Source organism: Petromyzon marinus, chromosome 61 (genome assembly GCF_048934315.1).
Source record: "Petromyzon marinus isolate PM22_M1 ecotype Great Lakes invasive population chromosome 61, UKy_Petmar_22M1.pri1.0, whole genome shotgun sequence".
NCBI lineage: Eukaryota > Metazoa > Chordata > Hyperoartia > Petromyzontiformes > Petromyzontidae > Petromyzon > Petromyzon marinus.
The window spans coordinates 10,669,281-11,236,022 of record NC_133727.1 but is presented as its reverse complement, the minus strand read 5'-3'; the positions used below and the strand labels follow the sequence as shown (position 1 = coordinate 11,236,022).

Here is a 566,742-nt window from a genome sequence, read left to right as displayed (position 1 = left end):
TTGGAAGACCACAAAATCTGTGGTGGTCTAGTAGCTGAAGGTTTTAGGGAGAGCCGCTTAAATGGTTCGATTAGAGAAGTCGAATTGGTAATGATATTGTTGGTTTTTGTAGCCAGGTGGTTGGTAGGATCTTTGTTGATTTTGGTGTAACTGCCATCATTAAGAAGGTCCTGGATGTTGTTGTTGTATGTGGTTGTATCCATGATAACAGGAGCATTACCCTTGTCAGCTGAGAGGATGACTATGTCCTCTCTCTTTTTCAATTTGGTAAGTTCAGTGCTCGTCTTTACTGATGTTACTAATGGGTTTCTTTGCATTTTTAAGGATGGTGGCAATTTCAGATCTTGCCACGTTTGTCGGGATGTGTCCCAAGCCTTTGAGAGCTACATCTACCTTGGCAATTATATCATCCATTGGGATGTGTTTGGAGGTAACAGCAAAATATTACCGATTTTAGGCTATTGGAGATCGTGCTGTTACCCTGATTGATAACAGTCTTGTTAACATCTAGCGTTTATTAATTATATTATCCACGGTTTGTTTTTGCTGGATGAGAGAGGCAATCCGGAAGTGGCATCCACTTCATTATATTGTCCCCATACACTTTTTCCAAACGAATACATAATGAGGGCGCACCCATTGCACACAAAGTGTTTCCCACAAATGAACCACAATATCTCGCTGATCTCGTCAAGGAGCATAAACCACCATCACACGAACTCCGGTCATCCTCGAAACAGCGGCTTTTTGGCTAACCATCAAATAAAAAACGGTCACAGCATCGCACGCTTTTGGGTACGAATCTGCGGCCGTCTAGAACGCTCTTCCTTCTGGCCTTCGGAAACCACTAGAGCTATGTACTTTTAAATAATCTAGTTTAATACTCATTTCTTGAGAACTGCTTGTCCTTGTGTTTAGTTTGTTTTTCTTCCCCGCAACTCTGATTATCAAGGTTGGCTACATATGGTGTGAAGGAAGTTCAACATACCTACATATATTCACAGATAAACGCAAGCTAATGCTAAACTAAACAATATTTTTTTCATCATTGAAGGCTCAATGAACTGTGTAGCTATTTTGCAGAAGCGAAATGGCCACAAATGATAGCTCAACCAAGTGGCTTATACGTGGAAATTCATAGCAGAAGCGAAATACTCTAAACACATGATGATTCTAAATGTGGAGGGATAAACTGCAGGACCCAGAGGAAAATCCAGGCGTCCACGGGGAGAAAGACACCGCAAACTACAAATATAGAGTAGGTGTCAGAGTTGGCATCGAACCCAGGACCTCCTGCATACCAGGTGAGGAAATTAACATCTCCGAACCAACATGATGATGATGAGAGAGAGAAACGCAATCTCCAAATATACAACAGGCTTCAGGGTCGGGATTGCATTCACGCCCTCCTGTATGCCAGACGACGTAGTTAACATCTCCTAGCCACCATGGTGATTATGAGAGAGAGACACCGCAAACTCCAAATATACATCAGACATCGTTAGGGTCGGGATCGAACCCACGCCCTCCTGTAAGGCAGGCGAGGTAGTTAACATTTCCTAGCCACCGTGATGATGATGAGAGAGAGAGAGATACCACAAACTCGAAATATACAGCGGGGATCGTCAGGGTCGGGATCAAACCCACGCCCTCCTGTATGCCAGGCAAGGCAGTTAAGATCTCCTAGCCACCGTGATGATGATGAGAGAAAGAGAGACATGCAAACTCCAATTATACAGCAGGCGTTAGGGTCGAGATGGAACCCACGAACACCTGTATTCCAGGCGAGGCAGTTAACATCTCCTAGCCATCGCGGCGCAATGGAAATGTATGCCAGCAGTGGCCACATGTCGACGCGGATGGAGAGAGACTTCGCTGCGCCATGTCCTCAAGCAAGTTCCTCATCCAGGAAACTTTGGTCCGAGACAACTGACGCACGGCAGGGCTAATTGGCACTTGGAACCACGGCGACCCTGCCCATTGGGGTAAGCGATGATCGATGGATGCTGACCCTGACCCACCCCCCGCCCGACTCCCCCCCGCTCCACCCCCATCAGACGACCTCCGTGGCATCGCAGTGGCACTCCACGGCTGTGACCTCTCAAAACGCACCACGCCGTTTTTTTTCCATTCAGAAACAAATTAATCGTGCGCGAAAGATCCCCGCCTTGACATTTCTGTCTCAAATGAGTAGAGGCTGCGCGGCACACACTGTATGGCCTTGAGCGGAGCGGGGTGCAGGTCGTATTATATAATAAGCCACAGTAGGCACTATGCCTTGGGCCTTCTCACTTACCCACTCACCCACCGACCCACTCACTCACCCACTGATTAATTCACCCACTCATTCGTTCACTCACTCACCCACTCACCCACATACCAGGGCCGTAATATCCAATAGGCCACAGTAGGCACTGTGCCTAAGGCCTACTCACTTACCCACTCACCCATCCACTCACTCACCCACTCATTCACCCACTCAGTCACTCACCCACCAAATTACTAATTCAAAGACAAAGAGCCCCTGTAAAGCCTTAAGAGACTGTATGGGCAAGTGCTGTTATCGAGCACCTATGAAGGCTGGAATGGTACACGAGGGGGTGGGTGGCCAGTACCACGCCCGACCGCCTATGTTTCCCTAGTGGCCATGTTTACACACCGTACCGAGTACTCATTTGAGGCTGAGTCGACCTAGGGGAGGCCCAGGACCGTTTCAGATAATCGTCACCGGTGTTGGTCATGAGCGGGAGTCGATCCCGGGTCGCTGGGTTCATAGCGCAGCGTAACGCTAACCGCAACACTACCGCTCCCCAAAACTTACTCATTCATCCACTCACCCACATACCAGGGCCGTATTATACAACAGGTCACAATAGGCACTGTGTCTAGGGCCATCTCACTCACCCACTCATTCACTCACCAACCCACTTACTCATTCACCCACTCACTTACCCACAGACCAGGGCCATATTATTCAATAGGCCATAGTAAGCACTGTGCCTATGACCTACGAAAACTAAAGGGCCGACGCAAAAATAATTCGACCATGTTTTTTTTGTTTCTATGTATGTGTAGTGCAGTAGAACCACGCGGAGACGAGGAATTCTATAAGGGCTGTTGCCGTTTAATAAAACACCGTTACACTCGACATCCTACACTCACACCAGTGTAGGTGCACTCTATCTCGTTCTTTTTCCCCGGATACTAAATACTATTTGGGTCCTACCCTCGACTACCCTATGGGCTCTCTCATTCATCTGCCCGGAGCGGGGGTTCAGCCAACACTGTTTCCGCGATGAGGAGAAAGACCCTCTTCCAGCCTATCCTAACCCTGGCTCCCTACTACGACCCCGCCTCCGTCACGGGGGCCCCCTTAAGAACATTTTTGGTGGCTCCTCCCCCCAGCTCGGCTCCACCCATGTTCCTGGAGGTGCTCTCCAAAGCCCCTTATGTAACCTGTGATGTTACGTCATTCTTGACTGTCAACCCGCTCACACCTCATTCTGTTCGCCCCCTCATTGGTTACTCACAATGCTCCTCTACATCTGTATGATACAAAATGTAACCAAGATACCTTCTTGATCGATGAAAATGGATGGCATCCTTTTAAAGCTGCATCATCTGGATATGATCATCAGTGTAGTGACATTGAATGAGTCACTTTAGAGCGTGGCGCTGGGAGATTGGTAGACAATGGAATTACGGGTAGCAGCCCGTTTTACCAGTTGAACCCATGGGCCAAGCCCGGACCCTTCTATGGGATCCAGAAGGGTGCATGGCTGAGGGCAGAGCCTGGCCACTTTGGGGAGAATAAAAGGCGAGCTCTGACTCCCAGTCGGGGCTGCTGCCATCGGGAATGGAACTTGTCATGCTGCTGTCGTCGTGGTCTTCGGCTCTTCAAGCTGTGGGTCTGGAAGTATGTTGGCTGTCCCAACCCGGTATGGATTTATCCCCTATGGCTGTGACAGCCAGAATAAACGAGAAGGATAACGCCTCCTACTAGTGTCTCTGAATTAGTACAGTCCAATGGTAACACAAAATGAGTAAATTTTCGTTCAAAACATTTTTTAGGCTTACCTTATTTTTTTGCCCTCTCAATAATTTAAAGTTAAATCTGCTTACCTGCGGCACACAGCCACGTCCCCCTCGAATTAGGGTACAGAACAAATAACGAACGCATCAGCAGTGGCGACCTCTGTCCTGCGGTTGTACAAATTATCGAGTGTGAAACCAGCCGGGTTGACAGCGGCGGTAGTGGTGGCATAAGGCAGCAGCAGTACCAACCGTAAACAGTTATTGCTGGACGCCTACGAAACTGAAGTGCCTAAGGTCTACAAGAAACTTAATGCGAGCCCTGGTGGGGGTTCGTGGGAGGGTGCAGTGAGGTGGGTCTGGAGTCGGGAAATCCTGAAGTGGGTGTTGACTGGACAAGTGTGAAAACGCTCTTTTTCATGACTCGTCGGATTCCTCCAGCATTAACAAATGTTATTCTGATGCTGAATGTGAGTCTCAGAGGAGGTTACTATGGTTCAAGCCCTCCACTGTTACTACATTTAAAACAATCTATACGTATGTACGTACGTGTTCTACGTTGAACTCCTTTCACACCGTACGGAGCCAACCGTGCCAGCCAGACGTACGGGGGAAAGACAACAAAGGCAACAAGAAAATCAGTTCGAAAGAAATTCGTTCTTAAATCTGTAGAAGAGCAGCACAACAACCTAGAAGACTGAAACAATCTCTCCCCCCTCCCCCCAGCCAACACGTTATATAGGCATAGTCCAGTGTCATGCGAATGATCAAATCACCCCGGAATGAGCCGGATCCCAGAGGCTAAGCAGGAGATCAACCTGGCAGGCACTTTAATGAGTGGCCACCGTGCATGCCAGGTTGCCATGGGCGGCTGCGGCGCCACGCCACGATTTGGGGAACAGAGCGAAGCGCAGCCACAAAAAAATAGCCAATGTTTCGCTGCACTTCTATGGTCCCGCGCCTGCGCTCCCGCGAATTTGCACACCCCACCGCGCTGACTAGTGCGGTGAAGTATGGCCGAATACATCCAATAACAAAAGCGCCGTGGGGGAGGCACCCCTCGTTCAGCCGTGGACTACGCACGGTTAGTTTAGTTTAATGGGCGATTTGGGCGATTATGTTCAGGGGCCCACCATGTCAGTGAATCATGCATCCGGCGAGTACTGCGCGTGCACGCGTGTGTGCAACAGGTTGACCGTGATGCCGGCGATGCTACTGCGGTGCCCATCGTATCCATGGCGATCGAGCCATCCATTCGGCAGAATGCCGTCGCGTCATCACTCCCGCTGCTTTGACCGGCCATCGAACGAGGACGGCGGTCGCCAGATCGCGCGCTCTCAGGTGCGCTTCGGTGGCCGTCTGGGACGCTCTTGCTGACGATATTACGAAGCCGCTGAAACTGCGCACTTTTAAATCATTGTCTAGATTGAAAACTCATTTCTTTAGAACTGCTTGTTCTGTTAAGTTTGTTGTCCTTCGACCCGCACCTCCAATTCGCACAGTTGGCTGCGTACGGTGCGAAATAATTCAACACGCAGTCTATTCTCCTATAACGCGATAGTTGCTTTCCTGAAAAATCGTGTAATAATAAATAATATGTAGGGTAAAGCACAGTCCGCAATAATACCGTGAGATGCGTATGCAGGCCGAACAAAGACTGAGGCACGTGGTTAGCATCTAGAAGCATCCAGCAGCATCCCAATGCCTTGTGCGATGCTACGCCGAGACAGCCGTTACGAACGCTTATTCCTACTCGACGTAGTTCCGTTCACTCGATCACGTCAGATCCAATTCGCGTTATAAAAAATGTGTTCCCAAATACATTCATTATCGCGTTATATCCCATTTGCGTTTTGAAAACAATGCGTGATAGCAGAACGGAATGTACATGCATCCATCGCTGCTCGTTTGACATTTCTCGAATATGTTTAAACTCTGCACAGGATACAGATGAAAAATCAATTATGATGGCGATTAAAGTTCCAAAAAATATACACAGCTTTTACGCATTATACCTCGTGTCATGTAAAAACTTTTTGAAGTAACGGAAGGCGCGTGCTGGTTTTATGAAGTCATCCTTTCTCTGACAGCCCGGATTATGTTTTATCTATTCCAAATAACTTGGAAAAAGTCAATCGAGTGAAACAACCTATCGGTAAGGGTGCCCAGCGCGTCGCCTCGCAAGCGTTACGAGGGCGTAATGCTGCAACGCCTACGTGATGTGTGGCAGCTGAATGACCATCAAGCAAAGCTTCATCCCTTCATAAGGCACGGCAAAGATACAAGAACAATGCAAGTGAAGAGGGAAACTGATCTCGTAATCACTGTATCGTGAGAATTCATATCGCGGTGAACTCATACTAGTTCTCCATAATAGAGGTGTTTTTGGGCTTCGATCGCGTAAATATAGATGCGTTGGAAAACCAGCCACTAACCGACACGGCCAATTAGTAAGATTTGTCACGTCAACAAAACATGCCAATTCGTTTTCTTTACATGATAAACCTTATTAATTGGCTGTGTCGGGTGGTGGCGGGTTTAACGACACATTTAAATTTACACGATCTAACCCAAATGCCTCTATTATGGATAAGATTGGTCGTGAAAGCCTACGTGTTAAACTAATACTAGTTCTGATCAACCCCTACTGGACATCTGTGAAAAAGAGCGTTGTAGCTCATCAGATTCCTGAAGTATTCATACATTATCTGCATGTATAAATCGCAACCTATTCCTCATGAGCAACGCTGCGGATTGGATACTAAAACAGTTGAAGACTGCACTTGACACCATTGGGCCTGATGAGAATTAAAATTTTAAAAAATGCTTATGACCAGTTTTTAAATAGACATGATGTCAAAAATTGCCACTCTATAGAGCATCCAAGTGCCAAACTCATACCTGTCAACCCCTTATCAGTGCCTACCTGATTACAAAACAATTCAGATCTTATTGGTCACTCTGTGCCTTTATATATCTCAACGTTCATCCTACAAAGTCCCACCACAAGGGAAAAACACAAACAAATAGACAAACACGATTTTTGTTTGCCCGTATTGAAACGGGTGTACGCCGTATGGACCTGAAAACACAATTTCCCTGTATTCTTTGGGTCTTTCGGTAAAGCCACGTAGATAGAAAAAAGAATAAAAATATCACGACGTTTCGATTGCAGCACAAGCAATCGTACAAGAATACGGGGTAAACCGTATGGGTTGACATGGTATGCAAACGTTCTACTTAATTAGATAGACTTTTTAATAAATATTTTCTCCTACAACATCAGAGTGCAGCGCCACATTAAATACGCACTACAATGACAATAGTTTAAAGCGATTTGAAGCATTTTTTTTGGGGGGGGGGGGGGGGCAGAGCTTTGTGACGTCATATTTGACAGGGGGTCTGACTTTTTGTGACGCCGTGTGACGATGAGGGGGGGGTGGTCAAAAATCGTCCAAATCGCGTGACGTCATTTATACATTCCCGGGGCTCGATTGCCATCTCAAAACACGCGTGTTCTACTTACTGGGGAGAGTCGGGTATATTAAAACGGTGTCCCAGTATCGACTTGGGTCTGCATTGCTATTCAACCGAGTGACCTTTTCCCTGCGCCCGTGAATCACGCGAGTCACAGAATGTTCTCGGGTTTAACCAGAGACAACCGCCCCGCTCCACACAGATCCCCACGTGTCGCCTTCAAAGGCTGTCGGGGGCAAGCGCTGTTAGCGAGCAGCAGCAGCTATGAAGGCTACCGGCACTGTGGCACACGACGGCGGTGGGTGGCCAGTGAACACGCTCGGGCCGCCTTTGTCTCCCCCAGTGGCGACGTTCACACACCGCAGCAGTTGCTCATTTGAGGCCGAGTCGACCTAGGAGAAGCCCAGATAATCATCACTGTGTGTTGGGGGCCGTCCATAAATGACTTCACGCACCTGGGGGGGGGGGGGGTCAGACATTTGTGACGATGTGTGACGAATGGGGGGGGGGGGTTGAGAAATGTGACGTCACATAAAAATGCGCAACTTTAAATAAATATAGACAACACGTTCTACTTAATTAAAAAAACTTGTTAATGAATGTTTTCTCCTACAACATCAAAGTGCAGCGCCACATGAAATACGCACTTCAATGACAATAGTTTAAAGCGATTTGAAGCATTTTTTTTGGGGGGGGGGCAGAGCTTTATGACGTCATATTTGAGGGGTGGTCTGACTTTTTGTGACGTCGTGTGACGAAGGGGGGGTCAAATATCGTCAAAAATCGCCTGACGTCATTTATGGACGGCCCCTTGGCCGAGAGCAAGCGCTAACCGCTACACCACCGCTCTCCACACACCAAAAGGTCCCCCGTGTAGCCTTAACAGACTGTAGGGGCAAGTGCTGTTAGCGAGTAACACCTATCAAGGCCGAAACGGCACACGATGGGGTGGGTGGCCAGCACCACGTCCGGCCGCCTTCCAGAGAATGCGTTAACGTGGTTGGGTTTTTTCTTTTGCTCCTTTCCATTTATTCAGGGTCGGATTAAGGTTCTTGTCGGCCATAGGCACTTCTGTTTCGTAGGCCTCCAAGTGATGACTTTCTAAAGTTTGGCACTGTTACTGCCCCATGTCATCGCTACCGCGACGCTGGCACTCGCTAAAGCTAATCAAAAACGATCTACGATCGACCATAGGGCAACAACGGCGCCTTGTTTTCCCTCGCACTGCTCTCTCACTTGAGAATGAGATTGTGCGAAAGACACCATTTGAAGATGTTATTCGCAAATTTTGCAATGAAAAAAACGCATCTCGAAAAGTTAATCTCCGGTGTTAATTTCTCTCTCGCCTTACGAAAAAAAGAACTATTGACATTGAAGTGACTGCCTCTTTGAATAAACACTGTCGCCTATCCTTGCTATATATAAGTATTACTCTTTGGTTCTTTCGGTAAAGTCACGTAGAAAGAGAAAATAATAAATTGAATAATAGCATACGACATTTCGATTTCAACACAAGCAATCATCAATCGCAACGTCGTGTGGCATTATTTAATTTATTATTTTCTCTTTCTACGTGACTTTACCTAAACAACCAAAGAGTAATTCCTGCTGTCACGAAAGCTCCAAATCAACTTTATATGAGTATATTTATTCAAGAAGATATCTTGGTTACATTGTTTTACCCATACAAACCACAAAAAACATGCTCACTTCTTTTTCGTAGGCCCTTTAGTTTGCGTAGGTCCAGCCCTGCATTCATTCCCTCACATCGTTCCCCTCCGGCACGTGTAACTCCACTCCCAACAATGAGCGGCGCCGTCGTTGGACTTGCAATCGAGTTTTTATCTCCCGGCGTGGCAGCCGAAACAAAGGGGACAAGTTTATGAACTTGCACCCGACCCCCCCCCCCCCAATCCCCCAATCGCTTTTTTTGTATATAGAAAGTGAACCGGTGGACCGGTTTCACCACAACCAGGGCACATCAGCACAGTGTCGTGACCGCTGGCCTCACTGCTGCAAAGTCTGTGAAGGTTGTCGATGTCCCGGCGCGGCGGTTGAATCGACGATGCAGGCTACCGAAATCCACCTGCTGACGAACCCTTGTCCACCCGGCGGTAACCAATGGGGATTGCAAGCACCGATTGGCAGGTCGGGTGTGGTGGGGTAGAGCGTGGGGCAGTTCCACCTCTTCCAAGGGGCCAACCCATAAATGACGTCACGCCATTTTGGACTATTTTAGATTATTTTAGACCCCCCCCCTCGTCACACGGCGTCACAAAAAGTCGGAACCCCCCTCAAATATGACGTCACAAAGCTCTGCCCCCCCCCCCCAAAAAAAAAACATGCTTCAAATCGCTTTAAACTATTGTCATTGTACTCTGATGTTGTAGGAGATAACATTTCTTAACAAGTCTATTTAATTAAGTAGAACGTGTTGTCTATACAGTATTTATTTAAAGTTTCGCATTTTGATGTGACGTCACATTTCTCAAACCCCCCCCCTCGTCACAAATGTCTGACCCCCCCCCCCTAGGTGCGTGACGTCATTTATGGACGGCCCCCAAGACGAAACTTTATTTTTTAACCAGTTAAGGCCCCACTGAGCAGTAGCTCTTTTTCAGAAATGACCTGGCCATCACAAATGATAGCTCAACGAAGTGGCTTATATTCTATGGTTCTTTCGGTAAAGTCACGTAGTTAGAAAAATAATAATAATTACATAATAAAAATGAAAATAATGTGAATTAAAAAGAATTAAAATATCACGACGTTTCGATCGCAGCACAAGCAATCGTTATCAGTAGAAAAGTGGCTTATCACGGCCGTCTGGAACGCTCTTTCTTACGATTTTAGGAACCCACTGGAGCTATGGACTTTTAGATAATCGAAATTGAAAACTCACTTTTTTTAGAACTGCTTTTTGTGTTTAGTTTGCTGTCCTTCCTCGCGCCTCCGATTAGCACGGTTGGCTACTTACGATGTGGAAGACGTTCAACATACATATTCACAAAGAGACGCAAGCTAAAACTAAACTAAACTATTTTTATTTCACCAGGTAAGGCCCGGTGAGCGATATGTAGCTTTTTTTCAGAAGCAACCTGGCCACAAATGATAGCTTAACGTGGACGTATATACCAGCCAAATAGTATAAAAGCGTGGCGATGTTGATTCTAAACGTGGAGGGAAAAACCGGTGGACCCGGAGAAAAATCAACGCGACCACGGGGAGACAGACACGCAAACTCGAAATATACGGCAGGCATCACGGGTTGGGATGGAACCCAAGACCCTCCTGTATATCAGGCGAGGGAGTTAACATGAGCGTCCACGGAGCTCGAGCCTTATGAACAAGCGAGAGGGAGGCAGCCTCTGGTCAGAGTGAGCGGTCGCCGCATTCACGAGCGCGTAACCGAGGTGGTCAGCAGGCCTCAAAGGAGGTTAATGCTTTGCCCTTTGTCAGAGCCAGGAAGCGGAGCTCCTAAAAAAATACAATACAAAGTTCAAATCATGGGCTCCCGGTTTTGATTAAAGCAGGTTCGCAAGGCCAACTCAGCTGAATGGTAATCGGAGTAACAGGAAAACCGGCTCCACAAAATCGCGAGGGTTCAGTTGTACAGTAAATCACCTAGATATAATATACACATAAAAAATATAGATGCGTTCCTGAAACTTCGTACGTCGAGTAACTTATAGCATTCGTCCTACCAGGATGCCGTACCCAGCCTTCGCAACTTCCCATTTCGTACTATAAACATTTCATAGCTTGCCTTTCATATTTTAAACAAAGACTATTTGTGTTGAAAATAATATATTTCATAATGTACGGTATTCATATTTAAAACGGACGTAAATAAAAGAAGCAGAGTGAAGAAACATAGTTATTTTCTTATGTATACATGACTATAGATTGATGATAGCATTATTTATTAATTTACGTGTGTACATATTTATTATTTTACTTTTTTTGCTTTTTGTGAAAAACAATGGGTAAAAAGTTTAACACGTAGGCTTTCACGACCAATATTGTCCATAATAACGTTTTTTTGGGGTTAGAACACGTAAATATAAATCTGTTAAACCCGCCACCACCCGACACAGCCAATCAGTAAGGTTTGTCACGTGAACAAAACGTGACAATTAGTGACTCTTCTTTGGTTCTTTCGGTAAAGTCACGTAGAATGAGAATAAAATTATAAAATAACACAATAAAATTCTCACGACGTTTCGACCACAACAGCAAAGCGGCCATCTTCAGGTGAAAGGAACAGACCTGTCGGGACGACAGAGCTTCAAATGATTAGTGACTCCCTCAGCACACAGCTGTTGGGTGTTGGAGAGTAATACCACAACATTTACAATCCGGACGTGACGTGTTGCTGGTGAACGATGAAAAAGAGAATCAAAATACTGCAGAGCCCACTGAAGTAGATCCCACAGAGCTCACTGAAGTGGATACTACTGATCCTACTGAAGTGGGTCCCACTGATCCCACTGAAGTGGACACCACAGATCCCACTGAAGTAGATCCCACTGATCCCACTGAAGTGGATCCCACTGATCCCACTGAAGTAGATCCCATAGATCCCACTGAAGTAGATCCCACTGATCCCACTGAAGTGTATCCCACTGATCCCACTGAAGTAGATCCCACAGATCTCACTGAGGTTGATCCCACTGATCCCACTGAAGTGGATCCCATAGATCCCACTGAAGTAGATACCACTGATCCCACTGAAGTGGATCCCATAGATCCCACTGAAGTAAATCCCACAGAGCCCACTGAAGTGGATCCCACTGATCCTACTGAAGTTGGATACCACAGATCCCACTGAAGTGGATCCCATAGATCCCACTGAAGTGGACACCACAGATCCCACTCAAGCGCATACCATAGATCAATGGCGGAGCCAGGATTTTCAGGTAGAGGGGGTAACCTATCCAGGATGAAAAATTATAGGAGTTGTTAATAATTAAGGACTTGTTAGTAAGTAAGAAGTTGTTAGCAATTAAGGACATTTGCCTTGCTTTTTATTCGACGCGTGTGCGGCGATGGCGAAGCCATCGATCGAGGGTCGAATTCGAACCGTGTTGTGTGATCGGCATCACGCTCGCTGAAGGTGAATGCCTTCAGGGAAGTCGTGTACTGTATACGCAACTGCGCACAATTCTGCGAGTCACTTATAACTGTTTTGCCGATACTTATTGCCAATTATGGACTCAGACTATTGTCCTATCATCTCATAAAGTCCATGGCACGTAATAAAATGCTTCACAGTGGCATTGTAGGTCGTATAATGCCGATTTATTACTAATAAACCCCAACAATCCGATCGAAATTAGGGATTTCGATTGGATCATTAGGGGTCACGTGCCACCCCACCCTCCCATTGGCTCCGCCAATGTCACAGATCCCACTGAAGCTGATACCACAGAGCCCACTGAAGCAGATATCACAGATCCCACTGAAGTGGACACCACAGAGCCCACTGAAGTGGACACCACAGATCCCACTGAAGTGAATACCACAGAACCCACTGAAGTGAATACCACAGAGAAACCCCTGAGATCATCACCTCAAGTCACAAAAATAAAATCGATTACCTGAATGTAAATGCAATGGCTTTAACAAAACATCAGAAATAGCCGCACAATAGGATTACATCATTGAAGACCTGGTCCATCAAGGACTACAACTACTGATGTACCCCCCCTGGTGAGACATTACTTAACCAACACATACTTCACTTGGAACGGAACTTTCTACAAACAAACTGAGGGGACCCCAATGGGCTCCCCCCTGTCTCCGGTTGTAGCCAACGTATTCATGGAAAATTTTGAAACTGACGCCATCCAGACTGCCACTCTGCGCCCGACCTTATGGAAGAGGTACGTGGATGACACTTTTGTCATCTGGCCACATGACCAGCCTGCTCTAGACCAATTCCGCGACCACATCAATTCCATACACCCAGCCATCAGATTTACCATGGAGGTCGAAAAAGATGGCAAACTACCCTTTTTGGATGTCTTAATTAAAAGGAGACCTGATGGCTCAATGAGCCACTCTGTCTACAGAAAAGCTACCCATACAGATGCTTACTTGAAACCGGATTCCCACCACCATCCATCCCAGAAGAACTTCCTCATCAAGACTCTATACCATAGAGCCCAATGCATTTCCGACCAGGAACACATTACCAGTGAACTCAAGCACGTACACCAGGCTCTCAGGACTAATGGTTACTCCGACTACACAATCCACAAAGCCATCACTCCAGCCATGAAGAAGGATCCTCTTGAGTAGCCACTCAAAACCATCACCTTACCCTACATTGCAGGGGTTACTAAAAAGATATCCAAAATCCTGAATAAACACAAGATCTAGGTCCGATTCAACACAGTACATAAAATCCGTGATCTGGTTCCATCTGTAAAAGATGCTGTTCCAGACATACGGTACCCGGGCGTTTACAAACTAAAGTGCCTCTGTGGTAGCAACTACATTGGGGAAACCAAACGACATATCTCGGACCGCATCCGTGAACATAAAGCAGACTTGAAACACGGCAGGACGAACTCTTCTGCCGTGGCAGATCACTGTTATAATTCAGTGGGTTCACATGACATTGACTTCTCCAAGACGGAGGTTCTTTGCAAGCCAACCGGCTACCATGAGAGATTCGTTCATGAAGCCATCCACATATACAAACACAGAGACAATTTCAACCGAGAGGATGAATTCTGGCTTAGTAACCATTGGAAAGATACTCTTTGGTTCTATTCGGTAAAGTCACGTAGGTAAAAAATAAAACAACAAAAATCACGACGTTTCGGCCACAACACAAGTGGCCTTCATCAGGTGAAGGGGACCGTACTATCACAACGCTGTCCTCGTGACAGTACGGTCCCCTTCACCTGATGGAGGCCACTTGTGTTGTGGCCGAAACGTCGTGATTTTTGTTGTTTTACTTTTTTACCTACGTGACTTTACCGAAAAGAACCAAAGAGTATGGATCCTTGCAGTCACGAAAGCTTCAAATCTAGCATTGGAAAGATGTTTTAAACCATTTCGGTTCTTAATTAATTGTATTTTGCGGTGACCGTCAGACCGCAGCTCTTTCGCTGGCATTGTGACTGTTTCTCCCTCCCCCCTCCTCCCTTCCGAGTATGGATTGACCCGTCCGCCTGAATGTCGCTGTCCTTGGTGCTGGTTGATGAGGAGATAGGAAAAAACGCAATTTTTTCTCTCCTTGGTGCTCTTCTCTCCCTCACACCAACGCTAATCCCCCAGTTACATGCTAATTTATATGTAAACTCCTCTCCCCATAGAGCCCAATGCATTTCTGACCAGGAACACATTACCAGTGAACTCAAGCACGTACACCAGGCTCTCAGGGCTAATGGTTACTCCGACTACACAATCCGCAAAGCCATCACTCCAGTCATGAAGAAGGATCCTCTTGTGGAGCCACTCAAAACCATCACCTTACCCTACATTGCAGGGGTTACTAAAAAGATCTCCAAAATCCTGAATAAACACAAGATCCAGGTCCGATTCAACACAGTACATAAAATCCGTGATCTGGTTCCATCTGTAAAAGATGCTGTTCCAGACACACAGTACCTGGGCGTTTACAAACTAAAGTGCCTCTGTGGTAGTAGCTACATTGGAGAAACCAAACGACATATCTCGGACCGCATCCGCGAACATAAAGCAGACTTGAAACACGGTAGGACGAACTCCTCTGCCGTGGCAGATCACTGTTATAATTCAGTGGGCTCACATGACATTGACTTCTCCAAGACGGAGGTTCTTTGCAAACCAACCGGCTACCATGAGAGATTCGTTCATGAGGCCATTCACATATACATGCACAGAGACAATTTCAATCGAGAAGATGGATTCTGGCTTAGTAACCATTGGAAAGATGTTTTAAACCATTTCTGTTCTTAATTAATTGTATTTTACGATGACCTTCAGACCGCAGCTCTTTCGCTGGCATTGACTCTTAATACCTCTCACATCACGGTTAATGGTATGGTTTACAACATGGAGTATAACAGCGCCTCGCAGCTGTCTCTCTCCCCCTCCTCTGTTCCGACCATGGATGAACTCGTCGGTCTGAACGGGACCCGCAGCTATCCGTGTTGCTAAAGTTGAGGGTAAGAATCCACCCATTTTTCACCATATAGCATTGTGATATATAACGACTTATTGTTGGTAGCTTAGCTGATTGGAGAATATAGAGTTTATTGATAACATTTATATATAACATTTATATTTTAGTATGTTTTATTGGTTCACTATATAGTATTCATTATATATTGTATTGTATACCCAGTTACTGTGAATAGCTCAGATGTGTAGGCCTTAACTTCAACAAAGCCATTTCTGTGACTAGTCACAAGCTAATCACTCAGTTATTTCAATGATAAATTCGCCTAGTTATTTCAATGCTAAATTATCCTGTTTGATTTGTACTAGTTGCCTCGGTGAATGTATATGCTCTGACTTTAACATAGCTATTTCTGTGACCAGTTACAAGCTAATCACTCAGCTATTTCAATGCTAAATTCTATGCTAATTCCTTTGTCAAGGAGTGCCTCTGCGGATGTGTATACTTTAACTTAGCTATTTCAATGCTAAATTCTATGCTAATTCCTTTGTCAAGGGGTGCCTTTGCGGATGTGTATGCTTTAACTTTAACATAGCCTTTTCTGTGACCAGCCACAAGCTAATCACTCAGCCATTTCAATGCTAAATTATATGCTAATTCCTTTGTCAAGGCGCTTTGTTTCTTCTCACACAGCTTAAAGGTCGTGATCTCAGCGTGGCTTTCTCACTCCAGCGCTGTCCTCCAGACAGTCTCGTCCCCGTCAGCTGATGAAGGCCGCTTGTGTTGTGGCCGAAACGTCGTGAGAATATTATTGTGTTATTTTATTTTATCAATTTATTATTTTATTCTCATTCTACGTGACTTTACCGAAAGAACCAAAGAAGATCCTCTCCCCCCGTCCCCCCGGTCCGAGCTCGTCGTTCGCCGTGGTGCTAATCCCTCACACCAACATCATGCTGATCCCCCAGTTACATGCTAATTTATATGTAAACTCCCCTCCCACCTCCTCCAGTCCCAGCTCGTTCGCTCTCCGTAATGCTAATCTCCCAGTTACATGCTCCTTTGTCAAGGCTCTCTGTTCCTCCCACACAGCTTAAAAGACGCTGTCAAGCTTGACAGGGTTCACTCAAGCGCTGTCTTCTGGACAGTCCTGTTTCTTCACCTGAGGATGGCTACTTGTGTTGTGGCCGAAACGTCGTGAGAATTTGATTGTTTTATTTTATTATTTTATTCTCATTCTACGTGACTTTACCGAAAGAACCACAGAAGAATAGGATTACAATCAATAAACTATAAAATATCAATTAATACAGAGGTCGCCAGTTCGATTAGGGGCAATATTGCTTAAATCATCTTAGTTCTATTCACAGAATCAACTGGCAGGACACGTGGTGTGATGTTAACTGCCTCGACTGCTGTACAGGAGGTCGTGGGTTCGATCCCAACCCTAACACCTGCTTCATATTTGGAGTTTGCATGTTCGCCGCGTGGTCGTGTGTATGTTTCTCTGGTCCCTCCGGTTTTTCCCTCCACATTTAGAAACGTGCTTTAAGAGTATTTGGCTGCAATGAATTTCCACGCGATAAGCCACTTCGTCAAATTATCGTTTGTCGTAGTCAGGTCGCTTCTGAAAAACAGCTAATACCTCGGTGGGCCTTACCTGGTAAAATAATTTAGTTGCATTTTTAATAACAGTTTTAATTTCCCACAATGATATTTTGCTCTGGTTCTGGCCATAAACATGTCTGTTCTTTTGCTAACACCCGCAGTTTACTTAACTGTGCAATTTCACTCATCTTGCTTTTGTACTATTTTTTGGCTTGTTTCACTGTTGGAGATATTGACCGTTCAAAAAGTAGGGGGTATTGGATCTTGTAGTCCTACCAAACGGTGATATAATTTATAAGTCATTTAACTCTAATGATAAATGCTCATCACGCAGCCAAAGTGAGTGGACATTGAACTGAAGGTTGGATCTTAACAAAGCCTATTCGTGGCAACGTGAAACACTTGGTCTCACTAGAATGAGTGTCTCATTCTAACAACTTTGTTTCTCCACATCGCCGTTACACCATCATCATCATCATCACGACCATCGATATTAACATCAAGCACCACATCCGTCTGTCTTTGTACCTCTTGTTGCTGGTGCCCAGGTTCAATGCCACTCGCCGCTGGCGTTTTTCACGTGACGTTGGAATCCAGGTCAGCTCGGGAAGTGACATTCGGGCTCTTCTGGTTGTCTGGAAACGGGGAAAGCTGCATCTATGTACGTGTGTGTATGTTAAAATTATTATGCAATACATATTTAAAAGTGCATAGCTCCAAGTGGCTTCCTTATCTCGGAAGGAAGAGCGTTCCAGGTGGCTACAGAAGCGCATCTGAAAGCGCGCGATGCTGTGACCACCGTTTGACGGTTAGCCAAAACCCGGTGTGAGGATGACCGGAGTCCACGTGATGATTTATGCTCCTTGACGAGATCAGCGAGGTATTGTGGTTCACTTGTGGCAATCACTGTGTGTGCAATGAGCGTTTGACAACCAGAAGTCAATGCAGCCTGGCGAGTACTGGACGGACACGGTCGGATCTTGCAGTACCCCGTCACGACACGTGCCAGAGAAATTTGACACACTGCAGCTGGTCAATGTTTTCTTGCTTGCCAAACGTCCCGTAGAGTAGTGAGTTGCAATTTGTGGTGCCTCGTCGATATTACTATGCTACGCGCCACCGCCGCGTTGGCTGCGTCACAGCTCAATCGTGGTCGCATGTGTCGTAGAGCCCTGATATTAACAATTTCAGGACCTGATAACATTTTGCACGTGGAGATCAAACGACATATTCTTTAGACGAGTAGTAAAACGAATCCTGGAGTCTGTTGACTGCCACGCCTGATCCTCCCACTATTTTTTTGTTCGCCTCAGCCTGGGCGCCGACCAGCAGAACCTCTGGACGCAGAGGCAGCCACGTAAAGCGATTTCAGAAGCGGTTCTGTGATTACCTCTTCCGGGGGGCAGAGGAAGGGGGCGGGACATTGTCTCACGCAGGATGGTGCACTGCCCCGCGCAGGATTCCGCACCGCACGGGAATTCCACCGTATCGTGAAACGATGCCGATGTAACATTATATATAGACATATAAAATAGGGGCTGGGGAAGTTCACACGCCATTTTCCCTCCCCCGTAAATGCCCCGCTCCTTATTGTTACCCCCACTGCGCCTGGGCAGCGAGCCCCGAATGCCCCCTCCATCCCCACCCCCCTGTTTGGTCGATAATTGTCTCTAATTATCGATAGTTCTTGAGGGTGTATCGCTCCAGGTTTGTTGCCACATTACCTGCTGTCCCCCCCTCCACCCCCGCTTCAAAATCTATTTTGTATTCTGGGTTTTAAAAAATCAAACGAATTCTAGCAATAACAAATAATACATTCATTTTTTTTTAATATATCAAATTGCTTAGGTTTGTGGTTTCTCAAACTTCACTGCAGCCTTGCACCCCTTTGGTTTTCAATCGTAAAAAAAAAAATTTGAATGTTAATAAATATGTCGTGAGTTCAACTGAGTCGCAGATGCACTTCTTAGAGGCAACACATTTATTAAAACCAACACACGGGGTACTACCCCTTAACACATTTACAACCTATGGTGGTGGACCACCAGGCTAACTACTCTAATTACACTGGAGTTAGCTACGACGGACCAGACCCTGGCCTGGGTCCCGGTCCACGTGTTGGTGACTCTTGTAGGACGTAGAACGTAGATTCTTCAGGATGAACAACAGCAGCCGGTCCCTCTCAGGGACCCGGCTTATATCCTCTGTGGCGTGGCTGGCCCCACCCTTAGCAACGACCATCTTCTAGAACCCTCGTGCAGGATCTCGACCCTGACACGTGACCACCCCGAGCCCCCCACCCGAGGCCCCTGTGTAGACTTTACCGGTCACGTGTCCTTCGGAGTCAACCAGAGTGCCGCGGCCCTTAGTATCCCCATTGTCATGGCCGGCACTCTCACACCCTATCCTGTAGGGGTCGGCACTGCACGCAGAGCGTGGTGCCACTCAGCACTGTCAGACAGCGCTCACCGAGCCCCTCTAGGGCCGGTACTGCACCCACATGTGAGTGGTGCCCGCGATGTCAATGCATCGCACGCCGTGCCTCTCTAGGGCCGACATTACACAGTGACATCCGCGATATCACTACAAATCTACAGGGTTTAATTAAACAAAGTAAGTTGTAGTACGTACGTGCCCGTTGCTTAATTTGTATTTCGATTATCTACCTTCTAAACATTCTGGCCATGTCTCGCACCACCAGACAGGGCATCTCGCACTCGCAGGGGATGCATGCACCCCAGGTTAAGAACCACTGGCTTTGGTAACGAGCCCCAGCGGACATTCGCCGGATTAAATGCAAAGACACCGAACTGAACAAAATAAGCAAAGCACGGTGGTCCCGCATGGGAGAGAGCGATAGGCAGGGTCGGCCTCACGGTATGATAACTCGCGCGCAGAGAGGAAAGCGCGTTCAGAAAGGCGGGGGAAATATAGGCCATAATTTGTTTGCACTTCTCCAGAGGCTGAGGGTGGATTGAGCGAGGCGGACGGAGGCCCCCGTCGCGCCGCGCGCGTGCCAAGATGAACTTCGCGAGTTGGCGCATTGCTCGCCAAGTCTTTGTTCCACGCATTAACTATTCAACTTACAAATGTTTTATTTTTACCATGTAAGCTCCCACTGAGCTACGTAGCTATTTTTTTTTCAGAAGAGACCCGGCTATCGCAAATGATAGCTCAACAAATTGACTTTATCATCATCATCATCATCGTCGTCGAGTGGAAATTCATGGCAGCAGCCAAATGCTCTGAACATGTGACTCTTGGTTCTAAATGTGGAGGGGAAAGCTCCGAGGACCCTGAGATAATTCCACGGGGAGAGAGGCAGCAGGCGTCAGAGTTGGGACCGAAACCAGGACGTCCTGGATACCACGCGACGGAGTTAACATCTCGCCCCCGTGGCACCCCCCGTTAGCAAGGTCACTTGTCTCTCTCTCGTCTCGTCGTCGCCATGAATCGTCGTTTTTGTATCTCTCTACAAGAGTAGCGCCTGTGTGTGTCTTTGTACGCAGGAAGCAGTCAGGTTAGCGCACTGCCCTACGAACCCGTTGTCCCGAGTTCGATTAACGCTCACGGCCAATATAACAGTGGCGCATATCAGAAGCGGTGCTGGGCCTCCCCTAGGTCGATTCAGCCTCAATTGAGTACTCGGTGTGATGTGTTAGGTTGGGAGCATACATATTTATATAATTTAGTTTATTTTCTCTGTGATTATCATGTTCTTGTTATGTGTATTTTTTCTCTCTCTCTCGTTGTTTATGTATTAATTTTTTTAGGCTGAGTAGTGGGGTTTTGTTTTTGTATTAACTGTGTAAGGGACCGGCTAAATATCGTAAGTCGGACCATCGTAACTCGGGGACTGCATAGTCCCCGAGTTACGATGGTCCGACAATGGAGTCACGCAGCAGCCGATGACAACTTGTTTCATGCATCGTGTTTTACCCATCCAAGAACCTATCCAGGCTCCAACCCACTTAGATTCCGAGACGAGAGCATTCTGGTCGATTTCGTCGTAGGCGCCACACACTCAGCTCAACGTCATTCATTTTCCGGCCGACTAAAGTCGAGATGTTAGTTTGACCGTGTGCGTGAGAGCCCAGCTATGAGGATCAGCTCGCTGGGGAAATGCCCGGCTGTCCTCCTGCACCAGTTCAACCCTGGAGATAGAGTGGGTAGATTGGGTAGGGTAGAGTGGGTTTGGGTGGTAGAGTGGGATGGGTAGTGTGGGTGGGTAGAGTGGGTGAGTGGGTTTGGGTGGGTAAAGTGGGGTGGATAGAGTGGGTTGGTATGATGAGGTGGGTAGAGTGGGTGGGTAGAGTGGGTTGGTAGAGTGGGGCGGGTAGAGTGGGTGGGTAGGGTGGGGTGGGTAGAGTGGGTTTGGTTGGGTAAAGTGGGGTGGGGAGAGTGGATGGGTACAGTGAGGTAAGTAGAGTGGGGTGGGTAGAGTGGGTGGGTAAAGTGGGTGGGTAGAGTGGGGTGGGTAGAGTGGGTGGGTAGTGTAGGGTGGATAGAGTGGGGTGAGTAGAGTGGGCAGGGTGAGTCGGTGGAGTGCGGCTCAGCTGAGATGAAGAGAGGGGGCAGGACGTGCTGAGTCTATGGGCAGTGTTTGTCTTTGGGCAGTGTTGAGTCTATCTGCAATGTTGAGTCTATGGGTAGTGTTGATTCTACGGGTAGTGTTAATCTATGGGCAGTGTTCGTCTATGGGTAGTGTTAGTCTTTGGGTAGTGTTAGTCTATGGGTAGTGTTAGTCTATGAGCAGTGTTAGTTTATGGGTAGTGTTAGTCTATGGGCAGTGTTAGTCTATGGGCAGTGATAGTCTATGGGCAGTGATAGTCTATGGCAGTGGTTCTTAACCTTGTTGGAGGTACCGAACCCCACCAGTTTCATATGTGCATTCACCGAACCCCTCTTTAGTGAAAAATAAAATGTGATTTTTTTTCAAATTCAAGACGTAGATATGTTTTTTACTGGTACACAAAACGAGCCGTGCATGAACATTACCTTGTTCAAAGAATAAAACCAACACAATGCATAAACTCACAACAAATTACATACCTGGAAATCAATGTGACTTCTGCTGTTGCCTTTGAGAGATCAGTTCAGATATGCGTGGCTTCACCTTGGCAAGTGCCACTCTCATGTCATTTTCACAGCAAAGTCTGTTCCTTTTCTTCGTTTTTATGTCCAGCATCCTCGAAAAGGATTGCTCACAAAGATATGTTGTAACAAATGGTATAAAAAAATCCAGGGCTTTCTTAGCAATAACTGGATACTTGTTCATTTGTCGACACCAAAACGTTGAGAGCGTTGTTGTTCTGAAGAGTTGCTATTGAACCTGGCTCTGCTGAATTTCAATGATTTCGTCGAGGAATTCATCATTGACATCTGCTGTTTCAACAGCAAACGTGAACGGCTGTCTCAGCCATGCTGGATATGACTCTCTTGTAGGGAAATATCCGTCGAGAGACTTTGCAAGCTCATCTAAGTGCGTGGCAATTGTTTGCTTCAGTTCCGTGGATACAGAAATATCTCCGATTCCAGACACATCTTCGATCTTACTTGCACAGTCGTCCAGAAGCGGGAAGTTTGCGAAGATATTGTTCTCTGTTCGTCGTTTCCATAACGGTAGCTTTTTTTGAAAAGCCTTCAGGTGTTCTTCCGCTTCCATGATATTGACTCCACCACCCTGCATCTGCTGATTGAGATGATTGAGAGCTGCGAATATATCAGCCATGTACGCTAAAATGAGAATGAACTCAGGATTTTTGAAGCAATCTGCATGGCAGTGTTGGTGCTCTTGCAAAAACAGGGCTAATTCTACACGCATGGCAAAAACACGATTCAGCACCTGTCCCCGGGATAACCACCGAATATTAGAATGGAGCAGAAGTACCTCAAATTCAGAGCCCATTTCTTTACACAGCTCACTGAAGATGCGGTGCCTCAGAGCACTTTTTCGCACATAGTTCACACATTCCACTACAGTTTTTAATACTTCTGTCATTTTTGGAGGTAAGGTTTTTGTTGCCAACGCATGCCTGTGCAGAATACAATGCGTCACAATGATGTGTGGTGCATCGGCCTTTACTAGCGCACCAAAACCAGACTTTCTTCCCAGCATGACTGGAGCTCCGTCCGTACAAACTGCAGAAACCATATCCCATGAAAGATTGTTGTCTCTGAAGAAGTCATCCACAAGCTTCTTCACATCGGCTGCCTTCGTTGTTGTTGTAAGAGGCTTACAAAATAAAAACTATTCTTTTATCATGTCGTCTTTCACATAGCGTACAAAAACAGCAAGCTGGCTTAGATCAGAAACGTCTGTGGTTTCGTTGAGTTGAAGGCTGAATTTTGCCGGGCTTGAAATCAGATCCGCGACTACTTGAGCCAAGATGTCTTTACTCATGTCTTCTATTCTGTCACTGACGGTGTCATTTGAAAGGGGAATTTGGGATAATTTACCTTCGGCCGCTGTTCCGAGTATCAGATTCGCCATCTTTAATGCAGCTGGTTTCACAAGTGTTTCACCAATGGTGTGTGGCTTGCCCTGCTTTGCGATCAGGTAAGCAACTTCGTACGATGCTGTCAGGATCGGTTTGTTAACAGGTACAAATCCAAGAGCAGGCAGAGTGGCCCTTTCATCGAATCTGGCTCTCTTCACCCTGAATTCAGCAAGTGTTGTGTTCTTGTATTCCCCGTCTCCATGCAGCTTCAAGAAGTGTTCCTTTAGTTTTGCCGGTGCAAGACTAGAGTTGCTCAACTTGGCGTTGCAAATCATGCAGATAGGACGCTCACTCCCATCACGTTCCGTGATACATGAGAATCCATGTTGTACATATTCGTCCGACCACTTTCTTCTTTTGCCCGACATAGTTAGTATGGATAAAATATTAAAGAAATCACACGACGTACGACAACAACAGTCACACGTTGACTACTGAGTACGCACTAAATTCCCCGCAGCGCTGATTGGCCAAGCAGTGTAGCATGATCATCTGCAGCCAGTGATGGCCAAGCGGGCCGTGTGTGTCATCACAAATTTACACAATAATTCAAGTGTGTCCGGACCTCCGTGGCGGGGGCTCTGCCGAACCCCTGAGATCGACTCACCGAACCCCTGGGGTTCGATCGAACCCAGGTTAAGAACCACTGGTCTATGGGCAGTGTTAGATGGGTAGTGTTAGTCTATGGGCAGTGTTAGATGGGCAGTGTTAGTCTATGGGCAGTGTTAGCCTATGGGCAGTGATAGTCTATGGGCAGTGTTAGTCTATGGGTAGTGTTAGTCTATGGGCAGTGTTAGTCTATGGGCAGTGTTAGTCTATGGGCAGTGTTAGTCTATGGGCAGTGATAGTCTATGGGCAGTGATAGTCTATGGGCAGTGATAGTCTATGGGCAGTGATAGTCTATGGGCAGTGATAGTCTATGGATAGTGTTAGTCTATGGGCAGTGTTAGTCTATGGGCAGTGTTAGATGGGTAGTGTTAGTCTATGGGCAGTGATAGTCTATGGGCAGTGTTAGATGGGTAGTGTTAGTCTATGGGCAGTGTTAGTCTATGGGCAGTGATAGTCTATGGGCAGTGATAGTCTATGGGTAGTGTTAGTCTATGGGCAGTGTTAGTCTATGGGCAGTATGTATGTACGTTGAACTTCTTTCACACCACCATAATTAGCCAACCGCGCAGATCGGAGTTGCGAGCTTGCGCTGTAACGAGCTCGTGGCGTGTTCAGTCACAATGAACAGCAACGAGAACAAGGAGATCAAGAAGAAAAAAAAGCAGCTTGAGGTCATTTTCAAGGGTGGGTGACCGTGCACCAGTGGTAGAATCGTCAGGAATTCCCCCCCTCCAACAAAAGTGTATTTTGAACCAAAAGTTACGCCGCAAAGACTCCTGGGCTGGCCCAGGACAAGCTGTTGTTGGGACGATGTTGCTCGGCTGGCCTGGCAATGCCTGGGAATTACCCAGGAAGATCTGGAGTCTATTTTTACTAGTGTATAGTCGTTTATAGTAGTGTATATTAGTGTAGTGTAGTAGTGCATCGTCAACTATAATAGTGTATAGTGTAATGTATAGTAGTGTATTATTGTATAGTAATGTATAGTAGTGTATAGTGTAGTGCATAGTAGTGTAGTAGTGTATAGTAATGTATAGTCGTGTATAGTGTAGTGTGCAGTGTATAGTGTAATGTATAGTAGTATAGTAGTGTATTATTGTATAGTAATGTATAGTAGTGTATAGTGTAGTGTATAGTAGTGTAGTAGTGTATAGTAATGTATAGTCGTGTATAGTGTAGTGTGTAGTGTAGTAGTGTAGTGTATAGTAGTGTATAGTTGTGTATTGTGTAATGTATAGTCGTGTGAAGGGAGGTCTGGACCGCCCCATTTAACACACTGCCACCACAACCCTCGCCAGGACAAGCGGACTGAGAAACGAACAAACGAAGGTCCGCCGCAAATTTACGAATTTGGAATATACGGAGCAAGCGTTGCACCCCCCCCCCGCCCCAGGGGTTCATGAGAGTCTCCGCGGAGACTTTTCGCCCACCCCAGGGAATTGGGAGGGGGGTTAAAGCCGCGGCTCGACTCGACTTGCAGTCATGAGGTCCGCCAGCTCAAATTTAATCTCGGCGGGTGGCGAGGCGGGATGGAACGAAACGAACGTCGGCAGGGTCGCGTGCGCCGAGCGGGGCTGTTTGGCGTCGAAGGGGAGCTCCCCTCCTCTCTCAATTAAGGAGGCCCCTTCCGCCCAACAATGGAGTGAGCAAGGAACCTGCAAGGGAGCTGCACCTTTCTTCGAGAGGAGCTCTACTCTCGAGAATGTGGAGGTCCTTCCGCCCAGCGGTGGAGTGAGTAATGCACCTGCAAGGGAGCTGAACTTTTTTGCCATTTTTTATTCACATGCAATGAGGTGTGCGACTGGTTAATGAGAAGCTTGGACCAACCCCCCCACCACCCCTCACCCAACGGCCTTTGGGCAAGAGTGTTGCATTGTGCTCAGTGTTTCTCAGGCTGGGGCAGCGCAAAGGCTCGTAAATCATTGAAATTAAAACACGTCGACTTTCTGTGCGTGAGTTTCATTTCATTTTTTTGGAAAACGAAAATAGAAAGAAGACGAAGAAGAAGAAAAAGACAGACCCGTCGCGGGAATACATTGGAACGATCCTTCAGTCCCACTTCTGTTGCCTTCTTTATTCATCAAACGATTCACGCAATTTGTATATTTGTTTCTGTCTAATCCACGAGCCCTCTCGCTCATCTGCACAACCTCGAGCTCCGGGAGGTGCGGTCGAGTAGCACCACGCGCCGTCCGTGCAGAGGGAAAAAAAACGGAGAACCCCGGAGAAAAACCCACGCGACCTTGGGGAGAGAGAGAGACGCAGACTCCAAATATACAGCAGGCGTCATCAGGGTCGGGATCGAATCCAAGACCTCCTGCATATCAGGCGAGGTAGTCAACATCTCCTAGCCATGGTGATGATGATAAGAGAGAGAGAGGGAGACACGCAAACTCCAAATATACAGCAGGCATCGTCAGGGTCGGGATCGGACCCACGACCTCCTGTATACTAGGCGAGGTAGTTACAGCGCCCTGAAACAATCGTTCTCAGGGAGAAGGTTTAACAAACTCGCCCCATTGTTTCGACCGCAGCCGGCCCGAGGTGGTGGTGAGAAAATGGAACCGGACCGGCGACCTCTGTCTGTGTGTAAGCGTCGTCATTTGTTCGGATTGTAAATGATCAAATCGCATACGCAGGATTTCAATTCGCGCTCCGTGAGCACACGAATGGATTTGAAGGGAAAAAAAAACATCGGCGAATCTACGCATCGGCGTACGCCCGAGGGATCGGCATACTTAATGTAAACCGTTGATTCGTAGAAATGTCCTCAAACGCCGACGTGTGTTTTGCCTCCTAATAAGGCTTGGTAAGACATCAACAACAACAATTATCATTTTAAAATGTGACGCGCCAGTCACACGGTGTTCGCTCTGCACTCGTAGAGATAAGACGAAGATGAGGAGGAACGATGGACGAGCGGGGAAGGACGCTGCCGCACGGTGAGCCCGGCACTACCCACAATTGCCCAAGCTCTGGAGTCCTCAATATATTGAGATGTTTTCAGACAATTAACGAGCGTTTATAAATGTGGGAGGAGACCCGGAGGACCCGGGAGAAAACCCACTCGTGTGAGGGGGCAACGTTCTATCCCCGTTCAATTGGAACGGGTGGGGAGATGAATCCACTTTTCTCCTGGCGAGTCAGGGTATGGCATCATCGTCGATGCCCAAGGCAATATGTGTTATACGTATGTTGAATTTATTTCGCACCAGACGTGGCCAACCGTGCTAATTGGAGGTGTGGGGGAAGGGCAACAAACTAAGCACAAAAAGCAGTTCTGATTAAATGAGCTTTTAATCCGGATTAAGAAATGAGAGTTGGTGAGAGGGGGCGCCTAGATATTATCAATCAAACTCACATGTATGATGAACTTCTTTCACACCGAACGTAGCCTAGCGCGCTAATATAAGGTGCGGGAGCAAATGACAACAAGCTAAACACAAAAGGCAGTAATAAAGAATGGTGAAGCAACTCGCTAAATGTCGTTCCCAGTTCAGCACAAGACAGTTTATATAATGCGGTTAGAGGCCGTCCATAAATGACGTCACGCGATTTTGGACCAAAAAAAGCTGCTTCAAATCGCTTTAAACTATTGTCCTTGTAGTGCGTATTTAATGTGGCGCTGCACTCTGATGTTGTAGGAGAAAACAATATTTAAAAGTCTATTTAATTAAGTGGAACGTGTTGTCTATATTTATTTAAAGTTGTCCCCCTCCCTAGGTGCGTGACGTCATTTATGGACGGCCCCTTAGTTTAATGGCGTCTGTTCCAGTGATCCACCAACCCTCGCTGCCTCCACGCTGCCGGATTACAAACCACGTGCACATAGCCACCGAGTAAGCACTTCTGGCACTTTCGATGACATCTCGAGACGGTAAATAGCTTCACCTTGCAGGCTTCGCGCAAATTCGCCTCGATAATCCGGCTTTGGCCCCATTGTCTTTCCCTCTAACCCACTAATCCACCACTCTCTATTCTCTGCTATTCTTCTGCTCCGGCTCTGGTTTTAATTAGAAAGTGAGCAATATTTTACCGTGGAATTAAAATTCCTAGTTTTGATGTTTGTATAGCCTACACGCAAATGGTGTCTTATTCTTGGGGCTTCACACTCAACGCCTATGCATGTTTATCGGCAAAGATGCCGTTCACAAAAATAAAATCGCATTTCAACCAAAATCACGTCCAGGTTTTTTGCTTCTCTAAGCTTTTTCTTTTTTCTCCAGCAGAGCGGAGGCGTGCACGCAGCGAGCCCAGAGAGATCGTCCCGTAGAACCACCCAACAGGGGCCCCGTAGTTGCGATGGAGTGCTCCTGCCAATGATGCCGGGTTAATCCAACCGGAGTTTGTTCAACAAGACCGACCGCTGATGAGACCCGGGAGGTCGAAACCGGTGGAGGGTTTGCTTGGATTTGCTTGGATCGTACCACGTGCTGCTGCTGTTAACTGCTGTTAGTTTAACATGTAGGGGGCTTTCGCAACCAATACCATCCATGATACAGTTTTTTTTTGGGTTAGATCGCGTAAATATATAAATGTGTCGTTAAACCCGCCACCACCCGACACAGCCAATTGGTCAGGTTTGTCACGTAAACAAAACATACCAATTCGTTATTAGTACAGCACACCGATGTGTTGGATAGCCAAGCCACAACATTTACAATCTGAGTACGACGTTTCGCCAGTAATTGCAATGAGCTTCATCAGGCGACAGCCAAATAATGCATTGAAACAATGCATTATTTTATTATTAGCTGTTGTTGGTGCGCTCTGCGTTGTCTATCCGTGTGTGTTGATGTGGCGCTGACCTCCCCACCTCCCCCCCACCCCCCCGTGTGCCGTCGGAAATTTCTCCTGCACGGTACCCGAATGCATCAACCCTGCGACGTCGCCTCCAGGGAGCCTTTCGCAGCGCCGGATCGGATGGGGGTTGGAGCAATTCAGACTTTGTTCCTTGCAAAAGGTTCCTATTTGGGGTTTGAACATCTTAACGCCTCCTGTTTTATTGCCAGAAAAGGTAAAACCTATTATTACTTTAAAAACGTATTCATACTTTAAAAACTGGAAAAGAAAGTCCCCATTATGTATAGAATGCAGTTGGGTTACCGTAAAGTGTGTTTCTTGGCAGTGATGATGGCCCGCAGGCCCTTGTCATTGATGGTATGTTCTTAGCTCTTTCGGTAAAGTCAATTTGAAGGGAAACAATAAAATAATAAAATATATATAAAACAATATTATTGTTTCCCTTCAACGTGACTTTACCGAAAGAGCTAAGAATATGAATTACCGCAGTCACGAAAGCTTTAAATCAAAATTTATAGATGGTATGGTTCAGATTATGTTCAAAATTAAGTTCCAATTTACGTTCACCACAAGTATGTGTGGTTAATGCAAACTTGACTCTGTGCAAAAGGTATCGATTTGGCGTTAAAACATCTTAACACCTCCTGTTTAATTGCCAGAAAAAGGGTACAACCTATTCTTATTTTTGAAACGATGCATTTGTATGCCAGTGGGAATAACAGCCCGGCAGGTGCTGCCGAAGCGACACGTTGTGAGTGGCTCGTGAGTGCTGTGAGTGTAACGGCGTCTCTCGGATTACGATACACGGGCACCCACCCAGGTGCAGTCGGTCGGTTCACGACTGAGTGAGTGGATGATGCAGGAACACCGAAGGGGAAGCCGTGTTGAAAATAAAATGCGAGGTTTAATGGGCAATCACCAGAATCGCATCATCACCACGTAAGCACACAATGTGGCGTGACGTGGAGATAATATATGAATTCGTCGTCGTCGTCATCGGCCATAATCAATCCAGTGCTGTATGAAGGTTTCCGCACACCGTCACCATCCATCGCGGTCTAGCGGCTTCTGCTTCCATCACACCGTCCAACCCACCGTCCGCACACACTCGTCGCTCCATCTCCAGGGTCGCCCTCCTATCCGATGTGTTCTGTCACCCGTGCTGCCATTCCATAACTCCTTTTGGTCTTCAGTTTGTTGATCCCCCTCCGCACCTCCGATTCGCGCGGTTCGCTACGTGTGGTGCGAAAGAAGTGCATCATACGTACATTCCACAGTTCCCACACTTCTGCTCTCCTTTCCCAACTCCACTGGCTCCCGGGTCTACTCACGCTGTCGGCTTTTCATCACGTGGAAATGTATCGCTGCAGCCAAATGCTCTCAACGCGTGATGTTGATTCTAAATGTGGAGGGGAAAAAAACGTAGGACCCGGGGTAAAAGCCACGTGACCACGGGTAGAGAAAACACGCAGAACCCCAAATAGACAGCAGCCCTCAGGGTCAGGATCGAACCCATGACCTCCTAGCGAACCCGGGTGCGGCTCCTCCTCGACGCCCAGGGGAGGGGAGGGAGGATTCACACCATCTGTGTGTGATCCAACAACCCTCGCTGCTAAGTGCTTAATTACAGACAGGCACGTGCGGCATAGCCACCACTGCCAAGCGATAATAATAGTAATTATAACATCACTTAAAGCGATTTTGTTTAAAATACATATTTTTTAATGTATGAGCAATATGTTGCCAACATTTCAACCATGCACTTCAACGACTGTTTATAATTGTTTAATATTGATCATGGAAGATACCTCTGCGTGGACTCTTATTATTCTACATTGAGCTCTGATGCAAACTGAGATGGAGATCGTGGGTGCACGTGTGTTCCGCACACACGGTGGGGAGCAGTGGCGCAGCGGTTAGCGCACTGTGCCACGAATCCATCAGAGACCCGAGTTCGATTCTTGCTCGCAGCGAACATCAATGTACCTGATATACGAACCGGTCGTGGGCCTACCCTAAGTTGACTCAGCCTTAAACGAGTGCGGTGTGCTCACGTCAACGTTTGGGAGACAAAGATGGTCGAGCGTGGTGCTGAGCACCCACCCCCTCTTGCATTGTGCCAGCCTTAAAAGGTGCTCGCTAACAGCACTTGCTCCAACAGTTTGTTAAAACTATATGGGGGGCATTTATCTTTGTACACAACACCTGGGACCTGCTAAATAGCATTCGACTGTTAGTGTGCACCTAGCCTAGCACAAGCACCGTGGTGGCGTCACCACCACATAATATCCTTCTGTATGTGTGATCATGTACTCGTCGTCAGGTGCGTGCAGTGCGTAACAACTGATTAGCGTGAACAGGGGGACCGACCTTGGTCTGGGAGATCAGGGTCAGAATCTTTATTTTTGACGTGGAGAAATCCGATGAGCTATAAAGCTCTTTTGCGCAGATATCCAGTGGGGGCACAGAGTCAGAAAGTTACAACAACCAACAATAAAAAATGACTGGAGTGCAAAGTATAGGAAAGGTAAGCAAATCTTTAAACATAAATACATAGAATAGAATAAGTATATGAGTACATATTGGAAAATTGGATAAATTCCTGCCGATTTTTCAACAACAAATATCGGGCGAGCCGATCACTCGAGGGCTAGCCGATCACTCGAGTGCTGGATTCGACGACCGTAGCGATTATCGACCCATCGGCTATCACACGCAACAAGATGGGCACTGTACCTCTGTCACACGTGTGTCGGTGCACGAGGGGGTGATGGGTGGGGCTTCGTGTGACGTCACAGGCATCGTCGTCATAAGGCGGGTGACGCTACTGGGCGTGGCTTTATAGGTGTGGGGGGGGGGGGTCCGAACCCGCGCACGAAATAAAATATAGCAGTCCCCGACTTACGAACCCCGCACTTACGAGAATCCATCTTTCCATGAAAGATTTGTGTTTTAACCATCGACTTAAAACGCGAACTCTCACTTGCAAATTGAACCACGGCACTATTTATGTTCGGCCGAGCGATCGTTCACGAGATGTAAATGAGTCAGCCTCGTGCTGCGAGTGAGTGCTTGTGTGTGTGGGCATTTAAATTTGGAGTAGATGACTGCGTTATGACTGACAAGCGGGTCTCAGGAACTAATTGTGGTCGTAAGTCGAGGACTTTCCGTAGAATGTTAGACGAAGGCCCACAATGTCGCGTCAAGGTCACGGAACGTGATTGCTGTTGCCGGTTTTTGTGTCGCCATTTAGCGAGAGCTCGGAGGAGCAGCCCTGCAATTGCCTGCTCACTCCACTGCTGGCGGAAGAGCCTCCCACTCGAGGGGAGAGCGCCCTTGGGAACCGCTCTCGGATGAGATTTGGGCCAAGCTGGTCAGGGCTGGGTGTACCCACACTTTACCCCACCACACTCGACCTGCCAATCATAGACTGTGGTGCACCCTATGAACACTGCTTATCTTTCCTATACGTTGCACACCTATCATCCTGTCGTTGTCATAGTAGCTTTAATGACTCGCGGCCCTGACTGGACATCTGTGAAAAAGAGCTTCGTCGCTCATCGGATTTCTCCAGGAGCAATATCAAGATTCTGATTCCGACTGCTGGGTGAACGGAGGTGGGTGGGTGAGGGTTGGAGGGATTTAGGAAACCTGCACTGCTGTTTTGAACCGCCGCCGCCGCCGGGCGATGGAATCAAACAGGCGACCTCTGAATTGCAAATCAAGTTCGCTTGCTACTGAGACCACTTACACCACCGCTTGTGGCCGAAGCAACTTTCGACCGTTCGCTACGAGAGGCGACGGTGCCTTGCCTCATGTCCCTGTAAGGGGGAGGAAGTGGAGGCATCTACCCCTAGAGCATCGATTGAAGATGCACCGAAGGAATGGGGCGCTGCGGTGGCTAGATGTTGCCTCTCTCGCCCGGTATGCAGGAGCGAGTGGGTTCGATCCCGACCCCTGACGCCTGCTGTATATTTAGATTCTGCGTGTCTCTCTCCCCCCCCCCCGGTGGAGGCGTGGATTTTTCTCCCCGGTCCTTCGGTTTTTCCCCTCCACATTCAGAATGAACATCACGCGTTTAGAGAATTTGGATGCTGTAAATTGCCACACGATGATAAGCCGCCACTCCGTTGAGCTATCAATTGCGCCCAGGTCGCTTCTGAAAAGGAGCTAGAAAACTCAGTGGGCCTTGCCTGGTAAGATCAAATAAAGTTTACAGAGCACCCGACCACGGGGAGAGACAAATATACAGGTGTCAGAGTTGGGATCGAACCCAAGGCCCCCTGTATACCAGGCGAGGTATTCAACATCACACCACCACGGCGCCCTAACGATAGTGATATTACATACGGCAAACTAAGAAAGTAAACCCCGATTGTAATGGATGTAATAAAATGGCAGACCAAAAAATCCCCACGCAACATCGAACACGACAAGAAACGCCGGTTAAAACCTGCCCGACACAACAGCGATGATCACCCCTAAGCCTCCGCTGGAAAAACCCGATGACAGCAGCGGTGCAGGGGGGATGCGGCGGACAGCCAGAGACCGTGGGATGGGAGGATGGAGAAGGGGTGGGATGGGAGGGTGGAGACGGGATGGGAGGGTGGAGACGGGATGGGATGCGAGGATGGAGACGGGGTAGATGGGAGGATGGAGCCGGGGTGGGATGGGAGGGTGGAGACGGTGATGGGATCGATGGATGGAGACGGGATGGGAGCGTGGACACGGGATGGGATGCGAGGATGGATACGGGATGGGTGGACGGGATGGGGTGGGTGGGTTGGCGCGTGGGTGGAGAGAGAGAGAGAGAGGAGGAGGGAGGGAGAGGCACTCGACGTCTGTGTGAAGGCTTCGTTGCAGTCTCCCGGGAGGGCTCAGTCCGGCCCGGCACAACTGCTGGAATTACCATCTTCGCGTCACGGCTGAGATGCGCCCTCCACCACCGGCAAAAGGCCACCTCTGTCCGGAGCGCGCCGAGTGCTCCCGGCACCACCGCCTGTGGGATGCTGTGTTGTGTTAACACACAACAGACACACGCGCGCACACACAGACAGAGAGGGTGGGGAGGTGTGACTGCCGTGTGGGCAGCAAACTGGGGGCAATTGACCGACACGGAGTGGCGAAGGAGAGATTGAGAGGGGCGGAGAGCCCAGTAAAAAGTAGCGGAGAGAAGGCAACGAAACGCAGAGAGAGAGAGACAGGGAAAGCAAGGAGAGAGAGGGACGAGAGGGGAGGGAAAGAACTGAGAGAGATAGGGAAATATAGGAGGGGTGGGAGAGAAGAGCCTTTGTGTGAAGGGGAAGCAAACAGTGGTGGCATTGAGAGTGAGCGGTGCCGTACAGACACACACAGAGAGAGCGACCAGCGCAGAGACACCGGGAGGACACGGCCGTGGGGGGGGGGGGGGGGGGGGAGGAATTGGCGAGACGGGGAAGGAGAGAGCGAGAGATTGGGGAGTGAGACGAAAGGCTGCGGGAGAGAACGAAAAAGGTGAGCGAGAGAAAGGGGAGGAGGAGTGTGGTGGGGGGAGGGAGATGATGGTGTATTAGAGAGAACGACCGAGAGAGAGGGGGAGGGAGAGAGAGAGAAAACGCTACAGAGAGAGAGCGCGAGCAAGGTGAGAGAGAGAGGGGCAGTGAGCTCGCAGCTGGCGGAGGCGATGGAGGCAAATTGGGTTCCGAGTGGAGACGGATGGGTGCGGCGCATCGAGAATGGGACCCTCCCTCCCGCGGCCGAGTCTGCGGCCGGATCTACCGACACGGACCAATCCATCTACCCGTGAGTACCCATCCACCCATCCACTACCCAATCCCTCTCCCCGTGAGTACCCATCCACCCATCCACTACCCAATTCCTCTACCCGTCAGCACCCATCCACCCATCCACCCATCCACTACCCAATCCCTCTACCCGTCAGCACCCATCCACCCATCCACTACCCAATCCCTCTCCCCGTGAGTACCCATCCACAACCCAATCCCTCTCCCCGTGAGTGCCCATCCACCCATCCACAACCCAATCCCTCTCCCCGTGAGTGCCCATCCACCCATCCACTACCCAATCCCTCTCCCCGTGAGTGCCCATCCACCCATCCACTATCCCAATCCATCTCCCCGTGAGTGCCCATCCACCCATCCACTACCCAATCCATCTCCCCGTGAGCACCCATCCACCCATCCACAACCCAATCCATCTCTCCGTGAGCACCCATCCACCCATCCACTACCCAATCCCTCTCCCCGTGAGCGCCCATCCACCCATCCACTACCAAATCCATCTCCCCGTGAGCACCCATCCACCCATCCACTACCCTGCTCGCTTCACCCCAGGCACGCCTCGCCGAGTCTCGCGGCTACTTTTCAGGAGGAACCTGGCAAGTTGTCACACAGGGAGGAGGAGACGGGGAGAAGGGGTGGTGGCGACAATGTGATGCGTTCGCACGGTGACTGCGAGCGCATTGGCCCACAGTGTGTGCCCAAGACCCGAGTGACGACGTAGCCATTGCGCCGTCGTATTTCGTAACAACATATAATGGGCACATAGTCATGTCGTCGCTTTTGTTTGTATTTAAATGAGGGTGATCAAAATCACCGTGGCTGTCACCCGATCTGTTCGGCAAGTGATTTATTTTGTTTCGCCAGGCGAGAACCTCAAAGAGTCCAGGAGTCGAGGGTGAGTCTCATTTGTTATGACACAATCAGAATCAGAATTTTTATTTTTTTATGGAGGATAGAATCCGATGAGCTGCGAAGCTCTTTTCCCCCCTCTCACAGATGTCCCAATAGGGGCGGCATCAGTCTGCCAGTAGAGGGCCAATCCACAGTTGAGTAATTCACGGTGTTCGGTTTTTGAAATCAGGGAAATATTTGGACTCTGGCGTCGGCACGCGATGGCCCACTCTTCTTCGAAAATGACCTCGCGAGATCTTTAAAGTCTACAGCGAATGAACGTGTGTGTGTGTGTGTACGTATGGGTGGGTAGTGGTGGTGCAGTGGTTAGCGCTACACCGCGCTACGAAGCCGGCTATGACCCGAGGACGATTCCCGCTCACGGCCTACACCGGCGACGATTGTCCTGGGCCTCCCCCTAGGTCCACTCAGCTTCAATTGAGTAGCTGGTGCGGTGTGTAGTAAACATCGCCACTGGGGAAACAAAGGCGGCCGGGCGTGGTGTTGGCCACCCACCCCCTCGTGTGCCGTGCCGGCCTTCATAGGTACTACTCGCTAACAGCACTTGCCCCTACAGCCTGTCCAGGCTATACGGGAGATGTTTTACTTCTCTTTGTTTATGTACTTACAGCGTGTTGAACTTACGTCGCACCGTCACGCCAGCCAATCGTGCCCCGTGAAGCATGCGGCGCGTGGCAACGTTACAGCCGATGCACGAGCGGCGCTAATTAGGGCGGCCGCTGAGATTCGAACCATCGGGAAGTCTCTTCCCATGAAGTGGCGGATGCCGCGGGGCCGTGCCACCGCACGGACGACATCTGCTCTCGTCTCGTCGTCGTGAATGTTTTTTTTTCCGCAACGCACGCGTAGAAGGAGCGGCCTCGGGTTAGACCGGATCGGCTTCCACCCTAATCGGGTCGTATTGCATTTTATCTCTCTCTGGCGACCACGCCGTAAGGGGCAGCAGCCGTCGCGGTAAACACAATCTGGGGACGCCGCGGTGGCGAAATGTTAACTACCTCGCTTTGTATACAGTAGGTCGTGGAGTCTGGCAAGTTGCTCAAATTATAACAATATTGAAGCAGTTTTATTTTGGCACTGTGGAGATACTTAATATGAAAAAAATCCAATTAATATATCTCACCCCCTACCTTGTCTGCGGCACGGTGCCGAGATGTTAACTACCTCGCCTGGTATGAAGGACGTTGTGGGTTCGATCCCGACCCTGACGCCTGTATATTTGGCGCTTGCATGTTATCCCTCTGTGGTCGCGTGGATTTTTCTCCGGGTCCTCCGGTTTTTCCCCTACACATTTAGAATCAACATCACGCGTTTAGAGTATTTGGCTGCTAGAAATGTCCACGCGATGAGCCATTTCGTCGAGCTATCGTTTGTGGCCAGATCGCTGCTGAAAAAGAGCTACGTAGCTCAGTTGGGCCTTACCTGGTAAAATAAAAAAAAATGTGGAAAGTTTAGAATTCTCATGTTTTCCTTTTTCCCCACCGAGTCCCCAGGCTCTCTGTAATCCAGCGCAGCTCTGCTGCTCTGGGACGTTTGGAAAACTCCCGTTAGGTGAGGCCAAGTACAGGCCACCGAAAAGGTTCCAAACACGCCGAGCGGTCCAGCAACAAACGGCACAGAATTAAGTTTTGTCAGGATGAACGCGTGCTCGTGGGAGGAGGAGCAAGCAGGACGCAATATCTCCCTCGTTCAAGAATGCCTTGCCCAGTCTCATGAGACTCGTTTTCAGGAGAGTCCTGCGGTGGAATATTTGAACGTCTCCGGCAGTACACCGGTGGTGCCCGGTATAGTATTATTGTCATTATTATTTTCTACATTTTCTCGATTAGTATTTATTTTCCCGCGATTCGCAACCCTGGTCAGAAAATCTTGCGGGGTGGCGGTGGCGGTGGTGGTGGTGGTGCGAGTCAAAATTAGTTGTGATGTCGATGCGGTTGCAAGAAGGAACGTTGATACGAGCGTCTGAACAGGAAGCTTCGCGATCTGTTGCCGTACAGCAGCACCCAGCCCTGATGGCGATTTGCTGGCTCCGTGTTCCAGAGGCAAGATTTGACTGCTCGTGCACTATCTAGACTTGGTCAGACGGTTCCTGAATCGTTTCTTGGCGGACGGTGGCACCACAAAGATTACGACTCGTGGTGGTGTCACCCACGCGTTCGAATGGGAAAGCGGCTGCTGAATGTAAGTGGCAACTTCAGATGGAGAGTTCTGCAGCTCACTCAAGGGGCAACAGCGACATCGTTAGACTGTTTCGCGAGGACCCGGTGCGTTGTTGTTACGTTCTACCGGTGTACCGCCAATACATCCGTTTGTCCAATTCCACATGAGTGAGCGCTTGGCATCACGTGGGAGGAAACGGAGAGTGCACGGACAAAAATCGATTTAAACGTTGGTCAAATGGATTTAAGACTCCATTGTGCTGCCATCTCCGGGCCACCTCGCAGCCCAAGCCTAACGCACCTGGTATTGCCAGAAAGTGTCACATCCAAGCGGTACGATCCAGGCTCAAGCCGGCGTAACCGAGAACACTGAGAGGGTAGCCCCTGCGTTTCAAAGATGTTTGGCGAATCTCATGAATGAGTGATTGGCATGCGGAGAGGCAGGGGAGTGAGTATTTGGAAAAAGCTAAGGCATAGGATGCGAGCGAGATGTTAACTGCCTCACCTGGTATACAGGAGGTCGTGCGTTCTAACCCGACCCTGACGCATATATATTTGGAGTTTTCTCTCCCTGTGGTCACGTGGATTTTTCTCCGGGTCCTCTGTTTTTTCCCCCTCCGCATTTAGAATCAATACGGCGCGTTAAGAGTTTTTGAGACTATGATTGTCCACGTGATTAGGCACTTCGTTGAGCTGCCATTTGTGACAGACAGTTTGCCTCTGAAAAAAGCGCTACATAGCTCAGTTGGGCCTTACCGGGTAAAATTCAAAATAGAAAAAAAAATGCCATTTCGTGGGTAACAGGGCGACCTTACACCTGCAACACCTGACAAGCGCTGGAGGTCACCCATTCGTCCAAGTACTACTGCACCAACCAGCTAATCCGCAACTCGGATAAATCGAGGGTTGATAAATTGCCAATTTGGTGACCCGGGTCACTCTTACGCCTGAGACTCATCCCGGTTTCTCAAGCTGATTACACAACACACACTGTGAACTTGAATCATGCTCCATTTGGCTTTGCTTCCGAGATCCGACGCCTTCTGGGATGATTTGGGCTGCGCGGTACGTCGGCACGTACAGTATGTACCGTGCGTTGAACTTATTTCACGCCGTACGTAGCCAACCGTGCTAATCGGAGGAACAAACTAAACACAAACAGCAGCCTATGGGCAGTCTTGGGTCTGTGGGCAGTGTTGAGTCTATGGGCAGTGTTGTGTGTATGTTGAATTCGTTCGCACCCTACATAGCTAAGATTACCACCAATGTCTGGGCTCTTTTGCTGGCAGCCACGGCGAGAGGGCTTCAATCAGAGACAGAAAGTTCGCGTCGTTCCGCTGTTCCTTCTCCGTTGAAGGAGTGCAAACCACAGTGGATTTACCACATGCTCCATAGTTTGGGTTGTTCATTCATATCCACGCATGTTGCCAATGTAACGAAACATTATATATATTTCTCGAGCTAGAGGTGTATACGTTCGTGGCAAGGCCATCGTCAGTGAAGTAAGTCAGCGAGGTTTTATTAACGCGGCAAACAAACCGGAGCCTCGGGCCAATCGGGATGCAGGCGGTGACGCTGCTCCAGCTGTGCTCGGGGATGGAGTGGAGGGGATTGAGCTGCGTCACTCCAGCGGAGGGGATTGAGCTGCGTCACTCCAGTGGAGGGGATTGAGCTGCGTCACTCCAGTGGAGGGGATTGAGCTGCGTCACTCCAGTAAAGGGGATTGAGCTGCGTCACTCCAGTGGAGGGGATTGAGCTGCGTCACTCCAGTGGAGGGGCAACAGGGGCCTGGGGGATGAGTTGAGCTCAGAGGTCGGGAACATGCGGCTCCGGAGCCGCATGCTGGCTCTTTGGCTGCCCCCTCGCGGCTCTTTGGCTGCCCCCTCGCGGCGCTTTGTCTGCCCCTTGTGGCTCTTTGGCTGCCCCTTGCGGCTCTTTGGCTGCCCCCTTGCGGCACTTTGGGTGCCCCCTTGCGGCTCTTTGCCCCCTTGCGGCTCTTTGGTTGCCCCTCGCGGCTCTTTGGCTGCCCCCTCGCGGCTCTTTGGCTGCCCCCTCGCGGCTCTTTGACTGCCTCCTCGCGGGCAGCCGTTTAGAAAAAACACAACTAATATTTAAACACAATTGAACATGGAGATAATTTATTAAATATGGCAGGTGAATGGGGTCAGTTCGGAATGTGTTGGTGACGACAAAATGTATAACAGTCACAAACTGTTATTATTAAAGAATAACTAAGCGTGGGGTGGGGGGGGACAGCTAAATAGACTCAATTTATTCCATCACCTATTTTTATTGAAGTCAGAATGTGTTGTTGTGTTTGCCATCTGCTGTATACCAGCTGCTGTGTCTGTGTGCAAGTGGCTCTCGATCTATTTTGGTCAAAGACAAATAAATAAAAAGTTATTCTTCCTTAGAAGGTTGCCGACTCCTGTGTTTAGCTGAGCTGTATGGTGTCGTGGGGGGTGGGGGGGGGGGGTGCGATTGTGTGGGGAGCGGTGGCGCAGTGGTGAGCGCACTTGCGCTCCGAATCCGGTGAGCCGAGTTGTTACGTGCCAACATATTTTCACCGGTCCTGCAGCTCCCTCCCCCCCCAGGTCGACTCAGCCTTAAATGATTACGTACTGCGGTGTGTAAACATCAGCACTGGGGAGACAAAGGGAACGCGGTGTCGTGCTGGCCACCCACCGCCTCGTGTGCCTTGCTGGCCTTCATAAGTGCTCGCTAACAGCACTTGCCCCAATAGCCTGTTAAATCCTATACCGGGGAATGTTTTCATTTGTGACGATGAGCGTTGCGGTGGCTAGGAGATGTTAACTACCTCGCCTGGTATATAGGAGGTGCGTGGGTTCGATCCCGACCCTAACGCCTGCTATATATTTGGAGCTTGCGTGTTATCTCCTGATGGTCGCCTGGATTTTTCTCCGGGTCTTCCGGTTTGTCCCTCCACATTTAGAATCAATGTCCGTTTAGAGTATTTGGCTGCTATAAATGTACACATGACGATAACCCACTTCGTTGAGCGAGATAGCCAGGTCGCTTCTGAAAAAGACCTATATATCTCAGTGAGCCTTGCCTGTTTAAATAAAAAAAAAGTGGCGTTGTAGTTTACTGTATATGAGGAGTGTTTTTTTTTTGACATTGCATAACAAAGTGTATGGCACTCACTTAACGGTCCATATAGTGAACCACTGTCGTTTGTGATTCTTTAACGGAGGAAGAGGAACGGCAAAACGTCCCGAACTCTCTCTCTCTCTCTGCTGAAGCCCTCTCGCCGAGGCTGCCAGCAGACCTCCAACATTCCCACCTGGCTCCTGAACTTAATGCCTTGCGCAGGAGTAGAATATAAAGCAAGCACAGCTCTGCGACACATTCTGAAATGTAAAAAAAAAAGACTTGGCACGTTCATTTATAACACCGTGGCCTTAAAAATAACAAGGTGAAAAAATATATAGGCTTATTATAGAGGGGTTTTTTTGGTGTTAGATCGCGTTAGATCACGTAAATATATAAATGTCGTTAAAACCCGCCACCACTTGGCACAGCCATCTAGTAAGGGTTATCACGTAAACAGAACGTGGCCAAGTCGTCACTAGTACAGCACACCGGTGTGTTGGAGAGCCAAGCCACAACATTTACAATCTTCGCCAGTAAATGCAACTAGCTTCATCAGGCGACAGACAGATTTTATATATATGTGATCTCACCCAAAAAAACCTTCTATTATGGATGATATTGGTCGCGAAAGCCGACGTGTTAAACCAAAATAACGGCTGACGTTTTGGGCAATGGCCCTTCTTTACAGCACGGAGAGAGGTTAGGGAGGTAGAGTGGATAACTGTTGGGGACAGCAAGGACAAAGATCCCCCGTATAGCCTTAACAGGCTGTAGGAGCAAGTGCTGTTAGCGACCACCTATGAAGGCCGGGCACGGCACACGAGGGCCGGCACCACGCCCCAGCCGCCTTTGCCTCCCAGTGGCGATGCTAACACAACACACCAGGTACTCATTTGAGGCTGAGTCGATCTAGTGGAGTCCCAGGACCGGTTCAGATATTTGTCAGTGGTATTGGCCGCTCCCCAGCACTTCATAGCTACGCAGCTCAGTGGGCCTTTACTTGGTCCAATACATTTTGAAAACATTTTATACACCCACACATTATGGCTTGACGAACAATCCCACTTGCTACGCTTCCACGTCGTGGCCGCGTCCACGTTGCAGCCCGATCGGCGGGTTTTGCCGGGGAGCTCCGCACTCATCTCCCGCGGATCTATCAAACCCTTGCGCTTTGGCGCCAAACCCCAGAACCGAACCCCATAACACCCTCCGTCGTTGCACCACGCTGACAACGCGGGCCCCAATCCAGTCGCCTCGGTGCGAGCTCGCAGAGTCTAGCGCACTAAGAGCGAGGATGGGTGGGACCATTTTTTGCCACGAGCCCCGCGACTCGGTGAACTTTCGCGGTTTGATGGCCCGGGGGGGGTGGGGGGGGGGTGTGGCGGCGGTGCGGTGCGCTCGACGCTCGTGCGCCGTCTTGACCTCAGCCGTGAATGCGCGCGCGTGCACAAACCCTTATCGGGGCGCCACAGTGGCTAAGAGACGTTAGCTGCCTCGCCTGGCATAACGGAGGTCGTGGGTTCGATCTCGACCCTGACGCCTGTTGTATATTTGGAGTTTGCGGTGTCCCTCTCTCTCTCTCCCCGTGGTCGCGTGGATTTTTATTCGGGTCCTCCGGCTTCCCCCCCCCCCACACACATTTAGAATCGTTTGGAGACTTTGGCTGCTATAAATTTCCACGTGATAAGCCATTTCATTGGGCTATCATTTGTGGCCAGGTCGCTTCTGAAAAAGAGCTATATAGCTCAGTGGGCCTTACCTAGCATCATAAAAATTGTGTATAGAGATATTAACTACCTCGCCTGATATACCGGAGGTCGTTGGTTCGATCCCGACCCTGACGCCTGCTGTATATTTGGAGTTTGCGGTCTCTCTCTCTCTCCCTGTGGTCACTTCAATATATTTTTCCTCTGGGTCCTCCAGTTTTTCCCTCCTCATTTAGAATCGTTTGGAGAATTTGGCTGCTATAAATTTCCACGTGATAAGCCACTTCATTGGACTATCGTTTGTGGACAGGTCGCTTATAATAAAAGTGCTACATAGCTCAGTGGGTCTTACCTGGTAAAATTAAACATAGTTTATATTTCTATAGTTTATAGAAATGTATATTACATTGCCTGGTATACCAGAGGTCGTGGGTTCGATTGTGACACTGACACCTATATATTTGGAGGTTGCATGTCTCTCTTCCCGTGGTCGCGTGAATTTTTCTCGGGGTCCTTAGGTTTTTCCCCTCCACATTCATAATCAACATCACGCGTTTAGATTATTTGGCGTCTGTAAATGTCCACGTGATGGTAAGCCGCTTAGTTGAGCTATCATTTGTGGCCAGGTCGCTTCTGAAAAAGAGCTACATAGCTCAGTCGGACTTACACCTAGTCAAATAAAAAATATAGTTTGCTTGTTATACAGGGTGTTTGAAAAGGATAGACGCGATTTGAAATCGCTATATCTCTGCAACCACGAACCGCCCATGAATGAAACTCTTACCACTTGAAAGGGCGGGGCATAGAGTTTCAAATGATTACTGCTACATGCCTCGCCCAGCGCACAAACAGCCCCTAGCCTCAGTCATTCGCAAGACAATACTGCCTCAATGTTGGATAGGTCGGCAAGGGGACCCCAAGACTTGGCGCTACACTCTTGGCCCCCAAGATCCCCAGACATCACAACCTCCGACTTTTTCTTGTGGGGATACGTCAAAGACCGTGTTTTTGTGCCACCATTAGCGACTAATCTGGATGACCTCAAAAACAGAATCACGGCAGCGGTGACTTCAGTGGAAGAAGACACTTTGAGAGGCGTTTGGGACGAATTCAACTATCGTCTCGATGTTGTCCATACAGCAGGTGGAGGGCACATAGAGCATTTATAAAATGGTTCGTAAAACTTGATAATTTCAACCGAGAAGATGGATTCTGGCTTAGCAATCATTGGAAAGATTTGATAAACCATTTCAGGTCTTAATTGATTGTTCACGCTTACAGTGGCTTTCAGACAGCATACATTAAAAAATAAAAATGTTCGTCTCCCCCCTCCTCTTTTCAGAACATAGCTGAACTAATCCTTCTAAATAAACTGCCAAATCGCTGCGCGTGACGCTAACGTTTTCAAATAAATCAATAAATATATTGACCGTTTATAAATAAATACATTTATGCAAACCGACACACCTGAAGACGACCGTTTGTGTTATGGTCGAAGCGTCGTGAGAATTTTTATTGTTTTATATATATTTTATTGTTTCCCTTCAACGTGACTTTACCAAAAGAACTAAGAATATGAATATACTTGATAACTCATTCAACCTTTTGATTTAAAGCTTTCGTGACTGCAGTGATTCATATTCTTGGTTCTTTCGGTAAAGTCAACGTGACTTTACCGAAAGAACCAAGAAAATAACTCATTAAACTGTTTGTAACTTTTTGTGTAATTGTAATATGTTGCCATCGTGAAATATACTGCTTTGAAATTGGGTTAATCGTTTTTAAACACCCTGTAGTTTAGTTTGTCATTCACGAGGGCCTCCCTACGCCATACGGGTCTTGCTTGGGTGGGGTTAGGGGCCATCCATTTACTACATACATATGGAGGGAGGAGGGGGGGTTAACCCAAATGCGAACGCTTGCGTATGGCGGGTCTACTGACAATATACAAACGCATAGGAAACGGGGGGGGGGGGGGGGGGTGGTGAAGCCTTGATAATAATTCGTCTACATTGGCCTTCAAATGAGATAGTCCAGCGGTGGACTATCTGTTTGCTCAAACACGTTCACATTATTAATCCTTGATCGTTTATGCATGGATTAAATATCGGCCGTTCTATAGGATTCGGGGGGCGGGGGGGGGTCAAGCATACGTACGCAGGTGGGGGGAGGGGGTGTAAAAAGTACGCGTGCGTACAGGGAGGGGGGAGGGGTCAAGTTTTGACATATTTTTGCCTACGTACAGTAAGGGAAAAAAGTATTTGATCCCCTGCTGATTTTGTACGTTTGCCCACTGACAAAGAAATGATCAGTCTATAATTTTAATGGTAGGTTTATTTGAACAGTGAGAGACAGAATAACAACAAGAACATCCAGAAAAACTCATGTCAAAAATGTTATAAATTGATTTGCATTTTAATGAGGGAAATAAGTATTTGACCCCTCTGCAAAACATGACTTAGTACTTGGTAGCAAAACCCTTGTTGGCAATCACAAAGGTCAGACGTTTCTTGTATTTGGCCACCAGGTTTGCACACATCTCAGGAGGAATTTTGTCCCACTCCTCTTTGCAGATATTCTCCAAGTCAATAAGGTTTCGAGGCTGACGTTTGGCAAATCGAACTTTCAGCTACCTCCACAGATCTCTATGGGATTAAGGTCTGGTGACTGGCTAGGCCACTCCAGGACCTTAATGTGCTTCTTCTTGACCCACTCCTTTGTTGCCTTGGCCGTGTGTTTTGGGTCATTGTCATGCTGGGATACCCATCCACGACCCATTTTCAATGCCCTGGCTGAGGGAAGGAGGTTCTCACCCAAGATTTGACGGTACATGGCCCCGTCCATCGTTCCTTTGATGTGGTGAAGTTGTCCTGTCCCCTTTGCAGAAAAACACCCCCAAAGCATAATGTTTCCACCTCCATGTTTGACGGTGGGGATGGTGTTCTTGGGGTCATAGGCAGCATTCCTCCTCCTCCAAACACGGCGAGTTGAGTTGATGCCAAAGAGCTCCATTTTGGTCTCATCTGACCACAACACTTTCACCCAGTTGTCCTCTGAATCATTCAGATGTTCATTGGCAAACTTCGGACGGCCATGTATATGTGCTTTCTTGAGCAGGGGGACCTTGCGGGCGCTGCAGGATTTCAGTCCTTCAAGGCGTAGTGTGTTACCAATTGTTTTCTTGGTGACTATGGCCCCAGCTGCATTGAGATCATTGACAATATCCTCCCGTGTAGTTCTGGGCTGATTTATCACCGTTCTCATAATCATTGCAACTCCACGAGGTGAGATCTTGCATGGAGCCCCAGGCCGAGGGAGATTGACAGTTATTTTGTGTTTCTTCCATTTGCGAATAATCGCACCAACTGTTGTCACCTTCTCACCAAGCTGCTTGGAAATGGTCTTGTAGCCCATTACAGCCTTGTGTAGGTGTACAGTCTTGTCCCTGACATCCTTGGAGAGCTCTTTGGTCTTGGCCATGGTAGAGAGTTTGGAATCTGATTGATTGATTGCTTCTGTGGACAGGTGCCTTTTATACAGGTAACAAGCTGAGATTAGGAGCACTCCCTTTAAGAGTGTGCTCCTAATCTCAGCTCGTTACCTGTATAAAAGACACCTGGGAGCCAGAAATCTTTCTGATTGAGAGGGGGTCAAATACTTCTTTCCCTCATTAAAATGCAAATCAATTTATAACATTTTTTGTCATGCGTTTTTCTGGATTTTGTTGTTGTTATTCTGTCTCTCACTGTTCAAATAAACCTACCATTAAAATTATAGACTGATCATTTCTTTGTCAGTGGGCAAACGTACAAAATCAGCAGGGGATCAAGTACTTTTTTCCCTAACTGTACTAAATGGAAGGCCCCTTACTTGACCATACTTGACCAAGTAGGTCAGTGCATTGTTTCTGAAGGTGAAGACCATGGTACAATACGATGGACTTTCCTGCACTGTCGTCTGCTGACGACTTAGCCCCTCGGATGGTGGGCAGAACACGAGCATCTGCTGTGGTCTGGGCATCAGCAATTGGGAGGCCAACATTAAAACAAGCCACGTTTTATCTTACCAAATAAGGCTCACTGAGCTGCTGGGTGGCCAGCACCACACCATCCACACGACCAAGGGGACACCATGCAAACTCTAAACATGGGATAGAACCCACGACCTCCTGTATACCAGGCGAAGTAGTTAACATCTCGCCAACGTGGCGCCAGAAATGGTGAGTTGAGTTCATGCCGACGTTTATTTGTCACGCGGTAAAATCTCGTTTAACCAGTGACTCAGCTCGCCTGCGAAGCAAATCCGTGGCGCCATCATCAGCACTGAATAAGAACGACATGAGAGCGAACCGTTCGGGGGCCAGCGACGTCGGAACGAAACGCGTCGGATTAAGTTAGTGCTGGGCCTGCAGGAAATGTTATAAAGGGGCCTTAAATAAAAAAAAACCCGTAAATATTAAAACACATACATTTTTAATTTGCATAGTAAAGTGATTGTATTTTTTCATCTCCTATACAGCCAAATAATACGACAAATCGCTAACCTTAAACACCCAGTCGTTAAAAAACGTTGAAGGTGGTATAGTACTATAGAAATAGAGCCAGTGCAGAATCACTTAACCGGAATTGATAGCTTGAATGCATTTAGCGCGGGGCCCTTGAAAGTGCGGAACCCGTAGCATTATGTAGCTATTTCTGCTTCTAGGATAATCCAGCACTGTGTCGGAGGACCTCGTGGTGACCACAACTCAACGCCCTATCCGAGCGGCGTCTGTGTCGAAGAATGAGAGTGTGTGTGAATGTGTGTGAGCGTGTGTGAGAGTGTGCATGTGAGAGTGTGTCTGTGTATTGTGTTAGTGTGTGTCAGTGTAAGTCTGAGCGTGTCAGAGCGTGTCAGTGTGTGTCAGTGTGCGTAAATGAGCGTGTGGAATGTGTATATGGGGAGCGATAGCGTAGTGGTGAGCGCGTTGCACTACGAAACCTGGTGACCGGAGATCTATTCCCGCTCACGACCAAGATCAGTGACGATTATCTGAACCAGTCCTGGGCCTCCCCTGGGTCGACTGAGCCTCAAAGGAGTGCCTGGTGTGATGTGTTAACATCGCCAATGGGGAGACAAAGGCGGCCAGACGTGGTTGTTGGCCACCCACCTCCTCGTGTGCCGTGCCGACCTTCATAGAGTGCTCTTACTCGTTAACAGCACTTGCCCCAGCAAGTCTGTTAAGGCTATACGGGGGATCTTTGTCTTTGGAGTTTGTATGCTCTCCCTCTGTTATACATGGGTTTCCTCCGGCTTTTCTGTTTTCCTCCTGTAGCTAAATAAAGCAAAGACGATGTCACCGATATTGGCCAATGCCGAAAATGTGCCTCCAAATCACTCAATTGGGATCGCGCAACAGCAGCAGCAACATCGCCGTCTACCCACACAACGTGGGAGGACCCTCCTGAAAATGAGTCATGAAACTCACAGCGAGGCAACAAGCGTGGGAGCATCAATAACAACAATAATAATAATAATAACGGCCCGCAGGCCATAGGTTACCGATGTCTGGCTTTGCCAGCACGGGGGAGAGATTTTATCATTCCCTTTTCGAATGAGAAATGATTTTTACATTTCAGTGTTTACCCTCGCCACGGACGGTCGTGAGCGCGGCTCTAACCGATGGCTTGCAGAAGAAGGCGAAGCGTCAGTTCTAAGTAAACAACAACAGCAACGACGACGATAACAACAATAAAAACAATAACGGCAGCTTGCGTGCGCTACGTTGGCGGTGGTGCGCAGGCGAAAATAAACCGTGGACCAGGGTCATCGCGTCCGCTGCCTTTAACAACGCGACGAACGGGCGACGTCCATGTGACGTTAAAGTAAACTAAAAAAACGTGTGTTTATTTTAACCAGGTGAGGTCCACTGAGCTGCTGTGCACAGGGTGCTTCAAAAAATGTGAACACTTCCGAGAGTTTGCAACAACACCACGAGAAAGGTGGCTCCGGGCTCTGGAGACCACCTGGAGAAGATTCGAGGCACACGTTGACAACGATGGCGAACAAGTGGAGACGCTTTGACTTTTTGAACCTATGAAATATATTTGTATCATGTTACCGTCAACTATCCCTTCTTGTTACATTAAAAACGATAGTCCCATATATGTGTTAACATCTTTGTGCAGCACCCTGCACTGCTGCTATGTTTCACAAAGCGACCTGGCCGTAAACGATGAGCCCAATGGAGTGGATATACATGTGGACATTTCTAGCACCCAAATGCTGTTCTTTTTATTTAGCGAATGCTTTCATGCCTGACTGTCATATGCTGTAAACGCGCGTCTGGTTTTTACCTCCGATTATTACGGGTGTGCTACGTACGGTGTGAAAGGAGATCGACATACATACACACTGCCCATAGACTCAACACTACCCATAGACTCACACTACCCTTAGACTAACACTACCCATAGACTCAACAATGCCCATAGACTAACACTACCTATAGACTCAACACTACCCATAGACTCACACTACCCATAGACTAACACTACCCATAGACTCAACACTGCCCATAGACTAACACTACCTATAGACTCAACACTGCCCATAGACTAACACTACCCATTGACTCAACATTGCCCATTGACTAACACTACCCATAGAATAACACTACCCTTAGACTCAACATTGCACCTCCGATTAGCGCAGTTGGCTTCGTACGGTGCGAAAGAAGTTCAACATACATACAATTTCGACATTACATAAAAACCAAGTGAACGGGGCCTGTGCTCATTGGTGTGTTAAATCGGTCGGGTCTTACGTTAACTGCACAACATTAGCATCTGCTCGAGTGTGTGAGCCCGGTCTCCGCTGACATTCTTTAACCTCATTACGCACTCGGATAGATGAACACCAAAAAAAAATGTAACCGCTTGCGTTAGCTTTGCGGTTAGCTTGCAAAAGTAACGACCGCGTACGCTTTGAGGTGCTCGGCAGACGACGCCTTGCACCCGGTGCGCGCGTGCGGAGGCAGCCACTCATCACGTGCGCGCAAAGCGCTCGCCGATGTCGTGTCGAGGAGCGTAAAACAACATCAAGCACGCGAACTCCAGTCGTCATCCTCGCAGCGGCAGCTTTTGGCTCAGCCGTCGAACAGAGGCGGTGGTCATCGCATCCGTGCGGCGCTTTCAGATGCGCTTCTGCGGCCGTCTGGAACGCTCTTCCTTCCGATATTAGGAAGCCACTGGAGCTACATCTAGATTGAAAATTAATTTCTTTAGAACTGCTTGTTGTGTTTAGTTTGTTGTCCTTCCCCCGCAGCTCTGATTAGCACGGTTGGCTACGTATGGTGCGAAAGAAGTTCAACGTATATATTGCTTCATCAGGCGATATGCCAGAATTACAACCAGTTTAATCAGACAATTCGCCTGAATTAGTAACTAATTGGCATTTTTTGTTTAAGTGAAAACCTTACTAAATTGGCTGTTGGGTGGTGGGTTAACGACAAATTTATATTCACACTATCTAACCAAACAACACTTTACTATGAATAATATTGGTCGCGAAAGCCTACGTGCTAAACTGGAGAGCGTTAAAAACTAAACTAAGACTAATTTTGGTTTGTTTTACCAGGCAAGGCCCATTGAGCTATGTAGCTCTTTTTCATAAGCGACCTGGCCACACATGACCGCTCAACGAAGTGGCTTATTGCGTGGAAATGTATAGCAGCCATATACTCTGAACGTGTAATGTTGATTCTAAATGTGGAGGGAAAAACTGGAGCAACCGAAAAAAAATCCACGCGACCACAGGGAGAGAGACACGCAAACTCCAAATATACAGGTGTCAGGGTCGGAATCGAACCCCACGACCTCCTGTATAACAGCGGAGGTAGTTAACATCTCCTAACCACCGTAATGATGATGATGAGAGAGAGAGGCACGCAGACTCCAAATATAAAGCAGCAGGCATTGTCAGGGTCGAGATCGAACACACAACCTCCTGTATACCAGACGAGGTAGTTAACATCTCCTAGCCACCGCGGCGCCCATAAAGGCGGCCCCATAATGACGGGGCCTCTAACATTGGGCGCTCAGCAGAGGATCTTTCTCCGTTGCCGTGGTGTGGCACAGCAGGGCCCGCAGCCTGCAAGTCACTCAGCCTGCAAGTCACTCGGCCTGAAAGTCACTCGGCATGCCACCGGACCGCAGGGCTCTTGTTGTTTCGTATCAAATAGAATGTGCGGTTACTTTGTTTTTTTTTAGCTTCCTCCGCTTATGAACGACACTTTCATTTCCATGTTGGTTTACCTTTATCGGTTTGGTCCAAGAATTATATCCGTTTGTTCTTTATCTTTCTGCAAAAAAATATACGAAGAAAAAATGTGATCCCATCCGTTGATTAATAAAGGCTGCGGCGTTGGGATTAGGATTAGATCCGATTAAGGTTAATATTATATTTCCATCATAATCAGCTGATCAGATGGCGTCCCTTCAGTAAACATTTATTCTAGATTTAAAGCTTTCGTGACTGCAAGGATCCATACTCTTTGGCTCATTGGGACATTCTGTCTACAGGAAACCCACCCACACAAATTCCTACTTGAAACCTGATTCCGACCACCACCTGACGCAAAATAATTATCTCATCAAAACGTTATACCACAGGGCTCATTGCATTTCGGACCAACACCACCTGACCAGTGAATTAAAACATGTACATATGGTCCTAAAAAGGAATGGATACTCTGACCGTACCATCCGCCAAGCTGTTCCTCCCTCCATACAGAAACAACCACTTGATACGCTGATCAAAACCATCACACTACCATATATAGCAGGCGTTACTAAAAAAGATCTCCAAAATTCTAAACAAACACAAGATCCTGGTCCGGTTCAATACAGTACACAAAATCCGTGACCTGATCCCTTCCGTGAAGGATGTCATTCCTGACTTACAGTACCCTGGAGTTTACAAATTGATCTGCACCTGTGGTGACTGCTATATCGGGGAGACGAAACGACATGTCTCTGACCGAATTCGCGAGCACAAATCAGATTTGAAACACGGCAGAAGGAATTCTTCTGCCGTAGTTGATCACTGTTACAACACTGTGGGTGATCACGATATAATTTTCTCCGATACCAAGATTCTTTGCAAACCCACGGGTTCTTATCAGAGATTTGTTCACGAGGCAATTCAGATTTACAAACACAGACACAATTTCAACCTAGAGGATGGTTTCAAATTAAGCAACCATTGGAAAGATGTTCTGAATCAAACCAAACATTAAACTAATTTTCAATGGTACAGTATATTTTTTCAAGTAGCGGTATCCCAAACTTTCACAGATGCTTAAATTCCCTTTTCACACCATCAATATGTAAACTCCCCCCTCCCCCCCTCGCCGGTCTGCACATGCCCCCCCCCCCCCTGTACATCGTTCATCATGCTAAGTCCGCCAATTAAATGCTATTTTTTATGCTAATTCCTTTGTCAAGGTGCTCTTCTTCCTCTCACACAGCTTAAAGGTCGCGGTCTGAGCTTAGCTGTATTCACTCCAGCACTGTCCTCTAGACAGTCTGGTCCCTTCACCTGATGAAGGCCACTAGTGTTGTGGCCGAAACGTCGTGAATTTTTTTTTATTTTTTGTTGTTTTTTACGTGACTTTACCGAATAGAACCAAAGAGTATAAACATTTATTCTCTCCATTTTTTTAAGTCAGGGTGTGGGGGGTGGAGTTAAACAAACGGGGGGTGCGGGACAGAAACGGCAATTTTCCATATAGACGGCCACACGGTGGGGCTTGCGTCTCTCCAGCGGTGATCCACAAACAGAACCGCGGCTGGGGTCGAGCCACTGCCGAGTCCAGTCTCGGCAACGGAACACTGTATGGGAGACAGCCACACGGGAGCCACTGGGACCACGGTGGGACGCGTTGGCGACGTCGAGCGGAAATCAGAATAATCAGAATTTGTATTTTGTACTGGAGGAATTCGATGAGCTTTGAAGCTTTTAACCCACAGATATCCAGAACGAGAGTGGGGGTTAGCACGTGATAGGGGTGGGGGCAGGAGGCAGGGTAGGAGGTATGGCTGCTGAGTGGGTGAGTGTAACTTGGAGAGTTGTACGGAGGACAGAAGGGAGAGAGAGCTAATTGATCAGTGCCTTAGTGCAGACGAGGCGACGGCCTTGCTGCTGGTGAGGCGTGGCCTCTGTGTGCCAACGGCCTGGTCACTGCTGCTCACTGGGGTGAGGAGTGGGAAGTTCTGCTGCTGAGCTTTTCCACGATTGCGTGGGGCCATCCCGATGAGCACGGTTGGCCTCGTACCGAAGCGAAAAAAACATCATGTATGTGCACATTATGTATGTTGATTACCCTATGAATAACGCAACCGGTAATGGTTATCCATTGTAATTTACATCGCATAATTAACCCCGCCCCCCTTTTGCACCTGATTGGCTCACAAGTGATGACATCACATTTACCCCTCTATTTACGACAAAAACAGGAGGAGGATTTCTCCACAAATCCGGCTGTCACCTGATAATGCTGCTTGTAATTACTGGCGAAACGTCGTACTCGAATTGTAAATGTTGTGGGTTTACACACCAACACACAAACGGTGTGTGGCTGTACTCGTAACGAATTGCCACGTTTTGTCTACGCGACACAACCTTGCTGATCGGCTGTGTCGAGCGGTGGCGGGTTTAACGACGCATTTATATTCACGTGGTCTAACCCAAAAACCTCTATTATGGATGTGCGAAAGAAGTTCACCGTACCTACGTACTTTCCTGTCAGCCACACGCGTAACCAATGCCTTCCTCGATACTTTATTTCATCAACAACTCGACCCCTTCAACTCACCACGGGTAATGAGGTGGCAGTGTGAAGGCATGGGGAATGTCTCTACGTGGGGCAGTGATGCTCGTGGCAGGCTCCTGTTTGGCAGCAGAGATTTTACTTTTAATCAGCGGCATTATCTTTTCATTGGCTGTGGAATGCAGTGCGGAATCTGCCCTGGACTATCGCTCCATGCAATGCAGTACTTAAGAAATGCGAATGCCTTTGCAGGCACACCTGGACTGGCTTTACATTTTTAGGGTTGCCTACCTACGATGCGACCTGATGAGGGCGCCGTGGTGGCGAGATGTTAACTCCCTCGCCTGATATGCAGGAGGTTGTGCGTTCGATCCGGATCGAAGTGCGGAACCCCCCCCCCCCCACCCTGTCCAAAGTGCGGGGCCCAGGGCGATTGCCCCCCCCGATTCGCCATTACCCCTAGGGATGGCTCTGCTGGGAGATATATCCGGATTTGCTCGATAGTGGAAAAGATAGCGACCCTGCTTTGGAGAGCCAGGGACACGGTGGTGTGCGTTGTACGTGTCTCCATCCGGTGTCCATCCAATTGATCTCGTCAAGGAGCGTATACCATCATCACGCAAACTCTGGTTATCCTCTCAGCAGCTTTTGTCGAACCATCGAACAAAGATGGTGGCCACCGCATCGCACGCTTTCAGATGTGCTTCTACGGCCGTCTGAAACGGTCTTACTCCCGATAATATGAAGCCACTGGAGCTATGCATTTTGAAATTTAGATTGAAAATTCATTTCTTTAAAACTGCTTGTTGGGTTTAGTTTGTTGTCCTTCCCCCACACCTCCGATAAGTACGGTTGGCGACATACGGTGCGAACGAAGTTCAACATACACACAACACTGTCCATATACTCAACACAACCCACAGACCCAGCACTGCCCAGAGACCCAATACTGCCCATAGGCTGCTTTTTGTGTTTAGTTTATTGCCTGGTTTGAATGAGCTCGTGGGTTCGATCCCGACCCTGATGTTCCCTGCTGCATATTTGGAGTCTGCATGTCTCTCTCCCCGTAGTCGTGTGCATTTTTCTCCAGCTCCTCCTGTTTTTCCCTCCAAATGTAGAAGAAGTGTGCGTTTAGAGTATTTGGCAGCCATAAATTTCCACGCTATAAGCCACTTCGTTGAGCTGTCATTTGTGGTCAGGTCGCTTCTGAAAAAGAGCTATGTAGCTCAGTGGGCCTTACCTGTTCACGTAAAACAAATTGTTGAAATGGTTTAATTTTTAATGGAGGCCATCTTTAGGGTATGTCGGCCTACTCTTCCGCTCTGGCCAGAAATCTTAAAAGAGGTCGGAGTACCTCCACTTTGCCCCACCGCACGCGGCCTGCCGCCGATCGACCTAACTTTGGTGAACCATTTTGTTGCTTGTTTTACCGCTGCCTTGCCGAGGCGTATTTAGGAATCTCGCCCCATCGTGTTAAACCTCCGCTATTGAATCGGAACGGCGACCTCTGGCCTTCGCAAGTCCGGCGCGCTGCTGACCACCAACACACACAAATATTTATGTCCGCGACTCTCTTATTGTGACCGCGACAGCTTCCGCCACAAAAGCGAAGTTTTAACGGGAAATTAATTCGAGGTTGGAACAGCAGCGAAAAAGAAATCGCTGGAGAGGATCGTTATTAAAATTTCAGCGTTTGAAATATAAAAACAAATAATCGCCATTCTGCGTGTGTGAACACAATGCCAGACGGGTGAAGCATGCAGACTGATCGACAGTGTATGATAGCATGGCACGGGGATATTATGTAATGTTGTTATGCACGTATTAGTTAGTCAGTGAATCTTCTTCATCCCCTGTGGGGCATAAGGCCGCAATGAGTTCTCTCCAATTCTTCCCTGTCCTCGGCAACATATTGAGCCTTGCCCCATGAGGTTGATCGCTGCTACCAGCTCATCCTTCAAGTGGTATTGCGCAGGGCCGTATTATCCAATAGGCCACAGTAGGCACTATGCCTAGGGCCTACAAGAACCTTAATCCAGCCCGGGTCTTGGGTCTCCCAGGTTTTCCTTTTGCCCAGTGGTGTCCATCTTAGGGTCAATATTTCGTATACGGTCCCCCTGGTTCATTCTGAGTACGTGTATGAGCCATCTGAGTCATCGTATCTTGATGTCTCGTGTGATATTAGCGAATAATGATACAAATATACAGTTCCATTATTCCTGTTACTGTTCCTGATTATGTGTATATGTCACGCCTGGTCGGTGCGGGTTCGTGAAGGCAGGGAGCATAGATGTTGGAGCTGCGGTACAGTAGAACAATGGATATTGCTGCACTGCCGGCTATTGACACAGCAGCCTAGAAGATCGGTTTTATTCACTGTGGCAGTCGCTCATCTAAGCCTTGCCCAGGACCAACCTCTGCTTAGTTTCCGAGATCTCACGAGGTCGGGCGCATGCCGTGTGATTGGTCACAGGCACCAATGATTGACTGTTGCTGTATTTTTTTTGCAAAAATATTCGGTTGTTTTGATTTGAAAAATATGCACAGAATATTGTGTTGATTTTGTTTCATTCTTATAAATCAGAACACAGATATATGGTGCTCTAAACCTATTAAGAATGCAATAAGCATTGGCGAGAATTGTTCCAAGGTAGCCTGGACAGCTGCCTTGATGTGATTAATGGCTTCAAATAGCATTCTCTCAGACTCTGTTCTCTATCACAGCCCAAGTAAAATTTCCAGCAATGTCACCAGCCTGCCAGGGCTTATTTGCCAATGCACCAGCACTTAATCACAAGCCTGCGCTGTCCGATTTCAATGGACAAATGGCTTCCGCGGCTCGATCAAACTTCGAATGAGTTTAAGGAAGTTGAGCGGTTAAACCCGGCACCATTACTGTCTAGGAACAACATTTACCGTAAAGCCGCTGACAAGTTTGTAGGAGTAGAATCCTTCATTCTTTTCTTGATTTAACCACGAGATAAAATATGGGGCCTGTTGAGACGCAAGAGACCCATGGTGCATTGCCACCTGGGTCACATCAAGTCGTAACTAATGGAACAGAACATTTTTGTTCAATGGGTTTTACATCTCGCGGAGCTAAACTACTCGTTACAAATTCGAATGCAAGTGAGAAGACAATTTGAACTTCACGGTAACATTTTGAATGTCCAGGAAATATAGCGTGATGACCGGAAATCGATGCGACTAAATTAACCAAGTAGAGGCAATGGATTAAATGCCAGGCTCAGTGTGAAAATATAACTTAAATATAAAAACGACACACCATCGATTTAACTCCCGAGTGTTAACAAAGCAACGCAATGGATTTGGCTTCATGCCGAATACGATTGAAGATACAACATTTGGACGTATTGGTGGTTAAAACCGTCTAAAATAAAAAAAAATCAGAAAATTTGCTTCATCAGTCTTTAGTTGACCGTGTCACCAAGTATGACGCGATTCGAAGGTTTATGCAGTCTACGGTGGCTTGCTAAAAAAAAAGGTCAACTTTGACCCTGGATTTGGGTTTGTTGAATCGAGGAACTGTCCGACCAATTCGATGGCACGAGGAGTCAAATCTTGCCTCTGGAACACGGAGCCAGCCCATCGCCATCAGGGCTGGGTGCTGCTGTACAGCAACAGACCACGCGAAGCTTCGTGTTCAGCCACTAGTATCAACGTTCCGCATTACAAGAACAGATTTTGACTCGCACCACCACCACCACCACCAACCAACCATCCACCCCACACGATTTTCTGACTGGGGTTGCGAATGGCGGTAAAATTAATTATTAACGTGAAAATGTTGTTTTCCCCCCTATCACCACGCACCACCGGCGGACCGCCAATTATGCTAATTTGAAGAAGGCTCCTCCCTCCGTTAGCCCCACCCACTTTTACATAACCACGCCCACTTAACCACAAAGCAACTCCCCTCCCACAGTGGTGCAGTTTTAAAATGAAATGTTATAATAATTAGTATTATTACAACTAAATAATTAAAAGCAATGTGCACATAGAGTGGCTCCCTCTCTCGAGATCCGTCGAGTGCTGCCCAGAAGTGGCGTTGAGTGGGTTATTGTAGGGCTGCACCTTTTACCGTTCACGCACAAAGGTTTTATTTTTTCCTTTCGCGGGCCCTTCATTTGCCACCGCATGGACGCGTAGAAGACTGCTCCTCATGCCAATTCAAAAACCGTCAACGGTGGCGAGATGTTAGCTACCTCGCCCGGTTGCAGGAGGACGTGGGTTTGATCCCGACCCCTGACGCCTGCTGCTGTATATTTGGAGTTTGCGTCTTTTTCTCTCCCCGCCGTAGCATGGATTTGTATTTGGGTCCTCCGGTTTTTCCCTCCACATTTAGAATCATCGCACGTTTAGAGTATTTGGTCTGCTATAAATTTTCACGTGATAAGCCACTGCATTGAGCAATAATTTGTGATGGCAAGGTCGCTTCTGAAAAAGAGTTACATAGCTCAGTGGGCCATTGCCTCGCTGCTAGTTTCAGACGTGGTTTTGCATTTTAATGCAGCATTATGAATGGAAGGCGAGCAGTTTCTTAACCGTGCGTGTGTTCGTCGAGGCGGGCCCGGTGGCTCGGAGATCAGAGACGCAGAAGCTGGCACCGCTGAGAGGCCCCTGGGTTCCAGGGATCCAAGGTTATCAACCGATGGCTGTAATTGAACCGGGTTCTCAAGCGTAGCGAAATGATGGTCTCCGCAACGGTCAAGAAAAGGTCCAACAACAGAATCGAAATCATTATCCAGTATTTATACTGCAGGAGGAATCCCATGAGCTATGAAGCTCTTTTTTCACAGATGTCCAGTAGGGGCACAGGGTAAGAACGTTACAACAACAAACAGTACAAAAAAATGAAAGTAGTGTCAATTACAAGAAAGGTAAACAAATCACCCAAACAAATACAAATACAAAATAAACCATCCCCATCCTACCAGGAAATGCCCACTGAGGTATGAACTTATTTTTCAGAAGCGACCTGGCCACAAATGATAGCTCAACAAAGTGGCCCATCATTTCGACATTTGTAGCAGCAAAATAATCTAAATAGTCTAACAACAACAAGAAAACCACCTCCATCTCATTAAAATTGGCTGTTGCATTTAACTTGGCTAATTTCCAAATTCCAGGTCTGAGAATTAAAACATATATCGGTGTGATTGTCATTTTGATGAACACTATACTCTTAGTGGCTGGCAGAACAAGAGGGTCATTTGCTGCCACTCACCGTGTATGGACCAGACGTCACTTGCACGAATGTCACAGAGGTAGTAGCTCTGTGATATCCTTAGGCCGTTCCTCGAATGCAAAGATGACTCACGCCGCTCCGCGAGAGCCTCCGGGCGGATTCTGCGTCTCGTGCCATGACACCGAAAACACAATCGGAGATGGATTGCGGGGGAGGGGGAATAAGAATATGTCTTTAAATGTCTGATTTTGAAAGCAAAAAAAAACACCAGTTGGCAGAGCGGAGGAAAACGTCACTCGATGTCACGATACTAATTCTCACGCGTCTCCAATGCGAGACATGCGTGAAAAGGCATTGCAACTGACGCTTTTGTTGGCTGTGATCTGTTTTAAATCAACGCCAGAGCCAGCTCCCCGGCTCTGACAGTCACACACAAAACACTATTTTAATCGCCCGTATTGAAACTCAAAGTTTCCGTCCATGTGACTAAAAGTGTGCCTTCTCAATGGGGATTTTGGTCTTACGCTCTGAAATAGTGCTGCCATCCTCTGCTCGAATGGAGAGGAGTGTCGTGGCATGAAATCGTCGATTTCTATCACCACTCTATCTCTAGCACCATGGTGACTGTTCCCGTGAACTTCTCACGTAGATTCCTCTACCCGTGCTGATGACTCGATTCTACCGGACTGCCTCATCTCATCCATACTGTTCAGCCACCAAACTGCAGGACACAAACACACCCACTCAATCAACCACCCGCTCACCCACTCACCTACTGAACCAACCACCGACTTCACGCACTCACTCACCCATTCAATCATCTACTCACTCACCCACTAAATCAATCAACCAACCACCCGCTAAACCAACCACCCACTCACTCAGCCACTCAATCAACCAACCACCCATTATCTCAGTCACCCACTCAACCAACCATCCACTCACCCACTCACTCACGCACTCACTTATCCACCCACTCACTCACTCAACCACCTATCACGCACTCACCCACTCACTCAACCATACATTCACCCACTCACTCCTCCACTCACTCACCCACTCACTCACTCCCCCACTCACTCACCCACTCATTCACTCACTCCCACACTCACTCACACACTGATCCACTCACTCAACCAACTACTCACCCACCCACTCAACCATCCACTCACCCGCTCACGCACACAACCACCCACTCACCGACTCACTCCCCCACTCACTCACCCACCGTGCTACAGGTGAAACCACTTCTCTTTCCGCATCTGACAAATCCCGCCCTCAAACCAATCAACTTTGGAGTTCCTTCTGCCATCGTCTCTTTCCCCCAGTCCTTATAGCGACCCTGTCTCAATTCAAGAGGTGCGTGACAATCGGCAGCGAGCACTCCACCTCCAGCTCCACGTTCGTCAAATGAAGTCCCTTCCACTGTTTAAGTCCCACCTAGAAAAACTTTTGTTGTTGTTGTTGTTTACTTCGGCCTTCGACCGAGTTGACCTTGGTTCGGGGTGTCCGAAGTTATCTTGCGAGGAGCTACTTTTATTTTATTATTTTATTTAATAATCACGGTTATCTTTTGCAGTGTTGTGAGATGCAGTTTTGCGTGAACGACGCTATATAAAAAAAATGTATCATCATTATTAGTGCTGTTTGCTGCTGGCTGCTTGGCGTTTTTGGCCTTTGGGCCTCGTGCGGAATGTGTGCGAGTGGGAAGGGGGTGGCGGTGAAGATGCCGAATTTGTGCAATCGGGTTTGATTGCTTCTTAAAGTCGTTGTTTCTTCTTTCTGTCTTTCTTTTTTAGATATGCCTTTTGTGTTTAGTTTGTGGTCCTTCTCCCGCACCTCCAATTACCACGGTTGGCTACGTATGGTGCGAAAGAAGTTCAAAGTACATGCACTACTATACACTACACTACACCACTCTACTAAATTGAAAACTAATTTCGTTAGAATTGCTTGTTGCTGTTGTGTTTAGTTTATTGTCCCTCCTCGGCACGTCCAATTAGCACGGTTGGCTACGTGCGGTGCTAAAAAAGTTAAATGTGTAGTGAGTTCAACTGAGTCACAGATGTACTCTTGGATACAACACATTTATTTAACACCAACACATGGGGTAACTGCCCCTTAACAGAATAACAACCTATAGTGGTGACCACCAAGCTAATTACACTAATTACAACGTAACTAGCTACAATGGACCGGACCACAGCTTGGGTCCAGGTCCACGTGTTGGAGACTCGGTAGAACGTAGGACGTAGACGAAGGTTTCTTCAAGATGAACAACAACGCCGGCCCCTCTGGGGGACCTGGCTTATATCCTCTGCGGCGTGGCTGGCTCCACCCTTGGCCACGACCACCTTCTAAAATCCTCGAGCAGGATCTGGACCCCGATCATGTGATCACCCCCAGCCCCCACTTGTGGCCGCTTTGTAGACTAACTGGTCACGTGTCCTCTCGGATCAACCAGAGTGCCACGGCTTATAGTGACCCCATTTCTATGGCAGGCACTCCCACACCCTATCCTGTAGGGGCCGGCACTGCACGCCAAGCGTGGTGTCATCCAGCGCTATCAGTCAGCACTCACCGAGCCCCTCTAGGGATGGTACTACACCCACACCATTGTGGTTTCCGCGATGTCGTTACATCGCACGCCGTGCCTTTCTAGGGCCGGCACAGAACAGTGACATCCCGCGATGTCACGACAAATGTATAGACACTACTACACACTACATTATGCACTACACCACTATACTAAATTGAAAATAATTTCGTTACAAATGCTTGTTGTTGTGTTTAGTTTATTGTCCTTCTCCCGCACCTCCGATGAGCATGGTTGGCTACGTACAGTGCGAAGGAAGTTCAACGTACATACTCTACACTATAATAACTACACACTACGGATAGCCGTGAGTTAACTGTCAAAGACGAAGATCCCCTGTGTAGCCTTTAATAGACTGTTGGGGTAAGTGCTGTTCGCGAGCACCTATGAAGGGCGACACGGGCACACGAGTGGGTTTGTTACCAACACTACATGGTGACGCTTGCACACCTCACCAGGCACTCATTTGACGCTGAGTCAACTCCAGGCATAACAGGACCGATTTAAACATTCACTGCCACTGTTTATTGGTCGTGAGCGGGAATCGAACTTGGGTCGCTGGGTTCATAGCGCAATGCTCTGAGCACAGCGCCACTGCTCCCAAATGAAATACATGCACAACAACATCCATTCGCCACTAAGTGGTGGTGACGTCTCCACGGCGCTTGTGCCAGGCTATGTGCACGTTAAGGCCACGTGAAGTGTTGAACGCCTGCTGGCAGAAGGTCACGGGGCAGACGCAGGTGCCACGGGTTGACTGACTGAGATGACTCGCCGATGCACCACCTGTGTCCCCTACTGTGCCAACTTACATGTACACACACACACGCGCGCGTGTGTGAGAACACTATGTAACACAATTTTTGTTCCTGGGAAGTATGTGTTATTTCGTAATTGCTTATGCCTAAAAAGTATAGAAAATGGCTATTATTCCCCACAAACTTTGCTTTTGTGACCAGGACAGTTATACTTATAAATGTACCTATTTTCAATGAGAAAACAGACGAATTTGTGTTTTCGTTCTTATAAAGTCAGAAAAACAACATGTGAATCAAATTTAACATATATTTATATAAGTAATAAAAAAAAATTATTACAAAATATTTAGAAGTGATTAGTTTGTCGAGATTAACGATTCTACTGTAAATCACTTTCACGAATCAGCCCCCAAATGTAGTCTCCCATCATGTTATCGTTATATTGTCCTTGGTAGCGGCGTTCAAAGTCCAGTATATCCTGGTGGAAGCGTTCGCCTTGCTCCTCCGAGTACGCTCCCATGTTCTCCTTGAATCTATCAAGATGAGCGTCAAGGATGTGCACTTTGAGGGACATCCTACAGCCCATTGTGCCATAGTTCTTCACCGGCCTCAACCAGCTCCACATAGTTTTCGACCTTGTGATTGCCCAGGCAGCCACGAACCACTGCGACAAAGCTGTTCCAAGCCACTTTCTCCTTACTAGTGAGCTTCTTGGGGAATTCATTGGACTCCAGGATCTTCTTTATCTGTGGTCCGACAAAGACACCGGCTTTTACAATTTAACATTTTTTTTAACAAATTTTATAACATAAAATTCCGAGCAACAATTGTCCATCTTACCTTCCAGTTTTTTTGCATTGCTCGCAGGTCAAATGAGGTGCCCAGGGTTTGTCTTAATCGCCGACAGGCATGCCGAAATATGCCTTGTTGTAGGCCTCACACATCTTAGCAGATGCTTCCACAGAGTACTTTTTCGCTCTTGTCTTGATAAATTAGCCACAGACGTCGCAAAATGCGTCTGCCGGATGCTTGCAGCCTCTTGATGCCATCTCAGAAAAATGCAGATATGTATCCACTTAGGCAGCTGGAACTACAGTAAACTGAACTGTTGGGCTTAAGGCCCCTGTATTTATACTACTATTTATATTGCTGGAAAGTTCTAAAATGTTCTCGAAGTTACTCCAAGTTTACTCAGCACGGAATCTATCTGGAATGTTCTGGAAAATAGGTAAATTTCTAGAAATAACTGTCCTGGTCACAAAAGCAAAATTTGTGGGGAATAATAGTCATTTTCTGTACTTTGAGGCATACGCAATAAGGAAAGAACTACTACCCAGGAACAAAAAAATTGTTACACAATAGAATCAATGATTGTATACGGTGTATGCAATGGGCTTATTTGACTCTTTACAGCCACGAGTTGCCACTATATCCACAATGAGCAGCTTAAAAACAATCTTTGTCGGGTGATGGAAGGCTCACGAAACGACCAACCACGTGGCCCGAAACAAAAACAAATAAGGATCATTGTGTTGGCTACGAGGGCACTGCCTTTTAAGTTAATGACAAACCCTCTTGCTCAGCCGTGCATCACACATCAGTGAGAGTCTGCGTGTGGTGTGTCTGTATTGTACATGTCGCTGTGCAAAACATATTTGCGTGTTGCTGCTGGAGCCGTTAGCGTGCTGCGCTACGAACCTGGCAACCCGGGTTCGATTCCCGCTCAGGGCCAACACCGTTGACCATTATCTGAACCGGTCCTGGGCCTCCCCGAGGTTGACTCGGCCTCGAATGAGTACCCGGTACGATGTGTAAACATCGCCAAGAGGGAGACAAATGCGGCCGGGCGTGGTGTTGTCCACCCACCCCCTCGTGTGCCGTGCTGGCCTTCACAGCTAACAGCACTTGCCCCAACAGTCTGTTACAGGCAATACGAGGGATCTTCGTCCTTGTACATATCGCTGTGTAAAATGCATTGTGCATTGCTGCTGGAGCATCGATGACAACTAAATAAATAAACTAATACATTAATGCACGAGACTTCCACTCATCTCTCCATATAAAATATATTCATAATGGGGGGGGGGGGGGTGTTAGATTGCGTAAATACAAATGTATCGTTTAACCCGCTACCATCCGACAGACAATCTGTTACAAGCACAGCACACCGGCATGTTGGAGAGAAAACCCACGACAGCATTCAAAATTCGAGTACGGCGTTTCGCAAGTAATTACAGCAACGAGCCTCATGAGGCAACAGCCAGAGTTGTGGAGAAATCCCCAAATCCCATAAAATCCCCCAAAACCTCTTATGGATAATATTGGTCGCAAAAGCCAATATAGATTTTGTTTTTATTCCATCTACCTGAGGGCTTTCCAGATCAATATTACCCCAGCAGCATTTATTTAAATAAACACGACGCATGTATGTTGAACCTCTTTCTCACCGTACGTAGCCAACCGTGCTAATCGAATGTGCTAGACTAGTCTCAACGTTCAGGAGCTCATCAACAGAGCCAGGTTGGTGTTAAATAGCTGCTGCTGCTCGACGCTCTGACATTACGACCTAGGCAATACAATTGTGAAAATCGTATTTTCCTATCCCCTTTTTTTCATTTCCGCACATGTGTATGGAACAACATTTATTCTCTATTATTTTTAACTCAGATTATATCAATGGGAACCTCTAGGCTCCCCCCCCCACCTCCCGGCTATAGGAGTGTTTTTTGTTTTCCCCTTAAACCGCATCTATCACAGCTTGTTGTTGTTTATTTAGCAGTACGCACGCCGTGATAGATATGACAAGCCGTCAGGCGGCACTGCCAAACAAAAGATGAATTGCGACCTTTTTCGCGAGATATGAAATTTCCCACCTCCCCTCTCTCTCTCGTGCCATTGTTCACCAGAGACGCTCAGGTCAGGGGCAATGCCACAAGGCCCTGGGCCAGGGGTGGGGGGGGGACGCGATGCCCCAGGATGGCAAAGTCGGTTGGGAGCATGATGGGAAGAAGAGAACAAAACGATAGGCTTTAGCCCTCTGTTGGCAACAGAACGGGAGCTGTGTTAAGATGTTCAAACGCCAAATAGCAGTGACGTTGGTTCACGGTGTTTTGCGGTTAACGTTTCGTCTCCCGTCAAGGACCCCCGTGGTTTCGACTCGCGTTAACATTTTGACGTAACGGTACCGTGTTACGTTGTAGTGCATGAGGGGGCGCAAATTTAGGCCAATCCGAGCGCTCTAAAGTTGGGGGCTGAGCCATGCCCTCAGCCAATCAGCGACGCCCATTTGGGAGCCGTTTCGACGTCGACTGACTTTGTTGAACATTATACGTTTTATATTTTGGCAGTGGAAAAAACAGCTCCCTTGCAGGCTCATGTAATTCCTATATTCGATTAAAAATAATTTCGGTGAACAGTAGTTTCCGTGGAACGGATTAAAAACGTTAACCGAGGGACTACTGTAGATACTTTTTGCAAGGCATGATCACGTCTGCATTAACCACACACACACACTTGTGGCAAAACATGCAAACAAACGTGCTCTGATAATAATTGTATCCATTGCCCTTTAAACTGATTGGCCTACACCAGAGACAGCCTTCTTTAGGGCGTTGTCTCACCACCAGTGTTAGACCATAGAACGTCAAAAGGCGAACACTACAAAGACAGTGCAAGTATCAAAGTATTGTTAGTTCAGGTTGAGCAGTTATATCGATGGGACCTTTTGCCAGTATCAAACATTCTGAAAAAATAAGAATTAGTCTTACCCTATCTGGAAATCAAAGCATGAGTTTAACACGTCAGCTTTCGCGTGGTGGCGGGTTTAACGACACATTGATATATTTACGCGATCTAACCCACAAAAAAACCTGTATTATGAAAAATAAAGCATGTTTCATGTTTTGCCACAAGTACTGTGTGTGGTTCATGCAGACTTGATGCCTTGCATTGTGTCTATTTGGTGCTTAAACATCTTAACACAACTTCTGTTATACTGCCAGAAAGGGTAAAGCCTATTATTATACTTTCATAATTTTGATACTGGTAAAAAGGTCCGATGTATGTATGTTGAACTTCTTTCGTACCGTACGTAGCCAACCGTGTTAATCGTATGGGTGTGGGGGAGGACAACAAACTGAACACAAAAATCAGCTTTAAAACAAATGCGTTTACAATCTGGATGATTTAAAATTCATATATCCCAGTGGCTTCCTAATATCAGAAGGGGAAGAGCATTCCAGACGGCCGCAGAAGCGCATCTGAAAGCGCCGTGTGATGCGGTGACCGCCATCTTTGTTCGATGGCCAGTGATGTGGTTAAAAATAGAGTCGGGCAAGCTACCATCCTACTCGCCCTCGATGGAGGACCCATCGCCGCCCATGAATTCATATTAACTCTTTAACTCACAGATGAAATCAATGGACATGTTTTCCCAGCTGGTCCGTTGATTTCCCGTTTACAAGACCTCCAGATTAACGCCCATTCAAAGCCAATTGTTACTCAAGCAGGCGGCCGACTCTCTACGGATATCCGATAGTTCAATGTTAATCAGCCATTCTATTGTGTTATCTTGGCATGGTCTGGGACTGTATTGTTGATTTTGCTGCCTTGCCCAAGCTTAATAAATCAGGCTTATGTAAATAACTATTTGTTTTACTTACATTTAGTGCCTTACCACTTTATTTTGCACTCCTGTCGTTTTTTTTTGTATCGCTTGCTATTGAAATTCCCTGACACCCCCCCCCCGTGCCCCATACTGGACATCTGTGAAAAAGGTCTTCACAGTTCATCGGATTCCTCCTCCTGCAGTCTAAGCAAACATTCTGATCTTGACTTAAAGCTTTCGTGAATGCAGGAATTCATATTCTTTGAGTCTTTCGGTAAAGCCACGTAGATTGAAAAAGAATACAATTATCACGATGTTTCAATCGTAACACAAGCAATCGTCATCAGGTGAAAAAATATAGCGAGAGAGCTGCCGAGGCAGGAGAAATTATTATATCCTGCCTCGGCAGCTCTCTCGCTATATTTTTTCACCTGAGCTCACGTTAATTGTAAATGTGGAGAGAAAACCGAACGACCTGGAGAAGAAACCACGCGACCGTGGGGAGAGAGAGAGAGACATGCAAACTCCAAATATACAGCAGCAGGCGTCATGGTCGGAATTAAACCCACGACCTCCTGTCTACCAGGCGAGGCAGTTAATATATCATAACCACCGTGGTGCCACAGAGGAAGGCTGAAGAATTTTGACAGAAGGTCTTGATTGCTGGAGCAGAGAGAGCACTTGGAAGGGGAGCAATACGAAGGGGCGATACGAAGAGCAATATGAAGAGCAATATCAATAGCAGTACAAAGTGCAATATGAATATCAACATGAAGAGCAATATGAATAGCAATACAAAGAGCAATACGAAGAGCAACATGAAGAGCAATAAGAAGTGAAATATCAATATCAATAAGAAGAGCAAATGAATAGCAATATGAAGAACATGAAGAGCAATACGAATATGGCGAAATGCTGACACAGCTTCTGTCCGAGCTATGACGGAGCCGATTTTCTCGAAACGTTGCCCTCGAAACCCACTCCCTGCGCTTCCTCCTCTCCCTCCTCTCTCTCGCCCCTCCTGCTCCTCCTCCTGCTACTGCTTCCAGTCGCAGCTGCGCCGCATTGCACGGTAAATAGACTCTGGAGCGGAATCGATTGTCCCTTGTCAAACCCAATCGATGCGACGTTGTTATTGCGACAGTCCCCCCCTCCCCCCCACTCGCTAGTTGCGCTTTGACAAGGATCGTCAAGCCCCATTCGCGGAGAGACCGCCGCTAATAATTATTGATTATGATCACTTGGCGACGGTTTGAACTGGTGCCCGGCAAAACAACAACATGAAATGGGCGTTTTCAACGTGAAACGAAAAAAGAAAGGTAGCTTAACACGTAAGGCTTCTGCGACCAACATTATCGACGAGAGAGGTGTCTTTTGGGGTTAGTTCGCGTAAATATTAATAAGTAAACAATGACAATGCCAATTTGTACCGCGCGCAATTTTCTCTCGCCCAAAGGCGGCAACCCCAAGGTGAGGAGCCCAGCTCAGAGAGTTCAATTGCAAATGTTGCGTGGGTTCACGCTGTACGAGCAAACCTGACTAATTCATTAGCTGTGTCGGGTGGTGGCGGGTTTAACGACACATTTATATTTGCGCGATCTAACCCAAAACCCTCTTTTTATGGAAAAAAGGTAATGTGACAGCTAACTGCTGCCTTGGCAATGGCGCACAGGCAAAAGTAAACTAAAACTCACCACATTTGTCCGGTAAGAAATATATCCATATAAAAGGCCACGCTTCGGCAAGTATACAGGAGGTCGCGGGTTTAATCCGGACCCTGACACCTGTATATTTGGAGTGTGCATGTTTTGTCCGTGGTCACGTGGATTTATTTCTGGGACCTCCGGTTTTTCCCTCCACGTTTAGAATCAACGTGCGTTTAAGAGTATTTGGCTGTTAGTAATGTCCTCGTTATGATAAGCCACTTTGTTGAGCTATCATTTGTGATGGCCAGGTCGTTTCTAAAAAAAAGCTGTATAGCTCAGTGGACCTTATACCTACTAAACTAAAAAATGTATAGTTCATATTGTGTCAATAACATTTCCTACTTTGAATCTTGTGCCACAATCACTTAGAAGCAGTGTTTCCGCGATAATGATCTTGAACTTCGCAATATGGCGATTATCGCGACATGAAAACGTTCCTGAGATCCGTTCATAAGTCGGAAACACAACAATGTGTCGTATTTAAATGCACATACGGTCAGTGTTATACAATCTCAGTTTAACACGCAGGCTTTTGCGTAGGTGTATGCCTACGTGTTATAATGAACAATAAATAACTTATGGAAGCTCCTTTGTAAGTATGTATGTTCTTAAGTCGGTTGCTCGTAAGTCCGGGCACTGCCTCTATAATGTATTGTGCTTTTCCGTGCGTCTCGTACCAATAAATATTACTCTCAATTCATACAACCGCAGTTTATTCAACACAAGCATCAATCAATCGATTCCGCAACGTACTACCACGCTGGATCCCGTCACCGCCTTCATTGGTCAAAAACCAAATGGTGCCCACAATGTGACTACTCTCTGCAACTGCACGCTGGTAAACTGCAGGGCGCGCTGGGAATCACCGTAAATTCAATGGAAGCAGCAGCAGTTGTGGCATCAGTGACAATTCATTCATCCCCACCTGAAACATCTGTCGCTTGGCTTTAGAATTTGCAGATACGGTGAGCACACGACCGTTGTTCTCTTGTCCTTACATTGGCTACCAATCCAATATCGAAACTCCTTGTAAGGTTCCTGCTATTGACCTACAAGGTTGTCACAATGGGTTAGCCCCACATTCCTTACAGGAGCCTATCCACTTCTATACACAACCAATGAGGTCCTTGAGACCTGATCTCATTATTTTTCTGAGGATCAAGGCTCCGTTCCTGGGGGTGATCGTGGATTTTTCCAGTGCAGCTCCAAGACTATGGAACGTGTTGCCCTCAGATAATTATAAGAAAATCTGAATCTTTGGAGCTATTTCAACCTCGTCATGAAAAACTCAGCTCTTTAAAATGGCCTTTCCCCCGTAGTTTTTGGGTCATTTATGCTGCTGTCTCTGTATTATTTCCACTGCTTTCCGTACACAGTGGCACATTGGGATCCTTGGATGAAATGGACCTCACAAATGTAAATAATTATTATCACGTTTAATTTCTTTCACCACCATACATAACCAACCGTGCCAATCGGAGGTGCGGATCGTTATGTTGCAATTCACTAAGCTGCACGCAGAGAAGAACATCAGCTTACCGGAGGTTTTCCAATCACAATATTGTCACGCCCTTTTGAACGCACATCCTGTCGGTTACCTTGAGAAAGCAAGAAAAAGGGAAAGAAATGAAAGGCTCAAAGTGAATAGAAAAAAGGCTGACATGTTGCGAGCACTTATCATCTGGGATGGGACGGTAGAGGGAGGGAAGAGACGGTTCCGCAGCACTGGAGCCACGGTGAGCCTCTGGAAGCAAATTTGAAGAAACGGAGCCATGCGGAGCCGGCCTTGGATTGGCACGGCACGGCCTTCTGAAATCTCCCGTAGGTGTGAACAGGCAGCGACGGGGCTCCTTGCGCCAGGCAAGGCACTTCTGAGCCTGCGACGCGGCCCCCTCGCGTGCATCATGGCAAGGGGTGTCCACCGATCACGTGGCAGCAAGAAAGACAAATAGCAGGACATTCTGCAGAACCATCCCGGCTGCTCGTGATGAAGAAGATGGAGTTGGGGTGCTCCGTTTTATGAGGCCAACTGATTAATCGTGCGACCAGCGTGGCGAGAGAGAGCCGCCAACCAGCAAGTCGGTGAAGTGGGGGGGGGGGGGGCTGAGATGACACCACCATGCGGGATATAATTTGGTGGGGGGGGGATTACGTTTGCGGAGGGCCCCGCATTTGCTCCCAGTCATCGTCACCGTGAACGTCGAGACTGCTTGCCTCTTGTTAACAGCCCATTCTATGCCCCCCCCCGCTCACCCGTCCAACTTCGGTGATTCGGCACAGCTGGCAGCAAGAGCATCGGTACAATTGTAGTGTGTGATACACTGAGGCCCACACAATAACTAGGAGGCAACACGTTTTTTTTAACACAACACTAGCCACTCGGGTGTCAGCTATGCTGTTGAACGGGCCAGCCAGCACATCCGCTGTCTGACCAACGATTCCCTGCTTAAGTCCAACCAACGAACGGAGATCGAAGAGCGAAGAGTTCCAGGACAATCCCCACAAACGAGCCCCGAATCTCCTCGGCGCTCCCCCTTTATTTCCCTTGCCACGGCTTCACTCCGCCCTCGGCCACGCCCCCTGCTGTATCAAGACCGGAGCTCCCGGCTCCCTGTCACGTGTCCCCAACCCTCCTATGGAAGCTCCCGGCGCTCAGCGGCACTCCAGAATCAGTGGCTGGCGCTACCGTACAGTGACCCTTATATGTGTCACTACACAATTATTTTTTTATATTTTTATACCAGGTGTAAGGCCCCACTATTGAGCTCTCCGCAGCTCTTTTTCAGAAGCGACCTGGCGATCACACGCGATAGCTCAACGGAGTGGGCTTTAACATCGCGTGGAAGTGCACAGCAGTAGCCAAATACTCTTGAGTGCGCGGCAATGTCGATTTCTAAATGAGGGGGAAAAAAACGGAGGAACCAGGGAAAAATCCACACGACCACAGGGAGAGAGAGACACGCAAACTCCAAATATACAGCAGGCATTATCAGGGTCGAGATCGGAAACCCACGTCCTCCTGTATACCAGTCGAGGGAGTTAACATCTCGCCACCAAAAGACCAGGCTCAAGTTAAATTGTCTGCTGATTGGAGTTGTGATTGAAGTTGGGCGAAATACACGATGACCCAGCTTCTATACTGGATTACTGGGAGAATGCCCAGTTAGCTAGAAGCCCAGAACAGCTCTGATCACACGATATCCTATCGCCAGAAGCATTGACCCTCTGGCACCGCTTTGGCAGGCTGACTGAATAATAGGCACGTTTAATTTTATTTTGTGTAACCAGCTGAGAACTCAAAGAGACCAGGGTGGGTCTAATGTCCAAGAGTGCCCCTGCGGCATTGGTCTGCCGGTAGGGAACGATGATTGCTGATATGAGTAAAGTGCGTATGTTGTACTTTTTTCGCACCCTACGTAGCCAACCGTGCTAATCTATGGGTGTCCGTGGTTCTCTGTGTATCTCTATGGGGACTCTATGGGTGTGTCTGTGGGTCTGGGTGTCTGTGGCTGTCTATGTATTTTGAACTTCTTCCGCACCGTACGTAGTCAACCGTGCTAATCAGAGGCGCGGAGGAAGGACAGCAAACTAAACACAGTCAGCAGTTCTAAAGAAGTGATTTTTCAATCTCGACCAAATTCGGGGTGCAATGTTCTAACTTGGCAAATGTAGAACCTGACTTCGGCACGCAATGGACTCCTCCTCTTGCGAACGATGTCACGGGGTCTTTAACGTCGACTGTGAATCAGACGGCGCGGAGAATGACGTAACGATCCACGAATTATTCATAATCGAGGTTTTTGGGTGAGATCGCGTAAAAATGTAAATGTGTCGTTGAACCCCGCCACCACCCGGCGAGACGTCATGGTGCTCGAACTGTAAACGTTGTGGGTTTACTCTCCAACGCACAGGCGGTGTTTTTTTTTGTTGGATGCCTCATGTGGTGACGGGTTTAACGACGCACTTTACGCGATCAAACCCCCCCAAAAAATTCCCTCGATTATGGATAACATGGGTCGCGAAAGCGTACTAAGTGTTAAATGCACGAAATTAATCAGCTGTGCTATATTCGTGTGATCACAATGCAGGTTTACTCGTTGTGTCCGTGTAATGATCGATCGTTTTCCATTCATTTATATTTTGGCGGAGCGGCGGAATGAGTGGTTAGCGCACTGCACTATGAGCTCAGCGTTCAATCTCCGGCCACGGCCCCATGCCAGTGACGAGTGATGCCTGAACTGGTCCTGGGTGGTCCCCCTTTGAATCATCAACCCACACTGACCAGTGCGGTGAAGTATGGTTAAATAACGCCCACGATCAACACGGCAAAAGGTAGACCATCATCCAGCAGTGGATTAACCACGGCCTATGCTGCTGATGATGATGACGCCTTGTACGCAAATCAAGGCTGCTCACCTGGGGCTCTGAGATCCTCCCGTGCTCTGGATCGAAAGGCAAGCGTCACTAAATGTGACCAAAAATAAAATATAGATGATGGCAAAGAAATAAAAAAAAGTTAAACCAAACCACCACCTCCCACAGGACCCGATGAACACCGTCGATCGGTCAAGCGGTTGGCAGACAAGGATGTCAAGGCGAGACAGAGAGATAGCCATGAATCAACAGCTACCGTATATAGATTTTGAGTTTGCGTGTCTCTCTCTCTGTCTCTCTCACCGTGGTCGTGTGCATTTTTCTCGATTAATCAGCAGCAACCTTATATAGATTTGGAGTTTGCGTGTCTCTCTCTCCCCGTGGTCGCGTGGATTTTTCTCCATGAATCAACAGCAACATTATATAGATTTGGAGTTTTCGTGTGTCTCTCTCTCTCCCCGTGGTCGCGTGGATTTTCCTCCGGGTCCCTTACTCACCATTGTAGATGATCCAGCACTCGCTGAATCACTCCAGCCAGTCACTTCCTTTTGGGGTACCGTGGTGGTGAGATGTTAACTTCCTTGCGTGGTATACAGGATGTCGTGGGTTCGATCCCGACCCTGACACGCGTTGTATATTTGGAGTCTGTGTGTCTTTCTCCCCGTGGTCGTGTTGAATTTTCCCGGGGTCCTCTGGGTTTTTCCACCTTCACATTTAGACACACCTCGGATTAGCTCGCTTGGCTATGTACGGTGCGAAAGAAGTTCAACGTACAATCAACCTGTTGTGTAAGGTGGTCGCCCATCCAAGCACTGTCCGGGCTCAAACGTGATGACGAGTTGGGGGCACAATCTGGGGAGATTCGTCCCACGGGCAGAGTTAATGGGGGTGCGGCGTGTAACTTTTATAACACTTTGCCCCGCGCGCACGTTTTCCCTCGCAACGTCCTCCCACACCGCGGAAAACCTCCGCAACCGGTATAGGCACGGCTCTGCAATTCGTTAAAAACATTTGAAACATTTAAAAAATTGCAACTCGCGACGCGCCGGCACCGGCCGACTCCGCACGGTAGTACTCGCTCTCCCCATGCCCCACCGTCCCCCTTGCTATGGTTGTATGTGAAGAGGAGTCGGAGACTGGTAAGCACCTTCTTTATGCTTCCAAGTACAGCCACACTCGTTCCTCAAACCATCCTCGGAACACGCGTTTCACAGCCCCTTTTAAACCCTCTATCTCCGCCCCCCTTCGGAATTCACATCTCTTGTATCTTGCGCCGTGTGACGTCAGTGCCCCTTAACCCTTGACCCGCGTGTCGTGTATTCCCGTGCGTATGATTGGTGTATGCTATGTTGATTTGAAGCTTTCGTGACTGCAAGAATCCATCCTCTTTGGTTCTTTTGATAAAGTCGCGTAGGTAGAAAAATAATAGATCATGACGTTTCGATCGCAACACAAGCAATCGTCATCAGGTGGGACAACCACAGCAAGAAAATACTGCTGTAGTAGGCGGGAGATCTGCCGTGGCACGAGGTTATACAGGCCTCGGCAGTAGGGGGGGAGAGAGAAGTGGGGGGGAAGGCGGGGCAGAAAGTGGACCCTGCAGCAGCACCCTGGTCACTGGAGTAGGGATCTGAGAGAGATGCACAGAGAGAGAGAAAGACAGAGTCGGAAATAATAGCTGACATAGGCAGGTAGGATAGAAACATCACAGTCACTCTTTGGTTCTTTCGGTAAAGTCACGTAGAAAGAAAACAAATTATATAATAGAGTACGACGTTTCGATTGCAACACAAGCAACCGTCATCAGGTACAACTAAATTTGAGAGAGAGACAAAACACAGACACGGAGAAACACAGATAGACACACAAGCAGATAGAGACAACACAGACACAGAGAGAGACACACAACATAGACACAGAGACCCAATGCCTCTGTGTCGAGGCCTTAAATAGAGAGGGGGGGGGGGAGGTTGGGCAGAGAGAGAGGTGGGTCTGCTAGGGCTGTTGCTGGGGCAGAGAAATTAGCATGTCAATGAATCCACCCCGAAGCGAACGGAGGAAAAGAAGAAGATTTTATGGCCCTATGAGAGCCGGGAACATTTTTAGAGAGAGAAATAGTTTGCGAAAACAAAATTTTGCAAATCTTTAGGAAATGTAATGTAATGCAACACAGAGAGTCGGCTAACACACAGTTAACGCATAGCCTGATTGATTACGATCTCCAAATATTGCTAAATTTGAAGTTAAGTGTCAAATTTGACAGAGACACAGAGAGAGAGAGAAAACAACTTACATTCTTTGGAGAAACTGAGTGCACATAAAGACAGCCAGTGTCACAAATTAGCTGTGATGACTCGGATTCAGGAGCCGAAATCTGTTAATGTGCAATTTTCACGTGAACTTGAAAGACAGCAGCAACAAGCGAGGATAGATCTTATGAAGATTGTTGGGGGTGTGAAGTGTTTGCCACGGCAAGGTCTGGCTTTTCGAGGCATTGATAAGGAGAGTGGGAATTTCAGCCAGCTTCTAAAGTACAAGGCAGAGAGCGATGTAGAGCTGACCACCTGGCTGAAAGGTCACTTTCATTTCACCAGTTCCCAAATGCAAAACTAAATTTTGAAGCTGGTGGGCAATACAATCGTCAAAGATTGTGTCGGGAAAAAAAAAAAACATCAATACCAGTGGTCCAGCTCGCATTTATCTTTGATGGCACCCAGGATATATCAGGAGTTGAACAGTAGTCAATGTGTTTGTGCTTTGTAGATGCAGATCTACAATCAAAGGAATAATTCCTGGGACTCTACGAAGTGTCATCAACGACAGGGCAATATATAGCCAAGATTGCATGTTATCTGATGATGCGTCTAGGCTTTCCTCTGTCCCAACTTCGATGGTGCCACAAAAATGGCTGGACACTTGCAGGGGGTGCAAGCCATTTTAAGGAAAGAACAACCGCTGGCTATGTATTGTCACTGTGGTCCACACTGCATTAAATTAGTTACGTAGGCTGCCTGTGTAGCCTCTCCACTAGTAAGATAATCAATGGGTCTGGTGCATGAATTGGGGGGCTTCTTTAATCAAGCTGGCAAGTTCAAGGTGATTTTCCAGGAAATGGCAAAATCACAGCATGGTTTCACCTCGTTGAAACCTCTCTGTCCCACCAGGTGGACTGTTTGCACCCCTGCCATCCGCTCAGTTCTCAGCCAGTGTGAGTCAGTGCTGAAAGCCCTTTAATAAATGGCATCATGCAGCTCATCTGACACTTCAACTAAGGCCAATGGTCTTCATGGAACATTTCTAAAAGGAACACTGTGCTCGGCCTTGTAATGGCTGAAGACCTTCTGGGGGATTTGCAGTGCCTGAACACCTCCCTGCAGCTTAGGAAACAGACTGTTTCAGGCATGTTGGAGGCTGTGGACCATGTCAAAACAAGCATGCAGGACAAGCGAACAGAGGAGCACTTTGATATCTTGTTCGCAAAAGCAACTGCTATGGCAACAAAGTTGAACCTACAACCGATTCAGATGCCTCATATCCGCAAACCTACAAAACGTTACACCAGTCAGGCTGCAGCCCATGTCCATCCGCATGCCCAATCTTTGTACAGAGCCCAATTGTACAACGCCTTGGACACAGTGAATACTCAATTCATAGAAAGGTTTGATCAAGCTGGATTCAACAAGCTGCAGCAGCTTGAGAATGTGCTGCTACGCGGAGACATGGACAAGATGGTAGACGAGTCTCCTGAATTGAATTCAAGATGACTGCAGGTGCAGCTGGCCATGTTTGGGACGAACTACACATCAAACGAGCTCAGATGTTGCTAGCATTATTAGGGAAATTGTGCCAGAGATGAGAGGTCTCTTCAGTCAGGTGGAAGCTTTAGTAAGGCTTCTGCTGGTCGTCCCTGCCTCCTCTGTAGAGGCTGAGAGGAGTTTTAGTGTCCTGAGGAGGCTTCAGACATGGATTAGATCTTCGATGAGTCAAACAAGGCTGAATAATATGGCCTTGTGTCACGTGCACCAGGAGAAACTGGAGAGACTGGACCTTGAAGGAATATGCCAGTCTTTTATCGGTGTCAATGATAAGCGCAAAAAGGCCTTTGGATCCTTTGCTTGAAGAATGGCAAGTCAAAACACTTATCATTGTCTGGAGAGGAGATGAGAGGATAGGAGAGGAGAGCAGAGGAAAGGAGCAGTAATGACTGCAGAGCAGGGGAGAGGAAAAGAGATGACTGGAGAAGAGAGGAGAATATAGGACCAGAGGAGAGAGGGCTGGAGAGGAGGAGATAGGAGAGCAGAGCAGAGCAAACGCCGCTGCTGCCCACCCAAGTTTACTTGTAAATATGTAAATAAAAACAACAATTTGCTAAACCTTGGCCACAATATCTGGACTTGTCTTCATATAACAATGCATAGATTTCTGTTATATTATTGTGGTTATGGTTGTACTTTATTAATCCCTAATCTCAGCCATTAGATACAATAAAACAAGACAAGGTAAAAAAGAAAAAAACAGAGCAATGTAATACAATACACTATTAGACATTATTGTAAAAAAAAGTCCATCCTACTATGTGTTAGTGAATTTTTAATATTTTAGGCAGGAAATGGCAGGAAATTAGTTTTCAAATTTAGATTTTTTTTCTGGGGGGGGACCCCCAGACCCCCTGGAAGATTTGATCCCCCCCCCAATGTTGACTCCATGGCTACGGCCTTGGTTCCAGGTCCGCGTCGCATGGCTGGGCTTTCAAGATTTGCTCTGGGATGGCTCGCCAATTGACCCCGGGACTTGCCCGGCGATGTGTTCGTGATTGCTTTATACATATATACGTGTGTGTCTGTGTGTGTGCGTGTGTCTGCGCGTTTACTTGAATGTGTGGGGAGCGGTAGTGTATCGGTTAGCGCACTGCACTACAAACCCGGCGATCCGGGTTCAATTCCCACTCACGGTCAATGACGATTATCTGAACCGGTCCTGGGCCTCCCCTAGGTCGACTCAGCCTCAAATGGATGCCTGGTGGGGTGTGTAAACATCGCCACTGGGGAGACAAAGGGGACCGGGCGTGGTGCTGGCCACCCACACCCTCGTGTGCCGTGCCGGCCTTTATAAGTGCTCGCTAGCAGCACTTGACTCCAACAGTCTGTTACAGGCTATAAGGGGGATCTGTGTCTTTGTACAATAATGTGTGGGGAGCGGTTAGTGCGCTGCGCTACGAATCCGGCAGCCCGGGTTTGATTCACACTCACGGCCACCATTACCGGTGACAATTATTTGAACCGATTCTGGGCTTCCCTATGTCGACTCAGCCTCAAATGAGTACCTGGTGCAGTGTGTAGTAAACTTTGCCGCTGGCGAGACAAAGGCGGCCGGGTGTGGTGCTGGCCACCCACCTCCTCGTGTGCCATGGCAGCCTTCATAGGGTGCTACTCGCTAACAGCACTTGCCCCAACAGTCTGTGAAGGCTACATGGGAGATCTTTGTCTTTATACAATTTGTTATAATTTCAAAAGGGGGGTGGGGGCGGGGGATTAGGATAGTTCACTTCATAACACATAGTAGGAGACTTTCGCGACCAATGTCATCCATAATAAAGTTTTTTTGTCGTAAATATAAATGTATCCATACTCTTTGGTTCTTTCGGTAAAGTCACGTCGGTATAAAATAAAATAAATTACGACGTTTCAGGCGCAACACAAGCGTCCGTTATCAGGTGTTGCGCCCGAAATGGCGTGATTTATTTTATTTTATACCTACGTGACTTTACCGAAAGAACCAAAGGTATGGATTCCTCCAGTCACAAAAGCTTCAAATCAAGACATATATGTGTCATCAAACCCGCCGCCACCCGACACAGCCAATTAGCCATCAGGTCGCCGAGCTTGTGACCAGCGGCTCGCTCTGTTCGAGAAGCCGGTGTCGATCGTGGGCAGTCCCCAGCCCAAGACCTCGGCGCTCCGACTTCGGAGCCACCCGGCGACCACCTCGAACCATTTGGCTCCCCAACAAAAATAAAAAAAAAACTTTTGCTTCTTCTCCTCTTTCTCCCCGCCAACCCGCAGGAGAGCGTCCGTCAACCGGCAGACGATACGGCGGCGGCCCACGATGATGCGGGAGAAGGCGGGCCGGCGTCAGGCCGTGCGGGGCCCCGCGTATATGTTCAGCGAGCGGGCCACGAGCCTCACGGCCGAGGAGGAGCGCTTCCTCGACGCGGCCGAGTACGGCAACATCCCCGTGGTGCGCCGCATGCTGGAGGACGGCGGCGCTGGCCGCTCGCTCAACGTCAACTGCGTGGACTACATGGGCCAGAACGCCATGCAGCTCGCCGTGGGCAACGAGCACCTCGAGGTGGCCGAGCTGCTGCTCAAGCGCGACAAGCTGTCGCGGGTCGGCGACGCGCTCATGCTCGCCATCAGCAAGGGTGCGCGGGGGCCCCTGACCAAGTCGCGGTGTGCCGTCGACCGCGGTCGTGTCGTCGCGGTCGTGTCATCGTGATCCTGTCGTCGTAGTCCTGTCGTCGTGGTCGTGTCATCGTCATCCTGTCGTCGTAGTCCTGTCGTCGTGGTCGTGTCATCGTCATCCTGTCGTCGTGATTCTGTTATTGTGCTCGTGGCATTGTGGTCGTGCCATCGTGGTCGTGCCATCGTAGTTGTGTCATTGTGGTCGTGTCATCGTGTGGTCGTGTCATTGTGGTCATGTCATCGTGATCATGTCATCGAGATCATGTCATCGAGATCATGTCATCGTGGTCGTGCCATCGTAGTTGTGTCATCGTGGTCATGTCATCGAGATCATTTCATCGTGATCATGTCATGGTGATCATGTCATCGAGATCATGTCATCGTGGTCGTGCCATTGTGATCGTGCCATCGTGGTCGTGCCATCGTAGTTGTGTCATCGTGGTCATGTCATTGTGGTCATATCATCATGATCATGTCATCGTAGTCATATCATCGTGATCATGTCATCGTAGTCATGCCATCGTGGTCATGTAATCGTGGTCCTATTATCCTGGTCATATCATCGTGGTCATGTAATCGTGGTCCTGCCATCGTGGTCGCGTCATCGTGGTCATGTCATCGTAGTCATGTCCACGTAGTAAGGCCGTAGCAATGGAGTCAACATTGGGGGGGGACCAAATCTTCCAGGGGGTCTGGGGGTCCCGCCCCAGAAAAAAATCTAAATATGAAAACTCATTTCCTGCCATTTCCTGCCTAAAATAAAAAAAAATCACTAAAACATAGTAGGATGGACTTTTTTTAACAATAATGTCTAATAGTGTATTGTATTACATTGCTCTGTTTTTTTACATTTTCTTGTTTCATTGTATGTAATGGTAGAGATAATGGATGAATAAAGTACAACCATAACCACAATCATATAAACATAGATCTATTTTATAGCAATATATTGGGGGGAGGACATTTTCAGCATATTTGAATATTGGGGGTGGATGTGTCCCCCCCAATATATATTATAATTACGGCCTTGCCTCGTAGTCACATCATCGTAGTCATGCCAATGTGGTCATGCCAGTGGCATTGCGTTACTGCCGTGTTAGAAGGCAGGAAGACAGTGTTATTGTCTACATTTTTCCCGGGGGGGGGGTAATTTCAATCAAGGCGCCTCGCAAGTACCCAATGAGCTGTTTTCTATTGTTGCCGTCATCACATCGAGCACCGAATCGCTGCAACAGTTCCACGAGCAGAGTAGAAGGCCACGATTTCGTTCCTCACCTCACAGTCGTCCAACACCCCGTACCCCCATCGAACCTCGCAGCGAATCACCGAACCGGCGTTGGGCGGCAGACGATTTGTCCCATTCCCCGCGGTAGATCGAATTAAGCGGCTCGGGTTTTGTTAACGGTTTACGCGCGCTGCGTTCTACTCTGCGAGGAGGCGAGCTCGTGACAGGGCATCACACATGATGAGCGTGAACAGCATGAATAGGTGTTTACCCTTTCATGGCAATACAACGGGAGGTGTTCACATGTTCAGACGCCAAATAGATGCCTTTTGCAGGGAATCGAGTCTGCATTAACCACACACGTACTTGTGGTGATCATGCGAGCAAACATGCTTTTAGAATGTACGTATTGTCTTTGAAACTGATTGACCTGCACCTGAGGAAGTTGCCTTCTTATCACTTTCAAAGACAGTGCGCACATTATAAGAGCATGTTTGTTTGCATGTTGACCACAGGTACGTGTGGCTAATAATGCAGACTAGATTACTTACAAAAGGCATTTATTTGGTGTTTGAACATCTTAACGCCTCCTGTGTTATTGCTAAAAAGGGTTAAACCTATTCTTACTTTTCATACTTTGATACCGGTAAAAAAAGGTCCCGTGATAAATATGATGAGTGTGTTGACGCGTGGTAAGCCGGCTCAGGATGGGACATAACGTACCAGCAATGGAACTGCTTGAGTGGTATTTGTGTGCTTTTATTGAGGAGTGGGAATAGCTCTTCGGCTGTTGGTAACGTCCCGTTCCAGCAAGCGGAAAATCACAAAGGGTCGCGACCTGGAGTCACTGTGTGTTGCGACTTATTCATTTTAACATGCTTATTGGATTATTCGACTGATGCTCGTGCCGCCTCACAGTAAGAAGGGCCTGGGTTTGATTTCCGATTCGCACTCCATCCTGTGTGATGTTTTGCATTATCTACTCCTTTTTTCCACGTGGGTTTGCTTCTGGTTCTCCCATAGCAAATTAAAAAAGCACAGCATAACTGCTCTTGGCTAAAAAACAGCCCAATGCGGAGAAATGTCCTGCAAATCACTCAATTGGGATTGCACGCAGCAACAGCATCACCCCCTGCTCTGAAAAAAACCTGCCAGGACCCTTCTGCCAGGCGAGGCTTTCCTGGGTGAACGAGTGGCACAACAATGATCACGATGATGATCACCATGATGATCATGATGATCACGATTATCACTATAAGCACGATGATCACGATGATGATCACCATGATGATCATGATGATCACGATGATGACAACAATGACGTCGCGCGGTGTGCGTCTCAGGCTACGTGCGAATTGTGGAAGCCATCCTCGCCCACCCGGCCTTCGCCGGTGAGAAGCGCCTCATCTTGAGCCCCCGCGAACAGGAGACGCAGGACGACGACTTCTACGCTTACGACGAAGACGGCACGCGCTTCTCTCCCGACATCACCCCCATCATCCTTGCAGGTCGGCTGTGGATACCTAGGGGGCGGGGGGGGGTGTGATGATGTTCAAGATGATAATGATCACGATGGTTAACGATGATCGCGATGATCGCGATGATCACTATGATCGTGATGATCATGATTATCATGATGGTCACGATGATCATGATGGTCACGATGATCATGATGATCATGACGATCACGATGATTATGATGATCACGATGATGATCACAATGATGATGATGTTCACAATGATGATCACAATGATCATGATGATCATCGTGATCATCGGGGGGTGGGGGGGTCACCACTGACTTCGGCACCGAGAAATGTTGCCCTCACTCTCGCAGTCGCTCAGTGAGCAACTGGAAAGGCGATCCCTGACCCAAAACAACACTTTAGCTTCTTTAGAACTGCTTTTATGTGTTTAGTTTATTGTCCTTTCCCCGCACCTTCGATTAGCACAGTTGGCTATGTACAGGGGCGGCCCTAGACCAGCTGCCAGCAACTGGCAGCGCCCTAGGCATACCATGAAATCAGCACCACCATCCCCAAACCCCAAGGGCAGATCTAAGCGCGAGGTTTTTGGTAAGCTGGGAAACACTTTAAATCTTGACTTAAAGCTTTCGTGACAGCAGGCATTCATATCCTTTGGGTCTTTCGGTAAAGTCACGTTGATAGGTTCAGAAAATAATAAAATAAAATTAGCTGCGACGTTTCGATCGCAACACAAGCGACTGTCATCAGTGGAAAAAGGGGGGAAACGCACTAAAGGCAAGCTGTGGTTAAAGGTTTAAAACGGGCGTAGCCCAGGCGTCCTGCTATCAGAACCAAGTGGGCGGGGCACAAGTGCCCTGCGGCCTGTAAAAGCGTAGATGGTTATGTTGATGTGAATTCGGAATTAGGAGAGGGGGAGCCGCATGGGACGTGGAGAAATTAACAACTTGTGCTACTCCCAATGCATGGGAGGCACCGCAGAAACTGGAATTACTTGTCACATCTTTGGTAAAATAAAACTAACATCGGAAGGTGACAAGATGGAAACATCACAGCCAGTTATGACTTAAACTGGTTGATGACGTCCTTCCAATGATTGCTGAGTTTGTACCCATCCTCTCGGTGGAAATTGTGTCTGTATATATGGATGGCTTCATGAAATAATCTTTGTTGATGGGCTTGCAAAGTACCTTCTCTATGACGAAGGTACTTTGCAATGGGAAACACTTTGCCCCTATTTTCCGTTGAATGTTTTTTTTTATCATATTCTTTTTTAAACAGAGGCATAACTATTCAGTTTGCCCGTCCGTCTGAGAAATGAATTATAATTCATATTCCCTCTGTACGCGCACGAGAATTGAAATAATGAAAATTTTCTCCTCGAATTTGGCACCCCACTTGACTTGGTGCCCAAGGCGACCGCCTAAGGTCCCCTGTACAGTGCAAAAGAAGTTCAACATCAATACACACGTCATTGTGATCATCACTATCATCACTATTCTGCTCGTTCATGCCGCTTATTTTTGTTTTGCTCCAATTGCGATTCCGTGGTGGTGATGACCTCCCAGCGGAGGTCACCCTTTGCTAATGAGATATATCGTAGGTCCCTGCCTGCCTCTCTCTCTAAACTAAACTATAATCCAATTTTTTTTTATTGTGGCAGGTAATGGCTACTGAGCTATGTATCTATTTTGCAGAAGCGACCTGGGCAACAAATTAGAGCTCAACGAAGTGGATTATCATTATCACTTGGAATGTATGGCGGACAATTACTCTTAAATTCGTGACGTTGATTCTAAATCTGGGGGGAAATGGGGGACCTGGAGAAAAATCCACGGGACCACAGGGAGAACGTGCAAACTCCAAATATGCAGGCGTCAGGGTTGGGATCGAACCCATGTCTGCATACCAGGCAAGGGAGTTAACATCTCGTGCCATAAAGGCAAGACTCAAGTGAAATTGTCTGCTGATTGTAGCTCAACCAAGTGGCTCATCATCACGTGGGTATTTATAGCAGCCAAATACTCTTAGACGCACGTTTATTCTAAATGTGGAGGGAAAAAAAACAGAGGACCCGGAGAAATATCCACGGGGAGAGAGAATACGCAAACTAAAAATATACAGCAGGCATCTTAAGGGTCGAGATCGGAGCCCACGACCTCCTGCATACCAGGCGAGGTAGTTGACATCTCGCCGTTCGCGGCACCCTCTCGTGTCGCAACAAAACGGCACTCGCCTTGACTGCGTCGTCCACTACGCGTGTCGCCCCCCCCCTTCCCCCCCGACCCCCACCGCATGCTCCCAGCGCACTGCCAGGAGTACGAGATCGTGCACATCCTGCTGCGCAGGGGGGCGCGCATCGAGCGGCCGCACGACTACTTCTGCAAGTGCGGCGAGTGTACCGAGAAGCAGCGGCACGACGCCTTCAGCCACTCACGCTCGCGCATCAACGCGTACCGCGGCCTCGCCAGCCCCGCGTACCTGTCGCTGTCCAGCGAGGACCCCGTGCTCACTGCCCTCGAACTCAGCAATGAGCTCGCCATGCTGGCCAACATCGAGAAGGAGTTCAAGGTGCGCGCGTGTGTGTCTGTGTCTTTGTGTCCGTGTGTGTCGTTATGTTGGAGGCACTGCTGCTGAACCGGCTGAACCTGGAGCGTGACACTAAGAGGTGGGGCCTTACATCAGCCCCACCAAAGCTAAGCACCCGCCTGGGTATTTTCTGCCATCGAACATTCCACCCCCACAACTCCCAATTGGTGATGGGGCAATTCTGGAGAGAGGGGAGAGTTTTCCATACCTGAGCAGTGTGCTGATGACCAGCTCCGATTTGACAGCAGAGGTCTCACAGAGGTCTCACTCCGAATCAGTCGGGCAGCATTATATTTTCATTGGCTGTGTAACGCTGTGTGGAAGCAACCTGGTCTGTCGCTACACATGAAGCTTCGGGTCTTCTCAGCCACGGTCATGCCCTCCTCTATGATTGCGAAACATGGACCCCTGTAATGGAACATCTGCGCCAGTTAGCAATATTTAGGTTGCCCTGACTATGATCCATCATGGGTTTAACCAGGCTGGATTGTGTGAGGAACTCACAAATCCTTGAAAGATCTGGGCAAAGTCCCATCGGTGAACTCCTCCGGCAGGCAAAGCTACATTGGCTGGGTCATGTAGCCCACATGCTTAGCCACTGCATACCTAAACAGATTTTGTTCGGCACGGGCTAGAGAAGAGATTGAGTGACATGGTACAGGAGGATGTAGAGCTGAGTGGACTTGCCAACAACTGGTACCAGCGGTGTCACGAACGGCCTAAACGGAGGAGGCTTGTGAAGGATGCTACTGGAGAGTTGGAGGCAGTCACCCTCCAGCAACAACGGAGTGCAAATGAGCGACGCTCACAACAACGAGCGGAGCACCGGGTGGATAAAACGCAGCAAGTTGGCACAGCTGGTGCATCTACCGGTCATCTCAGTCAGCGAACCCACGGCACCTGGGTTTGTCCCGAGACCTCCTGTCAGCGAGCCTTCGACACTTCACGTGGCCTCAAAGTGCACCTGGCCTGGCACAGTGGTGACGTCACCGTCACTTTGTGGCGAATGGCATGTGTTGGTATACGAACCCGGTCACCCGAGTTAGATTCCCGCTCACGGCCAACACCGGTGACGATAATCTGTACCGGTCCTGGGCCTCCCCTAGGTGGATTCAAATGAGTACCTGGTGCGATGCGTAAACATGGCCACTGGGGAGACAACGGTCGCTGGGCGTGGTGCGGCCCCCCCCCCCCCTCGTGTGCCATGCTCGCATATGGCACTTGCCCCAACAGTCTGTTGAAGGCTATACGGGGGGTCTTTGTCTTTGTTCTTTCGTGTGTGGGGGGAGGGGTGGCGCAGTGGTTAGCGCGCCGCTGACGAATTCGATTCCCGAGCCGGGCGACACGTTTTGTGTTTTCGCTACAAACGGCATCTTGGAAGCAAATGAAGCAAGTTCCCAATCTAAAAGCCGCTTCCACAGCAGCGACTCCCAGGTTTGCTGTTTCGCACTTTCCTGTCAGCTCTGTGCCAGAACCGTCGCCTTCATCGCGTGCCATCCGTCATCCCCATTCGTTCCCATACATCCCACTCCCTTCGAAGCGGCCTCTTGTATGTGTGTATGTTGAACTTCTTTCGCACCGTACGTAGCCAAGCATGCTAATGGGAAGTGCTGGGGGGGAATGACAACAACCTAAAAACACAAAAGATAGTTCTAAAGAAATTGGTTTGTCAATCTGGATGATGCACAGCTCCAGTGGCACCCTCAAATCGGAATGGAAGAGCGTCCCAGAATGCCGCAGAAGCGCATCTGAAAGCGACCCAACCGTCTCTGTTCAATCGCTAGCCAAAATCCGCCGCTATCGCTGTTGAGAGGATGACCGCTCCTCCTCCCCTCCTCCTCCTTCCTCCCTCCTCCTCCTTTCCTCCTCCTCCCTCCATCCCTCCTCCCTGATCCCTCCCTCCGTCCCTGCTCCTTCTTCCTCCTCCTCCTCCCTCCCTCCTCCTCACCTCTCCTCCTCCCCCCTCCTCCCTTCCTCTCTTACCCCCCCCCCCCTCATCCGCCGATGCGCTCGTCCCAGAACGACTACAAGAAGCTGTCTGTGCAGTGCAAAGACTTCGTGGTGGGGCTGCTCGACCTGTGCCGCGACACGGAGGAGGTGGAGGCGATCCTCAACGGCGACGCGGAGCTCAACCCGCCAGCCTGCGACCGCCAGCGAGCAGCCCTCATCCGCCTCAAGCTCGCCATCAAGTACGAGGTCAAGAAGGTACGGGGCCAGGAGCACGGGGGGGGGGGGGGGCGAGGGCCTCAAGTCCGCGATTGAGAACCCACTTGGGTTAGAGCGCAGTGAGTTCTCAATCGGGGGATACTTGGACACTCCTGGGAGGAGGAGGAGGGTAATGCGTGATAATGTCCCAAAGAGGGGGAACGTGAGGTGATTTATAAACGTGTGAAATTGTATAATTCCTGAGAGTCATCAGTGTTATAATCGTGTCGTATGAATCTGTCGATGTAAAATAACTACGGTAAGATTTAAATCTATAGGGTTACGTGGATATATCCCTGGGGGTACGTGAGGTGATTTATAAACGTGTGATATTGTATCATACGCGTGAAAGTCATCGGTGTTATGAGGGGCCGTCCATAAAAGACGTCACGCACCTGGGGGAGGGGGGTGGTCAGACATTTGTGACGATGTGTGACGACGGGGGGGATGAGAAATGTGACGTCACATCAAAATGCGCAACTTTAAATAAATATAGGCAACAAGTTATACTTAATTAAATAGACTTTTAAATAAATGTTTTCTCATACAACATCAGAGTGCAGCGCCACATTAAATACGCACTACAATGACAATAGTTTAAAGCGATTTGAAACATGTTTTATTTTTTGAGGGGGGGGGTCTGACTTTTTGTGACGTCGTGTGACGAGGGGGGGGGGAGTCAAAAATCGTGTGACGTCATTTATGGACGGCCCCTAATCGTGTCGTATGAATATGTCTATGTAAAATAACTACGGTAAGATTTAAATACCTATAAAGATATAAAAGACCTTTCTAAACTCATTGATCGTAAACAATGTCGGTTTCCAAGAGTAGCCAGTGAGCGCGAACACGTTAAGTCACACGCACAGAGCGCCCATTGAATGTTTGTTTCATTTGCTTGCAGTTACTAGCTGGTTATGATATCTCACAAAATGGACAATTGGTTAAAATATTGATGTTCATTATTCATACATTTATTTCTCAGAACCATGTTGGGTCAGGCAAGAGGGGATACTCGATTGAACTAAATTCAACAAGGTGGGGCAGAGTGGCCACAAAAATGTTGAGAACCGCTGGGATCGGTGGCCAGGGAAGCATGGCCATTTAAGTGTATTTACAAACATGCGTCTTCATTATTTACAAACATGCGTCTAGATTATTTGGCTCCTATAAATCTCCGCGTGATGACAAGCCACCTTGTTGAGCTATCATTTGTGGCCAGGCTGCATCTGAAAAGCAGCTAATAGCTCAGTGGGCCTTACCTGGAAGATACCAAAAAAATTGTTTAATTTTATTTGTAGATTTTTAAAGTGATTTGTTTACCTTTCCTATACTTTGCACTCCGATCATGCTTTTTGTATGGTCTGTTGTTGAAACGTTCTGACCCACCCCTATTGGACATCTGTGAAAAAGAGTTTCATTGATAATCTGATTTCTCCGGTGTAAATACATATTCTGATTCTGTTCTATGTTGAACTTCTTTCACACCGTATGTAACCAACTGTGCTCATGTCAGGTGCAGTAATTGGAGGTGTGGGGGAAGGACAACAAGATAAACACAAAGTGCAGTTCTTAAAGAGATTAGTTTTTAACTTAGATTTAATAGTGCTCACAGTGGCTTCCTAATATCGGAAGGAAGAGCGTTCCAGACGGCCCTAGAAGCGCATCTGAAAGCGTGCGATGTAGCGATCACCGTCTTTGTTCGATGGCTGAACCAAGAGCCGCCGCTGCTGCGGGGGCGACCGGAGTTTGCGTGATGATGGTTTATGCCCCTTGGGCAGTTGTCCCGGGCAATTGTTGTCTGTTGTTACCGAGATGTGACGTAGTAGCCTGGCCTATTATGGCTACTCTCAAAGGTAGGCTGGTAGCCACTTAATTGGTGTACCTTCCTTGGTCATGCAATAACTCGTCTCGGCGTACGGTTGACGCAGCAGCACTTGGCATCGTTGAATTAAAAATGATGTGGCCGGGCGGGGTCAGAGGTCAGGGCACCGAGTCGGTACCGTTGACAACCCTGGGTTGGAATCCAGGAAGCTGCCTGTGGCAAAAATTGGTTGACGGTCTAAGCCCGGTCGCCGATGACTGGGGCACCACAGTGACAAGATGTTAACCACCTCGCCTGATGTACAGGAGGTCGTGTGTTCGATCCCGACCCTTGAGGCCTGCTGGATATTTAGAGTTTGCGTGTCTCTCTCTCTCTCTCCGGTATTTCCCTCCACATTTAGAAGCAACATCACGCGTTTAAGAGGATTTGACTGTTGCAATAAATCTCCACATGATGATAAGCCTCTTTGTTGGGCTATCATTTGTGCTTGTAAGGTCGCTCCTGAAAAAGAGCTTATATAGCAGCTCAGTGGGTCTTTCCTGAGTAATATTTAAAAAAGTAATCGTTATGCTGCACACACACACACGTAAACAAAAAAAAAACATCGCGTTCAACGTTCGTGGCTGAATTCCAGCTCTTGTGAATTTAAAATATACATCAGTTAGACTGTCACTCGAACGACATTTCTCTACTGTGGTCGGGCAGCCGGGATAAAGTTGGCGCGCCCTCAACTTACAAAAAAACCCCGACGCATTTGACGAATTGGGTTTGGGTTAATTTTCGCGCACCGCTGCCCTCCGCGATCGTTGCCTCGTCATTTTGCCCTCTACCGCAGAGCTTTGGAGGAGAGCCTTGAAATGTCAACGTAGTTGTGAGGAAGGGCCAAGAGCCCGTGTATATTACATGTGGGGCAGTGTTGCTGAGGAACACATTGAGGTTTCGTTATCTGGCGCACCACTGCTATCGCGTTGCAGCATCACGGTGTATGCTGCTGCTCCTGCTGTTTTTGCCGCTGACTGCTGTCTGCTGCTGCTGGCTGTCACTGCTGGTTGCTGCTGCCACTGCTGGTTGCTGCTGGCTGCTGCTGCTTGCTGGCAATGGCTGGCGTGCTTTTGTGGGCCTTGCAGTTTGTGGCTCATCCCAACTGCCAGCAGCAGCTGCTGTCCATTTGGTACGAGAACATCTCGGGCCTGAGGCAGCAGTCCAACGGCATCAAGTTTCTCGTGGTGCTCTCCGTGGCCATGTCACTGCCCATCCTCGCGCTCGCCTACTGGATCTCACCTTGCAGCCAGGTACCCCCCCTCCACCACCACCCGCATCTCCGATTAAGTACGGCGTGAAATAAGTTCAACATACACACATATACACTACACCACTATATACAGTACTACACTATGCACTACACTCTTATACACTCCACTCCTATACACTACACCACTACACTAAATTGAGAATTCATTTATTTAGAATAACTTTTTGTGTTTTTAGTTTGTCGTCCTTCCACCCGCACCTCTAATGAGCGCGGTTGGCGACGTACGGTGCGTAAGAAGTGGTACGCGTTGGCGTCACCGCTGCCCGTTTAGGGGTTGACGGGCGGTGCCACGGGCCCTCTCCGTAAATGTTAGATGATTTTTTTTTTTCCCGCATTTGCCATCATCGCGGGTGGATGTCGATGTGACTCGAACCGAGTGTCATGTCGCGGCGTCGTCCATGCGAAGCTGCGGGAAAAGCGCTGCACAATCCACGGAGCCGGAGGCTCACCGCGATATCAGAGAGGCTCTTCAGACAATTAACGATGGGCGTTGATACGTGTGGGGAGGAAACCGGAGCCCCCCCCCCCCCTGCCCACCCCCCGAGAAAATTCACACATGTGAGGGGGTAACACTCGATTCCATAATAGATGGCGAGATGTTAACTACCTCGCCCGTTATGCAGGAGGTCGTGGGTTCGATCCCGACCCAGACGCCTGCTGTATATTTGGAGTTTGCGTGTCTCTCTCTCTCCCCATGGTCGCGTGGATTTTTCTACGGGTCCTTCGGTTTTCCCTCTCCACATTTAAAATCAACATCACGTGTTCAGAGTATTTGGTTGCTCTACATTTCCGCATATGATGATGAGCCACTTTGTTGAGCTATCATTTGCGATAGCCAGGTCACTTCTGCAAAAGAGCTACATAGCTGAGTGGGGAATTACATTTTGGCGTCCTCTGGTCTAACACCGTTTGAGACAAGGCTCAAAAGAAAGTTGTCACTGGTGTGGACCAAACAGTTTCAAAGACGATGCATACTGTATATTATCAGAGCATGTTTTTTTTGCATGTTCACCACAAGTATGTGTGGTTAATACAGACATGATTCCTTGCAAAAGGCTCAAGTTTGGTGTTTTAACATCTTAGCACCTATTTTATTGCCAGGAAGGGTAAAACCTATTGTTAAACGCCAATCTAGCCCGAAATAAACGTCATTTTGAATCGCATATTATCTGCAGCCACTTAAGAAATAAACTAATTATGAATCGCATCTTATTTGCAGCTACGCAAGCAGTTTTTTTTGCATATATTATCAGAGTATGTTTTTTGTTTGCATTCTGACCACAAGCATTATGGTTAATGCAGACATGATTCTTTGTAAAAGGTTTCAGTTTGGTGTTTTAACATCTTAACACCTGTTTTCTTTCCAGAAAAAGGGGAAAAACCTATTATCAAAATAAAAATTGTTAACCGTTGTTTTGTAGATTGTATTTCTCGAATAACCACCGGTAAGCTTGCGCATGAGCTGCGCCCCCCCCCCCTCCCACTGTATTTCCGACGTTGCCGAGGTCAACCCCACACCCTCACTCCACCTTTATCTCCGCTGAGAGGGCTGGCAGTGCCGGACGCGTTTAGATGCCTCTTGCTCGGGCGGCACCGCGGTCATATTCGGGGGGGTGGGGGGATGGGGATAGCCATAAAAACGAGGTGCCACATCAGCGCTCTGCCTCGTGCAGGGGCCCAAACGCCGGGGCGTTAGAAGTCTGACCTCAAGGCGATCCGGCGAGCTTGGTACCTTGCTCCTGCACTCGGTTTGGGTACGAGATTCAAAAGCATCGGCATGAAGCCTTTCACCGTTCCGCTGGACATACGTGTGTGCGTCATCAGTTTTTCTTCCGGTTCCATTCCGGTGACGTACGCGTGTACGTCATCGGAACGTAACCGGAGGAAAGATACAAAAAAAACTTAATCGGTACCGAGGCTCCCACAAGGCCACGCGGGAGGGCACGTGTGGCACAGTTTGGTGCCAGCCGTCGTAGAGTGCAGCGGTCGTGTCGCTTACAGTTCTCCACGGTGAGTATTTTATTGTGTTATTTATTTTATTTTATCAATTTATTATTTTATTCTCATTCTACGTGACTTTACCGAAATAACCAAAGAAGAGTAACAACATCTTTAAAAACAACGGCGCTGGCCAGGAAAACCATATGGAGTTTGTGGAAGAACCACGAACCCCCCTTCCCGGACTCGATGGCTGAATTCATTAAGGCCCGATCTCAGCACCGGAGTATCTGAGGTATAAGCTCAAGAGACGAGGAAAAATAATACAACACGTAGGTGGGGTCCATTCCTAAGCCTTAGAACGTTCTTAAATACCTGAGCCCAGAACGGCAATGACCTGGCCAAGCCCCCCCCCCCTTCCCCAAAGAAAATTCCCCTCCCCTCTCCGCCTGCTCTGATGAGTCTGGGTTTACTTGATACCGTCGATACCCCTGCTAACGCCGTCCAGAACGTCAGGATGTTGCAATGTACGACTTGAGGGAGGATGCGGAATTGAAATATTCTATATAAAAAAACACACACACAACTGCGCTACGACCACTACTATGACTATGCCTTTCTAAACAAAATTAACACCGAGCACGTTTGCGAGAGTCTCCGGTGAACGGGACGAGCCCCCCCCCACCCACGCCCTGCGACTTGCAGTACGCCTCGGAAACGGGAAAAAGGAGCTTGCATTGTCACGCGACGAACTTTACGTTCAGCGGCAGGGTGGGCCAGAGGTGATCACTCGAAGGAATCTCAGTGGCAGCTCTGTGACGTCCGCTTCCGCGGGGACGTCCTCCAACACGCGGGCAGTTCGCGCTGCCCTGCGAGGCATCCGTTGGATCCCCTCCCACCCCACCCCCCTCTCTCTGTTTTTTTTTATGATCAGAGGAAACAAGACGATGCTCGGTGTAGTCGGCACTTTGCTTCATTCATCATTTAGTCTTTTTGTTTTTTAATGCTTTACTTTGTGTAAACCCCCCACCCCTTTTTAAATGAAATATTTCACAAAAGATTTCAGGCTCTGCTCTTCTTACCCCTTCCCTCTCTCTCTACACCCCTCTCTGCCCCCCCCCCCCCCTTTCTCTCTACCCCCTCTCTCGCGACTCCATGTCTATGTTCCCCCTATGTTTTATATTTAATATTTGTAATAGTATTATAATTTTGTATTATTATTATTATTTCTCGTGACGTGATGGACCGAGTATTTTGGATAGAGCCCGGGGGGAAATCCAAACAGGCTTCAAAAAGGAATTGCGAATGCTTACGGGGGATGGTCCATAAGGCCGAGCTCAGAATCCTAATCTAGGAATCCGATGAGCTGTGAAGCTCTTTTTCACGGACGTTCAGTACGGGCAGATGTGGTGGCTACCCACATGGCTTCCTGCAATTCAGCACTGCGAGGGTTGGTGGATCGCCGCGGGTTACGAAACTCCCTTCCCCGTGGAGGCGTCGGGGAGGTGCCAGCCCCTGGCTCTCTCTCGGCAGCAAAGGCGGGCGGTGCAGTAGAGCGCAGACGAATCCACGTCTCTCCCATCCATAGAGGGTACAGCGTTGCCCCCTCGTGCATGTGTGGGTCGCTTCACCGGGTGCTCCGGTCTCCTCCCGTGCCGCACGAGCCCTCTCGCCGTTAATGTCCGGATCCGCGCGATGATGGTAAGCCGCCACTTCGTTGGGCTATCGTTTGTACCAGCCAGGGTCGCTGCGGACAAAGACTTAGATAGCTCACCTGGTAAAATAAAAAAAATAGTTCATAGTTTCGTAGATTTTATCATTCTGAATAACCACCGGGAACCATGCGCGCGAGCGTGGCTGTGCATGACCCCCAGTGGGTGGCCATCCGTTGACCTCGGTCAACCCATGCCCTCCGCTATGCTTCGTGATCGCTCACGCGGGCGCCTCCACGGAAAACGACGGAACCGGTGCGCGGGGAGGGGGGTCTAAACGTTCACCGCCGCCGCTGCCCCCCCCCCTACCTACCCCCACCCGCGGGTTCGTCATGCGACGCAGATCGGGAAGGTGCTGCGGAGCCCGTTCATGAAGTTCGTGGCGCACGCCGCCTCCTTCACCATCTTCCTGGCGCTGCTGGTGCTCAACGCCTCCGACCGCTTCGAGGGAGTCAAGCTGCTGCCCAACGAGACGGAGACCGACCACCCGCAGCAGCTCTTCCGCATCAAGACGACGTCCTTCACCTGGACGGAGCTGCTCATCGTCGCGTGGATCATCGGTGGGTGGGCACGTGCTCGCTCGGAGAGCAGGCGAAGTGCGAAACAAAGGCGTTGTGCGTGTGTTTAGTTTGTTGTCCTTCACCCGCACCTCTGATTAACACGGTTGGCTACGTACGTTGCGAATGAAGCTCAACGTACAGTACATGTGCCCACGTGTATGTATGTTGTGGGGAGCGGTAGTGTCGCGGTTATCGCTCTGCGCTCAGAACCCGGCGACCTGAGTTTGATTCCCGCTCACGGCCAACACCAGTCACGATTATCTGAATCGTCCCTGGGCCTCACCTAGGTACTCAAATGAGAACCTGGTGCAGTGTGTAAAACATCACCACTCGGGAGACAAAGGCGGCCGGAAATGGTGTTGGCCACCCACTCCCTCGTGAGCTGTACCGGCCTTATTAGGTGCTCACTAACAGCACTTGTCCCAACAGCCTGTTAAAGCTATACGGGGGATATTTGCCTTTGTGTCTGTCGGCATATCGCGGATTTGCGATTGCGGCTCTTTTCACGAAGGTAACCCTCACTTTGGGCAAGGGGCTTGCTGTTACTCATTTGAGGCTGAGTAGACCTAGGGGGAGGACCAGATATTGGCGACCGAGTGGGAATCGAACTCGTGTAGCCATGTTCGTAGCGCAGTGTGCTATGACCGTCGTGCCACCGCATGCGCGCACAATCGTGCGCATGCACAAACGCTTGCGTGCAGGAAATTGGGAACCAATTTATTTCAGCTCGACTCGATGCTGTAATATCACGTTTACACGTTATATGTGTCCTTATGTAAAGTTAATCCAAAATAGTATAGATTGCGTTGCTGTTGGAGACTAAATAAAACCAACACAATTTATCAAACTTGGAAAATGTTTGCAAATTTGCACATTTCTAATAAACTGCCATACCATTCATTAAATACTTCCATAGACAATTCCATTCTGGGAAGTGTGACAGTGGCAATATGTAAATTTTCTCGCCTGGTATACAGGATGTCGTGGGTTTGATCTCGACTCTGATGATGCCTGTATCGTTGGAGTCTGTGTGTCTCTATTTTTTCTCCGTGGTCCCATGATTTTACTCCAGGGTCCTGTGGTTTTTTTCCCCTCCACATTTACAATCGACGTCACGCGGTCAGAGTATTCGGCCGCTGCTATCAATCACGACGTGGCGACAAGCCACTTCGTTTGAGCTATCGTGGGCAATGGCCAGGTCGCTTACTCAAAAAGAGCTATATAGCAGCTAAGTGGGCCTTACAAAATACAACAAAAATAATTTATAGTTTTAACAGTTTTATAGTTTTTATCTACCACATATGGATATTTAAAAAAAACATCATTAAAAACATGATTCTCGTGTTTCCACTGCCCCCCCCCCCCTCCCCGGCTTCTCGTCACCACCTCGCCGCAGGGATGATCTGGGCCGAGTGCAAGGAGCTGTGGGCCGAGGGGCTCAAGGAGTACCTCTTCCAGCTGTGGAATGTCCTCGACTTTGGCATGCTCTCCATCTTCGTGGCGTCGTTCACGGCGCGCCTCTTCGCCTTCCTCAAGGCCTCCGAGGCGCAGCGCTTCGTCGACTCGGAGGGCTTTCCCAACGTCTCCAACGCGACGCTACCCGAGCACATCCGCTACTTCAACCTGGGTGGGTTTTGACGTTGCCGTGTGAGCAGTAGGATTCCGCAGGAACCGATGTTATCCATATATAAGGCTGTTTTCTTTTTTAGTTTTTTACATCGTGGAAATATAAATATGTCGTTCAAGCTAAACAATTTTTTTTGTATTTTACCGGGTAGCTCTTTTTTTTTACGTAACTCTGTTTTCAGAAGTGACCCTGGCCACCACAAATGATTGCTCAACGAAGTGGCTTATCATCATCACGTGGACATTCATAGCAGCCAAATACTCTTAAAACGTGTGATGTTGATTCTAAATGTGGAGGGAAAACCTGGAAGACCCCGGAGAAAAAATCCACGCGACCACAGGGAGAAGAGAGAGAGAAAGAGACACCGGAAACTCCAAATATACAGCAGGTGTCAGGGTTGGAATCGAACCCACGTCCTCCTGTATACCAGGCGAGGTAGTTAACATCTCCTAGCCACCGTGATGATGATGAGAGAAACGCAGACTTCTAATATACAGCAGGCGTCAGAGTCAGGATTGAACCCACGACCTCCTGTATACCAGGCGAGGTAGTTAACATCTCCTAGCCACCGTGATGATGATGAGAGAAACGCAGACTTCTAATATACAGCAGGCGTCAGAGTCAGGATTGAACCCACGACCTCCTGTATACCAGGCGAGGTACTTAACATCTCCTAGCCACCGTGATGATGATGAGAGACACGCAGACTTCTAATATAGAGCAGGCGTCAGGGTCGGGATTGAACCCACGACCTCCTGTATACCAGGCGAAGGAGTTAACATCTCGCCACCATTGCGCCCTTAAACCAGCCACCACCTGGCACAGCCAATCAGCAAGGATTGTCACGTAAAGAAAACATTGGAATGAATTACGAGTTCAGCACTCCAGCCTGATCAGGCTACAGCCAGAATTGTGGAGAAATCCTCCTCCTGCATCGGTCTTAAATAGAGGGGATAAATGTGATGTCATCACTAGTGAGCCTATCAGCTGCGAAGACCAGAGCAGGGGGGGGGGGGGTTAATGTAGCCATATCCATTACAATGGATATCTATTATTAGTAGGGTTATGCACAGTTAATTCTTATGTAAATCTAATTGATTATGTACGTTTAATTGCAGAAGATGCAGAGTGTCCATTACTGGCTGCTCACAATTGATCACCATCGACGTACCTGTATAGGCATGCTGTTTCAGCGTATTTCTTGGATGGGAGCTCCCTCGTCCGCTGCTGACGTTCCCAACGCGCATTTCCGACGGCATTCCCGACAGCGTTCCTGATGGTGTTCTCAACAGCGTTCCCAACGCGCATTCCCAACGGAGTTCACGATCGTGCTCCCAACGGAATTCCCAACGGTGTTCCCGACGGCATTCCCGAAGCTTATTCCCAATGCGTGTTCCCAACGAAGTTCCCAACGGCATTTCCGATGCTTGTTCACAACGCACGTTCCCGACGGCGTTCCCCATGCGCGTTCCCAACAGCGTTACCAACAGCCTTCCCGACGGCGTTCCAAACGCGTTTTCCCAAATTCGCGTTCCTGATGGCATTCCCGACGGCGTTCCCGATGCGCGTTCCTGATTGTGTTCCCCACATGCGTTCTCAACCCGCATTCCTGATGGCGTTCCTGATGTACCGTTCCCAACGTCGTCCCGGACTGTGTTCCCGACTTCCTTTCCCCGTGGCATTCCCGACCCTGTGGGTGCCACCCGACGCTCTCCGGGTTTGTACCACGCATCGTTCGATGTCCAACGTTTTGATCAGCGAGCCGGAAGTCTTTTTGTGATTTTCAAATCGGTTTTTGACTAAGAAGCTCCGGGCGTGCGGAGCAAAACGTCGGACGTCGAACGACGAATAACTCGCAGTCCAACCCGCAACACGTCGGAGAGTTGTATGGCACCACCGTGGCAATGGGTGCAAGAGCCATGCATTAAATCCATCGCCCATAATCCGCGATGGATTTAAACAATAAAAAGCGAAGCATTGCAGAAAGCTGTTTAAGATTCATCAAGGTTGTAACGCCACCTGGTCCTCAAGAACATCTCACGCTTGAGGAGAAGAGGGATGCTGAGCAAGGTTACAGGCGCAATACTAAGGTGGTGTGGACATGTACTCAATTGCTAAACTAAACGACTTTTGTATTTTACCAGGTAAGGCCCAACTGAGCTATTCAGCTCTTTTGCACAAGCGACCTTGCCACAAATGACAGCTCAATGAAGTGGCGTTATCATCGCGTGGAATTTTATAGCAGCCATATACTTTAAACACGTGACGTTGATTCTAAATGTGGAAGGAAAACCCGTAGGGTCCCGTAAAAAAATCCACGTGACCACAAGGAGAGAGACGTGCATACTCCAAATATACAGCAGGCGTTAGGGTCGGGATGGAACCCATGACCTCTTGCATACCAGGCGAGGTAGTTAACATCTTGCCACCGCGGTGAGAAAGAGCTCAGATCAGGTTATGAAGAAGGCCTTTGATGAAAAAAATTAAAGAGGGGATGATTCAGGAGAGAGACAGCAAACAAGGTGGCTGGGCTGCCTTGGGGAGGACGCGATGGAATTGGGGGTGAGATTGAGAGGTTGAATCAACGAATTAGGATCACAAGCGGAAGGAGGAAAACTGACGAGGAACCCTACCCCATAGCTAATTGGAATGATGGCAATTAGAAAACTGACCATAAAATTCCACGTACATTTAAAGCTTGTGTGTGAATGAGTTGTTTGAATCATTACATTTCAGAATCGTGAGAGATGGTGACTGCTTTGGTAGGCCTTCATCCAGAAGTATATGTATCATAGCCGGCGACAACAATGATGAAGAATAATAATGATGAAAAGCACGTTTGCAATTAAAGGGACATTACTTCGGAAACGTTCGGCAGCTTTTAGCCCAGCCGGCCAATTGAGCGATCACCGCTCACCGCCCACCACTGACTCATTTCGCGCATGCAGAGAGTAAAGCCGTTGTCATCCCCACGGCTGTCCGCTGACCGTTGTCAAGCCGTCTGCAGTGAATTAGAATGCGAGAGACCCGCGGGGCGGCAGTGGCGGCGGTGAGGTCAATCGGGTCACCCCCCCCCCCCTTTCCGCTCTTGATGATGTGCCCGCTCCGGCGATCGGAGCGGGCACATCGTCAAGATGATCGGAGCGGCGATCGTCAAGATGATTGGAGCGGCGTTTTGCCGCTTCCACACCGAATGCATTTTCAATCAGATCCTAAAGGGGTGTTCTCTTTTTTAAAGTGGCTCTAGGTGCCGAATTTATGATCGGGTGTGTGTTGTTGTTGTTTTCTTACTTTACTTACGAGGTTCCTGCATTGATCCGCATTTACGTGGGAAAATAAATAATAATGATATAAGGATTGAAAACAAGAGACCACTTACATACGCATGCGTCAAACCTTCTGATTGGTGCAGAGAGGCCTCAAAGGGGATTGGCTACGACCAGATAATTAAAACTAATAAGTAGAGCAATTCAAACGTAAAAGGCGGGAAACGAGGGTTGACTGTCGGGGTGACGGTTTACAACCGTTAAGAGAAAGAGGACGACGATTGGCTGAGGGAATTGGGGCTGAGCGGACCTTCCAGAAAGGGCGCTCGAGGGATATAAAAGGGGGGTAGTACAAAGTGAAGGGGCGGCTTGGAGAGAAGATGATGTTCGAGAATCGAGAACCAAAGCCCTGGCCTAAGAATAGTTGTTGGTGTCCCAAATAAAGGCTCTTAGTAAAGCAAGAACGCGTCTCAGATTCATAAAAAAATATATATATTTTTAAATTGTCCTCACAATGAATACAAGCCGGGCAATTGCAAATGCCAATATTGCACCTTCCTCGCCCATCGCAATTTTGATGTAAGATGATGAAAGATTAATGTGATAACCGCCCACTAAATTTCTGCCTCCAGGGGAGAAAGTCTGTTGCTTCGACAATGACGATGATGGTGGCGGTGACCGACACTTAAATTTCATGCAATTTGTGCAATATTCATGCACCGTGTGTATATATGCGCGGTCGTGATGATGTATAAATGATTTATGAATCGATGGGGCCGGCTCGTGGTCGGCGCAATAACGGCTGAACTGCGGTGTGTACACGGGGGTGACGTGGCACCGTGGAGCGTACTGTTATTGTACTAAAACGAGGAGTGAGGAATCACATGCGCGCATCGAATCCGTGCAACGCCATCCAATGCGCTTTGGTCTCTGGAGGTATTTGACGGGCGATGACAACGTGACCTTGTCAGCTGCACGGAGGCCGAATTGACGAAACGGCAACCCCTTTGATCAATTTGGCCGGTGTTTCCTGTGCATCGAAAAGCCCTTCTCAGCGTGAAGCGTGACTTCACGCTGAGATTGGACTCACGTCGGATCCCCCCTTTCACGAGAGTCGCCGTGACCTCTGTGTCACGGATGGAGCCAGGTTCATTCGCACTTTCAAATTTAAGTGAAAGTGACTACTGGTCAGGATCTGTGCTGCACAAAAGGGGACACTGAAGCCCCGCTTGGCAATCGTCGCACACAGGCACAGGTGCTGCTGCTGCTATCAGGGCTCAACATCTCAAGCGAAAACAATGTAAACATTAATTACCATTGTCATTTTGCGTTTCAAAATAATGAAAATGTACAAAAAAACAGCTTGCGTAGCTGCAGATAATGTGCGATTCAAAATGAAGTTTATTTCGGGTTAGATTGGCGTGTAACAAAAGTGTTTTTTCCCTTTCTGGCAATAAAGCAGGTGTTAAGATGTTAAAACACCAAACGTAAACCTTTTGCAAGGAATCATGTCTGCATTAACCACACATACTTGTGGTGAACATACAAAAAAAACATGCTCTGATAGTATGTGCATCGTCTTTGAAACGGATTGGTCCACACCAGAGACAGCTTTCTTTAGAGCCTATTCTCAAACAGTGGACGCCAAAAGGTGAACATCACAAATACAATGCCACTATCAGTACATTGAGAGCTCGGGGTGAGCAGCTACATCATGGGACCTTCCTTGGCAATATCAAAGTATAAGACTAGGTTTTTCCCTTTCTGGCAATAAAACAGGTGTTAAGATGTTAAAACACCAAACTGAAACCTTTTGCAAGGAATCATGTTACCGCATTAAGCACATATACTTGTGGTGAACATGCAAAAAAATGCTCTGATAGTATACAGTGAGGGAAAAAAATATTTGATCCCCTGCTGATTTTGTACGTTTGCCCACTGACAAAGAAATGATTAGTCTATAATTTTAATGGTAGGTTTATTTGAACAGTGAGAGACAGAATAACAACAAAAAAATCCAGAAAAACGCATGTCAAAAATGTTATAAATTGATTTGCATTTTAATGAGGGAAATAAGTATTTGACCCCTCTGCAAAATATGACTAAGTACTTGGTGGCAAAACCCTTGTTGGCAATCACAGAGGTCAGACGTTTCTTGTAGTTGGCCACCAGGTTTGCGCACATCTCAGGAGGGATTTTGCCCCACTCCTCTTTGCAGATCTTCTCCAAGTCATTAAGGTTTCGAGGCTGACGTTTGGCAACTCGAACCTTCTGCTCCCTCCACAGATTTTCTATGGGATTGAGGTCTGGAGACTGGCTAGAACACTCCAGGACCTTAATGTGCTTCTTCTTGAGCTACTCCTTTGTTGCCATGTCCGTATGTTTTGGGTCATTGTCATGCTGGAATACCCATCCACGACCCATTTTCAATGCCCTGGCTGAGGGAAGGAGGTTCTTACCCAAAATTTGACGATACATGGCCCCGTCCATCGTCCCTTTGATGCGGTGAAGTTGTCCTGTCCCCTTAGCAGAAAAAAACACCCCCAAAGCATAATGTTTCCACCTCAATGTTTGACGGTGGGGATGGTGTTCTTGGGGTCATAGGCAGCATTCCTCCTCCTCCAAACACGGCGAGTTGAGTTGATGCCAAAGAGCTCAATTTTTTTCTCATCTGACCACAACACTTTCACCCAGTTGTACTCTGAATCATTCAGATGTTCTTTGGCAAACTTCAGACGGGCATGTATATGTGCTTTCTTAAGCAGGGGGACCTTGTGGGCACTGCAGGATTTCAGTCCTTCACGGCGTAGTGTGTTACCAATTGTTTTCTTGGTGACTATGGTCCCAGCTGCCTTGAGATCATTGACAAGATCCTCCCGTGTAGTTTTGGGCTGATTCCTCACCGTTCTCATGATCATTGCAACTCCACGAGGTGAGATCTTGCATGGAGCCCCAGGCCGAGGGAGATTGACAGTTATTTTGTGTTTCTTCCATTTGCGAATAATCGCACCAACTGTTGTCACCTTCTTACCAAGCTGCTTAGCAATGGTCTTGTAGCCCATTCCAGCCTTGTGTAGGTCTACAATCTTGTCCCTGACATCCTTGGAGAGCTCTTTGGTCTTGGCCATGGTGGAGAGTTTGGAATCTGATTGATTGATTGCTTCTGTGGACAGGTGTCTTTTATACAGGTAACAAGCTGAGATTAGGAGCACTCCCTTTAAGAGTGTGCTCCTAATCTCAGCTCGTTACCTGTATAAAAGACACCTGGGAGCCAGACATCTTTCTGATTGAGAGGGGGTCAAATACTTATTTCCCTCATTAAAATGCAAATCAATTTATAACATTTTTGACATGCGTTTTTCTGGATTGTGTTGTTGTTATTCTGTCTCTCACTGTTCAAATAAACCTACCATTAAAATTATAGACTCATCATTTCTTTGTCAGTGGGCAAACGTACACAATCAGCAGGGGATCAAATACTTTTTTCCCTCATTGTATGCATTGTCTTTGAAACTGTCACGGCACGTCATGGCACGGCTCGGCTTTCTGCAGTGGAATAAAAAAACAATGCCGGCACCTGCGGAGCTGTGCTGAGGGCCGGTTCGGCATGGCCCACCCCGCGGCGGCGATGGCGGCGGCTCTGCCTCGCTTGCGCGGCGGGGAAAAAAGATGCGCAAGCTACTTGGCCAACAATTTGACAAGTGTGCGCGTGTGCACGTCTGTCTACCCCACCAGCTCGGAGCCACTGGCTCCCCTCGGACCCTCAGATCATCTCCGAGGGCCTCTACTCCATCGCCATTGTGCTGAGCTTCTCGCGCATCGCCTACATCCTGCCGGCCAACGAGAGCTTTGGGCCCCTGCAGATCTCCCTGGGCCAGACGGTGAAGGATATCTTCAAGTTCATGGTCATCTTCATCATGGTCTTCCTGGCCTTCATGATCGGCATGTTTAACCTATACTCATACTACCGGGGCGCCAAGGTCAACCGCGCCTTTGTCACGTGAGTCTCTTTGAGGATTTGGGGAGGGTTGGGATGGGAGGGAGGTTGTGGCCAGAGTGGGCCTCGATATCAGAATCTTTGTTTTTTATCCTGATGAGAAATACGATGAGCTAAGAAACTATTTTTCACAGGCGTCCAGCAGTTAGCCTCATTTTGACCCACGGGGCACCCCCGAAAGGTCAAAACGCCGAGCGGCCAGCAGCGACGAACAGCAGTTGTGAAAGGTGTCGTCGATAAAGAGTCGACGTTCCTCAAATTGGACGAGGTTCAAATTTGGAGGTCGAACTGGCGACCTCCAGATTGCAAGTCCGCTGTGCCGACTGTTGCTCCACGGCCACGTCTCACGTATCGTGAGGGGAATTCCTGAATGTTCGTGCGTACATACGTTGAACTTCTTTCGCACCATACGCAGCCTACTGCACTAAACAGATATGGGCGGCAGGACAACTAAACACAAACAGCAGTTCTAAAGAAATCTGTTTTCAATTTAGTATAGTGTAGTGTATAGTAGTGTAGTGTATAGTAGTGTATAGTATAGTGTGTTGTAGTGTATATTGTAGTGTATAGTATAGTACGTATGGTGAACTTCTTTCGCACCATACATTGCCAACCGTGCTCATCGGCGGTGCGGGGGAAGGACAACAAAATAACACAGAAAAAGCAGCTCTAAAGAAATGTGTTTTCAATTTAGTATACTGGTATAGTGTATAGTATTGTATAGTGAAGTGCATAGTGTAGTGTACAGCGCAGTCTCGTGTATAGTGTAGTGTATAGTGTAGTATGTATGTACGTTCAACTTATTTCGCACCGTATGTTGCCAACCGCGGGGGGAAGGACAACAAACTAAACACAAAAAGCAGCTCTAAAGAAATGAGTTTTCAATCTCCAGGATTTTAAAGTGCATAGCTCCAGCGGCTTCCTAATATTGGAAGGAAGAGCATTCCGGGCGGCCGCAGAAGCACATCTGAAAGCAGCACCATGCGATGCGGTGACCACGGTCTTTGTTCGATGGCTTCGCCAAAACACGCCGCTGCTGCGAGGATGATCACAGGAGTTCGCGTGGTGAACCATCATTGGGCTAATCGAGAGACAAGCATCAGCGTGGCCTCTCCGTGACTATTAAATGCTCGACCCGTGGACGACTGTGTCTGTGTGTGCGCCGTGCGATTTAAGGCGGAGAGCGGCCAGTGTAGCGGTTAGCGCTACGCTGCGCAATGAATCCGGCATCCCGCGTTCGATTCCCGTTCACGGCCAACGCCAGTGACTATTGTGTCAACCGGTCCTGGGCCTCCCCTAGGTCGACTTGGCCTCAAATGAGTAACTGGTGCGGTGTGTAAACATCGCCACTGGGGAGATAAAGGTGGCCGGGCGTGGTGCTGGCCAACCACCCCCTCCTGTTCCGTTCCGGCCCTCATAGGTTCTGCTCGCTAACAGCACTTGCTCCTACAGTCTGTTAAAACTATACGGGGGATCTTTGCCTTGCCTTTGTGAGATTTAAGATGTGGATGTGTGAACAAAATATTTGTAATTTCTGCAATGAGTGCAGTTCCCTCCGAGGGCACATTCATTATTTGCAACTCAGGGCCTACGGCAATGACTGCACTAAACTTCCCCAGTAACTGGATGGCATTGCGACCAATTTTTTTTTGGTTGCAGGGAGCTTTGATAAAGTCTGCCATCAAGTCCTAGGAGGGTTTCGGCAATTTTGTATTTCTCAGTATCGCTTTGTAATTTCCTCACAATGTTTTGCATCGTAAAAGAAAATGTAACATTAAGCTCCGTCTGTGACCCATTTTCTCGCCAAAATGGTGGCACAAACGATCTTACAGTGGCCACATTACTTTTCCCCCTAATGCATCATATCGTGGAGAGTTCTCAAAAGTATAAACGGTTAAATAAGATTTTTTTCTATGGATTACGTAATAAATCCTATATATATTTTGCAAAATTGCTCGACAGATTTTCATTGAATAATTAAAATTCACTTTATTTTAATAATAATATTAATCCACCAATGGGTGGAGGCTACTCCAAGCCATGTCTGTCATGGCTTTTTTTTGCTACCATACTTCACCACGCTGGTCATTGCGGCTCAGCGAAGGTTGTTGAACTCGGGTTACCGGATTCGTAGCACGCCACAGCAACTGCTGTACCACCACTCCGCTCCAATTTCAAAATAGGTGACTTTATTCAACCTTTAAAGTCTTCATCACATTTTTAATAATCCTTTTGTGTTTCCCCAACGGCGACATTTTTTTTGTGTTGTCCTTCCCCCGCAACTCCCATTAGCACGGTTGGCTACGTACGGTGCAAAAGAAGTTCAGTATACATACTGCCGATAGACTAACACTACCCCTAGACTCACACTACCCAAAGACTCAACACTGCCCATAGACTAACACGACCCATAGACTAAGACTACCCATAGACTCACACTACCCATAGACTCAACACTGTCAATCGACTCAACACTGCCCATGGACTAAAACTGCTCATACACTCAACACTACCCATAGATGAACACTATCCATAGTCTAACACTGCCCATAGACTCAACACTACTCATGGACTCAATACTATCCATAGACTAACACTACCCATAGACTCAACACTGCACCTCCAATGAGCGCGGTTGGCTACGTACGGTGTGAAGGAAGTTCAACGTATATACACACAAATTACTCGCAATGCAGCCCACCTCATCCAAAGATCAGAAGCTATGGAGAGTTGAGCCTGGCGAGTGCTTGGATGGACAACCACTATGCATAATAGGCGGCTGGGCTCTGTGGAAGGCAATGCATTTGACCAGACCTCAGGCCGGTTAAATCAAGGACCTCTAGGCTGGCTAAATGGTTAAATGGATGTATGTAATCTTGAACTTCGTTTGCACCGTATATAGCCAACCGTACCAACAGGAGGTGAGGAGAACCGTGCTAAATCAAGGACATTTAACCGAGGCATATTTATATTCATAAACTGACAACCATGTACTTATATTATTTATTTGTACTTATAAACTTTATTTGGTTTTATTTCGTGACTTTCCTATACTTTGTACCCCTATGGTGTTTTTAATATTGTTTGTTGTTGTAACTTTCTGACTCGCCCCTTAACGGACATCGGTAGAAAAGAGCTTTGTAGTTCATCGGATTCTTCCAGTCTAAATAAAAAAATCTAAAAAGATTCTGAAGACCACTTGACCACCATGCATCAGCACCACGTGACTACGGCTGTGGGTCTACGGAGTGACCATCAGAGGGCATTGCAATGAAACCCATGGTTTATTATTCCCTCATTATTACACTCGCGCCACTGGTATACAGGAGGTCGTGGGTTCGATCCTGACCCTAACGCCTGCTATATGTTTGGATTTTGCGCTGTTCTCTCCCCGTGGTCGCGTGGATTTTTTTCTCCGGGTCCTCCGGTTTTTCCCTCCACATTTAGAATCAACATCATGTCCACGTTTTAAGCCGCTTTGCTTAGCCATCAGTTGCGACGGCCAAGTCGCTTATGAAAAAAAAGAGCTGTATATAGCTCAGCGGGCCTTGCGTGTGGTAGTTTTATTTTATATATGCACCCCATGTGGGTAAGTGGCAGAAGGTCTCTTGTCCACCCGTGTATTGACCGTATCATATCAGACTCCGTGCCCCATGCTGCTGCAATTCCCTTGGCCCCCCGGGAATTGTCGACGTTTATCCCCCCCCCCTTTTACCCCCCCCCTTCCACCGATAATTTGCGCCGCACCAACGCGCGCAGAGTTGAGGAAAGCTTCAAGACCCTCTTCTGGTCGATCTTCGGCCTCTCCGAGGTGGCTTCAGTCGTCATCAACTACAACCACAAGTTCATCGAGAACATCGGCTACATCCTCTACGGGGTCTACAACGTCACCATGGTGGTGGTACTGCTCAACATGCTCATCGCCATGATCAACAGCTCCTACCAGGAGATCGAGGTGAGGAATGTGGGGGGCGGAGAATGTTGCCTTCCATAATAGAGGTTTTTTTTGGGGGGTTAGATCGCGTAAATATATAAATGTGTCGTTAAAACCTGCCACCACCCGACACAGCCAACTAGTAAGGGTTGTCACGTAAACAGAACGTGCCAATTCGTCACTAGTACAGCACAACGGTGTGTTGGACAGCCAAGCCAGAACATTTACAACCTGAGTACAACACACCGGTGTGCTGACGAATTGGCATGTTCTGTTTACGTGACAACCCTTACTAGTTGGCTGTGTCGGGTGGTGGTGGGTTGTAACGACACATTTATATATTTACGCGATCTAACCCAAAAAAAACTCCTCTATTATGGATGATATTGGTCGTGAAAGCCTACGTGTTAAATGTTGCCTTTACGTCAACAAAATATATATATAGAGAGAGCTTGCAGTTGTTAAATTAAGATGTACAGTCGATCACCGATTATCTGGTGGAGCGATTATGTGGCATACAACTTTATCCGGCGGTCCTGGGCCGATCCGGTGAAACCGACAACAAACCGCTCCAAAGGCTGTAACCGAGCCCGGCAATCAGCACCGTGTGTGTGACAAAAAGCAGCTTCGCTTGATTTCAGTATCAAATAGCATATACGGTACATTATACACTACATACAACTTAAGCAATGACAATACTGCATGTGTATACATTTTTCATGACTAATAACTACGGTGATAAAAACAATACAGACGGTGAGATCCAGCAAAAAAGTGCGTTGTGTTATTTGGCGTTCACTGGAGCACTGCTCTCAAGGCTGCATCAGACCGGCGATTGTCAAACACAAGTGGTGGTTGTGTTGAAAAAAGAGCGTAGTGGCGCTACGTACATCACCCATGATGCAGAGTCTTCGAGATCGGAGTGGTAAGTACGGTTCAGTGGATAGTCACTTTTCACAGTAGGATATTTATTTTAAAACGTAGGCTTTCGCGACCAATATTATTCATAATAAAGGTTTTTGGGTTAGATCGCGTTATTTATAAATGTGTCGTAACCCTCCACCACCCGACACAGCCTATCAGCAAAAAAGTGTCACGTTTACAAAAGACAAATAGTTCACTACTTTAGCCCACCGGTGTGTTGCAGAGTGAATCCACAACATTTACAGTTTGAGCACGACGTGTCGCTGGTAATTACATCCAGCATCAATGGGCAGTTCGCCAGAATGGTAAATCCCTCACTTGTTCCCGGTCTTAAATAGAGCAGCAGGGTGACGTCATCATTTAACTCATTTCAGGTGCAGTGATTTGAGGCGGGGGGGGGGGGTATTGTAATTATATAATCGATTGGTAATCAGTCAATGGTTATGATGAGTAATGAGTTGTAAATTAGTAATTAGTTGTAATGTGTGTTATTGTGATTATATGCTACGTTAGTAATCCGTTAATTAGTATGTGTTTCCTCTATAAGGAATTGTAATATGTATTATTTAATAATACACTTCCAAGCCGCACTAAGCCTGTAGCTGTCAGAGCGATTAAAGTTATTTCTATTTCTCTCAATTTCAATGGATTCTCTAATTAGTCTTTGCCAGTAATAATTAGTTGTACACAACACTTCAACGTTATCAAAATCAATTGAGTGTCCTTGTTGACAAGCATGTTCTGCCACTGCCGACAGTTGTGTTTGAGATAATTTCATATTTCTTTGGTGTTCTTTTAGTCTTATTCTGATGTTATGTACCGTCTGTCCAATATAGCATCTGCCACATAAACAATTAATTCGATATCCACCTTCTGTTGATAATTTAGGTAATTCGTCTTTAGTGCAAGATACTAGTTTTTTAATATTGTGTACTGTACCAAATCTTACTGTAATGTTTTGCTTTTTCAAAACACGGGCTAATTTGTCAGTTACTCCTGAGATATATGGAATTTTTATTGTTTTAACAATGTGATCGCTTTCAGCAGTGTTGCTTTGCGATCGTAATTTGGCATTCAGTGCTCTGTTAATTTGGGTATTATTGTAGCCATTCTTTCGTAGTGCGTCTTTAACGTGTTTATCTCTCTCACTCGACTTTCACCATCTGACACTGTTTTAGCCCGATGTATGAGCGTCTTGATAAGAGAGGATTTCTGAGCTGGATGATGATGCGAATCTGCATTCTGATAATAGGTGCTGCTACTCGCTAACAGCACTTGCCTCAACAGTCTGTCACAGGCTGCGCCGGGGATATTTGTCTGTGTGCGTCTAAAAAAATAGGTATATGACAGTCATTCTTATGCCGAAAAAAATACTTCACCGGCAGGACGATTCGGACGTGGAGTGGAAGTTCGCTCGCGCCAAGCTCTGGATCTCGTACTTCGAGCAGGGCCGCACGTTGCCCGTGCCCTTCAACCTCGTGCCCAGCCCCAAGTCGGCCGTGCAGCTGCTGTTGGCAGCGGCCCGCGCCCTCGGCCGCCTGTGCCGCTGGCGCAAGCACAAGGGCAAGCTGGACGTGGAGATGGACATGCTGGACGCCAAGGCCAAGGTGCGTTCGCTCGCGCCGCGCGCACATACCGCGTGCGCACGCCGGCTCTTCCCGGGCTGTGGATCGTGGACACGTGCCGGTGATCGTGAGGCCATGAGGAGTGCTCAGCGGAACTGGAGCAGATACATTGGTTTGGTTTTGTACGCGTGCACGTTGAATTCCTTTCCAACGGTGCTTGTCGGCGGTGCAGGGGGAAGGACAACATACTAAACAAAACAACAACAAAAAACAGTTCTAAAGAAATTAATTTGTCTATCTAGATGATTTAAAAGTGCATAGCTCCCAGTGGCTTCCTAATGTCAGAAGGAAGAGCGTTCCAGACGGCCGCAGAAGCGTATCTGAAAGTGCAGCGATTCGGTAACTGTCTTTGTTCAACCACTGGCCAAAAGCACCCACTGCGAGGATTACCGGAGCCCACATGATGGTGATTTATGTTCATTGACGAGATCAGCAAATGTATTGCTGTTCGTTTGTGGAAAGCACTTTGTGTGTGATGATTGTGACCTTACAATGTGTTTGTTCGGCAACCGGAAGCCAATGCAGCTCAGCGAGCACTGGACGGACACGGTCGTATCTTGCAGTATCCGTCACGACAAGTGGCAAAGAATGTTCTACACGCTGCAGCTTGCTTAGGTTTTTTTTTCCAGCTGTCCCGTAGAGTAGTGAATTGCAATATGTGGGGTGGCAGGGGAGAGCTTTCCAAATGCTCATTATAATTATCTGACGTGAGGATTTTTTTAGGGATGCCAAGGGTGCGCGTGTCCAGAGAGATCGGGAAACCGCTGCAAAATTGGTATGCAATTGCTCAAAATGAAGTCCTTAATTTCAGCTGGAAAAGGTCCGGAAGACTGTGCCGGGAATTATTTTAGCACGCCGCATCCACCTGGTGTGCCTATAGAAATGGAGATTGCAGCAATGCAGGGTACAAATAACAAAGGATTATATTTTAGATAGGCATAACCTGTGCTCAGCGGTAGTGCCCTTTGGTAATAATCCCTTACTGCTAGCAAGCAAGCCTCGGAGTATTTCAGGAAATACTGAGAGAGGGAAAAATTAATCCTCGGAGCGTTACAGAAAATGTTCAGAGACAAATTAATCCCTGGTGACAGGGAAATATTGAGGGCTGGAATAATGTAGGAGCATTAGGGGCTGTAGGCCATGGTCTTGGATTCTGAGGGTGCTACCAAATGTGTACAGAAATATTAAAACATTAATGATGATTGAAATGTAATACTGGAGTACAGGGCGGTCTCCAATTTACGATGGTCCTATTTGCGACAATCCACATATTACGTTTATACTACTAAACTATCCGACACGATTCCCAAACGTAAATTTGAACAGAGTCATTCCGCATTCCGGTTTTCCGACGTCACCAGGCGTTTCCGAGCCTTTTTTGTTATTCTCGAGTTGTTTTGTGTGGACGAATTTTACCTCTTTATAAACCCCGCTAAATAAAAACGGATGATAAATACGTCGAAAAATAACAAAAAACACACCGGCAAGTGACGTCTCTCCTGTTTCGACCGTCTATGGCAATGTGGTTCTTCTTAACCTGGGGTGCACGCACCCCCTGGGAGTGCGAGATGCCCTTTCTGGGGGTGCGAGACATGGCCAGATTTTTTCCCGAAGGTAAATAATCGAAAACACAAATTAAGCACAGGCACGTAAGTACAACTACTTTGTTTCATCAAACCCCTCATGTATTTCTTAACATTATATATTTTTTTTACGATTGAGAACCAAAAGGGTGCAAGGCTGCAGTACCGGTTAAGAACCGCTGGTCTATCGGAAAACAGGGGTCCTGATTTATGACAATGAAGGGGTTTCCAGGATCGCATTGCGACGTCGTAAACAGCAGGGACCGCTTGCTCTACAATAAATCTGACCACTAATTCGGCAATTGGAGCGGCAGCATTTTTAATAGCATCAGTGGTGGTCTGAATCTCCCACCCTCACAACACCGCTGTGAAACCCAAGTTAATAGTTTATTTAGAACTGTGTGGATGTTATTTTGCGCAGATGTGCACGCATATTTGTTTGGCTACAGCTGTGTATCGTGCGTGCATGATTTCTCGTGCACAGGTGTGTAAGTGTGTGTATATATGTGCATAGAGTTGGCCTTAAGAGATAATCGCTCACAACACATGAACTTATTTCTTTCGAACTGCATTTTGTGTTTAGTTTGTTGTCTTTCACTCGCACAACCGATTAGCATGGTTGGATACGTACGGTGTGAAAGAAGTTCAACATACTTCAGAATCAGAATATTTATTGATATTGGAAAAATCCGACGAGTTATAAAGCTTTTTTCACAGATGTCCAGTAGGGGCGGATCAGAACGTCACAACAACAAATGCAATACAAAAACACGATATGAGTGCAAAGTATAGGAAAGATAAACAAATCACTTAAAATATATGTAAATAGAACTATTTTTTAATCTTAAAAGGTAAAGCCCACTGAGATATTGGCTTCTTTTTCAGAAACCACCTGGCCATCACAAACGATAGCTCAACAAAGTGGGCCATCATGTGGACATTTATAGCAACAGAATAATCTGAGCAACATGAACAGATTTTTTTTCTCCAAATACGCTTACTCAACGCGCGTGAGTAAATGCACTAGAAGTGTACGTGAGGAAATTCTGGTCCAAATGAGAGTTATTATCTCTCTCTCTCGAGCTGCTCAATTACCGGTGGTTTCACTCGACGAGGGGTAGAGAGGGTGAACCTGTGGCCTGGCCCCATTCCAAACTGGCCCAAGGCCTCATGAAGCCTAACACTGCAGAACAGCCCACATGTATTTATATACAGGCACTCATCTACTTACAAACAAGTTCGGTTCCAAAGGTGTGTTCAAAGTCGATTTGTTCGTAAGTCCAACTTTACACCTGTCGATTCCAAACATGTTGTACGGCATGTACACTAAACATGGGGAAGGGCTTTAAAAGTTGCATAATCTCCTGTGGATGTAGATGCCACTGGTTCTTCAGGTTCTGCAGATGTAGATGCAACCATTGCCATCTATTGCGCGGCGATTGAACTTACGATTCTCGGTCCGAACAGGCAACTGGACATATGGACCAGGTTTGTTCGTATCTCTGAAAGTTTGTAAGTCTAATGTTAGAAAGTAGAGGGGTCCCTGTATTAAAAATATAGTTTTGGGGGGGGGGGGGTTAAAACACGTAAATATACATGTGTCGTTTGAACTAAACTATTTGAAACAATTTTTTTTTTATTTTACCAGGTAAGGCCCCGCTGAGCTGTGTAGTACTTTTTTCAGAAGTGACCCTGGCCATGACAAATGAGAGCTCAACAAAGAGGCTCATCATCATCGTCATCGTCACGTGGACACTTATAGCAGCAGACAAATACTCTAAATGCACGTTCGTGCGGTTGTGCTGCTGCAAAGCCCCCACCACCTGACAGAGCCAATTGGCAAGGTTATGTAACATAAACAAAACGTGCCATTTCGTTACTAGTTCAGCCACACACCGGTTGTGTGTTGGAGAGTAAACCCACTACAACATTTACAGTTGGAGTACAGTCACGTTTAGCCCGTAATTACAATGATCACCAGCATCATCAGGCGACAGCCAGAATTGTGGAGAATTCCTCCTCTTTCGGTCTTATATGTTGAACGTATTTCACACTGTACATAGCCGACCGTGTTAATCGGAGGTGTGGGGGAAGGACAACAATCTAAACACAAAAAAAAACATTTCTAAAGAAATTCGTTTTCAATCTTCATTTAAAAGTGCATAGCTCCAGTTGTTTGATTTGAAGCTTTCGTCACTGTAGGAATGACTCTTTGGTTCTTTCGGTAAAGTCACGTAGAAAGAAAATAAATAAAATAATAGAATACGACGTTTCGATTACAACACAAGCAGTCGTCATCAGGTAGAACTAAATTTGAGAGACAAAACAGAGACACGGAGACACACAGACAGACACACAAGCAGAGAGAGACAACACAGAGACACACAGAGAGAGACACACAACATAGACACACAGAGACCCAATGCCTCTGTGTCATGGCCTTAAATAGAGAGAGCGTGGGGGGCAGAGAGAGAAAGGTGGGTCTGCTGGAGCAGAGAAATTATCATGTCAATGAGAGGGCTGTGTGGATATCCACTCCGCGATAGTAGGGGGAGAAAAAGACCCAGCAAGACTGGTAAATTATAGACAGATTTGTGTGGAAATCCACCCCGAAGCGGCCGTGTGAGAGAAACAGCGATGGACCTATGATTGCCTGGTAAATTTTAGAGAGAGAAATAGGCAGTTTGAGAAAACAAACTGAGCAAATTATTGGAAATGTAATGCAATCCAACGCAGAGAGTCGGCTATGCGTTAACTGTGTGTTATTCGACTCTTTGCATTGCATTTTGAGCCGGACACCCTGTGTTTTGAAGGGCTCGATTGCTCATCGTTGGATTCGTCCAGCTTCAATCAAATTGTCTATGGCTCCTGTCGACAGGTTGTGCGTCTACGGTTGTGCTATCATAAGTGCGTGCGAAATGTCATTCCTCAGGACCTGTATAGCCTGAGGAGCAACATGAACCGAAGCATGAACAGCATAGGTCAGCATCCCACCCGCTACCAGGTAAACGCACACTTGGTCCACATGAAACGCTGTGGTGTCGAGATGTTAATTCCCTCGCCTGGTATGCAGGAGGTCGTGGGTTCGATCCCGACCCTGACGCCTGTGTATTTGGAGTTTGCATGTTCTCCCCGTGGTCGCGTGTATTTTCCTCCGGGTCCTTCGGTTTTCCCCTCCAAATTTAGAATCAACATTACGCGTTTAGAGTATTTGGCTGCTATAAATTTCCACATGATAAACCACTTTGTTGAGCTATCATTTGTGATGGCCAGATCGCTCCTGCAAAAGAGCTACATAGCTCAGTGGGGCCTTACCTGGTAAACCATGATGCCATGGTTTGGTACGGACGGTGTTTCTCTTCTCTGTTTTTTAAACACTTACACGTTTTAGTTTTGTTGCCAGAAAAAAGGGGAAAACCCTATTATTATATCTTGGTGCTGGCAAAGGAGGTCTAATGATGTAGATGCTCACCCCGAGCCCTCATTACTTTTATAGTGTATTGTCTTTGAGCTGTGTAATGCCTTTTGGCGTCATCTGGTCGAGCAACAATTGGGTCGAGGCTCAAAAGAAAGCCGTCCCTTGGTGTGGACCAATCAGTTTCAAGGACGATGCATATATTATCATAGTATGTTTTTTGTTTGCATTTTCACTGCAGGTATTGTGGTTAATGCAGACATGAATCCTCGTAAAAAGGTTTCAGTTTTGTTGTCAGAAAAAAGGGGAAAAACCCTATGAGTTATTATTTGTGAACAGGTAGCGTCTGAAAAATAAGTCAATACCTGACTGGGCGTTGCCTGGTAGGATGGGGATGGTTTAGTTGTATTTGTATATTTTTTGGTGATTTGCTTACCTATCTTGTACTTTGCACTACTATCATGTTTTTGTACGGTTTGTTGTTGTAACGTTCTTACCCACCCGACTGGACATCTGCGAAAAAGAGCTATACAGTTAATCGGATTCCTCCAATATAAATAAATATTCTGATTCTGATATCCTCATATCTTATAACAGCACGACAGCACAATTACAATGTCATTGCAGTATCAGGCACCACGCAATGCTTGCTCGCGGTCACCGTTTCTCTCACGCTGTTCCGCAGCAAATCATGAAACGGCTCATCAAGAGGTACGTCTTGAAAGCCCAGTTCGACAAGGAGAACGACGAGGTCAACGAAGGTAACGGCCACATTCCATTAAAAACACTTTTTTGAAATTACTGATGTTGCTGATGGTGGTGACGATTATCGCTCACAATGACGACGATGATGATGATGTTGATGTTTTTAATGAACGTCAATTCAAATAGTATGAACCAACTGTGGTGCTTTCGAACCGAAGATGAAAGCGCTAATTCGCTATCTCTGTCTGGTCCGTCCATTCAAAATGCGGGGCGGGGGGGGGGGCACAATAAGTTCTGTAAATGTAAACCAATGGGGAGTTCAACTTGAGTGCAAATGTGTTGCTATCAGGGATTTGCCCCATTGATTAAAGACGGTTGACCAACACTTGGGAGACGTAAAATTCGCGCCAAAAAGGACTCGCCCTGGCATTGCATGTGAGGTCATCGCACGACACGTCACACATGGGGAGCGGTAGTGTAGCGGTTAGCGCGCTGCGCTACGAACCCGGCGACCCGAGTTCGATTCCTGCTCACGGCCAACATCTGTGACGATTATCTGAACCATTCCTGGGCCTCCCCTAGGTCGACTCAGCCTCAAATGAGACCTGGTGCGGTGTGTAAAACATCGCCACTGGGGAGACAAAGGCAACCGGGCGTGATGCTTACCACCCACCCGCCCCCTCATGTGCATTGCTGGCCTTTATAGGTGCTATTCGCCAACAGCACTTGTCCCAATCGTATGTTCAGGCCACACGGGGAATCTTTATGTATGTGCCCGCATGTCACTTGCAGGAGAGCTCAAGGACATCAAGCAGGACATCTCGAGCCTGCGCTACGAGCTCCTGGAGGAAAAGTCCCAGAATGCCGAAGACCTCGCCGCCATTATCCAGCAGCTCAGTGAAAAGTTCAACCTGGAGATCCCACAGCCATCCGACAATGACGAGCTGGACTTGGAGGAGAAAGATGTCAGGTTATAGCCCTTGGAGCTGTGGGTTCGTGAGAGAGGGGGTGGCAAAAATCTCCCACTTAGGGCGGTGTGCTTTTGGACGATGTGTGTTTGACGGACAGCGACAGAGGACCCGGGGGGGGGGGGGGTGGGGGGGGCGGTCAGCCGTGATGCGGCGACCTCATCGTTGGACGCGAGTCTCTTTGCCGAGTAGCAAGAGGACGAGTTGCTTGTGTGAAGCGGGCCACACTGAGCAGTCGTAGGGAGCCTAAAAGTAAAACGGGACGAGGACAACGCCGCCTGCGTGCGCGAAACGTTTGCATTTTCCATTCGAAAACGACGCCCCCCCCCCCCCCCCGCCTCCCCCACCGTGTTCCCCGGCGTAAACGAAACAATGAGAACATATACGTCATAGTCTGATTACCACATCCGGTTGGTAATTTTTCTTACCAAAGCAGGCCGTCTGCTGTAATGTGGATGTTAAACAAGAACAAAAAGACAGCGGTGATCGTTCAAAAGGACGGGCTATTTGTGTGCTCTTGCATTAAGCCCAAATCCCAAATGTGAAAGTTATAATAAATAAAATGATATACAGTCGTCCCTCGGTTAACAGTGATATCGGTTAACGGTTTTTGCGGTGAACATTTCGCCGCCCATAGAGAACCCCCATGGTTTGAACTGACGTTAACACTTTCATGTAACGGTAACATGTTTATGTTGTGCACGCCAATTTTGGCCAATTCCAGCGCTCCTAAGTGAGGGCTGAGCCATGCCCTCAGCCAAACAGCAACTGCCATTTGCAAGCGTTTAGAGCTCGAATGGCTTTATGCTTAACATGTTTTCTGTTTTTCTAGCAGTGTAAACACTATTTTGGCAGTGTAAACACTTATAATTGAATTTGATTAACAGTCATTTCGGTGAACAGTTTCAGTGGAATGGATAAAAAAAAACGTTAACCAAGGGACTACTGTGTATATATATTTCTGCAGCATTATAAAAATTGCTAAGTTCCCTCTTGCAATGGGCTGTCACCAGATGAAAGTACCAATTTGTTCCATTTAACATTGGAGCAGTTTCTTTGTTCCATATTTAAGATGCCTTTTGTGCCAGCAGACCTGCATTGGCTTCATGCGTCCCGGCTCCCACAGTGCCCCACTCCAGAAATTAGCAGTCGTGCTAGCGTGAGATATTTTTTTGACCACGTTGAATTTGGACGCAGATTAGTATACGGTAGATTATTTGAAACCCGATGAGTACACGTGCAATTTCATACCGGCCTCCCAGTGCACCTCTCGTTTTGATCTGACTGTCCCATATCTGTCAACCCCTTATCAGTGCCTACCTCATTACAGACCAATTCAGACCCCGTGCCCTTATGATTCTCAACGTTCATCCTACAAAGTCCCATCACAAGGGATACACACAAATAAATAGACAAAAAATACTTTCATTCAATTTCCCTGTACAAGAATACAGGTAAACCGTATGGGTTGACAGGTATGCTGTCATGTCATGCTGGCTTCCATAATGCACTTGTGCGCTGTTATCTTGGACAAATTTAAAAGTAGTGTGAGTCACGTGAATGCCACTTTCAATTCCTCCCCCCCCCCCCCACCCTGTGAAAGAAGCTTATAAAACTCAAAACAGACAGCCCGGTGCACACATCCTGTGTGTTCCTATTAAAATAAGAGCTTCTGGTTTCCAGGGTTGTATTTGTAACCATGGTGGAGACCCTCCTCTCCATTTAGAAATCACGGGCCAACTCATTTTCACAATTGATTCTAAGAATAGTGGCTCTGAGGAAGAGTTGTTAATATGCCCACGCTCGACAACCTCAGCAGAGTCGGGATGGGTTTTGGATATAAAAATTCTATATTTTCGGATCATTTCCATTTTGTAATAGTGGAAACTGTGCTTGAGCGAAACAAAGCGGCATCACGTGGCATTGATGCCACTTTTAGCGGTGAAAAAGGGGAAGTGACATACTATTATGACGTCATTTCCCGTGGCATCATACTTTCGGCCTGATTTTCAGATTGCTATTTTGAGGATTTAACAAAATTGGGAGCATATCCCTTCTTCTTAGTTACTTCTGCAGGGAATTACCAATGTACACCGTCTACTGAAAGGTGGACATTAAAGACCCGACAAAGCATCGTCTATACATCGTCTGCAAGAGTGTGTGCCAGCGTTGGATAACTTAAATGGCAGAGAATTAAACCAACTTATAAAGTTCCCAAACAACTGATGTCGTACGAAAAAAACTATACATTTACTGTGCCTATGTAAATATGAAAATTAGACATCTTTTGCAAAATATATATCATGAATCTCTTTGGTCAGTCACATCCAGATTATATTATTGACATTTATCCATTATTATTTATTTTAGTTTGACTCCACCATCATAGAGTAGTCATAGTGTATCTATAGGGAAGCACACTGGTCGTTTTCTTTTCTTAGAGGTTATTGGCACAAAATCAAACGATCAAACGATGTATTTAAATGGTTTTCTATTAAATGAGTATGCGTTAGTTGAAAGTATGATGTGTGTATATATACGACGGTATTTTTATGCCAAAAAAAAGACAAACGTTCTAAGCAATTCAATGGGGTTGTTTTTTTGTTATTCCACCATTTAACGCATTATTTAAGTTGGTGTTTACACTGTATTTTGTCTCTGGGGACCCTGAAAGATCTTTGGGGTTCATGTTAAACGGATAACTCATCAAAACAAGTGAGCATTCATAATTATTGATGGAAACCTAGCTGTTGACAGCATTTCCTCAAACAATAAGGGGTTGTTTCCCCCCCCTCAAATCCCAGCTTCTGGCCCAAATGCACACACAAGCTACCATCAACTTTGGAGCCACTTTACAAGGGTGAGGCGTGAGGAATTCCAATCCCAGAGTCCACCGGTTCGATCTCCTGGCATGGCAAGTTTCTCATATCAACCCAACCTCTGTCCACCCAGCAGTACAAACAAGTACAACTCACAGTTGATCGGCAGGCAGGCCGTGCGTGCAGGGGTGGAGTGTCGTTTTCCTTTGCGGTGGCATGCGCTGTGAGTTCTCCCAGAATTTGCACGCTGTGTGTGCGTGTGAGCACAGATCCGTGAGTCTCCATCCATACGACCACCTCTGTCTGTTCTGTAAGACACGTAGCCATCACTCTCACACTATTTAATCGCCAATTGAGAATAAAGTAAGGGGCATTCAAAATCAATGTATGTACGTATGTTGAACTTCTTTCGCACCGTACGTAGCCAACCGTGCTTATCGGAGGTGTGGGGGAAGGACGACAAACTAAACACGAAAAGTAGTTCTAAAGAAATTATGTTTCAATCTAGGTTATTTAAACGTGCGTAGCTCCAGTGGCTTCCTAATATCAGAAGAGCATTCCAGACGACCGCAGAAGTGCATCTGAAAACGCGCGATGCAGTGACCGTCTTTGTTCGATGCCCAGCCAGAAGCTGCCGTGATGATGACCAGTTTGCGTGATGGTTTATTCTCCTTTACGAGATAAGCAAGATAGATATTAAATCAAAGGGGTATGTTCAAACACATCGCGCTTACCTTTGCATTCTCCCTGAATGTCGACTACGCATTGTTAAAAAAAATTACAATTTCTAACGTGTTGTCATTAAAATTGTTAATGTGCATAATTTCCTGAATTATGATGATGCGGTTAGAGCCAAAATTAAATGTTTAAGTCACTAGATGCCTCTTTAGTCGCACGAATCAGGGTACCGTAAGGGAATATTTTTGACCCAGCAACAACGCGTTTACTAATTTTCGCACACTCATAGTCACTTGTCATTGGCGAGGGTATCTTGCAGTGACAGAAGTGACTTGAAGTAGGTGGAAATGCGAATCCCGCCAAAGTTCAGTATGGAAAAGGTTCCCTGGCCCCTCCATTAAACCGTTGGTGTTTACTTTCTGACACAAATAATTCAGTTAATTACATCGAATATGATGAGGAAAAGAGGAAAGTCTCTGGCCTGGACTTGCACAGGGGCAGGGAGTCGACAGCGCTGATGGATGGCGGAGGGGCGTTCCAGGTTATGGGGACAATAGAGGAGAAAAAGCGACAATCACTGACCAGGGTTCGACTGAGGCTTCGATAAAATGCCATAAATACCGGAGGAGAGTGAATGTGGTTTGGAATGACTCTTTATTGTAATCAAAGTAGTCAAATAATTACCTTTCATGGTGGAGCGATAGTTTAGTGGTTATTGTGTTTCTAGGCCACAGGTAACATCAGTGGCGAGTGCCATCCAAACCTGTCCTTGGCACTTTCCTCCACCGACCTTCACTCACCACAATGGTGAAGAATGATCGTACAACCCCCACATACTGGCACGGTATGGGGAGGCCTTAATTCAAAAGTTAGTTAACTTGGGAGCTGTATACTATAGTTGAAATGGTATAAAAATTAAAAGGGTTTGCTTTTAGCATGGGTATTGGACACCTAGCACTGACTTAAAAAAATGTAAGCTCACGATATACAATGCGTCTCCTTGTGTAATAATTATTTTTAACTCGCATAGCCCGTGTGCAGTTGGTTCCCGTGACCCCTGCAGCCACTGCAGGTGGTATGCATTCAACGCGACGTTATGAAAATGAGAGCATTTCATCATTTGTGACCCAAAATCGTGAGAATTCCTCGAATCGCAGGAGGAGTAAAATCATTCCATGTAGAACTGGGCTATCCATTTGATCGCTCGACTCATTGGATAAAACAAAAATCAAACCTGTCATTGCACGAAGAGGTCCGATCTCTGTTGCACTTGTACCGCTGGGTAGGAGGTGATGGACTGGGCATTGTGACGTCATCAGTATCATCAACGTCACGCTGGGCGTGACTTATAGGGGGTTTCCAACCTTTGAGAGTACTATAAAATGGGCCCGAGTAATCGACCGCACAACAGTAGTCGATGGCAATTCGTATCCAATGAATCCACATAATCAAATAGTCGCCAGTTCTAACTCCATGGCGAGAATGCACGTGACAATCCACCTCCTAGTTTGATACATTTCCATGATTCTGCGTCACAATGTCGACCACAATTCAATTGTTGTGAATCGTTTTTTTTCCGTCTCCTTTGAATTGTGTGGAATGTTTTTTTTTTGTTGTCTCGTTTTGTCTCGTTCCTTCAATAAGCCGAAAGGATAACGTTTGCATATACCGTACAGTAATTTGCTCAAATCACGATTCTTACACGCGCGATTCGATGCAAGTATCGTGAGCGTGAGAATTGATTTTTTATTGATGGATCATGACATGCCTAGGATGCTGCCGTAGTGCAATGGCTACGCAGATTGGACTTGCAATCCAGGGACCAACCGGCATGATGCCAGTATGTGGCCCGACAGAAGAAACAACGGGGCAAGTTGCTTAAAATACCACCACCTCTGTGCACCCATTAGTATACAGTTACATGTATGTAGTGAAAACGTGAGGTTTCTCATACGTCTGTTCTAAAATGCCAGGACAACGTGGAAGAGTAGGTCCATTACCATGGAGAGCAGTGGGTCTTAACCTGGGGTGCACGCTGGCACCCCCTGGCGGTGATAGATGCCCTTTATGGGGATAGCGATACATGGTCAGATTTTTTTTTAGAAGGTAAATCATCGCAACGTAAACTAAACACGGGCACGTAAGTAACAACAACTACTTTGTTTCATCAAACCTACGTATTTATTAACATTAACGTTTCACGATTGAGAACCAAAGGGGTGCAAGGCTGCAGTGAAGGTTACGCACCACTGCTCGAGAGGGTCTCTCTAAGAGCTGCCTGTAGTCAAGGCCGTTAGGACAGCATTGGCGTTAAGCAATTCCTGGGTCGCATCTTTTCCCTCACCCTAACTTGGCTTACCACTTGATGTTAACACTTGATGTTAAGCTTGACATTTGATGTTAACACTTGATGCTAAGCTTGACACTTGATGTTAACACTTGATGCTAAGCTTGACACTTGATGTTAACACTTGATGTTAAGCTTGACATTTGATGTTAACACTTGATGCTAAGCTTGACACTTGATGTTAACACTTGATGCTAAGCTTGACATTTGATGTTAACACTTGATGCTAAGCTTGACACTTGATGTTAACACTTGATGCTAAGCTTGACACTTGATGTTAACACTTGGTGTTAAGCTTGACATTTGATGTTAAGCCACGTTGCATTACTTGGTGGATTGAACGTTGCCACTAATTAATCGTTGCAATTGGTTTTGTTCTTTACCGTAGCAAAATGCCCGATTCTCAAACGAAAGGTTGTGAGTTCAATTGCCGGTCTGGAACGGTCGATCCTACAGTGCGGACTGGTTCCCACCATAGAAATGTCGAGTTGACACCGCTGGTTCAGAGCCACCAACAGGGATGAGCCTCATGTATCACTTGCTTAAGCATAGGGCACTTTTGACTTTTAATTTATGTAATCATCAAATAGTTATTGTCAGTTTTACATTGAACAAAGGTTCCCCAGTTCCGTTGTTACGTGTAGGTTTAGCATTGTATAATTATCATAGTCGCCAAATGAAATGAAATGTCTTATATTTTGTATTACAGTATTATATGCGAATAAAATATAAACAATGTCTCAATTGCCTTCAATTGACATTTGCATGTATGCTATTTAACTTATTTCGCACCGTACATAGCCAACCCTGCTAATCGGAGGTGCAGTGTTGAGTCTATGGGAAGTGTTGAGTCGATGGGTAGTGTTGAGTCTATGGGATGTGTTGAGTCGATGGGTAGTGTTGAATCTATGGGAAGTGTTGAGTCAATGGGTAGTGTTGAATCTATGGGAAGAGTTGATTCTATGGGAAGTGTTGAGTCAATGGGCAGTGTTGAGTCTATTGCCTAGTGTTAGTCTATGGGCAGTATGTATGATGGACTTCTTTTGCACCGTACGTAGTCAATTGGGCTAATCGGAGGTGCAGTGTTGAGTCAATGGGTAGTGTTAATCTATGGGTAGTGTTAGTCTCTGGACAGTGTTGAGTAAATGGGTAGTGTTAGTCTATGGGAAGTGTTGAGTCAATGGGAAGTGATGAGTCTATGGGCAGTGTTGAGGCTATTGCCTAGTGTTAGTCTATGGGGTAGTGTTAGTCTATGGGTCGTTTTGCATCTGTAGTGGCATGGTTGAACATGATCGCCACTACCTATAGCCGGCAGTACTAGCTTGTGCCAGTAGGGAGCAGAAGGGACGCTGAACCTGCTGGATAATGATGACGGGCCATTGGCCCGAGGCAATCCCTGGGAGGAGCATCGTGACCAACGGTCGGGACCCCAGACCACAGGAAGGGGGCTGGGGTCATTGGAGAAGATCATGGAAGGAAGGCGTGGGTCGGGGCGGAGTGAGCCGGGACTCTGTATATAAGCCAGGCCCCTGTGCGGTCCCGGCAGTCATCGTCTGGCTGAAGACCGAACAGCCTCACCTAAAGCCCTGAAGAGAAGACCCTAATGGGCAGAGCCGAACCCCTGGCTAGGGTCGGCTCGAGCTCATACCATTGAGAGCTCCAGATTATAACGAATGAAGACTCAAGAGAAGACTCAAGCCCCAGCAGTGTAGGCATAGTGATAGCCAGTAAGAGGCGAGCTAGCCCGGAGGGCCTCCCTCCATAGAGTATCGGGTGAAAGGGGCCATTACCCCTTCGTGTTGTATTCTGTTGGTGTTGTAATGAACGTGTTGCCTCAGAGTAAGCTTCCTCCAGTTTATTACCCACTACACATCTATGGGTAATGTTGAGTCTATCGGTAGTGTTAGTCTATGAGCAGGATGTATGTATGATGGACTTCTTTTGCACCATATGTAGTCAACTAGGCTAATCGGAGGTGCAGTATTGAGTCAATGGGTAGTGTTAGTCTATGGGTAGTGTTAGTCTCAGGGCAGTGTTGAGTAAATGGGTAGTGTTAGTCTATGGGTAGTGTTGAGTTTGCGGGCAGTGTTGAGTTTATGGGCAGTGTTGAGTCAATGGGCAGTATTAGTCTATGGGCAGTGTTGGGTCTATGGGCAATGTTGAGTCTGTGGGCAGGGTTGAGTCTATAGGCAGTGTGTATGTTGAACTTCTTTCGCACCGTATGTCGCCAACCGTGCTTCATCGGAGTGGTGGTGTTCAGATCACTGCGCCCATGCACCCGGAATACCAAGTTAGGGGCTATACATTTAGTATGTACGCAAAAAATCTGTCAAAACTTGACCCCTCCCCCCCTCCCTGTACGCATACGTACTTTTTACACCCCCCCCCCCACCCCGAATCCTATAGGACGGCCGATATATAATTCACTCAGAAACAATGAAGGATTAATAATATTAACGTGAAATTTCTATTTAAAGCTTTCGTGACTGCAGGGATTCATATTCATGGTTCTTTCGGTAAAGTCACGTAGAAGGGAAACAATATTTATCATTTTATTGTTCCCCTTCTACGTGACTTTACCGAGAACCAAGAATATAATATTAACATATTTAAGCAAACAGTTCACCGCCAGACTATCTAACTCATTTGAAGGCAAATGTAGACAAATTACACTATGTAACACAAGTATACAAAATGGCTATTATTCCCCACAAACTTTTCTTTAGTGACCAGGACAGTGATAATTTGAAATGTACCTATTTTCAATGAGAAAACGGGCAAATTTGTGTCTTTTCGTTCACATAAAGTCAGAAAAAACCAACATATCAATCAAAATGAACATGTATTTATACTAAAGTAATAAAAAATACTACAAAAGATTTAGAAGTGAGTAGTTTTTCGAGATTTATGATTATACTGTAAATCACTTTCACGAATCAGCCCCCAAATGTAGTCTCCCATCATGTTCTCGTTATACTGTCCTTGATAGCGGCGTTTAAAGTCCAGTATATCCTGGTGGAAGCGCTCGCCTTGCTCCTCCGAGTACGCTCCCATGTTCTCCTTGAATGTATCAAGATGAGCATCAAGGATATGGACTATGAGGGACATCCTACAGCCCATTGTGCCGTAGTTCTTCACCAGAGTCTCAACCAGCTACACATAGTTTTAGACCTTGTGATTGCCCAGGAAGCCACGAACCACTGCGACAAAGCTGTTCCAAGCCGCTTTCTCCTTACTAGTGCGCTTCTTGTGGAATTCATTGCACTCCAAGATCTTCTTTATCTGTAGTCCGATTCCGATTGCCTCGAACAGACTGGTCACATTGTGGCAGAAGCAGCGCCCATCTTGACGGGTGAAGAAGCTGAAAAAAGGTTGGTGATGCTTCCTCTAATCTGCGACTTGCACACTTTCATCCAACAAGTTCCACTGCTTGAGCCTAGACGTCTAAAGCTCGGCATTGGACTTGGTGAGACAAAGATATCTGATCAAGTCGTTGAGGTAATTTTGGTTGGGGTAGTATGGGTTTCTCTCCTCAGCTCCACCTCTGAATTTGTAATCTGGATCTACAACATCTTCCTCGCTCTCTGACGTGCTGCTCTCTTCTAAAGACAGCTACTCTCTCTCCGGAGGAGTGGGTACGGGGAGCTCATGGAAGTGTGGCACCGGGGCGATGGATGAAGGAAGGTTCGGATACGTGATAACAGGTGCATTCTTGCCAGTCAAACTTTTGCAAGGGTCCACCATGCAGAAGTAGCAGTTGCTTGGGTGGTCAGTGGGTTCCCACCAAATTCTTGGGATATCGAACTTCATGGCTCTCTTTTCCCCTCTGTACCATCCTACAAAAATCATTTATTTCACCCATGGCTAATCTGTAAGAGATTATCGCAACATTTCTCACATGATATATTTTTTTCAATAACGTTGAAAATTGTAAAACATTTAAAAATACAAAACTTTTAGTTTTTTTACAATTTTAACAAATTTTATAACTTAAAATTTGAGCAACAATTGTCCATCTTACCTTACAAAGTTTTTTTGCACTGCTCGCAGGTGAAATGAGGTGCCCAGGGTTTGTCTTGATCCCCGACAGGCATGCCGAAATATGCCTTGTAGACCTCACACATCTTAGCAGATGCTTCTACAGAGTACTTTTTTGCTCGTCTTGATAAATTGGCCGCAGACATAGCAAAATGCGTCTACCGGATGCTTGCAGCCTTTGATGCCATCACAGAAAAATGCAGATATGTATCCACTTAGGCAGCTGGAACTAAACTGAACTCGTGGGTTTAAGGCACCTGTATTTATACTACTATTTAGATTACTGGAAGGTTGTAGAATGTTATAGAAGTTACTTTAAGTTTACTCAGCACTATATATATCTAGAATGTTCTGGAAAATAGGCAAATTTCAAAATATCACTGACCTGGTCACAAAAGCAAAGTTTTGTGGGGAATAATAACCATTTTCTGTACTTTTGAGGCATAAGCTATTACGAAATAACACTACCCAGGAACAAAAATAAATAAATGTTGGTGTTATCGAGGCTTCACCCCCCCCCCCCCCCCCGTTTCCTACGCGTACGTAAATTGTCAGTAGACCCCCTAAAGGCAAGCGTACGCATTTGGATTAACCCCCCCTCCCCCCTCCATGCGTACGTACTAAATGGATTGCCCCTTAGACTCCCGGCCATGGCTAATGTCAGTTGGCAAAATGAATATCCGAACGGGTCCTGTGCCAGTCATTTACGAACCCGCAATGAGCAGCTTGAATTAAGGGTCAAACAGCTTCCACAACCGATTAATACATCGATTTTTTAAATCGTGCTGCATACAAAAGTGCCAATTTGCAACTTCATATGCGTTGGCGAAGTGATTCATGCATTGTCGCCAACTTGTTAAATGCGGTCATTATCCTGAAACGTGGCTGTTCTGCTCCAATTTAGCTTCATCTTCGCTGCCGTGTTTTGATTTATTGTACTGGATTCACTTTTTTTGTCATTTTTGCCTCAGGCTACTCTTGTGAATGAGACTCAACCCGGTCTCTCGAGTTCTCACCTACTTAATTCAACCAAATTGGTACAACACAACACAGATCATGTTTTAAAACTTAAAATTATCTTCCCCAAGGACACTTACACAATGGTTAAACTCGCTTTGACCGAACATGTATCGTTATAAATGTTTTAAAGGTCAATTTTGAGGTACAGTACATAACTGTGGTTAGGTATTGCTGTCATATTGCAGCTGTCAGCCCTCAATGGCTGCAGCCTGTAAGGGGTCTATGGACGGTGAAGTCGATTAATCGACTAACAACCTGAAATCGATTACTTTTATCGCTCTCTTTACTGGGGGGAGGGCTTTAAAAATAACGACCAGAAGTTAGCTACAGTCTTCCAGTAGGTATATACCATCTTATAGTAGACAACTACCATCTTCCAAACTTGATTTGAAGCTTTCGTGACTGCAGAAATTACTCCTTGGTTCTTTCGTAAAAGTCACGTAGAAAGAAAATCATTTAAATGATAGAATGCGATGTTTTGATTGCAACACAAGCAATCGTCATCAGGTAGAACTAAATTTGAGAGAGAGACAAAACACAGACATGGAGACACACAGACAGACACACAAGCAGAGAGACAACACAGAGACACACAGAGAGAGACTCGCAACATAGACACCATCTTCCAGTAGACAACTACCATCTTATATACTCTGGTTCTTTCGGTAAAGTCACGTAGGCATAAAATAAAATAAATCACGGCGTTTCGGGCGCAACACAAGCGTCTGTCATCAGGTGGGAAAGCATGGTCTGCTGCTGAGGCAGACTGTTTTAATAGGTTGTAAATGGGTGTAGCCCAAGGGTCATAAATAAGTGGGCAGCACTAGTGGCTATGTTAATGTGAAAGATTAGCATGTTAATGTAAGAACGAAGGATGGTGCAATCCAAAGGCATGAGAGCACAATCCAAAGCTAGCCTATCGCAATCTCAGAGAAAATAAGATTGAATAAGATTGCTCTGAATTGAACTTGATCATTTAGACAAGACTCTTACAATCACACTTAAAATTAACAGATAAAATGTCCACTTCTGAATGGGACCATGTAGATAACATGACAGTTTCTTCTGCTACTTCAATGTCAACCAAATGTAAAGTTAACTTGATCGCTAAATTCAACCTCCTGTCAAAAAATAAGCCAGATCCACACGTACATTTTTTTTATGTTAACAAGATTGTCATCAATCATAGTTACATCCCAATCTCCGACAGCCTAAAATCGATACTAGCGAAAGGGTTGAATTTCACAGTCACCCCTAAACACATCCCAGTGGATGATATAATTGCCCAGGTCGACATAGCCCTCCAAGGCTTGGGACACATCCCGCCAGACGTTGCTAGATCTGATATTTCTGCTATCCTAAAAAAATATAAGAAACCCATTAGCAACATCAGCAAGGACAAGCGTTTTGAACTCTCTAAATCAAAAAACAGAGATAACATTGTCATCCTCTCAGCCGACAAGGGCAATGCCACTTCATCATGGATAAAACCACTTACAACAACAAAATTCAGGACCTTCTTAATGATGGCAGCTATACCAAAATCAACAGAGATCCCATCAACTGCCTAGCCACAAAAAAACAACAAGAGCATCACTAAAACCTTCGGCTGCTAGACCACCCAGATGTAATGGTCTTCCAAAAATCCACAAAGTAAGTACCCCGCTCCGTCCTATCGTCTCCACCATTAATTCACCCACCTACAAACTGGCCTGATTTCTGTCTGAGACCCTGCTTCCTTTCACGTCCTTTGCATTGCACTCTCATGCCTTTGGATTGCACTCTCATGCTCACATGTCCTTTGGATTGCTCCACTCTTCGTTCATACATTAACATGCTAATCTCTCACATTAACATAGCCACTTCCGTGCCCTTGTCGAGGAGGCCGCTCTCCGTTCTTACCGTTACATGCTAATTTATTCCGTTAACATCACTAACCCCGCCCACTTCTTTATGACCCTTGGGCTACACCCATTTCAAACCTTTTAAAAGTTTGCCTCAGCAGCAGACCAATGCTTTCCCACCTGATGACGGACGCCTGTGTTGCGTCGGAAACGTCGTGATTTATTTTATTTTATACCTACGTGACTTTACCAAAAGAACCAAAGAGTATGGATTCCTGCAGTCACGAAAGCTTCAAATTAAGATTGAACCGCCTCTACCGTCTTCTCGTAGACAATATACTAATCTTCCAGTAGACAACTACCGTCTTTAGTAGACGTCTACCGTCTTCCAGTAGACATCTACCTTCTTCCAGAAGCCCGACAAAAATGAGTTAAATTTGTATATTTTTAAGTGATTTGTTTACTTTTCCTAGACTTTGCACTCCTCCCGTGTTTTTGCTGTTTGTTGTAACGTTTTGACCTTCCCTCTACCTGCCTTATCTGTGAAAAGAGCTTTATAGCTCATCGGATTCCTCCAGTCCTCCAGTCTAAATACAATTCCTCCAGTCTAAATACAAACAATTAGTTAAATTTGAATAACATTTACAGTAGCCTTGATAAGCAGTACTGTGCCAGTCTTTTTCTTGACTTGTCCAAAGCTTTTGATACAGTCGACCACAACACCCTGCTTAGTAAACTAAGTTGCCTCCGTTTCTCCAAACACGCAGTAGAATTGGTTTTAAAAAATACCTCTCTGTATTCACAGATAGTTGGAGGCCAAACAGTGTTAAGATAACAAAAGGGGTTCCACAGGGTTCTATCCTCGGCCCCCTCTTGTTCTCTCTTCATGTCAATGACTTGGGCACCGACCTGGATCATTCCAGGGTAAATCTTTTTGCAGATGACACGATACTGATTACTGCTGGCCGCTCTCCGGATGACGTGATTGCTAAGCTCCAGGGTGATTTCAACAAACTACAACATCAGATAGTTTCTCTTAAACTAGTCCTGAATACCTGCAAAACCAAGGTGATATGCTTCTCACCAGGACTAAAGCAGGAAGTTATTTTCCCCCAATTACATTCCTTAAATAATTATCAAATATAGCAAGTCAAGATCTATAAATCAAGACCTATAAGTATCTTCATTGATTGGGGTCATCCTTGATTCAAAACTGAATTTTCAAGAACACATTGATTATATTGGTAGAAAGACAAAAATAATAATAATTGGTTTTCTGTATCGACACATAAACATTGCTTCCCCCCAATGTTCCGTTTGGAATTGATAAAAGCTACCATACTGCCTCTACTTGATTACTGTGACATCGTATATAAATCAGCCCCAAGTACTGTACTGAAGAAGCTTGACTCAATTTATCACTCGGCGTTAAGATTTGCATTGAACTGTCCATATAGGACCCACCAATGTGGTCTCTACATTGGGTCAAAATTAACATATCTTAATGTTCGACGGCTTGTGCATCAGATCTTATTTATTCACGATGTACTTATAAAAAATACAGACTATCTGCTGGATCTCCTCTCTGTTTCAAAGAACAAATGTGACCTCATTTACCAGCTTCACATTCCTTATTGCCGTACAAATACTGGAGGAAGGGCCTTTGCTATTTATGCCCCAAGGGTCTGGAATGCTATTGCCAATAAACTGCAACTTGAATCACTACCTATGAGATCGTCATTTAAAACTGCGCTAGAAGAGTTGTACACCCCTAGCTGCCACTGCCAGTGGCCTAAAATCAAATGTTTCGCTCCGGATGACCGCTGCAAAGTATGATCTTGTGTTTTTATTTAGTGTGCTGATCTTTAAAGGTGCATTGAAAACATGTGATACTCCGACTGATGCTCCTGCTATTGTGGAGTGACTCATGCAGCCAGCTATGGCTCTAGAGTTTGGTGGTACATGTTGTTAATGTCGTTTATTGTGAAATTTCGGTCACAGTTCCTATGATCACTGTTACATTGCTTTTATGGCTTTATTTTGGTGATTTCGAAAACTTTTTTGGTTTGGCCATGTTTGTTGCAGTACGGAGTTAAACTGATGGCTTTAATCTAAGTTGTCTTGTGGTTGTTTGACTTGCATCCCACTTGGAATTTTTGCACACAGCGTTAGTTTACGGTGCTTTTTTCTGGAAGATTTTGCTGTTTTTTCCTGGATTTTTCTGTTTGCGCGTAGTCACTTTAAGATGTTTTCTTGTTCATGTTTTTGTTTGTTGCGGGTTGCACCCGATTCAAGAGCCGAATGGCTCACAGGGCTATACCAAATAAATGAAACTGAACTGAAAAAAAACAGAAACATATTCTAATTCTTCTTCTTTGGTTCTTTCGGTAAAGTCACGTAGAATGAGAATAAAATAATAAATTGATAAAATAAAATAACACAATTTATTATTTTATTCTCATTCTACGTGACTTTACCGAAAGAACCAAAGAAGATGAATCATTGCAGTCACGAAAGCTTTAAATCGATATTCTAATTCGGCTATCATCTTCCGGGAAGACATCCACCCACTGCCAAAACCTCACGACCATGCCCTCGGTCGAACCCTCAACCATTCCCAGAAGGCAGACATCAATCGTCTTCCAGAAGATATCAACCGTCTTCCAGAAGACAGCGACCGACTTCCAGAAGACAGCGATCGTCTTCCAGAAGACCTCTACCATCACCTAGGTAGAACCTACATTTTGCTAAAGACATACGTATGCCGTCTTCCGGAAGACGGTAGTTGTCTTCCGGAAGACGAGAGTTGTAGAGACTACCGTCTTCCGGAAGACGACTACCTTCTTCCGGAAGACGACTACCTTCTTCCGGAAGACGACTACCTTCTTCCGGAAGACGACTACCGTCTTCCGGAAGACGATTACCGTATTCCGGAAGACGACTACTGTCTACCGTCTTCCGGAAGACACGAGGGAAACGTTGGCGGAGTGGGCAGTTGCTTCATTTATTTTTTCGCGCCGATTTTGTTTGACTCGACGGGGCGGCCTTCGTCTCGGGACGTCGCGAAGCGAGGAAGCGGGCACCTTCTTGGAGCCATGGCGACGGGCACCAGCGGCTTCTCGTTCGGCGGAGCCGCCTCCACCACCGGCTTCGCTTTTGGCGCCACTGGCGGGTAAAGGCCTACCGCGGTTTTGAGGCGCAACTGGGAGGGGGGGGAAACCGGCAGTGGGCCGCAAGACGTCATCGCAATGCGGTTCGGTGGCGGCCATTTTGGTAGAGTAACGCCGCCGTTTTGTTGGATGCAAGTGCCGAGGTGGCGGTGCGCGTCGCGATGATGTCGCGGGGGAGGAGGTGGGGGTCGCCTTCGTTGTAGCGGATTGTTACCTACGTAAGATGGACGCCGCGGGTTTCTGCCTTTATGGGAAAACGCTAGCGTAGTCTTTCGATTTAAAATTGTTATTCGGGTAAAGTCTAACATCGCCAAGTGACGAGTGTGCATTGCGACACCAAATTTATTGCGCACGTTTCACAGCAATGTTATTCAACTGTAAAAGAGCTGTGCAGGAATTAAATACGATCGCCGCCAGAACGGCTTCAACTAGTGGGGTGGGTTTCAGGATCTAGTTTTTTCGGTGTAACGTTAAAATAACTCTTTGGCAGTGCAGTATTTAACACAATGAACTCGCAGCACCGCCTTCAATAGCAGTGTAACAAGAATAACAGTGGAACAACAATAGCAGTGTAACAACAGTAGCAGTACTAACACCAATAGCAGTGTAACAATAACAGTGTAACACCAACATCACTGGAATAACAAGTGTAACAAGAATAGCACTGGAACACAAATAGCACTGGAACATCAATAGCAGTGAGTCAACAATAGCAGTGTAACAAGAATAGCAGTGGAACAACAACAATGTAACACCAATAGCACTGGAGCAACAATAGCAGTGAAACAACAATAGCAGTGAAACAACAATAGCCGTGGAACAACAGCAACACAATGTCATATGGCGTGCCACATGACCATCATTCAGAATGCGCCCGATCTGGATAGATCTCTGGAGCTTAAGCCTTTGATTTGTATGCGAGTCACTGCGTGGTTGGTGAACACACGAGCTACACGTATGTAGTGGGCTATCGAGGACGATTCCATCCGCATCTATTGTTGTACTTTACTTATATGGCCCCTCGCGTTCAACCCACAGTGACCAGTAAATGTGCTCTCTGCTGCATATCCATCAGACCTGGACATGAACTTTGCCAACGAACTCATTCAAGTCTTTCACGTCTGACTCTTGAGGGTAAGAAGTGCCCAGCTAAATTGCTTGAGACGTTGCAGGCACTTAGTCTGCAGTCAGTGTTCCCCAATGGTTTCGTGCCACTTGGGATCTTTCTAACTTTGCCAGTAACAAACTGCCAGGGTGAGCGGACATTCTCCCTTTTAGGCAGAATTAAAAAAAATGAGCTGCGGAGTAGCGCGTTGCCAAAGACGTCTCAGCTCATTGTCACTTACGTCAATAGAGTCAGACCTTGTCAGACAGCGAGATTTTGACAATCTAGTGGATGATTTGGCGAGGAAGAAGGCAAGAAAGACACCAATATAGGAAAGCAGAGGGAGGGGGGGGGGCTCCAAAAGACACGTGCCCAGTGGCCTCACGGGACCCTGATCCGGCTCTGCCTCTATACCATTACGTTTCGCATGAATCAACATCCCTCAATGGATCCGTAATGTAAGTGGGGAAATAACTTAACATTGTTGCTGTCATATCACACTCGGGGATGTTGAGTGGCGACATTGTCGAGACTGACGAAACGACTTGACTCCCCGTGCACCTCGTGGAAGAGTGACGGACTGACGAGACGAAATTCACCAAGTCACGATGAGTAGGCAGATCTAAGATACGCTTCAGTCTCATCATTAGAGAGATGATGAACCCCAAATATGGTAATTGGATACACTGTATGTCGTCGTCGGCAGTCCGAGGGTGACATCCGTCAAGGTTTAGTGGTGGCTCTGGAGGTGGCTGAGGAGTCCCAGTGAGTGATGTGGTACAGGAGGATGTGGAGCTGAGTGGACTAGCCAATGACGGGTACCAGCGGTGTCAAGATCGGCCTCTGTGGAGGAGGCTCGTGAAGGACGCTACTGGGCAGTTGGAGGCAGTCACCCTCCAACAACAACGGAGGGCGGAGGAGCGACGTTCACAACAACGAGCGGAGCGCCGGGTGGCTAAAGCACAGCAAGTTGGCACAGTAGGGGGCACAGGTGGTGCATCAGCCAGTCGTCTCAGTCAGTTGACCCGTGGCATCTGGGTCTGCCCCGTGACCTGCCAGCGGGCGTTCGACACTTCACGTGGCCTCAAGGTGCACATAGCCTGGCACAAGGGTTGTGGTGACGTCACCGCCACTTAGTGATGAACGGCAGTTGTTGTATAAGAACACGTATGTGTATATATACGGAGTAGGCTAATTTGTTGACCTGATACTATTTTGGAGTGGAAAAATGTTCGCGCACTGCTTGAGCCGACTAGATTTAGAGAATGACTAAAATTAAATCAACATATTAAGGCTTGACCAACGTTGTTCAGGTTGTCGTCTATATGTTAAACTTCCTTGGCAGCATACGTAGCCAACCATGCTAATCTGGAGGTGCACCTTATGCAGTATGACCAAGTTAAACAGAATTCTGGCCCAGTTAACACGAACTGCTTGTATCCATGGGTTTCTTGTTCATCAATGTGAAATCATGGTCAAATGGATTTCTTTGAAATGTCTCACCTCCCTTTTAGACAAAAACACACACACGTACACTACATATTGAAATGAACGTGGCTTACATTACGTACCATTATATAACAGACATGAAAAACAATGTCTACCAATCTCATGAATGTCCTACATTCTTGTCTGGAAAAATGTGCACCATACTTGGTTCAATCATTAGTCAGTCCCTAGACATTGTGTCATTCATAGATTCTGGGTAATGCATAGAGTCTGTTTAGCTTGTGTTAGTTGCTATATTCTGGAACAATTATTCCACTGGGTCAGTAACTAATGGTGGCATGGGCCTCCTGGGAAGGTGGGGGGTGGTGTGCTTTTTGAGAGCTGTTAATTTCTCAAAACGAAATCATTATTGAGCATTTGTAAAGCCCTCCCTGCCACCCCACGTATGTCCTGTATCTCACCTACCCGACATATTCAACATACAGTCGCTCAGCTATATTGTAATAGAGGGGTGGAGCAGTGGTACAGTGGTTGGCGCACTGCGTTATGAACCGTGTGACCCGAGTTTGATTTTGAAACACGACTAACATCACTGGCAAATGATACACGAACCTGTTCTGGATCCCTCCTATTACTGACCAGCACTGAATAATGTGGCCAAGTATGGTCAGACAACACCCCCATAACCGACACAGCATGGGAAGTCTTTCATCCAACAGTGAATTGACAAAGGACTGTAAATTATTACCCACATTTAATTTGTCAACGGACGGAAACAACCTCTTAAGTCACAGGTGTCTGAAACCTGGCTTTGAACCCGGCATTTCAAATGGGTGCTGGCTCCACGCTCTGACCTCTGAGCCACCCAGCTGACGCGAAGAAGTAAATTCTTCATGACCCCACCCCGAATCGTGACCCCCACATCACGACAGTTTGTCAAATCGCGACTTGGATTGGATCATGACACACTCGGCCCCTCTCACCTTTCTGTTGTGCTGTCGCAGGGGTGGCACCACGACGGCTCCTGCAGGCTTCAACTTCGGAGGGCCAGCCACCACAGGCGCTGCTACTACCTCTGTTGCGCCCACCGCCTCACTCTTTGGCACCACGGGCACCTTGGGTGAGTTGTTATCACTATTCTCATATACAACACACTAAATGAAAACATTAAAAATATATATCCCCGTGTTAGGGAAGGGCCGTGGAAGCGGATATCACAGAGCTACCTCTGAGATCGATTCATTTAGGGGCGGAACTTTTCTACCTGCCCTGACATTGAGAGTAATGTTAGTTTCATGAAAGTAAAATCTATATTTGTTTAGCTCTTAAAGCTGGAATTTAGGCAAATGAAGCACACAGCCAAATTTAATGCGATGGGGCGTTTTGTTGTAGTCATTGGTGCCCGGGCTCGGACAATCGACTCATTACGTTTTCTAACTCTTTAGATGCTCCATCTCTTGATATCACACCAATAGCACAATCAGGAGCAAAGTGAAAGGATATTGCCAAAAAAACATTCACATTAAAAAAGTAGTTCTTTTCTCACTGTCGTGATAATTTTGTTGTTGTTTGTGCTCTTTGTTTTGGTGCCATACTTTAATTTGTTGATTCTTTTTGAATTTGCTTGGTAAGTAGGGGTTTCATTTGCTTGGCAGTGGCTGTATGTGGGATTTGGTTCTTATATATAATTAATGTACAGCATTATGGAATGCTATGAGCTATATAAAATATAAGTATTATAATGGTCTCAGCATGGTTATTGATGACTGCACCCAAACAATTTGATTGAATGTAGTGTTTCACTTAATGATTTATTCTGGCTCCTGAGAATGGGATATTTAGGTCTGATTAACATGTGATAAACATTCTTTACAGGCAATACAAATGCATGCTCCTAGTGTAGATAACAATCCATATTGAAGTGGATTAAAAAAGTATGTCTGTGACTTTGTCTTCTGGAACTATTCTCTGACACAGGATGGTGCACCATTAGCTCTGTAAGTTTCAGATGCAAATATCTTAGTCCAGTGTCATGGCACCAGTACTGAAGGCGATCCAGAGCCTGAGACCAGGAAAGGCAGCGGGCAGAGATGTTCTCCCAAGCGATAATTGCGTACAACGTTTAAAAGGAATTAATTACAGCTTTTGAAGAGACCTTATTTAACTACAGAAGCTGTAATTGGCAAATATCAATGCATTTTTTTCAGTTTTATTTGAAATGGTGGGGACCGATTGTTTTTTTTACAATTTTATGATTTTATAATCCCCTGATGTGTGTCAATGTTTCTGTTGTCCATGACCACTTGCCTTGTACACCTGAATCTTATTTTAGTTCCAACATTCTGTGTAGAACACATTGTTGATTTAAGTTAATTCCAATTCCATGTTCACTCATGAACTGGTTAAACAATTCAAGGCCTGTCTAAAAAGATCTTGAAACTCAAGCTTTCCTGAATAACTGAAAATATAATTATGATTACTGGACGTTTTACTTAAAATACACATTTGTCTGAAAGTACATGTCCATGAGTGTATGCATGAGACGTAATACCCAATCTATACCACTGCCTCTGGAGTGTACTATGTTATTAAACTGTACCACACGGGGGCCTGCACAGCCAGAAGGCTCCGGTGGAAATTTAAAGTGATTTAGCATCGCCAAGTAATGGCTAGAGCGAATTACGAACGGGTCCACCGTGCAAAATTCAGTGGATGCGAAAAGCACAAGGGCCCCAATAATTAAATTATGCAGAGGCTACGTTGCAAAAGAGGCAATGAATCTGAATGGCCTCGGACCCTGTTAAAATTAAGACTTGAATAATTGATGATGTACACGGCATGTCACGTCTTGACCTTCACCAAGTTCATTTGCTGACCTGAATGCGTTGCTTTGGTCTGATTTGGCAGGGCTGGGCAGGCCAGCAGGTTCTGCCACTTTGTTTGCCATGCCGATGACAAGCAGTAGCTCCATGGGGGGTCTTTCCCAGGGCACCTTCACTGCCACCACCAGCGCTCCCACAACAGGTAACGGGGACGCGGTACCTTGGGGTAGTCATTGTTCGTTTCCGGATTCGTTGAATTGTCACAATTCGTAGTCGCGTGTGTTTTTTTACATTGTGCTGTTTGGCTGTCACCTGATGAGGCTGGTTGTAATTACCAGCGTAACGTCACGGTACTCGAATTGTAAATGTTGTAGTGGGTTTGCTCTAACACACCGGTGTGCTGAAGTAGTAACTAAATGCCATGTTTGGTTTACGTGGCAAACCTTACTAATTGTCTGTGTCGGGTAGTGGTGGGTCTAACGACACATTTATATTTATGCGATCTAACTCCAAAAAAACCTTTCATGGATTGTGGTGTTTGTAGCGGCCCCTATTGGCCAGAGGGATTATGTAAAATCATGTATGACATGCATTGAAAGAAAACATGGATTCTTCCACACGCATATCTGTTGAGCTTAAGAATCCACATTAATTTATTTTAGAATGCTTCCTTACATCGATGGTATGCACCCGTCACTGCACACACAACACTTCATTGTAACGGTGCGGTGGTTAGGGTGCGCGCAAATGCACAATTGTATGATATTTTTTTTTATCTAAAGGCTTACTGGGAGCTAGCGGAGGACTCTCATTAAACCTTGGAGGAACGACAGCTGCCACCACAGCGGCCGCTGGTGGCTTGAGGCTCGGAGGAAACATGTTCTCTTCAGCGGTGGGAGGCTCCCTATTTGCAGGGACCAGCACAGCAAGCACTGGTCAGTGTTGGTACGGTTGCAGTGGTACTTCTAAGGCTGCTGCTATGGTGTAATTTTTACCATAACGGGGAGCTCGCCAGTTCTTTCTGCTGGCGTGGTAGTTGAGGCAACGGGAAAGTTTCTTTAAAATCCAGCGGTATAGATGTGTACGCCCACAGACGATTGGAGGGTTGTGTGTGATGGGGTAAAGTGTGGGTTTTCGGTTTTAACCTTACTGTGGTAATTATTATTGGATTTCGATTTAAAGCTTTCGTGACTGCAGGGATTCATATTCTTGGTTCTTTCGGTAAAGTAACGTAGAAGGGAAATAATACAAATAAAACATAGTAAAATAAAATTATCACGACGTTTCGGCCACAACGCAAGCAGCTGTCTTTCCGACAGCTCTCAAATGAGTTCCTGGTGCGATGTATAAAAACATTGCCACTGAGGAGACAAAGGCTGTCGGGCATGGTGCTGGCCACCCACCCCTTCGTGTGCCACAGTGTCAGTCTTCATAGGTGCTCGCTAACAGCACTTGCCCCTACAGTATGTTAAGGCTATACGGGGGATTTTTGTCTTTGTGTTTTAACTGAAGGCACAGGCCTGAACTTGGGAGGCACAGCCGCTGGCCAGGGAATGCTCGGCCTCGGGGGCGGCGGTGCAACCATGGGGCTCGGAGGGACGGGCTTGGGGCTCGGAGGAACAGCAACTGGGCTCGGAGGAACAGCAACTGGGCTTGGAGGAACAGCTACGGGGCTTGGTGGGATTGGCACGGGCCTTGGAGGAGTGGGCTCCGGGCTGGTAGGTGTGACCGGGACAGGACTTGGTGGGATCGGCTCTGGGCTTGGTGGGATCGGCGCGGGACTCGGGGGTATGGGCACGGCGCTTGGTGGAATGGCTGCTGCCGGTACCAACGTACCGGTCAGCAAGGGGCTCGGAGGCGTGGATTTCACCAGCTCCTCTGACAAAAAAGGTAAAGTTTGCATCGCTCTTTTTGCTGAACTTTGTTCAATCGTGGTTTATATTTTTGAACGCTCGTGTGCATCGCGCACTGGATTCTTCCTGCGTGAAGCAGCATGCTCCTTGTTTATAAAGCAATTGGCCAAATATTAATTTGCAGGACTTGCCTGGAAATTAATTGTGAGACTCGCAAAGGTTGTTCTGCATAAATAAATTACATTTATTAGTTTATACCTTTTTTGCATGTGTCTTAATATCTGCGTGTTATTTTGAAACACATCACTCACTACCTTCATAATTAGGAACTGCTTTAAAACAAAATGCATGCTATGCTAAATATTTGGGTAGTGACCCTTGTTAAGAGCAAAGAGAGGGGGACATCCAGATCCAATGTTCACATATCATATGAGCAGCTAACCGCTATTAAGTGACTAACTAAGCTTTAAACAAAATAAATAAGTGGACTATATATCTCCATATATCTGTTTCTCCATTTAAATTTTTAAGTATCTTTTTCTACACATCTCGTCAACCAAACGGCCTTCTGGGAGTGTAGAATCTCAGGAGAATTTGACCATTAACAAGCAGCATTGGCTTGTTCATACAATAATAACCGGTCCAGGGTTTGGACCGGTTTGCCTGTCAATGAACCGAAGCTGCTGAGAATATGCACTCCCATGACTATTTTTTATGATTCGACAGGTCATGATTTGTTTAATTTTTTTTCATGAAGTGTTACATTCCTAGCAACTACAGTTATTGGATCTTTCCCCAAGTAATTGTGAACATCCATGTCTTCCCCCTCATGTGTCAAAAGACATTGCTTAACTATTAACAAGCCAGCTAATCTGTGAATTGTATTTTTGTCCTCTAGACGACAGACTGTCTGCTGGCGGGGGCCCAGGGTGAGTGCATTAAAAACATAAGGGGCAATCTCTGACCCCCAACATTCTTTGGCTTGGTGACTCAAGGTGTTTACGCCGGGCCCGTGTCAAAGCACTGTGTCAAAAATCCATTCTTGAGATCTTGGGTTCTTGTCCAGGCAGCCACTTGCGATTAAGCCCAGTTCTCAAGCGCATTGAATACCACGACAAACTTCCCAGCGAGGCCATTAAGGGAGCCTTCAATTTGTTTTATGAGATTTGCAGTACAAATAAAAGTGCCGATTCAAACATGGGCGTAAGAGACTAAATTACCTGCAATGTGTCAGACCTCAGAAGCTAAGATGGGCTGAGTGGATAATGCTTGGATGGGTGACTGCCATGCAGAGTGGCTGTGTGGGGTTACATCGTGGGCAGCAGAGGGCAGTGCAGCAAAACGCATTGGTGGGAAGGCCCCTCGTGGCAGTAGATGGACAAAAGTGCCGTACCTGTGCAAGTACGAGCAATGTAACAAATTATCGGCGCTGGTAGAAATTGAAGCTACGGGTAATGAAAGTGATTTTGAACCCCGTGGGTTTTCTCTCAATACCATCTTCTCCACTGTGATGGCTGGCAGAAAACGCACGCAGGTGACAAAGTGACTGACTTGATTTTTTTGCCGTACTTGTGCATGTACGAGTAATGTCACAAATGATAGTCGCTCGTAGAAATTGAATCTGCAGATGATGAATGTGATTGTTAACCACGTGGGTTTGCCCTCAATAGTATCTTCTTCACGGTGATGGCTGGAAGAATCAGCACCCAGGTAACAAAGTGACTGACTTGATTTTTTTTGCTTCCATTTGTTTAAGGGACAGCAAGACACTGAAGTCCCAGGTTCTGCCACCTGAGATCTGCAAAGACGTTGAAAATTTCCAGTGAGTTTTGCTTTACTCGTCATGTTAAATGTACGTTATTTATTTTGTTTACAAGCGGGCGATCACCATTTGAAAGGGATTTCTACTAATTCCCGGGGGGATAGGTGTGCGGACAAATAAAAATGTTTAATATGAGGCCAGGTGGCTTAGCGGTCAGAGGACGAAGCTGGCACTGCTGAGATCCTGGGTTCATATCTGGGATTCAACCACCTTCGATTAAATGGAGTTAAGTCTACGATCGCATGTCTAATCGATACAGGGGTGACCTGAATTCCAAACGTATGGCATATGCAAATTTAATAAAAACAGCAGTTCGTACGCACAAGAATGGATGCACGTGTTGCGAGCTCACGAATCGATATTAAGCAGTGAATCGATGATGCGACATTCCACCCCTACGAGCCACCTTCTAACAGCGCCTCTTAAAAATAAGTCGGGAAAATTGCTGCATAGCTTGAGCAACGTTTTACAACGTGTGTTTGTCTTCGAAAGTTTTTCATTAGGTGTGCAGAAGCCGGCGCGTAGTTGTTGGCAGAATGCTTTTGCATATTTGCAAATATCAATTTTTTTGCTCTAGTTTGTGTCTCCAATATTTTGGCAACTCATTAATAAAATTGGCCAGTTTTCTATAGATGAAGTCCTTAACAGCAAAGCAAACAGGCTTAATGCCTTGGTTGGAAAACGTTAAACCCTTCCATCCTGCCGACCTAGCAACCATTACACCCCAAGAACAACAACTTCTTCAGTTTTTCCCAATGTCCCCCCTGTACCACCCTCCACCCGTTGCTCCGGCTCGCAGGAAGTTCGTTAAGGATCAGCGACAGGTGCAGGAGGAGATCGGCCGCAGCTCCTCCAAGGTGATGCTGCGGGTGCAGGAGGAGACCAAGGCTCTGCGGCAGATGCTGTCGCTTGTGGCTGCTGGGCTCCAGCGCAGCACGCTTGCGGTCGACAAGCTGAGAGCAGAGGCTGCCCAGGTAAAGAAAGAAGCAATGTTCCCAACCCCTTGAGCTAGGAGCGATTAAAATCCTGAGTTTTATAAATAGTGCGTGCAAGGAGGGTGGATGGGTGGGCCCTTGACCTGACATGTAGAGCATGGCTGAATAGATGATGGGGCAGTGATTAGTTGTGCTCACTCAGTTGAGTTGAGCATACTCAAGTTAGAGACATATTGAGTGCTGCCAACAGTAAGGAGACGTGGGCATGAAAAGGGATGATGGCCGGTAGTCGAGGTTAACGATGGAATGGCAACCTAAACTAGAATCTTTGGTTCTTTCAGTAAAGTCACGTAGGTGAAAAAATAAACAAAAAATAAAATACAAAAATAATACAATTAAAATAAAAAATACTTACAGCCCTGCTCATTTCCCCCCCCCCCCACTGCCCTCTCTGACTTATATAAACCCCCTCTTAATTCCGGCATCTCTCCCACTTCAGTAAAAAAAATATTGCTGTGGTTGTCACACCTGATGATGATTGCTTGTGTTGCAATCGAAACGTCGTGATTTATTTATTTCTATTTTATTATTCTTTTTTTATTCACCTACGTGACTTTACCGAAAGAACCACAGAGTGTGGATCCTTGCAGTCATGAAAACTTCAAATCTAGAATGAACCTAAACTAGACTTTTTGACCAGGTTAGGCCCACTGAGCTATATAGCTTTTTTCAGAAGCAACTTGGCCAGAAATGATAGCTAAACTAAGTGGCTTATCACGCATGTTGATTCTAAATGTGCATGGGAAAAAACAAATATACAAGCATCAGAGTCTGGATCAAACCCACGACCTCCTGTATACCAGGCAAGGTAGTTAACATCCCTTGATCTTTAGCCGTGATCAATCCGTTAGAACATCCACTGTGGAAATGGAGCGATGAAATCAGTTAACGTACAAGTGCTAGATGGATTGTTGCTCCACGAAAGTTGGCGGCGACTTGCAGTGTTCTCCATCTAGCGGTGGATTGATCACGGCTAAAGATAAATTTAGTATGACTTCGAGCGTTTTTTTTTTTACTGTATTGTAAGTGTAAGAATCGATACAAGTTGGTGCATTGTTCTCCAAGCTTCATATTTCCTGCTGGCAGTGCTGATGATTTACACGTGCTCGTTAACTTGCGTGCGCACTACAGGAGCTGAAGAACGTGGAGATAGCGGTGCGGACGCGAGAGACGCCAGATGGCTTACAGCACGAGAACACGGCGCCCACCGAGTGAGCCATGCCCTTCATTATCGGTGCCCTTCAGTTTTGCTTTGCAAGTGCTTATTCACGTTTATTCATTAGTTCCCTCTGTCCGTAATGATGATGGGGCACAATATTTGTAAACGGGATCCTCTTGTGAACGAAACTTGGGTGTGAAAGTTGGGGACTTTCCCAGGCCACTTTTGCAAATGGGTATCCAGGTTTCTTTTTGGAGCACTCACCTGTTTCAGCAAATTAAATGTGAGATCATGTAAACACCTGACCAAATTGATCGAAAGAGTTGCCCAAAAACTTGGGAGACACATGATAGTACCAGCGAGGAAGATACTTTTCTTAGCTGGTTTTCATTTCCATGTTTTTGACAAACCGTATGATCAATGTGTGCCAGTTTTCTATAGGGTAACTCTCGAACAGCAACACAACTTTATACCAAACTAGCTTTACTACCCGGCTTCGCCCGGGACTTGGATTCTTGTCTTGGATTAATACATGGCCTACGCGGAGGGTTTGGGGGGGGGGGGGAATGCGTGACGTCAGCACGCACACTGCGTGACGCTGCCGCATGCGGGTGACATCACATATGTGACGTCACCGCTCACTTGCCGTGCAAAATATATCCATTTCGAACAGACACATTCACAAATTTCCCTTTTATATATACTGATAAAATATTGTCTCACATTAGATCGATCATATTACAGACGGACAGAGCAATGCATTTTCGCTCCAAACCTGGCTTGTTTAGCATTAAAAATTACAAGAGAATGACCATGTGGTTGAGTAACCGGCTGTGGCGGTATTGTTGGGTCTCCTCCCTGTCTTGCCGCTCAGGTATTTCCGCCGTTTGGCCGAGCAGTTCGAGGTGCAGATGCAGCTGTACAGGCGGCAGATCGAGGAAATGGAGAACCACATCACCTCCCAGGCCACCAGCGCGCACATGACACCACAAGGTGCGTATTGCGTCTTATATCGACGAGGCTCGATTATTGCAACTCGCTACTCTAAGGAACGTCTGGAAAAAAACATTACTGAGCTGGAGCGTGTACAAAATTCCCTGGCACGTGTCGTGGCGCGTACTGCAAGATCCGACCGTGTCCGTCCAGTGTTCGCCGAGCTGCATTAGCTTCGGTTGCCGAGTGAATACATTACGAGGTCACTCTCATTTCTACACAAATTGCTTGCCACAAATGAACCACAATACTTTGCTGGTCTCGTCAAGGAGCATACGGTTTTGCTCGCAGCGGCTTTTGGCTAGTGGAACTATGCACTTTTAAATAATCTAGATTGAAAAACTAAATTTCTTCAGAACTACTTTTTTGTGCTTAGTTTGTTGTCCTTCCCCCGCACCTGCGATTAGCACGGCTGGCTACTTACGGTGCGAAAGAAGTTCAACATACATGCATACATACATCTGTACTGGAGGCCCTCGGCGAAGGATCGCTTGGAGGGATATCACCACGTAGAGACATCGAGCCAGCACTGCCTAGGGGCCTGGGTCTGATCTTAGGTTGTTAATCGATTGTAAATGCATACATTTTTGTCATTGTTTACAGGTTAAATTTATCAATTTGAAAAGTCATGAAAAAGATTATCTTGTTATGTGCCGTTGAAGATCACTCAATCTTTTCATGTTTTTTTGCATACGTTAAATCTTTCTCAAAACATCGAACGTTCCACAATTTTATTTGAATCTGCCATATCGTTAATTCCTTAATATCGGATGATACCTTTTGGCACCCTGTGTTTCCTAAATGTTGTCCCAAATAAGGTGAAATGGTGATTTTATTTGCTGGACTTTTGTTATAGTCTCTATTTTACAAAATGCAAGGATGACAAACACGCTCATCCCGCTGAATGCTCGACAGATACAAGGCCCGTGCTGCAGAATGCTCTTGTGCCGTATTTACACGACGCGTGCCTTTGCATTATTCAAGTGAAGCCGACTCGAAGCTCCAAATGCTCGTGACAAACGTACGCCTCGTCATTTACCCAGCCTGTCTGTATATCGTACGTCCCGCAGACTTGTCGTTGGCCATGCAGAGGTTGTACGAGACTTTCATCGCGCTCGCCGCGCACTTGCAGACCGTTCACGAGACTGTCAAGGTGAGAACGTATCTCCGCTGCCCTCTGAACGAGCGGTGACGCGTTCGCTTCCAAACCCAGGCCACCGCCTCCAAACCCTAATGGTATCATTGACATCATCGGTGTCCACATTTTGGTGCTCCACTGCTTCAGTCCTCGGCCGGTAGTGGACATTCCAGGTTACACTTTTTATTTTACCAAGTAAGGCCCACTGAGCTATATAAAACGAATTTTCGAAAGCGACCTGACCACAAATGATAGCCCAACAAAGTGGCTTATTGGATGGAAATTTATAGCAGCCAAATACTCTCAACGCATGTTTCTAAATGCGGAGGGAAAAACCTGAGGACCCGGAGAAAAATACGCACAACCATGGGGAGAACATGCTAACTCCAAATATACAGGCGTTGGGATCGAACCCACGACCTGTATAACAGGCGAGGTAGCTAACCTCTCTCAACCACATCCACAGCATAAACCATGCCAGGTGCAGATACCTAATGCACAAATGGGAAATGAAATTCTCCAATGTGTGACTGGTCATCCAGAACAGACCATACAATGTATAAAGACGCAATGCCCGATCCACAAATATGGAGACATTACTGCTCCTGACGCTGGGCTTGACCACTTGAATGTAAAATTTTAGTTCTTGCTCTGCGTCTACATCAGCCATAGAAAATGAGAAGATTGCTGTGGTGGAGACCAGTGTCTCTTGCCCAGGATTATAATCGGTCGTTGTTTGCTGCCTTCTGACTGCGCACTGCTGAGATTTTCCCCTGTTCACATCCAGGCTGAAGCCTTTTCTCTTTTGCCCATGGCTCTCCCTATGAACTGTCTTCATTTGCGCTTCTACCACAATGTCCTCAACTCCCTGTCTGGCCAAAAGCAAACGTCATCTCTTTGCATGCTGTAAAAACGTATCATCAGCCCTGATCCAATCCGCAGCCGAATGAAAGCGTCGCCAAGCCATTCATCGTCGAGCGATGTAACAATCCAATTAGCACCTGCGCACGAGCTCATTTAATCGCTCCATCTCCACGGTGGATATCCTTTCGGGCGCATTCCCTCCCTTGGCTGCCACCCGGTCGTTCTTCTCAACCCCGCTGGAGCGGCGGCCAATGGCGGTAACCGGGAACCCACCCAAGAGGTCGTCAACCACGGAGGTGGAGATGTTTAGGTGTTATCTCGCAAGACCCTGGGGAGGCGGAAAAGTCTTGGGGGATGTAGAGTTCTTAATTCAGCAGCGGGTTGATCATGGCTATGGAGGCGATACACCAGTGTGCTAAAGTAGTAACTGATTGGTACGCTGTGTGTACGTCACAAACCTTACTGATTGGCCATGTCGGGTGGCGATGGGTTAACGACGCATTCATATTTTCCGCGATCTAACCAAAAAATTACTTTTATTGCCATGAGTAACGTTGTTAAAAGGGACCGAGCACTTCCATTTTGCCCAGTGCTTAATGACTTGTCGCGATCTCGTGAATGCAGAGGCAAAAGGAGCAGTACCTGAGCTTCCGCAAGACGTACCACGGGGACGACACGGACGTGTTTGAGGCCCACCGCACGGCCAGCAAGCGCGTGCGCGACGGCCTCGTGCCTGGGCCGGGCCTCACCACGGGCCCCGCGCCCTTCGGCAGCCTCCCCAACGCCGCCGCCGTCGCCATGGCAGCCACACTCACGCAGCAGCAGCAACAGCAGCAGCACCAGCACCTGGGCACAGCGGCAGCGGCGGCAGCAGCAGGTTTCTACAGTGCGATTTTTTTTTTAACGTTTGCATTGCACTATTTTTTTACGATGCGATTTGCTTTGTATTTATTCCGCGTGTGTCATCATGTATGTATGCATGTATGAGATTAGTAGAGCACGTGTTATTCGTGTAATTTTTACAGCATGAAGGCAGTCTCAAATGGGTTATGTTGATGCCATGTAAGCTCCACAGAGCATTTCCGACTTGAGCCTACAGCCGAACTGGCGACCAGGTAGTGACATATCCTGGGCAGTGGCCGGCAATGAGTTTCACAAAGAAGTTAAGCAGCGCTGTCGCTGGATAGTGCCTGGATGGATGACTGCCAATCAATAACACAGGGAGAGGGTTTTTTTGGGTTAGATAGCGTAGATATAGATGTGTCGTTAAACCCGCCACCACCCGACAGAGCCAATTGGTGAGGTTTGTCATGTAATCAAAACATGCCAATTAGTTACTAGTTGAATTGTTATTGTAAATTCGAATTACTCTCCAACACACGGTGTGCTGAGCTAGTAACTAATTGGCATGTTTTGTTTACGTGACAAACCTTACTCATTGGCTGTTGGGTGGTAGCGGTTTTAACAACATTTATATCTATGCGATCTCACCCAAAAAAACCCCTCTTGTGGATAATATTGGTGGGAAAAATTACATGTTAAAATAATACAGGTGTTGTAGACTACTGTGGGGCTACATTGTTAGCTGTGCAGCAATGTCCGTTGTACCATACAATTCGCAGATGTTTTATGTTCCCAACCTTCAGCCCACACTGACGAGCATTGTGAAGTACGGTCAAATATCCATAATGGAGGTGTTTAGTTACAAGTTCAGCACAACGATGTGTTGGAGAGTAAACCCACAACATTTATAATGCGAGCACGACATTTCACAGGTAATTACAACCAGTCTCATCAGGTGGCGGATAATATTGGTCGTGAAAGCCTCCGTGTTAAACTATGGTCAAATAACACGCATAGCATGGGCAGACCCTCATCTGGTTGTGGATTTGACCAAAGGGCTGTGCCTTAACCCTTTCCCGTTGGGAGATGTCTGTAAGTCGCAGGTTGGGTGTCCCGTTCACCCGCTGAATCTCAGAACGCGCGAGCGGCTCGGCGTTAATTTTATTTAGAGAGGCGTAGCAGCGCCGTTGTTTTTAAAGACATTGCACTCACCGCAGAGAACCATTGCAACACGACCACACACCCTCCCGCATAGCCTTGTGGGAACCTCCGTACCGATAAAATAATTTTATTTCAGTTTTTCCTCCGGTGTCGTTCTGATGATGCACACACGTACGTCATTGGAACGGGGAAACGGTTAACACTGATTGAGAGATAAAGACCCAAGAATATAAAGGTGTGAAGGTTAATGAGATTGCTTGTGTGTTTCTGTTGTTTCTGCCGCAGGGTCCCAGGGCTCGCTAGGTCTGGGCATAGCTCCCTCGCTCGGTACTGGCCTCTCAGGGGGCCTCGCCTCATCCCTGGGAGGTACCCAAACGCTCACTCTGCCCTTTGGGTCGTACCCATTTACAGTGCCCATCGCCTGATGCTCTGGTCTGTGAGCCTTTCAAGTGTTCGAGTTACATTCGTGGTCCCGTTGACGTTTATTAATCCACTCCGGAACCTGCGCAACGAGCTGATTTGATTGCTTCCATTTCCTCGGCAGACGTTCCTTGGGTTGCCACTCCTATCCCTATTTTTTGTTTTCTTGGCCGTCCCTTCTCCCAACGTGCCCTGCCCAAATTTACATCACAAGGACGGCAATTATTTTGCACTATTACAATTTATTTATTAAATAAAGAATATTAAAACTCACACGAGTGCATTCAATTTTCTTTTACTTTTTTAGAGCATTTTGCATGCATAATTGGAATGGATAGGAACAGTAGGAAACCCATAAATGAAATAGGTGATTGGTATTTGACATGCTTGGGATATGAGGCTAATATGGGCTTGTTAGCTAGGACCTTGGAAGGGACGCCACTACTGAGACCGGATGCTTTAGCTGTGAGGTGAGATCTGCGAGCAGAACATTTAACGATTATTTGGTGATACCGCGTGAGCCATGGTGCACAAAGCACAAAACGACGCTCAACTCAACACATTTTGTCAAGAGCACTGCCTGAAATGGAAAACAACAAATCAAGACAACGTTTATGGGCAACAACCCGAGAAGAACTATTGCCTGGACAGTTGCCTATCACGTAAAAGTATATAAAAAAAAAATTCACGACGTTTCGGCCACAACACAAGTGGCCTTCACCTAATGAAGGCCACTTGTGTTGTGGCCGAAACGTCGTGAATTTTTTTATTTTTATATATATACTTTTACGTGACTTTACCCAATAGAACCAAAGAGTATGGATCCTTGCAGTCACGAAAGCTTCAAATCTAGAGTTGCCTATCATTTAAATATCTGGGGCCGTTGCCCTAAATGTTGCCTATTGTAATTTGATGTACATCAAATTGGGCCTTATGAAACAGTTTGTCAGAGCTGTAGATTAGGAGTCGGCAGCCTTCAAGTACCTTCAAGACTTCTTCCCTAAGCTGTTTGAGGCAAAGGTCAAAGCCGGTGTCTTCATCGGACCACAGATCAAGAAGATCCTGGAGTGCAATTAATTCCCCAATAAGCTCACTACTAAGGTGAAAGCGGCTTGGGACAGCTTTGTCGCAGTGGTTCGTGGCTTCCTGGGCAATCACAAGGTCGAAAACTATGTGGAGCTGGTTGAGACTCTGGTGGAGAACTACGGCACAATGGGCTGTAGGATGTCCCTCAAAGTCCATATCCTTGATGCTCATCTTGGTAAATTCAAGGAGAACATGGGAGCACTCGGAGGAGCAAGGCGAGCACTTCCACCAGGATAATACTGGACTTTGAACGCCGCTACCAAGGACAGTATAACGACAACATGATGGGAGACGACATTTGGGGGCTGATTCGTGAAAGTGATTTACAGTATAACACTGTAACAAAAAGTATGTTTTTTGTTCCTGGGTAGTAAGTGTTATTTCCGAATTGCTTATGCCTCAAAAGTACAGAAAATGGCTTATTCCCAACAAACTTTGCTTTTGTGACCAGGAAAGTGATATTTTGAAATTTACCTATTTTCAATGAGAAAATGTGTGCATCATGAGACCTCCTTTGCCAGTATTAAATTATGATGATAGGGTTTTCCCCTTTCTGGCAATAAAACAGTTGTGTTAAGATGTTAAAACACCAATCTGAAAACTTTGCAAGGAATCATGTCTGCATTAACCACATATACAGTAAAACCTTATTTTGCGAGCATAATTCGTTCCGGAAACGTGTTTGTAATCCTAAACACTCGTATATCAAAGCACTCGTATATCATTTGTGATCACGTGACGCTCGGCAGACAAAGCGTATACGTACACTACTCGTATTGCAAGACCTCGCTCGTTTATCAAATTAATATTTATTGCAAAACACTCGCAGACCAAGTTACTCGCAATCCAAGGTTTTACTGTACTTGTGGTGCAAGAAAGGTGAATAAGTCACCCAAACACATACAAATAAACCATCCCCATCCTGACTTAAAGCTTTCATGGCTGCGGGAATTCATATTATTCGGGTCTTTCGGTTAAGTCACGTGACTTTGCCGAGAGGCCCAAAGAATATGCATCCCCATCCTACCAGGCAAAACCCGCTGAAGTATTAACTTATTTTTCAGAAGAAACCTGGCCACAATTGAGATAGCTCAACAGAGTGGCCCATCATTTGGACATTGCACGAAAATAATGTAAATAATCTCGATGCATGTTTCTAAATGTGGAGGGAAAAATCCGAGGACCCGGAGAAAAAATCCACACGACCACGGGGAGAAAATGCAAATTCCAAATATATAGGCTTCATAGTCGGCAAAACGGCAGCAAATTAAAACGTGCAAACAAAACGGCAAAAAAAACCTCATTTGAAAAATGCACATCAAAATAACTAATTATAAATCTTTATAAGCATCATTACAAGTTGGGAATAAAATAATGAAAAACAACCGTGAGAGCAAGTGTGTTTGAGGAAGGGTGTATCTGCCATGGACGACAATACAAACTTTTTGTAAGATTCTGGACTATGATATTTTATTCCATTATGGCCTAGCCTTTGTAGATTGAGCCTGCGTGTGGCGCACGGTGCTGGTTCGCCCCCACGCGCGCATGCGCTCACTTGCGCGCACACACACGTAGAGAGAGAGCGCCTTCTGTCTCTCTTCACGCCGTCGCTGTGCTTGCTGTGCTCCGTGTGTGGGGCGGGCAGGCTCTACGTTTGGAGGGGGCTCGGGTTTCTCCTCTGGCTCCTCCTTCAACTCGGGCTTCAGCTTTGGCGCTGCCAACAAGCCGTCCGGCAGTCTGAGCGCAGGCAAACATTTTCGTTGTTTGTTCTTCGTGTACAGCGACTGTTGAGACTTCTGGGTGCTTCGGAAGCATAGCGAATGCCACCCTCTAGACTGCACAACCATGCCGGGGCCACGCTGAGCCAGGTCGATTTTCTAATGCAGAAAGCGCCGAGCCGTGCCATTAACGTCGCCACGCTGTGACTGAATTGAGACGCATGTCGGCGACGCGGTTGAAGCCGTGTTTGAGTTGCATGCCGACTGACGGTACACGCAACGAATGCGTCGTTAGCTCCATCACTGACCCTGCTTGGCCTCCGAGCCAGATGCAGACGGACGTCTTGTGAGGTCAGCGTATCGGCGGTTAGGTTCTGGCTTTGCATGGCAAACGACCATTGGAAAATCACCCATACTGTGAGAGCCTTGTGCTGGTTCAGCATGGGTGAGCCAGTGGAAAAAGGGGCATCACTTTCTGCAATACAGCACAATCTGAATTTCTAACAAGTTTAAATTGGAGGAGGCTGGGTTGGCACAGAGGTCAAGAGCAGTGAGCTGGCAACACACTGAGATCTTGGTTTCTCATTCAGGCAGCTGCCTGTGATTAAACCAGGTTCTCCATTGTAGTAGTGAGTTGATAGTCTTTGGCAGGACACACCAATGTCTGCACAAAATTTCATCTCATTAAATTTGGTTGTGCACTTAAATTTGGCTAAATTCCCAGCTCTGGCAGATCATTGTAGGGAATTGCTTGTCCCCTTCTGTGTGGCACAGAGGTCACTTGGGAGTATCTGTGTGCCATTCCCTAAACACAAATGATTGCACTGCTCTCCCCTAATGGATTCTTTCGTGTCGTGATATGAAGCAGATATGGATTTTTTATTAGATTTTTTCTTTTAAAAAAAGCACGCGAACGGCAAAAAAAGAGCATAAAATTGGTATTTCAAGATGCTTAAAATGGAAGACGCAGATGGCGGGCTCAGTGGGGCGGTCAGAGGACTGAGCCGGCCCCCTTCGATGAGTTCTAGACCGCACTAGAATGGATTGGAGGCAACGAGCGATGTCCCCCACAAATAGGTTGATTGGTTGCTTTACCCAGGCCCCTCTCGCGAATGAGACTTCCCCTGGTCTCACGTGAGTTCTCGCCTGATCAAACAAAAACTTGACTTGCCCAGTGAGCTCATTAGGGCCTCTGACCTGCTGACCTTCTAAGGCCTTGCAGCCTCCATCATTTGGAAAGAGATGCCCCTGCTGACGTGCAATCATTACCAAGCGTGTAATGATTCATTTATTAAAATGTATTATTATGCTCACGATAAATCAATTCATGCATGTAAGAACCAACTATTTAATTATGTGCAAGTTGTATTTAAATGTAAAATTTAGGCTGATTGGTCTCAATGAGACACTCTCAAAAGTATAGTCTTATACTGTCTATTTTTTTTCATTATTTGGATGATAACCCATTGAATGTTATTGGCATAAATTGTACATAATTGATTCTCGTGACGTTCTGTGCACCTATCATGCACGTAATAATTTATTAATCGTTCTCTACTTAAATACCGACAACGCTACACCACCGGCTTGCTGTGCTCGGTGGATTATTTGGCCCGCAGCAATTCACCGCAAATCCTTAGGTGTTGCTTAGTGCCGCACCTGCCGCAACACGAATCGCAACTCAAAAGACCCACGCTTTTTTCCCCTAGTTTGGAGGTACAAATATATGTATAAAATAATCCTGGCCTACTACAGCTGGTCCAGATGCCTGCTTATTGTGACATCACACCAGTATTGGGATTCCATGTGGCTTGCGAGCTTCGACCATGGCAGCGCTCTAGCCTCGTTCACAGGACACGGGAGATAATATTTTTACATTGGGTGTAAGTGGTGGACGCACACTTGTTATCCAGTGCTTTGAAAGCAGCGTTGTTTCGGTGGATCACAGATAGGCAAATAACTATGCATCAAATCGTCAAATTAAAATCGATTCCTGTGCATGTGATGCACGCATCACATGTATGAAATGGATATTTATGATGTATAAAAATGAAATGTAAATGCATTTTGAATGTTACACTCGGGTAAGGGGAGCGAACAAAACTTTATAAAGGAGACAAATTCTGGAAACGGCACAATTAGGACAGTAAAATTATAAATTCTGTTCTTGATATTAATTGCAACCTCAAATCACGAGAGATTATCGATTCGTTGGCGGTTGAATAATTGGACACCGAATTAAAGATTTGGAACTCCTAAATCCGCAGGTTGCAATTTCGCCAGGAGATGGTAGCACAACAAGCAGATTAGATAACCCATCTGTGTCGATCTTCTTTTACGTGTTAATCCCCTCTTCTGTCTTGGTTTTCTCCAGTTACTCCAGTTTCTTCTCATACACAAACACTCCCTAAGAAGGCATGTGGCCAAACGTTCCAATGCAGGACCATCTTCAAACAGGATCTGAGGCTTTTGTGAATAAATAATGACGTAATTATAATAACCTTTTAAATAATTTGCATTTACATAATATCATGAATGTGGTCATCAGTTTTTGCCATAGCATGACCTGTAAACAACAAAATTGTTGCCAGAAGGATTTGCTTTTAAAGGCCACTTAAATTCCTCAGCAACTCAAAAGCTCCATACATTTCATCTCAATCATTTGAATGCCCGACTGTAGTTTATCCCTGGGGACCCCCCGGTGACAGCTGCCCCTATAGGGCACAAGGTGAACGCAGCACCGTCCTGCAAGTGGATATCAATGTGCCAGTAGGGGGCCATGCTGGTACGCGGTTTTTCCGTTGAGGTATTTCCAGGTTATTCACATTAGCACTTTGACACCGGCACCCACTCGGCCTACTTATTTTCTTTTAACATGACAGGATCTTCAACGTTCACTGTCAAGCAAACCACATTTTTTGGTAAACCCCTTTGTGAGACGTCTGCAAGTTGCAAGGTGTTGGGTTTCTCATTCACCGCCGAATCTTGGAACGCGCACGCGGTTGGCGTTAGTTTTATTTAGAGAGGCATCGTAGCTCCGCTGTTTTTAAAGACATTGTACTCACCGCAGAGAACCATATTGACACGACGCACTCTATGATAGCTGTCGCCAAAACTGCCACGCGCCCTCCGGCATGGCTGTGTGGGAGCATCAGTATCGATAGTTATTTTATGAAGTTTTTCTGATGACATGTACGTCATCGGAATGGGAAAGGGTTAATACACCCAACAGTATTAACCAGGGCACCTGCAGGGTTTGAACCAGGGGGCACCTGCAGGGTTTGAACCAGGGCAGCTGCAGTGTTTGAACCGCAAGCCTCTGCAACAAGCTACAAACGTACTTGCTCTCAGTCGTATCACCGCCATCGGATAGCACTTCATTTTCAGATGAGGCATTCCACTACACTGTTATCTGCACTGACTTAAAATTTTACATTTCCCTACGTGAAAATTTGGCGTGCACATAATCCAGCACTTGAACAACATTATCCCTGGCACCTGCTGCTGCATGCACAGGTTCCACACAAAAAGGAGCATTTCAGGCACATTTCTGGGGTCCTTGGGCATCTGTTCCAGATGCAGTAAGTAGGACCCTATCAATTCGGCGTCCACTTTCATTCTCTGCACGACATACAGCAGCACATTAAACCATTTTCCATAGACTACGGACAGCATTAATTAAAATCAATGTGTCCTTGTGTTATACAATCTTGTGCTTTCTGGCACCACATTTCTGCACCCTGATCTCTTGTTTTGATAATATTTTATAGTTACTGCAGGTATCTCTTACAAAATTACCTCTTGTCTGATTAGGCTGTCAGTGAAACTCATGGCCGCTAGACGGAACTGCGGAAGTGCGCTACTTTTCCCGGGTTATTTGTACAGCCTGCCGCTCGACTAAGCGTTGTGAAGCCATTTATACCGGTGGGTGGACAGAGGCGAGGAGGGAGAGTTTATCACACTAGCCCCTTTGTTTCAGCTGCGGGGGGCGACAAGTAGATAGAATCGAACCGGCAACCCCCCTGCATCGCAAGCCAAGTGTTGCTCACCGCAGCTACATCATAGCGCAAGTGCACGCAGTTACATGCAAATAATATTGTAAGTGTGGCCAGCGATAGTTTGGTGGGATCTCCTAAAAGGTGTGGACGACAGTCGCGGACCCCACGCGGCACGTGTAATGGAATCCCCCCCCCCCACCCTTGTGGCGGCAGGCTTTGCTGGCACAGCAGGAGGGAGTTCCACCTCCGGGTTCAGCTTCAGCAACCCGGGACTCAACCCATCAGCTGGGCTCACCTTCGGCGTCTCGTCCACGCCTGGCCTGGGTCTGGCCAACGTCTCCCAGCCGCTGCAGCTCAAGAAGCCACCACCGGGGAACAAGCGCGGGAAGAAGTGAAACGACGGGGGCCGGCGGTTCTGTTTGTGGAGCCCATCGACAGCGGGTGGGCAGAGCGACCGGGGTGAAATGGAAGAAGCGAAGGGGGTGATGAGAAAGGGGTTTGGGACTGGCAAATGGTGCAGTGACATAACAACTTTTACATTGTCCCGAATTCACAATGTTAAGTTAAAAAGTGTCTCCCTGATCAAGCAAGCGAGCAAGCATTGGGGGCCTGGTGACCCTGACCCGATGGAGAAAATTCAGCGTTGCCATTGTGGGGGACCGGTCCCTCCATAGGACAACTGCTGTGGACATCGAGGTACTTGTTTTTTTCCACCTTTTGGGGATGGCGTGCCAAGTCAACCTCTCATTGGGGTTCGAATTGATGTTCTTCTGGTTGGGGCAGATGCTCTTCTGGTTGGGGCAGATGCTCTGACCACAGCGCCACCCGGCCGGATTGACCCTTGCCAACGACACAAAAGAAAATTGACCACGTACTATTTGCTGAAGCACAACTTTCCACTTGTCTGGTTTTTATGATGGGGGAATAAGAGCTGAAATGTATTCTGTAAAAAGCCCAAAGTGCCCTTCATCAATCGTAAGCATACTTTTAATCCCACTTGCCCCAAGTCACACAACACTCATTACCTCGTATGTAAAATAGAGAAACCCTAAAGTTTCTGTTCAACTCGCTGAGTTCCAGAGTTGGGAATTGTAGCATTTCATTGTATGAAAAACTAAACATTACCATAGCTTACTTCTTTTTTTCTCCCCCTCAATTTTAACTTGGCACTAAGCTATACATTTTGCGACCCAGACACAGGGTGGGAAGATGAATTGCTGGGGAGGGGTGGGATGTGATTGGTGCATTGGGGTTGGAGGGTTGTTGATTGAGTGGAGCGCAGATGTTGAATTCCCACAACTGTTGATGAGAAGCTGGCCCGGAAAAGTTGCTAGGCTCACATTCCCATGGCAGTCTTGGCCGAGGTGAAGTCAGTCCCTACCACACCGTTTGGCTCTCATTTTGAAAAGTAAAGCTTTACTCGGCTTCCCAGTTCAGTCTCCAGAGTGTGTTGTTGCCATCGTGCCGTGAGAGGGAGAAGCCGTGAGGAACCCCCCCGGGGGGGGGGGGGGGCGGGGGAGACATCGGTGTCAGAAAACCGCCGGTAAACGTACCTTTTTTTAAAACTTAATGTTTTATATACAAATAATAGAAAATTACAAAAAATACTTTTGGTTTGGAACACTGTACCTTAAAGCAAGTGTACATTAAACTGTTAAGCAAGCGTACATTAAACTGTTAAGCAATGTTATAATAGTATCCCTCTGGCCACAGAGAGAAAGGGAGGTAAGGAAGAGGCAGAGAGGATGTACTGGGTAATACAACGCCGCCCGGCTATGGAAGCATTGTACAATAATCTATGCCTGTTGCAGAAACAGCCCGGCATGGCTTTGGGTTATGTTGCACCATTGGTCTTGGAAACATAGCACACATTGTGTAGGGGTAGAGCACAGGGCAGCAGGTGGAAGGTATGGTTAGATGACTAGAATGGGGGAAGTCAGGAGGGGAAAAGAGAAACTAAAGCCATCTCTTATTTTACCAGGTTCGGCCTGCTGAGCTATATTGTAGCTCTTTCTCACAAGCGACCTGACCACAAATGACAGCCCGACCGAGTGGCTTATCACGTGGAAATTTAGAGCTGCCAAATACTGCAAACGCATATTTCCACATGTGGAGGGGAAAAACCGGACGACCTGGATAAAAATCCACGCAACCACGGGGACAACGTGCAAACTCCAAATATATAGCAGGCGTTGGGATCGAACTCAGGACCTCCTGTATATTCCGTGTGGTAGTAAATATCTCGCCACCGTGGAACCCACCAGGCAAGTGGCTGTCACTGGAATGCTTATCAGCAGCACGAAATGAGACCCGTTGATGATTTCCAGGTGGATATATTTTTAACGATAGTTGTGTGTGTGTGTACGCGTGTGGTGTTGTTCTGGGAGTAGTGGAATGTGAAAGTTGTATGATTTGCCGAGGTTAAGGCTGCATCGGCTTTTAAACCTCCCAACGATGGGTACTGTGAAATTGCTATGCAGTATGAATGTTGTCTAAAATAAAAGTTGCTTTCTTTGCGCAAGAGAGACCGAGTCTCAAGATGCCTTTTTTCAGGAGGGGTCCTGCATGGAGGCGTTTGACCATTTATACGGAGTTTATTTTTGTTCACGTGGGGATAACACATCGGTTAGAACAGATGGGATCCCAATCTCATTTGCTATACAGTGGTCTCTCGGTTAACGATATTAATTGGTTCTACGAAAACCATCGTTAACTTAAATGACTGTTAATCGAATATAGGAAATAGATGTGAAAGGGCTTAATTTGTTCCAAGACGATCGGAAGTTTACTTTTTTCCACCCTAAAAACATAGTTTCTCATATTTAAACACGCAATTATAAGTTAACATAAGAACATCTTTAAGTATTCATAATAGAAACATGGGTAAATAATTAATAGAGCATACAAAGGTGCATACATAGAGCATAACGTTGCTTAGGGGCCGTCCATAAATGACGTCACGCACCTGGGGGGGGGGGGCGGGGGTCAGACGTGTGACGAGGGGGGGAGGGTGAGACATGTGACGTCACATCAAAATGCGCAAATTTAAATATAAACACGTTCTACTTAATTAAATAGACTTTAATAAATGTTTTCTCCTACAACAGTGCAGCGCCACATTAAATACACACAATGACAACAGTTTAAAGCGATTTGCAGCACGTTTTTTTGGGGGGGTGGGGGAGGCAGAGCTTTGTGATGTCATATTTGAGGGGGGTCTGACATTTTGTGATGCCGTGTGACGAGGGGGGGGGGTGGTCAAAAATCGTGTGACGTCATTTATGGACGGCTCCTTAGGCTAAGACAATGAATGCCTTAAGGGGTTGATGGAGAAGTTGGGTTGGGGGAAATTGTTTTTATCACTTGTCTTCTCATTCATTTTAGGGGCCATTGTTATTGATGCTATGTTTTAAGTAAAACAACGAAGTATTCAAGAGTACTGTTTTCATAAGCAACGCGCCATCAAACATTGAAAAGCTATCAGCCAGTTGCTCTCAAAACTCGTTGATTGACTTAGGTTTGCTGCCAAGTCTGCTTAAGGAGCACTCCGATTGGCCGGAATTGGTGGGTCCGCGTGATATCGTAAACAACGTAAATGTATCGTTAGTAGGAACAATGGGGTAACCCTAAGGGAGACGGATTGTGAATCGAAATGCGGATTGTTAATCGAAATACGGCAAACCGAGGGACCGCTATAGTGAACAGGACCACCCAACAGAATTAGGATTTTTTTTTCTAATTCCTTCACGATCTTGCCTCCCAAGGTTCTAGATTGCAGGGCACATAACCACTATTTGGCCCCAGAGTAAAACTTGCTAACTTCAGATTGGGTGCCACAGTGGCGAGATGTTAACTACCTCGTCTGGTGTACAGGTCATGGGTTTAATCCCAACCCTGACGCCTGCCGTATATTTGGAGTTTGCATTTTCTTCCTGTTTGTTGTATGGATTTTTTCTCCGGGTCTTCTGGTTTTCCCCTCCACATTTAGAAACATTGAGGCGATGACCCCAGGGCCGGCCCAGGACACGCTGGTGAGACTATGTCGCTCGGCTGGCCTGGGAACGCCTGGCAATTACTCCGGAACAGCTAGAGTCCTACTCAACATGCTGCCGCCGCGACCCTCACCAGGACAAGCGGATTGTGAAACAAACTTTGAGTATTTAGCTGCTATAAATTTCTACATAAGCCACTTCGTTGAGCTATAATTAAATGTGGGCCTTATTTGGTAAAATAGTTTTATTTTAAGATATCCTGAATTTGAATCCAGGTAGCCGACTTGTGATTAAACTGGGTTCTCAATTATGATTTGGCCTCCATCCGGTCAACAACGACAATACAATTCGGCAAATTTCCAATTATTAAAATGTTAAACCAATATCATGCGATGAACATTATTACTCTTGGTGGCAGGGCGAGTGAGTGCTGCCCTCAATGTTGACCAGAGGTCACTTAAAAGGGATCTCTCTCGGTGGAAGCTTTGATGTCCGTTACCCCGTGCCGTTCACTAACACCAAAGGGGGTTCAGGGCCTGCTCCTTCCCGAGAAATCCGAATGGTTGCCTTCGTCTCGTGACGTGATGCCAACATTGAGCACATTTGGGATAAAGTTTGGAGGGGGGAAAGACGACACAAATGTAAATTAAATATACTTTGCAACAATTGGGCCCTTTATTAAAACCACACACATATACGTGTAACACGTGTACAACAGCAGAAACTGGTCACGATCAGAAGTTAAACGTTAACGTTTATGGAGTACAACTTGCACCGATGTTGCGTTCAACTACGCATAATCTAAAAAACGTCAAAAGCAATTAAAGCACACAAAGAAAATTGACCATCTTCCAGAACACCACAGCTTGCCGATTAACTGATAAGTATTCTTTTTGTTAAAATACAACATGTAAAGTTTCAACCTGATCTTTGTTGCGTTAAGGCAAATAGCAGGCAATGAATTGCTTAGTTTTCGTGCACAATTCGGAAACAGATTAGAGACTTTTGACGTGTTTTGAGTGTTACAACAAAAAGTGCATTGAAGTCGTCTGTTACTAAATGCCACGTGTTTTTTAAGTGCAAAAAAATCCCAAGAAAACGTAAGTCTTGGAGTGGTAAGGTCCCAGTGCTATTGGGTTTTTTTCTTTTACACTCACTGCATTGCTCAAGTGCCATGTAAATAAAACTACAAATGCTGTTCCCTGTAAAACTCCCATTCCTAGTATATATATATTTTTAATGTTGGGTTTGATACCAATTGAAATATGAACCCACAAGGTGTCCACAAAGATATCCCAATTTGAACTCTATACGGTCCAATGTCCGAATTACATGAAAATCTAAAGTTTATGCAAAATAAGCACGAGAGGTCCATCGCAAAAATCGCGAGGCATTCGCCAAGCGGCTGGGCCTCCCAGATGTAACGATGTGCGTCGCTATTGCCATGGTGGACACGCGTAGGCTCAGAGAAGATGACACTCGTTGCAATAAAAATCTTGATATGTCCTAAGCGTGTGTAGGTGTATCAACCTCCCTCAAAAGCTGCTGTGTAATTATCCATTTGCGGAATGGTCGATCCCTTCATGAACACTCTTCGCAAGACCTGGACGGTCGTTTGTGAGTCGCAGAGTAATTATTTAGCGAGTTATTGAAGCTTCATGAATATTGCAATTCTGTTAATAAAGTGCACTACTACTACTCTACTAATTTGCTGTTAAACATAATGTGAATACACGTAGAAGAAATTGTGGAAGTCTTGTGAGCAAATTACAGACGTTTCCACGGATGACAAAAACAAGTCACGTTGAATGCAATTGAACAGAGCGGTATCACAAAAAGTAATCTTCAATTTAAGTGTAAATGTTGGATAAAACAAAAGGTATAATCTACACCAAACGATAATTGGAAGGCCTCAAATCACATTTGGCAACCATGCACACATGAAGATCTGATCATATGGCACTGCTCACAATCCATACGCTACTAAACATTTTTACTTTTCTTCATTTCAAACAGGAGCATTCAATCAATTCCACGGAATAAAAACAAGAATAAAAAGGGAAAATGTATCCTTCTAAGAAAGTACGTTTAAACATCTATAAATCACTAAAAAATGACGAGACCACATTTTGGCAAATGAACATCAATATTTACCCAAGAGAGCTCGGCAGACGTGTGACTTAAATAAACATAAAGAGACCTCCAATAAAAATGCAAGTCACCTTACAATCAAATGTATCGGTTGTTGACATATATCACCATGCATCACCAGGGATAAACATCAGAAAGCAGCTTTCCTGGGTAAAGTATCGAAAGACGTCAACAAAAGCTGGTAGTTGGACTTGTTAAAAGCGATGGTTTGGGAAGCACACGTCACCTGCCCATTGGTTTGATTTGCATGGGTTGCACATTCGATGTTACTACGCAGCAATGTTTCCGATTGTTCCAGGAGTCAGCCGTTGCTATCACGAGCCAGGAGGCCATTAGGCATAGATCTCACAATCGTTAAAACGTTTCTCATTGACGAGCGACAAGTAAATCACTTCACTCCTTCCAAAAAGATTAAACGTGTTAAATGGGTAAACTGGAAAAGTCATCTGGCCACGGCATGAAGGGAGTTAAACCCAGAGGAGATTACACCGATAAGCAGTGAAGATTATCGTGTGTAACATGCCCAGGCAGATTAATTATCTCAAAACACTGCAACCTCTTAACACACCCTCTCTCTCCAGCCAATATAATCCACAACATTGGAAATTAACCAAAAAAACTTGCGCAACAAAGAATGGTTGTGCATAAAGTATCTCAATGCATTGTGCACACACACGGGGTGCGGTGGCATATTTAGTAATTCACATCGATTTGTAAAACTGCCCAAGCCCGCCAGGCTGCAAAAGACAGCCAGGAATATGGCACAACAGAAATTTGGTTCGTGAACCTGTACATGGTATCCATTTGTGTGCCTTGGTTTGCAGCCGGGTAACTCCAGTTTCCTCCCGAGTGAAAGGCCACTTAAAAAGGAACTGGCAAAGACATTCCAAGAGGGGATTTTCCTGGAAGTCCCTTTTATCAACAAAAACGAATCGTGAAACAGTCCAGAAGTGCATTTTCATTGGCACTTCAAAAGAAAGACAATATGTAAATTTATGAACGTTTTGCTTAAGCTGCTGGCAATTTTATGACGCTGTACATACAACTTGTGGTTCGGTCCTTCAGCTGAGCTTACCATGTACTCTAGAGGTTTTCCGCCCCACGATGCCTTGCAAGCAGCTGACCAGTATTTACCGCCCTGGCATGTGCGATTTTGATGACATTAAAATGAAGCGAAATCTAAAAGTTATTACGTGAGACACACAAAGTGAGGTTAGCAAGCACCTATTAAGGGGAGCACTTAACACGATTGTTTGGAGAGTAAGGAGCCATCCATTTAGTACGTACGCATGGAGGGGGAAGGGGGGTGGGTTAACGCAAATGCGTAGCTTGCGTATGGGGGGTCTACTGACAATGTACGTACGCATAGGAAACGGGGGGGGGGGGGGGGGGTGAAGCCTCGATAATAATTTGTCTACATTGGCCTTCAAATTAATTAGATAGTCCGGCGGTGGACTATCTGTTTGCTTAAACACATTCATATTATATTCTTAGTTTTTTCGGTAAAGTCACGTTGAAGAGAAACAACAAAATAACAAAATATATATAAAACAATAAAAATTCTCACGACGTTTCGACCATAACTCAAACGGTCATCATCAGCTGTGTCGGTTTGCAAACCGACTTTACCGAAAAAACTAAGAATATGAATTACTGCAGTCACGAAAGCTTTAAATCAAAATCACATTCATATTATTAATCCTTGATCGTTTCTACGTGGATTAAATATCGGCCATTCTATAGGATTCGGGGGGGGTGGTGCGTCAAGCATACGTACGCAGGTGGGGGGGGGGGGGGTGTAAAAAGTACACGTGCGTACAGGGAGGGGGGGAGGGGTCAAGTTTTGACAGATATTTACGTACCTACTCAATGAATGGCCCCTAACTGGTGTATTGTAGTGGTTTGCACACTGTACTTCAACTCTTCTACCTCGGTTCAATTCCTGGCCATGACAAACCATTGACAAATGGGTACCTTAATCTGGCACGTACCTTCCCTAGATGAACCCGGACTTCAACGAGCATTTACTGCAACGCAGCCAAATTCAGCAACTGGGGAGACAAAATATGGCCATGCACGTCCAGCAATGCCCTGGCACTACCAGTAAACTCGTGCGTGGTGCAGACCTGAACAGGCGCTCGCTAACAGCACTTGCTCCCCCCCCCCCCCCCTGAGGAGATTTCGAGGCTCGAGAGAGAGAGGGGGGGATCGGCGGGGGTGGATCGATGGGGGCGGGGGGGGGGCGGTCGGTGGGGGGGCGGTTGGCGGGTGGGGGGTTACTCCCCCTTGCCGAGCTTGGGAGTGTCAGGGATGCTCTCGCTGAGAGGGGTGAGGCCCAGCAGCATGATGTGCCGTTCATATGCCTTGGTGCGGCGGAACGCGGCGTCGGTGCCGTGCAGCCGGTCGAGCACACCCAGCACGCCGTAGCACTGGTTAAACCTGCGGGCAGAGCACACAAATAACCCACGGACAGTGAAGTATAAAGATGTAAATGGCATGGATTGAAGCTGCGGGCAAGGGCATATAAATGACACGCACAAACAGTGAAAGAGGTGTAACCAAGCACACACGACAGCACTGGTGTAACCTGCAGGCATACCAAATAAGGCAATACCAACGAGACAAACACGATTAATTTATTGAATCCAATTGTGATTCTAAAAACGTGACAATTCCATCACATCGCGTACAAGGATGAATCTGTTACAAGTGTAATGGATGCACACTTCTTAGCCATAATAAAACCGTGACATCACGGCTGGAAACTGAGGTCAGCTCGGCTAAAAGGGGTGGTGATTTTTCAAGGATGCTGCCTTTCTTTCTAGCCAGCTCGATGGACCGATATCCAGCCATTCCACCAAAGTGGACTCCCTGGGAGATTCTTATTTTCATCACGCTTGTTTCCTGAGAAAAGCCTTACTAGCCTGAAGACTGTTTTTTCAGGAGTGCATTGCCCCATTTTCACAGGAGGGGGGTAATTTTGTTGTGTAATTCTAAATGTCATTAGACCTCCTTTGCCAGTACCAAAATTTAATAATAGGGTTTTTCCCCTTTTTTCTGGCAACAAAACTGAAACCTTTTTGCAAGGATTCATGTCTGCATTAACCACAATACCTGCAGTCAAAATGCAAAAAAAAACATATTATGATAATATATGCATTGCCCTTGAAACTGATTGGTCCACACCAAGGGACGGCTTTCTTTTGAGCCTCGACCCAAAGAAAGCCGTCCCTTGGTGTGGGCCAATCAGTTTCAAGGACAATGCATATATTATCATAGTATGTTTTTTGTTTGCATTTTGACTGCAGGTATTGTGGTTAACGCAGACATGAATCCTTGTAAAAAGGTTTCAGTTTTGTTGCCAGAAAAAAAGGGGAAAAACCCTATTATTAATTCTAAATTATTAATTTGCAGGTATTTTTTACATTGAGATGCTTTACCAAAAATAGTTACAATTTATCTTTTTATTTTTTTTACTATCGCAGGAAAATGGGAGAACCCAGAGGAAACCAATGCAGAATAGGGGGCGAAATAAACAAAAACTTAACACAACAAGGCACCCGAGCCAGGAATCTAACCCGGTCCCTTCTTTCCTGAAGGCACAAGTATTAACCACTGCGCCACGTAACTTGTGACCCACGCGAACCAGACCAGCCGTGAGTGAGTGACAGGCAGGCGGGCGGGTGATGCTAGAGGAGAGAGACTCACTTGAGGTGGTGGAAGTCATGGAACTCGGGCGAGGGCAGCAGGGGCAGGTGGTAGCCGCAGTGCGCCACACTCGTCGACAGCAGTGCCATGGTGAACCACAGCATGATGGTGGCGGCATGCGAGCCCATGAGCACCGGGCCCATCACGGGTGGCAGCATGTTGGACAGCTGCCCAACCACAAAGACAAAGACCCCTCATATAGCCTGTAACAAACTGTTGGGGCAAGTGCTGTTATAGCGAGTACTTATTAAGGCCGGCATGGCACACGAGGGGGTGGGTGGTCAGCATCTATATCTCCTCAGTAGCAAAGTTTAAACATCACACCAGGTACTCACTTGAGGCTGAGTCGACCAAGAGGAGGTCCAGGACCGGTTCAGATAATCGTCACTGGTGTTGGCCGTGAGCGGGAATCAAACTCAGGTCGCCGAGTTCGTAACATAGCACACTAACCGCTACACTACGGCTGCCCAACCACCAATACCCGCCACTAAGTGTCGGTGACATCACCACTGTGCAAGGCCAGGTACACTTTGAAGCCACGTGACAGACCCAGGTGCCATGGGTTGGCTGACTGACATGACTGGTAGATGCATAAGCTGTACCCCCTACTGTGCCAACTTGCTTCATTTTAGCCACCCGGCGCTCCGCTCGTTGTTGTGAGCGTCGCTCCTCTGCCCTCCATTGTTGCTGGAGAGCGACTGCCTCCAACTGCCCAGTAGCGTCCTTCACGAGCCTCCTCCATAGAGGCCGATCTTGACACCACTAGTACCGGTCGTTGGCAAGTGCACTCAGCTTCACATCCTCCCGTACTGCATCAGTCCATCTCTTCTCCAGCCCATGTCGTGCCCGTTTAGCCCCCTCTATGTGGCCAAACAAAGCTGCTTGGGCATGCGTGCTACATTACCGAGCCAACGCAGCCTTGCCTGCAAGAGGAGTTCAGTGATGGGAATGTGTTCAGATCTTTCAAGGATGTGAGACCCTCACACAATCCAGCCTGGTTAAACCCAAGATTGATCGGAGGCATACCAGCCTGAATGTTTCTAACCGGCACAGATGTTCCATGAGAGGGGTCTACGTTTCACAGGCATAGAGGAGGGCATGACTGTAGCCGAGAAGACCCAAAGCTTCGTGCGGAGCGACAGACCAGGTAGCTTCCATACAGCATTGTGCAGCCAATAACAAAAATAATACCGCCCGACTGATTCAGAGTGAGACCTCTGCTGTCAAACCGAAGCTGGTCATAAGCACACTGCCCAGGTATGGGAAACTCTCCAATCTCTCCAAAACTACTCCATCACCAATGGGGAGCTGAGGGGGTGGAGTGTTTGGTGGCACGAAATACCCAGGCAGGTGCTTAGTTTTGGTGGGGCTGATGGTAAGACCCCACCTCTTAGTGGCACACTTCAGGTTCAGCAGCAGCGCCTCCAACTCCTCTTCAGTGAACAGCAATCACCAGATCATGATCATATGTAAAATGGTTGGCCAATAGGGAGCCATCCCTCGACTGCACCTGGGCATCGATCAGCCTCCCGTTGTATCTATACCAGATGGAAATTCCTCCGGTACAGCCATAGAAAACTTCTTGAACCACGTGGTCAAAGATAATGTTAAATAATGTGGGAGGCTAAAGGACATCCCTGTTGCACCCTAAGGTGAACAGGGAATGGCTCTGACTCCTGGCCACGGAGCTTTAACTGGGCCTGCCCACCATCATGAAGGGCCTTAATGATTGTGAGCAGTCAGGGACTCTGAAAGCAGGAAGAACTGCCACAGCCCTGGCCTGTTGATGGTATAATAGACCTTGACCAGGTCAATCACACACACACACACATGCACACACACAAAGCTAATTTGTTTAACCAGATGAGAGAACTCGAGAGACAAGGAGTCTCACCGTTTGCAAGAATGACCTGGGGGGGGGTCACCAACAATGACAAAAGAAAATCAAATATGGCACATAAATTAATAAAATAATCCGTGTAAAAACAACTGTCACATGAGAAACCGAAAAAACATTGCACAAGCATAAATTAAAATTTAACAATCAATTCCCTGCACACACATGGCAAAAACACACACAAACACACACGTCAAAGATCCCCCAAATAGCCTTTCACGTAGCCAACCATGGTAATTAGAGGAGTGGGGAAGGACAACAAACTAAACACAAAAATCAGTCGCAAAGAAATGTTTCTGTTGTGAGCGATCACCTATTAAGGCCAGCTCTACACACATATACACACATTCACACACCTGTGCACGAAAAAACATGCACTCACGATACACATATGCAGCCAAACACACATGTATGCACATCTACACAAGATAACATCCACAATCGTAAACAAAGATCCCCTAAAAACCTTACAAACTGTAAAGATAAAGATCCGTGTAGTGAGCGATTCTGACGGGCAGCAAGATGCACGAGGATGTGTGGCCCGCACCAGGCCTGGCCACCTTTGTCTCCCCAGTGCCGATGTTAACACATCATACCGGGTACTCAATTAAAGCCGAATCAACCTACGGGAGGCCCGGACCAAATTCCGATTCTCATCTGTTAGCGCCATGGCTGGAAATTTAACGCAAGCCGTTATGTTCATAGTGCAGTGGGAACCACAAAGACACAGCTCACCACTTCATCATGCACAGTTACACAAATAAACAAACGAACGTACGTGAACACACACAAACACAACTTGAATGTGCAAGTCATGAATAAGGTACTTGAATGTACTGTCAGTAACGCTTTTCACTGGCTATTATAAAGTTACAAAAACGTGTGGCGTTATAGGCTTGTTTAGTGCTTCACACAAGGCTTAAGTGCAGTGTACAAGTTTATCACTGTTAGTACAATGAACCCTGCATCAATATACAACCACCACCCCATAAATCACAGACAAACATTTGTGTTGACTCGTGTGGTCATGGGGGGGGGGGGCGGGGATAGATGGAACCCAAAAAGCCAACAGATCTTACATCATAGATCTGTACTTGGGCTGTATGTCACGGGCTATTCAACACCAAACTTGCAGCTTTCTTCGTGAATAATAACCTTTAAAATCGCAATTGGCAGTTTGGTCAATTGTGGCGCAATGTTAACAACAGGAGCCCGTGGGTTCGATCCCGACCCTGATGCCTGTATATTTGGAGTTTGCACGTTCTCCCCGTGGTCGCGTGAATGTTTCTCCGGGTCCTCCAGTTTTTCCCTCCACATTTAGAATCAACGTCACGCGTTTAGGGTATTTGGCTGCTACACATTTCCACGCGATAAGCCACTTTGTTGAGCTATCATTTGTGACGGTCGGGTTGCTTCTGAAAAAGAGCTGTATAGCTTAGTGGGCCTTACCTGCTTAAAAATAATCACTTGAATGTGTGGTCGCCCTCATCCAGCAGTGGAGTGACAAAAGGGCTGGAGATGCACGGGCACCACGTTGTGCGTGTAAACGAACGGCGCAAACTTTTGAACAAGAGGTCTAAGAGACTGCCGCACGAGCCACCTGCACCTGATGCTTGCTCGGGTTGGGGGGGTGGGGAGCAACTCACAAAGTGCTCGAGAGGGTGTGCGTAGAGGGACACGAGGCCGATGGGCGCCGTCCATTCGTGGTGCTGCTTGTGGAATCGCTTGTAGAGCGCCGGGTGATGGAAGAGCCTATTTGTAAGCCAAAGGCAGCAGCAGCAGCAGCCGGCAGCAATCAGTATTCATCACCACCACCGCCACCATGTTCTTCTTCTTTCGTGTGACTGCTGCTGATGATGTAGACGTAGAGCAACAACTAAACAAGCTACACATTCGCAGGTGGTCAAACCGGATAATCGCGTCGGGAAGGAGCGGAGTATATCATCGCCTACTTCGTATTTGTGGATCGGGGCATTGCGTCGTTATACGTTGTACGGTCTGTTCTGAGTCTATGGGCAGTGTTGAGTCGTTACACGTTGTACGGTGTGTTCTGAGTCTATGGGCAGTGTTGAGTCGTTACACGTTGTACGGTGTGTTCTGAGTCTATGGGCAGTGTTAAGTCGTTACACGTTGTACGGTGTGTTCTGGATGCCCGCAGTTGTACCACTATTACTGGAGAGTTTTTAATATTCTTATTTGTGCATCAAGTATCCGCATCTGTAGCCATGTGTTGTGCGGTGGATGCGGTTTGGGGTGGACCATGGCGCTTCGTGGAAGATCAAACGGAGTGGTGGAGGTGGCGACAGTCAAGTAGCCATTGAGTAGTGGTGCAAGCGGTGCAAATGCACGAGGGCCCAACAGTCGGAACGTCTCAGTTGTCGTGCTACCAAGAGGTTTTATTTTGGGTGCAATTGTGAACAAGAGCCATATCAGACAATAGTGATCATTGGTTCACTACAGCTCAAATACTTAATTGCTACAAGGCGTGTGGTGAAGTTAGGAGATATCCATGTGTGCTCGGCATTGGAAGGCCTAAATCAGTGATTTCACCGACAATGTGTTCAGGGAGGCAGTTCCATATCCGGAGAGCAGAGTGAAACGGCGTCTTTCATATGGGGGGTGGAACCCTGGCCTGAAGGTCTGTGGGGGGGCAGTGGTTGGTGTGCATGATGTACCAGTGACTGTGGCAGCAGTGACTTGTTGACAGTGATGCAGGCTGGGGATGGTGAGTTGTGTGCAGGTTGGGGGATATTGGAAAGCGATAGCGCCCCAATTTAAATCCATGCACCAGTACCCATGCCAAACCGCATGACGCCACTGGTTGGTGACATCACCAGAGTACCCGTGGCCAAAGCTTTGTGGATTCAGCAGGCTACGGTGATTGACCGATGTCCCTGACAATGCAAGTAACAAAAACTAATAAGCAAGTGTGTGTACAGGGCACACCAGTTTCTGATGGATTATTTATATAACAGACCGATTTCTAAAAGCAGCTTTAAACATGTTGACTGGACTTTTTAACACGTAGGCTTTCGCGACCAATATTAATAAAAATAAAGGTTATTAATTGGAAATGTTGTGGGTTTACTCTCCAATACACCGGTGTGCTGAACTAGTAACTAATTGCCACGTTTTGTTTATGTGACAAACCTTACTAAGTGACTGTGTTAGGTGGTGGTGGGTTTAACGAAACATATTTTACGCGATCCAACCCCAAAAAACCTTTATTATAGATTGGCCTTTGGTAAAATATTTTAAACAAGAGACTAAACAGTGACACGAATCTTAGACAGACCCTTCAGAATAATAAACAGACTGATCCTTACTCCTTGATGGGAGTTTTCGTACGACAAGATGGAAAAACTGAGCCCCTTAAGAGCGAGCGACCAGGCCACTCACTTGTGTGAGTAGTAGAACATCACCTTCCCCACGCACTAGAGCAAACAGACCGCTCACCTGTGCGAGTAGTAGAACATCACCTCCTCGATGAGGCCAAACACCAGCAGCTCGAGCAGCACCCAATGGAACGTGGGCAGCTCAGGCCCACAAGTGCCACCGCGCCACAGCGAGATCACGTACGCGATCAGCACCATGGGGAAGGAGATGAACAGCTGATTGGCCAGCACCGTGAAAATGGCGTTCCTCAGCTTTGCCGGGTCAACCTGCGGGGAGACGCGGAGAGGGGGCGAGGTATTCCGAATCGTGAGGAATGAAGCTAATTATAAGCCTATCACTTGGCAATACTGAATTGGCAGTGGTGAATAAATATCCACCGCAGTGAACGTCAAAGATCCCTTGCCTGCGACACCATTCAAATTTGACAAATTACGAACGACAGTCCGGCCTCTTATAACGCGGTAGTAGTTGTGTTCCTGAGAACCACTGCGTTAGGGAAAAATTGCGTTATAATAAAAATTGTTTCAATGGGAATTATGGACTTATGGGGTAGTAGGTTTTGAAAACACCAACATGACTTGACATATTTCACAATAATGTGTTATATTATCGTTGATTTTTCTTACATGTTCTCTTATAATTACTGCTTTTCAGTTTAAGAATATAATTGCTTAATTAAATAAAAACATGAGTGAAAAATGCATATTGCAGCGTTAGTCGCTAAGCCACTCGTAATAAAAAATCAACAAAGTTGTATGCAAAGCAAGACAAATAATATAAAATAAAGCACAGTCCGCGATAACGTGAAATGCGTACGCAGGCCAAACAAAGACTGAGGTGCGTGGGCAGCATCTAGAAGCATCCAGCAGCATCCGAATGCCTTGTGTGATGATGCTACACCGAGGCAGCCGTACGACCACTTATTCCTACTCGCGCGATGCAGTTCTGTTCACTCGATCCAATTCGTGTCATGAAAACACACAGCTTTATAGCAGAACTGAATGTACTTACAAATTACTTAATTGGATAAACACAAGACGGTAATAGAACCCCCCCCCCCGCCTACCGAGAGAATATACCCGTCGGTGAAACGTGAAGTGAAAAAAGTATTTGATCCCCGCGATTTTGTACGTTTGCCCACTGACAAAGAAATTATCAGTCTATAATTTTAATGGTAGGTTTATTTGAACAGTGAGAGACAGAATAACAACAAAAAAATCCAGTAAAACGCATGTCAAAAATGTTATAAATTTATTTTAATTTTAATGAGGGAAATAAGTATTTGACCCCCTCTCAATCAGAAAGATTTCTGGCTCCCAGGTGTCTTTTATACAGGTAACGAGCTCAGATTAGGAGCACACTTTTAAAGGGAGTGCTCCTAATCTCAGCTTGTTACCTGTGTAGGGGTGCTATGGGGAATAAACACATGACACGGGAAGGTGTGGTTCACCCACACCTTGGTGGCTACAACAACGTCCGCTAAGGCTCCAGTGGGTATAAAGTGCGGGGAGCCAGGGAGCTCGGGGCAGAGTGTGGGGCCCGAGGCTGAAGCAACCAGTGAAGAAAGAAGGCCAGCTAGGTGAGACCCTGGAACTCCTGTGACCGCTGCCCTTTTCAGGGCCGGCACAGCAAGCCAGTGGTGCGGCCCCAGAGCCCCAGAGTCAGAGTCCTTCTAAGGGCCGGTCTGGTCGGCGGGGTGCCGAGATCTGTGCCTAACCAGGGCCGGATCTGATAGCCTCCCTTAGAGCCCTACCAGGAGGAACTGGGAGCCTAGAGCTTAGGCTAGAGAGCCTGGGGTGTGTTCCTGAGTTATACGGGTGGAGGGGCCGCTACCCCTTCTAGTGTAACCCTTGTTAAGGTTTAAATAAATAGTGCTGCTTCTATTCTGCCGTCTCCGTGTCCTGGAACCCACTACAACTGGTGTCAGGAGTGGTCTTAAAATGGACACAAGGAGTACAAACCGATCACAGGAACCCCAGGAGGAGGACGGCTCGCCTGGGATTGCGCCAGAGGCCGCGGCCGACGATCCTGGGATGTCCCAGACGCCCCAACAGCAGCCGCCGCTGGAGGAGTGGCCGCCGATGGAGGACGGGTTGCAGGCGGCTCACTCTCGACTGGCTGAGCTGCTGTATGCCGTGGCTTCCACGCTGGAGGAAATCAACCGCGCGGGGCTGCGGGCGCAAAGGCGGCAGAGAGACGAACGCCGTTCAACGGCCATTCCCGCCGAAACACAGCCACCAGATTTCGGATTTGCCGCCATGACAGTGTCCGCCACGGCGATTGGAGGGTCGCAGCGCCACGTGGACGCCGTGGGCCAATCAGCGGTGGTGACGTCATCACCAACGGACGCCCGCTGTCAGGACCAATCGGCGGGCGCATCGTCATCACCTGCGCGACCGCCGATGGGTGTCCCCAGCCCCTCAGACACCGGTGGAGAGGCCGGAAATGGCGCGCGGCACCTCTCAGAGACGAAGCCATCGTTTCAACAACGCCTGCCGGTGTTGAAGGAGTTCGTTTCAGACGGCGGCGACTGGGGGGCCTTTCAACGCCGCTTTCTCGCTCATCAAGAGATGGCCGGCTGGACGGACAACGAGGCGTTGAGTGCGCTACCGGCCATGCTGGACGATGACGCCCTTGCTACGCTCATCACAGCTCCCAGATCAACGCGATCTACGCTACAGTCGGCGCTCCAGGTCCTCACCATAGTCTACGGGCCATCGTCGGACTGCCGCAAACTCTTCCACGAGCGGTGCAGGGGCCAGAAGGAGCCACCGCTGGCGTATCGCACGGCTCTCCTGGCCCTCGCAAAAGCGGCTTTCCCGCGGATGGACGGCGAAGGGGTGGACGCGATGGTGACGGAGAAGCTCCTGGCATTGGCCCAGGAGCTACAGATCGTCATCGTCGCAGAGGACGACGCGGACATGTGCTCCTTGCGGGCAGCAAGACACATCCACGCGCACCTGATAGCGCAGCGTCGATCACCTCTCGTCCCCAAGGGCGCAGCTGCGGTGTGCGCTGGGACGCCGACCATCCCCCCCTCCGAGGAGGTCTTCGCGGCGGGTCGCCCGGTGGAGTGGAGATCCGGAGGGAGGCCGGCTCGGACCACACCGGATCGCCAGGAGCACCCCAAGGCGCTCATCACGTGCTACAACTGTGGCCGCAAGGGCCACGTGGCTGCGGAATGCCGGGCGCCTCGTCAACGACAGCCGGGACGGTCGGACGGCGCTCCAGCCTACAGGCCTCCGCATCGCAACCTGGCAAGTCGCGGCACCCCACATGCTCGGCCTGTGCACACACCTGTCCCCACCTCGCGCGTTTCGGTGTACGGGCCTCGGGGTACGCCCATTGGTTTGTTGGGTGGCGGCGGGGTCGAGAGGGTGCTCGGGCCGGGGCAGTGGACGGAATTGGCCCACCGCATTGTTGCTGCGTCGGCAGGCTCGTCCGTGGTCGCGGGTCGCATTGACGGGGTCGAGGTGCGTATCCTCGTCGATACGGGAGCTTCGGCGACCATTGTGTCAGACTTGATTTATAATATTCTTCCCGTTCAAAGCCGCCCCTTGCTCCCAGTCACCGTTCCGTGTTACGCAGCGAACGGGGGTTCGCTGGGTATCATAGGCCAAATTCGAGCACAAATTTGCATTGGCGATATCAAACTCTCCGGGCCGATATTAGTCTCGTCCTCGCTGGCGGTTCCGTGCTTGTTGGGGACGGACTTTTTGGGCAAAATGCCGATTAAAATTCTAATTGATCAGGGTTGCATCGAGCTTCCCTCGGGCCGACGGGTAACATTCCTGCCTTCCCCTGTCACCTCAAGGGCAGCGTGCGCGTCGATACAAGCGTTCGTCACTCGGACGGTGCGTGTACCTCCCGGGGCGCAAATGCTCGTGCCCCTTCGCTTGCGTCGGCCTTTCGTGCCCGGTGTTCTGGACCAGGGAATTCTGTTAGGGCCCTCGAGGGCTGGGGAAAACGGGCTGGATCTGGTGGCCGCTCAAACGCTCGTTAAGGGGAGCGATGACCCGTTTATCCTCGTCCTTAACGTTGGCGTACAGACGGCCGTCGTTCCTCAGGGAACTGTGCTCGCGCACGCGACACCGGTCCCCGTGGTAGACACGGTTATGGGTAATGTGGGGACCGATCCTCTGGCTCAACCGCATTCTGAGGGGGACGATAGTTGGATGGACACACTATGTTCGGGCACGAGTGATCTGTCCGACTCCCAGCGTGCCGGCCTACGCACCCTTCTGACGGAATTTTCCGATGTTTTTAGTAAACACAAATATGACATTGGGTGCACGAAATTGTTGCGTCACCACATTGACACGGGTGACAATGCCCCGGTACGCCAGAATCCTTTTCGGTTAAGTCCGGCCGAAAAAGATCATGTCAAATTGGCAGTGGATGACATGCTGGCTGCAGACATTATAGCCCCTTCCACCAGTCCATGGGGAGCACCCATAGTGCTTGTCAAAAAGCACGATGGGTCCTTGCGATTCTGTGTGGATTTTCGCCGCCTTAATAAGATCTCCGTGGCCGACGCGTATCCACTTCCCCGGATGGACGAATCTCTGGATGCTCTGGCTGGCGCACGTTTTTTTTCTACGTTGGACTTGTTATCCGGATTTTGGCAACTCCCATTGGATGATGAGTCCAAGCCAAAGACTGCGTTTCGCACACCACACGGCCTATTCCAATTTAACCGGTTACCTATGGGATTACACTCCGCTCCGGCGACATTTCAGCGCCTTATGGAACTGGTTTTGGCTGGCTTACAGTGGAACGTCTGTTTGATCTATCTGGATGACGTCATCGTGTTCAGCAAGACATTTGACGAACACCTTTTGCGCTTGCGCGCCGTGTTCCTCAAAATGCGTGCTGCGAATTTGAAATTTAAGCCGCAAAAGTGCCACCTGCTACGGGAATCCGTACGCTATTTGGGGCACATCGTCAGCCGCTCGGGCATATCCACCGATCCCGCAAAGACGCAGTGTGTCAACTCCTGGCCAACCCCCACCTCGGTGGCTGAGGTCAGGAGTTTCATTGGATTTGCGTCTTATTACCGGCGGTTCGTCGCGGATTTCGCGACCATTGCTAAGCCCTTACACGCTCTGACGGCGAAGGGAGTGAAATTTCACTGGGGCCAGGAGGAGGAGGTCGCTTTTTGTTCCCTTCGCGACGCTCTCGTGCGGGCCCCTCCATTGAGCTACCCCGATTTTTCGGAACCCTTCCTGCTCGATACAGACGCCAGCAATACGGGCATTGGGGGTGTGCTCTCACAGGTGATCTGTGGTGTGGAACGCGTCGTGGCTTATGGCAGTAGGGTTTTGTCTCCGGCGGAACAGAGATACTGCGTCATGCGTCGGGAACTCTTGGCTATTGTATTTTTTATGCAACAGTATCGCCCATACCTGTACGGTCGGCATTTCACTGTCCGTACGGACCATGCGGCATTACAATATGCCTTGCGGGTGACACAGCCTTCGGGGCAATTGTCCCGATGGCTCGAAATCCTTCAGGATTATGATTTCACGACCACATATCGGAAGGGTGCTCGGCACACTAATGCGGATGCGCTGTCTCGCCTGCCGCCCGCCTCAGATTGCGCTTGTCTCAGGGGATCGGGGCGTTGTAAGCCGCCAGAGGATAGCCCCCCCTTAGATATCCCGGTTCTCGCTGCTGCCACTGAGGACCCCTTGCCTGAGGGTCCTGTCGGGGAGGGAGGTGCGGACTCCTTGCTGGGGTTGTCCGTTGCGGAATGGGGGCGCCTCCAGATGGAGGACGCATCCCTCCTCGCGTTGCGTCGTCGCGCAGGGGGTTCCGTGCGGGGGGTCGCGGGGATTGATTCGTACGGGCTGCTCCAGGGGCTCCTAATGCATTGGGATGGGAGGGCCTGCCGTCACAGGCTTGTGGTGCCATCCGCTTTGCGGGGTAAGGCCGTTTGGGCCGCACACGAGCGACTTTTGCACCTGGGGACCCACAAGACCCTTGCCGTGCTCCAGCTGGATTTCTTCTGGCCGGGTATGGCAAGGGATGTGGATGACCTCCTGGGTGCATGCACTCAGTGCGCCCAACGAAAACCACCAGCGAAAGGCGCCTGCCCACCGCTACAATCTATCACGGTCTCTCGGGTTAACGAACTCGTCGCACTCGATATATTGGGGCCCTTCCCTGCGACCCCTAGGGGTAACAAGTACCTGCTGGTTGGCGTGGAATATTTCACCCGATGGCCTATGGCATGGCCTCTTGCTAACCAGTCAGCAGCAGCCGTTGCCGAGGCCTTTGTCCAGGGCTATGTCCTCGACAAGGGTGCTCCCGAACGGCTGCTGACTGACCAAGGGAAGAACTTCTCTGGCGTCCTTCTGCACGAGGTGTGTGCGCTTCTTGGTACGAAAAAGATTCGCACTTCCCCCTATCACCCACAAACCGATGGCATGGTGGAGCGGCTGCATAGGACGCTCACATCTATGTTGTGTCACCAGGTGTGTGACTCCCAGACCGATTGGGACCTTCACATTCCGGGGGTTTTGGCCGCCTATAGAATGGCTCCTCACGCGGCAACCGGCTTCTCGCCGTTCTTTTTGATGTACGGTCGCGACGTTGACCCACCAATTGCGAATCAGCTCCGCGTCTCGGAAACCAGCAGAAAATCGAAATTGGCCGACCACGTTAAATTTAATATCCTGAGGTTGACCGAGGCGCGGGAGGCAGCGGCCCAAAACTCTTCCTCTCGGCAGAAAGCCAACGAGAGGTTGCGATCGCGCCAATCACGCACACATGCGTGGAAGCCAGGCGATCAAGCCTGGCTGCACTGCCCTCAGGTGCCGTTGGCGACCTCGGCGAAATTGTTGCGGCCTTGGAGGGGCCCTGTGGTTATTGTGAAGGTTATGCGGCCGCAGTGCGTTCGTATCCAGTGGGGGAAACGCCGCTGGTACGTACACCCCTCGCGTCTGAAGCCGTTTGTGGCGCCGCGCGTCCCTCCACCACATTACACAGGCCGAGCATGTGATGTCTCCGCTGACTCCCGGACGGCGTCTTCGTCACCTGCCCTTGATGCTTCGCTAACTGTTCCACCTTCAGGCGCCTCAAGAATGACGGCTTCCAGCGCGCCTGCGCCACCCGGTGGGGACGGAGTTTGCCCTTCCGGGGTGACGGAAGACGGTGCACCTGCACAGCCGGTGCCCACTGCCGGGCCGACCGGACCCTCCCCCTACGATGGACCCGCAAATCGGACTCGCGCCAAAATGCGCCGCTTGTTGTAAAAATGGTTCTTGTTACTCTTGTTGTTCACTGTTAAGTTTTCTTGCTGCGTTGATGGGGGGGGCGGGTACAATGTATATGTGTATATAGTGTAATTTTGTATAGGTGGGTTGGGTTATTTATTGGGGTGTTCGTTCTTATGAGGCACGCACGGGTGGGGGTTTGTTGTGTTTATTGTTCGAGTATTGTTGCAGCCGGGACGGCTGCGGGTTACACGGGAGGGGGTGATGTAGGGGTGCTATGGGGAATAAACACATGACACGGGAAGGTGTGGTTCACCCACACCTTGGTGGCTACAACAACGTCCGCTAAGGCTCCAGTGGGTATAAAGTGCGGGGAGCCAGGGAGCTCGGGGCAGAGTGTGGGGCCCGAGGCTGAAGCAACCAGTGAAGAAAGAAGGCCAGCTAGGTGAGACCCTGGAACTCCTGTGACCGCTGCCCTTTTCAGGGCCGGCACAGCAAGCCAGTGGTGCGGCCCCAGAGCCCCAGAGTCAGAGTCCTTCTAAGGGCCGGTCTGGTCGGCGGGGTGCCGAGATCTGTGCCTAACCAGGGCCGGATCTGATAGCCTCCCTTAGAGCCCTACCAGGAGGAACTGGGAGCCTAGAGCTTAGGCTAGAGAGCCTGGGGTGTGTTCCTGAGTTATACGGGTGGAGGGGCCGCTACCCCTTCTAGTGTAACCCTTGTTAAGGTTTAAATAAATAGTGCTGCTTCTATTCTGCCGTCTCCGTGTCCTGGAACCCACTACACCTGTATAAAAGACACCTGTCCACAGAAGTAATCAATCAGATTCCAAACTCTCCACCATGGCCAAGACCAAATAGCTATCCAAGGATGTCAGGGACAAGATTGTAGACCTACACAAGGCTGGAATGGGCTACAAGACCATTGCCAAGCAGCTTGGTGAGAAGGTGACAACAGTTGGTGCGATTATTCACAAATGGAAGAAACACAAAAGAACTGTCAATCTCCCTCGGCCTGGGGCTCCATGCAAGATCTCACCTCGTGGAGTTGCAATGATGATGAGAACGTTAAGGAATCAGCCCAGAACTACATGGGAGGATCTTGTCAATGATCTCAAGGCAGCTGGGACCATAGTCACCAAGAAAACAATTGGTAACACACTACGCCGTGAAGGACTGAAATCCTGCAGCGCCCGCAAGGTCCCCCTGCTCAAGAAAGCACATATACATGCCCGTCTGAAGTTTGCCAATGAACATCTGAATGATTCAGAGGACAACTGGGTGAAAGTGTTGTGGTCAGATGAGACCAAAATGGAGCTCTTTGGTATCAACTCAACTCGCCATGTTTGGAGGAGGAATGCTGCCTATGACCCCAAGAACACCATCCCCACCGTCAAACATGGAGGTGGAAACATTATGCTTTGGGGGTGCTTTTCTGCTAAGGGGACAGGACAACTTCACCGAATCAAAGGGACGATGGACGGGGCCATGTACCGTCAACTCTTGGGTGAGAACCTCCTTCCCTCAGCCAGGGCATTGAAAATGGGTAGTGGATGGGTATTCCAGCATGACAATGACCCAAAACACACGGCCAAGGCAACAAAGGAGTGGCTCAAGAAGAAGCACATTAAGGTACTGGAATGGCCTAGCCAATCTCCAGACCTTAATATCATAGAAAATCTGTGGAGGGAGCTGAAGGTTCGAGTTGCCAAACGTCAGCCTCGAAACCTTAATGACTTGGAGAAGATCTGCCAAGATGAGTGGGACAAAATCCCTCTCGAGATGTGTGCAAACCTGGTGGCCAACTACAAGAAACGTCTGACCTCTGTGATTGCCAACAAAAGTCTTGCCACCAAGTACTAAGTCATGTTTTGCAGAGGGGTCAAATACTTATTTCACTCATTGAAATGCAAATCAATTTATAACATTTTTGACATGCGTTTTTCTGGATTTTGTTGTTGTTAATCTGTCTCTCACTGTTCAAATAAACCTACCATTAAAATTATAGACTGATCATTTCTTTGTCAGTGGGCAAACGTACAAAATCAGCAGGGGATCAAATACTTTTTTCCCTCACTGTAGCACCTTCACAATAGCCCTCGCACTCTTAACGGAATTTCACAAATACCAAATGCACTCAATTGTTTATCCGATTGTTATTATTTGGTTCTGGCTGGAATGGGAGCAGTGCCCCCTGGGCACCACCGCAGCTAGCGCTCACCGGCACATTCTTATCGGCTTGGATCTTGTAGCGGAGGAAGAACGCGGGCCAGCCGGTCACGTCCACGCACATCAGCAGGGCGTTGAAGAGCCAGAACATTCCGGTGGGGACCACCATCGAGCCTGGCTCCACCACCACCACCACAAAAACGACCAATCTGCATGTCAGTGCTTTTTTCACATGTTACTTTTGTTGTTGCTGTTGTATAATTAAAAAGAGTTCCGTTTAAACTTTTACTCCATTCATTCAATCTGAATCTTTCGCAAAGTAGCACAATCCTTCCTTGTTATAGCGAACAGCCAACGGAAGCGGATATAACAGCTACCTTGTGCGATTCCCTTACAAGTGACCTCTGGTGCATGCAGTAAGGGGGGCAGCACTTTCCCACCCATCCTGCCCCGCCATGCCCCCCCACCTCGCTCACTGCATGAGTCACCAGGTACGTAATGCAGAGTGCTAGTCACTATGCCACCACTACCCCCACCCCCCCATACACATTTTCCATATGCAAAGACAAAGATTCCCTGTATAGTCTGAACAGACTGTTGGGACAAGTGCCGCTAGCAAACACACGAAGGGGCGGGTGACCAATACCACATGCACACAAACACAGGCATGAGCCAAGCCAATCAAAGCAAGCGAGTCTATTACATTCACAACAATGACAATGCAAAAGCTAAGCCTTGCAATGGCCTTGTCCCCAATACATAACATTCTAATATTCAATTTCACAATCTCTTTAGTTACTGTTTGTTAAAACAGTGTGTACCTTACGCACTGTTTTATCGCCAGGAGATATACTTGAGACAATACATGTTTTCAATTGCCTTTTAAGGCTGGCAGGGCACACAAGATTAGTTTGGGCCACTTCCCTAGTCTCTCGTATGTCAGGTACTCAATTCAATTGAGAGGAGAGTCACAAATAAGCTGGTGGAACTTGAAGTATTTGCTGCGATCAAGGGATTGAGAGAACAAAGCCTCTAATGGATACAACGTCTAGATTCATAGCAACTCCTATTAACCCTTTCCCGTTCATCCGATTCCGTTCCGATAACGTACGTTTACATCATCATAATGGAATTTGAAGTAAAAGGCCACGCGGGAGGGCACGTGGCACAGTTTGGCACCAGTTATCAGAGCGCGACGGACTTGTCGCTACAGCTCTCTGCGGTGAGGACAGTACAATGTCTTAATTAAAAAGAGAAGTGCTACGCCTCTCTAAATCAAATTAACGCCGAGCCGCTTGTGCATTCCGAAATTCAGCGGGCGAATGGGACACCCACCGACCCTGTGACTTGCAGTACGTGTCGGAATGGGAAAAGGGGTTAACTACATCGATATGGGGGAGCCACTCTCCGTGTGGCCTCAACGTGCACCCCATCTGACACCTACTCCACTGCGACGTCACAGCCGCACGGTGTAAATTTATGGCTGCTGTTTGTTGTTGTTGAATGCAAGTGTGCTTTTATCTCGCATTCGACTCGAGCACGCACAGAAGACAAAGATCTTGAAAGGTTCCTCCTCGTAGGCATTGTAGAAGAGAGCCCATTGCGACTGCCAGAAATCACCGGACGCTCCCCAGAACTGCTGCAGGTGCCTGTGGACCAGACACGACGAGTCGATAAAGCCAACCCGGCGCTCATTCCTTTTTATATTTTCTGTTTAACAAAAAATAATAACATACATTTTTTATCCTGATTGGGTTATCGTAATCAAAGTATCCATTCAGATCTCACAGAGGCAGAGCGGTGCAATCCTTCATGTTACGAGAACTGCCCACATAAAGTGAATGTCACAGAGCTTCCTCTGAGATCCCACCAAGTGATCTCTGATCGACATTGTAGAGGGGCAGCACTTTTACACCACACTCTGCCATATGAGTGATGTACGTTGAACTTCTTTCATACCGTACGCAGCCAACTGTGCTAATGGGAGGTGCAGGGGGGAAGGACAACAAACTAAACACAAAACAAAAAAATGTATGTCGTCCGTCAAAATCTGAATATTTTATACTGTAGGAATCTAATGAGCTATAAAGATATTTTTAACAGATGTCCAGTAGGGACACGGGGTAAGAAAGTTACAACAACAAACAATACAAATATGATAGGAGTGCAAAGTACAAAAAAGGTAAACAAAACATCCAAACATACAAATACAAGCATACTCTTTGGTTATTTCGGTAAAGTCACGTAGGTATAAAATAAAAGACAACTAAACCATCCCCATCCTACCAGACAGACTACTGAGGTATTAACTTATTTTTCAAAAGCAAGCTGGCCACAAGTAATAGCTCAACCAAGTGGCTTATCACGTGGACATTTATAGCAGAAAAATTATCTAAATAGTCTAAAAGCATGTTACTAAATGTGGAGAGAAAAACCGGAGGACTTGGAGAAAAAAATCTACATGACCATGGGGAAAACATGCAAACTTCAAATATGCAGGCATCAGGGTTGGATCGAACTCCCGACCTCCTGCATACGAGGTGAGGAAGATGACATCACACACCACCGTGAGTATGGTTTGGCCAGAAACAATGTTGTTGAATTTTCACTAGCTCAAGTTTCCCAGCACACCGCCCCCCTCCCCTCCTCCCCTCCGCTGACATCGCAGGGCACCCAGAAGAACGCCGCTTGAAAACATTCCGTCTCGAAAAATGTATCATGTTCATTTGCATGACAGTCAAAAGTGAAATTTTTTCAGAGCTGGAAGTTAGCAGCGCTGTATTTAATGAGATGGAATTTGATGCAGACATTGGACAAAAGGCCGAGACCAGCAACTTCTTGCATATGAGATCCTGGTTTAATCACAGCAGGCTGCCTCAATTCGAACACAAGATCTCAGCGGTTTTCAGATCAGCACTCTGACCTCTTGAAGTACCTCTATCTGAAGCTCATTTTTTTAAACAGCCTGCTACACCTGAATTACATGTGGTGATCACCCATCCAAGTGCCCTGGAGACTCAAGCCTGCTTAGTTTCTGAAATATGCCGGGAAAAAAATCTATGGTCGGCACAAGCAGGCAACGGGTTGATGTGAGCAATTCACTAACTGTGAATAGGCAGCACTAAACCCCAGCTGTTGTTTGTTTAACTTGTCAATATTTATGGGGCTGAACTATTGTGCCTCTAACTTGGCAGTAGTTGGGCACCACGGTGGATAGAGATGTTAACTGCCTCGCTTGGTATACAGGAGGTCGTGGGTTCGATCCCGACCCGCAATGCCTGTTGTATACTTGAAGTCTGCATGTTCTCCCTGATGTCGTGTGGATTTTTCTCCGGGTCCTCCGGTTTTTTTCCTCCACATATAGAATTAACATCACGCGTTTAATAGTATTTGGCTAATGTAAATTTACAAATGAAAACGCACTTTTCGTTGAGCTATTATTTGTGGCCAGGTCGCTTCTGATAAAGAAATACAGAGCTCAGTGGATCCTGGTAAAATAAACAAAAAGAATGGTTTAGCTAAAAAATGTAGTTTATTATTACATAAGTTGCGTTTTTTTTTTGCTGGATGTCACTTCTGTTTGTGTTTTTAAAATACTGTAATCGGAGACTAGCACACGCGCTACACAGTTCACAATGCGCTCGCTCAGCAGCACCCCAGCTGCGAGTGACGATATATTTTCAATAATAATACATTTCATTTATGAGCGCTTTTCTGAATACTCAAAGACACTTTACATAAAATCATAAAAGCAGCAAAAACAACATCAAATGGTAAAAACACATCAAACTTAGCTAAACATTAAAAGCAATTTTAAAAAGGTGAGCTGTAGTCAATGATTCGAATGCTGGAAGTTCGGTGTGGTCACGGATTTGTTTTGGGAGAGCGTTCCAAAGTGAGGGTACAGCTATAGAGAAGGCTCTGTCGCCCCAGGTTCGACGCTTGGTCCTGAGAGGTGGAGTCAGGAAGTTGGCGTCAGATGAGCGAAGGCTACGGGATGGGTTGTGGCACTCACTGCTCATAGAAGTGCACCTACAATATATATTTACAAATAGGCCTGTAGCAATTCACCGCCCCACCAAAATCATTTCCATAAATTCTAACGTAGTTTTGTTTTGTTCCATTTTTGCTTGTCATCTCGTTAATATAGTTCACCCCATTAGCCTAATTCTAATGATTGTGTAGCGAGTTCAACTGAGTCCAGATGCATTTCTTGGAGGCAACACATTTATTAAAGCTAACAAACGGGGTACTACCCCTTAACAAGATAAGAACCTATGGTGGTGGACCACCAGGCTAACTGCTCTAATTACACTGGAACTAGCGACAATGGACCGGACACTAGCTTGGGTCACGGTCCACGTGTTGGTGACTCTTGTAGGACGTAGGACGTAGAACGTAGATTCTTCAGGATGAACAACAACAGCCGGTCCCTCTCAGGGACCCGGCTTATATCCTCTGTGGTGTGGCTGGCTCCGCCCTTAGCCACGACCATCTTCTCGAACCCTCGAGCAGGATCTCGACCCTGACACGTGACCACCCCTAGCCCTCACCTGGGGCCCCTGTGTAGACTTTACCGGTCACGTGTCCTCTAGGGTCAACCAGAGTGCCATGGCCCTTAGTAACCCCATTCCCTTGGCCGGCACCCTGACACCCCATCCTGTCGGGGTTGGCACTGCACGCAGAGCGTGGTGCCATCCAGCGCTGTCAGTCAGCGCTCACCGAGCCCCTCTAGGGCCGGCATTACACAGTGACATCCGCGATGTCACTACAATTGCGTACGACTCGTTTCCATCGTGAGTGCATTATTAATAACCGATAGTTGCGCAAATTATTTCATGCACACATTTTAAACCATTGAGGAAGGAGTGCAATGCTCGCAATATCCACCATGGCGCAACCTCTCCACGATTACCAACCATCAGGCGCGTGCAGCGCGTGCGGCAGCTTGATTTACGCAAGAATGGAAACGTATCTGTGACAATCGCAGGGAAGCTGCACGGTGCGGGGTGCTGGCGAGGACTCGGGTGGGGCGGGTGAGTTTTGAGGAGCACCGAAAGTCGAGGTTCTCACCATGTGATCGTGTTCCTCGCTGCGGCAAACACCAGCAGACCGGTCCCCAATACGAATGCCGCTTTCTGCACCGAATCCCACACCTGTCCACTCTGCACACAAACACCACACACAACCAAAGTCTCATTTTTATGGACACTGGGAAATGCTGGCCTTTGCGGGCCCAGGAACAGCACACAAACAGCACAGGAACAGCATAGGAACAGCATAGGAGCAGCACAGGAACAGCACAGGAACAGCACAGGAGCAGCACAGGAACAGCACAGGAACAGCCACAGTAACAGGGCCTGGATCAATGTCCATATGCATGGGCTCAACCTCTCTGTTTACTATTTGTTTTGCATTTGCAACAAGAGCAATGAGAATAACAATAACTTTTCCACTTTTGAATTCATTTTTCATATAACCTTTAACACAGATTAAAATGAGCACTGCTTTGTGCGTGTTAATTGTATTTATCTGACCAGAAACATAAGAATAGTGGTGCTGCAGATATTGAAAACATCTGTGGCAACAACACAGATTTGGCCAAACGTTCCGTCGCGTATAATCACAGTCGTGTGGAGTCACTGCACTTCTGTTAAATCTCAATTAAAAATGAATTTATTTCGAACAGTTTTTTGTGTTTAGTTTGTTGTTCTTCACCCACACCTCCGATCAACACGGTTGGCTACGTATGGTGGCAAAGAAGTTCAACATACATACATCTAACTTGGCTGGAGCCACTACTGTGCAAGTAGGGGATGTTAATTTGTAATGTAGCTGCAGAAATTTTTTACATTTTGTTTATGAGCTATGTATGCCACAGGAATGGAATTATTTACTCTGGAAATTAACATTATGTGGTTTTCAATACCCTCTGTACAGCAGATGGATGTGGCACATTTCAGGGGCAGATATAATGGACTGCGACCGAATTGAAAACACCAACTCACTGCACTTGAGAACCCAGTTTAGTCAGACAGCTGCCTGGATTCCACCCTAGGATTCTCAGCGGTGCCTACACGGCGCTCGGACTTCTGAGCCGCCTGGCCACATCATTTTTAATTCAACGATGTGAAGTGCTGCTGCATCAACCATACGCCGAGACGAGTTATTGAATGACCAAGGAAGACACGCCAATGAAGTGGCTACCAGCCTACCTGTGGAGTAATCTCATCTCAGCAAGAACAGAAGAATTGGCCATGCATGGAGGGGGGGGGGGCGGAGGGGGTCACAGTTTGCTGACCTACATATACAGGAGGGGATGGCACTGGTCTTGCAATCCAGAGGTCGCTCGTTTAATCCCCCAAAGTAGCAGTTGAAATAATGGTACAAGTGTCTTAAATACCCCCCCTTGAAAACTATTTTTTTTTAGATTGAAAACGTATTTCTTTAGAACTGCATTTATGTTTAGTGTGTGGTCCTTCCCTCGCACCTCCGACTAGCACGGTTGGCCTACGTACAGTGCGAAAGAAGTTCAACGTACATAAACACAACCACTTCTATCCACCTAGCAGCATAAATGGGTGCACACACCAATTAATCGACTGGCAGGTTGCCTATGGTGGGGTAAGGGGTGAGTGCTCCCACCTCTTCCAAGAAGTCTGGCCAGTGTGGAAGAGTAGGCCACAAATACCCTGTCCAGTGGGACTCTCCACAGCTCTCTCTAAAAGAGACCCCTCTGCACCAGCAGTGGTGCGAGTGAAAAATTGCAGGACTGCACAGTCACATTTTCCCTTTTTACAAACTAATCAATAACTTAACTGTTTTTTTTTTATTTTACTAGGTCAGGCCCATTGAGCTATACAGCTTTTTCAGAAGCAACCTTTCACTATGAAAAATTATTGCTCAACAAAGTGGCTAATTACGTGTAAATCTATCGCAGCCTAATACTATAAATGAACGTTTATAAATGCGGAGGGAAAAACCAGAGGACCCAGAGAAAAATCCACGTGACCACGGGGTAGAACATGCAAACTCCATATATACAGGCATCAGGGTTGGGATCGAACCCACAACCTCCTGTATACCAGGCGAGGTAGTTAACGTCTCGCTTGTGTACATACAGTACACAGGTGAGTGTGTGTGTGTTTCATGTTGGGTGTGATTGTGCTCAAGGATTCTTCTACCTGTTTCACCCGCACTGGGCGCAGCACAGGAGCACAATTCTCCGATTTCATCTGTGAACAATGAAAGCACAATGCAGTGTTAAAGAGACAGCGTCGGTGAAGAAACAATCTGACAGAAATCCCACCAATTTAAGTTTGGTTCTGCACTTAAATTGGGCTAAATTCCAACTCTGAAAATTGGATTGGTTTGCCTGTCAGACAACAACATTTACGCATTCTCACCCAAAAAAAACCTTTATTATGCATATTGGTTGCAAAAGCCTACGTATTAAAAAAAAAATTCTCTATAGACAGAGTGAGTAGGTGGGAAAAGTTCTGCTCTTTACTGTGTGGAACATAGCTCACTTGAAGGGAATTTGAGAGATGGATCTCTGGTACCCTCATCTGTGGGGCCCGTTCTCTCAAGACAAAAGCTTTGCACTGCTCAGCGAGAGGTCGGAATAATTTTTTCCCATCTCGTGACATTGCCACAGCAGCACAATCGGGGACATCTTTGGGGAATATTTTTTTTTTATTAAAATAACAAAACAACCTTCAGCACTGCTTCCAGTACGTGGGTGTGGAATGGTAGTTTGTCAGAATACTCGAGGCCACTGGGGTAACTGCTGAAACATATGGGGGATTGGGGGGTGGAATATATGTACACACATCCAGAGCAGGGGTCGGCAAATCTGCGGCTCCGGAGTCGAATGTGGCTCTTTGAGGACTGCAGTACGGCTATTCAAATAATAAAAAGGCTCCTCTTGTTATTTTGGTTGCCGACCCCTGACCATGGGATTCCAGTTTACCGTGGAAGAGTCCAGTTTATCACGGGAGTCCATTTACCGTGGGAATCCAGTTTACCACGGGAGTCCAGTTTACCGTGGGAATCGAGTTTACCGTGCGAGTCCAGTTTACCGTGGGAATCCAGTTTACCGTGGGAGTCCAGTTTACCGTGGGAGTCCAGTTTACCGTGGGAGTCCAGTTTACCATGGGCAGGGGTCGGCAACCTGCGGCTCCGAAGCCGCACGCAGCTCTTCAAGGGACTGCTTCATGCGTTATTTATTAAGGACCACCGTCTCGTATTCACCAGCACGGTTCATTGCGGCTCTCTTGAAATTTTTGTTTACCAAATTCGTAAAAAAATTGCTCTTCTTGTTGTTTTGGTTGCTGACCCCTGATCTAGATTCATCAACACGGTACCGGTGTATCCCTTGATTTACGAGTTGGAATGACCGCCTCAAATATATCCCTGAATTTTAGTATTAACTTACAAAACGGGAAAAGCCATTCCGATTTACGAAATGTCATTTTCAGTGTGTTTTTTTTAAAGAATGTATCATCCCTTTAGTAAATCGAGGCGACTCCTGTATAATAAACTCGTTACACTGGCAGCTGCTTGGAACTTGAGACCAGTTCAGTGCTCTGACCTCTGAACCACCGGGCCACCTCCAAAGATCACATTACTTCAACAAAACACACAAAAATTCACCATGTGCATCAGAATCAGAATTTTAATTTGGACTGGAGGAGCAATCCAATGAGCTATAAAGTTATTTTTCAGAAGCGACCTGGCCACAAATAATAGCTCAACGAAAAGTGGGTTATCATGTGGAAATTTTGAACAGCCAAATACTATTCAACACGTGATGTTGATTTTAAATTTGGAGGGAAAAACCGGAGGGCCCAGAGAAAAATCCACAAGACCACGGGGAGAACATGCAGTATACAACATGCTTCGGAGTTGGGCTCGAACCCACGCTCTCCTGTATACCAGGCGAGTTAGTTAACACCTCACTACCAAGTTCGAGGCACAACAGTTCAGCCCGATAAACATTGCCAAGTTAAACAAACAAAAGCTAGGCCTGAGTGCTCCCTATTCACAGTTAGTGAATTACTCACATGTCCAGTAAGAGGGGCATGGGGTCAGAACATTGCAACATATACAAAAACACGATAGGAGCGCAAAGTATAGGAAAGGTAAGAAGATAACAAAAAATACAAATAAAACTAAACTTTTTTATTTCACCAGGTAAAGCCCACTGAGCTATTAGATTATTTTTCAGAAGTGATCTAGCCACAAACGATAGCTCAATGAAGTGGCTTATCACGTCTAAATTTATAGCAGCCAAATAATCTCAACGATTACAAATACTTCTCAGCCTTAAGCGTTACACACAACCATCTACTCCTATGCCTTTTAAAGAGTTCAACTGCTTGTCAGCTTTGCCAAGAGCAACATCAAGTAACAGCTGCCATGTGAATGCCATGCAAGTCAACATGTGCGGTAATTAAAGCAATATGATTCCTTGAAATACACACAAGCACTGATGTCTTATCGCACGGGTGGCAAGGTAATGTCAAAAGATTGTACCACACTCGTCTCATGGTCCAAGGTTCATTGGCTTACAACTGTGAGCATGCACCACCACCCCCAGAGAATGACCGTTCGTAGCCTCTCCTGTAGTACTGCAGTATGACATTTATATGACAAACAATACACGGGGATAAGCCACTTGGGGTGCTTTAAGCAAACCAGCCACTGGATCTCCTCCCTACACTCCACACCACTGACCTGCGTGACGAAGTTTGGTTAAAACAATATCCATAATAAAGGTTTTGTTGTGATGGGTTAGATAGCGTAAATATGAATGTGTATCGTTAACCCACCACCCCGACAAAGCCAATGAGTAAGGTTTGTCACGTAAACAAAACGTGTCAATTCGTTCCTGCTTCAACACACTCTGGGTGTGTTAGGAGAGTAAACCCACAAGCCACAACATTTCCAATTTGAGTCCTGTGACGTTTTTGCCGGTGATCACAACAACCATCAGCTTCATCGGGCGATTTGCCAGAATTGTGAGAAAGCCTCCTTCCTGCTTCGGATCTCGCTGAACAATAACTCACAGGGCGTGCGGGGGAGGGGAGATGTCTTCACGTAGCAGTGGATTGGCAAAGAGCTGTAAATAATGTTATTAGATATCTTCACGTAGCAGTGGATTGGCAAAGAGCTGTAAATTGTGTTATTGTAGGAGGCCCTTGGGACCAAAATACTGCAGCTGTATGCAGCAAACGGCAGAATTAATATCCAATGTCTAAAACGAAATAATGGAGAGAGGAAAGAAAAGACAATTTTAACAATGGTACATTAACAAGACCTTGTAAAGCCACTGCTGGATGAAGATATCCTACAGCACCCTGTTATGCACGGTGGTAGTCACCCCATACAAAGCCATACCTGTCAACCCATACAGTTTGCCCGTATTCTTGTACAGAGAAATAAGAGTTTTCGGGTCCATACGCAATACAGCTGTTTCAACAGACAAAAACATGTTTTGGTCTGTTTAACACGTAGGCTTTCGCGACCAATATTATACACAATAAAGTTTTTGGGTTCGATCGCGTTTTTTTATAAATGTGTCGTAACCCTCCACCACCCAACACGGCCAATCAGCAAAAAAGTGTCACGTTGACTAAAAGACAAAATAGTTCACTACTTTAGCCCACCGGTGTGTTTAATAGTGAATCCACAACATTTACAATTTTTGAGTACGACGTTTCGCTGGTAATTACATCACCAGCAGCATCATCGGGAAATTTGCCATTCTGGCAAATATTTGTCTTTTGTCAACGTGACACTTTTTTGCTGATTGGCCGTGTCGGGTGGTGGAGGGTCACGACACATTTATAAACAACGCGATCTAACCCAAAAACGTTTATTATGAATGTTTTGGTCTATTTGTTTGTGTTTCTACCTTTTGATGGGACTTTATAGGATGAACATTGGGATTTATAAGGGGCACGCGGTGACCGACACGGTCTGAATTGGTCTGTAATAAGGTTAGGGTGTTGACAGGTTTGCAAAGCCATCGTCTAGGTTTGTAAAAAGTTCTGCATTCGCTCCCGAGGTCTGACGAGACCCAGGCGCCGATTGTTATTCTTATAACGAGAGCAAAAGTAACGAAACGTTGCGATGTAATTTAACCGGCCAGGATCAATCCACTGCTGGATGATGAAAATTCTCCTCCAGCAAATGGTCCCCATCTCTAGAGATCCTTTGTGAGCGGTAATAATCCGCACAAAGGGTTCTAAAAAAAACCGGTTTATCTAATCGCTCCATCTCTATTTTTGGGGCGTCGCGGGAATGTAATTCCATTCCACATTCCCGTGACGGGGGATAAGTCCATCCAAGACGCGAGCAATTAACAACAAATAAAAAAACACCCCACGCGACACTGCAAGCGGAACAAAGGAACAGCAGCAGCAACAACAACTACAAACATCGGAAGGTTGAGCCAAGTTGCTCAACTACCGATGATTATTGATTACCAACAACGAAGGGCGGCCCTCTTCGAGATTTACCTCAGACGAGCTTCCAAACCCCGGCCGGAGCGAGCGAGGGGCGCCTGCGAGCCAACCGACCGAGCGATAAGTTGCGACGAAGGCGACGAAGACGACGAAGTTTTATTCTGCTGAGGCGAAGCGACGCCGGCCGAGAAAGACTTTCGGCGACGGCAGCTCCCCGTCCCCAAAACAAAAACACAACGCCGACTGAGCGCTCGCATCGATTGATTCGAATCGTAACTCCTCCCCGCACGCCCACCCAATCGATTCCTAGCTGCTAGTTGAACACGTGGGGAAATCGCGAAGTTCGATTGCTTTTTTTTAATGCGATTCTCGCGCGCCTCGTGCGCTTCGGCGGATGAATTAATGGATCGTGACGGGGGAGAATGAATCGATGTTGCGGAATCGGAATCGCAGAGGGGATTAGATAAACACCCCGGTGCCGGTCACCCCCCCCACCACCACGTGATGTTTGCGAGCGCGAGACTTCCGAGGACAATAACAAGTTATATTTAAAGATAACTGTTATCAAAACACGCTTTAATTAAATGTACCGTACAAGTGATGGCAGAACTCCACGACTCCAGGAAGCTTGCCACGACGAAAGGGACCTTGGGAAATTACAGCCAACCTGAGTTGAGCGTGGACAATTAGACCCAAGCCGAAACATTAGATATACAAAAGATTGCTTAAAAATATATATATTTTATTATTTTTTTATGATAGAACATAGTATTGTCATCAGTGTGACATACGCATACCAAGTGTGCAGTCGATACGCCATTGGGAAGTGTGTTAAAATTAAGTTACGAGATTTGAGGATACAAAAGACAGAGTGAGTTAAATAAAAGCGTGTAATAATAATAAAAAAAATCGTGTAAATAACCAAACCACCGACCGAAGCTCTCGCGAGAGCTCAGCCGGGTGGCGTCGACGTTCGGTTGAGTGAACGAAACAGGTGGACTTTCTTACTGGCGAAACGTCGAACTCGAACAAGCAGCGCTCTCAAAAGCCATCGGCTGCTAGACCACCCAGATTTCATGGCCTTCCAAAGGCCCACAAAGAAGGTACCCCGCTCCGTTCTATCGTCTCCACCATTAACTCACCCACCTACAAACTGGCCTGATTTCTGTCTGAGACCCTGCTTCCTTTCACGGGCAAGACCACCTCAGCTGTACTTAACTCAGCCCACTTGGTTTCTCTAATCAAGGACATCTCACTGTCTCAAGATGATTTACTTGTCAGTTTCGATGTAGTCTCCCTGTTTACCAAGGTACCTGTACCTGATGCCATTGCAATCATTGAAGACTTGGTCCAACAGGGACTGAATCCAGATGTACCAACTTTGGTAAGACACTGTCCTACCAACACTTACTTCACCTGGAATGGTACATTCTACAAACAAAATGAGGGTACCCCAATGGGTTATCCCTTATCGCCAGTGGTAGCAAATGTTTTCATGGAGAAATTTAAGACAGATGCCATCCAGACATCCACCCTACGTCCTTCCTTGTGGAAGAGATACGTAGATGACACGTTCGTCATCTGGCCACATGGCCTGCCAGCACTGAACCAATTTCTCAACCACATCAATTCCATACACCCGTCTATCAAATTCACCATGGAAGTGGAAAAGGATGGCAAGCTACCATTCCTGGATGTTTTGATCGAGAAGAGACCTGGTGGCTCGTTGGGACACTGTTTACAGAAAAGCCACCCACACGGATGCCTATCTAAAGCCTGACTCCCACCACCATCCAGCCCAGAAGAATTCCCCCATCAAAACACTACACCATAGGGCCCGTTGCATCTCCGACCAGTACCACCTAGCCAGTGAGCTGGAGCACGTACACCAAGCCCTCAGGATGAATGGATATTCTGACCGTACAATCTGCAAAGCTGTCTCCCCAGCTATGGGGAGACAACCATCTGAGGATCCAACCAATACCATCACTTTGCCATACATAGCAGGGGTTACCAAAATTATTTCCAAAATCTTAAACACAAGATCCAGGTTCGTTTCAACACAGTACACAAAATCCGTGAGTTGATCCCATCTGTAAATGATGTGATTCCTGATATGCAATACCCGGGTGTCTACAAACTGAGTTGTGGCTGCGGCAGCAGTTACATTGGGGAAACGAAACGACATGTCTCAGACCGCTTTTGCGAACACAAGATAGATCTGAAACACGTTAGGGGGCCGTCCATAAATGACTTCACGCGATTTTGGACGATTTTTGACCCCCCCCCCCCCCCCCCGTCGTCACACGGCGTCACAAAAAGTCAGACACCCCCTCAAATATGACGTCACAAAGCTCTGCCCTCCCCCTCCCCAAAACCATATTTCCATTTTGAAAATAGAACATACTTCAAATCGCTTTGAACTATTGTCATTGTAGTGCTTATTTAATGTGCCGCTGCACTCTGATGTTGTAGGAGAAAATATTGATTAAAAAGTCTATTTCATTAAGGAGAAAGTGTTTATATTTATTTAAAGTTGCGCATTTATATGTGACGTCACATTTCTCAAACCCCCCCCCCCCCTCGTCACACATCGTCACAAATGTCTGACCCCCCCAGGTGCGTGACGTCATTTATGGACGGCCCCTAGGACCAATACCTCTGTCGCAGATATCATGGAGTAATCGCGGTGACTTAAATAAGCAGATAAGCAGCGCTAATATTTTTCGTTAATTTCATGAGAGAGGGCATTAGAAGCCATTCTCTGGGGGTGGTGCATTCGCTATGTCACAATCGCGAGTGTTGAACCAATGAACCTTGGACTGGCCAGTGTACAATGTTTGACATTACCTTGTCACCTGTGTGATAAGACATCAGTGTTGGGAATTTGTTTGTGTGCCTGCGGGTCAATGCTCTTTTCGATTGAAAGGGATCATGTATGTGGTGGTGGTGTTATAGGGAGCGCTAGCGTAGTTGTTAGCATGCTGCGCTACGAACCCGGTGATCCGGATTCGATTCCCGCTCACGGCCAACATTAGTGGCTATTATACTCTTTGGTTTTTTCAGTAAAGTCACGTAGGTAAAATAAAAGAAAACTAAATTATTTTACCTACGTGACTTTACCGAAAAAACCAAAGAGTATGAATCATTGCAGTCACAAAAGCTTCAAATCTAGAATCAGTGGCTATTATCTGAACCGGTCCAGGGCCTCCCTTAGGTCGACTCAGCCGCAAATGAGTACCTGATGTGGTGTGTAAAGATCAGCACTAGGGAGATAAAAGCGTCCAGGTATGGTGCTGGCCATCCCCTCGTGTGCTTTGTCGGCTTTCATAGGTGCTCACTAACAGCACGTGCCTGAACTGTCTGTTAAGGCTATACGGGGTGGCTTTGATGTTGATGATGGTGGTGATGATGGTGGTGATGGTGGTGATAATGATGATTAGGGCAGTTGTGGAGAGAGTGGAAAGTTTCCCATACCTGGGCAGTGTGCTCATGACCGGCTCCGGTTTATCAGCAGAGATCTCACTCCGAATCAGTCGAGCGACAATATCTTTTCATCAGTTGCATAACGCTGTGTGGAAGCTACCTGGTCTGTCGCTCTGCACGAAGCTTCAGGTCTTCTCGGCCACGGTCATTCACTTCCTTCTCTACGCTTGTGAAACGTGGACCCCCCTAATGGAACATCTACACTTGTTTAGAAGCATTCATGCTGGCCTGCCTACGATCAATCCTGGGTTTAACCAGGCTTGATTGTGTGAGGAGATCACAAATCCTTGAAAGATCTGGACAAAGTCCCATCGGTGAGCTCCTCCAGCAGGCAAGGCTGCGTTGACTGAGTCATGTAGCCAGCATGCCCAGTCACCGCATGCCGAAACAGCTTTTGTTCGAACGGTTCGAGGGGGCTAAACGGGCGAGGCACGGGCTAGAGAAGAGATGGAGTGATGTGGTACAGGAGGATGTGGAGCTGAGTTGACTTGCCGATGTCGGTACCAGCGGTGTCAAGATCGGCCTCTGTGGAGGAGGCTCGTGAATGACGCTACTGGGCAGTTGGAGGCAGTCGCCCTCCAACAACAACGGAGGGCGGAGGAGCGACGCTCACAACAACGAGTGGAGCGCCGGGTGGCTAAAGCACAGCAAGTTGGCATAGTAGGGGGCACAGGTGGTGTATCGGCCAGTCGTCTCAGTCAGTCGACCCATGGCACCTGGGTCTGCCCCGTGACCTCCTGCCAGCGGGCGTTCGACACTTCACATGGCCTCAAGGTGCACATAGTCTGGCACAAGGGTCGTGGTGACGTCACCACCACTTAGTGGCGAATGGCGGTTGTTGTTGATGATGGTGGTGATGATGGTGGTGGTGATAATGGTGATGGTAATGGTGATGGTGGTGATGGTGGTGATGATGGTGGTAATGGTGGTGATGATGGTGGTGTTTTATTTCATTTGAGGTTATTGACGTACGCTACGGGGCAGTTGGAGGCAGTCGTCCTCCAGCAATAGTGGAGGGCGGAGGAGCGAAGCTCACAACAACGAGCGGAGCGCCGGGCGGCTAAAACACAGTGAGTTGGTGCAGTGAGGAGAAGACACGCGGTGCATCCGTCAGTCATCTTGCTCAGTAAACCCATTCCACCCGGGTCTGTTCCGTGACCTGCCAGCAAAGCGCGCCTTCGACGCTTCACGTGACCTCAAAAGTGCACCTAGCCTGGCACAAGCACTGTGGGTTGTCGTCACTGCCACTTAGTGGCAATGGACGATTGCCGTTTTCTTACATGGCGCGTGTTTGCTTCGGGGGCAATTGCACACCATCTTCCGCTTGACTGTGCTCTTGGCAAAGCACACAGGCAGGTTATTTTCATAGACAAATTAGTTTTTTTTTTCTCTCTCGCAGGACGCTGTGAAGCGGATGGCTCGAGCTGACACAAAGGTGGAAAGTGTTGGCGAGATGCGGCATCAACGGCTATGGCCGTGATGACATCTCGATCTCGATCGTCATCATTATCATCATCAACACCACCTTATGAAACAGAAACGTGTGTAATTAAGCGTAGGTTTTCGCGATCATAACTAATGTTTTTGGGTCAGATCGCGTAAGTATAAATGTGTCGTGACTCTCTACCACCCCACACAGCCAGTAAGGCTTGTCGCGTCAACAAAACATGCCAATGAGTTACTACTCAGCCTCCCAGTGCCAGAATAGTGGCAAATCGCCCACTGATGCTGGATGTAATTACCAGCGAAACGTCATAGGGGCCATCCATAAATGACGTCACGCACCTGGGGGGGGGGGGGGTCAGACATTTGTGACGATGTGTGACGAGGGGGGGGGGGTTAGAAATGTGACATCACATCAAAATGCGCAACTTTAAATAAATATAGACAGCACGTTCTACTTAATAAAATAGACTTTTTAATAAATGTTTTCTCCTACAACATCAGAGTGCAGTGCCACATTAAATACGTACTACTACAACGACAGTTTAAAGCGATTTGAAGCATGTTTTTTTTTTTGGGGGGGGGGGTGGGGCAGAGCTTTGTGACGTCATATTTGAGGGGGGGTCTAACTTTTTGTGACGCCGTGTGACGAAAGGGGGGGGGTCAAAAATCGTCCAAAATCACGTGACGTCATTTATGGATGGCCCCTTACTCAATTTGTAAATATTGTGTATTTACTCTCCAACAAACCGGTGGTGGAGGGTTAAGACACGCGATCTAACCCAGAAACCCTTCTCATGGCTCTAGGGTTTGGTGTTACATGTGTAGTGTTGTAAAGACGAGCAGACTTCTTAGGAGGCACACTCTGTTTATTGTATTAATTCCTCATACAACGCTTAACACACACAAAGGAGATACGGTCCCCTCACCCGATACCCTAGGGAGGTACAGCCTCCGGGCTTGGCGGGACTCACACGTCTACCGCTAACCTCCTTGATACCTAAGGAGGTACAGCCTCCCGACTTGGCGGGACTTACACGTCTACCGCTATCCTAGCCTAGAGTCCTCCGGCTAGGACCTAGGGGAGGCTATCTGACCCACCGCTGGCCTGGTGGGTCCTGACCACTGGGTATGCCGAGCCTTAGCCCTTAGAAGGGCTGTGAGGCTGGTCCAAGGTCCTGGCTAGGCTTCAGCCCAGTCTTCTGTCTTCGTGCAGGGAGAGAACTCCCCGAGGTCTGTTGGGTCACCCGTCTTATACTCCTTCGTGGCCATGTAGAACCAATCATACATTCCCACGTGGAACCGTCTGATTGGTTCGTACCAAACCCTGGCTACGATCCATTTCACCTCGACTGACCCCAACCGTTGTACCCAGAGGTAATGCTGCACTGCCCTGGTGGCAATGCAGGTTACGCAACAGTGCGTAGTTAACACCTCTACACATGTTATTTATGTAGTTTATTGTTAAAAATTCGGTCACAGTTCCTATGATCACTGTTACATTGCATTTATGGCTTTATTTTGGTGATTTTGAAAAGTTTTTTGGTTTGGCCATGTTTTTGTTTATTGTAGTACGGAGTTAGACTGAACGCCTTAATCTAAGTTGTCTTGTGGTTGTTGTTGTTGTTTGACTTGCATCCCACTGGGATTTTTGCACACAGCGTTGGTGTACGGTGCTATTTCAGGAATATTTTGATGTTTTTTTCCTAGATTTTCTGTTTGCACAGTCACATAGTCACTTTAAGATGTTTTCTTGTTCATGTTTTGTTTTTTGTTCAAGAGCCGAATGGCTCACAGGGCTATACCAAATAAATGGAACTATGGAACTATGAATAAACGTGTGTGTGGTAGAAGGTCGATGTGTTTATTTTGCTCGTGGCCCTTCGTCAGAGTACAGTGAGGGAAAAAAGTATTTGATCCCCTGCTGATTTTGTACGTTTGCCCACTGACAAAGAAATGATCAGTCTATAATTTTAATGGTAGGTTTATTTGAACAGTGAGAAACAGAATAACAACAAAAAAATCCGGAAAAACGCATGTTAAAAATGTTATAAATTGATTTGCATTTTAATGAAGGAAATAAGTATTTGAGCCCCTCTCAATCAGAACGATTTCTGGCTCCCAGGTGTCTTTTATACAGGTAACGAGCTGAGATTAGGAGCACACTCTTAAAGGGAGTGCTCCTAATCTCAGCTTGTTACCTGTATAAAAGACACCTGTCCACAGAAGCAATCAATCAGATTCCAAACGCTCCACCATGGCCAAGACCAAAGAGCTCTCCAAGGATGTCAGGGACAAGATTGTAGACCTACACAAGGCTGGAATGGGCTACAAGACTATTGCCAAGCAGCTTGGTGAGAAGGTGACAACAGTTAGTGCGATTATTCGCAAATGGAAGATACACAAAATAACTGTCAATCTCCCTCGGCCTGGGGCTCCATGCAAGATCTCACCTCGTGGAGTTGCAATGATCATGAGAACGGTGAGGAATCAGCCCAGAACTACACGGGAGGATCTTGTCAATGATCTCAAGGCAGCTGGGACCATAGTCACCAAGAAAACAATTGGTAACACACTACGACCTGAAGAACTGAAATCCTGCAGCGCCGGCAAGGTTCCCCTTCTCAAGAAAGCACATATACATGCCCGTCTGAAGTTTGCCAATGAACATCTGAATGATTCACAGGACAACTGGGTGAAAGTGTTGTGGTCAGATGAGACCAAAATGGAGCTCTTTGGCATCAACTCAACTCGCCGTGTTTGGAGGAGGAATGCTGCCTATGACCCCAAGAACACCATCCCCACCGTCAAACATGGAGGTGGAAACATTATGCTTTGGGGTTGTTTTCTGCTAAGGGGACAGGACAACTTCACCGAATCAAGGGGATGATGGACAGAGCCATGTACCGTCAACTCTTGGGTGAGAACCACCTTCCCTCAGCCAGGGCATTGAAAATGGGTCGTGGATGGGTATTCCAGCATGACAATGACCCAAAACACACGGCCAAGGCAACAAAGGAGTGGCTCAAGAAGAAGCACATTAAGGTCCTGGAGTGGTCTAGCCAGTCTCCAGACCTTAATCCCATAGAAAATCTGTGGAGGGAGCTGAAGGTTCGAGTCGCCAAACGTCAGCCTTGAAACTTTAATGACTTGGAGAAGATCTGCAAACAGGAATGGGACAAAATCTCTCTTGAGATGTGTGCACCCTGGTGGCCAACTACAAGAAACGTCTGACTTCTGTGATTGCCAACAAGGGTTTTGCCACCAAGTACTAAGTCATGTTTTGCAGAGGGGTCAAATACATATTTCCCTAATAAAAATGCAAATCAATTTATAACATTTTTGACATGCGTTTTTCTGGATTTTTTTGTTGTTATTGTCTCTCACTGTTCAAATACACCTACCATTAAAATTATAGACTGATCATTTCTTTGTCATTGGGCAAACGTTTAAAATCAGCAGGCGATCAAATACTTTTTTCCCTCACTGTAGAGGCCACACGCAGGCAGTGCCGGATGAAGCTCGTGCGGGGCCTGTGGCAAATATTATGAAGGGAACCTAAATTAAAAAAAACAAATATTAAAAGAAATGTTTTACTTGCATAGTAAAGTAATTGTATTTTTTCATTTGCTATACAGTCAGATAATACGACAAATCACTAACCTTAAACACCCAGTCGTTCGTAAAAGTTGAAGGCGGGATAGTACTATAGTAATAGAGCCAGTGCAGAATCAATGAACCGGAATTGACAGCTTGAAAGCATTTAGCGCGAGGCCCTTGAAAGTGCGGGGCCCGTAGCTACTACATATGTAGCTGCTACTTGTGCTACTAGGATAATCCGGCACTGCACACAGGTCACGCTTGAAAAAGAGGCGACACTTCACGTGCGTGTCGCTCGGGGCGTTTATTCCATCTGCCGAATCAAATCAAGGATACAACGAGAGAGAGGAGGCCAGAGTAAATGGCGGTTTTTTTATTATTTCACGCTTTTATTTAACTCACTCTGTCTGTTGTCGTTGTATCCTGAAAACTTGTAACTAAATTTTAACCCACTTCCCAATGTGGTATCGACTGCAAACTTGGTATACTTATGTCATACTGATGACAATACTATCTTCTATCATAAAAATATTAAAAAAAACATATATTTTAAAATATTATTTTTTATATGTTATGTTTCGGCTTGGGTCTTATTGTCCACGCTCAACTAACGTTGGCTGTAAAGCTGCGCATTTTGATGTGACGTCACATTTCTCACCCCCCCTCGTCACACATCGTCACAAATGTCTGACCCCCCCCCCCCCCGAGATGCGTGACGTCATTTATGGACGGCCCCTTTGCTTGTCGAAAAAAAAAGTTACGAACATCGACCACGAAGGGCGCTTAAAAATGCGAGAGCAAACACATTGTCACACTGTGAACGAGCAAGAGATTTGTTCTGTCCGGTGGGGTTAGGGGGAGATGGTGGAGCGGTGGGCAAACTAAGTTGGACATGAACTTAGTACAGTAACGTAGCAGCACGGTTTAATTCACCATCCCCAGCCTGCATCACCTTCGACACGTCGCTGCTGTCACAATCCCTTAGTACAAAATTTACACCGAGCACTGCCCCCCCCCCCCCACAGACCTTCCGGCCATGCTTCCACCCCCCACATGAAAGACGCCATGCCAATCTACACTTGAAGTTTTCGTGACTGCAGGGATCCATACTCTTTGGTTCTTTCGGTAAAGTCATGTGGGTATAAAATAAAATAAATCACGACGTTTCGGGCGCAACACAAGCGTCCGTCATCAGGTGGGACAGCCACAACAAGAAACAATTGCTGAAGTGGGCAAAAGGGCTGCTGTAACAAGATGCCATGTAACAAGATGCCATGCCAACCGATTATGCACAACCCCTGCCAGGTCACGTCCTACCCCCCCCCCCCCACTCTTCCTCCCCGTTGCCAGCACATTGCTCCCTGGACAGAATCTCCCATCTTCTTCTTCACTCTGCTGTCCGGATACTGAACTGCTTCCCTGATGAACACATTGTCGGCCAAATCACCGATTCACGTCGCCAGGTCTTCAAATGCCCCGAGCTCACACACGGGACATCTCCTAACTTCACCACACGCCTTGTAGGTGAGCCGAGTGCCGATTCGATGTACTACTGTCTGACAATGGCTGTTGTTCACAATTGCACCCAACAAAAAAAGACACTTGGGCCCTGATGCTAGCGATGAAATTGGGTGCGCGCTCCCCTCTTCCTCCTGTTCAATTTCTCTCCCACTCTGAAGCCACGCCACCTTGGCCCCTCCAGTCCGTGGGGGGGGGGGGGGTCCCAGGGCAGTCCACCCTGCCTGCACTCGATCACCAACGTGAGCCACGGTGGTAGGGGTGGGCAAAAGCATTGCACTGTTCCCGCAATTGCAACAATCAAACCCAGAGCTCCTTGGACACTTGCGAAAAAAACGCACGCCGAATCAAATGTTCATTTGCTTTAACGTTTAAACAGTCCGGGCATTATTGTTAAATAATGGAAAGTGTAGTAAAAAATAATAAACGAGGAGCACGACTAAATTCCATCCTGAATAAAGAAAATAAGGCTTCAATCACAGTTTTTTGACGCACTTGGGGCTATGCACTTTTAATTCTACATTGAAGACTTGTTTCTTTAGAACTGCTTTTTGTGTTTAGTTTTGTTGTCTTTCCGCCGCACCTCCGATTAGCACGCTTGGCTATGTACGGTGCGAAATAAGTTCAACGTACATACGTACATTAGTCTCCGTAGTGTATGCCCTCTTTGGCAAGGTCCCTCAATTAAATTATTAACTTAAGATTTTTTTTATTTAACCAGGTAAGGCTTACTGAGCGATATAGCTTTTATTTTTTCAGAAGCGACCTGGCCACAAATGATAGCTCAATGAAGTTGGCTCATCACGTGGAAATGTATTGCAGCTAAATGCTCTAAACGCATGTTTCTAAGTGTGGAGAGAAAAGCGGATGGCCTGAAGAAAAATCCTCGCGACCATGGTGAGAACTCGCAAACTTCAAACAGACAGGCATCAGGGTTGGGATCGAACCCACGACCTCCTGTATACCACGCGAAGTAGTTAACATCTCCGAGCCACCGTGATGACGACGATGATGAGAGATGCAGACTCCAAATATACAGAAGCAGGCATCGTCAGGGTCGGGATCGAACCCACGACCTCCTGTATGCCAGGCGAGGTAGTTACCTGGTAAAATAAAAATAGTTTAGTTTTAGTTTACAAAGTTATCTGATGATGCCATGTTAGTAATGAGCACACATACACATCCACGGTTTTATAACTTTTATTTTATTTGATTGTGTTGCGGTACATGATACACACAAATATAACACTATATACACACACACAGTACATGTAATTCAAAGCAAAAGTAAAAAAATAATGCAAGTCACAACCAGCACATCACACGCACACATTTAATTCATAATTATTGCCCTTGGCATGACATTTTTCTTTTTGACCTTACCAGGAGAGTGGCCAAGATCCAATTAAATATAAGTACCACGCAGCTCATTCAACACTTTCACCAGTGTGCAATGTACATGCTGCTTTTTATTTTAATTGCATGTGCAACAGATATATAATTAGCTGCCCACAACCGTCAACTTCTAGAAAACTCCAAACTTCTTCACGTACAGGGCGATGTTTTTCATCGTGAGCATTTACATCGGCTTCATTCTAAGTTTCGTCCCTGTTTCCTATTTTTGCACGACGCAACTTTCATTTCCCTCAAAAATCCCGCACCTCCGATTAGCACGGTTGGGTACGTAAGGTGCGAAAGAAGTTTAACATATATACAGTGAGAGAAAAAAGTTTTTGATCCCCTGCTGATTTTGTACGTTTTCCCACTGACAAAGAAATGATCAGTCTATAATTTTAATGGTAGGTTTATTTGAACAGTGAGAGACAGAATAACAACAACAAAAATCCAGAAAAACACATGTCAAAAATGTTATAAATTGATTGGCATTTTAATGAGGGAAATAAGTATTTGACCCCTCTGAAAAACATGACTTAGTACTTGGTGGCAAAACCCTTGTTGGCAATCACAGAGGTCAGACGTTTCTTGTAGTTGGCCACCAGGTTTGCACACATCTCAGGAGGGATTTTGTCCCACTCCTCTTTGCAGATCTTCTCCAAGTCATTAAGGTTTCGAGGCTGACGTTTGGCAACTCGAACCTTCAGCTTCCTCTACAGATTTTCTATGGGATTAAGGTCTGGAGACTGGCTAGGCCACTCCAGGACCTTAATGTGCTTCTTCTTGAGCCACTCCTTTGTTGCCTTGGCCGTGTGTTTTGGGTCATTGTCATGCTGGAATACCCATCCACGACCCATTTTCAATGCCCTGGCTGAGGGAAGGAGGTTCTCACCCAAGATTTGACGGTACATGGCCCCGTCCATCGTCGCTTTGATGCGGTGAAGTTGTCCTGTCCCCTTAGCAGTAAAACACCCCCAAAGCATATTGTTTCCACCTCCATGTTTGACGGTGGGGATGGTGTTCTTGGGGTCATAGGCAGCATTCCTCCTCCTCCAAACACGGTGAGTTGAGTTGATGCCAAAGAGCTCCATTTTGGTCTCATCTGACCACAACACTTTCACCCAGTTGTCCTGTGAATCATTCAGATGTTCATTGGAAAACTTCAGACGGGCATGTATATGTGCTTTCTTGAGCAGGGGGACCTTGCGGGTGCTGCAGGATTTCAGTCCTTCACGGTGTAGTGTGTAACCAATTGTTTTCTTGGTGATTATGGTCCCAGCTGCCTTGAGATCATTGACAAGATCCTCCCGTGTAGTTCTGGGCTGATTCCTCACCGTTCTCATGATCATTGCAACTCCACGAGGTGAGATCTTGCATGGAGCCCCAGGCCGAGGGAGATTGACAGTTCTTTTGTGTATCTTCCATTTGCGAATAATCGCACCAACTGTTGTCACCTTCTCACCAAGCTGCTTGACAATGGTCTTGTAGCCCATTCCAGCCTTGTGTAGGTCTACAAACTTGTCCCTGACATCCTTGGAGAGCTCTTTGGTCTTGGCCATGGTGGAGAGTTTGGAATCGGATTGATTGCTTCTGTGGACAGGTGTCTTTTATACAGGTAACAAGCTGAGATTAGGAGCACTGCCTTAAGAGTGTGCTCCTAATCTCAGCTCGTTAAAAGACACCTGGGAGCCAGAAATCTTTCTGATTGAGAGGGGGTCAAATACTTATTTCCCTCATTAAAATGCAAATCAATTTATAACATTTTTGACATGCGTTTTTCTGGAGTTTGTTGTTGTTATTGTCTCTCATTGTTGAAATAAACCTACCATTAAAATTATAAACTGATCTCTTTGTCAGTGGGCAAACGTACAAAATCAGCAGGGGATCAAATACTTTTTTCCCCTCACTGTACACACATACAAATCCAACCTTTTCAACTATTCACCTGTATGGATCTATGTATGTTTGAACTTCTTTTGCGCCGTACATAGCCGCATCTGCATACACTTCTCTATGCATTCCTCTATGCTTTAGTGCTGTTCGTACAGGACTCAAACGTCATCGTGTACATATGGGAATTGTAATTGTTGCTGCGTCAGCAAATATTTCATCAAATTAAAGCACCGTGCGTGAGCGTTTAATTTCTCCCTCATCATTAAGGCACTTTGTGGGATTTCGGGCGATATTGCCTTTTCATTTCATGATCACTCACGTTTGTTTACTAACATCTGTTTGGTTACACCTCATTTTAGAATCAGAAGAAGTGTATTTCCCACCGAGTAAAGCCCGTAGAGCTAAGAAGCTCTTTAAAAAGGGGCAACTCGGCCGCCAGACGACATCATCAAAGGATTCCGCTTTAAAAATAAAAGACACAAACAAACTTAATAACAGCGATTATTTTATAAAAACATAATTGCTAGTATTGATTATGCTATGAGACACAATTGCTAGTTATTAAGTTTGTTAAACGCCTGCAAAATATTCATCTGTGTGCAAGCTTCTGATCCGACTGAAAAATGGAACGGTAATGTCCGATACAAGGCTATAATGCACTGTATTGGTTCGTCGACCTCAGACATTTAAGGAAAAAAGTTTTTTTTACGAGAATGCACAGAGTTAACTTTTAAAAGACTACACCAAAGCCCTTCACATCACCCATGATTGTAATTTCTAAAAATATCTTTGGCGTATTCTCGTACACTCAAGCAATGCATAGGCAAGGTGACTCTATTGTTAGATGAACTCCTTCAATGTGCTGTGACCCCTATGTGACGTGCACATGAATATTTATTTTCATCAACGCACTCAGTTTCCATTGCCGCAAATCGTTTACATCCGACAATAGCGAAAGAAACGGCCTACGCCGGCCCACCAGGACGCCCGGCTCTAATTAGTGCATTTGCCTACCATGTGATTGCTAATGTGCACTTCGCGGCAGAGAGGGGTGCTTTTGGTAATGAATGCTCCCTTCAAAATTACTGGACAGCAACCGTAAGTTCATCCCTTTCCCCGTTCCGAGACGTCTGTAAGTTGCAGGGTGGGTGGTGTCCCGTTCACCACCGAATGTCGGAATGCGCGAGCGGTTCAGCGCTGATTTTACTTAGAGAGGCGTAATAGTAGTGCCATTGTTTTTAAAGACATCTTACTCACCGCAGAGAACCGTAGCCACACGACCGCACTCTATGATAGCTGGCGCCAAACTGTGCCACACGCTCTCCCGCACGGCCTTGTGGGAGCTTCGTCACCGATAAAATTATCTTATTTTAGATTTTCTTCCAAATCTGAAGGAAAACTGATGACGTACACATACGTCATCAGTTTTCAATGACATGCATGTACGTCATCGGAATGGAAAGGGTTAAAATCAGACCATTGACTGAACGGAAAATAACTGTAGCTCAAGTGAGCCACTTGCCCACAATGCAGGCAATATTATATATTCGCTTGGGCCAATCCCAATTCCAGGGCATTCCCATCCAACGCTGGTTTGGACTGCAGCTCGGTGTTCACCACAGATGGCCTACGAACACAGACACACGCACACAAATACAAAGTTCCCCCACATAGCCTTGAGCAGACTGTTGGGGCAAGTGCTGTTCGCAAGCGCCTAAGGTGAGTGGGTGGCCAGCACCACGTCCGGCCGCTTTTGTTTCCCCACTGCTGATGTTTACACACCGCACTAGGTACTCATTTAATGCTGAGCTGATATCGGGTCGCCGGGTTCACAGTGCAGCACGCCATCCACTACGCTACCGCCCCCTGTGGTGAACACATACCAACGAAACCGGTTTACATCAGCCATTGCATTGGAGGCACCGCGGTGGCGAGATGTTAACTCCGTTGCCTGGTATACAGGAGGTCGTGGGTTCAATCCCGACCCGGACGTCTGTATATTTGAGGTTTGCGTGTTCTCCCCGTGTTCTCCCCGTGTTCTCCCCGTGGTCGCTTGGATTTTTCTCCAGGCCCTCCGGGTTTTCCCTCCACATTTCGAAACATGCTTTTAGAGCATTTGGCTGCCATAAATTTCCACGTGATGAAAGCCACTTCGTTAAGCTATCATTTGTGATACCCAGGTCGCTTCTGAAAAAGAGCTAAATAACTTAGTGGGCCTTACTTGGTAAAGCAAAAAAAAGGTTTACTTTCATTTGTTATCATAACCCATATTTCCAGCACATCAAAAATGTAACATAGATATATTTCATCACCCAACCCTTCTAATTCGGTCAGGTTCTTCGGAAGCCAAACAAAAGTAACGTTGACCGAGCAAACATTACCACTGGAGGTGGGAGTTGGTGTAAAATTAAATAATAATAATAAATACATGACAGCCCTTTGTCAATCTACTGCTGGATAAAGACTCCCCCCACCCTCCACCCCATGCCATGTCAGTTAAGAGAGTTTATTTTAGCATACACTTCACGCTGGTCGGTGTGAGCTCGTGAAGAAGGGAGGACCGACAACCAGTTTTTCGGACGTAGCTTGAATCGAGATCAAGTCGCCTGAGTTTACAGCCTGAGTGCGCTAACCAACGTGCAATGGTCGTTAGGACAGTGGTCCGTAGGGCAAATGCCCGGTAGGTTTGGTCCACTCTGTGTTGGGAAATTGCAAATGTGATCAGTCATTTTTTTCTTATACTTTTACCTCTAATTTGTACGTTTTATTGCTTATTTACAGTCTCAGTTGGTATCAAGTTCCATATTGGACAGCGCCAATGAATCTTCCTCACCGGCATCCCATTTGTTTTTTGGACCCAGACCAAATGGGCCAATGAGTGTCGCACGGCAAAATCACGCCAATGCGTCACATCGCAAATCTAGCTCGTATACAGTTTGTCGCACAACAAACTAATTTAAACAAAAACAACGTATTGCACACAGCCCAAATGTGTGCCGGTGTGCTTACGAATGCCTGGGGCCGATGTTTATTAGTCCCAGTCCGTCACTGGTGGCATCGCTTCCCTCCATTGGATGGCAAACGCGTCGTCATCATCTTTTGAGAGAGACGCCCCACACCCAGGACCCTCCGTTTTGTATTTACAATGCGCACCTTTCGCAGCGCGTTCCAAGTGCAGTTTATAAACCCTGTTTTTTTTTTGTATACGTGTACATGCCATTATCAGCGGACGTTTGTTTGCATGTTTTGCCACAGATATGCGTGGTTAATACAGACTTGATATCTTGCAAAAGGTTTCTATTTTGGTGTTTGGACATCTTAACACCTATTTTATTGCCAGATAGGGTAACACCGAGTCTTATTTTTCATAATTTTGGATACTGGCAAAATGATCCCATAGATATAACTGCTCGGCCCGAGCTACATCTAAGTGTTCTGATACTTGCATTGTCTTTGTTCTGTTTGCCTTTTGGTGTTCTCTGTTCTAACACTGGTGGTGAGACTAGGCCATAATAAATAATATATATATAAAAGTTTTTTTAAACACGCTTTAATGAAATGTACCGTACTAGCAATGGAAGAACTCCACGACTCCAGGAAGTGGCCCCGAAGCTTGCCATAACGTAAGGGGGACCGTGGCCAATTACAGCCAACGTCAGTTGAGCGTGGACAATTAGACCCAAGCCGAAACATCTAACATATAAAAAAGAATGTTTTAAAATATATGTTTTAAATTTTTCTATGATATATTGTCATCAGTATGACATAAGTATACCAAGTTTGCAGTCGATACCACATTGGGAAGTGGGTAAAAACTGAGAAGATTTGAGGATACAACAACAGAGTTAATAAAACGCGTGTAAAAATAAATAAGGCTGTCTCTGGTGTAGGCCAATCAGTTTCAAAGACAATCCATTATAATCAGAGCACGTTTGTTTGCATGTTTTGCCACAAGTACGTGTGGTTAATGCAGACTTTGTTCCCTACAAAAGTATCTATTTTGTTGTTTTAACACCCTCTGTTTTATTGTCAAAATGGCCAAGACATGTTCTTATACCAAGCATGTTTGTCAATCCACTGCTCGACGAGTTGCTTTCCCGATGCTGTGCTGGCAGTAAGGGCGATTCGACCATACTTCACCGCATTGGTCAGGCCAACAATGGATGTTGCCGATATGCCCACTAGGCCTCCTGCCCCTGTTTCTTGTTGCCCTTCCAGGTACTATCCAGGCCTATCCCTGCTCAGCTTCCAGGGTCTATGACGGGGCCTATGGAAATCTCCAGGCGATAGTGATCATCGGCTTGTACGTACAGAACTATACTTTACATTCCCAATTTCACGCAGTCCCGGGTCCTACTTGGGGGTTATGTTCCTAGAAAAGGTGCCATGGGGCGAAACGGCATGAGTCGCGACCGATTTGCCCAGAGAAACAATGGCATAGCAGCCGGGTTGCGTTCCTGACAAAGGGTCCGATATGCATACTTGTCAACCCCTTATCAGTGCCTACCATATTACAGACCAATTCAGACCTTATTGGTCACCCCGTGCCCTTATAAATCTCAACGTTCTTCCTACAAAGTCCCATCACAAACAAATAGACAAAAATAAATTCCCGTATTGAAACAGCTTTACACCGTATGGACCTGAAAGACTCAATTTCCCTGTACAAGCATATGGGTAAACCGTATGGGTTGACAGGTATGGATATGCAACTTGGATATGAATACAAATGGGATCATTTAATCAACTGCAGATCAAATCTAAAGTGCAATTGCCTTTGTGCTACTATTTATAAGATGAAACAAAACATTTTTTGATTTAATTTGACCAGATGTAAGGCCCACTGAGAGACTACTGTATGTAGCTCTTTTTCAGAACCGACCTGGCCATCCAAATTATAGCTCAACGAAGTGGCTTATCATCACGTGGACATTTAAATGCAGCACCCAAATAACTCTAAACGCGTGACGTTGATTCTAAATTCTGGAGGGAAAAACTGAAGGAACTGGAGAAAAATCCACCTGACCACGGAGAGAGAGACATGCAAACTCCAAATATACAGCAGGCATTAGGGTCGGGATCGAACCCACGACCTCCTGTATACCAGGCGAGGTAGTTAACATCTCCTAGCCACCGCGGCGCCCATACGTATCTTTTCAACCCCCATCGCCGGAGCACCACGACCTTCCCCTTTTTGTCAGCCTTTTTGTTATGATGACATTTAAAAAAAAAGTGCTTACTTGGAATGAGGTTCAGCGCCGGAGTGCCGCGTCGTGGAGGCAGGCTGAGTGGGCGACGACGCTCCGTCCATCCGTACGTACGTCTGTATGTCCAATCGTCGGTACGCATGTTTGTACGTCCGTACGTCTGTATGTATGTCCATATGTCCATCCGTACGTATGTCCGTACGTCCGGCCATCCGCCCGTACATCTGTCCGTACGTCCGTCCGTCCTTACGTATGTCCATCCGTCCGTCCGTACGTATGTCCATCCGTCCGTCCTTACGTATGTCCATCCGTCCGTCCGTACGTATGTCCGTCCATCCTTACGTATGTCCGTCCGTCCATACGTATGTCCGTTCGTACATATGTCCGTCCGTCTGCACATCCGTCTGTCCCACCGTTCATTCGTGCCCAGAACGTACCGGCTGACGGACGCAGGGAAGAAGCTGGCGCCCGAGCCGCTGCTCTGCTCCTGCAGGGAGATTATTTCCTCGAGCTGCAGGCACTGCTGCCACGCCTGCGGGGAGCAGCAGCAGCAGCAGCGAGCGAGCTCGTTTAATCAATGCGACGTGCACGGACACTCGTGCGTTGGGGTATCCGCTCTAGATTTAGGGTCGCCACGTTCCTGGGAGGCTCCACCGGAGCGTGCGCGTTGAGCTGATAACCTGGCCGCCCCCTTTTCAAAATCAGAATGTTTATTTATATTGGAGAGGAATCCGATGAGCTACGAAGTTAATCTAGCAGTTGGGGGCGGCTCAGAAAATTACAGCAACAAACAGCACGAAAAAAAAAACACGATAGAGTGCACAGTAAAACAAAATGTAAGCAAATCACTACAAATAAACACGTTAAATCGATAAAGTATACACACATTTTAATTGCAGAAGTAAACCAATTCTCAAGCTTGGACAAGGCAGCAAAACAACATAAAAAGCAGTCCCAGACCACACCAAGACAACACAGCAGTAGTCACTCAATAAAATTGCACATTGTAATTTAACTATCGATACTACACGGGTAATTCATACATGGGTCAACCCCACCAACTTTTACAAAGCCACTCAACTACTATCCCTGCCCTTTGCCCATATAATTGGCCAATCCTGCAGGAACAAATGATTGAATCCAGGACAAATACTTCAGGAATTCGCCGCAGCCTTTATGAAACGTGGGACTTGTCCTCATCAAAACGGCACCTTTGATAGCTTTGATTTGCACGCATGTGGAGAAGCAAGCAAACCAGCTGCAAGACCAAACTGACATCTTAAGAACGTGCGTGCGAGACTTGGACATTGAAAAAGACTAACAAAGATAACATATTGGCACTCGAAATGTATCGCCACAGAAGGATGCCGCATCTAATCTGGACCCAAAGAGTGACCAACGTAGAAGTGAGAAAAAGGTTGCACGTTGAAGAAGACAGCCTGATGATGATGATGCAGGCAGTGATGAGAAGGAAACTGGCACTATTTGGACACTTACGTAGGATGGACAACAACAACAGAAAAATTGATAGTGTGTTGTTCGGAAAAAATGGAAGGAACCGGAGAGAGAGCTAACAGAGAATGGCTTGACCACGACATAAGAGAATGGTGCCAGAAGACGTTGCCACGACTTGAGCATATTGGCACTGAGAGACAGACAGGAAAGTGGAAACAAATGACGAAATGTGCAGTGGACACCTACTGATACTACTCCTACGGAGCTATCTGCCCATGGATCGTGATGATGATGATGAGGTGTTAGTTAGTGCATGCTTATAACCAAGTATTTTGATGCAACAGTTGATGGATCACTTAGAGATTTGTGAAACTCACAAATTTGCGAAGCTGTGAGGAATAATAATCCTCACTGCGCGTCAACGCCATTCCGGAATGGTTGGCCAATTCTGTTCACGAGTGTGTGGCGCAGTGGTGGCTAGGAGATGTTAACTCCCTCGCCAAGTATGTAGGAGGTCGTGGGTTCGATCCCGACCCTGACGACTGTATATTTGGAGTTTCAGTGTCTCTCTCTCTCTCTCCCCGTGGTCGCGTGGATTTTTCTCCGGGTCCTCCGGTTTTTCCCTCCATGTTTAGAATCAACGTGCATTTAGAGTATTTGACTGATATAAATATCTACATTATGATAAGCCACTTCGTTGAGCTATAATTTGTGATAGCCAGGTCGCTTCTGAAAAATAGCTATACTGTATATCCCCAGTGGGCCTTACCTGGTAAAATAAGAAAATGTTAAATAGTTGGTGTGGCATTTGGCAGTAAACCAGGGGGGGATCTTGAAATAAAGCCACACTCGAAGCTCCAAAGGGATATGAGAACCCAAGTGTTGTGTGGCCGTGTTATGGCAGTACAACAAGTGGGTCCATGGTAGTCTCAAGACTGAATTTCTGTACCAGTAGAACGCCTCTTAACGATGGTTAATTGGTTCCATGAAACCGGTTGTTAAGTAATTTGGTGGTTAAGAGAGTTTAGGAAACAAATGTTAAAGGCTTAATTCGTTCCGATAGCATCGAAAATTACCCTTTTTCACCCCAAAAACTTACTTTATAATAGTTAAACAATGGATGTTAATAAATAAAGATACTAAAACAACTTTATAAACACATTAAAGGAAACATGGTTAATCAATGCATTAATTAATATTTACTGTACCTACAACAGCCTGTCGTTAACAGGGGAATGGTCGGTAAACTAACACATTGGGCGCTATGGAGGCACTACACTACACTGTACACTACACTACTATATACTACACTACTATACACTACACTACTCTACGCTACACTACTATACGCTACACTATACACTACTATACACTATACTATACACTACGCATTGGGCTCTATGGAGGCCCGTTGTTAAGCGATTAGTCGTTAACAGGGGTTGTCGTTAAAAGAGGTTTTAATGTTCTTCCATCAAAAGTCAAAGTGATTTGCTGCTCAAATGAAGAACATCGGGACAATGCTCGTTTTCCCATTTACAGCCCCTGAGCCAGTGGTGGATATTCCACATTCCTATGGTGGGGGAAAGTTTTTTTTTTCTTCCATAGAACCACAGTTAATTTCCCCACAAAGTGGCACTCAGATTATAATCGACCCCCAGACGGAGGGATGATGGGCCAAGTCAACTTCCAAAGGGGATGTGATCTTGTGACCTCCCGATTGCGAGCCGCTCGCTCGACTGGTCGAGCGCCCTGGCCATGAGACGACGTTGCAAGTGGTCGTGGTGGACCGGTCCTGGGCCTCCCCTAGGTCTACTCAGCCTCGAATGAGTACCTGGTACGGTGTGTCGTAAACATCGCCACTGGGGAGACAAAGGCAGCAGGGCGTGGTTCTGTCCACCAACCCCCTTGTGTGTCGCAGTGCTGGCGTTCATAGGTGCTGCTCGCTAACAGCACTTGCCCCAACAGTCTGTTAAGGCTACACAGGGGATCTTTGTCTTTGTGACAACACAAAGCGGTGCCGCGGCCTTCCTTCACACCTGCAGGGACCGCCGGACGTAGGCGCCCGTGGCGCCGCCGCCGCCACCACCACCGTCCGGCTGGGATGCGTCGCAGGGAGACTGGAAGGTGCGGGTGAGCCCGGACGCCTCCGTCACGCTCACGAAGCCGTTCGTGATGAGAACCTTGACCCCTGGAGGACAGAACACGCAGGTCAGCACTGGGGAGACACAGGCGGCCAGGCGCGGCGCTGGCAACACCGATGATTAAACCACAAATTCTTTGATTGGGATAGAGAAAACGTCGCTCACCTTCTGCAAAACTGCATTGTTGTTCCCTTGATGGTCTAAGGTCAACCGCCCAACTCAATTGCCTCTAACCTTTTGTTGGACATCACAGGTGCGGTCTTCAATAGGTTTAGAAGCTTGCACACAGACACATCTTCTCTGGGCACGTAACGGTGGCGAGACGTGTCTGCGAGATGCAGCAGGGCTTTTCTTCGTGATGATAGCCTTGTGCTTTCAGATCAACAGCGCCAATTCCAAATGGAGCCAGGGATTCGATTTCATCATCATCATCAATTTGCACTGAAATATGTTCGGTTTGCCTTGCATCAAATGCGTACTGGCAGTCGTGGGAATGTACATCGGTGGAAGGAACAAAAAATGAAGGGACCTCAGAAGTAGTTCTCTCATGTCCACTTCAAGAAGCTATTCCCTAAATTGGGGCGATGTCACACTGCCTCCTGCAAGAGTCCCTAACTCAAATATCCTTATCTCACGATATTACAATCTCACGACATGATGCCAAGAGCACGATTAAAATATAATTTGGCGGAGGGGGGGAAGATGTGTCTTCCAACATGACTGCCTCGTTTTATTTTGCGCCCGTGTAGCTAGCGGCACGGCCATCACGTGCGCGGGCAGGGCAACTGCACCGGTGCCCAGGCGTGGGGGCTGTGGAGAGCGGTGGAAATTGCACAGTGCGGGGCCCCAAAATTGAATTCCTTGAACCAGGTCCCATCGCCAACCACGCAACTATGCGAAGCTTCCGCACATTTGGGAATACACACCAAAGACGTATTAAAATTGCAATCACAGGTGGTGTGAAGGATTTTAATGGGGCATTTTAATGCTTAACAACACACCGATGTGCTGAACTCGTTAACGAATTGACACATTTTGTTCACGTGACAAACCTTACTAACTGGCTGTGTTGGGTGGTGGCGGGTTTAACGTCGCATTTATATTTACACGATCTAACCCGATATAATCTTTATTATGGACAGCGTTTGAATGTTGGTTAACTCTAAAATTTTACAGAAGCATTCTTTTTCCTTCAAGGTCAAATTGCCAACTCAATTTCCCTCTAACCTTGTGTTGGACATCACAGGTGCAGTTTTTAGTAGGTTTGGAGCCTTGCACACAGACACGTGTTCTCTGGGCACGTGACAGTGGCGAGATGTTATCTCCCTCGCCTGGTATGAAGGAGGTTGTGGATTCAATCCGGACCCTGACGCCTGCTGTATATATTTGGAGTTTGCATGTTCTCTCTCCACGTGGTCGCGTGGATCTTTCCCTCCACATTTAGGATCAAGGCACGTTTTAGAGTATTTGGATGCAATAAATGTTCCACGCAATAACACCACTTCGTTGGGCTATATTTGTGATGGCTAGGTCGCTTCTGAAAAAAAAAAGTTCAGTGAGCCTTACCTGGTAATAGAAAAAAATAATTGTTACATTTTTTAGCGTAACTCATATTTACAGCACAACAAACGTGTAACGTTGATATCTCTCATCACCCATCATCGATCCATCTGTTTCTGTCAGGTTCTTGGGAAGCCAAACAAAAGTAACGTAGACCGAGCAAACTTTACCACTGGGGGCGCGGTTTGTGACATGCCAAATAATAATAATGTTTCCGTGGCTTCGATGTCGACCTTGACGCCTCTATATTTGAAGTTTGCGTGTTCTCTTCCCGCGGTCATGTGGATTTTTCTCCAGGCCCTCCAGTTTTCCCTCCAAATTTAGAAACATGCGTTTAGAGCATTTGCCTGCTATAGATTTCCACATGATGAGCCACTTCGTTCAGCTATCGTTTGTGACAGCCAGGTCACTTCTGAAAAAGAGATATATCGCAGCTCAGTGGGCCTTACCTGGTAAAATAAAAAAATAGTTTATAGTCAGAGCGCTGGGCTGGCACCATCTGGGATCCTGGGTTCGAATCCGAGTTTTTTTGGCCGGCCCGTGGTTTACTACTGCCGTCCGCTCACCGTCGTGGAAGCGCGCTTCCAGATCGCCGGGGGGGCCGTTGTCCATGAGCGAGAAGCGCGCGTCGTCCGAGCTCAGCGTCACCTTGGGCGTCTTGGAGCGCACCAGAGCCACGAATCGCGACGCGTAGCAGTACTTGCGCCAGTAGCGCCCTGTCCCAGCGGCACATGGGAGACAAAAATCCCTTCAACAGACTGTTGGAGCAACGGCTGTAAGCGAGCACCTATTAAGGCCAGTAGCGCCCTGTCCCAGCGGCGCAGAGGAGACAAATAAGACCCCCCCCCACCCCACTGTAGCCTTGAACAGACTGTTGGAGTGAGAGCTGTTAGTGAGGACCTATTAAGGCCAGTATCACCCTGTCCCAGCGGCGCAGAGAAGACAAAGATCCCTCCGCTGTAGCCTTGAATAGACTGTTGGGGCGAAGGCTGTTAAGTGAGCACCTATTCAGGCCGACACGGCACATGAGGGGGTGGGTGGTCAGCAGGACACCCGGACACACTTTAAGAGGACACCGTGCCAATTGGCGCCCGGCACGACCCAAAAACATGCATCAGACATCAAACTATAAACAATTTTTATTTTAGCAGGTAAGGCCCACTGAGCTCTGTAGTTCTTTTTTAGAAGCGACCTGGCCATAAAACATAGCTCAACGAAGTGGCTTATCATCACGTGTAAATGTATTGCAGCCAAATAGTCTAAACGCGTAATGTTGATTCTAAATGTGGATGGGAAAAACCGGAGGACCCGGAGAAAAATCCACACGACCACGGGGAGAGAGAGAGAGAATACACAAACTCCAAATATACAGCAGGCATCGTCAGGTTTTGGGATCGAACCCACGATCTCCAGCATACCAGGCGAGTTAGTTAACATCTCGCCACAATCGTGGCTGGCCACAGTGTCCTAGCTCTGCCTCACCTGGCAGCTTGTCCAGGCTGTAGCTGACGGCCGAGTCGCGGCTGCAAAGTGGCTCCTCCGCCAGTGACGTCCCATCGGGCGGCTGGCAAATCCACACCTGCAACACAAAAACCGTGCGTGCGTGTGCTGGCTGATAGCGCTCTTCATGCAGAGCATCACCCCGACGATGCTTCACAATTAAAGACAAAGTCAATCGGGCTCTAAAACAGGCGAACTCAAATGAATGGACGCGTGCAGTCTGTTTCGTCAATCCACTGCCAGCTGTGAATATCTCGCCCCCATGCCTTGCGGGTCGTGAGGGATATATGACCGTACTTCACCACGCTGGTCTGTGAAGATGAGCGAAGGTGGGGGGGGGGGGAGGAATACAAAGACAAAGATCCCCCGTATAGCCTATAACAGACTGTAGGGGCAAGTGCTGTTAGCGAGCAGCATCTATGAAGGCCGGCATGGCACACGAGGGGGTGGGTGGCCAGCACCATGCCTAGCCGCCTTTGTCTCCGTCGTGGCGATGTTTACACACCACACCAGGTACTCATTTGAGGCTGAGTAGACCGAGGGGAGGCCCATAACCGGTTCAGATAATCATCACTGATGTCGGCGTGAGCGGGAATCGAATTCGAGTCGCTGGGTTCGTAGTGCAGCGCGCTAACCGGTGTGCCACCGCTCGTTGGAGAGTAAACCCACAACATTTACAATTTGAGTACAACAATTCTCTGCGAGTGATTACAACGAGCTTCATCAGGCGATTTGCCATAATTGTGAGGAAGTCTTCTGGCTATCGGTCTTAAATAGAGTAAAGGTGATGTTATCACTGTTTGCCTATCAGGTGCGAAGATCAGAGGGGGGTTTAATGTCATCATATAAATTGTAAATGTTGTGGGTTTACTCCCCAATATACCAGTGTGCTGAAAAAATTGCAACTACAGGTCGTGTGAAGAATTATAATGGAGCATTTGAATGCTTAACAACACACCAATGTGCTGAACTAGTAACGAATTGGCATGTTTTGTTCACGTGACAAACCTTATTAATTGGCTGCGTCGGGTGGTGATGGGTTAACAACATTTCTACTTACACGATCTAACCCTAAAAAGCTTTATTATTAAGAACCCGGTTTAATCACTATTTAACGAAACCATTTTTTTTATTTCACCAGGTAGCTCTTTTTCAGAAGCGATCTGGCCACAAATGATATCTCAACTCAGTGGCTTATCACGTGGAATTTTTTTAGCAGCCAAATACTGTATACATGTTTTTAAATGCGGAGGGAAAAAACAGAGGTCATGGAGAAAAATCCACGTGACCACGGAGAGAGAGAGACACGCAAACTCCAATCATACAACAGTCGTCAGGGTCAGGGATCAAACCCACATCCTCCTACATACTGGGTGAGGTAGCTAACATCTCGCCACCGTGGCAGCTGCCACGGAGGGTTCTGACACAGGGTCTCAGCGGTGCCGTCTTCAGTGCCCTGAGACCCCCCGAGTCACCCGGCCACCTGGAGTTGAACATTTCTCACCTGTCTCCCATCCGGCGAAATCCAATGTATTTCGTAAACGCACGCGCTTTGCTCCTTCCTCTTCAGAAACTGCATGCAGACTTCCCCTGTGCAGGTAATGCTCACCTGTTCCACGCATGAACATATTATGTGGCGATGCCGCATTGGCAGACCGGTGCACGAGGACAAATAACAACAAAAACGGAAAGCATTCGTAAACAACAACGTCCAACCATATAAGGAAAAGGTACATAAGGCGACGTTTAATGCAAAATCTCTGCTTCATAGGACGTAAATAGTCGGGCGTAAATAGAGCTGTACATCTTAGCAGGCCCAATGGGAGGCAGGTCCACGTGAACTGGGGACTCACAATTAACAAGAGTTATATATCTTGACCTAAAGCTTTCGTGACTGCAGGAATTCATATTCTTTGGGTTTTTTGGTAAACTCACGTAGATAGGTACAAATTAATAAAAATGTTAAATATAAAATGAACAAAAAACTACGAGGTTTCGATCAGAACACAAGCGATCGTCTTCAGGAGGAAAGAGGGGGAAAGCTGCTGAATGCAGACTGTTTTATAGGGTGTAGTCCTAGGGTCATAAACGAAGTGGGCGGGGCTAGTGATGTTAATGTGAGAAATTAGCATGTTAATGTAAGATCGGCGAGCGGCGTCCGCGACGAGTGCGTGGGTGGCGATGTTAATGTGAGAGATTAGCGTGTTAATGTGAGATCGCAGAGCCACCGCGGCGTAGAGGTCGGCGTCCGTAGGTGGCCACGTTGGCGCGACAAATTCAACCTGTTAATGTGAAATCGGAGAGCCGAAGCCATGGGGAAAAAATTAAAAAATTACATCGGAAGGTGGCAGGATGGGAACATCACAGCCAGTTATGACTTAAACTGGTTGATGACGTCTTTGCAATGACTGCTGAGTTTGTACCCATCCTCTCGGTTGAAATTGTGTCTGTGTCTGTATATGTGGATGGCTTCATGAACGAATCTTTGTTAATAGCCAGTGGGCTTACAAAGTACCTTCGTCTTAGAGAAATCAATTTCGTGTGAGCCAACCGCATTAAAACAATGATCAGCCACGGCCGACATGTTGGTGCTACCGTGTTTAAAATCTGCCTTATGCTCACGAACACGGTCCGAGACATGTCGCTTAATTTCCCCAATGTAACTGCTGCCGCAGACACAGCTTAGTTTGTAGACGCCAGGGTATTGCATATCAGGGATCCTATCCTTCACAGATGAGATCAGATCACGAATTTTATATACTGTGTTAAATCGAACCTGAATCTTGTGTTAACTCATGATTTTGGAAATATTTTTGGTGACCTATGCTATGTATGGCAAGATGATGCTTTTAATTGGGTCCTCAGATGGTTCTTTCCCAACGGTTGGGGTGATCGCTTTACGGATTGTGTGGTCCGAATATCCATTCATCTTGAGAGCTTGGTGCACGTGTTTCAGTTCACTAGCTAGGTGATGATGGTCGGATATGCATCGAGCTCTATGGTGTAGAGATTTGATGAGGGAACAAAAATGGAAAGCATTCATCATGGTAATGTGATGCAATGTAAACATTTAAGAAACGCAAAATTGTGCGAGTAGCATCTCTTGCGTGCATTGCTACTCTCATCATGCCGTGTTCATGAAATTCATTTCCAGGTCTCCCTTGAAGCAGTTGACCTCAAGGTTTTTGTCCTTGAGTTTGTCGGGTGGAGAATTATTCCACACGACAGGGCCCAGGCACCTTCTGGAAAGCGCTGTTGCCACGCGTCTCTAGGCCGGGGCTTTGTGTCACAACGATGACGAGCAACAGCAGCAGCAGAGCTGAGGTGTTGTCGTTTTCCGATCGTTGATGACAGGCGTGCACAATTCCAGACAAATAACGACAGTACCATACTACGCAGGCACTCGTATAGTCAGACGGAGCTTCCAACATTGTGTATACCAGCAGACCAAATTTCTCTAGACCGGCCTTGCATCTGAGACCCAAAAGTGTGCTCTCAAAGTCAAGCGACAATTCATGCATTATAGGTCGATTCTGATTCCCCACAAAGTCAACAGAACCGCACGTCACGTGGTTAATGAGATGAACAATGCCGACGATGCAAACCAAAATGGGTAACTCAAGGGAGAGGAATTTAATGTATGAGAGAGAATGGGACTCAATAAGAGAGGCGCAGCAACAGAAACAGTGGGGACGAGCGGAAAGGGAATGGAGATGTTCAGTTACATTTCCTGCTGTTGCATGAATTGTTTTACTGCTGGATTCAATCTCCCAAAGTTTTGGACAATCCTTGAATCAATGTGGCCGGTTGTCTACAGTGTGTATGTTGAACTTCGTTCACACCATACGTAGCCAACCATGCTAATCAGAGGTACAGGGTAAGTCCCTAAGAGCTACGCAGCAGTCCATATTGCATCATCGTTTAAAGTGTTATTTTGCACCCCCTGTTACAGACGGAGGGCATACATTTTGGCTCTCAGCCTTATCTGAAAAGCGTTAAGCAAGATTCGTTAATCTTTGTGTGAAGTGACCCCGGATCATGACCCCGGATTCTAACCCCGAATCGTGACCCCGAACCATCACCCAACATCGTGACCCCAGATGGTGACCCCGGATTGTGACCACGAATCGTGACCCTGGATCATGACCCCAGATCATGACCCCAGATCGTGACTCCAGATCATAACCCTGAATCGTGACCCTGAATCGTGACTCCCAAATCGTGACCCTGGATGGTGACCCCCGAATCGTGACCCCCAAATCGTGACCCCCGGATCGTGACAATTCACCAGCAGGCTTAGAACGGGCGGTATGAACCGTCGCGGGCATAGAGGACAACAAGTCGATGCTCACCTCGGCCCTGCTGGTGGCGAGACGGTACGGCTGCAGCCGCCTGGTGTTGAGCGGCGTCACCACCAGCTGAGGCGCGCCCACCGAGGCCTCGGCGGTGGCGGCGGCACCGTGGGCGCATGGTGGGGGATCGCTCTTCATCCCGGCAGCCCAGCCCGGCGCAGGGCGCTGCTGCTGCTGCTGCGGCTCAACGCGAGGAGGGAACGGGGTTGAGGGTGCGATCAGGTGGGTCCCGTCTGGATTCCCTAGAGAGACTCTCCCATCTGGGCTCGGTGTGGATCACAAGCAGAGCTGGGAGGTCCAATTATTTAAGTAATTAATTTCTCTACCGATCATCAGTTAGACCAGGGACTGGCAACCTGCCTCTCCGGAGCCACTTGCAGCTCTTTGGCTAACCCCCTGTGGGCAGCCGTTTAAATTTTTTTTAAATCTAAAGCATAGTTGAACGTAAAAATATTTGTTTAAATATGGCAGGTGAATGGGGTCACTATGGAATGTTTTGGTAACAACAAAATGTACAAACTGTATTGTTAAAGAATAACTCAGAGGGGAAAAACAACTAAATAGATGCAGTTTATTTAATCGCCTATGTTGTTTACTAAGTCAGAATGTGTTGTTGTTGTCATCTGCTGTACACCAGCTGCTGTGTTTGTGTACAAGTGGCTTTGCGCATGATGCAGCTCTCAAACAATTTTGGTCAAAGACAAAAAATGGCTCTTCTTTTAAATATTGCTCACCCCTGGGTTAGACTATTCTACAAATGGTATAACATGAAAATGATGGAAAAAATAATCTCGCCACCGTGCCCCCGCGTGTGCCACTGGGCCGGAGGTGACGCCGTTAGAACGATCGCCCGTGTCGCACTGGGAGCAAAAGGCAGAGTGGGTGAAGGGGGCGGCCGTCATCCTTAAAGCGGGCCCCCCGTGTGAGTGACCACAAAAGAAAAGGAATCGATCGCAACGTCTTGTCGAATAAATCTACTCGATCGCCCCGATCGTCCCCAGCTCACGCGAGTCTGGTCAAACGACAATTCCCTCACCACCTCTGGCGCACGGATCTCCTCGACGCGCGATCCGTGGACCAGAGCGTCGGCGCGGTTCTCCTTCCCGCGGGAGGGACTGCCGCGGTAGAGCTGCCGCGCCGCCACGGGCCGCCCACCGCCAGCGTTGCCTTTGTTGACCTCAGACCTCTGAAGCCTGGAGGAGGAGCAGTCGCAGGGCCAGGCCGTGCCGCTCGGCAGTAGCGAGCGGCAGCAGCAGCTGGCGGTGGTGGTGGCGGCCGCCGCTGCCGCGAGGACGTGGGCGCACGCGCAGCCTGCGATCGCGCGCACGGGCGGCACCGCGCGTGTCAGGAGTCTTGACCACGTGTCGCACGCAGCGTAAACCACGTGTGTGCGTGTTTAACTTCTTTCGCACCGTACGTCGCCAACCGTGTATATATGTATGTGCGTTGAACTTCTTTCGCACCGTACGTAGCCAACCGTGTATGTGTGTGTTAAACTTATTTTGCACCGTACGCAGCCAACCGTGCTCATTGGAGGTGTGGGGGAAGGATTACAAACTAAACACAAAAAGCCGTTCTAAAGAAATTAGTTTAAATCGAGATGGTTTAAAATTGCATAGCTCCAGTACATCCACAAACTGTGATTGAAACGTTAAATTTTCATTCAAGCTGGAATTTTCTCTTGCTTCTCTTTTTACACTTTCCATTGTTTGAACATACAAATGAACATTCGATCCGCCCTGCGTTTTTTGCTGGCGCTTTCGACTGAGGATGAATGCAGCGACGGTGCTTGTGGCCAGTTGCGGTGTAAAATTAACGTGAATGCCGTCTTTGTTTCTACCGTGCAACGATCTAAACATAAAGGATATTTGAGCCTTAAGATTTATATCCATTTCAGTTGTTGGTAAGTGATATAATGAATTTCGATTTAAAGCTTTCGTGACTGCAGGGATTCATCTTCTTGGTTCTTTCGGTAAAGTCACGTAGAATAGAAATAAAATAATTTTTAGTTTATTTTATTATGTTTTATTTGTATTATTTTATTTCCATTCTACGTGACTTTACCGAAAGAACCAAGAAGATGATATAATGACGTTAGATGACTTTGTATGTATGTTGAAGTTCTTTCGCATCGTACGTAGCCAAACGTGCTCATCGGAGGTGTGGGGGAAGGACAACAAACTAAACACAAAAAGAGGTTCTAAAGAAATGAGTTTGTCAATCTAGATTAATTGAAAGTGTACAGCTCTAGTGGCTTCCTAATATCGGAAGGAAGAGCGTTCCAGACGGCTGGTCGCTCCTCTTCCTCCTCCCTCCTCTTCCCTCTCTCTCCTCCCTCCTTCTCCTCCTCCTTCACCTCCTCTTCTTCTCTCTCCCTCCTCTTCCCTCTTCATCCTTCTCCCTCCTCCTCCACCTCCTTCTTCCTCCACCTCCTTCTCTCTCTTCCTCTCTCTTCATCATACCTCCTCGTGTGGTCTAAATAAAGAACGTGACCCTCTGTAAAGCCCCTGGGTGCGGACTCACCGGCGGCGGCGACGGCGCCATGACATGGACTCCCCCACGCCACGTGCGGGGTCACGAGGGGGGACAGCACCGAGCTGGGGAGCGGCAGCAGGGAGGAATTCTGGGTAGCGTGGCAGCACCTGCACAAGGCAACGCTGTTGAATTCCGCTCGTTAAAGGAACTCCCCCCAATGTGATGAATAATCATGCTGTCTCGCCCCTCCCATTGATTCCATCTGAAAAAACTAAAATGCTTTTTTTTATTTTTAAATCCATATGCTTAGAAACACACGCTTTGGCAGTAAGCGTTCGGAGTTATGCCTTTTTTTTGCACGCAAGGTTGAATGCGTTTAAGTGTTAGCTCTGTCCTTGGGCCCATTACGGGGGTGCACCTTAACGCTGGTGAAGATCATTCGATATGAATCAAACTATAGGATATGCCTGTGTGTTGCTATGAAGATGATTCAATATTAATCAGGCCATAGGACGTGCCTGTATGTTCCTATTAAGATGATTCAATAGGAATTAAACTATAGGACGTGCCGATGTGTTTTGATATTAAGATGATTCAATATGAATCAAACTTTAGGACATATGTGTGTTGCTATGAGGGATCCTTAGCTGTCAACTCATACAGTTTACCCGTATTCTTGAACAGGGAAATTGAGTTTTCAAGTCCATACGGCGTACAGCCGTTTCAATACGGGCACAAAAAATGTGTCTATTTGTTTGTGTTTCTCCCTTGTGATGGGACTTTGTAGGATGAACGTTGAGATTTATCAGGGCAGGGGGTGACCAATAAGGTCTGAATTGGTCTGTAGTTAGGTGGGCACTGATAAGGGGTTGACAGGTATGGGGATCTAGCCGATTGAAAAGCAACCAGAGGGTTACACAACATTTGACACAAACCAGAACAAATGCCACTATTTGCAAACACCCTGTATGTTGAAACGCGTGTGTAAGTGATATATCTTCGTGATTCTTCCTAACTTATTTATTTGTTTATGCGGTGTATATTCTAACAAGCACGCTGCAACTGTGTCGTGAGCCACACAAGGGATGTTCCCCAGTGAGCGGTGGCACCATGCCGTGCGAGAGAAGGGAGCGGGAGATGACGCCACTGAACTTCTTCTGAAGTCACTTTCGTCGTAGTACCACCTACTATTGTGTCGTAGTACCAACTGCTAGTAGTACCACTCCTATTACTAGAAGTGGTACTACCCTATTACTAGGAGTGGTACTACCCTATTACTAGGAGTGGTACTACTACAGACGGGATGGTGGATCATAACGTGGTACAGTTCCTAAACAGTAGTACCTATTACTACTAGTAGTAGTACTACAAGGAGTAGTACTACTGCTACTAGTAGTACTACCACTACTACTAGTAGTAGGTAGTAGTAAGTGGCGCGAATCTGGTGCACGAATGTTCACCGTGGAACATAAAAAAATGTTGGGGCTCAACGGTGAAGTTCGTACAACGTCGAGTTCGTTATGGCGAGGTACCACGGTACATAACACGGGATTGGGTATTAATAAGTTGAGTACGGAGTCAACCGTGCTATTCGAAGGTGCGTGTTGAGTCTATGGGCAGTGTTTCGTCAATGGGTAGTATTAGTCTATGGGCAGTACGTATGTATATTGAACTTCTTTCTCAGCGTACGTATCCAACCGTGCTGATCGGAGGTGCAGTTCTGAGTCTATGGGTAGTATTAGTCTTTGGGCAGAATATTTATGTGTTGAACTTCTTTCGCACCATACGTAGCCAACCGTGCTGATCGGAGGTGCGTCATAGCGAAACAACGGGAGGGCATAAATCGGGGTGTTGCTGTACACGTATTTGAATACGTGTTCAAATAACTCCTACGAAATGGTGCTGTATATCAAAAATGCTATCAATATGTAAAAAAAACATACTCGGTCTTAAAAGGAAAAGTATATAATAGTTAACATTTCAGGCAATGGCCCTGATTCATAGCACATCCATAGACATTCGTTGCACTTGCAGGTTTATTTAATGACAGTGGTTGATTCGCTGGTGACTTGTCAGCTTGTATAATAATAACAATCGATGAAAGGTAACAACTTTACTTACCGACGTTGTTAATCCCAAATTGCAAGCGGAAGAGCGACAATGACAAAAAATAAATCACATTCACAGATCAACACCAACAGCATTCGCCACTTAGTGAGAGTGACGTCGCCAAGGCGTCTGTGCCAGGCCAGATGCACTTTGAGGCCACGTCAAGTGTCGGAAGGCTCGCTGCTGGCAGGAGGTCACGGGACCGGCTGAGACAACCGACAGATGCACCAGCTGTGCCCTCTATTGTGCCCACTAGTTGCTATTTTAGGCGCCTGGCGCTCTGCTTGTTGTTGTGAGCGTCGCTCCTCTGCCCTCTGCTGTTGTTGGAGGGCGACTGCGTCCAACTGCCCAAAAGCATCCTTCACGAGCCCCCTTGATTATGTTGACTGCTGGGCTACGTTGACCCCTGGGCTACCTTAACTCCATGGGCTACGTTGACCCCATGGGCTACATTGATCCCTGGGCTACCTTGACCCCTGGGATACGTTGACCCCTGGGATACCTTCACTCTTGAGCTACGCCCACCCATGGGGTACGTTGACCCATGGGGTACGTTGACCGCTGGGCTACCTTGACCCCATGGGCTACGTTGACCCCTGGGTGGCAGGGCTAGTGCTACGGTGGCAAGATGTTAACTACCTTGCCTGGAATGGAGGAAGTTGTGGGTTCGATCCCGACCCTTACGCCTGTTGTACATTTGGAGTTTTGCATGTCTCTCTCCGGGTCCTCTGGTTTTTCTCTCCACGTTATGAAAAAAAATGAAGTGAGTGCTGGGGTGGGCCCTATCCCTAGCGGTGCTGCTGTGTATCACTGTGATGGCAGCTCCCCCACACAGCAACTCTACTGACCCCCCCTCCCCGCTCATTTGAAAGGAGTCAGAGCAGGGCCTGCTGGGCAGGATTTGAATTCCGCAATTTTCGAGAGCTGATTTGTCAGTTGCATCTTGATACACCGCTCAAGACAACACGTTCGCATATGGCCCTCCACGCTCCACGTTGTATCTTATTCCCATGATAATATCCCAGTTTTATTTCATAGATGTGGCAACCCTTGTTGGACCGCATGCACGTAAGGTGTGTTGAACTTATAATCACACTGTAGTGAACAACCATGTCAATTGGAGGTGCACATGCACGCTCGATAGCCCAGGCCGCAGAATGCTTTAACCTGCTACCGGAGTCCGAGAGCACCTCACCTGGAGGCTTGGCAGGCGTGGGGAGGTGTGTGACAGCAGGAGTCGCCCCTTCCGCCCATTGCCTCAGCGGGCTGCCACCTTGCCAGGGGACATTGCGGCCCACCGCACAGTTGGGCGGCGGGCCCGCTGATAAGGATCCCTTGGTGAGCCGGGCAGAGGGCGTCCGCTGACGGGGCCCGATCGTGCTGCCGAGCTCCGACGGCCTCCAGCCCCATCGTTGTGCGGCCACCGTTGGCGACGCCTGCGGGAAGTGGGGGAAAAGTGAACAACAACAAAAATCTTAAAGTGTCACTGAGGTGACCGGAGCACACGAGAGAGGGGAGGGGGGGAAGTAATGGTGGCAATGCTCGAGCATTTTTTTGTCAAGGAACTTAAACTAAAACTATTTTATTGAGGCCCACTGAGCTGTATCGTTCTTTTAAAAAAAAGACCATCACAAATGCTGGCGCAACTAAGTCACTTATCACATGGAGATTTATAGCAGCCAAATACTGTAAATGCGTGTTGATTCTAAGTGTGGAGGGAAAGACTGGAGGACCCAGAGAAAAATTCACATGACCACGGAGAGAAAATGCAAACTCCAAATATACAGCAGGTGTCACGGTCGGGATCGAACCCACGACCTCTTGCATACCAGTCGAGGGAGATAACATCCCACCATCACGCGAACTCCATCATCACTGGAACTCCGGTCATCCTCGCAGAAGCGGCTGCCGGCTAACCGTCGAACAAAGACGGTGGTCACTGCATCACGCGCTGTCAGATGCACTTCTGTGGTCGTCTGGAACGCTCTTCCTTCCGATATTAGGAAGCCACTGGGGCTGTACGCTTTAAAATAATCCAGATTGACAAACTAATTTCTTTAGGACTGTGTTTTGTGTTTAGTTTGTTGTCATTCCCCCACACCTCCAATTAGCGTGGTTGGCTACATACGGTGTTAAAAAAGGTCATCATACATCCATGCAGCCGAATTACAGAAACGGTGATCCACCTCACAAAGGTGTGGTCATACGTGGAGTAAGATTGCATATTACAATGAAACAGTTTGATACTGTATGATACAAAATCTATCTTTTTATAAAAGTCAAAATTTGTGTGTGGGTTTGTGGCGGGGTTTGTGTGTGGGTTTGTGTGTTTGCGCGCTTGCGAAGGATTTGGCTCTCCAATGGTGGGGTTTACGTAAAATAAAAATAGCCAGGTACCACGCCGTAAGCCCGGCCGTGAGCAAGCGCTATTTCCTTTTCACATCCGTCAACTTTAAATTAGTTTACTTAGCGATTTAGTGCGATTTTAGTGCACTTCCCATTTATTTATTTATTTATGACGCATGCACGACCCTACCAACTCACGCGCCTTTGGTGGGGGGGAGGGCCCATGCCAAGACGCACGCCTTTGGTGGGAGTGAGGGGGACATTTTCTTTTGCGTTAAAAATGCTATAAAAATACACTAAACGCTGACGTTATTTCTTCACTGTTTGTTGTCCCCCCCCACCCCAATGCATGCAGTTATTACTACTATACAGTCACTAGATGTTACCACTATAGGCCGTAGATATTACTGCACAGCGGCCGGGGAGATCGTGGCTGGGGAGGGGGGGTCAGGGGTAGCAGCCCAGCCCCAGCTTGCCAAGGTTCCACCTCGGCTGGCTGGACAATCTAGGTAAGGCCGGAGGCTCTGCACGGGACTAGACCTCACCACGCCACACTGTCAGGTGAGTACTTTGTACTATAGAGTCGGTAAATACTGCTATAGAGTCAGCATGTACTACTGTAGTGATAGCACGTACCACCACAGTCGGTATGCACTGCTGTAATCATAGCAGGTACCACCACAGTCAGTATGCACTACTGTTTGATTTTTAAGAGTACGTTGGAAATATTTTTTTGACCCAGGCAACGCCGGGTACTTCCCACTAGTAAGTATATATAATGGAGATAATATCAACACCACCTTGATCATTGGCCACGATCCAATTGGTAATTTCCCCGACAGGAAAAACTAAACTTCATTGCAGCCCTCATCATCACCATCACCTGCACCATTCTCTTGTGGCTGCAGAAAGTCTGCCGTTGCTGGTGGTTGAGCAACAGCCTCGTGCCCGTCCAAACGGGCATCCGCGCTCGCTCCTCCTCCTCCCCCCTCCCTGCCGCCGTCTCCCTCCGCGGGCGCCCGCGCCTCCCTCTCGTCGTCGCCTTCGTCCACCGGCGCCGTCATGGTGGCGTTCCCGCTGTCCAGCGACCCCTCGTCTCCCGGCCGAAGTGGCGGACCGGCCATCAGCCCGGCCGTCGTCTCGCCGCCGCCGTCTGCCAGGAACGGGTGTTCCAGCACGGCGGGCAGGCCTGGCCGCTTGCCGGGGTCTCGCCGCAGCAGCCGGCGCAGGAGGTCGCGGGCTGCGGGCGACAGCGTCGGCGGCAGCTCGAAGCGCGCCAGCATGACGCGCGCCAGCGTGGCCGGGACGGCGGACGCCTGAAAGGGCGGACGCCCCACCAGCATGGCGTAGGCCGCGCAGCCGAGGGCCCACGCGTCGGCGGGGGTACCGTGCGGGCCTCGCGACGCCACCTCGGGCGACATGTAGTTGGGCGTGCCGCACACGGTGAGCCGCGACTCGCCGGGCAAGGGCAGCCGCGCCGCCAGGCCGAAGTCGGCGATGCGCGTCGACATGTCGGAGGCGAGGAGCAGGTTGGCGAGCGTGAGGTCGCGGTGGATGACCCCGTGCGCGTGCAGGTAGAGCAGCCCCGAGGAGATCTCACGCAGGAATTGGCGCGCTTGTGGAGGGCGGCCGGGCGGGGGGGTGGGCGGAAAGTGGAACGGGGGCGAGGGGGGCCACGGGCATCCGAAGTTAGGGGTTAGCAACCAAGATAGCAAAAAGAGACAATTTTTTCTAATTTGGTAAAAAAAACCCTCAACATTCCAAGAGCCGCAATGCACTATGGTTAATACGAGACGGTTCTCCTTCATATATGACTTCACGAAGCAGTCCTGAAAGAGACACGCGGCTCCGGAGCCACAGGTATGCCGACCCCTGGTTTAGAGCATTTGGCTGCTATAAATGTCCACGTAATAAGCCACTCCATTGAGCTATCAATTGTGGCCAGGTCACTTCTGAATAAAAGCTGTATAGCTCAATGGGCCTTACCTGGTTAAATAAAAATAGTAAAATAGTCAATAGTACATTTATTAGGATCTTGAAATGTGGCAGCTTGGGGAGGCCTTCATCTAGCAGTGGTTTGCACAATGGTTGAAGGAAATGATCATGACAGTGATGTTCATACCTGTCAACGCATACAGTTTACCCATATTCTTGTACAGGGAAATTGAGTTTTCAGGTCGATACAGTGTACAGCCGTTTCAATACGGGCACATTTTTTTGGTCTATTTGTTTCTGTTTCTCCCTTGTGATGGGAATTTGTAGGATGAACGTTGAGATTTATAAAGGCATGGGGTGACCAATAAGGTCTGAATTGGTCTGTAATAAGGTAGGCACTGATATGGGGTTGACAGGTATGGATGCTCTTTTTTGAAAAGTATGTTCATTCATTTTTCTGCACCTTTGCTGGCTCCGAACTACAAAAGACAACACCTCTCTCGCTCTCTCCAAAAACGGGAACCTAGGAAATGGACACGGTGGGCCGAATGGTTGTTCTCTGGATGTACACACAGTATTTATTCGTTATTCACGAACTTTCCATGCGTGATTTTGGCTGTCCGCGAATGGCATCTGGAACTCTACTGGACTGGATCGAGGAGAGAGAAAGCGATGAGAGATAAAGTAATAGAGATAAGGTGATCAGTTAAAGAGGTGAGAGATAAAGTGATGTGATAGATTGTACTGTATTATTTAAGGTAATTCATAAATAGATAGGTTTTCGTAGGCCAAAATCATGTTCCAAATTTGGTATTCACGAGAATTCTGGCTGTCACCCGATGGTAGCGGTGGTAATTACCGGCAAAACATCATACTCGAATTGTAAATTGTGTGGGTTTACTCTCCAACACACCAGTGTGCTGAACTAGTAACGAATTGCGATGTTTTGTTTACGTGACAAATCTTACTAATTTGGCTGTATTGGCTGGTGGCGGATTTAATGACACCCCTCTATTACGGATAATATTGGTCGCGAAAGCCTACAGCAGGATTTGAACTGACACGTCTGAAGAGACTGCCACCTTAATCCAGCACCTTAGACAGCTCTCGCACACTAACTGGCACGCATACACAACCATCTAGTTTCATACGTGTAAACAAGAATAGTGAGTGCCATGCCAACAGACATGACTCACGGCACTGGACATTTGTGTCATTCAGTGGGTGTGTAAGCAGCTTGCTTGCATGAATACACCCTATAAATTTTAATATAAAGGGATTGGACAAACTATGGATACAAAAACAAACTAAATTATACCTTGCTTCAAATGATTATACCACTCTAGAGCTGGGAAAACTAACTTAAAATAATCGTCATCATAATGAGCCAGTCTCCAACGTTTAGTCACTTAAACTCTCTGGCATCTATCGATGTGATAAGGACCAAAAAAACCCGTCAACATATTCTTCAATAACACCGTGGCCTCAAAAGAAAAATATATAATTGGTGATATTTTGGCCAGCGGCTCTTCTTCACAGCACCTGAACAAGGGCAATTGCCACAAACATACCTATTATATAATTGACAAATGTGAGGGTTGTTGTCTGTGCTTTTCCATCATTGTCAAACGCAGTAGCAAACAACATATTATGTTGCCTAGAGCGAAGGACCGTTGTTCTGTGGCAGACATCACGGAACTACTAATTCTGAGATACCTGTAAGAGTCCAGTCTTGTGAGTCACGTCTGTCGGCATAGCACTCGCTGGATTATGAATGCTTTTAATTAATCAATGAGGGGGTGTAAATATGGAGCGAGCGAGCAGTAATCCAGTAGTTAGCGTGCGGCACTATCAGCACGGTTGGCTATGTACGGTGCAAAAAAAGTTCAGCATGTGTACGTACATGTGAGTTTGATTTATAATATCAGGGTTCCTCTCTCACCAACTCTGATTTTAAAATCTAGATTGAAAACTCATTTATCATTAGAACTGCTTTTTTGTTTAGCTTGTTGTCCTTCCCCCGCACCTCCGATTAGCACGGTTGGCTACGTACAGCGCGAAAGAAGTTCAACATACATACCTACATACGTCGAGATGTATGGTCAAACAACCCACGTAAATTTACATTGTGGGAAGGTTTTCCTCTTGCAGTGAATTGGTAAAGTGTGGCATATTTAATACGGCCCAGTGCCACCTATCCCTTCACCAACTTGCCCTGTTGGTCACGGGGGTTGGTTAAATATACTTCACCATGCCGGTCATCCGTTCCAGTCAATGCACATTTACGTTATTGTGCCACACATTGACGGTCAGTTAAAGCAAACACGTAGGAATGTATTGTCATTATTTTGCGCAGCAGCGGTATTAATTATTTTAATTTATATATAAAAAAAGCTCAGTGGTAATTGAACTCACACGCCCAAAGAGGCTGGACACAAAATCCAGCAGCGCCTTAGCTCACTTTGGCCACACCACCTGACGAGGGATGTATCAGCAGTCATGACTCACAGCACAGGACATCTGTGCCATTCAGCGGGTGTGCAGACAGATGGGTTGCTTGAACAGGGCGTTGTTTATTTGTGGATAGAAAAAGATTGGACATTTGATACGGTAGATAAAAAAAAGTTAATTATACCTTCTTTCAACACTTGGACAAACCTTTTATTTCAATTTACAAAAAAAAAATCCCTTCATCAAATCACTGCTAGATGTCGGCCCCTCCACATGGTGTAATTAGAGTTGGTGAGAGGGGGCCACCCAATATTACTTCTCACCACTGCTATAGCCAGGGCCATGAATCAGAACCCAGGTCTCCAGGTTAATAGTGCAAGCATGCTAACCCACCGGGCCACACCAGTCGCAAACATTATGTTGCCCAGAACGAGGGCCCATTTCCCTGTGGCAGACATCACGGAACTACTAATTCTGAGATCCCTGTAAGAGTCCAGTCTTGTGAGTCACGTCTGTCGGCATAGCACTCACTGGATCATGAATGCTTTTAATTAAACAATGAGGGGGTGTAAATATGCAGCGATCGAGCAGTAATCCAGTAGTTAGCGTGCGGCACTATCAGCATGGTTGGCTACGTACGGTGCAAAAAAAGTTCAGGATGCATGCGTACGTACATGTGAGTTTGATTTATAATTGCAGGGTTCCTCTCTCACCAACTCTGATTTTAAAAATCTAGATTGAAAACTCATTTCTGTTTAGAACTGCTTTTTGTGTTTAGCTTGTTGTCCTTCCCCCACACCTCCAATTAGCACGGTTGGCTACATACGGTGCGAAATAAGTTCAACGTACGTACCTACATACGTGGAGAAGTATGGTCAAACAATCCATGTAAATTAACATTGTGGAAAGGCTTTCCTCCTGCAGTGAATTGGTAAAGTGTGGCATATTTTATATGGCCAAGTGCCACCTATCCCTTCACCAACTTGCCCTGTTGGTCACGGGGTTTGTTAAATATACTTCACCATGCCGGTCATTCGTTCCAGTCAATGCACCTTTACGTTATTGTGCCACACATCGACGGTCAGTTAAAACAAACACGTAGGAATGTATTGTCATTATTTGGTATTGCAGCGGTATTAATTATTTTAAATTTTCTAAAAAAATAGAAACTTAGCGGGAATTGAACCCACAAGCCCAAAGAGGCTGGACACAAAATCCAGCAGCTCCTTACATCGCTTTGGCCACACCACCTGACTAGGGATGTGCCAGCAGTCATGACTCACAGCACAGGACATATGTGCCATTCAGCGGGTGTGCAGACAGGTTTACTTGAAGAGGTTCATTGTTTATTTGTGGATAGAAAGAGATTGGACAATTGATAGGGTACATAAAAAATAACTAAATTATACCTTCTTTAAAAAAAGATTATCCCATGAAAGACTTGGACAAACCTTTTATTTCAATTTACAACAACAAAAATCCCTTCATCAAATCACCACTAGATGTAGGCCTCTCCCATCGGTGTAATTAGAGTTGGTGAGAGGGGGCCAACCCAATATTACTTGCCACTACTGCTATAGCCATGGCAACGTGCCATGAGAGGAAATGTCAATTTGGGTTCTGTGCAGGGACGGGTAAAAGCGTCATCATAGACAGTGACCCCATGTAAGTGGATGTCACGGAGCCACATCTGAGACCCCTACAAGTGATCTCTGGCCCACAAAAGTTGAGGGAAACGCTGTTGCACAAAATTAGCCAAATGTGAAAAATGACCTTCAAGTTACTTAATTAGGATTACATCGAGCAGCGGTTCTCACCCCTTGCCTGACCCAACATGGTTCTCACATATAAATGTATTAATAGTGAACATCATCAATATTTTAACCAATTGTCCATTTTGTGAGGTATCCTAACTAGCGAGTAATTGAAAGCAGATAAAACAAAAAAATCAACGGACGGCCTGCATGCGTGACGTAACGTGTTCGTGCTCGCTGGTTACTCTTGGAAATCGACATTGTTCATGATCAATGAGTTTATAAAGGTCTTTAATATCTTTATAGGCTACGATATGGATTTTAATCTTATCGTAGTTATTTTTTTGGCAGATAACACACGTGATTATTCACCAATGGCTCTCATGTATGATATAATTTCACGCATAAATCACCTCACGTACTCCCCTGGGACATTGCCACGTAACCCCCAGGGATCCACGTACCCCCGATTGAGTACCACTGACAACAGAGCAAACATCTGCCCCCATACTGCGAAACCACTGCAGGCAAATGTCTGTGAAACGCAGCGCCTGTGCCTTGTAAGAATAACGCAAAATGCCAAATGTACGAAGTCGTTAATTGATCATAATCGGGGGAAAATGCGGAAATCTTCGTGTACACGCCCCCCACCCTCCCCCGTGAGTGTGGGCCACCTTGCTCCTCGGTGAAGGGGCGGCCTTGATTTTTGAGGTAGCGGCTCATCTCCCCGTTGTGGCACATCTCCAGCACCAGGTACACGTAGTTGTCATCCTCGAAGCAGCCGTACATCTGCGGACACGCGACGCCACTCCCGTCATCAACCGGGGGATAGACGAGACCCCCATCGGTCATCGCTCGGCTTCCAAGCATTCATGCGGCCACGCAGTGAAAAGCCCTGTTATCCTTCCGTGGTCCTGCGATCTACTGGATATCTGTGAAAAAAGAGCTTTATCGCTCATCGGATTCCTCCAGTACAAATAAATATTCTGATTCTGTCACTATTAACCACGGTAGCCTAATCGTTCTGGAAGAAAAAAAAACACCTCACGTTATCAGTGTGTTTGTTTTAGCAGATAAGCGCCACTACATGCCAAAAAGTTCAGGTCTATGAACCGTGATATCGCTAGACACGTGAAATGTACACGCGCAAAGTTTGGCACACAAGTGACGAGATCACATTCATCCCCTCTATTTAAGACTGTTGCAGCAGGATTTTTCCACTAATATTGTCGCCTCGATGATGCTAGTTGTATTTAATGGCAAAGGTTGTACTTGAATTGTAAATGGTGTGGGTTTACTCTTCCACACACCGGTGTGCTGAACTAGTAACTAATTGGCACGTTTTGTTTACGTGACAAACCTTACACATTGGCTGTGTTGGGTGCTGGCGGGTTTAACGACACATTTATATTTACGCAATCTGACCCAACACCTTTGTTATGGATGCACACACAAGATCTCTATCTGAATCTAATTTATATTCACTGTGCGCCTTCCACTCAAAGCAGTTTAATTTGTGAACTCGGGAAGACCCATCACTGTTCCATGGCAAGTCCCGAGGAACAGAGTTTCAGAATCAGAATATTTATTTATACTGCATGAGGAATCAGATGAGCTATACAGCTCTTTTTACACAGATGTCCAGTGGGGCGGTAGCGCATCTGGGCGTTGGCGTAATTGTCGAGAGGGCAGCCGGGGCAACTGTGCCAGGGCCCACTCACTGGAGAGGCCGACGCACCAGGCCACTGTAGCCCATGCCACGCTATGCCGCTGCATCTTATTACACACTACAAAGTTGTTGCCACAAACGGACCACAACACCTTTGCTGATCTCGTCAAATAGCATGAGCCACCGTCACGCGAACTGCGGCCATCCGTGCAGCAGCAGCGGCTTTTGGCTGGCCATCGAACGAAGACGGTCACCGCGTCTTGCGCTGTTGGATGGGATTCCGTGGCCGTCTGGAATGCTCTTCCTTCCAATATTAGGAAGCCACGGGGAGCTATGCACTTTTAAATCTACAGTGAAAACCCATTTCTTTACAACTGCTTGTTGTGTTTAGTTTGTTGTCCTTTCCCCGCACCTCCGATTAGCACGGTTGGTTATGTATAGTGCGAAAGAAGTTCAACATACATACATCTGGGTCTGTCCCAGACCTCCTGGCGGCGAGCCTTTGCCACTTCACCTGGTCTTAAAGCGCGTGCACCTAACCTGGTTCAAGTGCCATGGTGGCAGTTCTCCATTGAGCGGTGAGCAGTGTCTGCTGTGCGCGTCCACCCACCTCCAAAATCGCGGGATGCTTGAGCTGTGAGTGGATCTCCACTTCGGCACGGACGCGATCCACCATGCCTGCCCTCCGCATCGCCTGCTTGTCAATCTGAGACACCAGCATTCACTCAAACGCCGTGCAAAGCAATTCACGCCGATCTAAGCCCTAAGTTAAAACCCAAAAACTAATTTTATTTTACCAGGTAGGGCCCGCTGAGCTGCACAGGTTTTTTTAAAAAGCGGCGTGATAGCCCAATGGAAGTTTCCAGTAGGCAAATGCCCTAAACGCATGTCTCCATGAACGAAAATGAACATAACCCGTGTCGCATGCATTGTGTGTGGCGCCGGTGGCACAGCTCAGCTTCTCTGCAGTGGGAAAAACAAAAACCCTCCCCCCTGCCTCTTGGCCCATGAAGGCCGAGCCCAGTATGGCCCCGACGCGGTTCGGTTACGCCAGTGGAAAGCGAGGTGAAAGCCACGTAGCCACCACCAACGCCCCTTGAATTGCTTGTCTGCCTGTAGAGAGGCTTGTCTGCCTGTAGAGATGCTCGTCTGTCTGGAGCGATGCTTGTCTGCCTCTAGCGATGCTCGTCTGCCTATAGTGGTGCTTGTCTGCCTGTAGCGATTCTCGTCTGCCCATAGCAATGCTTGTCTGCCTGTAGCGATGCTCGTCTGCCTGTAGCGATGCCTGTCTGCCTTTAGTGATGCTTGTCTGCCCATAGCCATGCTCGTCTGCCCGTAGCGATGCTCGTCTGCCTGTAGCAATGATCGTCCGCCTGTAGTAATGATTGTCTGCCTGTAGTAATGCTTGTCTACCTGTAGTGATACTCGTCTACCTGTAGCGATTCTCGTCTGCCCATCGCGATGCCTGTCTGCCTGTAGTGATGGTCGTCTGCCTATAGTGATACTCGTCTACCTGTAGCGATGCTTGTCTGCCTGTAGCGATGCTTGTCTGCCTGTAGTGATGCTCGTCTGCCTGTAGTGATGCTTGTCTGCCTGTAGTGATGCCTCTCTACCTGTAGCGATGCTCGTCTGCCTGTAGCGATGCTCGTCTGCCCGTAATGATGCTTTTCTGCCTGTAGCGATGCTCATCTGACTGTAGCGATGCTCGTCTGCCTGTAGGGATGCTTGTCTGCCTGTAGCGATGCTCGTCTGCCTGTAACGATGCTTGTCTGACCGTAGCGATGCTTGTCTGCCCGTAGCGATGCTTGTCTGCCTGTAGCGATTCTCGTCTGCCCATAGCGATGCTTGTCTGCCTGGAGCGATGGCTGTCTGCCTTTAGTGATACTTGTCTGCCCGTAGCCATGCTCGTCTGCTCGTAGTGATGCTCGTCTGCCTGTAGCAATGCTCATCTGCCTGTAGTGATACTCGTCTACCTGTAGCGATTCTTGTCTGCCCATCGCGATGCCTGTCTGCCTGTAGTGATGCATGTCTACCTGTAGCGATGCTTGTCTGCCTATAGCGATGCTCGTCTGCCTGTAGTGATGTTTGTCTGTCTGTAGTGATTCTTGTCTGCCTGTAGCGATGCTCACCATCTTGATGGCCACCTCGATGCCCGTGTGGCAGGAGCGTGCGCGGTACACGCACGCGAATGAACCCTTTCCCAGGAGGTTCATCACCTGGAAGTCCTGTGAGAAAAGATCGTTGCATTAACGAGGTGAGGACTTAACGGAGCAGGCTAGATATGGCATCATTTGTTGCCTTTGCAACAAGAAAAAACGTAAGAAAAATCACGTGTACACATGAATTCGAGCAATGTTTTAGATTTAAACCTGCCTGTGTCCCTGAGAGGATGTTATTTAATTTGCGCCGACAATGATGACACTCACGGCAGCAGATTGATGAAGGGCTGTATATTAGATTCCAATAAATGTACCTTTCTTTTGGTATCTTTTTGCCATTGTATTCTAATGGCGACATCGGTATCTTTGTCATGAGAGAAACCGTCCATTCGTTAGCTCTCACACAGTAAGCAGTGCATCACCCCCTGTTAGAGATACCTGCAAGTGACCTCTTATCCTCACACACTAGGGGGCACACATTGTTGTCCAATATGTAAGTATGAATTTTGAATTTCTTCCGCACCGTACGGAGCCAACCGTGCCCATCGGCGGTGCAGTGTTGAGTCTATGGGCAGTGTTGAGTCTATGGGTAGTGTTAAGTCTATGGGTAGTGTTGAGTCTATGGGCAGTGTTGAGTCTATGGGCAGTGTTGAGTCTATGGGCAGTGTTGAGTCTATGAGCAGTGTTGAGTCTATGGGTAGTGTTAAGTCTATGGGTAGTGTTGAGTCTATGGGCAGTGTTGAGTCTATGGGCAGTGTTGAGTCTATGGGCAGTGTTGAGTCTATGAGCAGTGTTGAGTCTATGTGCAGTTTCGATTTAAAGCTTTCGTGACTGCAATGATTCATGTGCAGTGTTGAGTTTATGGGTAGTGTTAAGTCCATGGGTAGTGTTAAGTCTATGGGTAGTGTTGAGTCTATGGGGAGTGTTGAGTCTATGGGCAGTGTTGAGTCTATGGGTAGTGATGAGTCTATGGGCAGTGTTGAGTCTATGGGTAGCATTAGTCTATGGGCAGTGTTTAGTCTATGAGCAGTGTTGAGTCTATGGGTAGTGATGAGTCTATGGGCAGGGTTGAGTCTATGGGTAGTATTAGTCTATGGGCAGTGTTGAGTCTATGGGTAGTATTCGTCTATGGGCAGTATGTATAAATGTTGCACTTCTTTCACACTGTACGTAGCCAACCGTGCTAATCGGAGGTGTGGGATGAAGTGGCAGAATGTTCCCAGGCTGCGATGGAACAACGGAGCTTGCGAAGCAGGAAAAAAAAATGCTACCATAAAATTTTGGCCGCCGGCTTTCTCCACGCGAAATCCCATGAGCTTTTATGATGAAGTTTCGTTCCTGTTGGTGGGATCATTGATACCAAGTTCGCGTGCCCACACTTTCGCCCCAATCACAGATGGACAGAGCCACGGCAAAGCAAATTGTGCAGCCACACTCCGCGTGTGATGAGCGGCACAAGCCAGTGAAAGCAAATACATTGTATGGTACTTCTACTTCCTCCCTGTCATCACCAACCCGCACCGACCAGCGTGGTGAAGTATGGTCAATCAACTCCCACGACCTGCACGGCGTAGAAAAACCCTCATCCTGGATTGGCTAAGGACTGGACGTACATATATACGCGTGCTAAAACAGGCCTATGTTGTGATTGCATGTATTTCATCATTCCCAATTGACAGCAGAAACATTTATTTTATAGAGAGAGGTAATCATGGGCAGAGGGAAATAAAAAGGTCTTGGGCCTGGCATTGAGGAGAAGCAAGGAGTCGACAGCACAGTGAACTGGGGAGAAGGGACTGCCCACGATTCTGCATCGATTGTTTAACACTGCGGGTGAACACCAGAATCAGAATATTTATTTTAGAAATATAGCAGCCTCTCAGGCACTCTTCTTCATTGTGTAGTGACACAGCGCAACTGCGGTGGACATTTAGCGCACACGCTGTCGAGCATATACACGGCTGTGTGTGTGTGCCGGCAGGGCGGAGGAACTGGGGCAAGTGTCACGGAAGACCTCATCGCGAAAGCCCCTGGAACCCGCTCGTGGGTTCGAGAAGGGAGGTGCCAAGCGGCACCGAGGAGAATAAAAGCAGCGGAAAGCGAGAGCTCCGGGCTGCTGGTTCTGGGAGTGGTCTCGTCTTCGCTGCCTTCATCAGCTGCCGCCTTCACTCGATAATTGCACGGCCTGACAGTTGTTGACTGTCTAGGTCAATGCCGTCGGTACAACGCGGTTAGGGTTGTGTCTAGGCTGGGCTGTATGGCAATGGGAGCGAGAGGTAGGCGATCCTGTGTGAACGGTCGAAGGGTGTTACGATAAAAGAAGGTGCCTCCTGCAACTACCTCGTCTCCGACTTCTGCTACACTACAATTGCAAGGCCCGCGGGCCACTGGCGGCCCCTGATGCCCTTTTAGTGCGGCCCCTGACATGCGGCCCCTGACAAAACACAAAAGTTAAAACACCCCCCCCGGATCATCATTATCATCGTGCTGCTGTCAAACCTCACTGGTTTAAAATGTGTGGCGGCCCTCACACTGATGTCTAAATGGCGAAAGTGCCCCCCCTCTAAAATGAGTGAAAAACACTGATCTAGGGGATAGAGAGGACACGTGAAACAATTACACAACTTAAATAGTAAAACAAATTTACGCACTTTATATATTCACTGCTGGACGGACAGCCTTATCAAGCCATGGAAGTTTCTTGACCATACTTCACCATGGCGGTCTCGGAGGTCCGGACCGTTTCAGTATCACTCGGGAATCAAACTTAGATCGCCGGGTTCTTAATGCAGTGTGCCACCACCACTCCACCACTCGACCTATAATACCGCATAAATACTATATAAATAATTACATGAAATGGACTAATAATTCGAACCCACGCCCCCGGAGAGACGAACCTAAATTCTAAATCCCTGCCACTTTGCCCACACAGCCCCGTTACCTGCAATCATGACTCACAGCAATGGACATCTGTGCCATTCAGTGATTGTGCGGGCAGATGGTTTGCTTGAATAACGCGTTGTTTATTTGAGGATATAAAGAGATTGGATATTTGAATGGGTAGATAAAAACTAAATTATACCTTGTTAAAAAAGGTAATCCCATTCAAGACCTGGGCAAAAACCGTAGACAGTATTTAAATACTCAACGCAACCCATTAGCCATGATCAATCTATTGCTGGATGAATGCCTCTCCAACCCATGGCGCATCTCTCACAAACCTTTAAACTAAACTATTATTTTTTATTTATCCAGATAAGGCTCCCTGAGCTATGTAGCCCTTTTTCAGAAGCTACCTGGTCACAACTTATAGCTCAACGAAGTGGCTTATCGCGTGAAAATCTATAGCAGCCATATACGCACGTAGATTCTAAATGTGGAGGGAAAAAGCGGAAGACCCGGAGAAAAATCCTCGCGACCACGGGGAGAACACACAAAATCCACAACCTCTTCCATACCAGGCGAGGGAGTTAACATCTCGCCACCGTGGTGCCCCAAATGTAATAATCCACCAATCACCGGCACATCAGGTGTGGACATCTGGGAAGCTACTGGAAATCTGTGAAAAAGAGCTTCATAACTCATTGGATTTCTCCAGAATACAGATTTTGATTAAAAAAATAAGATTCTGATTTATTCAATGAAACAAAGAGAGGCATTTGTCAATGCACTGCTAGATTAATGAACGATTCCACCCTGTCGGTTGTGGAAGATACGTGACTATGCGTCACCACACTGACCAAAGGGATATTGTAAAGGGGTGGTCCATGATATTACTTGCACACTGAATGTAGCCACGGCCGGGAATCGAACTCAGGCCACCGGGTTTCTTAACAAACTGCAATTTTCAAACTGAGCCACTGAGGCAATTGTGCCCGCAGGGAATTCACCGTAGGAAAGCCATCCCATGGATAATTATAATCACTGCCGCGTGGGAGGTTTTCACGGAGAGATGAAAGCTTGGACAGGTGTGCATCAAGTAGCCTGGACAGACGCCAACTGCACGGCAGATGGTGAAGGTAGTAGTGTTAGGAGGGGAGGGTTGGGGGATGGGACCATGTGTGTGAGGGGTTAGAGGGTGGGGGGGCTGCAGCCAAGGCGGGCTCAGTGGCGCGATTCCGGCCGGCCGCGGTTACCCTGCGACACCACGAGAGGGCACTTTAGCTCCACTATAAACTATATATTTTATTGCACCAGGCAAGGCCCATGAGCTATAAAATAGCTCTTTTTCAGAAGTGGACCTGGCCTATCGCAAATCATTAGCTCTACGAAGTGGATTATCACGTGTGCAAATGTAGAGAAATAACCAAATGCTCTAAACGCGTGACGTTGATTTTAAACGTGGATGGGGAATGAACGGGGGACCCGGAGGAAAAAATTCACGCGACCAACAGGGAGAGGGAGACACGAAAACTGCAAATTTCCAGCAGGTATCGTCAAGGTCGAGGATCGAACCTACGACCTCCTGCATACCAGGCGAGGGAGTTAACATCTCCTAGCCACCGCGGCGAAACATTAAAAACCCAATGCAAATCTCATGAACTGGGTCATAATTAACTGCAGTTCTCGAGCTAATGTCAGGAGCGCGTCACATACACAATGCCTTTGATACCACCACATCTCGCCAACGCTTCCTTCCCTCTGTCACATCTCCAACGTTGTTACGGTGTCTACTGAACCCCTCACACACAGGGTAGTCCATATATAGATGCCCCATTGATTTCAAATGCTCCTCTCACCAGATATCTTCTCAGCAGCTAATTGAATAGTGATAAAGCGATGGCTGCATACTTAGCAGTGTTAAATATGTAATACTTGTTTTGAGTTTTGCGGTAAACGTGCAGATACTTTTAATTCACATTTTTTTTATATATAATTCACTTGAGTGGGGTATCTATAAACGGATCGCGCAGTATTCGAGTTGAATACAGTATGAGCCAACCGCCGTTTCAAACTCGATTGTGGATAGACTCGGCCAATCATCTTGCCACGGGTCGTTAAAATAGCTACCGCATTGTGGCGAACCGTGCGGCACGGCAGACTGGTACCCGTGATAGGAACGTGGAATTTCCCGGACTCGTTAGACGCTTTGACCTTACCAGAAAAAGTCATTCAACCGTGCGAGAGCTCGAAAAGTGTCATAGTCTACGTGACCTCAGCTACAATGTAATTTAATTTAAAACGATCATTATTACTGCAATTTACAATCAGCAATGTAGTGTAGCACGGCTGACCTACAATCAGAAGATTTTTAGTTAAATAATGTTTTTCTCTTGAACTTGATGGCATGAGAACTGTAAATGCCATAGGAATGTGGAATTTCCATTTGATCGGCATTGAACATTTAATTTTTTGCTGCCAAATAATGTGGACCCCATCTTGCAAAGATTTCATTACGAATGGGTTAAGAGGTGGCCAGGTGGATCAAGGGGTAAGAGACATTGAGCCGGAACCGCTGTAGAGTCTGGGTTGGATCGAACCCAAGTTTCAGGCCGCCCTAGGATGAAGCGATGTTCTGAAATGTACTCAGTCCGGTCACAAATGACTACACGGAAATCCATCTCTCAAAAGGCCAACTGAGAATTGCAATCTGGTGTCACTGACATGACCAATATTCCCTCCCCAGTTTAAGTCTAGATTGAAAACTCACTTCTCTTTAGAACTGCTTTTCGTGTGTTAGTTGACCTTACCCCGCACCTCCGATTAGCACGGTTGGCTACGTACCGTGCAAAAGAAGTCCAACACACATACAGTGATTTATTTTATTTTATACCTACGTGACTTTACCGAAAGAACCAAAGAGTACACAGACACGTACATATTGGGTGACAATGTGCGCCCCCTAGTGTGTGAGAATAAGAGATCGCTTGCAGGTATCTCGGAATTAGTTCTGAGATTCTCTACCACGGGGCGATGCACTGCTTACTGTGAGATGTAACGATAATTACTCTTTGGTTCTTTCGGTAAAGTGACGTAGGTATAAAGTAAAATAAATCACGACGTTTGCGTTTGCGCCCGAAACGTCGTGATTTATTTTATTTATACCTACGTGACTTTACCGAAATAACCAAAGCGTATGGATTCCTGCAGTCACGAAAGCTTCAAATCAATAACGATAATTGGCGGGTTCTCTCATCTAAAAATATATACCGATATCAACCATTGGAATATTTCTTTTAAAAAAATTTGCACGCACAAAATTGTCAAACATTACAAGGTTAACGTATTGGAGTCTAATATACACTACAGCCCTTCGTTAATCTACTGCTGGATGAAAGCTTCTGCACGCGGGTGCAGTAAAATTTAGGGGGGAGGGGAGGGGGGGCAGTAACCATACTTCACCACGCTGGTCTGTGCGGGATGGTGAAGGGGATCGGGGTGTGCTCGGACCAGTTTAAATATCACTCGCCACTGATGTTAGCCGTGGTCGAGAATCGAACTCAGATTCGCCGGATGATATAACGCAGTGCTTTATAAACCACCACGCCACCCCCACACGGCCACCCACACCCCGCCACCCACACCCCGCCACCCACACCCCGCCACCCACACCCCGCCACCCACACCCCGCCACCCACACCCCGCCACCCACACCCCTCCACCCACACCCCGCCACCCACCACCCACACCCACACCCTGACACCCACCACCCACACTCCACCACCCACCACCCACACCCCACCTGCATTCATCCAAACCGTCTCAACTGTTGGACACAGGTAAGATATATTATTTAAAGCATCTGTTTTACAATCGATTATAGTACATTCAACAGTACCGAAACCGCTGGCATAGTCATCCGTTTCAATTAATAATTACGTTGCCAAGTGAATATTCAATCCACAGTACAATTTATGACAGGCATAAATTAGTGTCACTCTCATAACCTGCAATGCCCTTTAATTTAACACGCAGCTTACTCGGCACAAGATAAAGACGCAAATCTGCAAAATGACTCCTTGAAATGCGTGTTGTGCCAATCACTGATACAATCGATAACTAAATATCAATCTAAAACATTGTCATTGATTGATTTTAAAGTATCATCGCGGTACACATCGAATGATATATTTATTTTCATGAAAAGTTATATCAAACATTGAGCAGCGTATCCTTTTGCCAACAGTGAAAAACATTCGCATCACCATCAACTAAAATCATCTTACCTCGATCTTATCTCCAATGGAACTCGATGCCATTGAGCTTTGCCGATGTATTAATATTCTATTGCGGTCTAATAAGGTAAAATTTTCACAATCACAAGCAACACCTTCATGTGCTCTAGAAACGAATAATAATATTACGTCGCTATTATTATTTATCACGTTAAAATTACCATCGTTCAAAAACACTGTCCACGTCCGCACACAATGTCTCACGCATTCTCAATACGAATGTTCGACGGATCGATCGCAGTCTTTCTTGGCCACACACCGCGTCCGATTAAACGACGCCTTGTTTATTCACGGCGGGGCGCGTGGCCTCTCCGTTCCACCCCGAGGCGGCGTTTCGACCAATCGCAACGAAGACCACGCCCCCCGCAGCGAAGGCCACGCCTACCCGGGGTGCAACCACGCCCCCCCGAGCTGCAGCCACGCCCCTAACGGGGAGGGGACACGCCCCCCCTGAGAGAGGCCACGCGCCCGCGTTGCCGCGACGACGGACGCCGACCGCTCGGCGTGACGCCACTTCCGGGCGCTGCGAAGCTCGGGTTTGGCGCCACCCGTTTGAGGTTCTTTGGTTTCAGGGCACCCGGGGGTGGGGGGTGTGTGGGGTGGGGGGTGTGAGGGATGGGGGGTGTGTGGGGTGGGGGTGTGTGGGGTGGGGGGTGTGTGGGGTGGGGGGGTGTGAGGGGTGGGGGTGTGTGGGGTCGGGGGTGTGAGGGGTGGGGGTGTGAGGGGTGGGGGGTGTGGGGTGGGGGTTGTGTGGGGTGGGGGGTGTGTGGGGTGTGTGGGGTGGGGGGTGTGAGGGGTGGGGGTGTGTGGGGTGGGGGGTGTGTGGGGTGGGGGGTGTGAGGGGTGGGGGTGTGTGGGATGGGGGGGTGTGTGGGGTGGGGGTGTGTGGGGTGGGGGGGTGTGTGGGGTGGGGGTGTGTGGGGTGGGGGTGTGTGGGGTGGGGTTGCGTGGGGTCGGGGGTTTGAGGGGTGGGGGTGTGAGGGGTGGGGGGTGTGGGGTGGGGGTTGTGTGGGGTGGGGGGTGTGTGGGGTGGGGGGTGTGAGGGGTGTGTGGGGTGGGGGGTGTGAGGGGTGGGGGTGTGTGGGGTGGGGGGTGTGTGGGGTGGGGGGTGTGAGGGGTGTGGGTGTGTGGGGTGGGGGTGTGTGGGGTGGGGGTTGTGTGGGGTCGGGGTGTGAGGGGTGGGGGTGTGAGGGGTGGGGGGTGTGAGGGGTGGGGGGTGTGAGGGGTGTGGGTGTGTGGGGTGGGGGTGTGTGGGGTGGGGGTTGTGTGGGGTCGGGGTGTGAGGGGTGGGGGTGTGAGGGGTGGGGGGTGTGGGGTGGGGGTTGTGTGGGGTGGGGGGTGTGTGGGGTGGGGGGTGTGAGGGGTGTGTGGGGTGGGGGGTGTGAGGGGTGGGGGTGTGTGGGGTGGGGGGTGTCTGGGGTGGGGGGTGTGAGGGGTGTGGGTGTGTGGGGTGGGGTGTGTGGGGTGGGGGTTGTGTGGGGTCGGGGTGTGAGGGGGTCAAGATCGGTCCTCTGTGCAGGAGGAGGGAGGCTCGTGAAGGACGCTGCCGCTGCTGCTGGGCAGTTGGAGGCAGTCGCCCCTCCAGCATCAACGGAGGGTGGAGGCGCGACGCTCACAACAACGACGAGCGATGTGATGCTGCTGCTGATGCTGCTTCAACTTATGTTGCTGCTGGTGATGCTACTGATGATGCTACTGCTGATAATGCTACTGATGATGATGAAACTGTTGATGATGTTGCTGCTACTGATGCTGGTGCATCTGCCAGTCATCTCAGTCAGCGAGCCTTTGACACTTCACGTGGCCTGAAAGTGCACCTGGCCTGGTACAGGCGCCGTGGTGACGTCACCGTCACTTGGTGACATCACAGAATTGATGGGGGGGGGAGCGGTGGTGCAGCGGTTAGTGCGCTGCACTATCAGAATCAGAATATTAATTACTGGAAGAATCCGATGAGCTAAAAAGCAATTTTTTTCACAGAACGTTACCACAAACACAAAAATACGATAGGAGTGCAAAGTCTAGGAAAGAGAAACTAAATCACTTTAAAAAGATACGAATAAAACTAAACAATGTTGGTCTGACGAGGTAAAGCCCACTGAGATATTCGATTTTTTTTATTAGCTTCGAACCCAGCAACCCGAGTTCCGTTCCTATTCACGGCCAGCACCAGAGACGATTATCTGGAGTTGTCCTTGGGTCTCCCCTAGGTCGGCTCAGCCTCAAATCAGTACCTGGTGCAGTGCATAGTAAGCATCGCCACTGGGGAGACAAAGGCGGCCGTGCGTGGTGCTGGCCAACCACCCCCTTGCGTGCCGTGCCGGCCTTCATAGGTGCTGGCTAACAGCACTTGCCCCAACGGTCTGTTAAGGCTTTACGGGGGATCTTTGTTTTGCTTTGGTTGAGTGTAAGGGTTGTGGGTGTGCGGGATGAGTGGTGGGGTGAGTGGGGGTGAGGGGTGGAAGGTGGATTATATATTTTTTTAAATAAAAAAAATAACACGTTACGTTTTCGGAAACGACCCTTCTTCAATGCACTGTTAATTGTGCATTGCACCACTGCCAACGCAGCATCACTATTTTTTTGTATTCTCACAGTTGCTGAGCATAGGCCGAGAACACTAAGCGGCCAACAACAAACAGCATGGTTCACGGTATAATGCAAAACACAAAATATCTACAGCGTCTTAGTAGCTCGAACTCGCACCCTCATGGAACAGAGGGGGGGCTTGGGGGGGTCTTTGCCGATTGCATATGGCGCTTCGCCAGCATGAGTTCAAGCGATCCCTGGGTTTGATCTTACAAAAAATTGCTCATGGTCCCACCCTCAATCGCATTTACTGCGCAAAACCATGGCAGCAGATGCACAAATGAAAATTTCTCCAAAAGTAGTGTACAACGCGGGGCTGAATTAAGTCTCCACTTTCTTTGGAGGCGTGGGTTCAAATCCCACACGTGTCAAAGCCTGCTTTACATAAAACTACACTATAAAAAAACCGACACGCTACTAGTGATGATTGGCCATTTCTGGAATTGCTTCGAACATTTTGGTAACGGGACCGGGCGGTCAACGGTGCCGAATTAAGTCTCCACTTTCTTTGGAGGCGTGGGTTCAAATCCCGCTGGTACTAACTGCCTTCTTTTTACAGAATGACGAATTTAAAATGTGTTTCAGCCACGAAGCTTTTAATAAAACTCTAACACTAGCTATTGGTAAAGATGCCCATTTGCGATTTCCGTTCGTGTTGTTAAGGACTAGGTTGCATTGCTGAGTGGTCTAAGACGCTGGAGGAAGGCTCTAGTGTTTTTGGATGCATGGCGTCAAATCCAACTGCTGCCAAAGGCTTGTTTGATATTAAACATAACCTGAAAACTATTGTTTTTAGCTTCTACACTATTAAAATAATTTCACGACAAGCTACTGGTGATGTTGCCCATGGGACATTTCTGGTAGAGCTTCTACCATATTGGAAAAGGGGCCGGGAGATCGACGGTGCCGAATAAAGACAACACTTTCTTTGGAGGCCTGGGTTCAATTCCCGCTGGTAACAACTACTGTCCCTTCTTTTGACGGAATGACGAACTTGAAAATGTGTTTCAGCCACGAAGCTTTTAATAAAACGATAACACTAGCTATTGGTGATGATGCCCATTTGCGATTTCTGGTGTTGCTTTTAACAACCAGGTGGCATTGCCGAGCGGTCAAAGGTGCTGGATTTAGGCTCCAGTCTCTTTGGATGCGCGCGTTCAAATTCATTGCTGCCAAAACTTAGCTTAAACTAAAATACAACCTGCAAGAAATGTTTTTTAACCTCGACACAATTAAGATAATTTCTCGACTAGCTGCTAATGATGATGCTCATTGGCGATTTCTGTTGCTGCTGTTCACGATCAGGAAGCATGGCTGAGAGGTCTCTTTGGAGGTGTAGGTTCAAATCCCACCAGTACCAACGGCCTTTTATTTACAGAATGACGAACTTAAAAATGTGTTTCCGCCACGAAGCTTTAAATACAAGTTGAATATATAGGTATCAATTTATTATTTTATTCTCATTCTACGCGACTTTACCAAAAGAACCAAAGAAGATTAATCCTTGCAGTTATGAAAGCTTTAAATCGAAACTTAAAAATGTGATTGAGCCACGGAGCTTCATACAAACTTTAACACTTGCTTTGGTGATGGTGCGCATTGGCGATTTCTGTGGCCGAGCGGTCTAAGGCGCTGGATTTAGGCTCCAGTCTCTTTGGTAGGCGTGGGTTCAAATCCCACCACTGCAAAATCTAGCTTTATATAACACACAACCTGCAAAATATGTTTTGTCAGCTTCTACACGATTAAAAAGAGTTCCTGACGAGCTTCTGGTGATGACGCCTATTGACCATTTTTGTTGGTGATGTCAACGACCACATCGCTTGGCCGAGTCGTGTAAGACGCTGGATTTAGGCTTCAGTCTCTTCTGAGGTGTGAGTTTGTGCCTCACCACTGCCAAAGCTTATTTAAAAATAAAAATAGACCTGCAAAAGATGTTTTTAGCCACTACATTTTTGTTGGTGATGTCAACGACCACATCGCTTGGCCGAGTCGTGTAACATTAGTTGGCTGCAGTGGGATCTGCGCGGGTTCAGATCCCACTGCAGCCAACTAATGTTTTTTACATAAAACACGTGCAACAAATGTTTATTTATCATCTACATGAATACAATAATTTCACAACAAGCTATTGGTGACGATGCCCATTGGCTTTTTCTGGTATTGCTTCTAACATTGGAAACGGGGCCGGGTGGTTGACGGGAGCAAATTGAGTCTCCACTTTCTTAGGAGGCGTGGGTTCAAATCCCGCCGGAATGAACTGCCTTCTTTTTACGGAATAACAAACTTAAAAATGTGATTGAGCCACGAAGCTTCATACAAACTTTAACACTTGCTTTGGTGATGATGCAAATTGGCGATTTCTGCGGCAGCTGTTCCAGACCAGGTAGTGTGGCCGAGCGGTCTAAGGCGCTGGATTTAGGCTCCAGTCTCTTTGGAGGCGTGGGTTCAAATCCCACCACTGCCAAATCTTGCTTTATATAACACACAACCTGCAAAATATGTTTTGTCAGCTTCTACACGATTAAAAAGAGTTCCTAACGAGCTTCTGGTGATGATGCCTATTGGCCATTTTTGTTGGTGATGTCAACGACCACATCGCTTGGCCGAGTCGTGTAAGACGCTGGATTTAGGCTTCAGTCTCTTCTGAGGTGTGAGTTTGTGCCTCACCACTGCCAAAGCTTATTTAAAAATAAAAATAGACCTGCAAAAGATGTTTTTAGCCACTACAATAATAAAATACTTTCCAAACTTTCTACAAGTGTTGATGCCCATTGGCCAGGTCTGGTGTGGCTTTTGAGAAATAGGCAGCGTGGTGTAGCCATCTAAGGCACTGGATTTATGGCACCTGTTTCTTTGGATGCGCGGGTTCAGATCCCACTGCAGCCAAATAATGTTTTTTACATAAAACACGTGCAACAAATGTTTATTTATCATCTACATGAATACAATAATTTCACAACAAGCTATTGGTGACGATGCCCATTGGCTTTTTCTGGTATTGCTTCTAACATTGGAAACGGGGCCGGGTGGTTGACGGGAGCAAATTGAGTTTCCACTTTCTTAGGAGGCGTGGGTTCAAATCCCGAAGGTATGAACTGCCTTCTTTTTACGGAATAACAAACGTAAAAATGTGATTGAGCCACGAAGCTTCATACAAACTTTAACACTTGCTTTGGTGATGATGCAAATTGGCGATTTCTGCGGCAGCTGTTCCAGACCAGGTAGTGTGGTCGAGCGGTCTAAGGCGCTGGATTTAGGCTCCAGTCTCTTTGGAGGCGTGGGTTCAAATCCCACCACTGCCAAATCTTGCTTTATATAACACACAACCTGCAAAATGTGTTTTGTCAGCTTCTACACGATTAAAAAGAGTTCCTGACGAGCTTCTGGTGATGATGCCTATTGGCCATTTTTGTTGGTGATGTCAACGACCACATCGCTTGGCCGAGTCGTGTAAGACGCTGGATTTGGCTTCAGTCTCTTCTGAGGTGTGAGTTTGTGCCTCACCACTGCCAAAGCTTATTTAAAAATAAAAATAGACCTGCAAAAGATGTTTTTAGCCACTACAATAATAAAATACTTTCCAAACTTTCTACAAGTGTTGATGCCCATTGGCCAGGTCTGGTGTGGCTTTTGAGAAATAGGCAGCGTGGTCTAGCCATCTAAGGCACTGGATTTATGGCACCTGTTTCTTTGGATGCGCGGGTTCAAATCCCACTGCAGCCAAATAATGTTTTTTACATAAAACACGTGCAACGAATGTTTATTTATCATCTACATAAATACAATAATTTCACAACAAGCTATTGGTGACGATGCCAATTGGCTTTTTCTGGTATTGCTTCTAACATTGGAAACGGGGCCGGGTGGTTGACGGGAGCAAATTGAGTCTCCACTTTCTTAGGAGGCGTGGGTTCAAATCCCGAAGGTATGAACTGCCTTCTTTTTACGGAATAACAAACGTAAAAATGTGATTGAACCACGAAGCTTCATACAAACTTTAACACTTGCTTTGGTGATGATGCAAATTGGCGATTTCTGCGGCAGCTGTTCCAGACCAGGTAGTGTGGCCGAGCGGTCTAAGGCGCTGGATTTAGGCTCCAGTCTCTTTGGAGGCGTGGGTTCAAATCCCACCACTGCCAAATCTTGCTTTATATAACACACAACCTGCAAAATATGTTTTGTCAGCTTCTACACGATTAAAAAGAGTTCCTGACGAGCTTCTGGTGATGATGCCTATTGGCCATTTTTGTTGGTGATGTCAACGACCACATCGCTTGGCCGAGTCGTGTAAGACGCTGGATTTAGGCTTCAGTCTCTTCTGAGGTGTGAGTTTGTGCCTCACCACTGCCAAAGCTTATTTAAAAATAAAAATAGACCTGCAAAAGATGTTTTTAGCCACTACAATAATAAAATACTTTCCAAACTTTCTACAAGTGTTGATGCCCATTGGCCAGGTCTGGTGTGGCTTTTGAGAAATAGGCAGCGTGGTCTAGCCATCTAAGGCACTGGATTTATGGCACCTGTTTCTTTGGATGCGCGGGTTCAGATCCCACTGCAGCCAAATAATGTTTTTTACATAAAACACGTGCAACAAATGTTTATTCATCATCTACATAAATACAATAATTTCACAACAAGCTATTGGTGACGATGCCAATTGGCTTTTTCTGGTATTGCTTCTAACATTGGAAACGGGGCCGGGTGGTTGACGGGAGCAAATTGAGTCTCCACTTTCTTAGGAGGCGTGGGTTCAAATCCCGAAGGTATGAACTGCCTTCTTTTTACGGAATAACAAACGTAAAAATGTGATTGAACCACGAAGCTTCATACAAACTTTAACACTTGCTTTGGTGATGATGCAAATTGGCGATTTCTGCGGCAGCTGTTCCAGACCAGGTAGTGTGGCCGAGCGGTCTAAGGCGCTGGATTTAGGCTCCAGTCTCTTTGGAGGCGTGGGTTCAAATCCCACCACTGCCAAATCTTGCTTTATATAACACACAACCTGCAAAATATGTTTTGTCAGCTTCTACACGATTAAAAAGAGTTCCTGACGAGCTTCTGGTGATGATGCCTATTGGCCATTTTTGTTGGTGATGTCAACGACCACATCGCTTGGCCGAGTCGTGTAACACGCTGGATTTAGGCTTCAGTCTCTTCTGAGGTGTGAGTTTGTGCCTCACCACTGCCAAAGCTTATTTAAAAATAAAAATAGACCTGCAAAAGATGTTTTTAGCCACTACAATAATAAAATACTTTCCAAACTTTCTACAAGTGTTGATGCCCATTGGCCAGGTCTGGTGTGGCTTTTGAGAAATAGGCAGCGTGGTCTAGCCATCTAAGGCACTGGATTTATGGCACCTGTTTCTTTGGATGCGCGGGTTCAGATCCCACTGCAGCCAAATAATGTTTTTTACATAAAACACGTGCAACAAATGTTTATTTATCATCTACATAAATACAATAATTTCACAACAAGCTATTGGTGACGATGCCAATTGGCTTTTTCTGGTATTGCTTCTAACATTGGAAACGGGGCCGGGTGGTTGACGGGAGCAAATTGAGTCTCCACTTTCTTAGGAGGCGTGGGTTCAAATCCCGAAGGTATGAACTGCCTTCTTTTTACGGAATAACAAACGTAAAAATGTGATTGAACCACGAAGCTTCATACAAACTTTAACACTTGCTTTGGTGATGATGCAAATTGGCGATTTCTGCGGCAGCTGTTCCAGACCAGGTAGTGTGGCCGAGCGGTCTAAGGCGCTGGATTTAGGCTCCAGTCTCTTTGGAGGCGTGTGTTCAAATCCCACCACTGCCAAATCTTGCTTTATATAACACACAACCTGCAAAATATGTTTTGTCAGCTTCTACACGATTAAAAAGAGTTCCTGACGAGCTTCTGGTGATGATGCCTATTGGCCATTTTTGTTGGTGATGTCAACGACCACATCGCTTGGCCGAGTCGTGTAAGACGCTGGATTTAGGCTTCAGTCTCTTCTGAGGTGTGAGTTTGTGCCTGACCACTGCCAAAGCTTATTTAAAAATAAAAATAGACCTGCAAAATATGTTTTTAGCCACTACAATAATAAAATACTTTCCAAACTTTCTACAAGTGTTGATGCCCATTGGCCAGGTCTGGTGTGGCTTTTGAGAAATAGGCAGCGTGGTCTAGCCATCTAAGGCACTGGATTTATGGCACCTGTTTCTTTGGATGCGCGGGTTCAGATCCCACTGCAGCCAAATAATGTTTTTTACATAAAACACGTGCAACAAATGTTTATTTATCATCTACATGAATACAATAATTTCACAACAAGCTATTGGTGACGATGCCCATTGGCTTTTTCTGGTATTGCTTCTAACATTGGAAACGGGGCCGGGTGGTTGACGGGAGCAAATTGAGACTCCACTTTCTTAGGAGGCGTGGGTTCAAATCCCGAAGGTATGAACTGCCTTCTTTTTACGGAATAACAAACGTAAAAATGTGATTGAGCCACGAAGCTTCATACAAACTTTAACACTTGCTTTGGTGATGATGCAAATTGGCGATTTCTGCGGCAGCTGTTCCAGACCAGGTAGTGTGGCCGAGCGGTCTAAGGCGCTGGATTTAGGCTCCAGTCTCTTTGGAGGCGTGGGTTCAAATCCCACCACTGCCAAATCTTGCTTTATATAACACACAACCTGCAAAATATGTTTTGTCAGCTTCTACACGATTAAAAAGAGTTCCTGACGAGCTTCTGGTGATGATGCCTATTGGCCATTTTTGTTGGTGATGTTAACGACCACATCGCTTGGCCGAGTCGTGTAAGACGCTGGATTTAGGCTTCAGTCTCTTCTGAGGTGTGAGTTTGTGCCTCACCACTGCCAAAGCTTATTTAAAAATAAAAATAGACCTGCAAAATATGTTTTTAGCCACTACAATAATAAAATACTTTCCAAACTTTCTACAAGTGTTGATGCCCATTGGCCAGGTCTGGTGTGGCTTTTGAGAAATAGGCAGCGTGGTCTAGCCATCTAAGGCACTGGATTTATGGCACCTGTTTCTTTGGATGCGCGTGTTCAGATCCCACTGCAGCCAAATAATGTTTTTTACATAAAACACGTGCAACAAATGTTTATTTATCATCTACATAAATACAATAATTTCACAACAAGCTATTGGTGACGATGCCAATTGGCTTTTTCTGGTATTGCTTCTAACATTGGAAACGGGGCCGGGTGGTTGACGGGAGCAAATTGAGTTTCCACTTTCTTAGGAGGCGTGGGTTCAAATCCCGAAGGTATGAACTGCCTTCTTTTTACGGAATAACAAACGTAAAAATGTGATTGAACCACGAAGCTTCATACAAACTTTAACACTTGCTTTGGTGATGATGCAAATTGGCGATTTCTGCGGCAGCTGTTCCAGACCAGGTAGTGTGGCCGAGCGGTCTAAGGCGCTGGATTTAGGCTCCAGTCTCTTTGGAGGCGTGGGTTCAAATCCCACCACTGCCAAATCTTGCTTTATATAACACACAACCTGCAAAATATGTTTTGTCAGCTTCTACACGATTAAAAAGAGTTCCTGACGAGCTTCTGGTGATGATGCCTATTGGCCATTTTTGTTGGTGATGTCAACGACCACATCGCTTGGCCGAGTCGTGTAACACGCTGGATTTAGGCTTCAGTCTCTTCTGAGGTGTGAGTTTGTGCCTCACCACTGCCAAAGCTTATTTAAAAATAAAAATAGACCTGCAAAAGATGTTTTTAGCCACTACAATAATAAAATACTTTCCAAACTTTCTACAAGTGTTGATGCCCATTGGCCAGGTCTGGTGTGGCTTTTGAGAAATAGGCAGCGTGGTCTAGCCATCTAAGGCACTGGATTTATGGCACCTGTTTCTTTGGATGCGCGGGTTCAGATCCCACTGCAGCCAAATAATGTTTTTTACATAAAACACGTGCAACAAATGTTTATTTATCATCTACATGAATACAATAATTTCACAACAAGCTATTGGTGACGATGCCCATTGGCTTTTTCTGGTATTGCTTCTAACATTGGAAACGGGGCCGGGTGGTTGACGGGAGCAAATTGAGTTTCCACTTTCTTAGGAGTCGTGGGTTCAAATCCCGAAGGTATGAACTGCCTTCTTTTTACGGAATAACAAACGTAAAAATGTGATTGAGCCACGAAGCTTCATACAAACTTTAACACTTGCTTTGGTGATGATGCAAATTGGCGATTTCTGCGGCAGCTGTTCCAGACCAGGTAGTGTGGCCGAGCGGTCTAAGGCGCTGGATTTAGGCTCCAGTCTCTATGGAGGCGTGGGTTCAAATCCCACCACTGCCAAATCTTGCTTTATATAACACACAACCTGCAAAATATGTTTTGTCAGCTTCTACACGATTAAAAGAGTTCCTGACGAGCTTCTGGTGATGATGCCTATTGGCCATTTTTGTTGGTGATGTCAACGACCACATCGCTTGGTCGAGTCGTGCAAGACGCTGGATTTAGGCTTCTGTCTCTTCTGAGGTGTGAGTTTGTGCCTCACCACTGCCAAAGCTTATTTAAAAATAAAAATAGACCTGCAAAAGATGTTTTTAGCCACTACAATAATAAAATACTTTCCAAACTTTCTACAAGTGTTGATGCCCATTGGCCAGGTCTGGTGTGGCTTTTGAGAAATAGGCAGCGTGGTCTAGCCATCTAAGGCACTGGATTTATGGCACCTGTTTCTTTGGATGCGCGGGTTCAGATCCCACTGCAGCCAAATAATGTTTTTTACATAAAACACGTGCAACAAATGTTTATTTATCATCTACATGAATACAATAATTTCACAACAAGCTATTGGTGACGATGCCCATTGGCTTTTTCTGGTATTGCTTCTAACATTGGAAACGGGGGCGGGTGGTTGACGGGAGCAAATTGAGACTCCACTTTCTTAGGAGGCGTGGGTTCAAATCCCGAAGGTATGAACTGCCTTCTTTTTACGGAATAACAAACGTAAAAATGTGATTGAGCCACGAAGCTTCATACAAACTTTAACACTTGCTTTGGTGATGATGCAAATTGGCGATTTCTGCGGCAGCTGTTCCAGACCAGGTAGTGTGGCCGAGCGGTCTAAGGCGCTGGATTTAGGCTCCAGTCTCTTTGGAGTCGTGGGTTCAAATCCCACCACTGCCAAATCTTGCTTTATATAACACACAACCTGCAAAGATGTTTTGTCAGCTTCTACACGATTAAAAAGAGTTCCTGACGAGCTTCTGGTGATGATGCCTATTGGCCATTTTTGTTGGTGATGTCAACGACCACATCGCTTGGCCGAGTCGTGTAACACGCTGGATTTAGGCTTCAGTCTCTTCTGAGGTGTGAGTTTGTGCCTCACCACTGCCAAAGCTTATTTAAAAATAAAAATAGACCTGCAAAAGATGTTTTTAGCCACTACAATAATAAAATACTTTCCAAACTTTCTACAAGTGTTGATGCCCATTGGCCAGGTCTGGTGTGGCTTTTGAGAAATAGGCAGCGTGGTCTAGCCATCTAAGGCACTGGATTTATGGCACCTGTTTCTTTGGATGCGCGGGTTCAGATCCCACTGCAGCCAAATAATGTTTTTTACATAAAACACGTGCAACAAATGTTTATTTATCATCTACATAAATACAATAATTTCACAACAAGCTATTGGTGACGATGCCAATTGGCTTTTTCTGGTATTGCTTCTAACATTGGAAACGGGGCCGGGTGGTTGACGGGAGCAAATTGAGTCTCCACTTTCTTAGGAGGCGTGGGTTCAAATCCCGAAGGTATGAACTGCCTTCTTTTTACGGAATAACAAACGTAAAAATGTGATTGAACCACGAAGCTTCATACAAACTTTAACACTTGCTTTGGTGATGATGCAAATTGGCGATTTCTGCGGCAGCTGTTCCAGACCAGGTAGTGTGGCCGAGCGGTCTAAGGCGCTGGATTTAGGCTCCAGTCTCTTTGGAGGCGTGGGTTCAAATCCCACCACTGCCAAATCTTGCTTTATATAACACACAACCTGCAAAATATGTTTTGTCAGCTTCTACACGATTAAAAAGAGTTCCTGACGAGCTTCTGGTGATGATGCCTATTGGCCATTTTTGTTGGTGATGTCAACGACCACATCGCTTGGCCGAGTCGTGTAACACGCTGGATTTAGGCTTCAGTCTCTTCTGAGGTGTGAGTTTGTGCCTCACCACTGCCAAAGCTTATTTAAAAATAAAAATAGACCTGCAAAAGATGTTTTTAGCCACTACAATAATAAAATACTTTCCAAACTTTCTACAAGTGTTGATGCCCATTGGCCAGGTCTGGTGTGGCTTTTGAGAAATAGGCAGCGTGGTCTAGCCATCTAAGGCACTGGATTTATGGCACCTGTTTCTTTGGATGCGCGGGTTCAGATCCCACTGCAGCCAAATAATGTTTTTTACATAAAACACGTGCAACAAATGTTTATTTATCATCTACATGAATACAATAATTTCACAACAAGCTATTGGTGACGATGCCCATTGGCTTTTTCTGGTATTGCTTCTAACATTGGAAACGGGGCCGGGTGGTTGACGGGAGCAAATTGAGTTTCCACTTTCTTAGGAGGCGTGGGTTCAAATCCCGAAGGTATGAACTGCCTTCTTTTTACGGAATAACAAACGTAAAAATGTGATTGAGCCACGAAGCTTCATACAAACTTTAACACTTGCTTTGGTGATGATGCAAATTGGCGATTTCTGCGGCAGCTGTTCCAGACCAGGTAGTGTGGCCGAGCGGTCTAAGGCGCTGGATTTAGGCTCCAGTCTCTTTGGAGGCGTGGGTTCAAATCCCACCACTGCCAAATCTTGCTTTATATAACACACAACCTGCAAAATATGTTTTGTCAGCTTCTACACGATTAAAAAGAGTTCCTAACGAGCTTCTGGTGATGATGCCTATTGGCCATTTTTGTTGGTGATGTCAACGACCACATCGCTTGGCCGAGTCGTGTAAGACGCTGGATTTAGGCTTCAGTCTCTTCTGAGGTGTGAGTTTGTGCCTCACCACTGCCAAAGCTTATTTAAAAATAAAAATAGACCTGCAAAAGATGTTTTTAGCCACTACAATAATAAAATACTTTCCAAACTTTCTACAAGTGTTGATGCCCATTGGCCAGGTCTGGTGTGGCTTTTGAGAAATAGGCAGCGTGGTCTAGCCATCTAAAGCACTGGATTTATGGCACCTGTTTCTTTGGATGCGCGGGTTCAGATCCCACTGCAGCCAAATAATGTTTTTTACATAAAACACGTGCAACAAATGTTTATTTATCATCTACATAAATACAATAATTTCACAACAAGCTATTGGTGACGATGCCAATTGGCTTTTTCTGGTATTGCTTCTAACATTGGAAACGGGGCCGGGTGGTTGACGGGAGCAAATTGAGTCTCCACTTTCTTAGGAGGCGTGGGTTCAAATCCCGAAGGTATGAACTGCCTTCTTTTTACGGAATAACAAACGTAAAAATGTGATTGAACCACGAAGCTTCATACAAACTTTAACACTTGCTTTGGTGATGATGCAAATTGGCGATTTCTGCGGCAGCTGTTCCAGACCAGGTAGTGTGGCCGAGCGGTCTAAGGCGCTGGATTTAGGCTCCAGTCTCTTTGGAGGCGTGGGTTCAAATCCCACCACTGCCAAATCTTGCTTTATATAACACACAACCTGCAAAATATGTTTTGTCAGCTTCTACACGATTAAAAAGAGTTCCTGACGAGCTTCTGGTGATGATGCCTATTGGCCATTTTTGTTGGTGATGTCAACGACCACATCGCTTGGCCGAGTCGTGTAAGACGCTGGATTTAGGCTTCTGTCTCTTCTGAGGTGTGAGTTTGTGCCTCACCACTGCCAAAGCTTATTTAAAAATAAAAATAGACCTGCAAAAGATGTTTTTAGCCACTACAATAATAAAATACTTTCCAAACTTTCTACAAGTGTTGATGCCCATTGGCCAGGTCTGGTGTGGCTTTTGAGAAATAGGCAGCGTGGTCTAGCCATCTAAGGCACTGGATTTATGGCACCTGTTTCTTTGGATGCGCGGGTTCAGATCCCACTGCAGCCAAATAATGTTTTATACATAAAACACGTGCAACAAATGTTTATTTATCATCTACATAAATACAATAATTTCACAACAAGCTATTGGTGACGATGCCAATTGGCTTTTTCTGGTATTGCTTCTAACATTGGGAACGGGGCCGGGTGGTTGACGGGAGCAAATTGAGTCTCCACTTTCTTAGGAGGCGTGGGTTCAAATCCTGAAGGTATGAACTGCCTTCTTTTTACGGAATAACAAACGTAAAAATGTGATTGAACCACGAAGCTTCATACAAACTTTAACACTTGCTTTGGTGATGATGCAAATTGGCGATTTCTGCGGCAGCTGTTCCAGACCAGGTAGTGTGGCCGAGCGGTCTAAGGCGCTGGATTTAGGCTCCAGTCTCTTTGGAGGCGTGGGTTCAAATCCCACCACTGCCAAATCTTGCTTTATATAACACACAACCTGCAAAATATGTTTTGTCAGCTTCTACACGATTAAAAAGAGTTCCTGACGAGCTTCTGGTGATGATGCCTATTGGCCATTTTTGTTGGTGATGTCAACGACCACATCGCTTGGCCGAGTCGTGTAAGATGCTGGATTTAGGCGTCAGTCTCTTCTGAGGTGTGAGTTTGTGCCTCACCACTGCCAAAGCTTATTTAAAAATAAAAATAGACCTGCAAAAGATGTTTTTAGCCACTACAATAATAAAATACTTTCCAAACTTTCTACAAGTGTTGATGCCCATTGGCCAGGTCTGGTGTGGCTTTTGAGAAATAGGCAGCGTGGTCTAGCCATCTAAGGCACTGGATTTATGGCACCTGTTTCTTTGGATGCGCGGGTTCAGATCCCACTGCAGCAAATAATGTTTTTTACATAAAACACGTGCAACAAATGTTTATTTATCATCTACATAAATACAATAATTTCACAACAAGCTATTGGTGACGATGCCCATTGGCTTTTTCTGGTATTGCTTCTAACATTGGAAACGGGGCCGGGTGGTTGACGCGAGCAAATTAAGTCTCCACTTTCTTAGGAGGTGTGGGTTCAAATCCCGCCGGTATGAACTGCCTTCTTTTTACGGAATAACAAACGTAAAAATGTGATTGAGCCACGAAGCTTCATACAAACTTTAACACTTGCATTGGTGATGATGCAAATTGGCGATTTCTGCGGCAGCTGTTCCAGACCAGGTAGTGTGGCCGAGCGGTCTAAGGCGCTGGATTTAGGCTCCAGTCTCCTCGGAGGCGTGGGTTCAAATCCCACCACTGCCAAATCTTGCTTCATATAACACACAACCTGCAAAATGTGTTTTGTCAGCTTCTACACGATTAAAAGGAGTTCCTGACGAGCTTCTGGTGATGATGCCTATTGGCCATTTTTGTTGGTGATGTCAACGACCACATCGCTTGGCCGAGTCTTGTAAGACGCTGGATTTAGGCTTCTGTCTCTTCTGAGGTGTGAGTTTGTGCCTCACCACTGCCAAAGCTTATTTAAAAATAAAAATAGACCTGCAAAAGATGTTTTTAGCCACTACAATAATAAAATACTTTCCAAACTTTCTACAAGTGTTGATGCCCATTGGCCAGGTCTGGTGTGGCTTTTGAGAAATAGGCAGCGTCGTCTAGCCATCTAAGGCACTGGATTTATGGCACCTGTTTCTTTGGATGCGCGGGTTCAGATCCCACTGCAGCCAAATAATGTTTTTTACATAAAACACGTGCAACAAATGTTTATTTATCATCTACATGAATACAATAATTTCACAACAAGCTATTGGTGACGATGCCCATTGGCTTTTTCTGGTATTGCTTCTAACATTGGAAACGGGGCCGGGTGGTTGACGGGAGCAAATTGAGTCTCCACTTTCTTAGGAGGCGTCGGTTCAAATCCGGAAGGTATGAACTGCCTTCTTTTTACGGAATAACAAACGTAAAAATGTGATTGAACCACGAAGCTTCATGCAAACTAAAACACTTGCTTTGGTGATGATGCACATTGGCGATTTCTGCGGCAGCTGTTCCAGACCAGGTAGTGTGGCCGAGCGGTCTAAGGCGCTGGATTTAGGCTCCAGTCTCTTTGGAGGCGTGGGTTCAAATCCCACCACTGCCAAATCTTGCTTTATATAACACACAACCTGCAAAATATGTTTTGTCAGCTTCTGCACGATTAAAAAGAGTTCCTGACGAGCTTCTGGTGATGATGCCTATTGGCCATTTTTGTTGGTGATGTCAACGACCACATCGCTTGGCCGAGTCGTGCAAGACGCTGGATTTAGGCTTCAGTCTCTTCTGAGGTGTGAGTTCGTGCCTCACCACTGCCAAAGCTTATTTAAAAATAAAAATAGACCTGCAAAATATGTTTTTAGCCACTACAATAATAAAATACTTTCCAATATTTCTACAAGCGTTGATGCCCATTGGCCAGGTCTGGTGTGGCTTGTGAGAAATAGGCAGCTTGGTCTAGCCATCTAAGGCACTGGATTTATGGCACCTGTTTCTTTGGATGCGCGGGTTCAGATCCCACTGCAGCCAAAGAATGTTTTTTTACATTAAACACGTGCAACAAATGTTTATTTATCATCTACATGAATACAATAATTTCACAACAAGCTATTGGTGACGATGCCCATTGGCTTTTTCTGGTATTGCTTCTAACATTGGAAACGGGGCCGGGTGGTTGACGGGAGCAAATTGAGTCTCCACTTTCTTAGGAGGCGTGGGTTCAAATCCCGCCGGAATGAACTGCCTTCTTTTTACGGAATAACAAACTTAAAAATGTGATTGAGCCACGAAGCTTCATACAAACTTTAACACTTGCTTTGGTGATGATGCAAATTGGCGATTTCTGCGGCAGCTGTTCCAGACCAGGTAGTGTGGCCGAGCGGTCTAAGGCGCTGGATTTAGTCTCCAGTCTCCGCGGAGGCGTGGGTTCAAATCCCACCACTGCCAAATCTTGCTTTATATAACATACAACCTGCAAAATGTGTTTTGTCAGCTTCTACACGATTAAAAAGAGTTCCTGACGAGCTTCTGGTGATGATGCCTATTGGCCATTTTTGTTGGTGATGTCAACGACCACATCGCTTGGCCGAGTCGTGTAAGACGCTGGATTTAGGCTTCAGTCTCTTCTGAGGTGTGAGTTTGTGCCTCACCACTGCCAAAGCTTATTTAAAAATAAAAATAGACCTGCAAAAGATGTTTTTAGCCACTATAATAATAAAATACTTTCCAAACTTTCTACAAGTGTTGATGCCCATTGGCCAGGTCTGGTGTGGCTTTTGAGAAATAGGCAGCGTCGTCTAGCCATCTAAGGCACTGGATTTATGGCACCTGTTTCTTTGGATGCGCGGGTTCAGATCCCACTGCAGCCAAATAATGTTTTTTACATAAAACACGTGCAACAAATGTTTATTTATCATCTACATGAATACAATAATTTCACAACAAGCTATTGGTGACGATGCCCATTGGCTTTTTCTGGTATTGCTTCTAACATTGAAAACGGGGACGGGTGGTTGACGGGAGCAAATTGAGTTTCCACTTTCTTAGGAGGCGTGGGTTCAAATCCCGAAGGTATGAACTGCCTTCTTTTTACGGAATAACAAACGTAAAAATGTGATTGAGCCACGAAGCTTCATACAAACTTTAACACTTGCTTTGGTGATAATGCAAATTGGTGATTTCTGCGGCAGCTGTTCCAGACCAGGTAGTGTGGTCGAGCGGTCTAAGGCGCTGGATTTAGGCTCCAGTCTCTTTGGAGGCGTGGGTTCAAATCCCACCACTGCCAAATCTTGCTTTATATAACACACAACCTGCAAAATGTGTTTTGTCAGCTTCTACACGATTAAAAAGAGTTCCTGACGAGCTTCTGGTGATGATGCCTATTGGCCATTTTTGTTGGTGATGTCAACGACCACATCGCTTGGCCGAGTCGTGCAAGACGCTGGATTTAGGCTTCAGTCTCTTCTGAGGTGTGAGTTTGTGCCTCACCACTGCCAAAGCTTATTTAAAAATAAAAATAGACCTGCAAAAGATGTTTTTAGCCACTACAATAATAAAATACTTTCCAAACTTTCTACAAGTGTTGATACCCATTGGCCAGGTCTGGTGTGGCTTTTGAGAAATAGGCAGCGTGGTCTAGCCATCTAAGGCACTGGATTTATAGCACCTCTTTCTTTGGATGCGCTGCAGCCAAAGAATGTTTTTTACATAAAACACGTGCAACAAATGTTTATTTATCATCTACATGAATACAATAATTTCACAACAAGCTATTGGTGACGATGCCAATTGGCTTTTTCTGGTATTGCTTCTAACATTGGAAACGGGGCCGGGTGGTTGACGGGAGCAAATTGAGTCTCCACTTTCTTAGGAGGCGTGGGTTCAAATCCTGAAGGTATGAACTGCCTTCTTTTTACGGAATAACAAACGTAAAAATGTGATTGAACCACGAAGCTTCATACAAACTTTAACACTTGCTTTGGTGATGATGCAAATTGGCGATTTCTGCGGCAGCTGTTCCAGACCAGGTAGTGTGGCCGAGCGGTCTAAGGCGCTGGATTTAGGCTCCAGTCTCTTTGGAGGCGTGGGTTCAAATCCCACCACTGCCAAATCTTGCTTTATATAACACACAACCTGCAAAATATCTTTTGTCAGCTTCTACACGATTAAAAAGAGTTCCTGACGAGCTTCTGGTGATGATGCCTATTGGCCATTTTTGTTGGTGATGTCAACGACCACATCGCTTGGCCGAGTCGTGTACGACGCTGGATTTAGGCTTCAGTCTCTTCTGAGGTGTGAGTTTGTGCCTCACCACTGCCAAAGCTTATTTAAAAATAAAAATAGACCTGCAAAAGATGTTTTTAGCCACTACAATAATAAAATACTTTCCAAACTTTCTACAAGTGTTGATGCCCATTGGCCAGGTCTGGTGTGGCTTTTGAGAAATAGGCAGCGTGGTCTAGCCATCTAAGGCACTGGATTTATGGCACCTGTTTCTTTGGATGCGCGGGTTCAGATCCCACTGCAGCCAAATAATGTTTTTTACATAAAACACGTGCAACAAATGTTTATTTATCATCTACATGAATACAATAATTTCACAACAAGCTATTGGTGACGATGCCAATTGGCTTTTTCTGGTATTGCTTCTAACATTGGAAACGGGGCCGGGTGGTTGACGGGAGCAAATTGAGTCTCCACTTTCTTAGGAGGCGTGGGTTCAAATCCTGAAGGTATGAACTGCCTTCTTTTTACGGAATAACAAACGTAAAAATGTGATTGAGCCACGAAGCTTCATACAAACTTTAACACTTGCTTTGGTGATAATGCAAATTGGTGATTTCTGCGGCAGCTGTTCCAGACCAGGTAGTGTGGTCGAGCGGTCTAAGGCGCTGGATTTAGGCTCCAGTCTCTTTGGAGGCGTGGGTTCAAATCCCACCACTGCCAAATCTTGCTTTATATAACACACAACCTGCAAAATGTGTTTTGTCAGCTTCTACACGATTAAAAAGAGTTCCTGACGAGCTTCTGGTGATGATGCCTATTGGCCATTTTTGTTGGTGATGTCAACGACCACATCGCTTGGCCGAGTCGTGCAAGACGCTGGATTTAGGCTTCAGTCTCTTCTGAGGTGTGAGTTTGTGCCTCACCACTGCCAAAGCTTATTTAAAAATAAAAATAGACCTGCAAAAGATGTTTTTAGCCACTACAATAATAAAATACTTTCCAAACTTTCTACAAGTGTTGATACCCATTGGCCAGGTCTGGTGTGGCTTTTGAGAAATAGGCAGCGTGGTCTAGCCATCTAAGGCACTGGATTTATAGCACCTCTTTCTTTGGATGCGCTGCAGCCAAAGAATGTTTTTTACATAAAACACGTGCAACAAATGTTTATTTATCATCTACATGAATACAATAATTTCACAACAAGCTATTGGTGACGATGCCAATTGGCTTTTTCTGGTATTGCTTCTAACATTGGAAACGGGGCCGGGTGGTTGACGGGAGCAAATTGAGTCTCCACTTTCTTAGGAGGCGTGGGTTCAAATCCTGAAGGTATGAACTGCCTTCTTTTTACGGAATAACAAACGTAAAAATGTGATTGAACCACGAAGCTTCATACAAACTTTAACACTTGCTTTGGTGATGATGCAAATTGGCGATTTCTGCGGCAGCTGTTCCAGACCAGGTAGTGTGGCCGAGCGGTCTAAGGCGCTGGATTTAGGCTCCAGTCTCTTTGGAGGCGTGGGTTCAAATCCCACCACTGCCAAATCTTGCTTTATATAACACACAACCTGCAAAATATGTTTTGTCAGCTTCTACACGATTAAAAAGAGTTCCTGACGAGCTTCTGGTGATGATGCCTATTGGCCATTTTTGTTGGTGATGTCAACGACCACATCGCTTGGCCGAGTCGTGTACGACGCTGGATTTAGGCTTCAGTCTCTTCTGAGGTGTGAGTTTGTGCCTCACCACTGCCAAAGCTTATTTAAAAATAAAAATAGACCTGCAAAAGATGTTTTTAGCCACTACAATAATAAAATACTTTCCAAACTTTCTACAAGTGTTGATGCCCATTGGCCAGGTCTGGTGTGGCTTTTGAGAAATAGGCAGCGTGGTCTAGCCATCTAAGGCACTGGATTTATGGCACCTGTTTCTTTGGATGCGCGGGTTCAGATCCCACTGCAGCCAAATAATGTTTTTTACATAAAACACGTGCAACAAATGTTTATTTATCATCTACATGAATACAATAATTTCACAACAAGCTATTGGTGACGATGCCAATTGGCTTTTTCTGGTATTGCTTCTAACATTGGAAACGGGGCCGGGTGGTTGACGGGAGCAAATTGAGTCTCCACTTTCTTAGGAGGCGTGGGTTCAAATCCTGAAGGTATGAACTGCCTTCTTTTTACGGAATAACAAACGTAAAAATGTGATTGAGCCACGAAGCTTCATACAAACTTTAACACTTGCTTTGGTGATAATGCAAATTGGTGATTTCTGCGGCAGCTGTTCCAGACCAGGTAGTGTGGTCGAGCGGTCTAAGGCGCTGGATTTAGGCTCCAGTCTCTTTGGAGGCGTGGGTTCAAATCCCACCACTGCCAAATCTTGCTTTATATAACACACAACCTGCAAAATGTGTTTTGTCAGCTTCTACACGATTAAAAAGAGTTCCTGACGAGCTTCTGGTGATGATGCCTATTGGCCATTTTTGTTGGTGATGTCAACGACCACATCGCTTGGCCGAGTCGTGCAAGACGCTGGATTTAGGCTTCAGTCTCTTCTGAGGTGTGAGTTTGTGCCTCACCACTGCCAAAGCTTATTTAAAAATAAAAATAGACCTGCAAAAGATGTTTTTAGCCACTACAATAATAAAATACTTTCCAAACTTTCTACAAGTGTTGATGCCCATTGGCCAGGTCTGGTGTGGCTTTTGAGAAATAGGCAGCGTGGTCTAGCCATCTAAGGCACTGGATTTATGGCACCTGTTTCTTTGGATGCGCGGGTTCAGATCCCACTGCAGCCAAATAATGTTTTTTACATAAAACACGTGCAACAAATGTTTATTTATCATCTACATGAATACAATAATTTCACAACAAGCTATTGGTGACGATGCCAATTGGCTTTTTCTGGTATTGCTTCTAACATTGGAAACGGGGCCGGGTGGTTGACGGGAGCAAATTGAGTCTCCACTTTCTTAGGAGGCGTGGGTTCAAATCCTGAAGGTATGAACTGCCTTCTTTTTACGGAATAACAAACGTAAAAATGTGATTGAGCCACGAAGCTTCATACAAACTTTAACACTTGCTTTGGTGATAATGCAAATTGGTGATTTCTGCGGCAGCTGTTCCAGACCAGGTAGTGTGGTCGAGCGGTCTAAGGCGCTGGATTTAGGCTCCAGTCTCTTTGGAGGCGTGGGTTCAAATCCCACCACTGCCAAATCTTGCTTTATATAACACACAACCTGCAAAATGTGTTTTGTCAGCTTCTACACGATTAAAAAGAGTTCCTGACGAGCTTCTGGTGATGATGCCTATTGGCCATTTTTGTTGGTGATGTCAACGACCACATCGCTTGGCCGAGTCGTGCAAGACGCTGGATTTAGGCTTCAGTCTCTTCTGAGGTGTGAGTTTGTGCCTCACCACTGCCAAAGCTTATTTAAAAATAAAAATAGACCTGCAAAAGATGTTTTTAGCCACTACAATAATAAAATACTTTCCAAACTTTCTACAAGTGTCGATACCCATTGGCCAGGTCTGGTGTGGCTTTTGAGAAATAGGCAGCGTGGTCTAGCCATCTAAGGCACTGGATTTATAGCACCTCTTTCTTTGGATGCGCTGCAGCCAAAGAATGTTTTTTACATAAAACACGTGCAACAAATGTTTATTTATCATCTACATGAATACAATAATTTCACAACAAGCTATTGGTGACGATGCCAATTGGCTTTTTCTGGTATTGCTTCTAACATTGGAAACGGGGCCGGGTGGTTGACGGGAGCAAATTGAGTCTCCACTTTCTTAGGAGGCGTGGGTTCAAATCCTGAAGGTATGAACTGCCTTCTTTTTACGGAATAACAAACGTAAAAATGTGATTGAACCACGAAGCTTCATACAAACTTTAACACTTGCTTTGGTGATGATGCAAATTGGCGATTTCTGCGGCAGCTGTTCCAGACCAGGTAGTGTGGCCGAGCGGTCTAAGGCGCTGGATTTAGGCTCCAGTCTCTTTGGAGGCGTGGGTTCAAATCCCACCACTGCCAAATCTTGCTTTATATAACACACAACCTGCAAAATATGTTTTGTCAGCTTCTACACGATTAAAAAGAGTTCCTGACGAGCTTCTGGTGATGATGCCTATTGGCCATTTTTGTTGGTGATGTCAACGACCACATCGCTTGGCCGAGTCGTGTACGACGCTGGATTTAGGCTTCAGTCTCTTCTGAGGTGTGAGTTTGTGCCTCACCACTGCCAAAGCTTATTTAAAAATAAAAATAGACCTGCAAAAGATGTTTTTAGCCACTACAATAATAAAATACTTTCCAAACTTTCTACAAGTGTTGATGCCCATTGGCCAGGTCTGGTGTGGCTTTTGAGAAATAGGCAGCGTGGTCTAGCCATCTAAGGCACTGGATTTATGGCACCTGTTTCTTTGGATGCGCGGGTTCAGATCCCACTGCAGCCAAATAATGTTTTTTACATAAAACACGTGCAACAAATGTTTATTTATCATCTACATGAATACAATAATTTCACAACAAGCTATTGGTGACGATGCCCATTGGCTTTTTCTGGTATTGCTTCTAACATTGGAAACGGGGCCGGGTGGTTGACGCGAGCAAATTAAGTCTCCACTTTCTTAGGAGGTGTGGGTTCAAATCCCGCCGGTATAAACTGCCTTCTTTTTACGGAATAACAAACTTAAAAATGTGATTGAGCCACGAAGCTTCTTACAAACTTTAACACTTGCTTTGGTGATGATGCACATTGGCGATTTCTGCGGCAGCTGTTCCAGACCAGGTAATGTGGCCGAGCCTTTTAAGGCGCTGGATTTAGGCTCCAGTCTCTTTGGAGGCGTTGGTTCAAATCCAACCACTGCCAAATCTTGCTTTATATAACACACAACCTGCAAAATATGTTTTGTCAGCTTCTACACGATTAAAAAGAGTTCCTGACGAGCTTCTGGTGATGATGCCTATTGGGCATTTTTGTTGGTGATGTCAACGACCACATCGCTTGGCCGAGTCGTGTAAGACGCTGGATTTAGGCTTCAGTCTCTTCTGAGGTGTGAGTTTGTGCCTCACCACTGCCAAAGCTTATTTAAAAAATAAAAATAGACCTGCAAAATATGTTTTTAGCCACTACAATAATAAAATACTTTCCAAACTTTCTACAAGTGTTGATGCCCATTGGCCAGGTCTGGTGTTGCTTTTGAGAAATAGGCAGCGTGGTCTAGCCATCTCTAAGGCACTGGATTTATGGCACCTGTTTCTTTGGATGTGCGGGTTCAGATCCCACTGCAGCCAAAGAATGTTTTTTACATAAAACACGTGCAACAAATGTTTATTTATCATCTACATGAATACAATAATTTCACAACAAGCTATTGGTGACGATGCCCATTGGCTTTTTCTGGTATTGCTTCTAACATTGGAAACGGGGCCGGGTGGTTGACGGGAGCAAATTGAGTCTCCACTTTCTTAGGAGGCGTGGGTTCAAATCCCGAAGGTATGAACTGCCTTCTTTTTACGGAATAACAAACGTAAAAATGTGATTGAGCCACGAAGCTTCATACAAACTTTAACACTTGCTTTGGTGATGATGCACATTGGCGATTTCTGCGGCAGCTGTTCCACACCAGGTAGTGTGGCCGAGCGGTCTAAGTCGCTGGATTTAGGCTCCAGTCTCTTTGGAGGCGTGGGTTCAAATCCCACCACTGCCAAATCTTGCTTTATATAACACACAACCTGCAAAATATGTTTTGTCAGCTTCTACACGATTAAAAAGAGTTCCTTACGAGCTTCTGGTGATGATGCCTATTGGCCATTTTTGTTGGTGATGTCAACGACCACATCGCTTGGCCGAGTCGTGTAAGACGCTGGATTTAGGCTTCAGTCTCTTCTGAGGTGTGAGTTTGTGCCTCACCACTGCCAAAGCTTATTTAAAAATAAAAATAGACCTGCAAAAGATGTTTTTAGCCACTACAATAATAAAATACTTTCCAAACTTTCTACAAGTGTTGATGCCCATTGGCCAGGTCTGGTGTGGCTTTTGAGAAATAGGCAGCGTGGTCTAGCCATCTAAGGCACTGGATTTATGGCACCTGTTTCTTTGGATGCGCGGGTTCAGATCCCACTGCAGCCAAAGAATGTTTTTTAAATAAAACACGTGCAACAAATGTTTATTTATCATCTACATGAATACAATAATTTCACAACAAGCTATTGGTGACGATGCCCATTGGCTTTTTCTGGTATTGCTTCTAACATTGGAAACGGGGCCGGGTGGTTGACGGGAGCAAATTGAGTCTCCACTTTCTTAGGAGGCGTGGGTTCAAATCCTGAAGGTATGAACTGCCTTCTTTTTACGGAATAACAAACGTAAAAATGTGATTGAGCCACGAAGCTTCATACAAACTTTAACACTTGCTTTGGTGATAATGCAAATTGGTGATTTCTGCGGCAGCTGTTCCAGACCAGGTAGTGTGGTCGAGCGGTCTAAGGCGCTGGATTTAGGCTCCAGTCTCTTTGGAGGCGTGGGTTCAAATCCCACCACTGCCAAATCTTGCTTTATATAACACACAACCTGCAAAATGTGTTTTGTCAGCTTCTACACGATTAAAAAGAGTTCCTGACGAGCTTCTGGTGATGATGCCTATTGGCCATTTTTGTTGGTGATGTCAACGACCACATCGCTTGGCCGAGTCGTGCAAGACGCTGGATTTAGGCTTCAGTCTCTTCTGAGGTGTGAGTTTGTGCCTCACCACTGCCAAAGCTTATTTAAAAATAAAAATAGACCTGCAAAAGATGTTTTTAGCCACTACAATAATAAAATACTTTCCAAACTTTCTACAAGTGTTGATGCCCATTGGCCAGGTCTGGTGTGGCTTTTGAGAAATAGGCAGCGTGGTCTAGCCATCTAAGGCACTGGATTTATGGCACCTGTTTCTTTGGATGCGCGGGTTCAGATCCCACTGCAGCCAAATAATGTTTTTTACATAAAACACGTGCAACAAATGTTTATTTATCATCTACATGAATACAATAATTTCACAACAAGCTATTGGTGACGATGCCAATTGGCTTTTTCTGGTATTGCTTCTAACATTGGAAACGGGGCCGGGTGGTTGACGGGAGCAAATTGAGTCTCCACTTTCTTAGGAGGCGTGGGTTCAAATCCTGAAGGTATGAACTGCCTTCTTTTTACGGAATAACAAACGTAAAAATGTGATTGAGCCACGAAGCTTCATACAAACTTTAACACTTGCTTTGGTGATAATGCAAATTGGTGATTTCTGCGGCAGCTGTTCCAGACCAGGTAGTGTGGTCGAGCGGTCTAAGGCGCTGGATTTAGGCTCCAGTCTCTTTGGAGGCGTGGGTTCAAATCCCACCACTGCCAAATCTTGCTTTATATAACACACAACCTGCAAAATGTGTTTTGTCAGCTTCTACACGATTAAAAAGAGTTCCTGACGAGCTTCTGGTGATGATGCCTATTGGCCATTTTTGTTGGTGATGTCAACGACCACATCGCTTGGCCGAGTCGTGCAAGACGCTGGATTTAGGCTTCAGTCTCTTCTGAGGTGTGAGTTTGTGCCTCACCACTGCCAAAGCTTATTTAAAAATAAAAATAGACCTGCAAAAGATGTTTTTAGCCACTACAATAATAAAATACTTTCCAAACTTTCTACAAGTGTCGATACCCATTGGCCAGGTCTGGTGTGGCTTTTGAGAAATAGGCAGCGTGGTCTAGCCATCTAAGGCACTGGATTTATAGCACCTCTTTCTTTGGATGCGCTGCAGCCAAAGAATGTTTTTTACATAAAACACGTGCAACAAATGTTTATTTATCATCTACATGAATACAATAATTTCACAACAAGCTATTGGTGACGATGCCAATTGGCTTTTTCTGGTATTGCTTCTAACATTGGAAACGGGGCCGGGTGGTTGACGGGAGCAAATTGAGTCTCCACTTTCTTAGGAGGCGTGGGTTCAAATCCCGAAGGTATGAACTGCCTTCTTTTTACGGAATAACAAACGTAAAAATGTGATTGAGCCACGAAGCTTCATACAAACTTTAACACTTGCTTTGGTGATGATGCACATTGGCGATTTCTGCGGCAGCTGTTCCAGACCAGGTAGTGTGGCCGAGCGGTCTAAGGCGCTGGATTTAGGCTCCAGTCTCTTTGGAGGCGTGGGTTCAAATCCCACCACTGCCAAATCTTGCTTTATATAACACACAACCTGCAAAATATGTTTTGTCAGCTTCTACACGATTAAAAAGAGTTCCTTACGAGCTTCTGGTGATGATGCCTATTGGCCATTTTTGTTGGTGATGTCAACGACCACATCGCTTGGCCGAGTCGTGTAAGACGCTGGATTTAGGCTTCAGTCTCTTCTGAGGTGTGAGTTTGTGCCTCACCACTGCCAAAGCTTATTTAAAAATAAAAATAGACCTGCAAAAGATGTTTTTAGCCACTACAATAATAAAATACTTTCCAAACTTTCTACAAGTGTTGATGCCCATTGGCCAGGTCTGGTGTGGCTTTTGAGAAATAGGCAGCGTGGTCTAGCCATCTAAGGCACTGGATTTATGGCACCTGTTTCTTTGGATGCGCGGTTTCAGATCCCACTGCAGCCAAAGAATGTTTTTTTACATAAAACACGTGCAACAAATGTTTATTTATCATCTACATGAATACAATAATTTCACAACAAGCTATTGGTGACGATGCCCATTGGCTTTTTCTGGTATTGCTTCTAACATTGGAAACGGGGCCGGGTGGTTGACGGGAGCAAATTGAGTCTCCACTTTCTTAGGAGGCGTGGGTTCAAATCCCGAAGGTATGAACTGCCTTCTTTTTACGGAATAACAAACGTAAAAATGTGATTGAGCCACGAAGCTTCATACAAACTTCAACACTTGCTTTGGTGATGATGCAAATTGGCGATTTCTGCGGCAGCTGTTCCAGACCAGGTAGTGTGGCCGAGCGGTCTAAGGCGCTGGATTTAGGCTCCAGTCTCTTTGGAGGCGTGGGTTCAAATCCCACCACTGCCAAATCTTGCTTTATATAACACACAACCTGCAAAATATGTTTTGTCAGCTTCTACACGATTAAAAAGAGTTCCTTACGAGCTTCTGGTGATGATGCCTATTGGCCATTTTTGTTGGTGATGTCAACGACCACATCGCTTGGCCGAGTCGTGTAACACGCTGGATTTAGGCTTCAGTCTCTTCTGAGGTGTGAGTTTGTGCCTCACCACTGCCAAAGCTTATTTAAAAATAAAAATAGACCTGCAAAAGATGTTTTTAGCCACTACAATAATAAAATACTTTCCAAACTTTCTACAAGTGTTGATGCCCATTGGCCAGGTCTGGTGTGGCTTTTGAGAAATAGGCAGCGTGGTCTAGCCATCTAAGGCACTGGATTTATGGCACCTGTTTCTTTGGATGCGCGGGTTCAGATCCCACTGCAGCCAAAGAATGTTTTTTACATAAAACACGTGCAACAAATGTTTATTTATCATCTACATGAATACAATAATTTCACAACAAGCTATTGGTGACGATGCCCATTGGCTTTTTCTGGTATTGCTTCTAACATTGGAAACGGGGCCGGGTGGTTGACGCGAGCAAATTAAGTCTCCACTTTCTTAGGAGGCGTGGGTTCAAATCTCGCCGGTATGAACTGCCTTCTTTTTACGGAATAACAAACCTAAAAATGTGATTAAGCCATGAAGCTTCATACAAACTTTAACACTTGCTTTGGTGATGATGCACATTGGCGATTTCTGCGGCAGTTGTTCCAGACCAGGTAGTGTGGTCGTGCAGTTTAAGGCGCTGGATTTAGGCTCCAGTCTCTTCGGAGGCATTGGTTCAAATCCCACGACTGCCAAATCTTGCTTTATATAACACACAACCTGCAAAAAAATTTTTGTCAGCTTCTACAAGATTAAAAAGAGTTCCTGACGAGCTTCAGGTGATGATGCCTATTGGCCATTTTTGTTGGTGATGTCAACGACCACATCGCTTGGCCGAGTCGTGTAACACGCTGGATTTAGGCTTCAGTCTCTTCTGAGGTGTGAGTTTGTGCCTCACCACTGCCAAAGCTTATTTAAAAATAAAAATAGACCTGCAAAAGATGTTTTTAGCCACTACAATAATAAAATACTTTCCAAACTTTCTACAAGTGTTGATGCCCATTGGCCAGGTCTGGTGTGGCTTTTGAGAAATAGGCAGCGTGGTCTAGCCATCTAAGGCACTGGATTTATGGCACCTGTTTCTTTGGATGCGCGGGTTCAGATCCCACTGCAGCCAAAGAATGTTTTTTACATAAAACACGTGGAACAAATGTTTATTTATCATCTACATGAATACAATAATTTCACAACAAGCTATTGGTGACGATGCCCATTGGCTTTTTCTGGTATTGCTTCTAACATTGGAAACGGGGCCGGGTGGTTGACGGGAGCAAATTAAGTCTCCACTTTCTTAGGAGGCGTGGGTTCAAATCCCGCCGGTATGAACTGCCTTCTTTTTACGGAATAACAAACGTAAAAATGTGATTGAGCCACGAAGCTTCATACAAACTTTAACACTTGCTTTGGTGATGATGCACATTGGCGATTTCTGCGGCAGTTGTTCCAGACCAGGTAGTGTGGTCGAGCAGTTTAAGGCGCTGGATTTAGGCTCCAGTCTTTTCGGTAGGCATTGGTTCAAATCCCACGACTGCCAAATCTTGCTTTATATAACACACAACCTGCAAAAATTTTTTTGTCAGCTTCTACAAGATTAAAAAGAGTTCCTGACGAGCTTCTGGTGATGATGCCTATTGGCCATTTTTGTTGGTGATGTCAACGACCACATCGCTTGGCCGAGTCGTGTAAGACGCTGGATTTAGGCTTCAGTATCTTCAGAGGTGTGAGTTTGTGCCTCACCACTGCCAAAGCTTATTTAAAAATAAAAATAGACCTGCAAAAGATGTTTTTAGCCACTACAATAATAAAATACTTTCCAAACTTTCTACAAGTGTTGATGCCCATTGGCCAGGTCTGGTGTGGCTTTTGCGAAATAGGCAGCGTGGTCTAGCCATCTAAGGCACTGGATTTATGGCACCTGTTTCTTTGGATGCGCTGGTTCAGATCCCACTGCAGCCAAAGAATGTTTTTTACATAAAACACGTGCAACAAATGTTTATTTATCATCTACATGAATACAATAATTTCACAACAAGCTATTGGTGACGATGCCCATTGGCTTTTTCTGGTATTGCTTCTAACATTGGAAACGGGGCCGGGTGGTTGACGCGAGCAAATTAAGTCTCCACTTTCTTAGGAGGCGTGGGTTCAAATCTCGCCGGTATGAACTGCCTTCTTTTTACGGAATAACAAACCTTAAAATGTGATTAAGCCATGAAGCTTCATACAAACTTTAACACTTGCTTTGGTGATGATGCACATTGGCGATTTCTGCGGCAGTTGTTCCAGACCAGGTAGTGTGGCCGAGCAGTTTAAGGCGCTGGATTTAGGCTCCAGTCTCTTTGGAGGCATTGGTTCAAATCCCACGACTGCCAAATCTTGCTTTATATAACACACAACCTGCAAAAAATGTTTTGTCAGCTTCTACCTGATTAAAAAGAGTTCCTGACGAGCTTCAGGTGATGATGCCTATTGGCCATTTTTGTTGGTGATGTCAACGACCACATCGCTTGGCCGAGTCGTGTAACACGCTGGATTTAGGCTTCAGTCTCTTCTGAGGTGTGAGTTTGTGCCTCACCACTGCCAAAGCTTATTTAAAAATAAAAATAGACCTGCAAAAGATGTTTTTAGCCACTACAATAATAAAATACTTTCCAAACTTTCTACAAGTGTTGATGCCCATTGGCCAGGTCTGGTGTGGCTTTTGAGAAATAGGCAGCGTGGTCTAGCCATCTAAGGCACTGGATTTATGGCACCTGTTTCTTTGGATGCGCGGGTTCAGATCCCACTGCAGCCAAAGAATGTTTTTTACATAAAACACGTGGAACAAATGTTTATTTATCATCTACATGAATACAATAATTTCACAACAAGCTATTGGTGACGATGCCCATTGGCTTTTTCTGGTATTGCTTCTAACATTGGAAACGGGGCCGGGTGGTTGACGGGAGCAAATTAAGTCTCCACTTTCTTAGGAGGCGTGGGTTCAAATCCCGCCGGTATGAACTGCCTTCTTTTTACGGAATAACAAACGTAAAAATGTGATTGAGCCACGAAGCTTCATACAAACTTTAACACTTGCTTTGGTGATGATGCACATTGGCGATTTCTGCGGCAGTTGTTCCAGACCAGGTAGTGTGGTCGAGCAGTTTAAGGCGCTGGATTTAGGCTCCAGTCTCTTCGGAGGCATTGGTTCAAATCCCACGACTGCCAAATCTTGCTTTATATAACACACAACCTGCAAAAAAATTTTTGTCAGCTTCTACAAGATTAAAAAGAGTTCCTGACGAGCTTCTGGTGATGATGCCTATTGGCCATTTTTGTTTGTGATGTCAACGACCACATCGCTTGGCCGAGTCGTGTAAGACGCTGGATTTAGGCTTCAGTATCTTCAGAGGTGTGAGTTTGTGCCTCACCACTGCCAAAGCTTATTTAAAAATAAAAATAGACCTGCAAAAGATGTTTTTAGCCACTACAATAATAAAATACTTTCCAAACTTTCTACAAGTGTTGATGCCCATTGGCCAGGTCTGGTGTGGCTTTTGCGAAATAGGCAGCGTGGTCTAGCCATCTAAGGCACTGGATTTATGGCACCTGTTTCTTTGGATGCGCTGGTTCAGATCCCACTGCAGCCAAAGAATGTTTTTTACATAAAACACGTGCAACAAATGTTTATTTATCATCTACATGAATACAATAATTTCACAACAAGCTATTGGTGACGATGCCCATTGGCTTTTTCTGGTATTGCTTCTAACATTGGAAACGGGGCCGGGTGGTTGACGCGAGCAAATTAAGTCTCCACTTTCTTAGGAGGCGTGGGTTCAAATCTCGCCGGTATGAACTGCCTTCTTTTTACGGAATAACAAACCTTAAAATGTGATTAAGCCATGAAGCTTCATACAAACTTTAACACTTGCTTTGGTGATGATGCACATTGGCGATTTCTGCGGCAGTTGTTCCAGACCAGGTAGTGTGGCCGAGCAGTTTAAGGCGCTGGATTTAGGCTCCAGTCTCTTCGGAGGCATTGGTTCAAATCCCACGACTGCCAAATCTTGCTTTATATAACACACAACCTGCAAAAAATGTTTTGTCAGCTTCTACCTGATTAAAAAGAGTTCCTGACGAGCTTCAGGTGATGATGCCTATTGGCCATTTTTGTTGGTGATGTCAACGACCACATCGCTTGGCCGAGTCGTGTAAGACGCTGGATTTAGGCTTCAGTCTCTTCTGAGGTGTGAGTTTGTGCCTCACCACTGCCAAAGCTTATTTAAAAATAAAAATAGACCTGCAAAAGATGTTTTTAGCCACTACAATAATAAAATACTTTCCAAACTTTCTACAAGTGTTGATGCCCATTGGCCAGGTCTGGTGTGGCTTTTGAGAAATAGGCAGCGTGGTCTAGCCATCTAAGGCACTGGATTTATGGCACCTGTTTCTTTGGATGCGCGGGTTCAGATCCCACTGCAGCCAAAGAATGTTTTTTACATAAAACACGTGGAACAAATGTTTATTTATCATCTACATGAATACAATAATTTCACAACAAGCTATTGGTGACGATGCCCATTGGCTTTTTCTGGTATTGCTTCTAACATTGGAAACGGGGCCGGGTGGTTGACGGGAGCAAATTAAGTCTCCACTTTCTTAGGAGGCGTGGGTTCAAATCCCGCCGGTATGAACTGCCTTCTTTTTACGGAATAACAAACGTAAAAATGTGATTGAGCCACGAAGCTTCATACAAACTTTAACACTTGCTTTGGTGATGATGCACATTGGCGATTTCTGCGGCAGCTGTTTCAGACCAGGTAGTGTGGCCGAGCGGTCTAAGGCGCTGGATTTAGGCTCCAGTCTCTTTGGAGGCGTGGGTGCAAATCCCACGACTGCCAAATCTTGCTTTATATAACACACAACCTGCAAAATATGTTTTGTCAGCTTCTACACGATTAAAAAGAGTTCCTTACGAGCTTCTGGTGATGATGCCTATTGGACATTTTTGTTGGTGATGTCAACGACCACATCGCTTGGCCGAGTCGTGTAAGACGCTCGATTTAGGCTTCAGTCTCTTCTGAGGTGTGAGTTTGTGCCTCACCACTGCCAAAGCTTATTTAAAAATAAAAATAGACCTGCAAAAGATGTTTTTAGCCACTACAATAATAAAATACTTTCCAAACTTTCTACAAGTGTTGATGCCCATTGGCCAGGTCTGGTGTGGCTTTTGAGAAATAGGCAGCGTGGTCTAGCCATCTAAGGCACTGGATTTATGGCACCTGTTTCTTTGGATGCGCTGGTTCAGATCCCACTGCAGCCAAAGACTGTTTTTACATAAAACACAACGTGCAACATATGTTTATTCATCATCTACACGAATATAATAATTTCACAACAAGCTATAGGTGACGATGCAATTGGCTTTTTCCGGTATTGCATCTAACATTGGAAACGGGGCCGGGTGGTTGACGCGAGCAAATTAAGTCTCCACTTTCTTAGGAGGCGTGGGTTCAAATCCCGCCGGTATGAACTGCCTTCTTTTTACGGAATAACAAACCTTAAAATGTGATTAAGCCATGAAGCTTCATACAAACTTTAACACTTGCTTTGGTGATGATGCACATTGGCGATTTCTGCGGCAGTTGTTCCAGACCAGGTAGTGTGGCCGAGCAGTTTAAGGTGCTGGATTTAGGCTCCAGTCTCTTCGGAGGCATTGGTTCAAATCCCACGACTGCCAAATCTTGCTTTATATAACACACAACCTGCAAAAAATGTTTTGTCAGCTTCTACAAGATTAAAAGGAGTTCCTGACGAGCTTCAGGTGATGATGCCTATTGGCCATTTTTGTTGGTGATGTCAACGACCACATCGCTTGGCCGAGTCGTGTAAGACGCTGGATTTAGGCTTCAGTCTCTTCTGAGGTGTGAGTTTGTGCCTCACCACTGCCAAAGCTTATTTAAAAATAAAAATAGACCTGCAAAAGATGTTTTTAGCCACTACAATAATAAAATACTTTCCAAACTTTCTACAAGTGTTGATGCCCATTGGCCAGGTCTGGTGTGGCTTTTGCAAAATAGGCAGCGTGGTCTAGCCATCTAAGGCACTGGATTTATGGCACCTGTTTCTTTGGATGCGCTGGTTCAGATCCCACTGCAGCCAAAGAATGTTTTTTTACATAAAACACGTGCAACAAATGTTTATTTATCATCTACATGAATACAATAATTTCACAACAAGCTATTGGTGACGATGCCCATTGGCTTTTTCTGGTATTGCTTCTAACATTGGAAACGGGGCCGGGTGGTTGACGGGAGCAAATTAAGTCTCCACTTTCTTAGGAGGCGTGGGTTCAAATCCCGCCGGTATGAACTGCCTTCTTTTTACGGAATAACAAACGTAAAAATGTGATTGAGCCACGAAGCTTCATACAAACTTTAACACTTGCTTTGGTGATGATGCACATTGGCGATTTCTGCGGCAGTTGTTCCAGACCAGGTAGTGTGGTCGAGCAGTTTAAGGCGCTGGATTTAGGCTCCAGTCTCTTCGGAGGCATTGGTTCAAATCCCACGACTGCCAAATCTTGCTTTATATAACACACAACCTGCAAAAAAATTTTTGTCAGCTTCTACAAGATTAAAAAGAGTTCCTGACGAGCTTCTGGTGATGATGCCTATTGGCCATTTTTGTTGGTGATGTCAACGACCACATCGCTTGGCCGAGTCGTGTAAGACGCTGGATTTAGGCTTCAGTATCTTCAGAGGTGTGAGTTTGTGCCTCACCACTGCCAAAGCTTATTTAAAAATAAAAATAGACCTGCAAAAGATGTTTTTAGCCACTACAATAATAAAATACTTTCCAAACTTTCTACAAGTGTTGATGCCCATTGGCCAGGTCTGGTGTGGCTTTTGCGAAATAGGCAGCGTGGTCTAGCCATCTAAGGCACTGGATTTATGGCACCTGTTTCTTTGGATGCGCTGGTTCAGATCCCACTGCAGCCAAAGAATGTTTTTTACATAAAACACGTGCAACAAATGTTTATTTATCATCTACATGAATACAATAATTTCACAACAAGCTATTGGTGACGATGCCCATTGGCTTTTTCTGGTATTGCTTCTAACATTGGAAACGGGGCCGGGTGGTTGACGCGAGCAAATTAAGTCTCCACTTTCTTAGGAGGCGTCGGTTCAAATCTCGCCGGTATGAACTGCCTTCTTTTTACGGAATAACAAACCTTAAAATGTGATTAAGCCATGAAGCTTCATACAAACTTTAACACTTGCTTTGGTGATGATGCACATTGGCGATTTCTGCGGCAGTTGTTCCAGACCAGGTAGTGTGGCCGAGCAGTTTAAGGCGCTGGATTTAGGCTCCAGTCTCTTCGGAGGCATTGGTTCAAATCCCACGACTGCCAAATCTTGCTTTATATAACACACAACCTGCAAAAAATGTTTTGTCAGCTTCTACCTGATTAAAAAGAGTTCCTGACGAGCTTCAGGTGATGATGCCTATTGGCCATTTTTGTTGGTGATGTCAACGACCACATCGCTTGGCCGAGTCGTGTAACACGCTGGATTTAGGCTTCAGTCTCTTCTGAGGTGTGAGTTTGTGCCTCACCACTGCCAAAGCTTATTTAAAAATAAAAATAGACCTGCAAAAGATGTTTTTAGCCACTACAATAATAAAATACTTTCCAAACTTTCTACAAGTGTTGATGCCCATTGGCCAGGTCTGGTGTGGCTTTTGAGAAATAGGCAGCGTGGTCTAGCCATCTAAGGCACTGGATTTATGGCACCTGTTTCTTTGGATGCGCGGGTTCAGATCCCACTGCAGCCAAAGAATGTTTTTTACATAAAACACGTGGAACAAATGTTTATTTATCATCTACATGAATACAATAATTTCACAACAAGCTATTGGTGACGATGCCCATTGGCTTTTTCTGGTATTGCTTCTAACATTGGAAACGGGGCCGGGTGGTTGACGGGAGCAAATTAAGTCTCCACTTTCTTAGGAGGCGTGGGTTCAAATCCCGCCGGTATGAACTGCCTTCTTTTTACGGAATAACAAACGTAAAAATGTGATTGAGCCACGAAGCTTCATACAAACTTTAACACTTGCTTTGGTGATGATGCACATTGGCGATTTCTGCGGCAGTTGTTCCAGACCAGGTAGTGTGGTCGAGCAGTTTAAGGCGCTGGATTTAGGCTCCAGTCTCTTCGGAGGCATTGGTCCAAATCCCACGACTGCCAAATCTTGCTTTATATAACACACAACCTGCAAAAAATTTTTTGTCAGCTTCTACAAGATTAAAAAGAGTTCCTGACGAGCTTCTGGTGATGATGCCTATTGGCCATTTTTGTTGGTGATGTCAACGACCACATCGCTTGGCCGAGTCGTGTAAGACGCTGGATTTAGGCTTCAGTATCTTCAGAGGTGTGAGTTTGTGCCTCACCACTGCCAAAGCTTATTTAAAAATAAAAATAGACCTGCAAAAGATGTTTTTAGCCACTACAATAATAAAATACTTTCCAAACTTTCTACAAGTGTTGATGCCCATTGGCCAGGTCTGGTGTGGCTTTTGCGAAATAGGCAGCGTGGTCTAGCCATCTAAGGCACTGGATTTATGGCACCTGTTTCTTTGGATGCGCTGGTTCAGATCCCACTGCAGCCAAAGAATGTTTTTTACATAAAACACGTGCAACAAATGTTTATTTATCATCTACATGAATACAATAATTTCACAACAAGCTATTGGTGACGATGCCCATTGGCTTTTTCTGGTATTGCTTCTAACATTGGAAACGGGGCCGGGTGGTTGACGCGAGCAAATTAAGTCTCCACTTTCTTAGGAGGCGTGGGTTCAAATCTCGCCGGTATGAACTGCCTTCTTTTTACGGAATAACAAACCTTAAAATGTGATTAAGCCATGAAGCTTCATACAAACTTTAACACTTGCTTTGGTGATGATGCACATTGGCGATTTCTGCGGCAGTTGTTCCAGACCAGGTAGTGTGGCCGAGCAGTTTAAGGCGCTGGATTTAGGCTCCAGTCTCTTCGGAGGCATTGGTTCAAATCCCACGACTGCCAAATCTTGCTTTATATAACACACAACCTGCAAAAAATGTTTTGTCAGCTTCTACCTGATTAAAAAGAGTTCCTGACGAGCTTCAGGTGATGATGCCTATTGGCCATTTTTGTTGGTGATGTCAACGACCACATCGCTTGGCCGAGTCGTGTAACACGCTGGATTTAGGCTTCAGTCTCTTCTGAGGTGTGAGTTTGTGCCTCACCACTGCCAAAGCTTATTTAAAAATAAAAATAGACCTGCAAAAGATGTTTTTAGCCACTACAATAATAAAATACTTTCCAAACTTTCTACAAGTGTTGATGCCCATTGGCCAGGTCTGGTGTGGCTTTTGAGAAATAGGCAGCGTGGTCTAGCCATCTAAGGCACTGGATTTATGGCACCTGTTTCTTTGGATGCGCGGGTTCAGATCCCACTGCAGCCAAAGAATGTTTTTTACATAAAACACGTGGAACAAATGTTTATTTATCATCTACATGAATACAATAATTTCACAACAAGCTATTGGTGACGATGCCCATTGGCTTTTTCTGGTATTGCTTCTAACATTGGAAACGGGGCCGGGTGGTTGACGGGAGCAAATTAAGTCTCCACTTTCTTAGGAGGCGTGGGTTCAAATCCCGCCGGTATGAACTGCCTTCTTTTTACGGAATAACAAACGTAAAAATGTGATTGAGCCACGAAGCTTCATACAAACTTTAACACTTGCTTTGGTGATGATGCACATTGGCGATTTCTGCGGCAGTTGTTCCAGACCAGGTAGTGTGGTCGAGCAGTTTAAGGCGCTGGATTTAGGCTCCAGTCTCTTCGGAGGCATTGGTTCAAATCCCACGACTGCCAAATCTTGCTTTATATAACACACAACCTGCAAAAAAATTTTTGTCAGCTTCTACAAGATTAAAAAGAGTTCCTGACGAGCTTCTGGTGATGATGCCTATTGGCCATTTTTGTTGGTGATGTCAACGACCACATCGCTTGGCCGAGTCGTGTAAGACGCTGGATTTAGGCTTCAGTATCTTCAGAGGTGTGAGTTTGTGCCTCACCACTGCCAAAGCTTATTTAAAAATAAAAATAGACCTGCAAAAGATGTTTTTAGCCACTACAATAATAAAATACTTTCCAAACTTTCTACAAGTGTTGATGCCCATTGGCCAGGTCTGGTGTGGCTTTTGCGAAATAGGCAGCGTGGTCTAGCCATCTAAGGCACTGGATTTATGGCACCTGTTTCTTTGGATGCGCTGGTTCAGATCCCACTGCAGCCAAAGAATGTTTTTTACATAAAACACGTGCAACAAATGTTTATTTATCATCTACATGAATACAATAATTTCACAACAAGCTATTGGTGACGATGCCCATTGGCTTTTTCTGGTATTGCTTCTAACATTGGAAACGGGGCCGGGTGGTTGACGCGAGCAAATTAAGTCTCCACTTTCTTAGGAGGCGTGGGTTCAAATCTCGCCGGTATGAACTGCCTTCTTTTTACGGAATAACAAACCTTAAAATGTGATTAAGCCATGAAGCTTCATACAAACTTTAACACTTGCTTTGGTGATGATGCACATTGGCGATTTCTGCGGCAGTTGTTCCAGACCAGGTAGTGTGGCCGAGCAGTTTAAGGCGCTGGATTTAGGCTCCAGTCTCTTCGGAGGCATTGGTTCAAATCCCACGACTGCCAAATCTTGCTTTATATAACACACAACCTGCAAAAAATGTTTTGTCAGCTTCTACCTGATTAAAAAGAGTTCCTGACGAGCTTCAGGTGATGATGCCTATTGGCCATTTTTTGTTGGTGATGTCAACGACCACATCGCTTGGCCGAGTCGTGTAAGACGCTGGATTTAGGCTTCAGTCTCTTCTGAGGTGTGAGTTTGTGCCTCACCACTGCCAAAGCTTATTTAAAAATAAAAATAGACCTGCAAAAGATGTTTTTAGCCACTACAATAATAAAATACTTTCCAAACTTTCTACAAGTGTTGATGCCCATTGGCCAGGTCTGGTGTGGCTTTTGAGAAATAGGCAGCGTGGTCTAGCCATCTAAGGCGCTGGATTTATGGCACCTGTTTCTTTGGATGCGCGGGTTCAGATCCCACTGCAGCCAAAGAATGTTTTTTACATAAAACACGTGGAACAAATGTTTATTTATCATCTACATGAATACAATAATTTCACAACAAGCTATTGGTGACGATGCCCATTGGCTTTTTCTGGTATTGCTTCTAACATTGGAAACGGGGCCGGGTGGTTGACGGGAGCAAATTAAGTCTCCACTTTCTTAGGAGGCGTGGGTTCAAATCCCGCCGGTATGAACTGCCTTCTTTTTACGGAATAACAAACGTAAAAATGTGATTGAGCCACGAAGCTTCATACAAACTTTAACACTTGCTTTGGTGATGATGCACATTGGCGATTTCTGCGGCAGCTGTTTCAGACCAGGTAGTGTGGCCGAGCGGTCTAAGGCGCTGGATTTAGGCTCCAGTCTCTTTGGAGGCGTGGGTGCAAATCCCACGACTGCCAAATCTTGCTTTATATAACACACAACCTGCAAAATATGTTTTGTCAGCTTCTACACGATTAAAAAGAGTTCCTTACGAGCTTCTGGTGATGATGCCTATTGGACATTTTTGTTGGTGATGTCAACGACCACATCGCTTGGCCGAGTCGTGTAAGACGCTCGATTTAGGCTTCAGTCTCTTCTGAGGTGTGAGTTTGTGCCTCACCATTGCCAAAGCTTATTTAAAAATAAAAAATAGACCTGCAAAAGATGTTTTTAGCCACTACAATAATAAAATACTTTCCAAACTTTCTACAAGTGTTGATGCCCATTGGCCAGGTCTGGTGTGGCTTTTGAGAAATAGGCAGCGTGGTCTAGCCATCTAAGGCACTGGATTTATGGCACCTGTTTCTTTGGATGCGCTGGTTCAGATCCCACTGCAGCCAAAGACTGTTTTTACATAAAACACAACGTGCAACATATGTTTATTCATCATCTACACGAATATAATAATTTCACAACAAGCTATAGGTGACGATGCAATTGGATTTTTCCGGTATTGCATCTAACATTGGAAACGGGGCCGGGTGGTTGACGCGAGCAAATTAAATCTCCACTTTCTTAGGAGGCGTGGGTTCAAATCCCGCCGGTATGAACTGCCTTCTTTTTACGGAATAACAAACCTTAAAATGTGATTAAGCCATGAAGCTTCATACAAACTTTAACACTTGCTTTGGTGATGATGCACATTGGCGATTTCTGCGGCAGTTGTTCCAGACCAGGTAGTGTGGCCGAGCAGTTTAAGGCGCTGGATTTAGGCTCCAGTCTCTTCGGAGGCATTGGTTCAAATCCCACGACTGCCAAATCTTGCTTTATATAACACACAACCTGCAAAAAATGTTTTGTCAGCTTCTACAAGATTAAAAAGAGTTCCTGACGAGCTTCAGGTGATGATGCCTATTGGCCATTTTTGTTGGTGATGTCAACGACCACATCGCTTGGCCGAGTCGTGTAAGACGCTGGATTTAGGCTTCAGTCTCTTCTGAGGTGTGAGTTTGTGCCTCACCACTGCCAAAGCTTATTTAAAAATAAAAATAGACCTGCAAAAGATGTTTTTAGCCACTACAATAATAAAATACTTTCCAAACTTTCTACAAGTGTTGATGCCCATTGGCCAGGTCTGGTGTGGCTTTTGCGAAATAGGCAGCGTGGTCTAGCCATCTAAGGCACTGGATTTATGGCACCTGTTTCTTTGGATGCGCTGGTTCAGATCCCACTGCAGCCAAAGAATGTGTTTTTACATAAAACACGTGCAACAAATGTTTATTTATCATCTACATGAATACAATAATTTCACAACAAGCTATTGGTGACGATGCCCATTGGCTTTTTCTGGTATTGTTTCTAACATTGGAAACGGGTCCGGGTGGTTAACGCGAGCAAATTAAGTCTCCACTTTCTTAGGAGGCGTGGGTTCAAATCTCGCCGGTATGAACTGCCTTCTTTTTACGGAATAACAAACCTTAAAATGTGATTAAGCCATGAAGCTTCATACAAACTTTAACACTTGCTTTGGTGATGATGCACATTGGCGATTTCTGCGGCAGTTGTTCCAGACCAGGTAGTGTGGCCGAGCAGTTTAAGGCGCTGGATTTAGGCTCCAGTCTCTTCGGAGGCATTGGTTCAAATCCCACGACTGCCAAATCTTGCTTTATATAACACACAACCTGCAAAAAATGTTTTGTCAGCTTCTACCTGATTAAAAAGAGTTCCTGACGAGCTTCAGGTGATGATGCCTATTGGCCATTTTTGTTGGTGATGTCAACGACCACATCGCTTGGCCGAGTCGTGTAAGACGCTGGATTTAGGCTTCAGTCTCTTCTGAGGTGTGAGTTTGTGCCTCACCACTGCCAAAGCTTATTTAAAAAATAAAAATAGACCTGCAAAAGATGTTTTTAGCCACTACAATAATAAAATACTTTCCAAACTTTCTACAAGTGTTGATGCCCATTGGCCAGGTCTGGTGTGGCTTTTGAGAAATAGGCAGCGTGGTCTAGCCATCTAAGGCACTGGATTTATGGCACCTGTTTCTTTGGATGCGCGGGTTCAGATCCCACGGCAGCCAAAGAATGTTTTTTACATAAAACACGTGGAACAAATGTTTATTTATCATCTACATGAATACAATAATTTCACAACAAGCTATTGGTGACGATGCCCATTGGCTTTTTCTGGTATTGCTTCTAACATTGGAAACGGGGCCGGGTGGTTGACGCGAGCAAATTAAGTCTCCACTTTCTTAGGAGGCGTGGGTTCAAATCCCGCCGGTATGAACTGCCTTCTTTTTACGGAATAACAAACGTAAAAATGTGATTGAGCCACGAAGCTTCATACAAACTTTAACACTTGCTTTGGTGATGATGCACATTGGCGATTTCTGCGGCAGTTGTTCCAGACCAGGTAGTGTGGTCGAGCAGTTTAAGGCGCTGGATTTAGGCTCCAGTCTCTTCGGAGGCATTGGTCCAAATCCCACGACTGCCAAATCTTGCTTTATATAACACACAACCTGCAAAAATTTTTTTGTCAGCTTCTACAAGATTAAAAAGAGTTCCTGACGAGCTTCTGGTGATGATGCCTATTGGCCATTTTTGTTGGTGATGTCAACGACCACATCGCTTGGCCGAGTCGTGTAACACGCTGGATTTAGCCTTCAGTCTCTTCAGAGGTGTGAGTTTGTGCCTCACCACTGCCAAAGCTTATTTAAAAATAAAAATAGACCTGCAAAAGATGTTTTTAGCCACTACAATAATAAAATACTTTCCAAACTTTCTACAAGTGTTGATGCCCATTGGCCAGGTCTGGTGTGGCTTTTGCGAAATAGGCAGCGTGGTCTAGCCATCTAAGGCACTGGATTTATGGCACCTGTTTCTTTGGATGCGCTGGTTCAGATCCCACTGCAGCCAAAGAATGTTTTTTACATAAAACACGTGCAACAAATGTTTATTTATCATCTACATGAATACAATAATTTCACAACAAGCTATTGGTGACGATGCCCATTGGCTTTTTCTGGTATTGCTTCTAACATTGGAAACGGGGCCGGGTGGTTGACGCGAGCAAATTAAGTCTCCACTTTCTTAGGAGGCGTGGGTTCAAATCTCGCCGGTATGAACTGCCTTCTTTTTACGGAATAACAAACCTTAAAATGTGATTAAGCCATGAAGCTTCATACAAACTTTAACACTTGCTTTGGTGATGATGCACATTGGCGATTTCTGCGGCAGTTGTTCCAGACCAGGTAGTGTGGCCGAGCAGTTTAAGGCGCTGGATTTAGGCTCCAGTCTCTTCGGAGGCATTGGTTCAAATCCCACGACTGCCAAATCTTGCTTTATATAACACACAACCTGCAAAAAATGTTTTGTCAGCTTCTACCTGATTAAAAAGAGTTCCTGACGAGCTTCAGGTGATGATGCCTATTGGCCATTTTTGTTGGTGATGTCAACGACCACATCGCTTGGCCGAGTCGTGTAACACGCTGGATTTAGGCTTCAGTCTCTTCTGAGGTGTGAGTTTGTGCCTCACCACTGCCAAAGCTTATTTAAAAATAAAAATAGACCTGCAAAAGATGTTTTTAGCCACTACAATAATAAAATACTTTCCAAACTTTCTACAAGTGTTGATGCCCATTGGCCAGGTCTGGTGTGGCTTTTGAGAAATAGGCAGCGTGGTCTAGCCATCTAAGGCACTGGATTTATGGCACCTGTTTCTTTGGATGCGCGGGTTCAGATCCCACTGCAGCCAAAGAATGTTTTTTACATAAAACACGTGGAACAAATGTTTATTTATCATCTACATGAATACAATAATTTCACAACAAGCTATTGGTGACGATGCCCATTGGCTTTTTCTGGTATTGCTTCTAACATTGGAAACGGGGCCGGGTGGTTGACGGGAGCAAATTAAGTCTCCACTTTCTTAGGAGGCGTGGGTTCAAATCCCGCCGGTATGAACTGCCTTCTTTTTACGGAATAACAAACGTAAAAATGTGATTGAGCCACGAAGCTTCATACAAACTTTAACACTTGCTTTGGTGATGATGCACATTGGCGATTTCTGCGGCAGTTGTTCCAGACCAGGTAGTGTGGTCGAGCAGTTTAAGGCGCTGGATTTAGGCTCCAGTCTCTTCGGAGGCATTGGTTCAAATCCCACGACTGCCAAATCTTGCTTTATATAACACACAACCTGCAAAAAATTTTTTGTCAGCTTCTACAAGATTAAAAAGAGTTCCTGACGAGCTTCTGGTGATGATGCCTATTGGCCATTTTTGTTGGTGATGTCAACGACCACATCGCTTGGCCGAGTCGTGTAAGACGCTGGATTTAGGCTTCAGTATCTTCAGAGGTGTGAGTTTGTGCCTCACCACTGCCAAAGCTTATTTAAAAATAAAAATAGACCTGCAAAAGATGTTTTTAGCCACTACAATAATAAAATACTTTCCAAACTTTCTACAAGTGTTGATGCCCATTGGCCAGGTCTGGTGTGGCTTTTGCGAAATAGGCAGCGTGGTCTAGCCATCTAAGGCACTGGATTTATGGCACCTGTTTCTTTGGATGCGCTGGTTCAGATCCCACTGCAGCCAAAGAATGTTTTTTACATAAAACACGTGCAACAAATGTTTATTTATCATCTACATGAATACAATAATTTCACAACAAGCTATTGGTGACGATGCCCATTGGCTTTTTCTGGTATTGCTTCTAACATTGGAAACGGGGCCGGGTGGTTGACGCGAGCAAATTAAGTCTCCACTTTCTTAGGAGGCGTGGGTTCAAATCTCGCCGGTATGAACTGCCTTCTTTTTACGGAATAACAAACCTTAAAATGTGATTAAGCCATGAAGCTTCATACAAACTTTAACACTTGCTTTGGTGATGATGCACATTGGCGATTTCTGCGGCAGTTGTTCCAGACCAGGTAGTGTGGCCGAGCAGTTTAAGGCGCTGGATTTAGGCTCCAGTCTCTTCGGAGGCATTGGTTCAAATCCCACGACTGCCAAATCTTGCTTTATATAACACACAACCTGCAAAAAATGTTTTGTCAGCTTCTACCTGATTAAAAAGAGTTCCTGACGAGCTTCAGGTGATGATGCCTATTGGCCATTTTTGTTGGTGATGTCAACGACCACATCGCTTGGCCGAGTCGTGTAAGACGCTGGATTTAGGCTTCAGTCTCTTCTGAGGTGTGAGTTTGTGCCTCACCACTGCCAAAGCTTATTTAAAAATAAAAATAGACCTGCAAAAGATGTTTTTAGCCACTACAATAATAAAATACTTTCCAAACTTTCTACTAGTGTTGATGCCCATTGGCCAGGTCTGGTGTGGCTTTTGAGAAATAGGCAGCGTGGTCTAGCCATCTAAGGCACTGGATTTATGGCACCTGTTTCTTTGGATGCGCGGGTTCAGATCCCACTGCAGCCAAAGAATGTTTTTTACATAAAACACGTGGAACAAATGTTTATTTATCATCTACATGAATACAATAATTTCACAACAAGCTATTGGTGACGATGCCCATTGGCTTTTTCTGGTATTGCTTCTAACATTGGAAACGGGGCCGGGTGGTTGACGGGAGCAAATTAAGTCTCCACTTTCTTAGGAGGCGTGGGTTCAAATCCCGCCGGTATGAACTGCCTTCTTTTTACGGAATAACAAACGTAAAAATGTGATTGAGCCACGAAGCTTCATACAAACTTTAACACTTGCTTTGGTGATGATGCACATTGGCGATTTCTGCGGCAGCTGTTTCAGACCAGGTAGTGTGGCCGAGCGGTCTAAGGCGCTGGATTTAGGCTCCAGTCTCTTTGGAGGCGTGGGTGCAAATCCCACGACTGCCAAATCTTGCTTTATATAACACACAACCTGCAAAATATGTTTTGTCAGCTTCTACACGATTAAAAAGAGTTCCTTACGAGCTTCTGGTGATGATGCCTATTGGACATTTTTGTTGGTGATGTCAACGACCACATCGCTTGGCCGAGTCGTGTAAGACGCTCGATTTAGGCTTCAGTCTCTTCTGAGGTGTGAGTTTGTGCCTCACCATTGCCAAAGCTTATTTAAAAATAAAAAATAGACCTGCAAAAGATGTTTTTAGCCACTACAATAATAAAATACTTTCCAAACTTTCTACAAGTGTTGATGCCCATTGGCCAGGTCTGGTGTGGCTTTTGAGAAATAGGCAGCGTGGTCTAGCCATCTAAGGCACTGGATTTATGGCACCTGTTTCTTTGGATGCGCTGGTTCAGATCCGACTGCAGCCAAAGACTGTTTTTACATAAAACACAACGTGCAACATATGTTTATTCATCATCTACACGAATATAATAATTTCACAACAAGCTATAGGTGACGATGCAATTGGATTTTTCCGGTATTGCATCTAACATTGGAAACGGGGCCGGGTGGTTGACGCGAGCAAATTAAATCTCCACTTTCTTAGGAGGCGTGGGTTCAAATCCCGCCGGTATGAACTGCCTTCTTTTTACGGAATAACAAACCTTAAAATGTGATTAAGCCATGAAGCTTCATACAAACTTTAACACTTGCTTTGGTGATGATGCACATTGGCGATTTCTGCGGCAGTTGTTCCAGACCAGGTAGTGTGGCCGAGCAGTTTAAGGCGCTGGATTTAGGCTCCAGTCTCTTCGGAGGCATTGGTTCAAATCCCACGACTGCCAAATCTTGCTTTATATAACACACAACCTGCAAAAAATGTTTTGTCAGCTTCTACAAGATTAAAAAGAGTTCCTGACGAGCTTCAGGTGATGATGCCTATTGGCCATTTTTGTTGGTGATGTCAACGACCACATCGCTTGGCCGAGTCGTGTAAGACGCTGGATTTAGGCTTCAGTCTCTTCTGAGGTGTGAGATTAAAATCGTCGTGGCTGAAGCACATTTTCCAGTTTGTTATTGTGTAAAAAGAAGGCAGTTTATTACGGCGGGAATTGAACCCACGCCTCCTAGGAAAGTGGAGACTTAATTCGCTACCGTGGACCACCCAGCCCCCGTTACCAATGTTAGAAGCAATACCAGAAATAGCCAATGGGCATCGACACCAACAGCTTGTTGTGAATCTATTTTATTATTGTAGAATCTGAAAAATATTTTGCAAGTTGTTTTATGTAATAACAATATTTGGCAGCAGTGGGATCTGAATCCACACATCTGAAGAAACAGGTACGTAAATACAGTGCCTTAAATCGCTAGGCCGCGCTGCCTATTTCCCAAACACAACATCAGAAATGGCCAATGGGCACCATCACCAGTAGACAGTTTGGAAAGGATGGTATTATTGTACTGGCTATAAACATTTTGCAGGTGTTTTTTCATTTTTAAATACGTTTTGGCAGTGGAGAGGCACGAACCTCACTCCTCAGATGAGAATGCAGCAAAAATCCAGCGTCTCACACCCCTCGGCCAAGCTATGTGTTCGTTGACGGCACAGCAACAAAAATGGCCAATGGACATCATCACCAGCATCTCGTCGGGAACTTATTTTAATCGTTTCGAAGCTAACACACATATTTTGCTGGTTGTGATTTATATAAAACAAGCTGTGGCAGCGGTGGGATTTGAACCCACGCCTCCGAGGAGACTGGAGCCTTAATCCAGCGCCTTAGACCGCTCGGCCACGCTACCTAGTCGTTGACAGCAGCAACAGAAATCACCAATGCGCATCATCACCAAAAGCTCGTTTTAAAATTTGATTAAAATCGTCGTGGCTGAAGCACATTTTACAGTTTGTCATTGTGTAAAAAGAAGGCAGTTTATTACGGCGGGAATTGAACCCACGCCTCCTAGGAAAGTGGAGACTTAATTCGCTACCGTGGACCACCCAGCCCCCGTTACCAATGTTAGAAGCAATACCAGAAATAGCCAATGGGCATTGACACCAACAGCTTGTTGTGAATCTATTTTATTATTGTAGAATCTGAAAAACATATTTTGCAAGTTGTTTTATGTAATAACAATATTTGGCAGCAGTGGGATCTGAATCCACACATCTGAAGAAACAGGTACGTAAATACAGTGCCTTAAATCGCTAGGCCACGCTGCCTATTTCCCAAACACAACACCAGAAATGGCCAATGGGCACCATCACCAGTAGACAGTTTGGAAAGGATGGTATTATTGTACTGGCTAAAAACATTTTGCAGGTGTTTTTTTCATTTTTAAATACGTTTTGGCAGTGGAGAGGCACGAACCTCACTCCTCAGATGAGAATGAAGCAAAAATCCAGCGTCTCACACCCCTCGGCCAAGCTATGTGTTCGTTGACGGCACAGCAACAAAAATGGCCAATGGACATCATCACCAGCATCTCGTCGGGAACTTATTTTAATCGTTTCGAAGCTAACACACATATTTTGCTGGTTGTGATTTATATAAAACAAGCTGTGGCAGCGGTGGGATTTGAACCCACGCCTCCGAGGAGACTGGAGCCTTAATCCAGCGCCTTAGACCGCTCGGCCACGCTACCTAGTCGTTGACAGCAGCAACAGAAATCACCAATGCGCATCATCACCAAAAGCTCGTTTTAAAATTTGATTAAAATCGTCGTGGCTGAAGCACATTTTACAGTTTGTCATTGTGTAAAAAGAAGGCAGTTTATTACGGCGGGAATTGAACCCACGCCTCCTAGGAAAGTGGAGACTTAATTCGCTACCGTGGACCACCCAGCCCCCGTTACCAATGTTAGAAGCAATACCAGAAATAGCCAATGGGCATCGACACCAACAGCTTGTTGTGAATCTATTTTATTATTGTAGAATCTGAAAAACATATTTTGCAAGTTGTTTTATGTAATAACAATATTTGGCAGCAGTGGGATCTGAATCCACACATCTGAAGAAACAGGTACGTAAATACAGTGCCTTAAATCGCTAGGCCACGCTGCCTATTTCCCAAACACAACACCAGAAATGGCCAATGGGCACCATCACCAGTAGACAGTTTGGAAAGGATGGTATTATTGTACTGGCTAAAAACATTTTGCAGGTGTTTTTTCATTTTTAAATACGTTTTGGCAGTTGAGAGGCACGAACCTCACTCCTCAGATGAGAATGAAGAATAAATCCAGCGTCTCACACCCCTCGGCCAAGCTATGTGGTCGTTGACGGCACAGCAACAAAAATGGCCAATGGACATCATCACCAGCATCTCGTCGGGAACTTATTTTAATCTTTTCGAAGCTAACACACATATTTTGCTGGTTGTGATTTATATAAAACAAGCTGTGGCAGCAGTGGGATTTGAACCCACGCCTCCGAGGAGACTGGAGCCTTAATCCAGCGCCTTAGACCGCTCGGCCACGCTACCTAGTCGTTGACATCATCAACAGAAATCACCAATGCGCATCATCACCAAAAGCTCGTTTTAAAATTTGATTAAAATCGTCGTGGCTGAAGCACATTTTACAGTTTGTCATTGTGTAAAAAGAAGGCAGTTTATTACGGCGGGAATTGAACCCACGCCTCCTAGGAAAGTGGAGACTTAATTCGCTACCGTGGACCACCCAGCCCCCGTTACCAATGTTAGAAGCAATACCAGAAATAGCCAATGGGCATCGACACCAACAGCTTGTTGTGAATCTATTTTATTATTGTAGAATCTGAAAAACATATTTTGCAAGTTGTTTTATGTAATAACAATATTTGACAGCAGTGGGGTCTGAATCCACACATCTGAAGAAACAGGTACGTAAATACAGTGCCTTAAATCGCTAGGCCGCGCTGCCTATTTCCCAAACACAACATCAGAAATGGCCAATGGGCACCATCACCAGTAGAGAGTTTGGAAAGAATGGTATTATTGTACTGGCTAAAAACATTTTGCAGGTGTTTTTTCATTTTTAAATACGTTTTGGCAGTGGAGAGGCACGAACCTCACTCCTCAGATGAGAATGAAGCAAAAATCCAGCGTCTCACACCCCTCGGCCAAGCTATGTGGTCGTTGACGGCACAGCAACAAAAATGGCCAATGGACATCATCACCAGCATCTCGTCGGGAACTTATTTTAATCGTTTCGAAGCTAACACACATATTTTGCTGGTTGTGATTTATATAAAACAAGCTGTGGCAGCGGTGGGATTTGAACCCACGCCTCCGAGGAGACTGGAGCCTTAATCCAGCGCCTTAGACCGCTCGGCCACGCTACCTAGTCGTTGACAGCAGCAACAGAAATCACCAATGCGCATCATCACCAAAAGCTCGTTTTAAAATTTGATTAAAATCGTCGTGGCTGAAGCACATTTTACAGTTTGTCATTGTGTAAAAAGAAGGCAGTTTATTACGGCGGGAATTGAACCCACGCCTCATAGGAAAGTGGAGACTTAATTCGCTACCGTGGACCACCCAGCCCCCGTTACCAATGTTAGAAGCAATACCAGAAATAGCCAATGGGCATCGACACCAACAGCTTGTTGTGAATCTATTTTATTATTGTAGAATCTGAAAAATATTTTGCAAGTTGTTTTATGTAATAACAATATTTGGCAGCAGTGGGATCTGAATCCACACATCTGAAGAAACAGGTACGTAAATACAGTGCCTTAAATCGCTAGGCCGCGCTGCCTATTTCCCAAACACAACACCAGAAATGGCCAATGGGCACCATCACCAGTAGACAGTTTGGAAAGGATGGTATTATTGTACTGGCTAAAAACATTTTGCAGGTGTTTTTTTCATTTTTAAATACGTTTTGGCAGTGGAGAGGCACGAACCTCACTCCTCAGATGAGAATGAAGCAAAAATCCAGCGTCTCACACCCCTCGGCCAAGCTATGTGGTCGTTGACGGCACAGCAACAAAAATGGCCAATGGACATCATCACCAGCATCTCGTCGGGAACTTATTTTAATCGTTTCGAAGCTAACACACATTTTGCTGGTTGTGATTTATATAAAACAAGCTGTGGCAGCGGTGGGATTTGAACCCACGCCTCCGAGGAGACTGGAGCCTTAATCCAGCGCCTTAGACCGCTCGGCCACGCTACCTAGTCGTTGACAGCAGCAACAGAAATCACCAATGCGCATCATCACCAAAAGCTCGTTTTAAAATTTGATTAAAATCGTCGTGGCTGAAGCACATTTTACAGTTTGTCATTGTGTAGAAAGAAGGCAGTTTATCACGGCGGGAATTGAACCCACGCCTCCTAGGAAAGTGGAGACTTAATTCGCTACCGTGGACCACCCAGCCCCCGTTACCAATGTTAGAAGCAATACCAGAAATAGCCAATGGGCATCGACACCAACAGCTTGTTGTGAATCTATTTTATTATTGTAGAATCTGAAAAACATATTTTGCAAGTTGTTTTATGTAATAACAATATTTGGCAGCAGTGGGATCTGAATCCACACATCTGAAGAAACAGGTACGTAAATACGGTGCCTTAAATCTCTAGGCCGCGCTGCCTATTTCCCAAACACAACACCAGAAATGGCCAATGGGCACCATCACCAGTAGACAGTTTGGAAAGGATGGTATTATTGTGCTGGCTAAAAACATTTTGCAGGTGTTTTTTCATTTTTAAATACGTTTTTACAGTGGAGAGGCACGAACCTCACTCCTCAGATGAGAATGAAGCAAAAATCCAGCGTCTCACACCACTCGGCCAAGCTATGTGGTCGTTGACGGCACAGCAACAAAAATGGCCAATGGACATCATCACCAGCATCTCGTCGGGAACTTATTTTAATCGTTTCGAAGCTAACACACATTTTGCTGGTTGTGATTTATATAAAACAAGCTGTGGCAGCGGTGGGATTTGAACCCACGCCTCCGAGGAGACTGGAGCCTGAATCCTGTGCCTTAGACCGCTCGGCCACGCTACCTAGTCGTTGACAGCAGCAACAGAAATCACCAATGTGCATCATCACCAAAAGCTCGTTTTAAAATTTGATTAAAATCGTCGTGGCTGAAGCACATTTTACAGTTTGTCATTGTGTAAAAAGAAGGCAGTTTATTACGGCGGGAATTGAACCCACGCCTCCTAGGAAAGTGGAGACTTAATTCGCTACCGTGGACCACCCAGCCCCCGTTACCAATGTTAGAAGCAATACCAGAAATAGCCAATGGGCATCGACACCAACAGCTTGTTGTGAATCTATTTTATTATTGTAGAATCTGAAAAACATATTTTGCAAGTTGTTTTATGTAATAACAATATTTGGCAGCAGTGGGATCTGAATCCACACATCTGAAGAAACAGGTACGTAAATACGGTGCCTTAAATCTCTAGGCCGCGCTGCCTATTTCCCAAACACAACACCAGAAATGGCCAATGGGCACCATCACCAGTAGACAGTTTGGAAAGGATGGTATTATTGTGCTGGCTAAAAACATTTTGCAGGTGTTTTTTCATTTTTAAATACGTTTTTACAGTGGAGAGGCACGAACCTCACTCCTCAGATGAGAATGAAGCAAAAATCCAGCGTCTCACACCACTCGGCCAAGCTATGTGGTCGTTGACGGCACAGCAACAAAAATGGCCAATGGACATCATCACCAGCATCTCGTCGGGAACTTATTTTAATCGTTTCGAAGCTAACACACATTTTGCTGGTTGTGATTTATATAAAACAAGCTGTGGCAGCGGTGGGATTTGAACCCACGCCTCCGAGGAGACTGGAGCCTGAATCCTGTGCCTTAGACCGCTCGGCCACGCTACCTAGTCGTTGACAGCAGCAACAGAAATCACCAATGTGCATCATCACCAAAAGCTCGTTTTAAAATTTGATTAAAATCGTCGTGGCTGAAGCACATTTTACAGTTTGTCATTGTGTAAAAAGAAGGCAGTTTATTACGGCGGGAATTGAACCCACGCCTCCTAGGAAAGTGGAGACTTAATTCGCTACCGTGGACCACCGAGCCCCCGTTACCAATGTTAGAAGCAATACCAGAAATAGCCAATGGGCATCGACACCAACAGCTTGTTGTGAATCTATTTTATTATTGTAGAATCTGAAAAACATATTTTGCAAGTTGTTTTATGTAATAACAATATTTGGCAGCAGTGGGATCTGAATCCACACATCTGAAGAAACAGGTACGTAAATACAGTGCCTTAAATCGCTAGGCCGCGCTGCCTATTTCCCAAACACAACACCAGAAATGGCCAATGGGCACCATCACCAGTAGACAGTTTGGAAAGGATGGTATTATTGTACTGGCTAAAAACATTTTGCAGGTGTTTTTTCATTTTTAAATACGTTTTGGCAGTGGAGAGGCACGAACCTCACTCCTCAGATGAGAATGAAGCAAAAATCCAGCGTCTCACACCACTCGGCCAAGCTATGTGGTCGTTGACGGCACAGCAACAAAAATGGCCAATGGACATCATCACCAGCATCTCGTCGGGAACTTATTTTAATCGTTTCGAAGCTAACACACATTTTGCTGGTTGTGATTTATATAAAACAAGCTGTGGCAGCGGTGGGATTTGAACCCACGCCTCCGAGGAGACTGGAGCCTGAATCCTGTGCCTTAGACCGCTCGGCCACGCTACCTAGTCGTTGACAGCAGCAACAGAAATCACCAATGTGCATCATCACCAAAAGCTCGTTTTAAAATTTGATTAAAATCGTCGTGGCTGAAGCACATTTTACAGTTTGTCATTGTGTAAAAAGAAGGCAGTTTATTACGGCGGGAATTGAACCCACGCCTCCTAGGAAAGTGGAGACTTAATTCGCTACCGTGGACCACCCAGCCCCCGTTACCAATGTTAGAAGCAATACCAGAAATAGCCAATGGGCATCGACACCAACAGCTTGTTGTGAATCTATTTTATTATTGTAGAATCTGAAAAACATATTTTGCAAGTTGTTTTATGTAATAACAATATTTGGCAGCAGTGGGATCTGAATCCACACATCTGAAGAAACAGGTACGTAAATACGGTGCCTTAAATCTCTAGGCCGCGCTGCCTATTTCCCAAACACAACACCAGAAATGGCCAATGGGCACCATCACCAGTAGACAGTTTGGAAAGGATGGTATTATTGTGCTGGCTAAAAACATTTTGCAGGTGTTTTTTCATTTTTAAATACGTTTTTACAGTGGAGAGGCACGAACCTCACTCCTCAGATGAGAATGAAGCAAAAATCCAGCGTCTCACACCACTCGGCCAAGCTATGTGGTCGTTGACGGCACAGCAACAAAAATGGCCAATGGACATCATCACCAGCATCTCGTCGGGAACTTATTTTAATCGTTTCGAAGCTAACACACATTTTGCTGGTTGTGATTTATATAAAACAAGCTGTGGCAGCGGTGGGATTTGAACCCACGCCTCCGAGGAGACTGGAGCCTGAATCCTGTGCCTTAGACCGCTCGGCCACGCTACCTAGTCGTTGACAGCAGCAACAGAAATCACCAATGTGCATCATCACCAAAAGCTCGTTTTAAAATTTGATTAAAATCGTCGTGGCTGAAGCACATTTTACAGTTTGTCATTGTGTAAAAAGAAGGCAGTTTATTACGGCGGGAATTGAACCCACGCCTCCTAGGAAAGTGGAGACTTAATTCGCTACCGTGGACCACCGAGCCCCCGTTACCAATGTTAGAAGCAATACCAGAAATAGCCAATGGGCATCGACACCAACAGCTTGTTGTGAATCTATTTTATTATTGTAGAATCTGAAAAACATATTTTGCAAGTTGTTTTATGTAATAACAATATTTGGCAGCAGTGGGATCTGAATCCACACATCTGAAGAAACAGGTACGTAAATACAGTGCCTTAAATCGCTAGGCCGCGCTGCCTATTTCCCAAACACAACACCAGAAATGGCCAATGGGCACCATCACCAGTAGACAGTTTGGAAAGGATGGTATTATTGTACTGGCTAAAAACATTTTGCAGGTGTTTTTTCATTTTTAAATACGTTTTGGCAGTGGAGAGGCACGAACCTCACTCCTCAGATGAGAATGAAGCAAAAATCCAGCGTCTCACACCCCTCGGCCAAGCTATGTGGTCGTTGACGGCACAGCAACAAAAATGGCCAATGGACATCATCACCAGCATCTCGTCGGGAACTTATTTTAATCGTTTCGAAGCTAACACACATATTTTGCTGGTTGTGATTTATATAAAACAAGCTGTGGCAGCGGTGGGATTTGAACCCACGCCTCCGAGGAGACTGGAGCCTTAATCCAGCGCCTTAGACCGCTCGGCCACGCTACCTAGTCGTTGACAGCAGCAACAGAAATCAGCAATGCGCATCATCATCAAAAGCTCGTTTTAAAATTTGATTAAAATCGTCGTGGCTGAAGCACATTTTACAGTTTGTCATTGTGTAAAAAGAAGGCAGTTTATCACGGCGGGAATTGAACCCACGCCTCCTAGGAAAGTGGAGACTTAATTCGCTACCGTGGACCACCCAGCCCCCGTTACCAATGTTAGAAGCAATACCAGAAATAGCCAATGGGCATCGACACCAACAGCTTGTTGTGAATCTATTTTATTATTGTAGAATCTGAAAAACATATTTTGCAAGTTGTTTTATGTAATAACAATATTTGGCAGCAGTGGGATCTGAATCCACACATCTGAAGAAACAGGTACGTAACTACGGTGCCTTAAATCGCTAGGCCGCGCTGCCTATTTCCCAAACACAACATCAGAAATGGCCAATGGGCACCATCACCAGTAGACAGTTTGGAAAGGATGGTATTATTGTACTGGCTAAAAACATTTTGCAGGTGTTTTTTTCATTTTTAAATAGAGTTTTGGCAGTGGAGAGGCACGAACCTCACTCCTCAGATGAGAATGAAGCAAAAATCCAGCGTCTCACACCCCTCGGCCAAGCTATGTGGTCGTTGACGGCACAGCAACAAAAATGGCCAATGGACATCATCACCAGCATCTCGTCGGGAACTTATTTTAATCGTTTCGAAGCTAACACACATATTTTGCTGGTTGTGATTTATATAAAACAAGCTGTGGCAGCGGTGGGATTTGAACCCACGCCTCCGAGGAGCCTGGAGCCTTAATCCAGCGCCTTAGACCGCTCGGCCACGCTACCTAGTCGTTGACAGCAGCAACAGAAATCACCAATGCGCATCATCACCAAAAGCTCGTTTTAAAATTTGATTAAAATCGTCGTGGCTGAAGCACATTTTACAGTTTGTCATTGTGTAAAAAGAAGGCAGTTTATTACGGCGGGAATTGAACCCACGCCTCCTAGGAAAGTGGAGACTTAATTCGCTACCGTGGACCACCCAGCCCCCGTTACCAATGTTAGAAGCAATACCAGAAATAGCCAATGGGCATCGACACCAACAGCTTGTTGTGAATCTATTTTATTATTGTAGAATCTGAAAAACATATTTTGCAAGTTGTTTTATGTAATAACAATATTTGGCAGCAGTGGGATCTGAATCCACACATCTGAAGAAACAGGTACGTAAATACAGTGCCTTAAATCGCTAGGCCGCGCTGCCTATTTCCCAAACACAACACCAGAAATGGCCAATGGGCACCATCACCAGTAGACAGTTTGGAAAGGATGGTATTATTGTACTGGCAAAAAACATATTTTGCAGATGTTTTTTCATTTTTAAATACGTTTTGGCAGTGGAGAGGCACGAACCTCACTCCTCAGATGAGAATGAAGCAAAAATCCAGCGTCTCACACCACTCGGCCAAGCTATGTGGTCGGTGACGGAACAGCAACAAAAATGGCCAATGGACATCATCACCAGCATCTCGTCGGGAACTTATTTTAATCGTTTCGAAGCTAACACACATAATTTGCTGGTTGTGATTTATATAAAACAAGCTGTGGCAGTGGTGGGATTTGAACCCACGCCTCCGAGGAGACTAGAGCCTTAATCCAGCGCCTTAGCCCGCTCGGCCACGCTACCTAGTCCTTGACAGCAGCAACAGAAATCACCAATGCGCATCATCACCAAAAGCTCGTTTTAAAATTTGATTAAAATCGTCGTGGCTGAAGCACATTTTACAGTTTGTCATTGTGTAAAAAGAAGGCAGTTTATTACGGCGGGAATTGAACCCACGCCTCCTAGGAAAGTGGAAACTTAATTCGCTACCGTGGACCACCCAGCCCCCGTTACCAATGTTAGAAGCAATACCAGAAATAGCCAATGGGCATCGACACCAACAGCTTGTTATGAATCTATTTTATTATTGTAGAATCTGAAAAACATATTTTGCAAGTTGTTTTATGTAATAACAATATTTGGCAGCAGTGGGATCTGAATCCACACATCTGAAGAAACAGGTACGTAAATACAGTGCCTTAAATCGCTAGGCCACGCTGCCTATTTCCCAAACACAACACCAGAAATGGCCAATGGGCACCATCACCAGTAGACAGTTTGGAAAGGATGGTATTATTGTACTGGCTAAAAACATTTTGCAGGTGTTTTTTCATTTTTAAATACGTTTTGGCAGTGGAGAGGCACGAACCTCACTCCTCAGATGAGAATGAAGCAAAAATCCAGCGTCTCACACCCCTCGGCCAAGCTATGTGTTCGTTGACGGCACAGCAACAAAAATGGCCAATGGACATCATCACCAGCATCTCGTCGGGAACTTATTTTAATCGTTTCGAAGCTAACACACATATTTTGCTGGTTGTGATTTATATAAAACAAGCTGTGGCAGCGGTGGGATTTGAACCCACGCCTCCGAGGAGACTGGAGCCTTAATCCAGCGCCTTAGACCGCTCGGCCACGCTACCTAATCGTTGACAGCAGCAACAGAAATCACCAATGCGCATCATCACCAAAAGCTCGTTTTAAAATTTGATTAAAATCGTCGTGGCTGAAGCACATTTTACAGTTTGTCATTGTGTAAAAAGAAGGCAGTTTATTACGGCGGGAATTGAACCCACGCCTCCTAGGAAAGTGGAGACTTAATTCGCTACCGTGGACCACCCAGCCCCCGTTACCAATGTTAGAAGCAATACCAGAAATAGCCAATGGGCATCGACACCAACAGCTTGTTGTGAATCTATTTTATTATTGTAGAATCTGAAAAACATATTTTGCAAGTTGTTTTATGTAATAACAATATTTGGCAGCAGTGGGATCTGAATCCACACATCTGAAGAAACAGGTACGTAAATACAGTGCCTTAAATCGCTAGGCCACGCTGCCTATTTCCCAAACACAACACCAGAAATGGCCAATGGGCACCATCACCAGTAGACAGTTTGGAAAGGATGGTATTATTGTACTGGCTAAAAACATTTTGCAGGTGTTTTTTTCATTTTTTAATACGTTTTGGCAGTTGAGAGGCACGAACCTCACTCCTCAGATGAGAATGAAGCAAAAATCCAGCGTCTCACACCCCTCGGCCAAGCTATGTGGTCGTTGACGGCACAGCAACAAAAATGGCCAATGGACATCATCACCAGCATCTCGTCGGGAACTTATTTTAATCTTTTCGAAGCTAACACACATATTTTGCTGGTTGTGATTTATATAAAACAAGCTGTGGCAGCAGTGGGATTTGAACCCACGCCTCCGAGGAGACTGGAGCCTTAATCCAGCGCCTTAGACCGCTCGGCCACGCTACCTAGTCGTTGACATCATCAACAGAAATCACCAATGCGCATCATCACCAAAAGCTCGTTTTAAAATTTGATTAAAATCGTCGTGGCTGAAGCACATTTTACAGTTTGTCATTGTGTAAAAAGAAGGCAGTTTATTACGGCGGGAATTGAACCCACGCCTCCTAGGAAAGTGGAGACTTAATTCGCTACCGTGGACCACCCAGCCCCCGTTACCAATGTTAGAAGCAATACCAGAAATAGCCAATGGGCATCGACACCAACAGCTTGTTGTGAATCTATTTTATTATTGTAGAATCTGAAAAACATATTTTGCAAGTTGTTTTATGTAATAACAATATTTGGCAGCAGTGGGGTCTGAATCCACACATCTGAAGAAACAGGTACGTAAATACAGTGCCTTAAATCGCTAGGCCGCGCTGCCTATTTCCCAAACACAACATCAGAAATGGCCAATGGGCACCATCACCAGTAGACAGTTTGGAAAGAATGGTATTATTGTACTGGCTAAAAACATTTTGCAGGTGTTTTTTCATTTTTAAATACGTTTTGGCAGTGGAGAGGCACGAACCTCACTCCTCAGATGAGAATGAAGCAAAAATCCAGCGTCTCACACCCCTCGGCCAAGCTATGTGGTCGTTGACGGCACAGCAACAAAAATGGCCAATGGACATCATCACCAGCATCTCGTCGGGAACTTATTTTAATCGTTTCGAAGCTAACACACATATTTTGCTGGTTGTGATTTATATAAAACAAGCTGTGGCAGCGGTGGGATTTGAACCCACGCCTCCGAGGAGACTGGAGCCTTAATCCAGCGCCTTAGACCGCTCGGCCACGCTACCTAGTAGTTGACAGCAGCAACAAAAATCACCAATGCGCATCATCACCAAAAGCTCGTTTTAAAATTTGATTAAAATCGTCGTGGCTGAAGCACATTTTACAGTTTGTCATTGTGTAAAAAGAAGGCAGTTTATTACGGCGGGAATTGATCCCACGCCTCCTAGGAAAGTGGAGACTTAATTCGCTACCGTGGACCACCCAGCCCCCGTTACCAATGTTAGAAGCAATACCAGAAATAGCCAATGGGCATCGACACCAACAGCTTGTTGTGAATCTATTTTATTATTATAGAATCTGAAAAACATATTTTGCAAGTTGTTTTATGTAATAACAATATTTGGCAGCAGTGGGATCTGAATCCACACATTTGAAGAAACAGGTACGTAAATACAGTGCCTTAAATCGCTAGGCCGCGAAAGCCTATTTCGCAAACACAACACCAGAAATGGCCTATGGGCACCATCACCAGTAGAGAGTTTGGAAAGGATGGTATTATTGTACTGGCTAAAAACATTTTGCAGGTGTTTTTTCATTTTTAAATACGTTTTGGCAGTGGAGAGGCACGAACCTCACTCCTCAGATGAGAATGAAGCAAAAATCCAGCGTCTCACACCCCTCGGCCAAGCTATGTGGTCGTTGACGGCACAGCAACAAAAATGGCCAATGGACATCATCACCAGCATCTCGTCGGGAACTTATTTTAATCGTTTCGAAGCTAACACACATATTTTGCTGGTTGTGATTTATATAAAACAAGCTGTGGCAGCGGTGGGATTTGAACCCACGCCTCCGAGGAGACTGGAGCCTTAATCCAGCGCCTTAGACCACTCGGCCACGCTACCTAGTCGTTGACAGCAGCAACAGAAATCACCAATGCGCATCATCACCAAAAGCTCGTTTTAAAATTTGATTAAAATCGTCGTGGCTGAAGCACATTTTACAGTTTGTCATTGTGTAAAAAGAAGGCAGTTTATTACGGCGGGAATTGAACCCACGCCTCCTAGGAAAGTGGAGACTTAATTCGCTACCGTGGACCACCGAGCCCCCGTTACCAATGTTAGAAGCAATACTAGAAATAGCCAATGGGCATCGACACCAACAGCTTGTTGTGAATCTATTTTATTATTGTAGAATCTGAAAAACATATTTTGCAAGTTGTTTTATGTAATAACAATATTTGGCAGCAGTGGGATCTGAATCCACACATCTGAAGAAACAGGTACGTAAATACAGTGCCTTAAATCGCTAGGCCGCGCTGCCTATTTCCCAAACACAACACCAGAAATGGCCAATGGGCACCATCACCAGTAGACAGTTTGGAAAGGATGGTATTATTGTACTGGCTAAAAACATTTTGCAGGTGTTTTTTCATTTTTAAATACGTTTTGGCAGTGGAGAGGCACGAACCTCACTCCTCAGATGAGAATGAAGCAAAAATCCAGCGTCTCACACCCCTCGGCCAAGCTATGTGGTCGTTGACGGCACAGCAACAAAAATGGCCAATGGACATCATCACCAGCATCTCGTCGGGAACTTATTTTAATCGTTTCGAAGCTAACACACATATTTTGCTGGTTGTGATTTATATAAAACAAGCTATGGCAGCGGTGGGATTTGAACCCACGCCTCCGAGGAGACTGGAGCCTTAATCCAGCGCCTTAGACCGCTCGGCCACGCTACCTAGTCGTTGACAGCAGCAACAGAAATCACCAATGTGCATCATCACCAAAAGCTCGTTTTAAAATTTGATTAAAATCGTCGTGGCTGAAGCACATTTTACAGTTTGTCATTGTGTAAAAAGAAGGCAGTTTATCACGGCGGGAATTGAACCCACGCCTCCTAGGAAAGTGGAGACTTAATTCGCTACCGTGGACCACCCAGCCCCCGTTACCAATGTTAGAAGCAATACCAGAAATAGCCAATGGGCATCGACACCAACAGCTTGTTGTGAATCTATTTTATTATTGTAGAATCTGAAAAACATATTTTGCAAGTTGTTTTATGTAATAACAATATTTGGCAGCAGTGGGATCTGAATCCACACATCTGAAGAAACAGGTACGTAAATACGGTGCCTTAAATCGCTAGGCCGTGCTGCCTATTTCCCAAACACAACATCAGAAATGGCCAATGGGCACCATCACCAGTAGACAGTTTGGAAAGGATGGTATTATTGTACTGGCTAAAAACATTTTGCAGGTGTTTTTTTCATTTTTAAATAGAGTTTTGGCAGTGGAGAGGCACGAACCTCACTCCTCAGATGAGAATGAAGCAGAAATCCAGCGTCTTACACCCCTCGGCCAAGCTATGTGGTCGTTGACGGCACAGCAACAAAAATGGCCAATGGACATCATCACCAGCATCTCGTCGGGAACTTATATAAATCTTTTCGAAGCTAACACACATATTTTGCTGGTTGTGATTTATATAAAACAAGCTGTGGCAGCAGTGGGATTTGAACCCACGCCTCCGAGGAGACTGGAGCCTTAATCCAGCGCCTTAGACCGCTCGGCCACGCTACCTAGTCGTTGACATCATCAACAGAAATCACCAATGCGCATCATCACCAAAAGCTCGTTTTAAAATTTGATTAAAATCGTCGTGGCTGAAGCACATTTTACAGTTTGTCATTGTGTAAAAAGAAGGCAGTTTATTACGGCGGGAATTGAACCCACGCCTCCTAGGAAAGTGGAGACTTAATTCGCTACCGTGGACCACCCAGCCCCCGTTACCAATGTTAGAAGCAATACCAGAAATAGCCAATGGGCATCGACACCAACAGCTTGTTGTGAATCTATTTTATTATTGTAGAATCTGAAAAACATATTTTGCAAGTTGTTTTATGTAATAACAATATTTGGCAGCAGTGGGATCTGAATCCACACATCTGAAGAAACAGGTACGTAAATACAGTGCCTTAAATCGCTAGGCCGCGCTGCCTATTTCCCAAACACAACACCAGAAATGGCCAATGGGCACCATCACCAGTAGACAGTTTGGAAAGGATGGTATTATTGTACTGGCTAAAAACATTTTGCAGGTGTTTTTTCATTTTTAAATACGTTTTGGCAGTGGAGAGGCACGAACCTCACTCCTCAGATGAGAATGAAGCAAAAATCCAGCGTCTCACACCCCTCGGCCAAGCTATGTGGTCGTTGACGGCACAGCAACAAAAATGGCCAATGGACATCATCACCAGCATCTCGTCGGGAACTTATTTTAATCGTTTCGAAGCTAACACACATATTTTGCTGGTTGTGATTTATATAAAACAAGCTGTGGCAGCGGTGGGATTTGAACCCACGCCTCCGAGGAGACTGGAGCCTTAATCCAGCGCCTTAGACCGCTCGGCCACGCTACCTAGTCGTTGACAGCAGCAACAGAAATCACCAATGCGCATCATCACCAAAAGCTCGTTTTAAAATTTGATTAAAATCGTCGTGGCTGAAGCACATTTTACAGTTTGTCATTGTGTAAAAAGAAGGCAGTTTATCACGGCGGGAATTGAACCCACGCCTCCTAGGAAAGTGGAGACTTAATTCGCTACCGTGGACCACCCAGCCCCCGTTACCAATGTTAGAAGCAATACCAGAAATAGCCAATGGGCATCGACACCAACAGCTTGTTGTGAATCTATTTTATTATTGTAGAATCTGAAAAACATATTTTGCAAGTTGTTTTATGTAATAACAATATTTGGCAGCAGTGGGATCTGAATCCACACATCTGAAGAAACAGGTACGTAAATACGGTGCCTTAAATCGCTAGGCCGCGCAGCCTATTTCCCAAACACAACATCAGAAATGGCCAATGGGCACCATCACCAGTAGACAGTTTGGAAAGGATGGTATTATTGTACTGGCTAAAAACATTTTGCAGGTGTTTTTTTCATTTTTAAATACGTTTTGGCAGTTGAGAGGCACGAACCTCACTCCTCAGATGAGAATGAAGCAAAAATCCAGCGTCTCACACCCCTCGGCCAAGCTATGTGGTCGTTGACGGCACAGCAACAAAAATGGCCAATGGACATCATCACCAGCATCTCGTCGGGAACTTATTTTAATCGTTTCGAAGCTAACACACATATTTTGCTGGTTGTGATTTATATAAAACAAGCTGTGGCAGCGGTGGGATTTGAACCCACGCCTCCGAGGAGACTGGAGCCTTAATCCAGCGCCTTAGACCGCTCGGCCACGCTACCTAGTCGTTGACAGCAGCAACAGAAATCACCAATGCGCATCATCACCAAAAGCTCATTTTAAAATTTGATTAAAATCGTCGTGGCTGAAGCACATTTTACAGTTTGTCATTGTGTAAAAAGAAGGCAGTTTATTACGGCGGGAATTGAACCCACGCCTCCTAGGAAAGTGGAGACTTAATTCGCTACCGTGGACCACCCAGCCCCCGTTACCAATGTTAGAAGCAATACCAGAAATAGCCAATGGGCATCGACACCAACAGCTTGTTGTGAATCTATTTTATTATTGTAGAATCTGAAAAACATATTTTGCAAGTTGTTTTATGTAATAACAATATTTGGCAGCAGTGGGATCTGAATCCACACATCTGAAGAAACAGGTACGTAAATACAGTGCCTTAAATCGCTAGGCCGCGCTGCCTATTTCCCAAACACAACACCAGAAATGGCCAATGGGCACCATCACCAGTAGACAGTTTGGAAAGGATGGTATTATTCTACTGGCTAAAAACATTTTGCAGGTGTTTTTTCATTTTTAAATACGTTTTGGCAGTGGAGAGGCACGAACCTCACTCCTCAGATGAGAATGAAGCAAAAATCCAGCGTCTCACACCCCTCGGCCAAGCTATGTGGTCGTTGACGGCACAGCAACAAAAATGGCCAATGGACATCATCACCAGCATCTCGTCGGGAACTTATTTTAATCGTTTCGAAGCTAACACACATATTTTGCTGGTTGTGATTTATATAAAACAAGCTGTGGCAGCGGTGGGATTTGAACCCACGCCTCCGAGGAGACTGGAGCCTTAATCCAGCGCCTTAGACCGCTCGGCCACGCTACCTAGTCGTTGACAGCAGCAACAGAAATCACCAATGCGCATCATCACCAAAAGCTCGTTTTAAAATTTGATTAAAATCGTCGTGGCTGAAGCACATTTTACAGTTTGTCATTGTGTAGAAAGAAGGCAGTTTATCACGGCGGGAATTGAACCCACGCCTCCTAGGAAAGTGGAGACTTAATTCGCTACCGTGGACCACCCAGCCCCCGTTACCAATGTTAGAAGCAATACCAGAAATAGCCAATGGGCATCGACACCAACAGCTTGTTGTGAATCTATTTTATTATTGTAGAATCTGAAAAACATATTTTGCAAGTTGTTTTATGTAATAACAATATTTGGCAGCAGTGGGATCTGAATCCACACATCTGAAGAAACAGGTACGTAAATACGGTGCCTTAAATCTCTAGGCCGCGCTGCCTATTTCCCAAACACAACACCAGAAATGGCCAATGGGCACCATCACCAGTAGACAGTTTGGAAAGGATGGTATTATTGTGCTGGCTAAAAACATTTTGCAGGTGTTTTTTCATTTTTAAATACGTTTTTACAGTGGAGAGGCACGAACCTCACTCCTCAGATGAGAATGAAGCAAAAATCCAGCGTCTCACACCACTCGGCCAAGCTATGTGGTCGTTGACGGCACAGCAACAAAAATGGCCAATGGACATCATCACCAGCATCTCGTCGGGAACTTATTTTAATCGTTTCGAAGCTAACACACATTTTGCTGGTTGTGGTTTATATAAAACAAGCTGTGGCAGCGGTGGGATTTGAACCCACGCCTCCGAGGAGACTGGAGCCTTAATCCTGTGCCTTAGACCGCTCGGCCACGCTACCTAGTCGTTGACAGCAGCAACAGAAATCACCAATGTGCATCATCACCAAAAGCTCGTTTTAAAATTTGATTAAAATCGTCGTGGCTGAAGCACATTTTACAGTTTGTCATTGTGTAAAAAGAAGGCAGTTTATTACGGCGGGAATTGAACCCACGCCTCCTAGGAAAGTGGAGACTTAATTCGCTACCGTGGACCACCGAGCCCCCGTTACCAATGTTAGAAGCAATACTAGAAATAGCCAATGGGCATCGACACCAACAGCTTGTTGTGAATCTATTTTATTATTGTAGAATCTGAAAAACATATTTTGCAAGTTGTTTTATGTAATAACAATATTTGGCAGCAGTGGGATCTGAATCCACACATCTGAAGAAACAGGTACGTAAATACAGTGCCTTAAATCGCTAGGCCGCGCTGCCTATTTCCCAAACACAACACCAGAAATGGCCAATGGGCACCATCACCAGTAGACAGTTTGGAAAGGATGGTATTATTGTACTGGCTAAAAACATTTTGCAGGTGTTTTTTCATTTTTAAATACGTTTTGGCAGTGGAGAGGCACGAACCTCACTCCTCAGATGAGAATGAAGCAAAAATCCAGCGTCTCACACCCCTCGGCCAAGCTATGTGGTCGTTGACGGCACAGCAACAAAAATGGCCAATGGACATCATCACCAGCATCTCGTCGGGAACTTATTTTAATCGTTTCGAAGCTAACACACATATTTTGCTGGTTGTGATTTATATAAAACAAGCTATGGCAGCGGTGGGATTTGAACCCACGCCTCCGAGGAGACTGGAGCCTTAATCCAGCGCCTTAGACCGCTCGGCCACGCTACCTAGTCGTTGACAGCAGCAACAGAAATCACCAATGTGCATCATCACCAAAAGCTCGTTTTAAAATTTGATTAAAATCGTCGTGGCTGAAGCACATTTTACAGTTTGTCATTGTGTAAAAAGAAGGCAGTTTATCACGGCGGGAATTGAACCCACGCCTCCTAGGAAAGTGGAGACTTAATTCGCTACCGTGGACCACCCAGCCCCCGTTACCAATGTTAGAAGCAATACCAGAAATAGCCAATGGGCATCGACACCAACAGCTTGTTGTGAATCTATTTTATTATTGTAGAATCTGAAAAACATATTTTGCAAGTTGTTTTATGTAATAACAATATTTGGCAGCAGTGGGATCTGAATCCACACATCTGAAGAAACAGGTACGTAAATACGGTGCCTTAAATCGCTAGGCCGTGCTGCCTATTTCCCAAACACAACATCAGAAATGGCCAATGGGCACCATCACCAGTAGACAGTTTGGAAAGGATGGTATTATTGTACTGGCTAAAAACATTTTGCAGGTGTTTTTTTCATTTTTAAATAGAGTTTTGGCAGTGGAGAGGCACGAACCTCACTCCTCAGATGAGAATGAAGCAGAAATCCAGCGTCTTACACCCCTCGGCCAAGCTATGTGGTCGTTGACGGCACAGCAACAAAAATGGCCAATGGACATCATCACCAGCATCTCGTCGGGAACTTATATAAATCTTTTCGAAGCTAACACACATATTTTGCTGGTTGTGATTTATATAAAACAAGCTGTGGCAGCAGTGGGATTTGAACCCACGCCTCCGAGGAGACTGGAGCCTTAATCCAGCGCCTTAGACCGCTCGGCCACGCTACCTAGTCGTTGACATCATCAACAGAAATCACCAATGCGCATCATCACCAAAAGCTCGTTTTAAAATTTGATTAAAATCGTCGTGGCTGAAGCACATTTTACAGTTTGTCATTGTGTAAAAAGAAGGCAGTTTATTACGGCGGGAATTGAACCCACGCCTCCTAGGAAAGTGGAGACTTAATTCGCTACCGTGGACCACCCAGCCCCCGTTACCAATGTTAGAAGCAATACCAGAAATAGCCAATGGGCATCGACACCAACAGCTTGTTGTGAATCTATTTTATTATTGTAGAATCTGAAAAACATATTTTGCAAGTTGTTTTATGTAATAACAATATTTGGCAGCAGTGGGATCTGAATCCACACATCTGAAGAAACAGGTACGTAAATACAGTGCCTTAAATCGCTAGGCCGCGCTGCCTATTTCCCAAACACAACACCAGAAATGGCCAATGGGCACCATCACCAGTAGACAGTTTGGAAAGGATGGTATTATTGTACTGGCTAAAAACATTTTGCAGGTGTTTTTTCATTTTTAAATACGTTTTGGCAGTGGAGAGGCACGAACCTCACTCCTCAGATGAGAATGAAGCAAAAATCCAGCGTCTCACACCCCTCGGCCAAGCTATGTGGTCGTTGACGGCACAGCAACAAAAATGGCCAATGGACATCATCACCAGCATCTCGTCGGGAACTTATTTTAATCGTTTCGAAGCTAACACACATATTTTGCTGGTTGTGATTTATATAAAACAAGCTGTGGCAGCGGTGGGATTTGAACCCACGCCTCCGAGGAGACTGGAGCCTTAATCCAGCGCCTTAGACCGCTCGGCCACGCTACCTAGTCGTTGACAGCAGCAACAGAAATCACCAATGCGCATCATCACCAAAAGCTCGTTTTAAAATTTGATTAAAATCGTCGTGGCTGAAGCACATTTTACAGTTTGTCATTGTGTAAAAAGAAGGCAGTTTATCACGGCGGGAATTGAACCCACGCCTCCTAGGAAAGTGGAGACTTAATTCGCTACCGTGGACCACCCAGCCCCCGTTACCAATGTTAGAAGCAATACCAGAAATAGCCAATGGGCATCGACACCAACAGCTTGTTGTGAATCTATTTTATTATTGTAGAATCTGAAAAACATATTTTGCAAGTTGTTTTATGTAATAACAATATTTGGCAGCAGTGGGATCTGAATCCACACATCTGAAGAAACAGGTACGTAAATACGGTGCCTTAAATCGCTAGGCCGCGCAGCCTATTTCCCAAACACAACATCAGAAATGGCCAATGGGCACCATCACCAGTAGACAGTTTGGAAAGGATGGTATTATTGTACTGGCTAAAAACATTTTGCAGGTGTTTTTTTCATTTTTAAATACGTTTTGGCAGTTGAGAGGCACGAACCTCACTCCTCAGATGAGAATGAAGCAAAAATCCAGCGTCTCACACCCCTCGGCCAAGCTATGTGGTCGTTGACGGCACAGCAACAAAAATGGCCAATGGACATCATCACCAGCATCTCGTCGGGAACTTATTTTAATCGTTTCGAAGCTAACACACATATTTTGCTGGTTGTGATTTATATAAAACAAGCTGTGGCAGCGGTGGGATTTGAACCCACGCCTCCGAGGAGACTGGAGCCTTAATCCAGCGCCTTAGACCGCTCGGCCACGCTACCTAGTCGTTGACAGCAGCAACAGAAATCACCAATGCGCATCATCACCAAAAGCTCATTTTAAAATTTGATTAAAATCGTCGTGGCTGAAGCACATTTTACAGTTTGTCATTGTGTAAAAAGAAGGCAGTTTATTACGGCGGGAATTGAACCCACGCCTCCTAGGAAAGTGGAGACTTAATTCGCTACCGTGGACCACCCAGCCCCCGTTACCAATGTTAGAAGCAATACCAGAAATAGCCAATGGGCATCGACACCAACAGCTTGTTGTGAATCTATTTTATTATTGTAGAATCTGAAAAACATATTTTGCAAGTTGTTTTATGTAATAACAATATTTGGCAGCAGTGGGATCTGAATCCACACATCTGAAGAAACAGGTACGTAAATACGGTGCCTTAAATCGCTAGGCCACGCTGCCTATTTCCCAAACACAACATCAGAAATGGCCAATGGGCACCATCACCAGTAGACAGTTTGGAAAGGATGGTATTATTGTACTGGCTAAAAACATTTTGCAGGTGTTTTTTTCATTTTTAAATAGAGTTTTGGCAGTGGAGAGGCACGAACCTCACTCCTCAGATGAGAATGAAGCAAAAATCCAGCGTCTCACACCCCTCGGCCAAGCTATGTGGTCGTTGACGGCACAGCAACAAAAATGGCCAATGGACATCATCACCAGCATCTCGTCGGGAACTTATTTTAATCGTTTCGAAGCGAACACACATATTTTGCTGGTTGTGATTTATATAAAACAAGCTGTGGCAGCGGTGGGATTTGAACCCACGCCTCCGAGGAGACTGGAGCCTTATTCCTGTGCCTTAGACCGCTCGGCCACGCTACCTAGTCGTTGACAGCAGCAACAGAAATCACCAATGCGCATCATCACCAAAAGCTCGTTTTAAAATTTGATCAAAATCGTCGTGGCTGAAGCACATTTTACAGTTTGTCATTGTGTAAAAAGAAGGCAGTTTATTACGGCGGGAATTGAACCCACGCCTCCTAGGAAAGTGGAGACTTAATTCGCTACCGTGGACCACCGAGCCCCCGTTACCAATGTTAGAAGCAATACCAGAAATAGCCAATGGGCATCGACACCAACAGCTTGTTGTGAATCTATTTTATTATTGTATAATCTGAAAAACATATTTTGCAAGTTGTTTTATGTAATAACAATATTTGGCAGCAGTGGGATCTGAATCCACACATCTGAAGAAACAGGTACGTAAATACAGTGCCTTAAATCGCTAGGCCGCGCTGCCTATTTCCCAAACACAACACCAGAAATGGCCAATGGGCACCATCACCAGTAGACAGTTTGGAAAGGATGGTATTATTGTACTGGCTAAAAACATTTTGCAGGTGTTTTTTTCATTTTTAAATACGTTTTGGCAGTGGAGAGGCACGAACCTCACTCCTCAGATGAGAATGAAGCAAAAATCCAGCGTCTCACACCCCTCGTCCAAGCTATGTGGTCGTTGACGGCACAGCAACAAAAATGGCCAATGGACATCATCATCAGCATCTCGTCGGGAACTTATTTTAATCGTTTCGAAGCTAACACACATATTTTGCTGGTTGTGATTTATATAAAACAAGCTATGGCAGCGGAGGGATTTGAACCCACGCCTCCGAGGAGACTGGAGCCTTAATCCAGCGCCTTAGACCGCTCGGCCACGCTACCTAGTCGTTGCCAGCAGCAACAGAAATCACCAATGCGCATCATCACCAAAAGCTCGTTTTCAAATTTATTAAAATCGTCGTGGCTGAAGCACATTTTACAGTTTGTCATTGTGTAAAAAGAAGGCAGTTTATTACGGCGGGAATTGAACCCACGCCTCCTAGGAAAGTGGAGACTTAATTCGCTACCGTGGACAACCCAGCCCCCGTTACCAATGTTAGAAGCAATACCAGAAATAGCCAATGGGCATCGACACCAACAGCTTGTTGTGAATCTATTTTATTATTGTAGAATCTGAAAAACATATTTTGCAAGTTGTTTTATGTAATAACAATATTTGGCAGCAGTGGGATCTGAATCCACACATCTGAAGAAACAGGTACGTAAATACAGTGCCTTAAATCGCTAGGCCGCGCTGCCTATTTCCCAAACACAACACCAGAAATGGCCAATGGGCACCATCACCAGTAGACAGTTTGGAAAGGATGGTATTATTGTACTGGCTAAAAACATTTTGCAGGTGTTTTTTCATTTTTAAATACGTTTTGGCAGTGGAGAGGCACGAACCTCACTCCTCAGATGAGAATGAAGCAAAAATCCAGCGTCTCACACCCCTCGGCCAAGCTATGTGGTCGTTGACGGCACAGCAACAAAAATGGCCAATGGACATCATCACCAGCATCTCGTCGGGAACTTATTTTAATCGTTTCGAAGCTAACACACGTATTTTGCTGGTTGTGATTTATATAAAACAAGCTGCGGCAGCGGTGGGATTTGAACCCACGCCTCCGAGGAGACTGGAGCCTTAATCCTGTGCCTTAGACCGCTCAGCCACGCTACCTAGTCGTTGACAGCAGCAACAGAAATCACCAATGCGCATCATCACCAAAAGCTCGTTTTAAAATTTGATTAAAATCGTCGTGGCTGAAGCACATTTTACAGTTTGTCATTGTGTAAAAAGAAGGCAGTTTATTACGGCGGGAATTGAACCCACGCCTCCTAGGAAAGTGGAGACTTAATTCGCTACCGTGGACCACCCAGCCCCCGTTACCAATGTTAGAAGCAATACCAGAAATAGCCAATGGGCATCGACACCAACAGCTTGTTGTGAATCTATTTTACTATTGTAGAATCTGAAAAACATATTTTGCAAGTTGTTTTATGTAATAACAATATTTGGCAGCAGTGGGATCTGAATCCACACATCTGAAGAAACAGGTACGTAAATACAGTGCCTTAAATCGCTAGGCCGCGCTGCCTATTTCCCAAACACAACACCAGAAATGGCCAATGGGCACCATCACCAGTAGACAGTTTGGAAAGGATGGTATTATTGTACTGGCTAAAAACATTTTGCAGGTGTTTTTTTCATTTTTAAATACGTTTTGGCAGTGGAGAGGCACGAACCTCACTCCTCAGATGAGAATGAAGCAAAAATCCAGCGTCTCACACCCCTCGTCCAAGCTATGTGGTCGTTGACGGCACAGCAACAAAAATGGCCAATGGACATCATCACCAGCATCTCGTCGGGAACTTATTTTAATCGTTTCGAAGCTAACACACGTATTTTGCTGGTTGTGATTTATATAAAACAAGCTGTGGCAGCGGTGGGATTTGAACCCACGCCTCCGAGGAGACTGGAGCCTTAATCCAGCGCCTTAGACCGCTCGGCCACGCTACCTAGTCATTGACAGCAGCAACAGAAATCACCAATGCGCATCATCACCAAAAGCTCGTTTTAAAATTTTATTAAAATCGTCGTGGCTGAAGCACATTTTACAGTTTGTCATTGTGTAAAAAGAAGGCAGTTTATTACGGCGGGAATTGAACCCACGCCTCCTAGGAAAGTGGAGACTTAATTCGCTACCGTGGACAACCCAGCCCCCGTTACCAATGTTAGAAGCAATACCAGAAATAGCCAATGGGCATCGACACCAACAGCTTGTTGTGAATCTATTTTATTATTGTAGAATCTGAAAAACATATTTTGCAAGTTGTTTTATGTAATAACAATATTTGGCAGCAGTGGGATCTGAATCCACACATCTGAAGAAACAGGTACGTAAATACAGTGCCTTAAATCGCTAGGCCGCGCTGCCTATTTCCCAAACACAACACCAGAAATGGCCAATGGGCACCATCACCAGTAGACAGTTTGGAAAGGATGGTATTATTGTACTGGCTAAAAACATTTTGCAGGTGTTTTTTCATTTTTAAATACGTTTTGGCAGTGGAGAGGCACGAACCTCACTCCTCAGATGAGAATGAAGCAAAAATCCAGCGTCTCACACCCCTCGGCCAAGCTATGTGGTCGTTGACGGCACAGCAACAAAAATGGCCAATGGACATCATCACAAGCATCTCGTCGGGAACTTATTTTAATCGTTTCGAAGCTAACACACATATTTTGCTGGTTGTGATTTATATAAAACAAGCTGTGGCAGCGGTGTGATTTGAACCCACGCCTCCGAGGAGACTGGAGCCTTAATCCAGCGCCTTAGACCGCTCGGCCACGCTACCTAGTCGTTGACAGCAGCAACAGAAATCACCAATGCGCATCATCACCAAAAGCTCGTTTTAAAATTTGATTAAAATCGTCGTGGCTGAAGCACATTTTACAGTTTGTCATTGTGTAAAAAGAAGGCAGTTTATTACGGCGGGAATTGAACCCACGCCTCCTAGGAAAGTGGAGACTTAATTCGCTACCGTGGACCACCCAGCCCCCGTTACCAATGTTAGAAGCAATACCAGAAATAGCCAATGGGCATCGACACTAACAGCTTGTTGTGAATTTATTTTATTATTGTAGAATCTGAAAAACATATTTTGCAAGTTGTTTTATGTAATAACAATATTTGGCAGCAGTGGGATCTGAATCCACACATCTGAAGAAACAGGTACGTAAATACAGTGCCTTAAATCGCTAGGCCGCGCTGCCTATTTCCCAAACACAACACCAGAAATGGCCAATGGGCACCATCACCAGTAGACAGTTTGGAAAGGATGGTATTATTGTACTGGCTAAAAACATTTTGCAGGTGTTTTTTCATTTTTAAATACGTTTTGGCAGTGGAGAGGCACGAACCTCACTCCTCAGATGAGAATGAAGCAAAAATCCAGCGTCTCACACCCCTCGGCCAAGCTATGTGGTCGTTGACGGCACAGCAACAAAAATGGCCAATGGACATCATCACCAGCATCTCGTCGGGAACTTATTTTAATCGTTTCGAAGCTAACACACATATTTTGCTGGTTGTGATTTATATAAAACAAGCTGTGGCAGCGGTGGGATTTGAACCCACGCCTCCGAGGAGACTGGAGCCTTAATCCAGCGCCTTAGACCGCTCGGCCACGCTACCTAGTCATTGACAGCAGCAACAGAAATCACCAATGCGCATCATCACCAAAAGCTCGTTTTAAAATTTGATTAAAATCGTCGTGGCTGAAGCACATTTTACAGTTTGTCATTGTGTAAAAAGAAGGCAGTTTATCACGGCGGGAATTGAACCGACGCCTCCTAGGAAAGTGGAGACTTAATTCGCTACCGTGGACCACCCAGCCCCCGTTACCAATGTTAGAAGCAATACCAGAAATAGCCAATGGGCATCGACACCAACAGCTTGTTGTGAATCTATTTTATTATTGTAGAATCTGATATTTTGCAAGTTGTTTTATGTAATAACAATATTTGGCAGCAGTGGGATCTGAATCCACACATCTGAAGAAACAGGTACGTAAATACGGTGCCTTAAATCGCTAGGCCGCGCTGCCTATTTCCCAAACACAACACCAGAAATGGCCAATGGGCACCATCACCAGTAGACAGTTTGGAAAGGATGGTATTATTGTACTGGCTAAAAACATTTTGCAGGTGTTTTTTCATTTTTAAATACGTTTTGGCAGTGGAGAGGCACGAACCTCACTCCTCAGATGAGATTGAAGCAAAAATCCAGCGTCTCACACCCCTCGGCCAAGCTATGTGGTCGTTGACGGCACAGCAACAAAAATGGCCAATGGACATCATCACCAGCATCTCGTCGGGAACTTATTTTAATCGTTTCGAAGCTAACACACATTTTGCTCGATATGATTTATATAAAACAAGCTGTGGCAGCGGTGGGATTTGAACCCACGCCTCCGAGGAGACTGGAGCCTTAATCCAGCGCCTTAGACCGCTCGGCCACGCTACCTAGTCGTTGACAGCAGCAACAGAAATCACCAATGTGCATCATCACCAAAAGCTCGTTTTAAAATTTGATTAAAATCGTCGTGGCTGAAGCACATTTTACAGTTTGTCATTGTGTAAAAAGAAGGCAGTTTATTACGGTGGGAATTGAACCCACGCCTCCTAGGAAAGTGGAGACTTAATTCGCTACCGTGGACCACCCAGCCCCCGTTACCAATGTTAGAAGCAATACCAGAAATAGCCAATGGGCATCGACACCAACAGCTTGTTGTGAATCTATTTTATTATTGTAGAATCTGAAAAACATATTTTGCAAGTTGTTTTATGTAATAACAATATTTGGCAGCAGTGGGATCTGAATCCACACATCTGAAGAAACAGGTACGTAAATACGGTGCCTTAAATCGCTAGGCCGCGCTGCCTATTTCCCAAACACAACATCAGAAATGGCCAATGGGCACCATCACCAGTAGACAGTTTGGAAAGGATGGTATTATTGTACTGGCTAAAAACATTTTGCAGGTGTTTTTTTCATTTTTAAATACGTTTTGGCAGTGGAGAGGCACGAACCTCACTCCTCAGATGAGAATGAAGCAAAAATCCAGCGTCTCACACCCCTCGTCCAAGCTATGTGGTCGTTGACGGCACAGCAACAAAAATGGCCAATGGACATCATCACCAGCATCTCGTCGGGAACTTATTTTAATCGTTTCGAAGCTAACACACATATTTTGCTGGTTGTGATTTATATAAAACAAGCTGTGGCAGCGGTGTGATTTGAACCCACGCCTCCGAGGAGACTGGAGCCTTAATCCAGCGCCTTAGACCGCTCGGCCACACTACCTAGTCGTTGCCAGCAGCAACAGAAATCACCAATGTGCATCATCACCAAAAGCTCGTTTTCAAATTTATTAAAATCGTCGTGGCTGAAGCACATTTTACAGTTTGTCATTGTGTAAAAAGAAGGCAGTTTATTACGGCGGGAATTGAACCCACGCCTCCTAGGAAAGTGGAGACTTAATTCGCTACCGTGGACAACCCAGCCCCCGTTACCAATGTTAGAAGCAATACCAGAAATAGCCAATGGGCATCGACACCAACAGCTTGTTGTGAATCTATTTTATTATTGTAGAATCTGAAAAACATATTTTGCAAGTTGTTTTATGTAATAACAATATTTGGCAGCAGTGGGATCTGAATCCACACATCTGAAGAAACAGGTACGTAAATACGGTGCCTTAAATCGCTAGGCCGCGCTGCCTATTTCCCAAACACAACACCAGAAATGGCCAATGGGCACCATCACCAGTAGACAGTTTGGAAAGGATGGTATTATTGTACTGGCTAAAAACATTTTGCAGGTGTTTTTTCATTTTTAAATACGTTTTGGCAGTGGAGAGGCACGAACCTCACTCCTCAGATGAGAATGAAGCAAAAATCCAGCGTCTCACACCCCTCGGCCAAGCTATGTGGTCGTTGACGGCACAGCAACAAAAATGGCCAATGGACATCATCACCAGCATCTCGTCGGGAACTTATTTTAATCGTTTCGAAGCTAACACACATTTTGCTCGTTGTGATTTATATAAAACAAGCTGTGGCAGCGGTGGGATTTGAACCCACGCCTCCGAGGAGACTGGAGCCTTAATCCAGCGCCTTAGACCGCTCGGCCACGCTACCTAGTCGTTGACAGCAGCAACAGAAATCACCAATGTGCATCATCACCAAAAGCTCGTTTTAAAATTTGATTAAAATCGTCGTGGCTGAAGCACATTTTACAGTTTGTCATTGTGTAAAAAGAAGGCAGTTTATTACGGTGGGAATTGAACCCACGCCTCCTAGGAAAGTGGAGACTTAATTCGCTACCGTGGACCACCCAGCCCCCGTTACCAATGTTAGAAGCAATACCAGAAATAGCCAATGGGCATCGACACCAACAGCTTGTTGTGAATCTATTTTATTATTGTAGAATCTGAAAAACATATTTTGCAAGTTGTTTTATGTAATAACAATATTTGGCAGCAGTGGGATCTGAATCCACACATCTGAAGAAACAGGTACGTAAATACGGTGCCTTAAATCGCTAGGCCGCGCTGCCTATTTCCCAAACACAACATCAGAAATGGCCAATGGGCACCATCACCAGTAGACAGTTTGGAAAGGATGGTATTATTGTACTGGCTAAAAACATTTTGCAGGTGTTTTTTTCATTTTTAAATACGTTTTGGCAGTGGAGAGGCACGAACCTCACTCCTCAGATGAGAATGAAGCAAAAATCCAGCGTCTCACACCCCTCGTCCAAGCTATGTGGTCGTTGACGGCACAGCAACAAAAATGGCCAATGGACATCATCACCAGCATCTCGTCGGGAACTTATTTTAATCGTTTCGAAGCTAACACACATATTTTGCTGGTTGTGATTTATATAAAACAAGCTGTGGCAGCGGTGTGATTTGAACCCACGCCTCCGAGGAGACTGGAGCCTTAATCCAGCGCCTTAGACCGCTCGGCCACGCTACCTAGTCGTTGCCAGCAGCAACAGAAATCACCAATGTGCATCATCACCAAAAGCTCGTTTTCAAATTTATTAAAATCGTCGTGGCTGAAGCACATTTTACAGTTTGTCATTGTGTAAAAAGAAGGCAGTTTATTACGGCGGGAATTGAACCCACGCCTCCTAGGAAAGTGGAGACTTAATTCGCTACCGTGGACAACCCAGCCCCCGTTACCAATGTTAGAAGCAATACCAGAAATAGCTAATGGGCATCGACACCAACAGCTTGTTGTGAATCTATTTTATTATTGTAGAATCTGAAAAACATATTTTGCAAGTTGTTTTATGTAATAACAATATTTGGCAGCAGTGGGATCTGAATCCACACATCTGAAGAAACAGGTACGTAAATACAGTGCCTTAAATCGCTAGGCCGCGCTGCCTATTTCCCAAACACAACACCAGAAATGGCCAATGGGCACCATCACCAGTAGACAGTTTGGAAAGGATGGTATTATTGTACTGGCTAAAAACATTTTGCAGGTGTTTTTTCATTTTTAAATACGTTTTGGCAGTGGAGAGGCACGAACCTCACTCCTCAGATGAGAATGAAGCAAAAATCCAGCGTCTCACACCCCTCGGCCAAGCTATGTGGTCGTTGACGGCACAGCAACAAAAATGGCCAATGGACATCATCACCAGCATCTCGTCGGGAACTTATTTTAATCGTTTCGAAGCTAACACACATATTTTGCTGGTTGTGATTTATATAAAACAAGCTGTGGCAGCGGTGTGATTTGAACCCACGCCTCCGAGGAGACTGGAGCCTTAATCCAGCGCCTTAGACCGCTCGGCCACGCTACCTAGTCGTTGACAGCAGCAACAGAAATCACCAATGCGCATCATCACCAAAAGCTCGTTTTAAAATTTGATTAAAATCGTCGTGGCTGAAGCACATTTTACAGTTTGTCATTGTGTAAAAAGAAGGCAGTTTATCACGGCGGGAATTGAACCGACGCCTCCTAGGAAAGTGGAGACTTAATTCGCTACCGTGGACCACCCAGCCCCCGTTACCAATGTTAGAAGCAATACCAGAAATAGCCAATGGGCATCGACACCAACAGCTTGTTGTGAATCTTTTATTATTGTAGAATCTGAAAAACATATTTTGCAAGTTGTTTTATGTAATAACAATATTTGGCAGCAGTGGGATCTGAATCCACACATCTGAAGAAACAGGTACGTAAATACGGTGCCTTAAATCTCTAGGCCGTGCTGCCTATTTCCCAAACACAACACCAGAAATGGCCAATGGGCACCATCACCAGTAGACAGTTTGGAAAGGATGGTATTATTGTACTGGCTAAAAACATTTTGCAGGTGTTTTTTCATTTTTAAATACGTTTTGGCAGTGGAGAGGCACGAACCTCACTCCTCAGATGAGAATGAAGCAAAAATCCAGCGTCTCACACCACTCGGCCAAGCTATGTGGTCGTTGACGGCACAGCAACAAAAATGGCCAATGGACATCATCACCAGCATCTCGTCGGGAACTTATTTTAATCGTTTCGAAGCTAACACACATATTTTGCTGGTTGTGATTTAAATAAAACAAGCTGTGGCAGCGGTGGGATTTGAACCCACGCCTCCGAGGAGACTGGAGCCTTAATCCAGCGCCTTAGACCGCTCGGCCACGCTACCTAGTCGTTGACAGCAGCAACAGAAATCACCAATGCGCATCATCACCAAAAGCTCGTTTTAAAATTTGATTAAAATCGTCGTGGCTGAAGCACATTTTACAGTTTGTCATTGTGTAAAAAGAAGGCAGTTTATTACGGCGGGAATTGAACCCACGCCTCCTAGGAAAGTGGAGACTTAATTCGCTACCGTGGACAACCCAGCCCCCGTTACCAATGTTAGAAGCAATACCAGAAATAGCCAATGGGCATCGACACCAACAGCTTGTTGTGAATCTATTTTATTATTGTAGAATCTGAAAAACATATTTTGCAAGTTGTTTTATGTAATAACAATATTTGGCAGCAGTGGGATCTGAATCCACACATCTGAAGAAACAGGTACGTAAATACGGTGCCTTAAATCGCTAGGCCGCGCTGCCTATTTCCCAAACACAACACCAGAAATGGCCAATGGGCACCATCACCAGTAGACAGTTTGGAAAGGATGGTATTATTGTACTGGCTAAAAACATTTTGCAGGTGTTTTTTCATTTTTAAATACGTTTTGGCAGTGGAGAGGCACGAACCTCACTCCTCAGATGAGAATGAAGCAAAAATCCAGCGTCTCACACCCCTCGGCCAAGCTATGTGGTCGTTGACGGCACAGCAACAAAAATGGCCAATGGACATCATCACCAGCATCTCGTCGGGAACTTATTTTAATCGTTTCGAAGCTAACACACATTTTGCTCGTTGTGATTTATATAAAACAAGCTGTGGCAGCGGTGGGATTTGAACCCACGCCTCCGAGGAGACTGGAGCCTTAATCCAGCGCCTTAGACCGCTCGGCCACGCTACCTAGTCGTTGACAGCAGCAACAGAAATCACCAATGCGCATTATCACCAAAAGCTCGTTTTAAAATTTGATTAAAATCGTCGTGGCTGAAGCACATTTTACAGTTTGTCATTGTGTAAAAAGAAGGCAGTTTATTACGGTGGGAATTGAACCCACGCCTCCTAGGAAAGTGGAGACTTAATTCGCTACCGTGGACCACCCAGCCCCCGTTACCAATGTTAGAAGCAATACCAGAAATAGCCAATGGGCATCGACACCAACAGCTTGTTGTGAATCTATTTTATTATTGTAGAATCTGAAAAACATATTTTGCAAGTTGTTTTATGTAATAACAATATTTGGCAGCAGTGGGATCTGAATCCACACATCTGAAGAAACAGGTACGTAAATACGGTGCCTTAAATCGCTAGGCCGCGCTGCCTATTTCCCAAACACAACATCAGAAATGGCCAATGGGCACCATCACCAGTAGACAGTTTGGAAAGGATGGTATTATTGTACTGGCTAAAAACATTTTGCAGGTGTTTTTTTCATTTTTAAATACGTTTTGGCAGTGGAGAGGCACGAACCTCACTCCTCAGATGAGAATGAAGCAAAAATCCAGCGTCTCACACCCCTCGTCCAAGCTATGTGGTCGTTGACGGCACAGCAACAAAAATGGCCAATGGACATCATCATCAGCATCTCGTCGGGAACTTATTTTAATCGTTTCGAAGCTAACACACATATTTTGCTGGTTGTGATTTATATAAAACAAGCTGTGGCAGCGGTGTGATTTGAACCCACGCCTCCGAGGAGACTGGAGCCTTAATCCAGCGCCTTAGACCGCTCGGCCACGCTACCTAGTCGTTGACAGCAGCAACAGAAATCACCAATGCGCATCATCACCAAAAGCTCGTTTTAAAATTTGATTAAAATCGTCGTGGCTGAAGCACATTTTACAGTTTGTCATTGTGTAAAAAGAAGGCAGTTTATTACGGCGGGAATTGAACCCACGCCTCCTAGGAAAGTGGAGACTTAATTCGCTACCGTGGGCCACCCAGCCCCCGTTACCAATGTTAGAAGCAATACCAGAAATAGCCAATGGGCATCGACACCAACAGCTTGTTGTGAATCTTTTATTATTGTAGAATCTGAAAAACATATTTTGCAAGTTGTTTTATGTAATAACAATATTTGGCAGCAGTGGGATCTGAATCCACACATCTGAAGAAACAGGTACGTAAATACGGTGCCTTAAATCTCTAGGCCGTGCTGCCTATTTCCCAAACACAACACCAGAAATGGCCAATGGGCACCATCACCAGTAGACAGTTTGGAAAGGATGGTATTATTGTACTGGCTAAAAACATTTTGCAGGTGTTTTTTCATTTTTAAATACGTTTTGGCAGTGGAGAGGCACGAACCTCACTCCTCAGATGAGAATGAAGCAAAAATCCAGCGTCTCACACCACTCGGCCAAGCTATGTGGTCGTTGACGGCACAGCAACAAAAATGGCCAATGGACATCATCACCAGCATCTCGTCGGAAACTTATTTTAATTGTTTCGAAGCTAACACACATATTTTGCTGGTTGTGATTTATATAAAACAAGCTGTGGCAGCGGTGGGATTTGAACCCACGCCTCCGAGGAGACTGGAGCCTTAATCCTGTGCCTTAGACCGCTCGGCCACGCTACCTAGTCGTTGACAGCAGCAACAGAAATCACCAATGTGCATCATCACCAAAAGCTCGTTTTAAAATTTGATTAAAATCGTCGTGGCTGAAGCACATTTTACAGTTTGTCATTGTGTAAAAAGAAGGCAGTTTATTACGGCGGGAATTGAACCCACGCCTCCTAGGAAAGTGGAGACTTAATTCGCTACCGTGGACCACCCAGCCCCCGTTACCAATGTTAGAAGCAATACCAGAAATAGCCAATGGGCATCGACACCAACAGCTTGTTGTGAATCTATTTTATTATTGTAGAATCTGAAAAACATATTTTGCAAGTTGTTTTATGTAATAACAATATTTGGCAGCAGTGGGATCTGAATCCACACATCTGAAGAAACAGGTACGTAAATACAGTGCCTTAAATCGCTAGGCCGCGCTGCCTATTTCCCAAACACAACACCAGAAATGGCCAATAGGCACCATCACCAGTAGACAGTTTGGAAAGGATGGTATTATTGTACTGGCTAAAAACATTTTGCAGGTATTTTTTCATTTTTAAATACGTTTTGGCAGTGGAGAGGCACGAACCTCACTCCTCAGATGAGAATGAAGCAAAAATCCAGCGTCTCACACCCCTCGGCCAAGCTATGTGGTCGTTGACGGCACAGCAACAAAAATGGCCAATGGACATCATCACCAGCATCTCGTCGGGAACTTATTTTAATCGTTTCGAAGCTAACACACATATTTTGCTGGTTGTGATTTAAATAAAACAAGCTGTGGCAGCGGTGGGATTTGAACCCACGCCTCCGAGGAGACTGGAGCCTTAATCCAGCGCCTTAGACCGCTCGGCCACGCTACCTAGTCGTTGACAGCAGCAACAGAAATCACCAATGCGCATCATCACCAAAAGCTCGTTTTAAAATTTGATTAAAATCGTCGTGGCTGAAGCACATTTTACAGTTTGTCATTGTGTAAAAAGAAGGCAGTTTATTACGGCGGGAATTGAACCCACGCCTCCTAGGAAAGTGGAGACTTAATTCGCTACCGTGGGCCACCCAGCCCCCGTTACCAATGTTAGAAGCAATACCAGAAATAGCCAATGGGCATCGACACCAACAGCTTGTTGTGAATCTTTTATTATTGTAGAATCTGAAAAACATATTTTGCAAGTTGTTTTATGTAATAACAATATTTGGCAGCAGTGGGATCTGAATCCACACATCTGAAGAAACAGGTACGTAAATACAGTGCCTTAAATCGCTAGGCCGCGCTGCCTATTTCCCAAACACAACACCAGAAATGGCCAATGGGCACCATCACCAGTAGACAGTTTGGAAAGGATGGTATTATTGTACTGGCTAAAAACATTTTGCAGGTTTTTTTTTCATTTTTAAATACGTTTTGGCAGTGGAGAGGCACGAACCTCACTCCTCAGATGAGAATGAAGCAAAAATCCAGCGTCTCACACCACTCGGCCAAGCTATGTGGTCGTTGACGACACAGCAACAAAAATGGCCAATGGACATCATCATCAGCATCTCGTCGGGAACTTATTTTAATCGTTTCGAAGCTAACACACATATTTTGCTGGTTGTGATTTATATAAAACAAGCTGTGGCAGCAGTGGGATTTGAACCCACGCCTCCGAGGAGACTGGAGCCTTAATCCAGCGCCTTCGACCGCTCGGCCACGCTACCTAGTCGTTGACAGCAGCAACAGAAATCACCAATGCGCATCATCACCAAAAGCTCGTTTTAAAATTTGATTAAAATCGTCGTGGCTGAAGCACATTTTACAGTTTGTCATTGTGTAAAAAGAAGGCAGTTTATTACGGCGGGAATTGAACCCACGCCTCCTAGGAAAGTGGAGACTTAATTCGCTACCATGGGCCACCCAGCCCCCGTTACCAATGTTAGAAGCAATACCAGAAATAGCCAATGGGCATCGACACCAACAGCTTGTTGTGAATCTTTTATTATTGTAGAATCTGAAAAACATATTTTGCAAGTTGTTTTATGTAATAACAATATTTGGCAGCAGTGGGATCTGAATCCACACATCTGAAGAAACAGGTACGTAAATACGGTGCCTTAAATCTCTAGGCCGTGCTGCCTATTTCCCAAACACAACACCAGAAATGGCCAATGGGCACCGTCACCAGTAGACAGTTTGGAAAGGATGGTATTATTGTACTGGCTAAAAACATTTTGCAGGTGTTTTTTCATTTTTAAATACGTTTTGGCAGTGGAGAGGCACGAACCTCACTCCTCAGATGAGAATGAAGCAAAAATCCAGCGTCTCACACCACTCGGCCAAGCTATGTGGTCGTTGACGGCACAGCAACAAAAATGGCCAATGGACATCATCACCAGCATCTCGTCGGAAACTTATTTTAATTGTTTCGAAGCTAACACACATATTTTGCTGGTTGTGATTTATATAAAACAAGCTGTGGCAGCGGGGGGATTTGAACCCACGCCTCCGAGGAGACTGGAGCCTTAATCCTGTGCCTTAGACCGCTCCGCCACGCTACCTAGTCGTTGACAGCAGCAACAGAAATCACCAATGCGCATCATCACCAAAAGCTCGTTTTAAAATTTGATTAAAATCGTCGTGGCTGAAGCACATTTTACAGTTTGTCATTGTGTAAAAAGAAGGCAGTTTATTACGGCGGGAATTGAACCCACGCCTCCTAGGAAAGTGGAGACTTAATTCGCTACCGTGGACCACCCAGCCCCCGTTACCAATGTTAGAAGCAATACCAGAAATAGCCAATGGGCATCGACACCAACAGCTTGTTGTGAATCTATTTTATTATTGTAGAATCTGAAAAATATATTTTGCAAGTTGTTTTATGTAATAACAATATTTGGCAGCAGTGGGATCTGAATCCACACATCTGAAGAAACAGGTACGTAAATACAGTGCCTTAAATCGCTAGGCCGCGCTGCCTATTTCCCAAACACAACACCAGAAATGGCCAATGGGCACCATCACCAGTAGACAGTTTGGAAAGGATGGTATTATTGTACTGGCTAAAAACATTTTGCAGGTTTTTTTTCATTTTTAAATACGTTTTGGCAGTGGAGAGGCACGAACCTCACTCCTCAGATGAGAATGAAGCAAAAATCCAGCGTCTCACACCACTCGGCCAAGCTATGTGGTCGTTGACGACACAGCAACAAAAATTGCCAATGGACATCATCATCAGCATCTCGTCGGGAACTTATTTTAATCGTTTCGAAGCTAACACACATATTTTGCTGGTTGTGATTTATATAAAACAAGCTGTGGCAGCAGTGGGATTTGAACCCACGCCTCCGAGGAGACTGGAGCCTTAATCCAGCGCCTTAGACCGCTTGGCCACGCTACCTAGTCGTTGACAGCAGCAACAGAAATCACCAATGCGCATCATCACCAAAAGCTCGTTTTAAAATTTGATTAAAATCGTCGTGGCTGAAGCACATTTTACATTTTGTCATTGTGTAAAAAGAAGGCAGTTTATTACGGCGGGAATTGAACCCACGCCTCCTAGGAAAGTGGAGACTTAATTCGCTACCGTGGACCACCCAGCCCCCGTTACCAATGTTAGAAGCAATACCAGAAATAGCCAATGGGCATCGACACCAACAGCTTGTTGTGAATCTATTTTATTATTGTAGAATCTGAAAAACATATTTTGCAAGTTGTTTTATGTAATAACAATATTTGGCAGCAGTGGGATCTGAATCCACACATCTGAAGAAACAGGTACGTAAATACAGTGCCTTAAATCGCTAGGCCGCGCTGCCTATTTCCCAAACACAACACCAGAAATGGCCAATAGGCACCATCACCAGTAGACAGTTTGGAAAGGATGGTATTATTGTACTGGCTAAAAACATTTTGCAGGTATTTTTTCATTTTTAAATACGTTTTGGCAGTGGAGAGGCACGAACCTCACTCCTCAGATGAGAATGAAGCAAAAATCCAGCGTCTCACACCCCTCGGCCAAGCTATGTGGTCGTTGACGGCACAGCAACAAAAATGGCCAATGGACATCATCACCAGCATCTCGTCGGGAACTTATTTTAATCGTTTCGAAGCTAACACACATATTTTGCTGGTTGTGATTTATATAAAACAAGCTGTGGCAGCGGTGGGATTTGAACCCACGCCTCCGAGGAGACTGGAGCCTTAATCCAGCGCCTTAGACCGCTTGGCCACGCTACCTAGTCGTTGACAGCAGCAACAGAAATCACCAATGCGCATCATCACCAAAAGCTCGTTTTAAAATTTGATTAAAATCGTCGTGGCTGAAGCACATTTTACAGTTTGTCATTGTGTAAAAAGAAGGCAGTTTATTACGGCGGGAATTGAACCCACGCCTCCTAGGAAAGTGGAGACTTAATTCGCTACCGTGGGCCACCCAGCCCCCGTTACCAATGTTAGAAGCAATACCAGAAATAGCCAATGGGCATCGACACCAACAGCTTGTTGTGAATCTTTTATTATTGTAGAATCTGAAAAACATATTTTGCAAGTTGTTTTATGTAATAACAATATTTGGCAGCAGTGGGATCTGAATCCACACATCTGAAGAAACAGGTACGTAAATACAGTGCCTTAAATCGCTAGGCCGCGCTGCCTATTTCCCAAACACAACACCAGAAATGGCCAATGGGCACCATCACCAGTAGACAGTTTGGAAAGGATGGTATTATTGTACTGGCTAAAAACATTTTGCAGGTTTTTTTTCATTTTTAAATACGTTTTGGCAGTGGAGAGGCACGAACCTCACTACTCAGATGAGAATGAAGCAAAAATCCAGCGTCTCACACCACTCGGCCAAGCTATGTGGTCGTTGACGACACAGCAACAAAAATGGCCAATGGACATCATCATCAGCATCTCGTGCGGAACTTATTTTAATCGTTTCGAAGCTAACACACATATTTTGCTGGTTGTGATTTATATAAAACAAGCTGTGGCAGCAGTGGGATTTGAACCCACGCCTCCGAGGAGACTGGAGCCTTAATCCAGCGCCTTAGACCGCTTGGCCACGCTACCTAGTCGTTGACAGCAGCAACAGAAATCACCAATGCGCATCATCACCAAAAGCTCGTTTTAAAATTTGATTAAAATCGTCGTGGCTGAAGCACATTTTACAGTTTGTCATTGTGTAAAAAGAAGGCAGTTTATTACCGCGGGAATTGAACCCACGCCTCCTAGGAAAGTGGAGACTTAATTCGCTACCGTGGACCACCCAGCCCCCGTTACCAATGTTAGAAGCAATACCAGAAATAGCCAATGGGCATCGACACCAACAGCTTGTTGTGAATCTCTTTTATTATTGTAGAATCTGAAAAACATATTTTGCAAGTTGTTTTATGTAATAATAATATTTGGCAGCAGTGGGATCTGAATCCACACATCTGAAGAAACAGGTACGTAAATACGGTGCCTTAAATCGCTAGGCCGCGCTGCCTATTTCCCAAACACAACACCAGAAATGGCCAATGGGCACCATCACCAGTAGACAGTTTGGAAAGGATGGTATTATTGTACTGGCTAAAAACATTTTGCAGGTGTTTTTTTCATTTTTAAATACGTTTTGGCAGTGGAGAGGCACGAACCTCACTCCTCAGATGAGAATGAAGCAAAAATCCAGCGTCTCACACCACTCGGCCAAGCTATGTGGTCGTTGACGGCACAGCAACAAAAATGGCCAATGGACATCATCACCAGCATCTCGTCGGGAACTTATTTTAATCGTTTCGAAGCTAACACACATATTTTGCTGGTTGTGATTTATATAAAACAAGCTGTGGCAGCGGTGGGATTTGAACCAATGCCTCCGAGGAGACTGGAGCCTTAATCCAGCGCCTTAGACCGCTCGGCCACGCTACCTAGTCGTTGACAGGAGCAACAGAAATCACCAATGCGCATAATCACCAAAAGCTCGTTTTAAAATTTGATTAAAATCGTCGTGGCTGAAGCACATTTTACAGTTTGTCATTTTGTAAAAAGAAGGCAGTTTATTACGGCCGGAATTGAACCCACGCCTCCTAAGAAAGTGGAGGCTTAATTCGCTACCGTGGACCACCCAGCCCCCGTTACCAATGTTAGAAGCAATACCAGAAATAGCCAATGGGCATCGACACCAACAGCTTGTTGTGAATCTATTTTATTATTGTAGAATCTGAAAAACATATTTTGCAAGTTGTTTTATGTAATAACAATATTTGGCAGCAGTGGGATCTGAATCCACACATCTGAAGAAACAGGTACGTAAATACAGTGCCTTAAATCGCTAGGCCGCGCTGCCTATTTCCCAAACACAACACCAGAAATGGCCAATGGGCACCATCACCAGTAGACAGTTTGGAAAGGATGGTATTATTGTACTGGCTAAAAACATTTTGCAGGTGTTTTTTCATTTTTAAATACGTTTTGGCAGTGGAGAGGCACGAACCTCACTCCTCAGATGAGAATGAAGCAAAAATCCAGCGTCTCACACCACTCGGCCAAGCTATGTGGTCGTTGACGACACAGCAATAAAAATGGCCAATGGACATCATCACCAGCATCTCGTCGGGAACTTATTTTAATCGTTTCGAAGCTAACACACATATTTTGCTGGTTGTGATTTATATAAAACAAGCTGTGGCAGCGGTGGGATTTGAACCCACGCCTCCGAGGAGACTGGAGCCTTAATCCAGCGCCTTAGACCGCTCGGCCACGCTACCTAGTCGTTGACAGCAGCAACAGAAATCACCAATGCGCATCATCGCCAAAAGCTCGTGTTAAAATTTGATTAAAATCTTCGTGGCTGAAGCACATTTTATAGTTTGTCATTTTGTAAAAAGAAGGCAGTTTATTATGGCGGGAATTGAACCCACGCCTCCTAAGAAAGTGGAGGCTTAATTCGCTACCGTGGACCACCCAGCCCCCGTTACCAATGTTAGAAGCAATACCAGAAATAGCCAATGGGCATCGACACCAACAGCTTGTTGTGAATCTATTTTATTATTGTAGAATCTGAAAAACATATTTTGCAAGTTGTTTTATGTAATAACAATATTTGGCAGCAGTGGGATCTGAATCCACAAATCTGAAGAAACAGGTACGTAAATACGGTGCCTTAAATCGCTAGGCCGCGCTGCCTATTTCCCAAACACAACACCAGAAATGGCCAATAGGCACCATCACCAGTAGACAGTTTGGAAAGGATGGTATTATTGTACTGGCTAAAAACATTTTGCAGGTGTTTTTTTCATTTTTAAATACGTTTTGGCAGTGGAGAGGCACGAACCTCACTCCTCAGATGAGAATGAAGCAGAAATCCAGCGTCTCACACCACTCGGCCAAGCTATGTGGTCGTTGACGGCACAGCAACAAAAATGGCCAATGGACATCATCACCAACATCTCGTCGGGAACTTTTTTTAATCGTTTCGAAGCTAACACACGTATTTTGCTGGTTGTGAGTTATATAAAACAAGCTGTGGCAGCGGTGGGATTTGAACCCACGCCTCCGAGGAGACTGGAGCCTTAATCCAGCGCCTTAGACCGCTCGGCCACGCTACCTAGTCGTTGACATCAGCATCAGAAATCACCAATGCGCATCATCACCAAAAGCTCGTTTTAAAATTTGATTATAATCGTCGTGGCTGAAGCACATTTTACAGTTTGTCATTGTGTAAAAAGGAGGCAGTTTATTACGGCGGGAATTGAACCCACGCCTCCTAGGAATGTGGAGACTTAATTCGCTACCGTGGACCACCCAGCCCCCGTTACCAATGTTAGAAGCAATACCAGAAATAGCCAATGGGCATCGACACCAACAGCTTGTTGTGAATCTATTTTATTATTGTAGAATCTGAAAAACATATTTTGCAAGTTGTTTTATGTAATAACAATATTTGGCAGCAGTGGGATCTGAATCCACACATCTGAAGAAACAGGTACGTAAATACAGTGCCTTAAATCGCTAGGCCGCGCTGCCTATTTCCCAAACACAACACCAGAAATGGCCAATAGGCACCATCACCAGTAGACAGTTTGGAAAGGATGGTATTATTGTACTGGCTAAAAACATTTTGCAGGTGTTTTTTTTTTCATTTTTAAATACGTTTTGGCAGTGTAGAGGCACGAACATCACTCCTCAGATGAGTATGAAGCAAAAATCCAGCGTCTCACACCACTCGGCCAAGCTATGCGGTCGTTGACGGCACAGCAACAAAAACGGCCAATGGACATCATCACCAGCATCTCGTCGGGAACTTATTTTAATCGTTTCGAAGCTAACACACATATTTTGCTGGTTGTGATTTATATGAAACAAGCTGTGGCAGCAGTGGGATTTGAACCCACGCCTCCGAGGAGACTGGAGCCTTAATCCAGTGCCTTAGACTGCTCGACCACGCTACCTAGTCGTTGACAGCAGCAACAGAAATCACCAATGAGCATCATCACCATAAGCTCATGTTAAAATTTGATTAAAATCTTCGTGGCTGAAGCACATTTTATAGTTTGTCATTTTGTAAAAAGAAAGCAGTTTATTACGGCAGGAATTGAACCCACGCCTCCTAAGAAAGTGGAGGCTTAATTCTCTACCGTGGACCACCCAGCCCCCGTTACCAATGTTAGAAGCAATACCAGAAATAGCCAATGGGCATCGACACCAACAGCTTGTTGTGAATCTATTTTATTATTGTAAAATCTGAAAAACATATTTTGCAAGTTGTTTTATGTAATAACAATATTTGGCAGCAGTGGGATCTGAATCCACACATCTGAAGAAACAGGTACGTAAATACCGTGCCTTAAATCGCTAGGCCGCGCTGCCTATTTCCCAAACACAACACCAGAAATGGCCAATGGGCACCATCACCAGTAGACAGTTTGGAAAGGATGGTATTATTGTACTGGCTAAAAACATTTTGCAGGTGTTTTTTCATTTTTAAATACGTTTTGGCAGTGGAGAGGCACGAACCTCACTCCTCAGATGAGAATGAAGCAAAAATCCAGCGTCTCACACCACTCGGCCAAGCTATGTGGTCGTTGACGGCACAGCAACAAAAATGGCCAATCGACATCATCACCAGCATCTCGTCGGGAACTTATTTTAATCGTTTCAAAGCTAACACACATATTTTGCTGGATGTGATTTATATAAAACAAGCCGTGGCAGCGGTGGGATTTGAACCCACGCCTCCGAGGAGACTGGAACCTTAATCCAGCGCCTTAGACCGCTCGGCCACGCTACCTAGTCGTTGACCGCAGCAACAGAAATCACCAATGAGCATCATCACCAAAAGCTCGTGTTAAAATTTGATTAAAATCTTCGTGGCTGAAGCACATTTTATAGTTTGTCATTTTGTAAAAAGAAGGCAGTTTATTACGGCGGGAATTGAACCCACGCCTCCTAAGAAAGTGGAGGCTTAATTCGCTACCGTGGACCACCCAGCCCCCGTTACCAATGTTAGAAGCAATACCAGAAATAGCCAATGGGCATCGACACCAACAGCTTGTTGTGAAACTTTTTTATTCTTGTAGAATCGGAAAAACATTTTGCAAGAAGTGTTTTATGTAAAAACAATATTTGGGAGCAGTGGGATCTGAATCCACACATCTGAAGAAACAGGTACGTAAATACCGTGCCTTAAATCGCTAGGCCGCGCTGCCTATTTCCCAAACACAACACCAGAAATGGCCAATGGGCACCATCACCAGTAGACAGTTTGGAAAGGATGGTATTATTGTACTGGCTAAAAACATTTTGCAGGTGTTTTTTCATTTTTAAATACGTTTTGGCAGTGGAGAGGCACGAACCTCACTCCTCAGATGAGAATGAAGCAAAAATCCAGCGTCTCACACCACTTGGCCAAGCTATGTGGTCGTTGACGGCACAGCAACAAAAATGGCCAATGGACATCATTACCAGCATCTCGTCGGGAACTTATTTTAATCGTTTCGAAGCTAACACACATATTTTGCTGGTTGTGATTTATATAAAACAAGCTGTGGCAGCAGTGGGATTTGAACCCACGCCTCCGAGGAGACTGGAGCCTTAATCCAGCGCCTTAGCCTGCTCGACCACGCTACCTAGTCATTGACCACAGCAACAGAAATCACCAATGAGCATCATCACCATAAGCTCGTGTTAAAATTTGATTAAAATCTTCGTGGCTGAAGCACATTTTATAGTTTGTCATTTTGTAAAAAGAAGGCAGTTTATTACGGCAGGAATTGAACCCACGCCTCCGAAGAAAGTGGAGGCTTAATTCTCTACCGTGGACCACCCAGCCCCCGTTACCAATGTTAGAAGCAATACCAGAAATAGCCAATGGGCATCGACACCAACAGCTTGTTGTGAATCTATTTTATTATTGTAGAATCTGAAAAACATATTTTGCAAGTTGTTTTATGTAATAACAATATTTGGCAGCAGTGGGATCTGAATCCACACATCTGAAGAAACAGGTACGTAAATACCGTGCCTTAAATCGCTAGGCCGCGCTGCCTATTTCCCAAACACAACACCAGAAATGGCCAATGGGCACGATCACCAGTAGACAGTTTGGAAAGGATGGTATTATTGTACTGGCAAAAACATTTTGCAGGTGTTTTTTCATATTTTTAATACGTTTTGGCAGTGGAGAGGCACGAACCTCACTCCTCAGATGAGAATGAAGCAAAAATCCAGCGTCTCACACCACTCGGCCAAGCTATGTGGTCGTTGACGGCACAGCAACAAAAATGGCCAATGGACATCATCACCAGCATCTCGTCGGGAACTTATTTTAATCGTTTCGAAGCTAACACACATATTTTGCTGGTTGTGATTTATATGAATCAAGCTGTGGCAGCGGTGGGATTTGAACCCACGCCTCCGAGGAGACTGGAGCCTTAATCCAGCGCCTTAGACCGCTCGGCCACGCTACCTAGTCGTTGACAGCAGCAACAAAAATCACCAATGCGTATCATCACCAAAAGCTCGTTTTAAAATTTGATTAAAATCGTCGTGGCTGAAGCACATTTTACAGTTTGTCATTGTGTAAAAAGAAGGCAGTTTATTACGGCGGGAATTGAACCCACGCCTCCTAGGAAAGTGGAGACTTAATTCGCTACCGTGGACCACCCAGCCCCCGTTACCAATGTTAGAAGCAATACCAGAAATAGCCAATGGGCATCGACACCAACAGCTTGTTGTGAAACTATTTTATTCTTGTAGAATCGGAAAAACATTTTGCAAGAAGTGTTTTATGTAATAACAATATTTGGCAGCAGTGGGATCTGAATCCACACATCTGAAGAAACAGGTACGTAAACGCAGTGCCTTAAATCGCTAGGCCGCGCTGCCTATTTCCCAAACACAACACCAGAAATGGCCAATGGGCACCATCACCAGTAGACAGTTTGGAAAGGATGGTATTATTGTACTGGCTAAAAACATTTTGCAGGTGTTTTTACATTTTTAAATACGTTTTGGCAGTGGAGAGGCACGAACCTCACTCCTCAGATGAGAATGAAGCAAAAATCCAGCGTCTCACACCACTCGGCCAAGCTATGTGGTCGTTGACTGCACAGCAACAAAAATGGCCAATGGACATCATCACCAGCATCTCGTCGGGAACTTATTTTAATCGTTTCGAAGCTAACACACATATTTTGCTGGTTGTGATTTATATGAATCAAGCTGTTGCAGCAGTGGGATTTGAACCCACGCCTCCGAGGAGACTGGAGCGTTAATCCAGCGCCTTAGACCGCTCGGCCACGCTACCTAGTCGTTGACAACAGCAACAAAAATCACCAATGCGCATCATCACCAAAAGCTCGTTTTAAAATTTGATTAAAATCGTCGTGGCTGAAGCACATTTTACAGTTTGTCATTGTGTAAAAAGAAGGCAGTTTATTACGGCGGGAATTGAACCCACGCCTCCTAGGAAAGTGGAGACTTAATTCGCTACCGTGGACCACCCAGCCCCCGTTACCAATGTTAGAAGCAATACCAGAAATAGCCAATGGGCATCGACACCAACAGCTTGTTGTGAATCTATTTTATTATTGTAGAATCTGAAAAACATATTTTGCAAGTTGTTTTATGTAATAACAATATTTGGCAGCAGTGGGATCTGAATCCACACATCTGTAGAAACAGGTACGTAAATACAGTGCCTTAAATCGCTAGGCCGCGCTGCCTATTTCCCAAACACAACACCAGAAATGGCCAATGGGCACCATCACCAGTAGACAGTTTGGAAAGGATGGTATTATTGTACTGGCTAAAAACATTTTGCAGGTGTTTTTTCATTTTTAAATACGTTTTGGCAGTGGAGAGGCACGAACCTCACTCCTCAGATGAGAATGAAGCAAAAATCCAGCGTCTCACACCACTCGGCCAAGCTATGTGGTCGTTGACGGCACAGCAACAAAAATGGACAATGGACATCATCACCAGCATCTCGTCGGGAACTTATTTTAATCGTTTCGAAGCTAACACACATATTTTGCTGGTTGTGATTTATTTAAAACAAGCTGTGGCAGCGGTGGGATTTGAACCCACGCCTCCGAGGAGACTGGAGCCTTAATCCAGCGCCTTAGACCGCTCGGCCACTCTACCTAGTCGTTGACAGCAGCAACAAAAATCACCAATGCGTATCATCACCAAAAGCTCGTTTTAAAATTTGATTAAAATCGTCGTGGCTGAAGCACATTTTACAGTTTGTCATTGTGTAAAAAGAAGGCAGTTTATTACGGCGGGAATTGAACCCACGCCTCCTAGGAAAGTGGAGACTTAATTCGCTACCGTGGACCACCCAGCCCCCGTTACCAATGTTAGAAGCAATACCAGAAATAGCCAATGGGCATCGACACCAACAGCTTGTTGTGAAACTATTTTATTCTTGTAGAATCGGAAAAACATTTTGCAAGAAGTGTTTTATGTAATAACAATATTTGGCAGCAGTGGGATCTGAATCCACACATCTGAAGAAACAGGTACGTAAACGCAGTGCCTTAAATCGCTAGGCCGCGCTGCCTATTTCCCAAACACAACACCAGAAATGGCCAATGGGCACCATCACCAGTAGACAGTTTGGAAAGGATGGTATTATTGTACTGGCTAAAAACATTTTGCAGGTGTTTTTACATTTTTAAATACGTTTTGGCAGTGGAGAGGCACGAACCTCACTCCTCAGATGAGAATGAAGCAAAAATCCAGCGTCTCACACCACTCGGCCAAGCTATGTGGTCGTTGACGGCACAGCAACAAAAATGGCCAATGGACATCATCACCAGCATCTCGTCGGGAACTTATTTTAATCGTTTCGAAGCTAACACACATATTTTGCTGGTTGTGATTTATATGAATCAAGCTGTTGCAGCAGTGGGATTTGAACCCACGCCTCCGAGGAGACTGGAGCCTTAATCCAGCGCCTTAGACCGCTCGGCCACGCTACCTAGTCGTTGACAGCAGCAACAAAAATCACCAATGCGCATCATCACCAAAAGCTCGTTTTAAAATTTGATTAAAATCGTCGTGGCTGAAGCACATTTTACAGTTTGTCATTGTGTAAAAAGAAGGCAGTTTGTTACGGCGGGAATTGAACCCACGCCTCCTAGGAAAGTGGAGACTTAATTCGCTACCGTGGACCACCCAGCCCCCGTTACCAATGTTAGAAGCAATACCAGAAATAGCCAATGGGCATCGACACCAACAGCTTGTTGTGAATCTATTTTATTATTGTAGAATCTGAAAAACATATTTTGCAAGTTGTTTTATGTAATAACAATATTTGGCAGCAGTGGGATCTGAACTCATACATCTGAAAAAACAGGGTCGTAAACGCAGTGCCTTAAATCGCTAGGCCGCGCAGCCTATTTCCCAAACACAACACCAGAAATGGCCAATGGGCACCATCACCAGTAGACAGTTTGGAAAGGATGGTATTATTGTACTGGCTAAAAACATTTTGCAGGTGTTTTTACATTTTTAAATACGTTTTGGCAGTGGAGAGGCACGAACCTCACTCCTCAGATGAGAATGAAGCAAAAATCCAGCGTCTCACACCACTCGGCCAAGCTATGTGGTCGTTGACGGCACAGCAACAAAAATGGCCAATGGACATCATCACCAGCATCTCGTCGGGAACTTATTTTAATCGTTTCGAAGCTAACACACATATTTTGCTGGTTGTGATTTATATGAATCAAGCTGTTGCAGCAGTGGGATTTGAACCCACGCCTCCGAGGAGACTGGAGCCTTAATCCAGCGCCTTAGACCGCTCGGCCACGCTACCTAGTCGTTGACAGCAGCAACAAAAATCACCAATGTGCATCATCACCAAAAGCTCGTTTTAAAATTTGATTAAAATCGTCGTGGCTGAAGCACATTTTACAGTTTGTCATTGTGTAAAAAGAAGGCAGTTTATTACGGCGGGAATTGAACCCACGCCTCCTAGGAAAGTGGAGACTTAATTCGCTACCGTGGACCACCCAGCCCCCGTTACCAATGTTGGAAGCAATACCAGAAATAGCCAATGGGCATCGACACCAACAGCTTGTTGTGAATCTATTTTATTATTGTAGAATCTGAAAAACATATTTTGCAAGTTGTTTTATGTAATAACAATATTTGGCAGCAGTGGGATCTGAATCCACACATCTGAAGAAACAGGTACGTAAATACAGTGCCTTAAATCGCTAGGCCGCGCTGCCTATTTCCCAAACACAACACCAGAAATGGCCAATGGGCACCATCACCAGTAGACAGTTTGGAAAGGATGGTATTATTGTACTGGCTTAAAACATTTTGCAGGTGTTTTTTCATTTTTAAATACGTTTTGGCAGTGGAGAGGCACGAACCTCACTCATCAGATGAGAATGAAGCAAAAATCCAGCGTCTCACACCACTCGGCCAAGCTATGTGGTCGTTGACGGCACAACAACAAAAATGGCCAATGGACATCATCACCAGCATCTCGTCGGGAACTTATTTTACTCGTTTCGAAGCTAACACACATATTTTGCTGGTTGTGATTTATAGGAATCAAGCTGTTGCAGCAGTGGGATTTGAACCCATGCCTCCGAGGAGACTGGAGCCTGACTCCAGCGCCTTAGACCGCTCGGCCACGCTACCTAGTCGTTGACCGCAGCAACAGAAATCACCAATGAGCATCATCACCATAAGCTCGTGTTAAAATTTGATTAAAATCTTCGTGGCTGAAGCACATTTTATACTTTGTCATTTTGTAAAAAGAAGGCAGTTTATTACGGCGGGAATTGAACCCACGCCTCCTAAGAAAGTGGAGACTTAATTCTCTACCGTGGACCACCCAGCCCCCGTTACCAATGTTAGAAGCAATACCAGAAATAGCCAATGGGCATTGACACCAACAGCTTGTTGTGAAACTATTTTATTCTTGTAGAATCGGAAAAACATTTTGCAAGAAGTGTTTTATGTAAAAACAATATTTGGGAGCAGTGGGATCTGTACTCATACATCTGAAGAAACAGGTACGTAAACGCAGTGCCTTAAATCGCTAGGCCACGCTTCCTATTTCCCAAACCCAACACCAGAAATGGCCAATGGTCACGATCACCAGTATACAGTTTGGAAAGGATGGTATTATTGTACTGGCTAAAAACATATTTTGCAGGTGTTTTTTTCATTTTTAAATACATTTTCGCAGTGGAGAGGCACGAACCTCACTCCTCAGATGAGAATGAAGCAAAAATCCAGCGTCTCACACCACTCGGCCAAGCTATGTGGTCGTTGACGGCACAGCAACAAAAATGGCCAATGGACATCATCACCAGCATCTCGTCGGGAACTTATTTTAATCGTTTCGAAGCTAACACACGTATTTTGCTGGTTGTGATTTATATAAAACAAGCTGTGGCAGCGGTGGGATTTGAACCCACGCCTCCGAGGAGACTGGAGCCTTAATCCAGCGCCTTAGACCGCTCGGCCACGCTACCTAGTCGTTAACTGCAGCAACAGAAATCACCAATGTGCATCATCACCAAAAGCTCGTTTTAAAATTTGATTAAAATCGTCGTGGCTGAAGCACATTTTACAGTTTGTCATTGTGTAAAAAGAAGGCAGTTTATCACGGCGGGAATTGAACCGACGCCTCCTAGGAAAGTGGAGACTTAATTCGCTACCGTGGACCACCCAGCCCCCGTTACCAATGTTAGAAGCAATACCAGAAATAGCCAATGGGCATCGACACCAACAGCTTGTTGTGAAACTATTTTATTATTGTAGAATCTGAAAAACATATTTTGCAAGTTGTTTTATGTAATAACAATATTTGGCAGCAGTGGGATCTGAATCCACACATCTGAAGAAACAGGTACGTAAATACGGTGCCTTAAATCTCTAGGCCGCGCTGCCTATTTCCCAAACACAACACCAGAAATGGCCAATGGGCACCATCACCAGTAAACAGTTTGGAAAGGATGGTATTATTGTTCTGGCTAAAAACATTTTGCAGGTGTTTTTTCATTTTTAAATACGTTTTGGCAGTGGAGAGGCACGAACCTCACTCCTCAGATGAGAATGAAGCAAAAATCCAGAGTCTCACACCACTCGGCCAAGCTATGTGGTCGTTGACGGCACAGCAACAAAAATGGCCAATGGACATCATCACCAGCATCTCGTCGGGAACTTATTTTAATCGTTTCGAAGCTAACACACGTATTTTGCTGGTTGTGATTTATATAAAACAAGCTGTGGCAGCGGTGGGATTTGAACCCACGCCTCCGAGGAGACTGGAGCCTTAATCCTGTGCCTTAGACCGCTCGGCCACGCTACCTAGTCGTTGACAGCAGCAACAAAAATCACCAATGCGCATCATCACCAAAAGCTCGTTTTAAAATTTGATTAAAATCGTCGTGGCTGAAGCACATTTTACAGTTTGTCATTGTGTAAAAAGAAAGCAGTTTATTACGGCGGGAATTGAACCCACGCCTCCTAGGAAAGTGGAGACTTAATTCGCTACCGTGGACCACCCAGCCCCCGTTACCAATGTTAGAAGCAATACCAGAAAAAGCCAATGGGCATCGACACCAACAGCTTGTTGTGAATCTATTTTATTATTGTAGAATCTGAAAAACATATTTTGCAAGTTGTTTTATGTAATAACAATATTTGGCAGCAGTGGGATCTGAATCCACACATCTGAAGAAACAGGTACGTAAATACAGTGCCTTAAATCGCTAGGCCGCGCTGCCTATTTCCCAAACACAACACCAGAAATGGCCAATGGGCACCATCACCAGTAAACAGTTTGGAAAGGATGGTATTATTGTACTGGCTAAAAACATTTTGCAGGTGTTTTTTCATTTTTAAATACGTTTTGGCAGTGGAGAGGCACGAACCTCACTCCTCAGATGAGAATGAAGCAAAAATCCAGCGTCTCACACCACTCGGCCAAGCTATGTGGTCGTTGATGGCACAGCAACAAAAATGGCCAATGGACATCATCACCAGCATCTCGTCGGGAACTTATTTTAATCGTTTCGAAGCTAACACACGTATTTTGCTGGTTGTGATTTATATAAAACAAGCTGTGGCAGCGGTGGGATTTGAACCCACGCCTCCGAGGAGACTGGAGCCTTAATCCAGCGCCTTAGACCGCTCGGCCACGCTACCTAGTCGTTGACCGCAGCAACAGAAATCACCAATGAGCATCATCACCATAAGCTCGTGTTAAAATTTGATTAAAATCTTCGTGGCTGAAGCACATTTTATAGTTTGTCATTTTGTAAAAAGAAGGCAGTTTATTACGGCGGGAATTGAACCCACGCCTCCTAAGAAAGTGGAGGCTTAATTCTCTACCGTGGACCACCCAGCCCCCGTTACCAATGTTAGAAGCAATACCAGAAATAGCCAATGGGCATTGACACCAACAGCTTGTTGTGAAACTATTTTATTCTTGTAGAATCGGAAAAACATTTTGCAAGAAGTGTTTTATGTAAAAACAATATTTGGGAGCAGTGGGATCTGTACTCATACATCTGAAGAAACAGGTACGTAAACGCAGTGCCTTAAATCGCTAGGCCATGCTTCCTATTTCCCAAACCCAACACCAGAAATGGCCAATGGGCACGATCACCAGTATACAGTTTGGAAAGGATGGTATTATTGTACTGGCTAAAAACATTTTGCAGGTGTTTTTTCATTTTTAAATACATTTTGGCAGTGGAGAGGCACGAACCTCACTCCTCAGATGAGAATGAAGCAAAAATCCAGCGTCTCACACCACTCGGCCAAGCTATGTGGTCGTTGACGGCACAGCAACAAAAATGGCCAATGGACATCATCACAAGCATCTCGTGGTGAACTTATTTTACTCGTTTCGAAGCTAACACACATATTTTGCTGGTTGTGATTTATAGGAATCAAGCTGTTGCAGCAGTGGGATTTGAACCCACGCCTCCGAGGAGACTGGAGCCTTACTCCAGCGCCTTAGACCGCTCGGCCACGCTACCTAGTCGTTGACCGCAGCAACAGAAATCACCAATGAGCATCATCACCATAAGCTCGTGTTAAAATTTGATTAAAATCTTCGTGGCTGAAGCACATTTTACAGTTTGTCATTGTGTAAAAAGAAGGCAGTTTATTACGGCGGGAATTGAACCCACGCCTCCTAGGAAAGTGGAGACTTAATTCGCTACCGTGGACCACCCAGCCCCCGTTACCAATGTTAGAAGCAATACCAGAAATAGCCAATGGGCATTGACACCAACAGCTTGTTGTGAAACTATTTTATTCTTGTAGAATCGGAAAAACATTTTGCAAGAAGTGTTTTATGTAAAAACAATATTTGGGAGCAGTGGGATCTGAACTCATACATCTGAAGAAACAGGTACGTAAACGCAGTGCCTTAAATCGCTAGGCCGCGCTGCCTATTTCCCAAACACAACACCAGAAATGGCCAATGGGCACCATCACCAGTAGACAGTTTGGAAAGGATGGTATTATTGTACTGGCTAAAAACATTTTGCAGGTGTTTTTTCATTTTTAAATACGTTTTGGCAGTGGAGAGGCACGAACCTCACTCCTCAGATGAGAATGAAGCAAAAATCCAGCGTCTCACACCACTCGGACAAGCTATGTGGTCGTTGACGGCACAGCAACAAAAATGGCCAATGGACATCATCACCAGCATCTCGTCGGGAACTTATTTTAATCGTTTCGAAGCTAACACACGTATTTTGCTGGTTGTGATTTATATAAAACAAGCTGTGGCAGCGGTGGGATTTGAACCCACGCCTCCGAGGAGACTGGAGCCTTAATCCAGCGCCTTAGACCGCTCGGCCACGCTACCTAGTCGTTGACCGCAGCAACAGAAATCACCAATGAGCATCATCACCATAAGCTCGTGTTAAAATTTGATTAAAATCTTCGTGGCTGAAGCACATTTTATAGTTTGTCATTTTGTAAAAAGAAGGCAGTTTATTACGGCGGGAATTGAACCCACGCCTCCTAGGAAAGTGGAGGCTTAATTCTCTACCGTGGACCACCCAGCCCCCGTTACCAATGTTAGAAGCAATACCAGAAATAGCCAATGGGCATTGACACCAACAGCTTGTTGTGAAACTATTTTATTCTTGTAGAATCGGAAAAACATTTTGCAAGAAGTGTTTTATGTAAAAACAATATTTGGGAGCAGTGGGATCTGTACTCATACATCTGAAGAAACAGGTACGTAAACGCAGTGCCTTAAATCGCTAGGCCACGCTTCCTATTTCCCAAACCCAACACCAAAAATGGCCAATGGGCACGATCACCAGTATACAGTTTGGAAAGGATGGTATTATTGTACTGGCTAAAAACATTTTGCAGGTGTTTTTTCATTTTTAAATACGTTTTGGCAGTGGAGAGGCACGAACCTCACTCCTCAGATGAGAATGAAGCAAAAATCCAGCGTCTCACACCACTCGGCCAAGCTATGTGGTCGTTGACGGCACAGCAACAAAAATGGCCAATGGACATCATCACCAGCATCTCGTCGGGAACTTATTTTAATCGTTTCGAAGCTAACACACATATTTTGCTGGTTGTGATTTACATAAAACAAGCTGTGGCAGCGGTGGGATTTGAACCCACGCCTCCGAGAAGACTGGAGCCTTAATCCAGCGCCTTAGACCGCTCGGCCACGCTACCTAGTCGTTGCCAGCAGCAACAAAAATCACCAATGCGCATCATCACCAAAAGCTCGTTTTAAAATTTGATTAAAATCGTCGTGGCTGAAGCACATTTTACAGTTTGTCATTGTGTAAAAAGAAGACAGTTTATTACGGCGTGAATTGAACCCACGCCTCCTAGGAAAGTGGAGACTTAATTCGCTACCGTGGACCACCCAGCCCCCGTTACCAATGTTAGAAGCAATACCAGAAATAGCCAATGGGCATCGACACCAACAGCTTGTTGTGAATCTATTTTATTATTGTAGAATCTGAAAAACATATTTTGCAAGTTGTTTTATGTAATAACAATATTTGGCAGCAGTGGGATCTGAATCCACACATCTGAAGAAACAGGTACGTAAATACAGTGCCTTAAATCGCTAGGCCGCGCTGCCTATTTCCCAAACACAACACCAGAAATGGCCAATGGGCACCATCACCAGTAGACAGTTTGGAAAGGATGGTATTATTGTACTGGCTAAAAACATTTTGCAGGTGTTTTTTCATTTTTAAATACGTTTTGGCAGTGGAGAGGCACGAACCTCACTCCTCAGATGAGAATGAAGCAAAAATCCAGCGTCTCACACCACTCGGCCAAGCTATGTGGTCGTTGACGGCACAGCAACAAAAATGGGCAATGGACATCATCACCAGCATCTCGTCGGGAACTTATTTTAATCGTTTCGAAGCTAACACACATATTTTGCTGGTTGTGATTTATATAAAACAAGCTGTGGCAGCGGTGGGATTTGAACCCACGCCTCCGAGGAGACTGGAGCCTTAATCCAGCGCCTTAGACCGCTCGGCCACGCTACCTAGTCGTTGCCAGCAGCAACAAAAATCACCAATGCGCATCATCACCAAAAGCTCGTTTTAAAATTTGATTAAAATCGTCGTGGCTGAAGCACATTTTACAGTTTGTCATTGTGTAAAAAGAAGGCAGTTTATTACGGCGGGAATTGAACCCACGCCTCCTAGGAAAGTGGAGACTTAATTCGCTACCGTGGACCACCCAGCCCCCGTTACCAATGTTAGAAGCAATACCAGAAATAGCCAATGGGCATCGACACCAACAGCTTGTTGTGAAACTATTTTATTCTTGTAGAATCGGAAAAACATTTTGCAAGAAGTGTTTTATGTAATAACAATATTTGGCAGCAGTGGGATCTGAATCCACACATCTGAAGAAACAGGTACGTAAATACAGTGCCTTAAATCGCTAGGCCGCGCTGCCTATTTCCCAAACACAACACCAGAAATGGCCAATGGGCACCATCACCAGTAGACAGTTTGGAAAGGATGGTATTATTGTACTGGCTAAAAACATTTTGCAGGTGTTTTTTTCATTTTTAAATACGTTTTGGCAGTGTAGAGGCACGAACCTCACTCCTCAGATGAGAATGAAGCAAAAATCCAGCGTCTCACACCACTCGGCCAAGCTATGTGGTCGTTGACGGCACAGCAACAAAAATGGCCAATGGACATCATCACCAGCATCTCGTCGGGAACTTATTTTAATCGTTTCGAAGCTAACACACATATTTTGCTGGTTGTGATTTATATGAATCAAGCTGTTGCAGCAGTGAAATTTGAACCCACGCCTCCGAGGAGACTGGAGCCTTAATCCAGCGCCTTAGACCGCTCGGCCACGCTACCTAGTCGTTGACCGCAGCAACAGAAATCACCAATGAGCATCATCACCATAAGCTCGTGTTAAAATTTGATTAAAATCTTCGTGGCTGAAGCACATTTTATAGTTTGTCATTTTGTAAAAAGAAGGCAGTTTATTACGGCGGGAATTGAACCCACGCCTCCTAGGAAAGTGGAGACTTAATTCGCTGCCGTGGACCACCCAGCCCCCCTTACCAATGTTAGAAGCAATACCAGAAATAGGCAATGGGCATCGACACCAACAGCTTGTTGTGAAACTTTTTTATTCTTGTAGAATCGGAAAAACATTTTGCAAGAAGTGTTTTATGTAAAAACAATATTTGGGAGCAGTGGGATCTGAATCCACACATCTGAAGAAACAGGTACATAAACGCAGTGCCTTAAATCGCTAGGCCACGCTTCCTATTTCCCAAACACAACACCAGAAATGGCCAATGGGCACCATCACCAGTAGACAGTTTGGAAAGGATGCTATTATTGTACTGGCTAAAAACATATTTTGCAGGTGTTTTTTCATTTTTAAATACATTTTGGCAGTGGAGAGGCACGAACCTCACTCCTCAGATGAGAATGAAGCAAAAATCCAGCGTCTCACACCACTCGGCCAAGCTATGTGGTCGTTGACGGCACAGCAACAAAAATGGGCAATGGACATCATCACCAGCATCTCGTCGGGAACTTATTTTAATCGTTTCGAAGCTAATACACATATTTTGCTGGTTGTGATTTATATGAATCAAGCTGTTGCAGCAGTGGGATTTGAACCCACGCCTCCGAGGAGACTGGAGCCTTAATCCAGCGCCTTAGACCGCTCGGCCACGCGACCTAGTCGTTGACCGCAGCAACAGAAATCACCAATGAGCATCATCACCATAAGCTCGTGTTAAAATTTGATTAAAATCTTCGTGGCTGAAGCACATTTTACAGTTTGTCATTGTGTAAAAAGAAGGCAGTTTATTACGGCGGGAATTGAACCCACGCCTCCTAGGAAAGTGGAGACTTAATTCGCTGCCGTGGACCACCCAGCCCCCGTTACCAATGTTAGAAGCAATACCAAAAATAGGCAATGGGCATCGACACCAACAGCTTGTTGTGAATCTATTTTATTATTGTAGAATCTGAAAAACATATTTTGCAAGTTGTTTTATGTAATAACAATATTTGGCAGCAGTGGGATCTGAATCCACACATCTGAAGAAACAGGTACGTAAATACAGTGCCTTAAATCGCTAGGCCGCGCTGCCTATTTCCCAAACACAACACCAGAAATGGCCAATGGGCACCATCACCAGTATACAGTTTGGAAAGGATGGTATTATTGTACTGGCTAAAATCATATTTTGCAGGTGTTTTTTCATTTTTAAATACGTTTTGGCAGTGGAGAGGCACGAACCTCACTCCTCAGATGAGAATGAAGCAAAAATCCAGCGTCTCACACCACTCGGCCAAGCTATGTGGTCGTTGACGGCACAGCAACAAAAATGGCCAATGGACATCATCACCAGCATCTCGTCGGGAACTTATTTTAATCGTTTCGAAGCTAACACACATATTTTACTGGTTGTGATTTATATAAAACAAGCTGTGGCAGCGGTGGGATTTGAACCCACGCCTCCGAGGAGACTGGAGCCTTAATCCAGCGCCTTAGACCACTCGGCCACGCTACCTAGTCATTGACAGCAGCAACAAAAATCACCAATGCGCATCATCACCAAAAGCTCGTTTTAAAATTTGATTAAAATCGTCGTGGCTGAAGCACATTTTACAGTTTGTCATTGTGTAAAAAGAAGGCAGTTTATTACGGCGGGAATTGAACCCACGCCTCCTAGGAAAGTGGAGACATAATTCGCTACCATGGACCACCCAGCCCCCGTTACCAATGTTAGAAGCAATACCAGAAATAGCCAATGGGCATCGACACCAACAGCTTGTTGTGAATCTATTTTATTATTGTAGAATCTGAAAAACATATTTTGCAAGTTGTTTTATGTAATAACAATATTTGGCAGCAGTGGGATCTGAATCCACACATCTGAAGAAACAGGTACGTAAATACAGTGCCTTAAATCGCTAGGCCGCGCTGCCTATTTCCCAAACACAACACCAGAAATGGCCAATGGGCACGATCACCAGTATACAGTTTGGAAAGGATGGTATTATTGTACTGGCTAAAAACATATTTTGCAGGTGTTTTTTCATTTTTAAATACATTTTGGCAGTGGAGAGGCACGAACCTCACTCCTCAGATGAGAATGAAGCAAAAATCCAGCGTCTCACACCACTCGGCCAAGCTATGTGGTCGTTGACGGCACAGCAACAAAAATGGCCAATGGACATCATCACCAGCATCTCGTCGGGAACTTATTTTAATCGTTGCGAAGCTAACACACATATTTTGCTGGTTGTGATTTATATAAACCAAGCTGTGGCAGCGGTGGGATTTGAACCCACGCCTCCGAGGAGACTGGAGCCTTAATCCAGCGCCTTAGACCGCTCGGCCACGCTACCTAGTCGTTGACAGCAGCAACAAAAATCACCAATGCGCATCATCACCAAAAGCTCGTTTTAAAATTTGATTAAAATCGTCGTGGCTGAAGCACATTTTACAGTTTGTCATTGTGTAAAAAGAAGGCAGTTTATTACGGCGTGAATTGAACCCACGCCTCCTAGGAAAGTGGAGACATAATTCGCTACCGTGGACCACCCAGCCCCCGTTACCAATGTTAGAAGCAATACCAGAAATAGCCAATGGGCATCGACACCAACAGCTTGTTGTGAATCTATTTTATTATTGTAGAATCTGAAAAACATATTTTGCAAGTTGTTTTATGTAATAACAATATTTGGCAGCAGTGGGTTCTGAATCCACACATCTGAAGAAACAGGTACGTAAATACAGTGCCTTAAATCGCTAGGCCGCGCTGCCTATTTCCCAAACACAACAACAGAAATGGCCAATGGGCACCATCACCAGTAGACAGTTTGGAAAGGATGGTATTATTGTACTGGCTAAAAACATTTTGCAGGTGTTTTTTCATTTTTAAATACGTTTTGGCAGTGGAGAGGCACGAACCTCACTCCTCAGATGAGAATGAAGCAAAAATCCAGCGTCTCACACCACTCGGCCAAGCTATGTGGTCGTTGACGGCACAGCAACAAAAATGGCCAATGGACATCATCACCAGCATCTCGTCGGGAACTTATTTTAATCGTTTCGAAGCTAACACACATATTTTGCTGGTTGTGATTTATATGAATCAAGCTGTTGCAGCAGTGGGATTTGAACCCACGCCTCCGAGGAGACTGGAGCCTTAATCCAGCGCCTCAGACCGCTCGGCCACGCTACCTAGTCGTTGACAGTAGCAACAAAAATCACCAATGCGCATCATCACCAAAAGCTCGTTTTAAAATTTGATTAAAATCGTCGTGGCTGAAGCACATTTTACAGTTTGTCATTGTATAAAAAGAAGGCAGTTTATTACGGCGGGAATTGAACCCACGCCTCCTAGGAAAGTGGAGACTTAATTCGCTACCGTGGACCACCCAACCCCTGTTACCAATGTTAGAAGCAATACCAGAAATAGCCAATGGGCATCGACACCAACAGCTTGTTGTGAATCTATTTTATTATTGTAGAATCTGAAAAACATATTTTGCTAGTTGTTTTATGTAATAACAATATTTGGCAGCAGTGGGATCTGAATCCACACATCTGAAGAAACAGGTACGTAAATACAGTGCCTTAAATCGCTAGGCCGCGCTGCCTATTTCCCAAACACAACAACAGAAATGGCCAATGGGCACCATCACCAGTAAACAGTTTGGAAAGGATGGTATTATTGTACTGGCTAAAAACATTTTGCAGGTGTTTTTTCATTTTTAAATACGTTTTGGCAGTGGAGAGGCACGAACCTCACTCCTCAGATGAGAATGAAGGAAAAATCCAGCGTCTCACACCACTCGGCCAAGCTATGTGGTCGTTGACGGCACAGCAACAAAAATGGCCAATGGACATCATCACCAGCATCTCGTCGGGAACTTATTTTAATCGTTTCGAAGCTAACACACATATTTTGCTGGTTGTGATTTATATAAAACAAGCTGTGGCAGCGGTGGGATTTGAACCCACGCCTCCGAGGAGACTGGAGCCTTAATCCAGCGCCTTAGACCGCTCGGCCACGCTACCTAGTCATTGACATCAGCAACAAAAATCACCAATGCGCATCATCACCAAAAGCTCGTTTTAAAATTTGATTAAAATCGTCGTGGCTGAAGCACATTTTACAGTTTGTCATTGTGTAAAAAGAAGGCAGTTTATTACGGCGGGAATTGAACCCACGCCTCCTAGGAAAGTGGAGACATAATTCGCTACCATGGACCACCCAGCCCCCGTTACCAATGTTAGAAGCAATACCAGAAATAGCCAATGGGCATCGACACCAACAGCTTGTTGTGAAACTATTTTATTCTTGTAGAATCGGAAAAACATTTTGCAAGAAGTGTTTTATGTAATAACAATATTTGGCAGCAGTGGGATCTGAATCCACACATCTGAAGAAACAGGTACGTAAATACAGTGCCTTAAATCGCTAGGCCGCGCTGCCTATTTCCCAAACACAACACCAGAAATGGCCAATGGGCACCATCACCAGTAGACAGTTTGGAAAGGATGGTATTATTGTATTGGCTAAAAACATTTTGCAGGTGTTTTTTTCATTTTTAAATACGTTTTGGCAGTGTAGAGGCACGAACCTCACTCCTCAGATGAGAATGAAGCAAAAATCCAGCGTCTCACACCACTCGGCCAAGCTATGTGGTCGTTGACAGCACAGCAACAAAAATGGCCAATGTACATCATCACCAGCATCTCGTCGGGAACTTATTTTAATCGTTTCGAAGCTAACACACATATTTTGCTGGTTGTGATTTATATGAATCAAGCTGTTGCAGCAGTGAGATTTGAACCCACGCCTCCGAGGAGACTGGAGCCTTAATCCAGTGCCTTAGACCGCTCGGCCACGCTACCTAGTCGTTGACCGCAGCAACAGAAATCACCAATGAGCATCATCACCATAAGCTCGTGTTAAAATTTGATTAAAATCTTCGTGGCTGAAGCACATTTTATAGTTTGTCATTTTGTAAAAAGAAGGCAGTTTATTACGGCGGGAATTGAACCCACGCCTCCTAGGAAAGTGGAGACTTAATTCGCTGCCGTGGACCACCCAGCCCCCGTTACCAATGTTAGAAGCAATACCAGAAATAGGCAATGGGCATCGACACCAACAGCTTGTTGTGAAACTTTTTTATTCTTGTAGAATCGGAAAAACATTTTGCAAGAAGTGTTTTATGTAAAAACAATATTTGGGAGCAGTGGGATCTGAATCCACACATCTGAAGAAACAGGTACGTAAACGCAGTGCCTTAAATCGCTAGGCCACGCTTCCTATTTCCCAAACCCAACACCAGAAATGGCCAATGGGCACGATCACCAGTATACAGTTTGGAAAGGATGGTATTATTGTACTGGCTAAAAACATATTTTGCAGGTGTTTTTTCATTTTTAAATACATTTTGGCAGTGGAGAGGCACGAACCTCACTCCTCAGATGAGAATGAAGCAAAAATCCAGCGTCTCACACCACTCGGCCAAGCTATGTGGTCGTTGACGGCACAGCAACAAAAATGGCCAATGGACATCATCACCAGCATCTCGTCGGGAACTTATTTTAATCGTTTCGAAGCTAACACACATATTTTGCTGGTTGTGATTTATATAAAACAAGCTGTGGCAGCGGTGGGATTTGAACCCACGCCTCCGAGGAGACTGGAGCCTTAATCCAGCGCCTTAGACCGCTCGGCCACGCTACCTAGTCGTTGACAGCAGCAACAAAAATCACCAATGCGCATCATCACCAAAAGCTCGTTTTCAAATTTGATTAAAATCGTCGTGGCTGAAGCACATTTTACAGTTTGTCATTGTGTAAAAAGAAGGCAGTTTATTACGGCGGGAATTGAACCCACGCCTCCTAGGAAAGTGGAGACTTAATTCGCTACCGTGGACCACCCAGCCCCCGTTACCAATGTTAGAAGCAATACCAGAAATAGCCAATGGGCATCGACACCAACAGCTTGTTGTGAAACTATTTTATTCTTGTAGAATCGGAAAAACATTTTGCAAGAAGTGTTTTATGTAATAACAATATTTGGCAGCAGTGGGATCTGAATCCACACATCTGAAGAAACAGGTACGTAAATACAGTGCCTTAAATCGCTAGGCCGCGCTGCCTATTTCCCAAACACAACACCAGAAATGGCCAATGGGCACCATCACCAGTAGACAGTTTGGAAAGGATGGTATTATTGTACTGGCTAAAAACATTTTGCAGGTGTTTTTTTCATTTTTAAATACGTTTTGGCAGTGTAGAGGCACGAACCTCACTCCTCAGATGAGAATGAAGCAAAAATCCAGCGTCTCACACCACTCGGCCAAGCTATGTGGTCGTTGACGGCACAGCAACAAAAATGGCCAATGGACATCATCACCAGCATCTCGTCGGGAACTTATTTTAATCGTTTCGAAGCTAACACACATATTTTGCTGGTTGTGATTTATATGAATCAAGCTGTTGCAGCAGTGGGATTTGAACCCACGCCTCCGAGGAGACTGGAGCCTTAATCCAGCGCCTTAGACCGCTCGGCCACGCTACCTAGTCGTTGACCGCAGCAACAGAAATCACCAATGAGCATCATCACCATAAGCTCGTGTTAAAATTTGATTAAAATCTTCGTGGCTGAAGCACATTTTATAGTTTGTCATTTTGTAAAAAGAAGGCAGTTTATTACGGCGGGAATTGAACCCACGCCTCCTAGGAAAGTGGAGACTTAATTCGCTGCCGTGGACCACCCAGCCCCCGTTACCAATGTTAGAAGCAATACCAGAAATAGGCAATGGGCATCGACACCAACAGCTTGTTGTGAAACTTTTTTATTCTTGTAGAATCGGAAAAACATTTTGCAAGAAGTGTTTTATGTAAAAACAATATTTGGGAGCAGTGGGATCTGAATCCACACATCTGAAGAAACAGGTACGTAAACGCAGTGCCTTAAATCGCTAGGCCACGCTTCCTATTTCCCAAACCCAACACCAGAAATGGCCAATGGGCACGATCACCAGTATACAGTTTGGAAAGGATGGTATTATTGTACTGGCTAAAAACATATTTTGCAGGTGTTTTTTCATTTTTAAATACATTTTGGCAGTGGAGAGGCACGAACCTCACTCCTCAGATGAGAATGAAGCAAAAATCCAGCGTCTCACACCACTCGGCCAAGCTATGTGGTCGTTGACGACACAGCAACAAAAATGGCCAATGGACATCATCACCAGCATCTCGTCGGGAACTTATTTTAATCGTTTCGAAGCTAACACACATATTTTGCTGGTTGTGATTTATATAAAACAAGCTGTGGCAGCGGTGGGATTTGAACCCACGCCTCCGAGGAGACTGGAGCCTTAATCCAGCGCCTTAGACCGCTCGGCCACGCTACCTAGTCGTTGACAGCAGCAACAAAAATCACCAATGCGCATCATCACCAAAAGCTCGTTTTAAAATTTGATTAAAATCGTCGTGGCTGAAGCACATTTTACAGTTTGTCATTGTGTAAAAAGAAGGCATTTTATTACGGCGGGAATTGAACCCACGCCTCCTAGGAAAGTGGAGACTTAATTCGCTACCGTGGACCACCCAGCCCCCGTTACCAATGTTAGAAGCAATACCAGAAATAGCCAATGGGCATCGACACCAACAGCTTGTTGTGAAACTATTTTATTCTTGTAGAATCGGAAAAACATTTTGCAAGAAGTGTTTTATGTAATAACAATATTTGGCAGCAGTGGGATCTGAATCCACACATCTGAAGAAACAGGTACGTAAATACAGTGCCTTAAATCGCTAGGCCGCGCTGCCTATTTCCCAAACACAACACCAGAAATGGCCAATGGGCACCATCACCAGTAGACAGTTTGGAAAGGATGGTATTATTGTACTGGCTAAAAACATTTTGCAGGTGTTTTTTTCATTTTTAAATACGTTTTGGCAGTGGAGAGGCACGAACCTCACTCCTCAGATGAGAATGAAGCAAAAATCCAGCGTCTCACACCACTCGGCCAAGCTATGTGGTCGTTGACGGCACAGCAACAAAAATGGCCAATGGACATCATCACCAGCATCTCGTCGGGAACTTATTTTAATCGTTTCGAAGCTAACACACATATTTTGCTGGTTGTGATTTATATGAATCAAGCTGTTGCAGCAGTGGGATTTGAACCCACGCCTCCGAGGAGACTGGAGCCTTAATCCAGCGCCTTAGACCGCTCGGCCACGCTACCTAGTCGTTGACCACAGCAACAGAAATCACCAATGAGCATCATCACCATAAGCTCGTGTTAAAATTTGATTAAAATCTTCGTGGCTGAAGCACATTTTATAGTTTGTCATTTTGTAAAAAGAAGGCAGTTTATTACGGCGGGAATTGAACCCACGCCTCCTAGGAAAGTGGAGACTTAATTCGCTGCCGTGGACCACCCAGCCCCCGTTACCAATGTTAGAAGCAATACCAGAAATAGGCAATGGGCATCGACACCAACAGCTTGTTGTGAAACTTTTTTATTCTTGTAGAATCGGAAAAACATTTTGCAAGAAGTGTTTTATGTAAAAACAATATTTGGGAGCAGTGGGATCTGAATCCACACATCTGAAGAAACAGGTACGTAAACGCAGTGCCTTAAATCGCTATGCCACGCTTCCTATTTCCCAAACCCAACACCAGAAATGGCCAATGGGCACGATCACCAGTATACAGTTTGGAAAGGATGGTATTATTGTACTGGCTAAAAACATATTTTGCAGGTGTTTTTTCATTTTTAAATACATTTTGGCAGTGGAGAGGCACGAACCTCACTCCTCAGATGAGAATGAAGCAAAAATCCAGCGTCTCACACCACTCGGCCAAGCTATGTGGTCGTTGACGGCACAGCAACAAAAATGGCCAATGGACATCATCACCAGCATCTCGTCGGGAACTTATTTTAATCGTTTCGAAGCTAACACACATGTTTTGCTGGTTGTGATTTATATAAAACAAGCTGTGGCAGCGGTGGGATTTGAACCCACGCCTCCGAGGAGACTGGAGCCTTAATCCAGCGCCTTAGACCGCTCGGCCACGCTACCTAGTCGTTGACAGCAGCAACAAAAATCACCAATGCGCATCATCACCAAAAGCTCGTTTTAAAATTTGATTAAAATCGTCGTGGCTGAAGCACATTTTACAGTTTGTCATTGTGTAAAAAGAAAGCAGTTTATTACGGCGAGAATTGAACCCACGCCTCCTAGGAAAGTGGAGACTTAATTCGCTACCGTGGACCACCCAGCCCCCGTTACCAATGTTAGAAGCAATACCAGAAATAGGCAATGGGCATCGACACCAACAGCTTGTTGTGAATCTATTTTATTATTGTAGAATCTGAAAAACATATTTTGCAAGTTGTTTTATGTAATAACAATATTTGGCAGCAGTGGGATCTGAATCCACACATCTGAAGAAACAGGTACGTAAATACAGTGCCTTAAATCGCTAGGCCGCGCTGCCTATTTCCCAAACACAACACCAGAAATGGCCAATGGGCACCATCACCAGTATACAGTTTGGAAAGGATGGTATTATTGTACAGGCTAAAAACATATTTTGCAGGTGTTTTTTCATTTTTAAATACGTTTTGGCAGTGGAGAGGCACGAACCTCACTCCTCAGATGAGAATGAAGCAAAAATCCAGCGTCTCACACCACTCGGCCAAGCTATGTGGTCGTTGACGGCACAGCAACAAAAATGGCCAATGGACATCATCACCAGCATCTAGTCGGGAACTTATTTTAATCGTTTCGAAGCTAACACATATTTTGCTGGTTGTGATTTATATGAATCAAGCTGTTGCAGCGGTGGGATTTGAACCCACGCCTCCGAGGAGACTGGAGCCTTAATCCAGCGCCTTAAACCGCTCGGCCACGCTACCTAGTCGTTGACAGCAGCAACAAAAATCACCAATGCGCATCATCACCAAAAGCTCGTTTTAAAATTTGATTAAAATCGTCGTGGCTGAAGCACATTTTACAGTTTGTCATTGTATAAAAAGAAGGCAGTTTATTACGGCGGGAATTGAACCCACGCCTCCTAGGAAAGTGGAGACTTAATTCGCTACCGTGGACCACCCAACCCCCGTTACCAATGTTAGAAGCAATACCAGAAATAGCCAATGGGCATCGACACCAACAGCTTGTTGTGAATCTATTTTATTATTGTAGAATCTGAAAAACATATTTTGCTAGTTGTTTTATGTAATAACAATATTTGGCAGCAGTGGGATCTGAATCCACACATCTGAAGAAACAGGTACGTAAATACAGTGCCTTAAATCGCTAGGCCGCGCTGCCTATTTCCCAAACACAACAACAGAAATGGCCAATGGGCACCATCACCAGTAAACAGTTTGGAAAGGATGGTATTATTGTACTGGCTAAAAACATTTTGCAGGTGTTTTTTCATTTTTAAATACGTTTTGGCAGTGGAGAGGCACGAACCTCACTCCTCAGATGAGAATGAAGGAAAAATCCAGCGTCTCACACCACTCGGCCAAGCTATGTGGTCGTTGACGGCACAGCAACAAAAATGGCCAATGGACATCATCACCAGCATCTCGTCGGGAACTTATTTTAATCGTTTCGAAGCTAACACACATATTTTGCTGGTTGTGATTTATATGAATCAAGCTGTTGCAGCAGTGGGATTTGAACCCACGCCTCCGAGGAGACTGGAGCCTTGATCCAGCGCCTTAGACCGCTCGGCCACGCTACCTAGTCGTTGACAGCAGCAACAGAAATCACCAATGTGCATCATCACCAAAAGCTCGTTTTAAAATTTGATTAAAATCGTCGTGGCTGAAGCACATTTTACAGTTTGTCATTGTGTAAAAAGAAGGCAGTTTATTACGGCGTGAATTGAACCCACGCCTCCTAGGAAAGTGGAGACTTAATTCGCTGCCGTGGACCACCCAGCCCCCGTTACCAATGTTAGAAGCAATACCAGAAATAGCCAATGGGCATCGACACCAACAGCTTGTTGTGAATCTATTTTATTATTGTAGAATCTGAAAAACATATTTTGCAAGTTGTTTTATGTAGTAACAATATTTGGCAGCAGTGGGATCTGAATCCACACATCTGAAGAAACAGGTACGTAAACGCAGTGCCTTAAATCGCTAGGCCACGCTTCCTATTTCCCAAACCCAACACCAGAAATGGCCAATGTGCACGATCACCAGTATACAGTTTGGAAAGGATGGTATTATTGTACTGGCTAAAAACATATTTTGCAGGTGTTTTTTCATTTTTAAATACATTTTGGCAGTGGAGATGCACGAACCTCACTCCTCAGATGAGAATGAAGCAAAAATCCAGCGTCTCACACCACTCGGCCAAGCTATGTGGTCGTTGACGGCACAGCAACAAAAATGGCCAATGGACATCATCACCAGCATCTCGTCGGGAACTTATTTTAATCGTTTCGAAGCTAACACACATATTTTGCTGGTTGTGATTTATATAAAACAAGCTGTGGCAGCGGTGGGATTTGAACCCACGCCTCCGAGGAGACTGAAGCCTTAATCCAGCGCCTTAGACCGCTCGGCCACGCTACCTAGTCGTTGACAGTAGCAACAAAAATCACCAATGCGCAACATCACCAAAAGCTCGTTTTAAAATTTGATTAAAATCGTCGTGGCTGAAGCACATTTTACAGTTTGTCATTGTATAAAAAGAAGGCAGTTTATTACGGCGGGAATTGAACCCACGCCTCCTAGGAAAGTGGAGACTTAATTCGCTACCGTGGACCACCCAACCCCCGTTACCAATGTTAGAAGCAATACCAGAAATAGCCAATGGGCATCGACACCAACAGCTTGTTGTGAATCTATTTTATTATTGTAGAATCTGAAAAACATATTTTGCTAGTTGTTTTATGTAATAACAATATTTGGCAGCAGTGGGATCTGAATCCACACATCTGAAGAAACAGGTACGTAAATACAGTGCCTTAAATCGCTAGGCCGCGCTGCCTATTTCCCAAACACAACACCAGAAATGGTCAATGGGCACCATCACCAGTAGACAGTTTGGAAAGGATGGTATTATTGTACTGGCTAAAAACATTTTGCAGGTGTTTTTTCATTTTTAAATACGTTTTGGCAGTGGAGAGGCACGAACCTCACTCCTCAGATGAGAATGAAGCAACAATCCAGCGTCTCACACCACTCGGCCAAGCTATGTGGTCGTTGACGGCACAGCAACAAAAATGGCCAATGGACATCATCACCAGCATCTCGTCGGGAACTTATTTTAATCGTTTCGAAGCTAACACACATATTTTGCTGGTTGTGATTTATATAAAACAAGCTGTGGCAGCGGTGGGATTTGAACCCACGCCTCCGAGGAGACTGGAGCCTTAATCCAGCACTTTAGACCGCTCGGCCACGCTACCTAGTCGTTGACAGCAGCAACAAAAATCACCAATGCGCATCATCACCAAAAGCTCGTTTTAAAATTTGATTAAAATCGTCGTGGCTGAAGCACATTTTACAGTTTGTCATTGTGTAAAAAGAAGGCAGTTTATTACGGCGTGAATTGACCCCACGCCTCCTAGGAAAGTGGAGACTTAATTCGCTACCGTGGACCACCCGGCCCCCGTTACCAATGTTAGAAGCAATACCAGAAATAGCCAATGGGCATCGACACCAACAGCTTGTTGTGAATCAATTTTATTATTGTAGAATCTGAAAAACATATTTTGCAAGTTGTTTTATGTAATAACAATATTTGGCAGCAGTGGGATCTGAATCCACACATCTGAAGAAACAGGTACGTAAATACAGTGCCTTAAATCGCTAGGCCGCGCTGCCTATTTCCCAAACACAACACCAGAAATGGCCAATGGGCACCATCACCAGTAAACAGTTTGGAAAGGATGGTATTATTGTACTGGCTAAAAACATTTTGCAGGTGTTTTTTTCATTTTTAAATACGTTTTGGCAGTGGAGAGGCACGAACCTCACTCCTCAGATGAGAATGAAGCAAAAATCCAGCGTCTCACACCACTCGGCCAAGCTATGTGGTCGTTGACGGCACAGCAACAAAAATGGCCAATGGACATCATCACCAGCATCTCGTCGGGAACTTATTTTAATCGTTTCGAAGCTAACACACATATTTTGCTGGTTGTGATTTATATAAAACAAACTGTGGCAGCGGTGGGATTTGAACCCACGCCTCCGAGGAGACTGGAGCCTTAATCCAGCGCCTTAGACCGCTCGGCCACGCTACCTAGTCGTTGACAGCAGCAACAAAAATCACCAATGCGCATCATCACCAAAAGCTCGTTTTAAAATTTGATTAAAATCGTCGTGGCTGAAGCACATTTTACAGTTTGTCATTGTGTAAAAAGAAGGCAGTTTATTACGGCGGGAATTGAATCCACGCCTCCTAGGAAAGTGGAGACTTAATTCGCTACCGTGGACCACCCAGCCCCCGTTACCAATGCTAGAAGCAATACCAGAAATAGCCAATGGGCATCGACACCAACAGCTTGTTGTGAAACTATTTTATTCTTGTAGAATCGGAAAAACATTTTGCAAGAAGTGTTTTATGTAATAACAATATTTGGCAGCAGTGGGATCTGAATCCACACATCTGAAGAAACAGGTACGTAAATACAGTGCCTTAAATCGCTAGGCCGCGCTGCCTATTTCCCAAACACAACACCAGAAATGGCCAATGGGCACCATCACCAGTAGACAGTTTGGAAAGGATGGTATTATTGTACTGGCTAAAAACATTTTGCAGGTGTTTTTTCATTTTTAAATACGTTTTGGCAGTGGAGAGGCACGAACCTCACTCCTCAGATGAGAATGAAGCAAAAATCCAGCGTCTCACACCACTCGGCCAAGCTATGTGGTCGTTGACGGCACAGCAACAAAAATGGCCAATGGACATCATCACCAGCATCTCGTCGGGAACTTATTTTAATCGTTTCGAAGCTAACACACATATTTTGCTGGTTGTGATTTATATAAAACAAGCTGTGGCAGCGTGGGATTTCAACCCACGCCTCCGAGGAGACTGGAGCCTTAATCCAGCGCCTTAGACCGCTCGGCCACGCTACCTAGTCGTTGACAGCAGCAACAAAAATCACCAATGCGCATCATCACCAAAAGCTCGTTTTAAAATTTGATTAAAATCGTCGTGGCTGAAGCACATTTTACAGTTTGTCATTGTGAAACAGGTACATAAATACAGTGCCTTAAATCGCTAGGCCGCGCTGCCTATTTCCCAAACACAACACCAGAAATGGCCAATGGGCACCATCACCAGTAGACAGTTTGGAAAGGATGGTATTATTGTACTGGCTAAAAACATTTTGCAGGTGTTTTTTTCATTTTTAAATACGTTTTGGCAGTGGAGAGGCACGAACCTCACTCCTCAGATGAGAATGAAGCAAAAATCCAGCGTGTCACACCACTCGGCCAAGCTATGTGGTCGTTGACGGCACAGCAACAAAAATGGCCAATGGACATCATCACCAGCATCTCGTCTGGAACTTATTTTAATCGTTTCGAAGCTAACACACATATTTTGCTGGTTGTGATTTATATGAATCAAGCTGTTGCAGCAGTGGGATTTGAACCCACGCCTCCGAGGAGACTGGAGCCTTAATCCAGCGCCTTAGACCGCTCGGCCACGCTACCTAGTCGTTGACAGCAGCAACAAAAATCACCAATGCGCATCATCACCAAAAGCTCGTTTTAAAATTTGATTAAAATCGTCGTGGCTGAAGCACATTTTACAGTTTGTCATTGTGTAAAAAGAAGGCAGTTTATTACGGCGGGAATTGAACCCACGCCTCCTAGGAAAGTGGAGACTTAATTCGCTACCGTGGACCACCCAGCCCCCGTTACCAATGTTAGAAGCAATACCAGAAATAGCCAATGGGCATCGACACCAACAGCTTGTTGTGAATCTATTTTATTATTGTAGAATCTGAAAAACATATTTTGCAAGTTGTTTTATGTAGTAACAATATTTGGCAGCAGTGGGATCTGAATCCACACATCTGAAGAAACAGGTACGTAAATACAGTGCCTTAAATCGCTAGGCCGCGCTGCCTATTTCCCAAACACAACACCAGAAATGGCCAATGGGCACCATCACCAGTAGACAGTTTGGAAAGGATGGTATTATTGTACTGGCTAAAAACATTTTGCAGGTGTTTTTTTCATTTTTAAATACGTTTTGGCAGTGGAGAGGCACGAACCTCACTCCTCAGATGAGAATGAAGCAAAAATCCAGCGTGTCACACCACTCGGCCAAGCTATGTGGTCGTTGACGGCACAGCAACAAAAATGGCCAATGGACATCATCACCAGCATCTCGTCGGGAACTTATTTTAATCGTTTCGAAGCTAACACACATATTTTGCTGGTTGTGATTTATATAAAACAAGCTGTGGCAGCGGTGGGATTTGAACCCACGCCTCCGAGGAGACTGGAGCCTTAATCCAGCGCCTTAGACCGCTCGGCCACGCTACCTAGTCGTTGACAGCAGCAACAAAAATCACCAATGCGCAGCATCACCAAAAGCTCGTTTTAAAATTTGATTAAAATCGTCGTGGCTGAAGCACATTTTACAGTTTGTCATTGTGTAAAAAGTAGGCAGTTTATTACGGCGGGAATTGAACCCACGCCTCCTAGGAAAGTGGAGACTTAATTCGCTACCGTGGACCACCCAACCCCCGTTACCAATGTTAGAAGCAATACCAGAAATAGCCAATGGGCATCGACACCAACAGCTTGTTGTGAATCTATTTTATTATTGTAGAATCTGAAAAACATATTTTGCTAGTTGTTTTATGTAATAACAATATTTGGCAGCAGTGGGATCTGAATCCACACATCTGAAGAAGCAGGTACGTAAATACAGTGCCTTAAATCGCTAGGCCGCGCTGCCTATTTCCCAAACACAACACCAGAAATGGTCAATGGGCACCATCACCAGTAGACAGTTTGGAAAGGATGGTATTATTGTACTGGCTAAAAACATTTTGCAGGTGTTTTTTCATTTTTAAATACGTTTTGGCAGTGGAGAGGCACGAACCTCACTCCTCAGATGAGAATGAAGCAACAATCCAGCGTCTCACACCACTCGGCCAAGCTATGTGGTCGTTGACGGCACAGCAACAAAAATGGCCAATGGACATCATCACCAGCATCTCGTCGGGAACTTATTTTAATCGTTTCGAAGCTAACACACATATTTTGCTGGTTGTGATTTATATAAAACAAGCTGTGGCAGCGGTGGGATTTGAACCCACGCCTCCGAGGAGACTGGAGCCTTAATCCAGCACTTTAGACCGCTCGGCCACGCTACCTAGTCGTTGACAGCAGCAACAAAAATCACCAATGCGCATCATCACCAAAAGCTCGTTTTAAAATTTGATTAAAATCGTCGTGGCTGAAGCACATTTTACAGTTTGTCATTGTGTAAAAAGAAGGCAGTTTATTACGGCGTGAATTGACCCCACGCCTCCTAGGAAAGTGGAGACTTAATTCGCTACCGTGGACCACCCGGCCCCCGTTACCAATGTTAGAAGCAATACCAGAAATAGCCAATGGGCATCGACACCAACAGCTTGTTGTGAATCTATTTTATTATTGTAGAATCTGAAAAACATATTTTGCAAGTTGTTTTATGTAATAACAATATTTGGCAGCAGTGGGATCTGAATCCACACATCTGAAGAAACAGGTACGTAAATACAGTGCCTTAAATCGCTAGGCCGCGCTGCCTATTTCCCAAACACAACACCAGAAATGGCCAATGGGCACCATCACCAGTAAACAGTTTGGAAAGGATGGTATTATTGTACTGGCTAAAAACATTTTGCAGGTGTTTTTTTCATTTTTAAATACGTTTTGGCAGTGGAGAGGCACGAACCTCACTCCTCAGATGAGAATGAAGCAAAAATCCAGCGTCTCACACCACTCGGCCAAGCTATGTGGTCGTTGACGGCACAGCAACAAAAATGGCCAATGGACATCATCACCAGCATCTCGTCGGGAACTTATTTTAATCGTTTCGAAGCTAACACACATATTTTGCTGGTTGTGATTTATATAAAACAAACTGTGGCAGCGGTGGGATTTGAACCCACGCCTCCGAGGAGACTGGAGCCTTAATCCAGCGCCTTAGACCGCTCGGCCACGCTACCTAGTCGTTGACAGCAGCAACAAAAATCACCAATGCGCATCATCACCAAAAGCTCGTTTTAAAATTTGATTAAAATCGTCGTGGCTGAAGCACATTTTACAGTTTGTCATTGTGTAAAAAGAAGGCAGTTTATTACGGCGGGAATTGAATCCACGCCTCCTAGGAAAGTGGAGACTTAATTCGCTACCGTGGACCACCCAGCCCCCGTTACCAATGCTAGAAGCAATACCAGAAATAGCCAATGGGCATCGACACCAACAGCTTGTTGTGAAACTATTTTATTCTTGTAGAATCGGAAAAACATTTTGCAAGAAGTGTTTTATGTAATAACAATATTTGGCAGCAGTGGGATCTGAATCCACACATCTGAAGAAACAGGTACGTAAATACAGTGCCTTAAATCGCTAGGCCGCGCTGCCTATTTCCCAAACACAACACCAGAAATGGCCAATGGGCACCATCACCAGTAGACAGTTTGGAAAGGATGGTATTATTGTACTGGCTAAAAACATTTTGCAGGTGTTTTTTCATTTTTAAATACGTTTTGGCAGTGGAGAGGCACGAACCTCACTCCTCAGATGAGAATGAAGCAAAAATCCAGCGTCTCACACCACTCGGCCAAGCTATGTGGTCGTTGACGGCACAGCAACAAAAATGGCCAATGGACATCATCACCAGCATCTCGTCGGGAACTTATTTTAATCGTTTCGAAGCTAACACACATATTTTGCTGGTTGTGATTTATATAAAACAAGCTGTGGCAGCGTGGGATTTCAACCCACGCCTCCGAGGAGACTGGAGCCTTAATCCAGCGCCTTAGACCGCTCGGCCACGCTACCTAGTCGTTGACAGCAGCAACAAAAATCACCAATGCGCATCATCACCAAAAGCTCGTTTTAAAATTTGATTAAAATCGTCGTGGCTGAAGCACATTTTACAGTTTGTCATTGTGAAACAGGTACATAAATACAGTGCCTTAAATCGCTAGGCCGCGCTGCCTATTTCCCAAACACAACACCAGAAATGGCCAATGGGCACCATCACCAGTAAACAGTTTGGAAAGGATGGTATTATTGTACTGGCTAAAAACATTTTGCAGGTGTTTTTTCATTTTTAAATACGTTTTGGCAGTGGAGAGGCACGAACCTCACTCCTCAGATGAGAATGAAGCAAAAATCCAGCGTCTCACACCACTCGGCCAAGCTATGTGGTCGTTGACGGCACAGCAACAAAAATGGCCAATGGACATCATCACCAGCATCTCGTCGGGAACTTATTTTAATCGTTTCGAAGCTAACACACATATTTTGCTGGTTGTGATTTATATAAAACAAGCTGTGGCAGCATGGGATTTGAACCCACGCCTCCGAGGAGACTGGAGCCTTAATCCAGCGCCTTAGACCGCTCGGCCACGCTACCTAGTCGTTGACAGCAGCAACAAAAATCACCAATGCGCATCATCACCAAAAGCTCGTTTTAAAATTTGATTAAAATCGTCGTGGCTGAAGCACATTTTACAGTTTGTCATTGTGTAAAAAGAAGGCAGTTTATTACGGCGTGAATTGAACCCACGCCTCCTAGGAAAGTGGAGACTTAATTCGCTACCGTGGACCACCCAGCCCCCGTTACCAATGTTAGAAGCAATACCAGAAATAGCCAATGGGCATCGACACCAACAGCTTGTTGTGAATCTATTTTATTATTGTAGAATCTGAAAAACATATTTTGCAAGTTGTTTTATGTAATAACAATATTTGGCAGCAGTGGGATCTGAATCCACACATCTGAAGAAACAGGTACATAAATACAGTGCCTTAAATCGCTAGGCCGCGCTGCCTATTTCCCAAACACAACACCCGAAATGGCCAATGGGCACCATCACCAGTAAACAGTTTGGAAAGGATGGTATTATTGTACTGGCTAAAAACATTTTGCAGGTGTTTTTTCATTTTTAAATACGTTTTGGCAGTGGAGAGGCACGAACCTCACTCCTCAGATGAGAATGAAGCAAAAATCCAGCGTCTCACACCACTCGGCCAAGCTATGTGGTCGTTGACGGCACAGCAACAAAAATGGCCAATGGACATCATCACCAGCATCTCGTCGGGAACTTATTTTAATCGTTTCGAAGCTAACACACATATTTTGCTGGTTGTAATTTATATAAAACAAGCTGTGGCAGCGGTGGGATTTGAACCCACGCCTCCGAGGAGACTGGAGCCTTAATCCAGCGCCTTAGACCGCTCGGCCACGCTACCTAGTCGTTGACAGCAGCAACAAAAATCACCAATGCGCAGCATCACCAAAAGCTCGTTTTAAAATTTGATTAAAATCGTCGTGGCTGAAGCACATTTTACAGTTTGTCATTGTGTAAAAAGTAGGCAGTTTATTACGGCGGGAATTGAACCCACGCCTCCTAGGAAAGTGGAGACTTAATTCGCTACCGTGGACCACCCAGCCCCCGTTACCAATGTTAGAAGCAATACCAGAAATAGCCAATGGGCATCGACACCAACAGCTTGTTGTGAATCTATTTTATTATTGTAGAATCTGAAAAACATATTTTGCAAGTTGTTTTATGTAGTAACAATATTTGGCAGCAGTGGGATCTGAATCCACACATCTGAAGAAACAGGTACGTAAATACAGTGCCTTAAATCGCTAGGCCGCGCTGCCTATTTCCCAAACACAACACCAGAAATGGCCAATGGGCACCATCACCAGTAGACAGTTTGGAAAGGATGGTATTATTGTACTGGCTAAAAACATTTTGCAGGTGTTTTTTTCATTTTTAAATACGTTTTGGCAGTGGAGAGGCACGAACCTCACTCCTCAGATGAGAATGAAGCAAAAATCCAGCGTGTCACACCACTCGGCCAAGCTATGTGGTCGTTGACGGCACAGCAACAAAAATGGCCAATGGACATCATCACCAGCATCTCGTCGGGAACTTATTTTAATCGTTTCGAAGCTAACACACATATTTTGCTGGTTGTGATTTATATAAAACAAGCTGTGGCAGCGGTGGGATTTGAACCCACGCCTCCGAGGAGACTGGAGCCTTAATCCAGCGCCTTAGACCGCTCGGCCACGCTACCTAGTCGTTGACAGCAGCAACAAAAATCACCAATGCGCAGCATCACCAAAAGCTCGTTTTAAAATTTGATTAAAATCGTCGTGGCTGAAGCACATTTTACAGTTTGTCATTGTGTAAAAAGTAGGCAGTTTATTACGGCGGGAATTGAACCCACGCCTCCTAGGAAAGTGGAGACTTAATTCGCTACCGTGGACCACCCAGCCCCCGTTACCAATGTTAGAAGCAATACCAGAAATAGCCAATGGGCATCGACACCAACAGCTTGTTGTGAATCTATTTTATTATTGTAGAATCTGAAAAACATATTTTGCAAGTTGTTTTATGTAGTAACAATATTTGGCAGCAGTGGGATCTGAATCCACACATCTGAAGAAACAGGTACGTAAATACAGTGCCTTAAATCGCTAGGCCGCGCTGCCTATTTCCCAAACACAACACCAGAAATGGCCAATGGGCACCATCACCAGTAGACAGTTTGGAAAGGATGGTATTATTGTACTGGCTAAAAACATTTTGCAGGTGTTTTTTTCATTTTTAAATACGTTTTGGCAGTGGAGAGGCACGAACCTCACTCCTCAGATGAGAATGAAGCAAAAATCCAGCGTGTCACACCACTCGGCCAAGCTATGTGGTCGTTGACGGCACAGCAACAAAAATGGCCAATGGACATCATCACCAGCATCTCGTCGGGAACTTATTTTAATCGTTTCGAAGCTAACACACATATTTTGCTGGTTGTGATTTATATGAATCAAGCTGTTGCAGCAGTGGGATTTGAACCCACGCCTCCGAGGAGACTGGAGCCTTAATCCAGCGCCTTAGACCGCTCGGCCACGCTACCTAGTCGTTGACAGCAGCAACAAAAATCACCAATGCGCATCATCACCAAAAGCTCGTTTTAAAATTTGATTAAAATCGTCGTGGCTGAAGCACATTTTACAGTTTGTCATTGTGTAAAAAGAAGGCAGTTTATTACGGCGGGAATTGAACCCACGCCTCCTAGGAAAGTGGAGACTTAATTCGCTGCCGTGGACCACCCAGCCCCCGTTACCAATGTTAGAAGCAATACCAGAAATAGGCAATGGGCATCGACACCAACAGCTTGTTGTGAATCTATTTTATTATTGTAGAATCTGAAAAACATATTTTGCAAGTTGTTTTATGTAATAACAATATTTGGCAGCAGTGGGATCTGAATCCACACATCTGAAGAAACAGGTACGTAAATACAGTGCCTTAAATCGCTAGGCCGCGCTGCCTATTTCCCAAACACAACACCAGAAATGGCCAATGGGCACCATCACCAGTAGACAGTTTGGAAAGGATGGTATTATTGTACTGGCTAAAAACATTTTGCAGGTGTTTTTTCATTTTTAAATACGTTTTGGCAGTGGAGAGGTACGAACCTCACTCCTCAGATAAGATTGAAGCAAAAATCCAGCGTCTCACACCACTCGGCCAAGCTATGTGGTCGTTGACGGCACAGCAACAAAAATGGCCAATGGACATCATCACCAGCATCTCGTAGGGAACTTATTTTAATCGTTTCGAATCTAACACACATATTTTGCTGGTTGTGATTTATATAAAACAAGCTGTGGCAGCGGTGGGATTTGAACCCACGCCTCCGAGGAGACTGGAGCCTTAATCCAGCGCCTTAGACCGCTCGGCCACGCTACCTAGTCGTTGACAGCAGCAACAAAAATCACCAATGCGCATCATCACCAAAAGCTCGTTTTAAAATTTGATTAAAATCGTCGTGGCTGAAGCACATTTTACAGTTTGTCATTGTGTAAAAAGAAGGCAGTTTATTACGGCGTGAATTGAACCCACGCCTCCTAGGAAAGTGGAGACTTAATTCGCTACCGTGGACCACCCAGCCCCCGTTACCAATGTTAGAAGCAATACCAGAAATAGCCAATGGGCATCGACACCAACAGCTTGTTGTGAAACTATTTTATTCTTGTAGAATCGGAAAAACATTTTGCAAGAAGTGTTTTATGTAATAACAATATTTGGCAGCAGTGGGATCTGAATCCACACATCTGAAGAAACAGGTACGTAAATACAGTGCCTTAAATCGCTAGGCCGCGCTGCCTATTTCCCAAACACAACACCAGAAATGGCCAATGGGCACCATCACCAGTAGACAGTTTGGAAAGGATGGTATTATTGTACTGGCTAAAAACATTTTGCAGGTGTTTTTTCATTTTTAAATACGTTTTGGCAGTGGAGAGGCACGAACCTCACTCCTCAGATGAGAATGAAGCAAAAATCCAGCGTCTCACACCACTCGGCCAAGCTATGTGGTCGTTGACGGCACAGCAACAAAAATGGCCAATGGACATCATCACCAGCATCTCGTCGGGAACTTATTTTAATCGTTTCGAAGCTAACACACATATTTTGCTGGTTGTGATTTATATAAAACAAGCTGTGGCAGCGGTGGGATTTGAACCCACGCCTCCGAGGAGACTGGAGCCTTAATCCAGCGCCTTAGATCGCTCGGCCACGCTACCTAGTCGTTGACAGCAGCAACAAAAATCACCAATGTGCATCATCACCAAAAGCTCGTTTTAAAATTTGATTAAAATCGTCGTGGCTGAAGCACATTTTACAGTTTGTCATTGTGTAAAAAGAAGGCAGTTTATTACGGCGGGAATTGAACCCACGCCTCCTAGGAAAGTGGAGACTTAATTCGCTACCGTGGACCACCCAGCCCCCGTTACCAATGTTAGAAGCAATACCAGAAATAGCCAATGGGCATCGACACCAACAGCTTGTTGTGAAACTATTTTATTCTTGTAGAATCGGAAAAACATTTTGCAAGAAGTGTTTTATGTAATAACAATATTTGGCAGCAGTGGGATCTGAATCCACACATCTGAAGAAACAGGTACGTAAATACAGTGCCTTAAATCGCTAGGCCGCGCTGCCTATTTCCCAAACACAACACCAGAAATGGCCAATGGGCACCATCACCAGTAGACAGTTTGGAAAGGATGGTATTATTGTACTGGCTAAAAACATTTTGCAGGTGTTTTTTTCATTTTTAAATACGTTTTGGCAGTGGAGAGGCACGAACCTCACTCCTCAGATGAGAATGAAGCAAAAATCCAGCGTCTCACACCACTCGGCCAAGCTATGTGGTCGTTGACGACACAGCAACAAAAATGGCCAATGGACATCATCACCAGCATCTCGTCGGGAACTTATTTTAATCGTTTCGAAGCTAACACACATATTTTGCTGGTTGTGATTTATATGAATCAAGCTGTTGCAGCAATGGGATTTGAACCCACGCCTCCGAGGAGACTGGAGCCTTAATCCAGCGCCTTAGACCGCTCGGCCACGCTACCTAGTCGTTGACCGCAGCAACAGAAATCACCAATGAGCATCATCACCATAAGCTCGTGTTAAAATTTGATTAAAATCTTCGTGGCTGAAGCACATTTTATAGTTTGTCATTTTGTAAAAAGAAGGCAGTTTATTACGGCGGGAATTGAACCCACGCCTCCTAAGAAAGTTGAGGCTTAATTCTCTACCGTGGACCACCCAGCCCCCGTTACCAATGTTAGAAGCAATACCAGAAATAGCCAATGGGCATTAACACCAACAGCTTGTTGTGAAACTATTTTATTCTTGTAGAATCGGAAAAACATTTTGCAAGAAGTGTTTTATGTAAAAACAATATTTGGGAGCAGTGGGATCTGAACTCATACATCTGAAGAAACAGGTACGTAAACGCAGTGCCTTAAATCGCTAGGCCGCGCTTCCTATTTCCCAAACCCAACACCAGAAATGGCCAATGGGCACGATCACCAGTATACAGTTTGGAAAGGATGGTATTATTGTACTGGCTAAAAACATATTTTGCAGGTGTTTTTTCATTTTTAAATACATTTTGGCAGTGGAGAGGCACGAACCTCACTCCTCAGATGAGAATGAAGCAAAAATCCAGCGTCTCACACCACTCGGCCAAGCTATGTGGTCGTTGACGGCACAGCAACAAAACTGGCCAATGGACATCATCACCAGCATCTCGTCGGGAACTTATTTTAATCGTTTCGAAGCTAACACACATATTTTGCTGGTTGTGATTTATATGAATCAAGCCGTTGCAGCAGTGGGATTTGAACCCACGCCTCCGAGGAGACTGGAGCCTTAATCCAGCGCCTTAGACCGCTCGGCCACGCTACCTAGTCGTTGACAGCAGCAACAAAAATCACCAATGTGCATCATCACCAAAAGCTCGTTTTAAAATTTGATTAAAATCGTCGTGGCTGAAGCACATTTTACAGTTTGTCATTGTGTAAAAAGAAGGCAGTTTATTACGGCGGGAATTGAACCCACGCCTCCTAGGAAAGTGGAGACTTAATTCGCTACCGTGGACCACCCAGCCCCCGTTACCAATGTTAGAAGCAATACCAGAAATAGCCAATGGGCATCGACACCAACAGCTTGTTGTGAATCTATTTTATTATTGTAGAATCTGAAAAACATATTTTGCAAGTTGTTTTATGTAATAACAATATTTGGCAGCAGTGGGATCTGAATCCACACATCTGAAGAAACAGGTACGTAAATACAGTGCCTTAAATCGCTAGGCCGCGCTGCCTATTTCCCAAACACAACACCAGAAATGGCCAATGGGCACCATCACCAGTAAACAGTTTGGAAAGGATGGTATTATTGTACTGGCTAAAAACATTTTGCAGGTGTTTTTTCATTTTTAAATACGTTTTGGCAGTGGAGAGGCACGAACCTCACTCCTCAGATGAGAATGAAGCAAAAATCCAGCGTCTCACACCACTAGGCCAAGCTATGTGGTCGTTGATGGCACAGCAACAAAAATGGCCAATGGACATCATCACCAGCATCTCGTCGGGAACTTATTTTAATCGTTTCGAAGCTAACACACATATTTTGCTGGTTGTGATTTATATGAATCAAGCTGTTGCAGCAGTAGGATTTGAACCCACGCCTCCGAGGAGACTGGAGCCTTAATCCAGCGCCTTAGACCGCTCGGCCACGCTACCTAGTCGTTGACCGCAGCAACAGAAATCACCAATGAGCATCATCACCATAAGCTCGTGTTAAAATTTGATTAAAATCTTCGTGGCTGAAGCACATTTTATAGTTTGTCATTTTTTTAAAAGAAGGCAGTTTATTACGGCGGGAATTGAACCCACGCCTCCTAAGAAAGTTGAGGCTTAATTCTCTACCGTGGACCACCCAGCCCCCGTTACCAATGTTAGAAGCAATACCAGAAATAGCCAATGGGCATTAACACCAACAGCTTGTTGTGAAACTATTTTATTCTTGTAGAATCGGAAAAACATTTTGCAAGAAGTGTTTTATGTAAAAACAATATTTGGGAGCAGTGGGATCTGAATCCACACATCTGAAGAAACAGGTACGTAAATACAGTGCCTTAAATCGCTAGGCCGCGCTGCCTATTTCCCAAACACAACACCAGAAATGGCCAATGGGCACCATCACCAGTAGACAGTTTGGAAAGGATGGTATTATTGTACTGGCTAAAAACATTTTGCAGGTGTTTTTTCATTTTTAAATACGTTTTGGCAGTGGAGAGGCACGAACCTCACTCCTCAGATGAGAATGAAGCAAAAATCCAGCGTCTCACACCACTCGGCCAAGCTATGTGGTCGTTGACGGCACAGCAACAAAAATGGCCAATGGACATCATCACCAGCATCTCGTCGGGAACTTATTTTAATCGTTTCGAAGCTAACACACATATTTTGCTGGTTGTGATTTATATAAAACAAGCTGTGGCAGCGGTGGGATTTGAACCCACGCCTCCGAGGAGACTGGAGCCTTAATCCAGCGCCTTAGACCGCTCGGCCACGCTACCTAGTCGTTGACAGCAGCAACAAAAATCACCAATGCGCAGCATCACCAAAAGCTCGTTTTAAAATTTGATTAAAATCGTCGTGGCTGAAGCACATTTTACAGTTTGTCATTGTGTAAAAAGTAGGCAGTTTATTACGGCGGGAATTGAACCCACGCCTCCTAGGAAAGTGGAGACTTAATTCGCTACCGTGGACCACCCAGCCCCCGTTACCAATGTTAGAAGCAATACCAGAAATAGCCAATGGGCATCGACACCAACAGCTTGTTGTGAATCTATTTTATTATTGTAGAATCTGAAAAACATATTTTGCAAGTTGTTTTATGTAATAACAATATTTGGCAGCAGTGGGATCTGAATCCACACATCTGAAGAAACAGGTACGTAAATACAGTGCCTTAAATCGCTAGGCCGCGCTGCCTATTTCCCAAACACAACACCAGAAATGGCCAATGGGCACCATCACCAGTAAACAGTTTGGAAAGGATGGTATTATTGTACTGGCTAAAAACATTTTGCAGGTGTTTTTTCATTTTTAAATACGTTTTGGCAGTGGAGAGGCACGAACCTCACTCCTCAGATGAGAATGAAGCAAAAATCCAGCGTCTCACACCACTCGGCCAAGCTATGTGGTCGTTGACGGCACAGCAACAAAAATGGCCAATGGACATCATCACCAGCATCTCGTCGGGAACTTATTTTAATCGTTTCGAAGCTAACACACATATTTTGCTGGTTGTGATTTATATAAAACAAGCTGTGGCAGCGGTGGGATTTGAACCCACGCCTCCGAGGAGACTGGAGCCTTAATCCAGCGCCTTAGATCGCTCGGCCACGCTACCTAGTCGTTGACAGCAGCAACAAAAATCACCAATGTGCATCATCACCAAAAGCTCGTTTTAAAATTTGATTAAAATCGTCGTGGCTGAAGCACATTTTACAGTTTGTCATTGTGTAAAAAGAAGGCAGTTTATTACGGCGGGAATTGAACCCACGCCTCCTAGGAAAGTGGAGACTTAATTCGCTACCGTGGACCACCCAGCCCCCGTTACCAATGTTAGAAGCAATACCAGAAATAGCCAATGGGCATCGACACCAACAGCTTGTTGTGAAACTATTTTATTCTTGTAGAATCGGAAAAACATTTTGCAAGAAGTGTTTTATGTAATAACAATATTTGGCAGCAGTGGGATCTGAATCCACACATCTGAAGAAACAGGTACGTAAATACAGTGCCTTAAATCGCTAGGCCGCGCTGCCTATTTCCCAAACACAACACCAGAAATGGCCAATGGGCACCATCACCAGTAGACAGTTTGGAAAGGATGGTATTATTGTACTGGCTAAAAACATTTTGCAGGTGTTTTTTTCATTTTTAAATACGTTTTGGCAGTGGAGAGGCACGAACCTCACTCCTCAGATGAGAATGAAGCAAAAATCCAGCGTCTCACACCACTCGGCCAAGCTATGTGGTCGTTGACGACACAGCAACAAAAATGGCCAATGGACATCATCACCAGCATCTCGTCGGGAACTTATTTTAATCGTTTCGAAGCTAACACACATATTTTGCTGGTTGTGATTTATATGAATCAAGCTGTTGCAGCAATGGGATTTGAACCCACGCCTCCGAGGAGACTGGAGCCTTAATCCAGCGCCTTAGACCGCTCGGCCACGCTACCTAGTCGTTGACCGCAGCAACAGAAATCACCAATGAGCATCATCACCATAAGCTCGTGTTAAAATTTGATTAAAATCTTCGTGGCTGAAGCACATTTTATAGTTTGTCATTTTGTAAAAAGAAGGCAGTTTATTACGGCGGGAATTGAACCCACGCCTCCTAAGAAAGTTGAGGCTTAATTCTCTACCGTGGACCACCCAGCCCCCGTTACCAATGTTAGAAGCAATACCAGAAATAGCCAATGGGCATTAACACCAACAGCTTGTTGTGAAACTATTTTATTCTTGTAGAATCGGAAAAACATTTTGCAAGAAGTGTTTTATGTAAAAACAATATTTGGGAGCAGTGGGATCTGAACTCATACATCTGAAGAAACAGGTACGTAAACGCAGTGCCTTAAATCGCTAGGCCGCGCTTCCTATTTCCCAAACCCAACACCAGAAATGGCCAATGGGCACGATCACCAGTATACAGTTTGGAAAGGATGGTATTATTGTACTGGCTAAAAACATATTTTGCAGGTGTTTTTTCATTTTTAAATACATTTTGGCAGTGGAGAGGCACGAACCTCACTCCTCAGATGAGAATGAAGCAAAAATCCAGCGTCTCACACCACTCGGCCAAGCTATGTGGTCGTTGACGGCACAGCAACAAAACTGGCCAATGGACATCATCACCAGCATCTCGTCGGGAACTTATTTTAATCGTTTCGAAGCTAACACACATATTTTGCTGGTTGTGATTTATATGAATCAAGCCGTTGCAGCAGTGGGATTTGAACCCACGCCTCCGAGGAGACTGGAGCCTTAATCCAGCGCCTTAGACCGCTCGGCCACGCTACCTAGTCGTTGACAGCAGCAACAAAAATCACCAATGTGCATCATCACCAAAAGCTCGTTTTAAAATTTGATTAAAATCGTCGTGGCTGAAGCACATTTTACAGTTTGTCATTGTGTAAAAAGAAGGCAGTTTATTACGGCGGGAATTGAACCCACGCCTCCTAGGAAAGTGGAGACTTAATTCGCTACCGTGGACCACCCAGCCCCCGTTACCAATGTTAGAAGCAATACCAGAAATAGCCAATGGGCATCGACACCAACAGCTTGTTGTGAATCTATTTTATTATTGTAGAATCTGAAAAACATATTTTGCAAGTTGTTTTATGTAATAACAATATTTGGCAGCAGTGGGATCTGAATCCACACATCTGAAGAAACAGGTACGTAAATACAGTGCCTTAAATCGCTAGGCCGCGCTGCCTATTTCCCAAACACAACACCAGAAATGGCCAATGGGCACCATCACCAGTAAACAGTTTGGAAAGGATGGTATTATTGTACTGGCTAAAAACATTTTGCAGGTGTTTTTTCATTTTTAAATACGTTTTGGCAGTGGAGAGGCACGAACCTCACTCCTCAGATGAGAATGAAGCAAAAATCCAGCGTCTCACACCACTAGGCCAAGCTATGTGGTCGTTGATGGCACAGCAACAAAAATGGCCAATGGACATCATCACCAGCATCTCGTCGGGAACTTATTTTAATCGTTTCGAAGCTAACACACATATTTTGCTGGTTGTGATTTATATGAATCAAGCTGTTGCAGCAGTAGGATTTGAACCCACGCCTCCGAGGAGACTGGAGCCTTAATCCAGCGCCTTAGACCGCTCGGCCACGCTACCTAGTCGTTGACCGCAGCAACAGAAATCACCAATGAGCATCATCACCATAAGCTCGTGTTAAAATTTGATTAAAATCTTCGTGGCTGAAGCACATTTTATAGTTTGTCATTTTTTTAAAAGAAGGCAGTTTATTACGGCGGGAATTGAACCCACGCCTCCTAAGAAAGTGGAGGCTTAATTCTCTACCGTGGACCACCCAGCCCCCGTTACCAATGTTAGAAGCAATACCAGAAATAGCCAATGGGCATCGACACCAACAGCTTGTTGTGAATCTATTTTATTATTGTAGAATCGGAAAAACATTTTGCAAGAAGTGTTTTATGTAATAACAATATTTGGCAGCAGTGGGATCTGAATCCACACATCTGAAGAAACAGGTACGTAAATACAGTGCCTTAAATCGCTAGGCCGCGCTGCCTATTTCCCAAACACAACACCAGAAATGGCCAATGGGCACCATCACCAGTAGACAGTTTGGAAAGGATGGTATTATTGTACTGGCTAAAAACATTTTGCAGGTGTTTTTTTCATTTTTAAATACGTTTTGGCAGTGGAGAGGCACGAACCTCACTCCTCAGATGAGAATGAAGCAAAAATCCAGCGTCTCACACCACTCGGCCAAGCTATGTGGTCGTTGACGGCACAGCAACAAAAATGGCCAATGGACATCATCACCAGCATCTCGTCGGGAACTTATTTTAATCGTTTCGAAGCTAACACACATATTTTGCTGGTTGTGATTTATATGAATCAAGCTGTTGCAGCAGTGGGATTTGAACCCACGCCTCCGAGGAGACTGGAGCCTTAATCCAGCGCCTTAGACCGCTCGGCCACGCTACCTAGTCGTTGACAGTAGCAACAGAAATCACCAATGTGCATCATCACCAAAAGCTCGTTTTAAAATTTGATTAAAATCGTCGTGGCTGAAGCACATTTTACAGTTTGTCATTGTGTAAAAAGAAGGCAGTTTATTACGGCGGGAATTGAACCCACGCCTCCTAGGAAAGTGGAGACTTAATTCGCTGCCGTGGACCACCCAGCCCCCGTTACCAATGTTAGAAGCAATACCAGAAATAGGCAATGGGCATCGACACCAACAGCTTGTTGTGAATCTATTTTATTATTGTAGAATCTGAAAAACATATTTTGCAAGTTGTTTTATGTAATAACAATATTTGGCAGCAGTGGGATCTGAATCCACACATCTGAAGAAACAGGTACGTAAATACAGTGCCTTAAATCGCTAGGCCGCGCTGCCTATTTCCCAAACACAACACCAGAAATGGCCAATGGGCACCATCACCGGTAGACAGTTTGGAAAGGATGGTATTATTGTACTGGCTAAAAACATTTTGCAGGTGTTTTTTCATTTTTAAATACGTTTTGGCAGTGGAGAGGTACGAACCTCACTCCTCAGATAAGAATGAAGCAAAAATCCAGCGTCTCACACCACTCGGCCAAGCTATGTGGTCGTTGACGGCACAGCAACAAAAATGGCCAATGGACATCATCACCAGCATCTCGTAGGGAACTTATTTTAATCGTTTCGAATCTAACACACATATTTTGCTGGTTGTGATTTATATAAAACAAGCTGTGGCAGCGGTGGGATTTGAACCCACGCCTCCGAGGAGACTGGAGCCTTAATCCAGCGCCTTAGACCGCTCGGCCACGCTACCTAGTCGTTGACAGCAGCAACAAAAATCACCAATGCGCATCATCACCAAAAGCTCGTTTTAAAATTTGATTAAAATCGTCGTGGCTGAAGCACATTTTACAGTTTGTCATTGTGTAAAAAGAAGGCAGTTTATTACGGCGTGAATTGAACCCACGCCTCCTAGGAAAGTGGAGACTTAATTCGCTACCGTGGACCACCCAGCCCCCGTTACCAATGTTAGAAGCAATACCAGAAATAGCCAATGGGCATCGACACCAACAGCTTGTTGTGAATCTATTTTATTATTGTAGAATCTGAAAAACATATTTTGCAAGTTGTTTTATGTAATAACAATATTTGGCAGCAGTGGGATCTGAATCCACACATCTGAAGAAACAGGTACGTAAATACAGTGCCTTAAATCGCTAGGCCGCGCTGCCTATTTCCCAAACACAACACCAGAAATGGCCAATGGGCACCATCACCAGTAAACAGTTTGGAAAGGATGGTATTATTGTACTGGCTAAACACATTTTGCAGGTGTTTTTTCATTTTTAAATACGTTTTGGCAGTGGAGAGGCACGAACCTCACTCCTCAGATGAGAATGAAGCAAAAATCCAGCGTCTCACACCACTCGGCCAAGCTATGTGGTCGTTGACGGCACAGCAACAAAAATGGCCAATGGACATCATCACCAGCATCTCGTCGGGAACTTATTTTAATCGTTTCGAAGCTAACACACATATTTTGCTGGTTGTGATTTATATAAAACAAGCTGTGGCAGCGGTGAGATTTGAACCCACGCCTCCGAGGAGACTGGAGCCTTAATCCAGCGCCTTAGATCGCTCGGCCACGCTACCTAGTCGTTGACAGCAGCAACAAAAATCACCATTGTGCATCATCACCAAAAGCTCGTTTTAAAATTTGATTAAAATCGTCGTGGCTGAAGCACATTTTACAGTTTGTCATTGTGTAAAAAGAAGGCAGTTTATTACGGCGGGAATTGAACCCACGCCTCCTAGGAAAGTGGAGACTTAATTCGCTACCGTGGACCACCCAGCCCCCGTTACCAATGTTAGAAGCAATACCAGAAATAGCCAATGGGCATCGACACCAACAGCTTGTTGTGAAACTATTTTATTCTTGTAGAATCGGAAAAACATTTTGCAAGAAGTGTTTTATGTAATAACAATATTTGGCAGCAGTGGGATCTGAATCCACACATCTGAAGAAACAGGTACGTAAATACAGTGCCTTAAATCGCTAGGCCGCGCTGCCTATTTCCCAAACACAACACCAGAAATGGCCAATGGGCACCATCACCAGTAGACAGTTTGGAAAGGATGGTATTATTGTACTGGCTAAAAACATTTTGCAGGTGTTTTTTTCATTTTTAAATACGTTTTGGCAGTGGAGAGGCACGAACCTCACTCCTCAGATGAGAATGAAGCAAAAATCCAGCGTCTCACACCACTCGGCCAAGCTATGTGGTCGTTGACGACACAGCAACAAAAATGGCCAATGGACATCATCACCAGCATCTCGTCGGGAACTTATTTTAATCGTTTCGAAGCTAACACACATATTTTGCTGGTTGTGATTTATATGAATCAAGCTGTTGCAGCAATGGGATTTGAACCCACGCCTCCGAGGAGACTGGAGCCTTAATCCAGCGCCTTAGACCGCTCGGCCACGCTACCTAGTCGTTGACCGCAGCAACAGAAATCACCAATGAGCATCATCACCATAAGCTCGTGTTAAAATTTGATTAAAATCTTCGTGGCTGAAGCACATTTTATAGTTTGTCATTTTGTAAAAAGAAGGCAGTTTATTACGGCGGGAATTGAACCCACGCCTCCTAAGAAAGTTGAGGCTTAATTCTCTACCGTGGACCACCCAGCCCCCGTTACCAATGTTAGAAGCAATACCAGAAATAGCCAATGGGCATTGACACCAACAGCTTGTTGTGAAACTATTTTATTCTTGTAGAATCGGAAAAACATTTTGCAAGAAGTGTTTTATGTAAAAACAATATTTGGGAGCAGTGGGATCTGAACTCATACATCTGAAGAAACAGGTACGTAAACGCAGTGCCTTAAATCGCTAGGCCGCGCTTCCTATTTCCCAAACCCAACACCAGAAATGGCCAATGGGCACGATCACCAGTATACAGTTTGGAAAGGATGGTATTATTGTACTGGCTAAAAACATATTTTGCAGGTGTTTTTTCATTTTTAAATACATTTTGGCAGTGGAGAGGCACGAACCTCACTCCTCAGATGAGAATGAAGCAAAAATCCAGCGTCTCACACCACTCGGCCAAGCTATGTGGTCGTTGACGGCACAGCAACAAAACTGGCCAATGGACATCATCACCAGCATCTCGTCGGGAACTTATTTTAATCGTTTCGAAGCTAACACACATATTTTGCTGGTTGTGATTTATATGAATCAAGCCGTTGCAGCAGTGGGATTTGAACCCACGCCTCCGAGGAGACTGGAGCCTTAATCCAGCGCCTTAGACCGCTCGGCCACGCTACCTAGTCGTTGACAGCAGCAACAAAAATCACCAATGTGCATCATCACCAAAAGCTCGTTTTAAAATTTGATTAAAATCGTCGTGGCTGAAGCACATTTTACAGTTTGTCATTGTGTAAAAAGAAGGCAGTTTATTACGGCGGGAATTGAACCCACGCCTCCTAGGAAAGTGGAGACTTAATTCGCTACCGTGGACCACCCAGCCCCCGTTACCAATGTTAGAAGCAATACCAGAAATAGCCAATGGGCATCGACACCAACAGCTTGTTGTGAATCTATTTTATTATTGTAGAATCTGAAAAACATATTTTGCAAGTTGTTTTATGTAATAACAATATTTGGCAGCAGTGGGATCTGAATCCACACATCTGAAGAAACAGGTACGTAAATACAGTGCCTTAAATCGCTAGGCCGCGCTGCCTATTTCCCAAACACAACACCAGAAATGGCCAATGGGCACCATCACCAGTAAACAGTTTGGAAAGGATGGTATTATTGTACTGGCTAAAAACATTTTGCAGGTGTTTTTTCATTTTTAAATACATTTTGGCAGTGGAGAGGCACGAACCTCACTCCTCAGATGAGAATGAAGCAAAAATCCAGCGTCTCACACCACTAGGCCAAGCTATGTGGTCGTTGATGGCACAGCAACAAAAATGGCCAATGGACATCATCACCAGCATCTCGTCGGGAACTTATTTTAATCGTTTCGAAGCTAACACACATATTTTGCTGGTTGTGATTTATATGAATCAAGCTGTTGCAGCAGTAGGATTTGAACCCACGCCTCCGAGGAGACTGGAGTCTTAATCCAGCGCCTTAGACCGCTCGGCCACGCTACCTAGTCGTTGACCGCAGCAACAGAAATCACCAATGCGCATCATCACCATAAGCTCGTGTTAAAATTTGATTAAAATCTTCGTGGCTGAAGCACATTTTATAGTTTGTCATTTTTTTAAAAGAAGGCAGTTTATTACGGCGGGAATTGAACCCACGCCTCCTAAGAAAGTGGAGGCTTAATTCTCTACCGTGGACCACCCAGCCCCCGTTACCAATGTTAGAAGCAATACCAGAAATAGCCAATGGGCATCGACACCAACAGCTTGTTGTGAATCTATTTTATTATTGTAGAATCTGAAAAACATATTTTGCAAGTTGTTTTATGTAATAACAATATTTGGCAGCAGTGGGATCTGAATCCACACATCTGAAGAAACAGGTACGTAAATACAGTGCCTTAAATCGCTAGGCCACGCTGCCTATTTCCCAAACACAACACCAGAAATGGCCAAAGGGCACCATCACCAGTAAACAGTTTGGAAAGGATGGTATTATTGTACTGGCTAAAAACATTTTGCAGGTGTTTTTTCATTTTTAAATACGTTTTGGCAGTGGAGAGGCACGAACCTCACTCCTCAGATGAGAATGAAGCAAAAATCCAGCGTCTCACACCACTAGGCCAAGGTATGTGGTCGTTGATGGCACAGCAACAAAAATGGCCAATGGACATCATCACCAGCATCTCGTCGGGAACTTATTTTAATCGTTTCGAAGCTAACACACATATTTTGCTGGTTGTAATTTATATGAATCAAGCTGTTGCAGCAGTGGGATTTGAACCCACGCCTCCGAGGAGACTGGAGCCTTAATCCAGCACCTTAGACCGCTCGGCCACGCTACCTAGTCGTTGACCGCAGCAACAGAAATCACCAATGAGCATCATCACCATAAGCTCGTGTTAAAATTTGATTAAAATCTTCGTGGCTGAAGCACATTTTATAGTTTGTCATTTTTTAAAAAGAAGGCAGTTTATTACGGCGGGAATTGAACCCACGCCTCCTAAGAAAGTGGAGGCTTAATTCTCTACCGTGGACCACCCAGCCCCCGTTACCAATGTTAGAAGCAATACCAGAAATAGCCAATGGGCATCGACACCAACAGCTTGTGAATCTATTTTATTACTGTAGAATCTGAAAAACATATTTTGCAAGTTGTTTTATGTAATAACAATATTTGGCAGCAGTGGGATCTGAATCCACACATCTGAAGAAACAGGTACGTAAATACAGTGCCTTAAATCGCTAGGCCGCGCTGCCTATTTCCCAAACACAACACCAGAAATGGCCAAAGGGCACCATCACCAGTAAACAGTTTGGAAAGGATGGTATTATTGTACTGGCTAAAAACATTTTGCAGGTGTTTTTTCATTTTTAAATACGTTTTGGCAGTGGAGAGGCACGAACCTCACTCCTCAGATGAGAATGAAGCAAAAATCCAGCGTCTCACACCACTCGGTCAAGCTATGTGGTCGTTGACGGCACAGCAACAAAAATGGCCAATGGACATCATCACCAGCATCTCGTCGGGAACTTATTTTAATCGTTTCGAAGCTAACACATATTTTGCAGGTTGTGATTCATATAAAACAAGCTGTGGCAGCGGTGGGATTTGAACCCACGCCTCCGAGAAGACTGGAGCCTTAATCCAGCGCCTTAGACCGCTCGGCCATGCGACCTAGTCGTTGACCGCAGCAACAGAAATCACCAATGCGCATCATCACCAAAAGCTCGTGTTAAAATTTGATTAAAATCTTCGTGGCTGAAGCACATTTTATAGTTTGTCATTTTGTAAAAAGAAGGCAGTCTATTACGGCGGGAATTGAACCCACGCCTCCTAAGAAAGTGGAGGCTTAATTCGCTACTGTGAAACCACCCAGCCCCGTTACCAATGTTAGAAGCAATACCAGAAATAGCCAATGGGCATCGACACCAACAGCTTGTTGTGAAACTATTTTATTCTTGTAGAATCGGAAAAAACATTTTGCAAGAAGTGTTTTATGTAAAAACAATATTTGGAAGCAGTGGGATCTGAACTCATACATCTGAAGAAACAGGTACGTAAATGCAGTGCCTTAAATTGCTAGGCCGCACTTCCTATTTCCCAAACCCAACACCAGAAATGGCCAATGGGCACCATCACCAGTAGACAGTTTGGAAAGGATGGTATTATTGTACTGGCTAAAAACATATTTTGCAGGTGTTTTTTTCATTTTTAAGTAAGTTTTGGCAGTGGAGAGGCACGAACCTCACAACTCAGAAGAGACTGAAGCCTAAATCCCACGTCTTACACTACTCGGCCAAGCTATGTGGTCATTAATGACACAGCAACAAAAATGGCCAATGGACATCATTACCAGCAGCTCTTCGTGAACTTATGATAATCGTTTCGAAGCTAACAAACATATTTTGCAGGTTGTGATTCATATACAACAAGCTGTAGCAGCGTTGGGATTTAAACCCACGCCTCCGAGGAGACTGGAGCCTTAATCCAGCGCCTTAGACTGCTCGGCCACGCTACCTGGTCGCTGACCGCAGCAACAGAAATGACCAATGAGCATCATCACCAAAAGCTCGTGTTAAAGTTTGATTAAAATCGTCGTGGCTGAAGCACATTTCACAGTTTGTCATTGTGAAAAAGAAGGCAGTTTATTACGGCGGGAATTGAACCCACGCCTCCTAGGAAAGTGTAGACTTAATTCGCAAACGTGGACCACCCAGCCCCCGTTACCAATGTTAGAAGCAATACCAGAAATAGCCAATGGGCATTGACACCAACAGCTTGTTGTGAATCTATTTTATTATTGTAGAATCTGAAAAACATATTTTGCAAGTTGTTTTATTTAATAACAATATTTGGCAGCAGTGGGATCTGAATCCACACATCTGAAGAAACAGGTACGTAAATGCAGTGCCTGAAATCGCTCGGCCGCGCTGCCTATTTCCCAAACACAACACCAGAAATGGCCAATGGGCACCATCACCAGTAGACAGTTTGGAAAGGATGGTATTATTGTACTGGCTAAAAACATATTTTGCAGGTGTTTTTTCATTTTTAAATACGTTTTGGCAGTGGAGAGGCACGAACCTCACTCCTCAGAAGAGACTGAAACCTAAATCCCACGTCTTACACCACTAGGCCAAGCTATGTGGTCATTAATGACACAGCAACAAAAATGGCCAATGGACGTCATTACCAGCAGCTCTTCGTGAACTTATTTTAATCGTTTCGAAGCTAACAAACATATTTTGCAGGTTGTGATTCATATAAAAGAAGCTGTGGCAGCGGTGGGATTTGAACCCACGCCTCCGAGAAGACTGGAGCCTTAATCCAGCGCCTTAGACCGCTCGGCCATGCGACCTAGTCGTTGACCGCAGCAACAGAAATCACCAATGCGCATCATCACCAAAAGCTCGTGTTAAAATTTGATTAAAATCTTCGTGGCTGAAGCACATTTTATAGTTTGTCATTTTGTAAAAAGAAGGCAGTTTATTACGGCGGGAATTGAACCCACGCATCCTAGGAAAGTGGAGACTTAATTCGCTACCGTGGACCACCCAGCCCCCGTTACCAATGTTAGAAGCAATACCAGAAATAGCCAATGGGCATCGACACCAACAGCTTGTTGTGAAACTATTTTATTCTTGTAGAATCTGAAAAACATATTTTGCAAGTTGTTTTATGTAATAACAATATTTTTGCAGCAGTGGGATCTGAATCCACACATCTGAAGAAACAGGTATGTAAATGCAGTGCCTTAAATCGCTAGGCCGCGCTGCCTATTTCCCAAACACAACACCAGAAATGGCCAATGGGCACCATCACCAGTAGACAGTTTGGAAAGGATGGTATTATTGTACTGGCTAAAAACATTTTGTGCAGGTATTTTTTCATTTTTAAATACGTTTTGGCAGTGGAGAGGCACGAACCTCACTCCTCAGATGAGAATGAAGCAAAAATCCAGCGTCTGACACCACTCGGCCAAGCTATGTGGTCGTTGAGGGCACAGCAACAAAAATGGCCAATGGACATCATCACCAGCATCTCGTCGGGAACTTATTTTAATCGTTTCGAAGCTAACAAACATATTTTGCAGGTTGTGATTCATATAAAACAAGCTGTAGCAGCGTTGGGATTTAAACCCACGCCTCCGAGAAGACTGGAGCCTTAATCCAGCGCCTTAGACCGCTCGGCCATGCTACCTGGTCGTTGACCGCAGCAACAGAAATCACCAATGAGCATCATCACCAAAAGCTCATGTTGAAGTTTGATTAAAATCGTCGTGGCTGAAGCACATTTTACAGTTTGTCATTGTGTAAAAAGAAGGCAGTTTATTACGGCGAGAATTGAACCCACGCCTCCTAAGAAAGTGGAGACTTAATTCGCTACCGTGGACCACCCAGCCCCCGTTACCAATGTTAGAAGCAATACCAGAAATAGCTAATGGGCATCGACACCAACAGCTTGTTGTGAAACTATTTTATTCTTGTAGAATCTGAAAAACATATTTTGCAAGTTGTTTTATGTAATAACAATATTTTTGCAGCAGTGGGATCTGAATCCACACATCTGAAGAAACGGGTACGTAAATGCAGTGCCTTAAATCGCTAGGCCGCACTGCCTATTTCCCAAACACAACACCAGAAATGGCCAATGGGCACCATCACCAGTAGACAGTTTGGAAAGGATGGTATTATTGTACTGGCTAAAAACATATTTTGCAGGTGTTTTTTCATTTTTAAATACGTTTTGGCAGTGGAGAGGCACGAACCTCACTCCTCAGATGAGAATGAAGCAAAAATCCAGCGTCTCACACCACTCGGCCAAGCTATGTTGTCGTTGACGGCACTGCAACAAAAATGACCAATGGACATCACCAGCATCTCGTCGGGAACTTATTTTAATCGTTTTGAAGCTAACACACATATTTTGCTCTTTGTGATTTATATAAAACAAGCTGTGGCAGCGGTGGGATTTGAACCCACGCCTCCGAGGAGACTGGAGCCTTAATCCAACGCCTTAGACCGCTCGGCCACGCTACCTAGTCGTTGACAGCAGCAACAGAAATCACTAATGAGCATCATCACCAAAAGCTCGTGTTAAAATTTTATAAAAATCGTCGTAGCTGAAGCACATTTTACAGTTTGTCATTGTGTAAAAAGAAGGCAGTTTATTACGGCGGGAATTGAACCCACGCCTCCTAGGAAAGTGGAGGCTTAATTCGCTACCGTGGACCACCCAGCCCCCGTTACCAATGTTAGAAGCAATACCAGAAATAACCAATTGGCATCGACACCAACATCTTGTTGCGAAACTATTTTATTATTGTAGAATCGGAAAAACATTTTGCAAGAAGTGTTTTATGTAAAAACAATATTTGGCAGCAGTGGGATCTGAACTCATACATCTGAAGAAACAGGTACGTAAATGCAGTGCCTTAAATCGCTAGGCCGCGCTTCCTATTTCCCAAACCCAACACCAGAAATGGCCAATGGGCACCATCACCAGTAGACAGTTTGGAAAGTATGGTATTATTGTACTGGCTAAAAACACATTTTGCAGGTGTTTTTTTTCATTTTTAAGTAAGTTTTGGCAGTGGAGAGGCACGAACCTCACTCCTCAGAAGAGACTGAAGCCTAAATCCCACATCTTACAACACTCGGCCAAGCTATGTGGTCATTAATGACACAGCAACAAAAATGGCCAATGGACATAATTACCAGCAGCTCTTCGTGAACTTATGTTAATCGTTTCGAAGCTAACAAACATATTTTGCAGGTTGTGATTCATATAAAACAAGCTGTAGCAGCGTTGGGATTTAAACCCAGGCCTCCGAGGAGACTGGAGCCTTAATCCAGCGCCTTAGACCACTCGGCCATGCTACCTGGTCGCTGACCGCAGCAACAGATATCACCAATGAGCATCATCATCAAAAGCTCATGTTGAAGTTTGATTAAAATCGTTGTGGCTGAAGCACATTTTACAGTTTGTCATTGTGTAAAAAGAAGGCAGTTTATTACGGCGGGAATTGAACCCACGCCTCCTAAGAAAGTGGAGACTTAATTCGCTACCGTGGACCACCCAGCCCCCGTTACCAATGTTAGAAGCAATACCAGAAATAGCCAATGGGCATCGACACCAACAGCTTGTTGTGAAACTATTTTATTCTTGTAGAATCTGAAAAACATATTTTGCAAGTTGTTTTATGTAATAACAATATTTTTGCAGCAGTGGGATCTGAATCCACACATCTGAAGAAACAGGTACGTAAATGCAGTGCCTTAAATCGCTAGGCCGCGCTGCCTATTTCCCAAACACAACACCAGAAATGGCCAATGGGCACCATCACCAGTAGACAGTTTGGAAAGGATGGTATTATTGTACTGGCTAAAAACATTTTTTGCAGGTATTTTTTTCATTTTTAAATACGTTTTGGCAGTGGAGAGGCACGAACCTCACTCCTCAGATGAGAATGAAGCAAAAATCCAGCGTCTGACACCACTCGGCCAAGCTATGTGGTCGTTGAGGGCACAGCAACAAAAATGGCCAATGGACATCATCACGAGCATCTCATCGGGAACTTATTTTAATCGTTTCGAAGCTAACACACATATTTTGCTGGTTGTGATTAATATAAAACAAGCTGTGGCAACAGTGGGATTTGAACCCACGCCTCCGAGAAGACTGGAGCCTTAATCCAGCGCCTTGAGACCGCTCGGCCACGCTACCTAGTCGTTGACGGCAGCAACAGAAATCACCAATGAGCATCATCACCAAAAGCTCGTGTTAAAATTTGATCAAAATCTTCGTGGCTGAAGCACATTTTACAGTTTGTCATTTTGTAAAAAGAAGGCAGTTTATTACGGCGGGAATTGAACCCACGCCTCCTAAGAAAGAGGAGGCTTAATTCGCTACTGTGGACCACCCAGCCCCGTTACCAATGTTAGAAGCAATACCAGAAATAGCCAATGGGCATCGACACCAACAGCGTGTTGTGAAACTTTTATTCTTGTAGAATCGGAAAAACATTTTGCAAGAAGTGTTTTATGTAAAAACAATATTTGGCAGCAGTGGGATCTGAACTCATACATCTGAAGAAACAGGTACGTAAACGCAGTGCCTTAAATCGCTAGGCCGCACTTCCTATTTCCCAAACCCAACACCAGAAATGGCCAATGGGCACCATCACCAGTAGAAAGTTTGGAAAGTATGGTATTATTATACTGGCTAAAAACATATTTTGCAGGTGTTTTTTTCATTTTTAAGTAAGTTTTGGCAGTGGAGAGGCACGAACCTCACTCCTCAGAAGAGACTGAAGCCTAAATCCCACGTCTTACACCACTCGGCCAAGCTATGTGGTCATTAATGAAACAGCAACAAAAATGGCCAATGGACATCATTACCAGCAGCTCTTCGTGTATTTATGTTAATCGTTTCGAAGCTAACAAACATATTTTGCAGGTTGTGATTCATATAAAACACACTGTAAAAGCGTTGGGATTTAAACCCACGTTTCCGAGGAGACTGGAGCCTTAATCCAGCGCCTTACACCGCGCGGCCACGCTACCTGGTCGTTGACCGCAGCAACAGAAATCACCAATGAGCATCATCACCAAAAGCTCGTGCTAAAGTTTGATTAAAATCGTCGTGGCTGAAGCACATTTTACAGTTTGTCATTGTGTAAAAAGAAGGCAGTTTATTACGGCGGGAATTCAACCCACGCCTCCTAAGAAAGTGGAGACTTAATTCGCTACCGTGGACCACCCAGCCCCCATTACCAATGTTAGAAGCAATACCAGAAATAGCCAATGGGCATCGACACCAACAGCTTGTTGTGAAACTATTTTATTCTTGTAGAATCTGAAAAACATATTTTGCAACTTGTTTTATGTAATAACAATATTTTTGCAGCAGTGGGATCTGAATCCACACATCTGAAGAAACAGGTACGTAAATGCAGTGCCTTAAATCGCTAGGCCGCGCTGCCTATTTCCCAAACACAACACCAGAAATGGCCAATGGGCACCATCACCAGTAGACAGTTTGGAAAGGATGGTATTATTGTACTGGCTAAAAACATTTTTTGCAGGTATTTTTTTCATTTTTAAATACGTTTTGGCAGTGGAGAGGCACGAACCTCACTCCTCAGATGAGAATGAAGCAAAAATCCAGCGTCTGACACCACTCGGCCAAGCTATGTGGTCGTTGAGGGCACAGCAACAAAAATGGCCAATGGACATCATCACGAGCATCTCGTCGGGAACTTATTTTAATCGTTTCGAAGCTAACACACATATTTTGCTGGTTGTGATTAATATAAAACAAGCTGTGGCAACAGTGGGATTTGAACCCACGCCTCCGAGAAGACTGGAGCCTTAATCCAGCGCCTTGAGACCGCTCGGCCACGCTACCTAGTCGTTGACGGCAGCAACAGAAATCACCAATGAGCATCATCACCAAAAGCTCGTGTTAAAATTTGATCAAAATCTTCGTGGCTGAAGCACATTTTACAGTTTGTCATTTTGTAAAAAGAAGGCAGTTTATTACGGCGGGAATTGAACCCACGCCTCCTAAGAAAGTGGAGGCTTAATTCGCTACTGTGGACCACCCAGCCCCGTTACCAATGTTAGAAGCAATACCAGAAATAGCCAATGGGCATCGACACCAACAGCGTGTTGTGAAACTTTTATTCTTGTAGAATCGGAAAAACATTTTGCAAGAAGTGTTTTATGTAAAAACAATATTTGGCAGCAGTGGGATCTGAACTCATACATCTGAAGAAACAGGTACGTAAACGCAGTGCCTTAAATCGCTAGGCCGCACTTCCTATTTCCCAAACCCAACACCAGAAATGGCCAATGGGCACCATCACCAGTAGAAAGTTTGGAAAGTATGGTATTATTATACTGGCTAAAAACATATTTTGCAGGTGTTTTTTTCATTTTTAAGTAAGTTTTGGCAGTGGAGAGGCACGAACCTCACTCCTCAGAAGAGACTGAAGCCTAAATCCCACGTCTTACACCACTCGGCCAAGCTATGTGGTCATTAATGAAACAGCAACAAAAATGGCCAATGGACATCATTACCAGCAGCTCTTCGTGTATTTATGTTAATCGTTTCGAAGCTAACAAACATATTTTGCAGGTTGTGATTCATATAAAACACACTGTAAAAGCGTTGGGATTTAAACCCACGTTTCCGAGGAGACTGGAGCCTTAATCCAGCGCCTTAGACCGCTCGGCCACGCTACCTGGTCGTTGACCGCAGCAACAGAAATCACCAATGAGCATCATCACCAAAAGCTCGTGCTAAAGTTTGATTAAAATCGTCGTGGCTGAAGCACATTTTACAGTTTGTCATTGTGTAAAAAGAAGGCAGTTTATTACGGTGGGAATTCAACCCACGCCTCCTAAGAAAGTGGAGACTTAATTCGCTACCGTGGACCACCCAGCCCCCGTTACCAATGTTAGAAGCAATACCAGAAATAGCCAATGGGCATCGACACCAACAGCTTGTTGTGAAACTATTTTATTCTTGTAGAATCGGAAAAACATTTTGCAAGAAGTGTTTTATGTAAAAACAATATTTGGCAGCAGTGGGATCTGAACTCATACATCTGAAGAAACAGGTAAGTAAATGCAGTGCCTTAAATCGCTCGGCCGCGCTTCCTATTTCCCAAACCCAACACCAGAAATGGCCAATGGGCACCATCACCAGTAGACAGTTTGGAAAGTATGGTATTATTGTACTGGCTAAAAACATATTTTGCAGGTGTTTTTTCATTTTTAATTACGTTTTGGCAGTGGAGAGGCACGAACCTCACTCCTCAGATGAGAATGAAGCAAAAATCCAGCGTCTCACACCACTCGGCCAAGCTATGTGGTCGTTGACGGCACTGCAACAAAAATGACCAATGGACATCATCACCAGCATCTCGTCGGGAACTTATTTTAATCGTTTTGAAGCTAACACACATATTTTGCTCTTTGTGATTTATATAAAACAAGCTGTGGCAGCGGTGGGATTTGAACCCACGCCTCCGAGGAGACTGGAGCCTTAATCCAGCACCTTAGACCGCTCGGCCACGCTACCTAGTCGTTGACAGCAGCAACAGAAATCACCAATGAGCATCATCACCAAAAGCTCGTGTTAAAATTTTATAAAAATCGTCGTAGCTGAAGCACATTTTACAGTTTGTCATTGTGTAAAAAGAAGGCAGTTTATTACGGCGGGAATTGAACCCACGCCTCCTAGGAAAGTGGAGGCTTAATTCGCTACAGTGGACCACCCAGCCCCCGTTACCAATGTTAGAAGCAATACCAGAAATAGCCAATTGGCATCGACACCAACAGCTTGTTGCGAAACTATTTTATTATTGTAGAATCGGAAAAACATTTTGCAAGAAGTGTTTTATGTAAAAACAATATTTGGCAGCAGTGGGATCTGAACTCATACATCTGAAGAAACAGGTACGTAAATGCAGTGCCTTAAATCGCTAGGCCGCGCTTCCTATTTCCCAAACCCAACACCAGAAATGGCCAATGGGCACCATCACCAGTAGACAGTTTGGAAAGTATGGTATTATTGTACTGGCTAAAAACATATTTTGCAGGTGTTTTTTTCATTTTTAAGTAAGTTTTGGCAGTGGAGAGGCACGAACCTCACTCCTCAGAAGAGACTGAAGCCTAAATCCCACGTCTTACAACACTCGGCCAAGCTATGTGGTCATTAATGACACAGCAACAAAAATGGCCAATGGACATAATTACCAGCAGCTCTTCGTGAACTTATGTTAATCGTTTCGAAGCTAACAAACATATTTTGCAGGTTGTGATTCATATAAAACAAGCTGTAGCAGCGTTGGGATTTAAACCCACGCCTCCGAGGAGACTGGAGCCTTAATCCAGCGCCTTAGACCGCTCGGCCATGCTACCTGGTCGTTGACCGCAGCAACAGAAATCACCAATGAGCATCATCATCATCAAAAGCTCATGTTGAAGTTTGATTAAAATCGTCGTGGCTGAAGCACATTTTACAGTTTGTCATTGTGTAAAAAGAAGGCAGTTTATTACGGCGGGAATTGAACCCACGCCTCCTAAGAAAGCGGAGACTTAATTCGCTACCGTGGACCACCCAGCCCCCGTTACCAATGTTAGAAGTAATACCAGAAATAGCCAATGGGCATCGACACCAACAGCTTGTTGTGAAACTATTTTATTCTTGTAGAATCTGAAAAACATATTATGCAAGTTGTTTTATGTAATAACAATATTTTTGCAGCAGTGGGATCTGAATCCACACATCTGAAGAAACAGGTACGTAAATACAGTGCCTTAAATCGTTAGGCCGCGCTGCCTATTTCCCAAACACAACACCAGAAATGGCCAATGGGCACCATCACCAGTAGACAGTTTGGAAAGGATGGTATTATTGTACTGGCTAAAAACATTTTTTGCAGGTATTTTTTTCATTTTTAAATACGTTTTGGCAGTGGAGAGGCACGAACCTCACTCCTCAGATGAGAATGAAGCAAAAATCCAGCGTCTCACACCACTCGGCCAAGCTATGTGGTCGTTGAGGGCACAGCAACAAAAATGGCCAATGGACATCATCACCAGCATCTCGTCGGGAACTTATTTTAATCGTTTCGAAGCTAACACACATATTTTGCTGGTTGTGATTAATATAAAACAAGCTGTGGCAACGGTGGGATTTGAACCCACGCCTCCGAGAAGACTGGAGCCTTAATCCAGCGCCTTGAGACCGCTCGGCCATGCTACCTAGTCGTTGACGGCAGCAACAGAAATCACCAATGAGCATCATCACCAAAAGCTCGTGTTAAAATTTGATCAAAATCTTCGTGGCTGAAGCACATTTTAAAGTTTGTCATTTTGTAAAAAGAAGGCAGTTTATTACGGCGGGAATTGAACCCACGCCTCCTAAGAAAGTGGAGGCTTAATTCGCTACTGTGGACCACCCAGCCCCGTTACCAATGTTAGAAGCAATACCAGAAATAGCCAATGGGCATCGACACCAACAGGGTGTTGTGAAACTTTTATTCGTGTAGAATCGGAAAAACATTTTGCAAGAAGTGTTTTATGTAAAAACAATATTTGGCAGCAGTGGGATCTGAACTCATACATCTGAAGAAACAGGTACGTAAACGCAGTGCCTTAAATCGCTAGGCCGCACTTCCTATTTCCCAAACCCAACACCAGAAATGGCCAATGGGCACCATCACCAGTAGAAAGTTTGGAAAGTATGGTATTATTGTACTGGCTAAAAACATTTTTTGCAGGTATTTTTTTCATTTTTAAATACGTTTTGGCAGTGGAGAGGCACGAACCTCACTCCTCAGATGAGAATGAAGCAAAAATCCAGCGTCTCACACCACTCGGCCAAGCTATGTGGTCGTTGAGGGCACAGCAACAAAAATGGCCAATGGACATCATCACCAGCATCTCGTCGGGAACTTATTTTAATCGTTTCGAAGCTAACACACATATTTTGCTGGTTGTGATTAATATAAAACAAGCTGTGGCAACGGTGGGATTTGAACCCACGCCTCCGAGAAGACTGGAGCCTTAATCCAGCGCCTTGAGACCGCTCGGCCATGCTACCTAGTCGTTGACGGCAGCAACAGAAATCACCAATGAGCATCATCACCAAAAGCTCGTGTTAAAATTTGATCAAAATCTTCGTGGCTGAAGCACATTTTATAGTTTGTCATTTTGTAAAAAGAAGGCAGTTTATTACGGCGGGAATTGAACCCACGCCTCCTAAGAAAGTGGAGGCTTAATTCGCTACTGTGGACCACCCAGCCCCGTTACCAATGTTAGAAGCAATACCAGAAATAGCCAATGGGCATCGACACCAACAGGGTGTTGTGAAACTTTTATTCTTGTAGAATCGGAAAAACATTTTGCAAGAAGTGTTTTATGTAAAAACAATATTTGGCAGCAGTGGGATCTGAACTCATACATCTGAAGAAACAGGTACGTAAACGCAGTGCCTTAAATCGCTAGGCCGCACTTCCTATTTCCCAAACCCAACACCAGAAATGGCCAATGGGCACCATCACCAGTAGAAAGTTTGGAAAGTATCGTATTATTGTACTGGCTAAAAACATATTTTGCAGGTGTTTTTTTCATTTTTAAGTAAGTTTTGGCAGTGGAGAGGCACGAACCTCACTCCTCAGAAGAGACTGAAGCCTAAATCCCACGTCTTACACCACTCGGCCAAGCTATGTGGTCGTTGAGGGCACAGCAACAAAAATGGCCAATGGACATCATCACCAGCATCTCGTCGGGAACTTATTTTAATCGTTTCGAAGCTAACACACATATTTTGCTGGTTGTGATTAATATAAAACAAGCTATGGCAGCGGTGGGATTTGAACCCACACCTCCGAGAAGACTGGAGCCTTAATCCAGCGCCTTGAGACCGCTCGGCCACGCTACCTAGTCGTTGACGGCAGCAACAGAAATCACCAATGAGCATCATCACCAAAAGCTCGTGTTAAAATTTGATCAAAATCTTCGTGGCTGAAGCACATTTTACAGTTTGTCATTTTGTAAAAAGAAGGCAGTTTATTACGGCGGGAATTGAACCCACGCCTCCTAAGAAAGTGGAGGCTTAATTCGCTACTGTGGACCACCCAGCCCCGTTACCAATGTTAGAAGCAATACCAGAAATAGCCAATGGGCATCGACACCAACAGCGTGTTGTGAAACTTTTATTCTTGTAGAATCGGAAAAACATTTTGCAAGAAGTGTTTTATGTAAAAACAATATTTGGCAGCAGTGGGATCTGAACTCATACATCTGAAGAAACAGGTACGTAAATGCAGAGCCTTAAATCGCTCGGCCGCACTTCCTATTTCCCAAACCCAACACCAGAAATGGCCAATGGGCACCATCACCAGTAGACAGTTTGGAAAGTATGGTATTATTGTAGTGGCTAAAAACATATTTTGCAGGTGTTTTTTTCATTTTTAAGTAAGTTTTGGCAGTGGAGAGGCACGAACCTCACTCCTCAGAAGAGACTGAAGCCTAAATCCCACGTCTTACACCACTCGGCCAAGCTATGTGGTCGTTGAGGGCACAGCAACAAAAATGGCCAATGGACATCATCACCAGCATCTCGTCGGGAACTTATTTTAATCGTTTCGAAGCTAACACACATATTTTGCTGGTTGTGATTAATATAAAACAAGCTGTGGCAGCGGTGGGATTTGAACCCACACCTCCGAGAAGACTGGAGCCTTAATCCAGCGCCTTGAGACCGCTCGGCCACGCTACCTAGTCGTTGACGGCAGCAACAGAAATCACCAATGAGCATCATCACCAAAAGCTCGTGTTAAAATTTGATCAAAATCTTCGTGGCTGAAGCACATTTTACAGTTTGTCATTTTGTAAAAAGAAGGCAGTTTATTACGGCGGGAATTGAACCCACGCCTCCTAAGAAAGTGGAGGCTTAATTCGCTACTGTGGACCACCCAGCCCCGTTACCAATGTTAGAAGCAATACCAGAAATAGCCAATGGGCATCGACACCAACAGCGTGTTGTGAAACTTTTATTCTTGTAGAATCGGAAAAACATTTTGCAAGAAGTGTTTTATGTAAAAACAATATTTGGCAGCAGTGGGATCTGAACTCATACATCTGAAGAAACAGGTACGTAAATGCAGTGCCTTAAATCGCTCGGCCGCACTTCCTATTTCCCAAACCCAACACCAGAAATGGCCAATGGGCACCATCACCAGTAGACAGTTTGGAAAGTATGGTATTATTGTAGTGGCTAAAAACATATTTTGCAGGTGTTTTTTCATTTTTAATTACGTTTTGGCAGTGGAGAGGCACGAACCTCACTCCTCAGAAGAGGCTGAAGCCTAAATCCCACGTCTTACACCACTCGGCCAAGCTATGTGGTCATTAATGACACAGCAACAAAAATGGCCAATGGACATCATTACCAGCAGCTCTTCGTGAACTTATGTTAATCGTTTCGAAGCTAACAAACATATTTTGCAGGTTGTGATTCAAATAAAACACACTGTAGCAGCGTTGGGATTTAAACCCATGCCTCCGAGGAGACTGGAGCCTTAATCCAGCGCCTTAGACCGCTCGGCCACGCTACTTGGTCGTTGACCACAGCAACAGAAATCAGCAATGAGCATCATCACCAAAAGCTCGTGCTAAAGTTTGATTAAAATCGTCGTGGCTGAAGCACATTTTACAGTTTGTCATTGTGTAAAAAGAAGGCAGTTTATTACGGCGGGAATTGAACCCACGCCTCCTAAGAAAGTGGAGACTTAATTCGCTACCGTGGACCACCCAGCCCCCATTACCAATGTTAGAAGCAATACCAGAAATAGCCAATGGGCATCGACACCAACAGCTTGTTGTGAAACTATTTTATTCTTGTAGAATCGGAAAAACATTTTGCAAGAAGTGTTTTATGTAAAAACAATATTTGGCAGCAGTGGGATCTGAACTCATACATCTGAAGAAACAGGTACGTAAATGCAGTGCCTTAAATTGCTCGGCCGCGCTTCCTATTTCCCAAACCCAACACCAGAAATGGCCAATGGGCACCATCACCAGTAGACAGTTTGGAAAGTATGGTATTATTGTACTGGCTAAAAACATATTTTGCAGGTGTTTTTTTTCATTTTTAAGTAAGTTTTGGCAGTGGAGAGGCACGAACCTCACTCCTCAGAAGAGACTGAAGCCTAAATCCCACGTCTTACACCACTCGGCCAAGCTATGTGGTCGTTAACGGCACAGACACAAAAATGGCCAATGGACATCATCACCAGCAGCTCGTCGGGAACTTATTTTAATCGTTTCGAAGCTAACAAACATATTTTGCAGTTTGTGATTCATATAAAACAAGCTGTAGCAGCGGTGGGATTTAAACCCACGCCTCCAAGGAGACTAGAGCCTTAATCCACCACCTTAGACCGCTCGGCCACTCTACCTGGTCGTTGACAGCAACAACAAAAATCACCAATGAGCATCATCACCGAAAGCTCGTGTTAAAGTTTGATAAAAATCGTCGTGGCTGAGGCACATTTTACAGTTTGTCATTGTGTAAAAAGAAGGAAGTTTATTACGGCAGGAATTGAACCCACGCCTGCAAGGAAAGTGGAGACTTAATTCGCTACCGTGGACCACCCAGCCCCCGTTACCACTGTTAGAAGCAATACCAGAAATAGCCAATGGGCATCGACACCAACAGCTTGTTGTGAAACTATTTTATTCTTGTAGAATCGGAAAAACATTTTGCAAGAAGTGTTTTATGTAAAAACAATATTTGGCAGCAGTGGGATCTGAACTCATACATCTGAAGAAACAGGTACGTAAATGCAGTGCCTTAAATCGCTCGGCCGCGCTTCCTATTTCCCAAACCCAACAGCAGAAATGGCCAATGGGCACCATCACCAGTAGACAGTTTGGAAAGTATGGTATTATTGTACTGGCTAAAAACATATTTTGCAGGTGTTTTTTCATTTTTAAGTAAGTTTTGGCAGTGGAGAGGCACGAACCTCACTCCTCAGAAGAGACTGAAGCCTAAATCCCACGTCTTACACCATTCGGCCAAGCTATGTGGTCATTGATGACACAGCAACAAAAATGGCCAATGGACATCATTACCAGCAGCTCTTCGTGAACTTATGTTAATCGTTTCGAAGCTAACAAACATATTTTGCAGGTTGTGATTCATATAAAACAAGCTGCGGCAGCGGTGGGATTTAAACCCACGCCTCCGAGGAGACTGGAGCCTTAATCCAGCGCCTTAGACCGCTCGGCCACGCTACTTGGTCGTTGACCGCAGCAACAGAAATCACCAATGAGCATCATCACCAAAAGCTCGTGCTAAAGTTTGATTAAAATCGTCGTGGCTGAAGCACATTTTACAGTTTGTCATTGTGTAAAAAGAAGGCAGTTTATTACGGCGGGAATTGAACCCACGCCTCCTAAGAAAGTGGAGACTTAATTCGCTACCGTGGACCACCCAGCTCCCATTACCAATGTTAGAAGCAATACCAGAAATAGCCAATGGGCATCGACACCAACAGCTTGTTGTGAAACTATTTTATTCTTGTAGAATCGGAAAAACATTTTGCAAGAAGTGTTTTATGTAAAAACAATATTTGGCAGCAGTGGGATCTGAACTCATACATCTGAAGAAACAGGTACGTAAATGCAGTGCCTTAAATTGCTAGGCCGCGCTGCCTATTTCCCAAACCCAACACCAGAAATGGCCAATGGGCACCATCACCAGTAGACAGTTTGGAAAGTATGGTATTATTGTACTGGCTAAAAACATATTTTGCAGGTGTTTTTTTCATTTTTAAGTAAGTTTTGGCAGTGGAGAGGCACGAACCTCACTCCTCAGAAGAAACTGAAGCCTAAATCCCACGTCTTACACCACTCGGCCAAGCTATGTGGTCGTTAACGGCACAGACACAAAAATGGCCAATGGACATCATCACCAGCAGCTCGTCGGGAACTCATTTTAATCGTTTCGAAGCTAACAAACATATTTTGCAGTTTGTGATTCATATAAAACAAGCTGTAGCAGCGGTGGGATTTAAACCCACGCCTCCAAGGAGACTAGAGCCTTAATCCACCACCTTAGACCGCTCGGCCACTCTACCTGGTCGTTGACAGCAACAAAAAAAATCACCAATGAGCATCATCACCGAAAGCTCGTGTTAAAGTTTGATAAAAATCGTCGTGGCTGAGGCACATTTTACAGTTTGTCATTGTGTAAAAAGAAGGAAGTTTATTACGGCAGGAATTGAACCCACGCCTCCAAGGAAAGTGGAGACTTAATTCGCTACCGTGGACCACCCAGCCCCCGTTACCACTGTTAGAAGCAATACCAGAAATAGCCAATGGGCATCGACACCAACAGCTTGTTGTGAAACTATTTTATTCTTGTAGAATCGGAAAAACATTTTGCAAGAAGTGTTTTATGTAAAAACAATATTTGGCAGCAGTGGGATCTGAACTCATACATCTGAAGAAACAGGTACGTAAATGCAGTGCCTTAAATCGCTCGGCCGCGCTTCCTATTTCCCAAACCCAACAGCAGAAATGGCCAATGGGCACCATCACCAGTAGACAGTTTGGAAAGTATGGTATTATTGTACTGGCTAAAAACATATTTTGCAGGTGTTTTTTCATTTTTAAGTAAGTTTTGGCAGTGGAGAGGCACGAACCTCACTCCTCAGAAGAGACTGAAGCCTAAATCCCACGTCTTACACCACTCGGCCAAGCTATGTGGTCATTGATGACACAGCAACAAAAATGGCCAATGGACATCATTACCAGCAGCTCTTCGTGAACTTATGTTAATCGTTTCGAAGCTAACAAACATATTTTGCAGGTTGTGATTCATATAAAACAAGCTGTAGCAGCGTTGGGATTTAAACCCACGCCTCCGAGGAGACTGGAGCCTTAATCCAGTGCCTTAGACCGCTCGGCCACGCGACCTGGTCGTTGACCGCAGCAACAGAAATCACCAATTAGCATCATCACCAAAAGCTCGTGTTAAAGTTTGATTAAAATCGTCGTGGCTGAAGCACATTTTACTGTTTGTCATTGTGTAAAAAGAAGGCAGTTTATTACGGCGGGAATTGAACCCACGTCTCCTAAGAAAGTGGAGACTTAATTCGCTACCGTGGACCACCCAGCCCCCGTTACCAATGTTAGAAGCAATACCAGAAATAGCCAATGGGCATCGACACCAACAGCTTGTTGTGAAACTATTTTATTCCTGTAGAATCTGAAAAACATATTTTGTAAGTTGTGTTTCATGTAATAACAATATTTGGCAGCAGTGGGAACTGAACCCACACATCTGAAGAAAAAGGTACGTAAATGCAGTGCCTTAAATCGCTAGGCCGCGCTGCCTATTTCCCAAACACAACACCAGAAATGGCCAATGGGCACCATCACCAGTAGACAGTTTGGAAAGGATGGTATTATTGTACTGGCTAAAACATATTTTGCAGATGTTTTTTCATTTTTAAATACGTTTTGGCAGTGGAGAGGCACGAACCTCATTCCTCAGATGAGAATGAAGCAAAAATCCAGCGTCTCACACCACTCGGCCAAGCTATGTGGTCGTTGACGGCACAGCAACAAAAATGGCCAATGGACATCATCACCAGCATCTCGTCGGGAACTTATTTTAATCGTTTCGAAGCTAACACACATATTTTGCTGGTTGTGATTTATATAAAACAAGCTGCGGCAGCGGTGGGATTTAAACCCACGCCTCCGAGGAGACTGGAGCCTTAATCCAGCGCCTTAGACCGCTCGGCCACGCTACTTGGTCGTTGACCGCAGCAACAGAAATCACCAATGAGCATCATCACCAAAAGCTCGTGCTAAAGTTTGATTAAAATCGTCGTGGCTGAAGCACATTTTACAGTTTGTCATTGTGTAAAAAGAAGGCAGTTTATTACGGCGGGAATTGAACCCACGCCTCCTAAGAAAGTGGAGACTTAATTCGCTACCGTGGACCACCCAGCTCCCATTACCAATGTTAGAAGCAATACCAGAAATAGCCAATGGGCATCGACACCAACAGCTTGTTGTGAAACTATTTTATTCTTGTAGAATCGGAAAAACATTTTGCAAGAAGTGTTTTATGTAAAAACAATATTTGGCAGCAGTGGGATCTGAACTCATACATCTGAAGAAACAGGTACGTAAATGCAGTGCCTTAAATTGCTAGGCCGCGCTGCCTATTTCCCAAACCCAACACCAGAAATGGCCAATGGGCACCATCACCAGTAGACAGTTTGGAAAGTATGGTATTATTGTACTGGCTAAAAACATATTTTGCAGGTGTTTTTTTCATTTTTAAGTAAGTTTTGGCAGTGGAGAGGCACGAACCTCACTCCTCAGAAGAAACTGAAGCCTAAATCCCACGTCTTACACCACTCGACCAAGCTATGTGGTCGTTAACGGCACAGCAACAAAAATGGCCAATGGACATCATCACCAGCATCTCGTCGGGAACTCATTTTAATCGTTTCGAAGCTAACAAACATATTTTGCAGTTTGTGATTCATATAAAACAAGCTGTAGCAGCGGTGGGATTTAAACCCACGCCTCCAAGGAGACTAGAGCCTTAATCCACCACCTTAGACCGCTCGGCCACTCTACCTGGTCGTTGACAGCAACAAAAAAAATCACCAATGAGCATCATCACCGAAAGCTCGTGTTAAAGTTTGATTAAAATCGTCGTGGCTGAGGCACATTTTACAGTTTGTCATTGTGTAAAAAGAAGGAAGTTTATTACGGCAGGAATTGAACCCACGCCTCCAAGGAAAGTGGAGACTTAATTCGCTACCGTGGACCACCCAGCCCCCGTTACCACTGTTAGAAGCAATACCAGAAATAGCCAATGGGCATCGACACCAACAGCTTGTTGTGAAACTATTTTATTCTTGTAGAATCGGAAAAACATTTTGCAAGAAGTGTTTTATGTAAAGACAATATTTGGCAGCAGTGGGATCTGAACTCATACATCCGAAGAAACAGGTACGTAAATGCAGTGCCTTAAATCGCTCGGCCGCGCTTCCTATTTCCCAAACCCAACACCAGAAATGGCCAATGGGCACCATCACCAGTAGACAGTTTGGAAAGTATGGTATTATTGTACTGGCTAAAAACATATTTTGCAGGTGTTTTTTCATTTTTAAGTAAGTTTTGGCAGTGGAGAGGCACGAACCTCACTCCTCAGAAGAGACTGAAGCCTAAATCCCACGTCTTACACCACTCGGCCAAGCTATGTGGTCATTGATGACACAGCAACAAAAATGGCCAATGGACATCATTACCAGCAGCTCTTCGTGAACTTATGTTAATCGTTTCGAAGCTAACAAACATATTTTGCAGGTTGTGATTCATATAAAACAAGCTGTAGCAGCGTTGGGATTTAAACCCACGCCTCCGAGGAGACTGGAGCCTTAATCCAGTGCCTTAGACCGCTCGGCCACGCGACCTGGTCGTTGACCACAGCAACAGAAATCACCAATGAGCATCATCACCAAAAGCTCGTGTTAAAGTTTGATTAAAATCGTCGTGGCTGAAGCACATTTTACTGTTTGTCATTGTGTAAAAAGAAGGCAGTTTATTATGGCGGGAATTGAACCCACGCCTCCTAAGAAAGTGGAGACTTAATTCGCTACCGTGGACCACCCAGCCCCCGTTACCAATGTTAGAAGCAATACCAGAAATAGCCAATGGGCATCGACACCAACAGCTTGTTGTGAAACTATTTTATTCCTGTAGAATCTGAAAAACATATTTTGCAAGTTGTGTTTTATGTAATAACAATATTTGGCAGCAGTGGGAACTGAACCCACACTCTGAAGAAAAAGGTACGTAAATGCAGTGCCTTAAATCGCTAGTCCGCGCTGCCTATTTCCCAAACACAACACCAGAAATGGCCAATGGGCACCATCACCAGTAGACAGTTTGGAAAGGATGGTATTATTGTACTGGCTAAAAACATCTTTTGCAGGTCTATTTTTCTTTTAAAATAAGCTTTGGCAGTGGTGAGGCACGAACTCACACCTCAGAAGAGACTGAAGCCTAAATCCAGCGTCTTACACCACTCGTCCAAGCTATGTGGTTGTTGACAGCACCAACAAAAATGGCCAATAGGCATCATCACCAGCAGCTCGTCAGGAACTCATTTTAATCGTGTAGAAGCTGAAAAAACATATTTTGCAGGTTGTGTGTTATATAAAGCACGATTTGGCAGCGGTGGAATTTGAACCCACGCCTCTGAAGAGAATGGAGCCTAAATCCAGCGTGTTAGACCACTCGGCCACGATACCTGGTCTGTAACAGCTGCAGCAGAAATCGCCAATGAGCATCATCACCAAAGCAAGTATTAAAGTTTGTTTGAAGCTTCGTGGCACAATCACATTTTTAAGTTTGTCAATCCGTAAAAAGAAGGCAGTTCATACCGGCGGGATTTGAACCCACGCCTACTAAGAAAGTGGAGAATGAATTCGCTCCTGCCAACCAACCGGCATCGTTACCAATGTTAGAAGCAATACCAGAAAAAGCCAATGGGCATCGTCACCAATAGGTTGTTGTGAAATTATTGTATTCGTGAAGAAGCTAAAAAACATGTTGCACGTTGTGTTTTATGAAAAAACTTCGCTTTGGCTGCGGTGAGATCTGAACCCACACATCCGAAAAAAACGGTATTTAAATCCAATGCCTCACATCGCTAGGCCACACTGCCTATTGCTCCAACCTAACACCAGAAATGGCCAATCGGCATCAACACCAGTAGAAAGTTTGGAAAGTATGTTATTATTGTAGTGGCTAAAAACATATTTTGCAGGTCTATTTTTATTTTAAAATAAGCTTTGGCAGTGGTGAGGCACGAACTCACACCTCAGAAGCCTAAATCCAGCGTCTTACACCACTCGTCCAAGCTATGTGGTTGTTGACAGCACCAACAAAAATGGCCAATAGGCATCATCACCAGCAGCTCGTCAGGAACTCATTTTAATCGTGTAGAAGCTGACAAAACATATTTTGCAGGTTGTGTGTTATATAAAGCAAGATTTGGCAGCAGTGGAATTTGAACCCACGCCTCGGAGGAGACTGGAGCCTTAATCCAGCGCCTTAGACCGCTCGGCCAAGCAATGTGGTCGTTAACCACACAATACCAGGTGAGTAGAATTTTGTATCGACAATCAAGGGTATTTCCCTGTCCCCAGACGACCTGCTGGTCAGTTTTGACGTAGTTTCCTTATTCACCAAGGTTCCTGTACCTGACACCATCGCAATCATTGAAGACTTGGTTCATCAAGGACTAAACACTGAGGTACCCCCCCTGGTGAGACACTGTTTAACCAATACATACTTCACTTGGAATGGAACTTTCTACAAACAAACTGAGGGCACCCCAATGGGATCCCCCCTATCTCCGGTTATAGCTAACATTTTCATGGAGAAATTTGAAACTGACGCCATCCAGACTGCCACTCTGCGCCCAACCTTATGGAAGAGGTACATGGATGACACTTTTGTCATCTGTCCAAATGGCCGGCCTGCTCTAGACCAATTCTTCGACCACATCAATTCCATACACCCAGCCATCAGATTTACCATGGAAGTCGAAAAAGATGGCAAGCTACCTTTTTTGGATGTCCTAATAAAAAAGAGACCTGATGGTTCAATGAGCCATTCTGTCTACAGGAAAGCTACCCATACGGATGCTTATCTGAAACCGGATTCCCACCACCATCCATCACAGAAGAATTCTCTCATCAAGACTCGGTACCATAGAACCCAAATGCTTATCCGATCAGGAACACATCGGCAGTGAACTCAAGCACGTACACCAAGCTCTTAAGGCTAATGGTTACTCCGACTATACAATCCGCAAAGTTATCACTCAAACCATGAAGAAGGACCCTCTTGAGGAGCCTTTCAAAACCATCACTTTACCCTACATTACGGGGATCACAAAAAAGATCTCCAAAATCTTGAATAAACACAAGATCCAGGTCCGTTTCAACACATTACATAAAATTCGTGATCTGGTTCCGTCTGTAAAAGATGTGATTCCGGACATACAGTACCCTGGTGTCTACAAACTAAGTTGCCTCTGTGGTAGTAGTTACATTGGAGAAACCAAACGCCATGTCTCGGACCGCATTCGTGAACACAAAGCAGACCTTAAACACGGTAGGACCAACACCTCGGCCGTGGCAGATCATTGTTGTATTCAGTAGGCTCACATGACATTGACTTTTCCAAGACAGAGGTTATTTGTAAGCCAACTGGCTACCATGAGAGATTCGTTCATGAGGCTATCCACATATATAAGCACAGAGACAATTTCAACTGAGAAGATGGATTCTGGCTTAGCAATCATTGGAAAGATTTGATTAACCATTTCAGATCTTAATTGATTGTTCACGCTTACAGTGGCTTTCAGACAGCATACATTAATTTTTCGTCTCTCCCCTCCTATTTTCAGCTGCGCGTGACGCTGACGTTTTTTTATAAATAAATAAATACATCGTGTACAAATAAATAAATTAATTGCAGACCGACACACCTGATGACGACCGTTTTTGTTATGGTCGAAACGTCGTGAGAATTTGTATTGTTTTATATATTTTTTATTATTATATTGTTTCCCTTCAACGTGACTTTACCGAAAGAGCTAAGAATATTAATTACTGCAGTCATGAAAGCTTTAAATCAAAATTTAAGTGTTACCTTGCGCAGCGCGAGGTTGTGTACCTCGGACACCGAGTCAGCGAGGCAGGGGTGCGCACCGATCCGGAGAATGTACGCGCTGTAGTGGAATTGCCACGGCCAAGGAACCTGACAGAGATCAGGTCATTTTTGGGGCTAGCCACTAATTATCGTCAATTTGTGAAGGGATTCAGCGAGATTGCACGCCCCCTCACCCAACTCACATCCCCTAAGAACCTCTATCAGTGGACGGGGGCCTGCCAGACGGCCTTCACCACTCTCAAAGACCACCTCACCCACACCCCCACCCTGGCTTTCCCCAATTTCACCACTGATTTTATTTTGGCCACCGATGCCTGCAGCAGTGGGCTTGGCGCGGTGTTGTCACAGGTGCAGGATGGGACGCAGCGGATCATCGCATGCGCCAGCCGGACTCTGACCGGGGCCGAGCTGAATTACTGCGTGAACCGTCAGGAACTGTATGCCGTAATTTTTGCGTGTAAGCAGTTCTGGCCGTATTTGTACGGCAGGAAATGTCGCGTGCGCACTGACCATTATGCTCTGCAGTTCCTCCTCACATTCAAGGAACCGCGGGGGCAGATGGCCCGATGGCTGGCGCAGCTGCAGGAATACAACCTGCAGATCAAGGTGGCCCGCGGTATGCGCTGAGACGAGGGCGGAGGAGGCCTGCCCGTGCTTCACGGGGGGATGCTGCCGACAGGCAACGCCCCCCCAGGAGCACGCTGAGACTAACCCCCCTCCGGTGAGAGAAAGTGCAGTATGTGCCACAGAGACCCCTGCAGAAGGAGCCAGGGACCCAGTGGACCACCCGGCGGTCATGGAGCCCACAGAACAATGGGCATCATCACCAGCAGCTCGTCGGGAACTAATTTTATAACGTAGGGGCTAAAAACACGTTTTGCAGGTTGCATTTTATATTAAAATAAATTTTGTCAGAGGTGGGATTTGAAACCACCCCTCCAATGAAAACGGAGACTCATTTCGGAACCATCGACCGCCCGGCCCAGTTACCAAAATTGTAGATGCAATACCAGAAATGGTCCATCATCACCAGTCACTTGTCATGAAATTGTCTTAATAGTGTAGAGGTTAAGAAACATAACTTGCAGGTTTTGTTTTATATTAAAGTTTTCGCAGCAAATAATTTGAACCCACACCTCTCAAGAGACTGGAGCCTAAATCCAGCACTTTTGACCAATTGGCCATGCAAGGTAGTTGTTAAAAGCAACACCAGAAATCGCAAATGGGCATCACCGCCAACAGCTAGTCTTAAAATTATATGAAAAGCATCGTGGCTGAAACACATGTTTCAGGCAGACTTCCTGTAAAAAAGAAGTCTGTTTGAACTGGCGGGAGTTGAACCAACTACACCGAAGAAAGCTGAGCCTGAATTTGGCGCCGTCGACCAATCGGCCCCTTTACCAATGTTAGATGCAATACCAGAAACGGTCAATGGGCATCATCACCAGTAGCTAGTCGTGAAATTATTTTTATAGTGTAGTGGCTAAAAAACATTTTGGTGGTTGTGTTTTATATTAAAATTGGTATTTACAGCAGCGGGATTTGAAGCCAAGCCTCCAAAGAGATTGGAGCTTGATTACAGCTTTGTGACTGAAACACATTTTTCAGGTGGTGTTTCTTTAAAAAAAGTCTGTTGGAACTGGATCCCACGACTCTAATGAAACTGTAGCCTTAATTCGCCACCTTCGACCGCTCGGTCACGTAACCCAGGGGTCCCCAACCCCCGGGCCGCGGACCAGTACCAATCTTGCGGCCTATTAGGAACCGGGCCATGGACAGCCGCACAGCAGGAGGTGAGCGGTGAGTCTGCGCGTGGCCCACCCATTATTTTATTTACCACTTCCATCCACGCCTCTTTCCCGCACTGCACACTTTTCTCAGTCACAGTTTTGGCAAGCCCACAAGCTCACCCTAGCCAAAATTAGTAAAAAACAAACGTTGCTGGAGAGCTTCTTTGAAAAGGGGGAAAGACCCAATGATGACCCCTCCTCCGCCCCCCGGTCCGTGAAAAAATTGTCTTCCACGAAACCAGTCCCTGGTGCCAAAAAGGTTGGGGACCGCTGACATAACCTATTTGATAGACGCAATACCAGAAATGGCCAATGGGCATCATCATCAGCAGCTAGTGTTAAAGTTACATAAAAAGCGACTTTGCTGAAACACATTTTTCAGGTCGTCTTTCTTTCAAAAGCCACCTGTTAGAACTGGTGCGATTTCAACCCAAGCCTTCCAGGAGACTGGAGCCTTAATCCAGCAGCTTAGACCACTCGACTCCGCTACCTAGTAGCTAAATTCCACACCAGAAATGGCAAATGGGTATGTAAAAAGTTTCGCGGCTAGAACACATTTTTTAGGTATTGTTTCTTTAAAAAAAGTATGTTGGAACTGGTGGAATTTGAACCCACGTCTCCAAGGAAACTGGACCATGAATCGGGCACCTTAAACCGCTCGGCCCCGTTACCTATTTGTAAGAAGTAATACAAGAAATGGCCAATGGGCATCATCACCAGTAGCTAGTCGTGAAATTATTTTAATAGTGTAGTGGCTAAAAAAACTAATTTTGAAGGGTGTACGTTATATCACTCAGCAAAAAAATGGCAAATGGACATCGACACCAGTAGCTAGTTTAAAAAAATAATGAAAAGCATCGTGGCTATAACACATTTTTCAGGTCTTCTTTCTTTAAAAAGAAGCCTGTTGGCACCGGCATGAATCGCCCCCCAAGCCTCCGAAATGATTGAAGCCAAAATCCAGCGCTTTATCCCACTCGCCCACGCTACCTGGTTGTGGCAACCAACACCAGGAATCGCAAATGGGCATCGTCATGACCAGCAGCTAGTCTTAAAATTATATGAAAATCATCGTGGCTAAAACACATTTTTCAGGTCGTCTTTCTGGCTGCGGGAGGGCGGGGGGTGCACCCATGCCTCCGCTCAGCACCTTAGACCGCTCAGCCATGCTGCCAGGAGGTTAAACGTAAAACCAGAAATGGCAAATGGGCATCATCAATAGTTGCTTATGGTTAATATTTGATATCGTTTCGTGGCTAAAAAACATTTTCAGCAGGTTGTGTTTTATTTCAAATGCGCTTTGGTAGCGGTGGGAACTGAACCCCAAGCCTCCAAAATAGACAAGAGCCTGAATCCAGCAGCTTCGACCACTCAGCAACGTTACCTGATGCTCAAACTCAACACCAGAAATGGCCAATGGGCATCATAAACCGCAGTTTGTCGTAAAATAATTTTAATAGAGAAGTGGCTAACAAATCTATTTGGCCGGGTGTGTTTTAAATTAGCGTAATGTTTAGAAGAGGTGCGATTTGAACCCACGCCTACCGAAGCGACTGGAGCCGCACTCCTGTGCCTCCGACTGCTTTGCCACAGGCGCTGTGAGCGTTGTGAGCCGTTAGCATTGTGAGTCGTTGTTTGCGTTGTGAGTCGTTGTTTGCGTTGTGAGTCGATGCGAGTGCAGCGTTGAGAGTTGTGAGCGTTGTTAATGTTGTGAGTCGTTGTTACAACGTTCGAGTCGAGCCGGTAGCGTGGCCGAGCGGTCTAAGGCGCTGGATTAAGGCTCCAGTCTCTTCGGAGGCGTGGGTTCAAATCCCACCGCTGCCAGTAGTTTTTTTATCATTACATTATCGATGGTAAATACGCTTTTTTGCTGTTACAGCATTAATGGAATGACATCGGATATAACTACATCAAGGATTTTTTTTTATTAAAGCAAACACGTGTCGCGCGACTGTAATTCCGTTCACAATGCGCTTTGGCTGAAGTGCAGTTGAAGCGCCGATTGCTGTACTTTGCACCACACTGACCCCTGCCGGACTAGACGCGTATGGCTAAACAGAAATGTTACTTAGACAGGACTTTATAACCCTCGCGCTACACCCATTTAAAACCTTTTAAAACAGTCTGCCTCAGCAGCAGACCATGCTTTCCCACCTGATGATGGACGCCTGTGTTGCGCCCGAAACGTCGTGATTTATTTTATTTTCTACCTACGTGATGACTTTACCGAAAGAACCAAAGAGTTTGGATTCCCGCAGTCACCAAAGCTTCAAATCAAGATTAGACAGGACTGTTATCGACCTTTACTGGAACCTTGCACCCCTTTAGTTCTCAATCGTAAAAAAAAAGTTTCATGTTAATAAATGCATAGGTATAATGAAACATAGTAGTTGTATTTTTTTATTTAAAGCTTTCGTGACTGCAGTAATTCATATTCTTAGCTCTTTCGGTAAAGTCACGTTGAAGGGAAACAATAAAAATAATAATATATATAAAACAATAAAAATTCTCACGACGTTTCGACCATAACACAAACGGTCATCATCAGGTGTGAAAAACCAACGGCAAGAAACATTTTATAAATAAATAAACCTTTTAAAATAACTAAATAAATGCGAACCGCCACTTCTTTCAAATGTTTCTTGCCGTTGGTTTTTCACACCTGATGATGACCGTTTGTGTTATGGTCGAAACGTCGTGAGAATGTTTATTGTTTTATATATATTTATTATTTTATTGCTTCCCTTCAACGTGACTTTACCGAAAGAGCTAAGAATATAAAAGTAGTTGCACTTACGTGGCCCATGCTTAATTTGTGTTTACCTTCTAAACAAAAATCTGGCCATGTCTACACACCCCCACAAAGGGCATCTCGCACTCCCAGGGGGTGCCTGCACCCCGGGTTAAGCAGAACCACTGGTTTCGAGGAAGACAGTCTCACGGTGACAGTGTTAATAATTATAATAACATGTTAAGGGAACGATACTCACAATTAAGTTATCGTGCGTCTTGCTTTCATGCGCACGTCATAGAGCAAAGAAAGCCTGGTGGTATGTCAGTCACAAACACCAGCAGAAGTGGCGCAATCTATATTTTACGCTGTGTGTATTTTTCGGAAACTTTCTTTTTTCACCGCGGGGAGAGGAAGACACGCAAACTCCAAATATACAGCAGTCAGGATCGAACCCCCCAGGCATGGTAGTTAACGTCTCGCCACCGCAGCATCCCTACGATGATATTGAAAAGAAAACTAGAGTTTCTAAAAAATATTCATTTAGTTTTAATTAGATCTCTATATTATTACATATGAGCAGATTTTATGTAATGTATTTTACATATAATGATATAAGGATTTAACGAACACGTGACTCCTATCGTACATAATTAGTAACAGCACTGACTACCTCTGGTTCATCTGCAAATAACTCGGAAATAAACACCGAAAACAACATTAATGTTATTTGACGTTAATATCACTCAAACATAACAATATACGCGTGTAGATCCGAGAGTGCCAGACTACTTCATTGGAGTTCAGTTTTCTCTTTTTGCATCGAGCAAATATGTTCATGAGCTAAATGCCAATGCGGAGGTCTGCTGCTGGCCACGACGAGAGGGCCTCATCAGAGACTTTTGACTTTTTAAATAACTTTTATTGTCGCCAGCAGCAACAGCACTGGAGGCGATTCCGATGTGAAATAGAAAAAGTCACCAGCAAACAAATAAAACAAACGCTATAAATCCACGTGCTGTGGCGGTAGAGAATTCGTGTAAGATTTGTGTTCCTCCTCTTCCTCCCCCGTTGAAAGAGCGCAAACTCCAGTTGGGTCTCCCGTATGGTCCACAGTTTGGGTTGCATGACCACCTTTCAATACTGCTGTGACTTGCCTTTCACTTTCCATCCGTGAAGGCGATGGTGTGGCGTCGGCCTCTTGTGATGTTGTGATGCGGTTGATGTGCCGCACCGGTGTCTTGCAGGAGCGTCAAATCCAGGAGGTGGTTGCGATGTTTTTGGTCTCGAACGAGGAGGTGCTCATTCTGTACCGTCCGCGTTGTTCCACTCTGGAAACAGATCCGAGTTAGTTGAACACGTTCGGCTTTCGCGACCAATATTACCCATAATAGAGTATTCACACTAGATTGGCTCACAAGTGACGACACCACATTTATCATTTTTTCTAAAATCTAAACAGGGGGAGAAATTCTCCATAACGCTGGCTGTCGCCTGATGATGCTGGTTGCAGTTACCGGCGATACGTCACGGTACTCGAATTGTAAATGTTGCAGTGGGTTTGCTCTCCAACACACAACCGGTGTACTGAACTAGTAACTAATTGGCACGTTTTGTTTACGTGACAAACCTCATTAATTGGCTGTGTAGGGTGATGGCGGGTTTAACGACGCATTTATATTAACGCGATCTAACCCAATAATCTCTGTTATAAATTCTAGTGAACTCGTTATTTTTCAGTAACACAAACAGCATTACATTTAATCCAGCAGGTGTCGCTGTCGTACAACAACAAAAACGATGGCATTCCCTTTCCATTCGCAACAGCGAAAGGCGCAGCCGTGAAATTAATTTCTCGGGCCGCCGCCACTCAGCGGAAGGGCCTCTCTTAGAGCATCTCTAGAAAGCCCCTGCAGAGAAGTTGTCTTCACGAATTCCCAGAGGAAGGGGGGGGATGGGGTTGCCACTTTGGCCGATAAGACATCATAAGTGTGTGAGGGCCGCCACACATGTGAAACCATTGGGGTTTGTAACAGAACGATGATGATGATGGGGTGTTCTCACATTTGTGTATTGTTGGGGTCCGCACACGTCAAGGGTTCAGCACTAAACTATTGTTATTCTACCTGGCAAGGCCCACTGAGCTATATGTAGCTCTTTTTTAGAAGCGACCTGGCTATCACAAACGATAGCTCCAACGAAGTGGCTTACTCTAGATTTAAAACTTTGGTGACTGCAAGGATCCATACTCTTTGGTTCTTTTTCGGTAAAGTCACGTAGTTAAAAAATAAAACAACAAAAATCACGACGTTTCGGCCACAACACAAGCGGCCTTCATCAGGTGAAGGGACCAGGCTGTCTCGAGGACAGCGCTGGAGTGAAACACAGCCACGCTCAGACCGCGACCTTTAAGCTGTGTGCGAGGAAACAAGGTGCCTTGACAAAGAAATTAGCATAAAATTAGCATTTTATTGGCCGACTTAGCATGATGAACGGTGTAGAGGTGGTGTACATGCGGGTGAACATGCCGGTTGGCGCGCGGGGGAGGGGGAGTTTACCTATTGATGGTGTGAAAAGGGAATTTTTAATAGCTGCGAAAGTTTGGGGTACCAATACTTGAAAAATATACTGTACCATTGAGGGCACCCCAATGGGCTCCCCCCTTTCTCCAGTTATAGCTAACATTTTCATGGAGAAATTTGAGACTGACGCCATCCAGACTGCCACTCTGCGCCCAACCTTATGGAAGAGGTACGTGGATGACACTTTTGTCATCTGGCCACATGGCCGGCCTGCTCTAGACCAATTCTTCGACCACATCAATTCCATACACCCAGCCATCAGATTTACCATGGAAGTCGAAATAGATGGCAAGATACCTTTTTTGGATGTCCTAATTAAAAAGAGACCTGATGGTTCAATGAGCCACTCTGTCTACAGGAAAGCTACCCATACGGATGCTTATCTGAAACCGGATTCCCACCACCATCCATCACAGAAGAATTCTCTCATCAAGACTCTGTATCATAGAGCCCAATGCATATCCGACCAGGAACACATAAGCAGTGAACTCAAGCACGTACACCAAGCTCTTAGGGCTAATGGTTACTCCGACTATACAATCCGCAAAGCTATCACTCAAACCATGAAGAAGAACCCTCTTGAGGAGCCTTTCAAAACCATCACTTTACCCTACATTGCTGGGATCACAAAAAAGATCTCCAAAATCTTGAATAAACACAAGATCCAGGTCCGTTACAACACATTACATAAAATCCGTGATCTGGTTCCGTCTGTAAAAGATGTGATTCCGGACATACAATACCCTGGTGTCTACAAACTAAGTTGCCTCTGTGGTAGTAGTTACATTGGAGAAACCAAACGCCATGTCTCGGACCGCATTCGTGAACATAAAGCAGACCTTAAACACGGTAGGACCAACACCTCGGCCGTAGCAGATCATTGTTCTAATTCAGTAGGCTCACATGCCATTGACTTTTCCAAGACGGAGGTTCTTTGTAAGCCATCTGGCTTCCATGAGAGATTCGTTCATGAGGCTATCCACATATACAAGCACAGAGACAATTTCAACCGAGAAGATGGATTCTATCTTAGCAATCATTGGAAAGATTTGATAAATCATTTCAGTTCTTGATTGATTGTTCATGCTTACAGTGGCTTTCAGACAGCATACATTATAAAAAATTTCGTCTCCCCCCTCCTATTTAAAAAAAAATAGATGGACTAGTCCTGGGCAAACAGCCAATCGCTGCGCGTGACGCCAACGTTTTTTTTATTATAAATAAATAAATGTGCCGTTTTAAAAATAAATTTATGCAAACCGACACACCTGATGATGACCGTTTGAGTTATGGTCGAAACGTCGTGAGAATTTTTTATTGTTTTATATATATTTTGTTATTTTGTTGTTTCTCTTCAACGTGACTTTACCGAAAAAACTAAGAATATGAATTAGTTTAATGTTTGGTTCGATTTAGAACATCTTTTCAATGGTTGCTTAATTTGAAACCACCTTCTCGGTTGAAATTGTGTCTGTGTTTGTAGATCTGAATTGCCTCGTGAACAAATCTCTGATAAAAACTCGTGGGTTTGCAAAGAACCTTGGTATCGGATAAAATTATATCGTGATCACCCACAGCGTTGTAACAGTGATCAGCTACGGCAGAAGAATTCGTTCTGCCGTGTTTCAAATCTCATTTGTGCTCGCGAATTCGGTCAGAGACATGTCGCTTTGTCTTCCCGATATAGCAATCACCGCAGGTACAACTCAATTTGTAAACCCCGGGGTACTGTAAGTCAGGAATGACATCCTTCACGGATGGGATCAGATCACGAATTTTGTGTACTGTATTGAACCAGACCTGGATCTTGTGTTTGTTTAGAATTTAGCATTGAAATGGCTGAATTCAATGCTAATTCCTTTGTCAAGGGGCTTTGTTTCTTCTCACACAGCTTAAAGGTCGCGATCTGAGCGTGGCTTTTTCACTCCAGCGCTGTCCTCCAGACAGTCTCGTCCCTTCACCTGATGAAGGCCGCTTGTGTTGTGGCCGAAACGTGGTGAGAATATTATTGTGTTATTTTATTTTATCAATTTATTATTTTATTCTCATTCTACGTGACTTTACCGAAAGAACCAATAAAGAAAAATAGACATTTTCTATACTTTTTAGGCATAAGCAATTAGGAAATAACACTTACTATCCAGGAACAAAAATTGTGTTACATAGTGTTATCTTTTTTTTTCGATCCCCCAACGTGGATTTCGATCCCACGTATTGACCACCCCTGGGCGAAGACCGTCACCGGTTCCTCTCCATTGACGTCGGTGACCCGTCCGCTACAACTCCTGCTCACACGGCTCATGAGCTGTTCGGCTCCTTTGCTCGCAGGGTGAATGTGGTAGTTGCCTGTTGAAGTAGGTTTGTCCTTAGCTGTTTGTGCAGTTTTGTGGCGAGATGTTAATTCCCTCGCCTGGTATGCAGGATATTCTTCTTTGGTTCTTTCGGTAAAGTCACGTAGAATGAGAATGAAATAATAAATTAATAAAATAAAACAACACAATAAAATTCTCACGACGTTTCGGCCACAACACAAGTGGCCTTCTTCAGGTGAAAGGAACAGACCTGTCGGGACGACAGAGCTTCAATGAACGTTGTTAAGATTCGTAGCGTCTTTTTAAGCTGGTTTAGAGGAGTGAGGCACCTTGACAAAGGGGTTTACATATAAAACAGGAGAATTTAGCATTGAAATAGCTGAGTGATTAGCTTGTGACTGGTCATAGAAATAGCTATGTTAAAGTCAAAGCTTACACATCCACAGAGGCACCTAGTACAAATCAAACAGGATAATTTAGCAATGAAATAGCTGAGTGATTAGCTTGTGACTGGTCACAGAAATGGCTATGTTAAAGTCAAAGCCTACACATCCACAGAGGCACCTAGTACAAATCAAACAGGAGAATTTAGCATTGAGATAACTGAGTGATTAGCTTGTGACTGGTCATAGAAATAGCTATGTTAAAGTCAAAGCTCACACATCCACAGAGGCACCTAGTACAAATCAAACAGGATAATTTAGCAATGAAATAGCTGAGTGATTAGCTTGTGACTGGTCACAGAAATGGCTATGTTAAAGTCAAAGCCTACACATCCACAGAGGCACCTAGTACAAATGAAACAGGAGAATTTAGCATTGAGATAACTGAGTGATTAGCTTGTGACTGGTCGTAGAAATAGCTATGTTAAAGTCAAAGCCTACACATCCACAGAGGCACCTAGTACAAATCAAACAGGATAATTTAGCATTGAAATAGCTGAGTGATTAGCTTGTAACTGGTCACAGAAATGGCTATGTTAAAGTCAAAGCCTACACATCCACAGAGGCACCTAGTATAAATCAAACAGGAGAATTTAGCATTGAAATAACTGAGGGATTAGCTTGTGACTGGTCATAGAAATAGCTATGTTAAAGTCAAAGCCTACACATCTACAGAGGCACCTAGTACATGGACGCCAAAGAGGCTGCAACAACTCGACTATCATATAGTAAACCGATGTGAAAAAACCTAAGTCTAAATTACATCAATATAATAAATGTACTCAATATATTCTTCAATAAGCTGAGCTATGAACAGTAACTGGGTATACACTACACTATATATTGAATACCATATAGTAAACCAATAACAAACTAAAATATAAACTACCTCAATGTTATCAATAAACTCTATATATTATCCAATCAGCTAAGCTACCAACAATAAGTCGTTATATATCACAATGCTATATGGCGAAAAAATGGGTGGATTCTTACCCTCAACTTCAGCACCACGGATAGCTATGAGCCCCGTTCAGGTGGACGAGTTTATCCATGGTTGGAACGGAGGAGGGAGAGAGAGACAGCTGCAAGGTGCTGTTATACTCCATATTGTAAACCATACCATTCACTGTGGTGTGAGAGGTATTAAGAGTCAATGCCAGCGAAAGAGCTGCGGTCTGAAGGTCATCGTAAAATACAATTAATTAAGAACCGAAATGGTTTAAAACATCTTTCCAATGGTTACTAAGCCAGAATCCATCTTCTCGGTTGAAATTGTCTCTGTGCTTGTATATGTGAATGGCCTCATGAACGAATCTCTCATGGTAGCCGGTTTGTTTGCAACCTCCGTCTTGGAGAAGTCAATGTCATGTGAGCCCACTGAATTATAACAGTGATCCGCCACAGCAGAGGAGTTCGTTCTACCGTGTTTCAAGTCTGCTTTATGTTCGCGGATGCGGTCCGAGATATGTCGTTTGGTTTTTCCAATGTAGCTACTACCACAGAGGCACTTTAGTTGACTTCTCCAAGACGGAGGTTGCAAACCAACCGGCTACCATGAGAGATTCGTTCATGAGGCCATTCACATATACAAGCACAGAGACAATTTCAACCGAGAAGATGGATTCTGGCTTAGTAACCATTGGAAAGATGTTTAAACCATTTCGGTTCTTAATTAATTGTATTTTACGATGACCTTCAGACCACAGCTCTTTCGCTGGCATTGACTCTTAATACCTCTCACACCACGGTTAATGGTATGGTTTACAACATGGAGTACAACAGCGCCTCGCAGCTGTCTCTCTCCCCCTCCTCCGTTCCGACCATGGATGAACTCGTCCGTCTGAACGGGGCTCGTAGCTATCCGTGGTGCTGAAGTTGAGGGTTAGAATCCACCCATTATTTCGCCATATAGCATTGTGATATATTACGACTTATTGTTGGTAGCTTAGCTGATTGGAGAATATATAGAGTTTAATGATAACATTGAGGTAAATTTTGATTTAAAGCTTTCGTGACTGCAGTAATTCATATTCTTAGTTTTTTCGGTAAAGTCACGTTGAAGAGAAACAACAAAATAACAAATATATATAAAACAATAAAAAATTCTCACGACGTTTCGACCATAACGCAAACCGACACACCTGATGATGACCGTTTGCGTTATGGTCGAAACGTCGTGAGAATTTTTTATTGTTTTATATATATTTGTTATTTTGTTGTTTCTCTTCAACGTGACTTTACCGAAAAAACTAAGAATATAACATTGAGGTATAAGAATAGGTTTTACCCTTTTAACTGGCACAAAAAATAACATTGAGGTAGTTTATATTTTATTTTTTTATTGGTTTACTATATGGTATTCATTATAGAGTGTAGTGTATACCCAGTTACTGTTAATAGCTCAGCTTATTGAAGAATATTTTGAGTACATTTATTATATTGATGTAATTTAGACTTAGGTTTTTTCACATCGGTTTACTATATGATAGTTGAGTTGTTGCAGCCCTTTTGGCGTCCATGTACTAGGTGCCTCTGTAGATGTGTAGGCTTTGACTTTAACATAGCTATTTCTATGACCAGTCACAAGCTAATCCTTCAGTTATTTCAATGCTAAATTCTCCTGTTTGATTTATACTAGGTGCCTCTGTGGATGTGTAGGCTTTGACTTTAACATAGCCATTTCTGTGACCAGTCACAAGCTAATCACTCAGATATTTCAATGCTAAATTCTCCTGTTTGATTTGTACTAGGTGCCTCTGTGGATGTGTAGGCTTTGACTTTAACATAGCTATTTCTACGACCAGTCACAAGCTAATCCTTCAGTTATTTCAATGCTAAATTCTCCTGTTTGATTTATACTAGGTGCCTCTGTGGATGTGTAGGCTTTGACTTTAACATAGCCATTTCTGTGACCAGTCACAAGCTAATCACTCAGATATTTCAATGCTAAATTCTCCTGTTTGATTTGTACTAGGTGCCTCTGTGGATGTGTAGGCTTTGACTTTAACATAGCTCTTTCTATGACCAGTCACAAGCTAATCCCTCAGTTATTTCAATGCTAAATTCTCCTGTTTGATTTGTATAGGTGCCTCTGTGGATGTGTAGGCTTGACTTTAACATATCCATTTATGTGACCAGTCACAAGCTAATCACTCAGCTATTTCAATGCTAAATTATCCTGTTTGATTTGTACTAGGTGCCTCTGTGGATGTGTAAGCTTTGACTTTAACATAGCTATTTCTATGACTAGTCACAAGCTAATCACTCAGCTATTTCAATGCTAAATTCTCCTGTTTTATATGTAAACCCCTTTGTCAAGGTGCCTCACTCCTCTAAACCAGCTTAAAAAAACGCTACCAATCTTAACAACGTTCATTGAAGCTCTGTCGTCCCGACAGGTCTGTTCCTTTCACCTGAAGAAGGCCACTTGTGTTGTGGCCGAAACGTCGTGAGAATTTTATCATGTTATTTTATTTTATTAATGTATTACTTTATTCTCATTCTACGTCACTTTACCGAAAGAACCAAAGAAGATGAATCCTTGCAGTCACGAAAGCTTTAAATGGAATAAAATGCAGGATGTTGTTGTTTCGATCCCGACCCTGACGCCTGCTGTATATTTGGAGTTTGCGTGTTTCTCTCCCCATGTTCGCGTGGATTTTTCTCCCGGTCCTCTGGATTTTCCTTCCACATTTAGAAGCAACGTGCGTTTAGAGTATTTGGCTGCTTTAAATTTCCACGTGATAAGCCACTTCGTTGAGCTATCATTTGTGGCCAGGTCGCTTCTAAAAAAGAGCTATATATAGCTCAGTGGGCCTTATTGTTTAGGATGTTTACCCCTGACATGCGTAGATTTAAATTCCAATTTCTTCCCATATGCTATAATAGCACTTACAGGTACCCATAAATACAACGTCCAAATATTAGAGGCGTTTGGACAATGTATTTGTAATTTAATTGTTACAATTTAAAGCGAATTACATTCACAAATTGTTATATTTTTTCATCATTACGATGAAGGGTTAACACAAGTCTCGTTGCAACGTATAAAAGCAAAACATCAATCAATGTAGCATGAGCTAAGGGAATAAAGTAACTAATTATAGATCAATCGTGGTGTCTCTCCTAAACATTTGAAGGATAGAGTGCTCTTTTGAAAGAGTCATCAGACTCGTCTTTAGCTTTCCTTTGCTAAATAAAATCACGGCTCATCTCGAAAAACAAAATGAGTGTCGTGCGGCAGTTGTCTTCATAGGTGGTCGTAAGCCAGATTTGCTCATTCCACATTCCCATTGTGAGGACAGGTCCATCAATTCCACAGAACAACCACTTATAATATCATTATTAAATACAAGTGTATAATAATACTTATTATTCTTATACACAAGTGTATAATAATATGTATAATAATGCATTTTACACGATGGCTTTAGAGGCTGCAACCCAGAGGCTTGGAATTTGGTTTAATTGCAAGCCTATAGCATTGTGATAAATCAACTAGGTAATGTATTAATTTAAACCTAAACCATCACAATGTATATTGCTACCGGTTATGTGCCAAAATTAAACAACTTGTGCTCATTTAAATGTTTATTTGACTTTTCAATTCGTTATTATACACAAGGGTTTAATAATAAAGTAAGCGTGTGTTGAATATACGAATCCATCTGTCAGAGCCGGTATTGCAGTTGCTGGCAATTTTGGCAACGGCTGCATTAAAAAAAACACAAGCATGTGTCTGAATCTCATACAGAGGCTGCGGTTGTTCCCATTCCGCAATCCCGTTGCTCCACAATCTCTCCATCCTGTGTCAGTGGCAGCAGCATCCAGGCGAAGCAAGAGACGATATCGTCCGTCCTCTGCTCTCTCCGGCAACGTGAACCGACGACAGTGGAGCAAATCATGGTGAGCCAGAATCCCGCTACGCATACACCTTCGATGGATTAACGTGAATCGTGATTACCCTGTACTGTGTTCTGCTTGGCCCCGATTGCAGTCAGAGGCTGACAGTGACGCGCTACCGGAGAATACTCAATGAATGCGAACAATTAAAATGTGCCCAGCCTCGATTGATTCTGCGCGGTCGCTGATCTACGCCGAGCCAGCGATAAAAAAAATAATAATTAGACGGAAAACAGTCTCTAGCAAAGGAATTTGCCATTTATTCACAATGGAGGACTATCGTGAAATGAGTCTTGATACTCGGTGAGATTATACAGCTAAATAAAGAGTATTAATTATTGTTATTACGTTGCATTGAGGGTTTGCTACAGGGTAGGGTGATGCGGACAAGGCTGGGTGAACACGAGGACTTGAGAGGCTGCAACCCGGAGGCCTTAGAATTTGAGGGCCCACCAAAATGCACATATCCAGGTTTATAATGGTTTTATATTGCAATACTATACCATTGTGATAAATGCCCTAGGCAATTTGTTCATTTCAACCCAAACCATCACAATGCCTATTGCTACCCGGTTACATGCCAAAAATTCAACAACTTGTGTTCATTTTTAATTAAATTTGGCTTTACAATTCGTACGCATCACACACAAAATACATAACGAATACTGTGAACCGAGGTGGAATAACGGTGCAGTTTCGGCATCATCGGGCACGTGTGGTGGTAAAATTGCAACGGGATGGAATTGAATGCACAAATAAATGCCTTCCCAGACTCCCAAGGCTATCAGAACACGGACCGACCATCAACGTAATCCGGACCTGCATGCGGACACTTATGCTGTGAATATTTAGATGATTGTTTCCGAGGCTGGATATTCACAAGTTTTCCACTCTTCACTCAAAACTCACTTATTGCTCTGTTGCTCACCCCACGACCCCCCTTAATCTCCCCCTCGTAACCACCACCACTATCACCGTTACTGCCCCCTCTTCATATTATCATGGCGTGGCTATCACTCATTAACCCCCATTCATTCAATCCGTTCACCATCGTCATTTACCATTCATTCAATCCGTCCATCGTCGTCATTTACCATTCATTCAATCCGTCCATCGTCATTTACCGACATCAATTTTCGCTTTCATTGAATTCTCGCATAATCACAGACTCGCCCCCACATCGCTCCCCCTCGTCTATTTCACTAACCTCACCTCCACCATTTCATTCGCACACCATGGAACCGTTCTTAATTTTCCGCGAAGCTCTCTATGAATTACGTTAAAGGATAGGGCAAGATGTCCGAGGGTTAATTCCCACCACTGTGGCTGCAACAGGCATGCGATGCTTGAAGGGAGCGCGTCTCCAATGCCCGCGGATAGCCGCAGTTGTGGCACTGTTGAACGATATTGCGTTAGGGGCCGTCCGTAAATGACGTCACGCGATTTTGGACGATTTTTGACCCCCCCCCCCCCCATCGTCACACGGCGTCACAAAAAGTTAAACCCCCCTCAAATATGACGTCACAAAGCTCTGCCCCCCCCCCCCCAAATTAAACATGCTTCAAATCGCTTTAAACTATTATCATTGTAGTGCGTATTTAATGTGGCGCTGCACTCTGATGTTGTAGGAGAAAACATTTATCAAAAAGTCTATTTAATTAAGTAGAACGTGTTGTCTATATTTATTTCAAGTTGCGCATTTTGGTGTGACGTCACATTTCTCAAACGCTCCCCCCCTCGTCACAAATGTCTGACCCCCCCCCCCCTAGGCGCGTGACGTCATTTATGGACGGCCCCTTACTCGATGGCACTAAACAGTTACCGTGTGGCTCTCGGTTATCCTTCAATGCAGGGAACCATCCGGGGGGGTTGGTCGTTTCATCGTGTTCGCGGGGAAGTTTTTGTTTTTAATATCTGATAAGGAGATATCTTGACGCGCCGCTGTTTTTAATGAGCTTTAATGAGCGAGCTTCGAGCTGCTTTGGGCCCTGGCTGGGAATCGAAAGCGCCAGTGGGGCCCCGGGGTTGGTTGAACGTGTGATGTTGAACCTCGTTCGCACCGTACGTAGCCAACCACGCTCATCGGGGGTGCCGTGTTGAGAATATTGCCTAGTGTTAGTCTATGGGTAGTGTTAGTCTATGGTGTAGTGTTAGTCTATAGGTTGTGTTAGTCTATGGGTAGTGTTAGTCTATGGGTAGTGTTAGTCTATGGTGTAGTGTTAGTCTATGGGTAGTGTTAGTCTATGGGTAGTGTTAGTCTACGGGTAGTGTTGTCTATGGTGTAGTGTTAGTCTATGGGTAGTGTTAGTCTATGGGTAGTGTTAGTCAATGGGTAGTGTTAGTCTATGGGTAGTGTTAGTCTATGGGTAGTGTTAGTCTATGGTGTAGTGTTAGTCTATGGGTAGTGTTAGTCTATGGGCAGTGTTAGTCTATGGGTAGTGTTAGTCTATGGTGTATTGTTAGTCTATGGGGTAGTGTTAGTCTATGGGTTGTGTTAGTCTATGGGCAGTGTTAGTCTATGGGTAGTGTTAGTCTATGGTGTATTGTTAGTCTATGGGGTAGTGTTAGTCTATGGGTTGTGTTAGTCTATGGGTAGTGTTAGTCTATGGGTTGTGTTAGTCTATGGGTAGTGTTAGTCTATGGGGTAGTGTTAGTCTATGGTGTACTGTTAGTCTATGGTGTAGTGTTAGTCTATGGGTAGTGTTAGTCTATGGTGTAGTGTTAGTCTATGGGTAGTGTTAGTCTATGATGTAGTTTTAGTCTATAGGTAGTGTTAGTCTATGGGTTGTGTTAGTCTATGGGTAGTGTTAGTCTATGGGTAGTGTTAGTCTATGGTGTAGTGTTAGTCTATGGGTAGTGATAGTCTATGGTGTAGTGTTAGTCTATGGTGTAGTGTTAGTCTATGGGCAGTGTTAGTCTATGGTGTAGTGTTAGTCTATGGGTAGTGTTAGTCTATGGGTTGTGTTAGTCTATGAGTAGTGTTAGTCTATGGTGTAGTGTTAGTCTATGGTGTAGTGTTAGTCTATGGTGTAGTGTTAGTCTATGGGCAGTGTTAGTCTGTGGGGTAGTTTTAGTCTATGGGTAGTGTTAGTCTATGGGTAGTGTTAGTCTATGGGCAGTATGTATATAAGTAGTGATAGTCTATGGGCAGTATGTATATGTATATAAGTTGAAACTCCTGAGCAGAGATCGACAATTTGGCCATCGCATGAGACTAAAATCGGCGATCGCGTATGAAGGAAATCTCAATTCATGGCCACGTCCGATGCTTGGAGCAATAATCATGTTTGTCCATAGGTTTGCTTGAGTAATAAACCATTACGCACCCTTGCTTGTGCTATTTTTCGTGCGGCCTTCCGGACAACGGATATTGTTTTCTTTTTACAAGAGAGTGGTGAAATAATCATTATGTCTATGTGATGAAGATTGATAATGCACAAGAATGATATTGATGATATTGCTGTTGCTGCTGGTGATGATGTGAAGGTGGAAATATCGCAAGGTGGTGGAAGAGCATGGAATAATTACGACCATTATGATGAAATGGGATTGATGGTACATTAATGATTACGGAGATATGACAGGCTGATGAGAGATTATGGCGTGAGTGTCTCCCTTCTCTCACGTGAGTGTCTCCCTTCTCCCACGTGACTGTCTCCCTTCACTCACGTGACTATCTCCCTTCTCTCACGTGACTGTCTCCCTTCTCTCACGTGACTGTCTCCCTTCTCTCACGTGACTGTCTCCCTTCCCTCACGTGACTGTCTGCCTTCCCTCACGTGAGTGTCTCTCTTCTCTCACGTGACTGTCTCCCTTCTCTCACGTGACTGTCTCCCTTCCCTCACGTGACTGTCTCCCTTCTCTCACGTGACTGTCTCCCTTCTCTCACGTGACTGTCTCCCTTCCCTCATGTGACTGTCTCTCTTCCCTCACGTGACTGTCTCCCTTCTCCCACGTGACTGTCTCCCTTCTCTCACGTGACTGTCTCCCTTCTCTCACGTGACTGTCTCCCTTCACTCACGTGACTGTCTCCCTTCTCTCACATCACTGTCTCCCTTCTCTCACGTGACTGTCTCCTTCTATCACGTGACTGTCTCCCTTCCCTCACGTGACTGTCTCCCTTCTCTCACGTGACTGTCTCCCTTCTCTCACGTGACTGTCTCCCTTCTCTCACGTGACTGTCTCCCTTCACTCACGTGACTGTCTCCCTTCCCTCACGTGACTGTCTCCCTTCTCTCACGTGACTGTCTCCCTTGTCTCACGTGACTGTCTCCCTTCTCTCACGTGACTGTCTCCCTTCACTCACGTGACTGTCTCCCTTCCCTCACGTGACTGTCTCCCTTCTCTCACGTGACTGTCTCCTTCTCTCACGTGACTGTCTCCCTTCTCTCACGTGACTGTCTCTCTTCTCTCACGTGACTGTCTCTCTTCTCTCACGTGACTGTCTCCCTTCTCTCACGTGACTGTCTCCCTTCTCTCACGTGACTGTCTCTCTTCTCTCACGTGACTGTCTCCCTTCTCTCACGTGACTGTCTCCCTTCTCTCACGTGACTGTCTCCCTTCTCTCACGTGACTGTCTCTCTTCTCTCACGTGACTGTCTCTCTTCTCTCACGTGACTGTCTCCCTTCTCTCACGTGACTGTCTCCCTTCTCTCACGTGACTGTCTCCCTTCTCTCACGTGACTGTCTCCCTTCTCTCACGTGACTGTCTCCCTTCTTTTACGTGACTGTCTCCATTCTCTCACGTGACTGTCTCTCTTCTCTCACGTGACTGTCTCTCTTCTCTCACGTGACTGTCTCCCTTCTCTCCCGTGACTGTCTCACTTCTCTCCCGTGACTGTCTCACTTCTCTCACGTGACTGTCTCCCTTCTCTCACGTGACTGTCTCTCTTCTCTCACGTGACTGTCTCTCTTCTCTCACGTGACTGTCTCCCTTCACTCACGTGACTGTCTCCCTTCTCTCACGTGACTGTCTCTCTTCTCTCACGTGACTGTCTCCCTTCTCTCACGTGACTGTCTCTCTTCTCTCACGTGACTGTCTCCCTTTTCTCACGTGACTGTCTCCCTTCACTCACGTGACTGTCTCCCTTCCCTCACGTGACTGTCTCCCATCTCTCACGTGACTGTCTCCCTTGTCTCACGTGACTGTCTCCCTTCTCTCACGTGACTGTCTCCCTTCACTCACGTGACTGTCTCCCTTCCCTCACGTGACTGTCTCCCTTCTCTCACGTGACTGTCTCCTTCTCTCACGTGACTGTCTCCCTTCTCTCACGTGACTGTCTCTCTTCTCTCACGTGACTGTCTCTCTTCTCTCACGTGACTGTCTCCCTTCTCTCACGTGACTGTCTCCCTTCTCTCACGTGACTGTCTCTCTTCTCTCACGTGACTGTCTCCCTTCTCTCACGTGACTGTCTCCCTTCTCTCACGTGACTGTCTCCCTTCTCTCACGTGACTGTCTCTCTTCTCTCACGTGACTGTCTCTCTTCTCTCACGTGACTGTCTCCCTTCTCTCACGTGACTGTCTCCCTTCTCTCACGTGACTGTCTCCCTTCTCTCACGTGACTGTCTCCCTTCTCTCACGTGACTGTCTCCCTTCTTTCACGTGACTGTCTCCATTCTCTCACGTGACTGTCTCTCTTCTCTCACGTGACTGTCTCTCTTCTCTCACGTGACTGTCTCCCTTCTCTCCCGTGACTGTCTCACTTCTCTCCCGTGACTGTCTCACTTCTCTCACGTGACTGTCTCCCTTCTCTCACGTGACTGTCTCTCTTCTCTCACGTGACTGTCTCTCTTCTCTCACGTGACTGTCTCCCTTCACTCACGTGACTGTCTCCCTTCTCTCACGTGACTGTCTCTCTTCTCTCACGTGACTGTCTCCCTTCTCTCACGTGACTGTCGCTCTTCTCTCACGTGACTGTCTCCCTTTTCTCACGTGACTATCTCCCTTCTCTCACGTGACTGTCTCCCTTCTCTCACGTGACTGTCTCCCTTCCCTCACGTGACTGTCTCTCTTCCCTCACGTGACTGTCTCTTTTCTCCCACGTGACTGTCTCCCTTCTCTCACGTGACTGTCTCCCTTCTCTCACGTGACTGTCTCCCTTCACTCACGTGACTGTCTCCCTTCTCTCACATCACTGTCTCCCTTCTCTCACGTGACTGTCTCCCTTCCCTCACGTGACTGTCTCCCTTCTCTCACGTGACTGTCTCCCTTCTCTCACGTGACTGTCTCCCTTCTCTCACGTGACTGTCTCCCTTCACTCACGTGACTGTCTCCCTTCCCTCACGTGACTGTCTCCCTTCTCTCACGTGACTGTCTCCCTTCTCTCACGTGACTGTCTCTCTTCTCTCACGTGACTGTCTCCCTTCACTCACGTGACTGTCTCCCTTCCCTCACGTGACTGTCTCCCTTCTCTCACGTGACTGTCTCCTTCTCTCACGTGACTGTCTCCCTTCTCTCACGTGACTGTCTCCCTTCACTCACGTGACTGTCTCCCTTCCCTCACGTGACTGTCTCCCTTCTCTCACGTGACTGTCTCCTTCTCTCACGTGACTGTCTCCCTTCTCTCACGTGACTGTCTCTCTTCTCTCACGTGACTGTCTCTCTTCTCTCACGTGACTGTCTCCCTTCTCTCACGTGACTGTCTCCCTTCTCTCACGTGACTGTCTCTTTTCTCTCACGTGACTGTCTGCCTTCTCTCACGTGACTGTCTCCCTTCTCTCACGTGACTGTCTCCCTTCTCTCTCGTGACTGTCTCTCTTCTCTCACGTGACTGTCTCTCTTCTCTCACGTGACTGTCTCTCTTCTCTCACGTGACTGTCTCCCTTCTCTCACGTGACTGTCTCCCTTCTCTCACGTGACTGTCTCCCTTCTCTCACGTGACTGTCTCCCTTCTCTCACGTGACTGTCTCCATTCTCTCAAGTGACTGTCTCTCTTCTCTCACGTGACTGTCTCTCTTCTCTCCCGTGACTGTCTCTCTTCTCTCACGTGACTGTCTCCCTTCTCTCACGTGACTGTCTCCCTTCTCTCACGTGACTGTCTCTCTTCTCTCACGTGACTGTCTCCCTTCTCTCACGTGACTGTCTCCCTTCTCTCACGTGCTTGTGTATTTTAATGTGTTTAACCACTTGACCGTGTAACATGCGAGCGCGGCCGCGCTTGTTTTCGCAGTACGGGTTCGTGAACCACGCCTTGGAGCTGCTCATCCTGAGGACGTATGGAGAGAATGTCTGGGAGAAAATAAAGTAATCCACCACTTCGATCGCATTTCATTAACTTTGACGGCATCTGATCGACCGTGGTTCCAGACCTGCACAACGAGATGGCTTCGCGTACTATTTGCTTCTTTCGGTAAAGTCACGTAGGTATAAAATAAAATAAATCACGACGTTTCAGCAGCAGACCATGCTTTCCCACCTGCTGATGAACGCTTGTGTTGCGCCCGAAACGTCGTGATTTATTTTGTTTTATACCTACGTGACTTTACCGAAAAAGCCAAAGAGAATGGATTCCTGCAGTCACGAAAACTTCAAATCAAGATTGGCTTTGCGTGTTGTCATCCCGCCATGTCACCTGTCACAATGTCCAACACATTCGTAAATAACACTGTGGCCTTTCAAAAAAAGTTACGTCATCGGCGATGTTCGAGGCAATGTCTCTTCTTCTTTGTGGCACAAGAAAGGGCCATTGCCTGAAACGTCACCGACGAAGGCGTTGAGTTAGTGTTGTTACACTGTCCTAGTGGGCTACCACTGCCAACACAGCAGCAGCATCACCATCGTTTATGTCGGGTCATCATCACGGGACTTATGGTGGGACCCCTGTTATGAACGGACGGACAGAGCAAATGCATTCAAGAATTTAAATCTGAGTTGGAAAGCGTTAAGGAACTTGCTATTGAATGGATTCACGTTAAAGCATTGCCTTGCAAAACATCTTACAAATAATTGACAAGCATAGTTGGTTACGTGACCTGGTACGTCCTTAGTTTATATAGCGATTTCTCATTTGACTGACAACATGTGCACAATGAGCCGTGCCTAACTGCTTGTAAAGTTGCACTGATTAAGATACCTACAGTAGGAAGGTGTTGAGCGAACTCCAGTTAAAGGACAGTTTTTTTGTATTCGTACTTGCAGTGCAGCAAAACTCGCAGGCGATAGAACAATCATACTGCGATATATACAATTTATAAAGGTACAGTCTGTTCTACTATAACGCGGTAGTTGCGTTTCTGAAGAACAACAAATTATGGAATAATAATGTAATAAATAATATGTAATATAGATGTCAAGCACAGTTCACGATAACGCGTGAGATGCTTATGCAGGCCGATCAAAGACTGAGGTACGTGGGTAGCATCTAGAAGAATCCAGCAGCATCCCAATGCCTTGTGCGATGCTACGCCGAGGCAGCCGCTACGACCGCTTATTCCTACTCGTGCAACGTAGTTCCATTCACTCGATTGCGTTATATCCAATTCGCATCCGAGGTTATAAAAAAATTCGTTCCCTAATACATCCATATCCAATTCGCGTCGTGAAAACTACGCGTTATACGAGAACAGACTGTACAATAAACTTTTATCGCGATAATTATTGTATCATGAAAACTAATCACACCGCGGCGACCATAATCCGGACCGAGTGGGAGAGATTGTCGCTTTTGCCTCTACAGGAAGGAAGCGCAGTTGGACCTGGAGGGGCAGTTCCTCGTGAGATTCATCTACGACGATTCCCAGACATACGACCTCATCTCCGCAGCCAGCAAGGTTCTAGGTATGCTTGGGGTTCACAACGCTGCGTACGGTACCACCAATTCTCTATAGGGGCGCAGTGGTGGTAGAATGTTAACTACCTCGCCTGGTATATACGAGGTCGTGGGTTCGAGCCCGACCCTGACAACTGTTTGAAGTTTGCGTGTTCTCCCCGTGGTCGTGTGGATTTTTCTCCGCATCGTCCGGTTTTTTCCTTCCACATTGACAGTCAAATTTATAATCAAATTTATAATCAAATTTTATAATCAAATTGACAATCAACATCAAGCGTTTAGAGCTACGTAGCAGCTCAGTGGGCCTTACCTGGTAAGATAAAAACTAGTTTTAGTTTTTTTACAGCTGCGTGTGGGGCATTCACAAGCTGACACCAGATTACTGAAACAAAAAGCACTCAGCCTTTGTGCGTTATGCAATAACCAATCAACAGTTCCTGAAGAACTGCACGCGCAAAGGCTGAGTGCTCTTTGTACACGTTCCTGCGAGTGTTGTTTGAAGATCATAGTTTCCCAGCCTGTAATAACAATCTGTTATAGATGGGGTTTCTAGACTTTTTACCGATTTGAATGTAGGCCATTACTTATACTGGCCTCTGTGCAGATACTATACATCTTGCCTGTCACAATGCACACAGATGGTAATTGCTTTGTGTGCCCTCGAATGAAATTAATTCCATCGCTCACGATGCATATGGGGAATCATGCACGGCGACAAATAACGGATAAATCTCATGGAAATCGAACTGGTCCCTATGATGGACACGAAACGTATGAAAGTGGCGATTCATTTTCTCGTGAATATCTCAGCTGCCCATTTTTTATGAAAAAAAATCGATATAATCTGTGGCCAAAAAATTAAAATGTGCAAAGTCATGCGCTTAGTGAAGGTTGTTGCCTCGTCCTGGGAACGGCTGCTCCCTTTTATAACGGTGTCAGAGAATGCGAAGAGATGGGACCACCATTCAGCATTCGTACTGTATTATTGTTGTTATGTAACGGGACCCCAAGTTTCTCTCGCCGGGACTAGCTGTTGTGGACACGCATTAGAAACTGAAACCTCAGCAGAGACTAGCCTAGACAAAAGCAGTTGTGGCAAGTGCTGTTCGCGGCGAACCTATGAAGGAGGGCACGGCGCACTCTGAGGTGGTGCGGTCAGAACCAGGCCTGGCAACTTTTGCCGACCCACTGTCGATTTTCACACTGGGCACCAGGCAGGCCCAAACTGGCCATATGACAGCAGCACCATGGGGCAAATACCCGGTGGGCCGGTCCATTCTGAGGGCCGGTGGGCCCGGTTTGTGTGAACAAATTGAAAATCTGATCAGAGTAAAAAATATATACTGTATATCATGTTGCTTTATTAAAATATTTTATTAATTAATTGCTTATTTATAATCACAGTTGGCATTGAGTCCCCATATTCGACTGCCCCAAAGATTATTCCACACCGGCCCCCCATTTGATTTTTTTAATCAGCCCAAATGCGCCAATAAGTGTCACAAGGCAAAATCACGCTCATATGCTACATCGCAAATCCAGCTCACTTCATAACCCGAATTTTGGCCGGTGTGTGTTTACAAATGCCTGGTGCCAATTTTTTTTTAGTCCCAGCCCATCAACACTGGCACCAGTAACACATTTTCTTGCGGCTGAGTCGACCCAGAGTGCGCTGTACCGCAGGCGTGGAATCTAGCGAGATCCTGCGCACGTTCGGGCAGATGTTCGTCGAGTTCTGCCAGGAGTCGGGGTACGACACCATCCTCCGAGTGCTGGGCTCCAACGTCCGGGACTTCCTGCAGGTTGGTACAATAAAGGCACGAGTATCGTCATCGTCATCATCATCAATCATCGTCATCATCCGCATCTCCGATTCGTACGATTGCCGACGTACGGTGCGAAAGTTCAACATTCATTCATACATTGGACATAGTCTATTCATCTGGATGAAAGTCCCCTCAAGCTGTCACCATACCCCATAGTCTCATGATGCCACCGCTATCCATCTCTCGCCTGAACACGAGCCGGCTTAATCGCTCCATCTCCGCGGTAAGGATCCTCTCTGGAAAGTTATCTTTATTTGGCTGCCGCTCCATCGTTGGTGTTGACTACCGACCATCATTGCAATATACAATACTGTACATTGTGAGCGTGCTTTACACGATGAAAACAAAACTATAAAAAATATTTTACCAGGTAAATCTCACTGGGCTGTATAGCTCTTTTCAGAAGCGACTTGGCCACAAATGATAGCTCAACGAAGTGGCTTATCACGTGTAAATTCATAGCAGCCAAATACTGCAAAAAGCGTGTTTCTAAATGTTGAGGGAAAACCCAAAGAAAAATCCACACGACCACGGGGAGAACATATAGACTCCAGATATACATGCGTCAAGGTCGGGATCGAACCCAAGGCCTCCTGCATAGCAGGCAAGGTAGCTAACATCTCCTAGCCACCGTGGCGCCCAAACAGCCATTATCCTTTGTGTGATTTACCCTGCCCTGGCCCACTTTCATTCATGAGTAAACATTATTACACTCAGAAATCACTTAAAACCATCTAACAATCTATGACATTACACAACAACAAAAACACTCATACTACACGTATATAATTAAGCTATACCCATTTCTAAATGCTGTGGCTGTGGGCAGTAGAGGGCAGTGCATAAACATCTATTGGTATTCGATGCTTAGAGGGCAGTGCATAAACATCTATTGGTATTCGATGCTGTAAGTATTTGTTCCCATTTCTATACGTATCACCTTCACCAGCCCGCACTGACCAGCGTGGTGAAGTATGGTAAGCACGGTTGGCTACGTACGATGCGAACGAAGTTCAACGTACATACATACGTGCAAATCAAGAGGAGAGAGCTGTGGATGAGACATGCCGGTGAGTGATCTGATGAACGCGAGATAAGCGAGCAGGGCGGTGACAGGTCATCACGGGAGTGCGGCTGAGCCCTTTCAGAAGTTAGCGGTTAGAGTCCCACATCCACCCTGGTTAATAAACTCTGCGTATGTACCAGCTGTACATTCCCGTCTGCTTCGCAGCGGACGTTGCAGATCCCGTGACATGGTCCAAAGTTGCCAAAAAATGTGACATTACCCTAGGAGAATTACTCATTTGGGAAACGCAGAGCATCATCACCGCCTCTACTTTGAAGACATGGCAGAACCCTCCTGAAGAGGAGTCTTGAGGCTCAGTGAGGCTTTCCTGTGTAAATAAATATTATTGACATGTAGGCTTTCGTGAGCATTATTATCTGTAATAAAGCAATTTTTGGGGGGTTATATTTCGTAAATATTAATGTAGTAACGAATCGGCACGTATTGTCTACGTGACTAATTGGCCGTGTTGGGTGGTGGCAGGTTCAACGACACGCTTACACTTACGCGATTTAACCCAACAAAAAAAGAAACCTTTACTGTGAGTTACATTCTTTAATTTTAATTCCATCGTTGAATTGATTCTGCTGGAAGCTCTGCTTAAACCGAACGAAAGCCAGAGTCGCGCTTCGCAAGACAGGGGCTCCCGTCGCGACGCCTCTCGTTTCCTTCAATCCCGACCATCGGGCAGAACCTGGACGCGCTGCACGACCACCTGGCGACGGTGTACCCGGGCATGCGGGCGCCGTCGTTCCGCTGCTCGGACGTGCCGGGCGAGCGCGCTCTGCTGCTGCACTACTACTCGGAGCGCCAGGGGCTGGAGGACATCGTCATCGGCATCGTGCGCACCGTCGCGAGCCGCCTGCTCGGGACCAGCGTCGACATGCAGGTCGGGGTGGGGGGTGCTGGGGGCGGGCGTCGTCGCAGCCACGAATGGCACCGTCGTAGTGGTAGTGGTCGTGGTTGTCTCTCTAGCTGGGCTTGAATCCAATTAGCGAGGCGACCGATTGCTCTTCCGTGTCGGTTTGATTGCTTGTACAGCAAGGCCGTAGCCATGGAGTCAACATTGGGGGGGGACCAAATCTTCCAGGGGGTCTGGGGGTCCCCCCCCCCATAAAAAATACTAAATTTGAAAACTAATCTCCTGCCATTTCCTGCCTAAAATATAACAAAAATTCACTAACACATAGGATGGACTTTTTTTTTTACAATAATGTCTAATAGTGTTATTGTATTACATTGCCCTGTTTTTTCTTTTTACCTTTTCTTGTTTCATTGTATGTAATGGTAGAGATTAGGGGTTTATAAAGTACAACCATAACCACAATCATATACACAGAAATCTATTTTATAGCAATATATGGGGGGGGGCATTTTGAGCATATTTGGATATTGGGGGGGATGTGTCCCCCCCAATATTTATTACAAATACGGCCTTGATGTACAGGATGTTGAACCCCAACTATCGGCGAGTTGCTGGATCATTAATCACCCTGGCTGCTTCACGATTCATTCTATCGAGTGCGGTGAGCTGGGAACTGGCAGCTTTACCCCGGATACGACAACAGCAGGATTCCAACCTACGCCGAATTTGTGTTTTGTATTCGTACTGTACGTAGCCAACCGTGGCTCACTGGTGGTATGGGGGAGGGACAACAAACTAAACACAAAAAGCAGTTCTAAAGAAATTAGTTTTCCATCTAGATGTTGCTCAGGATGATGATGACGATTACATTGACTTTGCCGATGATAATGATGATAACGGGAAGAAAACAAGATGATGGGAATGTGGAAATGCTCGGGTAGATTTAACAACACACAAAGGTGTTGCTCACAAACAGCAGAAAGGCACAACTCCCATCATGCTGAGTGTTATGTAAAATATATTTGCTTCTAGCCTCGCGCCTGTTCCTGTTGTGATGGGCTTTCTCATAATTTTACAGATTTTGGATTTAAAGTGATATTGCAGGACAGTTTAAATTGATATGCCTGGACAATTAATCACAATGACGATATTGAATAACGAGTGAACTGCGTGAACAATTCACGCGACGACGATGGTCCATTTCGCTTGGTCATTGGTGGGTTTTTTTCGCCATTGGTTGACACCACCGCTCGACCCGTCTTCCTCTCTCGCTCTCCTCGCTATCCACCAGGTGGTCACCCAGAAGGGCGAAGACTCAGACCACGTGCAGTTCATGATCCGGGAAAGTGGCAGTAGCAGCGGCGGCGGTGTCAGCGGCGGCGGCAGCGGTGGAATTGGAGGGGCGGTGTCGATTGAGGAGACCGAGGAGGGACCTCAGGCCCGTGGCCCTAGGCGCCAGCCACGCTTGGGGCCCAGCACCTTCTGCGACGCCTTCCCCTTCCACCTGATGTTCGACCCGGAGCTCGTGCTCACGCAGTGTGGACACGCGATCGCACGTGCGCTGCCGCAGGTCAGGACAGCCGGCGTTAGTAGCGCCGCTCTCGACTTGCCCCTCACCGTAAATTAAACTCTTTTTATTTTACCAGGAAAGGCCCACTGAGCTTTGTAGCTCTTTTTCAGAAGCGACCTGGCCACAAATGATAGCTCAACGAAGTGGAGTATCATCACTTGGAAATGTATACCCGCCAAATACTCTAAACGCATGATGTTGATTCTAAATGTGGAGGGAAAAAGCGGAGGACCCGGCGAAAAATTAACGCGACCTCAGGAAGAGAGACACGCAAACTCCAAACATACAGGCATGCGTCAGGGTCGGGATCGAACCCACGACCTCCTGTAAACCAGACGAGGTAGTTAACATCTCCTAGCCACCGTGGCGCCCACTGATCGCATATCGAATGTTCGGCAGGTGTGGCGACTGGTCCCAAGGTCCTCACATGTGCATTCCCTCCGCCCATGCAGTTGCCCCAACAGTCTCTATGGCTCTACGGGAGCATCGTTGGCTTTCCGTGTGTATGTGTGCACGCATGTGTCAGTGCGGTAGCGTAGCGGTTAGTGCGCTGCGCTACGAACCCGGCGACCTGGGTTCGATCCTCGCTCACGGTCAACACCGGTGACGATTATCTGAATCAGTCCTGAGCCTTCCCTAGGTTTACTCAGCCTCAAATGAGTATCTGGTGCAGTATATAAACATCGCTACTAGGGAGACAAAGGCGGCCGGGCATGGTGTTGGCTACCCACCCCCTCGTTTGCCGTGCCATTCTTCATAGGTGCTCGCTAACAGCACTTGCCCCAACCGTATTTTAAGGCTATGCGGGGGATCTTTGTCTCTGTGTGTCAGTGCAGTTGCAGCCCGGCAGCTGTAATCTGTTGTCCGTGTTCTCGCTCGTTCGACCGCACATGGAGTTCACCTTCAACGGGATACTCTCCCACATCAACACCGTCTTCGTGCTGCGCACCAAGGTCGGTACCTCTAACCCAAGCGATAATGCCCACTGCTCTCTTATTGACGTTTGAGTGTAACAGCGATGAAGCCAAGAGGCATTGTTCAGGCCGCTGTGGACGTGGAGCCAGAGCAATGTGGGCAGTCCGGAAGAGACCACTACCGAGATCTGTCACTCAATCCGATGCAAAATTGTTCTTGAGACGGTTTCAAGAGTTGAAATTAAACTCTCAGCAACTCCGTTCTCGATCTGGGGTTGTTAATGACATCATTAGAGCTACAACATTTATCGGAGACTCAACCAGGACACACAATAAGCTGGCGTCCCCTCCCTCGATAAACCCCGCCCAATTTCTCACATTCAAGTTATGTTCGATAAACTAAAAACTCCACGCAGCGGTGGGATTGAAACCCACGCCTCCAAAGAGACTGGAGCCTTAATCCAGCACGTTAGATCGCTCGGTCACGATTGGTGCTGTGCTGTCATGACATTAAAAGTGGGTGTCTTGCACGCAACAGTTGTTCACGTCTATGCGAGGGCCGCGTCTGGTCACTGGGCTGTGTGTGGTCACGGGGGCTGTGTGTGTGGTCACGGGGATGTGTGTGGTCACTGGGGCTGTGTGTCTGGTCACTGGGGCTGTGTGTGTGGTCACTGGGGCTGTGTGTGTGGTCACTGAGGCTGTGTGTGGTCACTGGGGCTGTGTGTGGTCACTGGGGCTGTGTGTGTGGTCACTGGGGCTGTGTGTGGTCACTGGGGCTGTGTGTGTGGTCACTGGGGCTGTATGTGGTCACTGGGGCTGTGTGTGGTCACTGGGGCTGTGTGTGTGGTCACTGGGGCTGTGTGTGGTCACTGGGGCTGTGTGTGGTCACTGGGGCTGTGTGTGTGGTCACTGGGGCTGTATGTGGTCACTGGGGCTGTGTGTGGTCACTGGGGCTGTGTGTGTGGTCGTCGCCCGCAGGAAGGGGTTCTGTCCGTGGGCCCTGATGACTGTGAGCTGTCCGAGGATGAAGTGGGGAGCCTGAGACTCAAGGGGCAGATGGTGCACCTGCCAGAGGCTCAGAACCTGCTCTTCCTTTGCTCACCTAGGTGAGCGGGTTATCATCATGGCCACCACCGTAGTCATCAGCACCATCATCATCGGTGGTGGTGGTGGCTCTAATTATTTAACCTGTGCTGCTGGTTGTGATAGTGCTGCTGCTGGTGGTGGCAGTTGTGGGCGACTGTGGTGGTCATAATGGAAGCAGCGATGATGGTGGTGGCGTTGGCGGTGACCGTGGTTACTGGTGGCTGCGGCGGCGGTGTCTGTAATGCGACCACGTCTACCGCCCTTCGATGACCAACCCCCCCCCCCCCCTTTGCGACGGTGGGGCTCCTCCTGCCGGTGCCGGTGGCGGGCGCCAGCGTGATGAACCTGAGCGCGCTGCTTCGCCGCGGGCTGTGCCTGAGCGACCTGCCGCTGCACGACGCGAGCCGCGAGCTGGTGCTGCTGGGCGAGCACTTCCGCGAGGAGTACCGGCTGACGGCTGCCCTCGAGGAGCTCACCGACCGGCTGCAGCACGCTCTGCGCGCCCTCGACGACGAGAAAAAAAAGACCGACCGGTGCGAGACGTCCACTTGAACGCACGCACGCACGCGGACACAAGGAGACAAGGAGACACAGGTTGCCCCCCGCTCCCCACACGGACGTTAGCGAGCGCCTACGGAGCCAGGCACGAGCCACGTACGGAGGATGATGTGGCCAGCGCCGGGGGCCGAAGGCCGCTTTTTGTCTCTCCCACCCACCGCCGATGTCGAACAAAATTCGCTGGAGACTCCTCTGAGGCCGAGTCGACTTGGAAAGAGACCCCGGGAGCCAGTTCAGATTATCCATAGTAAAGTTGATTTTTTGGGGGGGGGAGTTAGATTGCGGTAAATATATCACCGCTGATGATGGCCATGGCCAGTGATCGACCCAGGAGGTAAACGCCCCTTTGAGGTGACTGCGGCACTCGGCGCAGGTTGTTGAATGCGAGGAGCTTAGAGTTAAAGCACAATGAGAGATATGCTGCATTGCCCTCTGTTGCCCGTGACATAGTGCCCCACAGCCTATTGCATCCTGTTTGTGCGTGGTGGTGGTCACCCATCCGTGTACTATCCAGGATCATCCTCAACTTTAGACTTAAAACTTTCGTGACTGCAGGATTTAATATTCTTTGGTTCTTTTGGTAAATTCACGTAGATAGAAAAAATGAAAGTAAATAAAATTAAAATTACGACGTTTCGATCACAACACAAGCGATCGTCATTTTTTTGTTTCCTCCTGATGACGATCACTTTTGTTGTGATCGAAACGTCGTAGTTTTGATTTTATTTACTTACATTTTTTCTATCTACGTGACTTTACCGAAAGAACCAAAGAATAGGATCATCCTTGCTGAGCTTCCGAGATTCCACAGGTTCGCAAGCGTTATCTCATCTATATTATTTTGCTGCTATAAATTTTGATGTGGTAAGCCACTTCGTCAAGCTATCATTGGTGGCCAGGTTGCTTCTAAAAAAGAAGCTAATAGCTCAGTGGGCTTTACCTGGTAAAATTATATCATTGCCCAGGTCGACGTAGCCCTCAAAGGTTTGGGACACATCCCGACAGACGTGGCAAGATCTGAAATCGCTGCTATCCTCAAAAACGCAAAGAAATCCATTAGCAACATCAGCAAGGACAAGCGTTTTGAACTCGCTCAATTAAAAAAGAGAGGTAACATTGTCATCCTCTCAGCCGACAAGGGCAATGCCACTGTCATCATGGATGAAACCACTTACAACAACAAAATTCAGGACCTTCTTAATGATGGCAGCCATACCAAAATCAATAGGGATCGCACCAACTGCCTAGCTACTAAAACCAACAATATCATCACTAATTCGACTTCTCTAATCGAACCGACCAAGCAGCTCTCTCTAAAACCTTCGGCTGCTAGACCACCTAGGTTTTATGACCTTCCAAAAATCCACAAAGAAGGTATTCCTGTGTGTCCTATCGTCTCCACCATTAACTCACCCACCTACAAACTGGCCCAATTTCTGTCTGAGACCCTGCTTCCTTTCACGGGCAAGACCATCTCAGCTGTACTTAGCTCACTTGGTTTCTCTAATCAAGGACATCTCACTGTCTCCAGATGATTGCTAGTCCGTTTCGGTGTAGTCTCCCTGTTCACCAAGGTACCTGTACCTTATACCATTGCAATCATTGAAGACTTGGTCCAACAGGGACTAAATCCAGATGTACCAACTTTGGTAAGGCACTGCCTTACCAACACTTACATCACCTGGAATGGTACATTCTACAAACAAAATGAGGGTACCCCAATGGGTTCTCCCTTATCGCCAGTGGTTGCGAATGTTTTCATGGAGAAATTTGAGACAGATGCCATCCAGACACCCTACATCCTTCCTTGTGGAAGAGATACGTAGATGACACGTTCGTCATCTGGCCACATGGCCTGCCAGCACTGAACCAATTTCTCAACCACATCAATTCCATACACCCATCTATTAAATTCACCATGGAAGTGGAAAATGATGGCAAGCTACCATTCCTGTATGTTTTGATCGAGAAGAGACCTGATGGCTTGTTCGGGCACTGTCTACAGGAAGGCCACCCACATGGATGCCTATCTAAAGCCTGACTCCCACCACCATCCCTCATCAAAACACTACACCATAGGGCCCGTTGCATCTCCGACCAGTACCACCTAGCCAGTGAACTGGAGCACGTACACCAAGCCCTTAGGATGAATGGATATTCTGACCGTACAATCCGCAAAGCTGTCTCCCCAGCTATGGGGAGACAACCATCTGAGAATCCAATCAAACCCATCATTTTGCCATATATAGCAGGGGTTACCAAAACTATTTCCAAAATCTTAAACAAACACAAGATCCAGGTTCGTTTCATCACAGTACACAAAATCCGTGAGTTGATCCCATGTATAAAGGATGTGATTTCTGACATGCAGTACCCTGGTGTCTACAAACTGAGTTGTGGTTGCGGCAGCAGTTACATTGGGGAAACGAAACGACATCTCTCAGACCGCGTTCGCGAACATAAGGCAGATCTGAAACACGGTAGGACCAATACCTCTGTCGTTGCTGATCATTGTTTTAACACTGAACTCACACAAATTGTATTTTTCCAAGACGGAGGTACTCTGCAAACCCACCGGCTATCATCAAAGATTTGTTCATGAAGCCCACCAGATACATAAATACAGACACAACTTCAACCGAGAAGATGGGTACAAACTGAGCAATCATTGGAAGGACGTTATTAACCAAGTAAAATCTTAACTGACTGTGATGTTTCCATCCTACCTGCCTATGTCAGCTGTTATTTCCGACTCTTTGTGTGTGTCTCTCTCTCTTTGTGTCTCCCTCTCATCATGTGTACCTCTTGCTCTTAAGGGTTTTTTGTTCCTGTTGCCCGGCTCTCTGACATGCTAATCTTCTCATTGGCACGCCTCTGGTGGCTGGGCCGTCTCACATTGACATGCATAATCTCTCACATTTACAGCTTCAAGTCAAGATTTACGTCCAAATTCTTTCTCTAGCTCTGCCCACTTATCCTTGGGTTGGGCCCACCAAAAATCCTATATAAACTCTTGTTGCAGCAGCTCTTTCTCCTACGTCATCAGCCCTCCTGCTGTGTTTGTTTCATACCTCATCGGATTCCTCCCCCAGTATAAGTAAATATTCCGATTATTCTGATTATATATCATGGGACCTTTTTGCCAGCATCAAAGTATGAAAAATTAGAGTAGGTATTACCCTTTCTGGAAATAAAACAGGAGGCGTGTTAATATGTTCAAACACAAAATAGATTATACCTTTTGCGAGGAATAATCTATGCATTAACCATACATACTTGTGGCAATAACATGCAAATAAACATGCTCTGATAATAATGTACGCATTGTCTTTGAAACTGATTGGCCTACACCAGAGACAGTTTTCTTTATGGCCTAGTCTCACCACCAGTGTCAGATCAGAGAACGCCAAAAGGCGAACAGCACAAAGACAATGCACGTATCAGAGCACTTATAGCTCGGGGTGAGCAGCCATATCATGGGACCTTTTGTTTTCCATTATGTTAAGATGTTCAAACACCAAATAGATTATATATTTTGCTGATGCTGTTCCGAGCGATTTGGTCGCTGTACCCTGTGGCCGCGTTGCGCTGCGTTAAACCCTTCGCGTGTGCCCTTTGGGTGGCCGGTCGCAGGCTCCTCTACTCCGTGCTGCCTCCATCCGTGGCAAATGAGCTGCGTCACAAGCGGCCCGTGCCGGCGCGTAGGTACACACAGGTGAGCTCTCCAGCGCGCGGACTCCACCGTCCGCACACACACAAACTAAACTATATAACCTCAAGGGGAAAGGAGGAGGAAATTCGAGGCCAGATGGTCCCTCCTTATACAACAGCTGAAATGAGTTAAGCAGGATGGAGGGGTCGGGAGACATTGACCGAGAATAAGGGGCATAGCCACTGGAAATTATACGGGAGTCGGAATCAGAGGGTTGGAAAGAAAAAAATAATCGTTTAGGTCGCTTCTGGTGTTTTTATTTTCTTTATATCAGGCATGCTTTGGTTATATCCCTCTCTCTCTCTCTCCTCTTGTCATCCCTTCCCTCTTACTTAAAAAGTAAAGTTACCCTGTCCCCTTTCGGTGAGACCCAGTATGGTTTGGGGCAGCGAGCCCATTCCCTATCTGCTTTTCACAAACGGTTTGGATTAATGTTGACGGTGTGTGTGTGTACGTGCATCACAACGTGATGTATCGGGCCCCCACATTGCCTCAATAGAAAAAAAAATGTTAACCTAAAGGATAAAAACTATGTTTTTATTGTACCAGGCAAGAAGGCCCCTCTGAGCTGCTATGCAGTTACTCTTTTGTCAGAAGTGACCTGGCCAGCACAAATTATAGCTCAACCAAGTGGGCTCATCATCATGTGGAAACTTAAAGGAGCAGAATACTCTTAAGTGCACGTTGTTTCTAAAATATGGAAATGTATAGCAGCTGCCACAATTGATCTACAGGTATTCGCATTGATCCCTTAGCTTCACGCTGCATTCATTGCTGTTTTGGTTTTAATTTGTTTCATCACAATTATACAAAAATAATAATTTGTGAATGGAATTATGAATCTTTAAAAGTGACAATTAAATAACAAATATGTCGTCTATACACCTCTAATGTTGACGCACGTTGTATTTAAGGGGTACCTGTAAGCGCTGTTATTGCATATTGGAAGAAATTAGAATTGAAATCCAAGCATGTCAGGAGTAAACATCCTAAACTAGTTAATGCTAAACTATTTTTTTTATTTTAACCGGTAAGGCCCCCTGAGCTATGTAGCTCTTTTTCAGAAGCAACCTGGCTACAAATGATTGCTCAAGGAAGTGGCTTATTGCATGAAAATTTATAGCAGCCAAATACTCTAAACGCTTGTTTGTAAATGTGAAGGGAAAAACTAGAGAACCCGTAGAAAAAATCCACGCGACCACAGGGAGAGAGAGACACGCAAACTCCAAATATACAGTAGCTGTCAGGGTCGGCATCGAAACCACAACCTCCTGCATACCAGGCGAGGTAGTTTAGATCTCCAAGGCACCGCGGTGCCACCCGGTGCGTTACGCGAATAAGCAAGGCAGCTGGGCAGGTTGGAATTTGACGCTACCAAGACGTTCCGACGCGGCCAGGATAGTCCTGTTTTTGTGAAATTTTAAACTAAACTATTTTGTATTTTACCAGGTAAGGCCCACTGAGCTTCAAAGCTCTTTTCAGAAGCGACCCGGCTATCACAAATGATCTTGTCACGAAGTGGCTTTTTTGTGGAAATTTAAAGCACCCAGATACTCTAAATGCGTGATGTTGATTCTAAATTTGGAGAGAAAAACCGGAGGACCCAGAGAAAAATCCACACGAATATGCAAACTCCAAATATACAGGCGTCAGGATTGAGATTTAACCCACGACCCCCTGTATACCCGGCAAGGTAGTTAAAATCTTGCCACCACATGCAGAATATACCCAAGATTGATGATTAATCTCGACTTGCAAATTATGCTGGAATTCCTGTTGTGCTTTACTGTTAAAGAAACTTTAGTTTTTTTATCTGAGTGTGATATCATTTATTTCCGGTATGCACACAAGTTTTACTGTTGTTGAATTGCATTTTCAGCTCAATAAAAATGCAAGATTGATGTTGTGTATATGTATTATCAATCCATTAATGGGTGAAAGCCTCTCCATGCCAGTTGTTTGACAATACTTCACCACACTGGTGAGTGTAGGTGTCCCAGGATCAATTCAGATATCACTCGCCACTCCTGTAAACTGCGGCCATGAATCAAACTCAGGCCACCAGATCTGTAGCGCCGTGCGCTAACTACCACGCCGAGGCTAATACCCAGCTGTATTGGGGCGATCGCTAGGTTGGGTCAGCCTTAAATGAGTACCTGGTACAGTGCGTGAACATCTCTGGAGACAAAGGCGGCGGCCGGGCACACCGCCCCCTCGTGTGCCATGCCGGCCTTAATAGGCGCTCGCTAACAGCACTTGCCCCCGCAGCCTGTGTAAGCCACACGTGGGGAGACATTTGTCTTTTTTACCCGCATGCAGGTAACCCTGCTGTTCAGCGGCATCGTGGGCTTCCAGGAGGTTTGCTCGCACCACGCCACCGCCACGGGGGCCATGGTGATCGTGAGGCTCCTCAACGATCTCTACACGCGCTTCGATTGCCTCACCGACCCACGTCGCAACCCTCACGTCTACAAGGCGAGACCCTGACCCCGGCTCAAACCCTCACTCTCACATCTACAAGGCAAGACCCTGACCTTGACCCCGGCTCAAACCCTCACACTCACATCTACAAGGTGAGACTCTGACCCTGACCCCAGCTCGAACCCTCACCCTCACATCTACAAGGCAAGACCCTGACCCCAGCTCGAACCCTCACGTCTGCAAGGCAAGACTCTGACCCTGACCCCAGATCGAACCCTCATTCTCACGTCTACAATGTGAGACCCTGACCCTGGCTCTAACCGTCACACTCACGTCTACAAGGCGAGACCCTGGCCCTAACCCTCATATTTACAAGGCGAGACCCTGACCCTGGCCCAAACCCTCACCCTCACGTCTACAAGGTGAGGTCCAAAACCTGGCTCTAACGTTGACCCTCAGGTCTACAAGGTGAGGTCCTGACCCTGGCTCTAACGTTGACCCTCAGGTCTACAAGGTGAGGTTCTGACCCTGGCTCTAACGTTGACCCTCAGGTCTACAAGGTGAGGTCCTGACCCTGGCTCTAACCCTAACCCCCACAAGGCGATATCTCAACTTTAACCATAATATCATGTCAACGAGGTGAGCCCCTGACCCTCAAGTTTCCAAGGTGAGACCTTAACCCTCACCCTTACATCTACAAGGTGAGACCTTAACCCTGACCTTCACCCTACATCTACAAGGTGAGACCTTAACCCTGACCTTCACCCTACATCTACAAGGTGAGACCTTAACCTTGACCCTCACCCTTACGTCTCCAAGATGAGACCTTAACCATCACCCTCACGTCTCCAAAGTGAGACCTTAACCCTGACCCGAACCCTTACATCTCAAAGGTGAGACCTTATTCTTGACCCTAACCCTCACGTCTCCAAGGTGAGACCTTAACCCTGACCCTCACCCTCACGTATACAAGGTGAGACCATAATCCTGACCCTAACCCTCACGTCTCCAAAGTGAGACCTTAACCCTGACCCTAACCCTCATGTCTCCAAGGTGAGACTTTAACCCCAGCTGTCACCGAGTGCTGGATCATTAATCACCATGGCTGCTTCGCGATGAAGTCTCTCAAGTGCGGTGGGGTAGGAACTGGCAGCTGTACCCAAGATACCACAACAGCAGGATTCCAACCTCGGCATTACTCATGCTTTGTATATCAGCAGTAATAATTGTCCAGAATTTAAGACGAAGGCTTTGTATGGAAGTACGTTGAAATTCGTTTTGCACTGTACGTAGCCAACCGTGATAATCGGAGGTACAGTGTTGAGTCCATGGGTAGTGTTGAGTCTATGGGCAGTGTTGAGTCTATGGGTAGTGTTAGTTCATGGGCAGTGTTGAGTATATTTGTAGTGTTGAGTCTATGGGCAGTGTTGAGTCGATGGGTAGTGTTGAGTCTATGGGCAGTGTTGAGTCTATGGGCAGTGTTGAGTCTATGGGTAGTGTTAGTTTATTGGCAGTGTTGAGTCTATGGGTAGTGTTAGTTTATGGGCAGTGTTGAGTATATTTGTAGTGTTGAGTCTATGGGCAGTGTTGAGTCGATGGGTAGTGTTGAGTCTATGGGCAGTATGGATTTTGAACTTCATTCGCACCATACGTAGCCAACTGTGCTAATCGGAGGCGCGGGCAAGGACAACAAACTAAACACAAAGCTCAACCCCAAATAAATTAGTTTTCAATCCAGATTTAAAAGTGCTTTGGCTACAGAAGAGAAATCTCAAAGCTTCCTCTATGTCGCCTCAAGCGAGATCCTTCTGTTGCTGCCATTGACGACGACGACGACTGTGGTGGTGGATTCTGCGTGGCAGGTGGAGACGGTGGGAGACAAGTACATGACGGTGAGCGGACTGCCGGAGCCGTGCCCGCACCACGCTCGCTCCGTGTGCCGCCTGGCGCTCGACATGATCGACAGCGCGGGCCGCGTGACGGTGGACGGGAAGGCCGTGCAGGTGAGCCGCGCGGGGGCCTGGGTGGTGCCGGGGAGAAAGAGAGAGAGAAAGCGAGAGAGAGAAAGAGGTGTTCACTATTTAATAGGAAGAGGTGACTAAGCCTTTGCCGTTGCAGAGCCAGCGTTTTGAAACAACCGCTGTTTACTTCCTCCCATGAACATCGTAATATCTTCCTTCGAAAAGGATCCTGAAGCAGTGGATTAGTGCCGGACACAACCGCGTTTGTCAATGTGAATTGTAACTCAGCCTTACCCGTGCAAGTACCGATTGTCCAATGTCAATGTGCAAGTTTATTGAGGGACTACTGCTGTGTTGTCTTCGTGTGGTCTGGGACTGTTCTTGCCATTGTTGTGCTGCCTCCTGCAATCTTGGGAATCGGTGTACTTACGCGATTTGAACTGAAAAACTAAAATCTATTTTATTTCCTCATTTTTTGTGATTTGCTTACATTTCATATGCTTTGCACTCCTGTCGTGTTTGTGTGTCACTGTTTGTTTGTTGTAACTTTCTGTTTGTTTGTTGTAACTTTCTGTTTGTTGTAACTTTCTGACCCCGTGCCCCTACTGGGCATCTGTGAATAAAGAGCTCTGTAGCTCATCGGATTTATTCAGGCTGAGTAAAGATCCCGATTCTTCTGATTTACTGGGTGAGGCCAATGTGGATCCCGTCGGGCCTCACAAGCTAAGCAGGGTTGGTGCCTGGACAGCACTTGTGTAACAAGACGTTAAAGACGGTCCGTTATCAATTACTGAGTGTTTTTGTCGGGCAGATCCTGACTGGTCAGGGCGGAACAGCGACTGATGATCGATGGGCCTGTTGGTATAGTGAACGAGCGTTTGATGGGCTGGGAGATGAGGCGGGAGTTTGATTTAAGTTGTTTATTGCTGAGAAAAGCTGCTAGGAGGGGTCGTGAAAGAGGATATAAGGCATGGGAGAGGAGAGAGCTCACGGTGGTGAGAACTTAACTCATTTAACTGGCATGCAGGAAGACATGGGTTCGATCCCGACCCCTGACGCCTATATATTGGAGTTTGCATGTCTCTCTCCCCGTGCTCGCGTGGATTTTTCTCCAGAGCATCTGGTTTTCTCCCTACACATTTATAATCAACATCATGCGTTTAAATTATTTGATTGATATACATTTCCACGTGATGATGAGCCACTTTGTTGAGCTATCATTTATGATAGCCTGGCCACTTCTGAAAACTAGCTACTCAGTGGGCCTCACCTGGTAAAATAAAAATTGTTTAGTTATTTTAGTTTTATAGTTTAGTTTAACGGCCTACCCTTTGTTCAATTAACGTTACCAGTTTTCTTAATGTCCACCGCGTTAACATAGAGTACCTGCAGTATTAACCAGGGCATCCGCTTGGCTCGCGACCACAATCCCCTGCAAAACGCACTGCCGCCCGGCAATGTCGCCAGCCCGCGCTGAGGCTAAACGAGTGGACGAATGCTTCTACGGTGTGTGGTGGGGCTCGCGTGACAGATAACGATTGGCGTTCACTCCGGCGAGGTGGTGGCCGGGGTGATCGGACAGAGGATGCCCCGGTACTGCCTCTTCGGCAACACGGTGAACCTGACGAGCAGGACCGAGACGACGGGACGGCCGGGGAAAATCAATGTGTCCGAGGACACTTATCGGTAGCGGGCTCACCACCACCACCACCAGCACCGCTCACCATCGCTCGTCGCCGACACCAGCACCAACACTTCCTCCTCCTCCTCGACCACAGCAGCAGCAAATACATCACCCTTGAGAAATCACCATCATCCCCTTCTGAACATCCTTCCATCATCAATCAGTCTTCAGTCTGTTGTCCTTCCCCCGCACCTCCGATGAGCATGGTTGGCTCCGTACAGTGCGCGAGAAGTTCAACGTACGTTCTGAACGCTCGGCACCACGCCATTTGGACTTGGCTGCGCTGTCGCCATTGTCGCTGCTCGCGTCGCGCCCGTGACGCGCACGAGACGGTCGCCGCTTTTGCGACCCTCGCCACCGAAAACCTAACTCACGGTCGGCATCTGCCGTCACGGCCGACGTCGTGTCCACGAGCAGCGTCGCTTTTGCCATTGACTCGGCGGTCATAGCTGCTGCCACGATGACGCGTGCATGTAAACATTCTCAACCCCACGTCGCACGCGTCACCTCCACGATGGCGCTCATCACCGACGTCACACTCGCCACCACATCGTCATCACTCTCAACTACACCATCATGCTCACCCACCGACTTCGGCATCGCATGCACATCACACCACAGACAGCACACTCACCACTGCTATCACACTCACCTACTGGCATCATACACATATGTATGTTGAACTTCTTTCGCACTGTATGTAACCAACCATGGCTATCGGTGGGCCGGGGAAGGACGACAAACTAAACACACAAAAAGCAGTTTCAAATACTCACCCACTGACATTAGAATTACAGACATCGTGATCGCGCACTCACTGCTGCAATCATCACAATGGCACTCACATCAAGCTCACATTCGCTTCCGCCGCTCATCGCTGCCGCTGCTGTTGCCTTCCACAGCTGCCTCATGACCCCAGAAAACAGCGACCCCGACTTCCTGCTCCAGTACCGGGGCCCCGTGCCCATGAAGGGGCGCAAGGAACCCATGGGCGTCTGGTTTTTGTCCCGGGTACCCCCCAGCGAAACCTAGATGCGTTCACCCCTGCACAGAGAATCCATCGAGCAAGTCCACTCGGCACCCTCACCCATCGTCTTTGCAGTATTTCTATCTCTTTTTCCACTTGTGTATCCGAGTCGTGCTGGCACCGGGTCAGGGAGCGTGGGCTGCTCTTCCACCGCACAAGCCGTGCCGCTTACGTCACCCTCAATTCGCGACGTCAAGACGCATTTAGCCAACACAGAGTTGTCCACTGACCGGCATCGTGCCTGCACATGTCACTAGCCCCACCCCTAGCGCGGCTTGGGCCTGAGTCAGATTCACACGTGGTCCTGTGAGGCCGGTGCAGCGTGTGTCGGTAATGCGCCAGTGGAAAACCACCCATACCGTGCTGACCCCGTGCTGGCACGGCTCACACGTGCAAGTGGAAAAAGGCTGTTAGTGTCCCCTTTGCTATCCTAGTGCGTTTTGTATAGCCCAATGACTGAGGGTAGGTTGGTGGATCGCGTCAAGACGAGAGTTGTGAGTGTTTTGTTTCGAGAGTTGTGATGGTGATGATGACGATGGTCTGTGTGAGATTCTCCCCTCTTCTAGTTCATGGGGATTTGTTGGACGATGCTTCACGATGCAGGTCAGCGCAGGTTGGTGAAGTGGTGGCGGGGTGAGTGGGTGGGCCCATAACTGGTTCAGATTCCACTCATCTCTAATGGGAGACACGGCCTGGAATCAAACAGTTCACTGGGTTCATAGAACACTGCACCACTGCTCCTCCACATCTATTCTATATTCTTAAAAACTGTCTATTTGGCCAGTATTGTAATCGCATACGATATTTGTGCTCAACTCAGTGCTGTAATGTATTATATAAGTGTTATTTTTTGTCAATGGAGATTAATATAATTATTGTTTTTAATATGAAAAAATATTTTTGCCCAGGGGACGCTGCCACAGTGGCGTAATGGTGAGCATCAACAGACTTGCAACGGAGAGGGCGCCGGTTCGATTATATCTCCTGGCGTGGCAGTTTGAAACGATGCCACGCGATGTTTCATTTTCCGTCCCTCTCCCATCACCTCCATCCTCCCCGGAAAGCCGACTCGACTAAGCGCGTCGTCCACATTCAAGTTCAGCCGCCACCGTGCCCGCCACTCCAGCACGGTGTGTGTACGCACATTGAACTTTGAGATTCGACGCGACAATTCCAGAAGGAAAATTGGCGCCGGATTCCTTCTTTAAAATCTTTCAAGCATAAACGTATGTGGAACTTCTTTGGCATCGTACGTGGCCCAACCGTGCTTATCCGGAGGTTCCAACAGTGGAGGCGAGGATTGGTCGATCGCACAACCGTTGTGAAACTCCTTTCCCGAGGTATCATACCCGTGGCTCGCCAGCAGAAGGCAGTGCAGCAAGTTGTCCATAATATAACTTTTTTTTTAGATTGGATCGCGTAAATATCAGTGTCGTTAAACCCGCCACCACCCGAGACAGCCAATTAGGAAGGTTTGTCACGTAAACAAAACGTGCAAATTCGTTACTAGTTCACCACACACCGATTGTGTGTTGGAGAGTAAACCCACAACTAGTAACTCATTGGCATCTTTGTTCACGTGACAAACATTACTAATTGGCTGTGTCGTGTGGTGGCGGGTTTAAGGAAAACATTTATTTTTACACGATCTTACCCCAAAAAAATCCTCTATTATGGATAATATTGGTCACAAAATCCTACGTGTTAAACTGACAGCAAGTTGACCTATCAGCATCTGTTCCCATCTTTACGGGGGGATAGAGTGTTGCCTCCTCGCGTGCGTGGGTTTTCTCCGGGCACTCCGGTTTCTTCTCCCACACATATAATAAACATGACTCATCATTCATTGACTGAAAATGTAAAAAAATAAAAACCAATGTAGGACCCTCCTGAAAATAAGTACAATGAGTCAGTGTGGCTCTCCCGGATAGATAGATGAATAAAAAATTACAGGGACTCCTCTACTTACGAACACTCGACTTAAGTACTCTCAGAGATACGAACAAACCTGTCCGTATGTCCAATTGCCTGTTCGGACCGAGAGTCGTAGATGGCGGCGGTGGCATCTACAGCTACAGAACGTGAAGAACCAGTGGCATCTACATTTGCAGAACGTGAAGAACCAGTGACATCTACATCTGCAGAACATCAAGAACCAGTGGCATCTACATCTGCAGAACGTGAAGAACCAGTGGCATCTACATCTGCAGAACATCAAGAACCAGTGGCATCTACATCTGCATAACGTGAAGAACCAGTGGCATCTACATCTGCAGCACGTGAAGTGAAGAACCAGTGGCATCTACATCTGCAGGAGATTATACAACTTTTATAGTCATTCCCCGTGTTTAGTGTACGTGGCCGTAACAACTTGTTTGAAATCGACAGGAGTAAAGTTGGGCTTACGAACAAATCGACTTACGAACAGACCTCTGGAACCTAACTCGTTCGTAAGTAGAGGAGTCCCTGTACTTGACTTATTCATCGCATTGATTTCCCTCCTCCGTTATTTGTACAATGCCCGCGCAGGTCATGCAGTAGCCATGTTTTTATATTAATGCTTTGTACGATTTACTTATGGGGTGTCTTATTTCAAGTTGAACCACGAAGTGATGTTCGTAACGATTGTCCAGTTTGTTTCATTTCTTCACCGCACGTGCGATGATTCACGGATTGAAATAGATTTATGACACGATTCGAATCGTGCATTTAATTATCAATGAATTATTCTTGTTTAAATATATTTTATGCGAACACAGTACGGTATATGTTTAGGCTAAAGCAGGGATCGGGAATTTATTTGTTACCTTATTGGGGTGTAAAAAGGACTTTAAAAAACCTTTGCCAAGGCCGCACAAGAACCACACACACCTTTGGCCCTGGAAGTAACCCTTGTTTCAAGTGCATTGTTTGACCAGGTGAGAACCCAAGAGATCAGGATGAGTCTCGTTTGCAAGAGTCACCTCGTGTGCATTCGTCTGCTGCCAGTAGGGGGGAGATTATTGCTGCTGCTGTGTGTGACTGTGTGTGTGTGACACTGTGTGTGTGTGACTGTGTGTGTGTGTGTAATCGCAATTGGGCAGCCGTAGTGTAGCAGTTAGCACGCTGCGCTACGATCCCGGCGACCCGAGTTCGATTCCCGTTCACGGCCAACACGAGTGACGATCATCTGAACCGGTCCTGGGCCTCCCGGTGTGTAAAATCATCGCCACTGGGGAGACAAAGGCGGTCTGGCGTGGTTCTGGAAACCCACCCCCTCGTGTGCCACAGTGCCGGCCTTCAAAGATGCTACTCGCGAACAGCAATTACCCCCCAACAGCCCGTTTACAGGCTCCACGGGGGATCTTTGTCTTTGTTTGTAGTCGCAAATTAGTCAACGCGGAGTCAATTTCGAATCTGGCAGAGTTGGACCGTGACGGAGGCGACCGAGCATGCCAAATCGGAGACGAAATTTTCACCTCGAAAACGTTCCCTCCCGGTGCCGGATTAAGCCAGTGCGGGACCTCTTGCATTTGTTTTAAGGGGGCCCTAAATAATATGTAAAACATAATTATTAAAACACTAATTTTTAACTTGCATAGTAAAGTAATTGTATTTTTTCCTTTCTTGTACAGCCAGATAATACGACAAATCGCGAAACTTAAACACCTAGTCGTTCATAACAGTTGAAGGCGGTAGATTACTATAGTAATAGAGCAAGTGCAGAATCACTGAACCGGAATTGATAGCTTGAAGGCATTTAGCGCGGGGCCCTTGAAAGTGCGTGGTCCGTAGCTACTCCATATGTAGCTATTTTTGGTCCTCGGATAATCCGGCACCGTTCCCTCCCCTCGTGCCCGATTAGTGCGGGGCTAAATATACTTTGCCCAGGGAGACTGTCCCCGTCTCTTTTCGTCCTCGCCTGGGTTAAACGAAATTAAACTTGGGATTAATATTGTCCGCACGAAAAATGTTGGGACGTGTTATGAAGTGAAGTCGCAAGCCCATAGGTTCATCACACCTAGGCTAAAGAAAGAGATGTACGTGTGTACATTGAACTTATTTCGCACCGTACGTAGCCAACCGTCCTCATCGGAGGTGCAGTGTTTAGTCTATGGGTAGTGTTAGTCTATGGGTAGTGATAATCGATGGGCAGTGTTGAGTCTATGGGTAGTGATAGTCTATGGGCAGTGTTGAGTCTCTGGGCAACCGTGCTAATCGGAGGTGCGCCGTAGAGGAATCCAATTATACAAATGAGATTAATACAAATGAGATTAACACAGAATCGATTAATTGGAATGTGACTCTACGGATCGTGACAAATCAAATTACTGGGCAGGACGGGGGGGGGGATGAATTGTCAGATGATGTAGCAGCACCCAATTATTTTCCAAGGCCTTATTCCCCCACGATGACAGCACAACCGTGATTTATTTAGCCGGACCAAATTAACTCTATATTGTACATGAAGCTTCATTGCGTATAAGATTATATATATGTATGGAAATAAACACGTGCTTGTTACATTTCGATTTATTTTGTCATTTGTACAAAGTGTGCCTCGCAAAATGTTTTGTCAAATAACAGAAGCCAAATTGGAAATACATTACTCGGGTGGTTACAGTGCAGCAGTGGTTGGTCAGAGCCGAGCGTAGGTGGTGCTTGGATGGGTAGCGACCACCATGCATAACAGGTGCCATAGGCTGCTGCTGTGCTACGCAGCGGACAGCAGACAGCAGTGCTGCGAAGTCCATTATTTTACTCTACTGTGCTCCCACGTATCTGCTTCCCCACCTTCAAACCCGGACTGATCAGCATAGCGAAGTACGGTCACAAAACCCGAACGATCCACACGTGGCACGGGGGGGAGGGCCCTCGTCGAGCGGTGGAGTGAGAATTCGGCTGTACGCGCGCGCGCTTGAAGTGAACACGTGAGCCATTGCAAGTGTGTCCGAAGATACCGGGCACGTGCACGTGGTGTTTCGTTTCCATGGCAAAAACGAAATTCCTTATAGCTTTTACTATTCAAGTCCCGGTTTCGACACACTTCATCTCATCGACAGTCAGCCTTGCTTGAATCAATGCTTGGTGAACTTGCCGATCTTAGGCAAGGGCCCTCCTCTCTTTACGGTTGGCCGCTGTGGACCGGGATTCTGGCTAAATCGCCTGATGGAGCTGGTTGTAATTACCAGCGAAAAGTCGTACTCAAATTGTAAATGTTGTAGGTTTACTCTCCAACACACCGGTGTACTGAAGTCGTAACTAATTGCCACGTTTTGTTTACGTGACAAACCTTACTAATTGCCTGTGTCGGGTGGTGGTGGGTTTAACGACACATTTATATTCACACGATCTAACCCAAAACAAACCTTAACTATTAATCTTTACCCTTGTTTATCATTTTCATCACACGTGTGTCCTGCTTACAGCCCTCATCTCGATCTCGCTTATCTCTCTTTCATCTCACTGATCGCCATCTCTCGTCTCGGACTGCCGTATCCTATCACCGGACCATCGTGTCGTGGAGCCACTCCCAGGAGTCTTTAGGGGTCGTCCATAAATGACGTCACGCGATTTTGGACGATTTTTGACCCCCCGCACCTTCGTCGCACGACGTCACAAAAAGTCAGACCCCCCCTCAAATATGACGTCACAAAGCAATGCCCCCCCCCCCAATTTTTTTTAAACATGCTTCAAATCGCTTTAAACTATTGTCATTGTAGTGCGTATTTAATGTGGCGCTGTACTCTGATGTTGTAGGAGAAAACATTTATTAAAAAGCATATTTAATTAAGTAGAACGTGTTGTCTATATTTATTTAAAGTTGCGCATTTTGATGTGACGTCACATTTCTCAAACCCCCCCCCCCCTCGTCACAAATGTCTGACCTCCCCCCCACCCCAGGTACGTGACGTCATTTATGGACGGCCCCTTACCGGCCACATGCGGCCTGCTATGCTCGCAGTCAAACGCGCGTAAATACATACTACACAGGCACGCATGACTTGCATGCAGCAGAGTAACTTGTATTGTAAACATTGCGTTTCACAGTTGTTGCAGGGACAGCAATAGAGTAAAACCTTGGATTGCGAGCATAATTCGTTCCGGAAACGTGTTTGTAATCCAAAGCACTCGTATATCAGTTGTGATCACGTGACGCTCGGCAGACAAAGCGTCTACACGTACACTACTCGTATTGCAAGACCTCGCTCGTTTATAAAATTGATATTTATTTAAAAAAATTTGCTCGTCTTGCAAAAAACTCGCAGACCTTACTCGCAATCCAAGGTTTTACTGTACTTGTAAACACTGTACATTAAAACGTAATTTTAAACGATTATGAAACAGCGGCTCAAGAGGCCAATGGAAGTCAATCCCGTGCTCGGCTCACTTGATTTGTGGCGTGGGCATTGATGCAGTGGTTGCTAGCGCACTGCACTACGAACCTGGCAACCTGAGTTTAATTCCCAGCCTCGGCTAGCATCAGTAGCGTGTGATACAAGAGGACGTGGGTCCAATCCCAACCCTGATGTCTGTTGTATATTTGAAGTGTGTAGATTTTTCTCTGGGTCCTCTGGTTTTTCCCTCCATATTTAGAATCAACATCATGCATTTAGAGTATTTGGCTGCTATACATTTCCACGTGATAACAAGCCACTTCTTTGAGCTATCACTTGTGGTCCAGGTCTTTGATGCCCCCCTACTCCCCTTCACCAACACGCACAGACGGTCAAGTAACCAATGCAACTAAGTTGCTAGACAATTTCTTTTCGACAAAACTTTTTAACGAACAAAGAATAAAAGCTTCAGAGTCCAACAAACGTGATTCATCCTTTGCAGGAAGGTACCTGTGATCCCATGTTATCAGAGGTAGGCAAACACCCATAACGTCATCTTCTCGATGAATACAACATTTTACATTTTTTAGCTGCTGGTTATTAAAAAAAATTGCGGTGGGTTTACAGAAGATGTGCGATTCAAAAATGACAGCATTCAGGCCGGAAATTTTTTCCAGTTTTTTTTTCCCACAGAAGCATTCGACTACTAAACAAAGCACACAAGGCCTTGCTCCTAAATTTAAGGATGTCAGGATATCGTAAATAAATATATCGTCATATTCAAGTTCATCAATAGAGCCGTAGCCCATGACTTTATAGCACCCAGGGCAAAGTGTCATCCTCTCACCCGGCCCCGGCAGCAAAAAATCGTTGAACGACTGGCCGCCACCGCTTGTTCCATTTCCAATTACTCGGCGACATGTTCGCAAGATGGTCAGGGCGCCCAGGGGGGGGCCCCTCAGGATCACGTCCCGGAACTTCGGCGCCGTCCATCCATAGATCGACGCGCCTAGCCGAGCTCAACTTTCGCTCGGGCGGTGCCTGAACTCGAACTCCATCTCGGATCCGGTGAAGGATCCATCGGGGGACGGGCTGTCGGTGCGCGCCTCCGAGCCCGACTCCTCCGCCTCCACGCGCCGCCGCTCCCCTGCACAGACGGGGCTCTCGCCGCCCTCGCCGTCTCCCCCCTCTCCAGGCGGGCTCGGCGGCGGTGGGGGCCGCACGCCGAGCCGCGCCACCTCCTCGCGGGAAAGTCGCGATGGCGGCGCGAACGAGGCCACGGTGTCCGGGGAGGGGCGCCGCAGGCCGAATGTCGTCGTCGCCGTGGCCCGCAAGGGAAACTCCTCCGAGCGTCTCGCGCCGGCGACCCCGCCGCAGGGTGTCGCCAGCTGGCGGCCGGCCGCCCTGTGTCGCGAGAGATCCCCCGCGCTGGCCAAACTGGCGAGCACGTCCAAGCGGTCCGAAAGGAGTGACGTGCGGTTTACGGGCGACCGTGGCCACGAGCCACGGTTGCAGCGGCAGAGAGAGGAGGAGGAAGAGGTGTCACCAGCGTGGCTCTGGGACGAAGTGGCGCCCGGTCGCTTGGCAAGGGATGGTTCCTGGCCGACGAGGTTGTGGTTCGTCCGTCGACGATGCAGACTGTCATCAGTGCACTGCTTCTCGAGATGAGGATGAAGAGGGTGATGGTGACACTGACAGATAGAGTGACAGGTGTCGGGTTTCTGACTGAGGCAATCCTGAGAGCAATAAAGACACTGGTGGTGCTTGTGATGAAGCTCCTCTTTATCCAGCTGCTGCTGCTGATGATGATGATGCAGAGGTGGATGACGATGTTGTGGACGATGGCCCATCGTGGTGTCTGCCCCACGCGCACGCAGCGTCCGGTAGTGCATCTCCACGTCCGCGTCGGACGCGGCGATGCTGCTCGCGTTCTCCAGGTCGTAGTGCTCGGGCCGGCCGTGGTGGCTGCCCCTTCTCATCGTCCCATCCTCCTCCTCCTCCTCATCACCCTCATCCAGCTGCCGCCCCATGGCGAACATTCTCCCGTGCTGACGCTGCCGGGGAGCGGCGGGGCGCAGGGCCCGCTCGTCAACGATGGCGTAGGGCCGGCTCTCGGTCTGCTCCACGATGATGTCGGGCCGGCTTAGGCACACCGTCCCGCCGTCATGCACGAACGCCTCGTTCACGCTGCCGCCCTTCGGCGCCGGCTTTTCGCACGCCAGGCGTTCTGCCGCCAACCCCACCGGGCCGGCCGCCGATGCCACCGCTGCGGAGCCCCGAGCCTTGGAACGGCGGCGGCGGCGGCGCCGGGCAAGCAGCGCTAGCGCCGCACCCACCGCCGCGGCCGCCAGGAGTGCAGAGAGCAGCGGCACGGCGGTGATGGTCGCCAGAAGCCACGGCGCCGGACCGCCGTCTCCGGGACCGCCCTCCGCAGGGAGGAGCTCGCGGCCCGCAAGCGGACACCTGGCGTGCGGGGAACAAGTCGTTGTTATTTTGTGATTAAGATTATCAACCAATAAGCACGAAGCTCAGAGAGCTGAATTGAGTTCAAGAGAACTCGCAGACAAACACTACGTTGTTATGAAGGACCTAACGCAGAAGATACCTGGGGATTTGATATTCCACGAAGCTGCTCGTGGTCCCCACCCCTAAACCGCATCCACTCGCACAGACAATGGCAGTAGATGTAGATACCGGATGATGCATGGATGGAAAATGTTGAATTCTCCAGTAGTGTGACTTTTACCTAGCCGCACCCACGCAGTCACTAGCCTGGCCCACACAGTCAGAGGGCTGCTTCCTCGATCTTCCTGACGTTTGTTCCCGCCCACTACTCAGGTAGTGCCACCCTTCTAAAGTGAAACAAAATCCCGATTTTTACCAATTTCTACGGAACACCGGGACAGCCTCCCTGAAACCACCCCACGGCTGTTCCGGCCAAATCAGGACGCACCTCCAATTGGCAGCACAATTGTCTACGTAGGGCGCGCGTAAGAAGTTCACCATACATACATACATTTACAAATCTGTGAAATCTCACAGGCCAATGCATGGTTACTATCGCGGTGGGCGGTCGTGCCATTTGGACGCACGTGTCAGCGACGGCCATGGTTCTGCGAGCCCCCCACGGTGCGAGAGGCAGCGCGTCCACGCTGACTCCGCGCAGGCACCCGTCCAGGCCCCGCGGACGCCCCTCGCGCTTGCCGAGGACCCCGGGCAGCGTCGCCGTGGAGTCCGCACCCCCAACGCTCACTGAGCCGTTGCTAAGTGGCCAGATGATGCTGGGAACAAAACCAAAAACATTATTTGAATAAACAATTTTTGCTTGCATACCCTGTGCTTAATTTCAGCCAGAACGGTCCACAACACTTTTCCGAGAGTTATTTTGGCATACCACATTCACCTCACTGTACCCTACTGTATATACCACACCTCCGATTAGCACGTTTAGTTATGTACGGTGCGAAAGAAGTTCAACGTACATACATACTGCCCATAGACTAACACTGCACCTCCGATTAGCACGGTTGGCTACGAACAGTGCGAAAGAAGTTCAACATATATGCATACATGTTCGTATAAACCTGTTCAAGGGATTACAAGAATATAAGGTACAATAATATAGGATTATTATGGAAAGACAATAACTTTTCCTCTAGTGGTAGTGCCTTATGCTGATAATCCCTGCTCCAAGCCAGTCTAGCAGCTTTCCGTAACATATCTGAGTGAGAAATAAATGGCTGCATATGTCAGTAAGTGACGTCTGTACGTGCTGTTAATTTGTCTTGCCTGGAGTTGCCCGCGATGGTCCCTGTGGCCTGGCAGTGGTCCAGATTCTGCACCTCGCCTGAATGTTCACAGTCATCTACATGCACACTCAGGGTCTGTGAGCGGGGAACACGAGACCAGGCATTGGAACGAGACTCAAGAATAAATATCCACAGCGGCTTTAGTTTGCCCAGGACAGCCTTAAAGAATGTCTTTTGGGATGTTTTCCCAAATGCACATTAACCTTTTTCCCATTCCGAGATGCAGTGCAAGTTTCAGGGTGGGTGTCCCGGTTCACCGCTGATTCTCGGAACGTGCAAGCGGCTCAGCTTTAATTTAATTTAGAGAGGCGTCATAACGCCGCTGTTTTTAAAGACATTGTGCTCACCGCAGAGAACCGTAATCGACACGATCGCACTCCACAATAGCTGGCGCCCAACTGTGTCACACGCCCTCCCGTGCAGTGGAAGCCTCGGTACCAATAAAGTTATTTTAAAGAAGTTTTTCTTCCGGGTTCCGTTCCAATGACGCGCACGGAATCGGAAGAAAAACCGATAACGTGTACACGTACGTCATGTATAAGTCATCGGAATGGGAAAGGGTTCACGAGTGTTTGACTTCATGCAGGAGGAAAATGGAGCATGCAGAGAAAAGCCATGCACACAAGAGGATAACGGTCAAAAGAGAAGCACAGATGGATTCAACAAGCCAATGCCACGCCACCTTCTAGAAACATCGCAGTACATGCATAACACTCCTGGCAAACCCAGGCAGTCTCCCATCTAAGTATGAACCGGGTTCAAAGCCAGCTTAGCTGGAGGGCAGCCTCATGTAGTGCAGGTCATGGAGGTGCCGGTAATTGATGGTTGGTTGAAAGTTAGGAGAATAGACGTGTGAGCATGAAATTCGGACCGTTGCCGCCAGAACATGAATCCAACTTTTTATCAAATAACCTCATGCGATCTTCAACATCCAATGTGTAATTTATGGTTAACACAACCAGTACTAACCCTTTCCCGTTCCGATGACGTACGTGCATATGTCATAAGTTATTAATCCGATTCCAAATGGAATCGGTGGTAAAAGGCCACGCTGGAGGGCATGCAGCACAGTTTGGCGCCAGCCATCGTATGGTGTGGTCGTTTTGCTATGGTTCTCTGTGGTGATTAAAACAGCGTCGCTATGCCCTCTCTATAAACAAAATTAACGAGGAGCCCCTCGCGTTATGGCGAGATTCAGCGGGTGAACGGGACACACCCTCACACCGACACCCCGCAATGTGCATTACGTCTCGGAACGGGAAAGGGGTTAAATGACGGCGGCAGCCGGGGGGGGCCCCAATCACAAATCTCCGCTACGCAAGCGGTATAAAGTGCTCCTGCTCGCTTGCCCAGTCGCCGCCACAAGCGACCGCCAGTTCCGCCAACCAAACAAAACAATGGTGGCATAAGACCTTTCCACGGCGCAGGGCGGCGATGGTGTGGTAGTTGCCGTCGCTTAGGCCTTGCCCTGCCTCCACGGTGGTGACCTCTCCACCAAGGTCAAGCGAGACGGAAGCGCGACCTCCCATGAGCCACACGGACAGACACCAACGTCCTCCTGTCGACGCACACAAAGGGCCGTTAAACGAATCTATTTTTCACTTTACCAGGTGAGACCAACTGTGCTACGTAGCTATTTTTCAGAAGCGTCCTGGCCACAAATGATGGCTTATGAAAGCGGTTTATCATGCGAAAATTTATCGCAGCCAAATATTCTAAGCGCATGATGTTGATTCTAAATGTGGAGGGAAAAACCGGAGGACCCGGAGAAAATCCACACGACCACGGGGGAGAGAGACACTCAAACTCCACGCAAACAGCAGGCGTCATGGTTGGGATCGAACCCACGACCTCCTGTATACCAGGCCAGGTAGTTAACATCTCCCAGCTATCCTGGCGTCCTCACCAGATGCCTTGGAAGAGGTGGGAGAGTTACCCACACTTTACCCCACCACTCACAAACTGCCTGCAATTCGACTGGGGCTGCGACCGCTTACGCTGCTGAGTGGCCAGCGAAGGGGGAATTCAAATAACTTTCCCCGTTGCTTCAGCTGCCACATTGGAAGTCCCGTCTGACAACTATTACACTCGGCTTCGACGACGAAGGGGACGGTGATGATGTTTGTAGTGATGTGATAGCGATGGAATGAGGACGGTTGTGAAAATTACAGTGGTGACACAACGTTGTTGATGTTCGTGATGACGATGGCGACAACATCGATCTCGTGATGATGATGATGGCGACGACGTTGATGCTCGTGATGGTGATGATGGTAACGATGTTGATACTCGTGATGATGATGATGATGGCCACGATGTTGATGCTCGTGATGATGATGACGATGTTGATTCTCGTGATGATGATAATGATGATGATGGCGACGATGTTTATGCTCGTGATGATGATGATGGTGACGATATTGATGCTCGTGATGATGGTGATGACGTTGATGCTCGTGATGATGATGACGACGATGTTGATCCTCATGATGATGATGGCGACGACGTTGATGCTCGTGATGATGATGGCGACGACCCCCTCCATGGCGCACACCATCGTCGCGGGCGAGCAGGAGCAGCTGCGCACTTGTCCGCGTCGTTGCTACCTCCAGCCGAATCTCATTCCTCTCCAGGTCCAGAATCCGTGCCGGGAATTCCATGAAGGAGGAGCCCTGGAAGCCGAACCCCCGCTCCTCGCAGGGCGCTCCACTCCCCTCCTCCTCCACAGCCGCCTCCCCTATGGCTGCTCCGCCCGCGGCCGCCCCATTCTCCACCGGCACCCCCGTTGTTAATGCCGCGACGCCCGCGCCTGCCCCCCGCATCTCCCCATCGCACTCGGGTGCCGCGGCGGCCCCCGGCGGGCACTCGCATGTCCACAGAGGGCCAGCGGCGCCGTGCGACACCAGGACGAACGTCTCGCTCTCGGTGACGGCGAGGAGGCCGGGGCCCACGGCCGGACCCCGGCTCATGCAGCGCGCCGGCGCCACGCAGTCCGACAGGCGGCATGTGTCGGCCACAACCTCGAACAGGCCCCCGAGCCTGGCGTTCGGGTCCGGGTTTGGGTCCCGGGCCGACAAGGCCCGCAGGAACCTCCGAGCGTCCCGGGCGCAGAAGCCGCGTCCGTCGCCGCCGCTGTCGGTTCTGGCGAGCGCCGCCCAGGCGTAGGAGGCGTTCCCGTGGCGAAACGCGTGGAGCACGCGCAGGTCCGCTCCAACGGAACTCAGCAAAGCAGAGGCGGAGGCGAGGAGCGGCGCGAGGCCGGCATCGAGGAAGCGGCCGAGCTCTGTGCAGCCGAGCGAGAGGAGCGCGGCACCGGCGAGGGAGGCGCCGTCGTAGGGAATGAAGCGCAGGCGCGCGGCGCTCAGCACGGGTGTGTGGAGGCCGTCGCTCGCCTCCACCCACAGCACGACCGTCGCCGGTGTGCCGTGGCAGTCGCGCGGCTCAGACAGCAGGTTGCACGTACCTGGCGTGATGCTGAAAGCCCCAGATGACGACGGTGACAAATGAGATGGTGACTGCGATTGCGGCGGCGCTGATGACGGATCGGCGCCCTCCGCGTTCCCCACGATCCGGCACGTGAATTCGTCATCCGAGTCAAGGTCCAGCGGCCGCACGTCGCCGAGGAAACCGCCGGGGAAGGTCGTACCAAAGAAGCTGACGAGGATGTCGAGGGGGCGCGGTGAGGGCGCGTTGTCGTTCACGTCGCCCACCTCCACCGTGACCTCCACCACCGACGTGAGCTGGGGTGTCCCCGAGTCGGACACCACCACCGCGAGCGCCACCTCCCCCGTCTCCTCGCGGTCCAGCTCGGCGGTCGTGCGCAGCACCCCGTCGTCGCTCAGGGCGAAGAACCGCGACGGCTGCGCCAGGCGGTAGGAAAAAGGCGGCCCGTTCTCCTCGGCGTCGGCGTCGCGGCTGCTCAGCCGGGCCACGGGTGTGCCGGGCGGGAGGCCCTCGTCGACGCGCCACCGGACGGACGTCAGCACCGGCGCGTTGTCGTTGGCGTCGTCGACGTCGACCCGCAGGATCGCCGTGCCCGTGGCCGCCGGGCTCCCCTCGTCCACGGCGAGGACGAGCAGCGCGTAAGCGTCGCACGTCTCCCGGTCGAGCGGCGATGCCGACGTCACGAGGCCCGAGGCCGCGTCGATGGCGAACGCCGGGCGCGACGCCGGCGCCGCCGCCGCCGCCGCTGGATCGTCGCCGAGCCGGAAGGAGAAGCGAGCGAATTGCGGGATGCGGTCGGGATCGTGAGCCATCACGGAGATCACGGGCGTCCCCGAGGGGGCGTCCTCGCGCACTCGCGCCCGGTAGACATCGCGCAAGAAGCGGGGCGCCTCGTTGGCATCCGTCACGATCACCGTCACCGCCGCCTCGTCCAGCCGCTCGGCGCTCGTCACGGCGCCGGGGTTTTTGGCCACGACGGTCAGAGTCACGCGAGCCACGGCGTCCGGCGGGGAGTCTGGGACGGCGGGAGAGGATGACGAGCTGGACGCCAGCTTCCCCACCACGACCACCTCGCCCGAAAGCAAGTCCAACCTCAGGCCGTGCCTCCGCGCCGCCGACTCGGCGCCCACGAGGTGGAACTCCACCCGCCCGGCTCGCCCGGCGTCCTGGTCGGTGGCCGATATGGTGCCGACGTGAGTGCCCGGTGCGGCCGACTCGGAGATGCGGTGCACAAAGCCGGCAGCGGAAAACCTCGGCGGGAACTCGTTCTCGTCGAGCAACTCGACACGCACCAGCGCCGTGCCGCTCAGCCGTGCCGCCGCGCCAGGCGGCCCATCCATGGCGATCACCACGAAGCGGTAGCGCGGCCGCGCCTCGTAGTCCAGCCGCCCCGCCGTGACGACGACGCCGGTGTCCGTGTCGATGGCGAACGGCAGCGCGGGGTCGGCGAGCAAGTAGCGCGGGGCGCCGTCGCCATCACCATCGGCGTCGCGGGCGCGCACCACAACCACGAACGTCCCCAACGGTGCGGCCTCACTCAGCTCGGTGCGGTACTCGGCACGTTCGAATGCCGGCGCGTTGTCATTGCAGTCGGCGACGGTCACGGTCACCACGGCCGTGGCGGCGGCGCCCCCCCAGCCGTCGCGCGCCGACACAATGTATCGGTAGGAGCGAGTCGTCTCGAAGTCGAGCGGCGTGGCCAGGTGCACGACGCCGGCATCCACTGAGAAGGGCGCCGCGCCAGCGCCCGACAGCGAGTAGACCAGTGGCGGCCCGGCCGCGTCCTCTGCCGCCTCCGCCACCGCGAGCAGCACTGTGGAGCCGAGCGGTGCGCACTCGGGCACGGTGGCGACGAACTCGGCTCTCGAGAACGCCGGCACCCGGGCGGCCCAGCCGTCCTCGATGACCCTCACGAGCACCGCCGCCTCGGCGGAGAGCGGCCGCGGCAGGCCGCGGTCCTGCGCCCGCACGGCGAGCGAGAGGGTGGTGCCGGCGCGACCGCGCAGCGCCGAGCGGAGCGTCAGCCACCCGCTGGCGGGGTCCACTGTGAACAGCCCCGGCCCGGCGCTGCCGTTTCCGTTGCCGTCGACGACGGAGAAGACCACTTCGGCGGCGGGGCCAAGGTCGCGGTCATCGGAAGCCGAGACGCGGAGCACGCGGGAGCCAACGGGTGCCGAGGTCACCACGGTGGTGACGTAGAGCGGTGCGGAGAAGACGGGCGGGTGCTCGTTGGCGTAGACGAGGTCCACGGCGAGCATCGTCTCAGAGGTGAGCGGCTCGGGGCGGCCGCAGTCCGAGGCCACGAGCGTCAGGAGGACACGGCGGCCGAGGAGGGCCGAGGACTGGGTCGGGGGTCGTGGCAGGAGGAAGCGGCCGCGCGTTGAGATCTCGCCCGTGGAGGCATGGACGCGGAATTCCTGAAAGGGACGGTCGGCGTATCCGGTCAGACGCAGGAAAATAATTCGCGAGCGACGGAGGACGCGTCAGCACTTTCTCATCACCACCTTCCCACCGTCTTTGCTGGACTACACGGCTCCAATGGACTCTCCCCGCTCGTCGACGCAGTGCCGATGTCCACTCACCTCCAGGATGTCGTCGTCGCCGCCGCCGAGCGAGTAAAACACCTCCCCATTCTCCCCGTCGTCAGGGTCCGCCGCGGCCATGCGCACCACCGGGCAGCCGCCCTCCAGCAGGCACTCGGGCACCACCAGCGGTGATGGCGGCGCCCCGATGAACGCCGGCGCGTTGTCGTTGACGTCCGTCACGACCACTACGACGTCCGTGTTGACCGCGAACGCGGCGCCGCGCGCCAGCAGGCGCAGCGCATGCCGCCCGCCCCCCGCCGCCTCCCGGTCGAGCGGCGCGGCCACCCGCACCACGCCGGTCTCCGGCTCGACGGAGAACGGTGCCGGCATCGCCGTCGGCACCAAGGAGTAGGAGACAGCGGCGTTGTCGCCCTCGTCCTCGTCCTCGGCCCAAGCGCGCAGCACGGCCGTTCCCGGGGCAGCATCCTCCGGCACCGCGCCGGCGAAGATGCGCGGGAAGCGCGGGGGGTTGTCATCCACATCGAGCACCGTCACCGCGACGACGGCGGTGGCGGTCCTGCCGTCGCCGTCATCCGCCAACGCCAGCAGCTCATGCGTGGCGCCTGTCTCGCGGTCCAGCGGGCGCAGGGTGCCGAGCTGCCCGCTGGCGGGGTCGACGGCGAAGGCCGGGAGGCCGATCAGGGTCGGCGCGAGCGAGTAGCGCATGGCACCGCTGGGGCCGGCGTCAGCGTCGGACGCTCGGAGAACACAGCCCGGGATGGGGCCCGCTGGAGTGTTCTCCAGGACCTGGTCCACACGCGTGCAGAAATTCTCGTTTACACATTGCAATGTACGTCCGGTCTATGCCACCACCACCACCACACCAAGAGTTGATGATTGACGATGTTAAGTATCCTGACCTGAATGCATTAAAACCGGCTTCTTGAGTGCAGCGAGTTGATGGTCTCAGCCTGGGCGCAAATGACCGTGCGCACAAAAACACCGCATTAATTGCATTGTGCACTGAACGTGGACAAATTCCAGCTCTTAACATTAACAAATTTCCGTTTGACTTGTCATGTGCCTGACGACACCGTCAGTGGTGGAGTGGGTGTGAACGCACTGACTCATGTTGCGTGGACTTGAAGGGATCTCAAACAGACAAGTTCCGAACAGATTATTTGTCTCACGGCGTGACACCAACGGCGTGAAAAATGTAATTGTACATCTCATAAACGTGATTTCTCCTCCCTTGATTCTGGAGAATAAATCTAGCAGCTGGATGCAAGGGATGTCGATTAAATGACACCAATAACACGACGAAAATAACACTTTGGGGTCGAAAAGAAAAGGCGGTTAAAGAAAAACGAAACCACCGCTGCACCATTGTCTCCTAACATCAGCGGCGCGTCTCTCCGCTCGTCACCTGGCACACAACGGGGTCGCGCTCGAAGCGCGGCGCGTTGTCGTTGACGTCCGTGATGGCCACGTCCACCCTCACGTAGCTGGAGAACGGCGGGAAGCCCGCGTCGCGGCACTCCACGAATACGGCCACGCTCGCCCGCTCCTCGAAGTCCAGCGGCCTAGCCAGCGACACGGCCCCGCTCGCCCGCTCCACATCGAATGGGCCGTCCCCTCCGCCCGCCGCGTAGAACCACACGGGGGCTGCGCCGGGCCGGGATGTCTCGGCCTCCACCCTGGCCACGGTCGTCCCCGCCGGCGCGTCTTCCGGCAGCACGATGGGCGGCGGCGACCGAAGGTGCACGCGGGGACGCGGGAACGAGGCCGCGTTCCGGAAGCGAACCGTGACGGTGGTGGCGGCGCTGCGGTGCGGAGGGGCGAGCTCGGTGGCCGTGAGGTGCACGGTGAAGTCGGCGGGGCCGCGGAGCGGTGCGGCGGCGCTCAGCGAGCCCAGCGAGGGGTCGAGCGCCAGAAGGTGAGCATCGTCGCCCGACAGCGAGAAGCGCAGGGACGCGTTGGCGCCATAGTCGGCGTCGACGGCGGTGGGGACGAAGATGAGGGCGCCTGGAGAGGTAAGCGCATGCACGCACGCGATTACGGCACACTCGGTTAAACCATTTACTAGCAACTTTTTTTAACCAGGTAAGGCCCACTGAGCTACGTAGCTCTTTTTCTGATGCAATCTGGACAGCAAACGATAGTTCAACAATGTAGATTATAACGGGTAAATGTATAGCAGCAAAATAATCCAAGAACTCATGCTTGCGAACCCATTAGTTCTCAGAAGCTAAGCAGATTTGATTATGGATTGTGCTTGGATTGTACAAACAGGTTGCTGTAGGCCTGGACAGCAAGCGATAAGCCGACAAGGTGGCACTTCGTCATGTGGAAATGTATAGCTGCGATGGACCCAAATCAATATTGTCAATACTGATCACCTTGAAAATAGGTTTTCCCCTTTTTTTCTGGCAACAAAACAGGTGTTAAGATGAGAATTTTATTGTTATATATATTTGATTATTTTATTGTTTCCCTTCAACGTGACTTTACCGAAAGAACCAAGAATATAGGTGTTAAGATGTTAAAACACCAAACTGAAACCTTTTACAAGGAATCATGTCTGCATTAACCACAATACTTGTGGTCAGAATGCAAACTAAAAACATACTCTGATAATATATGAGCATTGTCTTTGAAACTGATTGGTCCACACCAGAGACAGCTTTCTTTGGAGCCTCTTCTCAAAAGGTGTTAGACCAGAGGACGCCAAAAGGCGTACAGCAAAGACAATGCACGATCAGAGTAATGAGAGCTCGGGGTGAGCAGCTACATCATGGGACCTCCTTTGCCAGTACCAAAATATGGCAACGAAGCAGGTGACTGCAGGAACTCATATTCTTGGTTCTTTCGGTAAAGTCACTTTACCAAAAGAACCAATAATAACAAAACAGGTGTTAAGATGTTAAAACACGAAACTGAAACCTTTTACAATGAATCATGTCTGCAAATATTATGATTAATGCAGACACAATTCCTTGTAAAAGGTTTCAGTTTGGTGTTTTAACATCTTAACACCTGTTTTGTTGCCAGAAAAAAAGGGAAAACCTATTCTCATATTTTGGTACTGGCAAAGGAGGTCCTATGACTGATCACCTTTTTTTTGCAAGTCTCAGAAGACTGAATAGACATTCTAAAATTGGTAACAGGGTCCATTAAAGACTGATAAACAGATTTGCTGATTCAAATGTAGACTTTACAGTGTAGATGGTTTCATGAGGACCGGTGTTTTATTCTGCACCGGTGTACTGCCAATACGTCCATTTAGTATTTTTTTTGTTTAGTAGGTGAGGTCCGTCTAAGGTATGTAGCTATTTTTTAGAAGCGATGTGGCTATCACAAATGATAGCTCAACGAAATTTACAAGCAGCCAAATACTCGAGAAGTGTGATGTTGATCTTAACGTGAAAGGAAAAAGTGGAGGGAAAAAGTGGAGGAACCGGAGAAAATTTTACGCGACCACAGGGAGAGAGACATGCACACTCCAAATATAGAGCAGGCGTGAGGGTCAGGATTGAACCCACGACCTTCTGTATACCAGGCGAGGTATATTCTTGGTTCTTTCGGTAAAGTCACGTAGAAGGGAAACAATAAAATAATAAAAATATGAAAAATAAAATTCTCACGACGTTTCGACTGCAACACAAGCAATCGTCATCACGTAGAAGGGATGATGATTGCTTGTGTTGCACGTAGAAGGGATGATGATTGCTTGTGTTGCAGTCGAAACGTCGTGAGAATTTTATTTTTTATATTTTTAAGAAAATGTTCTTGCTGTGGTTTTCACACCTGATGATGATTGCTTGTGTTGCAGTGGAAACGTCGTGAGAATTTTATTTTTATATTTTTATTATTTTATTGTTTCCCTTCTACGTGACTTAACCGAAAGAACCAAGAATATGAATCTCTGCAGTCACGAAAGCTTTAAATAAAAAAAATCCAAGCGAGGTAGTTAACATCTCCTAGCCACCGTGATGATGATGAAACAGAGAGAGACATGGAGACTCCAAACTCCAGGCATCAGGGTCAGGATCGTACCCACGACCTGACCCTGGTGCCCTGGTCAGGTCGTGGGTACGATGTTAGCTACCACGCCAGGCGAGGTAGCTAACATCTCGCTTCCGCGGTCGTAGTAACTGAATACGTTTGGTATCCGTGCTGTTCTCGTCGCACGGGGTGATCGTCACAAAGGTAAGACGCGATCTGCTGTGATTTTCCTCGTCAGGGGAGACGTTATTCCATGCAATTCAAATCGAGTAAGTTGCCGGTAACTTTTTTATTTATTTGGTCAAATGTGGACGGTGACGCCGGCACACGTTGTCCTGCTGGTTTTGTGAATGACGTCACCAGATGTCTCGCGTCTGCTGTGACGGTGCGTGGTATTTTAGGGTGAATGCACATGGACAAGAGACATGGGCACATGGCCACAGACTCGCACTTACACACACATGGACAGACATGCACACACATGTACAGACAAAGATCCACTGTATAGTCTGTAATAGTGTCGGGGCAAGTGCTGTGAGCGAGCAGCAGCACCTATGAAGGCCAGCAATGTGGCAAACGCGGGGGTGGGTGGCCAGCACCATGCCCGGCCGCCTTTGTCTCCCAAGGAGCGATGTTTACACACCGCACCAGGTACTCACCTGGGGCTGAGTCGACCTAGGGGAGGCCCAGGACCAGTTCAGATAATCGTCACTTATGTTGGCCGTGAGCGAGGAATCGAACAGCCGCACACAAAATAAGATCCCCCATATAGCCTTAACAAACTCTAGGGGCAAGTGCTATTTGCGAGCACCTATAAAAGCCGGCATGGCACATGATCGGGTGGGTGGCCAACACCACGCCCGGCCGCCTTTGTCTCCCAAGTGGCGATGTTTACACATCGCACCAGGTACTCATTTGAGGCTGAGTCGAGCTAGGGGAGGCCCAGGACCGCTTCAGGTAATCGTCACCGGTGTTTGCCATGAGCGGGAATCGAACCCGGGTCGCCAGGTTCGTAGTGCAGCGTAGCGCTAACAGCTACACTACCGCTCCCTACATACACAAAGACAAAGACCCCCAAATAGCCGTGATCAGGAATCAAACCCGGGTCGCCAGGTTCGTAGCGTAACGCGCTAACCGCTACTACACTACCGCTATGCACACACGCACGCACGCACTTACCCCCACCAGAGACCCAGTTTCACCGTTAAGGCCACGGATAGCGAGCGAGGGCAAGTACGTTTAATGAGCGACAACGAAAGGACCCGGCCCGGCACGCGGGGAGGTGGTGGTGCGGCAGCCACGCGTGCCTGGCCTCTTTGTCCGTTGACCCTGATCACAGGAGAAGAGTTCACGGCTGGCAGGCAGAGGTCACGCTGGAGAGGATGCATGGGCCCCGCATCACTCACCATCTTTTATTTTTTAAACAAGTTGTTTTTTTCCCCTCGTCTCACCGCAAGCAAGCCAGGGTTGGTTGGTGAGCCAGGTTAGGGCTGGGATGGGAGACCACCAGGGACCTGCCAGGTGTCATAGGCGGCGACGATTGTCACAACCTCACCCAATTGGCTCATCCACCACAACCAATGAAATCAACCGAAACCGCTGCCGCCTATTAATCATGCAGATTGCTCTTTGGGCACAACCAGGGCGCCTGGCAAATCGGGGCTTCCGCGGCTTCACGAAATAGAACCGCCGGGAATAAAAATCTCTACCGGACGCGCGACCATCACGCGGACTCCGATGGTCACCCTCGCAGTGGCGGCTTTTTGTCTCGGCCGTCGAGCAAAGACCAACGCCGCATAGTGTGACGCTTTCAGATGCGCTTCTGCGGACGTGTGGAATGGCGAAGCCACTGGAGCTGTGCGCTTTTAAATCACCTATATTGAAAACGACTCTCTTTAGAACTAATTTTTGTGTGTTAGTTTGTTGTCCTTCCCCCGCACCTCCGATTAGCACAGTTGGCTACGTACAGCGCGAAAGAAGTTCAACGTACATACACACACACATTCAACACACTCAATGGCATCGGTGCATCTCGCGAAAGATCCACCCACAGCGACCGTCACAATCAGAGCGTGAACGTGAGAACACTGACCACACAGCAGTGAACCATTATGCAAGTTTCTATACGAATCTACGGGTTTCTGTGCGAGTCTAGGGGTCTCTATACGAATCTACGGGTTTCTGTGCGAGTCCAAAGGTCTCTATGCGAGTCTACGGGTTTCTGTGCGAGCCTAGGGGTCTCTATGCGAGGCTATGGGTTTCTGTGCGATGTAAATCGATGAGACACGTCGTGTGTGACCACATGATTAGTGACCGCACTGTGAACTCGAAGCCCTCCAACCGAACTTCAACTGAAGCCATGTCCTGTCTAACAATTTACAGTGTATATGAATGCATTAACCCCCACCCCCTCTGGCCTTTGCACCTGATTGGCTCACAGATAGTGACATTTATCCCTCCATTTAAGACTGAAACAGGAGGATTTTTCCACAAAGCTGGCTGTCGCCTGACGATGCTGGTTGTAATTACTGGCGAAACGTCACAGTACTCGAATTGTAAATGTTGTGGATTTACTCCCAAACACACCACCGGTTTGCTGTACTGGTAACTAATCGGCACGTTTTTGTTCACGTGACAAACCTTACTGATTGGCTGGGTCGGATGGTGGCTGGTTTAATGACACATTTATATTTACGCAATCTAACCAGAACTACGTGTTAAACCAAATCTGGATATAGGCTTTCAGGTTTTATATGTAAACAGTAACACCCCGGTTTATGTCTCCCCTTTTTACGTCATTTCGCAAATACACTCGTCACGTTATTATCAACGCGGCTACCCCAATTAGCGTCGTCTCAACCGCACATGTGCACATCACTCACAGCATCGTCGTTGTCCGTCCTGTCTTGTTATCTGTCGACTCTTAGCCTTCGCCTCCTCCACCACCACCACCACTACCATCACCTACTACGATTACCGTATGAATCGCTTTGATTGACGTCGTTTTGATATTCGTCGTTGCACCCTTCGGGAACGCATCCTCGACGTAAAGCACTAGGTGTGTTGCTGCAAAAATACCTCTAATCTGGACACGGACTTAAGAGTTCACCATCCATCTAGCCGCACGCAAGGAGAGCGGCTGGCTGCAGCGGCAATACCCTTCTGAGCAGTGGCGTTCAGTTCGTACCACGGCACCGCGCCACCACTGCGATCTGTAACACCAGGGCTCGGAACCAGGCGCGGCAGCATTTATTCTCACGAGCAGCCGCCCGTCCACCCGTCCACCCGCCCGCTTACCGCTCGGCGTTGGCGTGGGGACACTCGCCACGTACGGCGCGTTGAGAAACGCCGGCCCATTGTCGTTGACGTCCGTGACGGTGACGAGCACAGAGACGGACGTAGAGAGGGCGCCGCCAGTGCGGGCACCCCCGTCCGTGGCCCACACGAGCAGCGGGTAGCCGTCGCGCAACTCGCGGTCGAGTGGCACGAGCGTCCGCAGCTCGCCCGTCGTGGCATCGATCTCGAGGGCCCCCTCACCCCCTTCCAGGCGGTACCTGCGACGACGCCGTCGATCGCGGGAGACACACGGACGTTGACTCGGAGACATGCGAAGGCTCGAACGGGCAAAGGAGAAGTAACACAAGGTGGGTTTGTACAATGCAGCTATCTCTGTAAGTGCCTCTCCATCCCTCTCCGTGTCCTTCTGTCCACCTTTCATTATCTCTGTGTCTCCCTGCCTCCCTGTTGTCGAAAACACAAACGTTGGGGAGCGGTAAGTGAGCGGGTGAGCGAGTGGGCAAACGGGCGAAACAGTGGGTGAGTGAGCGGGCGAGCGAGTGAGCGGGTGAGTGAGCGGGTGAGTGAGCTGGCGAGTGAGCGGGCAGGTGAGTGAGTGAGCGAGTGAGCAGGTGAGCGAGCGAGCAGCTGAGCGAGCGGGCGGGCGGGCGAGTGAGCGTACGTGACGGTGCCGTTAGGCCCCTCGTCCGGGTCCTCCGCTCGCGCCGTCCACAGCACGGTGCCAGCCGCGCCACCCTCCTCCACTTGCAGGCGCACGTCGCGGCCCGGGAAGCGCGGAGCATTGTCGTTGGCATCGCCCACGAGCACAGTGAGCGTGGCGGTGCCGGTGAGAGGCGGGGAGCCTGGGGTGCGGAGAGACGGCGCTGATGAAAATGAAACGCGAAGCGACTCGCTCAGCGCGCTGCCGCTCTCCTACTCAGTTCCCCCAAGCAGCCTACTGGGGTCTGCCGGGGGGGTGAGTGCCGCGAGTGAGCGGCGCCTACCAAGGCCGGCATGGCACACGTTAGGGGTGGCATGGCCAGTGCCGCGCCTGGTCACCTTTGTCTCGCCAGCCGATATTTACAAGCGGCACTGGGTGGCCCGTTTAGGCCGAGTCGACTTAGGGCAGGTGGCTCAGCTTAAATAGGGGACCACAAAAGTGAGATGTTAACTACCTCGCCTGATATGTAGGACGTGGTGTGTTCAATCCCAACCCTCACGCCTGCTGTATATTTGGAGTTTATGTGTCTCTCTCCTTGTGGTCGTGTGGATTTCTCCCCGGGTCCTTCGGGTTTTCCCCTCCACGTTTAGAATCAACGTCACACGTTTAGAGTATTCGGCTGCTATAAATGTCCACGTGATGATAAGCCACTTCGTTGAGCTCTCATTTGTGGTAGCCAGGTCGCTTCTGAAAAAGAGCTGTATGGTAGCTCAGTGGGCCTTTCACTGGTAAAATAAAAATCAATTTTTTTTTTAAACGAGTGGGCCACACGGCCTACTCGAAGTCGGCAAAGCCGACGATCGCCCGGCTCGTGAACCGAGGGATTCACTCCCATGTACCGGCGTCGGTGGCCGTGACGAGCAGCAGGTGGCGGGGCCGCGCCTCGCGATCGAGCGGGCGCAGCAGGTCGAGCCTCCCCGAGGCTGACAGTGAGAATGCGTCGCGCTCGTAGTCTCCCCCTACCACGGCGTACGACACCACGCCCGCCGGGCCCAGGTCGTCGTCGTGCGCCGACAGCTGCAGACGGGGGTGGTGGGGGGGGGGGCAGGATAACGCGGGTGGAGGGATTCAACATCAGCTGGTGTCGTCGCCGCTGCCCCGCGAGAGGTCGATCCCAACGGTCGGGGGGAAAGGGCTCTCACCTGGGCGATCTGAAGCGGCCGCCCGCCGGGCCCGCCGAGGCCCTCCGGGACCCCGGCCACGACGCCTCTGCCGCCGTCGCTCCCGAACGACGGGACGTGGTCGTTGACGTCAGTGACGGAGACCGCCACGGCAACGGCGGACGCGAGCGGCGCCGGCGAGCCCCCGTCGCGCGCCTCCACGAGGAGGCGGTACGCGTCCCTGCGCTCGCGGTCCAGGCCGCGAGCGACTCGCAGCTCTCCCGTCACCGGGTCGATGCGGAACGCGGTGTCGTCGTCGTCGTCGTCGTACCGCTCCTCCTCTTCGTCGGCGTTGTTCTCCTCCGTGTCCCCGCGGCGCGATCCCTCCACTCCGGTCCCGGCGCAGTCGTCCGTCGCACAGAGCTGCCGCCGGTGACATGGCCTCGAGCTGTCATCGGTTTTGTCGCCGCTTGCCAGCCGTACCGAACGCCAAACCCGGCACGAGGAGAGCGACACCGAACGGCGCGGCACGACCCACAAATCACGCGGCAGCGCGACCGCGAGGGCTTGCGGGGGTCGGTGATCTATTCGAGCACCTCTACGCAAGCTCATTTCATCGCTGGCGCATTGGGAGGTAAAGGCGGAGCCCTGCTGCTGCTCGCTCAACGCTGGCCAGATGTCTCAGACAAAGATTCCTCCACAGCCTGTAACAGACTGTTGGGGCAAGTGCTGTTAGCAAGCACTTACATAGGCTGGCACGGCACACGAGGGGGTCGGTGGTCAGTACCACGCCCGGCCGACTTTGTCTCCCCAGTGACAATGTTGACGCACGGCACCAGGAACTTATTTTAGGCTGAGTCGACCTAGGGGAGGCCCGGGACCGGTTCAGATAATCGTCCCTGGTATTGGCCGTGAGCGGGAATCGAACTCGGGCCACCGGGTTCGTAGCGCAGCATAGCGCTAACCGCTACGCCACTACTCCGTGGGAGTTCCCACGCTTTGCCCTACCGCCACACAATGTTTGCCAATCGACTAACTGTGGCGTGGCCATTTACACCGTCAGGTGGACAGAGCGCGGGGAAATCTATGAACGCGATATTCGCCGATAAACCTCACGCCCCTGCCGCGGAGCTACCTCGTGGCGCTGTCGACGCGGCACAATCCGGTATCGGACCCGTCCGTTGAGGCCCGCATCCGCGTCTGCGGCCAACAGGCGCGCCACGATGGCGCCGACGCGGGCGTCCTCCGGGACACGGACGCGGTACGCCGGCGCGGCGAAGCGCGGCCGGTTGTCGTTGACGTCCTCGGCGATGACGAGCACCGTCGCTGCGCCTATCGGTGGCGGCTGCGGCGTCGCCGTCGCCCGCACGCCCGCCCGGTCGCTCGCGAGCACCATCAGCTCGTAGCGCCCCGAGGACGCCGCCGACGTCAGGTTCGACTCCCGGTCGAGGTCCGCCGACGTGCGGATGACGCCGTCGCGAGCGCCGATCGTGAACGGTGGCGGCGGTCGTGATCCCTTGGGGCCAGGGCGGGGGGGGGGTGAGAAGAGCGGCTTCCTGTTTGATTGTTCGAGGAGGAGGGGGTGGCGGGGGAGGAGGAACTGGGAACACCGAAAAGGTGAAAAGGTGCGACTCTGAATATTTACTCGATTGTGCTGTACAGCTCGCCGGTGTGATTTCAGGTGATACCGGGGATTGTTTGGCACAATGTCCGACGTTTCACTCCCAATGCCGCGAGCTACAGGAAATGGATTCCCGAAGAAGCTTGTGGCACGTGAAGTGGAATGTTAGGAAAGGGCTGGAATTTATTGACATAAGCCCAAGCACATATTAATGTGATGGTTTTCTTCCTAAAGTTATTGGTGATCAGGCCGTGAGCATCAGCTTGATACGCGTGAGAACTCAGTTGAACCAACGGTGGCTGCCCACATTCGAACATCAGAATCTCAGTGGTGGCAGCTCATCAATCAGACCTCTTGAGAGACCCCACCAATGCCCCGCCGTTTGTTTTTGCAGCCGCGATAGAGAGCCAACTGAGACATCGGACCGGGGGGCACGGTCGATGCGGCCACCTGATGCACAAATGACACATCAATTAATTTGGCGGTCTGCGAGTAACGTGGCCACGAATCCCAAACCGTTGACCGCATCATAAACACCTAGCCGGTGCTGCTGCTGCTCCCTTCACACCTTTAAAGGAGGAACGGAGGAGATCCACTCTGCGTCTGAAGAGAAAATTGAGTGGATAACAGTTTACTGAACAGTTTATTTAGAATTGCCCTGTGAGCTAAGAGGTGCTTGAATCGGGTTTCACTAACAAAACAAACAAACTATAAAATAAAAAAACACAACCTTTGCAGGTCGCATAAAAATTATAAATACAATAAATACAGCAATGAAAAAAGTCAACCAATTTGAAAAATGTACAATATATTACTTAATTATGAATTTTATATTTAAATAAACTGAACATTAAGATTACAGAAACATATTGCAAAATAGTGCATCTAGAGTAAGGAATAAGATTAGATCAAATATAGCAAAACGAAGAATAGAAACGCCTTTGGTAAAATAACATCTAAAATTATATCTTTAATTCTCGGTGCTATTAATCGATGCGAAACAAGAAGATCGGGGGCGAGAGCACAGAACGACTCGCGACCTCGCAGCAACGTCGCATGCCAGGTTTTAAGATTTCCCGAAAGTCCGCGTAAATAAGAACGTTACAACACTGAGCCTCACCTCTGGCTGAGACCACGACAGGGAGAACTCCACCTCCGCATTCTCTCCTTCGTCTGGGTCCAATGCGACGACCGTGGCCACCGTGGACCCAGGGGCCACGTCCTCTGGCACGGTCAGCGTGAAGGCCGGCCGGGCCCCGCCTTCCTCCGGCTCCTCCCGTGGGACCAATCCGCGGCCGGATACCCGCAGGGCCACGATGGCCGGCCCGTTGTCGTTGGCGTCTAGGACCCGGACGAGGACGGTGGCCGAGGCGGTAAAACGGGGGGCCGGGGGGGCTGCTCGGTCCGCGGTCGTCACGAGGAGATTGTAGGAGGGCCGCGACTCGCGGTCAAGCGGCCGGGCCACACGGAGGACCCCGCGGGCGTCCACGGAGAAACGGCGCTCGGGGTCGCCCGATGTGATCTCGAAATCCAGCGCCGCGTTTTCCCCTGCGCGGACAAAATGTAAAGAGTAATTTTAACCGTTCGGATAGCTGCAGACTTAGTGCTGCTTGGAAGCGAATCATCAAATAACACATTGTTTAAATGCATGCCTATACACCTCACCATACTTCAATAGGGATTAGCATTGGTACGGATATATCAGTACGCACAATCGACAGGAAGTACAAGAACATATAAATAACCCAAACGGCAGTGGATACCCATAGTCATTTATATTCATTCATTAATCCCTGCCCCACTTCGTGCAAGAAGAGCACACAAGTGACGTCATCACATCTACCTCTCTATTTAAGGAACGAAACAAGAGGATTTCTCCACAAATCTGTCCTTCGTCTGGTTGTTGTAATTATTGGCGAAACGTCGCACTCCGATTGTAAATGTTGTGTCCATCGCAAACGCAGGGGGCGACCGTCATCTTGGGCCCGAGCGCTCTCGCAAGTCGAGGGCGTGTGGGAAAAGGCCGACGCCTGGCAGTGGAGAGAAAAAATGGGCTCACTTGAAAACTAATTTCTTTAGAACTGTTTGTTGTTTTGTTTAGTTTGTTGTCCTTTCTCCCCACGCCTCCGATTAGCACGGTTGGCTACGTACAATGCGAAAGAAGTTCAGCATACATACCGCACTATACACTACACTACTATCCACTACGCTATACACTACACTGTACACACTACGCTATACACTACACTATCACTACTATACACTACACAACCATACTAAATGCAAAACGAATTTCTTTCAAACTGCTTTTTGTATGTACACGGGATGACGAGTTGACTTTAAATACAAAGATTGAGTCTATGGGTAGTGTTAGTCTCTGGGCAGTGTGTATATATGAACTTCTTTCGCAACATAGTAGCCAACTGCGCAAATCGGAGGTGCAGTGTCTATTGGCAGTGTTGAGTCTATGGGCAGTGTTAAGTCTATGAGTAGTGTTGAGTCTATGGGCAGTGTTGAGTCTATGGGTAGTGTTGAGTCTATGGGCAGTGTTGAGTCTATTGGCAGTGTTGAGTCTATGAGCAGTGTTAAGTCTATGGGTAGTGTTGAGTCTATGGGCAGTGTTGAGTCTATGGGTAGTGTTGAGTCTATGGGCAGTGTTGAGTCTATGGGCAGTGTTGAGTCTATGGATAGTGTTGAGTCTGGGCAGTGTTGAGTCTATGGGCAGTGTTGAGTCTATGGGTAGCGTTGAGTCTATGGGCAGTGTTAAGTCTATGGGTAGTGTTGAGTCTATGGGTAGTGTTGCGTCTATGGGTAGTGTTAAGTCTATGGGTGGTGTTGAGTCTATGGGTGGTGTTGAGTCTATGGGCAGTGTTGGGTCTATGGGCAGTGTTGAGTCTATGGTCAGTGTTAAGTCTATGGGCAGTGTTGAGTCTATGGGCAGTGTTGAGTCTATGGGCAGTGTTGAGTCTATGGTAAGTGTTAAGTCTATGGGTAGTGTTGAGTCTATGCGCAGTGTTGAGTCTATGGGTAGTGTTGAGTCTATGGGTAGTGTTGAGTCTATGGGCAGTGTTGAGTCTATGGGCAGTATGTATGTTGAGCTTCTTTCGCACTGTAAATAGCCAACCGTGCTAATCGGAGGTGCGAAATCCTCCCTGCCCACCCTCATAATATTATAAGCTCAGCCAATCGGTGAACTAAGTAAAAAAAAAGACTTACATATCCAACCAATTAGCATTTCAGAGTAGCGCACCTCCGATTAGCATGGGACGGCTACGTACGGCGCGAAGGAAATTCAACGTATTGCACGAACACCTCGGTGTGTACGTGTCCGTGTTCGGACCTGAGTCCGTCTCGTCACGGACGGGTCTCCCGCTCCGCCCTCCGGCCGGCGCTCGATTATTCTCGCGCGCTCATCGTAGCCCTGAGAGCGATTGTTTGAGGGCGCTTTACGAATTAAAATTATAATTATTATTCTTCTCTCACCCTTTGGTCCGATGGAATACAGAAACCCAGCTTGCGCTGACGAAAGTTCCTCATCACCGATTTCGTTCCCGAAATGAACGCCGGCATCTCGCGGCACAACGCAACGCGATCCAGAATGAGTTTTGGGCAACAACAATCTCAAATATTTCAAATATATATGTAATATATAAATACGCGCGAGTTGTGCTAAATAAATAAAATAAGCAATAGAAACTGCGCTGTTAACTCGGAATTGTATCGTCGCAATCAAGGCCGAAAGCCGAGACGCCGCGGTCTCGCTCCTTCGGCGCAGAGAAGGAGCCCAAAAAATGTTGGCGGCATTGTGCGACAAACACTGGGCGATTGAGCGAGCGCTCGACACAAATGCGACGGGCAAAGCGGGCCGTAAACGCCTCCACCGAGAGACGGGATACTTAACAGTCACTTTACCCGAGGCACAAGCAGGCCAGAATCACCTGCCCATCAATGCCGGGGATTGTTAACGCGTGAACCCTGGCATTCCTCCGTCGATCTCCCCCTTCCTTTCCCGCGGTTCTTTTTTTGTGAGCGATGCCGCTCTGGCGCTTCCGTTGCCTCCGCTGCTCGAAGCTCCCACTGGCTCTCCCACAGCGATGACCACGACCGTGAAATGTTAACCAAACGACGTCCGCTTGTGTCTCACAGAATGATGACTGTCATGATGATCATAATCATGACGACAATAGTAATTTTAGAATTCGGAACGCGCACACGGTCAGTTTCGCTCTCACTATCCTTGAGAGAGAGAGAGAGATAATTATCTCGAGGCACATGAAGCCACAGATAAGCGGAAAGGCAGCCAGCACTTGCACTCTCAACATTTGTCCAGGCTCTCAAACCTAGCCTCGTCCTCGTCTCTCATTTACAATGCTGGCCACGGTGAGATTTGGTGACAAAAGCCAGAAAAATGAATAAAATTAAATGGAATAAGGATTTTAAAAAATCCATTCACTCTTCACTAATCCGTGCGAATTAGTTTGACTTTAAATGCATTAAAAAATACGTTAAATGTTTGTGTGTCTATATTTTCGCGCACCGTGTTTAACAATCCATAATAGAAGTTTTGTTGGGTTACCTCGCGAAAATATAAATATGTTGTTAAACCCGCCACCACCCGACACAGCCAATTCTGGAAGGTTGCATCACGTTAACAAAACGTGCCAACTCGTTACTAGTTCAGCACGTGAAGGGCTCACAAGTGACGACATCACAACTACCCTTCTATTTAAAGAACGAAACAGGAGGATTTCTCCACAAATCTGGCTGTCCTCCTGATGATGCTTGTTGTGATTACTGGCGAAATATCGTACTCAGATTGCAAATGTTGTGGATTCGCTCTCCAACACACCGGTGTGCTGTACTAGTAACGAATTGGCACGTTCTATTTACGTGACAAACTTTACTAATTAGCTGTGTCGGGTGGTGACGGGTTTAACGACGTATTTATATTTACGCGAGTGACGGAGAGAGAGCCAGAGACAGCGAGTGAGGGAGAGAGAGCCAGAGACGGCGAGTGACGGAGAGAGACAGGGAGAGATAACCAGAGTGACATGTAGAGAGACGGAGAGGGACGGAGACAGCAAGAGACGGAGAGAGACAGAGACAGCGAGTGACAGAGAGAGAGAGACAGCGAGAGATGGAGAGAGAGACAGCGAGCGATGGAGGTAGACAGAGAAAGACAGGGGAGGAAGCGGAGCGAGCGAGACGGGCAGAGCGTGGCAAGCGAGCCGTGGCAATCAGAGGAGCTGTGGAGTTATCGACGGAATGCGGAGAGTTGTAAATAAAGTGGTGTCGGAGAAAAGAACAAAGTTGTCCGAGTGAAGTCTACCACTACACACGCACGCAGCCACCGAATTACGTACGTACGTATGTACGCATGTTGAACTTCTTTCGCAACGTACTTGCTACATGGAGGCGTGCAGAAGGACACCACGGAGAAGGACAGGACGCACCCCCGGAACGTTTTAAAGTGAAATAAAAGTAGAGAGTGACTTTCTGTTGAATTCCGCATTGAAGGCGGAATCATCTCCTGCGCACAGCCGGTGGTAGAAATTCCACATCCTGATGGCGAGGCCAAGTCTCTCTCCACGGGGCCACTCTTGACTTCCCCGCAAATACGTTCTAATTTTTATCGACCCTGGGGGATGATGAGATGGTGGCCTGAGTAAAGCTCCCAACCAAGAGTTGAACTCGCAACCCTGGCGATGGCGAGCCACTCACTCCCACCACTGAGCCACCTGGTTGGTATTCACAAATCTGGTCTCACACAAAGATCCCCTGTATAGCCTTAACAGACTGAAGGGGCAAGTGCTGTTAGCGAGCACCTATGAAGGCCGGAATGGTACACTAGGGGGTGGGTGGCCAGCACCACGCCCGACCACCTTTGCCTCCCCAGTGGCGATGTTTACACACCGCACCAGGTACTCATTTGAGTGAGTCGACCTAAGGGAGGCCCGGGACCGGTTCAGAGATAATCGTCACTGGTGTTGGCCGTGAGCGGGTCTAACTTGGGTCGCCGGGTTCGTAGCGCGGCGCCCGCTAACCGCTACACTACCGCTCACACACACACGCACACCGACCTGATTATAAACTAAACAATAAACTAAACAATTGATATTTTACCAGGTAAGGCCCACTCAGCTGTGTAGCCCTTTTTCAGAAGCGACCTATCGCAACCAAATACTCTAAACGCGTGACGTTCATTCTAAATGTGCAGGAAAAAAAGAGGACCCGGGGAAAAATCCGCACGACCACGGGGAGAGAGACACGCAAACTTCAAACATACAGCAGGCGTCAGCGTCGGGATATAACCCACGACCTCCTGTATACCAGGCGAGGTAGTCGACATCTCATAGCCACCGTGGTGATGATGAGAGAGAGAGACGCAGACTCCAAATATACAGCAGCAGGCGTCGTAAGGGTCGGGATCGAACCCACGCAAGATAGTTAACATCTCGCCACCCTGGCGCCCTTGTAAGATGCACCCCCCAACTTTTTCTTTAAAATACGGGGGGAAGAGGCGAGGGGGGGGGTAAATAACTCTCATAATCTGTAGAATACGGTGATTGTAAAGGTCAAAGAATGCGATGCGGTGCGGAGCGGTCACGCAGCAGCTAGGGGCCGGCTATTAAAGCCCCGTTTAATGAAAAATAACGCCGCGGGTGAAACACGGGAGACCACGGGAGGCCGAGTCCGCGGGACTTTGTTCATTAATCGGGGGCAATGCGGCGGCTGAGCAGAGGTTTCACCAGGAGGGGTCCCAGAGACCCATACGGCGCTGCTGGCATTATTATTATTAATAGGGCTCTCGGAGACGCCAAAGCTTCCGGCGGGGGTTCCACAATTTGCCAAAGTTTTCCTGCCGAGCGACAAGTGGCACGCTGTGCTCGGCGAGCGAGCGAGCGAGCGAACGAACGAGTGGCGACGAAGCGTCCCTGCACAGCCACTTATTGGGGAAACCTTCGTGCTCCGGGAAAGCGTTGGTGCCTTCAAACGCGCAGACGCTCAGATAATCAGACAGACAGGCAGGCAGAGAGACAGGCAGGCAGGCAGACACAGAGACAGACACACCGACAGGCACAGAGAGACAGATTTGTTTTACACTTGGGTAGAGTACAACGATGGGATGTCAAGGTTGCTCCAAACTCAGAATACAGATAGACCAACAAATACAGACACAACCAAGAATACCGAGGACAGGCGCCACCGGCGTTTGTAATGTGCTACGTACTTCGTTAATTTAATGTTGTGCAGTGCTTTCAGATGTTTCCGATCCTGTTTTTTTAAAAGTTACGTAAACTTTTAATTATTATCTATCGAGGAAAGTCATAATGAGTCTAGAACTCTATTTCAGAAGGGTCTTGCTTTGGTATTTAATTTTAAAATGTTTTGCCGTCAATTCAGTTTCAGTTTATTTATTTTGGTATAGCCCTGTGAGCCATTCAGCTCTTGAATCGGGTGCCACCACAACAAACAAAAAAACTAAAACACGAACAAGAAAACGTTTGCTTGTCTTTCACTCTTGGTAACAATCTTCTCTCGTACAAAATTAAAGGTACCTTCTTCTTAGACACGAACTTGTTGCCTCCATGTTGGTGAGACGTGAAGAGTGTTCTCTCTCTCTTGCACGGCTTTCTTCCACGTGACTAGAAGTCTTTTACTTGAGTAGGTTTCTTCCACGTGAGTAGAAGTCTTTTACTTGAGTAGGTTTCTTCCACGTGAGTAGGAGTCTTTTACTTGAGTGGGTTTCTTCCACGTAAGTAGGAGTCTTTTACTTGAGTAGGTTTCTTCCACGTGAGTAGGAGTCTTTTACTTGAGTAGGTTTCTTCCACGTGAGTAGAAGCCTTTTACTTGAGTAGGTTTCTTCCACGTGAGTAGGAGTCTTTTACTTGAGTAGGTTTCTTCCACGTGAGTATAAGTTTTTTACTTGAGTAGGTTTCTTCCACGTGAGTGGGAATCTTTTACTTGAGTAGGTTTCTTCCACGTGAGTAGAAGTTATTGACTTGAGTAGGTTTCTTCCACGTGAGTAGAAGTCTTTTACTTGAGTAGGTTTCTTCCACGTGGGTAGAAGTCTTTTACTTGAGTAGGTTTCTTCCACGTGAGTAGGAGTATTTTACTTGAGTAGGTTTCTTCCACGTGAGTAGGAGTCTTTTGACTTGAGTGGGTTTCTTCCACGTGAGTAGAAGTCTTTTACTTGAGTAGGTTTCTTCCACGTGAGTAGGAGTCTTTTACTTGAGTAGGTTTCTTCCACGTGAGTAGAAGTCTTTACTTGAGTGGTTTTCTTCCACGTGAGTAGGAGTCTTTTACTTGAGTAGGTTTCTTCCACGTGAGTAGAAGTCTTTACTTGAATGGTTTTCTTCCACGTGAGTAGGAGTCTTTTACTTGAGTGGGTTTCTTCCACGTGAGTAGGAGTCTTTTACTTGAGTGGGTTTCTTCCACGTGAGTATAAGTCTTTTACTTGAGTGGGTTTCTTCCACGTGAGTACGAGTCTTTTGACTAATGTAGGCGCAGCTTTCTTGTACCAGAACATAAGCTACGCCTTAAGTTGTGGGAGTCTGACGCGTGTTTGAGGCGTCTTAAATAAAACTGTTTCTTTATTTCTTTGTTGCACAGAAACGAGCGTTTTCTAAAGTTATATCTTCACCTGTTCACGTACTGTATCATCCTGTCGCACGTACTGTGTCACTTCGTCGCACGTACTGTGTCACCCTGTCGCACGGTCAAACTACTGTATCCACTCGCTCTCCATTGATGATGAGATGATGAGCGCTTTTGCAAGTGGGAGAAAACCGGAGCACCCGGAGAAAACCCAACACGTGCGAGGGGGCAACACTCAATCCCCGCAAAAAATGTAGACAGATTGCGATTGGTCCACTTGCTGTACTGCCTTCAGCTGGAGAGCCAGGATATGGCACCTCGACGCTCCGGGGAAAGGGAGTTGAACGACGTCTGTACGATCGACCCAGTTGCTGCATGTGTAGCTATTCTGGCAGAGCAGGGTGTCACCAGCGGTAACACACTCGTGCCTCGCAGCAAGAAGGGCCTGAGTTCAATTCCCAACTCGGGAGCCTTTCTGTGCAGAGTCCGTGTGTTCTGCCGCTGTTCTGCGTGGGTCTCCGCAGGGTGCTCTGATTTCCTCTGTCAGGCCAAGAAATAAAAAATAAACCACTCAACACAAGGTGACTGGTATTGGCCACCCATCCCAATGGCCGAGAGAGACCACTTGCAATTTTCTCAATTTGGGATCACGCGGCTGCGACATCGCCTTCTGTGAAACAAAAAAAAACTTTGACAGAAACCTCCTGAAAAAGTCTCGAGGCTCGTCGGGGCTTCCCTGGGGGAGAAAAAAGTTTAAGAATTAAAAAATTATAAACTGTCTTTCCACATTTGAATTTTGCACTTTTTTAAATATCTGTAAAGTTGCTATGTCCATGATTTGTTGTTTATAGTTTGTGTTGTTTTCTGTGCATTCACTTTGGTGATGTTATCGTGAAAGGAGCCAACTCATAAAAAATATAATGATAGTAGGGGTAGTTGTTTTCTTGAGTCAGGCAGACAGACAGCTCAACAAACAGTCGTACTGACAGACCAGCACTTGGACACTTGACGGTCAAACAAATAAACAGTCAGACAGATACTGTTTACTGACTTGTGCAGTTGGCTACGTACGGCGCGAAGGAAATTCAACATACACACAGGCAGACTATCTACTAAATAAACAGGTACAAAGGAGGCAGGCACAGCCTCCATGTGACAGACAGCTGTGCAGAGACACAGACCAACGATCTAACCCAAAAACCTTTATTATGAATAATATTGGTCGCGAAAGCCTACGTGTTAAACCAACAGACAGATGGATATGCAGACGGAGAGGCAAAAAGCACGATTTGGCAGGCAGAAATGCAGACCAGTTGGCAAGCAAGACATGCAGACACGCACACAAATGACCTTTTAGTCAAACAATTAAGGAGCGTACAATCCTCAGCAATTGCCGAGTCCTGTATAACCTCGTGCCACGACAGATCTCTCGCCTACTTCAGCAGTTTCTTCTTGCTGTGGTTGTCCCACCTGATGACGATTGCTTGTGTTGCGATCGAAACGTCGTGATCTATTATTTTTTTTACATACGTGACTTTACCGAAAGAACCAAAGAGTACAATTCTAAGGAGTCGGTGGCGTGAAGGGCACACATAGACGAAGAACAAAGATCCCTCGTATAGCCTTAAGAGACTGTGGGGGCAAGTGCTGCTAGCGAGCAGCACCTATGAAGGCCGGCACTGTGGCACACGAGGGGGTGGGTGGTCAGCAACCACGCCCGGCCGCCTTTGTCTCCCCCAGTGGCGATGCTTACGCACAGCACCAGGTGCTCATTTGAGGCCAGTTCAGATAATCGTCGCCGGTGTTGGGCCCTTGAGAGGGAGTCGAACCCGGGTGGCCGGGGTTCGTAGCGCAGCTCCACACGCATGAACGCACGAACGCCCCCGTCGGCGGTGCCAGCAAACACGCTGCCACCGTCCAGCCCTGCTCCGTTGGCTAAGCGTTGCGAATGAAAAGGCGAAACGCAGCCCCGAGTGGGAGAGGTGAGGAAGAGAGAGAGAAAGCAAAAACAACATCGAAACTTTCCCAGCCAATGGCAACGTGGTGGGATGATTCACTTCACTGGTCGTGAAGCCCACCCTCTCAAGGATTACTTCAGTTACAGCATTGGCAGGCGGCGGTTCTCGTTCATAGAAATATTCTTTTAAAGTGCCCACGCGACTGTTACCGAAACTGTTTTCATTCGCCTCGAGCCAATCGAATGGCCGTCGCCCTGAGAATACAAATGAGTTACTCTTGAGCGCATGAGTGACTCTCTATCCCTCTGTCTCTCTCTCTCTCATGAGCCCACAATCTCAGGGATTATTTCAGTTCCAGCATTGGCAGGGGGGGGGGGAGTGGCTTTTCTCGTTTAAAGAAATATTATTTGAAAGTTGCCCACACGAATGTTACCGAAAATGCTTTCGTTCGCCTCGAGCCAGTGAATGGTCATTGCCCTGAGAACACAAATAAGTTATTCTTGTACGGAAGAGTGACTCTCTCCGTCTTAGTCTCTCTCCGTCTCTGTCTCTCTTTAGGATCTGCCCCACCAGTACTTAGGCTGCCAGCGACTCAACCCAATGTTCTGCCTTTTGGGGAACATCTTCAGGAAACTGGGGGTACCCTTCTACAACAGCAGCTTCGTGTATGGGGTGGTGCCTTACCTGGCTAACAAACATCATGACCTCGCCAACTTCGCCTGTGCTCAGGCGAAGTTGGCGGTGCACAGAACGAGTAAAAAGACGCTGGAAGGTGACACTGACGGCTGCTCTGTGCTGCTTCCAGTGTTCAGAGGCCTGCTTAAGACGAGGCTCCGCTGGAGCACGCCACGTACCACACACATGTCGATGATGTGCACGTCTTCTTCGAATGCTGGGGAGCCGGAAAAGCCCCTCTCTGTACTAGCGTGGACGGCACCCTCATGTTCACCTTCTGAAGCGCTCGCTCGTCAACGTGGCGTGCGCGATGACCACCACCACCACCACGTGACTTTTATTTCGTGTTGTGCGCGGTGCTTTTTAGCGCCACAGCGCGTAGGTTTGTAACGTGTATTTTCATTTTGTTTGCTGGTGACTTTGTGTATTTCATATCGAAATCGCCTCCAGTGCTTTTGCTGCTGGCGGCAATAAAAGTTGTTTAAAAGTCAAAGTCTCTCTCCGTCTCTGTCTCTCTCTCTCATGAGCCCATCCTCCATGTGCACAAACCAACGAATTGGCGAGCAAGCGGCCAAATCGCCGCTCGCGGGGTCCGGGGTGCGGGGCTCGCCGGACAGTGCAAGAGCGGCTCGACGGAGATGCTAGCGAAACGTTTCAGCTTTTCAATAAAAGTTCCCTTGAAACAAGAAAGTATCTTAAACAACGCGGGAACGACCCAGACACGAGTAACCCCTTGCCCCTCCCCACCAACCCACCCACGCGGCACTCCCACGAAATTCAAAAATTTCCAGAATCTGCTGCGAGCGAAGCGGTGGCGTGATCGCGCCGTGTGACCGCGCCGTGTGACCACTCCGCGTGGCTGGCCCAGTTGAATTCGGGCGTATAGGCGGCACCACACCGGTGCAGCGTAACAACAACACACCGGGTCCTCGTGAAACAGTCCAACGATGTCGCTGTTGCCTCCCTTGTTGAGTGGAGCTGCAGACCTCTCCATCAAAAGTTGCCACTGAGATTCAGCGGCCGCTTTCCCATTCGAACGTGCAGTGGTGCAACCACCACGAGTCGTAATCTTTGTGATGCCACCGTCCCGCCAAGAAACGAGTCCGGAAACGAATCGAGGAACCGTTCGACCAAGTCTAGGTAGGGCACGAGCAGTCTAATTTTTCTTTTGAAACACGGAACCAGCCAATTGCTATCAGGGCCGGGTCCTGCTGTACGTCAACAGACCGCGAAGCTTCGTGTTCAGCCGCTCGTATCGACGTTCCTTATTGCGACCGATTCGACATCACGACAACTGATTATGACTCGCACCATCACCACCGCCACCCCGCAAGATTTCTGACCAGGGTTGCAGATCGCGGGAACATGAATAATTATCGCAAACATTTGTATGACTTTTAATATAACGTGCATCACCAGTGTACTGCCCGACGAGTCTCGTGAGACTGGGCAAGGCATTCTTGAACGAGGGCAAGATTGTATCCTGCTTACTACTCCTCTACACGGGTACGCGTTCATCTCAGCACTAAACAAACGCTCATCTCTTGCTTACAACTCCATTCTGCGCTTGCACCCCGCAATCATTTTCTGACCGGGGTTGCGAATCGCGGGGGACAGAAATAATAATCGTGTACCACCGGCGAACCCCCAATTCCGTTCATATGGGTCTCGTGACACTGGGCCCCCCCCGAATGAAAATTTGTGAATGTGACTGTACCAAAGCATGTTTGTTGTTTGCATGTTCTCACCACAAGCATACGTGGTTGATGCAGACATAATTCCTTGCAAAAGGTTTCAGTTTGGTATTTTAACATCTTCACACAGCTGTTTTATTGCCAGAAAGGGTAAAACCTATTCTTATATATTGATAGTGGAAAGGGAGGTCCCATGGTGTAGCTGCTCACCCTGAGCTCTCAGTGCCCTGGTAGTGACATTGTCTTTGTGCTGTTCGCCTTTTGGCGTCCTCTGGTCTAACATTGTTTGAGACTAGGCTTTGGTGTGGACCATTCAGATTCAAAGACAATGCGTATATTATCAGTGTGGTTTTTTTGTTTGCATGTTCACCACAAGTATGTGTGGTTAATGGGGTGCATGATTTCTTGCAACGGGTTTCAGTTTGGTGTTTTAACATCTTAACACAGCTGTTTTATTGCCAGATATTCTTATATTTTGATACTGGCAAGAGAGGTCCCATGAAGAATGTGGGTCAGGAACGTGGTCCCCCCGCGTGCCTGCTGCGTGTCGACCACCGTCAGTGAGTGACTCTCGACAAACGCGGGCGGTACCACGGGACCTCGTTGCCAGCATCAAAGTACGAAATATAATAGCAGGCGTTTAGCCTTTCTGGCCATAAAGAAGGCTGGCTCTTGGCCAATCGGTTTCAAAGACAATGCATATCTTATCAGAGCGTGTTTGTTTGAATGTTCACAAGTACTGTGTGTGGTCAATGCAGTACATGATGCCTTACAAAAGGCATCTATTTTGGTGTTTGAACATCTTAACACCGTCCTGTTGTTATTTTGCCAGAAAGGGTAAAACCTGTTATTTGCCAAGCCCTAACGTTGCTTCACTAAAAGGACGAGTTTGCTGGAATATTTTGCACATACTGTCATATCATTTGGCACAATAATGCCAAGTCTCAAAATATCCAAACACCTTTCTCTGCCCCTCACAATATGGCGACTGTCACGTGACATGCACGGCACGATGGGAGGATTCATCAAACGGTCATGATCGCGCCTTTTAGATTTGTGTATTTTTCCAGCACTCCTGAATAAAAATAAAAAAAATTGGTCCACCCCAAAAATGACAGTTAATAAGCTGATTGATTTTACACTGTCAAGGTTCAAAGCTCTGCATTGAGAGATTTGGAGCTCAGAACATTTTATCTAATTTCTATCTCGCCTGCTTCAATCTTTCCCTGCCTGAATCTGTCTCGAGATATCACTGCTACCCCTTCTGTAAAACAAAATAAATTCTCCAAACATTCGTCGATCACACCGTGGCCTTTCGGAAGGAAAAGTTTATGATGAGTGACGCTTTACACCACTTTTTACGCGCTACAACACAAAGATTCGTTGCCCAAAACGTCGGTCACTGTATCCTTTTAATTTTACTGCAGTACATTTTTCAAATGACGAATATTCATTTTTTTACCTCTGGCAACGCAGCAGCAGCGGCATCACCAAACAATCCGTTTCCTTAGCTGCTACATCCCTTATCTCACGGCATCTCTTGTTCACATCTCTTCTGTAATTTAAGGGAAAAAAATCTGACTGTCGCCTGATGAAGCTAGTTGTAATTATTAGCGAAACGTCATACTTAGATTGTAAATGTTTTGGCTTGGCTCTCCAACACACCGGTGTGCTGTACTAGTACACTACACACTACACTATGCACTACACTATACACTCTACACTACACTATGCACTACACTATACACTACACTATACACTACACTACACACTACACTATACACTACACTATACACTACTATACACTACACTATACACTACACTATACACTACACTATGCACTACACTATACACTACACTATACACTAGTGCTGTACTAGTGACGAATTGGCCACGTTCAGTTTATGTGACAACACTTACTAGTTTGCTGTGTCGAGTGGTGGCGGGTTTTAACGACACATGTATATGTTTATGCACTCTAACCCCCAAAAAAACTATATTATCTCACTAAGGGGTTTGTGAACTGAAAAAGGGGGGCCAGCATGACCCAGTGGTTATGGACCTCGCTACGTACGTCTGTCCGTGTGCTGAACTTCTTTCGGAACGTGGCACACCGCGCTGATCGGACGCACGCAACACGCCCGAGTGACGGAGAGTCAAATACGCGTCCACAGTTGCGATGTTTTGGTCAACATTGTGACTCGCACATTCAGCTCGGCTTGCGCGGACGCACAGTGCAAAATCGTCCGGGACTAAAACAACTACATCAGCGCCTCTTCAAACCTAATTTGGCCAATACCGTGCCCATATTTTTTTTGCTCGGGAAAACACAGCATTCTCCAGAGCTTTGACCCCACAAAAGAAATTCCGTGCGGTCGCCGGAGCATAAAATTGCTCGGAAAAAATATATCACGCGTTAATGAAATAATAAAATGCTTCTACATACACAGTGTGCTTATACTTGTGTGTGTGTGTGCGTGCATGCATGTGTGGGGGAGCGGTGGTGTAGCGGTTAGCGTGCTGTACTACGAACCCGGCGACCCGAGTTCGGCCAACACCAGTGACGATTATCTGAACCGGGTCCTGGGCCTCCCCGAGGTCGACTCAGCCTCAAATGAGTACCTGGTGCGGCGTGTAAACATCGCAACTAGGAAGACAAAGGCGGCCGGGCGTGGTGCTGGCCACCCACCTCCTCCTGTGCGCCATGCCGGCCTTCATAGATGCTCGCTAACAGCACTTGCTCTGACAGTCTGTAAAGGCTACACGGGGCATCTTTGTGTGCGGGGGGGGAGGTTAGCGAGCTACGCTAGGAACCTGGTGAACCCAGTTACATTCCTGGTCACAACCAACATCTGGTGCCGCGTGTAAACATCAGCACTGGGGAGAAACAGGCTTTGACGTACCAGTGTCTCATCAGCAGTCAGGCTTGCTGTGAGGCCCGGTGGGTTGTGTGAAGAATTTACTTTTATTACGCCTGGCAGCAGCGGCTTTTGGCTCACCGTCGGACAAAGACGGTGGTCACCGCGAGGCGCTTTCAGAAGCGTGTCTGCGGCCGTCTGGAATGCTCAGCCTTCCGATATTAGGAAGCCAATGGGAGCCATGCACTTTTAAATCATCTCAATTAACAAACTAATTTCTTTAAAACTGATTTTTGTGTTTAATTTGTTGTCCTTCAATCCCCCCCCCCTCCGCCGCACCTTCGATTAGCACGGTTGACTACGAACGGTGCAAAAGAAGTTCAACATTTATACATCCTAAACATAGACTAACACTGCCCATAGACTCAACACTACCCATAGACTCAACACTGCCCAAAGACTCAACACTACCATAGTCTTAACACTGCCCATAGACTCAACACTGCCCATAGACTCAACACTGCCCATAGACTCAACACTGCCCATAGACTCAACACTGCCCATAGACTCAACACTACCCATAGACTCAACACTGCCCATATATTATGAGACCTCCTTTGCCAGTAACAAGATATAGTAATAGGTTTTACCCTTTTAACTGGAACAAAAACTGACACCTTTATTCAAGGCATCATGTTTGCAATAACCACAACACAAGCAGTCAAAATGCAAACAAAAGAGACAACTCTGATAATAATATGCACTGTCCTTGAATTTGATTGGTCCTTGGACCAATCATAGACTAACAGTTAAAAAGGGTAAAACCTATTACTACTGCCCATATACTCAACACTTCCCATAGACTGAATACTACCGATAGACTGAACACTGCCCATATACTTAACACTTCCCATAGACTAATACTACCCATAGATTCAACACTGCCGATAGACTAACACTGCCCATAGACTCAACACTGCACCTCCTATTAGCACGGTTGGCTACGTACGGTGCTAAAGAAGTTCAACATACATCCAACATACATGTGCCGAGTCGGAGATATACGAAGGGCACACACTGTCCGCTGATGTATGTTGTTATTTATATTCTCCGCCACGATTCTAATGACCCTTTAAAGTCTGCGGGTGGCAAGTGGAGTGTTGTTTATCATCACACCTCCGCTGTAGCCGCAGACCGCTGCGCTTTCTCAGTCTACGCCCTGGGGTGTCCGCGCAACCTGCCATGGATTTGTGCAGTGGATGCGATTTTTAGCTCATCAAGGGTCCACCCTCAACCGCATCCACTGCAAGAACCGTGGGCAGTAGCTGCGGGTGATACCTGATGCGCAAACGGACAAATTGAAGAAAACAACTTTCTCCAGTAGTCGTGGTGCGACTGTCGTCATCTAGAACAGAAACAGTACAACGTATAATGACTCAAGGCCGTAACTATAATGTATATTGGGGGGGACACATCCCCCCCCCCAATATTGAAATATGCTCGAAATGTCCCCCCCAATATATTGCTATAAAATAGATTTCTGTGTATATGATTGTGGTTATGGTTGTACTTTATTAATCCCGAATCTCTGCCATTACATACACTGAAACAAGAAAAGGTAAAAAAGAAACAACAGATCAATGTAATACAATACACTATTAGACATTATTGTTAAAAAAAAGTCCATCCAATGTGTTAGTGAATTTTTGTATATTTTAGGCAAGAAATTAGTTTTAAAATTTAGATTTTTTTCTGGGGGGGGGGGACCCCACACCCCCTGGAAGATTTGGTCCCCCCCAATGTTGACTCCATGGCTACGGCCTTGTAATGACTCAATGCCCCCCGATCCACAAATACGAAGTAGGAGACATCATCGCGGCGATGCCCTCCGCCACTGTCTGGGCTTGAACCTGCTGAATGTGTTATTGTTAGTTGTTGCTCCGCATCTACATCATCATCATCAGCCGTATGTACGAACGAACAAAAGAAGAAGTCTATCTATGCCTGCCGCAAAAAAAAATACGATTACAAGTTTTTCCACCGGTGGTTTTTACTCGGTTAGCGGTGATATAACAACAGTATCTATAAGAGGGTGTTTTGGGTCAGATCTCGTAAATATATAAACGTGTCGATAAACCTGCCACCACCCCACACAGACAATTAGTCAGGTTTATCACATAAACAGAACTTGCCAATTCGTCACGAGTACAGTAGGAGAGCAAAGCCGCAACTTTTACAATCGGAGCACGACGTTTCGCCAGTAATTACAACTAGCTTCATCAGGCGACGGCCAGATTTGCGAAGAAATCCTCCTGTTGCGTTCCTTAAATAGAGGCATAGACGTGGCGGCGTCACTCGTGTGCCCTTGAGCGAAGTGGTGGGGAGGGGAGGAGAGAGGACATGAATGAATGCATATAAATGCATACCACTAATAACTACAGCAGCAGCAGCAGCAACAACCTCGAATCATAAGGCTCAATGCCTTTCCCATGGCAGGCGAGGCCTCACGATCCACACACTCCAATGCGGTGGTGGTGGTGGTAGTGCCCCTCCCCCCCCCCACCACCACCGGGGGGCCTTCGCGAGGGCTTCCCGCTGAACTCGTCAGGCGGAGCGCGGGGTCAGAGGCCCGGCACCTGCCCCCATCCTTGACCCCTGTGCCCTCCTCCCTCCACCCAGGGCTTACGGGTGCCATGCGGTGGCGGCAGCACAAAGCCTCGCTCGGCGACAAGAAAGAGAATAAGAAACAGTGCAACTCGTGACCCTAGGGTCGCAATTATTTTTCAACATTTAAGTTTCGACAAACGTTCGTTGGCCTTTAACATCGGTAAAAGCGCAGCCCTGCGATTGCGTGCTGGCGGAAGGGCGAGCTCTGGAGAGTGCCACTTTTTAGGCTCCTCAAAAATGTGCATTCGGCGTAGTCATCCCACACCTGGCCAGACGACTTGGGAGAGTTGAGAGTACCCATACTTTACCCCGCCACCACGACCGCACGCGGCATGCCGAGCGACCGACTGTGGTTACATCTACGGGACCTTTTTGGCAGTATGGGAAATGATGATAAATAAGAATTAGGTGTTACCCCTTTTCAGGCAATAAAACAGGAGGTGTTAAGCTGTTCAAACACCAAATAGAAACCTTTTGCAAGGCATCACACGCCTGCACAAACCACACGTGCTTGTGCCAAAACATGCAAACAAACATGCTCTGATTATGATAATACTACACGCATTGTCGTCTTTGAAGCTGATTGGTCTACACCAGCAGCCTTCTTCGTGGCCTTGTCTCACCACCCGCGTTAGACCAGTTTCAAGGACATTATATATATTAATTATAATTATTAATTATCAGAGCATGTTCGCCACAAGTGTGCCTGGTTAATGCAGACTTGATGCCGTGCTAAAAGGTATCCATTTGGCGTTTGAATATATTAACACGACTCGTGATTTATTGCCCAAAAGGGTACGAACCCATTCTTATTTTTCATCATTTTGGATACTGGCAAAAAGTTCCCATAGATATAGCTGCTCCGTCCCGAGCTATAAGTGGTCTGATACTTCCATTGTCTCTGTACTGTTCGCCTTTTGACGTTCTCTGGTCTAACACTGGTGATGCAAGGCCAGTGAGTGGGTGGACAATTGCATTGTGTTTGCTGTTGTAGCGTTCTTACCCAGTGCCCCCACTGGACATCCGTGAAAAAGAGCTGTATAGCTCATCGGATTACTCCAGTATAAATACATATTTTCAGTCTGATTGGGGAGTTAGGGCGCCGCCCTACCTTAGTTTTTGCTGAATATTGTAACAATAATTTCCAGACAATATGTAGTTTTAAAAAAACTAAAGTAAAAAATAACTTACACAAGGTACTAATTTAAGTCAATGTCTTTCGGTTGTTTTCCTTTCATTTAGGATCAGTTCATATGGAATCGCTTCACTAAGGATCGAGTGTAGATCTGCAAGATCTTACGCGGGTAATTGTGTTTTCTCTTCTTAAGCCGCTACTTGTAATCCGGATAGGCACGCGTGAGTGGCTATTGCAAGGCTGGTTCTTCAATCCCATTTCCCGGCGGGCTTCACACTTAAAACCGGAGTGTGTTGGCGAGTCACATGGCCTCACGCGTATCTGAACCGGTCCTGGGCCTCCTCTAGGTCGACTCAGCCTCAAATGAGTACCTGGTGCGATGTGTAAACATCGTCACTAGGGAAACAAAGGCGGCCGGTCGTGGTGTTGGCCACCCACCTCCTCGTGTGCCGTGCCGGCCTTCATAGGTGCTCGCTAATAGCACTTGCCCCAACAGTCTGTTAAGGCTACACGGGGGAATCTTTGTCTTTGTTTTGTGCACCGCGGGTTTTTTTAATGTTGCAAATGTCAAAACGTTGTTGGTGGTGGTGGTGTGCACAGCACTCGGTTAAGGCTACTGCTGATTGGGCTTGTGTGGTCTCTTAGGCTGGGCGGCCGGGTCAGAGGTTCCATACTGCCAAGCAACTTGTATGAGAATTGGTTTATTGTTTACAAGCAGTTATCTTCAATTTTGAAAGAAAAAATAATTTTTGCACGTTTGTATCATAATAATTATAAAATGCTGTGCTTTCTCTTTAATGAAAACAGAGGGTCAGAGAGGGCATGGGTTTTGTTGCTCTTGTGCCGTGCGACCAGGGGGCTCTGAACACCACCCACTCTTTCGGCCGTCGGGGGTAACGTGGCACCAATGGACTTCTCGTGCTAAACGCACCGGGAGATGGAGGTCCTCAGCATTGGCCGGGTGGCTCTGTGGAGGTTATTGAACCACGGGGTTAACGAGTTGAAAGTCGGAGTGGATTGGCTTTTGTTGATAGCTTTTGCCACCTGCACATTTCTCTCTCTCTCTCTTGTCTCTTATCTCGCTCGTCGTATTCCTCTGTTTACGTCTCTCTGTGAGCCGCATCTCTGCCCTGACTGGACATCTGCGAACAAGAGCTTCATAGCTCATCGGATTCCCTCCTGCAGTCAAAACAAAGGTTGCTATTCTGATCGCTCCATAGACCGTAGCTCAGTGGGCCTCTGCAAAACGCCTTGGTCTGCGTGCGCCGCTATTTAGCACGTGGGAGAAAACATTGGAAAACTGACTGCAATGTCAACATCTGTAGTGCGTAACAGCACCGCTTAGCGCGAGGCTGCATTCAGCACTCAAAGGCTAACGTCGCAATTGAGAAGAATAACATGGCATCTTACAAAGTAATCTCTGGCTCAACATCTTACCCCCCAGCGATGGGCTCATTGCATCGGCAAGCCGGCGACGGAAAGTTACATTCAGCACGTTGCCTCGGGCACCCAAACCTCATCAAATCTTGGAAGCTAAGCAGGGGTTTGAGTCTTGTTAACAATTGGATAGAAGGTGGGTTGGGAGTACACCAGCTGTTGTAGGCTTGGGCTACGAACTGGCCAAGCGGTGGCGGTACAGCAACGGATTGACGAATCCATCTGTGCGGAGCTTTAAATATCACTGCCTCGTGTGTGTGGAGATTCCCTAAACGTTCATACACGGAATTGGTCAACGCATTACAATGCAGAAGCCTCCCAAAACGGAGTTTTGAGACTTGGGAAGGACATTGTGGGTACATAAATGGCATTATTATTATCATCGCAGAAAGTCACATCACGTTGCTCTGTTGTGTCCCGATGCTTCTATAGCCCTGCCAAGACTCCTCGGGCTGACGGAGTGAATCACTGGTCTGAATACGGAAAAAAAAGATTTGCATGTATTTAGCACTCACATACAACTTGCGCCCCCCAAAAGCACTTCGACAAAAGGCTGCAGAAGTAATAAGAATATCGGCAGAGCAATAATTGCGTTGGAGGGAGATGTGGAGGGGGAGGGGGGGGGGAAGGGAGATGTGTGGAGAGATGTGGGGGAGACGCGTGACAATAAAAAAGAGCAGCGGCGAGTAAAGGAGGTATGGAGAAAGACGTGGAGTGAAGGACGCGCGGCCGCCCTGCGCAGAGCCTCAATCGCCGTCGCCAAAGCCACCGAAACGCAGCGACGGGTCCATGGTAAGAGCACGGCACAGACAGGAAATCGAAGTGTCCAAGAGCACGGAGCACCTCAGCCAACGGCGATCACTCATTTCGTGAGAGGGGCTTTAGGTGTGTCAGTTTTATTATCCTTCCCCCGCACCTCCGATTGGCACGGGTGGCTATGTACGGTGCGAAAGAAGTTCAACATACATACACATTACAATACACTGCACACTACTTATACTACACTATACACTACACTATTATACACAACAATACACTACACTACTATATACTACACTATACGCTACACAATTATACACTACACAACTACACTATACGCTACACTATTATACACTAAAATACACTACACACTACACTACTATATACAACACTATACGCTACACTATTATACACTACAATACTATACACTACACAACTATATACTACACTACACACACTACACTATACACTACAATATATTACAATACTATACACGACGCAACTATATACTGCACTACAAACACTACACTATACACTGCAATATATTACAATACTACACACTTCACTACCATACACTACACTACACACACTACACTATCATATATTACAATACTGTACACTTCACTACGATACACGACACTACCATACTAAATTGGAAACAAATTCCTTTAGAGCGGCTTTTTGTGTTAAGTTTGTTGTCCTTCCCCCGCACCTCCGATGAGCACGGTCGGCTACAGTGAGGGAAAAAAGTATTTGATCCCCTGCTGATTTTGTACGTTTGCCCACTGACAAAGAAATGATCAGTCTATAATTTTAATGGTAGGTTTATTTGAACAGTGAGAGAGAGAATAACAACAACAAAATCAAGAAAACGCATGTCAAAAACGTTATAAATTGATTTGCATTTTAATGAGGGAAATAAGTATTTGACCCCTCTGCAAAACATGACTTAGTACTTGGTGGCAAAACCCTTGATGGCAATCACAGAGGTCAGACGTTTCTTGTAGTTGGCCACCAGGTTTGCACACATCTCAAGAGGGATTTTGTCCCACTCCTCTTTGCAGATCTTCTCCAAGTCATTAAGGTATCGAGGCTGACGTTTGGCAACTCCCTCCACAGATTTTCTATGGGATTAAGGTCTGGAGACTGGCTAGGCCACTCCAGGACCTTAATGTGCTTCTTCTTGAGCCACTCCTTTGTTGCCTTGGCCGTGTGTTTTGGGTCATTGTCATGCTGGAATACCCATCCACGACCCATTTTCAATGCTGAGGGAAGGAGGTTCTCACCCAAGATTTGACGGTACATGGCCCCGTCCATCGTCCCTTTGATGCGGTGAAGTTTTCCTGTCCCTTTAGCAGAAAAACACCCCCAAAGCATAATGCTTCCACCTCCATGTTTGACGGTGGGGATGGTGTTCTTGGGGTCATAGGCAGCATTCCTCCTCCTCCAAACACGGCGAGTTGAGTTGATGCCAAAGAGCTCCATTTTGGTCTAATCTGACCACAACACTTTCACCCAGTTGTCCTCTGAATCATTCAGATGTTCATTGGCAAACTTCAGACGGGCATGTATATGTGCTTTCCTGAACAGGGGGACCTTGCGGGTGCTGCAGGATTTCAGTCCTTCACGACGTAGTGTGTTACCAATTGTATTCTTGGTCACTATGGTCCCAGCTGCCTTGAGATCATTGACAAGATCCTCCCGTGTAGTTCTGGGCTGATTCCTCACCGTTCTCATGATCATTGCAACTCCACGAGGTGAGATCTTGCATGGAGCCCCAGGCGGAGGGAGATTGACAGTTCTTTTGTGTTTCTTCCATTTGCGAATAATCGCACCAACTGTTGTCACCTTCTCACCAAGCTACTTGGCAATGGTCTTGTAGCCTATTCCAGCCTTGTGTAGGTCCCTGACATCCTTGGAGAGCTCTTTGGTCTTGGCCATGGTGGAAAGTTTGGAATCTGATTGATTGATTGCTTCTGTAGACAGGTGTCTTTTATACAGGTAACAAGCTGAGATTAGGAGCACTCCCTTTAAGATTGTGCTCCTAATCTCAGCTCGTTGCCTGTACAAAAAACACCTGGGAGCCAGAAATCTTTCTGATTGAGAGGGGGTCAAATACTTATTCCCTCGTTAAAATGCAAATCAATTTATAACATTTTTGACATGCGTTTATCTGGATTTTTTGTTGTTATTCTGTCTCTCACTTTTCAAATAATCTCTCACTGTTCAAATAAACCGACTATTAAAAGTATAGACTGATCATTTCTTTGTCAGTGGGCAAACGTACAAAATCAGCAGGGGATCAAATACTTTTTTTCCCTCACTGTACGTACGGTGCAAAAGAAGTTCAACGTACATACAAAGCAATACATACACGTACACATGCGCCACCATTCCCACAACCTCCCGCATATCCCACAAAAGGTCAGTCGCACAGTTACGATGGGCTACACGAGAGTGGGCCGGGTAGCTTACAGCCTGGGTTCTAATCCTACCTGTGGCTAAACAGAGTCCTCAAGTGAAGACGAGAGTGGGCCGGGTAGCCGAGAGCCTGGGTTCTAATCCTGCCTGTGTCTAAATAAGAGTACTCAAGCGAAGACGAGAGTGGGCCGGGTAGCCGAGAACCTGGGTTCTAATCCTACCTGTGGCTAAACAGAGTCCTCAAGCGAAGACGAGAGTGGGCCGGGTAGCCGAGAGCCTGGGTTCTAATCCTGCCTGTGGCTAAACAAGAGTAGTCAAGCGAAGACGAGAGTGGGCCGGGTAGCCGAGATCCTGGGTTCTAATCCTGCCTGTGGCTAAACAAGAATCCTCAAGCAAACACGAGAGTGGGCTGGGTAGCCAAGAGCCTGGGTTCTAATCCTGCCTGTGGCTAAACAAGAGTACTCAAGCGAAGACGAGAGTGGGCCGGGTAGCCGAGAACCTGGGTTCTAATCCTGCCTGTGGCTAAACAGAGTCCTCAAGCAAACACGAGAGTGGGCCGGGTAGCCGAGAGCCTGGGTTCTAATCCTGCCTGTCGCTAAACAAGAGTACTCAAGCGAAGACGAGAGTGGGCCGGGTAGCCGGGAGCCTGGGTTCTAATCCTGCCTGTGGCTAAACTGCGTCCTCAAGCACAGTGAGTTGGTGGTCTCAGCCCAGCGACGAATGACCGCATATTTAAAAAATACATCAATAACATTACATTTGCACCTCAATTTGATAAATTCTCGCTCTTTGTAAATGTCCGAACGATGGGCCACTTTGTTGAGCTTTGTTTTGTGGCCACGTCGCTTCTGAAAAATAAGTTAATACCTCAGTGAGCTTTGCCTGGTAGGATGGGGATAGGTTTTTGTTTGTTTGTGTTTGGGTCATCTGTTTACCTTCCTTGTACTTTGCACTCCTATCATGTTTTTGTTGTGTGTTCGTTGTTGTAACGTTCTTGCCCTGTGCCCCTACTGGACATCTGTTAAAAATAGCTTTATAGCTCATCAGATTCTGCCATTATAAACACAATATTCTGCTTTTGAAAATCTTAAATATTCTGATTTGTCTCTGAAGCAGAGCATTTGGACAAGTTCTGCCCACTTTTGTGCACAACAGAGGTCACTTGAAGAGATATCGGAGATAGCTCTGTGATATACATTTCTGTGGGCCGTTCTATAAACACCAAGGGTTGCAATGTTCAGTGCGAGATCTGAATGTATTATTATTAATATTATTTAAGACCGAAACAGGAGGAGGATTTCTCCATAACTCTGTCTGCCGCTTGGTGATTGTTGTAATTATCGGCACTCGAATTGTAAATGTTGTGGTGGGTTTACTCTCCAACACACAACCGTTGTAGTGCTCAACTAGTAACGAATTGGCACGATTTGTTGACGTGACAAACCCTACTAATTTGCTGTGTCGGGTGGTGGCGGGTTTAGCGACACACATTTATATTGACGCGATTGAACCCAAACAATCCGCTATTATGGATGAATAGATTATTTTTCTCATGACGCGATGCCGACAACACAATCAGCGTAACAGAATAAGCGTGGGGGGGGGGGAATGGATGTAAGGTACACAAAAAATAACAGCATCCATGCACTAGCCAGGAAACGGGCCCAGCAAGTTGCAATGAGGTCGTCAAGTCACGGGATCACTCGAGCAATGCCGGGACAAAAAAAAGGACCCACGACGTTCACGGTGATTCCCACGGCACGCGTGGACCCCGTCTTTAAGAAGCCATAGGACAAGCCCAGCGATAGCAGATTCGGAAAGGGCCTCAGCACCACCGGCGTACACCCTTAAAAAGTTGCAGGGAAAACCCTAAAGGGAGATCACGTAATAAATTCTGCTCTCAGCGTGGCATGACCCCAGCAAGGCCTGGGGAGGAATCTTAATCTCACTAGGGCAGCTCAACTCCAACTCAGGCCCTGGGAGTAACGCTATCAGAGTTTTTTGTTTTCTCCGGTCTCAGAATGAATGTCCCACAGCATTCGTGAATATCAGGACTGGGATCATGGAACTGTTGGGAGCGGGCGCTGAAGTGAGCGTGCCACCTCGTGCCCTGCAGCCTGGCACCAGTCGGGGAGGGGTCTAGGCGCCAGCTCTCAAGTTTCATGGCCTCATGCTCGATGGGCGAGATATTAACTACCTCGCCTAGTATGCAGGAGATCGTGGGTTCGATCCCAGCCCTGACGCCTGCTGTATACTTGGAGTTTGCGTGTCTCCCTCTCTCCCCGTGGTCGTGTCGATTTGTCTCCGGGTCCTCTGGTTTTCTCCTCCACATTTAGAATCAACGTGCCTTTAGAGTATTTGGCTGCTTTACCTTTCCACGTGAACGACCGCTTTGTTGAGCTCTTATTCGTTGCCAGGTCGTTTCTGAAAAAGATCTATGCAGCTCAGCGGGCCTTACTTGGTAAAATAAAAAATAGTTTCGTTTTACTGCAAGGTCCCACCGTGTCCGTCCAGTGCTCGCTGAGCTGCATTGGCTTTCAGGGGCCAAACAAATACATTCTAAGGTGGCACTCATTACACACAGAGTGCTTTCCACAAACTAACCACGATATCTTGGCTGATCTCATCAAGGACCATAAACCATCATCATGCGAACTCCGGTCATCCTCGCAGAGGCAGCTTTTGGCCACTTTGTTGAGCTACCATTTGTGATAGCCAGGTCGCTTCTGAAAAAGATCTATATAGCTCAGCAGGCCTTACCTGGTAGAATTTTTAAAAAGTTTATCTTTAGACGGCGACAGCTTGGGGAGGGCTTCTTCCAGCAGTGGATAGACAATGGCTGATGCGTTTAAAATATAGTTTAGTTTTAGTTGATGCGAGGAAATAGGCGGAGCTACCTCAGAAGCAAGCGGGGCTAGCGGCCTAGTGGGCGTGGCCATGTACAAAGTGGGCGGCGCTCACGGAGGAATGGGTGGCCAGCCGCGCGTGAGTCCTGGTTTTAGCCTGTCAAGAAATTTGGTAGCCTTACCCGCACACACCGAGTCCTTGCCCACCTGAATCCACTCCGAATTACCGCGCAATGACTTCACGGGGCGGACCAGGCTTTGGGTGGGGAAGGGGGGGAGGGGCGCCTAGGGGGGGGGGCTCCCGCAGACGAGGGGAACCCGCAAGTCCTCACCTTCGTCTGGGTCGCTGGCGTTGAGGCTGACGACGGCGGCTCCCAGCGCCGCGTCCTCGCACACTTCCACCTCCAGCCGCGAGCTCGCGAACGCCGGCGCATTGTCGTTCACGTCCAGCACGCTGACGTAAACCCGCGCAAGCGTCCCGCTGCCGTCGGAATTCCCAGCGCTCCCGGCGACTCGGGGGGTGTCTCCGTCGCCGGCAGAAGCGTCGGGCGGATTCCCCAGCGGTGCCGATCCCTCGGAAGTGACCCCCGATTCGACGCCGCCGCCGCCGCCGCCGCTCCGGGGGTTACGCGAGTCCCCGGCGTTCCCGGAATTCCCGGCGGGAACGGCGGTGACGCTCAGCGTGAGCGCGTAGAAGGGGCGGGCCTCGCGGTCGAGCGAGCGGAGCAGGCGGATGGCGCCGCTGCGCCGGTCCACGAGGAACGTGCTCCCCCCCGCGTCGTCGTCGTCCGCGAGCGAGAAATCTGCGAGAAGCCCCGGCTCCGGCGACGCGGCTGACACAGTGCCCACAGTGCTGCCTGGTCAAACAAATGCCGGCGCAAACAATATGCAGAATTAACACAATTGTACTCGGCGGATCGCATTAAAAGCTTTATTCAGAGCCAGGCATTGGGACTGCCGAGACTGAAAGTTTTGTTTTCCAAATTGGAATGATCCGCAGCTGACACATATTCAACACTTCCACATAAAGCACTGAAAAGCGATTAACAATAACGCAGGGTAATGTTTGACAAACGAATGCAATGTTCCAGTAGTATGCATCTAAGGTAAATGTACGTTGAACTTATTTTGCACCGTACGTAGCCATCCATGCTAATCGGAGGTGGTGTATAGGGAGGGTGTGATGCATAGGTGCCGCGGTGGCTAGGAGTGCACTGAACTTAGCGACCTGATTTGTACTAAGTGCCTCGGTGAATGTGTATGGTCTGACTTTAACGTAGCTATTTCTGTGAGCAGTTACAAGCTAATCACTCAGCTATTTCAATGCTAAATTCTATGCTAATTCCATTGTCAAGGGGTGCCTCTGCAGATGTGTATGCTTTAACTTTTAACATAACTATTTCTGTGACCAGTCACAAGCTAATCATTCAGCCATTTCAATGCTAAATTATATGCTAATTCCTTTGTCAAGGCGCTTTGTTTCCTCTCACACAGCTTAAAGGTCGTGATCTGAACGTGGCTCTTTCACTCCAGCGTTGTCCTACCAGACAGTCTCGTCCCTTCACCTGATGAAGGCCGCTTGTGTTGTGGCCGAAACGTCGTGAGAATATTATTGTGTTATTTTATTTTATCAATTTATTATTTTATTCTCATTCTACGTGACTTTACCGAAAGAACCAAAGAAGATTAGCGACCTGAGTTCAATTCATGGCCGCGGTTCACATCAGCAGCGAGTGATATCTGAACCTGTCCTGTGCCTGTCGTTCACCAACCTGCACTGACCAGCGTGGTGAAGTATAGTCAAACAACCCTCATGCATTCATTCAACTGCCGTGCCAGAGATGGAATCGAACTGGCTAACCCCTGGATTGGAGGTCCAGTGGTGTGCTGCTGACTGTGACAGATTTCGGCAGCTGTCTTTGTTTCTCTGTTAAAAAGGCAAACACGTAGTGTTTATTTTGACTCTGGACATTTATTGTTTTCAGAATCAGAATATTTTTTTTTTATACTGGAGAAACCCGTTGTGCCATGCAGCAATTTTTTTCCCAGATTTTTGCTCCAATAGTTTTTTTCACAGATATTCATGTGGTTACCGGTATTTGTTGTTAATTGAGTGCAATTGTGAACAAGAGCCATATCAGACATGAGAACATCGAATCGGCATAATCATTGGGTTCACTGCAACTCAAAGACTCAGCCACCTACAAGGCGCGTGGTGAAGTTAGGAGATATCCCGTGTGTGAGCTCGGGGCATTTGAAGGCCTGAAGACCAGAATCGGTGATTTCGCCGACAATGTGTTCATCAGGGAGGCATCCTGCTGCCCCCGCCGCTGCTGCTGCTGCTGCTGGTACCTGGAGCCGAGTCCTCGGGCACCGTGAAGACGAACGCCCGCCGCTCGAACCGCGCCAGGGACACGGCCGCCCGCCCGCCGCCTCCGCCCGTCTGGCACGCGCAGCGGCACTGCCGCGGAGAGCAAAACGGAAAAAAGGCGGTGACGCCAAAGGTGGGGTGGCAGCGCCGGGGCGATCCACCGCCGGGCCAATGCAGAGGTTTCATGGGTTCGGATTATCCGGCTCCGCCCCTGATGAAGAATACGGTCAAACACTTACGCGTCCGTCTCTTTCGGAGAAAATGTGTCGTGACGGATTAGTGCAGGCCGGTAAAAAAGAAAAAAACGTGAGTTTCAAACCGGTCCACATTCGCTTCAAATTGATTTCGATGGCATGGCTGACACAGTGCTCATGGCGCTGCCTGGTCCAACAAACAACCAGTGCCGGATTATCCTAGGAGCAAAAGTAGCTACATATGCTAAATGCTTTCAAGCTATTCTTCACTTACTCTATTACTATAGTACTACACCGCCTTCAACTTTTAATGTTAGCGATGTGTTGTATTATCTGGCTCTATAGCAAATAAAAAAATACAATTACTTTACTATGCAAATAAAAAAATTGTGTTTTAATATTTTTACAAATTTAGGGCCTTTTAGAACATATGCTACAGGCCCCGCACTACCTTAATCCGGCACTGCAAACAGCAAATACAAGCATAAACAAATGAATATTCATAAAATCGTCATTAAATATTAGTTTAAAAAACTTTCTTTGAAACCGGGATACAGTTCTTCAAGAACGATTGGGACATACGTAGTAGGGATAATTGCCCTCTGTTGCGAAAAAAGACTTGGCAAGGAGATTCAGTGGGTGGTATGCACTTTACGTTGAACTTCTTTCGCACCGTACGTAGCCTACCGTGCTCATTGGAGGTGCAGTGTTAGTCTATGGGTAGTGTTAGTCTATGGGCAGTGTTGAGTCTATGGGCAGTGTTAGTCTATGGGCAGTGTTGAGTCTATGGACAGTGTTAGTCTATGGGCAGTGTTAGTCTATGGGCAATGTTGAGTCTATGGGCAGTGTTAGTCTATGGGCAATGCTGTCCTCCCGACAGTCTCGTCCCCTTCACCTGATGAAGGCCGCTTGTGTTGTGGCCGAAACGTCGTGAGAATATGATTGTGTTATTTTATTTTATCAATTTATTATTTTATTCTCATTCTATGGGTAGTGTTAGTCTATGGGCAGTGTTGAGTCTATGGGCAGTGTTAAGTCTATGGGTAGTGTTAGTCTATGGGCAGTGTTGAGTCTATGGGCAGTGTTAGTCTATGGACAGTGTTGAGTCTATGGGTAGTGTGAGTCTATGGGCAGTAAGTATGTACAGTACATTTAACTTCTTTCGCACCGTAAATAGCCAACCGTGCAAATCGGAGGTGCAGGGGAAGGACAACAAATCAAGCGTCACAATGACAACGACGTGCACACGCACGCGAACGCGCACACACACGCGCACACACACGAACACACGCAAACATACACACGCACACAAGGACGCACACACACACACAAGGACGCACACGCACACACAAGAACGAACACGCACACACACACAGACACGCACACACGCACGGACGCACACACGCACGCACACAAGGACGCACACACGCACGCACGCACACACGCACGGACACACACACGCACGCACGCACATACGCACGGACGCACACACACACACGCACGCACACACGCACGGACGCGCACAGACGCACACACACACGCACGCACACACGCACGGACGCGCACAGACGCACACACACACGCACACACGCACGCACACACACACGCACACACACATGCACGCACACACACACACATACACGCACGCGTCGGGCACACTTCGGCACGCATTGCGATACGCAGGACGCAGATTTAAATGCTAAAGTCGTTGTAAAAGAAGCAAAAAAGTGACATAATTAATCAGCCATGGTCTATCCACTGCTGGAAGAAGCCCTTCCCAAGCTGTCCCCATCTGTCAGTTCCGCGATGTAATAAAATAAACTAAAACTTATTTTTTTAATCTTGATTTGAAACGTTCGTGACTGCAGGAATCTTTACTCTTTGGTTCTTTCGGTAAAGTCACGATGGTAGAAAAATAAAATGAAAAAAAATCTATCTTTTAAATTTTTTAAATTTTATTTTACCAGGCAAGGCCCACTGAGCCGCATAGTAGCCCTTGTTCAGAAGCGACCTGGCCACAAATGGTCGCCCAACGGAAGTGGCTCATCATCATCATCATCGCGTGGAAATGTATCGCAGCCAAAGACACTAAACGCGTGATGCTTATTCTGAATGTGGGGAGGAAAACCGGAGGACCCGGAGAAAAACCCACACGACCACAGGGAGAGAGAGAGAGACACGCAAACTCCAAATATACAGCAGCAGGCGTCAGGGTCATGATTGAACCCACGACCTCCTGCATACCAGGCAAGGGAGTTAACATCTCCTAGCCACCGTGGCGCCCCAAGATAATCAATAGATGGCGGCGGTGGCATCTACATCTGCAGAACGCGATGAACCAGTGGCATCTACATCTACAGGAGATTATACAACCTTTAAAGCCATCCGCCGTGCTTAGTGTGCATGGAGTACAACATGTTTGGAATCGATGGGAGTAAAGTTGGACTTAGAAATAAATCGACTTATGAACAGACCTCTATGAACCTAACTCGTTCGTAAGTAGAGGCACAGCACAGCACGGGAGACCTCCATTGTCGTTGCTACTCCTGTGATTGTGCGTGCTACGTTATGCCCTATTGGGTAGAGGCGCGCGTGTGGTGGATTTAAAGATCCGCACGTGATACGCGAGGCGCCAGTTGGCCACTGCTACTCTGGAGCAGTGATTCGTCTTCACCTGGGGTGCACGCTGCACCCCCTGGGGTGCGAGATGCCCTTTCTGGGCCGTAGCGAGACATGGCCAGATTTCTTTTCGAAGGTAAATCGTCGAAAACACAAATTCAGTACAACTTACTTTGTTTCATAAAACCCTCTATGTATGTATTCTCATTGTACTTTTTCTACGGTTAAGAACCAAAGGGGTGCAAGGCTACAGCCAAAATTGAAGAACCGCTGCTCTCGAAGGGAGCGGTTTGGCCGATTCCTTCCACGCCGGACAGAATCCTTGGAAGACGTGGGGTGTTACCCACACTTTACCCCAACCACACGTGGCTCTGCAAGTCGACTACCTCTGTGATCTACTCACTCACGATGCCGCCGAGTGGCGAGCGGGTGGGGAAGAGTATTGCAGAAACTTGCCCCATCGTTTCAGCAGTCGTGCAATTTGCGTTTAGTGACCCGCTTAGCTTTCTTGCTCTGCGCTCCTATCGTGTCTGTGCATTGCTTTTTGTTGTAACTTTCTGAGCCGCCCGCACTGAACATCTGTGGGGAAAAAAAAGTTTCATATCTCATCGGATTCTTGTCGTCCTACCCCCGCACCTCCAATGAGCACGTTTGGCTACGTGGGGTGCGAAAGAAGTTCAGCATACAGCAAGTCCCCGGGTTGCGGAAGACCCGGCTTACGGAAGTCCGACCTCACGGAAAACGCTCCCATAAATAATGTTTACAAACTTTCAACGTGCGTAAATGCACGCACTCGTTACGCGCAAGCTCGAGATGAGCGTGGCGCGGCGAGGTTGCGCACGAACACCGCCAAAACGGCGCCTTGACCAGGCCCGAGCTTCAACGGGATTAAAGTAAATCTAATTTTTTTGTAGCGTTACGTAATTATTTTCCTTTCGTATCGTACAGTACCGTATGCTACGATACTATATGATGCAGTACTGAGAGAAAAGCAACTCGCAAATCGGCGAGGGGAGGCAACAACTATTTCCTCCGGCTATGGGATTTTATCTTGATTTTTGGGGGGGGGGGAATTTGTTCAGTTTCCGACATACTGAAAATTCGGGTTACGGATCATTCCGGGAAACCTAACGCTTCCGTAACCCGGGGACTGTCTGCACACACACACACATACACGCCGACTCCAAAGTCCGGTTCGCGTGCCAAGTGATACAACTTCGTCCCTAATCCGTTGTAATCGCGAGGCATGTGCCGCGGTTGCTTTGTGACCGCGCCTTTGGGAGAGAGACGGCAGGAACGGCACCGGTGAAGACAAAGCGATGGTGCTCATCGGCCCTCGAGTCGAGCGGTAGCAGAACGCGCACCGGCGGAGCGAGCAGCTCAAGAGGCGAGGAGTGGTAGGAAAAGCAAACGGCTTCGAGAGGCTTCACAAAAAGACACAGCCAAAGGTGCCCCCCGTGTAGCCTGTAACAGACTGCAGGGGCAAGTGCTGTTAGCGAGCAGCACCTATAAAGGCCGGCACGGCGCACGAGAAGGTGGGTGGGCCAGCAACCACGCCCGGCCGCCTTTGTCTCCGCGGTGGCGATGTTTACCGCGCACCGCACCGGGTCCTCAATTGAGGCCGAGTCGAGCTAAGGGAGGCCCGTGACCGGTTCAGATAATCGTCACCGGTGTTCGTGGTGGCCGTGAGCGTGAGTCGAACTCGGGTGGCCGGGTTCGCAGCGCAGTGTAGCGCTCACTGCTACTACACTCCCACAGGGTCACACACACGCAGAGGCACGCACAAGCATACACGGGGGCACCGGTTCAAGATACGGAAAGCTTGGCTTAGCAACTCATATATACTTAGTGGGTCAATAGTAAGGACACACAGCGTTACTATATTTATTTAACACTGGCATTAAAAAGAAATTGCGTGCGTTTAGTGTTTTGTCCTTGCCCCGCACCTCCGATTAGCACGGTTGGCTACGTACGGTGCGAAAGAAGTTCAGCGTGCATACTTTTTAATAGTTTGATCTTTAAGTTAATATATTTTTTATCTGTTACATTTTTTTTATATATTTTTTTCCTTCTTCCTATTCAGATGACGTTTAAAAATGTAAAGACAGTTGATCAAAATAATTCGTGAACATTCAAACATTATTATACCCGTGAGGGAGAATTCACGCATGCATCAATGTTCACGGAAGTCAGTGTTTGCGAAAATAAATGAAAATAACCCTTCATTATTTCTTCAAAGAAATATAATAACCCTGTGTTCTGACTTTTGGGCCACCCTGTATATATATACACACACACAACAGACAGACAGACACATACGCACAAGTTTCCCCTGTGTAGCCTTTAACAGAGTGTTGGGGCAACTTAGTTTGGTGGTGGTGGTGATGTTGCTGCTGTGTTGGCAGTGGTGCGCAACCACAAACAACAACAACAACAAAACCTCAATAACACTGTGGCCTTAATAGGCGACGTTTCAGGCAATGACCCTTCTTCAGAGTACACGTTGGGTGGGGGCAAGTGCCGGTACGGTGCACGAGAGGTGTGGGCGGCCAGCACCACGCCTGGCCGCCTTTGTCTCCCCAGCGCTGATGTTTACACACCGCACGAAGTACTTATTTCAGAATATGTATTTAGGCTGGAGGAATCCGATGAGCGATGAAGCTCTTTTTCACAGATGTCCAGCAGGGGCGAATCAGAAGGTTACAACAACAAACATTACAACAACAAACATTACAACAACAAACATTACAACAACAAACATTACAACAACAAACATTACAACAACAAACATTACAACAACAAACATTACAACAACAAACATTACAACAACAAACATTACAACAACACGATAGGAGTGCAAGTATAAAAAAGGCAAGTAAATCACTTCAAAATATATATAAATAAAACTAAACTATTTGATTTTATCAGGCAGAGCCCAACTGGGTTATTCGCTTCTTTTTCACAAGCGACCTGGCCACAAATGACAGCTCAACAAAGTGGAAATTTATAGCAGCTGAATAATGTAAATAGTTTAAGGCCGAGTAGACCCAGAGGAGGCCAAGGACCACTTCAGATATTCGTCACCGATGTCGATCGTGTAGGTAGAGTCTTTGCCCACAAGGCCACGCTATCTTCAGTCCCTTGAGGCTGGTGGCCGTGAATCATTGTGGGGTGGCTTGTGGAGGATTGTGGCCATCGTATGATGCCTTGCAGCCTTAACTAATAAACATCGCGGTGGTACGAAGGCAAGGCATATTTGATGTTTTGACTGCGGTTTCTTTTCAGGCCTTGTGATGGGTGAGGTGGTGGGTTTGGGCGATGGGTGAGGTGGCAGGGTGAGGTGGCAGGGTGAGGTGGCAGGGTGAGGTGGCAGGGTGAGGTGGCAGGGTGAGGTGGCAGGGTGAGGTGGCAGGGTGAGGTGGCAGGGTGAGGTGGCAGGGTGAGGTGGCAGGGTGAGGTGGCAGGGTGAGGTGGCAGAGTGCTCCCATTACCGCCTCGACACCGTGCTGCCTCTGAAAGGGATCCACAAAAGTTACGCGGTCAACTCAACAATAACAATATAATAGTAAATTTTGATTTAAAGCTTTCGTGACTGCAGGGATTCATATTCTTGGTTCTTTCGGTAAAGTCACGTAGAAGGGAAACAATATATTATTTATTCTTTTATTGTTTCCCTTCTACATGACTTTACCGAAAGAACCAAGAATATAATAGTAATTAATAAACTCCGTTTTATAAAGCGCCTGTCAAATTAGTAATCTCTAACCGCTGTACATCGGAAGTAAAACAAAAAAACGATTTGACAACACCGGTAAAAAAAAAACCCTTGCAGAAATAACCGTGATGAAAAATAATAAGCAAAAAATAAAAGGTAAAACCACTTAAATCCAGAGCAAAGCGCACAGAAAGTCCTGAGGATTAGGGGAGCCATACGCGTCCTCGCGTTCCTTCCCTGTCCACGCCGTCTACCCCACACTGGCCCACTCTACCCCTCGTGGCCCTAGAGTCCTGTTGATTCCACACTGGCCTGCTCCACCTAGCGGACCCCCCGTGGCCCTAGAGTCCTGTTGATTCCACACTGGCCTGCTCCACCTAGCGGACCCTTCGTGGCCCTAGAGTCCTGTTGATTCCACATTGGCCTGCTCCACCTAGCGGACCCCTCGTGGCCCTAGAGTCCTGTTGATTCCACACTGGCCTGCTCCACATAGTGGACCCGCCCATGGCCCTAGAGTCCTGTTGATTCCACATTGGCCTGCTCCACATAGTGGACCCGCCCATGGCCCAAGCGTCCTGTTGATTCCACATTGGCCTGCTCCACCTAGCGGACCCCCCGTGGTCCAAGCGTCCTGTTGATTCCACATTGGCCTGCTCCACCTAGCGGACCCCCCGTGGCCCTAGCGTCCTGTTGATTTTACACTGGCCTGCTCCACCTAGCGGACCCCCGTGGCCAAAGCGTCCTGTTGATTCCACATTGGCCTGCTCCACATAGTGGACCCCCCGTGGCCCAAGCGTCCTGTTGATTCCACATTGGCCTGCTCCACCTAGCGGACCCCCCGTGGCCCTAGAGTCCTGTTGATTCCACATTGGCCTGCTCCACCTAGCGGACCCCCCGTTGCCCAAGCGTCCTGTTGATTCCACACTGGCCTGCTCCAACTAGCGGACCCCCCGTGGCCCTAGCGTCCTGTTGATTCCACACTGGCCTGCTCCACTGAGTGGACTGCCCCTGCGTCTACCCTACACTGGCCTGCTCCGTCTCCCGCGGCCTTGCGGACTGCCTGGCGGCCCTGCGGCCCACAGATTGGGAACCTGCCGGTAAACGAGATTCGAGATCCGGCTGAGAGTTAAGAAGCTGCTTGGATGTGGAGGGTGGGATGTGGGGGTGGGATGTGGGGGTAGGATGCGGGGGTGGGATGTGGGTTCAGACACGGTGGCGGCATCTTTACGCCTCAACAGCCGCGGAGACCTCTCGAGATAGATGTTGACGGGCCCTGTTGGTGTGGCCACGCAGGGCTCGCCCGGGGGGGGGGGGGGGGTAGTGACTATGCGGGGCTTTTTCTGTTTGCTCAGCGGGCCTTCCACCCCCCCCCCTCCTCCATCGCTCGCGCAACGGGGACGGAGCGGCGCGCACGGCAAACACTCGGCTAGGAGGAGGAGTCGATTTATGTGGCGCGCGGGGAGCGGAGGGACATTGGCGGTGGGGAAGAAGGCAAGATACCGCTCAACCAATCCCACACTTGCATCTCATTACTTTGACCAGATCTGGGTTGTTGTTTTTTTTATTCAAAATTGTGTTTATTTTTACCGGTACGACAACACTCTAACACATTACACTTTGTACAAGTCAATTTATAAAATGAGCGTTGCATCGACGACTGTGGGTCTGAAGCCGGGATTGAGGCCGCGCCGTGTGATTAAACCAGATTTTCAATCCAGGTTCTCAAAGATTAAGCGAGATTTAATTCAAATTAATCCACGTTCTCAGCGTCCAATGATATTGCCTGTCAACGGTAGATTATGAAACCCGCAAAACGCTCAAACCGGGACATGTCCAGACGCCACACGGGTCAGACTGCTTGGCTGCCACCGCAAAGGATCCTGGGTTCGAATCCTGAGAAACCGCCCGTGATTAAACTGCGTTCCCAGTGTAGCAGAGTTGATGATGGGAGCCTGGTCACCACAATAATTAAACCCTCCATCACGTAAAATTGAAATGTTTTTGTTTTACCGAATGTAGATACATTTCAGCCCTGATGATTAACAATGTTGGTGTATTAAAGGTGAAGCTCCTTGAACAAGGCAACATTTCAGAAGTTACAAGGCAACATTTCAGAAGTTAAAACCCGCCACTACCTGACACAGCAAACTAGTAAGGGTTGTCACGTAAACAGAACGTGGCCAATTCGTCACTAGTACAGCACACTGGTGTGTTGGAGAGCCAAGTCACAACATTTACAAACGGAGAACGACGTTTCGCCAGTAATTACAACTAGCTTCATCAGGCGACAGCCAGATTTGTGGAGAAGTTTTACTGTTTCGTTCCTTATATAGAGGCGTAGATGTGGTGACCACACTTCTGCGCTCTTGCACAGAAGTGTGAGATTACTGAGGCAACGTACATTATATGCATTATGCGAGCCCTTCAGAAGTAGTCCTGTTGGCGTTATCTTCCGGGGGTTTAGCTCTCTTAGACGGAGTAAAGCGTGGATTTGTGCGAGAGTTCCATACGGGAATGTCTTTGTTGTCGTCACAATAACCCAAGACAACCGTGGAGACATCAAAGGATTTGTTGTTGTTCTTGAAAACCAAGTCCAGCTGCCGGCGCACGACTTCGTGCCGTGCAGATTATGCGAGGCACAATACCCGGTTTGCGTGCACGAGGAGGACCAACGGGCGACAATGGATGGGATAACATCAAAGCATGGTCGAGGCTCTGGAACCGACAGCGAGAATAGCAGAAGACGGAAGTCAGTGGCGAAGGAATGCCCACGGAGCGGCCAACCGCTCGGATCCAGGATGGCTGAAGACAAGACACCCACAGTCACGGGCACACACCCGATGGCTGTTGGTTGGACTGCCAGACGGCAGGTGGAGATGAAACGTGAATTATTTGAAATCTGATTCGGTCATCTGTCAATCAGCTGCCGGGCCCTCTCCCAAACCGCGTCGGTCATGGGGGAGCGGGGAGTGGGCTGTTTGCGCACTACGACGTGAAAGCACGAAGATCACCCACCATTGACTGACGTTAACCGCCGTGGCCTGGCCTTGAACTGGGGCCACCGCTTTCAAAGTGAAGTGCAGTAACCACCGCGCCACCGCTCCCGCGCCTGGCATCTTCCTACGCCTGCAAGTTGCAGTGCTTTTTGGTGAACCTCTTCTTCATTGGTACGGCTGCTGGTGTTGATGCAGAGCATCGACGGCAATTTCACATTCCGGTGGTCAAGTCCAGATAACCGCTGCGATGTCTCCTTCGTATTTGTGGAAAGGGGCATGGCGTCATCATGCGTTGTACTTCGGTCTGCCCTGGATGACCACAGTCGTACCACGCCTACTGGAGAATTTTCAACGTTCCATTTGTACATCAGGTATCCGCATCCACCATGCCTTGTGCAGCGAGTGGTGAACCATGAGCTTCGTGGAAGAGCAAACCCCAGAGGATCTTCTGCTTTGGGTCTTTCAATCCACCGATGAGAACACATAACGAGAGTCGTCGGAGTCGACTAGCAGTGGCCCAACGCACGTGCGGCCATGCGGGCGCACGCGAGAGAGCGCTAGAGCGCGAGATTCCCCCACGGGCAGCGCTGTGAAGTGGCACGGCACAGCATGATATGATCGGCACGGCATGGCACGGCACGGAATGGCACGGCATAGCACGGCATGGCACGGCACTGCACGAGCAGCCCACCGGCTCGCCGTGCCCGCGGCTCCGAGCGTCATCGTCCCCCCTGGCCCGCCCGCCCGCCCGCACGACGTCTCGTTGCTGCGCTCCCGTTGCTCCTGCAGGTGCCAGATGCCTCCACCCTGCCCCCACGTTTCCAGGCGCGCGTCGTGACGTGTAAAGTAGGTAACGTGGTGGCTAGAAGATGTTAACTGCCTCACCGGGTATACAGGAGATCTTGGGTTCGATCCCGACCCTTGACTCCTGTTGTATATTTTGAGTTTGCGTGTCTCTCTCTCCCCGTGGTCGCGTGGATTTTTCTCCGGGTCCTCTGGGTTTTCCCTCCACATTTAGAATCAACAACACGTGTTTAGAGTATTTGGCTGCTTAAATTTTCCACGTTGACAGCCACTTCGGCGAGCTATCATTCGTAGCCAGGTCGCTTCTCAAACAGAGCTACGTAGAGCTGAGCGAGCCTTACCCGGTAAAGTAAAACATTGCTTCGTTTTACTGCAAGGTCTGACCACGTCCGTCCAGTACTCGCCGAGTTACAATTGGCTTCCGGTGGCTGAACAAATACCATGATGACGGTCGCGCTCATTACACACATAGCGCTTGCCACAAATGAACCACAATACCTCGCCGATTTCGTCAAGGATCATAAACCACCATCGCGCGAACTCCGGCCACTTTCGCAGTCGGCGGCGTTTGACTGAACCGTCGAAGAAAGACGGCGGTCACCAGATCATCGCGCGGCGCTTTCGGATGCGCTTCTGCGGCCGTCTGGAACGCTCTTCCCTTCCGATATTCGGTTGTCACTGGAGCTATCCACTTTTAAATCCTCTGGATTGAAAACTAACGTCTTTAGAACTGCTTGTCGTGCTTAGTTATTCGTCCTTGTCCCGCACCTCCGATCAGCGCGGTTGGCTACGTACGGTGCAAAAGAAGTTTCGCACACACTATCATCCAGTACGTTCCAGGACGCCCCTAAAGAGAAACACTCCTCGAAGCTCAGTCGCTGAGTTCTCAGTGGGAATTTAATCCCATTGAGGACTCTCGCCGCAAGCAGTGCATCTCCTTGAGTTACAGAATGTCAGGTGGTTGATGACACAGATGACCTCACGTAACTACTTCCGGGTTCCGTTCGTTTCCCTCTGAGCACACGGTGATCAAGGGCACCTTGCCACACGCCCTGCTGCAGATAACTTTAAACCAATGTTTTTTTGCATGAACATTTTTTGTTTGTTCGTTTTAGCAGTGAAAGGCCCACTGAGACGGTTTTTATAGCTCTTTAATCAGAAGCAACCTGCCTATCACAAATGATAGCTCAACGAAGTGGCTCATCACGTGGAAATGTAAATGCTCTAAAGGCACGTTCATGCTAAATGTGGAGAGAAAGACCAGAGGACCCGGATACAAATCCACGCGACCCCGGGGAGAAAGACATCGCAAACTCCAAATATACAGCAGGCGTCAGAGTCAGGATCGAACCCACGTCCTCCTGCATACCAGGCGAGGAAAGACATCGCAAACTCCAAATATACAGCATGCGTCAGAGTCAGGATCGAACCCACGTCCTCCTGCATACCAGGCGAGGTAGTTAACATCTCCTAGCCACTGTGGCGCCTCTGTGTGTATCACACGGTGACAAAACGGAAACTTTGTTCATCCCCCAGACATGGATAACAACAAATTGAGTGAGAAAAAAAACATTTAATTACGGGTTTTTTTTGGTGCAGCTACTGGTATCCTGGCTAAGACCATCAACTGTGCACTTGGGAATCCACTTTAATCCCAACTCGGTCTATACGAGTCCATAGAGGTCTGTGTACAAGTCGTCATTTACCCAGATGGCAACATCAACTCTGTGTACATGAGAACCCACTTTAATCCCAACTCGGTCTATACGAGTCCATAGAGGTCTGTGTACAAGTCATCATTTACCCAGATGACAACATCAACTCTGTGTACATGAGAACCCACTTTAATCCCAACTCGGTCTATACGAGTCTATAGAGGTCTGTGTACAAGTCGTCATTTACCCAGATGACAACATCAACTCTGTGTACATGAGAACCCACTTTAATCCCAACTCGGTCTATACGAGTCTATAGAGGTCTGTGTACAAGTCATCATTTACCCAGATGGCAACATTAACTCTGTGTACATGAGAATCCACTTTAATCCCAACTCGGTCTATACGAGTCCATAGAGGTCTGTGTACAAGTCATCATTTACCCAGATGGCAACATCAACTCTGTGTACATGAGAATCCACTTTAATCCCAACTCGGTCTATACGAGTCCATAGAGGTCTGTGTACAAGTCGTCATGCACCCAGATGGCAACATCAACTCTGTGTACATGAGAATCCACTTTAATCCCAACTCGGTCTATACGAGTCTATAGAGGTCTGTGTACAAGTCATCATTTACCCAGATGACAACATCAACTCTGTGTACATGAGAACCCACTTTAATCCCACCTCGGTCTATACGAGTCTATAGAGGTCTGTGTACAAGTCGTCATTTACCCAGATGGCAACATCAACTCTGTGTACATGAGAATCCACTTTAATCCCAACTCGGTCTATACGAGTCTATAGACGTCTGTGTACAAGTCGTCATTTACCCAGATGGCAACATCAACTCTGTGTACATGAGAATCCACTTTAATCCCAACTCGGTCTATACGAGTCTATAGAAGTCTGTGTACAAGTCGTCATTTACCCAGATGGCAACATCAACTCTGTGTACATGAGAATCCACTTTAATCCCAACTCGGCCTATACGAGTCCATAGAGGTCTGTGTACAAGTCGTCATTTACCCAGATGGCAACATCAACTCTGTGTACATGAGAATCCACTTTAATCCCAACTCGATCCATACGAGTCTATAGAGGTCTGTGTACAAGTCATCATTTACCCAGATGACAACATCAACTCTGTGTACATGAGAACCCACTTTAATCCCAACTCGGTCTATACGAGTCTATAGAGGTCTGTGTACAAGTCGTCATTTACCCAGATGACAACATCAACTCTGTGTACATGAGAATCCACTTTAATCCCAACTCGGTCTATACGAGTCTATAGAGGTCTGTGTACAAGTCGTCATTTACCCAGATGGCAACATCAACTCTGTGTACATGAGAATCCACTTTAATCCCAACTCGGTCTATACGAGTCTATAGAGATCTGTGTACAAGTCGTCATTTACCCAGATGGCAACATCAACTCTGTGTACATGAGAATCCACTTTAATCCCAACTCGGTCTATACGAGTCTATAGAGGTCTGTGTACAAGTCGTCATTTACCCAGATGACAACATCAACTCTGTGTACATGAGAACCCACTTTAATCCCAACTCGGTCTATACGAGTCTATAGAGGTCTGTGTACAAGTCGTCATTTACCCAGATGGCAACATCAACTCTGTGTACATGAGAATCCACTTTAATCCCAACTCGGTCTATACGAGTCTATAGAGGTCTGTGTACAAGTCGTCATTTACCCAGATGGCAACATCAACTCTGTGTATATGAGAATCCACTTTAATCCCAACTCGGTCTATACGAGTCTATAGAGGTCTGTGTACAAGTCGTCATTTACCCAGATGGCAACATCAACTCTGTGTATATGAGAATCCACTTTAATCCCAACTCGGTCTATACGAGTCTATAGAGGTCTGTGTACAAGTCGTCATTTACCCAGATGGCAACATCAACTCTGTGTACATGAGAATCCACTTTAATCCCAACTCGGTCTATACGAGTCTATATAGGTCTGTGTACAAGTCGTCATTTACCCAGATGACAACATCAACTCTGTGTACATGAGAACCCACTTTAATCCCAACTCGGTCTATACGAGTCTATAGAGGTCTGTGTACAAGTCGTCATTTACCCAGATGGCAACATCAACTCTGTGTACATGAGAATCCACTTTAATCCCAACTCGGTCTATACGAGTCTATAGAGGTCTGTGTACAAGTCGTCATTTACCCAGATGGCAACATCAACTCTGTGTATATGAGAATCCACTTTAATCCCAACTCGGTCTATACGAGTCTATAGAGGTCTGTGTACAAGTCGTCATTTACCCAGATGGCAACATCAACTCTGTGTATATGAGAATCCACTTTAATCCCAACTCGGTCTATACGAGTCTATAGAGGTCTGTGTACAAGTCGTCATTTACCCAGATGACACCATCTGGGTAGCCGCCGCTGTCACCGCTTGTTTCACGCGTAAGTAACAACGACGCCGCGTGTCTTCCCTCGCACTGCGCTCTCTCTCTCTCTCTCGAGAATGAGATTGTGCGAAATACACTGTTTGAAGATGTTATTTGATAATTATGCAATGAACAAAATGATCTCAAAAAGTCAATCGCCGATGGTCAATTTCACCTTATGAACACCTTATGACGCTGCCTCTCTTTGTATCTAGACTATGCCAATACTGGCTATATTAAAGAATATATTTTGGTTACATTTATATAATTCAAACAAAAAAAACGTGGTAAAAAACATTCGTAGACCCTTTTAGTTTCCGTAGGCCCCAGGCACAGTGCATTATGTGGCCTATAAGATAACACGGCCCTGGTGGGTGGGTGAGAGGGTGAGTGGGTGGCTGGCTGGATGAGTGGGTGACTGGGTGAGTGATAGAGTGGCTGGTGAGTGGGTGAATGAATGAATGAGTGGGTGGCTCTGTGAGTGAGTGGGTGAATGAATGAGTGGGTGACTGGGTGAGTTGCTGGATGGGTGAGTGGGTGAATGAAAGAGTGGTGAATGAGTGAGTGAATAGATGAGTGAGTGAGTAGATGGGTGAGTGAGTGGGTGAATGAAGGAGTGGGTGGCTGGCTGGGTGAGCGAGTGGGCGGGTGGGTGAATGAGTGAGTGGGTGACTGGGTGAGTGAGCGCGTGGCTGGGTGAGTGAGTGACTGAGTGGGTGAATGAAAGAGTGGGTGGCTGGGTGAGTGAGTGGGTGGGTGAATGAGTGAGTGGGTGACTGGGTGAGTGAGCGAATGGCTGGGTGAGTGAGTGGGTGAATGAATGATTGGGTGGCTCGGTGAGTGAGTGGGTGAATGAATGAGTGGGTGACTGGGTGAGTGAGTGAATAACTGGCTGGGTGAGTGGGTGAATGAAAGAGTGGGTGAATGAGTGAGTGAGTGGCTGGGTGAGTGAGTGAGTGGGTGATTGGGTGAGTGAGCGAGTGGCTGAGTGAGTGAGTTGGGTGAATGAATGAGTGGGTGGCTCGGTGAGTGAGTGGGTGAATGAATTAGTGGGTGGCTGGGTGAGTGAGTGAGTAGCTAGCGGGGTGAGTGGGTGAATGAAAGAGTGGGTGAATGAGTGAGTGAGTGGATGGGTGAGTGAGTGAGTGGATGATTGGGTGAGTGAGCGAGTGGCTGAGTGAGTGAGTTGAGTGAATGAATGAGTGGGTGGCTCGGTGAATGAATGAGTGGGTGGCTCGGTGAGTGAGTGGGTGAATGAATGAGTGGGTGGCTGGGTGAGTGTGTGAGTGCATGAGTGGGTGAATGAAAGAGTGGGTGGCTGGGTAACGGAGTGGGTGGGTGAATGAGTGAGTGGGTGAGTGGGCGAGTGGCTGGCTCGGTGAGTGAGTGGGTGAATGAATGAGTGGGTGAATGAATGAGTGGGTAGCTCGGTGAGTGAGTGGGTGAATGAATGAATGAGTGACTGGGTGAGTGAGCGAGTGGGTGAATGAGTGAGCGGGTGACTGGGTGAGTGAGTGAGTAAGTGAAAGAGTGGGTGGCTGGGTAACGGAGTGGGTGGGTGAATGAGTGAGTGGGTGAGTGGGCGAGTGGCTGGCTCGGTGAGTGAGTGGGTGAATGAATGAGTGGGTGAATGAATGAGTGGGTAGCTCGGTGAGTGAGTGGGTGAATGAATGAATGAGTGACTGGGTGAGTGAGCGAGTGGGTGAATGAGTGAGCGGGTGACTGGGTGAGTGAGTGAGTAAGTGAATGAGTGGGTGGCTGGCTGGCTGGGTGAGCGAGTGGGTGAATGAGCGAGTGGGTGAATGAGTGAGTGGCTGGGTGAGTGAGCGAGTGGGTGAATGAGTGAGTGACTGGCTGGGTGAGTGAGTGAATGAATGAGTGGGTGACTGGGTGAGTGAGTGGGTGAATGAGTGAGCGGGTGACTGAGTGGGTGGCTGTCTGGGTGAGCGAGTGGGTGAATGAGTGAGCGGGTGAATGAGTGAGCGGGTGACTGAGTGGGTGGCTGGCTGGGTGAGCGAGTGGGTGAATGAGTGAGCGGGTGACTGGGTGACTGAGTGAGTGGCTGGCTGGGTGAGTGAGTGATTGGCTGGGTGAGTGAGTGGCTGGCTGGGTGAGCGAGTGGGTGAATGAGTGAGCGGGTGAGTGAGTGGGTGAATGAATGAGTGGGTGACTGGGTGACTGAGTGAGTGGCTATCTGGGTGTACGAGTGGGTGAATGAGTGAGCGGGTGACTGGATGACTGAGTGGGTGACTGGGTGAGCGAGTGGGTGAATGAGTGAGCGGGTGAGTGAGTGGGTGAAGAAATGAGTGGGTGACTGGGTGACTGAGTGAGTGGCTGTCTAGGTTAGCGAGTGGGTGAATGAGTGAGTGGCTGTCTGGGTGAGCGAGTGGGTGGCTGTCTGGGTGAGCGAGTGGGTGAATGAATGAGTGGGTGACTGGGTGAGCGAGTGGGTGGCTGTCTGGGTGAGCGAGTGGGTGAATGAGTGAGCGGGTGAGTGAGTGGGTGAAGGAATGAGTGGGTGACTGGGTGACTGAGTGAGTGGCTGTCTAGGTTAGCGAGTGGGTGAATGAGTGAGTGGCTGTCTGGGTGAGCGAGTGGGTGGCTGTCTGGGTGAGCGAGTGGGTGAATGAATGAGTGGGTGACTGGGTGAGCGAGTGGGTGGCTGTCTGGGTGAGCGAGTGGGTGAATGAGTGAGCGGGTGACTGGGTGAGAACTCACCACCAGCAGCAGCGGCATGAGCAGCAGAGCGGCGAGCCACGCGAGCGGCGAGCGGCTCCCCATCGGCGTGTCGGGAGAGAGGCGACGAAGACGACGACGTTCGACGTGGAACGCCTCCGGCATCCCGCGGGAACTCCTCAACCGAGCCTCTTGTGAGACCGCGACCGGGCCACCCATTCATCGAGACGCCAACTATTTGTGTTGTTATTGCTGTTGTTGTTGATTAATTTGAATGGATCGCAAGAGAGTGTGACCCCCGCGAAGACACCGAACAACAACACCGACAAACAAAATGCCAAAGCGAGCGGGCCGGGGGGGGGTGGGTGGCAATCCGGTCCACGTGCTCCGTGGGTAGAACTGTGATCGTTGTGAAGTTCAAAGCAACTTGACGCGCAGCGCCGCGTGGCGAGATGGAGAGAGGCGACGGTGACGTCGGGGAGGGGAGCGAAAGCTTCTTCTTCTTGTTGTTGTTGTTGACCTTTGCAGGTTGGAGAGAGGGCACGAGATGGCAGTGGCGGTGGTGGTGCTGATGGTGATGATGGTGCGCTCCTTGTTGGGAGAGGAGCAAGACTGCGTAACACCTCCAATCACCCCACCCACCTCCTCCTCCTCCGTGGGGAGACCGAGCGAGAGCGGCGAAGCCTGAACGCAGGGAATCGACGGCGGCTGTGGATATCGCTTACAGGGGAGGCCACCTGGCCCCGCCACCGCTCACGGGGGATGGGGGGGGGAAGGCCGTGCGGAGATCGAATGGCTCGGGGTTTGTGCATCAGCATCCAACTGAGCTAGCGCTGCTCTTTCTAGAGCAGTTAGAAACCTCCCTCGCCCCCCCTCTCCCCCCCCCCCTTCTCTCTCCTCCCTCTCTCTACCCCCTTTCTCTCTCTACCCCCTCTCCCCCCCCTCTCCCCCCTCTCTCTCTACCCTCCCTCTCTCTCTCTACCCCCTCTCTCTCTCTACCCCCTCTCTCTCTCTCTCCCCCCTCTCTCTCTCCACCCCCTCTCACTCTCTACCCCCCTCTCTCTCTCTCTCTACCCCCTCTCTCTCTCTCTACCCCCCTCTCTCTCTCTACCCCCTCTCTCTCTAACCCCCTCTCTCTACCCCACCTCTCTCTCTACCCCCCCCTCTCTCTACCCCCCCCTCTCCCTACCCCCTCTCTCTCTACCCCCTCTCTCTCTACCCCCCCCTCTCTCTCTACCCCCCCCCATCTCTCTACCCCCCCTCTCTCTACCCCCCCTCTCTCTACCCCCCTCTCTCTACCCCCTCTCTCTCTCTCTACCCCCTCTCTCTCTCTCTACCCCCTCTCTCTCTACCCCCCCTTCTCCCTACCCCCTCTCTCTCTACCCCCCTCTCTCTCTACCCCCCCCGCCTCTCTCTCTACCCCCTCTCTCTACCCCCTCTCTCTCTACCCCCTCTCTCTTTCTACCCCCTCTCTCTCTACCCCCCCCCTCTCCCTACCCCCTCTCTCTACCCCCCCTCTCTACCCCCTCTCTCTCTCTCTCTACCCCCTCTCTCTCTACCCCCCTCTTTCTCTACCCCCCCTCTCTCTCTACCCCCCCCCCTCTCTCTCTACCCCCTCTCTCTTTCTATCCCCTCTCTCTCTACCCCCCTCTCTCTCTACCCCCTCTCTCTACCCCCTCTCTCTCTCTACCCCCCTCTCTCTCTACCCCCTCTCTCTCTCTACCCCCCCCCCTCTCTCTCTACCCCCCCCCCCTCTCTCTCTCTACCCCCTCTCTCTCTCTACCCCCCCCCCTCTCTCTACCCCCTCTCTCTCTCTACCCCCCCCTCTCTCTACCCCCCCCTCTCTCTACCCCCCCTCTCTCTCTACCCCCCTCTCTCTCTACCCCCCCCCCCATCTCTCTCTACCCCCTCTCTCTTTCTACCCCCCCTTCTCTCTTTCTACCCCCTCTCTCCCCACTCTATGTCTACGTTCCCCCTCCCTCTCCCGTCCCTCCCTCTCCCGTCCCTCCCTGTCTGCCCCCAGTCTGTCACTCACGCACACAAACTCAGAGGCCAAGAAGGGGTGGTGGTCTCCTGGCAACAGTGCCCGCTATTCACCATCCCCCAGGGCGCACGCACACAACAATAGCGCGAGCGGGAGTTGACTTGGATTTTATTTTGATATTAATTACACACTTTAATTTAACTTGCCCTGTTGTCTGCTGGGATTTTTTTTATTTTCTCTTAAGTCTTTGACGCTTATTATCTTCGGATCTACGAAGCCGAACGAGCTGCAATTGTTGAGCGCACAAAGACTCGTTTTCGTCTCACGTGGCGATTCAAGATTTGCGATTAAAGAACCGGTCCAGATCCCACCGATCCTGGTTTTTTTTTACTTATTTTGTATTGCACTATGTGGAATATATTACAACTATCCAGACAATAAAGAACAATTGTTATTGTCTGGATTGAGATCTTAGAATTAATATGTACGTATGGAATTTTTTTTGTTACAGATTAACATAAAAACATTTTTTTTAAGTAACTGATAAACACCAAGTTTTTTCAATGCGCACACTTTTATAACCACTCAAAAGTAGAAAATAAATTGTTTTTACTCTAGAATTAATCGCGTTTGATGTGCTGAATAAAAGTGGGGGGCTTGCATTAATGGGAATTAAAGACATCGAAAGGAAGCCACCCACTTGTATTCATCACGTAAAATGTAATACATCCCGAGGTCAAAGCAATTTATCTTCAACTTTTGAGTGCAAATAAAAAGCGTGCGCGCATTGCAAAACTAGTTTTTTTTACCATTTGTTTGTTTGTTATTCAATCGCAAATTGACCACAGGCACGTTAAGTGCAACAACTACTTTGTTTCATCAAACCCTATACCAGTGCCGGAATGTCCTAGGAGCAAAAGTAGCTACACTATGTGGAGCTGCTGCTACACGTGTAGCTGCTGCTGCTACACGTGTTGCTGCTACACGTGTAGCTGCTGCTGCTGCTACACGTGTAGCTGTTGCTGCTGCTACACGTGTAGCTGCTGCTGCTACACGTGTAGCTGCTGCTGCTGCACGTGTAGCTGCTGCTGCTACACGTGTAGTTGCTGCTACATATGTAGTTGCTGCTACATATGTAGTAGCTACGGGCCCCGCACTTTCAAGGGCCCCGCGCTAAATGCTTTCAAGCTGTCAATTCCTGTTCAGTGATTCTTCACTTGCTCTATTACTATAGTATTATACCGCCTTCAACTTTTATGAACGACTGGGTGTTTAAGGTTAGCGATTTGTTGTATTATCTTGCTGTATAGCAAATGAAAAAAATACAATTACTTTAATATGCAACTAAAAAAATTATTGCGTTTTTTTATTTTAGGGACCCTTTGTAACATATGCTACGGGTCCCGCACTAGCTCAATCCGACACTGCCCTACACGTTAACATTGTACATTTTATATTCTTGGTTCTTTCGGTAAAGTCACGTAGAAGGGAAACAATAAAATAATAAAAATATAAAACAATTATTGTTCCCCTTCTACGTGACTTTACCGAAAGAAACAAGAATATGAATCCCTGCAGTCACGAAAGCTTTAAATAAAAATTGCAAATTTAGTTTAACGGGTGCAAGGCTGCAGTAGAGGTTACATAAGAAGAACCGCTGCTTTAAAGAGTCTCCAGTGGCAGGGTCTCAGGGCAGCACTGAACCGGGGCTTCATTCACCACCACCGCCGCCACCCATCGTCGTTAAAGGGGTCACCACCGCGGCTATGGGGAGACCCCTAGCGTCGTAGCAACACTGCCCATAGACTCAGCACTGCACCATAGACTCAACACTACCAATAGACTCAACACTGCCCATAGACTCAACACTGCCCATAGACTCAACACTGCCCATAGACTCAACACTACCCATATACTTAACACTACCCATAGACTCAACACTGCACCATAGACTCAACACTGCCCATAGACTCAACACTGCCCATAGACTCAACACTGCCCATAGACTCAACACTGCACCATAAACTCAATACTGCCCATAGACTCAACACTACCCATAGACTTAACACTGCCCATAGATTCTAGATTCAAAGCTTTCGTGACTGCTAGGATCCATACTCTTTGGTTCTATTGGGTAAAGTCACGTGGGTAAAGTAGGTGACTTTACCCAATAGAACCAAAGAGTATACTGCCCATAGACTCAACACTGCACCACAGACTCAACACTGCCCATAGACTCAACACTGCCCATAGACTCAACACTACCCATAGACTCAACACTACCCATAGACTCAACACTGCCCATAGACTCAACATTGCCCATAGACTCAACACTGCCCATAGACTCAACACTACCCATAGACTCAACACAGCCCATAGACTCAACACTGCCCATAGACTCAACACTGACCATAGACTCAACGCTGCCCATAGACTCAACGCTGCCCATAAACTCAACACTGCCCATAGACTCAACACTACCGATAGACTCAACACTACCGATAGACTCAACACTGCCCATAGACTCAACACTGCCCATAGACTCAACACTGCCCATAGACTCAACACTGCCCATAAACTCAACACTGCCCATAGACTCAACACTGCACGATAGACTCAACACTGCCCATAGACTCAACACTGCCCATAAACTCAACACTACCCATAGACTCAACACTGCACGATAGACTCAACACTGCCCATAGACTCAACACTGCCCATAAACTCAACACTACCCTTAGACTCAACACTGCACCATAGACTCAGCACTGCCCATAAACTCAACACTGCCCATAGATTCAACACTGCCCATAGACACAACACTGCCTGTAGACACAACACTGCCCATAGACTCAACACTGCCCATAGACTCAACACTGCCCATAGACTCAACACTGCCCATAAACTTAACACTACCCATAGACTCAACACTGCCCTAAGATTCTAGATTTAAAGCTTTCGTGACTGCTAGGATCCATACTCTTTGGTTCTATTGGGTAAAGTCACGTGGGTAAAGTAGGTGACTTTACCCAATAGAACCAAAGAGTATACTGCCCATAGACTCAACACTGCACCACAGACTCAACACGGCCCATAGACTCAACACTGCCCATAGACTCAACACTGCCCATAGACTCAACACTGCCCATAGACTCAACACCGCCCATAGACTCAACACTGCCCATATACTGAACGCTACCCATAGACTATAACTACCTAAAGACTCAATATTACCCATAGACTGACACTACCCAAAGACTCAACACTGCACCTCCGATGAGCACGGTTGGCTACGTACGGTGCTAAAGAAGTTCAACATACATGCAACATACGTGTGCCGAGTCGGAGATATGCAAAGGACACACACTGTCCGCTGATGTATGTTGTTATTTATATTCTCCGCCACGAATCTAATGACCCTTTAAAGTCAGCGGGTGGCAAGTGGAGTGTTGTTAACCATCACACCTCCGTTGTAGCCGCAGACCGCTGCGCTTTCTCAGTCTACGCCCTGGGGTGTCCGCGCAACCTGCCATGGGTTTGTGCAGTGGATGCGATTTTTAGCTCAAGGGTCCACCCTCAACCGCATCCACTGCACGAACCGTGGGCAGTAGCTGCGGGTGATACCTGATGCGCAAACGGACAAATTGAAACGAACTCTCCAGTCGTGGTGGGACTGTGGGTCATCTAGAACAGCGGTCAACAACCTTTTTGGCATCAGGGACCGGTTTCGTGGAAGATAATGTTTTCACGGATCCGGGGAGGGGGGTTCATTATTGGGTCTTTCCCCCTTTTCAAATAAGCTCTCCAGCGATGTTTTTTTTTACTCATTGTGGCTACTAGGGGGGCAGCTTGTGGGCTTACCAACACCACGTGACTGAGACAAGCGCGCAGTGCGGGAAAGAGGCGCGGAGGGAAAGTGGTAAATAATAAAATAATGGGGCCGGGCCACGCGCGGACTCACCGCTCCCACCTCCTGCTGCTGTGCGGCCTGGATCCTAACAGGCCACGGACCGGTACCGGTCCGCGGCCCCGGGGGTTTGGGACCCCTGATCTAGAACACCCGGGCAAATTATAACGGGCGCAATGCCAATCCTTCGCTTCTCAAAGCAGACACGCGTCGTCTCTGCTCTGCTTACACCGTACGTGGTCAACCGTGCTTATCGAAGGTGCAGGGAGAAGGGGGACACAATCGAAACGCAAAAAAGCAGTTCTAAAGAAATGAGTTTGTCAATCTGGATGATGATGGTGTGAAAGTGCATGGCTCCGAGTGGCTTCCCGATATCGGATCCACAGTGAATTTCTGCCCATGCCAATATCACATCTCGCCGCTGGGCGCCCCAGTGATGAGATGTTATTTGCCTCGCCGGGTATGCAGGAGGTTGTGGGTTCGATCCCGACCCTGGGCGCCTGCTGTATATTTTAGAGTTTGAGTGTCTCTCTCTCTCACCCCGTCGTCTTTTAGATTGTTCTCCCGGAGCTCCGGTTTTTCCCTGCACATTTAGAAACATGCATTTAGAGCATTTAGCTGCTCTAAAATTCCACGTAATAAGCCACTTGATTGGGTTACCATTTGTATACTATACTATTTTTATTTTACCAGGTAAGGCCCACTGAGCTATGTAGCTCTCTTTTTTTCAGAAGCGACCTGGCCACAAATGATAGCTCAACGTAGTGGCTTATCATGTGGACACTTATAGCAGCCAAATACTCGAAACGCACGTTTCTAAATGTGGAGGAGAAAACCGGAGGACCTGGAGAAAAATCCACGCGACCGCAGGGAGAGAGAAAGACACGCAAACTCCAAATATACAGCAGCAGGCGTCAGGGTCGGGATCGAACCCACCGACCTCCTGCATACCAGGCGAGGTAGTTAACATCTCCTAGCCACCGTGGCCAGGTCGCTTTTGAATAAGAGCTACGTAGCTCAGTGGGGCCTTAGCTGGTAAAATAAAAAAAATATTTCATGACGAAGTTAGCGTAGCACACCATGATTAAAAATAAATATCTGCTGTGAAAACCCACGTGTGAAATTTGCAGGGTTTTTATTCACAAAAACGAGATAAGTGGGGACGCTACGGATTAAACAAGTTAAACTGCTGTCATCGCTGGCGCTTGTCTTAACGGAATTTATCGAGCGACTTCACCAAGGCGCTTTACGGAGAATTAAGAGCGGTACAACAACGCGTGCGTGCATGTAATTGTGGTGACGAGGTGAATGAAGTAGACGAGAGGGAGCAATGAGGGGGGGGGGAGAGTCTGTGATGATGCGAGAATTTGGTGAAAGCGTAAATTGATGACAGTAAACGACAATGATGGTGAAAGAAGAGATGCGTCAAATCGCAGGTTAACACCCAAATTAAAGTAGTGGACTGTGCCTTTATTTGAAGCTTTCGTGACTGCAGGAATCCATACTCTTTAGTTCTTTCGGTAAAGTCACGTAGGTCGAATTTTTTTTAAAAAATATATATCACGACGTTTCGGCGTGATTTATTACACAACTGACGTGCTTGCGTGCGGGGATGGAATTCCTTTCCAGCTCAGACCCCGTCTGCTTGCCCTTCGCCACATATATAACGTCTTGTTGTAACAGCTCTCTCGCTGAATCTTCCTGGTTCAGGAGTACCACTGCTGGATTATTTTTTTTCCGCCTGAGGACGAGCGCTTGTGTTGCGATCGAAACGTCGTGATATATTATTTTTTATTTAATTTTTCAACCTACGTGACTTTACCGTAAGAATCAAAGAGTATAGCGCACTGCCAATAAAATACACGGCCTGACTCAAAACTCAACTAGCAATCAAAACCAGTGGAGAATACGACAGCACCACAATGGGGTCGGTGGGACCCTGGGTAGTTGAACAGTATCGCCAAAGTCAGACGCGTCTCCTGTAGGGACATCACCACAGGGCACTGTGGGTAATGTAGAGGAGTCTCCTGTAGAGACAATGACATCACCACAGGGCACTGTGGGTAATGTAGAGGAGTCTCCTGTAGAGACAATGACATCACCACAGGGCACTGTGGGTAATGTAGAGGAGTCTCCTGTAGTGACAATGACATCACCACAGGGCACTGTGGGTAATATAGAGGGGTCTTCTGTCGTGACAATGACATCACCACAGGGCCCTGTGGGTAATGTAGAGGGGTCTCCTGTAGACACAATGACATCACCACAGGGCACTCTGGGTAATGTAGAGGGGTTTCCTGTAGACCGACAGCTCCATGAGAGGCGACCGCTCAGTGTGCTCTCAGTCACCTACAAAGCCAAAGATCCCCTGTAAAGCCTTTAACAGCCTGTTGGGGCAAGTGCTGTTAGCGAACACCCGTGAAGGCTGGAACGGCACACGAGGGGGTGGGTGGCCAGTACCACTCCCACCCGTTTTGTCGCTTCCAATGCTATTGTTTACACACCACACCAGGTTCTCATTTAAAGTCGAGTTGACCTAGGGGAGGCCCAAGACCGGTTCAGATAATCGTCACTGGCCTTGGCCGTGAGCGGGAATCAAACTTAGGTTTGCGGGTTCGTAGCGTAGCACGCTAATCACTGCACTATCACTTCCTGCGACCACACCAATATAAACACCTACCTTGTAACCTCCACGAACTGAAGATTAAAAAAATATGAACCATACAGAGCTAGGTTGTGCGGAGCAGAGGGCATTGCTGCCAAATCAAATATTGTTCTGTACTTCTATGCTCCCTCCTTCACTGGCCCGGGTAGGACAAGGTTGTAACTGGTTGCAATAAACACATCATTAGACACGAAGGACACTTAACTACATTTTTTTATTTAAACGTAAATTTTTACTTCCCCGTCATTGCATGTAAATATAAATCACACATCATTACAACAGTCATCATCATAATCAATCATTGCTTTAATCCTAATTCGAATTTATAGTGCTACGATCGTCACACTCTGGCATTGTCAAGGATCGAGGTTCATCATTATTATAATGATAAGCCAAAATAATCATTATTCATGCGAATCATCACTGCTGCCATCCCATCGCAAGACGCCAGCGGGATGGGCGTTAACCCGCGTACTCAAAGGGTGCGCGACCTTTGACACCAAGTCCGGTGATCTGCAAAAAGAACACGGGGGGGGGGGGGGGGGAAACATATTACCATCATCTCCACATAATCATCGTCATCATCACTTCGGCCAATCCACTGCTGGATGACCCCCCCCCCCTTACCCCCCCAATCCGAGCCATCTCGCAAGAACAAATGCTGAAACGGTGCAGCAAGAAGTGGGGAGAGACGCACGCCTGAGATAACTGGAATCGCGATGAGAGGCGAAAAGAGGACACGGATGCGTTGGACAGCGTACGGATGCGAGGGAGCATCGGAGCGACCGTTAAGCAAAGTGGGCTCCTAGAATCAGAATGTTGTATTTATACTGCAGGAGAAATCCGATGAGCCACAAAGCTCTTTCGTCACAGACGTCATCCAGTGAGGGGCACGGGGTCAGGACGTTACAACACAGTACAAAAAAAACACGACGGGCAGCGCAGAGGTGCCGAAGGAACGCTGGCCGAGCGGTCGAGGCCACACCGACGGGCGCGGTCTCGGAAGAGACGGCGTCCGCCGCACACAGACAGAGACGGAGCGGTGGAATCGAATCGCGTTTGGCCGTGCGGTTGCTCGTGTCAACGCAGGGCCGTGGGAAGGTGGAGGCATCTCCGACGCCTCGGTGGATGCCCCCAACCTTGGCAGCGGATTGATCGTGACTTGACGACGGATGAATCGGAATCGTCGTCGCCCTGGTCCACGTTTTCCCCGACGCTTTGGCTCGCGGAGGTCTAAAGGACAGAGGGGCTCTCTTGCGTAGGCGCGTGGGCAGCCGATAAGTCGGGTATTGTGAGGATTGAGAGGACTTATGTGGCGATGAGATGTTAACTCGTTGGTTCGATCCCAACCCTGACGATGCCTGCTGTATATTTGGAGTCTGCGTCTCTCTCATCATCATCACGGTGGCTTGGAGATGTTAACTACCTCGCCTGGTATACAGGAGGTCGTGGGTTGGATCCTGACCCTGACGCCGCCTGTATATTTGGAGTTTGCGTGTCTCTCTTCCTGTGTCCGCGTGGATTTTTTCTCCGGGTCCTTCCGGTTTTTCCCTCCACATTTAGAATCAACGTCACGCGTTTAGAGTATTTGGCTGCTTATACATTTGCACATGATGACGATAAGCCCACTTCGTTGAGCTGTCATTTGTGATAGCCAGATCGCTTCTGAAACAGAGCTATGTAGCTCGGTAGGACCTCAACTGGTAAACCAAAAAGTAGCAAATGGACGAATTGGTGGCACACCGATGCAGCATAACACACCGGTCCTCATAAAACAGTCAAAAGTCTAGATTTGAATCGGCAAATGTCTATCAGTATTCTTGGTTATATCAGTAAAGTCACGTAGAATGGAAATAATAAAATAATACAAAATAAAACAATAAAATTCTCACGACGTTTTGATTGCAACACAAGCAATCACCATCACACATGATGATGGTGATTGCTTGTGTTGCAACCGAAACGTCGAGAGAATTGTATTATTTCCCTTCTACGTGACTTTACCGAAAGAACCAAGAATATGAATCCCTGCAGTCACGAAAGCTTTAAAACGAAATATGTCTATCAGTCTTTAATTGACCCTGTCGCCAAGTTTGACTGAATTCGAAGGTTTATTCAGTCTACCATGGCTTGCTAAAAAAGGTCAACATTAACCGTTGATTTGGGTTTGCTGAATCGATAAACTGCCCGACCAAGTCTAGGGCACGAGGAGTCAAATCTTGCCTCTGGAATAACGGAGCCAGCCAATCGCCATCAGGGCGTGGGTGCTGTTGTACGACAACAGACCGCCCGCATCAACGTTCCGTCTTGACGACTGATTTTCACTCGCACCACCACAACCACCAGTTTACCACGTCGACTTTCGCGACCGATATCATCCATAATACACAAGAGACATCATCACATCTGCACCTATATTTAAGGAACGAAACAGGAGGATATCTCCACAATTCTGGCTGTTGTGCCTTTGCTCTCCAACACACCGGTGTGCTGTACTAGTGACAAATTGGCCACGTTCTGTTTACGTGACAACCCTTGCTAGTTGGCCGTGTCGGGCGGTGGCGGGTTTAACGACACACATTTATATATTAACCACCACCGCCGCACGATTTTCTAACCGGGGTTTGCGAATGGGGAAATAAATAATGAAGCATTTACAAATTTTCCCACGCCGGTACGTTCATACAGCATCGAGAGAGAGAGAGGGCAAAGGTGGCGGCACCTTGAAGACGTTCCCGGCCTGAGGCTCGCGCTCCAACCCGGCGGCGTCCAGGCCCTCGCAGGCCGACGTGACGAAGAGCTCCGAGTAGTCGGGGCCCCCGAAGCAGCAGGAGGTCGTCTTGGACACGGGCAGCTTCACCACCTGCAGGCGCTTGCCTGTGCACCGCCACCACCAACAGCATCAGCATCGTCATCAGCATCGTCACCATCACCACCAGCATCGTCACCATCACCACCAGCATCGTAATCATCATCATCACCACCACCACCATCATCATCACCAGCGTCGTCATCATCACCACCAGTGTTAATGTTACCAGAACCATCGTCGTTGTCATCACCACCAGCACTAGCGTCAAGATCGGCATAACATCGTCATCATCATCACAACCAGCGTCATCATCATCACCACCATGACCACCAGCGTCAAGGTCGGCAGAATTATCGTCCTCGTCATCATCGTCACCACCACCAGCGTCAAGGTCAGCAGAGATCATCGTCATCATCACCACCATCACCAGCGGAATTATCAGCATCCTCGCCATCATCACCACCGCCAGCGTCATGGTCAGCAGAGATCATCGTCATCATCACCACCATCACCAGCGGAATTATCAGCATCCTCGCCATCATCACCACTGCCAGTGACAAGGTCAGAATCCTCATCACCACTACTACGAGCATCAATGTCGGAATCATCATTGTCATCATCGTCAAGGCATGATCAATATCATTGACAGAATAACGTCAACATCCACACCACACGCGACCAGACGAGACCTGCCGTTTCCACGCTGTTACTGACGATGACGCTAAGGATGATGTGATGGCGCTGCTGCAGATAACCATGATGATAACGATGACGACGATGATGTCAATGATACTGATGACAATGATGCTGACGTGGACGCTGCTGAAGACCATGACGCCGACGACTAGGACTCTAGGCACAACGGAATTTCAACGATAACAATGCTGGCGATGATGCTGATGACGTCGATGATGCTGATGACGTCGATGATACTGGTGACGTCCATGATGCTGGTGACGTCCATGATGCTGGCGACGTCGATGATGCTGATGACGTCGATGATGCTGATAACTTCATGCTGGTGATGGCGTCAATACTGGTGATGACGATAATGCTGGTGATGACGATGATGCTGATGATGACGTCAATACTGGTGACGACGATAATGCTGGTGATGACGATGATGCTGATGATGTCAATGCCGATGACGTCGATGCTGCTGGCGACGTCGATGATGCTGGTGACGCGGATGCTGCTGATAACGTCATGCTGGTGATGACGTCAATACTGGTGATGACGATGATGCTGGTGACGTCGATGCTGCTGATGATCACGATCGTGACACCGACGCCGCTGACCGGTTTCTGGATCGATGCGAATGACGCGGCCCCCGTTGTAGCAGGCCACCCAGAGCCGGCCCTCCGCGTCCAGGCACTGCCCATCGGGGATCGCCTCATCCGGCTCAAAGCGGTACACCACCCTGCGGTCCGCTGGGACACACACACACACAGCGGTACACCACCCTGCAGACTGCTGGGACACACACACACACAGCGGTACACCACCCTGCGGTCCGCTGGGACACACACACACACAGCGGTACACCACCCTGCAGTCAGCTGTGACACACACACATACACACAGCGGTACACCACCCTGCAGTCCGCTGGGACACACACACATACACACAGCGGTACACCACCCTGCAGTCCGCTGGGACACACACACACACAGCGGTACACCACCCTGCAGTCCGCTGTGACACACACACAGCGGTACACCACCCTGCAGTCCGCTGTGACACACACACACACAGCGGGACACCACCCTACAGTCCGCTGTGACACACACACACACACAGCAGTACACCACCCTGCAGTCTGCTGTGACACATACACACAAAGCGGTACACCACCCTGCAGTCCGCTGTGACACACACACACAGCGGGACACCACCCTACAGTCCGCTGTGACACACACACACAGTGGTACACCACCATGCAGACTGCTGTGACACACACACACACAGCGGTACACCACCCTACAGTCCGCTGTGACACACACACAGCGGTACACCACCCTGCGGTCCGCTGTGACACACACACACACAGCGGTACACCACCCTGCAGTCTGCTGTGACACACACACACAGCGGTACACCACCCTGCGGTTCGCTAGGGCGCACACACAAAACAAAGATCCCCCATATAGCCTAAAACTGTGTGCCTTACAATTTTTGTGCTGCGCGTTGAGATGCAATTCGCAGAAACGGCGCTGCATAATAATGCTGAATTGCTCATTACGATGAAACCATAATTATTGACCTCCCACTGATTACAATCAGTGAGAGGTCCCTCATTCTCGCCTGCTGCCCCTAGAGTGTGGGACGGCATTCCCCCCGCCTTCCGTGCTGTTCCGCTCCCTGCCCCCGTTCCAGTTCAGGCTCAAGACCTTTCACCGTCTCCTCTGCCTATGACTCCGAGGTTCTCGCACGATTTAAACAAGCGCGCCCCCCCCCCCCCCCCCACTGTTCCTGCTCAGCGTCTTGATGCTGAGCGGTCGCAGGTCCACTTTGCATCGGGCGGTGCTGTACACGCGCGCACAGACGGACATCGTCTTAGCGACGACGTGTGGAGACGAGAGGTAGGGCGGAGTGAGTGGAGTGAGTTGCTGCGTTTGGTGGGGGGGCGGTGGTGTAGCGGTTGAGCGCTACGAACCCGGCGGCCCGAGTTAGATTTCCGCTCACGGCCAACACCGGTGACGATTATCTGAACTGGTCCTGGACCTCCCCTAGGTCGACTCAGCCACAAATGAGTACCTGGTGCGGTCTATAAACATCGCCACTGGGGAGACAAAGGTGGTCGGGCGTGGCGCTGGCCACGCACCCCCTCGTGTGCCGTGCCGGCCTTCATAGGTGCTCGCTAACAGCACTTGCCCCTACAGTCTGTTAAGGCTACACTGGGGATCTTTGTCTTTGGTGTTCAGTCAGAGCGTGGCTGAGTGAAGCAGGAGGCAGACGGAGGCCCTAAGCTGGAAGTGAAACGGAGCAACGTTCCTGCACGTAATGATGGACACAGCGGTACCGATTGGCAGATCAAAGCATGATCCCCATCCGGCCAATCAGAGCGTCCCCAGATGAATGGGAGGACAGACAGACAGACAGACAAGACGAGACACCGCAGACGATAAATAATGGGCGCAGCAATAAGGAGGGCATTGACTTCCTAATAACAAAACGTGCACACACGCTTCTGGTGTTTTACGGACAGGACTGGATGGGAGAGAGACCGACAAAGACGAAGAGGAAGGAGGCCAAATCCCGCGTGGAAATTAATGGGCGGCGGGAGGACTCCGAGGCCCGTCACCCCCCACCCGTTCCGCGTAGCGCCACGAACCGGCGCCTGCGGGTAGCAGCGGGTCGGCCATGAAAAGGATCTACGGAGCACGCCCCCCCCGGCTCGCAAAAAAAAAAACCAAGTAGATTAACGGCTCCCCTTTTGAGTTGTTCTCCACGAGCAGAAAAAGGACATTCTGGGGCAGCCCCCGCCTGCCGCCCCCCCCACCCCCCGCTCACCCACCGACCCCCCCCCCCCCCCCCGGGGTGCCGGCATCGATTACCGTGGGCCCACGGAGATCAAGGACGCCTCGCTGGTGTGGGAGAGTCTCACAAAAGGGGGCCTCGAACGTCGTGGCGAGCCAACGGACGGACGAATGGACGAAGGAATGGAGGATTTTGGCGCTTGCATCTGCACCGAGCGCTTTGGATTTTTTTGTTTATTTATTTTGTCTTTCATTTGTCGTTCTTTCTTTTCTTTCTTTCTTTCACTTAATGTCCTTTTGTGGAACTGTGCGACAGCTCATTGAGACGCAAAAAACCCTCTTAGCAATTGAGATCCCGAGGAGTAGAAGAGGAGACTCCGGGTGTCCGCCACTCGGCGTGTGGCTACGTACGCTGCGAAAGACGTTCAGCATACATCCAGTACACTCATACCACGTGATGAGCCGCTTCGCTGAGCTATCATTTGTGACGGCCGGGTCGCTTCCGAAAAAGAGCCACATAGCTCAGTGGGGCCTCACCTGGTAAAATTACAATTGAGTAAATTATTTAAATTGTTTTTAGGCCAGCGGCATCGCGGTTTTGGCTCCGGCAATTCGGCCTCCCGAGTTACCGGGGGGGGCACACGCGGGGGGCAGGGGGGGGGCACACACGGGGGAGGGGGGCACGCAGGGGGGGGGGAGACTCACAGAGGGTGCCGGTGGTGACGTCGTACTTGAAGGCGAACAGGCTGTAGGCGAGGCTGTCAATGTAGAAGAAGGTGGCGTTGTCGAGCGACCAGTCGAGGCCATTGGAGATGTCGACGTCGCGGAAGTGGCGCGTGGCGGTGGCGGCGCTGCCGTCGCTGCCCGCGTCCAGGCTGTAGAGCGAGCCCTGCTTCCGCTCCAGCACGGCCGGTGCTGTCTCGTTGCCCATGGTGCCTTTGCGGGGAGGCGGGTGAGGGGGGAAGAAGAGAGATGCCCGGGGTGATAAAGTCAAAATCAAGGTGCAGCCCTGCAAGACGTTAACCACCTCGCCTGGTATGCAGGAGGTCGTGGATTCAGCCCCGTCCCTGACGACGCCTGCTGTATATTTGGAGTCTGCGTGTCTCTCTCTCTCATCATCATCAAGGTGGCTAGGAGATGTTAACTACCTCGCCTGGTATACAGGAGGTCGTGGGTTCGATCCCGACCCTGACGATGCTTGCTGTATAGCTCGGTGGGCCTTACCTGGTAAAATAAAAAAAATAGTTTAGTTTTAATTGTTTCCTCACGTCACTGCTGGTGGACATGCCTCCACTAAAGGGACCTCCCCCTTAGCAGGTTACTTTGGCCTACTCTTCCACGCTGGCCAGACATCTTGGAAGAGCCAAGTGTATATATATATACATAACACAGTTGTCGGCATAGCACGGGAGGCGCCGGTCGGCCACCGCTGCTCGAGAGGGGAACGTCTGGCCAATGCTTTCCACGCCAGACAGAATTCTTGGAAGACATGTGGGGTGTTTACCCACACTTTATCCCACCACACGCGGACCCTGCCGATTCACTTTGACTTTAACGTACCCATTTTTCCCGCACCTCTCATTAGCACGGATGGCTATGTACGGTGCGAAATGGTACAAGTTCAACATACAAAGAGAGACAAAGATCCCCCGTATAGCCTCAACAGACTGTTGGGGCAAGTGCTGTTCGCGAGCACCTATGAAGGCCGGCACGGCACATGAGGGGCTGGGTAGCCAACACAACGCCCGGCCGCCTTTGTCTCCCTAATGATGATGTTTACACACCGCACCAGGTACTTATTTGAGGCTGAGTCGACCTAGGGCAGGCCCAGAACGGGTTCAGATAATCGTCACTGGTGTCGGCCTTGAGCGGGAATCGAACCCAGTTCTCCAGCTTCGTAGCGCAGCACGCTAAACGCTACACTACCGCTCCCCATACATACAACATACATACATACAACATACATACAACATACAGGGACTCCTCTATTTATGAACATTCGCCTTACGAACTTTCAGAGATAGGAACAAACCTGTCCGTATGTCCAGTTGCAGCCGTTCGGACCGACAGTCGTAAGTTCAACCGCCGCGCAATAGATGGCGGTGGTGGCATCTACATCTGCAGAACGTGAAGAGTCAGTGGCATCCAAGTCTACCGGAGATTATACAAGTTTTAAAGCCACTCCCTGCGTTGAGTGTACATGGCCGTACAACACACGTTTGGAATCGACAGGAGTAAAGTTGACCTCGCGAACAAATCGACTTACGAACAGACCTCTGGAACCCGACTCGTTCGTAAGTAGAGGAGTCCCCGGACATACAACATACATACAAGATACAAAATACGGAGAGCCCTTCACAAGCTCCTAGCATCCCTAGGCAGGGGGCAATGTAATTCCGCACGTTGAACTTCGTTCTCACCGTTACGCAGCCCAAACGAGCTAATCGGAGGTGCGTGTGGCTCTCTGGGTTCCTAGTTGTGTGACACAGTCTTCTTTCCGTGATGTATCCCAGTTTAATATTGCAGAGGTGGTGACCGTAGTTGGACCTTACACATGTACATACTATCAGAATTTGTTTGCACGTTCACCACATGTACTGCGTGTGGTTAATGCAGACTTGATTCCTTGCAAAAGCTATCCATTTGGTGTTAATAACCTACATATATAAAAGGGAAATTTGTGAATATGTGTGTCTGTCCAAAATGTTTAGCGTACTTCCCGACATGCAACAAACTTGACATTTGCCATGTGGGGGGGGAGGGGGGGTGCAATAATGGATATATTTTGCACGGCAAGTGAGCTGTGACGTCACATCTGTCATGTCACCCGCGCATGCGGCAGCGTCACGCAGTGTGCCTGCTGACGTCACGCAGTGTGCCTGCTGACGTCACGCAGTGTGCCTGCTGACGTCACGCAGTGTGCCTGCTGACGTCACGCAGTGTGCCTGCTGACGTCACGCAGTGTGCCTGCTGACGTCACACAGAGTGTTCAGTTCATTTATTTGGTCTAGCCCTGTGAGCCATTCGGCTCTTGAATCGGGTACAACCGCAACAAACAAAAAACATGAACAAGGAAACATCTTAAAGTGACTACGAGCAACAGAAAAATCCAGGAAAAAACAGCAAAGCCTTCCAGAAAAAGCACCGCGTATCAATGCTGTGTGCAAACATCCCAACAATAACAACCATAAGACAATTTAGATTACAGTTACCAGTCTAACTCTGTGTACTACAACAAACAAATATGGCTAAACCAGAACCTTTTCGAAATCACCAAAATAAAGCTCTAAAAACAATGTAACAGTGATCACAGGAACTGTGTGCCTGCTGACGTCACGCATCCCCTCCCCCACCCTCCGCGTAGGCCGTGTATTAATCCAAGACAAGAATCCAAGTCTCGGGCGAAGCCGGGTAGTTAAAGCTAGTAAATCATAATACAACGTGTTTTTTTTCTGATAAAATAAGAATAGGTTTTACTCTTTCTGGCAACAAAACAGGAGTTGTGTTCGAAATAACAAAGCGATACCTTTTGCAAGGCATTAACCACACATGCTGCGATCATTAATAATGTCGGCATTGTCACTGATACTGATTGGCCTACACCAGAGACAGCAGCCTTCTTTATGGCCTCGTCTCACCAGTGTCAGACCAGAGAACGCCAAAGGGCGTGTTGGAACACCTTAACACCTCCTGTTCTATCGCCAGAAAGGGTAAAACCTATGTTCTTATTTTTCCATCATTCTTGAAACTGGCAAAAATCGGTCCCATAGATTACGTTTTATTTTAATTTTATTAGCTTTGATGACAACGACGGTGATGTGACGACAATGGAAGGCGTTGGTGGCGACGATGGCGATTCAACTCGGGGGGGGGGGGGGGGTGCGAGCGGCCCCGCTTCTCACCGGCAAAGAAGCGCCCCGCCGGGTCCACCTTGCCGTCGTTGAAGCGGTTGTTGGGGCGGTCCTTGTCGACGGCTGCCACCGGGGTGAAGCGCCGCTCGTCCCAGTCCAGCAGGCCGAACGTGGTGCCGCACGCCACCGCGTAGCCCGCCCGGCCACGCCGCGGCACCGCGCACCCCACCGTCCCGTCTTCGACGCGACGGCGGTCGGAGCGAGCGGCGGCGGCGGCGGCACGAGAAGCGTCAGCCCAAGAAGCGTCAAACAGCAACGGTGTGCGTATACAACCCGTGTGCGCGTCTGCGTGCCTCTGCGCATCCCGTGCCGGCCTTCACAAGTGCTCGCTAAGAGCACTTGCCCCGAGGTTACACGGGGGATCTTTGTCTTTGTAGGTGACTGAGAGCACACCGAGCGGTAGCCTCTCGTCTTCCAGTGCTCATGGAGCTGTCGGTCTACAGGAGACCCCTCTACATTACCCACAGTGCCCTGTGGTGATGTCATTGTCTCTACAGGAGACCCCTCTACATTACCCACAGTGCCCTGTGGTGATGTCATTGTCTCTACAGGAGACCCCTCTACATTACCCACAGTGCCCTGTGGTGATGTCATTGTTTCTACAGGAGACCCCTCTACATTACCCACAGTGCTCTGTGGTGATGTCATTGTCTCTACAGGAGACCCCTCTACATTACCCACAGTGCCCTGTGGTGATGTCATTGTCTCTACAGGAGACCCCTCTATATTACCCACAGTGCCCTGTGGTGATGTCATTGTCTCTACAGGAGACCCCTCTACATTACCCACAGTGCCCTGTGGTGATGTCATTGTCTCTACAGGAGACTCCTCTACATTACCCACAGTGCCCTGTGGTGACGTCATTGTCTCTACAGGAGACCCCTCTGCATTACCCACAGTGCCCTGTGGTGATGTCATTGTCTCTACAGGAGACTCCTCTACATTACCCACAGTGCCCTGTGGTGATGTCATTGTCTCTACAGGAGACCCCTCTATATTACCCAGTGCCCTGTGGTGATGTCATTGTCTCTACAGGAGACCCCTCTACATTACCCACAGTGCCCTGTGGTGATGTCATTGTCTCTACAGGAGACTCCTCTACATTACCCACAGTGCCCTGTGGTGACGTCATTGTCTCTACAGGAGACCCCTCTGCATTACCCACAGTGCCCTGTGGTGATGTCATTGTCTCTACAGGAGACTCCTCTACATTACCCACAGTGCCCTGTGGTGATGTCATTGTCACTATAGGAGACTCTACATTACCCACAGTACCCTGTGGTGATGTCATTGTCACCACAGGAGACCCCTCTACATTACCCACAATGCCCTGTGGTGATGTCATTGTCTCTACAGGAGACTCCTCTGCATTACCCATAGTGCCCTGTGGTGATGTGATTGTCTCTACAGGAGACTCCTCTACATTACCCACAGTGCCCTGTGGTGATGTCATTGTCACTATAGGAGACTCTACATTACCCACAGTACCCTGTGGTGATGTCATTGTCACCACAGGAGACCCCTCTACATTACCCACAATGCCCTGTGGTGATGTCATTGTCTCTACAGGAGACTCCTCTGCATTACCCATAGTGCCCTGTGGTGATGTGATTGTCTCTACAGGAGACTCCTCTACATTACCCACAGTGCCCTGTGGTGATGTCATTGTCACTACAGGAGACTCCTCTGCATTACCCACAGTGCCCTGTGGTGATGTCATTGTCTCTACAGGAGACTCCTCTACATTACCCACAGTGCCCTGTGGTGATGTCATTGTCACTACAGGAGACTCCTCTACATTACCCACAGTGCCCTGTGGTGATGTCATTGTCTCTACAGGAGACTCCTCTGCATTACCCACAGTACCCTGTGGTGATGTCATTGTCACCACAGGAGACCCCTCTACATTACCCACAATGCCCTGTGGTGATGTCATTGTCTCTACAGGAGACTCCTCTGCATTACCCATAGTGCCCTGTGGTGATGTGATTGTCTCTACAGGAGACTCCTCTACATTACCCACAGTGCCCTGTGGTGATGTCATTGTCACTACAGGAGACTCCTCTGCATTACCCACAGTGCCCTGTGGTGATGTCATTGTCTCTACAGGAGACTCCTCTACATTACCCACAGTGCCCTGTGGTCATGTCATTGTCACTACAGGAGACTCCTCTACATTACCCACAGTGCCCTGTGGTGATGTCATTGTCTCTACAGGAGACTCCTCTGCATTACCCACAGTGCCCTGTGGTGATGTCATTGTGTCTACAGGAGACTCGTCTTCCTTTGGCGATGCTGAGAATAGCCATAGTGTTACCTGTGAGTTGGAGCATCTCTTATTGTAAGCGAACACATAGAGTCATGCGTGTGTACACGAATCAGCATGCGTGTGCGCGTGTACAAATACAGGTGTATGGGTACGTGCGTAAACATGTACATACGGGCGTGTGTGCGTGTGTGCGTGTCTGCACAGATGCACAGACGTACAGGCACGTGCGTAAACGGACAGGCGTGCATACGCGTATACATACGCTTGCGTGCATACACGTACAGGCGTGCGTGCATGCGGGGTGCGTGCGTTCGCGTGTGCGATGGAGCGGGCGCTCGGCCGCGTACCCAGGTGCACCTTCTCCACGGTGCCCGTGTGCGGGTGCCACCTGCACACGTCCTGCGCCAGCACGTCCACGTAGAGCAGCGTGCCCGCCGCGCCCTCCCACACGGGGCCCTCACCCACGCGGCACGCCTCGCCCACTACGCTCTGCACCTGCACCCCCGACATGCCGCCTGGGCACCGCACGCCACGGGGTTACCTTGCATCAATACATGAGCTTTAAAATACGCTGCATGCACACGGTTGGTGAGTGAGGAGGGGACTACGCACACACGGTTGGTGAGTGAGGAGGTAACTCCGCACACACGGTTGGTGAGTGAGGAGGTGACACCACACACACGGTTGGTGAGTGAGGAGGTGACTCCGCACACACGGTTGGTGAGTGAAGAGGGGACTACGCACACACGGTTGGTGAGTGAAGAGGAGACTCCGCACACACGGTTGGTGAGTGAAGAGGTGACGCTGCACACATGGTTGGTGAGTGAGGAGGGGACGCTGCACACACGGTTGGTGAGTGAAGAGGTGACGCTGCACACACGGTTGGTGAGTGAAGAGGTGACTCCGCACACACGGTTGGTGAGTGAGGAGGTGACTCTGCACACACGGTTGGTGAGTGAGGAGGTGACGCTGCACACAAAGGTTGGTGAGTGAAGAGGTGACGCTGCACACAAAGGTTGGTGAGTGAAGAGGTGACGCTGCACACAAAGGTTGGTGAGTGAAGAGGTGACTACGCACACACGGTTGGTGAGTGAAGAGGTGACGCCACACATGGTTGGTGAGTGAAGAGGTGACACCACACACACGGTTGGTGAGTGAAGAGGTGACTCCACACACACGGTTGGTGAGTGAAGAGGTGACGCTGTACACACGGTTGGTGAGTGAGGAGGTGACGCCGCACACATGGTTGGTGAGTGAAGAGGTGACGCCACACACACGGTTGGTGAGTGAGGAGGTGACACCACACACATGGTTGGTGAGTGAAGAGGTGACTCCGCACACGGTTGGTGAGTGAGGAGGTGACACCACACACGGTTGGTGAGTGAGGAGGTAACACCACACACACGGTTGGTGAGTGAGGTGACACCACACACACGGTTGGTGAGTGAAGAGGTGACGCCGCACACACGGTTGGTGGGTGAAGAGGTGACGCCACACACGGTTGGTGAGTGAAGAGGTGACACCACACACGGTTGGTGAGTGAGAAGGTGATGCTACACACACGGTTGGTGAGTGAAGAGGTAACACCACACACACGGTTCGTGAGTGAAGAGGTGACACCACACACACGGTTGGTGAGTGAAGAGGTGACGCCACACACGGTTGGTGAGTGAGGAGGTGACGCCGCACACACGGTTGGTGAGTGAGGAGGTGACTCCACACACGGTTGGTGAGTGAAGAGGTGACACCACACACACGGTTGGTGAGTGAAGAGGAGACTCCACACACACGGTTGGTGAGTGAAGAGGTGACGCTGCATCCCCGACACGTTCGCGGTGCAGCTGCACCTCCTGCACACTCAAGAGCCACACCACCGTTGGCCACGTAGGACAATTAAAGTGAACGAGTGTATTTTTGGTCTCACCTTTGTCAATAACGAGCGCGAGTCAGCAACCCAGGACGCCCGGTGGTGGTCTTGCGACTCAAACCCAAGGTAGTTTTCAGCAGAATCTGGGGAGAGAGAAAAAAACGTGAACCACTTTATACTGGATTCTCTCTTCCCATTATTAATTAAGTTAATTATTACATTAATCATTACCCTGCACGCTATTAAATCACCAGTGTCAACCTTTCACCCCCATGGAAATGTGCTCGCACGCGGGTGGGGCGGGGGTGCCGCTGGAGTTACGGACGCTCCAGTGACGAACACTCAAGAAGTCCGCTCAGTTGACCCACATAGTTCATATTTACAGGGGGGGGGGCACTGGAGTTATGGACGCTCCAGTGACGAACACTCAAGAAGTCCGCTCAGTTGACCCACATAGTTCATATTTAGAGGGGGGCCCCGCTGGAGTTCTGGATGTGCCAGTGACGAACACTCAAGACGATCGCTCAGTTGACCCGCGTAGTCCATACGGAGAGGGGTGCCGCTAGAGTTACGGATGCACCAGTGACGAACACTCAGGACGGTCGCTCCTTTGACTCGCATAGTCCATACGGAGCGGGGGACCCCGCTGGAGTGATGGATGCGCCAGTGACGACGATGCAGACTTGAAGCCGTGCAAGAGGTATCCATTTGGTGTTTGAATATCTTAACACCTCCTGTTTTATTGCCAGATAGGGTGAAACCGATTCTTATTTTTTCATCATTTTGGATACTGACAATAAGATCCCATGGATATAACTGCTCGAGCCGAGCTATAAAAGCTCTGATACTTGCATTGTCTTTGTACTGTTCGCGTTTTGGCATTCTCTGGTCTAACACTGGTGGTGAGACTAGGCCCTGAAGAAGGCCGCTGTCGCTGGTGGAGACCAATCAGCCTCAAAGACAATGCAGACGTGATTATTCATTATCAGAGCACGTTTGTTTGCATGTTTGTGCGTGTGGTTAATGCAGACATGAAGCCGTGCAAAAGGTATCCATTTGGTGTTGGAATATCTTAACACCTCCTGATGTATGTCCAGAACGGGTAATAATGAAGCTTTTCTTCACCGTTTCATTAAGTACCGTACAGGTAATACGTGGAACATAAGAGGAGTTCTGGGTTCTTTCGGTAAAGTCACGTAGAATGGAGATAAAATTATAAAAAATAATAATAACAATAAAATTCTCATGACGTTTCGGCCACAACACAAGTAGCCTTCCTCAGGTGAAGAAACAGGACTGTCCGGAAGATAGCACTTGAGTGAACACTGCCAAGTTTGACGGCGTCTTTTAAGCTGTGTGGGAGGAACAGAGCGCCTTGACAAAGGAGTTTACATATAAATTAGCATGTAACTGGGGGATTAGCATGATGTTGGTGTGAAAGATTAGCACCACGGAGAGCGACGAGCTTTGTTCAGACGGACGAGTCCATCTGTGTACGGAACGGAGGAGGGGGGAGAGGAGTTTACATATCAACAGTAAATTAGCATGTAACAGGAGGATTAGCATGATGTTAGTATGAGGGATAAACACCACGGAGAGCGACGAGGAAGAGGAGGAAACAGCCACGGTGCGTTGCTCTGTCCTGTGTTGCGTTATAACTGCTATAAACTGGACTACTATACATTACAATATTATACCTTCCAATCTAAACTACATTGTATAATATCGTATCTATGGACAAACCCCACCCTTGAATTATACAATGCGTTACTATACACTACCCTATACTTTAGACTATAAAATATTAGACTTGTAGTATTACAATATGTATCATTCTAAACCTACTGTATACCACACTGCTGTATATTCACCATACAATTACGGTACTATATATTGCCTTATGAATTATGTTAAACATTACACTGGCATACTATTTATTATTATACAAAATGCTATAAACTATACATGCTAATTTATATGTAAACTCCTTTGTCAAGGCGCTCTGTTCCTCCCACACAGCTTAAAATATGCTGTCAAACTTGGCAGGGTTCACTCAAGCGCTGTCTTCCGGACAGTCCTGTTCCTTCACCTGAGGAAGGCTACTTGTGTTGTGGCCGAAACATCGTGAGAATTTTATTCTGTTATTATTTTATTATTTTATCTCCATTCTACGTGACTTTGTCGAAAGAACCCAAAAGATGAATCCCTGCAGTCACGAAAGCTTTAAATCGAAATATAAGAGGAGTTCTTAAACCACCTGGCACTGGCACTTAACCGGTCTGTCTCAACCTCTCAGGGATGGTGACCCCCCACCCCACTGGCTCCACAGCTCACCAAGGCCACAACCCGCAGAGAGGTCAAAAGTCCACGCCCTCCAGTCAACACGGTGGATTTAAGGCACGTGTTGGGGATATCATTGTGTCAGCAACGCAAGGGTTTAATGTTGCGTATCGGTGTGCTTTGTGTTAGAAAGTTATGCGTTTCATGTTGTGTATCGGTGTGTTTTGTGTTAGTAAGGCATGCGTTTCATGTTGTGTATCGGTGTGTTTTGTGTTAGTAAGGCATGCGTTTCATGTTGCGAACTTATGTTTTGTGTTGTGTATTGATGTGTTGGTAAGGCATGTGTTTCATGTTGTGTATCGGTGTGTTTTGTGTTAGTAAGGCATGCGTTTCATGTTGCGAACTCATGTTTTGTGTTGTGTATTGATGTGTTGGTAAGGCATGTGTTTCATGTTGTGTATCGGTGTGTTTTGTGTTCGTAAAGCAAGCATTTCATGTTGTCTATCGGTGTGTTTTGTATGTGGAAGGCATGTGTTTCATGTTGTGTATTGGTGTTTTTTGTGTTCGTAAAGCAAGTGTTTCATGTTGTGTATCGGTGTGTTTTGTGTTAGTAAGGCATGCGTTTCATGTTGTGTATCGGTGTGTTTTGTATTAGTAAGGCATGCGTTTCATGTTGCATACTCATGTTTTGTGTTGTGTATTGATGTGTTGGTAAGGCATGTGTTTCATGTTGTGTATCGGTGTGTTTTGAAAGAAGAAGGCATGTGTTTCATGTTGTGTATCGGTGTGTTTTGTGTTCGTAAAGCATGTGTTTCATGTTGTGTATCGGTGTGTTTTGTGTTCGTAAGGCAAGCGTTTCATGTTGTGTATCGGTGTGTTTTGTATGTGGAAGGCATGTGTTTCATGCTGTGTATTGGTGTGTTTTGTGTTCGTAAAGCAAGTGTTTCATGTTGTGTATCGGTGTGTTTTGTATGTGGAAGGCAAGCATTTCATGTTGTGTATTGGTGTGTTTTTATGAGGAAGGCATGTATTTCATGTTGTGTATTGGCGTTTTGTGTTAGACACGCTCACATTTCACGTCGTGTGTCCGGTGATTTTTTGCGCCGAAATGTGACGTCAATATTCCCGGCACAACATCAAAACCCTGTGCCACCCACGAAAGGCTTTCCAACTGCTGCTCTAAACCAATCACCAATGAACAGATGACTGCACGAGGGTGTAAACGACGACGACGACGATTAAAAAAAGTGCCAAGGAGTGCTGGCTTTTGGAGTGGCAGTCACAAGTTCGGAGTCTGGCAAGGAGATCGCCTCTTTCCGCCCCTGTGCCATTCGGGCGTAATTTAAAGTTCCAAGTCGGGCAAAACCGATCATCGGACTGCGATCATTAAACGGGACGAGTTAATGGAAAGCTCGTTTTACCTTTGCATTCTGTTTTTTTTTTTGTGGCAGCCCACTCACGTGAGAAAATAAAAATAAAACCCCCACGGGAAAATGTGAAAGTGCCGACTCGGCGTGCCGAAAGTCAACTGAACACCATTCGTCCGTCGGGTTTTTCTTCGCGGGGAGAGCAACGGGCCGAGCGTCCGCAAACGGCGCCGCGAGATCCGTGCCGGACGATTACGGTGAAGGGACGCGTCGTGAAATCAATAGCCCGGCGGCGAGTGTCGGATTGCATCGAGCCATTCGTGCTCATCCGGACGAGTAGGGGGCCCCCGCCCCCCCCCACACCCACGTCGTACGTGTCTCGGCGGGGGGGGGAGGGGGGGGTGTGGTGGTCGTTTGACCATACTTCACCACGACGTTCGGGCGTGCGTTGGCGAAAGCGGGCGGCGCAGAAGTAGGAGCAGCATTGAATCCAATGGCGGAGCCAGGATTTTCAGTTAGGGAGGGCAACCCCTCCAGCAATGAAAAATTATAGAGGAGTTGTCAGTAAGTAAGGACTTGTCCCTTGATTTTTATTCAACGCGTGTGCCGCGATGGCGCAGCCATCGATCGAGGGTCGAATTTGAACCGCGTTGTGTGATCGGCAAGTCGTGTGCTGTATACGCAACTGCGCACAATTCTGAGTCACTTATAACTGCTTTGCCGTTACTTATTGCCAATTATGAACTCAGACTATTGTCCTATCATCTCATAGAGTCCCTGGCATGTAATCATATGCTACACAGTGACATTGGGGGTCGCAAAATACCGATGTATTACTAATAAACCCCAACGATCCCATCGAAATTAGGGATTTCGATCGGATCATTGGGAAGGCACGTGTCACCCCCCCCCCCACTGGCTCCGCCAGTGATTGAATCGACAGCATTGAGATGCACTTAGCTTGCACTGCTCTCCGCTGCCCACCATGCATCGTATCGCTACGTATAGCGCCTGCTATGGATAGCCGTCGCTCATCCAGGCACTCTGCAAAGCTCATGAAAACTCGGGACAAGGCTTGGGCATGTGCTCAGAAAAGTAATTTGGTCAATGGCTGGCTAGAATGCAGCATTTTAAGGAATATATGCGTAAAAAAAATACGGCATGCAAAAAATGCCTACTTTTCCTCCACTCTCCTGGAATCACATGGAAATGCCAAGATTTTCTGGAAAACAATCAAATGTATCGAAAAGGCATCCAAAACAGACAATCTGCCCATTGAGCTTAACCGAAATGGGGAATATTTTTCAGATCCCAAAAAAATAGTTGACAATTTTAACCTTCATTTTTCTGAAGCTGGTAATCGTTTTGATAATGTATTGGGAGTCACCCCTGCTCATGCAAATTCCTACACCCCAGTCCAAACATTAAACGAATTTAGTTTCCAGCCAATCCACGAAAGTAATGTTCTGAAACAACTGTCCTACCTCAAAGGGTCCTGCTCTACCAGAGCAGATAGTTTTCCCGTCTTTGCTCTACTAACTGTTGGTCACCTAATATACAAACCTATAGCCTATATTTTTAACCTGTCCATCAAAGAAGCATTAGTTCCTCTAAAATGGAAACATTCCTATGTCCATCCTCTTCACAAAGGGGGCCCTAAAGATGATCCGAATAACTACCGACCTATCTCAATTTTGTCGCCGTTGATGAAATTTTTTGAAAAATTATTGACCTACCAAATTAGCAGTTTCCTGTCCACCAACAATCTACTACACCACATCTGCTGCATTAGACTCTCTGAATCACATTTACAGTAGCCTTGATAATAAGCAGTACTGTGCCTGTCTTTTTCTAGACCTGTCCAAATCTTTTGATACAGTAGACCACAACACCCTGCTTAGTAAACTAAGCTGCCTCGGTTTTTCCAAAAACACAGTAAAATGGTAAAAAAATTACCTCTCTTCTCGCACCCAAACTGTATTCACAGATGGTTGGAGGTCAAACAGTGTTAAGATAACAAAAGGGGTTCCACAGGGTTCCATCCTCGGCCCCCTTTTGTTCTCTCTTTATGTCAATGTCTTGGGCACTGACCTGGTTCATTCCAGGGTAAATCTTTTGCAGATAACACGATACTGATTACTGCTGGCCGCTCTCCGGATGACGTGATTGCTAAGCTTCAGGGTGATTTCAACAAACTACAACATCAGCTAGTTGCTCTTAAACTAGTCCTGAATACCTCCAAAACCAAGGTGATATGCTTCTCACCAGGACTAAAGCAGGAAGTTATTTTTCCCCAATTACATTCCTTAAATAATTAGCAAATAGAGCAAGTCAAGATCTATAAGTATCTTGGGGTCATCCTGGATTCAAAACTGAATTTTGAAGATCACATTGATTATATTGGTAAAAAGACAAAAATGAAAATTGGTTTTCTGTATCGACACAATCACTGCTTCCCCCCAATGTTCCGTTTGGAATTGATAAAAGCTACCATACTGCCTCTACTTAACTACTGTGACATCGTGTATAAATCAGCCCCAAGTACTGTACTGAAGAAGCTTGATTCCATCTATCACTCGGCCTTAAGATTTACATTGAACTGCCCATATAGGACTCACCACTGTGACCTCTACATTGGGTCAAATTTAACATCTCTTAATGTTCGACGGCTTGTGCACCAGATCTTATTTATTCACGATGTACTTACAAAAAAATCCGCAGACTACCTGCTGGATCTCCTCTCTGTTTCAAAGAACAAATTTGACCTCAGGTCTTCGCTCATTTACCAGCTTCACATCAATAGCAAAGGGCCTTTGCTATTGATGCCCCCAGGGTCTGGAATGTTATTGCCAATAAACTGAAAATTGAATCGCTACCAATGAGATCTTCTCTCAAAACTGCTCTAGAGGAGTTGTACACCCCTAGGAGTTGTACACCCCTAGGAGTTGTACACCCCTAGGAGTTGTACACCCCTAGGAGTTGTACACCCCTAGGAGTTGTACACCCCTAGGAGTTGTACACCCCTAGCTGCCACTGCTATTCATTGGCGTAAAATAAATACAAATTTTCGCTCCGAATGATGCTGCAAAGTATTATCTGTATTTTGATTTAGCGTGCTGATCTTAAAGGTGCATTGAAAAATTTGATACTCCGACTGATGCTTCTGTTGTTGTGGAGTAACTCATGCAGCCAGCTATGGCTCTAGGATTTGGTGGTACATGTTATTTATGTAGTTTATTGTAAAAATTCGGTCAAGGTCCCTATGATCACTGTTACGTTGCAATTATGGCTTTATTTTTTGGTGATTTCGAAAACGTTTTTTAGTTTGGACATGTTTGTTTTGTTGTAGTACGGAGTTAGACTGATGGCCTTAATCTAAGTTTTCTTGTGGTTGTTGTTGTTGTTTGACTTGCATCCCACTGGGATTTTTTGCACACAGCGTTGGTGTACGGTGCTTTTTTCAGGAATATTTTGCTGTTTTTTTTCATGGATTTTCTGTTTGCACCGTCACACAAAGTCACTTTAAGATGTTTTTTCTTGTTCGTGTTTTTGTTTTTTTGTTTGTTGTGGTTGCACCCGATTCAAGAGCCGAATGGCTCACAGGGCTATACCAAAATAAATAAACTGAAACTGCAGGCTCCTCCGTGCATTCCGGGTGAACGTGTTCCGAGGCTCCCTTGGATTTATACTGAGTTAAATGAAAATTTGTGGGAAGAGAGGACATTTAATGTATCCAAGATGGACCAATATATGTTGAACTTCTTTCACACTGCACATAGCCAACCGTGCAAATCGGAGGTGTGAGAAAGGGCAACAAGCCAGACACAAAAAGCAGTCGTAAGAAATAGGTTTGTCAATCGAGATGATGATCTAAAAGTGCGCAGCTCCAGTGGCTTCCTAATATCGGAAGGGAGAGCGTTCCAGACGGCCGCAGAAGCGCATCTGAAAGTGCCGCGCGATGATGCGGTGACCACCGTCTTTGTTCCATGGCCAGCCGGAAGCCGCTGCTGCTGCGAGGATGACGACCGGAGTTCACAACATCAGCGAGGTGGTATTGTGGTTCATTTGTGGCAATGGCTTTGTGTGTAACGAGTGCGAGTGCATCATGTAGAATAACTTAACTTAGGGTATTTTGTGAAAACCGGCCACAAGTTACACACATGCTCCAGAGGAAATGAAAGTAATTTCAATGGCTACCGCCATGGTTGAACAAAGGACAATGACTCTTAAGCTGTGAGAACAAACAGCTTGGCCCAGAGCCAGATTCTGATATCTTGGGAGGCCCGAGCATCTCGGGTCTTGTTCCAGCCTGGCACAGAAAATAATCTCAGCCTGGTACAGAAAATAATCTCAGCCTGGCACAGAAAATAATCTCAGCCTGGCACAGAAAATAATCTCAGCCTGGCACAGAAAATAGTCTCAGCCTGGCACAGAAAATAATCTCAGCCTGGCGCAGAAAATAGTCTCAGCCTGGCACAGAAAATAGTCTCCGCCTGGCACAGAAAATAGTCTCTGCCTGGCACAGAAAATAATCTCAGCCTGGCACAGAAAATAATCTCCGCCTGGCACAGAAAATAGTCTCTGCCTGGCACAGAAAATAATCTCCGCCTGGCACAAAAAATAGTCTTAGCCTGGGACAGAAAATAGTCTCAGCCTGGCACAGAAAATAATCTCAGCCTGGCACAGAAAATAATCTCAGCCTGGCACAGAAAATAATCTCAGCCTGGCACAGAAAATAGTCTCAGCCTGGCACAGAAAATAATCTCAGCCTGGCACAGAAAATAGTCTCAGCCTGGCACAGAAAATAGTCTCAGCCTGGCACAGAAAATAATCTTAGCCTGGCACAGAAAATAATCTCAGCCTGGCACAGAAAATAATCTCAGCCTGGCACAGAAAATAGTCTCAGCCTGACACAGAAAATAATCTCAGCCTGGCACAGAAAATAGTCTCAGCCTGGCACAGAAAATAGTCTCAGCCTGGCACAGAAAATAATCTCAGCCTGGCACAGAAAATAATCTCAGCCTGGCACAGAAAATAATCTCAGCCTGGCACAGAAAATAATCTCAGCCTGGCACAGAAAATAGTCTCAGCCTGGCACAGAAAATAATCTCAGCCTGGCGCAGAAAATAGTCTCAGCCTGGCACAGAAAATAGTCTCCGCCTGGCACAGAAAATAGTCTCTGCCTGGCACAGAAAATAATCTCAGCCTGGCACAGAAAATAATCTCCGCCTGGCACAGAAAATAGTCTCTGCCTGGCACAGAAAACAATCTCAGCCTGACACAGAAAATAGTCTCAGCCTGGCACAGAAAATAGTCTCAGCCTGGCACAGAAAATAATCTCAGCATGGCACAGAAAATAGTCTCAGCCTGGCACAGAAAATAGTCTCAGCCTGGCACAGAAAACAATCTCAGCCTGACACAGAAAATAGTCTCAGCCTGGCACAGAAAATAGTCTCAGCCTGGCACAGAAAATAATCTCAGCCTGGCACAGAAAATAGTCTCAGCCTGGCACAGAAAATAATCTCAGCCTGGCACAGGAAATAGTCTCAGCCTGGCACAGAAAATAATCTCAGCCTGGCACAGAAAATAGTCTCAGCCTGGCACAGAAAATAGTCTCAGCCTGGCACAGAAAATAGTCTCAGCCTGGCACAGAAAATAATCTCAGCCTGGCAGAGAAAATAGTCTCAGCCTGGCACAGAAAACAATCTCGGCCTGACACAGAAAATAGTCGCAGCCTGGCACAGAAAATAGTCTCAGCCTGGCACAGAAAATAATCTCAGCCTGGCACAGAAAATAGTCTCAGCCTGGCACGGAAAATAATCTCAGCCTGGCACAGGAAATAGTCTCAGCCTGGCACAGAAAATAATCTCAGCCTGGCACAGAAAATAGTCTCAGCCTGGCACAGAAAATAGTCCCAGCCTGGCACAGAAAATAATCTCAGCCTGGCACAGAAAATAGTCTCAGCCTGGCACAGAAAATAATCTCAGCCTGGCACAGGAAATAGTCTCAGCCTGGCACAGAAAATAATCTCAGCCTGGCACAGAAAATAGTCTCAGCCTGGTACAGAAAATAATCTCAGCCTGGTACAGAAAATAGTCTCCGCTTGGCACAGAAAATAGTCTCAGCCTGGCACAGAAAATAATCTCAGCCTGGCACAGAAAATAGTCTCAGCCTGGCACAGAAAATAGACTCAGCCTCGTTCAGAAAATAGTCTCAGCCTGGCACAGAAAATAGTCTCAGCCTGGCACAGAAAATAGTCTCAGCCTGGCACAGAAAATAGTCTCAGCCTGACACAGAAAATAGTCTCAGCCTGACACAGAAAATAGTCTCAGCCTGGCACAGAAAATAGTCTCAGCCTGGCACAGAAAATAGTCTCAGCCTGACACAGAAAATAGTCTCAGCCTGACACAGAAAATAGTCTCAGCCTGGCACAGAAAATAGTCTCAGCCTGGCACAGAAAATAGTCTCAGCCTGGCACAGAAAATAATCTCAGCCTGGCACAGAAAATAGTCTCAGCCTGGTACAGAAAATAATCTCAGCCTGGCACAGAAAATAATCTCAGCCTGGCACAGAAAGTAGTCTCAGCCTGGCACAGAAAATAGTCCCAGCCTGGCACAGAAAATAATCTCAGCCTGGCACAGAAAATAGTCTCAGCCTGGTACAGAAAATAATCTCAGCCTGGTACAGAAAATAGTCTCCGCCTGGCACAGAAAATAGTCTCAGCCTGGCACAGAAAATAATCTCAGCCTGGCACAGAAAATAGTCTCAGCCTGGCACAGAAAATAGACTCAGCCTGGCACAGAAAATAGTCCCAGCCTGGCACAGAAAATTGTCTCAGCCTGGTTCAGAAAATAGTCTCAGCCTGGCACAGAAATAGTCTCAGCCTGGCACAGAAAATAGTCTCAGCCTGGCACAGAAAATAGTCTCAGCCTGGCACAGAAAATAGTCTCAGCCTGACACAGAAAATAGTCTCAGCCTGACACAGAAAATAGTCTCAGCCTGGCACAGAAAATAGTCTCAGCCTGGCACAGAAAATAGTCTCAGCCTGGCACAGAAAATAGTCTCAGCCTGGCACAGAAAATAATCTCAGCCTGGCACAGAAAATAGTCTCAGCCTGGTACAGAAAATAATCTCAGCCTGGCGCAGAAAATAGTCTCCGCCTGGCACAGAAAATAATCTCAGCCGGGCACAAAAAATAATCTCAGCCTGGCACAGAAAATAGTCTCAGCCTGGCACAGAAAATAATCTCAGCCTGGCACAGAAAATAGTCTCAGCCTGGCACAGAAAATAGTCCCAGCCTGGCACAGAAAATAATCTCAGCCTGGCACAGAAAATAGTCTCAGCCTGGTACAGAAAATAATCTCAGCCTGGTACAGAAAATAGTCTCCGCCTGGCACAGAAAATAGTCTCAGCCTGGCACAGAAAATAATCTCAGCCTGGCACAGAAAATAGTCTCAGCCTGGCACAGAAAATAGACTCAGCCTGGCACAGAAAATAGTCCCAGCCTGGCACAGAAAATTGTCTCAGCCTGGTTCAGAAAATAGTCTCAGCCTGGCACAGAAATAGTCTCAGCCTGGCACAGAAAATAGTCTCAGCCTGGCACAGAAAATAGTCTCAGCCTGGCACAGAAAATAGTCTCAGCCTGACACAGAAAATAGTCTCAGCCTGACACAGAAAATAGTCTCAGCCTGGCACAGAAAATAGTCTCAGCCTGGCACAGAAAATAGTCTCAGCCTGGCACAGAAAATAATCTCAGCCTGGCACAGAAAATAGTCTCAGCCTGGTACAGAAAATAATCTCAGCCTGGCGCAGAAAATAATCTCCGCCTGGCACAGAAAATAATCTCAGCTGGGCACAGAAAATAATCTCAGCCTGGCACAGAAAATAGTCTCAGCCTGACACAGAAAATAGTCTCAGCCTGACACAGAAAATAGTCTCAGCCTGGCACAGAAAATAGTCTCAGCCTGGCACAGAAAATAGTCTCAGCCTGGCACAGAAAATAGTCTCAGCCTGGCACAGAAAATAATCTCAGCCTGGCACAGAAAATAGTCTCAGCCTGGTACAGAAAATAATCTCAGCCTGGCGCAGAAAATAGTCTCCGCCTGGCACAGAAAATAATCTCAGCCGGGCACAGAAAATAATCTCAGCCTGGCACAGAAAATAGTCTCAGCCTGGCACAGAAAATAATCTCAGCCTGGCACAGAAAATAGTCTCAGCCTGGCACAGAAAATAGTCCCAGCCTGGCACAGAAAATAATCTCAGCCTGGCACAGAAAATAGTCTCAGCCTGGTACAGAAAATAATCTCAGCCTGGTACAGAAAATAGTCTCCGCCTGGCACAGAAAATAGTCTCAGCCTGGCACAGAAAATAATCTCAGCCTGGCACAGAAAATAGTCTCAGCCTGGCACAGAAAATAGACTCAGCCTGGCACAGAAAATAGTCCCAGCCTGGCACAGAAAATTGTCTCAGCCTGGTTCAGAAAATAGTCTCAGCCTGGCACAGAAATAGTCTCAGCCTGGCACAGAAAATAGTCTCAGCCTGGCACAGAAAATAGTCTCAGCCTGGCACAGAAAATAGTCTCAGCCTGACACAGAAAATAGTCTCAGCCTGACACAGAAAATAGTCTCAGCCTGGCACAGAAAATAGTCTCAGCCTGGCACAGAAAATAGTCTCAGCCTGGCACAGAAAATAGTCTCAGCCTGGCACAGAAAATAATCTCAGCCTGGCACAGAAAATAGTCTCAGCCTGGTACAGAAAATAATCTCAGCCTGGCGCAGAAAATAATCTCCGCCTGGCACAGAAAATAATCTCAGCTGGGCACAGAAAATAATCTCAGCCTGGCACAGAAAATAGTCTCAGCCTGGCACAGAAAATAATCTCAGCCGGGCACAGAAAATAATCTCAGCCTGGCACAGAAAATAGTCTCTGCCTGGCACAGAAAATTGTCTCAGCCTGGTTCAGAAAATAGTCCCAGCCTGGCACAGGAAATAGTCCCAGCTCAGCTCGGCTCGGTTGTGCCGGCAGAAAAGGGGTGATAGTGCACATTGTTGATCGTACGCTTATGCCAGTTTCAAACAGACCACAGTGCGACTTGGGTCACAACAATCGCAAATAGTGGGCAGCATCGTAACGTCGTCGCCACAACCTCAACACGAGCGAGTCGACACACCGGCCGATCCAACTCCAACTCCCCCAGGAATAAAGCGGCGGACGCGGCCAATCACACGGGAGGTGGACCATCAACAGGTGCCGAGCCAGAACTCAACGGGTGAGTGCAGAACTCAAATAGAGGCAATGGCCTTCTCGTCGTACTGTGAGCCAGGGCGCGCCTCTCTACGCCACGCATCAGCCCCCGCCTCCGCCACCACCCCGTTTGATACGGCAAATCCTCGTCAAGCCGGCACTCACCGCACCTCACCACCTCCATGGTGGGGCCCTCTCCTTGCCCATCCCACGCACGCGCATCAATCTACGACCGCTCCCCTACAGGAGGCAAGTGGACGAGTTCAAAACCGTCACAAGCCGTGGGAATCGCCGCACTTGAGAGCCCATCCGGACAAACGGTGGGGACGCTCGGGTTTTTTTTTCACTTCTTGTTTCACAAAAGGCCCCCGGCTCTGGGGAGAGAATCCAATCGACAAAATATCCCTTTTTTTTTAAGCTTGAGAGGTCAGCGGCCGCTTCGGGTGGGAGGAGAGCTGCAGGCGGCCGAATCTGCTCGTAGTTCTCTACGAATCCCAAAGCCTCTCCGAGAGCCGGGACAACAGCCCGCGGCCCGGGGAGCGTCCTTACCCCCGACGTTCGTTTCGGCGATAGCAAAAAACGCAATCGAGTGAATGGGAGCGTGGGGAGTGGGAGCGTGTGGAGGGGGGGCGGGCGGCAGGGGATAATAGACCGGAAACGCGGGCACAGCGGAGCGGCGGCAGCTGCACGCGCATCGGTGCACACGTTGGCCTGGACACACGATGAGGAAATTCGATTAATAAATCGGGAACGCTGCCAGGAGACAGCTGGAGACGTCGCAGCACCAAAGAAATGCGAGAGCATGAAGAGGTAAATTCACAAACCCCGCAGGTAAACACTCATTAGTTGGCCAGGAACACCTTTATATATAAAGGACCGCAGATCTTGGGGGGAGGGGAATTTTATGCCAGCTCACCGCCTGGCTGCTGCCTTGCCGCTCGGTCTGTGGTTCCTCGTGCCTCCAGTGATGTCTCTCTCCACGAGGGTGAGCGGGTGGTGGGTGGGTGGGTGGTGGCGCATTACAGGGTTGAGATTAACCTGAGAGATGGGAAACAGAACTCGCGATACATAAAATAAACATAAGAAATAGTAGGTGACTCTATGCAGATCTTCGAAGCAAGAGTACAAATAAAATCCAGGAATGAAAACTGCTTTTCGGGTGAAGAGGAAGTTCAAGATGCCACACTTAGGAAACAGCGTGCTACATGGTGTGAAAGAGGGAAAGCTCTGACAGCAGATGGCAACGGTGGACATTATCAGAGAAGCAGGACCAGCTGCTGGATGAGAATTGGCAGATCTATTTACTCCATAGAGAATTGGCAGATCTATTTACTCCATAGAGAATTGGCAGATCTATTTACTCGAGAAAGAATTGGCAGACCTATTTACGGAGACAAAATTGGCAGACCTATTTACTCCATACAGAATTGGCAGACCTATTTACTCAAGAGAGTTGGCAGACCTATTCACTCCATACAGAATTGGCAGACCTATTTACTCGATACAGAACTGGAAGACCTATTTACTCGAAAAAAAATTGGCAGACCTATTTACTCGAGAGTGAATTGGCAGACCTATTTACTCGAGAGAGAATTGGCAGACCTATTTACTCCATACAGAATTGGCAGACCTATTTACTCGATACAGAACTGGCAGACCTATTTACTCGAGAAAGAATTGGCAGACCTATTTACTCGAGAGAGAATTGGCAGACCTATTTACTCGAGAGAGAATTGGCAGACCTATTTACTCCATACAGAATTGGTAGACCTATTTACTCCATACAGAATTGGCAGACCTATTTACTCGAGAGAGAATTGGCAGACCTATTTACTCGAGAGAGAATTGGCAGACCTATTTACTCCATACAGAATTGGCAGATCTATTTACTCCATACAGAATTGGCAGACCTATTTACTCCATACAAAATTGGCAGACCTATTTACTCCATACAGAACTTGCAGAACTATTTACTCGAGAGAGAATTGGCAGACCTATCTACTCCATACAGAATTGGCAGACCTATTTACTCCATACAGAATTGGCAGACCTATTTACTCCATACAGAATTGGCAGACCTATTTACTCCATACAGAATTGGCAGACCTATTTACTCTAGAAAGAATTGGCAGACATATTTACTCGAGAAAGAATTGGCAGACCTATTTACTCCATACAGAACTGGAAGACCTATTTACTCGAGGCCGAACTGGCAGACCTATTTACTCCAAACAGAATTGGCAGACCTATTTACTTATGCTTTCGGGGTGTTTTTCTGCTAAGGGGACAGGACAACTTCACCACATCAAAGGGACGATGGACGGAGCCATGTACCGTCAAATCTTGGGTGAGAACCTCCTTCCCTCAGCCAGGGCATTGAAAATGGGTCGTGGATGGGTATTCCAGCATGACAATGACCCAAAACACACGGCCAACGCAACAAAGGAGTGGCTCAAGAAGAAGCACATTAAGGTCCTGGAGTGGCCTAGCCAGTCTCCTGACCTTAATCCCACAGAAAATCTGTGGAGGGAGCTGAAGGTTCGAGTTGCCAAACGTCAGCCTCGAAACCTTAATGACTTAGAGAAGATCTGCAAAGAGGAGTGGGACAAAATCCCTCCTGAGATGTGTGCAAACCTGGTGGCCAACTACAAGAAACGTCTGAACTCTGTGATTGCCAACAAGGGTTTTCCACCAAGTACTAAGACATGTTTTGCAGAGGGGTTAAATACTTATTTCCCTCATTAAAATGCAAATCAATTTATATTTTTGACATGCGTTTTTCGGGATGTTTGTTGTTATTCTGTCTCTCACTGTTCAAATAAACCTACCATTAAAATTATAGACTGATCATTTCTTTGTCAGTGGGCAAACGTACAAAATCAGCAGGGGATCAAATACTTTTTTCCCTCACTATATCTTGGTTACATTTTATATAATACAAATAAACAAAAATGGTCAAACGTTGTTTTCGAAGGCCCTTTAATTTTGCCCTAGGCATAGTGCCTACTGTAGCCTATTGGATAATGCAGCCCTGGTGGGTGGCTGGGTGAGTAGGTTCTAGGCACAGTGCCTACTGTAGCCTATTGGATAATGCGGCCCTGGTGGGTGGGTGAGTAGGCCCGAGGCACAGTGCCCACTGTGGCCTTTTGGATAACGCGGCCCCTGGCAGTGAGTCCACTTTACACAGCAGCGAGACAAGGGGCAATGTTGAATTGTCATCATCATCAAATCTCATGGCAAGCACTGTAAAATTCCGCGTGTTGCAATTGCTGTAATGCTCAGCAGATGCTTGGCTAGAGGCCATACTCTCACCCAGTGTGGTTGGGGAGTTTGACTTTGTTTGTGTTTGTTGCGAATCGCGTCGATGATGAATGGCACTTTCAACTTATATCAAGAACAGATAATGCACGTTTTTTTTAAACTCAGTTTTCACTTGCAAGCGACTCTCCCCAACCTATTCAATCGGGGCTTCACCCGCGCGTGTGTCCATGTACAGTTGCTGATCCACTGCTGGATGAGAGCCTCTGGGGGGGCGGTGTTATATGACCATTCTTCAGCACTCTGGTCAATAGCGCTGTGTGCAATGGGCGCCCCCCTCCTGGCATCAGTGCAACGACTAAAATAATGAGCCAAGAATGTCTGTGTGTAACGCGCGTGACGTCACTCCACGTCGACCAGCCCCCCTAATTAATAATCTTGAACAGGTGGGGTCCTCCACAAGGACCCAACCCCTCATTAATAGTCATTAACGGGTGACGTAACTCCACATGAAGGTGGAGCGGAAAGGAAAATTTGTTTACGCAAATTAGCTTTCATTTTGTCCTTTCTTAATGGAAAGTAAAGCTAATAAAGAAATCATTAGCACATAAAAAGCCAGAGCCTTGATGTCACGCTCGCTCCGTAACGCTGTCATTAATAATCATGACATGGGTGGGGCCTCCTCACCGAGAACTTAGCCCTCATTAAAAAGCCAAAACCCTCATGCCACGCGAACTCTGTAATCTTAATGAGACGTAGAGAGGAAAAAGGGCGTCGTGATGAACATGGGATATAACCGTGAAATAAAACAAAGTCTTTGTTACCGGCCTTACAAATAACGGCACACCGATGGATGCACTGACTATGATTTTACTGCATGCTTTTCGCTTGAATGTGTCAGATTTACTGCAATACACCCGTCCTTGGACGGGCTATAGGCTAGTCCCAAATAAATCACAGTTATCATAAAGGCTCTTGTGGTTGAGCTATCATTTGTGGTGGCCATGAATAAGAAGCTACACGGCTCAGTGGGTTTTACCTGATCAAATGAAACTAAAATCGAGTTTATTTTTAGTGATTCTATGTTACCTTTCTCCTATAATCTCTGCGCTCCTATCGCGTGTGCGCGTTTGTCATAACTTTCTGACCCGCCCCTAACTGGACATCTTGTTGAAAACAAAAAGAGCTTTGCAGCTCACAGGATTCCTCCAGCCATCAATGAGATTCTGACGATCACCAATCACGCGATTTTAACGATCCGCGTGCAGGCGGCTACACGTAAGCCGATTTCACCGCTCCATCTCCATTTTGTCCACCGCAAAACAAATAAAAAAGATCCCCCGTGTAGCCTGCGACAGACTGTCGGAGCAAGTGCTGTCAGCGAGCAGCAGCAGCAGCACCTATAAAGGCCGGAACTGTGGCACACGAGGGGGTGGGTGGCCAGCACCACGACCGGCCGCCTTTGTCTCCCCCAGTGACGATGTTTTCTACACACTGCACCAGGTACTCATTTCAGGCCGAGTCGACCTAGGGGAGGCCCAAGACCTTATAATATCATATATCAAGGCCGTAGCCATGGAGTCAACATTGGGGGGGACCAAATCTTCCAGGGGGTCTGGGGGTCCCCCCCCAGAAAAAAATGTAAATTTTAAAACGAATTTCCTGCCTAAAATATAAGTAAATTCACTAACACATGGGATTGACTTTTTATTTATATATTACAATAATGTCTAATAGTGTATTGTATTACATTGCTCTGTTTTTTTCTTTTTTACCTTTTCTTGTTTCATTGTATGTAATGGCAGAGATTAGGGATTAATAAAGTACAACCATAACCACAATCATGTGAACAGAAATCTATGCATTGATTTATATGAAGACAAGTCCAGATATTGTGGCCAAGGTTTAGCAAATTGTTATTAACATAGCATAGCAATTATTATTATTTAAAAAAAAACATTGTTTATAGCAATATATTTGGGTGGGGGACATTGTGAGCATATTTGAATATTCGGGGGGGGAAACGTCCCCCCCAATAAATATTATAATTACGCCTTTGTCATATACATATAATACAAAGATCCCCGTGTAGGCGCAAGTGCTTGAGGCACTGTGTCAACCACGCCCGGCCGCCTTTGTCTCTCTCCCCCCGGCGGCGATGTGTTCACACGCCCCCCCGGCTACTTATTCGAGGCCGAGTCGACCTAGGGGACGAGGCCCATGGACCCGGTTCAGATAAATCATCACCGACATTGTCCTGCGAGCCGGAATCGAACTCGGGTTGGCCCGGGTTCGCAGCGGCTCACTGCGGCTACACTGCCGCTCCATCTCCACTTTGGACGTAACAACAACCGCCATTCGCCACTAAGTGGCGGTGACGTCCCCACGGCGCTTGTGCCAGGCTAGGTGCACGTTGAGGCCACGTGAAGTGTCGAACGCCCGCTGGCAGGAGGTAACGGGGCAGACCCAGCAGGTGCCACGGGTCGACTGAGACGACTGGCTGATGCACCACCTGTGCCCCCTACTGTGCCAGGCTCGGTGCACCAGGTCACGGGGCAGACCCAGCAGGTGCCACGGGTCGACTGACTGAGATGACTGGCTGATGCACCACCTGTGCCCCCTACTGTGCCAGGCTAGGTGCACCAGGAGGTCACGGGGCAGACCCAGCAGGTGCCACGGGTCGACTGAGATGACTGGCTGATGCACCACCTGTGCCCCCTACTGTGCCAACCTGCTGTGCTTTAGCCACCCGGCGCTCCGCTCGTTGTTGTGAGCGTCGCTCCTCCGCCCTCTGTTGTTGCTGGAGGGCGACTGCCTCCAACTGCCCAGTAGCGTCATTCACGAGCCTCCTCCACAGAGGCCGATCTTGACACCGCTGGTACCAGTCATCGGCAAGTCCACTCAGCTCCACGTCCTCCTGTACCACATCACTCCATCTCTTCTCTAGCCCGTGCCGCGCCCGTTTAGCCCCCTCGACCCGGCCAAACAAAAGCTGTTTCAGCATGCGGTGGCTGGGCATGCGGGCTACATGACCCAACCATCGCAGCCTTGCCCGCCGGAGGAGCTCACCGATGGGACCGTGCCCAGATCTTTGGACGTGACCCACACACGCGCGCACACAAACGCAACTTTGTGGCCGGGGGTTACCACAAAAGGGCTGGCAGAGAGAGAGAGAAAAGAGACCCCAGCTCGTTGCAAACGGAACTTTAGCGACTTTTTTTTTATTTACCTTCAAATGTTTTGACGCGTCGGGGATTGTGTTTTGTGTGTCTTTGCAGGAACTGACCACCCCGCGTTTTAAAACCTCGGGCGACACCACTCGACAAATAGGGTGACGGGGGGGTAGGAGGAAGCAGGCGATTGAAGGTATTTAAATCAGCCGCAAATAATTAGCGAACTGACTTTAAACCCCTGCGAAACGCTAAGTTGAACGCTGTGTTTAGTGTTAATATACGGTATAAAACGAGCATGGTATGTTATTCTATCGCGGAGTGTTGTACACGGTGGTTTTATTTACTTTAGATTCCCCCCACCCTCCTAAGAGCAGTTGGTTTGACCCGAAGCGGATGGGGAGGGGGGGTCTCGCCGGGGATGCCAAGTTGGAGGTTTTACCTCTGACATGGAGCAAACCGCGAATAGCCGGAACCATAGCGGTCAGCACTGGTCCAGCTGAATCAGCAAACCACGAATAGCCAAAACCATAGCAGCCAGCACTAGTCCAGATGAATCAGCAAACCACGAATAGCCAAAACCATAGCGGCCAGCACTGGTCCGGCTGAACTGCAAACCACGAATAGCCAAAACCATAGCGGTCAGCAGTGGTCCAGCTGAACCAGCAAACCACGAATAGTCAAAACCATAGCAGCCAGCACTGGTCCAGCTGAACCAGCAAACCTCGAATAGCCGGAACCATAGCGGCCAGCACTGGTCCAGATGAACAGCAAACCACGAATAGCCAGGACCATAGCGAGCAGCACTGGTCCAGCTGAACCAGCAAACCACGAATAGCCGGAACCATAGCAGCTAGCACTGGTCCAGCTGAACCAGCAAACCACGAATAGCCAAAACCATAGGGCCCGGCACTGGTCCAGATGAACAGCAAACCACGAATAGCCAGGACCATAGTGGTCAGCACTGGTCCAGCTGAACCAGCAAACCACGAATAGTCAAAACCATAGCTGCCAGCACTGGTCCAGATGAGCAGCAAACCATGAATAGCCAGAACCATAGCGGTCAGCACTGGTCCAGCTGAATCAGCAAACCACGAATAGCCAGAACCATAGCAGCCAGCACTGGTCCAGCTGAACCAGCAAACCACGAATAGCCAAAACCATAGGGCCCGGCACTGGTCCGGCTAAGCCAGGGGTCAGCAAAACTGTCTCTCTAGAGCCGCATGCGGGCGGGCTCTTAAAAGGACTTCTTCGTGATGTTATTCACTGATTTAAAGAACCACCGTCTCGTGTTCACCACGTGAATTTGAGGCCTCTTGAAATATTATTTACATGATATTGCTGCTGTGAAATGTGCAAATGATAAGCCACATTGTTGAGCCATCATTCATGACGAGCCTATAGCCCGTCCAAGGATGGGTGTATTGCAGTAAATCTGACACATTCAATTTTCCTCTCTACGTCTCATTAATATTACAGAGTTCGCGTGGCATG

General features: G+C 46.9%; 9 protein-coding genes, 2 long non-coding RNA genes and 148 other non-coding genes across 170 annotated transcripts; 38 read left to right on the top strand and 121 right to left on the bottom strand.

Annotated features, from left to right (window-relative positions):
• The first annotated feature begins 27,344 nt into the window (after positions 1-27,344).
• Positions 27,345-30,952, top strand: LOC142906090 (uncharacterized). Its single transcript, XR_012930060.1, has 2 exons — positions 27,345-28,181; positions 28,569-30,952. It is a non-coding gene; the product is annotated as an uncharacterized LOC142906090 (long non-coding RNA).
• Positions 30,953-34,551: 3,599 nt separating this feature from the next.
• Positions 34,552-122,818, top strand: LOC116955783 (short transient receptor potential channel 7-like). Its single transcript, XM_032977106.2, has 14 exons — positions 34,552-34,926; positions 78,938-79,296; positions 81,905-82,069; positions 84,351-84,616; positions 86,654-86,839; positions 89,792-89,956; positions 93,970-94,186; positions 95,583-95,813; positions 102,815-103,079; positions 106,836-107,031; positions 109,320-109,541; positions 114,075-114,146; positions 115,243-115,318; positions 116,055-122,818. Exons 1-14 carry the CDS (start codon positions 34,808-34,810, stop codon positions 116,237-116,239), a joined length of 2,724 nt encoding a protein of 907 aa, XP_032832997.1. The 5' UTR covers positions 34,552-34,807; the 3' UTR covers positions 116,240-122,818.
• Positions 122,819-131,912: 9,094 nt separating this feature from the next.
• On the top strand, positions 131,913-158,099 carry NUP58 (nucleoporin 58). Of its 6 annotated transcripts, none has more exons than XM_032977118.2 (15): positions 131,913-132,148; positions 135,705-135,820; positions 137,608-137,724; positions 138,305-138,457; positions 139,035-139,412; positions 140,274-140,304; positions 141,132-141,197; positions 141,997-142,171; positions 143,324-143,403; positions 144,226-144,344; positions 145,415-145,497; positions 146,971-147,223; positions 148,636-148,716; positions 151,502-151,603; positions 155,786-158,099. In XM_032977118.2, exons 1-15 carry the CDS (start codon positions 132,072-132,074, stop codon positions 155,965-155,967), a joined length of 2,013 nt encoding a protein of 670 aa, XP_032833009.1. In that variant the 5' UTR covers positions 131,913-132,071; the 3' UTR covers positions 155,968-158,099. The 6 variants fall into 6 exon arrangements, with proteins under 6 accessions (XP_032833009.1, XP_032833008.1, XP_032833012.1 ...); XM_032977117.2 differs by having other exon boundaries at positions 146,971-147,232; XM_032977121.2 differs by lacking the exon at positions 151,502-151,603.
• Positions 158,100-160,217: 2,118 nt separating this feature from the next.
• FAXDC2 (fatty acid hydroxylase domain containing 2) lies at positions 160,218-191,856 on the bottom strand. The gene is made up of 9 exons (XM_032976887.2): positions 191,624-191,856; positions 187,283-187,333; positions 185,172-185,263; positions 181,644-181,747; positions 180,151-180,272; positions 170,777-170,982; positions 168,967-169,072; positions 165,424-165,590; positions 160,218-164,154 (listed from the first exon to the last, which is right to left on the bottom strand). Exons 2-9 carry the CDS (start codon positions 187,331-187,333, stop codon positions 163,992-163,994), a joined length of 1,011 nt encoding a protein of 336 aa, XP_032832778.1. The 5' UTR covers positions 191,624-191,856; the 3' UTR covers positions 160,218-163,991.
• On the top strand, positions 172,093-178,682 carry LOC142906089 (uncharacterized). Its single transcript, XM_076053553.1, has one exon. It carries the CDS (start codon positions 172,657-172,659, stop codon positions 177,970-177,972), a length of 5,316 nt encoding a protein of 1,771 aa, XP_075909668.1. The 5' UTR covers positions 172,093-172,656; the 3' UTR covers positions 177,973-178,682.
• On the bottom strand, positions 178,594-221,273 carry LOC116955719 (serine/threonine-protein kinase PLK4-like). 2 transcript variants are annotated; one of them, XR_012930059.1, is made up of 8 exons: positions 221,120-221,273; positions 218,272-218,376; positions 216,750-216,846; positions 215,834-215,983; positions 213,603-213,754; positions 210,549-210,643; positions 204,694-206,531; positions 178,594-178,731 (listed from the first exon to the last, which is right to left on the bottom strand). XR_012930059.1 is itself a non-coding variant. In XM_076053559.1 (7 exons), the coding sequence occupies exons 1-7, from the start codon at positions 221,255-221,257 to the stop codon at positions 206,444-206,446; spliced, it is 825 nt and encodes a 274-aa protein (XP_075909674.1). In that variant the 5' UTR covers positions 221,258-221,273; the 3' UTR covers positions 202,801-206,443. The 2 variants fall into 2 exon arrangements, 1 of the variants encoding a protein (XP_075909674.1); XM_076053559.1 differs by lacking the exon at positions 178,594-178,731 and having other exon boundaries at positions 202,801-206,531.
• A 749-nt stretch (positions 221,274-222,022) lies between these two features.
• LOC116955728 (serine/threonine-protein kinase PLK4-like) lies at positions 222,023-245,562 on the bottom strand. 3 transcript variants are annotated; one of them, XM_076053557.1, is made up of 8 exons: positions 245,187-245,562; positions 237,988-238,083; positions 236,469-236,564; positions 234,864-234,978; positions 228,933-229,664; positions 226,899-227,139; positions 223,643-223,761; positions 222,023-222,430 (listed from the first exon to the last, which is right to left on the bottom strand). In XM_076053557.1, exons 1-8 carry the CDS (start codon positions 245,217-245,219, stop codon positions 222,024-222,026), a joined length of 1,839 nt encoding a protein of 612 aa, XP_075909672.1. In that variant the 5' UTR covers positions 245,220-245,562; the 3' UTR covers position 222,023. The 3 variants fall into 3 exon arrangements, 2 of the variants coding, with proteins under 2 accessions (XP_075909672.1, XP_075909673.1); XR_012930058.1 differs by having other exon boundaries at positions 222,329-222,430; positions 223,643-223,742; positions 245,187-245,558; XM_076053558.1 differs by lacking the exon at positions 222,023-222,430 and having other exon boundaries at positions 223,573-223,742; positions 245,187-245,558.
• A 4,607-nt stretch (positions 245,563-250,169) lies between these two features.
• TRNAL-UAG (transfer RNA leucine (anticodon UAG)) lies at positions 250,170-250,251 on the top strand. The gene has a single exon. It is a non-coding gene; the product is annotated as a tRNA-Leu (tRNA).
• Positions 250,252-251,007: 756 nt separating this feature from the next.
• Positions 251,008-251,089, top strand: TRNAL-UAG (transfer RNA leucine (anticodon UAG)). The gene has a single exon. It is a non-coding gene; the product is annotated as a tRNA-Leu (tRNA).
• A 755-nt stretch (positions 251,090-251,844) lies between these two features.
• On the top strand, positions 251,845-251,926 carry TRNAL-AAG (transfer RNA leucine (anticodon AAG)). The gene has a single exon. It is a non-coding gene; the product is annotated as a tRNA-Leu (tRNA).
• A 756-nt stretch (positions 251,927-252,682) lies between these two features.
• TRNAL-AAG (transfer RNA leucine (anticodon AAG)) lies at positions 252,683-252,764 on the top strand. The gene has a single exon. It is a non-coding gene; the product is annotated as a tRNA-Leu (tRNA).
• Positions 252,765-253,520: 756 nt separating this feature from the next.
• TRNAL-UAG (transfer RNA leucine (anticodon UAG)) lies at positions 253,521-253,602 on the top strand. The gene has a single exon. It is a non-coding gene; the product is annotated as a tRNA-Leu (tRNA).
• A 756-nt stretch (positions 253,603-254,358) lies between these two features.
• TRNAL-UAG (transfer RNA leucine (anticodon UAG)) lies at positions 254,359-254,440 on the top strand. The gene has a single exon. It is a non-coding gene; the product is annotated as a tRNA-Leu (tRNA).
• A 756-nt stretch (positions 254,441-255,196) lies between these two features.
• Positions 255,197-255,278, top strand: TRNAL-UAG (transfer RNA leucine (anticodon UAG)). The gene has a single exon. It is a non-coding gene; the product is annotated as a tRNA-Leu (tRNA).
• Positions 255,279-256,034: 756 nt separating this feature from the next.
• On the top strand, positions 256,035-256,116 carry TRNAL-UAG (transfer RNA leucine (anticodon UAG)). The gene has a single exon. It is a non-coding gene; the product is annotated as a tRNA-Leu (tRNA).
• A 755-nt stretch (positions 256,117-256,871) lies between these two features.
• On the top strand, positions 256,872-256,953 carry TRNAL-UAG (transfer RNA leucine (anticodon UAG)). The gene has a single exon. It is a non-coding gene; the product is annotated as a tRNA-Leu (tRNA).
• A 755-nt stretch (positions 256,954-257,708) lies between these two features.
• Positions 257,709-257,790, top strand: TRNAL-UAG (transfer RNA leucine (anticodon UAG)). Its single transcript has one exon. It is a non-coding gene; the product is annotated as a tRNA-Leu (tRNA).
• A 756-nt stretch (positions 257,791-258,546) lies between these two features.
• On the top strand, positions 258,547-258,628 carry TRNAL-UAG (transfer RNA leucine (anticodon UAG)). The gene has a single exon. It is a non-coding gene; the product is annotated as a tRNA-Leu (tRNA).
• Positions 258,629-259,384: 756 nt separating this feature from the next.
• On the top strand, positions 259,385-259,466 carry TRNAL-UAG (transfer RNA leucine (anticodon UAG)). The gene has a single exon. It is a non-coding gene; the product is annotated as a tRNA-Leu (tRNA).
• Positions 259,467-260,222: 756 nt separating this feature from the next.
• Positions 260,223-260,304, top strand: TRNAL-UAG (transfer RNA leucine (anticodon UAG)). Its single transcript has one exon. It is a non-coding gene; the product is annotated as a tRNA-Leu (tRNA).
• A 755-nt stretch (positions 260,305-261,059) lies between these two features.
• On the top strand, positions 261,060-261,141 carry TRNAL-UAG (transfer RNA leucine (anticodon UAG)). The gene has a single exon. It is a non-coding gene; the product is annotated as a tRNA-Leu (tRNA).
• A 756-nt stretch (positions 261,142-261,897) lies between these two features.
• Positions 261,898-261,979, top strand: TRNAL-UAG (transfer RNA leucine (anticodon UAG)). Its single transcript has one exon. It is a non-coding gene; the product is annotated as a tRNA-Leu (tRNA).
• Positions 261,980-262,736: 757 nt separating this feature from the next.
• Positions 262,737-262,818, top strand: TRNAL-AAG (transfer RNA leucine (anticodon AAG)). Its single transcript has one exon. It is a non-coding gene; the product is annotated as a tRNA-Leu (tRNA).
• A 756-nt stretch (positions 262,819-263,574) lies between these two features.
• Positions 263,575-263,656, top strand: TRNAL-AAG (transfer RNA leucine (anticodon AAG)). Its single transcript has one exon. It is a non-coding gene; the product is annotated as a tRNA-Leu (tRNA).
• Positions 263,657-264,397: 741 nt separating this feature from the next.
• On the top strand, positions 264,398-264,479 carry TRNAL-UAG (transfer RNA leucine (anticodon UAG)). The gene has a single exon. It is a non-coding gene; the product is annotated as a tRNA-Leu (tRNA).
• Positions 264,480-265,235: 756 nt separating this feature from the next.
• On the top strand, positions 265,236-265,317 carry TRNAL-UAG (transfer RNA leucine (anticodon UAG)). Its single transcript has one exon. It is a non-coding gene; the product is annotated as a tRNA-Leu (tRNA).
• A 741-nt stretch (positions 265,318-266,058) lies between these two features.
• On the top strand, positions 266,059-266,140 carry TRNAL-UAG (transfer RNA leucine (anticodon UAG)). Its single transcript has one exon. It is a non-coding gene; the product is annotated as a tRNA-Leu (tRNA).
• Positions 266,141-266,896: 756 nt separating this feature from the next.
• On the top strand, positions 266,897-266,978 carry TRNAL-UAG (transfer RNA leucine (anticodon UAG)). The gene has a single exon. It is a non-coding gene; the product is annotated as a tRNA-Leu (tRNA).
• Positions 266,979-267,734: 756 nt separating this feature from the next.
• TRNAL-UAG (transfer RNA leucine (anticodon UAG)) lies at positions 267,735-267,816 on the top strand. Its single transcript has one exon. It is a non-coding gene; the product is annotated as a tRNA-Leu (tRNA).
• Positions 267,817-268,557: 741 nt separating this feature from the next.
• On the top strand, positions 268,558-268,639 carry TRNAL-AAG (transfer RNA leucine (anticodon AAG)). The gene has a single exon. It is a non-coding gene; the product is annotated as a tRNA-Leu (tRNA).
• Positions 268,640-269,395: 756 nt separating this feature from the next.
• Positions 269,396-269,477, top strand: TRNAL-UAG (transfer RNA leucine (anticodon UAG)). Its single transcript has one exon. It is a non-coding gene; the product is annotated as a tRNA-Leu (tRNA).
• A 759-nt stretch (positions 269,478-270,236) lies between these two features.
• Positions 270,237-270,318, top strand: TRNAL-UAG (transfer RNA leucine (anticodon UAG)). The gene has a single exon. It is a non-coding gene; the product is annotated as a tRNA-Leu (tRNA).
• A 756-nt stretch (positions 270,319-271,074) lies between these two features.
• Positions 271,075-271,156, top strand: TRNAL-UAG (transfer RNA leucine (anticodon UAG)). The gene has a single exon. It is a non-coding gene; the product is annotated as a tRNA-Leu (tRNA).
• Positions 271,157-271,912: 756 nt separating this feature from the next.
• TRNAL-UAG (transfer RNA leucine (anticodon UAG)) lies at positions 271,913-271,994 on the top strand. The gene has a single exon. It is a non-coding gene; the product is annotated as a tRNA-Leu (tRNA).
• Positions 271,995-272,735: 741 nt separating this feature from the next.
• On the top strand, positions 272,736-272,817 carry TRNAL-UAG (transfer RNA leucine (anticodon UAG)). Its single transcript has one exon. It is a non-coding gene; the product is annotated as a tRNA-Leu (tRNA).
• Positions 272,818-273,574: 757 nt separating this feature from the next.
• TRNAL-UAG (transfer RNA leucine (anticodon UAG)) lies at positions 273,575-273,656 on the top strand. The gene has a single exon. It is a non-coding gene; the product is annotated as a tRNA-Leu (tRNA).
• A 4,947-nt stretch (positions 273,657-278,603) lies between these two features.
• On the top strand, positions 278,604-278,685 carry TRNAL-UAG (transfer RNA leucine (anticodon UAG)). The gene has a single exon. It is a non-coding gene; the product is annotated as a tRNA-Leu (tRNA).
• Positions 278,686-285,310: 6,625 nt separating this feature from the next.
• TRNAL-UAG (transfer RNA leucine (anticodon UAG)) lies at positions 285,311-285,392 on the top strand. Its single transcript has one exon. It is a non-coding gene; the product is annotated as a tRNA-Leu (tRNA).
• A 5,788-nt stretch (positions 285,393-291,180) lies between these two features.
• Positions 291,181-291,262, top strand: TRNAL-UAG (transfer RNA leucine (anticodon UAG)). The gene has a single exon. It is a non-coding gene; the product is annotated as a tRNA-Leu (tRNA).
• A 1,719-nt stretch (positions 291,263-292,981) lies between these two features.
• On the bottom strand, positions 292,982-293,063 carry TRNAL-AAG (transfer RNA leucine (anticodon AAG)). The gene has a single exon. It is a non-coding gene; the product is annotated as a tRNA-Leu (tRNA).
• Positions 293,064-293,821: 758 nt separating this feature from the next.
• Positions 293,822-293,903, bottom strand: TRNAL-AAG (transfer RNA leucine (anticodon AAG)). Its single transcript has one exon. It is a non-coding gene; the product is annotated as a tRNA-Leu (tRNA).
• A 757-nt stretch (positions 293,904-294,660) lies between these two features.
• On the bottom strand, positions 294,661-294,742 carry TRNAL-AAG (transfer RNA leucine (anticodon AAG)). Its single transcript has one exon. It is a non-coding gene; the product is annotated as a tRNA-Leu (tRNA).
• A 757-nt stretch (positions 294,743-295,499) lies between these two features.
• Positions 295,500-295,581, bottom strand: TRNAL-AAG (transfer RNA leucine (anticodon AAG)). The gene has a single exon. It is a non-coding gene; the product is annotated as a tRNA-Leu (tRNA).
• A 754-nt stretch (positions 295,582-296,335) lies between these two features.
• TRNAL-AAG (transfer RNA leucine (anticodon AAG)) lies at positions 296,336-296,417 on the bottom strand. The gene has a single exon. It is a non-coding gene; the product is annotated as a tRNA-Leu (tRNA).
• A 755-nt stretch (positions 296,418-297,172) lies between these two features.
• On the bottom strand, positions 297,173-297,254 carry TRNAL-CAG (transfer RNA leucine (anticodon CAG)). Its single transcript has one exon. It is a non-coding gene; the product is annotated as a tRNA-Leu (tRNA).
• A 3,268-nt stretch (positions 297,255-300,522) lies between these two features.
• TRNAL-AAG (transfer RNA leucine (anticodon AAG)) lies at positions 300,523-300,604 on the bottom strand. Its single transcript has one exon. It is a non-coding gene; the product is annotated as a tRNA-Leu (tRNA).
• A 759-nt stretch (positions 300,605-301,363) lies between these two features.
• On the bottom strand, positions 301,364-301,445 carry TRNAL-AAG (transfer RNA leucine (anticodon AAG)). The gene has a single exon. It is a non-coding gene; the product is annotated as a tRNA-Leu (tRNA).
• A 759-nt stretch (positions 301,446-302,204) lies between these two features.
• On the bottom strand, positions 302,205-302,286 carry TRNAL-AAG (transfer RNA leucine (anticodon AAG)). The gene has a single exon. It is a non-coding gene; the product is annotated as a tRNA-Leu (tRNA).
• A 757-nt stretch (positions 302,287-303,043) lies between these two features.
• On the bottom strand, positions 303,044-303,125 carry TRNAL-AAG (transfer RNA leucine (anticodon AAG)). The gene has a single exon. It is a non-coding gene; the product is annotated as a tRNA-Leu (tRNA).
• A 758-nt stretch (positions 303,126-303,883) lies between these two features.
• Positions 303,884-303,965, bottom strand: TRNAL-AAG (transfer RNA leucine (anticodon AAG)). The gene has a single exon. It is a non-coding gene; the product is annotated as a tRNA-Leu (tRNA).
• A 757-nt stretch (positions 303,966-304,722) lies between these two features.
• Positions 304,723-304,804, bottom strand: TRNAL-AAG (transfer RNA leucine (anticodon AAG)). Its single transcript has one exon. It is a non-coding gene; the product is annotated as a tRNA-Leu (tRNA).
• A 758-nt stretch (positions 304,805-305,562) lies between these two features.
• TRNAL-AAG (transfer RNA leucine (anticodon AAG)) lies at positions 305,563-305,644 on the bottom strand. The gene has a single exon. It is a non-coding gene; the product is annotated as a tRNA-Leu (tRNA).
• A 757-nt stretch (positions 305,645-306,401) lies between these two features.
• TRNAL-AAG (transfer RNA leucine (anticodon AAG)) lies at positions 306,402-306,483 on the bottom strand. Its single transcript has one exon. It is a non-coding gene; the product is annotated as a tRNA-Leu (tRNA).
• Positions 306,484-307,242: 759 nt separating this feature from the next.
• TRNAL-AAG (transfer RNA leucine (anticodon AAG)) lies at positions 307,243-307,324 on the bottom strand. The gene has a single exon. It is a non-coding gene; the product is annotated as a tRNA-Leu (tRNA).
• A 757-nt stretch (positions 307,325-308,081) lies between these two features.
• On the bottom strand, positions 308,082-308,163 carry TRNAL-AAG (transfer RNA leucine (anticodon AAG)). Its single transcript has one exon. It is a non-coding gene; the product is annotated as a tRNA-Leu (tRNA).
• Positions 308,164-308,921: 758 nt separating this feature from the next.
• On the bottom strand, positions 308,922-309,003 carry TRNAL-AAG (transfer RNA leucine (anticodon AAG)). The gene has a single exon. It is a non-coding gene; the product is annotated as a tRNA-Leu (tRNA).
• Positions 309,004-309,760: 757 nt separating this feature from the next.
• On the bottom strand, positions 309,761-309,842 carry TRNAL-AAG (transfer RNA leucine (anticodon AAG)). Its single transcript has one exon. It is a non-coding gene; the product is annotated as a tRNA-Leu (tRNA).
• A 755-nt stretch (positions 309,843-310,597) lies between these two features.
• TRNAL-AAG (transfer RNA leucine (anticodon AAG)) lies at positions 310,598-310,679 on the bottom strand. Its single transcript has one exon. It is a non-coding gene; the product is annotated as a tRNA-Leu (tRNA).
• Positions 310,680-311,436: 757 nt separating this feature from the next.
• Positions 311,437-311,518, bottom strand: TRNAL-AAG (transfer RNA leucine (anticodon AAG)). Its single transcript has one exon. It is a non-coding gene; the product is annotated as a tRNA-Leu (tRNA).
• A 759-nt stretch (positions 311,519-312,277) lies between these two features.
• TRNAL-AAG (transfer RNA leucine (anticodon AAG)) lies at positions 312,278-312,359 on the bottom strand. Its single transcript has one exon. It is a non-coding gene; the product is annotated as a tRNA-Leu (tRNA).
• A 757-nt stretch (positions 312,360-313,116) lies between these two features.
• TRNAL-AAG (transfer RNA leucine (anticodon AAG)) lies at positions 313,117-313,198 on the bottom strand. The gene has a single exon. It is a non-coding gene; the product is annotated as a tRNA-Leu (tRNA).
• A 758-nt stretch (positions 313,199-313,956) lies between these two features.
• On the bottom strand, positions 313,957-314,038 carry TRNAL-AAG (transfer RNA leucine (anticodon AAG)). The gene has a single exon. It is a non-coding gene; the product is annotated as a tRNA-Leu (tRNA).
• A 759-nt stretch (positions 314,039-314,797) lies between these two features.
• TRNAL-AAG (transfer RNA leucine (anticodon AAG)) lies at positions 314,798-314,879 on the bottom strand. The gene has a single exon. It is a non-coding gene; the product is annotated as a tRNA-Leu (tRNA).
• Positions 314,880-315,637: 758 nt separating this feature from the next.
• TRNAL-AAG (transfer RNA leucine (anticodon AAG)) lies at positions 315,638-315,719 on the bottom strand. The gene has a single exon. It is a non-coding gene; the product is annotated as a tRNA-Leu (tRNA).
• A 756-nt stretch (positions 315,720-316,475) lies between these two features.
• TRNAL-AAG (transfer RNA leucine (anticodon AAG)) lies at positions 316,476-316,557 on the bottom strand. Its single transcript has one exon. It is a non-coding gene; the product is annotated as a tRNA-Leu (tRNA).
• Positions 316,558-317,315: 758 nt separating this feature from the next.
• Positions 317,316-317,397, bottom strand: TRNAL-AAG (transfer RNA leucine (anticodon AAG)). Its single transcript has one exon. It is a non-coding gene; the product is annotated as a tRNA-Leu (tRNA).
• Positions 317,398-318,154: 757 nt separating this feature from the next.
• TRNAL-AAG (transfer RNA leucine (anticodon AAG)) lies at positions 318,155-318,236 on the bottom strand. Its single transcript has one exon. It is a non-coding gene; the product is annotated as a tRNA-Leu (tRNA).
• Positions 318,237-318,993: 757 nt separating this feature from the next.
• TRNAL-AAG (transfer RNA leucine (anticodon AAG)) lies at positions 318,994-319,075 on the bottom strand. The gene has a single exon. It is a non-coding gene; the product is annotated as a tRNA-Leu (tRNA).
• A 749-nt stretch (positions 319,076-319,824) lies between these two features.
• On the bottom strand, positions 319,825-319,906 carry TRNAL-AAG (transfer RNA leucine (anticodon AAG)). Its single transcript has one exon. It is a non-coding gene; the product is annotated as a tRNA-Leu (tRNA).
• A 758-nt stretch (positions 319,907-320,664) lies between these two features.
• Positions 320,665-320,746, bottom strand: TRNAL-AAG (transfer RNA leucine (anticodon AAG)). The gene has a single exon. It is a non-coding gene; the product is annotated as a tRNA-Leu (tRNA).
• Positions 320,747-321,500: 754 nt separating this feature from the next.
• Positions 321,501-321,582, bottom strand: TRNAL-AAG (transfer RNA leucine (anticodon AAG)). The gene has a single exon. It is a non-coding gene; the product is annotated as a tRNA-Leu (tRNA).
• Positions 321,583-322,340: 758 nt separating this feature from the next.
• Positions 322,341-322,422, bottom strand: TRNAL-AAG (transfer RNA leucine (anticodon AAG)). The gene has a single exon. It is a non-coding gene; the product is annotated as a tRNA-Leu (tRNA).
• A 756-nt stretch (positions 322,423-323,178) lies between these two features.
• On the bottom strand, positions 323,179-323,260 carry TRNAL-AAG (transfer RNA leucine (anticodon AAG)). Its single transcript has one exon. It is a non-coding gene; the product is annotated as a tRNA-Leu (tRNA).
• Positions 323,261-324,015: 755 nt separating this feature from the next.
• TRNAL-AAG (transfer RNA leucine (anticodon AAG)) lies at positions 324,016-324,097 on the bottom strand. Its single transcript has one exon. It is a non-coding gene; the product is annotated as a tRNA-Leu (tRNA).
• Positions 324,098-324,852: 755 nt separating this feature from the next.
• TRNAL-AAG (transfer RNA leucine (anticodon AAG)) lies at positions 324,853-324,934 on the bottom strand. Its single transcript has one exon. It is a non-coding gene; the product is annotated as a tRNA-Leu (tRNA).
• A 758-nt stretch (positions 324,935-325,692) lies between these two features.
• Positions 325,693-325,774, bottom strand: TRNAL-AAG (transfer RNA leucine (anticodon AAG)). Its single transcript has one exon. It is a non-coding gene; the product is annotated as a tRNA-Leu (tRNA).
• Positions 325,775-326,529: 755 nt separating this feature from the next.
• Positions 326,530-326,611, bottom strand: TRNAL-AAG (transfer RNA leucine (anticodon AAG)). Its single transcript has one exon. It is a non-coding gene; the product is annotated as a tRNA-Leu (tRNA).
• Positions 326,612-327,368: 757 nt separating this feature from the next.
• TRNAL-AAG (transfer RNA leucine (anticodon AAG)) lies at positions 327,369-327,450 on the bottom strand. The gene has a single exon. It is a non-coding gene; the product is annotated as a tRNA-Leu (tRNA).
• A 756-nt stretch (positions 327,451-328,206) lies between these two features.
• TRNAL-AAG (transfer RNA leucine (anticodon AAG)) lies at positions 328,207-328,288 on the bottom strand. Its single transcript has one exon. It is a non-coding gene; the product is annotated as a tRNA-Leu (tRNA).
• A 1,594-nt stretch (positions 328,289-329,882) lies between these two features.
• On the bottom strand, positions 329,883-329,964 carry TRNAL-AAG (transfer RNA leucine (anticodon AAG)). Its single transcript has one exon. It is a non-coding gene; the product is annotated as a tRNA-Leu (tRNA).
• A 757-nt stretch (positions 329,965-330,721) lies between these two features.
• TRNAL-AAG (transfer RNA leucine (anticodon AAG)) lies at positions 330,722-330,803 on the bottom strand. The gene has a single exon. It is a non-coding gene; the product is annotated as a tRNA-Leu (tRNA).
• Positions 330,804-331,558: 755 nt separating this feature from the next.
• Positions 331,559-331,640, bottom strand: TRNAL-AAG (transfer RNA leucine (anticodon AAG)). Its single transcript has one exon. It is a non-coding gene; the product is annotated as a tRNA-Leu (tRNA).
• Positions 331,641-332,398: 758 nt separating this feature from the next.
• TRNAL-AAG (transfer RNA leucine (anticodon AAG)) lies at positions 332,399-332,480 on the bottom strand. Its single transcript has one exon. It is a non-coding gene; the product is annotated as a tRNA-Leu (tRNA).
• A 757-nt stretch (positions 332,481-333,237) lies between these two features.
• On the bottom strand, positions 333,238-333,319 carry TRNAL-AAG (transfer RNA leucine (anticodon AAG)). Its single transcript has one exon. It is a non-coding gene; the product is annotated as a tRNA-Leu (tRNA).
• A 758-nt stretch (positions 333,320-334,077) lies between these two features.
• Positions 334,078-334,159, bottom strand: TRNAL-AAG (transfer RNA leucine (anticodon AAG)). The gene has a single exon. It is a non-coding gene; the product is annotated as a tRNA-Leu (tRNA).
• A 761-nt stretch (positions 334,160-334,920) lies between these two features.
• TRNAL-AAG (transfer RNA leucine (anticodon AAG)) lies at positions 334,921-335,002 on the bottom strand. Its single transcript has one exon. It is a non-coding gene; the product is annotated as a tRNA-Leu (tRNA).
• A 757-nt stretch (positions 335,003-335,759) lies between these two features.
• Positions 335,760-335,841, bottom strand: TRNAL-AAG (transfer RNA leucine (anticodon AAG)). Its single transcript has one exon. It is a non-coding gene; the product is annotated as a tRNA-Leu (tRNA).
• Positions 335,842-336,598: 757 nt separating this feature from the next.
• Positions 336,599-336,680, bottom strand: TRNAL-AAG (transfer RNA leucine (anticodon AAG)). The gene has a single exon. It is a non-coding gene; the product is annotated as a tRNA-Leu (tRNA).
• A 757-nt stretch (positions 336,681-337,437) lies between these two features.
• TRNAL-AAG (transfer RNA leucine (anticodon AAG)) lies at positions 337,438-337,519 on the bottom strand. Its single transcript has one exon. It is a non-coding gene; the product is annotated as a tRNA-Leu (tRNA).
• A 1,596-nt stretch (positions 337,520-339,115) lies between these two features.
• On the bottom strand, positions 339,116-339,197 carry TRNAL-AAG (transfer RNA leucine (anticodon AAG)). Its single transcript has one exon. It is a non-coding gene; the product is annotated as a tRNA-Leu (tRNA).
• A 755-nt stretch (positions 339,198-339,952) lies between these two features.
• On the bottom strand, positions 339,953-340,036 carry TRNAL-AAG (transfer RNA leucine (anticodon AAG)). The gene has a single exon. It is a non-coding gene; the product is annotated as a tRNA-Leu (tRNA).
• Positions 340,037-340,791: 755 nt separating this feature from the next.
• TRNAL-AAG (transfer RNA leucine (anticodon AAG)) lies at positions 340,792-340,875 on the bottom strand. The gene has a single exon. It is a non-coding gene; the product is annotated as a tRNA-Leu (tRNA).
• Positions 340,876-342,474: 1,599 nt separating this feature from the next.
• On the bottom strand, positions 342,475-342,556 carry TRNAL-AAG (transfer RNA leucine (anticodon AAG)). The gene has a single exon. It is a non-coding gene; the product is annotated as a tRNA-Leu (tRNA).
• Positions 342,557-343,313: 757 nt separating this feature from the next.
• On the bottom strand, positions 343,314-343,395 carry TRNAL-AAG (transfer RNA leucine (anticodon AAG)). The gene has a single exon. It is a non-coding gene; the product is annotated as a tRNA-Leu (tRNA).
• Positions 343,396-344,152: 757 nt separating this feature from the next.
• TRNAL-AAG (transfer RNA leucine (anticodon AAG)) lies at positions 344,153-344,234 on the bottom strand. Its single transcript has one exon. It is a non-coding gene; the product is annotated as a tRNA-Leu (tRNA).
• Positions 344,235-344,989: 755 nt separating this feature from the next.
• Positions 344,990-345,073, bottom strand: TRNAL-AAG (transfer RNA leucine (anticodon AAG)). Its single transcript has one exon. It is a non-coding gene; the product is annotated as a tRNA-Leu (tRNA).
• Positions 345,074-345,830: 757 nt separating this feature from the next.
• Positions 345,831-345,912, bottom strand: TRNAL-AAG (transfer RNA leucine (anticodon AAG)). Its single transcript has one exon. It is a non-coding gene; the product is annotated as a tRNA-Leu (tRNA).
• A 757-nt stretch (positions 345,913-346,669) lies between these two features.
• On the bottom strand, positions 346,670-346,751 carry TRNAL-AAG (transfer RNA leucine (anticodon AAG)). The gene has a single exon. It is a non-coding gene; the product is annotated as a tRNA-Leu (tRNA).
• Positions 346,752-347,508: 757 nt separating this feature from the next.
• TRNAL-AAG (transfer RNA leucine (anticodon AAG)) lies at positions 347,509-347,590 on the bottom strand. Its single transcript has one exon. It is a non-coding gene; the product is annotated as a tRNA-Leu (tRNA).
• Positions 347,591-349,187: 1,597 nt separating this feature from the next.
• On the bottom strand, positions 349,188-349,267 carry TRNAL-AAG (transfer RNA leucine (anticodon AAG)). Its single transcript has one exon. It is a non-coding gene; the product is annotated as a tRNA-Leu (tRNA).
• A 763-nt stretch (positions 349,268-350,030) lies between these two features.
• On the bottom strand, positions 350,031-350,112 carry TRNAL-AAG (transfer RNA leucine (anticodon AAG)). The gene has a single exon. It is a non-coding gene; the product is annotated as a tRNA-Leu (tRNA).
• A 759-nt stretch (positions 350,113-350,871) lies between these two features.
• Positions 350,872-350,953, bottom strand: TRNAL-AAG (transfer RNA leucine (anticodon AAG)). Its single transcript has one exon. It is a non-coding gene; the product is annotated as a tRNA-Leu (tRNA).
• Positions 350,954-351,708: 755 nt separating this feature from the next.
• Positions 351,709-351,792, bottom strand: TRNAL-AAG (transfer RNA leucine (anticodon AAG)). Its single transcript has one exon. It is a non-coding gene; the product is annotated as a tRNA-Leu (tRNA).
• Positions 351,793-352,549: 757 nt separating this feature from the next.
• TRNAL-AAG (transfer RNA leucine (anticodon AAG)) lies at positions 352,550-352,631 on the bottom strand. Its single transcript has one exon. It is a non-coding gene; the product is annotated as a tRNA-Leu (tRNA).
• Positions 352,632-353,387: 756 nt separating this feature from the next.
• Positions 353,388-353,471, bottom strand: TRNAL-AAG (transfer RNA leucine (anticodon AAG)). The gene has a single exon. It is a non-coding gene; the product is annotated as a tRNA-Leu (tRNA).
• Positions 353,472-354,230: 759 nt separating this feature from the next.
• Positions 354,231-354,312, bottom strand: TRNAL-AAG (transfer RNA leucine (anticodon AAG)). The gene has a single exon. It is a non-coding gene; the product is annotated as a tRNA-Leu (tRNA).
• Positions 354,313-355,068: 756 nt separating this feature from the next.
• On the bottom strand, positions 355,069-355,152 carry TRNAL-AAG (transfer RNA leucine (anticodon AAG)). Its single transcript has one exon. It is a non-coding gene; the product is annotated as a tRNA-Leu (tRNA).
• A 759-nt stretch (positions 355,153-355,911) lies between these two features.
• TRNAL-AAG (transfer RNA leucine (anticodon AAG)) lies at positions 355,912-355,993 on the bottom strand. Its single transcript has one exon. It is a non-coding gene; the product is annotated as a tRNA-Leu (tRNA).
• Positions 355,994-356,749: 756 nt separating this feature from the next.
• TRNAL-AAG (transfer RNA leucine (anticodon AAG)) lies at positions 356,750-356,833 on the bottom strand. Its single transcript has one exon. It is a non-coding gene; the product is annotated as a tRNA-Leu (tRNA).
• Positions 356,834-357,592: 759 nt separating this feature from the next.
• Positions 357,593-357,674, bottom strand: TRNAL-AAG (transfer RNA leucine (anticodon AAG)). Its single transcript has one exon. It is a non-coding gene; the product is annotated as a tRNA-Leu (tRNA).
• A 755-nt stretch (positions 357,675-358,429) lies between these two features.
• TRNAL-AAG (transfer RNA leucine (anticodon AAG)) lies at positions 358,430-358,513 on the bottom strand. Its single transcript has one exon. It is a non-coding gene; the product is annotated as a tRNA-Leu (tRNA).
• A 755-nt stretch (positions 358,514-359,268) lies between these two features.
• TRNAL-AAG (transfer RNA leucine (anticodon AAG)) lies at positions 359,269-359,352 on the bottom strand. Its single transcript has one exon. It is a non-coding gene; the product is annotated as a tRNA-Leu (tRNA).
• A 759-nt stretch (positions 359,353-360,111) lies between these two features.
• Positions 360,112-360,193, bottom strand: TRNAL-AAG (transfer RNA leucine (anticodon AAG)). Its single transcript has one exon. It is a non-coding gene; the product is annotated as a tRNA-Leu (tRNA).
• A 757-nt stretch (positions 360,194-360,950) lies between these two features.
• On the bottom strand, positions 360,951-361,032 carry TRNAL-AAG (transfer RNA leucine (anticodon AAG)). The gene has a single exon. It is a non-coding gene; the product is annotated as a tRNA-Leu (tRNA).
• Positions 361,033-361,790: 758 nt separating this feature from the next.
• Positions 361,791-361,872, bottom strand: TRNAL-AAG (transfer RNA leucine (anticodon AAG)). Its single transcript has one exon. It is a non-coding gene; the product is annotated as a tRNA-Leu (tRNA).
• Positions 361,873-363,208: 1,336 nt separating this feature from the next.
• TRNAL-AAG (transfer RNA leucine (anticodon AAG)) lies at positions 363,209-363,292 on the bottom strand. The gene has a single exon. It is a non-coding gene; the product is annotated as a tRNA-Leu (tRNA).
• Positions 363,293-364,050: 758 nt separating this feature from the next.
• TRNAL-AAG (transfer RNA leucine (anticodon AAG)) lies at positions 364,051-364,132 on the bottom strand. The gene has a single exon. It is a non-coding gene; the product is annotated as a tRNA-Leu (tRNA).
• A 757-nt stretch (positions 364,133-364,889) lies between these two features.
• On the bottom strand, positions 364,890-364,971 carry TRNAL-AAG (transfer RNA leucine (anticodon AAG)). The gene has a single exon. It is a non-coding gene; the product is annotated as a tRNA-Leu (tRNA).
• Positions 364,972-365,729: 758 nt separating this feature from the next.
• TRNAL-AAG (transfer RNA leucine (anticodon AAG)) lies at positions 365,730-365,811 on the bottom strand. Its single transcript has one exon. It is a non-coding gene; the product is annotated as a tRNA-Leu (tRNA).
• Positions 365,812-367,148: 1,337 nt separating this feature from the next.
• On the bottom strand, positions 367,149-367,229 carry TRNAL-AAG (transfer RNA leucine (anticodon AAG)). Its single transcript has one exon. It is a non-coding gene; the product is annotated as a tRNA-Leu (tRNA).
• A 757-nt stretch (positions 367,230-367,986) lies between these two features.
• Positions 367,987-368,068, bottom strand: TRNAL-AAG (transfer RNA leucine (anticodon AAG)). Its single transcript has one exon. It is a non-coding gene; the product is annotated as a tRNA-Leu (tRNA).
• A 758-nt stretch (positions 368,069-368,826) lies between these two features.
• On the bottom strand, positions 368,827-368,908 carry TRNAL-AAG (transfer RNA leucine (anticodon AAG)). The gene has a single exon. It is a non-coding gene; the product is annotated as a tRNA-Leu (tRNA).
• Positions 368,909-369,664: 756 nt separating this feature from the next.
• TRNAL-AAG (transfer RNA leucine (anticodon AAG)) lies at positions 369,665-369,748 on the bottom strand. The gene has a single exon. It is a non-coding gene; the product is annotated as a tRNA-Leu (tRNA).
• Positions 369,749-370,505: 757 nt separating this feature from the next.
• Positions 370,506-370,587, bottom strand: TRNAL-AAG (transfer RNA leucine (anticodon AAG)). The gene has a single exon. It is a non-coding gene; the product is annotated as a tRNA-Leu (tRNA).
• A 757-nt stretch (positions 370,588-371,344) lies between these two features.
• Positions 371,345-371,426, bottom strand: TRNAL-AAG (transfer RNA leucine (anticodon AAG)). The gene has a single exon. It is a non-coding gene; the product is annotated as a tRNA-Leu (tRNA).
• Positions 371,427-372,182: 756 nt separating this feature from the next.
• On the bottom strand, positions 372,183-372,266 carry TRNAL-AAG (transfer RNA leucine (anticodon AAG)). Its single transcript has one exon. It is a non-coding gene; the product is annotated as a tRNA-Leu (tRNA).
• A 759-nt stretch (positions 372,267-373,025) lies between these two features.
• Positions 373,026-373,107, bottom strand: TRNAL-AAG (transfer RNA leucine (anticodon AAG)). Its single transcript has one exon. It is a non-coding gene; the product is annotated as a tRNA-Leu (tRNA).
• Positions 373,108-373,862: 755 nt separating this feature from the next.
• TRNAL-AAG (transfer RNA leucine (anticodon AAG)) lies at positions 373,863-373,946 on the bottom strand. Its single transcript has one exon. It is a non-coding gene; the product is annotated as a tRNA-Leu (tRNA).
• A 757-nt stretch (positions 373,947-374,703) lies between these two features.
• Positions 374,704-374,785, bottom strand: TRNAL-AAG (transfer RNA leucine (anticodon AAG)). The gene has a single exon. It is a non-coding gene; the product is annotated as a tRNA-Leu (tRNA).
• A 757-nt stretch (positions 374,786-375,542) lies between these two features.
• Positions 375,543-375,624, bottom strand: TRNAL-AAG (transfer RNA leucine (anticodon AAG)). The gene has a single exon. It is a non-coding gene; the product is annotated as a tRNA-Leu (tRNA).
• Positions 375,625-376,380: 756 nt separating this feature from the next.
• On the bottom strand, positions 376,381-376,464 carry TRNAL-AAG (transfer RNA leucine (anticodon AAG)). The gene has a single exon. It is a non-coding gene; the product is annotated as a tRNA-Leu (tRNA).
• A 759-nt stretch (positions 376,465-377,223) lies between these two features.
• Positions 377,224-377,305, bottom strand: TRNAL-AAG (transfer RNA leucine (anticodon AAG)). The gene has a single exon. It is a non-coding gene; the product is annotated as a tRNA-Leu (tRNA).
• Positions 377,306-378,060: 755 nt separating this feature from the next.
• TRNAL-AAG (transfer RNA leucine (anticodon AAG)) lies at positions 378,061-378,144 on the bottom strand. Its single transcript has one exon. It is a non-coding gene; the product is annotated as a tRNA-Leu (tRNA).
• A 756-nt stretch (positions 378,145-378,900) lies between these two features.
• Positions 378,901-378,984, bottom strand: TRNAL-AAG (transfer RNA leucine (anticodon AAG)). The gene has a single exon. It is a non-coding gene; the product is annotated as a tRNA-Leu (tRNA).
• Positions 378,985-379,741: 757 nt separating this feature from the next.
• TRNAL-AAG (transfer RNA leucine (anticodon AAG)) lies at positions 379,742-379,823 on the bottom strand. Its single transcript has one exon. It is a non-coding gene; the product is annotated as a tRNA-Leu (tRNA).
• A 757-nt stretch (positions 379,824-380,580) lies between these two features.
• Positions 380,581-380,662, bottom strand: TRNAL-AAG (transfer RNA leucine (anticodon AAG)). The gene has a single exon. It is a non-coding gene; the product is annotated as a tRNA-Leu (tRNA).
• A 756-nt stretch (positions 380,663-381,418) lies between these two features.
• TRNAL-AAG (transfer RNA leucine (anticodon AAG)) lies at positions 381,419-381,502 on the bottom strand. The gene has a single exon. It is a non-coding gene; the product is annotated as a tRNA-Leu (tRNA).
• A 759-nt stretch (positions 381,503-382,261) lies between these two features.
• TRNAL-AAG (transfer RNA leucine (anticodon AAG)) lies at positions 382,262-382,343 on the bottom strand. Its single transcript has one exon. It is a non-coding gene; the product is annotated as a tRNA-Leu (tRNA).
• Positions 382,344-383,098: 755 nt separating this feature from the next.
• TRNAL-AAG (transfer RNA leucine (anticodon AAG)) lies at positions 383,099-383,182 on the bottom strand. The gene has a single exon. It is a non-coding gene; the product is annotated as a tRNA-Leu (tRNA).
• Positions 383,183-383,937: 755 nt separating this feature from the next.
• On the bottom strand, positions 383,938-384,021 carry TRNAL-AAG (transfer RNA leucine (anticodon AAG)). The gene has a single exon. It is a non-coding gene; the product is annotated as a tRNA-Leu (tRNA).
• Positions 384,022-384,773: 752 nt separating this feature from the next.
• On the bottom strand, positions 384,774-384,855 carry TRNAL-AAG (transfer RNA leucine (anticodon AAG)). The gene has a single exon. It is a non-coding gene; the product is annotated as a tRNA-Leu (tRNA).
• A 1,601-nt stretch (positions 384,856-386,456) lies between these two features.
• TRNAL-AAG (transfer RNA leucine (anticodon AAG)) lies at positions 386,457-386,538 on the bottom strand. Its single transcript has one exon. It is a non-coding gene; the product is annotated as a tRNA-Leu (tRNA).
• Positions 386,539-388,137: 1,599 nt separating this feature from the next.
• On the bottom strand, positions 388,138-388,219 carry TRNAL-AAG (transfer RNA leucine (anticodon AAG)). Its single transcript has one exon. It is a non-coding gene; the product is annotated as a tRNA-Leu (tRNA).
• Positions 388,220-388,980: 761 nt separating this feature from the next.
• On the bottom strand, positions 388,981-389,062 carry TRNAL-AAG (transfer RNA leucine (anticodon AAG)). Its single transcript has one exon. It is a non-coding gene; the product is annotated as a tRNA-Leu (tRNA).
• Positions 389,063-389,823: 761 nt separating this feature from the next.
• On the bottom strand, positions 389,824-389,906 carry TRNAL-AAG (transfer RNA leucine (anticodon AAG)). Its single transcript has one exon. It is a non-coding gene; the product is annotated as a tRNA-Leu (tRNA).
• Positions 389,907-391,506: 1,600 nt separating this feature from the next.
• TRNAL-AAG (transfer RNA leucine (anticodon AAG)) lies at positions 391,507-391,589 on the bottom strand. The gene has a single exon. It is a non-coding gene; the product is annotated as a tRNA-Leu (tRNA).
• A 1,598-nt stretch (positions 391,590-393,187) lies between these two features.
• Positions 393,188-393,269, bottom strand: TRNAL-AAG (transfer RNA leucine (anticodon AAG)). The gene has a single exon. It is a non-coding gene; the product is annotated as a tRNA-Leu (tRNA).
• A 1,606-nt stretch (positions 393,270-394,875) lies between these two features.
• On the bottom strand, positions 394,876-394,958 carry TRNAL-AAG (transfer RNA leucine (anticodon AAG)). The gene has a single exon. It is a non-coding gene; the product is annotated as a tRNA-Leu (tRNA).
• A 757-nt stretch (positions 394,959-395,715) lies between these two features.
• On the bottom strand, positions 395,716-395,798 carry TRNAL-AAG (transfer RNA leucine (anticodon AAG)). The gene has a single exon. It is a non-coding gene; the product is annotated as a tRNA-Leu (tRNA).
• A 757-nt stretch (positions 395,799-396,555) lies between these two features.
• Positions 396,556-396,638, bottom strand: TRNAL-AAG (transfer RNA leucine (anticodon AAG)). The gene has a single exon. It is a non-coding gene; the product is annotated as a tRNA-Leu (tRNA).
• A 757-nt stretch (positions 396,639-397,395) lies between these two features.
• TRNAL-AAG (transfer RNA leucine (anticodon AAG)) lies at positions 397,396-397,478 on the bottom strand. Its single transcript has one exon. It is a non-coding gene; the product is annotated as a tRNA-Leu (tRNA).
• Positions 397,479-398,234: 756 nt separating this feature from the next.
• TRNAL-AAG (transfer RNA leucine (anticodon AAG)) lies at positions 398,235-398,316 on the bottom strand. The gene has a single exon. It is a non-coding gene; the product is annotated as a tRNA-Leu (tRNA).
• Positions 398,317-399,918: 1,602 nt separating this feature from the next.
• TRNAL-AAG (transfer RNA leucine (anticodon AAG)) lies at positions 399,919-400,000 on the bottom strand. The gene has a single exon. It is a non-coding gene; the product is annotated as a tRNA-Leu (tRNA).
• A 2,443-nt stretch (positions 400,001-402,443) lies between these two features.
• On the bottom strand, positions 402,444-402,525 carry TRNAL-AAG (transfer RNA leucine (anticodon AAG)). Its single transcript has one exon. It is a non-coding gene; the product is annotated as a tRNA-Leu (tRNA).
• Positions 402,526-411,014: 8,489 nt separating this feature from the next.
• TRNAL-AAG (transfer RNA leucine (anticodon AAG)) lies at positions 411,015-411,096 on the top strand. The gene has a single exon. It is a non-coding gene; the product is annotated as a tRNA-Leu (tRNA).
• Positions 411,097-422,091: 10,995 nt separating this feature from the next.
• On the top strand, positions 422,092-454,208 carry GUCY1B1 (guanylate cyclase 1 soluble subunit beta 1). 3 transcript variants are annotated; one of them, XM_032976995.2, is made up of 14 exons: positions 422,092-422,248; positions 429,415-429,488; positions 430,921-431,021; positions 432,697-432,815; positions 434,597-434,794; positions 436,062-436,340; positions 437,177-437,293; positions 438,233-438,360; positions 438,676-438,873; positions 442,532-442,613; positions 444,930-445,085; positions 446,894-447,034; positions 448,524-448,678; positions 449,579-454,208. In XM_032976995.2, the coding sequence occupies exons 1-14, from the start codon at positions 422,246-422,248 to the stop codon at positions 449,706-449,708; spliced, it is 1,881 nt and encodes a 626-aa protein (XP_032832886.1). In that variant the 5' UTR covers positions 422,092-422,245; the 3' UTR covers positions 449,709-454,208. The 3 variants fall into 3 exon arrangements, with proteins under 3 accessions (XP_032832886.1, XP_075909667.1, XP_032832884.1); XM_076053552.1 differs by lacking the exon at positions 422,092-422,248 and adding an exon at positions 424,263-424,306; XM_032976993.2 differs by lacking the exons at positions 422,092-422,248; positions 429,415-429,488 and having other exon boundaries at positions 432,735-432,815.
• On the bottom strand, positions 442,110-449,161 carry LOC142906088 (uncharacterized). The gene is made up of 2 exons (XR_012930057.1): positions 448,717-449,161; positions 442,110-447,051 (listed from the first exon to the last, which is right to left on the bottom strand). It is a non-coding gene; the product is annotated as an uncharacterized LOC142906088 (long non-coding RNA).
• A 1,479-nt stretch (positions 454,209-455,687) lies between the features above and the next one.
• On the bottom strand, positions 455,688-523,910 carry LOC116955726 (protocadherin Fat 4-like). Its single transcript, XM_032976992.2, has 16 exons — positions 523,078-523,910; positions 505,922-506,030; positions 503,902-504,426; positions 477,642-478,069; positions 476,036-476,416; positions 474,943-475,323; positions 474,640-474,817; positions 473,762-473,942; positions 473,101-473,357; positions 467,225-467,823; positions 465,856-466,605; positions 462,384-465,690; positions 461,242-461,387; positions 459,810-459,904; positions 459,113-459,301; positions 455,688-458,483 (listed from the first exon to the last, which is right to left on the bottom strand). The coding sequence occupies exons 1-16, from the start codon at positions 523,252-523,254 to the stop codon at positions 457,040-457,042; spliced, it is 9,147 nt and encodes a 3,048-aa protein (XP_032832883.2). The 5' UTR covers positions 523,255-523,910; the 3' UTR covers positions 455,688-457,039.
• A 7,876-nt stretch (positions 523,911-531,786) lies between these two features.
• RGN (regucalcin) lies at positions 531,787-565,404 on the bottom strand. 2 transcript variants are annotated; one of them, XM_032976917.2, is made up of 9 exons: positions 565,308-565,404; positions 559,737-559,858; positions 545,988-546,073; positions 544,411-544,578; positions 541,786-541,971; positions 538,589-538,819; positions 535,702-535,833; positions 534,314-534,468; positions 531,787-532,104 (listed from the first exon to the last, which is right to left on the bottom strand). In XM_032976917.2, the coding sequence occupies exons 4-9, from the start codon at positions 544,571-544,573 to the stop codon at positions 532,054-532,056; spliced, it is 918 nt and encodes a 305-aa protein (XP_032832808.1). In that variant the 5' UTR covers positions 544,574-544,578; positions 545,988-546,073; positions 559,737-559,858; positions 565,308-565,404; the 3' UTR covers positions 531,787-532,053. The 2 variants fall into 2 exon arrangements, with proteins under 2 accessions (XP_032832808.1, XP_032832809.1); XM_032976918.2 differs by lacking the exon at positions 559,737-559,858 and having other exon boundaries at positions 565,308-565,381.
• Between the last annotated feature and the right edge of the window lie 1,338 nt (positions 565,405-566,742).

Bases quoted from the DNA above. Each gene is read 5' to 3' on its own strand.
- LOC116955783 (XM_032977106.2), top strand. From the start codon at position 34,808: ATGGAGGCAAATTGGGTTCCGAGTGGAGACGGATGGGTGCGGCGCATC. The intron at 82,070-84,350 runs GTCGGCTGTGGA...GCATGCTCCCAG, and splicing joins CACCCCCATCATCCTTGCAG to CGCACTGCCAGGAGTACGAG. The intron at 95,814-102,814 runs GTGGGTTTTGAC...CTACCCCACCAG, and splicing joins CATCCGCTACTTCAACCTGG to CTCGGAGCCACTGGCTCCCC.
- NUP58 (XM_032977117.2), top strand. From the start codon at position 132,072: ATGGCGACGGGCACCAGCGGCTTCTCGTTCGGCGGAGCCGCCTCCACC. The intron at 137,725-138,304 runs GTAACGGGGACG...TTTTATCTAAAG, and splicing joins CACCAGCGCTCCCACAACAG to GCTTACTGGGAGCTAGCGGA. The intron at 147,233-148,635 runs GTGCGATTTTTT...TTTCTGCCGCAG, and splicing joins GGCAGCAGCAGGTTTCTACA to GGTCCCAGGGCTCGCTAGGT.
- LOC142906089 (XM_076053553.1), top strand. From the start codon at position 172,657: ATGGACACAAGGAGTACAAACCGATCACAGGAACCCCAGGAGGAGGAC.
- FAXDC2 (XM_032976887.2), bottom strand. From the start codon at position 187,333: ATGAAATCGGAGAATTGTGCTCCTGTGCTGCGCCCAGTGCGGGTGAAA. The intron at 170,983-180,150 runs GTGAGCGCTAGC...GTCTCCCCGCAG, and splicing joins AAGCCGATAAGAATGTGCCG to GTTGACCCGGCAAAGCTGAG. The intron at 169,073-170,776 runs GTGAGCGGTCTG...GCTTACAAATAG, and splicing joins ATGTTCTACTACTCGCACAG to GCTCTTCCATCACCCGGCGC.
- LOC116955719 (XM_076053559.1), bottom strand. From the start codon at position 221,257: ATGAAGAGCGATCCCCCACCATGCGCCCACGGTGCCGCCGCCACCGCC. The intron at 218,377-221,119 runs GTGAGCATCGAC...TGCGTGGAACAG, and splicing joins TCGCCACCAGCAGGGCCGAG to GTGAGCATTACCTGCACAGG. The intron at 213,755-215,833 runs GTGAGCGGACGG...TCTGTCCTCCAG, and splicing joins GGAAGCGCGCTTCCACGACG to GGGTCAAGGTTCTCATCACG.
- LOC116955728 (XM_076053557.1), bottom strand. From the start codon at position 245,219: ATGGCATCGAGTTCCATTGGAGATAAGATCGAG. The intron at 223,762-226,898 runs GTGAGGTGCTCT...TGCCTTGTGCAG, and splicing joins CACGCCTGCCAAGCCTCCAG to GTGCTGCCACGCTACCCAGA. The intron at 222,431-223,642 runs GTGAGTCCGCAC...GCGCGATCGCAG, and splicing joins TGGCGCCGTCGCCGCCGCCG to GCTGCGCGTGCGCCCACGTC.
- GUCY1B1 (XM_076053552.1), top strand. From the start codon at position 424,286: ATGTTGAACCTCGTTCGCACC. The intron at 436,341-437,176 runs GTCAGGACAGCC...GTGTCAGTGCAG, and splicing joins TCGCACGTGCGCTGCCGCAG to TTGCAGCCCGGCAGCTGTAA. The intron at 437,294-438,232 runs GTCGGTACCTCT...CGTCGCCCGCAG, and splicing joins TCTTCGTGCTGCGCACCAAG to GAAGGGGTTCTGTCCGTGGG.
- LOC116955726 (XM_032976992.2), bottom strand. From the start codon at position 523,254: ATGGGTGGCCCGGTCGCGGTCTCACAAGAGGCTCGGTTGAGGAGTTCC. The intron at 476,417-477,641 runs GTGAGGCTCAGT...CCTGGCCCCAAG, and splicing joins TGTCGTGGTCTCAGCCAGAG to GGATCACGACCGCCGCCACC. The intron at 465,691-465,855 runs GTGAGTGGACAT...CGTCCCTTTCAG, and splicing joins GCGACGACGACATCCTGGAG to GAATTCCGCGTCCATGCCTC.
- RGN (XM_032976917.2), bottom strand. From the start codon at position 544,573: ATGTCGGGGGTGCAGGTGCAGAGCGTAGTGGGCGAGGCGTGCCGCGTG. The intron at 538,820-541,785 runs GTGAGAAGCGGG...CTCCCCGCAAAG, and splicing joins GGCGGGGCGCTTCTTTGCCG to GCACCATGGGCAACGAGACA. The intron at 532,105-534,313 runs GTGCCGCCACCT...TTCTTTTTGCAG, and splicing joins AGGCCGGGAACGTCTTCAAG to ATCACCGGACTTGGTGTCAA.